This window comes from Atractosteus spatula, chromosome 18, assembly GCF_055471065.1.
Source record: "Atractosteus spatula isolate fAtrSpa1 chromosome 18, fAtrSpa1.hap1, whole genome shotgun sequence".
NCBI classification, from domain to species: domain Eukaryota; kingdom Metazoa; phylum Chordata; class Actinopteri; order Semionotiformes; family Lepisosteidae; genus Atractosteus; species Atractosteus spatula.
Window position 1 is genome coordinate 17,374,525 of NC_142723.1, and position 526,811 is coordinate 17,901,335.

At 38.5% G+C, this 526,811-nt stretch overlaps 6 protein-coding genes and 2 long non-coding RNA genes across 12 annotated transcripts; 4 read left to right on the forward strand and 4 right to left on the reverse strand.

Annotated features, from left to right (window-relative positions):
* Window positions 1-18,140: 18,140 nt before the first annotated feature.
* ttyh3a (tweety family member 3a) lies at window positions 18,141-104,831 on the reverse strand. Of its 2 annotated transcripts, XM_088936390.1 has the most exons (14): window positions 103,526-104,831; window positions 76,188-76,360; window positions 59,893-60,004; window positions 58,426-58,646; window positions 56,000-56,095; window positions 52,799-52,871; window positions 50,331-50,406; window positions 38,720-38,775; window positions 36,162-36,254; window positions 34,010-34,102; window positions 32,609-32,745; window positions 29,929-30,102; window positions 28,865-28,940; window positions 18,141-22,310 (listed from the first exon to the last, which is right to left on the reverse strand). In XM_088936390.1, the coding sequence occupies exons 1-14, from the start codon at window positions 103,649-103,651 to the stop codon at window positions 22,242-22,244; spliced, it is 1,575 nt and encodes a 524-aa protein (XP_088792516.1). In that variant the 5' UTR covers window positions 103,652-104,831; the 3' UTR covers window positions 18,141-22,241. The 2 variants fall into 2 exon arrangements, with proteins under 2 accessions (XP_088792516.1, XP_088792517.1); XM_088936391.1 differs by lacking the exons at window positions 28,865-28,940; window positions 29,929-30,102.
* Window positions 104,832-105,899: 1,068 nt separating this feature from the next.
* On the reverse strand, window positions 105,900-141,690 carry iqce (IQ motif containing E). Of its 2 annotated transcripts, none has more exons than XM_088936600.1 (23): window positions 141,572-141,690; window positions 141,263-141,310; window positions 140,975-141,020; window positions 140,500-140,640; window positions 139,998-140,126; window positions 139,800-139,870; window positions 138,913-139,026; window positions 138,498-138,548; window positions 138,077-138,147; window positions 137,744-137,816; window positions 137,442-137,491; window positions 137,201-137,358; window positions 113,877-113,932; window positions 113,529-113,749; window positions 112,353-112,451; window positions 111,959-112,058; window positions 110,910-111,095; window positions 110,312-110,359; window positions 109,774-109,881; window positions 109,249-109,376; window positions 108,780-108,883; window positions 108,073-108,210; window positions 105,900-107,056 (listed from the first exon to the last, which is right to left on the reverse strand). In XM_088936600.1, exons 1-23 carry the CDS (start codon window positions 141,620-141,622, stop codon window positions 106,944-106,946), a joined length of 2,304 nt encoding a protein of 767 aa, XP_088792726.1. In that variant the 5' UTR covers window positions 141,623-141,690; the 3' UTR covers window positions 105,900-106,943. The 2 variants fall into 2 exon arrangements, with proteins under 2 accessions (XP_088792726.1, XP_088792725.1); XM_088936599.1 differs by having other exon boundaries at window positions 139,998-140,129.
* A 1,056-nt stretch (window positions 141,691-142,746) lies between these two features.
* Window positions 142,747-163,615, forward strand: snx8a (sorting nexin 8a). Its single transcript, XM_088936846.1, has 13 exons — window positions 142,747-142,783; window positions 145,082-145,209; window positions 146,962-147,091; window positions 150,936-151,126; window positions 151,472-151,592; window positions 153,179-153,315; window positions 154,679-154,759; window positions 155,357-155,517; window positions 157,345-157,474; window positions 157,878-157,946; window positions 158,363-158,512; window positions 159,928-160,077; window positions 160,663-163,615. Exons 1-13 carry the CDS (start codon window positions 142,747-142,749, stop codon window positions 160,792-160,794), a joined length of 1,617 nt encoding a protein of 538 aa, XP_088792972.1. The 3' UTR covers window positions 160,795-163,615.
* A 2,668-nt stretch (window positions 163,616-166,283) lies between these two features.
* On the reverse strand, window positions 166,284-170,348 carry nudt1 (nudix (nucleoside diphosphate linked moiety X)-type motif 1). Of its 3 annotated transcripts, none has more exons than XM_088936956.1 (4): window positions 170,200-170,348; window positions 169,072-169,227; window positions 167,974-168,119; window positions 166,284-167,397 (listed from the first exon to the last, which is right to left on the reverse strand). In XM_088936956.1, the coding sequence occupies exons 2-4, from the start codon at window positions 169,221-169,223 to the stop codon at window positions 167,225-167,227; spliced, it is 471 nt and encodes a 156-aa protein (XP_088793082.1). In that variant the 5' UTR covers window positions 169,224-169,227; window positions 170,200-170,348; the 3' UTR covers window positions 166,284-167,224. The 3 variants fall into 3 exon arrangements, with proteins under 3 accessions (XP_088793082.1, XP_088793081.1, XP_088793080.1); XM_088936955.1 differs by having other exon boundaries at window positions 169,072-169,230; window positions 170,200-170,345; XM_088936954.1 differs by lacking the exon at window positions 170,200-170,348 and adding an exon at window positions 170,057-170,160 and having other exon boundaries at window positions 169,072-169,230.
* A 15-nt stretch (window positions 170,349-170,363) lies between these two features.
* On the forward strand, window positions 170,364-172,315 carry mrm2 (mitochondrial rRNA methyltransferase 2). Its single transcript, XM_088936953.1, has 3 exons — window positions 170,364-170,467; window positions 171,014-171,301; window positions 171,772-172,315. The coding sequence occupies exons 2-3, from the start codon at window positions 171,016-171,018 to the stop codon at window positions 172,194-172,196; spliced, it is 711 nt and encodes a 236-aa protein (XP_088793079.1). The 5' UTR covers window positions 170,364-170,467; window positions 171,014-171,015; the 3' UTR covers window positions 172,197-172,315.
* Window positions 172,316-172,990: 675 nt separating this feature from the next.
* Window positions 172,991-453,148, forward strand: mad1l1 (mitotic arrest deficient 1 like 1). Its single transcript, XM_088936727.1, has 18 exons — window positions 172,991-173,049; window positions 173,577-173,759; window positions 174,989-175,129; window positions 177,249-177,428; window positions 178,092-178,216; window positions 180,161-180,242; window positions 180,886-181,016; window positions 181,761-181,875; window positions 185,704-185,765; window positions 198,925-199,011; window positions 234,228-234,372; window positions 254,289-254,429; window positions 258,576-258,632; window positions 269,948-270,036; window positions 277,323-277,413; window positions 306,672-306,876; window positions 329,314-329,504; window positions 451,226-453,148. Exons 2-18 carry the CDS (start codon window positions 173,613-173,615, stop codon window positions 451,382-451,384), a joined length of 2,148 nt encoding a protein of 715 aa, XP_088792853.1. The 5' UTR covers window positions 172,991-173,049; window positions 173,577-173,612; the 3' UTR covers window positions 451,385-453,148.
* A 19,248-nt stretch (window positions 453,149-472,396) lies between these two features.
* Window positions 472,397-473,867, reverse strand: LOC148818736 (uncharacterized). The gene is made up of 4 exons (XR_016094422.1): window positions 473,747-473,867; window positions 473,524-473,608; window positions 473,245-473,299; window positions 472,397-472,804 (listed from the first exon to the last, which is right to left on the reverse strand). It is a non-coding gene; the product is annotated as an uncharacterized LOC148818736 (long non-coding RNA).
* Window positions 473,868-498,174: 24,307 nt separating this feature from the next.
* LOC148818737 (uncharacterized) lies at window positions 498,175-499,022 on the forward strand. Its single transcript, XR_016094463.1, has 3 exons — window positions 498,175-498,241; window positions 498,466-498,520; window positions 498,948-499,022. It is a non-coding gene; the product is annotated as an uncharacterized LOC148818737 (long non-coding RNA).
* The last annotated feature ends 27,789 nt before the right edge of the window (window positions 499,023-526,811 follow it).

Consider the following 526,811-nt stretch of genomic DNA (forward strand, 5'->3'; position numbering starts at 1 on the left):
CCAATGCTGCCCACACTGTGGAATGTCTAATGAATTAAAATTAAACTAAACTGTTTCATGTGTTATAATAATGAGATGCAGGGGTCACGATGATATCTCTTTCTGTGAGATAATTTCTTTGTGTATAAAAAAAGACACCAAAATAAAACTCCAATAAGCGAACAAAAAAGTTGGAAACAAGTTCAACAAGAAAAGGAAAGTAAAAAACAAACTGCAATATTTTTACCTTTTTGCCAAATAAGTTGTATATTTTTTGTTTTCTTAGGAAGATGCTCCATTTTAGCACATCCTATAGCTGCTGTCAGCATGGTGAATTCCCCAGTGTTACAGTATGTCTGCATTACTGATAAAGAGAGAAAGGACTGATGTTGTGTTCGGAAACCCGCAAGGGAAATCTCCTCAAATAGGGTTCTTGTGGTTAAGTTCTCAATTAAACATAACAAAAGTGCAATAATTAAATATCCTCTCTCAGTAATTAAGGATTTAATTCAAAGGGCATCACAGGGAGTTTCTGCGACTGATCTAACCAAGACCACGGCAGCCAGGGCACTTCAAAAGAGATGCCTGTATGATACTGAGCCCTGATGTGCTGTGGTAGGCTGCCTTTTACCGATAGACACACCACAATAAAGTAAGCAATGAGGAAACATGGGGCACTCCATTAATTGTTGTAACATTGTTGTGTATGGGATGATTTATAAGGACCAAGCAAAGGAACAAAAAATCTGACTGTGTGGCATGAAAGACACAAGCTGGATTTACAGAACATAGACTATGCTGGGAGTGTTTACACTGGGGAATTTGTTTTTTATCCAAGCCAGGGCTGGCTGTAAGCTGTTTAAAGACTAAGCCATTTCAGGTGTGTTGACATTCAAAGGCCAACTTTGAACCACTTACCTAAAAAAAAATCTTTAAGGCCAGTGTAGAAAACTGCATGAAGAAACCTGATACTTCTTATTTTTTTGGGAAGAGTCCCAGAGTTGTGCTGCAAGTCAGACTGGGGCACGGATTTTTATAGGCTTGAAAAGCTCCTGTGGGCAGGGGCAGGTACATACAAAGTTGTTATTGGCGGAGGAACACATGCAGCAGTTTGAAGTTTCGCTTTTAAGAAAATAAGAGCAAGGTCGCTCTCAAACAACATCTGACCACATCCTTCAGAATCCAGAAGAAGAAATGTTGACATTTGACGTCTAAAAATATCTCAAAACAGCAGGTTCAGGATTAGGAAAATGTCTGATTAAAAAAGCCCTCCTGTATTTTTGTATTTTCACAAGGTTGAACTTTTTATCTAAAGGGAGATGTAGCAACCCTTGTTTTCCAGTCACAAGTGTGCTGCAGTTGTCATTTCATTGTAGTTCAATTTGTTTGAATACCGCCTTTCATTAAATGCTTAAGCAATACAACCTACTGTACAGCGTTATCAGGATCAGACTGAGAGCGTGCCCGTAAAAGGTTTGGTGATTATCCAGTACAACCCTACAAACAAATAAATCACTTCCTATATAACGTATTTTTTAACCCAGACAGCAATGAAAGGAGTGCACAAGAAAGGATAATGAAAATAATACAGGAAAGGATGAAGTTTCACCTGCTGACAACAGACAACACATCAAGGGCTGAAAGTCTGACATACAACGCCTTCTTGATTTTTATGGGCCTTATGTAGAGTACACCTAGGGTGTTGTTTTCCTGTGTTTTCTTATTCCAGTGGAGCAACGTTTTATGACAGTGTCAGAAATAGTACCATGGTAGGTTTGTTTTCAGATAAATCTCATACGTCTTTAAGAAGATTTTTTTTAAATATTTTAAGTTACATACAACCGTCACCTAGCTGCAACTTCAAAACCACTATTCTAGCCATTTATTTCTTGGTTTCAGCAGGAAAGAATGCTCGTAACTGGGAAGAACTAATGACTTTTTGGGTCCTGAGATAATTAAACCTATGTGTTTATATTTCGGGTGGTTAACTGCTGCTGGGGTTAACCCGCATAACTGATGTAGACCATTCAGACTAAAAGGAGTTTCAGAAGAGATCTGAATAATCCCTGAACGGATTCCATATGGTGTCCATGAAACGTGGCTGCAAAAAAACACAGTAATTCCAACACTGCTCATGCAAACAAACTAAAAGTTGTTCAATTCCGCGGCACAAATACTGTTTTTTTAGATTTCAGATTATATTACCTTCTGTTATTGAGTATCTAACAGCTATATGTTATTAATTTCTTTATCCATTTTCATAAATTAATTACTTCTCAGTTGTACTGCATAATGTCATCTGTAAACGAACTGAAATTTGAATGCAATAAAGCAGTGCATAAGCAAGACAGTGATAACTAAAAATTACATTCAACAAAAAAAAGAAATGATATAAAATTATGCTGTTGTTACTTTCAACAATTTACAAATAGCAACAGTAAAAATGATAATGAGTGACTGTACTGTGATCAATAATGATGACAGCAATACTATGTATTTACTTATTATTGCACTATAGAATGGGTCAGAAATTCATCAGCAATATAAATTAATCAGTGATTTACTATAATTTTCAATGCAATTACTCACACAATATTCCACTGCAACATATAATACAGTACCACAAATTAAAGCTGAAATATGCATATGCCATTAAGAATTTTCTACCATTTTACCAAGCTTTGCAAAATAAAATTTTGAGCTACTTAATCTTCATGCTCGGTGTTTTATTCAAAAGAAAAATCCTGTTTTATTTATGTGGCGTGGCTTTTTTTCTTACTAATACCTATTTTGAGGTTTTCTGTAATATGTAGTATCATGACTGAAAAAATATTTTGACCTGATCTGGCCAATATAAACTATCAAGTGGAACAATAATATTTTCCTGAGGAGTCTGAGTGTGGAAGCATCAGTACATTAAATATTGATATTTAGTTTAGTGTCTGTGTTTTTGAAAGCTGTTTATTTAAGGTTGCTTCTGTTTCATCCACTGTTGGTTGAATCAATGGTGTCTGTTCCGATTAAAGTTTTCCCTTTCCTTTTAATTACAATGTTTCAGCAACTTTACTGCCCATAAATATGCTTCCTGGAGAAACTGCAGAATCTATCATAACTGTGGCAATGTATCGTTAAAACTGGCAGCATATTCACTTTCGTAAGTGAATGATTTTAGTTGTCTCGAGTATTTCTCCCACCATGACTGAACAGAAGTACAGTTGTATGCAATGCCTTACCCATCCTGTAAAGGAAGTGAAAGTCTGTCTAGCTGTAAGTGTTGCTTGTGAATGGGCGAGAGAAGAACTTGATGGAGGAGAACAATAATAATCTCTTCCTTACTCCACTAGACTTAGATGTTTTTAATTGTCTAATGGGTTGTAGGTAGAGTCCATATGATGTAATAATAGATGTAGTAAGTGGAACTTAATATGTCATGAATTTGCTCAGGTGATTGTTGCAGCTGCCTCATAGTCTTTGGATGTCGAGATTTCAGTTTGGGGTCCTCTTTGGGTGGAGTTATCGTGTTCTACCCATGTCTGAATGGCTTTTCTCTGGTTCTCAGTTTTTCTCCTGCCTCCTAGGGACAGACCCGCCATTTCATAGTATTTAGTACATGGTTTCCTAGGGTAGTAGCCAAAAACAGAATGGATTTCTACCTTTGTAAAGCAGTTCTTACTTGTCATCTTGTAATACATTATTTAAATAATTTATGCAGTAACGTTTCAATAAAAATGCAGGAAACTTAATTTTGGATCAGTGCTATGGGTCTAAATGGTTTACATGCTCTCTTGAAACGCGTGCAATTCGTTGCAATAGATATTACTTTTCTGACACGGTAACAAAAGGGAGGGAATTTGTTTCTCAACCAGTATGGTAAGACACTGAGTCAGCTTCCCTTACAGACTGTTTAATGAGCACATTCTGAATATAGCAACATGGTACACAGGCCCAGGGAATACGCCTTTATACATGCTTCCTGTCTCACTTGATTAAGGCCTCAAAACAGTAAACAGGGTTCTGACACACTGACGGGGAATTTTGGAAGGCAAATATCAACACCTTTTTCCAAAGCGCCCATACTGTGTTTCCTCAGTTTGATGCCCTTTGCCCTGCAGTTTTTTCAGCTTTTCAGTAATGTTTCCCATTTGGAAAGATCTGTACTTCTAGTGCCACCTATAGCAAAGTCCTGACCACCACAAACACCGCGGGATTTTCACAGTTCTTTTGGTTCACAGTTAGAGCTCAGCGGGTCTGAGATCTACTGTAGCACTTTCACAATGACATTACAGGTCCCATTAAAAGGGATCTAAACAAGAAACAAAAGTAGTAACATAGGATACATATTCTCTTACAGAAATACAGTGTTTTCTGTACAATTAGAGCTTCCAGAGACATTGTGTCAGAACATAAGAATGGTTAAAAATGACAGGGCACCATTTGGCCCCTTTGTATTACAGTAATATTTGCTTAAAGCTGGACCAGCTGCATGATTTTAGTAATCTTACAGACTATATATTCAATTAAACAATTTAAAATGGATGTCGACCATTCAGAGTTGTTTTTTCTTTGTAATGTAAAATTGATTTTAAAATGCAATACACCTTATGTAAATATTCTCTGACAGTATGTATTTTAGTTCACCTTCTGCTTACTTTTTTATACAGTTACAAACGTTTATGGTTTAGTGTGATCTGGACAAATGGTTATTCTCTCATTTGTAAGTGTTAAAAATCAGAAGTGAGTATAAAGCCATCTGATAAAACAGCCTTCAAGAAATCTAAAGTATTGGAGCTGACCATTCACAAAGGGTTTGTTCAATCTGTACCAATCATTTTGGTGAATCAAATTAGTCGATGTACTTTCCCCTAGATGATTCATTAATTTGATTCACATACTGTAAATCACTCGTCTCAGAAAGATGAATTGAGCATTGAGTCAACTGAGTCAACACAGGAAATAACTTAGATCCAAACTCAGAGCTCAGGGAATGAAGGGAGAATCTTGGAAACTCAAGTAGAAGCTGATACAATAAACTAATTGTCAAAAACCATAAAAACAGACACGGCCCCTTTATTGATGAGGCGTAATGAATATATTTTTCTGTTTCATTCAGATATTAATTCAGCTTCTAAAAAGCCTCAAATCAAATCAAATAATAATATCAATACTAGACAATGGATACCTACTTTAAGAGGAATGCATAGAACTATTTCTATGTTTCTACAGAATATTTTTAAGTTGCAATCAATGTAGATAAATACATGTACTGTTTCTTTCCAGTAGTTTCCATTACCTTTACATATAAATGAAAAAATGTTCATTACTGTTTACGTTTTAATTAGTTGTCAATTAATACTTTCTCTTTTGTTTATGTATATTTAAAATCAAAATTAGATATCACATTTTTATTTCCTAAATGACTACTATAACAGATTTGTGATAACATATTGAGTGTACTTTAGCAGTATTTTTCATGCTTTGCTGCTTTTTAGCCTGGAAAAGACAACTGTACATGACAAATAGGCTAAGCACTCCACATCAATCTTCATATACTGTATATCCTGCAGAATTTTCACAAAAATATCATTTAAAACTACATCTCTCCATGTGGAAGAAGGAAATCCTACAGTACCCAGAGTATCAATTTTATACTTTTTCTTCTTAAATTCCATTTTGCTTTGTAACAAGTATACCTCATTAAATATGTCTCTGAATATGATACTTCCTAGCACCACTTTAGTTCAAGGACTCTAGGCTCTATGCAGCAGCACTATTTTGTTCATTGACAGCAGCACAGTTCTGTTCAAGTGACTTTAACAGATGCTGATGATATGGCTAAAACTCAAAATGTCTTGACCATAGAGCATGGCAATGAAACATGACATTGTGTTCCATGATTACCCCTTCAGGAGGGTACATTGTAACAGCAGCGCACAGGTTGCCTATGAGTAAGTACACCATAAATAACATTCATCCATCCTGTTCCTAACTGCTTTATCCAGGTTTGCAGGGGAGCCAGAGCCTATCCCAGCAAGGAATGGACAAAAGGCAGGGTACACCCTGGATGGGACACTCACTCACACCAGGGCGAATTTTCCCAGAAGCCAGTTTGCCTACCAGCAGGTGTCTGGGAGGAAGCCAGAGCACCAGGAAGAAACCCTCGAGAACACAGGCAGAACATACAGACTCCACACAGACAGCACCCCTGGAATTGAACCCAGGGCCCCAGCACTGCGAGACAGCAATGCTAAACACTTCACCCCCGTGCCACCCGTTATAATCAACAGATACAAAACACTGGTAGCTTTGCAAATAAACAGAAGAGATAGGAGCTGTAAGGAAAAAAAATGATTGAGCTGTATATTCTGTGTAATTTGTTTCCTCATCAGCATTCAGCCTTCTGCTAATTTCCGATCCATATCATATCTCTCTTCATAAATGAAAACAGCAAAGCAATATCTTTCAACTCCCCCTTCTTTCGGTATACTTTCCTGCTAGTGTTCAGTGATGGTCAAGGATCAAGATTGATTAAATATTAGGTGTAATAGTTATTAGAAACTACAATTAGACTCGTTAAGTCTTGTTACTTGTTAATCTTATTTCTCCTCCACAAGAAGTTCAGCCCTTATATCTAAATGGATGGCTTTAGAAAGTTTTGACAAGTTATTATTCTGAGATTCTGTTTATATATTTTTTTCCAATTAAAATTGAGTACAACACCCTTGTATCTGATTTTTATTTGAAGACATTTGTAATTAAATATTTTTGGACATGCATCCTTAAATAGTGATATGTTGGTGCTATTATAATTCTTCCTACAGCACTGGTACTTTGCTAAGGAGCAGTCTGCTTCAAAATTAAAGGCTCTTGCTTTTTTTATTCATTTCATTTTTATATCCTGACTGAAACCAGACAATGCCCTTTTGGAAACCAAAACTCCATAGTTGCTTGATTTGAGTGTTGGTTTTCTGCAAGGACCACGTCTAATAGTATACTTCTTTTAACTTTTCCTGAAACATTAAGCGAGAACTGGAAAAAGCTTAAATTAAATGGTGGGAAAAGGAAAGCTGGACAGTGGTTCTTTTTAATTTCGGAGACTAAACTGTCTGTGTTTTTTAAAATAATGCTCAGGTCCGTATTTTATGTTTATTTTCTTCTACAAATCATGTCCAGGTGAAGTTATATCAGCATTTACAAAATATTTTCTTTTCAGTTTCATGTTTTGAAGTAAGAACTAAGCATAAAATAAATTAATAAACTTTGCTTGCTGAAAAAGATGTTTTGATAAACTTCTATGATCGTACCAGTGTTATTAAGTACACATTTTAATATTTACTTTTCTGAAGCCAGTAAGAAATGGTATTCTTTAATGTGTATTCTGTTTAGATCAACAGCGGAACAGGAAGTATTTTTGCAGTAAATGTTTTAAAGCCATTTCCTAAAAATGAATGAAATATGCTTCCTGGTGTGAATATTGAATTGCTGTGCACTTAAGATGCTATATACAGATGCAAAAAATGTGCATGATATTTTAATTTATGCTAGATCTCTAACATTTCTGTTTTTCTTCTTCATTTCTTCAAGCTATAATTCAGACATTGTAAAAGCCATTTAAGTATACCTTTTCATTCATCATTTCCAAAAGATAATGGTTAAACAGAGTCTGAAGGACAAAAGTAGTAACAATCAGTGACATATAGGCCTCCGGCTCAACGATGCAATCATATCTCTGCTTGGCTCCCAAATACTCATAATCCTGTCTGAGGTATTTTTTCCCCCTGACTCCTGAACTCTGACAGGTAGCAAACAGGAAAATGGCCCAAAGAATGTTTCACTGACAGTCTCAGATCAACCTGTTAGCTTCTTTCTAGGCTCTTTGGCCTCAGAGTCACTTAATAAATCCATCACTCAAGCTAGCCTGTAAGGAAGTAGGGATTACTGACAGGGAAGGCTTTCATTTTCAGAGACCCAGTCATCTACAAAGAAAATCCATTCAACATTCACCTTATTTCCCTCACCTCCGGGGTCTATTATTAAGATATGAAATTACAACTCCAAATGCTAACCACAATGTCAGCCCTGGCTTGTTGGTGTAATCTATTTCAAAGCCTTAGTGGACACATTTTTGTGGAATTGTCTTCAGCAGGCCCAGATCTTCACCACCCCTATGAAGTCTATTCTACGTAGTAGTTGTGTACAGTATAGAAATCTAATTACTGGATGAAACATAGCCTAAACTTCAAGACAGTGGGTTAATAAAAGATTAGCTTTCAAAATTCTTTTAACATTTTGATGGATTGTCTTCTGCTGTTATTGTGCAGTTGGGTTTAGTTCATACCCATCTTCTACCTTCTGAAGGTTGACTTAAATAATAAATGCAGGAGGTAAAATGAATTAAAAAAACAAATAGAATAAAAAATATACCTTCTTTCATATAAGACTGAGACTAAAGACCAGCTCCAAGATCTATAGGATGTTCTAATGCTAAGCTTTTACAGACACTCGGGCAGTAAAAGGAGCTGAAGAGAAGTCATTTCTGACATTATTTCAGTTAGGCGAACAATAATTAAGAAACTGATTAAACGCATCATTGTGAAAAGGGAATCTGCAAATGTGAAGGTTAAGCAGCTCTTGACAAAATGAGATACTTTGCCTTTGAAGCGACTTGGACATGTGGAACGTTCTAATGTTACAAACCATGATTTGCTTTTTTTTTCAGAGTTTGAGGATGGCATGTTTAGGATCTTCTACATTTCTGTGACAAGTGTTTACTTGAGGGATTATAGAAACATCAAAGGGACTCACATATTCTAAATTCAGTACCCTCTCCAGAAAGTAGTACACATAGCACATAGAATATTTAATTTCTTTATGGGTATTTTATTCTGAGGAGAGGTGTGCTCGATTTATCTTTAAAAAAAGTACAAAGAATAAACAAACAGAACAATTTGGTTTGATTTGGCCTCCATGAGATCCTGAAACTGATGAAAAGGAATTTCCAGATCATGTGCCTACACTGTATGTGACAGTTTCTTATTTGTTCAGCATCACAAGCAGGCACTTGCTTGTCTTGGTAGCAGTAATAACAATGCCACCCAATGTGAAATTGTTCTCAAACTCACAATTTTGTAGTTCTAAAGATAAATATACTGTATATAGTCCTTCATTCAAGACCTGGGAAGAAGTTTGAGCTTTGAAATGAAGAACAATTTGTGCTGCAATCATGAAAAATTAAGCAAAGTTCACAATTCCGCCTCTCTGGTGTCTTTGAAAACCTGGATAATTGCGATATACTGCTATTACACCAACAGGATCCTGATTTAGTATCTCAATATTTAATAACTATGACATTTATTGCAAATTAAAATGCTTTTTTGACATATAGAGCTAAATTGAAAACCAGTGTCCTGTGCCATTACATACGCAGTCATTTAGAGGCAACAAATGAAACATGACACAGGCATGTACTGTCTATAGTTTCCAGTCTGGTGAATGGTGTGCAAGGGACCTTCGAAAACAAGGCTGAGAATCTATAGACCAGAAAAAATGTTCCATACATCTTCTTCACTTGAGTTTTATCCCAGTTTGACGTTAGGGTTAGGACTGAAGCAGCGCTATTCCGCACAGGGTGGATTAATGAGGAGGGAGCCCAACTCCTGCTCCTTAAGGAATGGGAATTTAGTACAGTCACCCCACCTCCCAGTGTGCTTTTAGGAGGGGTGCAGGAAGCCAGATTACCGCAGACACAGGGAGGATATGAACACCACCGAGGGTGCCCTGTCAAACCCAGGATGTATTATCCCGCTCGTATGCATGGAAGTATACCACCTAATGCAGACATGGGCTCAAGTTGTGCACGCACAATGAAATACAGAATATATATAGCAATAGTTATGTGATATTATTAAGAAACACACATAAATTAGTACACCATCACGGTGAATACAGAAGCCTATTACCTGATGTGTTTGAAATTGTTATTGACTGTGTTTAATAATAATGAAAACAAACTCATAGCAAATATCAAACCTGCTGTTTTTACTTAGACTACCATTCTTAATTCCTAGTGTTAAAACAGTATTACTGTGTAATACAGCCTGTTTTAGACCACTAATTGTATTTTAAAAAATCATAAAAATTAAAAGACCAATGAATTAACCAATGCTCACAAATGAAACAATCAGATATTTTAATTGAATAAATGCTCCAGAAAAAAAAGTATAATTTTATTTGGATGATGCTCAATAGTTTAAGAATAATTGCTGTATCTAGCAGTTACCATATCATCCATTTTCAGCCACGGTCTGGAGAAGCTTGTCTGCTATGCTCCAGTTTATGAAAAAAACTGCCTTCATCGACCACAGCTGGTCAGAACATTGCAGAGCACAGCAAGTACAGGAGACACACTGTGTTAAAGGAGGTCAGGGTATCAAGTGTATGATTTAGGGACAGCTGCACTTTATCTTCCAAAGAGCTGGAGACAGAAAAGCAAGACAGGGAAGAAAGAGATGAAACAGAAAACCTAACGTGGTCAACTGATCAATTGCGGGACATTGCGGACCAGGAAGGTACAGTAAATGTAAATTAAAAGACAGAAACATTCCAGGTCAAAAAGGATTGCCATGTGATCAGAAAGACTAAAATTAAGACTAGTCAGATGGGAGTCTAAAGACCTTTAATCATGATTAAATCCAAGATGTTCCCTTAATTGTAGGTTGGACTGGGTACAATTTCTCCTGCCTGCTTTAAATGCTGGGAATCAATACAGATAATAAAATCACCCAGAATTAAAATTTTAATGCAACCAGGATGGCAAATCAGCAAATTCACCGAAAATAGCAAACGTTTAGTTTTAGTAGACCGACAGACTAATAACCACTGGAAGGGGGAAGCAGATATTTTTAAAACGAAACTCTCAAATAATGAAAACTCGGGTGTAGAAATATAACTGACAGACTGACAATAAGGTTGTTCAACACAATCAATCATTTAGTTTTAGTGCCATAATTTAGTCCAACGAGTAATCACAAGTGAGGCAGAGTGGTGGGGAGACTGGTCATGTCTTGGGAGGCATCATAGCCTTGAAAAGGAACGATTCAGTCCACCACTGAAAATTAAACACACAATGAAAGAGCTAAAAAAGATCAGTGTAAGACATCATTCAGAGCTCATAATGAGTAATGAAACATTAGCCATCATAAAGCGTTATAAAGAAAATATACAAAAATTATTAGTTTATTATTTTTTGCAAAATCATTTAATTTCTCATAACAATACAACTGTTTTCTATAGTGAGTTTTCTACAGTGTTATAAGCACCAGTTTCCAGTTGAATGTATTGGGATTTATGGCATTTTACAAGTACCTGGAGTTTCACATGATTCTTTTCTTTTGCAGAAACGTTATGTGGAATTACAAACCAACAATGATAGTCTACTATTTGAAAACATTATTTTTTGCATCTGTTCTGAGTATTTTTGTCCTCCACATTTTTCTTGCAATAGTCATGCAAAAGGGCGTCTCAAATGCATTAAGTAATATGGTAATACCCAGGTCAAATGGCCAAAATCTGGAGATAATCCATTATCGGAAGAGAGAGCAAGTAACTGGCCCAGCAGCAGCACGAATAAACCTCCACAGGAGTGCTATGGTGGTGCAATATTGTCTAAGAAAGGGTTTAAAGATTTCTAAACATTTGAACATTTAAATGTTTCTGGCTTTAAGCTGAACTCTAGAGGAAAGTTTAGATAACACCCAGGGGAAAGGTCTTTGTTTCAGCTCACGATTATGCTGCGAGTTCAATTAGTAAGCACCCTAAGTAATTGCAGTGTGTTTTGTGGAATTCTCTTAACCACAACAGTCTCTTGAGTTACTATCTAAGTGCAGGCTTTAAGAGGAAACCCTGGGATTTATTAGATAAACATTACCTCCCAGTGTTTAACCAGCAGGTGTTACGTCTTAACACCAGCTGCTGACATCTTCTCTTGGCAGACAGCTTCACATGGCCACTGTTCCAACGTTACTGCCTCACTCCCTGCTGCAGAATATCAGGGACGTTTGTTTGTTAGATTTGTTAGATAATCAGTGTGAGAATAAAACCAGGCCAGACAGGTAGGAAAACAAAGCTCCACCATAAATATTTCCGTTTCATTGCTGGGGTTCTCTGACATGCATCAGTGTGTAAGAAACCATAGGGACAGAGTGTGACATTTACAGAAGCCTGCACAGGAGGTGTTTAGGATCTGTGACTGAATTGAGATAGAAAGATTAAATAATTTATGGACATATACCGTATACACAGACCTCCTGCATGTACCATACAATTTTTAAATTCTGTCCTTTAAAGGCAAAACTATCAAATTAAAACTTCTTAAGTCATTTAGTTCTTTCTCCTGGTTAATACGTCCTTGAAAGTGAGAAAACAAAAATGCTCCAGAATCGTATTACGGGTGTTAAAGACCTCAGTTTCAGAAAGTCTGCTACATTGCTTCTAGTCTAACAGTACTTGGCCAGGTGGCAGTAAGATCCGCTCCTGTTTGAAACGAAACAGTTATTCGTGGTGGAAAACGTCTGGTCTTGACTGGGTACAGATTTGGCCACTGAAGGCGATAGCATTCCAACACCAGCCTGATATTTCGTTTCCTCTGTAAGCTGTTGATTCAATGCCACCCACTTGATACCGACTCCACTGACTAAGCCTATTTTGTCTGACAGGATCAGCAGCATCGCCAACTCTTCCTTGAAACTAAGATACTGTATCTAATTGCCTTTGGCACTCATAATTCCCCCCATTAGCAGGGAATGATAACATTTGGAAAAGACCTGTTCCATATTTATGTAGGGATTGGATCAGTTATCGATGTCAGCCTCATCCTTTTCCCATCCTATGAGGATACTGGCATCTCTGGTGAATATATCATAGCTTCTTTAGAAGCAACATGGGCTTCAGTGGACAAATATTTAAAAAGGTTGCCTGTTTGGCAAACTAAAATGAAAGAAACTGAGCTGTGTTTCTCAGTTTAATAACACGTTCATTAAACTGACGGGGGGAGCACATTTATAGAGTGTTAAGTGTCCACATAGCTGATATCTAAATTAATCTACTGTATAGCAGGGAATAAATTCTGTCATTTTTTAGATTTATGCTTTCAGGCCCATCTCTCCAGTATTATGGGTCAGTGTTTAAAATGGTGCTAGGTGGTGCAGCCGTCTGTGTGTCCCTGCCCTTTTTAAGGTGCTGTTTCTATTTCCAACCATGAATCATCTCCTTTGTCTAGTTCACATACCTTTTAAGGGCTGCGAGCTCCTGAGGAGTTTGAGCGGTTATCACTCTGTGAGTTTCCTATTCTTTTTTTTTTCATTTAAGGAAGAAAATGCTCTTCAGCGGGACTTTTTAACAAATAAATTGAAGAGATTTGGAAGATACTGTCGGGGTGTGCAGGGTAACCTTGAAATTTGTGTTCTGTTAAATAATCATGACATTCTACATGCTTCTAAAAATTAGAAGATGAATTCGGTCATTTGTAATGTTCAGCTGTTCCTTTCTATTCAGATTAGTGTTTTTTATGTTACCGATACTGAATCAAAATAAATTAACATATGGAGTATAAGTGACATGTAAACACATTTATACTGATAATAATTATGTTGTAAAAACCATTCAGAAATGTTGCCACAATGGCTTTGAGAACAGAATGTTTATTCCCAGAGGGTTTATTTTTGTCCTGTTAAAGTTCTCACATTTTTTGCTTGTAAATATTTGTTTCTTCAACGCTGACCTAACACTATTGAATTGTTGGACAACTGGAAATGCTATGGTGTTAATTTGAATGTTACGTATTCATTCCACAAAGTGGACAGCTAATTGTCTTTTGGTCTCTCCATTGCATGGTAGGTTGCATTATTTTACAGGTAATGCAGTCAATTTGCAGATAATTAGGTTTCACCCAATCACAACGCTACAGATAACGCAACTCTAATGATTTCTTATTCTGGCTTTTTAAAGACAAAGTCAGGGGCAGCTGTTTCATTCATTATCAGTATCATCTCATTAGTGTGGTACAGACATATACATATTAGAAGATTCTTAATACACAACTTAACCTGGAATGCTGTTCCTCCTAATGTAGTAACCTACTCCTTTAGTTTACACATACAGCAAAGGTTTGGGAAATAGAAACTGAGGATTTTATGGCCTGAAGACTTGAGGAATTATTAGTCATTAAGCTACACTAATACATGTATCATGCTGGTCTTCCTCTCTCTTAGCTGTCTGTCAGAGAAGCTGCCCACATTCACTCCCTTCCTTGTTTTAACCGAAGAAACTAAGAAATAAATGATGCTCTGTTTTTTTCCCACTGCAAGTACAGTACCCAAACTTAAGAAGTATTATGGCATAAACACCCATGTGTGTGTGTATATACATGTATGTCAATAGGACCAAACTGGAGGGCCCATTGCTTCAGATGTACAAGAGCAGTGAGTGTCATTCACTTTAGAAATCTTTCAGCTGTACACAAAGGCCAGTCAGTAAAATACTTTACATGCAGGGATAGAGCTGCACATAAGCTCTTTCTCTCCAGACGATTAACAAACACAACGAATAATTGAATAACTCCTGAGTGTTTTTCTTAGACACGTTGGATGTTTACTGACTCCTAAATATGTCAAATGATAGTATCCGCCCACACACGGAATAATTTAAAGAGGAAATTCCTGAGCAATAAATGTGTGTACATGTAAAAGCTGGTTGGATTCTATTTTCTGCAATTTTGGTGTTACTCCTACTGTAAAAAACTAACATTAAAGGCATGGAAGGAAAACTGCAAACAATTAGGAAAATCAAACTGCCATTCCTTTCTTGTTTTTTTTAATTAATTAATTGTGGCTGTTCGTCTTGATTACAATTCAGTTACAGAACACAACTCAGACATTAGCAAAGGATTACCAATTTGAAAAATAAGATGTAAAACTGATATGGAAAGACAAAATGTGCAATGTGCTGAGATTGACCAGTTTGCTTTCTGTAAGACTTAAGTCACCAAACAGAAAATATTTGTCTTTTTTTATCACCCCAAATAGCTGCCTTTTAATGTGCGGACAGGGACGAAGTTGTTAAAACTTTGAGAAAGGCCATGACTGTATAGCAGTAGGACATCACTGTCAGCCATTATGACATTTACAGTAACTTACCACAGCATCTACAGTTTTGCTCTTGCTTTGAAGTCATGTAATTAAATGTTCAAGACAAGAATGACAACACTGCTTATTATATGATTTAACAATGATGGCAACACTACTTATTATGCGATCAAAGAAGTGATTAAACCATGTTGATCTGTTTGGTTTCCTGATGCAGCATATGAAATGGTAGCGCAATTACAAGTATTTCACTTGTCCTTTCAGTTTTAATTGTTTCCTTGGTTTCTGGTCAGCAAGGTATGGCAATGCTTTGACATTACTGGGGTTCTTTTTCATACAGAACTCAGATGTTCAAAGACTTAGCCCTCCGTGTAATTCCTTGCTTTGCTGGATGCAGATTTATACAAGAAAGGTAGGTCTTATAAACAAAGATCTTTGAAATGTAATTATTGTTTTGCAAGAGGCGTGAGTGTGTTACCTTTTTACTCAGTGCCAGCGGCTGTACTTTCCTTGTATCTGGACTGACTTACTGCCAGCTTTCTTGTTGGCGTATACTGTGAGACCTTACTGGAAATCATTTATGAATATTTCATGCTTTGGTACAGACTGTGCCAAACCAATCCAATTGCTCCGTTTGTGATAATTCATAATGGTATTAATCTGCTTTTAAAGAAGATCATTGTGGGGGGTTTTGTGCATTTCTTTAAAGAAATCTGCCATTTGTATCTAGTAAGAGATAAATCTGAATAAATTCAGTAAGTTCTTGTATATCTCCGAGATATTTAGAGAAGCATTTTATAAAAAAAAATAATGTGCATGATATTACAGGTGTAAAACATCCTGAATGAGGTATATTGTAAGAAGTACGGAAGAACACGAAAACTCAATTTGTCTTCTTTCTTTACATCCTTATCTGAATCAACAGTATATTAAGAAGGTCTGAGTCTAGGGGTTTCATCACACCATCTTGAAGGATCTTAATGAACTGGTATTCATGAGGCTGTGAAAGGATTTTGTGCTTCATGTACATGAGATCATTCTTTCATTTCCATTAGCCGTTTTCATATACAGTATAAGCCTGCTTCTACAGTTTATCACTTTTAAGTGCATATACATACATTTAGACTACCCCTTTTACACTTTATTTACATGTGCTTCATCACTGTTTATGTTCTTTTGGATTTTATCTTCCTGGTATGTGTTCTGTCATTGTTTCACATGGAGCTGAGCCCATTGCTGCTGGTTACACCCAGCACTCAGCACTCGATGTCCCTCTACTGGCCTGAACATTCATCACACCATTGTGTTCATGCTAGCCATGTTTATCTGTGGAAAACCTTGCAAAAATATTCATCAGATACTTTTAGCCTAGCAGTAGGAGGCTGAATACTTCCTGAATGTGCCAGCAGATTGTACCAGTTTGTCTGCTTCATCCTCAGCTTGACTGGGATATCGTATATTGCATTTCTACTTTATAGTAATTTCTTCTTTATTTCCAACTTTAATTTCTACTTTAAGTCATTTCTCTTGTGGGGAAAGAACCATTGTCTTGGAAAAGGATCCCTTAGTTTAAGCACCTACTTAACAACTCAGACAGAAAGAAAACTAAAACCAGAAGATACTTACTGTGGCCCTGGGAAGACAGGACCTAAGGTACCCTTGTCTAATAGTTAATTTGTTCTGTTATGAATACAGCCCTCCAAACACACTGAGACAGAGAAGACTATTTTCACTATGAACTCATGGATCAATTAAATAAATTGATAGTGTTGAGCCAATTTTGAGGGAGAAAAACTATTGGTACAAGCAAAGGGTGGACATCAACATGTCTCACTTCAGTATTTGGTGTCTTTAGTCAAAACGCAAATGAAAGGCTGAAAGCTCAAGGTTTAAAGCTGAAATGAAAGAAACTCACACAGAACCATACCACAGATATTGGGCAAAGACTATCAGAGCCATGAAAGAAAACCCTAAAGCCACTGTCAGTGAAACTACCAATAACTCCCAGAGTGCAGAGAACAAGGAATCAAAAATACTGAAGAAGACTTGAGACAGGAAAAGGCGACATTGCAAAATGTAAACCTTACTTCAGCATCAAGAACAGAAAAGCCAGACTAGAATTATCTCTGAAGAACAAACATGAGCCAGAAGAGTTCTGGAAATGTTATCAATAGTAATGGAAAGGAACTGCAGGTGTTCCTAAGGCTGCCACCACAATTGTGAAGGTGGAGGGAACGTTTTGGCCTGGGCCTGCCCTGCCCTTTCCACAACGCTCACGTAACTAATGATGACAGCAGCAGAACTTGACAGACTTTACAGCATCACGTTGTTTACTTATGTATGAGAAAAAGCTTACGTGTAGATTGGGCAGTTCCTCATCCTGCAGTGTGGTAACGATGAAAGCCAGCGCATCCAAGCTGTCAATCAGGAGAAAACAGCGGACGAGCTTCGACTGGCCAAGTCCTATTCTCAGATCCATATCCAACTGAGCGTGCATTTTACATTGAGAAGAAAACAACTGAAGCCAGAACATCTCAAGAAAAGGCAAGAACTCATAGTGGCTCCAACCAAGGCTGGGAAAGCATCTCAATTTTTCCACTTTGAAATGTATAGTGAACATTGTTTTTTCCCCACAATATGATTAAATGCATGGAAGCACACAAAAATTAAACACATATTATACTTGAGGGCAGTCTCACAATGGCACAATTGTTCAGCAAAATTGGTTCAAGTCTCTGCTGTTGTACCTTAAGTGAGTATTTTACTTTGCGCCAAGTAGTCACTACTTTTAACTATGTTTTTCAAATGGTAATGGTTCAACTTTAATGAGAGATAGAAAAACAGAAGACTTCGTGGATGGAATTGTGACAAGCAAAGGAATAAAGCAAGTGAGGCATCCCTCTACTGGTAGCAATAGAGAATTACATTGTTATAAAAAAACATTTTAAATGTGTTGCATTCTACAAAGTCCTGCAAATAAATCATACAAGTTGCGTAGGCGTTTGGAAAAAAATCAATCCAATATTCATCAGTTAAGGTAACTTTAATTGGATTTTAAAACACTGAAGTCAAGCTCAATAAAACCACAGGTTTAACATGTACAACAGTTTAGTAATTGCAAAAAAATATTATAAAGTAACAAAAAGAAAAAAGTAATTATTAAAACAGTAATGCAAGACCAAAATTTATTGACAATTGAGAAAGAAAAAAATGCCGTGTACGCTAGTAACACCAATACACTGAGAAAATCAAAGCTATTTCATAAAAAAGTGGTAATGACAAAGAAAAAAGTAATGGTTTAAAAACGTTTACAAAGGCAAATTGTATTTTACCAGAATTTTCTCTTCTTCGTGCAAACATTACTTTTTAGATACATTGTTCTAGCAATTATTAATAAAGAGAAAGTTGCTACTTAAAAACAATAGATTGTCTCACTATTACATAAAACGGTCTTTTCTCACAGAATAAGAAAAAAAACTACATATTTGTTCTCTTTTAGAAAGTTAGGGCTCAAATATCACTGAGGTGTGTTTTTTGGTTCGTTGGGCTTACTAAAAAAATGTAAATTTACAAAAAGGACAGCGATGTAAAACAACAAAAAAGGGCAAATAAGAGAGATATATTTTTGGTGGTTGCAAAATTTACAGAACACAACTTTTTGTGTACAACCGTTTTTCTCGGGCATTAAAAATGTTGTTTGAACAAAAGGTACCAAAAAGAAAACAGGCTTCCATGATAAAAACTGAGCAACCCCTATGGTCACATTAGTAGTTCAATACTGTGTTTTACATTTCCAGGGTTACGCCATTCCAAAACTAAACTTTTCTTTCAGACATTTCCTCAAAACCAGGTCCTCAGAGTATTAAAAGTGTTCAGATATCAACAGAGATATTTTTTTCCCGGAAGCTGAAAGAGTCCTATGATTTTAGTTCGTTTTTTTTTACTTTAAAATGGATAGCTCTTTTATAAGCCTGATTATTTCACCATCAGATATTTTTTAAACACTGAAATGCTTTTCTCATGGCATTATCACTGTTTAAATACAGTTTCTTGTGTGGGATTTGTCAGGGGAAAGGGAAATGGGCGAGTCAGCGTGAGATTTTGAGCCCTTTTTCATTGGCAAGCAGACGCACTGACCACTTCACACACAGGAATTACACTAGCACTAGAAAACTGGAAGTCTGAGAGATTCACAGCAAAATATCTTACAGTTTTAATAAATGTCTTTTAAGGTGAAGCGTGGAGCCGTCCTTCCACCTGATCAGATTCACACTGCACAGTTCTTGGCTCCTTGGCAGGTGTGCTTTTCTTACCACAGTATAAATAAGTCCAGGGCTTGTGCTTTCGAGAAAAGACTGTGTGCAGTGGCAGCTGTCCGCGGCAGTCCTCAGCTCCACTGCCCCTTGATTCCAGAACCCCAAAACACATTCAGACCACGATGGGGGAAAAAAAAAGAAATAAAAACAAAAATCGCTAGTATTTGTTAAGTCACATTGTATATGAAGAAAAAGCACCAATGCGTTCATTTCAGGTGCATTCACAATGCTTTTCACACTTTAAACAAAAGTGTCTAGAAAGACATCTCGTGTAGGTCTTGTAATACAGTACTTGAAAAAGAGCCTTAAAAAGCAGAGACTGCAAGGATCCGTCAGACACCTCTGACTTTTCCCAATTCCATTCTGCATCGCTCCCCTTTCACGATTAACGATTAAGGTCAGAAAGTCCTTTCTTTGTTCACACATTTGGCACTGACCATAATGCCTTACTCAATTTTGCTGTAAGCGACGTCCGTTTCACATTTAACATGCACACAAATGCTCACAACGTCAGTGAACTACGATACAAATTACTCCCTCTGGCTCCTGGACCTTGTATCACTCTGTTTGCAAAACCCGGGAAAGAACAAAGTCACACTTTTTTTTTTAACAAGTCATTATAATTAACAATGGTAGGCCACTGGTCCCATGTTTTTTCTTTAGTATGCGTGCAGCCTACTGAAATCCAGCTCGTAACTTACAGTAATCTGAGCAGGGTGTTATGTCCATGCAATGATAAGTCAGAAAAGTGTGCAAAAGCAGAACATTTTTCTTGCTTTCTTTTTCCACAAAGTAAGACAGGTACTTTGACAAAAAATAAATGAACAATGTCAATGGCCCTCAGTTAGTTTGCACCTGTGATCTTCTGAAGACAAGGAATGTTCTGTTTTGTGGTTATCACTCAAGTAGATTTCCAGTGCACAGTAATCATGTGCTTCTCTGCCAGGAGTACACTGCGAAAACCTTATCACCAGTTATGGAAAAAATCCAGTCCCTTTTTCATTTCCTATTTAAGAAGAATAATGCCATTATTCTAGAAGGAATGAAAGAATGCGTGTAGGACACCTTTAATCACAGTTCCTTATTCCACAGCACCTTGCAGAAAACGCCATAGCCAAGCCTTCACCCATCTCTGTACAATAGCGCCCCCCTGTGGGGTGTTATATGGCCTATATAATGTGCACCCAGTTAGCTTTCACAATAGGGATCAAGACAACTCCCTCTGAACCCCTTGTTAGAAGCGGTCCCACAGAATTCATGGCAGTTTTAAGGGTAACCGCATACTCTACCCTGCCCCTTCTAATAAAAACAGTTTACCTCCCGTGTCTTTGTGTGTAGAAATGAAACCAAAAATTTAGAATCACTTCCTGAGCATGCCCTAAGCAGTAGGAATACTACTGCCCTTTATTCTGCGACACTGCTCTGTCCCTCCTCCTTCAATGCAAAATTCAATTTTCTCCGAAAGCTAACGTGTTTGCAGTACTCCATTTTCTGATCAGTGTGACCAGTCACTTATTTCCAGTATTAGTTTGCTCTTAATGAACCAACCAAATAATTGAACAAAGTTAACATAAAAAAGTAACTCGGGTTTACAGAATGTCCTGCATATTCTTCAGAAATGTACAGTAAATCAGGTTTAAACGATGCAAAAACAAAATCTTAAAAATGAGCTTTTTGCTCATCGTTTCTTCTAAGCAGTGTAATCCACCACAAAAAAAGGCGGTTTTCTGAAAATCAAGTTTTACGAATGACCTATCTTGATACGAAATTTAAAATCATCATGTTTTAAAAAGTTAAGAAGAACCTATTGGACTATTGCTCAGCCACAAACCTAAGTTACATTATTGCAGCCAATTAATGTTGCATACACAGACAGTGCCTCCACCAGCTACAGATCTGTAAAGGTGTGCATCTGGAGGCCGCTGAGGACTCAGAAATACAAAACACTGTGTGCTCTCCGACACATGGCACAGTACTGAAAAGCAGCTTTCACACTGACTGGAATACGGCCACACAGCCACCACGCATGCGTGGGTCTTCTTCAAAGATTTATTTACACGCGACTCGATCTACAGATCGGGATAATGTGATCAGGAACCACTGCAGGAAGCAGTGGGCCGCAAAGAAAACGCTGCTTTTGAAAAAGGGGGGCAAGGCCTGTTTCTCAGCACGCACAACTTGCATAACTACAAGCGCTTGGGTGGCTCAATGCAGAAGGAGCAGAGCGAGCAGGGGCTGAAGATCCAGAGAGAAAGAACAGCTCTCGTCTCCACACCCACTGGGGAAAAAGCCGCATCAGTAAAGTCCTGGCAATTCGAACATCCCGATACCTTTGTGAACATCCGGGGCAGAATGCATCGGGAATGATTTCCGTGAGTTGAGGCCAGGTGGAGTGGAGTGTGCTTTGGCTTTCCTGCAGGCGAGCGAAACCGAACTCGTTTGCTGGCTGCCCTGTCCGATTCTGGCGTAGGGATGCAGGGGCAACAGCATCGAGGTTTTAAAAACAAAAGGAAAATCTGACCCAGGTGTATTATTGTATTATTCACACACTCACGCACACAATACTTTCCATTTTAAGTGCACATCCAAGTAGTAAATGGCTCATTAGCTTGACTGAAGCTGCTAGAATGTCCGGTCTGGGTGAAGAGGAAACAAAAGCAGATCTTTGCCTGGAGGTGGTGAAGGTGCTGGCGGAGGGGTGCTGGCGGAGGGGTGGGGGTGGGGGGGTTGGGTGACGACGTGGCGATGGATCTAGTGGTCGAGTCCAGAGGCTGTAGGGTTTCAGGTTGGTCTGTGAGCGAGTGGGCCTTTAGTGTACAGTGTTGTTCGGGTCTGGTCGGTTGGTAGCGAGGTATTTGGCCCTCATGCTTGAGGTGTACTGGAAGGGGAAAGAAAGAAAAAGAAGAACAATATAGACATTTGCTCAAACGTCATAGAACAAGCCTGCAAGTGAGACAAACAACTTTGAAAGCGGCAGACGGAGAATTAGATCTGCAGTTTGCAGGCGATCCTATCTGACAGGAGAGCCTCTGTCTCCATGATTCACTCACATTGTGGGTGATCTTGGATTTATATTAAATCCACCACAGCAGCTATTAATATTACAGGTTAAAGGTCACAGCGCTGATAGCTGATACACTTTGGAAACTGTTGAAACAGGCTTGTTCTGCTTGTAGTAATAAGTTTAATTAATTTATTGTGCCTAGCATATTTGGTTACTTTATACTGTATTTTCTTAATCATATGCTGTACTACCCCTCCTAAGATGCAACTTATACAGTATGAGCAGGCATTTTTTCTTATTCATTTAAAGGCAAATGGAAGACATTATAAAATGCAGGGAATCAATAACATATAAAAGCCACCCTTTTCATCAGCATGCAAGGTGTTGTGCTTTTTTTAAAGAAACAAAAGGTAGATCACTTTATAATGAGGTTCTAGGCTTCAAGCATTGTTATTAAATATAGTAAAATGCTTTGTAGTCAACCACAGTGTGTGATTCATTTAAAAAATAGAACAGAGAGTTCAGAGAGCTTCTGACCAGTCAACAAGTAAAACAAGTTCACAAATGGCAACAAAGGCACATTTAAGTACTAATAAAACACAAAGTAATAATGCTGTTATTTCGTAAGTGTCATTTTGACAGCCTGTAAAGAAACGAGAGAATCCACAACAAAGACTTAAAAATGTTTGAAGACTGTTAAGACATCAACATCAAAGAAAACTGATATGCAAATGTATGTGGCACAATAGCTTCAACTCAAAATTATTTGGCTTCATCTGACCTGAATGAATTACAATGTGGCTTGTTGATACCACCCATGTAGCAACCTGATTAGTAGACTGACTAATCCACTACCATGGACTGACAGTCCCTTAACACAGAAGTAATTACATGTAAATTATTAAAAATGTATTTATTAATCTCTACTTTATTTTTAGGTAAAAACCTAATGCAACTTCAAACTGTGAGCAGCATATAGTTGATATGAATTTAGTCATAAAATATACATTTGTTTTAATAAGGTAAAACTACAACAGAAAAGTAATACAACTATTTCCATTTGCTCAGAAAGAAAAGTCACTGTGCATTGGCATTCATTAGATAAATGTGAACCTACAGTAGTTTCAAGAACAATTTTCTAAAAAGGACCAAAAAGAAGGCCAATTTTAATACTCAAGTTTAAAAGATAAAAGAGTGTACATTTAATCAGCAAGAATGCTACTTAACTGAAACGTTAAACTAATTTAAATTTAAACATTGCTTTGTGTTAAGATACAAATTTTACCTGTAAAACACATGCAGAGGAGAACTGCTTTCTGGCGTTCCTTGTAAAAACTGTTTTCATCTTCAGCCTTAAAAAAATTATATGGCCATTCTTTTCTACATAGATTCTGTTAGAATGTACTCCACCAAGGCTTAAACAAAGGCCAAAACAGCATTTCATAATAACTGATTCAACTTTCCAATGAGACAATAATTAAGCTACATATACAGAAAACAACAGAGAGCAAACAGGAATATAATAACACAGGAACACAACACATACAGTCTTGCACATTTTGTTAAACCCTGGTATAAAGTTGCTATTTAACAGTATACTTGCACCAGCTGTAAATAATCTGAGTCTCCAAAGATCTTCTTCAGTCAACAGCTGCAACCTTGCTTAATTCACAGTTGCAAAAAGATGCTAAACAAAGATTGTATGTCTGTACGATTTAAGGCTGGTCTTTATATCTCTACTGGTGGTCGAATTCACAGAGTACTTGTAAATGTTACTGAAATTCTGCTAAAACTACACGAGAATCACTGGCTAATGAAAAAAATATCGCCCCACGGAAATGTTTTCATGGTGGATATGTTTTACTGTCTTTCCATCTCTTCAATAATGAAGTAAAAGTACAGCCCCTCTTAATGGATTGACCATTCCCCTTAGTGAGAAACTTGGATTCTAGTCTGAGACAAGAGCATGTGAAAAATGAAAACCTGGGTCAAGTCAGCAGCTGACAGGTGAGGCGAACAGCTACTGCTTTGTTTGAACAGAAGCCTTGAACAGTCTGGAGGAAAATGTCAAGTGTCATGCACTTTGTCTTGGTTCCAAGGAAAGACATAATATCAAGTTTTCTTAATTGCCTTTCCCTCCCCAAAAACATATTCACATTATGGAGTGGAAACCATCATCAGCAGATCCAGAATAGACAGTAACTGTAAAATGAGAAATGTCAGAAAAGAGGAGGATCACAAGTAAATGAAACCTAATTATTTTAATTAGCATTCATCTTGCTGCTGATCTCAATGGTACATTGGGTCTTCTGATCAAAGACAGCTAAAGTCATGTGTACCAGCTGGGCAGAGACGTGCGTCAAAAACAGAGGCTCCTACGAGACGGCAACACCAAAACATCATGACGGATGATGAACAAAGAGGGAACTGAAATCAAACGGGAACAGAGCTTTAAAGACATGCCATTTTTAATCTCCAAGAGAGAACAGCTATTGAGAAGAGAACAAAAAGATTATCAAAGCAAAAACAAAAGTTTGGGGTTATGCTGCTGTCAGATACAGTAAAACCCAGTGAACTGCAGAAGGATATGACTTGACAGGAGATTTAAATGAGAAAATCTGAACCAGCACAAATACGTTGTAGGTGATAATCAGGGCAGAACAGATCCCAACAGCTGGCTCACACACTACTTCCCCGACAACAAAGGCCATGTGTAGTAATAACATACCAGGGAAGACCAAAGAGGACTATGAAGGCAGGCCTACTTATGGACCATACTACTTATGGCCCTGTGGATACAAGTACCTGAAAACATTAAATTCCAGCCCTAAACATGCTTGAAAAATTATGGAAAAATGAAGATACCCAGAAGTACGAAATGACTACTGTATAACCTAAGCCAAAAAGTACACCAAAGCAAGTACTGCTCTGTAAAAACAGCAGTACATTTAGATTCTTCAAAATCTGATGCAACTAGAATCCACAGATCCATCTTTCTGATCTCGATACTGATTGACTTTGATGAGTCACTTTGAATGCTACGCCAAAATTCAGCAAAATTCGCAGCTACTGAAGAAAACCAGTATCTGTGGGCATTGAGTCAATTAATAAGCCATTTTGGACTAATAATAAAGACATGCTATTCATTCAGAAAAAAAGCCTTCTTCATTTTAACAATACACATATACATTGGTGGCACAATTCCACATATAAAAATGTCTTTGAAGCACTAGTGTGAGGCACAGAGACACTGTTCGGTAAAACGCATAGCTTGCTTTTTAACTGCTGAATCAGGAAAAAAAAAGTCAAATGCAAAGTTTTTCATAATGGACCAGTCCATTCGGATGAAAATTACACAAAACAAAATGAGAGGAGGTCATACAATCTTGTTTGGGTTTGATCTAACCTGTTCAGTAGTGAGCACGTAATTGATCCAAAGACCTCATCCAGCTGTTTTTTTTTTTAAAGAAGCCAGGTTACTTGCTTCAACAGCGTAAATGGATAGCTTATTTCAGACTCCCACAACCTGTACAGAAGTGTTTCTGGTTCTTGGTTTTGGGCTCATTTCCATGTACTTTCCACTTGTGTTCTCCATCTTATAAATATCACCTTCACTGGGGAGGCAGTCACAATGTAATCAAATGTCAGACGGTTCTCACTCCTACAAACGCTCGAAAAGGACAGAAAGATTTTTTTTTAGAGCAATCGCTACATCCGAAGCCTAGAAGCAAGCTAAAAGAGGGGATCTCCTCCCACAGTGAAACGAGTCTTTAACTCCACAGAGGGCTGGAATATCTCCCCAAAGGGACAGCAACAAAACGTGCTGGAAGATACACAACAGAGACAGAAGACACAGCAAGCAGGCCGAAGCGCTTCAGAACAAACGCCGGGAGAGGACGGCATGCTGACAGCAGCTCCGCTTCCTCGGGTGAAGAGGAATGAGCGCAGAGGGACAGAGAGAGGTGGGACACTGGTTGCAGGGGGGGCTGATGAGGCAGGGAGGTGGTGGCTTTGGGTGAATTTGGGTAGGTGGTGTGCGGGGCTTGTTTGCAGTACCTGTTAGAATAGCAGACGTTGTTACCAAAAGGATCTTGCACTGTCCGAGGGCTTTAACTGCCAGCTGTGGTGGCTGTTACTGTCCGTGGCAGTCAAATACAACTGTTTCGGTTCGCAGAAAAGAAAAGAGAGAAAACACACAGTGCAGCCTCTACGTGCAAGAACAAGATACACACACACAGTGCAAGCCAGTTACCGAAGGGAGAGACCTCACTGTCCCTTTGCATTAGCAGCTGCCTGAGTCCATGGGCAGGGAGAGGCAGAGGAACAGGAAGAGTGAAAGACAAAGGGAAAAATCTCTTCTTTGTTCGCTTTGCTTGACTACACTGGTCCTTGAGGCTTTAATCTTGCAGTACTCTGACAAGTGACGTCGAGGACGGTTCCATTTACAAATAGGGGGGAGTGTGTATCATAGCCAAACACCCTACACAACAGAAATCCCCAGCTTCTAAATGATGTCTCTGCTTGGACCGCAAAACAAAAGGCAAATTCAGATATTTGAGACACGTACTGTATGCCATGTGGCCAACTTTTCAAACAAGAAAAGCATTAGCATGCTCTGTCATTTGTTTCCGGTTGCTCATGGGTTTGGAAACAATAACAACATTGCTGGGGAAGCACTTTAATCAACTGAAGGTGTCTTTTTGGAGAGGAGCTAATGTAAATTACTTGTATCCACGTAATTTTAAGATTACATTTACAGATTACTCAGGTTCACAATGACTGAAATAAGACTGTATAATGCCTGCAGTACATCATACGTTCAATTAATCTGCAAGCCAAATACTGAGCATCAGCAGAAACATCACTAATAAGTGCAACAGACTTTCAAACCTATCAAGAAAATGACCATCTTTTTTGTGGGAAATGCACTGAAATTTTATCGAACAGACATTGCTGTGCGGATTAAGATTTGTCATCAACCGGGCTGGGCAGAATGGAGTTTCCTGTGAGGGTGACAGTGTTTGCAGTGTGTGTGGCCACCGCAGGAAGCAACAGGCACGGTACCTCTGTGATGCAGGCTGCAGGTGCTGTGGGATACTCTCCCATTCCTCTTATAAAGCCTGAACAAACACATATGTGCCTGCAGCCTGGCGTCTGTCACATTCGTGCCTTGCAGTGAAAACTCATCGAGGTGCAGAATAAGCACGCGCCGTCAGATCAGGGCGCAGCTGCAGGTGGGACACCAGGGGTGGTCCCAGGACGTGACCACCATGTGGTCAGCCTGCCATTCATCACTACAAGTGGAGCTCTGTACTAACTACACACCCCTTCCAGACAAACCCCTCGGACCTCTCCCTTGGCCGGTCTGTCGTACACAGTTCCCTCGCCATCCTCCAAGCCTGCTCTTCCCCCAAGGAACAAAGGCGCTCCCCCCTCTTGAGAAATGTCAATTCCTTTCAGAATTTCTCTCACCCAGCTAATGAGGGCAGTGCTAAAGCAACAGCCAAAGTCACTCAAGTGTATCACAATCGATCAAGAATGATCAACTGATTAAAATTTCACCAACATTTATGAATACCTATCACCTGTATACTTTATTGCTCGAAAACCATACATGTATGAACAGTGATTAGTTTCTTCTGATGCTCCGTACAATTAGAATTCTTCTAAAAGTGACATGTTTTTAAGAACCAAATAGAACAAGGAAGCAGACGACTGCCCTTTGCCCCTTACAACATGCTACCCACACTCCCCTGCAAGCTATAGGAAACAATGATACACAGGGAGTCAAGATGCCATCGTAAAAGAAGTCAAAAGAAATGCATGGATGTCATCTGTCAAATGTATGTTTTGAAGGATCTGAATAAAAAAAAAATTGAAACCATTTTCTCCCCTTCGACGACTTATTGCTTGACTTAAGCTCTGTGAACAAGTATTTGCCCCCTTTAGGAAATTCAGAAAATCTGAAAGGGGAAAAATATTTTTTCACGGCACTGTACTGCATATGCTGTTAAAATAGTCCAATACTTGAAGTCCTGTAGCGATTATCTTGCATTATCTCTGGGAAATCCAAAGGTATGCAAAGAAACAAGGACTGTTTTCAGAACAGGTGCTGGAGTGGAGTTCATGCCGGTGAACAAGCCAGATAAATTAATTACAGAAAGCAATAGGAGTCTTTTCTGACACAGTAAGTCTGCAGGAAGACCAAATGAATGCTCGTCATTGTTGTCATGCTTTTGCTTTACCCTTATTTGCCACTTGGGAATGCCTGGGCATACAGAGACTGCAGAAAGGTGATTTGCAAAAACAAAAACAAAAAAAAACACAAAAAAGGAGAAGGAGAAAAAAAAAACAAAAACAAAAAAATCAAGGCTGCCAAAATGACACTCTTTCCGAGCAGTATCAAAGCCAACAAACTGGACACTTACAGAAGGTGGAGGGGACTCCCTGCCAATCAGTGGGGTGTTCTCACACCGAGGGTTCTGAAAGTTTGCATTCTGGCTCCTGTGTCACAATATAAGAAATGAAACATTCTGTTACACCAGTCCTGCTTGGGGCTGCCAGAAAGAAGAAAAAAATGCCACCCCCAAGCCCCATGATCAGTATATACTCACAAAAGCCTACAAAATAAAACTTGGATCCTTCAGTATAGCTGAATGACTAAGTTTTGAGCACTAGTATTTTTTTTTTAAACTCAGCTGCCCGGTTCAGAGGTAACTGATGCAAAGAGCTTCTGAGCTCCGGCTGGCATTTCACTTTTTGCAAGGTATGGAGGCCCGTCACAAAAGGAGGAGTCCTCTCCAGGCTGAGCTCATGCAGTTTCCTCCCCCAGCTCGGTACGTCTGCAAAACGTTTCAAACTGCCTGCCAGACGCAGTGAGCGCTACAGCAGGCCTTTAAAGAGGAAAAATCATCTTTCCGCTGCAACAGTGAGAACTAAAATATCTCCGTGTCTTCCTCAATTCCCTAAACAAGAATTCATGCTTCGCAAAAAGAACTTGTGTTCCCTTCCGCATTGCGCACTGTACAGCCCAGTGTGGCACACGCTGTCCTGTCTCAACTTAACTTAATACCACAAGGTCCTAAACCCGTACACAGATATTCAGGTTGTGCACTAGACAATATGCTAAAACAAGCAAGAGCCATCAGCTTCTTTACTCTTACAATCTCAAAAGTAATGAACAGCTAGCAACATGCACCAATGTATTTATAAGTCCCATATGCAATTTGTAAAGATGTGTACATATCTACAGTGACTACATAGTTTTAATGGAGTTTTATATATAATAAGACGTAATTCTAACAAAGACAGACGAGGCAGAGGAATAATCTGGATTTATTATTACTTACTTCATGGCATACTGTACAGTCACTTGAAGTGATAGCAGCTCACTTGCTCTTATTTTAAGTGTTTGCATAAGTGTGCCAACTGGCTGATATAAACGCATGCAAAGTTCAATATGAAAAAAGAAGACTCCATGTCGCTAACTCACATGTACTCTGTGACGGGTGCATTGCTGACAGTGTGTGCAGCAGCAGGAATGCTGGTCTCACTACCATAGCTGCTCCCGCAGCTGTACAGACTAGGCATGTGTACACGGTACAGGTTATCATGAGTCTGTCGGTTCCCGTGTGCCACGGACTCCTCCTCGCCATCCTCCTCGTTCCTTCGGAACCAAGAAAACAGCACAGTGAAACACAAGGCCGGGACCCCGCCCTTCTCCCCCTGGGCGCACGGACGGCTCGATTCACAGACGGCACCGCAAGCACCCGGGCAAAGAGTGAGCGATTTCCGAGCGGGGCTGAATCGCACGCCTGGAGGCGTGAAGCAGAGCTTGAGAGGTCTTAAAGAGCAGAGAGCACCCTGGAGTGGTCAATAAACTTTGTTGAGCTTCAATACCTAAACATTTCTGAAGCATTACTTAAGAAGCGTTAGTTTCATTAATGATCTTAAAGCACTCAGCAGAGGATGAAAGGAGTGCGAAAACGAACTTGTGAAACTCTCTGAAGGGCAAAATCAATATGGCTACTCCATATTTAGAAATGGCATTCTTAAAACTGAAAAACAATGAAGGCGAAGTGTCCGGAAGAATACAAGCGCAGAGCTAGAGAACTGAAGTTGACTGCATCTGTCTCCATCTAGTGGACTTGTTTAGAAATTAGGAAAGCTTTATGCCATACTGAAAAGAGAGGAAAAGAAACACAACGTTTCAGCTGTGGAGCCTTCTTTGGGTCTGAGAAAGAGAGGAAAGTCAGCAGCTGATAAAGCAGGGGAGAACAGGGGAGCCGGGAGTGGAGAGGAGGCGGGAGCAGGAGAGAGGCAGAGTGGGCAGGTGTTGTGAAGCCGAGAGAGGTGTGAAGTCAAAACCTGCAAATGAATAGAGAGGATTAGAAGGAAACGAGTCTGTCCTTGAGAGAAGGGGGAAGCTGTGATCCTAGTTCCAGGATAATTTTGGTTTCGGATGTCTTTCTGCAATAGAAATTGAGGAACCCCTCTTTGATAACGCAGATGGAGAGATCAGTATGATCGTGGCCATTAGAGGTGAAATGAGAAACTATGGGCTTGGAGAGATCTTTGATCCTCACAGCCCTGACATGTTCCTTGAAGTGGTCTCCCAGTCCCCCTTCATAATAATATAAATTATATACCCCCTGTACTGGCAACGTGGTGTGGTGTCTGAAAAAGAAAACCGTTCCTTCACTTCATAACACCAGCAATTTTCCATCCATCTCTACGTCTCCTATACAGAAGGACATGGCCTAATTTATTTTTGCTGTTCTAAGGTTAAAGATATTAGATTTAAAAACAAGTATTTGCCATCAACGAAGTTTCTTAAGTACGACATTTAAAATTATTGTTGGTCTTCATTTTTCTGTTTTTAATTTATGCGAGTCAAAAGAATCCACACAGGAAATATTTAAATTGCCATTAAAGCAAACAAACAACACAGAGATCCAGAAATCCATTTTCCTTCAGTTACAGATTACAGTGGTGTACACTCACAACACCATCAGCTTGCTAAAATGCAATCAAGTGTAGAGCAGCAAATAAAAGACACTGGGTATTTTTCTTTTTACCAACAATGACTTCCTGTGCATTCTTTAAATATGTCACATCAAATTAAAATTTTACAAATTCTACATCTTCATACATACACCCCAGCATTCCCTTTTCCTCCTACCCTGGAAAGTTACCTACTGTGCATACCTTTAGGGTCAGGTTGTGGTTTATTGTGTGCAAATACAGAGTACCATCTACTGAAATACTGAACAGTGGAGTATTCTGGGAGGTTGATATTGTCCCTGTCCATCAATTAATGTTCAACACCACCCGCTAGAGGAAATATTTACTGATGGGCTAATTTTCAAGTCAGCTACCTTATTGTGTACACAAAGTTTAAATACGCAAGCATTAAAGAAAAGCCAAAACATTCTTATGATTTGTGTGACTGCTCCAAAAACAATACAGTGTTTCTCTCCCTCTGAAAAGACATTAATATGCAACTCCCACAAGATGCTTTAAAAATGTGATTTTCTCCTGTGTCACATACTAGCTACACCATCCATTTCATTTCAGCAGGAGATCACTGTAGCATGAAACATGAGAGCACAGACTTAACCCACGCTGTCACGCAAGGATTACAACATTTATTGCACCTAGTGCCACATGTGTATCCGTTCTGAAGGTGAACTATTCAGCTACCACCCTTATAGAGCTCATCCTGTCGGCTTTTCATAAGAAGTAAATGGAAAGCATCACTTCAAATCTATTTATTCAAGATATTCATGGAACCAAAACATTCTTTAAACATGCACTGCACAAAAGCAGGAACTGAAGACCTTACTTTCCCATTGGTCTACCTCCAGCTTCTGCCAGATTAATGCATGTTCTGCAAAACTGATTCTGAGCTAAAGCTTTGTGTTTCAATGACCAAGCAGTAAGAAATCCCCACCACCTTATCATATGCAGTGTTTCTAATCTGGTGGTCCCAGCTGTGAAGCCAAATTGCTGGAAATTCAAGTGCTCAGGCAGGTACATATTCCAGGAGGCTTGGCGAGTTACTCCCAACACAAAACCAAGCCAACATCCTTGGGGTGGAACACCTGCTGTCCTGCTGCACACAAAGACTCGTCAGTGTGAGAGGTGGCACCTGAGTAACTCGCGAGTCTTACCTCTTGTGCTGCCAGGTGTGAGGGACACTGCAGACTATGGAGCTGAACATGAGCGCGGTGACAAAGGAGAACAGCACTAAGTAAATCAGGCCCTCCACCCCGTCGTAGCACAGGCCCGTGAGAGCCTGCACATAGTCCTACACAAGAAAAACACAAGGACATGAGGAAAGTTAAAAAACATGCGGCTCATTTTGTACAAGTAGCTCATTGATATGAAGATCCCATATTGCTGTTTATTTAAATAAGCCTGGGTTTCGGCTTTGACAAAACACAATTTGTTCCAGATGCCCACAGCCCTTTGTGCAAAAACAAGCCCCCTGCGCCTAGTTTAAGACGCACCTCCCTATAGTTTCCACCACTCCTCTGTTTCAGGTTTCTCTGCTGGTGGGAGGAAAAGTTGTTGCACAAATCTATAAGGTATGTGCGCTACCGGGATGACTTGACTAATGTGGCAGAAATGTAAAGACAACCAGAACCCTATGAGGAAGAATGAAGTGGACCAACGGGAAAGATGTGAGCAAACTCCAGGGCTTTATAAAATATTTAGTGACATATCCATGTATATAGTTTTTTTAGAAACCTTTGCTCCTCTGTTATTTTTCATTGACCTTTATCTCAAGAAGTGAGGATGGTGTACTAATGTGAATCAGGAACCTGTTTTTGCAGAGTGAACCAATATCTATTGGAGGTAAAAGAGAAACCATTAAGTCCATCCCACTGGTGTTGATGGATCCTGGCCTACTTGAGCTCAATGCAGAAGGACTGCTCCAGTGCAGACAATGAGAAACAGTTAAGCCCAAGGCAGTCAGCACTCTTACCAGGGAACACAGCCATATATGCAAAGATCTCAGCAGGCAGGCTCTGTCTATCAAGCCATGAAGGTAACTGAACAACAGGTTTGCTTCATTTCAACAGTCACACAGATGATTAACTGAAATTAATGGGTCCTAATTAACGAGAAGACTGGCCTATAGCTGCATCTCGAATGATTTGCCTCGTTAATCTGCTCACTTCACAGAAGGAAGAGAGAGCTCTCCCCTGAATTCGGAAATGTCCTTGCTGGTGAAGTTTACAAAAGGCTTTTTAATATTCAGTACATTTCCTTTAGGAGAAGCAGAAGAGTGATCTTTAGGGATATTTACATTTGGGATATGTACATTCATCTGTCAATCATACATCTGTATGAACACTACAGGTACAATACAGCAGATGACTGGGCAATGTCTCTTAAAATGATTTGTGGGCAGACTTCAATGAAGCTTTTAGTTAACTTGGGACTACGGCCCTGAACGGAACAGGTAAAAAAAAAAGGATCCAAACGTCTTTTTATTTGTGCTTGCTCCTGAATACTTCTTTAAAAAGTGAGCTCCACTGAGCAGACATAATGCAAGAGTCACTTACCATGTGCAAGCTGCGACAGTCCACAAGGGCAGTAAGCTGGTGAAGGCCAATCTCAGTCGAGTTCAACACCCCTTGAATTTGTTCCAGATTTCTCTGAAAGCATGGGAGCAAAGCTGTCATGGGCAACAAGAAGTGGAGGAAAACACCACCAGGAGCATTTCTCTCTTTGTGGCATAGATTTAAATGCGTGACAACTCCAAGTAAATCGAGAAATGAATTTTAGTACAAGTGCCTTGTAGACCAACTATCGGTACACGGAAAAAGTCTCCTTCATACCCTCAGAGGCACACCAGTTCACCTCTCTGACAAGCATTTCCTCCCAGAGTAACACGTCAGATGAAGATTCTTAATGTTTTTTTTTCATTTCTCAGTAACACCATGATTCAGAAATACACTTTATAAACAGTACAGAAAAGTACCAAACCGCAATGAAAACCTGGAAGAACTGTATACAATGGGCCTGGATCACAGCACTACACGACTTCTGTTTTTTTTTTTTAGAAAAATGAGGCAGCTTATGACTATTTCACAAGAGCAGAAAAAAAGCTTCAGAACTCAAAACAGAGAAGTTCCCTGAAACCTGTGGTAAACAGGTCTCACTTTTAGTAAACTCAGCACTGTCCACAAATGTATTCCAGTGAAATGGATTCCTTTCTTTCCTGTGAGTCCAAAAAGTGTCAGGCAGCACTTTTTGTTTAAACAGTATGAAGAGTTAAGAGATCAGCAGGGAACAAAAACACTATTCACTGAGAGAGAAGGAGACAGCCCTACAGAAACAAAAAAAAGGTACAAAAAGAAACTGAACTTAGCTGTATGGGCAGAAATTGCTGTGAGGTCAGTAAGGTTAACATTCTTACATGTGTGTTTTAGCTTTGTGTAACACTGTCGCTACAAAATAACACAGAAAAACAATTCCATTTATCACCCTTCCAAAACTCTCCAGGTGGTAACCCACCTACATAACCTGATAATGATCCATCCTTTGGAAAATAAATTCACTGTAAAAAAACTCCTGTAAAACAAGCTACACCCCACATTTCCTGCAATGTCATAATTACACCACACATGTTGGGTGTTGATGTTTATCTAAAATAAAGAGAGACAAATGCCAAATGGGAAGAAGACTGAAACCACCAGTTGACTGCCGTCTAATTGTAACTCAGAGCAGTAAAATGTGGCTTTTTTTCCAATTTGTGGAGGTATTCTCAAGTGCAGAAATACTGTTCAGGACATTTTTAACTTTCAAGTGACTACAATCTGAAAAAAACCCAGACAGACTACACTATAGTTCTTATAGTTTCATCTATTTTATTGTTATTTGAATGTCATGAAAAACAATGACACTGGATCTCTTAAATTCCATCAATTATTAAAAAGGATATTTTTTCTGTGTTCTTCCTCTGTTACTGAGCTGCATTTTCCCATAAATTCCTACTGATATATTATCTTCTATACATCATATTCACTAAGTAATATACTTAATGTAAAATCACAATGTTTCTTGTTTTGGATAATGAAAAAACAGCACTGTAAACATATTTCTCTGAACATTTGCTCTCAAGGGATTGCACAGAAGTGAAAATCAAAGCAATCTATCTTTAACTGGTTTAGTTTTAAAAGCACAGCAGATAAAGACTGCCTTCTAAGTATAATTTACAGCATAAGGGTATTCCTTTTGCAAAAGCACTATTACTAAAGTAATATTTAGGTTTCAGATGCCACTGCCAAAATGTTTTGGTTACTGTTTTTTTATGTACAATTTAGTTTCTGAAACACTAAAACACTAAAAGAAAACATTAAATGCAATAGGAACTCAAAACACTTGTTGAAAAATCTAAAATAGAAATATAGAAAATATTCCCAATACAAAATGTTCCTAATAACTATTTCCCCTTAATATCCGTCTCTTACAGAGGGTTAAATACTTTTTTTTTAACCATGGTTTGCACTTCCAACATGCTAGGAAGAAAAACGTCAATTAAGAATTATTTAAAGACCCAGCAATTACTCAAACACCCAGGAAAAGTTGGTGTTTATCAGTCCTGATGGAAACTGAAAAACTGCACCTTTTCAAGTGGAAGCTCTCAGTGGCCTTTGAGATGGAGGCCCTTAGTCACCAGCATTAGAACGCAGTGCTGTAGTCGATACACACCTTGGTCTGTGGATATTCACGGACTGCTGAGCGAAGCAGCTCTGCCACATCGTCCTGCATCTCGACCAAGGCTTTGTGACTTCCTGACAGCTTCTGCAATAGGTTCAAAGACAAGCCATCCATCACTATCCACCAGAATGGAGGGAATATGGAATGTGAGCATTCCTCACTGAAAAAATGAATAACGGAACTCTAGCAGCTGACGATGTAGTTAGGGTACAGGAGAAAAAAACAACATTGAAGTCTCTCAGCAGTAAGTATAAAAACAAAAACTTTGCAAATGCCTTTTGCCAAGGTAAACAAGCTGAATACCAAAGATACTGCAAGTGAAGCATGCTACAATAATTTGCGTGCTCTATAAGACATCCTTTTTGCACCTCCAAATGTGTTAATACATTTCTGGCTTCTGGTGAGTGAAGGTTTATTCTGCATTATTTATGTAGAAGGAAAGACTGCAAACAGTGTGTGTGCACAAACCTGAAACAAACGCAGCCATGCTTAAGAAGAATGAAAAGTCTCCAATCCGTTAAAAGCAAGCTGCAGATATGCTCTCCCAGCTTTTAAAATGCATTAATATTTGAGAAAATCTGCCCATTCAAACATCACTGTCTCCTGAAGTATATAACCCATACAATATTCGCTTCACTCTGCCAGCAGAGCTCTGAATCGCCAAAGTATCATCTTGATAGAAAGGAGGCATAACAATTGGATCCTAGTTTTGCATTCAATTGTAATGCTGAAATAACATTTTTCAGGGAATATTATAGTTTGCAGTGAGTGCACTGCTTTGTCAGCAGCTATAACACCCTGCAGCCCACCACTGGCAGCCCACTGGACCTCAGCAGGTGTGAGCCTGGCCAGTACCTGGATGGGAGACTCCTGGGAAAGCTGAGGCTGCTGCTGGAAGAGGTGTTAGTGGGACCAATAGGGGGCGCTCACCCCACAGTCTGTGTGGGTCCTAATGCCCCAATACAGTGATGGGGACAGTATGCTGTAAAAAAAGCACTATCCTTCAGATGAGTCTCCTTGGTCATTAAAATCCCAGGGCGTTTCTTGAAAAGAGTAGGGGTGTTACCCTGGTGTCCTGGCCAAATGTCTCCTGTCCTTTACCAATCATGCCTCCTAATAATCCCCATCTATATATTGGCTGCATTAATCTGCTCTCCTCCCCACTTATAGCTGATACGTTGTGAGCAAAAAAAGAATCTAAACTATTTGGATTTTTTAAATACATGCCTGATTTCAGTTACTCCTAACTTTACAGGGCTCGAAGTTGAGAGCCATATTTCTAGAGCTGTATTCACAAGCCTGCATGTTTACAGTGTCTTAGGGCCTCTTCACATCACCAGGATGTTTTGTTGCCTCATTCTGAATCGCAAAACATGGCGCTGCTCATACCTGGAAATGGCATCTATTTTGTGACGTAAATTGGAGGTCTTACACGTTACTGTGTACATTTTACTTTCATTGTGGTTTGAAATGCACTAAGTTATGCAGATTATTTCTGATCCTAAACTACAAAAACAGCGTTGCAGATCCCCTTTAATAAGTCCTAAATCAATCAAAAAACAAGAAAATAAGAAAAACGTATTTCTGTGCATCTGACAATAATGTATTTAATTGTCACTTAGTTTGTACCTCCAACAGTACTGCCACCTTTTTATATAAACTGACAGATGACGTATGACAATTTAACCAGAGTCCTCAGTGAACATCCCCTCATACCTTCATTTATTACTTATTCATTTTCTTTGGCTTTGAACTCTTTTTTTCAGTGATTCCTTGTAACAAGGTTTAGTGGATCCTACTTTGACCTGCAACAGGTTCAATTAAATGAACGAGTGGGCACTAAAATCTGACAACTGCAGTTACATTTAATTTATAATGCATCACTCATCCTAAATTACGAGATCATTACCAAGGATTTGTTAGACTTAAGGAGACCAGTGGGCCTCTTTGATGGAATGTGCATGCATTACATGGATGACTGCCAATTATCTGATAAATCTGGCAAACACATCTTTAGCTTGCTATTGATGAAATGGTAATTGAAAGTGAGCGCTCCAAAAGGTAATTAACTACCATGTAATTATTTCTTGCACTGCAGATTTTTTTTGTAGGCACTACCAGGTCAAGTCAATTAGGCGTCTTAAATATGTAGCTAGGGTGGCACAGTGATGAAGTGGGTAGCACTGCTGCCTCACAGTGCCCTGGGTTCCTGTCTGTGTGGAGTTTGTACGTTCTCCCCGTGTCTGAGTGAGTTTCCTTTAGGGGGTTGTGGTTTCCTCTCGCAGTTCAAGGACATACTGGTATGTGTAATTGGTTTCTGGGAAAATCGGCCCTGGTGGGTGTGTGGGTGCGTGTGCGTGTGCGTGTACGTGTGCGTGTCTGTCCCTGCGATGGACTGGTGGACCCTGGTGTCCAAGGTGTACCAGGCCTGGCGCCTGTTGCTTGTTGGGACAGGCTACAGCTCCACCGTGACCCCGAATTGGAAAAAGTGGTTAGAAAATGAATGGAGAGATGGAAGAATGGAACTACCAAGAACTGAGCAGACTTACCTGTTGAAAAGGGTTTGGCAGCCCCAAGCTGCATTTCAGGTAATACTCCAGAATGTCTGAAAGACATTAAAAGCAGAACGTGAGCATAGGTGCTCATTGTTATTCCTGACTTCTGAGGCAGCTGTACGGAAAAGTCGATTAATACAGTTTCACATGCTATGAAAGAGTTCGAATTCAACTCTTAGATTGTGTCCTATATTACCTTTCACACACGTACAGAGGGGTAACTGAATTGAAGAAATGATTTTAATGGTGTACAGATAATTGGTAAACGTTCTATGAGGCATGTTTGTTATGCTTAATGGTGCGTTGATTTCTTCAGGAAACAGAAGATCGGGGGATAAGGTATATATATGCATGAAAGTAAACTTTCATATAAAAGTCTCCACAACACAGACTCTACAGTATGCAACACAGGTTTCAAGCATCGGTTTACAACAACAAGTTCTGTAGATGTCTATAATGGACACAAGATAAAGTTTACAAAATCTTTCATTAATTACTGGAAAGAACAAGTTTCTCACCAAGCCTGAAGCAACGGCTACAAGTTTTTACAACGATGTAACGTACAGCCGTTACCCTCATACAAACTGATGAGCTTCATTTTCTGCCTTTACTGCAGATTGTACCAGGTAGTGTGGTAGCTTCTCCCATTCGGTCAGATGATGCATAAACTTGTCTCTCTCTTCCTTACCACCACAGCGCAATGTTTCTCCGTTTCTCCCCCAGGTTCCATTTACCACTTTCCAGAAGAAACCTGCAGGGACCGTTTCTGAGCAAAAGATGAACTGTAGGGACATTTTCCAGGGGAAAAAAAATGGCACTATGCCATGACTGAGGGTGTTCCGATAAATTCTTATTTCCTTTATGTCCTTGTATTAGACAGCTCCCTAGAAAAACAACCTGGGAAAAAGCTGCCTAGAGATCCATAAAAATGATGTGCAACATTGCTCACATCAATCCACTGAGGACAAGAATGCCTGTTGCCTTTCACTTTCCGACATGTCCTACTCCCTTAGTTACTGTAGCACATTAAAATAAAAATGTAATTTGCTCAAATTGGATGTGATTCGCCATACCTGCCAAATTGCCTACTTCATTATATATTCGTAAGGGCAGCCAGGCAAAGACAGTCTCTTCCTGGTTTCAGATGACTTAATTTATACTAATAAACACTCATACCAGATCATCTGAGCCTTTTTTTTTACGAAACAAAACAGAGAGTGAACTGGAGATTTTAAGAGTTTTCAGATGAAAACCCTGTGCTTTGTAAGCAATAATTAAAACTTCCTGCAAGAAATGGTAACGCATTCTTTTCACATCTGTGACAGAAACTCATTTCCTACAGAACTACAAGCGCATAATCATTGTCTCCCTGGGAAATCTGACAAAAAAAAACTGTGCTATATATAATACTTTAACTCACAAAAGGGGGAAAATAAGTTCAGTGGAGAATAAGACACTGCTCCCTAGAAATGTATCCATTAATTTGTAATATAAAATTAAGGCGGTTCTGCTCTTAAAACATAAGACATTATTTCCAGAGATGTCCTACTAGAATTGTAAATAATGGATCTTGGCCTTCTGTTATCATTTGTCTCTTGCATCCCTTAGCACAGAATTCAATATCCTGAGTTCTATTATGATGTAAAGTGAGCAGCTGGAATGAGACCTGAAGCTCAAAAGCATATCAAGTTGAAGAACAGAATACCCCATTTAAATACAACTAGCTCTGTTTCTTTTCAGGCTTTGGCGTTTCCAAGTGTGAAGGTAACTGCACAAAAGCACCAACCATTTTGACTATTACTTAGCATTAATCACAACTTATTTTAGTGTGCTCTGTTTTAAAATCGTTTTTATCCATGAAGGTCCTGGATAAGAAATTGGCTTTTGAAAGATCTGAAATAAAACCATGCATTCACGACAGACTAACACACAAAGCCTATTCACAAGGCTGTTCTTCAAAATCACTTTGTATCACACAGGGTATGACTCATGAAGTATATCACACTATGCTGCAAAGGTAAAAGTTCAACTGGTTTATGGTTTGGAGTAGCAATAAGACTTAAGATACTCCTCTGTAAATGATTTAATAATAAACAAGTCTGACTGCCCACAAAATAAATAAATACACAAACTAAATAAAGGGAGTGGCAACATTACAAAAGAAAAGGCTAGGGTACTCTGTTCTGATCATGTTGAAAGATCACATCAGAACTGCACTTCCTTGACAATACAGAACCCATCTGCTGTAAAGCACTTAAAGTAATGAAGAGGATTAAAGGGTTAGCCCATTAAGCCAATACCAAGATCACCTTAAAGTACAGTTTTTGCGGTCTCATCACATATTTCTGTAACAAAAAGAGCTTAAATATTTCTGACTGATCTCACTACATCTTTACAGTTCATTAAGAAATAAAGACAACAAAAACTAAATCATTTTTGTAGTGTTTGTTGGTGTAAACTGAAGAACATTCACAAACAAGTAACTACCGCTCAACGTGAGGTTAGAGTTTGAATAGGTCATTTTAAGCTTTTATTGACTATTTTATTATTCTCTGCTTAGTCAATAATATTTAAATCGATTACAGTACTATCAATGCTTCATTTACTGAAGGTTAACACAGAACTGAAGGCCTCTACCCAGAAAAAGGTTAAGATGCTATACCAGTTATGATACCTACTGTACAAGAGTACAACAATTCTACAACAAAGAGACACGAGTTATTAAAAAAAATTAAATTTGCAGCATTAGAGCAAGAGGGTCACCCATAAAATTAAACAAGAGGATGCATAATTCACAAATCAGTGAATGGCATTAATACAATTGTATTCCTGCACAGAAAAGTATATTACTCACACAGGCTTCAACACAGCTTGGTCAAGTTTAGGTCAGCTAAGCTAGGATGTGGCTAGACAGATGTGCTGTTGGGACAAACCTCAGCTCAGGTTTTAAATACCCAAGACACTTTTAAAAATGAATTACTGCAATCTGCTCCTAGTAAAATTAGTTCAAATACTTAAAGCACTGTTAGAATTAACCACTACTCCCATCTTTAACAAACCCACACTCTTTACAGTCAGTAGAAGACAGAGTAAATAATATGCAGAAAATTATTATTATGTACAAGATGCAAGAGTACTAAATCAGATAAATACAATAACACAAGATCACAGCATACAAAAGGCATCGTTTACTCCATGAAATAAACTACCGCATGCCACTTCTGCTGAATAAAAAGACCAGAGCATTCTACTGTAGCTGCATGAATTGGAAACATAAGAAAATGAACAAATCAACTCTTGATTTAAATGTAAAACAAAGGCAGCTTCATTCAGATACTGTATTCTCCATGTTTAGCCTTATCTTAACAGTATTTCCACAATTAACCTGTTTTCCCTTTGTGCCCACGTTTACCTTTAAAGCGGGAAAAAAAACTCTAGTTCAATTGTGATTATATATTTTACAGTGATATCACATATTCAGATTTACAGAATGCTTTTGATGACATTCCTCAAATATTAATTCTCGAATGTCAGATTGCAGGCAAGCAAAAACCCATGCTTGTTATGGACCAAAAACAAATTAAATAACAGAAAACACACAAGTACATATAATGGGACATCAGATTGGAGACAATTAGCGGTGTACCCCAGATATCTGTATTAGGACCAATGTTGCTCCACATTTCTATTAATAATCCAGACTGCGGTGAAATGAGTGAAATAGTTAGGTTTGGCACTGAACCCAACAGAGAAGCATCAAACGCTATACTAGAGCCGAAAACCTGCAGACACACTGGCCCTCCAGGACCAAGGCTGGAGATCCTACATCCTGTGCTACAGAGAATCCTCTCACCGCTGGAGATGAGAGATCATACGAGGTTTTCTAATCCTTGTCCTCAACACCCCAGTGTCTAATGGTTTGCACACCAGATGGTTTCTCGGTTATTTAACTTAACACTCAATTGCACTCTGATTAACCCTTTTTAATTACTTTCTGCCTGAAAAAAGTTGCATTTATACAGTTGTAATTATACATTTTAATGCACAATTTTAAATATTCAGCCAATTATTAGTCAAATGTGGGGTAGATCAAAACAAAAAAAAAACCAAGGAAACTCTGCCTTAGTGGCTATGTGGATTCTTTTTAAATTGTGTAACTACACATAGGAATCAAGATTAATCCAGGGATTGATTCTTATGCATGCACACCTCTAGCTGTGAGCTGGTTACAGCAACAGAAAAGCATTAAAGAGATTTATTAGAAGGAGCTCTGTATTCCAGCCCAGTTATAGCTGAGCTATTTTACATCTTGTCTGCATAATAAACAATGTCATCATGCCACTGACAACTCAAATAAAGTGGCTATTAATTTATATCCATGGATAGTCATACAGAAGAATCTGAATGGGCTTCTCAGTTTATAGGTTGTATTACTGCTTAATACGTAATAACTTCAAATGATGCATTTATCATTTTTTGTGGGATCTAAAATAAGAGGCAGCACAGCCATACAAAAAAAATTAAAGCACCGATAAGAAAAAATTATGGTGCAACTGCACAAGAAGGGTATTGTCTGATAAGAGGTGAAAAATTGCCAGAAAAAAAAACTTTCTCAGCACAAGCAGTTTTTCAAGAATAATAACACCCTTTGTACCCCAAAGAGATACTTATAGCATCACCCAACTTAAACAAAAATCACTAAATGTTACATTTAAATCACCATCTGTTGGACTTCAGAAAATAGATATGAAAAAGTCCTTTTCAATGACACAAGGGCAGTAATTGTAATATTAATGCTTTATTTCTTCCATTTCTATGGGTATATTTATGGTGTGTGATGTGATATCTGAATTTGAATCACTTTTAATATTTAAAGGTGTAAAAAAAGTACAGATGTAAATTTATACAGTATAATGTAGCCTTGCTTAGAAATATGCTCTTAGGTTGGTACTGTACCTCACTGACTTCCCTTTTGTAATCTTAGAAGAATGAAATAGTATTTTCACTCTTATTACTGTCATAAACACAGAAACACATGCTAAATAAAATAAAAAAGTCTTATTAAAAACTACATTTATATTAGAGTTGAGGATTCAGTGCACACCTGTTACAGTCATAAGATTCCAGTAATCGGAAGACAGAAGTAATCTCTTTTCTGACAGCAGATATTATCATTTTATGAAGTATAATGAAACTGAAGCCAGACCTGTGGATGACAGAATAATCTACTCAGGTCAAGAGTACACACATCTTCAACTGTAAACTTTACAGACTCATCAAAAAGGAGAAGCCTCGTCAGTTATTAACCATGTATCTCTAAATAATTAGACTAACAACAGTAAGCAAGATCATTTAATCCCCATTTGGATATTATAACAGCTGAATTCAGAGAAATTCTTCCTCTTTTCACTTCTCAGACCCTGAAACCAGGACCACCATTTCAAAAACCCCAAATAAACTGAAGTTTCGACGACCTGAAAAAAGGAAATGAATGTAAAAAGCCCACAAAATAAAATACTGGTATTTTTCTAAAAGGTAAATTGAAGGTCTTTCTGTCTGATCGTACAGTATACCTATCAAATGACAGATCTGCATTCTTCATAGACGGGCAGGTCTGAGGAGAGTATAGAGAGAGGACGGACAAGTCTAATAAATGAGATGACCTTTCCAAAGCTGACATTTAAAAATACGAAACAAAGGAAACTCGGAAAGGGGTCTCAACATGAACCCAAGAGTGCAACAATGTGCACCTTGAGATATGAGAATTAGATATTTATCCATCCATTTTCTAACCACTTCTGCCAATTCAGGGTCACAGAGGAGACGAAGCCTGTCCAAGCAGGCAACGGGCACAAGAAAGGACACAGGCTATCGTGGGCCACGTACAGACACGCACACACTCACACCAGGACCAGTTTATTCAGAAGCCAATGAGCCTCCCAGTATTTCTCTGAAACCGGAGCGCCCAGGGGAATCCGAACTCCACACAGACAGCACCCCAGGTGCAGAATTGAACACATGGTCCCAACACTGTGAGGCAGCAATGCTGAAGACTGTGCCACCATAAAAATAAGATATTTGAAGTGCAATTCCTTCCAAGGTCTAAACACCATCCCAGCCACTTACAAATATTTAATTTCGGATTTGAGAGACGCATTCCATCTTAAAAAATATCAAAATAAAAGAACCCTTTGCTGCTTGAAATGACTCTCTCATCATTCATCTGGGACAGAACAATCTGACAACCCATTAGACCTTGAAACTTGTACTGTACTGCTATTTCATAAGTTCAGATGTTCCGCAATGTCAAATGTTCTTTCAGAATTAGATTTTTTTTAGGGCACTACAAAGACCATTACTATTCACCGAACAAAAGTAGTAGGTGGGGGTGCAACACTTCCCATGCACATTTCAGTGTCCACGCAAAATAAATATTTCACAGCTGCCCAGCTGCAAATTCTGCAGGAGGAAACCAATCCATCTTCTTGTAGCTGTGCTACAGCCAAATCTAATCTTTACAGAAATCAATTAACCAATCAATCAACCCACTGTAAAATTAGAATAAATATCTAATAACAGCCCAACTGAAAAATGGATGAATGGAGCCTTGTGGGCACAAGAGCTGTCTTACCGGAATCTATCAACAATCTCACATCTCCAGCCCCTGGGAACATCACTCATCTCAGGGAATTGGATAGTTGTATCACCCATGCACATTATTGCTCACTCCGTCTTAAAACATTTGCTTTATTAAGTTTGCAATTACTTGGTGGGATTAGGAAAAACAAGATCTTGATTTTTCTGTAAAAATGTCTGATATCGTTTACAGATTATATGTTCTAAATTCAATGGTCTGTCCTTTTAGAACATAATGAAATGCTTTAAGGATGACTGTATTAATAGTATACATCATCTTCCATGTGTAGCATAGTAATGCTAATAATCACGTCATTAAGATACCTGATGAGAAGCAAACAGGAAAAATAAAAAAACAGGTCAACTAATAAAATGACAGGCACAATGATTACTTCAGCTGTTAGGCTTTTACAGTAATGATATGTCTAGTTTGTTCCCTGGAGAACAACTGCAAATTTGATCAGACTGCAAGCAAATTAGATTTATAAGGCTGCTGTGATTCCAAAACTGTTCCGGGAGAAGAGACAAGCTATGGAGTAGAGCAGAAGGCCAGGCTTCACCTTGTTTAAATTTTTCTCCCCGGATACTCATTCCACTGAGTTAGGAAGCACTTCAAGGGCAAATTGCTATAATCTGAATGAAAATAAAGGGAGCTGACCTCTTTTGACCCACAGTTTACATTATTCCAGCAACAAGAAGGACAAAAATCACCAAAATGAAAAGACCTAATTAAGGAGGGAGAAGTGTTAGTAAAGGATTTATAGCCTAAGGATATGTAAACAGAAAAAGAATCACTTATCTGTGCCACATACAGACACAGAAACAAAGACATTTTTCAAAACTCTGGCCTTGAATGTGTTACCATTTTCCTCCCTTCCTGATTATTAAAACACACTTCCAGAGATGTAAAAAAAACCCGAAACAACATGAGCTTATCTATTTTAAATAAGGGTGGAGGACTTTTTTTCCCTTTCCAATCTATTATCGTCTGAAGCAACACATGATATAATTGTATGTTTATGGCAGTTTTTAAAAAAAGAGTGTTATTTTTTTTTCCACTTACAAGCTCGGGGAGTGAGTGCTTAAAAAAAAACACAACAGAGCAAAGACTAACAAAAGAAGAAACTAAATCTGAATACTTATATTCTTCAGTGACAAACATTTTCCTGCATTTTAAGAATTCATTTCAAAGTCCGCACTCAGTAGAGTGGTTGAGTCTCACAAAATGGGCTATAAATCTGTACCGCCAGTATTTCAATGATCCAGGAATGGAAATTAAATAAAAAGATCACCTACTGTACATATTGTAAAGCAGCAATGTTAAACTGGTCATTGGTAGTTTAACCTTAAACGTGGCTCAAATTCCTATTTTCAAGAAAATAACTTAAGGCTGTCTCAGGAAAATGAAGAGGCTGTTGCCGTTTTTTCATCATCGTTACTCGAACATCAGGTAACAATGGTGTAAAACCTCAGGGAAATGACAAACAGGAGAGACGGGATGAAACAGGTTTAAACCTGCTGCCCAGAGAAAACGAAGGTCAGAAAAAAGAAGCGCTAAGAAGAGAAGTGAAGTCTGTGTATATACTGAAAGGCCTGACAGACTGAAGGTCAGAAGGTGACTCACACGAAGGAACAGGCATGATCCTCCCCACCTCCTTCCATCTCTCCTTCATTTTGCTGCATTTCTATTATGTGTTTTTCCCCCCTGGGTTCTGTCTTTTCCAATTTTACAGCTCATAAGAGAAGCAGATAGTTCAATTACCCCCAAGGAAAAGTAGGAGGAACTACAGTGACACTTAAAATGCAAGGCAACATCCACATTTCTGCCTTGCTGTAGCTTGAATAGGTCATTTATAGAGCCACGTTTAGAGTCTAACAGAGACCTGGCATTGCACAATAAAGGCAATATAATTTCAGCATCCCAAGAATAACAGTACTATGTTTCACTGGCTCCAGTGGGAGGGGAAAATTATTTATTTTACAGTAAAAAAGAGGAAATATTTCAATGTAATAGTCTAACTTTCTGTCTCATTCTAATAGTCAGTTTATATACAGTAGATGCAGTACTTCTCAGTCCAGCATTGAAGAACAAATAGTCTCCTTTTTTGAATATGAGCGAAAAAAAAAAACATTCTAAAATCTCCCCTCAGTAAATATCAAGTGATCATTTCTTGAAAACCATCAAAAGACTAAACTTTTAGAGGTTTTTACAACAGTAAAAGATAAAGTATTCTCAAAAGGTAGTTCTGACACATTCTGGTGCTGAGCTTATAAACAAAGAGCACGCAAACTCTGGACTCTGGACTGAAAGATGGTTATAAGCAACATCCATCCATTTTCTAGCCACCTCCCAGTTCAGGGTCATGGGAGAGCTAGAGCCTATCCCAGCAAGCACAAGGACGGGACTGCACTCCATCACAGAGCACACAGACACAAACACACTCACACTGGGCCCCGTTTCCCCAGAAGCCATTTATTCTGTTTTTGGACTGTACGAGGAAACCAGATCACCCAGAGGAAACCCACACCAATGCAGAGAGAACATACAAACTCCACACAGACAGCACCCCAGGTCTGGAATTGAACCTGAAGCCCCAGTGCTGTGAGGCAGTACTGGTAACCACTGTGATACCATGACGCCCAGGTAATAAGTGACACACCCTAGCTAAGAAGCTAAAATATAACAGTTAAAATGCAGCAGATTCAAGTCCATTCTCAAATCTGATTTGGCTAGATGAACTTGACTGTTAATTTTAAAGCTTTTATGTTTAATGATTTACGGGATGAGATGCTCTCCTTTCAGACCAGGCACAGATATCTGGAAGATATCTTCAGATACCTGAAGATTAAGCATGTTATCAATGTCCAGCAGTGTTCCATGTCCTAATCAGCTTTTTAGTTCTGAGTTTTCTGAGGAAAAGCAACTGGTGAGCACAGGAATGATCTGGAGAGTGAAGCATCAAATACTGGATGTGAAAACTATCTAAGGTTGAAAGGAAGCCTGAGGTTTTCGCAATGTGGCATGATAACATTGTTTCTCCTGCCAATATAAAAAAATTGAGTCTCATTTTTTAGCAGCACAGTCCCTAAAGTACTGCATTTTCCCCAGACAGGTCAAGTTCATTCCCTCGTATCATGGAATGTTCTCACAATAAAAATGAGTTGTTTCCTGGGGCAATGCGATTGCCAAATCTGCTCTTTATACACACGGTCATCGACTGAACAGTCCGATTTTTTCTAAGGCTCAAAAAAATGCACATGAAGCAGAATACTTAATTTTTACTTTTTGAGTCAAGAACAGCAATTAATACGGTGCTTTGATAAAGTACGCACCCCCTGCAAAGTTATTACATTTTGACGTTACGTTGTCCGAGAATGAAATCCTGACCCTTTTAAACTTTGAAATGACAGTTTGAACTATTTATTATGAGAAATATTAAGAAATCAACGCAATCAGCTCCAAATTGTTCATCTTAAAAATGATGACAGTATTACGTAAACAAGTCAGATTTTCAGATATTTAATTATACAACTTCTAATTTAGAATATTCTCGATTGTGTAGGTATTCGACATCAGTTCTACAAAGCAACTACCAAACCTTAAAGATCTGCTTGAAATGTCATAATATTAGAGATACGGTCTGAGTGAGCAACCAAAGAAGTTTTACTTGAAAGTAACGGCTTTTGTGTCTGCTCTTTCAGTTAGATATTGAAAGGCACAGCTCATATAGTGATACAAGAAACCAGCCATGAAGACCGAGAAGCTTTCAAAACAAGTTGCGGATGAAGTGGCACAATAGATAACCACAGTTTAGGTTGCAAGATCAGTTCAAAGTTGCTGATCAGCTTTTAATAAGTGGAATGAGCATGCAGAACTGGAGCAGCAAGAATGGGCAAACATATTCACATCAGGAATTGTTGCCAAAGTGCTTGAACCAAGCACTGACTTTAAGGGGCTGAATACCTGTGCAATCAGTACACTTTAATTTTTACGATTTTCTTATTGGTGGTGACATCCAGCTTCCTTCACATGGTAGTATAGTATTCAGTTGGACAGTTGTTACAGTTCTGAATATGCAATACGTTGAAATAAGTTCATCTGAAAAAATCTGAATACATTATTTCTACTTCATCAAAATTACTGGTAGAGGGTAAAAGCTTTTGCACAGCAAAATATGAACACAAAAGTATTCTATTTTTTTAATGTGCTTAGAAAAAAAAGGGAAACAAAACTACTGTCATTTTGAGACATCATTACTTGGTAACTTAAGACACTTCCTCTGTTTATAAGACACTATAGACAAAAGGGAAACAAAACCTGCTGTAACCTGACACGTTCTGTACTGTGAAATCTGGGTCTCCAAATGTCAACAGACTCTATTTGCTTTTGAAGACATTCGCATATAAAGGACGCAGAAGGGAAAAGGAAAATGCTGATTTGAACCTATAACAATACAAAGATGTATGCTCTGTTCCCCTGCTGACTGTCGAGTTGACATTATTAAACCATACAAGAAAAGACGTGCATTAAGATGCATCTTCTCATCTCTAGTTTTGTAGAGTACTCTGATAAAGTAAACACAAAGACAAAATATCACGATCTCTGTGATATTTGAAGCACAGCAATGAGGGGTGACATTAGGTTACAGTATGCTTAGAAACTTTGCACCTGTTTAAATCAGCAAATTAAATGAACAACTGGAGGTAAACTGCTGTATTACACAACATGAAAATATTTATTTAAAAGATTTTGTGATTGGCAAAGTACTGATGTACGAGTCTGTCCTACTTGTGTTAATGCTTTGTTTATGCTTTAAAATGACTTCTGTTTCCTACTGCTTTCCCAAGAAAACCCAAGAATCGTAAGGCTTGTGTTAGCCCATTTGCGCATCTTGCCTCTGTACAGTAATTTAGCAAAGTCTTGTGTCATTCAACAAACACTTGCATTAGATACAGAAAATCTGTGTACCTTTGTTGACCACTTGATTCTCTTCGGTCACTTTGGAGATGTACATGTCTGGAGATACACAGAAATCACTTGAACCCTAGAAGGATCAAAAACAGACAAAGCAGAGCATGTTTAAAATTCTTAAAGCCAAGTACGTTTGGTAAATTGGATGAAGAACAAGCTAAAGAAGTGCTGATCTCTAAAAACAACACAACAGCTAAAGCTTCAGATCTTTAGGTTAAATAACTTATGTAAAGCAGACGTTATGAAGGAGAGAAATGGCAGGGAGAGGGCACCATTTGAAATTCAAATGCAGTGGGTGAATAATCAGTTTTGAGAGAGAGTAGGCGATGGATTTACATTAATCAAGTAAAGAAAAAGAAAATGGGCAAATCCTGGTCGTCAGGAAAATCTCTCTCTTTTAAAGTTGTGAAAGGAATCCATTCTCTACTGTTATGACTGTAAAACAAAATGTACGTGATAAAAATACATCTGAATTATGAACGCTGAAAAAAAAAAGAGCCTCGTCTCATGTGTTCTGTCAAGTCCACTTGTGAGCTGGCAGTGGCTGTACTCTTGGAAAAGGCCCATGGGAAAAAACATAGCTGAGAAATCAAATCAAAACCACAGCTAGCCTGCCCTGGTACCTCTGATCCAACCAGAAGGCCTCTTCTCTAATTTGCTAAGTGCTTACAGGACCTGGTGAAACATTTTATAATTGCTTGTTATAATAAAATAATGCAAATGGACCTGCTTTATTTCCTGTCTGTTTCTCTTAGAATACAGGAGGCACAGCAGAAGGTGTCAGACAATGTTAACCCTAACTACAACTTTGGCCCTATGAGATAATTAAACTGGAGGACAAAAACCTGAACCCTGCCAAAAGAGGTCAAAGAAAGAGGACTAACCACAGAACTAGAAACGTTTTCCATTTAGCATTTTTTAGCTTTTTTTAGCAGTTTTTAAGTCGGTGTCTTGGAAACTAACAAAGGTTAACCTACTCTCATTCAACATCTTCTTATTTTAACAACTGGATCTTAGGATCAAACTTGTCCCAGGTTGTTAGTTCTGTTTTAAAGTAAAAAGAAATTCAAACACTGCTGGATTAGGAAGTGGGTCATGTAGCTCTTAAAAGAATTCAGTATAAGAAGATATGAAAATAAAGCACAGTAGCTGCAAAGAATATTTATGCATGTAAAGTACACAGCTGTATAGAATATATTTTAAGGGAGGAGTGCAAGTGACAGTGCAAATGTACTCAACTAATTTATTTCAACAGGTTTGACAACATTCAATTCCAAAATCATATGATAAATCTGCAACTCAATATAGAGATACCAGGCAACTGGTAAACTCTGCGATAATGTTCTCATTAGGAAAACAGAACATCCTAAGAGTCTGGAATTAGTTTGAATATAATCTAAAGATTACGATGATCTTTTCCTTCATGCAACGGCCGGCTTTCTCTGCGACAAAATTAAAAATATTCTTATCAGGCTTGTCCACGACTCTTAATGACCCACTTGCTTGTCATCGCGAGAGAAATCGCCACTCGGAATTTCAATGGATAAACTAAGGAACTAAGTCTCTTGTGATTCATTAGTGCCGTTGACGTCAATATACTACAAAGTGTATTCAGCAAAGACAGCCTTTGCAATATTGCATGTGAGATGGGCACTGTTATTAATTTCACAAGCTTACATTTAATAAAAACACAGATGGCATTTAATGACAAATAACTAAACCTGTCTGGCACCCTTTTCACACCACAATTCAGTGACCTCGCGCAGAGGAGAGCACAGCTGACTGCCCGTATGCAGCACGAAATGAACTGAGCAGCCCAGAGTCTTTTAAATAAATCAAAGGGCAAGAGGACTATGACAACAGCCACTGGGATGCTGTGCTCCACTGAAATTAGATTTGATTATTTTTTACCTGGCACATTCAATGAGCCGCCTGGACTGTGGCCAAGGATTCATTTAATACTCTCCAGGGCCATAAAATGCATTCTCACACACAGACAACCAGTTTCACCTTGGCCCGATAGTCTTCACTGCCGAGCAGAGCACTGAATGTGTCACCTCTGAGACGCCGGTGCTGCCCAACTGATAGTCTAACGTAGGCAGATGCTCACATAACGGGAAATGAGGGGAAAATAATGTATATCCTCCCCCATACACCTCACATTCCCTCCTCCCACCCCCGAATTGGGCACGGCGAACATTTTATTTTTATTATTCTTATGTGAAGTACATGTAGTAATGGGACGTTCACTCGTACAGCACAGGGAATCATCTACGTTTCACTTCCTAAAGAACACATGGAAAGCATCAGCCATTCAGCCCCGGTTTAGTGGAAGTAAAAGTCAACAGCAGCTGCACAAAACCAAAAACATAAGATGCCTTCAGTAGCATCAAGCAACGTCTTGAGTTCACAATGGTGTGAGAGCGCTCTGTGGCACAGTGAGGTGTTCCGATGGAGATACCCACCACAGAAACCGCGAGCTCCACACCCAGGGATCCCCAGCTGATAACGAGCGACAGCACGCCTAACAAACAGACGCTGGGGAGACAGAGATGAAGAGAATCTGCATTCATGTGAAGAAATCAAAATTACAATCTTTGCAAAGGTGAACTCCCACGCGGAGAGAGTACAAACTGGGCTTCTTCCTGTTGCAGTTAGTGCTTTTCCAAAGAACATCATCACCCAGCATGGATTCCTTTCTCAATGGGCAGCTCGCATATAAATATAATACCCTAGGGAAAATTAAACAAGTAGGATTTTACCATAGTAACAGTCTACTGTTTTGTTAACAGTTTCTTTTAACCCCTTAAAAGGGTGCGGAGGATTATAAAGACCAAGGGTGCAGTTACCACATAGATAAGTGTTAAGGGGACAACCTGTTTAACTATGATTGATTTCAAGCAATAAGACACTAACTGAAACATTACGAAATGTCTCTTCCAGTAGGGCAGTTGGCAAAAATATGCTTAAATATGGAACACTTATTTAAGTGTAAATAAGTGCAAACACCAGTCAAAATAACAGAGCAAGGATCAGTATGAATCTCATAACACATGTAGTACACTGCTACTTAAAAATTCATTACAATTGAAATGTTCACCTTTCTAACAACTGCAGCCGTTTTACAGTGTCTTTGAAAAGTATTCACTCCACCTGACCAAATGCAAATATTGTAGCATTGCAACTCGGATTTTTAATGCATTGAAATGACTCTTTTTCCCACTTGATTCGCACAACATACGCAACAGTGTAAAAAGGGCAAAAATATTTTTACATTTGGATCAAAAAAGCGTATCAAAAATGAAAATGGGAAATCTCTCTTTTACGGAAGGTTGGTGCTGAAAAAGCATCCCTGTAAGATGATAGTGCCTCCATCATGCTTCAGTGCAGTGAAGATGAGCTCTTTTCATCAGTTTTTTTGTGGGTTTAATTTTTACTGCATCTGACCAGAGGATCTTTTGTCACATGGTCTCGGGGTCGCCCACATGCCTTCTCACAATCTGCAGGTGTGCTGTTAGCTTCCGCCTAGTCACTCCCTTGCGATTAGGGGTTCTAATTTGGCATTACAGAGTAATGTGCATATGCCTGTTACATACAAATTCCCATACAAATGTATTTTTATTTAAAGTTAGCAAAATAAACTGCGAAAAAGGCTGATAAATACTGTCTGAAGGCACTGTAAGCTTAATATACTTTTAAACTAGACACCTTATAACAACAGGAATATGGGTTTGTGGCTTATTAACTTTGTTTTAACTTTTTGCACTGTGACAAAAAAAATCCCATATAAATCTATTTTTATTTAAGTTTGCAACAAGGGTTTGAAAAAGTGTGATGACTACTTTCTGAAGGCACTGTAAGCTGAAACCAAGTCAAAATATACTTTAAAATTAGACACCTTAAAACATTGAGAATATGGGTTTGTAACTTATTAACCTAGTATTAACTATGTTTAAATTTAAAGATTTAAGAAGCCCAAAGCTCTTCAACTTCCATTGTGAGAATTAACCGCTGTCCATTTGCAGCTCAGTGTTAACAGCTGCCTGGCCACGGTCAGCAGTAACTTCTCAGGATTTATGACAAGACAGCAATGATTCAAGCCTGAGCCTGAACACTATTCATTTCAATTCCCCCCACCTGCCTTTGACATGATCTCTAGGCAACAAGGGAGCTGAGGTCATGCTGTCTCCCTTTCCTAAAGTAATCAGAATTTAGGATAATAAGATCAGGAACTCACCATAGCCAAATCTTCCATCTGTTTCTGTGTACTGCTAAGTTATCTGTCTTCCAAAGGATCAGTAGCAAGACTAAGTACATTAGAGTTAATGAGTCTGACAAAGGAGGCAATAATGTAACCTGCTCTACACAGGACCTACAATTAAACCAACAGACCACCCTGTTACAAAGTATTTCACCAAGAAAAGAAACAACACTGATAAATGTTAAAGTCCAATGTTAAATTAGATTATTATATACCAGAAACCTGATATTACATAAAAGACATGGGACAAAAGTGGCAGTTTAGGGTTCTCTAACACTTAAACTCTACTTATGCAATTAGCCCGTGCATAAAGTAAGCGTACAGATGAGCTGTGAGATGGACTAGACCAGCACAGGCTTCGACTGGCTTTTCAGTAGCAGGCAGAGAAATTACTTCTCAGATACTTGAAGTGCCCTAGCTATGCTGTCTGGGGACTAGGCGCTGTCTGGGGACTAGGCTGTCGGGATACCTGTCAGGATAAGGTATATTTGCATCATCTGCAAACCCATTCCGAATTCCTTTTTGCAGAAAGCATTTTCAGCAGAGTGTCCATGAAGCAGTTCCCCTGTATCTTACTGCTGTTGTGGGACTGTACAAACCCTCACAGCACATCAAATGGAGTAGTTATTTCTTTTTCACATTGCAGGCGAAAAGAAGAGCTTTCCCCCCCAATCTGAAATCTCGTCTGCATTCACGACGCATCTTGTAATTAAACGTTCAGCTCACATTCCCACCCACGTGCAGGATGAGCAGTGAAAACAGCAAGGGCAGGTTTTTCACATGCGTGTTTAAAATTAAGCTGCCGAAACAGAAGGGTGAGTCACTTAACTAGTGTGGACAATTATTTTATCCATAAGATGAAGTTTAAACAGTATCTATAATTTCATCTCCTTCTCTGTCTGCATATACAGACAGGCCACATTTTCATCTGTTAACACTGTGTGTGTTATGCATTTCTCCAGAGCTTTTCAGTCCTATAAATTAAACAAAAGATTCTCTATTTGTACTGGAGATTTGATTAGTGACTACAAGACATTTCTGCACCTCTCCCAGCTAATCCCTGCCTGATTTCTTTTGAACGTGCTATAGAACAGCATTACACAAATATATATACATACATGTGCTATAAACAACTCTGCCTGAAATGGTATAAAAGTGACATTATGTAGCAACGAACGTCCTATAAATTTCATCCATTATTATAGTAACACCAGCTACCAATATCCATAAATGAGTCTTTGGCTCCAAACTCCAAGCTATCTGATAACTTATACTAACTGCACTTTAGAATTACATGTATATGGGCGATTTACCAAAATGTTAAAACTTTGACATTTATCATATACTTCAGTTTTTTGGCTTTGTCACTGATCTGCCAGAATGCAAATTGCAACACAAGACTCACCCAATAAGAGTACCCTTCGAGTTTCGAATAAGGCCAAACAGCACGAGAAGACAGATGAGCACATCGAAAAGAAGTAGTCCCAAATAACCAAGCCACCTGAGGAAAAAAAGATACAATTTACAAGATTAACAACTGCTTCCTTGTTATTACTGTTTTGGTTTACATTACTTCAATTTATAACTGCTTCTTCCTGTCAAGTTAAAAACGAAGTTGAAAAGCCCATTCAGGGAATGTCAATATTTAAAAAAATATATACATTCTGTTACAGGTTTGTGTTTATAAACCTACATTTTCATGTATATTAGATAAATGAGAGAATAACACTTCCTTGTGTGCCACACACGTTTACTAGCCACACCTCTGTGTGAGATTATTTGAGAAACAAATAAAACATGAAGCAAAATAAACTGAGATAGAAAATAATAATCCACTCCAAAAATTCTGTTCTTAGCTCGAAACAGTAGCCTTCGATGGAACATAGAGTAAATCGAAAGAAACAAAAGATAATACTAAGCTGAAGCAGACATTGAGGACACTGGACCACAGCTTCATGAGATACAGAATTCTACTAGCCTGTACTCAAAGTATGGAGACAAGACATGAACACAGCTTTTTGTTACAGATATTTAAGGGGTAGACGACTTGGAAAGCACATGCTAAATGAGGCAATGGCAGTAAATGATGGATAAAGCTGTTTAGAAAATAGATGAGATGGATAAAGAGATTCAATTAGGTCAATAAAAAATATCAGATTCAAGACAATCATAACTTTGTGATATCATTGATACACACTAAGATCTGCAAATTACTACAGTTTCATATATACAGGAGTGGCAGTGGTCTCACAGAAGCGATAAATTTTCAGGTTTTTGACCAAAGCATGGTGAAAAATCAGTCTACAGGCTGAGACTGTTAGCAGATGATAAGTGGAGTGGAATACTTCAAGTTCAACTCAACTCACGACATCAAAGCTTTCTAAGAACAAAGAGGCAGCAGCAGCAGAGCACCTTTGCAGTACGAGATCCACAGATCATGGAGTTTGTGTGTTTATGTGCACTCACAGAAGTGAGACGATTGCCTGGGAAGTCATTCACCTAGAAATTTGTACCAATTCAGAATCCTAGATTTCCGCTAGAAAAAGCATTTCATCCTTGACCAATCAAATAAGTACCATACAGATATAAATCTTTATCTTATAAGGGGAAACACAACACCTCATTTCATTCAATATCAACACATTAACGATGATGAGACTAACCTAAAAACAACTCATTAAATCTGTTGTGTATTTTAAATCTATATATGCAGTTATACGAGCCTGGCAAACCATAAACAAGACAGAGCCTTTGTGACAGCAGAGGGAAATTAACTGCATGTTAATTTAATTAACCACGTATTAATTGAGTTGACTAAAGCTGTTGTTGCATATTTTCACTCTAGCATCTATAGTGTGGTTTAGAAAATGCAACTGCTAATAACAATTAAGAAAAACTTAACTCAATTTCCTTGTTTGTGAAAAGTAAAAGCTTAATGAATCTTTCACAAAAAATGCAAAAATCTTAAAATACCTTGAATCATTTTTTAAATGAAAGCTCAACACACTGTAACCTTGAGCTTACAATAAAAAAATATACTAAAGATCTCCTTTCAGCTACCGAATGTAGATGAGCCAGCGAATATATTTTTGACTTTCAACCTTTAAAACTCACAATACAGTAACACAACAATTCTACCAGTATCCAGCAGCCACACTGTGTAGATATTCGATACTGGATGCCTCAGTACTTGAGAAATCACACCCCATTCAATTATACACAAATTCATACTTTTCTCATTTCTGCCACAATGTAACATTGTTTTCCCCTGAGGGCCATTGCACGTGCAATACCAGGGTGTTGGTTCATTCAAAAATTAGTGTTTCCACTGAAAAAAAATCAGAATCCTGGGCTCAACATCATCTAAACTCGGTGTTTCAGTACAAAGAGAAAACAAAAAAACAAGCAATAGAGCTCAAGAAACACACAGCCTTGTTATCTGCTTGGTGAAGGACTGAACAATGAATGTGGAAACAAATGACCGATTACATACCGCCAAATGAATCTAGCCATGGAAGACAAGCGAAAATCAGCATGAGGAAAATAAATATGGTTCTCAATATTTTTAACCATGCAATGCAAGGAAACATGTCTAAGACCTAAGCAGTATAGTCAGGTTGGCACTACACAGAGCTTTCAAAATGTAGTCCTAAAGGACTTCTGTATAAGGTTTTATAGAAGTGTATTAAGTGCAGCAAGGGCTGATAAAGGGACACACTGGCAAAACATTAAGAATCAAGGGATGTTATTCTGTCAGTGTGAGTGGCTCGTATCTTACGATAGTATAGTATGACGTGAATGGAAGGCAACGTGACTTCTACAAGTTTTTACCTGTACCAGTCGTAGAGCTCCGTTCTCACGGAGAGCTCCTCCAGGGAGACGTCGCTGTTCCCCCAGAAGGGGATCTCCACCATCTGTCGCACCAGCTCGTCCAGCTGGCCCTGCAGCTTCTGCACAATGGACTGGTAGTCGGTGTGCTTGGCGTACTGCTTCTCCAGCTCCTGCAGGCCCTCCTCCACCGTCTGGTTCAGGGCGGTGGTGCTGTCCGCCACCTGCGTGGGGCGACAGGTAAGAAGGCTTCAGCAAGACCTCAACCGCCCGGGCTAAAAGCGAAGGTTTATACCACCACGACGTCCAGGCACACACGTGCTGGCCCTCCTGTGTCACTCACACAACCCAATGAAGGTATTGTCACTGCGAGAGGCAGAGCTTCTAGTACTCCCTGCTTGTGGCCGCATTTTAAGGGCAGTAGTTTAACAGACATTCGTCTTAAGACAAGTTTGTCATGGTTGGATAGCTTGGACAAAAGTAAGACATCAGGGACTGAAAAAAGGATTAAATCATCAATTTTCTAAGGACATTTTTCCATGGGAACAGAGACAAAAGCTCAGTGTTACAATAAAAAGGGTAGAGAGGCTATACTTTGCCATTAGTACTTCCAGCGGTAGGTTAAATATAATTTTAAAACTTTTTTTTTAAATTGGCATTTACAGAAAAAAAACCATCAAGTAAAGAATAAAAACTCCTTTCACTGATAAATACCATCAGCTGAAATATTCAGAAGCTGCGCATTTCACAATAAGGCACTTTCTACCCCGAAAGTCTGACTCATTTCGGCAGCGCAACGCGGAACAATGAAATTATTGTTCAGCAGTTCAGCAGTTTTCGCTTCTGCAGGAATCAAGTAGATGTGTTTTCAATCTGCCTGCTCCCGCTGAGACCCCTGTAAGGTGGCTGCATGTCCAGGAACTCGGTATCGCATCAACATGATCAAGCGGCTCTCCCAAACTGAATAGATCAATCTCCGACTCCGACCAAAGCCTTTTCTATCTTAGTTGCACGTGAACAATACAATAAGACCTACCCAAAATTAAGAGCCAGATCATTTTTAAGATCTTTTTTTTTTAATTTAAGGAAGTTTCATGATGCTATCGTCAATAATGCTACAGTATGCGGCCTGGAAAAAGGAAAAAATGAAACACTCATTTAATATTCATCCTTACGAAACGAAATAAACGCTTCAAGCTGAGCAGAGCTCAGCTAAAAACGGCACTCTATTTGTCACACCAAATCAGCAGGTGGAACTGGGATTTAGCACAGAGAGGGTGAAGGGGCGTGCTTGAAGATTGGGCCTATTATCTGGGCTTTAACTAACCAATTCTGAGAGGCTCCAATTCTGTATTCCTTTAGAGAACCCATTTCACAGCATGTGCATCCTTCAGCAAGGCAGAGATAAACAAACCCCGTCTGTTTGGGGCTCCTGTGGGGGGTGTCGAGCCCAGACGTGAATGTACTCACCAATCTCTCCACTCCTGCCACAGTGCGGTTAGCGTGCCGGAGAGAGTATGTGAGCCGGTGAATTCCGTCGCTGGTCTCGCCGTTCCCATAGAAACCCACAGCAATGCCAGCACTGAAAGGAAACAAAGAGGCAGAAAACTTGAGGGGGGGGGGTGTGGAGGATGGGGGGAGAAGGGGTCAGCGGGGGGAAACCTGACACAGCCGTGTGAACCCAGCAGTCTGGTGTTCTCTCTGCCAGCTTCATAAAGGAAGCCAGGCTGTTCAGACGGAGCGGGCAGGAATTGAATTCCTCCAGAAAGTCAGGCGACAAAGCCCAGGCAACTCAAAGCACGGGGTTAGCAATGCTACTGAAGTTCAATGAATCCAACAGAAAGATCGACGGGACAGCAGGGGAACTGATGTCGCAGAACAGCCAGTCAAAGGCACTTCAGATTATGGGAAAGCGATCTCATCAATGCAGATGCTGTTTCATTGCATTAGAAACGCTGGTATTGAGCACAAAGCTCTAGTGGTTTCGTCTGCCAGTCTGTGTCCTGCTGCAACATCTGTGTGCTCAAAAGTTAATGACTCATTGAGGTAAACATGCTCAAATATTAATATATTCAAATTACTGCTGGAAGAGTGGACATTGTAGTTTCCTGCTAAATTAAGCATGGCCTGCATATCAATGAAAACATCGTGTTAAGAAAGTGGCACGTTGGAATCGTTCCCCTCAAAAGTGTGAAAAGACATCAAAGAACTGTTGGTTGGAGACATTCATTAAAAATGTTAAAAACTAATGAGAAACTAAGTCATCTAAATTCTGTCTCTCCTATTATTTTGTTCCTCACATTACTTTCTCAACTCTTGTTTTTATTCGCTTTCAGCTTGGCCTTGTTCCATCTAAAAGGATATCAAACAATAGATTATTACTGTATATTATAGAGTCAGCAAAAGTTATATTAATTAGATTTTCATTTTTTTGTGAAAACAATTTTATTTTCTAATTATTCAAGTGCAGTAAAAAACAAAAACAGGAACATTATATAAAAAGGAAAAAAAATAGGGAAAAGTATTTTTTAAACACATGCAGATGTCTTAAAAGAACAAAATGCAAAACCAACAAGTCTTTTTCCCCAAGAGACCCAGCAGATAGACACAGACACAGCATCCACAAGTAAATCATACTGCTGTGAACTACAACCAGAAACACAGGAACCCGACAGAGCAAGTCCTCATCCCTCAGCTTTTTTTAGCATATGCGAGAAAACCCTTCCACGTGCCTGATGGTCAGCTAGAAACCTCTGTGTCACAAACTTGCAAACACAGTGCAACATTAACAACCACGGAAAGACTGAAATCACAGCAATGACATGTCACTGACTCATCCTCACACTCAGTCTCCAGTGCCTATAATCAACAGATGTCACTGGGACTGACCATCATTTGATCCTGAAATTGGTATTTGTTGGGCTCAACGACACCCAAAGCTCCTTCTAACTCTACACATTTAGGACTGTAAGGATATATGACCAGGCGGCACAGTTGTGCAGTAAATAGGATTTCTGCCACGCAGAGCTGGGGATCTGGGTTGAATCCTGGACCTGGGATGCTGTGTGCATGGAGTTTGTATGTTATCCGCTGTGTTCAAGTGGGTTTCCTCTAGATGCTCCAGTTTCCACCCACAGTCCAATTACATACTAGCAGGTTAACTGTCTTCTGTGGAAAGTGGTCCTGCTGTGAGTGTGTGCGTGTTCGTGTGTGCCCTGAAATCATCTGGCTTCCTTTGCTCGATGGGATAGACTATGGCTCCCCTGCACCCCTCAAGTGGAAGAAGTGGTTAGAAAATGGATAAATGGATGCATATAAAGCTAATGAATGTCAGAAAAATCTGTGTATTTTTATAAGAGCACAACATTTTTCACAGTTCAGAAACAAAAACATGTTAAATGAAAAATTAAAGTTGGAATATTTAAATCCGGTCATTGAGCCCATTCGGGAAAACCGATAACACTTATGTTGTTTTCCCACACACCCACTGACAATACTTTGGACAGTTTAAGTAAAAATTCTTAAGTGGATCATAATTCACTTAAATGTTTAGTTAAAACTTGTGACTATGTAACAGGATATAGGCTCTAGATTTTGTATATATTTAAATGTGAACATATGTGATTTTGTTTTGCAAACTTTCTGAAACAAACGAGAAATCAGAACTCCTTCTGCCAGCCTACTAAGTCAGCAGTCACGAGCAATCTGTACAGTTTATGGATAATTGAGTGATAAATACAGCCTCACAGCCACCTGTTGTCCTGCTGTTCCTGTCTTTTGAACGCATCATTCAAAAGCAGCTCAGAAAAGAAACTTCTAGTTCAGCTTGTCATGTAGCTCATCTGAGTCCTGACACCAGAGAGCAAGTAACCGCAGATCTTGAGAACCAGGTGATCCTTCAATATTTGATGGCAAATTGAAAGGAGACAAGAGGGCTCTTGAGACTGGAAGCAAATGGTTCTCGTGGGTCTTTTTCTGTTTTATCACGAATTGACTTTTAATGAGCGAGCGAGAGTCGAAGTGCTTTGGTAGTGGTGAATCTTCATATAACTGTCTCCTGAGAGAATACCACCAATTTAACGTTAGATGGCCTCACAATGACCCAGTGGGAAATAAATAAAACATGCAACTGGACTCATGCTTAAGCTCACAAAGTGGTTGCTATGCAGCAACCTTTGCCCCTCTACAACAGCATGAAGGTTCACAGACCCCTAGAACTCTCAGAATCTTCAAAGATTTCTTTCCTACCATATAACAACACTGACGATCGGTTCACACGCTTGAAGGCGATGAAAGCCGCCCGTTTCCCAATTATATATTTAAGCCTTGTAATAGTAAGAGGAGAGGTTTTTTTCCCCCATTTTTATTAGTCAGTCTTTTGAACACTAAACATTGAAAGGACATCAAGCCACAAACAAAAAAGAACGCCACCACTTCCCCCAGATCCCCCCCCCCACCATCCAAAATGACAACCCACACTTAATGAGAAAATAAAATAATCCAAACCCTACGGCTGGTATGATAAGAGACATAAATAATATTTTTTTTTAATGTAAACAATGCTTTAACTCCCACGATCTGTAAGTTGGCACCCTGGGGGAGCTTGTTGCACTACTCTACAGTACTTCCCTGCTGCTGCAGGAAGATTTAAGATCCTGAGCACCCAGGCAGCTTAGAAGGTGCTACAGCAGACCAGGACCAGCTGAGATTAAGACTGATTCTCCATCAATCATTTCAAGCGAGACACGGGTCTTCAATGTCTGCACGGTAGGAACTTTGTCCTGTGCTTTTTGCACTTGGAATTCAAGCTGTCTTCCTGACAAGCTGCGAAAACACATTGCAACAGGTGAAAAATCCTTTCAAAAGCCTACATCGAGTCTGAACGCGCTGATTGGCACTTAGAACCAGCAGTGTGTGTGTGGGCTTCCCTAACTACCTGTCTGAAAAGCTAAAACGGGTAAGCCAATAGCTGCCAAATCAGAACGACCCGAATAAAAAGAAGACAAACATGTTCAAGGATATAAAATGATCGAAGTCAAATGCGTTATTTATGCATAGCAAAGATAAAAAGATAAATCAGCGATTTGGAAGGGGAAAGATTACACATTTCTGCAAAAATGCTGATTATTGTAACCGTTGTGAGTTCTTGAGTAAAAAAGCAAGTATGCTATGAATTGGCAGAAGGCAAGCAAGGCTACTTGCTTTAAAGGTCAGGAGTAGAAATCTCCTTAATCTGTTAATCTGGCTGCAGGCAGACAGTAAAACACACTCATCTTAGTTTAACATTAATCCAAGCTCAGCCAGTAGAAAGAAGCTTTGGTTTCTCTGAATTCAGGGGTATTCGTTTTTAAAATGCCACATACATTTAATTCACAAAGGTGGGATTCTTCTCCACACTGTCAAGTGAAAGATCAGGGGAGCGTGAATAGGGATGTTGATGAAAATCTACACCGAAGGATAACGCCAATTATGTTTTAACTAACGTTTTGTTTTCTTGCTCCTGTCAGGAGGAAACTGATTTACTGTACATTCATTGTTTTTCAGGTCATTTTCATAGAGTCTATCTAAACTTTACTTTTGCAACAGAACATAATGTAAAATGTTTATCAAATCCATACTATGTAAACTAGTAAACCCATAACACATTTCAATATTTTAGGTCATATTTTAAAATATTTTTCCTATTTATATTATATTTATATATATTACATATTTATATATCTATATTATATTGAAATATAAAACATTTCAATATTTAATGTGACAGCACATGACAGATTCATCATTAAAAATACAGCACATTTTAAATGGTACTACTAGATAGTTGATACTTCAACAAACCCTACTAATGCTGCTGCAGATCCACTGACATGAGTAATACAAAGACTCTTGTCTACGAGTGGAATACTAAAAACCAGAAGACAGACATTTTCAGAGCAATATGTAAAAGTTTTAAGCACCTCCAATGCTTGTATTTCTCATCCGTTCTTCTACATTAAATCTGATCTGGTGTCCATGGCAACCTTTCTAGGCCAAAGTTGAGACAGCACGAAAAAGAAAATCTCAGAGACTTGGTGCCGTAGAATATGGCCGAGTATATTACAAAATGTACTCTTCTGTACATTACAATATATACAATATAGTGTTCACAATATTTCCACACATGTAATCAATGTTTTACTGGGGGGGGGAAACTATTACAATCAGCTCAAACTGGCTTAGTAAGCCTATTATAAACCATATGGCACAAAGACTATTTGTGGAATACAAGGGTTCACGCATTATCAAGTGTTTTAGACAGAGGTCAGGGACATGAGTGCAAAAGGAAACAGCACGGGCCTCCGATATTGACTTCAGTGACGCATCTCGTCTCCTTTTGGGAAAATGTGTTTTTGATGGAATAGAGATGAAACGCAGCGACGTGGGGGAAGTGGAGCTGTTCCTGAGGCATCAGCACTGCGCCACTTCGTCCAGACTTAGTCAGCCTGTGACTCTTGCCCAGGGGCTTCCAAGCTGTAACTCTTACAGATATCCTACACTCATCTCATCTGTTATTGGTTATTATGTGCACCCACCATCTAATACAAACTAAAAAAATAAAACCTGGATTTTCCCATTTTATAATAATATAACATATACATATTAAAAACAGTAATTTTCTACTACATGTCTTATCACTTATTGTTTTCCAAGTTTAGCATTTTTCTCCTATGAAGTCCAGAGATGAATTTCCATATTAATTTAATGCACAGGACACATTAACTTCTGCCAGGTGTAAAACAGGACCCCACACACACAACAGAAGGACACTTAGAGCTGTGTTCAGTCACTCAAACAAAATGCTACAACCCAAGGATGACACTGTGGCAACTATAGTTTCAAACCAGTGCTTGGTAACTTTGAAGATTTCTGCTTCAAAGTATCCTGACCAAGATCTTTCACAATCATGACGAATTCAACAGGCACTTAGTCAAGACTGTGAAAAGCTGCCCCAGTATTCCCACTTCAGCCATCGCCTCCTGTTACTCATTTTCGTCTCAGCTTGCCAAAATCTTCACCCACCGTTCAGCTGCCAACAGGAGGGGTCAACCACCCGCGCAGAGACGGCTGGGATGGGTGTCCAGCTTCTTGAGCAGACTGCAATATCCAGCGCTCTCTCTGTCCTCTCCTGCTCTAGGCTGTCAGGGTTAGACTTGAACTTTTCTTACCGGAAGATTTATTTGCTAAAAAGACTGGTTACTTTGCCCAGGTCCCTTCCCCCTTATATACAACTCAAGAGACGATTAAGTTAATGAGGATTTATTCTACCAACATACCAACAACCATTACAGCGCAATGCAAAGCTAATAAAGTAAAATCCATCCCTTCACCTCTTGGGATCGTACTTTAACTTTAGTGAAGAAGACAATCCGATACTGAAGACTGAAAGGATTAAAGAGATTAAAGAGGTGACTCAGATTGAAGTTTCCTTGAAACTGTCTACCACTAATGCTACTGTAATGTTATTACAAGTCGACACGCAGTTATAAAGAGCAATCACTGTAAAGGGAAGATGTGTGCTAACTCCACAGACATCATGCATTGGCCAGAAGCTCATTCTGTTCTAAAACAGTTAAAGTCTACATTAAACTGAGCAGCCAGGCATCACATTAGCGGTGCAAGAATTAATCATGCATGTGTGAGTCAGCTCTGCTTGCTAGAGCCATCGTTTTAAAGGCTAGATGCTCTTTGAAAAGGGATGCAAACCTACATCAAGAGCTTCAAAGGAAAGAAAGACTCCCTATCAGTCAGCTTAAACGATCAACTTCATGACTCCTGAACATGCGTGCAGGAGTAAAATCACTAATTAAGATGACCCACCTGACCCCTTTACCTTGATCCCATAAATTAGAATGATAATCAGAGCTGAAAGGCTGCCCCTGCTATTGTAACAGAAAGTCATGCTTTCTGTTTGATGTGCAGGTTTTGTCTGCCAGGGTATTAACACTGTCCTTAGATGTGACAAAAAACGTCCATTTTCCTACATTAAGTCATTCTTGAGGCATCATCTTAAGACACCATACAATTAAGCAAACAAACAGAAGCAACAGTTATACACAAATTGAAACAATGCATTATTTACATTGCCTTACCCATTAGAATTAAACAATAAACTATAAAAGTGAGCTTTAGTTTTATAAAAGTGAGACTGAAAGTGCAGACTGTCCTGAACAGCTAATATGGGCTGAGAAATCGTCATACAGTCTTGAAGCACAAGAGCTCCCTGTGGTTATAGCTTTGTATTGGAGACCAAAGAAAGATGGAAGTCTGCTTTTTGCCTTTTTTTCTTAAATCCACAGGGAGCTAGTGCAAGGAAGCTTAAATAGGTGATGTGTCTCATGCATTTTAGTTTTGGATAACATCCAAGGAGCAGAGTTCCTAACATGCAGCAGCTTGTTTGAATACACCAGAAAGCACTGCGTTACAATAATTACTTGCATTGCTTTTCTAACTCAGACTTGGAGAGCTGTGGACGAATATGCACAAATCTTATAAAGATGAAAAAAAGACAATACTACCAATCTTAGAAGGTTTAAGTAAAAATGAGACATCAAAATTCCTAGATTTGAGTATCTGGACTGATTCCAGGACAACCAGTAAACAAACTGTGATCGACACACATTTGCAGACTTGATAAAGAGAGCCAGTCATGATAAGCTGGTGATAACAATATATCTTGTCAGATGTAAACAGTTATATCCAACCAGAATAGATATAGCAGGTAGGACATTGCAGGTAAGACAGCTTACAGTATGTAGTCATTGTAATATGCGAGTTCTTGGACTCAAGTGTAAGAAAACAAGACTCACGTACTGTATTCGGCATTTTGGAGTCTACCTTTCTGTGTCAGACGAGCCTCTTTAAAAGTGTTTAAAAATGCTTTCTTATTTTGACAATAATCATTAGCTCAGTTCACTGTATTAAGTGTTTTGGACATAAGAAGACTGTTGTGTAAAATGAGTTAATGCATTTGTAAAATAGTGCTACGTTTTCACTAAAATATTGTGCATGCTTTAGGACGAGCACTGTATCTTGGCTCTTAGTTGAGGAGAAAAACATGCGAGTGTTTAAGACTTCAGAATACACCGCACCACAAATGACAGTTGGGTTTGGCATTTTTTCACTGAATAATTGATGGAGAAGTGAGTGAGTGAGCAACACACTGGCAGGGCCCTCCCCAGATGCTCCACCAGCCTGCAGCACAAAGTCACGCAAAGCCTTTTAATGCCGCTGCTGCTGCAGGTGCTTTGTAGGCGTTTGCAGAGTGTTCCATCTCCCTCCTCCCACCTCCAGTGCAGCTCGCTCTCCACGCCGACTTTCCCGAGCCTCACGACTGCTCTGACCCCACTCCGACGTCCTCCGAGTCACATTTTAGTTCCACTCCTGTGAGCTGCATCTCCCACTAGAGTCCCTCCTCCCCCTCCATTCTGTTAGCACTCGGCTTTGCTCCTGCCTCCCCTGCAGCGTCTGCCACCGCCAGAAACCCTTGACAACACCCGTCAGGCCTTTCTGCAGACTGTACTCGAAGAGTTGCCCCCTCGCCGCACACGGAAGAGAAGAACGGACACAAAATGAAATTACATAGGTCTCCTTGTACCACTTCTTTTAACAGCAGTTTCTAGGCACGCCTAAAACAGAGATACTGGTTACAATATTCGAACTGCCGAGGCTGTGAGTTTGCTATTAATGCACAAGATGCCCTCATTTAGTGTCTTTCTTTGGGTTTTATTTGTAGACGCCTTAAAGGCTGTATATTGGTGAAATGCACTACTGAATTAAATATGCAGTATCCATGAAAATGCTGGAAATGTTGCCGGCAATCGCAGATGCCTGAGCTGCTGGTGTTCAAACAAGCACTCTACACTATAAACTAGGCTTTTGAGTAACTAGCTTCCTTGCTCACAGCAAGTTTTCTTTTTTTCCCCCCAGACCATGCACAGGACTACAGTGATACTTAAGTGCCCATATCAAATCAGTGCAGAGGTGATGCACAGCTGACAGGCTTGCAGCTGTGGTAGAATCCTACCCTTGGCCTGCTTTTCTGGGCCTGAATCCAAAAGAGGCAGTAAACCACAAGCTGCAAAGCTTTACCACTAGCAGGAAAATTCAAAAAGAAAATGAATGATTCTTATAGTGAGGAAAACCTTTTTTCCCCTCCCACGTCTCTCCTTTTAAAAGCCTTCTTCATGGATACATGGTAACAATGAAAACTTTCATCTCCCTTTTGGGTTCCATCTCTGTTCTTTCAGCAAGGTTTGGGCAAGGGTGTGTTATAGATCAGGCATTTAGCAAGGATGGGAAAAAATGAACTGGGTGGCATGGGTAGCACTGCTGTCTCGCAGCACTGGGGCCCTGGGTTCAATTCCAGGGCTGAGCTACTGTCTGTGTGGAGTCTGTGTGGTCTCACAGTGTCCTTTCCTCCAGGGGCTCTGCTTTCCTCCCACAGTCCAAAAACATATGGATAGGTTATTTGGCTACTGACAAGACTAGCCTTGGTGTGAGTGTGTGTCTGTGTGTGTGTTTCTGCCTTGTGACAGACTGGCGTCCTGTCCACGGCGTACCCTGCCTTGCCCCTACTGCTTGCCGGAATAGACTCCAGCTTCTCCGCAACTCAGAATTGGAAGAAGCATTTAAATAACGGATGGGCAGAACAGATGAATTGCTGAGGTTTGTCTGTATCATACTAAAGATTTAAAAACATCAGAACACACAACAACAGAAAGCTGATCAGCTCTAAATATACAAAGACACACGTGCACAATGGTATGGTGAAGGCTGCCGAAGAAAAGTCTCCAGAGCTGAATTCTTGACTGTGCTTTTGTAGATAAACACAGAAGAACCCCCAGGAGTTCACATGAAGGAAATGACATGATGAGATTAAAATGTTTGCTGGTGGAAGAAGCTCTATATTTAGAGAAAATCTCTGAAGACTTTTAAAAAGGCTCTCAGCCATTTTTGGACAGCAGTATTACCACTTTGCAGCCCAATCTGGTCAGATATCAGAAGTTAAACAAGCCTAGCCTGGTTTGATGCTGTAAGTGGTGTTGATGGACCAGTAGGTGGCACTCTTAACTCTGGACAAACTACTTCCCCAGTATAGTGAATACTGTGCTGTAGGAGGCACTGTCTGTTCCAATGGCACTTTGTCTGCAAAAGAATGAGTGTTAGCCTTAGTCTTCCAACTAAATTTTACTTAAGAATAGTGTAAATTCTGCTTTGAACAGCTATTTTGTGCAATATGACCATTTCAAGTCTCCTGTTGAATTTCAATGGTGAAGCAATTTTCAAGTGGACCACAGCAGTGTGTAATGACTGCCGTGTGTCACCCAGATGGGTGCTGCGGTTCACAGGAGGGCGAAGTGGATCTCTCTCCTTATGGGTGCAGTGCTTTGGAACCCCCTTGAAAACAAAAACACTATTCAAAATGCAAATGAAAGCAATTATTTAAAACGCATCACAGAAAACGTCCCAAAACAGTCCTCTTCTCTGCAGTCACCCACACAAAACTCTCACAAAAGGCACTCAGCACATAAGTCCTTTTTTTGTGAATGAAGCCCTTAGCTTGTTAACTAAAAGACATGTCTCTACTGTCATTCTCACCCTCTGTGTCATATAGGCTAACAGACCACAGTGATAACATAAAACTAACCAAGAGAAAAAAAATGTTGTAGCTAAAGAAACTGGTAATGAAGCAATTTGCATTCAATGTTTTTTTAATCTATATAAACGATGTTATAAAATTCTAGCATCAGCCCAGAGGGTTGTTTTTACATGGCACAGTATCTAATTTGGCTTTCAGGAAAATGGAAATAAAAAGAAAATTTCTTCAAGTATTCTACTGATATTCTGAACAAAGAGCTTGTAAGGAAAATGTGTTCTGACAGAACTGGACAAAGATGTGAGGTCTGTTTTTGCCGTGAACAATCTGCAATAACTTGGGAGATTTTTTTTAGCAAAATGCAATTTTTAGAATTTGTTTCCTGTCATTTAAGAGGTGCATTCCATATTACAGCCATTAATATTCCTGAGAAAAACTCAAAATTGTGCAGCCAGCATTCCAATTGCTCCACACTGATGTGATGAGCACAGTTCCTAGGAACTTTCACTGAGTCACATGAATCTAATTGCCACAAACTGGCAAAACTTAGCTCTTCTAGCACAACCGAGAAGATTCACCACAGTGGTTGAAAGCAGATTTTTAATGTGCTCCATCTTGCAACCATTCAATTTCAGTACAATGTTAAAAAAGGGCAGCTTGAGAAAAGACAAAAAAGCTTGGATTGGATAATGGATTCTTACAGATTTATACTATCACCTGCTCCACCACTCGCCATGACGCATTCTATAATCAACACTTTAAGACAACATTTCTTAAAGGTTTTCTTAAATGAAGAAGGTTAAAGAAACCACAGACTGTGCCGTTTGACTGTGTTACACTGTAAAAGACAGCACCTCTGACATACCAGGATAAACGACCTGGATACTTAATCTCTGACCCTTACAAATGCGATTAAGAAATGGCTTTTTTTTAACCCAGACTCACGTTACAGTACCGTGGGAGGACAGGAAGAGGCAGGAAATGATGTGGGACTGCGGCCAGCAGCCCTTATAACAATGTTTTTTAATTCATTATCCACATTTGTAAAGCATGTACCTACAGATGTTCCTCTGGAAGCACTCCTGGAGGGAAATTATGTTTCCTTGTCTCGGGTTCATTTAAAGGATAAAGGTTAATCTTCCACTGCGCAGCTGCTCTTTAACGTTCGACATTATTCATTCAACAACCCACAAAAACTGTTACAAACAGGCAGCAGAAAATCCCAAACTCTCCTGGCTAGGAACAGCATTTTGAATCAACTGCTCCCTGAATTACCTCCAGAAACAGAAATGTACCCATGACAGCAACTCACACTCATGATCTCATCTAGATACTTTTCACAAGCAATTCTACACAAAGTATTCGTACATGGGGTTACACTTGCAGTAACTACAATATTAAAATATCTTTTCTTCACTAACTACAGTGTTTTATTGACAAACTATGTTCACTGGCTCTGAATTAAGACTCAAAACGACTTGCTTTCTTCACATTGAACAAGCCAGCTTAATGCAATAACTGTGTGCAAACTGTGTATAAAGCCAAAACTGTTCCTGATACATCCCATATGATCGGTTTAGCAATCCCAGAATCTTCACTCGCCAATTAATGAAGCAATGCATGATTTGTCTCATCCACTTGAAGGATCTTTGGGACAGCTGGAGGACCTTATATCATAAACATCAGCCCGACTCCTGCTATAAATGTCAAAAGGATTTTCCTGCTTGCTAGTGTAACCACAAATTACTTTAAGATGCAGAATTAAACATCTTATTTCTTAACAAAATATATACCTGACACTATATTATACTCCAAAAAAGAAGTATTGTAATACAACGCATTATGCATAAGCACTTTTCAACAAAGTAAAGCTGTTATAAGAAACACAGAACATCGATTCCACATTTAAATTTCCTTACTTTTTCTTATTATTTTTTTCCATTCTAAAGTTTGGATCAATAAGAAATATGATTTTAAACAGGGGAACGGTGACCCAGATGACCGATTTCTGCATCCAGAAATGGGTGGTCATCAACCAACAAAAAAGCTGTAATTCAATCTCGAACCTCATGCAGCAGCAGAAGGCTTTATCCAAACACCACAATTAAATAAATGCCCCGGGTTTCCTAAAGCCATCTGGTGCAGCTTCCATTATTTACAATTCTGTCCTTGTGTTTTGCTCCCAGTTCTATTTAATGATGTCAAGTACTGCAGACCCATTTGGAAATCAAACTTTGACCACAACTTCCTTTGGGGCATGGGATGATATTATTTAGCAGATATTTTATTGTAATGCACCTAATTCATTTCAGCGCAAACAAACCAATGCAGGCAGAAAAGCCTGTTTTCATTTACCAGGTCTTGAAATCCCTCCAAAAAATGACTGCCACATTTTCAAACATTCTTCTAACATGATGATGATCCCACTGCGGCACCAGAATAGTCTCCAGGGGGAACTCTTTAGGCTTACTGACGTGAAGGACAAAATGCTCCTTTTTGGTCCTGTATCCTGTTGCATTTCAATTAAGCACAAAACTCCTTTCAGTCCAGTCATCAAAGCCCACCAACACAGCCAAGAGAATCTAGAATAACAATATCTTTGTTATTCTAGAAATACTACATTTACAACAAAATAAAGCACAACTATCAGCTCTTAGACTTGTAGCTCTCTATTCTCTTGGAACAAGCAGTTACTGCATAACAATACTTGATTAGCAGCCTATAGACCTATACAAAAAAAAAACAATCTCTAAAATGACACACTGTCTGGGATTCGCATGCTCCCCATCTCGTAAAATAGATAAGGAAGGGAACTTGGGGAGGTTTTTAAACTTTTTTTTGTTCAATTCAATATGATGCTGTCATGTAGGAAGACGAGAATCCATTGCAGCTTCAAATTAATCTTCTATAGCAGGAAACGCTTGAAGTGCTACAGTACAGATGGTACTGTGATTTAACGTCCGTTCTATAGGCTGACAAAAGAATATGCCTCATACATTGTGAGTTTTAACACACTGAAAGAAGACAAGATTGTTATTTCTCTTGCAGATTTTACCATCAAAGAAAAGAATTTAGGGCCCAGTATGCTATGCCAAGAAGAAGTTAAAACAATAAATTGTTGTGCCACCTGTTCAACAGTTCAAATTTAGTAGAAGGGCGATTATTTCTTAAACTACCTTCCATTAAGGCTACTCTAACATGCCCAACAAGCAACAGTCAGATCTCAACATGGAAGATGACATCTGTGAGTCACTGGCTGTCACATTTTCTTCCCTTTCAAATTCACAATATCCAATTACATTCACAACTGCTTTTTACTCTTGGTAAAAAGAATTACCTCCTTTTACTAGGCAACACACTCATGATACATTGACACATTAGACTGCAAGTGACAATCTCTTGGTGGAAACTGGTCTATTGGTGGCAAAAGAACTGCCTGCTGAAAGGATTGATAACTGCAGTTAAATATTCCTCAGGGAAGAATTCAAAATGATAAGATATATCAGAAATAAAGCTGTAGCTATTTGAGGCAGTATTCAATATGTTCTAGTGCTCCATCTACTGCTTGACACAAATTTAGACATTAAAAGCAGGTCACCCATGCATGATGGGACCAACCTTTGTTTGCAGTGGGACATCCAGTTGATTGACTGACACATCAGGTTCAGCAGACGCTGTCTGAAGCACTGAACCTCCTATAATTAGCTGCTGCATGCTCCAGTTGTAATCCATAGCACAGGAGGAAAGGAATGAAATCAAAAGGCATCCTTGATCTTACAAGAAGGAAAAAATGACATAATTCCCTAGCAGCAGAAGTCCCACCAGCACAACATGCTTATGTGCCTTATAGCAACCTGTCCATTTTTATGACTATAACAATGCAGTTATTCTGTTCTGTCCGCAAAAGGGTCACAAATTCACAAGGTGTAGTAATCAAATTTGTTTTCACTTGCCTAAACCATTTTGTGTTAGGTGCCTTATTTGTGTTATGTGGTGCCCTCAATATTTATACATACACCAAAATAAAATAGGAACAAAAACATTTCATAAATGAAGAGTTAGTCTTTCTTTTAAAAATATTGAAAAAAATTACATATATTGTAATTACATGTATTAGAATATATTACATATCTCTTATACTGTATACTTTATATACAGTAATATTACAATCATAATAGCATTGCACTGGGTTAAGATATATTTGTCATAAATACTCAAATTACTTGTAGGTCACATTTATTCACACCTCTAAGTACTCCCATAAGTACAATCCAACAACAACAACAAATCTAACGTTTTACTTGGAAGAGCAACAGAACCCCTGGAAACTGCATAGAGGTTTTCCTTCCTTCCCTGGGCTACTGAAGCAGGTAACACACGGAAGACATTCAGTAGTAGTTTGCTTCCTCAAGGTTCAGGTCCGAGAGCTCTTTGAAGACTACAGGCAAATGGCCATCGACCCCCATGAGCTGGGGGATGGCTTTAAAACCGTTCGCAACAAGCTGAATCTATCTCTTTCCGTTCTACAGCCCATGGTTAAGAAATTTAAAGCTACTGGTTTATCCTGCCAGGAAGGGGAGGCAAGTATATCTTGCCACCACAGGCTCTGAGACAAGTAGTCTGGGAGGCAACTGTAAAGACAGTAAAACTATTAACTGTTAGAGATTTCCAACCCCACAAACTAGCATCTTCAGGATACAAACTACCATTCAACATCACCCACATGGATGTGGTATTTGGTGGTGTACCACAGGAATCTGTACTAGGACCACTACTCTACTGAATTTATATCAATGATCTAGATTCTACTGTACTGAAATAGTCACTGTGGCAGACAATGAAACAGAGATGACAAACTCTACCAAACACTACAGAAGCAGCAATCGAAATTCAAAAAGATTCAGATAAAATTTAAGACTGGTAAAACACCTGGAGATGGCATTTAATGTAGTCCAAAACAAAATGGGAAACACAGAGCCTGAAGAAGCTATTTATGAAAGTTTTTGACTTGGGTGTTCAAGCTCCCATCTTCTAGACAATGCAGGAAAGCAATAAAAAACACAAACAAAATGTTAGTATATACACTTATAAATGCAGAAATTAAATCAAGGGATGTGATATTAAAATTGTGCAAATCACTAGTAATACATGATTTAATATATTGTGTACAAGTTTGGCCACCTTTTTATAAAAAACATATTTCTGCTGTGAAACCAGTCTGGAGAAAAGCATTCCAGGGCTTAAGGGAAAGTCCCAGATTGAAGCAAACCTTGTTAGTCTTAAGCAGAGAAGACTATGAGGGGCAGGGAGCAGGAGCCAAGTATTCAAAATACCTAAAGGCACAAAGTCAATCCAGTGGACGTCTTCGGAATGAACACTAGAACACGAACCAGAAGACACAAGCAGAAGTGAAGTGTCTTCTGATGTGGAAGTGAAAGTGACAGCCCAGACAAAGCCGTACTTCTTTACGCAAAGAATTGTGGGCGTGTGAAATTGGCTACCCAGCCGACCTACCCAGCTACCCAACTGAGCTAGATTTGGAACCTTCTGCTGTGCATGGCCAAGCTGCAAGGAAAAACACCATTTTTCACCATATTGCACTTATTATGGTATAGTTAGCACATACAGTCATTCTGGACCTCCACAGTGGGGAAAGCTCTCAGGCACCTAAATATCTCAATTACATGGATCCTTGGTGATTTATGAAAGGTAAAAGTAGCAATTCAATATAAAAATACTTTTTTGACTCTGTTTTATTGCTAAAAAAATAATATTGCGAAAATGGGTGGACAGTAAAGGACCGTCGTATAAAGAATGGATTAAAGAGGCCATATCTCACAAGTTAAATTTGAAAAGATTTTATATAACTTACAGGGGCAACTTAATGAGCATAGGAATGCTTGGGGCCCATTAGAGATATACTCGAATGGCACTGGATGTTAAGAATATTAGTAGGAAGTTTTTTTTATTATTTTTTTTGTGAATGTCATTTTTTGTTGTTATTGTCTAATAAGAACAAAAATGAGAGAGTGAAAAATTAAAAAAAACATAATAAAGAAGTCCTCCAAAAGTTGGGGGGGGGGGTGGAGGTGGGTTAAAACCAAACCTGGAGAGGAGGAAGGCTCACCTGCAAACGAGGGTGGCGATGATGACGCACCAGGCCGTGCAGCAGCAGTCAGCGTTGTTGGCCTGCTCGTCGCTTTTCCGGCGGCGGCAGCACAGCCAGAAGGAATAGAAGAGCAGGAAGAGCAGGTCCAGCGCCAGGCAGGCTAGCGCCAGGCTCCCCAGCAGCAGCACCGACTGGAAGAGAAAGAACAAGGTGTCGATGAGCAGCAGCCCCCCCCACAGCACCAGAGACCGAACTGTGGAGCCTGGACTCCTAGACCATTCTTTCGTCTAAAATACAGCTTCTTCTCTAAAAGCCATTGTTTCTCCCACGACTTACCGTATTCCCAAAATGCGCCGTCCTAGTCGAAAATCAAACAGAAGACTTTTTGACACGTAATGAATGACAAAATTATTCGGCTTCAACTTTATCACAGCCTTAAATTAGCTTTTCCATGTGGAAGGCGCCCTGGCCGGGCTGCACAAAATAAAATCCTGCCAATAAATAAAAACAGACATCATCTAACCATAAACAGCAGTGGGCCAAATAATTACAACATAAGACGGCTTTTAGGAGCCCTGATAATCATGATTTAATGTTCTAATGCTGATTTGTGCAAGAGCAGACATAATTAAGGGCTCCCATAAGATCAGAAAAGGCCCAGGACAGTTAGCAGAAATGCCTACGTCTTTCACTACAGAAGGAATTTATATCAACATTGAACAAGAGAACAACATTAAATGACAGCACTATGTTCCATGTACATGTAAGAGCTGAAAGAACTGCAGTGAAGACGAAAGTCCCACTCTGGCTTCTGCACTTCTGTATTTATCCATCTGTCCACTCAGAAATATGGTAAAACCCCTCTTTCGTTTTTTCCTTTTTCAATTTGACAGTTTCTTTAAATGGTGCAATCTCTGTTCTTGACTGCGCACAACAGGATTCTTCATCCATGCCTGTGCTATTGACATCTAGGATACCAAGATAAATCTTGCAAATCCTGATGAACAACATCTTAATTACGGGCATGGCAGATTTACCACCATAATTGGTGCCTTTCAATCTCAGAAGTATCACCAACCTCCCCCCCCCCCCCATCCAAAAATAACACAACCTGCTCCCAAACTAGGCATCATTATTTTAAAGTATAATTATGTAGTTTTCATTTCCAAAGGTGCAGAAGACAGCTGTGCACTTTACCTTTGCTTTCTGCCCAAGTATTAAAAAACAAGCCATGCACTCTGTTTCTAGAGATTATCGTATAAACCATGCGCACTGTTCAAGGGGAGGCTTCCCATATGTTCTCCATGTTGAACATTCATTAAGAAACAGTGAAAAAATTAAAGGCAGAAAACACCAGCAGCCCTTTTAATAATGGATCATGACTGTATGGAAGATCATTCATCAAGACGGTTTACTCAGTGTCAAATATCCTCATCTCCATGGACTCAGGGATTTCCTAATCTCATGCATGGTTTATTTTAATGGTGGCACACCCTAGATTAAGAATATTCCTGCAGTGAACAGAGATTTTTCTGAATCCTTACATAGTCTTATATGCAGTGTGTTGTTCTGTACACTTTAAGTTTCAGAAATCATGATAAGACAGGTTGCTATGAGGCACAAAAATGCAATACTTTCATGAATGCTGCTGTAATCATATAAACCTGGCATCTGTTCAACGGTTCTCAGAATCAGAGTGCATCAACAACATATTCGCAGGAGGCAGAAATGTCCATTTCCTGTGAATAATTAAGCAGAAGGTACAGTGAAGATTATCTGCTAATAACAGATCTGTTGATAAACACATCTGACGGTCTGAACACAGTCACTTTGTGACAGTAAACAAACTTCTGATCGATAGGTGAATAAGAGAGAGGACAACTAGCAGCTTGGCTCAAAATCCCCCACTGTCATTTCTGCGCCCGTCTCATTTTGCGTGTCATACGAATGTAGATTACAAGACGGTAGCACCACGTTTCAGTTCTACTTACTGAGTATTTTAAATAATTCATTCACCATATGCCTAAATAAACAATTATGTGGCTGGTGGATTTCATCTACAGTACATAATTTGTTGTTCCTTTCTCTCTTAACACTGAAAAAAAGGAGAGAAATGATGACTGAAGAATATACTTGGGAAATTTTAAAATATAAATGTAGGGATCTGCAATGAAATTCTAACCTAATTATTCAAAGTACGTGTGTCTATCCCTAAAGTCTCTCTATCTCTCTAAACTATGTGATGTCACAGATAAACAGCTCAATACTGACATGATGAGTGTATGTATTTTTAAGTAAAACTGCTATGCAAAAAAAATGTTATTTTTTAACACCTTTTTGCACAAGAATAATACCTAATGAGAAGAAAAGATGGACTATACTGAGTGTAGGTACTGTGCAAGTCTGTGACTTAAATAACATTGCAGAAGAATTAGACTTGTCTATCTACCTCTCAGGACAGAAAAATCATATTTTGGATCTAAATTCTGAAAACAATGCCTTTTAAAATCACTCAAATCTTCCAGTCTCCAATTGGGAAATGAAGCTAACCTGAATGATTTGCAGGGGGTCACACTGTATGTAGTTTTCTTCCAATACTTAATTTTGTGGACTAATAAAAACGCAGTCTCTAAAACATCTGTGACTACCACAATGAAACCGATCCAGTCTGAAATTGGAACTGAATGACAATCTGCTTAGAAAAGAAGGTGATACAAAAATGTAACACCTTACTCAATTATTTCAGCATATACATGTAAATGCTCAGTGCACACAGGCTGAAATAAAACAGGCCCACTGGGAAGGGACTCAGCAAACAGGAGGGCCTGTGACTGACTAAAACACCTTGGATTCTTCTCTGTCTGCCTTCAATCCCATGTCTTCTAGATCCCAAGTGAAAGACACCTGGCCTGAATTATTGTCCTATTTTCACCGGCAATACAGCACATGCCTTTCAGGGACCTATGCAGTGAGAGTTTATCATCGATAAGTTGAAAACAGATTTGGACTGAAACAAGTCACCAGTAGAGTCCAGAGAGAAAACCTCAGTATTTCCTGAAAAAAAAAAAGCTAAAAGGTCTTCAATATGAAGACAAATACTCTTAATACGGCCAGATAAGGAGTAGAGAAAACAAGTCACACAGCATTCTGCATAACCAGCGATCCGCATTCATGCCTCAGAAAGTATTCCATCTGTGGCAGCTTATATCATGAAGAGAGGAAAAGCGAAACCAACTACACTTTCTGAATGACCTTTAAGACAATCTTGCAAATATCAAAGCAGCCGTATATATGGTATATAAAAAATGGCTGAGTTCTGAATGCTTTGTATCATGCCAGCTAAAACTTTATTCTGTTAAACTGCTGCTCTGTTAATGCAAAGGAGCATTCCCACTGACTCCTAGTGCTTCCACTCTTCGGGGCGAAAGCCTTGGCTTTTCAGAGGACACTGTGACCTCAATTTGACAAGCATTTCCTCCATTGCAACGCTTTAGCTGATGGGGCATTCCTGAAACTCATTCACACTGTGTAGGCATCGGGGGAGTGGAAATGGAGCGATCTTGGAGGCAGGAGCACAGCCCAGACCTACTGTACCATACAGAACCCAGAAGGAAGAGGCTTTGATGTTTCTGCGCAAGTATTCCAAAGTAAGCCGCAGCTAAGCTGGGAAAGCTGCCAGTTTCCATCTACAATACAATACATTTTTACTGTTTTATTTGTAAAAACTTCAATTAGAAGTTGCAAATTCCATTTAATAAATTCTTTATAGCCTATAATAGATTAACAACATTTTAAGAGTGCAATAATAACTAATCTAGCAGTGACGGATGGCTACTTGTGATTAATAATGTTTAATAACAAAACTCATTGCTCCCAGAAAATAAATGTTTTATTCACAATTTAGTGTTAACAGCTTGTGTTTATATTTATGAAGTGTCTTTTGCAAACCCTGAAGTGCTACAGTCTTATTATTTTCTGTTAGAAAGCATCAGGCTAGAACTGGTCTATTCAGATGAATTTCAATGGATGGCAAATCTAAAACAAAACACAACTCGGCTGTAAAAGTATCCCTAATGTCTTTTTAAATACAAGATGCTGTGAAAAGCCTCTCACATTCACCACTGTGCTGTTCTGTCTACCTCCTCACATGATACAAAATGTGTTACGTTGCAAACTCAATGACGGTACACAGGACCAATAACTAGAGTCATAATGGAACATGATCATGACTCAAAGAGAATGGGAATGCATAGCTTGTTGTACCACAACTGAAGCACTGGCCTGGTACTTTGCAGCAAAACATAGTATTTCACATTGCTAAGTGCACTCCAAATGTAGGTCACCTGATAAAACCCCTCCTCCACCTCTTCAGTCTTGAGATTTGGGGGGGATCCGGCGTACAGTAATTAAACAGATTTCAGTCCAGACAGTTTGACTGTGCCTCTTTTCTCATTCTCCCAGAGATCTCAAGAGCGGTCTGGTGTTTAGTTTTGTTTAAACAGGAAAGGGCTAGGACTACAAAAATCACTGAGAGATTTTCATAACAGGCCTTCCTTCCCCTTTGGCTATTTACTGTATACATTCCCTCACATGCAAATGAATGTTTGTTCAAGATCACTTTTCGTTTCCAGGAAAAGAGATGTGAGCCCAATTAAAGTCATTCCCCTTTTTCTTTACATGTTTGTGCATCCATATTTATTTTTTCCCCCAGTGACAAATTTTCCAAGTTCATCTTCAAGCCTTGAATATTAACTGCAACACAATAAGCAAAAAAAAAATAGAAAATAGGCCCACTGATTTCTAGGAAAAAAAACTAATTGAAAAAGCTTTTATTTTTCATCTGCTCTACTCATTAGCATCAATGACCTTGTCTGACCTGGGCAATAAAGCAAAACCTTCTTTTTCCTAACTTTTGGAAGTCAAGATCTAAATGAGATCTTATTGTGCATTCTCCAGTAACAGATGGGCAAGTTCAATTACTATATTAAATAAACCTTTGTTTCGTGGGAAACTCAAACAGAGCTCAGTATGCCAACCACAGTATAACAATTGTACACACCATTACTTCTTGGTTTCTCTGATATATTTCACAGCCATTGAAAGGCAAGTTCCTCTGTAAGAAAAATGGTTTCCATTCTTAAGTCACCCTGGTGTGACGCTCGAAAACCCATTAATCAAATGACCAGAGATTCTGTTGCCAGTATTCTAAGCAACACAGAAGGTTGTCAGGTGAAGAATTTATGACATGCACAGCACTAATGCTTTGCTTTACTTTGAGAACTGGCTCGTGATTTCTCTGCTCCTCAAAATAGAATGATAACCAGAAGAAGAAAGAACGAAAAAAGCACAAAACCAACAGGCATCACACGGATCTGGTCTGCCTGATGCCTCTCATTTTCAGATTCGCTGTTAAATTAACACACAGCTGAATGAATCAACCATCCCCATCGTGATTATCGTGATCACACGTGCTCTGCCCCTGCTCAGATTCACAGAGGTCAACAGTCTTTCTGTACATCTGCCAGGCTTATTTGAAATGAATGTTCCTGTTGCCTGGTGAAATCAGACAAAATTCAGCATGCACGTGGGCTTTAAATCGTGAGGGGAATCAGCAACAAGTGGGCAGCAAAGCAGAGAACACATAAAAAAGACAAAGCTTTCAGAACACCTTCCCTGGGTTTACTGTGAGAGAGGGAGGGTTTGACAGGGAAAGAGATGGAATCAACTAACCTGCCCACTGTTTCTCATCTCTAAGGAATAGCTTTTTTTATGCAAGGTCACAGGGCTCGGCTTACTGTGCCATCATAAGAATAAGGCCATTCCACTCTTCGAAGGTATCAACCAAGGATCTCATCCAGCTCTTTCTTCCATGAAGCCGATGTATCAGCATCCACATCATACCTGAGTACCGTGGCCCCTATTCCCACAACCCTTTTTACATAAAGAAATGCCATTCTTTTTAAGTTTTAAATGAACTACCACATAGTTCCCACTTGTGTCCATCACTAAAGCTGACTGGTGAAAATATCCTTGCAGTATACCGAGACTGAAAATATAAAAAAAAAATCTGTGAAACAAACGCAAATAAAGTGGAAGAGCATTTGAAACTGACAACAGGGCGGGCTTCTTTATGCAAAGGAGTGTGGGAGTAGGAAACTTCCTAACCAGCCACATCATCAACAAGGACAACCTGGTATCTTTCAAGACACAGATGAATGAGATTTCTATTAATTAAATTCAATCCCTTCACTATTTGTGCATGCCGTTACCAGAATTTATAGAAATGAACACATCCGATTTCTAAAAATAGTTCAGGTGGGGAGCTGCGTCAGCATGCGCGGGCTGCAAAGGAACAGGTAATAGGTTTATTCCCTGCTGAAAAGACAAGAACGAAAACACAACGTTTCGGCTGTGGAGCCTTTTTCGAGTGTTTTCTTTCTTCTCTTTTAGCATGGAATAAACCTATGTCTCGTTACTTTTCGATGACCCACATTGTGACATGCCAGTATGCATCTTCACATGCCCTCGGGGTCAGGCTTGAGAAGTTCGCTTTTCAAATGACCGTTCAACTTGGGAAGGATGAGCTGAAATGCAGATTTCATAAGGAACCCTTTTTAAAAGCATTTCTGACATGTCAAATTAGTTCACAGCACAGGAGGTGGAAATAACATCACTGTGCCAGACTACGTACTATTAATAATGTACATTAAAGATAAATGAATACGCAAAAGAATTCTGGAAATATGAGATAGTTCAGAAATACTCAAATACACTCAAAGAATATAAGGGTCTGGTAGTCTGAGATGCCACCGCTAGAACCTCAGAGTGTTTGCCAATTCTAAGAAGTACCACTCAGCAGTAAATTGTAGATTTTAAAGAAATCCAGACCCTGCTCATGAAACTACATAGAGCAAACTCTTTTTACCAGAAGCAATGCATTTTGAGCAGTTATTCACTTCACATTTGAAAGAAGAGATTAGGCGATGTGACCCAGGTTACGCTGACTGCTAAAATCAATTCCACAGTACTGTGCAAAAACTGCACCATACATTAAAAGTGGAATTATTGTGCTTGACCAGCAGGTAAATTCAGCACACAGGGTCTAAAATTAACAACATAGAAAAGAAAAAATATTAAAAAGTCCTAACTACAGCCTCTAATGTGATTAGCCTTTATTTAGATGCAATTGCCTTGACCAGTTCTTAATTTGGAAGCCACATAATTTCGCACACAGCGTACACAAAGCACTTCAAAATCTAAAACACCAAACACAAAATACTAGGAATACAAGGTACAGCCAGCTTTATGGGTAATAAAGAGACAAGACAGTGTACATCATAATGGATAAGTGGAACTGGGAAACCAGTACTTTATAACTAAGACAGCAGAATGTCCAAGGCTTATTTTCAGCTGTGAACTACTTGTCATTTAAAATGATGACCTGCAGAGCCATCCATTTATAAAGCAAGACATTTGACTGGAGCATATAGTCAAGTACCTTGCACATAAAAGCAACACCAGCATTGCACCTGGGATCTGGAGACTGGAGTCCCTAACCACTACTCCCCTGTGCTGTAGTCCCTGAAGGTCACTGATGCAAAGAACAGATGAAGATCTCAGCTCTACTCTTCAGATCTTGATCATTGGTCTGGGAGAGTCCTGAGTCTAGACATACACGCAACACAACTCATTTACTACTGTACGTGCTAATTCAGTATTTTTAAATGCAAGAAACCCAGCAGGCTGAACTATATTTTAAATCTCTACAAATTGATATAAAGTAAACCAACGCTCAAAGTACAATTGCGGACTACAGCAAACAGACCTTTTTCCTGAGATTTTTTTCTGTTATAATTATCTATTCAGCATTAGGTGCTCTAAGAAGCTAACGAGTGCGAATTGCCTTGTTTAATGAGAGCAGGACACGCACACCCATCTTGATTTAAAATCAGTTCACATCTACTGCAAATCTGCAGAAGCAATAAAGTACCACTTTTTACCAAGCAATGGGGATTTATATGTTGAGCACACTGTAACGTGTTTTCTTCTAGGAAAATGGCCCAGAGCAGCAATTAACAATGTTTATGTAACATGGTCTATTGAATGTGTACTTTGTTGGTGAATAAAGTAAAATTCACCATCTGCTGCTGGGGAAACTGCATATGATTCAATCAAACTTTAATTTATACGCCTCCTTTCAAAACCAGCATTTGTAAACCAATGTAAATATCCCTTACTTCAAGTTACAAAAAATGTAAACAAACTGTACAATTATGCTACCTTTACTATTAAATTGTATTATTCACTGAAGCTCTCTCTGAACCACAATACTGTGGTATAATATGTGACGGTCATCAGAATTTCTGTCTAGCATAATTTCCTGGTTTCATGCTTCTTTTCATAAATTTCCTCTGCCATCCTGCCAACACAAGGGTCACAGCCTAAAATACAAACTTCACAAAGCGTGTCCTTCATTTCTATATGATTTAAAGTGGTGGCATACAGTATGCAAATATTTTATCGCATATTCCAGTAAAAATTTTGGCCCATAAAAATTAAAATATTAAAATCTAGACCGAAAAATGCAGTCAGAAACCGGTGATCTTTTAAAAAATGAATTTCTCCTTCACACTTGATCCATCATACCACAATCTAGCATACCACCGATTCTTTTAGAAATGGACAAAAGGGTCTGCCCATTTGATCCTCAAGTTATCACTCTAGTGGACTTCCCATGGGTTAAACAGAAATGTTTTTATTGTTCTAAAAAATAAAATTAAGCACCATCCTTTCCTAGATGTAAAATCATTTACAGTCTCCCTCACACATTGCTAAGGCTGACAGACAGGCTGACAGATCGGATTAGCGAGATGGTTTCGTCTGTGCAAGGCTTCAGTTACGAGGAAGACAGCGTCACAGTTAAACCACGAGGGACAGTACTGTATTTTTCTGGCAGGCAGTGTGATCTCACGGAAGGCAGCTCCACACGTGACTGCTTCACTTCTCTGCGGCTTTGAAACTGCTTTTTCTCAGTGCCTCCAGAGGAGCAGGCAAGGTGGAAAGAATCAGCCACACAACACCTGAAGTGTTTATTTCAGGCACTCATCAAACAGCACTCGGCTGAAAGACTTCGAAAACCCTGTTAACGAGTCAGAAAGAGTTCACGTTAGAAACTGCAGTACTTCACATTATAAACCACCTTCATTAGTCATGTTTTGAAGGGGATTCAGGAGAACAACCAGTACAGTCATTTCTCATATAAAACCACAGCAGCATTCCTGAAAACATGCGTTTTATGCAAAAATGTTTAACACGGAAACAATTTTCCCATTAAAACACTGGAAACGACAAGGGCTGTTTTCATAGCTGTTATTTCAGACTTTCATTGTTACTGTGCTTATCAAGTCCAACATGTGTTTGCACGTGTAGAAATGTTTTAAGATGGCAGATTCTTCTAGAGATGGATATATATATATAATATTGGACAAAATGGAGATCTCTATCTACATAAGACCTCGCTCTATATTAAATATACTTTATTGTTTCACATTCCTTTCCTGATGTGACGGCTTTTTTCTTTGCCTTTTATTCACAGAAGCATTGTTATCACCTTCAACATGCTTGCTACCCATGGAACGATTAATAAAGGAGAATAATGTACTGCACAGAGCTGGAGAGATATTCAGGCCACAGAAGCTGGCAACCATCTGACTTGATGGAAAACAAAACACATAAAAAGAATGGCGATAATGTACTCCTCTACGTTACTGCGAGGACAGGGTGCTTAATGTGAAAAATGTTCCTTGAAAAAATAAAGTGATTTACTGCAAAAAGACGTGCTGCGGGCAGGTGTTTTGTGGGGAACAGCTGCATTACAATGACTGGCTCATTTTCACAGGAGTATATCTGGAAGATATAAGACCACTTGGTAACTATTTAATTAGAAACAATCGGGGGTCTTGCATGGATGTTTCAGTGATTTCCAGCATGGACTGGTGAACTAAATGAACTGCAAAACCAACTAGGCACAGTGAGAGTTTTCTACAGGAGGCCAGTGGGTTTTGCTGCCACCAGGGAGACATGTTTGGAGTCTGACAGCGTTTTGACTCTGACACATGCAAGCCCCGTCCGTTCTTTTCACACTACTCAGATCCCACCTTCAGAAAGCACTCGGCACGCATTGCTGAACGCGCATGAAAGGCAATGGCGCACCAAATATGAAAGGGGAAGAAATCAAGACACCACAAAGCTTCATGCTTAATGCAACAAACACCACACTAACAATGCAAAGCTGTGACTTGGAAAGGCTCTACAGATCTACACACACCTAAGATAACTCTTATTCTATATTTTTGGGGTTACCATAAAATACAATATATTATAATGATACTAACCTTTATCAAGAAACTAGTTGGAACTGCTACACTAATAGGGTTTACATTTTGCACGTTTCATCACACTAAAACCTGCTACAGTTTAGCAACCTCACATGCAGCACTGACGCCTTACACATCCACAACTGGGTTTGTAAGAGGGCAGACGACATGGAGATCCTTGCCTGAACCACATTCCCCGGAATACTGCAGGAAATGAGCACTCGCACATCGCAGAGATACTTTCATACACCACACTGGGCTGTCACTTACTTGACGAAATGTACTGCTAGCTCCTCTTTTACAAAAATGCTTCGGCCAAGTAAATACAATCGCTGCTGTAACATGTTATTGTTTTACCGATTCTTTGCTGCCGATGTTTCACTGCTGTACTGTATCCTTTCGCCATTCTTTGTTGGTGATGTTCATCGGCTTTTGTTGCATTGCTATTCTGGGCTCTAACGTATAATAAAACTTGAGTTGTATTGAAAATGCAAACTGCTTGGCTTATGGGATGGTTGCTGCCCTACCAGCAAGAAGAAAGTTTTACTCCAAAATGCTGTCACTCCCAAGGGAAACAACTGGGAATCTTCTAAATAACACTGGGATCTCTAGGATACAATGTGTCAAAAAGTGTCATTCAAAATTGACCTCATAACTCGTGTGTCTATGGCACCAAAACAACACCTAAGAATGAGGAAATTCAGGCCGATTCCTCCGACGTCCTCTGACGTGCCCACCTTCAATCCCTTTGTCTTTTAACACATCCCTGACAGCACGGCTCTGTGCAACAGGCTGAGCACTGGCTGGACGCTTAGTTGCAGTTCATATTTCACATTGATTGCTTGCAATACATTACAATCAGGAGCTAAAAAAGGACAGTTGCGGTAAAGAGATGATTTCAAAAGCATTTATCTTGAAATATGACAGAAACCGCACAAACCCACTTGACACAGACGCTAACTAATGAGTCCTATGCTTTTACACTTGCAAGACATGCTCTAACACGCATGCCTTCCTGAGCTACATTTAGCAAAAGCCTGTCTTTTTAATTAACTGAATACCTTCAGGGCCTTTTCCATTCTTTATGCCATCTTTAGCTCACCAGTTTGGCTGGATGTAAAAGCACCGGCCTATAGAAAATAATGTGCCATAGAAGTCTCCTCTCTGGGTAACCGAGTCTGCCTGTGTTGGCTAGTCTCTTTGGCCAGGCTCAGCTAGTGTGTATTGTCTTTTTAGGGTCCTGTAGCATTAAATTTGTGTTGTGCTTGTGTGTCACAAAGAACAAGGTAGTGTTCTTTGGCTTCTCTCTGCTCTCTACCCCACACTGTGACCAGCACACACACCTGTTAACCATTAAAGAACAATGATCACTGCTGAGCCTGAAGATCTCCTCTCCTCCCTGACACGCGCATAAAGCCAGGACAAAAGAAAGATCACTGCAATATGATGAACTGCAATTCTCTATAGTTGTTCACAGGCTAAAAAAAGGTTGCGTCCAATCTGAAATTTGGAGTACCCTCAAGACTTTTAGGAACCACACCCTTACATAACGGGGAGTGGGTGTATGTAATACTGCAGTAAATAAGGTCAGCTGTGATTTGTTTGCACTGAACATTTTGATTGCCTTGTTCTGGAGGACTGCGACAATGGCTATTGTTCTGTTGTATGTACCTCGCTGGCCTTGGGCCATGATGCAAGTAAACAAAGTAAACATCTTTATCAGAAGCTCCTGATGCCATGAGAGGTTGCCTCTTTCCAATCAGACTTGAAACTAAGATCCGCCTCATTTTAAACCTTGAAATAGTGTCAGCCCTATTACAAAAGAGCTTGGCGTCTTATTTTTAATGACATTCCGATTAACTTTATTGTAGAATCTGCAGGCCCCTATTATTAGTGATGTATGGCTAGGATAGGGAAATCAGTTCCCATTCAGTTGTAAGCTTTGTTTAGAGAGGCAGATTAGTCCCGGTTAGAATCCATTTTGTGTATCAGAACACAGTTCATTCTCTTAATGACCTGTTAAGGTGTTGTTTGTATTCAGTTTAAGATTATAGGGGCTGTAAAAAAACAGGGCACTGGTACTCACAGATCTATATATAGGTTTATAATATAAGTGTTGTGTGTTAGTGTTATTTATTAAGAAATATATGTTTGCCAGGTTTGTGTCTGATACTCTATTATCAATCTGTGCCAGAGAATAAAGGGTATATATGCCATGTGATGCTTAATAGATATGGTTTGATATCCGGTCCGGATTTTATACTGATTTGATAACCGACTTGTCATATGAACCCTCCAGGATTTGTAACAAGGGGATTACTCAGATCATGTCAATAAAAGTCTTGCAGAACCACTTGCAAAAATCTGTAACACTGTAGAACATAAAAGGGAGACTTGTGTCTGAAACAGCTTCAGAATGACTACATGGAGTTCCACAAGTTCACTGACAATTGAATTGTCCCCAAGGTCACAATCTACAGTCTGGATGCACGACTAATTACATGCTAATGTCTTTCATGTGTTAAGTAGAATTAGAATAGGTTAATGGCCTCCTGATGCTGAAATGCATTTCTTTCCAAAGGTTTCCTTCATGAAGTACAGTATATTGATTCTAAAATGACGCAAGCTGCTAACTAATTAGGAGAGGCCCCTTTTCCCTATGGGAAACTATGGGAAAGTCCCATAGTTACACACCTATAGTTTTCCTATTAGAACACTGGTTTGAATATAACAAATACAATGCATTTTAAGGCACAAGGGGTCCCTTTCTGCAAACGTGAAGAACTTCATTATCTTTTTCTTTCGACTATCACAGGATGTGGTGGTAAGCAGGAACCATCTGCAACTACAGTCAAAATTAAACCGATGAAAGGTATTAGCTTTCACAGCTCAACAAATATTTTTTGATGTGATTTTTATTTGCATGCCATCACAAAGATGGTCAAATAAACAGAAGTAGATTATAGAAAGAGATATTTATTCTCCAGAAGACAAAGACCAAATTAGTTTATATGTGAAAAAAACACTAAAAACAAGTTTTACTTCAGCTGACAGTAAAAAAAAATAGATTTACTTAACTGGGGGGCGGTATTGTGGCTCAGTGGGCAGAACTGTTGCCTGGCAGTGCTGGGGCCCTGCGTTCAGTTCTGGATCTGGGACGCTGTCTGTGTGGAGTCTGCATGTTCACCCCATGTTCACACCACTAACTTCCCACAGTCCAAAGACATAGCGGTAGGTTAATTGGCTATAGGGAAAACTGGCCCTGGTCTGAGTGTGTGTGTGTCTTTGAACGTGTGCCCTGCAATAGCTGGTGTTTTGTCCAGGATTTATGCTTCCTTGTGCCCGTTTCTCCTCTGCAACGCTGAAATGTATGAAGCAGTTAGAAGTGGATGGATTTAACTAGGCAGGTAATTTAAAGACTACATGGTAAGGACCCTTACAGATGTTGATTATTATGTAATGATGGCCAAATTGCTTATATTGTTTGTGTGCATAGAGTCAGTTGTGTATTCCTAAACAGCTGCAGATCTAGCCTTAATTTTGCATTTTGCATTTAATCAGCTACTTACTTTTTTAAAATTAGTTCAGCTGTTGCACTCTACACTTTTCCTTACGGTCAAGAACCTTTCAGAAACGCGGTGCTTTGCTCTCCGCCTTATCTGGCCATGTCCTTCATCGATGAATGCAAATTCCTCTGCCTAACAGCTTGCACGTTCCTCAGGCACTGCACTGAGCACAGTCCAACCTCGAACCTCCTCAGAGCTCCACACCTCATGGCTCTGAAGGCAGGCAGCTCATGGACTGTCCCCCTGCTATGCTGAGCAGCTGTGCCCCTGCCAGCCATCTTTGTGGCCTCCTTGTCTTAAGGCAAGAAAACTGCTAGACAGAACAGAGAAGAAGCCATTTCTACCTTACGTCCTATGTGTAAGTTCCCTACTCTATTAAAAAGCACTTTCATATCCTTTGGTAAGATGAGCTATATATGAATGTAATTACTCACTAAAATAAACAAGCTACGCCAGAGATATGTTTGATATCACACTCACAGGAGTGAACCAGTGCCTTATTCAGACAAAAGGATAGAAGAAAACTAACACTAACTATGCTTGCATACTACAGTCATACCAGTTCCTTCTTTTTTCGAATCCCTTCGTTACGTCCAACTCAAGAGAACTGCGTCAACCAGCCGAGCACAATCACAGGAAGCGCAGGTTTTGTTTTGAAGAGAATCGCGGACAGAGATCTCCCCTTCGTGTCTGTGGAGAGGAAAGATTAAGCCCCCACAGAGACGTGGCAGCACTGCTCTGATGAAAAGCTGGCAACGCTGATTATTTCCGGCCATCATCCTGTCAGTACACAGGCTTCTGCTTTTTCCTGTTCCACAACATACAGTACCCACTCCTCCATCTGAAGTTCAACCTCCCATTATAATCACTCCATGCCCCAGCCCCCAGTCTGCTGACCTCTACATAGGCCCAGGATCCTGATGCACAAGGACGGCAACGATAATTCATGAATAACGCAAGAGGATAGCCTGCAGAATCCACTGCAGACACCCTTAGTGTGCAGAAAGGAGTATTAAAAACAAAACAGAATAACAGAATGAGCAGCTACAGCTCTGTAGCCAGGAATGAAGTGCAGGCAAGATGGCAGAAGAGCAGCCGTACAAGGCTCATGCACTCTGACAGAACACACCCCGGGGCATTTCCCTGCTGGGCCGAAGATGGGAAAAGCAGGAACGGCAGCTTCCGGAGAGGAAGCGTTTAGACAGGCCCTGTCAGGGAGGCCGGGACAAGCCAGGAAGAAAGGTGCGACTTGGGCCCACGCCGTTTTCAAAACGGAGATCAAAAATTACAGAGCAGTCTTACACACCATCCTGTTTTAGCAGAGATTTGTTTAGTACGCTATAATAAAACTGCAGCAGTATAATTTCGTAAACGCAAGGCTACACAAAAATGCGCCAAAAGGATTTTCTTGACAGTTCCAGGTTTACGATCTAAAAGTAAATTTCTTCAGATTGGAGAGCTCCAGTATGCAGTAATGGACACCCCTTATAACATAAAACGCAAAGTCTTTCTCAAACTCCTTCTGATTTCAAAGCATGTTTCCATCTGCATTCTGATCTCTCCTCTTGCACCCTTGTCCAGAGGCTTTACTCTAGTGTCATCCTGAGAAACTCCACTTGGGAAGAGCTGGTCACTTTTTTGAATACAAGAAAAATTGTGACTTGATTACAGAAACGTGGAGTGAATTTCCTGCCAAATCTCAAATGACATGCTGTAAAAAAATAAAACCTTCCAAAACGAAATGGCTCCAGAAAACACAAAAGCTAGCCAGCTGTTTTTTTCTCTCAATATGTTTCTAATTATTCCCTGATATACACCGGTTGCTGCAGCCAAAAGGAGTCCTTTCAATTCCAGATCTACAGCAGATTATACCAAACTGTCTGGTAAAACAGTCAGTTCATCAGATCTACAAATAATCACAAATTATGCACACTTCTAATCATTCAAGAAGTGCCCACTTAATAAGGATTTGAATACTGCAAATTATTATTTGTGTCAACAGGAAACGGTTTTTATGACAATATCTACCCTGAAAGCAATTAAAATATTACCGTTCTAACTAAAGGTGCAGTCCAGAGGAATCAACCCCCTTTTTATATACTAGATAATATGAGCCTTGTTTTAAAATAAATTACAGATTACAAAATTGGCAAATGTGTCTCAAAATAGAATTGTGATCATAAGCTACTGCTATTTTGGTGGGGCAATTTTTGCTAATGAAAAGGACTTAGAATACATTACGGACTCCCGAGAGAGAGAGAACGATAAGGAAAGACTTTTTTTTTAGAATGTAATAATTTTGTAAAGAAGAACAGTCAGTTCTCTCTGTGTGTGTATGTGAGGGACGGGGGGTGACTACTGCATTTCTACTTGAAAACGACAGTACATGACAACCAGTGCTTGAGAAGAAAACTCTTTCTGACACGTCTGCCCTGCAGCAATCACGCAAAAGCTTGTGATTGGTGGATTGAGAAGCAGACTGTTCTAATGATAAAAGAGGAGGTAGCAGAGCCTTCACCCCTTCACTGATTCACAGATTGACCCCAGGCACAGACGTCCAGCCTCTTTGAGCTCAGATACGACCCACAAGAGCCGCTGAAGACGATGCTGGGAAACTTCAGACACCAAATAAAGCGGCGTGCTATTCAGCTCCAAATGGTTTCTCACCATGGGAACCAATTTCAAAGAGGGAAGTTGGAGTCTTCAAAGCCATGAAAATTCCCACAAAAATGTCAAAACTTTTCAGAGCACAAATTTCACCCTTCAATGCGAGAAGGCACTGCCTCAGTCTTCCAGCGCTGGAGAAAGTGAATGAGAAGAGGAGTTTGCTGCAAGAAATGAACCACATCTCCGATGCAGATTAATAGAAGTATTTCAAAGTCATGCCTTCAGCACCACAGATGAACAGACATCTCTCTGATCTACAGTAGTGGCCCTGTTATTTGTAACAGAGCACTGTCTCTTTGTGAATGCAGTTTCATTTCCCTCCCTTTGAAAATACTCAACACCACAAGGCTTCCCCTAAACTCACTGCCAACAGACTCCATCTTGAGCTGCTTTCACATTTTATAAATGTTATAAAATGTTATAAAATTTATTAAAAAAAACAGGAGGTCAGACACACCAGACTTTTGTACTGTCCTGGTAGAGCTGAAAGACTCACAACTATAATGCAATCATCTTGGCACAACTACTTACAACTTTTCCTTAGCTTTGTGGGTTTTACAGAAGTTTAAGGGAAACCCCAAACAATGCTGGGAGACTGGTACTTCTATTCAAATCTGGAACTGTTCACTCCTGCAAAGGAAGCTCAATGGACTTCCTGCAGTCTGTGGTAAAAAAAAGTAGTTCAAAATCCCTTTCCTCAAGTATCTTTGGAACATGTGACATTTGCTTTTTTACTTTGGTAAAAGGCCTTGAAACAATTAAAAGCTCTGTGATAGAAAGATGACTAAGGAATATACTTGAGTCATCCAAATTCCAAGGAAATCTTATCCTTAAGAAGCTGGGCTTTGCTGGTTTGCCTTCATCCTTTAATGATGTCGTTATCTTACAGAACTCACTGCTTGTGATTAAATTGTATTAATCATGATACCCAGGTGGGCGGCAGGGAGGCACCTCCTGGGATCAATTCCCTGGGCCTCTGGTGCTGTCTGTGTGGAGTTTGCATGTTCTCCTCGTGTTTGCATGAGTTAACTCAGGGGGTTCTTGTTTCCTCCCACCGTCGAAAGACATACTGGTGGGTTAACTGGCTTCTGGGAAAACTGTCCCCATTGTGTGCGTGTTTGTGTCCGTCTGCCCTGTGATGGACTGGTGTCCCACCCAGGGTGTGTCCTGCCTTGCATCCGCTATGCCTGCGGGGTAAGGCTCCAGCTCCCCCGTGACTCAGAACTGGATGAAGCAGTTAGAAAACGGACTGCTGAATGACCCCCAGGTCTCTCTTAGCAGCTACAGCCCCGCCACTGGCCCAAGAGGCGTGTTTGGCCATTGCAGTCCCACCCCCCCTTACACTAGAGAGCAAAGGCAGCCTAGCATACTGAGTTTCAATTGGCCTCAATTTCAATTGGAAACGTGGAAGTGTGGACTGGTGATGAGGTTAAGAGGTGAGAGCAAAACCCTTCCTTTTAACACTGTTAGTACTATGCAATATACAGGACGATGCATGTCCTTTCCTTAGGATTCTTACTACTCCAAACCAGACAAAGCCTTCGCTTACGTGCTTTGACAGGACTTGAAGTTGTAACCGGCATTTTGCTTGCCACTATCCATTTAAACCTTTTTTTAGGGTTATTTTCAAACTTCTCTTTTACAACGTTTGATGCCGACAGGTATCACTTGGAACAGAATGTCTGAATCTGTTAAGTGCGGACTGAGATCAAAAGCTTTCTGAGCTCACGTTTTTATTTTCGATTGGGGCTTCAGATCTGTCGCCAGTAACTCACCATCTTACGACAATCTGTATGAAATCCTGCCAGTGCCCATTTTCCATGTTTTTCTCATGGAAAAAATGACATTTGGTAAGTGAAATATGTTTAAGTACAACCTGATTATACATTTCATTATTACACAGTCCTATATATAGTGTCTAGGGATTTTAGTGAAATAATTATTTTTATACAGGCTTCTAATGGGACAATATGTATACAGCTGCATGGACTTAAAGATATACAATATATGCACATTTATAAAATTGTAGCAGCTAAGAGTCAGACATTGAAATCAAAATAATTCATACTGCCTGCACAACCTGAAAGCCACATAAATCTGATAAATATGCATCCAAATGTATTCAAACTGTGAAGTGAGAGACTACAGGTGATATTACAGTATGAGGAAAATTTGCAATGGAAATAGACAGGCGTCACTTCATATAGTATCTCATATAATGTACGGAAGGTCTGATCAGTGCAAGCTAGTTTCAAAACTAAATCTAGTGGAATTAGAATGTAATGTACCATAAATGTTAAGTATGCATTTCAAACAGTCAGTCTCTCTGACTTACAATTACAGAATGCTTAAATAATGTATTAACAATTTGTTCAATCCCTAGAAGCTAATTACCGCAATTACTAAAAACGTTGTTGTTCATATAAGCAGTAGCATAATTACAAAACTAAGTTCAGCAACCATGGTCATTAGTATGTTAGGGGCCCCAGCTAACAGCGAACAATCATTGTTTCTCAGTTCAAAGCACACATCCTATATAGTGCTAAAAGTGTCCTTTTCTCTATGCCAAATTACAGGGGGGATAATTACAGTTAAAGTCTGTACAGTACTCTGATCCAGAGACAGAGTACGCCAAAGCAGCACCTGAGAACATACAGTACAGTAGGTACAGTCATATAGTTTTCACACCCTCTATAAAATATACAGTAATGCAACAGATCCCGACAAAACGATTCTCACATTGATCAATAGAATTACAGAAATATAAGCCTCACAAATCATAAAGAATACAGATAGCTTCTAAAGCAAAACCCACAGCAGAGACTGTAAATACTAGGCTGTGTGTCTGTAACTGGAGTGACCTACAAGCTCCCTGCTGATGTACAGTGATCCTGGAGAGACAATGGCTGGAAACTATTACTGTGAGCAATTCTCCTGCAGGCATAAGCTGTGGCCCAGAAACAGCAGAGGTAATGTTAACGAGGGCTAGCACACCACTGCGCAGTGAGACAAGCAGAAGAGACCAAAGGCAGAATATTAAGAAATAGAAAAGGGAATCACAGAAAACATCAGATGAAACCAACAACCTTGTCTTTGTAAGTAAAGGTGGTCTTTGCAATAGTTCCAGCTCACTGCAATGTCTAAAGGCTTAATAAGTAGAATGTTTACAATAAAATGTGATGATGGAATAATATATTTTAATTAAATTAATTATTTTTCTGAATGGCAGGCACAAAAAACTTTAATACAAGTGATTCTGAATATACAGCCTTTAAGAGGCAAAAAAATCCCAGTGTGCACTCCGGGGAATACTGAAAGACTAGGGAACCATAAGAGCTGAAGATACTGTAAATTGAAGAAGCCATTGATGTTTATCGACTGTCTGCTTCACATCTAATGCCAACATGATTACAAATCCATGCTGGTCAGAAGTTTAACAACACAACAAAACACTCGGATATTAAAAACATGCCTCAGGCAGTAGAAGGACCCCATTCTGAATTAAATACAGTAGTTTTAGCTTGCAGGTACTTAAAGCACTCAAGATCAATCCCCAGGGCCTGATGGTACCCTACCAAATGTCTTTAGAAATAAGACATGTAATACATAAGCCCCTGATGCAACAGTCACTCAATTCTATTTCCCTTCTATAAAAAGGTACATACAGTACAGAGAGAGACCAAAGAGTCTGACTGCAATTACATGGAAATTATTAGTCAACAATTATTAGTCCTAAATTAGAGGATTTCCAAATATGGAAATAGGATCCTAGGAAAAAGTCAACATAGGTTTGATAACGACTGGTCTTGCTGACCCAATTTGTGAATTGTGAATTTTCAGGAGGCTTTTAATAAACTTCCTCACAAAAGATTCATCCTAAAAATAATAGGCAGTACGCATTTATAGGAATGGGAGTACCTGGACTGAGAACTGTTTAAAAATAGAAAACATAGTATAGATAAGAGGTGAATGCTCAAATTGTAGTGGTGTAATTAGTGGAGTAACTCAATGACATGTATTAACACCACTTTTGTTCCTAATTTATATCAATGATCTAGATTCTAGCATATTGCAGTTAGTAAACTATTCAAGTTTGCAGATCATACCACAAAAGGAGGACATAGCAACAAACAAAAATTGCAGGAAATTAAGACAAATGTCTGAACTGTAAAAAACCCTAACAGATGATGTGTATTTTAGTCAAGTGCAGAGTTTTACATGCACGTACAAAACTATAAATACAAAATGAGCTGAGCTAAAAAAAGGTCGAGTTTACATCAGGGTAAGTTATGTTAAAATTGTGTAACACACCAGTACAGCCTCATTTCAAATGCTGGTTGTGCTACAGAATAAAATATTCCTGCTCTGGGATCCCTCCAGAGAAGAGCAACTCAATCAAGTCTGGGACTTACAGGACGCTCCAAGACTGACAAACTGAAGGGACCTCATCCAAGCATTCAGAATCCGCAAGGGACTCGACCAAGTCAACTTCATGGACTTATTCAGAAAGAACAGGGAGCCACAAACCCCAGGACACAAGTGGAAACAACACCACAGGGCAATCAAAACGAAGAACAGCGGGCATTTCTTTAGGCAAAGGATGGCAGAGCGGGACATTGGAATAAATTACCGAGCCATGACGTTGAAGATGACACCTTGGTTACTTACTTGAGAACTGGCTAGACATGCTGAACGTGCTCTTCTTGTTTCTAATTCTTCTTATGTTACTCTAAAAGGAGCCTCTTGTTAAGGAGTGCCCGATATAGAATCTTTTATTTTGAAGCAGTTCGTTTCTACCAACATCTGTTCTTGAGGAATGATGTCACACAGAAGTCTGCAGGGAAATGTACATTTCATATAAGCTAACAGGCAACAATGCCTTGAGAAGAAAGCAGGCTCTTAGTTCAGGCCAAGCACTAGCTAGTCTTAAAAAACGCTCCGTAGGATTTTTTTTTCAGGAAAGAACAGCCATTTAAACAGCTAAGATGCTTTCTTTAATTACAGTGCAGCAAAAATTACATCAGTAAACCACAACGTTTCTGAGAAATGAAAAGTCGAAACCGTGCTGATCTTGGACAAAGACAAAGATTTCAGACCCAACACCACAGAAAATTAAATCAGAGAAGGTAAAAAAAGAAACCATTCATCTGTTATCTTGGTGAGGGTCATGATAACACCGGAGCCCATCCCCGGAAACTTCAGGCTCAAGGCAGGACTGACAGCACACGGCTGCTCTTGACCCGGATGGGATACCAGCCCTTCACAGGGTCACAGAGAAAGGAACTATCAGAGCAATCAAGCGAGGTCCTGTAACATGCACACTGCATTCAGAAGGTTTCCCAGCACAGCGCCGAACCCAGAACACAAGAGCTGTGAGGCAGCGGTGCCTCGGCTACCATGCTACCCATTGAAAGAAACCATGAGGGGAAAAAAATACTTTCAAGAACGTTTTTCCGCTAGAGGACAAAAAACACCAGTATTACACTTCTGTACTCATCTCATCCTTGTTCGCGTCCCACATCTTTCCTTCAAATGGACAGCTCAAACTGTTCACAGTTCCTCAGCCGAGGCACAGCCAGGCTTAAGGTCTTGGAAGTGTGGCCTTTGTTGGCAAATATCACTTGAAAAACTGCCAAGCAACCTGCACACAAAACAAGTGTTTTTAGGGCTGTTTTCTTCGTGTCCTTCGCTTGCTTTTTAAAGGGGCAACCGGTTGGCAGCGAGATCAGATATGGAGCTTTACATCACTTCACCCGACTTATTCTACTAAATCCTTTTAGGTTTCAGAAGTGTTTATTCATTTCGAAGATGGCGGCTTCACATTGTCTCCCTATAAGCGAGCTGAAAGATCACCCGTGACATCATTCAACTTCTCACCAAAACTCTTTGGAATTTTTTGGATCACTTGTCACAGAGGCAACTACATGCTCCCGTTTAAACCTCAGTCAAGAGGAGGTGAGCAGAATATAAGGTCCGCAAAGACGAATGTCTCAAAATGTAGTTTAGGAATTTAATGTTGCGGGAACCTACTCACGTCACCCATAAACATGAAAAACCGTCATTAAGAGTAAGTCCCGCGCATTAAATCCACCAAAGATTTTTCACAGTGACTAGATTAGTTTAATCCGAAAGATCACAATTAATTTCATGTTTAATCTCTTTATTAATGCAGGTGTAATAAACAAGAATGAACCTGTTTCACTAGTCAAGAGAAAACATTTGAGACAACCTATAATCGATAATAGAAAACTGCAGAAACTGATGCCTAGGAATAAAAGGCAACAAACAAACAGATGGATACAGGATCCTCTATTAAGCTGTATTTATGACAACACAACATTTTTGTTTGCCACACATACCTAAAACTATGCCCGACAAAATCAAGGTTGTGTAACTGCATTACAAGGTCACAAGAGATGCCTGGGGGCAACAACGCAGGATGACTACTTAGATCCAGCAAGAAATTAAACTTCCGAAGATTCAAAGCTCCACTGACAGTCAGAGCGCTGGGAGAAGCTGAGCTGCAGAAATCATTTACAAACCCCACGTTTCTGTACTGAATTTTGTCCCTCTCCCAATACTTCTGTTGGAATAAAAAACACCAAACAACATATAAAACAAAGGCTGGAGAAACTGTCCACCACTGGACACAGATCTTGATGACCAAAAAAGGCCAATCTGGGCCAAAATGTTGAGTAAGAGGCAGCCCTACCCTGTCCCCACCTTCCCCATCTTACAAACCGCATTCCTGCCAAGACAAGAGCTCTCGACTAAGCAGCAGCAGGGGAGGGCATTACCCATATAGAGCTCTGCATGCTCCCTGCACCGGCAGGAGAGCTTTCAAGTGTCGCTGACAAACAGCAACCCTGTCACCCACTCCAGGAAAAACAACAGTGAAATCCTACATATGGAGTCCGACTTCTTTATGTTATCTCTCACGGGAGACGGCTAACACCCCAAAAACTCTCAACAATAAATACACTTCTGGACCTCATAGATACCTGCTGTCTCTCCATTACTCTTTCTATTGTTGCCTTCCAGCTGCAAACTTACTATTTCATTTACATCTGCACAGCATCACTGATGGTTGCTTTCCTTTTTAAAAGTTCCACCTGGCTGCGCAATTGGTATCCCTTGTATAATTCACACTCGGTTATTCTTAAGTTGCTGGCTTGAGAAAGGGGCAAGTTGAATGCTTTAGCCATTTTCTGTCATTCCAGGGATGAATAAGAAATGCATATGTTGCTTTATACCATGGAATATTGTTGCGTTGAAAAAAAATACTTTTTTGACCTAAAACTCAAAATGATCTATATTGAGCACCTGTCACCAAAAAAACAAAAAGTAGGAACAAGACCACTCACCTCTCTCCTTCTCGAAGGACTAAAAACAAATCAAACATTTCACTGTACCTACACTACAGTATATGATGTTATTTAAATCTAATGTTAGTTGACATATTAATCCCTTAAATATGCCATTCAGATGACAAATAACATCTTCCTGTTGAGATAACTCCATTCAAGTAACAGATTATACAACATTTGAATCTGTTCGGCCTAACAATGATCTAATACTTGAACATCAATTAGGCTCCAAATAAAATGTCTTCCTACTGAAAGTGGCTTCTTTGCTCCAGACAGGTCATTACAAGTTCATTCCACAAATTCAAATAAAAACAATGGGATAAATGCTGGCACATCACAATGAAGATACCAGTTCCATTTTTTTGTTAAAACATTAAAAAGCTTTCTTCCAATAATCCCAGGAACCCTATCCTGTCCAGTCTTGTCAAAGACATAACGTAGAATGTCATGTTTACAGCAAAAGAAAAGAGAGCTTAGAATGAAACTACAGCCTGAAAGTGACAAATGAAGTGACTTGTAAAACTATTCAGACCATGAAGACCAAGAAGTTTTCTGAACAGCTCAGGAATTAAGTTGTATAAAGACGGATGAAGAGAAGGGTACTTTATAGAAACATTACAAAGAAGTAATATCTCTGTGGCCATGGTGGGCATGATGAAGTCAATCTTTAAGAAGAGGAAGACACCCAGACGCTGCCTAGAGCACGTTGTCCCCACAAACAGAGCAGCTGGGCAAAGAGGAAACTGTAACACCTTCACACTTGCCTTTGTGCACAAGGTGGCATCCTTAACTAGCGTTCAGTGACTGCGATGGGAGAAACTGCCCATGGGTCAATCACAGCCCAGTCAATCCAGCTGAATGAAACTGAAAAATGTGATTCAAATCCCAAAAGGAGTTCAAAACAAAGAACCTGAGACGGCAAAGACATGGCACTTTTTAAACTTTTGGTTTAAATGCAAAGTGGTGTGACATCTGACACAGTGCATCACACGGTCAACACCATCCCTGGTGTCTACTTTTCATCAGCAGGAGCTGGGAATCTTGTCATGGCTGATGGAACTTAAGATGGAGCAAAATACCAGCAAATCTTCAAGGAAAACCAGTTCAGACCCATAACTGGGACCAAATCCCCAAGCACTGTGCTCAGCTTGCAGAGACTCCAGAAAGAACTGCGGACAAAGATGCATTGGCCTCAACATGAGAGGAATCAGTCAAAAACATTTATTTTCTCTTCAGTTTTTGCTGCCTTTTACTGTAACTTTCCCTTAGGAACCTTTAGCTCCAGCACTGAGGTTTTGAACAAAATACTTAGTTTAAAAAATGTGCTTGCATCAGACTGTAATTTTGCAAAATGGGAAACAGAAAGGGTCTGAATACTTTTGCAAGGCACTAATGTTTCTTGTGACAATAAGAGGAAGGCTTTATAAAATACAGGAACAAGTAAGTTCAAGTTCTGAAAAAAAGAAGAAAGAGAACACAACGTTTCGGCCGTGGAGCCTTCTTCAGGTGTGAGAGAGACAGGGCAGAAGGCTCCACGGCCGAAACGTTGTGTTCTCTTTCTTCTTTTTTTCAGCATGGAATAAACCTATCACTTGTTCCTTTGCAGCCCACGCATGCTGACGCAGCTACCCACCTGAACTACTACTTTATAAAATACAGTATGAAATTGTGTTTTAATGTTTTTCAGCGCTTCAAATATTTTCATTTACCATTCAGGGGCTAAATCTTTTGCTGTCAGGTGAACTCCCGAGATGTTAAAGGTGTTAATATTTCCTTGATGAGTCCAAGCTCCAAGAGTGTCTTTACAGTATGAGTCACTGCTCAGAAGAAAGAATTACACACTAATGCAGCTGCTTATGCAAAATGTACTGTATATCTCGGCTCACTTTAACCACTACCCTGTCAGCTTTCAAAATGATCTGTTCCACCTACACACAATAAACTCAGCCCTGCTAAACTCTGATTCACCAGCCTCTTGGACCTCAAGCTCTTTTCGGTTATGTAAGCATGCTCAGTTTGAATGGTGTTCCTGGAGTAAGGAAAAAAATACCCATATTAAGATTAAATGGAGTCACCATCACTAGGATTTAGTCAATTCTAAAGTCACTTCTTTACTGTATTCACTCCTATGATTCTGTCGACTATCCATCCAACCATCTAACCACTTGATCTAGATCACAGCGGAGCCAGAGCTTATCCTGACAAGCAAGGCGGGATACACCCTGGATAGCATGCCTGTCTATCCCAGGGCACACACACCAGGGCCAGGTTTTTCCTCCAGAAGCCAGTTAACCTAGCAGTATATAATTAGACTGTGGGAGGAAATTAGAGCACCCAGAGGAAACCCATGCGCACATAGGGAGAACATGCAAACTCCACCCAGACAGCACCCCAGGTCCGGAAATGAACCCAGGATGCTGGCTATGCATTGCCTTAAATAAGCTAATGATAAGAAGGATACCGAGGAGCACATGGTAACTGAAGGTTTGACTCTCATACCAACTCACAGCCCCAATCCATCAGAGGAAAGGTACATAAATACATGATAAAAACTGGACCACTGGAATGCGTCTGTTGAAGGAGTGGGCTGCACACTATAGCTGCCTATGAAAAAAGCGACGTGCACAGATGTCTTGTAAGGTTAGGTAGGCAACATGCTAAATTTGTGCCATTCCAAAAGACTGGTATCAACGGCAGCATCAGAAGAAAACCGTTTGGAGAAGTGTTGACTTACTGTTTAAAAAAGGCTTACCAGAAAAAAGTAAACAAAGGTAGCAACTGCCAATATCTGTCCTGCAAAGCTCTTTTACAGTAATGGCAGCATGGCCATCGCCAGCCTTGTCCACAGATCTATAATGCTATGTTTCTAAGCATTGCCTGAGAATTAAACAGATTGAATTTCGGTAAATCCTGGAAGATGCTTCACTGTTTACACAGTCGGTTTGAACCGGTGGGTTATTTATAGCCCCTCATGAAATAGGAAAAATTGCCCACTGTGTGTTTTCAAAATACCCGTCTTATTAAGATAAAACACCACATATTAAGGAAAATGAGTGCTGCGGTGCCATTGTACATTTATCACAAAATATTATCACAAAAAAAGGCTGGATTTTCTACGGGTCATCCAGCATGATGTCATATTTCCTTTCTATAGAAAATGAACAACCATTTTGAAATTCGTATGTCCTTGCTGACGACTCCTATTCCAAAAAGAAACAAAGGAATTTTCAGGCAGCAAAATGAAAAGGAAAGCCTTGCTGACCCTGAGAACGGTCAGATTTGACGCATATTATAGGCAGGACATTAATCTAAAGGATCTAATGAGGTCCCAGAGAGAGATGATGTCCTTCATGCACAACAGCTGCTCGCACTGCTCTTACCTGTTGGTACTGAGAGTCTTCTGGCCGAAAATCGCTGCTTATTTGTTCAAACTGGAGGCTGAAATGAGGTAATCGGTGCAGCAGGTTGACCCACCAGGCAGGTGAGTAGTTGACCACCGCGGCCATGACAAAAGGCGACAGATACCCTGGTACTTCAGAGTAAAATGAAATGCACTGTGAACTGCGACGGTCTAAGCGCTCCAGGAAGTTCCCAAGTACATGTATTCCAACACAGTCCGCAATTCACGAATGTCTTCCAGGGACAGACAATGCACACGACGTGGTAACTCCAGTAATAAAAGTGATTTTCTCCAAAAAAAGATCACATTAAAACGTGAAAATCCAGTTGCTCCCTCTGTCTCTTTTTCTCTGTTGAACGCAAAAGGCTATGAAAGCCAAGCTGTCTTGCAGCACACATGGAGGACCCCGACCACCTGGGGGGAAGAATCGTGCCGTTTTTAATGTTTGATCCGAAATAATCTCGACGAGTAACACAGCAGTTCCTCCGATTTCTGTTTCTACTCCGCCTTTAATTTAGTTTCTTTTATCCCCCCTCACTCCTGGCTGTCGGATCGCCCTTAGGACCTAGGGACGGAGTCCTTCAATATCTGCCAGTGCTGCCCCAGAAACATTGTGTCGATTTTCGCTTCCCCGGATTCCAGCAAAAGATAAATATTATGGCAGCCTCCCTGCGTTGAAAACCCATTCCATGTTTATGTTGCCCCCATACCAACCAAACAAACAACCACAACTTCCTAAATAGAAAAGGGGCAAGCAATCTGTAGGGCAGCGGAGCTGTTGAAATGCACGGTGATTAGAAATCGGATCAATTCACTTCACTTTCATTCAGCCATTCAGTTCAAAACAAAGCAGGGCTTTCCGTCGCTGCTTGGGTTTAGATACTTTCCTCCTGCCCTTTAAACTGGATGTTTCTGCGTGAAATAATAATAATAACAAGAAGAAAATACTACCCGCGTCGACTACAGCCTTAATGGCTGTGAGAAAACCATTTGCTCGATATTCTTAACGTTTTGATGCTCCGGTGAACGCAGCCAGCCCCCCGTGTGTGTTGGTCCTGCCCTCCTCCCCGTCCTCCGCTTGACGGATCCTCCTCCGGCGGCCCAGGAGCGCCTGCGGTCCGGTCCGGTCCGGTCCGGTGTTGCGGCGCTGCCTTTCTGCTTTTCCGCCCGAATCGGTTGCTCACGATCCGGGTTGGGTTGTGTGGGGAGGTGGAGGCGGCTAGAGGGACACCATTGTTCAGCACCCACCAGCCTGCTGCAGTCACAGTCCTCCGCCGAGCTTCACTGGGGGGGAGGCGATAGCCGGGCTGGAGGCCAACGAGTTGGAGTCGAGTGACCCCTGGGGGCCTCCGGGGCGCAGTGCACCCGCTGTCGCTCCGGGGGCTTACTGTGCGGTAGCTGAATGCGGTAAACTCGAAAAACACCTTGAAATAAAATATGCATTTCATACGTAACATCCAATGTATACACATATAAATAATTGATACTGTATATTTGCACCAAACAGATACATACGAATTCGTGCTCTATCATTATTTTTAAATTACACATTTTTAAAGACTTGCATCATTTCGTACTGTATGTGCCCAACTTCGTCTCGTCACTAGTCATGCATAATCCAGATGTGTTAGCTGCGATGATATTTCTAAACAGGCAATGCAACCCAGTGCTAATTCTTAGCACCTTAGGACAAAGCGAAAACCCTCTGCAAATTCACCTTTCCTCTCACAGACGGGAAAACTGGAGATGATTAAAACAATGTAGTAATTAAATAAAACCATTTTAATTCTAGAATAAAAAAAATGTGCTTGGTCCGCTCAAATGGTGCTTCATGGTGGTGTTTGAGCTGGAGTGAGTGGCTGCGGGCACTGTTGGACCGGCACGCTGAAGGGGGCCTTCACAAGAGGGACCCTCTCACCCAGCACCCCAGAGATCGAACCCCACATCACTCTCCTCCGTCAGAGGACAGAGACAACGCAGAGAACCTGTACAAGCACCCCGACAAGTCAGCACTGGGCTGGCAGCCCCCCACCTCCCACGAGCCGCGGGACCCTTTCTGCCACAGCCTGCCCCCACGGTGGCTGTTTAGCGTTGTAGCGCTGGACTGCCCCCATGACCTCTGCCCTTTCACCCCAGGTTCAGCCCTTGCCTGCCTTTTCCATTTCTAAAAGCAGGGAAGAATCCCCCCTCTTTCTCTTCCCCTCCTCTGTGTCCAGCCGATGCCTGCTCTCTCTCTCCCTGTCTTCCATGCTATTTCACCTGGACTATAGAGCAGCCTGTAAAAACACACCATAATTTTCTGTTGATCCAAAATCAACATTGAATGTGTTATATTATAATAAGCAAAAACACAGAGTCATTCAATTTATGTTTAATAACAAACAAAAATAAATCTTTAAAATATCACCATACTAAAATAAAATTTTCTTTCTTAAATACACTTTAAGGCACAAAGCATATTGCAAATCAGATGTACACAATTACTGATTGAAACAATTAAGATTTGTCTCAGGGACATCGGCTTTATAGATATTCCTGGTGACTGTGATTTTTCTTATATTCTTTTTTTAAAAGAAAATGCCTTTGAACAACTTATCGACGATTAACATCAAATTCAATTATCAATTTAGTTTCATTATCACATCAAAGACAAATGTAAGTGTAAAGCTTATGGGTCACACTTTTGTGTGTCTGCTGAGAAACATTATTTTAGATAATAATAGAATTCTCTCTGACGCCATGTAGTTTAATATATTGTGCTATGAGTGAGTATAAGTTCATACTACAAAATTCCCACAAACAGTTCAATAATAAATGTTTTCACATTTCAGTAATTGTATATCAAAAAGGTTAACCATGGCCACAAGGTAAGTAATATATATATATACAGTGTACACTACAGCATACACTTTTCACACATTATAAAAAATGTAAAATGAGTTTTTTTTATATAAAGTTTCATCTATAAAGTTTGTCAAATGAGTTCAGGCACTTGATTTTGCTCAGAACAAGCTTTTTTGAAAACAAAAATTGTCTATTCATTAAGATCAAAGACAGGAGATGACTGTATGACTCAAAAACTAGGCTGTCTTAGCTCAAAAGGACATACAGTAATACATATACTAATGATATACTAATGCTTACATTTATAGATTTATAGCATAAATATTTAATACAAACCTAACACCACTATTTTGAAAATGTCATTTATCATATTTTATCAATTAATAAAAGGTTTTACTATCTCTGTAATCTTATCAGATTTGTTTTTCTTAATGGAGAAAGGGAGAGATGTGAAAAAAGATTTTGTAACCAGGATGCTTGCAGTTTTCAAATACATATTGCACTCAGTTCACTGAACCATATGACTGAATCACATCTATAAAGCAGGAGCTTCATCATCTCATTGGCCGTGATGGGGAAACAATGATGTCATCAGAGTCATCTGAATCGCCACCCTTTGAAGTCTGTGCAGGAGCAGCAGCAGTCACATGTTGATTTAATTTTCCTGCTAGATAAAAAATACAAGTGTTTTAAACTACTGTACCTTCTTTGATAAATAAAAAAACATTCTTTTTTCATGGCGCATTTAATTCTTCTTTACTTCTTACAAATTATAGTAGTGGCAAGCTCAGCTCAGCATGTTAAGATGAATTAGAGTAAAGCACTTTTAGAAATATGCTGTAACTAAATAGGAACAGTTTAGTAAACAATATATATTAAACGTAAATTAATGAGTGAGTACTATTGTTGTTTTAAATAAATAATGCTTATATTATTTTCTTTTGACAGCACAAACATCTATAAATGTTTAAACAAGTATAAATGCATCAATATCACTTACTCCTCACAACACTTTTGAAAAAAAAAATGTCATTCAAATTTGTTACAGTAGAACTTTATTTAAAAATGGCTTCAATATTTTTGTGGGCAGCATGGCGGTACAGACGTTAGGCCCTGGGTACAGTTCCTGGGGTGCTGTCTGTGTGGAGTTTGTCTGTTCTCCCCATGATTGTGTGGGTTTCCTCTGGGTGCTACAGTTTCCTCCCACAGTCCAAACATGCTGGTAGGTTAATTGGCTTCTGTAAAATTGGTCCTGGTGTGAGTGTGCACATGTCTGTGTCTGTGTGAGCCCTGAGACGGACTGTTTTCCCGTGCAGGGTGTATTATCCTGCCTTACTCCCACTGTTTTCCGGGATAGGTCCCGTGACACGGTGACCCTGGATATGGTAAGCAGTTACTGAAAAAGTGATGTGATGATGTGATATTTTTCTTATACATTTTAAACTGCTAAGTAGTCCTACAGACTTGCTGTACTGTATGTTTTTGGAGGAAAGAACTGGAAATGTTTTGACTAGTATTTTTGAACTAAGGGGTTTGTCAGGGAACTAGCAAGAAGAGTTCCCTGATAGATAGATATAAATAATACATGTTACATAGATTACATTTGTGCTATGTAATACATATTTATGGATGTAAGACCTCAAAGAATGTAAGAATCTAACTCTCTGCAATTACAGTTCTTACCAAAGGAGGGTCTTTTAATAGAAGGCCTAGGCTCCTCTGACTCTTTGGCTTTCCATCTTTCACGACGGTCCTCTCCATTGACCTCTCCAAGGCCTTCCTTCGCCTCTTCATCATCACTGCATGCGGCAGGTTCCAAATCTGGCACACAACGAGAAGCAGTCAGTTTCCCCCCCTCGCCTCTCAGACCTGCATTTTTAGGTAGTTCTGCACCAGTCTCCCTCTCATGTTCTCAAGCTGTTGCTTTCAGGGTGAAATAAAAAAACTACAGAAGAAGCCCTAAAAGAGTTACAAACGTAACATCAGTTGTTGTATTATAATGGAATTGAATTTCCATCTAGGGGTGTTTATTACACAGAATAAAAATAATCCATTGTGCTTTTGTCTTTTCTAATAATTAAAATTATTAAAAATAATTAGAGAGCTTCTACAGTTTAAGTCACGTTATTGTTTCTAAAGAGGGTGTCTAGTTACTGAACAACTTACTTTTTCACACAAATGCTGGCTAAATTTTATTACAATAATGACAAAGTAGATTTTTTGTGTGTTAATTGGTTTTGCCTACCATTAGGACGAGGTAAAGGTCATGTCTAAGTTAAAACACAAAATCTTATGGGGGTGTACTGATGTTTCACCACAATGTACTGTACATACACTGCATTACAAATACTGTACATAGGAATTAAAATAAGACTCCAAAAGAAGATTACCCTGAGCTGCTAAGTTTTTAAGGACTAAGGGTTTCCTCCTCGGTGCTGGAACCGGTCCTGTGCTTCTAGGAGTCGAACTCAGTGTCCCTCTCTCAGAAAGCAAACTACAGAAAAACATAAAAACTTCCAGTAATGAAAACTATTAAAGTGTGCCTATTGCACGTAATAAAACACAGGCTGCTGTGGGTAAAAACCAAACCAACAGCTGATTTATGTAGTGGCTAAAAAAAAAACAAATCTGTACCCCGAAGGATTACATTAACTAATTATTTATATGACAGTGAATAATTTCACACAATGATTATTCATAGAGGTAGCATATTAACCTTTCACTGCATTTAAGCAGTAGGTGAAATGAATGCACATTTCTTTATGTAATAAAACAATTAAATGTTGACACACTAATTACAAGGGTTGCTGAGTGTTAGTTCTGTGCAGCAATAAAATGATGTGAATTCTAGTCAGTCACCTGCTGTCGAGTTGTCCACAGCGTGCCAGGTGACCTCTGAAGGCTGACTGCAGTAATATCACGGCCTGCTCATCACCATCTCCATTATCCAGGCTGTGAGAGCTCATTTTCTGGTTCACATGTGGGCTCTGAAAGAACGTAAAACCACTATAACATACTTAACTGCGAGAGCATCTTGCATAGCATAAACCACAGCCACAATTGTTTGGCAACATCCTCTTGCTAAACACAATAATCCAAAATGATTAACATTTTAATGGGATTTAAAGCTATGATGCTTTTGAACATGTGGTCTTCTATTTACTGTATGATAGCTAGTTTAATTAAAAAATCTGAATTGGACTCATTAGCCACCTAGTGGCAGTTCTGTTTTACTGTACTTTATAATTAGAAGGAAAACAGAAATGGCTAAAGAATTATAATTTAAAACAATAAGCAATATGTATGTCATTGGAACTGGAAAAGGCTGAAATCCAAAGTCAAAAATTGAAAAGCTTGAATAGCACATTTTGTATAATATATTACCTTGTTTTCAAAGCTGAGTGGTTTGTTGATCTGTGCAGCTTTCAGATCTGCTAATTGTTTTTCCCTGTTCAGGTGTCCTCTTAGTACTGACTGAATCAAAATTGCAGCCTACAATTAAATCTCAAAAGTTAAAATCTGAAATACTGCTACAAAAAAATTGCTACAAGTGTTGTAGTAAAATAAACTCTGCTATCTCACAGATTCTGAAAGAAAAATACATATTATAGAAAAGTTATGGTTTAACATATAATAATGCTTTTTGTCCATCTCTAAGGTCTAGCTTTCATGTGAAGCACTAAAATATGATAGCAGTGCTAAAAAAGCACCATGACACAACTTAATCTTTTTAAACCCTGTTAAAAGCACCAGTCAGGTATTCGATTCATCATCTTTAAAGCAAAGTATGATTCAGCAATTTTGCTAGCAATTGCTTGCATAATATCAATAACATTTACTTCTGTGAGTCTGACATATTTTAAATATATCTACATATCTATATATAACAAAAATATTACATGTAGGAAAATACTGTACTTACCTGATCTGAATTATTATCTTTGCTTGCATCTTCACTTTTGCTTCCATTCTGCCAAAAAAGAAGAGCTGTGAATGTAACGTACACACGGTGTAAAATAACTGATATTACTAGCTTCCAACAACAGAGACTAAAGGGGGATTTAATCTTAGTTTTCAAAATTATCAAATGCATGGATAAAGTCAATAAAGTGTTAAAATTCAGCCTCCTAAAAATATTCACATTGTCACTCATAAGAAATCTGATGAAATTCATTCAGGATTGGAAACAGATGTCACTGCTTTAAACAAAGTGTTGCTGTAGTGAGGAACTGTTCAGGCAAGTTAACACTGCTAAATTTTCAAGAAGCTGCCAGAACAAAAAAATGTTTGGGAAATTTCCAATTACCCCAATACCCAATACTTCTTACTATCTTATGAAGCAAAAAAGTTAATATTTGCATACAAAGTTGCTCTAAGAGTTCATCTGCCACAGTCGTCTACTTACAGTACATGAACATTTTCACTTTATAACCTTTGGGGTATGCCAAAATTATCACAAATACGTTCTACACATCAGCAGCTAAATCCTTGCTTGTTTTTGGAAATGGAATAAACTTTACCCTATTTCTATAACTGTGCCAATGTTTCTGAATGGTTCTCGCTGCCTTTTCCTGTTTTTCATCTCTTTTTTGATGTCGATGCACTTGGTTGGATGGAGAGAGGAACAAAGTGTTTTCTGGATCCTTTTCAGGGTTGACACGGGACTGACTTCCAAATTCCTTGTTGAAGGGCTCCCTTCTCTGACCCTGGAAAAAGGCAGAGCCAGTTAACCATTATGTTACAGTTTAGAAGTACTGAGGATTCAAGGGATTCAAAGGGATGCTTTCAAAGCACAATGAGTAGAACAGTGGATTGTGGCCAGCCTCTTTATGGTAGAGAGTTGTGACTATCACAATGGAGACCTTTTCATTTGCTTTCCAACTCTGGTCTCAGCCAAAAACATTTTTTAGATATAATCAATGTTCAAGCCAGACACAGTTTAATGGAAATAAAGCCCATACTGGCTTGAAAATATAAAATACATATGAATCTCTTCCTACAAATCTAGTTACAATGTACAGTAGTTATATATTTAAAAAATTGTACTAATTCACACATTTATAAAAGTTGAGAGTTAAAATACAGAAAAGTAAAAACGTATTGAAGAAAGGAACTAACAGAAAAAATAGTACCTGTCAGACTAATTAAACTATTGATGGTTTAATACATACAAATGATGTAACTTCATATTATACACTAATTACAAGGGTTGTAATGATGTAAGTTAACATTATACACTATAATATGGCGCTCAGAAATAATTCCTAAAAGTTTAAAAAAGAACATAGTTGAGTCAATATGCTTTTCAATATAAGCAGATAAATATCATCAGCAAAAAGCTTGAATCCGAGCTAAACAGCTTTTGTCACAGCCTGTTATCAAATAGTTCTGGGTAGAAAACTACCTGGAAAGCTGCCAAAAGACTGAATGATAACCATTTAAACAATACAACAATGATGACTACGATTCCTAGCACATTGGAATCACATTCCCAGCAAATTTTAGCCTTCTTCATGCATTTAATTTGCCAGGATTCTCCCAAACTAAAAAAAAATCTTTTTCATTTTACCTGTTTAGTTGATTGTACAGACTCTTCTTTAAAACGTCTCTCATCCTCTAGTTCTGATTCCAACTTTTTAATTTTTTCTTTGAGTCTTTCCATCTGTTCTCTGAGGTAAAGGAAGGTGTTGATTTAAGAGTTGATTATTTTAAAAAAACCTCAATCATCTATTTAATTATATAAATATAAATATATACAATGTTTGTTGGAAAACATCCTACCATGTATACTCTTGTTTTGTGCAACTTTAATAATACAAGACATGGAAAAGGGTAACTGCTGTTTTATAAATAACAGAGTAATTATATTAACAAAGTTATGTATAAATAACATTATTTAGAATGTTAAATGGAAATAAATATTCATTGTTCAAAGCATGTGAATGAAAAAAACAAGAAAGTACTTGAATTCTTGACATGCATTCTCCTTTTCAGCTGTCTTCAGCCTCTCAGCATCCTTTATCACGTCCAGCTTCTCACTTTCCAATAGCTTTATCTTAGCACTGAAATAAGAAAATATTTATGAAAGCATTGTGGCCCAGCGCAGTAATTACATTGAGAATTTGTGAGTTCAAGCCCCTTAGACACGGGACTTCACTCAAACTACTGATGTAAATGCTTTACTGTGTCATTGGATATGCCCAAGATGTCCCTGGAAATTAGAACTTACTTTGAAGTGATTTAACTGGTTAAATAAAGATTTTTTTTTAAATGGCATCACATCTTGTGCCCTGTGCTTTTATGTTATGTTCCAGCTTGTGAAAATACTTTTAGAAAATAATTACCTATATTTTATTGGGAGGTCATAATATATGCAGTCCCTCAACAATTCTTATTTATACATTGTATAGATGACTTATAAGGCTTTGCAATAGACACCAGATGTATTCATAAAGTTCTATTTAATACTGTTTATGTAACTTCAATAAATAAAAAACTAAACCTGAGATGATTAAATCAACATTCTAAGGCTGTGGACTTCTACTGCCATTGTTTCACTTTAGTAATCCTCTTGAGAGAGACTGTGTGCTAATAACAGGCTTTTAAACTGGCATATTTCTGCACCATCATTACAGGTAAGAAGCTGTCATACGCATGTGCCTCAAAGAAATTCAGCACAAAGTACAAAAAACTGCTAGTGAAATAGCTGGGGTGTTTTTTTTATTTGGAATCACCAAGTACATTTGAATGTCCCTCAATTTTAAATATACAACTTCTGGATAATGCAACTGACCACTACACCTCTCGAAATAGCAGGGGAGAGATGAAGACAACGTACATTCTTCATCTGAAATGTGAATCCCCTTTTTTTCACACTGTTAGACCCACAACATCGACAGCAGAGCTAAGATGTCAGGTTAGAAACTAATCCCAGCTCATTGGCTCACTAATGAAAGACACTAGTAAACTGTGAATCCATTGAGCTCAACTGTTCCAACCTTGCGCCACCAACTGTCACAGTCATCACACAGCTCAGACTTCAACCAGCAATCTCCGCAACACAGTGGATTCACTGGAAATTTGGGGCCTCCCGGTTTGCTGAGTTTAATCAAGACTTGAATCTTTAATAAATGGCTTACATCTTCTCAGTTAGCTGCTCTTGTAGATCAGCACGCTCCTCCCTCAATTTCTTGACCAGCCCACGGAGACGACTGCATTCCTGCTGGAGATCTGATCCTTTGGGAGTCTCGGTAACACTTCGAGTGGCTATATCAGAGCTGGTTGCCACTGTGCTTACATGAGTGGCCCTTGCGTTGTCCACTTCCACTTGGGGAGTATTTGATTCTGATTCTTCAACTTTCTTAAAAAAATAATACATGGACAAATTGAATGTAAAGTTAGAGACTTTTAATAGTCACACTACTTTGTCTCAGCTATATTATTCAGCTTTTAAAGTGCATTTCTCTATTACTCAAAGGAACACTCACCTTTTCGAGCTCAGACATGCGTCTTATGAGCCTCTGTTTGCTCCAGTCACTGTAACCTGAAAGGAATTTTTCGGTCACACGTTAAAAAAACTGAGTAGAGAAAAGATCAAATATGATTTAATAACTGGACTTAATTTATAATGCTGCAAAATTATTACAGGTTAAAGAGAACACAATATTTTAGTTAATTAAAGTCAGATATGATACTGATAAGACCCACTGACAAAATTGTGACCTTACATTAAAAGAAATGTTATAAAAAGTTATAATGTACATGTGAAAGGTGTGTAAATGGAATTCCTTAAATCGTTCAGCTTACACAGGTCATCAACCAAAAAAACCTTAAAAGAACTGAGGAAGGGTGGTTTTTGAAACCACTGTAGAGGAAGAAATACAAAGCAAATTAACCCTACACTGGCCTAAAATGCACGCTGATTAAATTCCATCTTTTTAGCATCTTTCACCTGTTTCAACGATTGCCTAAAGAAGGCAGATTATTCAAGAAGATGAATTTCCAAGAGGTTTTCTTAACGTTTTTAAATGTTTAAGAGACATTTCTTGGATTGAGGAACATTTTAAATCAGATGACTGGAGGGATTCAGAGACAGATAGCAGAAATGCTCAGCTGAAACCCCAGCTAGGGTTAGGGTTAGCATTACCGTACTACTTTTACACTTTTTACATTCACTGCTAGATTCTAGGTCCCAAAGCAGCTTTAGGACAAGTGATAATTTGATCCTATCTGCAATTTTTAGTAAATCGGATGACTAGAGGGCTTCAGAGACAGATTGCAGAAATGCTCTGTTAAAACCCCACCTAGGGTTAGGGTTAGCAATACTGTACTACGTATACATTTTGTACATTCACTGCTGGATTCTGGGTCCCAAGGCAGCTTTAGGACAAATGATAATTTGATCCTATCTGCAATTTTAAGTAAATCACATGACTGGAGGGCTTCAGAGACAGATTGCAGAAATGCTCAGCTGAAACCCCAGCTAGGGTTAGGGTTAGCATTACCATACTACGTATACATTTTGTACATTTACTACTGGATTCTGGGTCCCAAAGCAGCTTTAGGACAAATGATAATCTGATCCTATCTGCAATTTTTAGTAAATCACATGACTGGAGGGCTTCAGAGACAGATTGCAGACATGCTCTGTTGAAACCCCAGCTAGGGTTAGGGTTAGCAATACTGTACTACGTATACATTTTGTACATTCGCTGCTAGATTCTAGGTCCCAGAACAGCTTTAGGACAAGTGAAAATATGATCCTATCTGCAATTTTAAGTAAATCACATGACTGGAGGGCTTCAGAGACAGATAGCAGAATTGCTCAGCTGAAACCCCAGTTAGGGTTAGGGTTAGCATTACCGTACTACGTATACATTTTGTACATTCGCTGCTAGATTCTGGGTCCCAAAGCAGCTTTAGGACAAGTGATGATTTGATCCTATCTGCAATTTTTAGTAAATCACATGACTGGAGGGCTTCAGAGATAGACTGCAGAAATGCTCAGCTGAAACCCCAGCTAGGGTTAGGGTTAGCTTTATCATACTACATATACACTTTTTATATTCACTGCTAGATTCTGGGTCCCAAAGCAGCTTTAGCACAAGTGAAAATTGGATCCTATCTGCAATTTTTAGTAAATCAGATGACTGGAGGGCTTCAGAGACAGATTGCAGAAATGCTCAGCTGAAACCCCAGCTAGGGTTAGGGTTAGCATTACCGTACTACATATACATTTTGTACATTCGCTGCTAGATTCTGGGTCCCAAAGCAGCTTTAGGACAAGTGATTATTTGATCCTATCTGCAATTTTAAGTAAATCAGATGACTGGAGGGCTTCAGAGACAGATAGCAGAAATGCTCAGCTGAAACCCCAGTTAGGGTTAGGGTTAGCATTACCGTACTACATATACATTTTGCACATTCACTGCTGGATTCTGGGTCCCAAAGCAGTTTTAGGACAAGTGATAATTTGATCCTATCTGCAATTTTAAGTAAATCAGATGACTGGAGGGCTTCAGAGACAGAGAGCAGAATTGCTCAGCTGAAACCCCAGTTAGGGTTAGGGTTAGCATTACCGTACTACGTATACATTTTGTACATTCGCTGCTAGATTCTGGGTCCCAAAGCAGCTTTAGGACAAGTGATAATTTGATCCTATCTGCAATTTTTAGTAAATCACATGACTGGAGGGCTTCAGAGACAGATTCCAGAAGTGCTCTGTTGAAACCCCAGTTAGGATTAGGGTTAGCAATACTGTACTACGTATACATTTTGTACATTCGCTGCTAGATTCTGGGTCCCAAAGCAGCTTTAGGACAAGTGATAATTTGATCCTATCTGCAATTTTTAGTAAATCAGATGACTGGAGGGCTTCAGAGACAGATAGCAGAAATGCTCTGTTGAAACCCCAGCTAGGGGTACGGTTAGCAATACTGTACTATGTATACATATTTTACATTCACTGCTGGATTCTGGGTCCCAAAGCAGCTTTAGGACAAATGATAATTTGATCCTATCTGCAATTTTTAGTAAATCACATGACTGGAGGGCTTCAGAGACAGATTGCAAAAATGTTCTGTTGAAACCCCAGCTAGGGTTAGGGTTAGCATTACCATACTACGTATACATTTTGTACATTCACTGCTGGATTCTGGGGTCCCAATGCAGCTTTAGGACAAGTGATAATTTGATCCTATCTGCAATTTTAAGTAAATCACATGACTGGAGGGCGTCAGAGACAGATAGCAGAAATGCTCTGTTGAAACCCCAGCTAGGGGTACGGTTAGCAATACTGTACTATATATACATATTTTACATTCACTACTGGATTCTGGGTCCCAAAGAAGCTTTAGGACAAGTGATAATTTGATCCTATCTGCAATTTTTAGTAAATCACATGACTGGAGGGCTTCAGAGACAGATTGCAGAAATGCTCAGCTGAAACCCCAGCTAGGGTTAGGGTTAGCTTTATCATACTACGTATACACTTCTTATATTCACTGCTGGATTCTGGGTCCCAAAGCAGCTTTAGGACAAGTGATAATTTGATCCTATCTGCAAAATTAAGTAAATCACATGACTGGAGGGCTTCTGAGACAAATTGGAGAAATGCTCAGCTGAAACCCCAGCTAGGGTTAGGGTTAGCATTACCATACTACGTATACATTTTGTACATTCACTGCTGGATTCTGGGTCCCAAAGCAGCTTTAGGACAAGTGATAATTTGATCCTATCTGCAATTTTTAGTAAATCACATGACTGGAGGGCTTCAGAGACAGATAGTAGAAATGCTCTGTTGAAACCCCAGCTAGGGTCAGGGTTAGCATGACAGTACTACTGTACGTATACATTTTTAACATTTACTGCTGGATTCTGGGTCCCAAAGCAGCTTTAGGACGAATGATAATTTGATCCTATCTGCAATTTTTAGTAAATCAGATGACTGGAGGGCTTCAGAGACAGATTGCAGAAATGCTCAGCTGAAACCCAAGCTAGGGTTAGGGTTAGCAATACTGTACAACGTATACATTTTGTACATTCGCTGCTAGATTCTGGGTCCCAAAGCAGCTTTAGGACAAGTGAAAATTGGATCCTATCTGCAATTTTTAGTAAATCAGATGACTGGAGGGCTTCAGAGACAGATTGCAGAAATGCTCAGCTGAAACCCCAGCTAGGGTTAGGGTTAGCATTACCGTACTACATATACATTTTGTACATTCGCTGCTAGATTCTGGGTCCCAAAGCAGCTTTAGGACAAGTGATAATTTGATCCTATCTGCAATTTTAAGTAAATCAGATGACTGGAGGGCTTCAGAGACAGATAGCAGAATTGCTCAGCTGAAACCCCAGTTAGGGTTAGGGTTAGCATTACCATACTACGTATACATATTTTACATTCACTGCTGGATTCTGGGTCCCAAAGCAGGTTTAGGACAAATGATAATTTGATCCTATCTGCAATTTTTAGTAAATCACATGACTGGAGGGCTTCAGAGACAGATTGCAGAAATGTTCTGTTGAAACCCCAGCTAGGTTAGGGTTAGCAATACTGTACTACGTATACATTTTTCACATTCACTGCTGGATTCTGGGTCCTAAAGCAGCTTTAGGGCAAGTGATAATTTGATCCTATCTGCAATTTTAAGTAAATCAGATGACTGGAGGGCTTCAGAGACAGATTGCAGAAATGCTCAGTTGAAACCCCAGTTAGGGTTAGGGTTAGCATTACCGTACTACGTATACATTTTGTACATTCGCTGCTAGATTCTGGGTCCCAAAGCAGCTTTAGGACAAGTGATAATTTGATCCTATCTGCAATTTTTAGTAAATTACATGAATGGAGGGCTTCAGAGACAGACTGCAGAAATGCTCAGCTGAAACCCCAGCTAGGGTAGGGTTAGCTTTATCATACTACATATACACTTTTTATATTCACTGCTAGATTCTGGGTCCCAAAGCAGCTTTAGGACAAGTGATAATTTGATCCTATCTGCAATTTTAAGTAAATCAGATGACTGGAGGGCTTCAGAGACAGATAGCAGAAATGCTCTGTTGAAACCCCAGCTAGGGGTACGGTTAGCATTACCGTACTACGTATACATCTTGTACATTCGCTGCTAGATTCTGGGTCCCAAAGCAGCTTTAGGACAAGTGATAATTTGATCCTATCTGCAATATTAAGTAAAGCAGATGACTGGAGGGCTTCAGAGACAGATTTCAGAAGTGCTCTGTTGAAACCCCAGTTAGGGTTAGGGTTAGCAATACTGTACTACGTATACATTTTGTACATTCACTGCTGGATTCTGGGTCCCAAAGCAGGTTTAGGACAAATGATAATTTGATCCTATCTGCAATTTTTAGTAAATCACATGACTGGAGGGCTTCAGAGACAGATTGCAGAAATCTTCTGTTGAAACCCCAGCTAGGGTTAGGGTTAGCAATACTGTACTACGTATACATTTTTCACATTCACTGCTGGAATCTGGGTCCTAAAGCAGCTTTAGGACAAGTGATAATTTGATCCTATCTGCAATTTTAAGTAAATCAGATGACTGGAGGGCTTCAGAGACAGATTGCAGAAATGCTCAGTTGAAACCCCAGTTAGGGTTAGGGTTAGCATTACCGTACTACGTATACATTTTGTACATTCGCTGCTAGATTCTGGGTCCCAAAGCAGCTTTAGGACAAGTGATAATTTGATCCTATCTGCAATTTTAAGTAAATCAGATGACTGGAGGGCTTCAGAGACAGATAGCAGAAATGCTCTGTTGAAACCCCAGCTAGGGGTACGGTTAGCATTACCGTACTACGTATACATCTTGTACATTCGCTGCTAGATTCTGGGTCCCAAAGCAGCTTTAGGACAAGTGATAATTTGATCCTATCTGCAATATTAAGTAAAGCAGATGACTGGAGGGCTTCAGAGACAGATTCCAGAAGTGCTCTGTTGAAACCCCAGTTAGGGTTAGGGTTAGCATTACCATACTACATATACATTTTGTACATTTACTGCTAGATTCTGGGTCCCAAAGCAGCTTTAGGACAAATGATAATTTGATCCTATCTGCAATTTTTAGGAAATCAGATGACTGGAGGGCTTCAGAGACAGATAGCAGAAATGCTCAGCTGAAACCCCAGTTAGGGTTAGGGTTAGCAATACTGTACTACGTATACATTTTGTACATTCACTGCTAGATTCTGGGTCCCAAAGCAGCTTTAGGACAAGTGATAATTTGATCCTATCTGCAATATTAAGTAAATCAGATGACTGGAGGGCTTCAGAGACAGATAGCAGAAATGCTTTGTTGAAACCCCAGCTAGGGGTACGGTTAGCAATACTGTACTATGTATACATATTTTACATTCACTGCTGGATTCTGGGTCCCAAAGCAGGTTTAGGACAAATGATAATTTGATCCTATCTGCAATTTTTAGTAAATCACATGACTGGAGGGCTTCAGAGACAGATTGCAGAAATGTTCTGTTGAAACCCCAGCTAGGGTTAGGGTTAGCAATACTGTACTACGTATACATTTTTCACATTCACTGCTGGATTCTGGGTCCCAAAGCAGCTTTAGGACAAGTGATAATTTGATCCTATCTCCAATTTTAAGTAAATCAGATGACTGGAGGGCTTCAGAGACAGATAGTAGAAATGCTCTGTTGAAACCCCAGCTAGGGTTAGGGTTAGCATTACAGTACTACTGTACGTATACATTTTTAACATTTACTGCTGGATTCTAGGTCCCAAAGCAGCTTTAGGACGAATGATAATTTGATCCTATCTGCAATTTTTAGTAAATCACATGACTGGAGGGCCTCAGAGACAGATTGCAGAAATGCTCAGCTGAAACCCCAGCTAGGGTTAGGGTTAGCAATACTGTACAACGTATACATTTTGTACATTCGTTGCTAGATTCTGGGTCCCAAAGCAGCTTTAGGACAAGTGAAAATTGGATCCTATCTGCAATTTTTAGTAAATCAGATGACTGGAGGGCTTCAGAGACAGATTGCAGAAATGCTCAGCTGAAACCCCAGCTATGGTTAGGGTTAGCATTACCGTACTACGTATACATTTTGTACATTCGCTGCTAGATTCTGGGTCCCAAAGCAGCTTTAGGACAAGTGATAATTTGATCCTATCTGCAATTTTTAGTAAATCACATGACTGGAGGGCTTCAGAGACAGATTCCAGAAGTGCTCTGTTGAAACCCCAGTTAGGATTAGGGTTAGCATTACCATACTACGTATACATATTGTACATTCGCTGCTAGATTCTAGGTCCCAGAAAAGCTTTAGGACAAGTGATAATCTGATCCTATCTGCAATTTTTAGGAAATCAGATGACTGGAGGGCTTCAGAGACAGATAGCAGAAATGCTCAGCTGAAACCCCAGTTAGGGTTAGGGTTAGTATTACCGTACTACATATACATTTTGCACATTCACTGCTGGATTCTGGGTCCCAAAGCAGCTTTAGGACAAGTGATAATTTGATCCTATCTGCAATTTTTAGTTAATCACATGACTGGAGGGCTTCAGAGACAGATTGCAGAAATGCTCAGCTGAAACCCCAGCTAGGGATAGGGTTAGCATTACCATACTACGTATACATTTTGTACATTCACTGCTGGATTCTGGGGTCCCAATGCAGCTTTAGGACAAGTGATAATTTGATCCTGTCTGCAATTTTTAGTAAATCACATGACTGGAGGGCTTCAGAGACAGATAGTAGAAATGCTCTGTTGAAACCCCAGCTAGGGTCAGGGTTAGCATGACAGTACTACTGTACGTATACATTTTTAACATTTACTGCTGGATTCTGGGTCCCAAAGCAGCTTTAGGACGAATGATAATTTGATCCTATCTGCAATTTTTAGTAAATCAGATGACTGGAGGGCTTCAAAGACAGATTGCAGAAATGCTCAGCTGAAACCCCAGCTAGGGTTAGGGTTAGCATTACCGTACTACATATACATTTTGTACATTCGCTGCTAGATTCTGGGTCCCAAAGCAGCTTTAGGACAAGTGATAATTTGATCCTATCTGCAATTTTAAGTAAATCAGATGACTGGAGGGCTTCAGAGACAGATGAAAGAATTGCTCAGCTGAAACCCCAGTTAGGGTTAGGGTTAGCATTACCGTACTACGTATACATCTTGTACATTCGCTGCTAGATTCTGGGTCCCAAAGCAGCTTTAGGACAAGTGATAATTTGATCCTATCTGCAATTTTAAGTAAATCAGATGAATGGAGGGCTTCAGAGACAGATTCCAGAAGTGCTCTGTTGAAACCCCAGTTAGGGTTAGGGTTAGCATTACCATACTAAGTATACATATTTTACATTCACTGCTGGATTCAGGGTCCCAAAGCAGGTTTAGGACAAATGATAATTTGATCCTATCTGCAATTTTTAGTAAATCACATGACTGGAGGGGTTCAGAGACAGATTGCAGAAATCTTCTGTTGAAACCCCAGCTAGGGTTAGAGTTAGCAATACTGTACTACGTATACATTTTTCACATTCACTGCTGGATTCTGGGTCCTAAAGCAGCTTTAGGACAAGTGATAATTTGATCCTATCTGCAATTTTAAGTAAATCAGATGACTGGAGGGCTTCAGAGACAGATTGCAGAAATGCTCAGTTGAAACCCCAGTTAGGGTTAGGGTTAGCATTACCGTACTATGTATACATTTTGTACATTCGCTGCTAGATTCTGGGTCCCAAAGCAGCTTTAGGACAAGTGATAATTTGATCCTATCTGCAATTTTAAGTAAATCAGATGACTGGAGGGCTTCAGAGACAGATAGCAGAAATGCTCTGTTGAAACCCCAGCTAGGGGTACGGTTAGCATTACCGTACTACGTATACATCTTGTACATTCGCTGCTAGATTCTGGGTCCCAAAGCAGCTTTAGGACAAGTGATAATTTGATCCTATCTGCAATATTAAGTAAAGCAGATGACTGGAGGGCTTCAGAGACAGATTCCAGAAGTGCTCTGTTGAAACCCCAGTTAGGGTTAGGGTTAGCATTACCATACTACATATACATTTTGTACATTTACTGCTAGATTCTGGGTCCCAAAGCAGCTTTAGGACAAATGATAATTTGATCCTATCTGCAATTTTTAGGAAATCAGATGACTGGAGGGCTTCAGAGACAGATAGCAGAAATGCTCAGCTGAAACCCCAGTTAGGGTTAGGGTTAGCAATACTGTACTACGTATACATTTTGTACATTCACTGCTAGATTCTGGGTCCCAAAGCAGCTTTAGGACAAGTGATAATTTGATCCTATCTGCAATATTAAGTAAATCAGATGACTGGAGGGCTTCAGAGACAGATAGCAGAAATGCTTTGTTGAAACCCCAGCTAGGGGTACGGTTAGCAATACTGTACTATGTATACATATTTTACATTCACTGCTGGATTCTGGGTCCCAAAGCAGGTTTAGGACAAATGATAATTTGATCCTATCTGCAATTTTTAGTAAATCACATGACTGGAGGGCTTCAGAGACAGATTGCAGAAATGTTCTGTTGAAACCCCAGCTAGGGTTAGGGTTAGCAATACTGTACTACGTATACATTTTTCACATTCACTGCTGGATTCTGGGTCCCAAAGCAGCTTTAGGACAAGTGATAATTTGATCCTATCTCCAATTTTAAGTAAATCAGATGACTGGAGGGCTTCAGAGACAGATAGTAGAAATGCTCTGTTGAAACCCCAGCTAGGGTTAGGGTTAGCATTACAGTACTACTGTACGTATACATTTTTAACATTTACTGCTGGATTCTAGGTCCCAAAGCAGCTTTAGGACGAATGATAATTTGATCCTATCTGCAATTTTTAGTAAATCACATGACTGGAGGGCCTCAGAGACAGATTGCAGAAATGCTCAGCTGAAACCCCAGCTAGGGTTAGGGTTAGCAATACTGTACAACGTATACATTTTGTACATTCGTTGCTAGATTCTGGGTCCCAAAGCAGCTTTAGGACAAGTGAAAATTGGATCCTATCTGCAATTTTTAGTAAATCAGATGACTGGAGGGCTTCAGAGACAGATTGCAGAAATGCTCAGCTGAAACCCCAGCTATGGTTAGGGTTAGCATTACCGTACTACGTATACATTTTGTACATTCGCTGCTAGATTCTGGGTCCCAAAGCAGCTTTAGGACAAGTGATAATTTGATCCTATCTGCAATTTTTAGTAAATCACATGACTGGAGGGCTTCAGAGACAGATTCCAGAAGTGCTCTGTTGAAACCCCAGTTAGGATTAGGGTTAGCATTACCATACTACGTATACATATTGTACATTCGCTGCTAGATTCTAGGTCCCAGAAAAGCTTTAGGACAAGTGATAATCTGATCCTATCTGCAATTTTTAGGAAATCAGATGACTGGAGGGCTTCAGAGACAGATAGCAGAAATGCTCAGCTGAAACCCCAGTTAGGGTTAGGGTTAGTATTACCGTACTACATATACATTTTGCACATTCACTGCTGGATTCTGGGTCCCAAAGCAGCTTTAGGACAAGTGATAATTTGATCCTATCTGCAATTTTTAGTTAATCACATGACTGGAGGGCTTCAGAGACAGATTGCAGAAATGCTCAGCTGAAACCCCAGCTAGGGATAGGGTTAGCATTACCATACTACGTATACATTTTGTACATTCACTGCTGGATTCTGGGGTCCCAATGCAGCTTTAGGACAAGTGATAATTTGATCCTGTCTGCAATTTTTAGTAAATCACATGACTGGAGGGCTTCAGAGACAGATAGTAGAAATGCTCTGTTGAAACCCCAGCTAGGGTCAGGGTTAGCATGACAGTACTACTGTACGTATACATTTTTAACATTTACTGCTGGATTCTGGGTCCCAAAGCAGCTTTAGGACGAATGATAATTTGATCCTATCTGCAATTTTTAGTAAATCACATGACTGGAGGGCTTCAGAGACAGATTGCAGAAATGCTCAGCTGAAACCCCAGTTAGTGTTAGGGTTAGCAATACTGTACAACGTATACATTTTGTACATTCGCTGCTAGATTCTGGGTCCCAAAGCAGCTTTAGGACAAGTGAAAATTGGATCCTATCTGCAATTTTTAGTAAATCAGATGACTGGAGGGCTTCAAAGACAGATTGCAGAAATGCTCAGCTGAAACCCCAGCTAGGGTTAGGGTTAGCATTACCGTACTACATATACATTTTGTACATTCGCTGCTAGATTCTGGGTCCCAAAGCAGCTTTAGGACAAGTGATAATTTGATCATATCTGCAATTTTAAGTAAATCAGATGACTGGAGGGCTTCAGAGACAGATGAAAGAATTGCTCAGCTGAAACCCCAGTTAGGGTTAGGGTTAGCATTACCGTACTACGTATACATCTTGTACATTCGCTGCTAGATTCTGGGTCCCAAAGCAGCTTTAGGACAAGTGATAATTTGATCCTATCTGCAATTTTAAGTAAATCAGATGAATGGAGGGCTTCAGAGACAGATTCCAGAAGTGCTCTGTTGAAACCCCAGTTAGGGTTAGGGTTAGCATTACCATACTAAGTATACATATTTTACATTCACTGCTGGATTCAGGGTCCCAAAGCAGGTTTAGGACAAATGATAATTTGATCCTATCTGCAATTTTTAGTAAATCACATGACTGGAGGGGTTCAGAGACAGATTGCAGAAATCTTCTGTTGAAACCCCAGCTAGGGTTAGGGTTAGCAATACTGTACTACGTATACATTTTTCACATTCACTGCTGGATTCTGGGTCCTAAAGCAGCTTTAGGACAAGTGATAATTTGATCCTATCTGCAATTTTAAGTAAATCAGATGACTGGAGGGCTTCAGAGACAGATTGCAGAAATGCTCAGTTGAAACCCCAGTTAGGGTTAGGGTTAGCATTACCGTACTATGTATACATTTTGTACATTCGCTGCTAGATTCTGGGTCCCAAAGCAGCTTTAGGACAAGTGATAATTTGATCCTATCTGCAATTTTAAGTAAATCAGATGACTGGAGGGCTTCAGAGACAGATAGCAGAAATGCTCTGTTGAAACCCCAGCTAGGGGTACGGTTAGCATTACCGTACTACGTATACATCTTGTACATTCGCTGCTAGATTCTGGGTCCCAAAGCAGCTTTAGGACAAGTGATAATTTGATCCTATCTGCAATATTAAGTAAAGCAGATGACTGGAGGGCTTCAGAGACAGATTCCAGAAGTGCTCTGTTGAAACCCCAGTTAGGGTTAGGGTTAGCATTACCATACTACATATACATTTTGTACATTTACTGCTAGATTCTGGGTCCCAAAGCAGCTTTAGGACAAATGATAATTTGATCCTATCTGCAATTTTTAGGAAATCAGATGACTGGAGGGCTTCAGAGACAGATAGCAGAAATGCTCAGCTGAAACCCCAGTTAGGGTTAGGGTTAGCAATACTGTACTACGTATACATTTTGTACATTCACTGCTAGATTCTGGGTCCCAAAGCAGCTTTAGGACAAGTGATAATTTGATCCTATCTGCAATATTAAGTAAATCAGATGACTGGAGGGCTTCAGAGACAGATAGCAGAAATGCTTTGTTGAAACCCCAGCTAGGGGTACGGTTAGCAATACTGTACTATGTATACATATTTTACATTCACTGCTGGATTCTGGGTCCCAAAGCAGGTTTAGGACAAATGATAATTTGATCCTATCTGCAATTTTTAGTAAATCACATGACTGGAGGGCTTCAGAGACAGATTGCAGAAATGTTCTGTTGAAACCCCAGCTAGGGTTAGGGTTAGCAATACTGTACTACGTATACATTTTTCACATTCACTGCTGGATTCTGGGTCCCAAAGCAGCTTTAGGACAAGTGATAATTTGATCCTATCTCCAATTTTAAGTAAATCAGATGACTGGAGGGCTTCAGAGACAGATTGCAGAAATGCTCAGCTGAAACCCCAGTTAGGGTTAGGGTTAGAATTACCGTACTACGTATACATTTTGTACATTCGCTGCTAGATTCTGGGTCCCAAAGCAGCTTTAGGACAAGTGATAATTTGATCCTATCTGCAATTTTTAGTCAATCACATGACTGGAGGGCTTCAGAGACAGATTGCAGAAATGCTCAGCTGAAACCCCAGCTAGGGTAGGGTTAGCTTTATCATACTACATATACACTTTTAATATTCACTGCTAGATTCTGGGTCCCAAAGCAGCTTTAGGACAAGTGATAATTTGATCCTATCTGCAATTTTTAGTAAATCGGATGACTAGAGGGCTTCAGAGACAGATTGCAGAAATGCTCTGTTAAAACCCCACCTAGGGTTAGGGTTAGCAATACTGTACTACGTATACATTTTGTACATTCACTGCTGGATTCTGGGTCCCAAGGCAGCTTTAGGACAAATGATAATTTGATCCTATCTGCAATTTTAAGTAAATCACATGACTGGAGGGCTTCAGAGACAGATTGCAGAAATGCTCAGCTGAAACCCCAGCTAGGGTTAGGGTTAGCATTACCATACTACGTATACATTTTGTACATTTACTACTGGATTCTGGGTCCCAAAGCAGCTTTAGGACAAATGATAATCTGATCCTATCTGCAATTTTTAGTAAATCACATGACTGGAGGGCTTCAGAGACAGATTGCAGACATGCTCTGTTGAAACCCCAGCTAGGGTTAGGGTTAGCAATACTGTACTACGTATACATTTTGTACATTCGCTGCTAGATTCTAGGTCCCAGAACAGCTTTAGGACAAGTGAAAATATGATCCTATCTGCAATTTTAAGTAAATCACATGACTGGAGGGCTTCAGAGACAGATAGCAGAATTGCTCAGCTGAAACCCCAGTTAGGGTTAGGGTTAGCATTACCGTACTACGTATACATTTTGTACATTCGCTGCTAGATTCTGGGTCCCAAAGCAGCTTTAGGACAAGTGATGATTTGATCCTATCTGCAATTTTTAGTAAATCACATGACTGGAGGGCTTCAGAGATAGACTGCAGAAATGCTCAGCTGAAACCCCAGCTAGGGTTAGGGTTAGCTTTATCATACTACATATACACTTTTTATATTCACTGCTAGATTCTGGGTCCCAAAGCAGCTTTAGCACAAGTGAAAATTGGATCCTATCTGCAATTTTTAGTAAATTAGATGACTGGAGGGCTTCAGAGACAGATTGCAGAAATGCTCAGCTGAAACCCCAGCTAGGGTTAGGGTTAGCATTACCGTACTACATATACATTTTGTACATTCGCTGCTAGATTCTGGGTCCCAAAGCAGCTTTAGGACAAGTGATTATTTGATCCTATCTGCAATTTTAAGTAAATCAGATGACTGGAGGGCTTCAGAGACAGATAGCAGAAATGCTCAGCTGAAACCCCAGTTAGGGTTAGGGTTAGCATTACCGTACTACATATACATTTTGCACATTCACTGCTGGATTCTGGGTCCCAAAGCAGTTTTAGGACAAGTGATAATTTGATCCTATCTGCAATTTTAAGTAAATCAGATGACTGGAGGGCTTCAGAGACAGAGAGCAGAATTGCTCAGCTGAAACCCCAGTTAGGGTTAGGGTTAGCATTACCGTACTACGTATACATTTTGTACATTCGCTGCTAGATTCTGGGTCCCAAAGCAGCTTTAGGACAAGTGATAATTTGATCCTATCTGCAATTTTTAGTAAATCAGATGACTGGAGGGCTTCAGAGACAGATAGCAGAAATGCTCTGTTGAAACCCCAGCTAGGGGTACGGTTAGCAATACTGTACTATGTATACATATTTTACATTCACTGCTGGATTCTGGGTCCCAAAGCAGCTTTAGGACAAATGATAATTTGATCCTATCTGCAATTTTTAGTAAATCACATGACTGGAGGGCTTCAGAGACAGATTGCAAAAATGTTCTGTTGAAACCCCAGCTAGGGTTAGGGTTAGCATTACCATACTACGTATTCATTTTGTACATTCACTGCTGGATTCTGGGGTCCCAATGCAGCTTTAGGACAAGTGATAATTTGATCCTATCTGCAATTTTAAGTAAATCACATGACTGGAGGGCTTCAGAGACAGATAGCAGAAATGCTCTGTTGAAACCCCAGCTAGGGGTACGGTTAGCAATACTGTACTATATATACATATTTTACATTCACTACTGGATTCTGGGTCCCAAAGAAGCTTTAGGACAAGTGATAATTTGATCCTATCTGCAATTTTTAGTAAATCACATGACTGGAGGGCTTCAGAGACAGATTGCAGAAATGCTCAGCTGAAACCCCAGCTAGGGTTAGGGTTAGCTTTATCATACTACGTATACACTTCTTATATTCACTGCTGGATTCTGGGTCCCAAAGCAGCTTTAGGACAAGTGATAATTTGATCCTATCTGCAATATTAAGTAAATCACATGACTGGAGGGCTTCTGAGACAAATTGGAGAAATGCTCAGCTGAAACCCCAGCTAGGGTTAAGGTTAGCATTACCATACTACGTATACATTTTGTACATTCACTGCTGGATTCTGGGTCCCAAAGCAGCTTTAGGACAAGTGATAATTTGATCCTATCTGCAATTTTTAGTAAATCACATGACTGGACGGCTTCAGAGACAGACAGTAGAAATGCTCTGTTGAAACCCCAGCTAGGGTCAGGGTTAGCATGACAGTACTACTGTACGTATACATTTTTAACATTTACTGCTGGATTCTGGGTCCCAAAGCAGCTTTAGGACGAATGATAATTTGATCCTATCTGCAATTTTTAGTAAATCAGATGACTGGAGGGCTTCAGAGACAGATTGCAGAAATGCTCAGCTGAAACCCAAGCTAGGGTTAGGGTTAGCAATACTGTACAACGTATACATTTTGTACATTCGCTGCTAGATTCTGGGTCCCAAAGCAGCTTTAGGACAAGTGAAAATTGGATCCTATCTGCAATTTTTAGTAAATCAGATGACTGGAGGGCTTCAGAGACAGATTGCAGAAATGCTCAGCTGAAACCCCAGCTAGGGTTAGGGTTAGCATTACCGTACTACATATACATTTTGTACATTCGCTGCTAGATTCTGGGTCCCAAAGCAGCTTTAGGACAAGTGATAATTTGATCCTATCTGCAATTTTAAGTAAATCAGATGACTGGAGGGCTTCAGAGACAGATAGCAGAATTGCTCAGCTGAAACCCCAGTTAGGGTAGGGTTAGCATTACCGTACTACGTATACATCTTGTACATTCGCTGCTAGATTCTGGGTCCCAAAGCAGCTTTAGGACAAGTGATAATTTGATCCTATCTGCAATTTTAAGTAAATCAGATGACTGGAGGGCTTCAGAGACAGATTCCAGAAGTGCTCTGTTGAAACCCCAGTTAGGGTTAGGGTTAGCATTACCATACTACGTATACATATTTTACATTCACTGCTGGATTCTGGGTCCCAAAGCAGGTTTAGGACAAATGATAATTTGATCCTATCTGCAATTTTTAGTAAATCACATGACTGGAGGGCTTCAGAGACAGATTGCAGAAATGTTCTGTTGAAACCCCAGCTAGGGTTAGGGTTAGCAATACTGTACTACGTATACATTTTTCACATTCACTGCTGGATTCTGGGTCCTAAAGCAGCTTTAGGACAAGTGATAATTTGATCCTATCTGCAATTTTAAGTAAATCAGATGACTGGAGGGCTTCAGAGACAGATTGCAGAAATGCTCAGTTGAAACCCCAGTTAGGGTTAGGGTTAGCATTACCGTACTACGTATACATTTTGTACATTCGCTGCTAGATTCTGGGTCCCAAAGCAGCTTTAGGACAAGTGATAATTTGATCCTATCTGCAATTTTTAGTAAATTACATGAATGGAGGGCTTCAGAGACAGACTGCAGAAATGCTCAGCTGAAACCCCAGCTAGGGTAGGGTTAGCTTTATCATACTACATATACACTTTTTATATTCACTGCTAGATTCTGGGTCCCAAAGCAGCTTTAGGACAAGTGATAATTTGATCCTATCTGCAATTTTAAGTAAATCAGATGACTGGAGGGCTTCAGAGACAGATAGCAGAAATGCTCTGTTGAAACCCCAGCTAGGGGTACGGTTAGCATTACCGTACTACGTATACATCTTGTACATTCGCTGCTAGATTCTGGGTCCCAAAGCAGCTTTAGGACAAGTGATAATTTGATCCTATCTGCAATATTAAGTAAAGCAGATGACTGGAGGGCTTCAGAGACAGATTCCAGAAGTGCTCTGTTGAAACCCCAGTTAGGGTTAGGGTTAGCAATACTGTACTACGTATACATTTTGTACATTCACTGCTGGATTCTGGGTCCCAAAGCAGGTTTAGGACAAATGATAATTTGATCCTATCTGCAATTTTTAGTAAATCACATGACTGGAGGGCTTCAGAGACAGATTGCAGAAATCTTCTGTTGAAACCCCAGCTAGGGTTAGGGTTAGCAATACTGTACTACGTATACATTTTTCACATTCACTGCTGGATTCTGGGTCCTAAAGCAGCTTTAGGACAAGTGATAATTTGATCCTATCTGCAATTTTAAGTAAATCAGATGACTGGAGGGCTTCAGAGACAGATTGCAGAAATGCTCAGTTGAAACCCCAGTTAGGGTTAGGGTTAGCATTACCGTACTACGTATACATTTTGTACATTCGCTGCTAGATTCTGGGTCCCAAAGCAGCGTTAGGACAAGTGATAATTTGATCCTATCTGCAATTTTAAGTAAATCAGATGACTGGAGGGCTTCAGAGACAGATAGCAGAAATGCTCTGTTGAAACCCCAGCTAGGGGTACGGTTAGCATTACCGTACTACGTATACATCTTGTACATTCGCTGCTAGATTCTGGGTCCCAAAGCAGCTTTAGGACAAGTGATAATTTGATCCTATCTGCAATATTAAGTAAAGCAGATGACTGGAGGGCTTCAGAGACAGATTCCAGAAGTGCTCTGTTGAAACCCCAGTTAGGGTTAGGGTTAGCATTACCATACTACATATACATTTTGTACATTTACTGCTAGATTCTGGGTCCCAAAGCAGCTTTAGGACAAATGATAATTTGATCCTATCTGCAATTTTTAGGAAATCAGATGACTGGAGGGCTTCAGAGACAGATAGCAGAAATGCTCAGCTGAAACCCCAGTTAGGGTTAGGGTTAGCAATACTGTACTACGTATACATTTTGTACATTCATTGCTAGATTCTGGGTCCCAAAGCAGCTTTAGGACAAGTGATAATTTGATCCTATCTGCAATATTAAGTAAATCAGATGACTGGAGGGCTTCAGAGACAGATAGCAGAAATGCTTTGTTGAAACCCCAGCTAGGGGTACGGTTAGCAATACTGTACTATGTATACATATTTTACATTCACTGCTGGATTCTGGGTCCCAAAGCAGGTTTAGGACAAATGATAATTTGATCCTATCTGCAATTTTTAGTAAATCACATGACTGGAGGGCTTCAGAGACAGATTGCAGAAATGTTCTGTTGAAACCCCAGCTAGGGTTAGGGTTAGCAATACTGTACTACGTATACATTTTTCACATTCACTGCTGGATTCTGGGTCCCAAAGCAGCTTTAGGACAAGTGATAATTTGATCCTATCTCCAATTTTAAGTAAATCAGATGACTGGAGGGCTTCAGAGACAGATTGCAGAAATGCTCAGCTGAAACCCCAGGTAGGGTTAGGGTTAGAATTACCGTACTACGTATACATTTTGTACATTCGCTGCTAGATTCTGGGTCCCAAAGCAGCTTTAGGACAAGTGATAATTTGATCCTATCTGCAATTTTTAGTCAATCACATGACTGGAGGGCTTCAGAGACAGATTGCAGAAATGCTCAGCTGAAACCCCAGCTAGGGTAGGGTTAGCTTTATCATACTACATATACACTTTTTATATTCACTGCTAGATTCTGGGTCCCAAAGCAGCTTTAGGACAAGTGATAATTTGATCCTATCTGCAATTTTTAGTAAATCACATGACTGGAGGGCTTCAGAGACAGATTGCAGAAATGCTCAGCTGAAACCCCAGCTAGGGTTAGGGTTAGCATTACCATACTACGTGTACATTTTGTACATTCACTGCTGGATTCTGGGTCCCAAAGCAGCTTTAGGACGAATGATAATTTGATCCTATCTGCAATTTTAAGTAAATCACATGACTGGAGGGCTTCAGAGACAGATTGCAGAAATGCTCTGTTGAAACCCCAGCCAGGGTTAGGGTTAGCATTACAGTACTACTGTACCTATACATTTTTAACATTTACTGCTGGATTCTGGGTCCCAAAGCAGCTTTAGGACGAATGATAATTTGATCCTATCTGCAATTTTTAGTAAATCACATGACTGGAGGGCCTCAGAGACAGATTGCAGAAATGCTCAGCTGAAACCCCAGCTAGGGTTAGGGTTAGCAATACTGTACAACGTATACATTTTGTACATTCGCTGCTAGATTCTGGGTCCCAAAGCAGCTTTAGGACAAGTGAAAATTGGATCCTATCTGCAATTTTTAGTAAATCAGATGACTGGAGGGCTTCAGAGACAGATTGCAGAAATGCTCAGCTGAAACCTCAGCTAGGGTTAGGGTTAGCATTACCGTACTACGTATACATTTTGTACATTCGCTGCTAGATTCTGGGTCCCAAAGCAGCTTTAGGACAAGTGATAATTTGATCCTATCTGCAATTTTTAGTAAATCACATGACTGGAGGGCTTCAGAGACAGATTCCAGAAGTGCTCTGTTGAAACCCCAGTTAGGATTAGGGTTAGCATTACCATACTACGTATACATATTGTACATTCGCTGCTAGATTCTAGGTCCCAGAACAGCTTTAGGACAAGTGATAATTTGATCCTATCTGCAATTTTAAGTAAATCAGATGACTGGAGGGCTTCAGAGACAGATTGCAGAAATGCTCAGCTGAAACCCCATCTAGGGTTAGGGTTAGCATTACCGTACTACGTATACATTTTATACATTCGCTGCTAGATTCTGGGTCCCAAAGCAGCTTTAGGACAAGTGATAATCTGATGCTATCTGCAATTTTTAGGAAATCAGATGACTGGAGGGCTTCAGAGACAGATTCCAGAAGTGCTCTGTTGAAACCCCAGTTAGGATTAGGGTTAGCATTACCATACTACGTATACATATTGTACATTCGCTGCTAGATTCTAGGTCCCAGAACAGCTTTAGGACAAGTGATAATTTGATCCTATCTGCAATTTTAAGTAAATCAGATGACTGGAGGGCTTCAGAGACAGATTGCAGAAATGCTCAGCTGAAACCCCATCTAGGGTTAGGGTTAGCATTACCGTACTACGTATACATTTTATACATTCGCTGCTAGATTCTGGGTCCCAAAGCAGCTTTAGGACAAGTGATAATCTGATGCTATCTGAAATTTTTAGGAAATCAGATGACTGGAGGGCTTCAGAGACAGATAGCAGAAATGCTCAGCTGAAACCCCAGTTAGGGTTAGGGTTAGTATTACCGTACTACATATACATTTTGCACATTCACTGCTGGATTCTGGGTCCCAAAGCAGCTTTAGGACAAGTGATAATTTGATCCTATCTGCAATTTTTAGTTAATCACATGACTGGAGGGCTTCAGAGACAGATTGCAGAAATGCTCAGCTGAAACCCCAGCTAGGGATAGGGTTAGCATTACCATACTACGTATACATTTTGTACATTCACTGCTGGATTCTGGGGTCCCAATGCAGCTTTAGGACAAGTGATAATTTGATCCTGTCTGCAATTTTTAGTAAATCACATGACTGGAGGGCTTCAGAGACAGATAGTAGAAATGCTCTGTTGAAACCCCAGCTAGGGTCAGGGTTAGCATGACAGTACTACTGTACGTATACATTTTTAACATTTACTGCTGGATTCTGGGTCCCAAAGCAGCTTTAGGACGAATGATAATTTGATCCTATCTGCAATTTTTAGTAAATCACATGACTGGAGGGCTTCAGAGACAGATTGCAGAAATGCTCAGCTGAAACCCCAGCTAGGGTTAGGGTTAGCATTACCATACTACGTAAACATTTTGTACATTCACTGCTGGATTCTGGGTCCCAAAGCAGCTTTAGGACAAGTGATAATTTGATCCTATCTGCAATTTTTAGTAAATCACATGACTGGAGGGCTTCAGAGACAGATAGTAGAAATGCTCTGTTGAAACCCCAGCTAGGGTTAGGGTTAGCATTACAGTACTACTGTACGTATACATTTTTAACATTTACTGCTGGATTCTGGGTCCCAAAGCAGCTTTAGGACGAATGATAATTTGATCCTATCTGCAATTTTTAGTAAATCACATGACTGGAGGGCCTCAGAGACAGATTGCAGAAATGCTCAGCTGAAACCCCAGCTAGGGTTAGGGTTAGCAATACTGTACAACGTATACATTTTGTACATTCGCTGCTAGATTCTGGGTCCCAAAGCAGCTTTAGGACAAGTGAAAATTGGATCCTATCTGCAATTTTTAGTAAATCAGATGACTGGAGGGCTTCAGAGACAGATTGCAGAAATGCTCAGCTGAAACCCCAGCTAGGGTTAGGGTTAGCATTACCGTACTACGTATACATTTTGTACATTCGCTGCTAGATTCTGGGTCCCAAAGCAGCTTTAGGACAAGTGATAATTTGATCCTATCTGCAATTTTTAGTAAATCACATGACTGGAGGGCTTCAGAGACAGATTCCAGAAGTGCTCTGTTGAAACCCCAGTTAGGGTTAGGGTTAGCATTACCATACTACGTATACATATTGTACATTTACTGCTGGATTCTGGGTCCCAAAGCAGCTTTAGGACAAATGATAATTTGATCCTATCTGCAATTTTTAGGAAATCAGATGACTGGAGGGCTTCAGAGACAGATAGCAGAAATGCTCAGCTGAAACCCCAGTTAGGGTTAGGGTTAGCATTACCGTACTACATATACATTTTGTACATTCGGTGCTAGATTCTGGGTCCCAAAGCAGCTTTAGGACAAGTGATAATTTGATCCTATCTGCAATTTTTAGTAAATCACATGACTGGAGGGCTTCAGAGACAGATAGCAGAAATGCTCTGTTGAAACCCCAGCTAGGGGTACGGTTAGCAATACTGCACTATGTATACATATTTTACATTCACTGCTGGATTCTGGGTCCAAAAGAAGCTTTAGGACAAGTGATAATTTGATCCTATCTGCAATTTTTAGTAAATCACATGACTGGAGGGCTTCAGAGACAGATAGCAGAAATGCTCTGTTGAAACCCCAGCTAGGGTTAGGGTTTGCATTACAGTACTACTGTACGTATACATTTTTAACATTTACTGCTGGATTCTGGGTCCCAAAGCAGCTTTAGGACGAATGAAAATTTGATCCTATCTGCAATTTTTAGTAAATCTGCAAATCAGATGACTGGAGGGCTTCAGAGACAGATAGCAGAAATGCTCTGTTGAAACCCCAGCTAGGGGTACGGTTAGCAATACTGTACTATGAATACATATTTTACATTCACTGCTGGATTCTGGGTCCCAAAGCAGGTTTAGGACAAATGATAATTTGATCCTATCTCCAATTTTAAGTAAATCAGATGACTGGAGGGCTTCAGAGACAGATTGCAGAAATGCTCAGCTGAAACCCCAGCTAGGGTTAGGGTTAGCATTACCATACTACGTATACATTTTTAACATTTACTGCTGGATTCTGGGTCCCAAAGCAGCTTTAGGACAAGTGATAATTTGATCCTATCTGCAATTTTAAGTAAATCACATGACTGGAGGGCTTCAGAGACAGATAGCAGAAATGCTCAGCTGAAACCCCAGCTAGGGTTAGGGCTAGCATTACCATACTACGTATACATTTTGTACATTCACTGCTGGATTCTGGGTCCCAAAGCAGCTTTAGGACAAGTGATAATTTGATCCTATCTCCAATTTTAAGTAAATCAGATGACTGGAGGGCTTCAGTGACAGATTGCAGAAATGCTCAGCTGAAACCCCAGTTAGGGTTAGGGTTAGCATTACCGTACTACGTATACATTTTGTACAGTCGCTGCTAGATTCTGGGTCCCAAAGCAGCTTTAGGACAAGTGATAATTTGATCCTATCTGCAATTTTTAGTCAATCACATGACTGGAGGGCTTCAGAGACAGATAGCAGAAATGCTCTGTTGAAACCCCAGCTAGGGGTACGGTTAGCAATACTGTACTATGAATACATATTTTACATTCACTGCTGGATTCTGGGTCCCAAAGCAGCTTTAGGAGAAGTGATCATTTGATCATATCTGCAATTTTAAGTAAATCATATGACTGGAGGGCTTCAGAGAGAAATTGCAGAAATGCTCTGCTGAAACCCCAGTTAGGGTTAGGGTTAGCAATACTGTACAACGTATACATTTTGTACATTCGCTGCTAGATTCTGGGTCCCAAAGCAGCTTTAGGACAAGTGATAATTTGATCCTATCTGCAATTTTTAGTAAATCACATGACTGGAGGGCTTCAGAGACAGATAGCAGAAATGCTCAGCTGAAACCCCAGCTAGGGTTAGGGTTAGCTTTATCATACTATGTATACACTTTTTATATTCACTGCTAGATTCTGGGGCCCAAGGCAGCTTTAGGACAAGTGATAATTTGATCCTATCTGCAATTTTAATTTTCAGAGAGACTTTAGGCTGGTTGTATTCTATATTGCAGCACTCTGTAACTGGATGCCAAAACTGAGTCAGATGAAGACTTTTAAGAAAACCTGTTTTAATGGGTAAACACTCCTAATTTTGTCATTCAAACATACCTCTGGCAGTACTAGAAACAGAGGGGTTGTCCATAGCTCTTTGGAGATCCTGCTTCAGAGATTTATTCTCTTCTTGGAGCTGTTTGATGTTCTTCGACAGTCTCAGGACGGTTGAATTAAGTGCCTTCTGTTGTTTCTGGGATTCTTTTCTCTCAGCCCTGTTATAAAGCCAGATATACTGGTAAGGCAGAAGTCTGCTTTAACGAGTCGGTGTACGGAATGGGAAATAATTAATTGATACCTGCTCTCTGCAGCTTCTGTATTGGCTAGTAAAATCCTTAATCTCTGTATCTGAAGAAAAAATAAAGGATTGTTACGTTTTAAAAATAAATGGACATCAGTTGTGTTTATTACTTCAACCCCTTACTCGAGATCACATCCAATACACAACATTGGGGTATCACCAGACCGCATGAAAATATATGCGGTTTCGACTGGAATTGATAAATTCAGAATTGCATGCACAAACCATTGACAGGGTTATTTTTTTTTTAAACTTAGCGTCTGCTTCAGAAAGTGATTACTTATGCTTTATAAACGCACCTCCTCATAGTATGTCTCCATTGCTATCTTCATTTCTTCAATATTTGTTGTCTTTAAATCGTTTTGAAGTTTACTATATTAGAATAAAAACAAAAATGTTATTTTTAGAACAAAATAATGTAGACTATACATTGCAGTGAATTAAGCTTAATGGAAACGATGTGGCAAAATGTGGTCAATTCAAAACAATTTGGCAAAATAAGAGTTTAATGTACATTTTTGTAGGTAATATCTCCAGTTTATCATTTCTACTGAAAATATTATGGAAAATAACCTGGTACCTGCCACACTATTAACAATATGCACAAAAACATTCAAAAAAAAGATACATACTTCAATGCATTATCCTTCTCTCTGCACTGCTGTTCCAGTTTAAGAATTTTCTGTTTTAGGCCATTCATTATCTGAGGGAGAAAAGTAATCTAATTAAACCTGCATGCAAAGTTTATTCCAGGTTCTTGCTTAGATTAGCTCATTAAATAATTAGCTTTCTTCTTTAAATGCCCTTTCCTAACCTTCTTTTAATCCTTCAAAATCTAAATAAAACAGCACAATGCATACTGAAAACCCCACATTGATTAATCCAGTTCTTCCTTAACCTCGAGCGTTGTGGCCGGACGCCGAAAGATGAACTTTGGATAACAGCAAATTAATGGAGCACTGAGTGAAGTTAAGCTTCACTAGAAAAGTCTGTCGTTAGCAGTTCTGTGATTAATTTAAAAGTCTCGCTGCAGCCAAGAAACAAGTCACTTACTGCACTTGCGTCATTCTTTTTGTCAACCAGAAGCCTGGTATATTCAGACCCCTGCAAATGAGAAACGAATTAATTTGGTAATATAATTAAAAAATAACACATTTATAATTAATTACTTTAACATGCTGATTCATTTATCCATCCATCAATCCATTTCCTAACCACTTCATCCAGTACAGGGTCGTGGGGGGAGCTGGACACAGCAAGGAAGAGGCGCAAGGCGAGATACGAGCCCAGTCCACTGCAGTTGATTTATTAAATATATACTACCTTTTCATACTTTACAGTTCGTCCTCATGGGTTACACAAGAAAGGTCCAACACTTTCTAAATGCATTATTTATTAAGAGACAGTGGCTCTACAATTTTGACTCCACTACTGACATTATTAGTATAGCACACTGCTCTTATTTTACCTTGGTGGGGTCAAGGAGTTGCTCGATCTGCTTTTCCTTTTTGCCGTTTTCTTCCTCTAATCTGCGCAATTTCGTTTTCATTATATCAGTCTCGGACTTCTGAGCCTGTAACATCTAGTAAAAAAGAGATATAAAGATTTGTTTTATATGTTTGTATATGGATTAGGATATGGATGGGATGAACTGGGTGTAGCGTTTCTATTAGTCTGAAAGGTCCACTTTAAACCTAGCAATTTGTTTAAACAAATATTTTTGTTTGCGCATGAACATAACAATAACTGCACAAGTGATTCTGTAGTGTTTAATCTTTGCAACACAAATCTGCAGTTAATGCAAGATACCAACGGAGAACTACTTTTACAGTACTGTATTACTTCAAGAATTTAGTTTTAATACAGAATAAAAATAAAAAGTGCAGTCACAGATGATTTACAGAATTTGTTTTTGTTACTGTTTTGAGTGAAATGAGTGTTAGTTTGATATATTATGAAAAGTGTGAGCATTATCCCAATGCATTGAAATTTTTCATTTTTTTCTGTGTTCAATTTGGTTACAGAAAGGAAGATTAATATGAGGAAAAGGTATAGAATTTAAGTTTTCTGGCAATGAGTCCACATACATGTTAAGCCAAGTAAAAAAAATGTTTTTCACTGTATATATTATATGGTGACAATTATTACACTAATATTGACGCTGACAGTCTGATTAATGTTATCAAAGAAAGCATAGAAAGCAATTCAACAAATAAAAAGTTATCTTCAACAACCTCATCCTTTATGAGATCATTAAAGAACACATTTGAAACCAAAACATATTCATCCTGTCACAGACGTCGCCTTTAAAGATGATACTCCACTGATACTAACCACATTCATCTGAGTGCTTACCTTTTTCAGTTCAATGATCTCATCATACATATCTTCTTTCTCCCTGAAGTCTGGGGTCCCTGGAACATATCCTGAAAACAGAAGTGAAAGTTTCCACCTGCGTCCCTGAATGTCAGACCAAGGTCAAACGAGAAATAAAGAAAGTCAGCCATTTCCATTTCAGCTGACCTGTAGATGTTGCGAAAGGTGGCTGTTTACCGTTGGTGGAAGAGCGTGCGTGCTTCGGCTTCTTCATGCCGAGAGCTTCTTTCAGGTACTCGGGGGTGCTTGAGGAAGAATGCCTTGTGAGCGTTGTGTCGAAGTCTCCTTTTAGGGGCTGTGATAGACCTGCTGGGAGCGGTCCACGGTCACACATACAGTACTAGCCACATTCTCTACAAATACTGGTGACATTATGGAACAAAAACAGCTCTAACTTTTTACAACAGAACAGTAACCAAGGGACCTATTCTATCACATACACGTATCTCATGTAACTGCTGCCAGTACCGGAACAACAGAACAAAACACGCAGACTGGCCGCATCCCCATCAAAGAAGGAGAGCAATCAAGGTCAAATTGTCAAATAGACAATAAGAATTAGCTATATAATTCAGATTCCATGATAAAATAATACTGTTTTATTTTCAAAGACTGCAAATAAGCTTAGATTACAATTGTACCTTAGAAGAAAAAAAGGTTAAAATCTTTTCATACACACCAGTCTTAATAGATGCCAGCCAAAACTCCCTGGGTACTCGAGCTGAAGGGTTTTCAAGGTGCATGGTACCTGTCCCTTTCAATGACCGCCAAACTGCTGCTTTTTTGGGGCGCAGGCTGGTGCTGGAGAAGTACGGCGATTCTAAACAAAAAATCAACAGTGATATAAAAATCCAAATTTACAACTTGAATTGCATCCATTACACCTTGTGAAATTATTTGTAAAAAAAATTCAGCTGTTTTCACATCTGCAGTTGGAAATCTTCCTTTAACATTTTACAGATTCGTAAAATCCAAGCAGATTTTTAAAACTGTTGTTAATGCAGATGGCCTTTTCTTTAATTAAATTATAATTACATATTTGCAAACGGTTTTAAGGCACATACCTAACTTAAATGTGAGGAATGTAAAAAAAAACATTTCAGGTGATTACTGACCGTTTTCTACTAATAACATCTGAAATACATGTCTCTTACTGGGAGATGGAGGTGGCCTACTCGATGTCTTCTTTTTCATTGTTCTCTGAATAAAGACACACGAATTATATTAGACAAGGTTGTCAGTAAAAATGTAAGTAAAAGTCTGTCCAGAAAAAAATGCATTAATATCACATTCCAAAAAAAAACCAATCATATTTATAAAATGAAGCCCTCAGACGTGAATAAAATATTTAATGCATTTATTTCCTTTAGACAATATGTTAATAACGTGAAAGCTCATCAAGGGCTATTTCTGTTTTACAGATATGCATCAGTAAGAAACACCTTTTCTGAACCAGAGGCGTAGGTAGCGATGGAAATTCCATCTTCCCCCTGTCAAAAAGCACAAGAAAACGTCAGATAGTAATACAACCAATACTAGTCAGGACAGTGCTGACTAAACTACACGGTCATAGTTTAAGTGACAGCAAAAGTGTTACACGTGAACATCGAAATCGCCACCCTGCTGATGCTTTTAATATGCAGTATCGGTAAAACTACTTTATTTGAAAAAGAAATTGTTTAATCGTAACATTTAACATTTTAATCGTAAAATTAAGCATGCTTGTAACATAACAATATTAATCTCTTTACCAGATCTTCCAACTCGTCATCCGTCACATATTCACTAGCTTCGACTGACATTTTTCTTATTCTTAGTTTCTCAATTTCATTCCTGAATACTTAAGACATGTACTGTACTGTAAATGTATCTTAAAACTTATGCGCTGTTCAAAATATCAAAACGATCAAATCTATTGTTTCTCATCAATTGTAAGTTATGTGCAAAATACCATCCCACGTTTTAAAATACAATTTCTTCCGTATAGTTACTCTTAATGTGGCATTCACCGAACCCAGTCCTCAAAACTAGACTTTACAATACCGATAATCATCATTGTAACTCTACAACATTAACAGTTATTCTTCTGTATCAATCTGAAAAGTAACTTCTGAATTCTTAAGACAATAATGCAGTATCTGGTCTCCACGTTTTTACTTAATTGCACACATTTTTAATGGACTTATTGATATGTACTACAACTAATTTCGAGAAAGCTTTTTTTTAAAATTAAAGTACTTCGGTTTCCCCCAACAACAAGCTAAAGATCTAAGTCGAATATTTTCATATTTCCAGATATAAAGCATCAAATTGCAAATCAACTGGAATTCGTTATTATACGGAATTTATTCTTTGCTGATAACTTCAGTTATTTCCTTTGTCTGGTTTGGGCATCATTAGAGTCGTCTATGGCAACCAAAAACACATTATGCTCTGTGGGACTACCAGAAACTTACTCGTACTGTTTATGGGCTCAGATAACACATTTCAACAACATTTAATTAATTTAATCTTTGTTTCTACTGAATACTACATTTTAAGACAAAAGGGTGAGAAACTGCGAAATTGAATAACTCTTTACATTTGAAAGTAAGGTTCACTGCTTGTATGCTCTCCTATAAACTTCGAATTCTGTCTTGCCTTCACACATGAGGTTAATAAAATGCGGTTTACACATACAATCCAAAAATAATAAATACACATGCAAAATATATGTGCAATTCCCAAAAGAATTTAATAGGATCATTAGCTCTTTTGGTGTTCTAGGACATCAAATATGACAAAGTTTCTTCCCAACTCTAGGAGGGAATTTCCTTAAGGGTATTTTTCACTAAGGGTAAGTTCTAGTTGGCCACTCCTTAGCGTTAAATAATAAATTCCATTTTTTCTTCTTCAGGAAATCACATGGAGAGGAGCAGAAGCTCACATGACTGTCAGAACTATGGAAGGCGACATCAGTGAAGGTAACCAAAAAAACTCTTATGCCTCAGCAAAAAGTCAACTTTTTATTCATTATACCTGTTGCGCTATACATGTACGCAATGCGAAGCAAGTAATTGAAATGTGTTATTTAAAAATCGTCAGTGTGTACTTCCTTGCAGTTCGGCTTGCTGCTGTTGCTAGTTTTCTTGTGAGTTTTGGCAGGCAGATTTGATGTTTTCCATGAGGTGTCTTATACGACAAAGAGAGAAATTGATTGCGAGGCCGAGAAAACATCAGTAAGGGAGATGGCCAGCAGTTTTCTCTCGGGGATTTTATAATGTAGTGACGGTGTGTTGTTTAAAACAAACCTGAAAGTAGAGGAGTTTTATGATTCTTAAGTTTTGTACAGATAATGTGCCAGGCTCAAAGAAAGCTTTTTTTGTCCAAACGCTTGCATCTCATGCGAGGTGTGGCTGATAGTATTGGATTATGCAGATCATGTCAGTAAAAGTGATGGTGTCTTGTTTTGTTGCCTGCTGGACGGTCTCACCTGTTGAGAATGTGACGATCTTGTTTGCGATCCGTGGCTGTGACAGCTTGTGTTAAGTCAACGATAGCTCCATCCTCATGTCCTTATGTAGATGTCCAATTGCATATCTATTGTTAAAATGCAAAAAGTTCATAAACTGAAACCAAAGGCTGTGAAGGATCAGTCAGATATCCGCCCTCAGCAGATACTGTGGAATACTGTGCATAAAAGTGGAATTTTTCGTGGATGTGTAGCTATGTAGTGATCCAACGATTGTCTGACAGGAGAGACACCTTTACAGTTACAGCACTAAAAGTTAACTTCTGAAGATAAGCTACAGTGGCCTCATGTTTCTACTTTTTTTATCTGGTTAAAAGAGAGTGAGATACACAAAATCACAGTTTATGTCAACTGAAACAATCATAGGTTAGCCTTTGTCCCATAAAAGTTCATATATAACAAAAACATCTGGTTTATTACTTTGACATTCGTGATAGGACTGCAAACATGCCAAAGTCTTCTGTTGTTAAATGTTCTGACTAAAAATCATTAACTTTCATTTCAGCCTTTTCAAGTTGTAATGTTTGCGTTTCATTTTTTGGCATCACAAGATAACTACACATTGTCAGGCAATGTAGAGGCAATTGTTATAAAGAGCATATTGCCTTTTTAATTGCTTCGAAAGTGTTTTGTAGCAGCCTAGTTCTGGTGAAGAGTCAAGTTGAGTAATTCTGCAGCTTTGTTAAGAGGTGACTAGACAAACTGACACTGGGGTTTCCATAGTGATCTAGTGTACAGCTGGCCTCAGTGTCTTTCCTTTAACTTGTGAGGATAGCCGTAAGTAACGCTATTGTGTGTGTGCAGCTAACTAGCTGGATGTCTTCACTACAGTGACACAGCAATGCATATCACATTTTCCATTTCATGCAAAATACTTGATTTAAAGTGATGATAAAGCAAAAAAAACTATTTTGCTAATAGTGAGCAACTAAAAGTGAATGAGGATGTCATGCTGATGTTGTCTGAGTCTATCATGGAGAGATAACATGTATGGAACCATAAAGCTACAGTATATCGCTTACTGCTTGTAGTCCTTTGTTTGCATTGTGCTTGCTTAATGCCTTTTGGACAAATAAGCCATTTTAATAAAATAAATTCTCATTCACAAAAATGCAATGTCTCTGAATAAGGAGCTCAGTTTTGCTTTTCACTCCTGATTTGTGTGATGATCTGATTGTGGGGGGAAAAAACAGGAATTGTGACACAGATCCAATTCAGTGTAATTATTGTTATTTGAACTTTATACAGTGTTTTCCTTTCAAGAATGATTTAAGTTCCTGTTGGAGCAGTTTACTTTCCTGTTATAGGCTTTCACTGTGCACACGTGTGGGGAAGTGTTACAAACTATACCAGGAGCTGAATCAAAAGCCCCAAAGAAAAGTCACTGTCAGTTGGAAATTCCCTCGAAGGCACATACTGTATAACATGCTGACTGTCTGCAAACTCCTCCTGTAATTTTTAATATTTGTAATCCTCTGCACAAAATACTTGGCATGTGTCTGTTTAGGTATACGTTTAGGCATATTCAATCTTGGTTAGGGCAGGGAAAGTAAACCCTTGTATTTCTCACATACTGTATGTATGTAATTCTGTTGCAGAATTGGCAGTCTTATCCTCAAGTTTTGTATAATAATCAGCTGTGAGATTTATTGTCAAAATAAAGAGAAGTTCACAATCATAACCGTGCTCCAGTTATAAATTACAGTGTCTTTTGTTTTAACAAAACAACCTGTTTGTTTTGATTATCCAGGTTCAGTTCCCCCGTATTACAGAGAAGTTTATGAAGCACTATGCAGTAAGAAAGATGAACGAGTGCAAGTAGATGTTTTTCAAAGGCTGTTAAGCAAGACAGATCTTCCCTGTGCTGTACAGAACCAGGTAAGGAGAATGCGTCTGTTACAGAGCTATAGATGCAAGAGAGCGATTGAAGTAAAAGACCTTTCTATTGAGGTATCAGTGGGCCACACTCTAACTGATAGAAATTTGTCTTGCATGACATGGTGCTTAGTCTCTGCACACGTGTGGTGGTAGAAACTAGGGAAAAGGGATTCGTAATGGTAAGTCCCAAAAATGTACAGTGTGGGAAATGTACTGGAACACATGCTGATTGTAGCATTAATAAGTAAAACATGCATTTTGAAGAATGCCACAAAGGACTTTGTTTTTGTTGCCCCATGACTGGATAGGAATGCAGTAGGAATTTGAGATCTTATTGAGGAGACTGTCTTTGCTTGTGCATCGGAGACTGTAATTGTTCTTTTAATTCGTCATTGATACACTTTGTCACCAGCTCCTCCCACAGCGGGTAAAAAAAAAATCTGTTCTGTGAGTTTTGCTTCAATCCAGTTTCTCTTACCTTTTTTTCTGCTGAGGTATTGCTTAGATAGCAAAGATCTGGATTATAGCACAGGAAAGCCTGTTTTTAAATAAGACGTACTGTATACATCTCCACAACAAACATCTCAACCAAAACAAACATTGCTATAGTGTTTAGGAACTTAAAAGAAAATATTGTTAAAAAATGCCTTCTATTTTACAGTATACATACAGTAACTACTCTAAATCGAAGGCTAGTCTTATCTTTGAGAAAAACTTGCTGGAAGTCTTCGTAAAATAATTGGATAGGCGGAGTAAAGTGTGCACACAACATTTCAGCTGTTGAGCCTTCTTCAGATGTGTCATGTCATTTCTATCTGTTAGGGATGGGGGATGGCATAAATTAAATATATTAAATACACACAACACTGAATGCTTAAACATAAGAGACGCTGAACCTTTACAATCTGATGTCAAAATTATCTTGGTCTAAAACTTAATGAGAATGACTTCACACATTGTACCCTCTGTAAAGACACAAAAGAATGATGCATAATAGACTTTATACCCATATTTGTAATACTTGAGGTATTGAGATGACTGGCAACTCATTTTTTTTGATTACCTTTGTATGTTAATATAAAACAATAAAAAAACATAAGTAAGAAAACTCAATAATCTTGGAAAATGGAAAGCCTTAGGGTACCTTCATTACAAGAGTAACATACTGTAAGTGTAATGGGCTCCCATTCACTATGCTTTTTTCAATACAAAAAAATTCTTAGTGTGCCCTATTTTAGTAATCTTGAGGGTACGTTTGTGGTTAGTTGCGTATTACAGTAATATCGCTTATTATTAGTAATCCATCCATCCAATTCCTGACCTCTTCATCCAGTACAGGGAAGCCAGAGCCTTTCCCAGCAAGCAGTGGGGACAAGACAGGATACACCCTGGATGGGACGCCACAAGGCACACACAGATACAGACACGCACACACCCACTCCAGGGGCAGTTTCCCCAGAAGCCAATTAACCCACCAGCATGTCTTTAGACTGTGGGAGGAAATGGGAGAGCCCAGAGCAAACCCACAAGAACACAGGGAGAACATACAGACTCCGTGCAGACGGCACCCCAGGAACTGAACCCAGGGCCCCGGCACTGCGAGACAGCGATGCTGACCTCTGCACCCCACTTATAGTAATATGTTTAGAAATGTCTTCCCCTCCTGTTCTTTCTTTTATTGTCTTTTGGAATTGAGAGAGGAGAACATCTAGCTTTCCCAGATGGAACTGAGGGCATTTTTATCTTCCCCAGGTTGCTGAACACGTGGAATTTAAGGATGGATTCCTGTCAAAGGTGTCCCTTTATAAAGCACTTGCTCTGATTGCACTGGCTCAGCAAGGAAAACAGCCCAGCCCAAAACTACTGGAGAACTACATTCAAGGTACCACAGCCCAGAGCTTGTAGGAGGGATCCATGTTTCTAATTAAGGCAGAAGCGGTTCTTAGGAACTGGTGTTGAAATGATCTTAATTCTTACTCAAGCACTGAAAGAATATAAATATTAGAAATATAAGTACTGTATAAAAGAAATTTGCAGCTGCACTTACAAATGGAAATGTGGTTGATGTGAAGATTCAGTTTAGCTGTTCTGGAGAGAGATAGTGGTAGGTTCTTTTTTTTATGGATTCCCAGAGACGAATTTTGTGATAGGGAATCAGAAAGCTGTTGAGGTCATTTGTTGTGTGGAAGTCTTACAGAAAGAAAATCATGTAAAAAATGCTGTTTTAAAAAACTTTGTCAGTGTGAATTTAAGAAGCAACCCTGAATTTAATCCAGGTGAAATTCAGGAGACTTTTTATTTCTCCCTGAAGAAGCATGATCAAGTTGGTTATTCTGATTGTGTATAACCATGTATATGCCAGTATACAACTTCCTGTCAGTTAGACTGTGACGTAAAGTTTCACCGAATCTGCTTACTGTATTGGCTGGACACTCAGACCATCATACTTGGACCTCAGCAGTGATCGGTCTGTTGTATGTAACAATTAGCATGTTATTCTGCATGAGAGCACCACACTTCCAAATGTTCATTCAGATGGTCTATTCCAAGCCTTGATATCACTACAGATCAGCGATGGCGAGTCCACTTGAGATGTTGCACTACCTGATGGCATTGTGTTGGTGAACATTGCTACGTTGTTTGGCTGTCTAGCTTGCAAATGATGATTTATAGCCTTATTTTCATAGCTGAAGTGCTGATGCTTGGGTTTTTGTAACATGGTATTTTTGATGCAATGGGACTGGCATTGTACAAGTGGTAACAGTGATTGAGCATGGTATGTCAGTCTCAGCGAGGTATTGTGACTTATGGTGTCCAATATCCTGACCTATCCTTGATGGACTAGGAATGTCTGCAACATCGTGCCACAGACGTCACGTTGTGTTGTCTAGTCCAGCCTCCAACATATGTTGGTCATGGGGAACAAAAAAATATCTTGATGAGTGGATCATACAGGTTCCATTCTGTTTTTTTTTCCTGATTTTGTTTTTGGTAGGTTTGACCTCCAACAGTGTCATTGTGTCATGTCCTCACTTGTGTCCGGTCAGCTCTCAAAAATGAGGTGATTTAATGTAACAGCCCAAACCTGAGTTTGTGTTGGTCTGTAACAAATGATCAATTAATCAATGCCACAAATATGTAATCAACATCCAAAATATATGTGCTTTATTTCCTCAAACTTTCCATGTATAGATAAAAAGTTTCTTTTTATTATGTTCAGGATATGTAGTCTATATATAAAAAACATTTTCTTTTAAATACTGTTGTGATTGTAGTCCAGAGATTGATATTCGTGCTGTGCGGTTTCTCTGTCTATGTTGGCTAGCGTCCACTGCTCACTGCGTCCGGCATCTGTATTGTCCTCACAATCAAAAGAAGAAGCTGGTCAGCACATTTTCTGAATATTTTATTTTGGGTTCTGACACCAAGTTCCTTTCTGTTGGGAATTTTGATGAGCTGCTTGCACAAGAACATGAGAAAGGTTAGAGTAAGAGGACCCGGAGGCGACATTGCTATCAGCTAAGTGATCCAAGGATCTCTGCTATTCCTTGAAGGAAGTGAGTTTTTACAGGATTAGATTTTACAGTATAGCCGGGTGTAACTTGTTCCAGACTTCCACAGCCATTTGTTTAAAAAAAGTGTCTCCTGTTCTCAGTTGGCGTTCTCTGTAGTCTGCCCTGTGATTTGAGTTTCGTTGTTGATTCTGAAGAAGCCAGTTGAATTGACTATGTCTGTACCTCTGAGGATATTGAATACATGAATCAGTGCCTCATGTAGTTTCTCTGTTCAAGAATAACAAGTTTATATCCTTTTTTCATTCCCTTCAGAGTAGGATATTCCTTTATGCCCTGGTATGCATCTCGTCGCTCTTCTCTGGGCTGTTTTCAGATCTTACTGTTGTTGGGTATTTTATTTTTTATGGCAAATCTAAAATAATGCCCAGAACAAGACTTGGCAGAGGACACTTTCTGTGTATGGTTTTTTCTACGCATCTTACGTTTCCAGTCTTGGATTGTAACACGTTTAAGACAGCTTTCAGTTCGTATTCCTTTTCAAGAATTCAGTGTTTTCACAGGTGCTCACAGCATGGTTTAGAAATTCTCCCCAGAGTGCCATTTTTCTCCAGGTTCCTGGCTGAGTATAACTTCCTGTCAGTTACACAAAATTCCAAATTCCAAATTACAACCTGCTTTAGACTCACATGAGAGTGTGTAACAGTTATATAGCAGTTTTATAGAGACACTGATTAAATTAAAACTTTGACCCAAACTCCAGCTACAAATTACTAATGCATTCTTGCTGTTTGCGAGGTGCTTGTCATGTCTAGCAGTTCATAATACACCATCCGATACTTGGTATTAATGTCATGAATGGAGTGTGGCTCAAAATTGTGATTTAATTTGGCGGTGAGGTGTAATTGCTGGTTGAAGGAGTTAACTTTTTTGTATCTAGAGAAGTGGCATTTTATTTTTTCTTGATATGGGGGTTATAATTTATCTTAAATAAGTTAATCATTATTCAACCAATAATGAAGCTCAGATACTGCTGTGTTTAACCAGGCGTGAATTTGTACTTGGAATTTACAGGTCGTTTGAGAGAAACGTCTTCAGCCCTTGAGTGTTTTCAGTTTTTGAGAAAGGAGTGATTTTGGGTGCAAGGTCCAGGGCAGGAGACACCTGGCTCTACTGCAGTTTCCCTGGCACTTACTCCGCAAGTGAGACAAGCACCTTTTTATACAAACAGCTCACATGTGCACGATACAAACATGAGCAAGAATCCAATCTGTCAGTCAGTGAAGAGCCACTTACTGTTTATTAAGGCGCCATTTTGGGGAACCCTTGTGGCTGTCAGATTGTCGCAACACCTATTCAGGTAAATCCAGGGCACACAGCTACACAGTTAGACTCACTTAAATGCACTGTTACTGCGCAGGCTGGGCTTCCATGATGGAACTGAACTCATCTCTTTGTAGATGACTTGTTCTACAGTTTCCCTGTGCTGCATCTGGTTGATGCTATGATCTGGTCTGAATGAACTCATGAGCTGTCTATACTTTGTTAAAGGAACTTAATTTTTTAGATTAATATTTATGCAGATATACTACATTTAGATTGCTACATGGATAACCAGCAGTTTCTTTTCTTGGCTTTTTCTTTTGTCGGCTGAGGAAGTGGAATATTAGTTTGATCCCCCTATAACTGCCTGTTTTTAGATTTGTTCTGATCTCTGGCTTTACTAAAGTAAACATCTGTATATTTGTAGTGCTTTGTGACTGGGGGTGAAGCTCCGATTTGTGTTTTTAATTTTGCATTAAGGCGATATTGTTGAAAATGCAGTGTGCTCAACCGTTATTTTCTTTACAAAAGTTTGACACTTGAGTTATTATTGAAAAACCAAGTGGAGATAAAACACCACCTTTAAAACATGCATATTCCTCGAAGGCTGATTTTGTTTTTTTACCTGAATTGTTCAAGATTATTGAGTCTCCCAAAATTCAAAATCTGTGACATTATTGTGTTTAATAATGGGCCCAGCCCTTTTTCTAGTGCTTATTTTTGTCTGTCGATCCATACTATTAATAGTGAAGGCAACCGAATATAAAAATCCTAATCCATGCCCTGACGACTCCTGTTTCCAAGTGAGTGTGAATGTTTCCGATGTTGTTTTAGAAAACACTGGCCGTACTGCAGTGTGCAGAGAGCCCTCATTGTCAGATCGTTTCCTAGATTTTCCCAAGCCTGAGCTGGGCGACCTGAAGGAGCTGCAGGTGCTCAGGATGCAGTCCAGCACGGAAAACCCCCTGGTCCTCTCGCTCAGCTTGACCCAGCTGCTGGGCCGGGACGTAGTGCAGGTGGAGCTCATCCCCGAGAAGAAGGGCCTGTTCCTCAAGCACGTTGAGTATGAGGTGACCAGTCAGGTAAGACGGGTAAACGCCGTTCATCTCCACTCTTCGGTTTGAGAAGCCACAATCTCGAGAGAAAAGAATGTGCTGGAAAAGCGCAGGAACACATTCGCTTGTCTTTAATAAAACGGTCGCCAATTACGAATTGCTAATTGAACTTTTTATAAGACGCTCCTTTCTTCTTTAATATTGAACTTTTCGAATAGAAGGTATCCAGAGTTGTACCTTTTTGTCTTATTTTCCTTGTTTCAGGTTTGTGCTCTGTTGAGTTGAATTGCCACACTCGTGTGAGCTTTGTTGCATGAAGCATGATTTGCAGATCATCCCTTATGTACTGTAGTGTTTCCTGTCCCCCTGCAGCGATTCCACACATCTGTCTATCGGAGATACAGCGATTTCGATGTTTTCCATGAACTTCTGCTGCAGAGGTTTGCCTACAGGATGGTGCCAGCTCTCCCACCTAAAAGGATGCTAAAAGGAGGTAAAGACTGATGTGCATCACAGGATTTTCACTGCTAGAACTTTGAGGGTACTTAAAAAGGGGTAGTGATATTATTCACTTTTTATGAAATCGTTAATTATTTTTCTCCTCTCATTCGTACTCTCCGAATCTGGAATAACTATCCATTAAAGAAACAGTCTCGCTGATAAAACGTGTACCAGCGCTGACACTAGAAACACCTTGCTGTTGGTGCCATCTGCCATTTCTCACACGGCGAGCTCCACTGTAATCACTACTCCCCGACCATGGCTTGGAGGAATGGTGCAGCTCGCAGGCTCATCACAGATGTTTCCGTCACGGAAGCCCTGGCCAGCTCATACCCACCCAACCCTGGTGGCACTTTTCATCTTAGACTGCGGGTTTCCGCCTCTGTCCCAGATGAGCACTTTCAGTCCTTGAGTCACGCAGGATTCCCCTTGCGATTTGCATTTTATACAGAAAACCTTTTAGTTGACATTTCACATGTGATCTAATGTCAAGGACGCCAAAGTACCTTTGCTCAGTGGCCTACATAGGTGGCTGCTCCTAGAACGTACCATCTGTATCACATTCTGGCCAGAAGAGCACTCTCGCAGCTCCTCTTCTGTTCAGCCGTCGAGTCGTCTCTCTGTCGCCACCTACGCACACTGCTGGGATCTTGGATTAGATCTTTGTTGAAAACAAAGTGATGTGGTTTCAGAATATTCTTTGCAAATACATGTTCAGCTGGAATTCAGTTTCAGATAGTTGTAAAAGATACCTACAGAACTTCAATACATGTCAAGCTGTGTTCCTTGAAGTTCTGTTTAGGTTTACAGATTTTTGCATATGTATGTATTTTTTTTGAAGAATGCAGATTTTCGTCGTTCTTATTAACAGTTTCACAGACGTAAAGGAGGATATTTAGACACTAATAACTAAGGATGTCTGGCAGCCTTACAATAAGGACGTTTGACAGTGCTATTGTGGTGCAGGTCTGTGGGAATGGATATAAAAATATTGTATATTGGAAACGGTGAAGCTTCAGAAGCAGAAAATATGATTCAGTTCTTCTGTTCTCTCAGAACTCCCCAAGTGGATACAGACCCGCGCTAAAGCACTGATTTCTCATCTGTACTAAATTATTCTATTGGAACTGGGGTTCGAGGGGGAATTCTTCCAGAAAGAACCTTTGCTCATTCTGGGTTCCGCAAGCTGTCATGAGAGAGTCGGTGATTTTTTTCAGCTACTTAGCATCGATTGTCTTGGGAAGTTTTCTCTTCTGAACATTTTAACAAAGTGTGTCTGTCATTATACTCCCAGGGAATTTCCCAAACAGTCATTTTTTTTTATTCTTGAAAAGAACGGGGCTGTGAAAGGAGAAGTGAGAGCCCTGCGATAAAAATAGGATGACGTGTTCTCCCACATCACCACAGTGAACAAGTACCTGGATTCATACGTCTTTGTTGATTTTTTTTTTTTACATTATTATATTTTGAAATTGTAAGGTATTGATAATTATCTGAATCCAGATGCCTGATCTTTTTCCAAGTGCTACTGTAGGTTACTGGTAAAAGTTTTTTTTTCTTTTTCAATTACATTTACAGTCTTGACGTCTACCTCTGAGCGAGAATTTATTGAGGGCAGGCGCCGTGCTCTCCGGAGGTTCATTAACTTGGTGGCAAGGCATCCTTTCTTCTCTGAGGATGATCTCGTAAAGACCTTCCTGACTTTCAGTGGTTCAGTAAGTGTCTTGTCCAATTAAAGACCAGGAGTGGCAGAGTGAATTGAACTCCATTCTGCAGAGTTAATCTCCGTGTCAGAGCTGTCAGACCCGAGAGAAATCTCCACTCTTTTTCTAACTTTCTTTCCTGAGATTTGGTTGCTGTTTTATGAACAGTTTTAAAAGTCAGTTAAACCAGGACAGCAGCATCCAAAGTCAAGTTTTTATTTCTGGCAGACCTCTGTAAGAATCCTGCCAGGGATCCCACTGTTTAACTTACGCCTTTCGGTTTTGTCCAGTTTACATAAAAATGTAGTTATATAGTACTTACGAACAATTATAAAATCCTATAAGAGGCCCCTTAAGTTTGTCCTGTGGTGCCTGCTGTATGTTTAGTTGCCCATACTAATTAGGATAATCATTTTACTCTGTGTTCACTAGGGCACTGAGGCAAGACACGATTTTAAAACTGCCTTTGAACTCAGAAATATTAATTTGTCTTTCTGTACACTGAACATGTAGTACTTAGAAACTGTTCACTATTTCTGACAAAGAATGGTTAGCAAGAAATTCTGAATTTCTTGGCACTAAAAAACACGATGGGCATGCTCTGGTATGACTCTTTTTGGCCTTAATCTTAAATAATTTTGCTTACACACGGCTAAGCGCTGCGATGATGTAGCTCTGTTCTTTTCAACATTTTTCCTAGAACCGTTTGTCTGTGCATGGGCTCTGTTTAGGATTTGACACCCTGCCCTAAGAGCTCTGGCAGCTATTTGACCATGGCACAAGCCCTGCGGCATTCAGTAAAGGTCTTTTGCTGCCAGGCTGCTCTGGGAGATAATTCAGTTTTTTTGCTGACGACTTCATTAAACTGTGGATAGGTCATTAATGCATTATAGTGGGAATTACCCAAAGAAAGTATGAACAGCCACTGAAACAATGCAGCAGAAGGTGATCTGTGCCAGGGAGATAAATTAATAGCACAGGCAGTGTTAATGAGGTCAGATCAACTCTGCTGGTGCTGTCACATCACATCCCATGTTTTTGCCTACTTAGGTAAGATTGGAACTGAAGCACAGAGCACTGCTGGTAGCTCAAGAATCACTGTCCCTATAGTTACATTTTCAGTAAGTTTCACAAGAGTCAATTTAATAATCGTTAATACTATAGTCATTCTATAACATTGCTTTGCAGTCTCTGCTAAACTGGTTCTTGGGTAATTTCCCGTGCGATTTCTTTAACTTAAAGTGTTTAAAAGAAAAAAAAATAGCCTGAAAGGCTGTTAAGGCAGTTAAAAGGTACTTCTGTGAAGGATGTTTGTACAGAGTCATAAATTACTCGACATGAGATAATGTCTTTTTTTTCTGCTGTTTCCCTTTAGGATGTGCAAAACAAACTGCGAGAGTCATTTAAGAAAAGGGGGGATGAATTCATGACTTGTAAAATAGCCACACGGGCCAAGGTTAGTTATGGTTTAGAGAATGTATCTTTTGCGTGAACACTTTTTAAAGTTCTATATTTTCCAAAATGGAACAAGGACCAAAACATTATAACACTCTAATATTCCCCTCCATCCCACCACAGCTGGTTACATCTCAGTTTACTGCTTTACTTCTATATTAAACAATAAAAAAAATGTGATGTTTAATATAGAATTCATTTTATTATACCCTTTAGTGCTTTGCTTATATAAAGGTATGTTTTGATTCATGTATTTTCCATTTTAAATAAAGCAGGCTGGGAAAATTGGTATTTGAGATAATTCTCCAGTCACTTTTAAGAGATTCTAAAGCAGAGATTCTTCCTGGTAGCCAGAATGTAGCCAGTGATGTGCCCACCTTGTAGCCCGCCAGCTTGATCGTTAAAGCTCTTTGTAAGAGTAGGAATATGACTGCCTGACTTCCACTTCGGGCTTTCGTAACCTTGTCTTCCCTTTCCATTCGATTGACGTGAAGCACTCTGGGCCTCCTTTGAGCTGAAGAGAGCCGTACAAAAGCAGAGAATTGATCTCCAGTCATGAAGTGTGTGAAACTGTGATTCTTGATCGCTGTTTTTCCAGGAGCACCTGCCAGCCGACATCCAGGCTCAGTTTGCAGTCAGCAGGGAGCTGATCCGGAATATTTCGAGCAGTTTCCAGAGGCTGCGCGACCGGGCGGAGAGGATGGCTGTGCGTTCCATCGAGAATGCCACCGACCTGCTCATGTTTGGCAGGGACCTGAGGCATGTAGTACCATGTGTGCTCTGTGAGGTTTTTCCAGCATTGCGCTCGTTTTGTCTTGGTTTAAGGGGGGGATATCGGTAATGGAGGCTGCTAAAGCAATCTCTAGGATGTGTCGACTCCTTAAGACCGCAACCTTCCTGGTAGTTTGGTTGGACACTTGTTGTTCCATACTCCCACAACTCTCTGGGTAAACACGTGCCTCCTCTTTTAAATGTTTTAAATGTGCTTTACTTATGTCCTCTGGTTCATGATTCGTGTTCATTCTGAAGAACTCCACTTCTTGTGTGACCTTGTCAGTGCCTTTTTGCATACTTGTATCAGGTCCCTTCTTCGTCACCTTTAAGGATAAAAAGGCGAATTTGCTTGTTTGTCGGTGTAGGACATTCCCTTAAGCACCGGAATATATTTGATTTCCTTTTAATCGATTTCCCCCATTATCTTGAAGATGTTAATACTGTGTCAACATAAACATCTAAAATTTTTAATAAGTAGCCACTTTTACCTTAGTGTTTTGATGTTTTATAGTTTATTTTTACTAACTCCATGCAAGCCTGCATCAAGTGCATTGCCTAGTCTTGAATTTCATTTACATTTTTCTGAAAATCATTTGCTGCTTCTACAGTATTTGCTAATCCTCCTATTTTGGAATCCTCTGCAAACTCGGCCTTTTCAGCTTTTTAGAAGTGTAGTGTGTAGTAATTTTCAAGTTTATTTTTAGTCTTCTAAGCCGGAATGGCTATAAGCTGATTGCTTTTGGAAAGCGTTTTTTTCTTTCCTTCTACTATGAAAGACCAAAAATCCAAAATCTGTCACAACTATTGCGCTCACGCTTCACAAATACGTGGACAGTACCGTGCAAGCTTGATTTGTAGGTCTTTTTAAACTCCCAACATACAACAAAAAGCATCGGAAAAGCTCCTAATGTCATGCACACCCTTTAAATCTCAATCTTCAGTGTGTGAGAATATGAAATTCCAAGCCCTGTACCAATTATCCAGTCACCCCTGGTGTGGGCGTTTCCAAATAAATAGTGGGTGTTGGTGCGACATTGACAAATCTATGGCTACTATACAGTAAGTCAATCAAATTTCAGGTGTTAAACAACTGATGTTGTATATTAATGTTTTGTGTACAATAAACTGGTGTCTTATGAAATTTCACAGAGCAGTAGAAAACTAGCGAAACTGTTCCTCACAAATGAATGAGGCCGTACAGCTGCTGGGCTCGGTGGTCCTGTGTTTTGATTTTTCTTCACAACACCATAACTATTGGAATTTGAGGTTTCAAAAGTGGATGAAAGAACCGAGATGCATGCCTTTTAAAAGATGTTAACGTGAATGAAAAGAGTGATTTCATATTTTTTGGGTTTCCTGAACCAGAGTATGCTTTTAGTTTCCTAATCAGGGACTTGCTTTTATTTGAAAATGGTTTATATAAGGCGTTAGCTCATCACACAAAAACAAAATTAGGTTTTATTAGATAAATGTGAAATTTCACACAATTGTCAGTTATTATTAGTTGTTGCGTGTCAGCTAGAACTCGCTACAAGACGTGGAAGCCAAATACTTGCGACATCCAGTTTACAATTTTGTTCTAAATTAGACAGATCTCATTATTTCCAGGGCTTCAAGTAGTAGGTTTGCTATTTTGCTTTGTTGTTGTTGTTTTTTTTCATGGTGTTGCTCTTTTTGGCAGGAAAGGTTTCCTTGTTTTCTGTTCAGACTGAGTAGTCTGTATTAGAAATGAAAGAGCTATGATCCAGTTGTTCCCATCCTGAGTCACAGCTGGAAAGATCTTTAAAGATTTGTGTGCGTCTTGTATTGCAGTACGCTGGGCTCGGATTCCACGCCGGTCCCGAAGCTCGCCTCAGCCAGCAACACTTGGGGAGCCCTGCGACAGTCCCTAAAAGGGCTGTCTGTGGAATTTGCTGTGCTTGCTGACAAAGCAGCGCAACAGGTAGGAAGAGTAGTGGAGCTTTACTGTGCTCCTGGCTTGTACCTGTATTATTAGATTCTGACAGACATCAATTCAATTATTTGCAGTCTGTAAAATCACACACATCAGAAATAGAAATCATTTCCGATGCTGTTGATTGTGGATTTCAGCTGCATGCACTTAACGTTTGTAGATGTAATTTTTAATTTCCAGACTTTTAATTCTACTAGTCTTACTAGTAAAAAAAAAAGTGTCAATTTTTGTCATCTCGCATAATTGTGTAAGAAAATGTGAGAGATGTAGTGATGAAAACACAATAGCTGAATTGGTTTTGTGGCAAAAGGTTCTCGTATGTATATAAAATCTTCTGAACAAGTGCATTTTTTTCTGAATCTATTCTGTAAAGACTATTTACCTTTTTCAGGGGAAAAGAGAAGAAGATGATGTGGTGGAAAAACTGAATCTGTTCTTGGATCTACTGCAGTCATACAAAGTGAGTCTTTATATAGCAACAGAGAGTGTGAAAAGCGTTATTCTCTACTGGTGCCAAAACCTTGTGTTTCTGAGAGCATGGCGTGGAGAAGTCAGCACTTGGAACAAGAAAATATATTTTGTACAACAACTCCCAAAAAACTTTTTGTAAAAAAAAAAAATCTTAAAAACAATAAAATGCAGGGAAAAAAAACAGGAAGTGAAGAAGGCCCCTGTCCAGAATGCTTCATTGCTACACTGTGAACAGGTCTTAAAGATAGTGCCTCCCTTTGTTAGAGCAAAGACCTGCCCCTGCTTTAGCCTGTCTGTAACTTAACTGCCCGGAGGGGTGTTGCTTGGCAGAAAGGGGTGCTGGTGGCCAGTCTGTTTTTCAACAGTGAAACTCTGAGGTGGTGTGCCTCCGGCTCTTGCCCGCAGGACCTGTGTGAGAGGCACGAGAAGGGAGTTTTGCACGACCACCAGCGGGCGCTGCAGAAATACAGCGTGATGAAGAGGCAGATGATGACCGCCACAGTGCAGACCAAAGAGCAGGTGTCTGTGGAGCAGCTGGAGTCCCGCATTGTGCAGGTGAGGCGCTGGCCGGATGCTAATGTCACTCCCACCCAGCGGTCTCCTATACCCAGAGCTGCAGCTTCCTACAATTAAAAACCGAGCGCACCTGTCATGCCAAGTGAGGGTTTCAGCCATCACACACATGATTCAGTTTGCTGTCTTGAAAGCTTACAAACAGGCTTGTGATCCCTGTATCTGACTCAGTCTGTCCCCCTCTGTTTTTAATTGAGCTTAGTAATTGTTGTAGATTAGATAGATAGATACTTTATTGATCCCGTGAGGGAAATTACTTTTCACACTGTTATTTCTCATTCCAAGAAGAGAGTCTCCTCATAATCAAGGGGCATATGCAATGCAAGCACTTAAGTTGCATATATGCGCAGTATTGCATTAATGAGTTTTTTTTCCTTGCAGCTAGATAGTGGATAAAAGTTTGAATGTGAAGTTTATATTGTCATTCACTATTGGAATGTGAAAGAGGTGAAAAAATGTGACCAAAATGTTGGCCAAGTATGTCTTATCAAATTATCATAGTTGTCACATGGCAGTTTTGCAGAATTTTAGATTGAAATAAAACAACAATGAACCTACATCAGCTGTTCATTAATACTCCCCCTGAACATATACTGAAAAAGACACTTCACTTTTTTACAAAACAGATCACAACACGCCCACATGGGAAATGCTGTGTGCATTAATGGAGAATTTTGTAACAGATTCATACCACAGATTGATATGCCCATGTTTTGTATCGCAGAGAAAGGTAACAGTTGTTTTTTTTCCAGCCCACCCTCAAAACAAATGTGTAAGATGTGATAATTGCAATTAACACTTCAAAAATAGGACTTAACGGATCTTTATAATCACTTAAATCACTTTACACTTCACCATTTATTTCTTATAGGCCCGGGATGCTGGTTATCATTTTTAGATGGTAACTTTCAGTACACAAAAAGTACCACAGTCCTCCTGTATTTGTATTCAGTGTAATTAAAATAGAGGGATTCTTTTTAAAGAAAAAAAATACATTATTGTTCAATGTAAGGAATTTATTTTCTGAAATCATAACTGCAGGTCTCTTAATCCTTTGTGGCCAGAAAACATGAACATACAGTATACCAAAGTGAGGTTTACCACAAATTAACTAGAGTTTTGCATTGGTTCCCTGAGGTTTTGATGTCTCTGCTGTGCTTTACTACTCCAGGTAATTGGAATTCAACAACCTCCCGTAACGGATGTTTCAAAGGAAGGTGTATTCATGGTGCAGTGTGTTAAAGCACGTTCAAGGGATGTGTTGCACCGTTGAATGGCTTATGAAAAATAGTTCAGTGATACGTTTTTTTCTTCTAGTGCATCTGCAATCTAAAATTGACCATAGAGGCAACTCCTTTCTTTCCACATGCTCTAATGCCCGTGTCAATTCTCTCTAGCAAGAGAACGCCATTCTGACTATGGAGCTCCGGAACTATTTCTCCTTATTTTGCCTTCACCAAGAGACGCAACTGATTTACGCCTACCTTCCCATCACGTCCAGTATCCTGGCAGCATTCGTCAGCTCCCAGATCCAGGGGCACAGGGAGGTATGTATTTGAGAACCACCAGGAAGGGGTCTTATGTTAAATTCTGACGGCCAGTGTACTGTCTGGGGCAGCATGGTGGTGCGGAGGCTAGCATTGATGCTACATGGCGCTGAGGCCCTGGGTGTCATTCCCGTGTGGAGCTTGTATCTTCTCCTCATGTTCATGTGGGCTTCCTTCGGCTGTTGAGCATCGTTTTCCCTTTGGCAGTAGTTCCTGTAAAGACTGACTCGATTTTTTTTTCAAGCCCTCAATTTTATTAACATAGAAGATGGCAACAAAAAACACATCCAGGCCAGCCTGAATTTAAAAGTATAGTTATGCTGTATGGCTTACATTGCGTCATAACAGTGTCCTTAGACGATAGAAATTTTCTCCACAATCCAGACTTCTTTGAACTCTCCAGCTTGGGATTTTACCATTGGAGTCAGCAGGCATTCTGTGAAATTCACTAACAGTGTGTAAGGTACTGTAGAGTTCCTTCGCCTCTTTCTCTCACTGAGTGCCATGCTTGTTATGATTCTTCTCAAGACCAGAAGCTAAAAGTAACTTATTTTCTTAAAACTTAAACCTTTTTCTCCTCCACAGATGAGTGAGATCTGGAATGATCTCCAGCCCAAGCTGAATTGTCTGTTTGGGGGATCCAATGGTGCACCATCTCCCCCTTTGACACCTCAGCGAGGAGACTGGAAGGTACCCCCTGCCTTCTGCGCTAATTAGCTGAGCAAGAATAACAAAGATGCTGCACGAGTCAGCCTGGCTGTCCACTGTAAAGCCTGTCTGGAGGAGACTGTTGGATGTGCACAGCCAAGCATGGGAGAAAATAATGTTTGACCAAAGACACTAATGATAAAAAGAACAGTATAATGATTTTCCCCCGTTTTGTACACTTATTAAAAAATAGCACATTTCTCCTGAAAGCACACAGTATTCATGACTCAATATGTTAAATTTCTCACCAGGTCAGAGAATAAGCTGAATACAATTTGAGACATAAAGCATGAAGTGCAGCAATAAAGCTGCATGTTTCCTCTTGGCAAATAAAAGTATGGATTTGTACAGAAGAACTAGCCTCTGTATTTAAAAAGGGTCAGTTGTATAGTCTGATGAGTTCTTTGGAACTTTCTATATCATTTTCATGATAATGGGGTAATTTTATATTTGAATGCCAGCTTAAAATATACAAACTGATATCCAAAAGATTACCTGCTTTGCTTCTGAAATGAAAAAGAATAAATTCATAGAATTTAAGGTGCTGCTCACAGCTTGTAAAAGTGAGGTGGCTTTCTAAATCTGCAAAGAAAAAAAAAATCCAAGTATAATTCAAAGTTGTATACATTTTTTTTAAATAGTGTAATTAAATTTGTACTTTAGTATAGTGCACAAATTGTAAATATTATTTAGGTCATAACTTTTGATTTATTTGTGATTTTCTAGGAAAATCTTTTTGAAAAACCTTTTTTATTAGCCAAAATACAGCTGAAGCTGCCCTGGACCACAGAGACTTTGATAAAACATCTAGTGTGTTGTACTGTTTTTAGGCAGAAGATGGCAGCATATTGTAGTGAAAAAGCTCATTAAGCCTCTTTATTCCCAAATCCTATCTTTAGGTTGAAAGGATAGGAGCACTAAACAAGTCATCATGGGCAGCAATGAGTAAGGTGACCCCGAATCTTTCCTGGGGGGGTGAACCCAGGGGGGTTAGGGGAGGGACATGGTAAATCTGCAGGATAGATATTATGAAGTAATTGAAGAGTAGAGATTGTTTTATATTAAACAATTAACTTTTCACTCTCGTTTTCCCTTGAACTCTAGTTTACTGTCTGCAACACGTGTTGAATGCAGAAATGTTTTAAGACTTTTTTCAATACTGTGCAGATTTAGTAGTGTTTTATATCAAGTCTCCAATTAAATCCTTGTGCATCTGGTCACACTGCAAAGTGTTAAGCAGTACTTTTAAATCTATTTGTTTCACAAGATTGTCTACGTTATATGTATTTTGTCCTCCGCGTGAATGCAAAACATACATTCATATGTGACTCAGTACATTTTTGTCGATGAGAATTCCAAAATCTATATTTGATGATTCTAGCAGAAACTCATTAGACACTACTAATAGTGACTATTTCTTTAGCTTCTGTCATTTTGAAGTAGTGTAATGGTTCTCTTTAGGACTTTTAAAAATGTGAAAAGCTATTTCAAGAGCAACCCTTGAGCCAGGAGTTCTATATTTTATTATGTAATACAAAATATCGTGTAGAAGGCTTTTGTAATATATAATTAGTATATATGTATCTAAAAGGATTGCACATCTAAACATTCCATGTTGAAGAAAAGCTATGAATTTTAATAATCCTGTTTACATTTGATTGTCTACAACATCAGCTATAAAACACCAAAGAAACCTAACACATTTGCACTCATCTCTACAGATATAAGTTGATAGATATGCAGGGACAGTTGCTGAATTGTAATTTATATGATATAAATAATATATCAAATTAAGCTTTTTCAAAGGCCAATGAGATGCCTTTTTTGCTTGCAAAAGGCTAAATGTATTATGTACAGTATGTAAGGTTTATTAGGATACACTCCATGCAAATAGCATGTTCTATATAACTGGTATTTGCAAAGGCTACCTTACATGCAAATTATTGAAATCAACAACTCTGAGATTAAGTGCTTAAAAGATCTGTTTGAGCTTTACCTAGTACATTTATACTGCTGTTTACAATATATGTTGTGCCTTAAAAGGCATAAATCCTTGTGTTTGTCATTATTTTACTACATGTATATTTCGCCTCATCACACCGTTGATGTAACTGGAAGTATTCAAAATGTATTGCCTGAAGAGTTTATAATCAATTTTTGAATGTAGCTCATATTGTGTATAGTTTCATCTTGATGTTCCTTACTAAACAAAAGTGAAATGGCAAAATTACTTAGATGTAGATGAAGCATCACTTTGTTTATTTTTGTCATGATTTCAAAGCAAGAATAATTATCTGCTTTTTGGAATTGCTGCTTTTGTCCAGTGCTCAGCATACTTTAGGGACAGTTTAGACTTTCTTAAATGTCCTTTAAGCCCTACCACTGTTCTTCATGTAAATATATGTTTCAGCTGAAGTCACTTTGTGTAGGAAAAGTGGGCTGCTGGTGTTGTTGATTAATGCTGCTTTTTATGTGGATTAATGGCAATGAAGCTAAAAATCGACTCCCAGCTTCAAAGCCCAAGCACACTCCAAAGACAGCTAACCACACACTTATCTGATCAACATTATCCATGGTGTGAAAGATGAATAGAGCATTTGTGTCTTCTGAACTTCACAGTGTATTTTCATATCTTGTATACATGTGCAATTTTGAAAATTAGATCAAGTATTGATATGAATAAATCTGTAAAATATACTATATGTCACATATTTTTTAAAAGGTAGCATTTCAATTATCTTGCTTTGCTTGTTACTCAGCTGTATTGCAGACTTTTATCAATATATTTTTGTCTTTAAATTTACAATAAACTACATCTTTGGTTACTTTTTCCTTGTGTGGACTCCTTTAAATTGTTGTTCACCACAAATACCTCGAAAGGCACCTCTAATTTTATGAGAAGAATAACTTAATTTATTACATAAATATATGATTTATGAGACCCACTTCTTCAGAACATGTATTAGCAACAGCAATTGAATCTGCCGGGGGATGACTTTTCAAGACACTGACATTTTACTGCATGAATGAGCTGCACTTCACAGGCCAGATCATTTTATTTCAGCTGCCCGTCTGCTAGCGCACACGAGGCACCTTTGTAGCGGTTCTCGGGAATAGTAGGTTATTCATTCTGCTTGATTCCCTCTTCACTCGTCGCATAACACCGAGATGCCGCAGATGTAAAGAGAAGACAAATGAGAACATACAAACTTCATTTTTAAGTTCGAAAGCATTTTGATTTTACAAAAGCACAGCAGGTGTGCAAAAAGGTCAGGGTACTTATAAAGTCTTGCAATTACCTCTGAAAACAGTATCAATTTAACCCTGCCTCCAGTGTACGTGACGATCACTGGGAGCACACGGTAATGGGTGTGTACGTGTTGCTGGAGAAAAATAAGAGACACAAAGTGGTGCTGAAATGCAACACGAGATTTCGGCTGTCGCATCCACAGGTGTGTTTGACCAACCTGGTGAATGATGTTCAAGAATGTTTGCGGTCTCTTAATGCATCAGACCAACTGAGGGTCAACACAGGGCTCTGTGCCTGTGGAAATATCTTTGTGATGAGATAATGTCAGCTACCTGCATGTAAATGCACATTTTTCAATAAGTGCTTCATTCTGGGGGGGGGGGGGAGCATGACTACATTGTTCAGAAAATGGATGGATTTTCATGCTAATTGGATGATTAAAAAGGTCATCTTCTCCGAGCTGATGGCAAAACTTCACGTACTTTAAATGATCCCCAAAATATAGACTACACATAAAAGCTCTCCACTTCTGCATATATGATTTTATAAAATTAGGCTTGAATTTTGGATATTGCTTTACCACCATGGAGCATTATCTGGTCAGACGGCTGGGCTTGGTCAGTACTGGGGTGGGAGACGTCCAAGGAAATACAGGTTGTTTTGACAAATGTTAAGCAGCACAATAAATGTACCTACAGTGTGTCATGTCGGTTCAATAAAATGTCAGTGCACCTGCTACAAACAAGATTCCAATTTTCCTGATATTAGCTTTATGAATTTACTGCAGTTAAAAGTTCCTTTCCACCCTCAGTATGCATTTATAATACAGAGGGAAAAATAAGAATTATGATTGCAGGCTTCTTAAAAGAACCTAGATCAATTACACATGTCTGGCTGTACTTGTATTTACTGCAATTGATACAGTATGTCTGGCTCCAAATCCTTTTCAATCACACTACCGTATATACATAGAAAAGGCTCAATGGTGTCAATCTGAAATAGACTTGTAAAAGCTTCCTAGTCCAAATGTAGATTGCATAATTTAACATCTTTAAAGTGAAAAAAATGGTCAATCCCCCCCTTTTGTTGTTTGCTTTCTGTTTACAAAGTGACAGATACAAAAGCATCTTGCCAACATGGGCTATAAAATCCTTCTACATAAAGGACGGTTCTAACTCCATGTGCTGTCAGAAAATGTATAACTGCATTTTGATAGATTCCCCAGGAACACTTTCTTCAGAGCATGAAAATTCTCCACAAAACGTTTATAGAAAATCAATTCTTTCTTAAGAGTAGAACACAAAAGAGTTCAGGGAATACAAAAAAGCACACTCAATAGGAGTGGAGTTTTTGGTGCAGATGTGTCCAGATTAACAGCTCCCACTGTTCTGACCCTCTTAAGTGTATCCCAGTCTTCCAGCTTGTTTGGTTTGCTGCTTTTCTGTTTAATTTTCTGATAGAAAAGCCAGTGATGTGTCTCTTTACTCAGCTGTTTACAAGCAAATCCCAGTGCACTTCAGTAGGCAGCCTGCCAGGTGTTCCTGGAAAGGACTCCAAGGAGATCCGAGACTAATATAAGGTTTAAAAGTTAGTGATGTTTTGGTTTTTCTATATTACACCTTCTGAAGGTTCTGAAGTCCACTGTCAAGAATTTACCACACTATAAGGCAATATGGAGAGAAGTTAATTAACAAACGGGATAAACTATCTTGAAATGAAAAACGAACTTGTAAGGGCTGTTCCAGATTCGGACTTTCTACTGAACACTAATATTCTGTCTAAACCATTATTTTTTACAGAGGCGGTGTAGGTTAATAATGGTGATCTCTTACACTGTTCACTTGCAGATTGAAAATGACAGCAATCATGCTCCAGGGCATTCAATCAGGCTTGAAGGTATAACATCTGAATGCAAATCCAACACTAAATTGCTCTGCCACAACTGAAACTTGAAATATCTATCAAGCAAGCTGGGAGAGAATTGCAAGATTCTAGCTAAGTTCACATAACCATCTTGAGTCGAGGTGTCACACAGAATGATCAAATAGCTGGGATTTAAAATGAGCTACCAGTTCTGTCCTTCATTTACAAAGGCTGTTGATGAGCTCAGTCCCAGTCCCAGGGCCCCTGCCAGAATTTAATAAGACAAGGAATTTGTGAAAAGGGAGACGACATCTTGCTTGGGCCCTTTTACATTCATCTTTGCAAACAAAGACATGACTGGAAAAATACACACATGGATGACCGATAACAAAAAACGTTTTTATTACTTTTTAACAAACAAGAAAGATGTGAAGGGATTCCCACATTTCTGCAACGGAAGGACAATGTTACCTGAAATTCAATGTTAACACATTGCGTTAAGGAAAGCAAAAGACGATTTCCTAATTTTCTTATGACCAACTTCAAAAGATGCCATCTCAGTGATTGTTTCATGTGTGTGTTTCATGTGTAGGGCTGACACAGAGATATTTTATACACATATAAAGCAAGAAAGGTGGCTGCTATAGGTTTTTATGAGTTCAGTAAATGACTCCAAAATGATACCGTTCCCAACTGAGGACAATATTCCCTGCAGTGTCATTTTGGTAAAAAGTATTGTATGCTTTACTTTTGTTAAGTGTACCAAAGAGTACGATTTACCTTGTCCTCTTCAACCTAGAATGTAGTTTTACCACATTACAACAATTATTATTGTGTTGTACGCTACACATAACATACATTATCAACATATCTTCATATGTTACTAAATTATGTGGATGGAGGGAATAATCTGATCTGTTGGGGTTTTTTTTGCAATTTCATAATGGCTGTTCAGCGTGGCGAAATTACCCACATCTTTCAAGTCAGCATTTGTAAGCTTTCAAAAACAGCACCTTATTCCAGCTGGTTTCTTGGCAGTTCAGGAAACTTCATGGAACTGTCTGGAAAGAGTTTGCGACTTCAAACAGAATTAAACTTTGTGAAGAGGCCTGGAATGCAATGACCAAGAAAGGACAGATCAGCTGTTTAACCCTGAATCTATGCCAGTTACAGGATGCAAGACTAAAAACCAAAAGTATATTTAACCTTAATGTCTTATCAACCGTTATGGTATACATAAGGAGATTTTATATCTTGACAAGAGCACCATCTACCAGAAGGTATCCAAGTCCTTTACGGTCCCATGGTCCCATTATCCAGATTATTTTACAAGCTTTGCACTTCTTCCAATTTGTGCTGGAGAATTATGTCATGTCCTTGAAACTTAAAATAGCCCAAAAACTTCTTCTTTTGCAGCATCAGAGGGAACCACAAAATGTCATCTGGCCACATCTGATCAAAGGGGATTCTGTCCCGGTCAAACCACTGTGGTCGCATTTCTAAAACACATGAGACAAACACACAATAACACTTTAAAACTTCAAAAATTCACAAAATGACCAATCAGTGAATAAGATAACGCATAATTAGCGTTTCTGCATAGGCAAAGCCGAAAAGCTTAGTGACGTTTTGTATTAATCTTAGTACTTAATACTAATCTTAGTATTATTTGGTATTGTATTATCAACATGTACATTATATCCCTGCACTAGGGTTTTCTTTTAAAAAAGCTGCCTCCTGATCAAGATTTAGAAATAGTAACGTGTTCAAAACCTACGCACAGTGGAGTTTCACTGACTTTTCTCAACCTATCAACATCGTTCATAATGCCAACAAACATAACTTTGAAAGGAAGCAGATATCCAAAGGAATTTTACATCAAAGTCATTTTACTTACAGAATCTCTCCTGGACTTGACTTACAGTGCATGGTGGCGATGACTGAATTTGATCACATTGCCATACCAGAAAGAACAGTCCAGATTACGATTCTTTATGTTTTTAATGGAAAAAAATGGCAAATGCAGATACAGGGCTTGAGGCTGCAGACAAATGCGTCCGATAATACAATCTCACCATCCGATTCGGCTGGCTCTCCGTGGAAGCTGTCAGCCCTGAAAATATGAACATCCAGCAGTTCCGTTTCTCCGACAAACTCGAATTTGATTTCTCCAATCTTCTCGAGGGTGTCAGCTGTTAGGCTGCTCTCCTCCAGCAACTCCCTGACAAAGCAATACCGTCCATTATGCTCCAGTGCAGGGAAAAAAATGAATGCTTGCTGTCACTGCAGAGCCACTAGAATTGAAATGTGTCTCACTTCTCAATTTAAATGTTTAAACAAAATTCTCTTTCCAGCAATGGGAAACCAATTTTTAGCAGCCAACATTATCTTGCATTCAGCACAAGATCTAAGTTAATGCAGTTTAATAATGTAGGTTAATGAGGGCAAGCTTACACTGCGGATGTCCAGCCCTGGTCCTGAAAGGTCAGTGCGTCTGTGTCTTTTTACTCTGGCTCAGATCTTAATGAGCTAAACCAGCTGGTTACTGGTTTAACTGAACTGATTTAACAGCTTCTTCTAGCTCTTCAGATGCAGCTGCATTAAAGAAACTTGAAAACCAGCTGACACGCCAGCCCTCCATAACCAAAACTGGACAGCTCAAGTGCAGAGGTACTGTATGTGGTTGTACACACTTCTGGAAATCAAGTGTGCTGATATGGTAGGTACACTATCAGAAGAAAGGTCTTCAGTTTTTATCACTACCAAGCACGACCTGTCTGATTCAGGCTTCTGCTGGCATTTTAGTGGGGCATTATTTCATTAGACATTTTAAGGTCCCGAGATCATGAAAGTTTACTAATGCTTTTCCAATCGTGAATTCAAATGAACCTTGTGTATTTCTGAAATTAGTTCCAGGAAAGTCCGAAGCAATGAAGTGGACGTAATATTTAGTGGCCCCAACTATAAGTTCTGCACTGAGGGATCGGTTTTATTCCTACGGCCCCCCGAAAAAACTTCTAATATTATATGTACCTTTTGTTGTATTTCAAATAGTTCTTATTTTTAAAAAATAAACTTAAGCTTAAACCGAAATGTTTGTGGTTTTACCATATCTTGGGTTTCGCTTACTTGAATACCCTCTGTGGGGTATGTTTCCTTGTGACTGGACTCACCGCTTCGCTGCTTGCTCGATTGTCTCTCCTGGCTGAACTTTGCCCCCAAAGCCGTTCCACTTCCCTGCGCCAAAACCACGCTTCTTCATGCCCAGGAGAACCCGCTGAGGCTGTACCACCATGACCAGGGTCAACAGCTTGGTAGTGATCATTGCGCTGCTGCAGGGAAGGACACAAACACAACTTAATCCCCCTCCGCGCTCTAATGTCACAGGAGAGATGGTGAGCAGGACGTCACACTCTCACGTCAAGCACCTGACTAAACACCCGTGGAAAGATCACTAATATGAACGCAGACATATTATATCATAATATGACCCCCAGACGTTGTGCAGTGTGCAAATGGACAAATCGGGGACTGAATTTTGGAAGCACTCATGCACACGGACACAAACTTTAAGTTCTTAAAAAAGTCATTTGTTTCAGGGCTCAAGCCCTCGGACAGATGCCCTTCAGCTGTTCAGAAAGACACCACCTCTGCTGGTTCCATTGCTTTGTGACAGCTGCAGGTCTGTGGTCTGAAATCCTGGAGCAATTGTTTTAAAAACAACAGTTAACACTTGCATACAATATTATCACATTTATTCTTCAAAATTTATTTGAACAATAGTTCAGACTACTCTAAGTTATATATGTCCATACAGTATATATGAAATTTTCCAATTACTTCTATAGAATGTACTTGATTCTGAAGACAGTGACATACTACACTGCGTGCTATTATTTAGCAGACTACTTTATGCCTCAAAACTGATTCTTTTTCACAGTTTGTACAGTAAGGTGCCGTGATCATTACCGGGACAATTGCACTGAAAACAGATTGGCCAGACAACGTACACATTCCTAGAAAAACGTTGAGTCTTAGTGTAACAGTTACAATGTCACTGTGCTGTATTTGCATAGCCTGCTTTGTACATTTGTCGTCACTGCTTCATTCACAACTCAATACAGTTAACTTCTTTTGTCGCAGTGATTGCCTTCCTACCTACTATAGACGTCACCAGCTCCGGATAAGACAAGTGCATCCCTGCATATAGTCAGATAATTTTCTACGGACATGCATAAGCAATCTGAAAGTGACCTGAAGGCTAAAAAAAGTGAATTGATAAAACAGAACAAGTCTCATACCCCAGAACGATACCATCTAAGTTAAGTGTGAACAATATCAGCAGATGCACATTTAGTAACTCCGCAACAGCAGCCTCTTCCCGCGAAGTCAGTCCAGCGGGTAGCCACACACGCCTCCTCAGCTCACTGTAGGCGTGCCACCCTGAAAACTGTCCGACTGGAAACACGGGGAGGACGTGCGGAAGGCAATATGTGACGGAAGCGTGTTCATCCTTAATGTTTACGAGTACTATCACGGTCCCTTTTTAAACGTGCTTTCAGAGAAAAGGTGACATTTTGCAACTTTTAACGTAAAGGCTTCATGTAGTTTTAATTATCGATGTTATTCATAGCTTCGTTTTTACCGCTTTTGTACATGTGCGGATTAAAAAATCTCAATGAAACCCGATGCTATTCCTGAATAGGTTGTAGTGTGCCCTTTTCATATAATTTGCAACCAATAATTAGTAACCCACTCGCATCTCAGATTAAGTGATTGCATTTTCCCTGCTAGTCCTAGCCTCAAAAAACTTTCTAATTAGAAATTAGGACTCGTTTGACATGACAGGTCGGTTCAGTGAGTCTTGCAGAAATGAAGCTGAGGTTCGTATTAGGAATGGACTCAGCTTTTTGGATTAAACCCATTTGTTTTGATCAAGTAGATCAATAGAAAAAAAGGCTGAAATCAACCCTGCCTTGAATAAAGAGTTGATGTGTAGCTCAGTGGTATGAAACTTTACCGTACAGTCACGGCATTGTATATACTCTATATGTATAAAGTTTGATCAACGACCCTGCGCGTTTTGGACTTGTTGCAATGTGTTTCCTCTCCCAGGGATGCTGCGCAGGGCTCTGCACGCCTCGGCTCGGTGCTGGAAGAAGAGCCCACACAACACGAAAGGCAAGAGCGCTCCGGAGCAGCGATGGATCGCCAGGCAGATCAACGACCCGTATGTGAAGGCCGCCCGCAGGGAGAGCTACCGCTGCCGGAGCGCCTTCAAGCTGCTGGAGATCGACGACAAGCACCGCATCCTCAGGCCGGGGCTGCGCGTCATAGACTGCGGCGCAGCGCCCGGGGCGTGGAGCCAGGTCGCAGTCGAGAGGGTGAACTCATCGGGGGCAGGTGAGCGCATGTTTGGTGTGTTTTCTAACGGCAGCCCAACACAACATCTTCTTACATTACAAGCGCACACCCTGTGTAGTTTGGGTGAACTGGATGAAATGGGGTTAGGGCTTGGCAGCTTCCACAAGGATCAGGGCAGATGGCAGTATAGCACTTAAGACGGCCTTGAAGCCAGTATGCACCTCGGTTACGTCAGCACCAAACTGGACCGTCCTGGCCCTGCAGGTTTTGTGGGGCTCTTCAAAGACGCAGCAGCTGACGAGCTGGGAGAAACTGTTCAATTGGCCCAGTGTAGCCAGGTAACTAGTCACCGCCTGGTTTAGCTCGTGAGGCGCTGACTTGGAATGAAAGCACCCAGACACACCAGCCCCCCAGGACTAGAGTTGCCCACCCCCACATTAGAAACCCTGTGTACATGAACACGGATGAGACCGGTTCAGCTTGTAGTACTGCCTTCTCCCTTGTTTCAGATCCCGGATTGCCGGCGGGCTTTGTCGTCGGAGTCGACCTCCTGCGGCTCGCGCCCCTGGACGGCGCACACTTCCTCTCCTCGTGCGACGTGACGGACGCGGCCACTCCTGCCCGGCTGCAGGAGCTCCTCCCGGCCTCCGTGGCCGACGTCATCCTGAGCGACATGGCACCCAACGCCAGCGGCTTCAGGGAGCTGGACCACGAGAGGCTGGTCAGCATGTGTCTGTCCGTGGCAGACATGGCCGAGGGGGTCCTGCGTCCGGGAGGCACTCTGCTGTGTAAAGTCTGGGACGGAGGACTGGCCCATCAGCTCCACAAGAAGCTGGCGCAGGACTTCAAGGAAGTCAGGACCATAAAGCCTAAAGCCAGCAGGAAGGAGTCCGCTGAGCTGTTTTTCCTGGCCAAGGGTTACAAGGACAAATGATTGTTAGTATTTTCCTCCAGTTTTTGGAAGGATGGAGTTTTGTGAGATTACTATTGGGGGAAAAAAACTTCAAAATGATGTGCACTTTATCCCAAGGTCAGCAAGAGACGTTGCCAAAATTGAGAATGAAAACCTAACAAACAAACATGAGTTTAACATTTCATTGCTGCAGACACACTGTAAGGGCCTAAACACGAGACACCGTAAGGCCTTAAACCTTGGTTTCTTGGGCTTTATTTTATAAACAGATGATGAACCTGTTGTTAACGCAATGTAATTTTATTTGAAGTGACAAAAACGTGTTTGGTTTCACTGGACTTGACATCATGACCTTTGTATTAAACTACAGTACGTACGTCTTTCTGTAACGTATTGCAGGCCTGTGATTTATGGTGTTCTTTTGTGTGTGTTTGAAGAGCGGAGTTTTATAAATTTCAAAAATAAAACAAGGATTAGATTTGTGCAATTGACAGTTGGAGAATGGAGAATGATGTGGACTGAAAGGAGATCCATGCTACAAACTCCCCATTTGTATTTTGTTGTTTTAATATATAATGTTTCCCCAACTAAGAAGAAATAAACCGAGTACTGCCATCCAGTAATAGTAATAAATACATGTTTTAGGATCTGGGCAGCATTTAATACATTTTTGTAATAAAATTTGCATTTTAACCACTGCAAATTTCAGAAATCCCCCCCAAAAAAGGTGATGGTGACTCTAGGTATTACGGTAAACGAACATATCCTTTAAGCCCCGCTATTACATTCGTTACGCTCAAGCATCTAGGAAATCTCGCGATAAGCTAAATCTGCTCTGGGTTGGAGGAGGGAGATCCAAGCAGTAAGGAATAAGGTAAAAACAAAGATTGCGTTTTTTCGAAAATGTTACAGGTTTTTGACATGGTCGTGTTTTTTTGTAAAGTAATGTGAGTTGTTCTTAGACAGCTGCAATTGTGGTTTATTGCATGTATGCATATTTCTGAAATTTGGTTAACCCAAACTGTTGTGCACATATAGTTTAAGTTTTCCTGTGTACAGTACTCGTGTGCAACACACTGGCCAAGCAAATGCAAACTTCAGCTTGCTTTTCACTTGCCTATCGCCAACATTGAGATATTAAACCGTTACAGTCCACTTTATTGCACGAGTGAAGTCATTTGGAAAGCTTAATGATGACCTTCAACAATACTAAGAAAACACTGTTTGGAAATCTGTTCCTGCTTTTATTAAATACAGGATACCGACCATAATAGAGCAGTCATAACACGATTTAATAAACATAAACAACATTTTGAAACTTTGTTGAGGGTTGTTTGCTTTGCAAGTGGTAGCGGTGAGAGCTTGGCGGACACTTTCCAGGTGCATTTCTTTGCTTTCCAGAATATTTTCTAAAGAAAAAAGTAAAACCAGTTCACAATGGACAACATGCAGGACAATACCACCGTCTTCAACACTTTAAAGTCATTTGAGAGTTTCCTCTCGCAACATGACGCTTCAACGAGCCAGCCTGAGACCAGCGCGAGTAAAAGTGACCTGCAATTTCAGTACAACTATCAGTTTAAGGTGAGTACAGTTCTCTAGATAATCATTTGAGCTCAGCCATGCAAGCTGCATACAGTGTGGTTATTAGATTGTACACGATTACAAAATTAAAATGCATGATTCTCAAGAAATCAAATATTTTATAACTATTTGGTCTGAAATGTTTTTTTTAGTAACAAAGTTAAATCAACACGCCTTTGTACAGTATGTTACATTGATTGGTTTAAAATAAACATTACTGATTTTTACATCAGTCAAGACTTTCCCTGCATTGTAAGTAATGGGATTAATTTATCTTAATTTGCCATGGGGAAATAATTTAATGTCGATTAATAATACATACACCATTATTGTATGGTGTTAAGAGAGCTGTTTGGATTGTCTTGAGCGCCTTTTAAAATCCACATTTTCAGCCTCACTATTAAGAGCAATCTGTATGTTACTGCGAAAAGCAGTTAATAAAATTGTATTTTTGTGAATGTACTATATAGTATAAGCCAGTTCAGTCACAGATCAGTCTCAATCTTAATCGAGACATTAATTAAACTATAACCGCTCATTCTGCGTCAAGTCAACCAATGTCCCGGAGAATCCCTGGCTCGGGATTTTGCATTTTCTTTGTATAATGGAAGGTAGAAGTTTTCATTCAGTAAAATGAAACTAATGCACATACAGAAAGTGAAAACAGTGTAACATTGGAAACAGTGTTTCCGTGATTGAATCAAATGATGAACTGGACACATCTCACTGGCTGGCCAGTCTTGACTCATAGTCAGGCCACAGTGAGAGTTAAACAGTCTGGCACGACACTGCCGTCCCCTGCAAGCTACTGCAGTTATGTCCCCACAACCGGCGTTCATGTGTGCAGCAGAGACATCTGATCACGTGATCACGAACCTTTCACCTCCATGCGGACAGCAGCTCCTCTCTGGGGTTGAGGGAGGGGGAACAGGGTGGAAATTCCATGGCCGTGCGCTGGCAGGTAGCGAACCATTCGGTGAATGAAGCAGGGTGGAGAAAGCTGACTTTATCCCACACCACTACTCAGTTTGGCACATCAGCCATCACCACCTCTCTCCGATAACCAGGTATAAGACTGTTGCACAGTGCATCCAAGAAAACTAGCACATGGCCTGTGCTTTAGGGCTCAGTGTTGGGGATGTGGGCACTAACACCATCATCTGATACAGCAGTGCACACAGTTATACTAACAGCTTGTAACAGCTATGTGACTATCAATGTATTTCTAGGTGGAAGAGGAAGCTCAGAAAATCTTCTCCAAGACCCATCTTTTGCAAATGGCCCAAGAGAAGTCGCAGATGGAGTTCAGTCACAAACGTGCCCGCATTGAGCTGGAAAAAGCAGCCCACACCAGTGCCAGGGACTTGGAGGTGAGCCCTGAAGATGCAGTTCTGATCTCTGTGTTTCATTCCGCCAGGGGGTCTTAAACACAATTCTGCATGGTGGTCGCTCTCAAAGTTGAGCTTTGCATCTTCTAGTTTTTGTTCTGTGGTCTCAGATACTGACATTTCACACTCGGGTCCAAGTTGTTTTATTGCTAATTCTAGTTTTAAGAAAAGGACTGCTCTGTGTAATCACCTGTAAAATCTGCTGTATATTTAAGATAATTATGTTAAGAAGGGCAATAGGACCTGAGTTTGAATAGAATAGAAGTAGAAATTCACAGAAAGGTTGTCCATCTTTCATGCTGTGTTTTCTTTTTCTCTGACTCCATGACATGAAAAATTGTTCAGAAACAAGCCATGCAAAGAACTGGAGATGGGGAATACGGAGTATTGTGTTTGCCATCTAAATGTATATAATCGTTCTGCCATGCAGGCCTTGCTGCACTTTGAAGAACAGAGCATTTGAGATTGGAAGTTACCCTGGAGATTGTTTGGTATATCAGAGCCCCCACCTGAGGAGATAATTACTTTAAAAACCCTGAACCCTGAGTAGGAAATTGCAGAGAACAATATATATATATAGTTTTTTTTTTTTTAAAGAGAGACAAGTGTTTTAGGTGCATCTGAATTATTATTTCTTCCTTCACAAATAGCCCAGTTTGTTAAAATTCAATACATTTGAAAAGTCAAACAATTTCTGCTATTATCGGCCTGCCTGCATCACGCATTTTAGTAGTTTCCATTGTATGTGGCTTTCCTTTTTAATTCACAGATCTTTTTGTGGGCTTAATTCATAATTTTGATCATTTTTGTGCCATCACGTCATATAGATGGTTTTCAACAGTGGATATTTGTATGCGTGCCCCTTAGGGTTGCTTCAAAGGAGCTTAGGGGGCAGGCAGAGCAAAGGTACAAAAATACGCACATTATCAGGATCGTTTGGTTTTGTTTCATTTACATGGAAGACGTAATTATGGGCTGTATGGCGGCGCAGTGGTTAACATTGCTGCCTCAGCACTCGGGCCCTGGGTTCAGTTCCGTACCTGGGGTGCTGTCTGCGTGGAGTTTGCATGTTGTCCCTGTGTTCATGTCCCACAGTCCAAAGACATGCTGGTACAGTAGGTTAACTGGCCTCTTGGAAAACTGGGCCTGGTGTGAGCGAGTGGGTCTGTGTGTGCCCTGTGATGGACTGGTGTCCCATCCAAGGTGTATCCTGCCTTAGTTGCACCTGCTTGCTTGCCGGGATAGTCTCCGGCAACTCGGTACTGAATAGGGCACTGTAGAAAATGGATGGATGTATAATTGTACATTTTATCATTTCATTATTCTATCGTACAGTATTTTGAAATGACTTTAAAAAGCCAATTGGAAACAGACCTTGACTGTTCTATACCTGAATATTTCTGAATGGCGGCTCAAGTGAAAGTCTGATATCACATTGTAAGAAAGCACATAAAATTGGAAAAACTAATTAATTATCATCATTAAGCCACGTTGGTAATGAGCAAGTAGAAAAGGTTAAAAAGATACCATTGTTTCAGACAATACCCTTTCTGGAAGGATAAATGGGAACTTGACCCACAAGTGTTTGAAAGATTGCAAACTGCAGCAGTATCTGCGTTTCGGGTAAAGGAAACTAAAGACACTGGAAGCCGGGTTGAACTGCGATGAATCTGCTACATTTGGGAAAGAAAGAGATTTTCTGTTGTCTTTCAGCGCCAATAGACATGAGGAGAAGAATTGTTTGAAGTGCTGTGGGAATGAGTGGCATTTTGTGGGATACGCTGATGCGGGTAACCTTCAGCACAAATGGAACAAGGCTAATAATGGCAGGCGTTGGTTTCTTAACTTTGTTAGGTGACATTCAGAAAACGAAAAGTAAAAAATAATAAATTAAGAACTAATGTAACATTGCAAAGCTGAAAAGGTACATGAGACCTTCAGATAACCTGAATGAACTCGTTGGTTTCTTGCTTTGCAGTTGTGCTTCACTGCTGTTCGTGTGTTTGTGTGAGGGCAGCGGTCAGGCTGGTCTGTGCTGTATGTGGAGGTGTCGAGTGCCTTACCTGGGCTGTTCTGTTAATCTGCCTGTGGCTCTGTCCAGCGCGAAGTGGACCGGAACCAAGACCTGCTCGCGCGCATCAGGAAACTGGAGGAGAAAGAGTCAGAAGCAGGAAAGGCCCTGAAGGAGCAAACTGAGATCAGCAGGTCCCTGAAGAAGACCATCGAGGGACAGAACAAGAAACTGGAGGAGAAGGACTCCAAGCTAGCAGAAGCCAATGAGGTACTAAAAATATGTGCTCCAAGGCACTGCTCTGTGGCCTTAAACCAGTTGGTTTGAGAATATTTTTGCAACAGGACAAAAGATTCTTGACACTTCGTCTTCTAAATGCTGTAATCTGTAATGAACATCTGTTTGTTCTTTCCTTGCACAATCTGAGTGTTTATATAAAGATATGTACAGTATTCTGTAACCCTGCCTTGTGCCCATGACACCCCGTGGACTAGGACTCTGGCTTATCCACGACCCTTTATGGAAAATGTGGTTTCGAAAATGGATGGAGAGATATATGCAGTACATAAATCCCATTACTACTGCTTCATGAATCACAATTGATATTGTTACAATCTCCAGCATATTCAAACCTTCAGCTGCTTTATCAAATGCCGCATGCTATTTAAATTAGAGAGGGAGCAGAGACAGTGCTAATTAAAGAATATCTGGCTGTGGCAGGCAAAAGTAAAAAGGACGTCTGAAACCTGCCATATGTAATCCTTTATACCTGACTGAGTGACTGATCTGTAACGAGCCATCAACCACTTCCACTGAGAGCACAGGGCTTCGCTTGCATCTCACACAGTGTCTGTCGCAGACCGAGTTCTCCCTCTGAACGCTTTCCAGTTGTTCATTGCCATGTTGTCTGTTGTCTTTCCCTTTTCCATGAAGACGAGCCGAGCCCTGCGGGATGAGATCCGAGAGCTCCATCATAAGATCAAAAACCAGGAGATCCAGCTGACCACACAGGCCACTGAGAATCAGGGGTTACAGGAGCAGCTGGAACTATTGCACAAGTATGTTTTTTTCCCCTCTGTTCTGAAAATCTTTTTTTAAAATAAAATTGCAGTTTCATTTAATTAGTTGGGACACACTGGTGTAGGACAAAGAGGAAGCAAGTGGTGGAGGGGAGAGGCAATTGTTAATCATTGTTTAAACCCATGTAGGTTTTTGATTTTCTCAATTTTAAGTTAAACTTTAATTGGCTTTGCTCCCGAGACTTGTTTCTGGCTGCCTGTTGAGCCTGAGGAGGAATTTCTATCCCAGTTTTATTTTTGTTTTCTTGTTTCCTTAGGTGCAACAATATTAGCACAAAAGCAGGCTGGCAGAAGTAAACATTAACTGTTGTGGCGGGGTATTATACAAAGATGATTATACGGTACATCACAAACAGTGCTAGAGGCTCCAAGCGAATTCATCCTTATAACAAATGTTCTGAGTCCAGGAAACAGGCATAGATAGAAAAATTAAGAAAATATCAGATGAATGAGAGTGCTCTACAAATTGTATAAAAGGGCACAAGATTCAAAGATAGAAAAACCATATATGCACAGCCGGAAAAAGACATTAGAATTTTCCTAGAATTGCCCAGAGGAAGACGGAACAGAATGTTGCAGCAAAAACAAAAAAATTAACACATAGCATTTTTTTCTATGTGTATAGGTCATGTAATAATAGGAGAAGAATGATACAAGTCCATAAAGAATACCTAAACGTGTTAGCTATATATTGAACATAGATTTTTACAAGTGATGTCAAGATGCCAAGTTATAGAATGGATTCCAGCTGTATTGATTTGGTGATTTGCATAACTAGTTTTGAAGTTCTGTTAAAAGGGAAGGACTATTAAAAATTGATAAGTTGCTGGGGCCTGATTGTATTTTTCCCCATTATACTTAACGGAACGAGGGGTGCTGTTCGTCATAGACTCCTAGTTAGGACATTTCACCTTTCACATAGAAAGACAGTGGTGCCCACAGATTGCAAATGCAGCCCAGTCCTTCACAGAACTAAACCAGAAAACTGCAGACTAACCAGCCCCACGTCTTGTTACTGGTGAAGATAGTAAAACAGCAGTTAGAGCTGAAATAGAAGCATACTTCCAAACAGTGGCTACTTAAGGCACGGCCACCTTTGATTTAGAGAGGGAAGGTGTTGTTGAATTTTGTTATTCATTGAGCCAGAAACAGGAATTGCAGGTAACTTAGATGGGCGGCACAGTGGTGCAGTGGTGAGCATTGCTCCTTTGCAGTACTGGGGCACTGGATTCAAGTCCAGGATGCTGTCCGTGTGGAGTTTGCGTGTTCTCCCCCTTGTGTTCACATGGGTCTCCTCAGAGTGTTTGAGTTTCCGCCCACAGTCTAAAGACATGAATCTTAAAGGCCAAAAGAATCCAATATAATGTATGCACACGGATTGAAAACTGATTACCAGGAGAGAGAGCAAATCACAATAAGGGGCACAACCTCTGACTGGGACCCTTTGCTCTTCTGACCTATCTTATTTCATTGACTGGGGGGTCTGATATAGTGAGAAAGTTAGTTGAAATTGCAGATTATATAAAAACAGGTGGAGAGGCAAACACAAGACAATTGCAGAAAGATAGTCAGCACTCAAAGTTTAACATTGATAAGTGATCCACACAGATAGGAGACACAAAGAGATCAAAGTGACAGTAAATAGGCAAGGCTAACAATGGAAAGAGATTTACATGAGTAAAGGTATCTGCCTTTTAACATAGTTCAGAAATCTTAGAAATGAGATGGGAATTTTGAGTTAAAAGCTGTGTAATTGTGTGTTTGAAAATGTAAATTACGTACAGTCTATTCAGCACCAGGAGTGAAGTTCACAGCCACTTTCAGAACTGCGGCACCTTTTTAGAGGACACTTGCTAGCAGAAGCGTGCACAGTATCAAATACTTCACTTTCCTGATTTTTTTTTCAAAAATGTCTCTAAAAAGGAAATGCCAGGAAGCCACTCAGAAAATTCAAGCACTCCAGATGTATCCTTCACTGAACTCAGAAAATGAGCTGAAGATTAAGGTATGCATGTGTGCCACTGCACTTGAGAACAATATGTTTATAGTAATGTGTCAGAGGGATATAATTTTTATGTATTGGAGGATGAAAACTGTAACTGAATATATTTTGAGTTCCTGTTAATTTATCGTGCAAAGTACTATCTTCTACTTTCATTCTTAGTATCTCTTCCATCAAGTTATTTTAAGTATATTTTGGCAAAATAAAGCTAAGAAGTGTTCGATCCTTTACGGAATGATGGACATTGTTACGGGGTTATATTACTTTCGTTCATTTTGTTGAAGAAGCTGATGAGTACGAAATTTTAAACAGTAAGACATTGATGGTTTAGGGCCCTTGCTAGCTCTTGTGTGTTTTAATGGTGAAAATTCTCAGCTGACCTATAATGATGTTTGTAGTCACTCATATCTTGGCACCACGCTCTCTTTTGTCCTGCCAAGATAATCTACACTCAATACAGTTTTTAACCAGATGTTGAAATGTGTGGCTTTGGAATTTTTTTTCCCCCAAAATAAATATCGAATGAAAAATGTCATTTTATGCAGTTATGACAGGACCACAGCCTGCTACTGGTATGATGTCGAATGATTCCTTACATGTGCTGCATTCGATCCAGCCTTTCCCTGTCTTCTGTCCTCTACGGCAGGAGCTGGAGAGGAAGCTGGCGTTGCAGGAGCAGGATTCCGTGATCGTGAAGAACATGAAGTCTGAGCTCGGGCGAATCCCAGACATGGAGAAAGAGCTCCAACAGCTCAGAGAGGAGAACACCTACCTGAGGTACACGCATGGCTTGTTGTGCTCATGCTTAACATCAGCCTTCTAAATCTTGTGAGCTGTCAAGCTTATGTGGTCTTGGAACCATTTATGTGGGTCTGTTATCTCAAAGATGTAGCCATGTGGTAGAATATTCTCTAATAGCTTTCGAACCTTAACTTAAACCTAACTTCTCATGGAGACGTTTACAAATTAGATGGCAATATTTGAATGTAATTAAGGTGATGTTTGAAACCCTCAGTAGCAATATTAAGAAGTTTGAGTAAATAACACTACAGACTTGCTGATGAAAAAACATGGAGTTTCACTTGGTTCCTGTATCTGAGATATTCCTTCAAAGCTGTCGTGCTCAAGGTGTAATCCTTTCAATTTGAAGGATATTCTGTGTAATTTCATTGAAATGTCTTTGTAAAACCCACAGACGTTTTAACAACTTAAGCCTTCTGAAGCCACCTCTGTCAGTTGACAGTCTAACAAAAGGTTGAGATGATTAAAACTCGTTATTGGGTTTTAATGCATCCAGGGCTCCGAAAATATCAGGATCAGGCATTCTTGAGCTTTCATATCATCAATCGGAGATTGTTTTTAGTTATATGTGGGATTCCATTTATTAAACAGATTAAACTGGACAGATGAGGGTGAAGATGGTTATTAATGTGTGACCATAAGACGTAAATTACAAATCAGAGGAAGTCCATTGGCCCACTGTGCTTGTTTCAATGTCATCTCGTGTTCCTTTTTTTGTAGAGAGACCAAGGAGAACAATAATTTACTGAAAGAAGAGGCAGAGGGGATGCGGAAGAAACTGGAGCGTATGGAAAAGATGAAAGAAGACCTTGTTAAGCTTGAATTGGAGAAAGAAGTAAGGCTTGTGTGGGGAGAAAAAAAATCTTTTCAGAACTGCTGTTGGTCCCTCATTAAAACAAACATTTAGAAGAGTTTGCGCTTTCATATTCATCTTCCTCTGGGAAAAGCAGCAGCAAATCAATACAGGCTCATTTGTTAATGCTGACTTACCTTTTCGGTACATTGTAATCTCCGAGTCAATATGGAACATGTTAACTTCTTCGTGTACGTGGGGTTAAATGTTTAATAGCATAGTTGGCATATAAGAAGGTCTTTCTACACCTCATGGAAAGCATTTGTGAAATGCCTCTGTTCACCCTCACAATTATCTCATGATAATAATGGTTCTGTAGCAAATGTGAGGGTCTGTGCTTTCTGATCTGATGTCAGGCAGTACTGCCAGAGACAGGTTGTTGCTCCTAATTCTAATGCTGAAGCATTCTCGCAGTTCTGAAGGGTCTGTGCACTTCATCATGCCTGGCTGTTAACAGGTCTCTGGGAGCACTGATAGAATTCTTCCTCAGCAAGTGTGTTTCAGAGCTTCAGAAAAAGAGGCAGGTCTTTGTTAATCTCTTAGGGTTTTTAATCAGCTTGGATTCCTGTACAAGGCTAAGAACATAAGCCAGCAAAATGAGCTAATTAGGGAAAAATATAATGATCTGGGCAATCATAAACGCAATACATTTTAATGAGAGCTCATTTTAATGTGCAAATATAATTTCACAGAGAGTATTTATTCCTTAACGGTGAGTGATTATTCTTGCTCTGAAATGGCGAGAAATTGATTAAGTAGGTGAAATAGTTTTTTCGCAAAAATTGATTGTTTTCTTACTGATCGTTGGATTTTGAAAGCCAGTTTCTAATAAGTAAAGGTGGAGGTTTAAAGGTGCACCTTTAATATAGGTGCCAACAGCAACAGTACTGCTTTCTGTTTTTAATTGATGGACACAATAACACCAGATGTATTCAGATGCACTAACCACGTAATCAGTGAATGATTAATTTCATTCAATGCATTTCCTTTAATCACCAGAAGTAAGAAATAAAAAAAGAATATTATTATATCCATTCTTTGATAATATTCAAAATCAACAATTTCATTCATTCAGTGTCCTTCTCCAGGGCCAGGAGGTCCCAGGAAGGCTTTTTAAAACATTTGATTTCATCTTACAGATGTTTTTTTGTAGGTTGTTCTCCTAAAAGAGGGTTCTTTGGCTTTGACAGACTCCATTCATAATTCATGTCTTAAGAAAGGTTATGTTAGTGTCGACTTAGTCCTGTATAAAACTGTTATATTATTGAACATGTCATCTACAAAGTAAATTATGTAAGAAGCCAGTTTGTGAATGGTCTGCTGACATAATTCATGACTTTAAAGTCTTAATTTTAGGAACCACTTTCTTGTCTGCTTAATGTGTATGAAATGGATTTAATTTGGATTGATGGCTCTCTGAAAGACACGTTTTGAAAAATTACATTTCAAGCTACAAGATTCAATTTCACTGAACTGCATAAATGGTTTATTATTCTTCATGTAGAGTACAAAAATAACATTAACCCAGCAGGAGTGTCCTCAATAAAATTGTACAAATCAGTTTGGTGGTGAGTTCCAGTCTTTGGCAACAAAATTGAATAATAGGTGCAGCACAGTTTGGGATTAAGATGTGAGGTTTTAACCTTTTTGAGCTTCATAAATTTGTTTATACCTGCCGCAAAATTCATAATGTTTTTAGGAATTGACTTTCTTTTTTTGCAGCAGGCGCTACAAAAAACGTTCATCATGCTGATTAAATCTTGCCATCACCCATGTTGATGAATAGGTGGTGTACTGTGAAAGTCACAGGCAGCTCACGAGCGTTCCCACTGAGAGGCACAATATAGTCTATACATCCAGGAAGCAGGGTTTGTACCAAACTGTGTTCCATTCCTTCTGCGGAGCCTGGACAAGCAAGAGTCTGTTCACTGGTGTCTGCTGCCACACTTTGTCCCATCTTATCCCACAGATTCTCAGTACAGCTCAGCTCTGGCAAGGAGGGCCTCCTGCAGCATAACTGTTCCATTCTGATCTCACAAGAAAGCTGTTTCTACACGAGTAGCATCAGGGTTTCATTAGTGAAGCACTGTGCAATCAATCACCACAAGTGGATCTCTGTAGAGACTAGACACTCCTGCCTGGATCATCATGCTTGGATGTCCCCATTGATCGGTCTGTTGTGCACAGCAGTCATCTCTTCATTCTGCACCTCTGTGCCACACTTGGCTGTGTCCATCGTGTCATAATTGGTCAGCAGAAAATCACGACTCATCACGAGAGAAGACTCTTTTGATGAAAACATTAAAATACAGTAGAATAAATAAGATAAGGTCACTTTATTGGCCATATACAATTTCTTGCATTAGGAATTTGTCTTTTCGCATACCCCAGCTTGCTCTCCATGAGACACAGACACACAGACAGGGAGAGACACACAAGCTTGGGGTCAGAGCGCAGGGTCAGCCATTGTACAGCGCCCCTGGAGCAGTTGGGCTTAAGGGCCTTGCTCAGGGGCCCAAATAAGCAAATACATGGTATTATTTAATAATGCTAAAGTGTCTTCCTATTATTTTCCCCCACCCATTATTAACCTCATATTCTGGTGTTAGGTGGATTTCTGCTTCTTGTTGACCAGGCTCCCCTTTTAATTAAAGTGGATCTGACATTTTCTCAGAACGTAACGGGTTCGGTTTTCGGTAGTGGAACAGATTTTGCTCCGTGGAATGGAGAATCATTTGGCAGATGTTAATGCCAGGGTTTACTGGGGTCATCTTCAGGTGTTGACCTTCATGTTTTACTCATTATTTTTTTGTTAGTACTCGACAAGTAAAATATTGTCTTCACAGAGCTTGAAAACATTGCCTTTTGTAGGTACTATGTTTTTTTACTACATCCCTGTACTAGGTAAGCGTTTTAGATGTTAGATGACTTGGATGATGGGTATAAAGGCAAGAAGCAAAAGCAGAACACAAAGCCCTTAACTATATAGTGGTGTTTTTGTGTTGGGCAATGTCTGAATGTAGAGTATAATTGTATTGTGTTGCTTAGAAGAATCATGTCATGTCCATTTCCCCTGTGGAGTGGAGCATTTGGCAGCATCTCCTCTTTCCTCACTGTTAGTATGGGTTGTAAGCTTGCATCGTATAACAGCTCAATATTATGGAATTAGGTGTTTTCTGAGTAAATTATGTAGTAGTTACCCACACTTTGTCTCCTTTGAAATCACTTTGAAAGAGATTTTTTCACTTTTCTAGAAGTAGAACTTTATCGTACAGCTTAATTCATCATATATGAGCTGTACCAAAAAAAAGATCAATCGGTTGTGCACAAGAGGTTGGAATGAAATTGTGAGGTGTTCACTTTATCACATGCTTTGAATTACAGTCTTAGTTCTGTCATTTAAAGGATTTGGGGTATTGCAAATGTCTATCCCAGTCTGTAGTCAGCCCCCATCTGCATTTTTAAGACGAGCCACCCCAGCCATCATCTGCAGCTGTGTTGAAACTCTGAGCTCTAATGGCAGATGGCACTGTATGTGGGTACTAATTTACAATTACAATTTACAAGTTTCACAGCGCCTGGAGCCAAGAGAACAAAGCATAGGGATATACGTGGATACAGGGGAAGAACTTTTTCTATATAATTATGTTACATTAAAGTTTCAATTAATTTGGTCCATATTGCATTAATGCATATTACTGAAGACCTAATATATAGCCATCTTCAGCTTGCAAAAGTGTAAATGCATCACACTTGACAAGTGTTACATATGTATTTTAATTACAATTTTTCCATTTCTCCATCTTACAGAAACTTTCTGTGAAACTACAAGCTTGGCAGAATTTAGAGCAGATGACTGGTCTTAACATCAGGTAAGAATATGTGACAGTAAGTTTGAGTACAGTATTTTTTTAATTTTTCAGAATTCACAGGAAAAAGCATGGACTTATGGCTGCAATACAGTCTTCAATTTTCTTCTCTTTCACAAAATAAAAACCCGGTGATTTGAATGCATTTGATCATAATTTAATGATTAATTGTAGGTAGGCATACTGTTTTCAATCAGCTGATCTGCATTGGTAAAATGTTTTCAGGTCTTCTTCAGAATATACAGTAATCTGTTGAATGCAAAATGACATTGTTGTTCCTTGTTTGTAAAAGCCTCTGCCTTCTTGTGGTCATCTGTGTAGTGTAGGTTCTTGGGTTCTGGACAGAGGTTGCCAAGGGTTAATCACAGATGGAGTTATGCTTGTAGAACAAGATATCTCAGGTTATGAGAGCATCACATTTCTGCGGGTTTTTAGAGAGGCCTTGCAGTCATCCACCACATACCTAAAAACAATCAGACCGTGTATCTCTCCAGGACTAGGGTCTGGACAGCCTTTCCTGGAGTATGCATTATGACACTGGTCAGATTAGTGAAGTGCATCTTGCATGCATCACACCCTGGCCCTGTTTAAAAAAAAAGCATACTTTCAAAATTATCCCCAGGATACATGAGTCCCTCTTAATCAACAACTTTTCTGTCATTTTTATAATGAGCTTAAGTTAATTAAAAGCAATTACTGTCATGTATAATGCATTAGTGCACCTTTACCGTTCACAAAAAATACGTGGTGCACTGAACAGTTTTATAGACGGTCAGAACGTGTTTTTATTCCATGATATGTAAAGGCCATTTTTTCCCCACAATGACTCAATTTTTTCTAAAATATAACATTTCATCTTTCCTGTTTATGCCCACACTATGAAGTGGTTTTGTACCCATGACCTTGCAATTGTACATTGTGTATATACAATTTGAATTTGGACATTGTGTTTTGATGGTGGTGGTGTTATTTGAAAACAATAGAAAATGTTTGGTTTCCCTATTTATCTCTGGGATAAACATTAGTATAAAATAGTAACAAAAACATCTGAAGTGTGAACAATTTCTATCTTGTATTCTGCAACATCAAGTTGTCATATATTTTCTTTGGAATCTACAGTGTTTATTTTTGTGAATGCATCTGGCACTCATCCCAATGCTTTTTTGAATTTTCCACACTTGGAAGTTTTTTTAAAATGTTTTTGTCTTAGTGATACTGCTGAAGCAAGCTTGACCATTTCTTATGAGCTTCCACTAGATAGAGCACTTGAGCTGTGAGTTGTTTTCATACAGTTTACCTTTGATTTTCTGAGAAAACCATTATTCTTTTCTTTTATTTTTTTATTATTCCTGGTCAGTATAGCTGCGTTTTTTGGTTTGATTTTTATGTTTTTAATCTTTCAAACAATCTCTATATTTTTATTTTGCCATTGGATGTTCTTTGTTGACCTAGAGTTAACATATAAAGCCAAATGCTTTTAAACATTTTATTTTCTGTGTGATGCAGCTTGAGATGGTGCAGTGTTTCGAGTACATCTGTGATCTTGGCTGTCCATGTGGAAATAAGCAATCATTATTTCATTAAAGGTATATGAAAGAAAAATGGATTTTATAGTTCAGCCATGAAATGAATGAGCAGTAAGAATTTTGGCCACGTTCCTACAACAGCACGTTATAAAGAATGTGCGTCATTAAAATGAAATTCTCCCGTTGATTTGTGTGTTGCCACGCTGAAATTGAGTTGGGTGTTTGGAGCTCAAGTTTTTTCCCTTGACCACATTCAGTTTGTCACTATTAAAGTCTGACCACTGTCGGCGCCAGGCAGCGGTTATTATTAATAAAGAAGAACAAACTAAGAAGCAGCAGGGAGACCTTTCTGGTACAGTATACGGCTTTAGCCAGATCCCATTCTTACCACCAGTACATCGGCAGGGGAAACTTGAATCCCTCTCGGTAATGGAAGGGCAGGATTTTCTCCTGACCCTTTTCTCAGCCTTAACTACAATATTGGTTTTAAATTTGATGTAAAAGTTATCTTGCAGTGATGTTTAATGAATAAGATAGCGCCGTTCTATCTGTAAAAAAATCTTTAAAGGGATAAACGCTTTTAATGGAAGTGGAGAATATTAGTTCATTAAGATTGCAAGATTTATCTGTAGTTTATAGCCTCCTTAATGTTTTTGTTTTCCCATGCTCGAGCTGTGAAATATGAACTTAGATCTGTGAGTTTTTTTCCCCCTTAATTTCAGTAGTCTTAGTGTTGATAAAATTGGTACACATGTTTAATAATAAAGTACTATTGTTTTTACTGTATCTGGTTGTGTTGGGAGTGCTTCCTTTGAATACAAGGTTTCATCGGTTTAGTTTTATTTAATTAATTATCTCCTAAGGCTTAGCCTGAGTATGCTTTGTGTTAAATATGCCCTTCAACACACGGCTGCATTAATATCCTTGTTAAAATCTGATTAAAAACTAAAATTGTGTTTTTTGAAGTCTGATTATCCCATGAAATGGAATTTTTAAACCTAATTATGGGTGGATTTGCATACATTTATGTAACCATTGGAAAAAAAATCAAATAAATTTATTAATGAAATCCACTTACTCAGTTTTCTTTGGGTTTTGGTCTATTTTAAGAGTGATTCTATATCATTCTCAAAATTATGTAAATTACATGAAAGTTTGTACAGTATATGGTTTTTCTGCCCATGTATTTTTTTTACAAAAAGAACAAATAAAATACTTTCCTTCGTTCTTGGATTATTACCAAGTTAGAAACTTATTGTCAGAGGTCTTTGATCGCCTCCTTCTTCAAAACAAGATATTGAGAAAATTGGTTTGAGTGGAACTGACCTGTTTTTTTTTCTTATTGTGACTTGATCAGCATCCAAGTCTTTGATATTTCCATCACTTTTTAATATGATTCCCAGTACACAAAACTGCTGATAAATATTTAGATGAAGTCATGTAATTTTCTTGCTGCTTCCTTTTATGTTGATTGTAGGGCAAAAAACAACAACCCCATATTAATTTACTGAGCTTCATGAATAGGTCTCTAAGACGCGACATCTTTTTCATCATCTTTTATTAGGATAGCTGTGTTGTTTATTAATGCTGGTTGTTGAAAGCATATGTAATGTAATATGTCTCTGATCTGACAAACTTTCTTGCAGAGTTGGTCTTGGGTATCTGAATAGTGAATGACAGGAACTTTGCTGTTTTGGTTTATTGCCATTGAAGTTGAGCAGTGACATATTTAGGAACATATTTTATGTTCTCCAGTAAGATACTTTGATGATGTCGTGAGGTTGCTCAGTGTTGATTGAGTTATTAGATTTTTCCCCAGCTATGATTTGTCTTAAGTGATGGATTATCATTAACTCATTCAGTGAACTCTGAAGAGAGCAGGTTAATCTTAGGCCCTTGTGGTAAATGCCTGAAAGCTTGAGATCATAAAGCTTTTCTAGTAGTTTAGTCAGGCTTTCGTTTGAATAGGGCTTAATGCAGAGTGATGTGCTCTGTTCTCTAAATTGACAGATATTTAAAGGATTTATGCCTAGTAAAAAAAAAAGAAATGATTACCTGGATGTAAGTTCTGTCTTGGGTAAATTACACAGTGTGTGATTTTCACTCTTTTACATTTAAAGGCTTCAATTTTTGAATTAGCCCTATGTTTTGATCTAGTCCTTTTTATATTATATCCTTGCTCACTGGGTTTATCAGAAAGCATTTTTTACCATGAGCTTTCATGCATTGACCTTTGTTTGATTTTAAATGGAAATGACAGAAGTTATTTGTTGCTTAGAACCTTGAATGCTTAAAATAGAATCGATGAATGCTTTACTCGTGATTACTCTCAAATCTCAATTCAAGCGTCTCATAGTAACTATTCATAACGCACCTTGAGAGTGAGACTCTGCAAGATGCCCAGTTACTCCAGCTTCTTCTTGTTTATACGGCCATTATACATTTACAGTTTCGTTATGAATTGTTTGTCAGTGTGCCTCCAATGAAAGCAGTAAATGTGTTAGGTATATTTATGTTATATTCAAATAGCTCACTGAAATTAATGCTTATGTAAAGGCGAACTCTGTGCACTGTGTTTCTGTGTTGATTGGTTTTACCGAAGAGGATTTCCAGTTGTTCCAAGTAATAGATGTGAAATTGTATTCCTATATGTAGAGTATGTAGTGAAGGATGAAGAAATGAGTGAATACAAATGAGTGAATAAAATTAAATCAATAAAAAACTATTTCTAATTGATATTGTGGACTGTTCAAATGGTTTGTTGGCTCTCTGTCTTATGGGATGTTTGAGGTGCTGACTGTAAGGCAACCATCCTTGAAAAACATTAATACCAGTTTTGAAATGGACTGTCTGGAGTAGAGAATTTTAACTGAAAAAATGTCATTGTGAGGTGTTACAATTAGGAAGGAAATAATAAAAAATCTCAGTGATGCTCCAGTATGTCTGGGACTGTGGAAAAATGATGCCAAGTGAATTGATGCAGCTCAGTGTGTTTCTGGCCTTCGTCTGTAGCAGAATTTACACCAATTCAGCTGTGATGTTGCAAGGATGAAAAATCATATAGCTTACCGTGGCCTTGCAAATTACTGGACACCTCATCAGGAGTTTCTCGAATTGCGTTGCAACAGTGTCCAGGGATTTCTGTAATTAAAGATGTACTTATCTGATTTCTAGTATTCAAACATGGAAAAGCAATCTTAGTGATCATGTTATGTCTTGTTTTCATTTTATCTGTCATTATATGTATTGGTAAAGTAATCTGTTTATGCTAGCATGCTATGCAAGGTGAGAATTTAATTCATCTGGTTTGTCGACAGCATTACGCCTTTGATATTGGATGGCAAAAAAGTACTGTAAGATTACATTGTTTTTTTAAATGGCTTAAAACATGTTTATTGTTGAGAAATCAGAATGTGTTTGTTGTGATTGTAGCAGTGAATATCTCACACTTTGATATGTGTGTTGTAATTGTCTTGTACAGATCTCTATTAAGTTGTTGAAGTAAGAGTCAAGAGAAGCACACACAAAATTCATTGTCCTGTGGTGGGATCTGAATATCTTCCAGCTCGTTAGCTCAAGTCTGACAGATAAGATGTTTGCAATGGTTGTGGTCCAAATGTGTGCACAGCACACCACTGGTTTCTGTATTTGGAGGTTGGGTTTTTTTATGACACCAGTTGGAGCCTTGATTTATTTATTATACTGAGCAAATGTATAGTAAACCACACAGATTAGCCACCATCACCTTTCTGCCTTTTATGGCAACACTTCCTTTTTGTCACGCATTGCAGAAAAGGGCAATCTGTTTTCTTGGCCCTCTGCCCCTGCCCTTCTTCTGAGACTCAGTCATAAGTACTCTTCCTGAGGGATTCCTCTTGCACACTTTGTTAAATTAGAAAAAGGGCTGAAGATTTAGGTCTGAATCAGTCATATTTGTTAACATTCGAAATTATTTATGGTCACTTAAGAGTCTGCAAAGATAGGAGACATCCCCCCCCCCATCGTATTGCATTATTCTTTAAAGGTCTTTTCTTTTGTGATGAGTGATTTGTATTTGTTTGCTTGTTTTTCTTTGAAATGCTTAATCTGTTGTTTGAGAAATGTCCTGTATCAAGATGCCAGTTTCTTTCTCATTTCAGCAGAGAACTGGGATGTTTTTTTTTAAGTGACCCAATTGGGAGCAATAGCTCTATGCTGTGTCACTTGTGGAATTAGTGCTTATTGTCTTAAGCACTGCTGTCCCCAGGGTTGTCACATCAGTTTCTAGGGGGTGAGAGGCTATCAAAAAAAAGACTAAGGCTTTAGTTCAAAATACCAGTGAGCATGACCAGATACTGACCCATTCCTAAATTATTTAAAGAACAATAATAAAAGTAAAAACAAGCCTCAAACATTGAGATATTAGTAAGCGTTTCTAATACGTCTTCTTGTTTTAATCTTTTTTGACTCTGAAGGATTTTAGTTATCTGTATGTTCTTCTTTTTTAAAGCATTTTAATTATCTGAATGTTCTTTGACTCTTAAGCATTTTAATTATCTGTATGTTCTTCCCATTTTGATTCCTGTAGCAATTTGGAGATGTACATAGTGTAGGTCATTCTACACTAAAATACTTAACAGAAATGTAATTATCACAGTAGACACTTTCTCCTAAAAGTGTGTTTTAAGCGGTCTTTCCTTAATACACACCTAAATCATTTCTTTGGGGAGGTTCGTAATCTCTTCTTGTTTGAATGTCCAGTCCTGTCTGTTCCCAATGATATGTCTTGTAATGACATCTGCTAGCACCGACAGAAAGCAGTTGCTCAGGGCCCTCGGTTTATAATTCAGGCCTGTTTCTGTTTTGCCCATTGGGAGCACAATGAGAGACACGGTTTTGATGTCGTGAAAGTTCAATTCATCAACTTTGACATTTGAAATGGGTGATTGACAGTGATGTGCTTGAAACATGCACCGCTTTATGTCTAGGTAAACAAATCCTTAAAAATGGCTCAATTTAAAATTTTATGAATTTAAATTCCACTGTCAGAAAGAGGTTATTCTATTCACTCTATGCCAATTTAAAAGCGTTAGATGTGAACCGTGCATAGAAGGTCTTTTCCCATAAGGCAAGTGCAGCAACTTCAAACACCAGATGCTTAGTTATGTATTTGTAAAATCCTTGCAGTAGATTTAAGGTGAGTGAAACCGAATCTGATTAGCGAATTAACTGGGGAGTGGGCTCTCTTTATGAAGCTTCTGTCATATCAAATTAGACCTGCCATTCTTCATCTTTTTAGTGCATATTCTCTCCCTAAAATATCCGGATGCTTAAAGCCCTTCAGAAAGGGACACGGTGAAATACCTTGTTATCCATAATCGTGCACAACAAGTTAAAACGTTTGAAGAGTAACTGTAGACAATTTGGAGACATTGCAGGACTTTTCATTATAAGTGGAAAAGCACAGTCCTCTTGTGCTGCAGTAGGACAGACGAGTGGAAGACAGTCGTGGGGGTGATGAGTTACAGGTAGCCATGATGGGTTTAAATGCCCATTAAGTAATTAAGATATTTACATCCAGATAATGGGCTCACTAGCCTCCTCTTTTCTGTAAACTGTCATAGAGCATCATTATTACTATTACTGCAATAGTACTGACTCTTCAAGTTGTAATGTTTTTTCTGTTAACTTCATAAGGCCTGAGAGTGGATACTGACACAGACAACTGAATAAGTGCACATAATAAATCAATACCTAATACATAATATTTAATTTTTGTGGAGGGTACTCTAAAGAAGTTATAATTAGAGTTCAGAATTCATAATACTCCTTAGTTGGCATTTTTGTAGAGCTCAAACTTGTTCCAAAGAATATATACAGTGCTCAATAGTATAGACTTTTGCTTGAGAGTTTTCCTTATGTTATTGCAGTGATATCAGTGAAAAATGAAGTACTGGCATTTGCATGAAAAACCTTTGAATGCAAATTCCATATTCTCAAAATATATCTGACAAGCTGTCTCCTATCTGAGGAAGATGTTCCAGTGTGTTTAAGCTTTGAAATCTTCAAAAAAAAACTGTGATAAAAATAATTAAAAAAAATGATGAAAAGGGAAGAGCTCTAATTATGCATTATTCATTGGGAAACATGTACCTGATAAGCAAGATTCAGAAAATCAAACTGAAGCACTTCCGGCAGGACTGCAGTGAAGTTCAGATGAAAGTTTAATCGGTATGTAAATGGCTCACAGGTTTCAGAAGGATCTGCGTTCCAGAATGATTGTAGTTGAGTAGTTTTGTACTCTGTGTTCACTTCAAACTTCAATCGCAGTGTGGTGTAAAAGAAAATAGGGAGTGCCTGGTTATTGAATCTTTGACTGCTGTTCGTCTTCATAAACCAGGGAAATTACTAGGAAAAAACAACAGAACAAAACAGTCTTTATAATATATTCTCTGTTATATTCTTCTCGTTTGGCTGTGTGGTTGATAAATCCTTTTTTTTTTCCCTGTTTCTTTTCCTCTAATCAGGAGGGTGTTTTGCTGCTCCAAGAGCTTATTTTTGCTTTAATTGGAGCCCCAGCCTCTTTGAAGTCCTCTTAATCCTTTCAGTGCAGGGAGAGAGAGGGCAGCTGAGGTGCGGCCGGGGGAACTTGAGATTTCTTCATTTTATTTACATGTGTCCGGGGACAGGTGTGTAATGTGTTTCCTGGGGTTATTAGGCTGGAAGGAGCCTTGCGGGCAGATGAATGAGAAGTTGTGCCATGATAGAATGGAAGGCCAGAGACAGATGGCACAGGAGCTGATTCTGAGAGATCTCTTACTTTATTAAACCCAGCACCTGTCAGACAGGGGAAATGACTTGTAACCCCGTGAGGGGGGAGGAGGGGGCTCTGTAAATATCAGCAGAGGCGAAATGCCCATCTTGAGAAGCTTGTTTCAACTGAAAGGCATCACAGCCACTCTTAGTTTAGGGCAAGTCTTCTAGGAGTTTTCAAAGTTACCAGAAGTGAAAGTGAATGATAGAATGATCAACTACTTGATTGGTCTCTGTCTGAGCCCAGCATGCAGCTGTGTATTTAGAGATCGTTCTGCTCACTGAAGAGCAGGAGAAAATTGATGGTTTTCGTTAAGGAATCCGGCCTGCACCTTGCAGAGGTTAGCAATGTTAACCTGTATCTGCAACACGTGGCTCTGTGCTGAAGAGGGCATGAGATGGGAAGACAAATGTTTGCTGGTACAGCCAAAGCATATAGGGCCTCCTTAAAGAGCAGATTCTTTAAGTTAACTAAAAGTTATGATTTTCCAATTTGTGTGAAAAGAAAGTTATGCAGGTGTATAGGTGTATATGCATATAAAAAACTTACCAAGTTGTATTCTCTCTCTTAGAGCCACTCTTTTAGACCATCGAAGTTGTTGTTGCAGTATTGTGTAGGTTTGTATCCCACACTAATATGACAGTCAGTCCCCACTGAGAAGATTAAATTAAATGTGCTGTCTGTTTCACAATTAGAACAAGTTAATTAATGCTCTTTTCTCTCAAGAAAGGGTATATTCTCCTGAAAAGCTTATCTTGACTTTACCATTGGTGTAGTGTTTTGTTGCTTATCTCTTCTTGGGCGAGACTAAAATGAAAGATTTTTTAAGGGAGACCAATATAATCTGGGAAGGAAAATGCTTTTTTGTTGAAAAGAGAGTCATCCTTGTTGAAAATATTAGGGAATGCTTATACAGAAGGAGTCTGAAGCATGAGATATGAACAAGACCTAGTACAGCTGGAACTTTTTTCCCCTGGTATAATTATTTTCCATCCTCAAGCATTGAGTTTCATGAACAGACTGAATGAGGCTGGGGTCAACTTCATTAACATGGTTTGCGTAATGAATTGATTGTTGTTTGCCAAGTTGACAGACAACATCTGTGTAGTGAGCTATCTTTCAGTTATTGCTTTTCAGAAAAAAAAAAATTCTACTCTGCAAATTGTAAAGAAAAGGGACAGCCTGCAGTCTGGACTTCTGGTAGGCAGTCGTTTTACTGTATTGCTCATCCAGTTTATCAGGTGATCCTTTTACTGTAAGCTTATACAGATCATTACTCCTGTTGTTAAGATGGAAGTGTTATACAAAATCTATTGGCAACTTTTAAAATGTTTACAAGCAAAAGTCCTATCACTGTCTTAAATCTGCTTCTTAATCTATACTCATTTACAAGTTGTCTGTTTAACGTTTGTTATAATATTGTGTGGTAGACAGATATTTTTGTGTGAATGTATATTTTTATGTATGGGATGTACATACTGTGTAATATTTTTCTTAAACATTTCGCTCATTTGAAGTGCTGGGTGCTTTAGTCAGGATTTACACCTTGCTTTAGTGCTGGGGGTCCTGACAGTGGGCTACAGGAGCAGAGAGCTGGCCAGAGACAGGTATTAGTTTTATCCTTGAGATATTTCGGATGGCTGTGTACAGCACTGGAAGTCAAGAATGTTTTTTTTTCTGCTATCCTATTTCTTCAATGAGTTTCTGTCATGGTATGGAAAACCACACCCCCATACAAATGCTATTATTTTTGCAGTCTTTAATTTTAGCCCTTTAGGTTCCTGGCCAAAGCATTTTGATTGAGAGATTTATAGTCTCTCTCTCTCTCCTAAGCAGAAACGATACAGAAGCAAAGGATAGCAGAGTTAGGTTTAATAGAGTGAGGTCTCATCTATCAAACAAGACTGATCAGATGTGCTGTCATCCCCTCTGAAGCCCTTGACCTCCTGTAAAATGCCTTACAGTGAAGTCTAGTAGGCTAAAGAAAATCTTTTTTTTTTCTGTGAAATTGGTACATAGTTTTTAGAGGCTTGAACTGCTGTAGACTAGATCACTTGCACTGCTTCTGTTTTGACTCCCTAGGTAGCTAGGTGCTTGGCAGGCGAGCTGCCTGTGGAAAATGCAGTGGAGTGACTATATTTCAGTGTTCTCCTCAAAGAGGGTCAAAAAAGTGCATTTGTGCCAGTACTTCACAAGTGTCTTGAGACCGTTCTTGAATTCTTGAGGTTCTTGAAACAAACTCATTTTTTACTTGATTTTTATTATGCATTCATTATTTAAAAAAAACTTAAGAAAACTTCAGGTTAAGTTAAAACCTTAAAATATTACAAAAAACTTGACTGAGAAGTGTAATTTTATTCAGGCCTTTCATATGTTTTTTAGATGTAACTGTATTGATGTCGTTTAGGTTTTTACTATGTTACTCTTTTGAATGGCTTTATTATCTGTATCCTTTATGTGTAAATTATTGCAGTTAATGTGACCATGTGTGTTAGTTCTGAGTACTTACTGTTTGGGTTAGTTTTTTATGAAGAGGGTGATTGCAGTCTGTTTGAACATTGCTCACTGGGTGCAGGATATTTTGCTTGAAACTAGACTGACATAATAGAAAAAGCATAATGTCAGAATGCCTTGTTTCAGAATATGAGTACTGTGAAATAACAGGCTTGGTTATTTGTGGTGAAGTTAGTGTTGTAATGGGGGAAAAACTAATGCTGTAATGAATCACAAGTGTGTTGTTAGTTTCTGAATGTTACGATTCTCAAAGAACACCTGATTTATACTGACACAACAGAGGATGCAGATCTTCTACCCAGTTAGTATTTTTTTCGCTTCAAAATCTCATTTACATATGTGCTGATAGACACCTGAATACTTATATATTTTTTCTGTAGAATCTTGAAATTTTCGCAGTTAGAAATCTGTGTATCTGGAGTCCTTGAAATCATAGCTAACATTTTTAATCATGACAGATGATTCTTTCAAGTCATTTGTCGAGCTCGTTTAGTTGCTAATTGATGCCAGAATCACATCCAAGTTGTTTTTTTTGAGAGTTGAGGTTTTTTTTCGATACTTTATTGCCTTCGCAAATTTGCTTTGTGTTAGAGATTCTGACATCAAAACAATACAAACATGAAGATGCATATTTTTCATTTCCACTTGTCAATAAAATGAAAATATAAATCAATTTAATTGAGTTTGAAGTAAAAAAAGGAATTAAATATACAGTGTTAGTATACAAAAAAGTTTAAAAATACAGAAGTTCTCAGAGTTCACTTCGGCTATATAGCTAGATTTTGTTTCAGACATGTTTCATCTTTAATAATTATTTTCTGTCCTGAATGCTTCGTCTGGCTAGGAGAGATTCAGCACTTTTAGCCCATCAGAGACATTCAGCTCTCTTACCCGTAAGTGTATGATATGCCTTTGAATTCAGAAATTAATTTATTTGTTTTCTGGAACAGTTTCCTATGCAGAGGTACATTTATGTGGCACATTGATCTAGATCATCAAAATTAATTTTTCTTAATGCATTATTTGATAGCATTGTCCTAGGAAGTTTTCAACTGTGTGGGGTTTCCATGTTAAATCAGCTTTCGTTTTGTATTATCTCCACTTTTTTCTGAAATTCATCCTGTAAGGGAAGGGTTTGAAACAAAATGTTGCATTAATATCACAAATGGTTTTTGTTCTTATGTTTTTATGTGGTGTGTTTACAGTGCCAAGCAAAAGTTTGTAAGCTCGTAGGTTAGTATGTATAGCACATTGTGGACCTAAAACATGAGTAGATTTTCATGAAAGTCTTAATAACAGATGACGATAGCCTTATTAAATGTACATTATGAAGACATGACAAATATTTGTTTTATTTAATTTATAAAATGGTCCAACTTTAAATATCCTTCTGTGAGTAGGTATGTAAACCCTTAGATTCAGTAACTGAATATTTAAAAATATAAATATGTTTAATATCTATAAATATACACTTTTTAAAGATACTATCTTGGTTTGTTTTTCCGTATGCTGCTCTACAGACTGCTCAGCTAATATATAAGAACAGTTATGCGCTGGAAAAGCTTTTTGTGTTTTAAGAGAAATGATGGAAATGCAGTGTGCTTCTGAGTGCACTAAAAAATACCTTAAACTAAGATGTCTTTGGACAAGAAGGATGCTGTTCAGTAGAAACTCTTGGGAATCCTGAGAGCACATATCGTTTTTGTTTTGAGGTTTATCCATGTTGTCTTTTTGAAAAGGGGCCCATTATTTTTAAGAGAAATGTTTTAAAACTCATATGTCGCAAGAATATCATTAATTCTAGGATGTTAGAATGGGTGAGCACATCTGGGTGGAAGAAACTCACTTGTCTCAAAAGAGAGCTGTAGTTTCGGTTCATAAGGAATCTTTGATTTCTGTCCTTATTGGTTAATGACTACATACAGACAGTCCCTTTCTCTTGAGGATAACAAGTGTGGTTGTTTCTTTTCTATAACTAGCAGTAAGATTACAGGTCTCCTTTTCTCAGTACATGCCTAGGGAGCGTTTGTAACATTTTTTAAGGACTAGTTTTTAAATAGATTTTCACAAACTTGATTTGCCAAGGATAGTTTGAACAAATCTTTTAGTTATAGATTTGAACTTCTTGAGAGTTTTTCATCAACTTCTGCTGCACCTTGTCAGACTGTACACAAACTTTATTATTATTATTAAGCTTTGTTGCACACCTTGTGCTTCACAGCCATGAAATACATCAGACAAAAAAACAGGATATGTTAATGCCTGCTTTTCTGCTTTATTTTGTGTGTCCTGGCCTACCTGACTTTGTGTGCGTATTTATCTTTTTCAGGAGGCCTGAGGACCTGTCGGGAGAGATCATTCAGTTTCAGCAGAGAGAGATTACCTTGAAGCAGCAGAACTACTCTGTCACCAGCAGGTATGGGTGTTTTGTAAATCACAGAACAGAGCAGTCGGATGAGATTTTGCTGATGGTTTTCCTTGTGGTATGTTTTCAGTGTGAAACAATGTGTTGAATTAAAATCATTCTCGCCCAGCTAGACAATACACATTAAGCAGTCTTGAAACAAGAGGCCGAAGTGCAGAGGGTGAAGTGGTTTCTTTCTCTGGAAGTGGGCCCTTCAAGAAAACGTGTGCAAGGATTTTGGAAAACAGTGGCTTCTGTGTTTCACAAGCTGTCTGCAAGGACAGCGCTCATGCTGTTAGTGTGGTTGAAAAGTCTGCTTTTAGTGAGGGAAGTTAAATTGTTAAATGTTCTTTATATCTGATAAGTCTTAAAAACATTTCTTTGTTATTTCTGCTTCATTTTTGCACAAAACTGGGCCTGGATGATACAACATGATTACAGCAAATTTAATAGATTTGGTCATGTTGCCTTACGTTAAATCTTCAGTTTTCTTGAGAATCGTCAAAGTTACCAGTTGGATGAATAGTCTTTTAATTTTTCAGATTTGTTAATTATTAAAATTATTGCTTGTTGTAGTGTTCTTCTAACCTTAACCTAAAGCTTATTATTGAAAATTTTAATGTGTAAATTAACAAATGATTAAGTTGGTTTTTGTAGGCTGAAAACAGACAGAAATCAAACCTGTTACAAAACATAAATCAACCAAGATGTTAAATGATTTCAGATCATTGGCATCGACTTGGGTTATCTGAGAAATTTGTTAAAAGGCATGCTCTCCACCAGGTGGAGCTCCTACTGGATGCCGTGCAGTTTGCCTCCAGGGCTAATAGAGGAGTTGAAGGTGTTTTGAGGACAGAGACACATCATTAACTTTGCTGACAACTCTATCATTGTCGGTTTCCTGCAAGGTGTAGATACTGACCGTGGCCCTGTAGTGAATTATTGTGTTGATTGGTGTACAGTAACAACTCCCTCATCTTAGTGTCTCAAAAACCAAAAATGAGATCATGAATTATAGTAAGCATCCACCAGTTCCTAATCCAGCAGTCAGTGAGGAGCAAGACAGACATTGTCAGCAGTTACAAACGTCTTGGCACTATTGTCGACTACAAATTAACCTATGAGGAAAACATGGATGCCATATGTAAGAATTGTTCTTTGAAAACCCCGGTCTGTTAATGTGTGTGCTAAACGTCTGAGATCCAAATGTGAAGGGTTATGTTAAATAAAGCAGAGCTAAATTGTAGGAAGTTGAAGGACAGCCACATCAGATTTTTAATTGATCGTTTTCATTCATTTATGGGTATTGATTTATTTTTAATGTGCTCAGAAGGTCCTGTCTTTCTAAACCTGTTGATTTCCCAAAATACATCTGGTAAAGATGCAGCGCTGTGAGCTCGAACCTGCTGGGCTGACATTACTGCGTCCTGGCTTTGTAGATCAATGGCCGTAGACCTTTCCACAGATGCGCAGGATAGCTCTGCCACCGTTAATGGCTTCCTTCAAAAAAGCACTGAACAGCTCCCTTGCAGCGGCCGTGCACAGCAGGGTAAATACTCTAGTAAAGTGTACTTCGCACCAGCTCTTGGTTTGTGTTCAAATGATAATCATTAGGGGAGTTTTAGTGCTCCCGACAGGATTCCATATTGATTGCTATTCCTATTTTCTGCTTGGTTTCTTTACTTAACTCTGTCAGAAGTCCTTTTGTGTTGCCCAAGTTGGCAAATAACAGGCTGCAGGAGAATTAAACCAACAGATCATTTTAATCTACCGTTAACTTCAGCCTCCAGATTTAAGCACCTCGAAGACCCGAATCTTGGATAATGCACTTCTCTAATGATTTACAAAGTAACAATCGGTTTTCTCATATCAGCCTTGCAAAATCATGAACAAAACAGCAGGCATATTATATATTATATAGCCCAAACTCTGTGTTTACTTGTAAGCTTGATTCATTGGTGAGAATAAGATTATTTTTTTATATTTGTACCGTGTTCCTTTTTATTAAGTCATTTGTCTAAATGTTTGCATATTTTCATGGGTAACATATTTCATAGGAGGTATAGCATTGCTAGGGTTCTTAGGTTTTGTACTTGTGCTGTATATTGCAAAATGGCATTTTCTAAACCCTTGTTTGCCCTGTGAGGAGTTGGTGGACTGGTTCTCCTAAGACATACATTCCTTACGGTTTTAATTATCTCCATAAGATGATGGGAATGCTTGTCCGTGTATAAAAGATTCTTTTGATTTCCAAAAAAAAGAAAATCAAGATATCTTAATTGTATGTGAGGTATGAAGTCTGCATGTATGTAGGGACCTTCATGAAAGTGAGGTGTCAGCTTTAATTGGCCCACTTGAGATCTGTAGTTTGGCAGGATACAGAGTCTTTAATTGCTATTGGTGGTTAGTTATTACCCCGGTATGAAAGAGACTGATAAAATGCAAAATATAATGGCTTTGAATTGCACTTTTAAATTCTATAATTTATTGAGTGGAAAAATTGTACCACTTCAAAGATTTTGCATGAATACTGCTGAGTTTGTTTATTTTTTTTCTGGTGAAGTGCATATCTTTTAATTAAACTTGGATTTCACTTCAGTAATGCAGAATTAAACTGTGTTTAATTTATTACTGTCCTTCAAATCTAGTAAAAATTGCTTAAACACTGAATCATAACATATACATGTTTGGATGTATGATTTTAACTGCAGTAGGTGTCAACGTCTGGCAGTGCAGTTAAATTGAGGCTTTTCAACTGACTAATTTGCTTAATTCTTACCTTTAAGTGTTTTGTTTATATCATCTAAAATATATATTTCAGGAATTTGTAACATTTTTACAGTCCACATTAGAATGCCTGGTCAGTGTTTCTAGTAAAAAATGCACAGAAAAATGAGAGAGCGTGGAACAATTCCATTTGATATGACTTGTATTTCATTCTCTGAATACATTTGGTATAATTTAATTTTCATACAATGCATTTCTAAACTATAACCTGGGAGGTAGGCTTGTTATTTTTAAGGAGATTAAACACATTAACAGTGTTAAAGGAAACATTTTTGCATTTCCTTCTAATGTAGTGGAAAGTACAGTTAATCAAAAGTGGAAGGCATTTCATACTGTTTGGAGGGTTTTATTGCAGGCTGTGTTCAATGCAGAGAAATGCATGACTTAAGCATCACAAGCTAGCCGACTGTGGATGTACGTAAAAATAATGGCTTGGAAGTTTAATAGGCAGTTTAGCGGTGTCTCATAACGTTAGAAGAGGAGGGTAAGCTTTATTGATCTGCAGCACTTTTTTTTTATTTTCCACCATTAAATGTTATTTGACTGCACTCCTTAAGGCATGAAGTTTATTTGGATCAGCAATGACAGCACTTAATTAAATAAAACAAGTATGTTAAAATAATTTGTGCAGGATACAGTCTTTGTTGTGTGAGTTTCTGCTGACATGGAGATTTGGTCAAGCATCTTCAAACAATTTATACCTGGAAATGGTATACAGAAGGAACATAATAAAAAAATCTAAATAAGCCATGCTGTAGGGGAATTTTCGGAAGGAAACGCGTCTTATTCGGTTGCTAGTTACTTGCTATTTGATTCAAGGATCTCGTTCAGCTGTTTTGAGTGTCACATAGCATGATGTTTTTTTTTCCTCTGATGGATATTCCACACTTTCACAGGCCTTTGGGAAGGGAAGTACCTCCTGCTCTTGGGTTGAAATAATAATACCTGTTTACCAAATATGCTGATAAGCTGAAGGAACTAAGCCTAAGACCATTGTGCCTTAGATTGCATTTGGTTGCTCCTCCTGGACTGATTCCAGAGCAGCAGTAGCTTTTCTGAATGGAGTCATATTCAAGTGTTATACAGTTTTAACATAAAAGAACTTTCTTTGATTTAAAATCTACACTCTTAACTATATATCCTAGCATTGTGTTGGCTAACTTGGAGCATTTTAATGGGCTGCTGATCGGCAGTGAACACTAACTTTTGAACTTCAGTCAAAAGCTACTGAGTCTTCTTTGCAGCTCATTGAGAGTTGATGGAAGAGATGCAAAATAAAATGCTCTGATTTAAAATGCAATGATTTCCATTTTGAATACAATGCAAAACATTATTTAAAGATATGAAATTGGCTATGATGGTTAGTAGGAATTAAATAAAGCATTTATTTTTTTCCCTTACAGCTCCCACACCTTTTTTGCATTCATCAGTTTTTTCATAATGTTCATATCCCATGAATCAACTTCATTTCCCTCTGAAAGCAGTGACATTTTATTCACTGCCGCAGTGTGTAAAAATGCAGTCGTTTTCCCTTTCACAAACAGAGCATGAATGTAACTTTGGATGAGTTGGGTCATAAATGCTCCCATGTGCAGAGTTGTTTTTTTGCAAGTAACTTTTTCATCCTCATGGGGCTCTTAAGTTTTGAAACAAGTTAGTTAAAAAAGTAGATCCAGATATTGTTAATTTTTAATCTTTAGAAGGTAATTCTAATTGTTTTCCTGTCTGCTACTTTTCTCACCTGCATTCCCTTGGTTTAATTTAATATTTTTTTAAAGGAAATAATGTAATAAAGTTCTTACTTTGCCTGTATTGACTATGTATAGTGACTCCTTTGTATGTTTCATTAGAACTGTAGAACACAACTATATTTGTCATACCTTTTAGATATGACATTCTTGGCGAACAGAAAATGTGCACACACAAAAAAACCCTTAAAAAGCCTTCTTATGTCTGTTTTATTTGTTTGTATCCTGAAAGAATACTCAATGAAATAAAGATTTGAGAATCCCTGCTGTTTAGTTGGAGCACAGCTGCTGTGTGACAAAGCTTTTGCGCACTGGTAATGTTGATCTCTGGGGAGAAAAGTTAATATTTAGTCAAGCTGTGTTTTAAATGCTGTAACGATTTTTGCCATTCCTTTTGATTCGAATTTGTACAGTGCATTTTTAAAATGCTAAAACGGACAAGAGCCTAATTTGTGAGTTCGCCTGACTAAGTAAGCAATCCTTCTTGTAAGCAGGAATTGAATCGAATGTTCCTTATTGAAATTTTGAACAGATTTGAGTTTGGGAGAGTCAATGTATTTGGGATTTAAATGATTCAAGTTTTTAATTTGTGATATTTGAGCTAAGTACGTAAAAGAGCATTCCTCCTGAGAGGAACTGAGAAGTGCTGCTTGCCTAGAATACACTTAGTCACCACTGTTGTCGTTTTAGCCTGTTCAAGGGCATGAAATCTTAGATATTCAGTCTTACAGGGGCATCAGAGGTCCCCCAGAACATTTAGACTCTGCTGTGCTCTAGGGTTGACGAAGTGATGATGTCTAAGCCATTGGGTCTCAAAACCAGAGAGTGCTAGTTATTGCGCAAGTTGTTTGTTTTAAATGGTTGTTGTCAGACCAGCATATCTGCATTGATGCTTTCACATCTGAGAAAGCTGAGGGTGTTATAAGGCTTCTGATTGTGTTGCTTATCAGGAGAAATTAGATGCAAGATGACAGATGTTGGCGGTTCGCTGACTTTTAGTGATCCAGAGGTCTAAATAGGACATGCGCTCAGGTTCTGATAGAGAAAGGATCTGAATTTTTTCTATTTAATTTTTCATTTTTTCTTTCCTTGGGAGGTCGGGACACATAAAGGTTTTAACCTTTTCTTTCCTGTTTCAATGACACATGGTGACAAAAAGTAGAGGAGATGCTATAAATTCATTCAGGAAGTTGAAATGTTTGGTGTCTTGTTTGCAAAACCTGTAAAACTTGGGAGAACTTTGAGGGACATGTCAATGAGGTTTATGCTTCATAGATCAATCAGCCGGATGTTAAAAATTAGCAGTAGACATGACTTTGCCTACCTCCTTAATGTGATCTGGTGAAAATTATCTGGTTTTATTGCTCTTTTTTCCACACTTCATATATTTTACTGACACAAAATAATTACGTATGATCCTGACTCTCTCTGTTAATGCACATTACCTCTGTTTGAAATACAGGCTGGCTTTTAATAACTAGAGTCTCAGAGCTGTAAAATTGCAAGCAATCAGTCACACCTGTTGATTGGAGCGCAACAAATTAACTGAACACTCCCATGAAGCTGAAGCATTGCAGTGCTAAGCTCAAATTAAAAATGAGTCAACCTATGTACTATTAAAGATCTTGGTGTTTTGAATTTGTTTTTGAGTTATTCATTACAGCTAGTAAAGTTTAATTTACTGATTTTTTTTCCATTCTTCGTTTAATTTATGACATTTTAATTTGTTTCTGGGTGTTCATGTTTAGAGATGTTTCAAAACTTGTCATCAGTATGTAATTTCATTTTTAAATAATAAACCTTTAGATTTGATTCATTTTGTGAACTGAGAGGACTGATCTAAGTAATTTTTAATTTAGTAATGGAATATAGCTGCTTTTGCTTAATCTGTAACTGCATGTGTTTATTCCCTGTATTTATTTTCCCATGATGCAGGCTTTTTCATGCTTCAGTTATTTGATGTTGAAATCTGAAAAGCCACAATACTACTTTCAAAGTCTGTAATTCAGGTTCTCTTGTCTAGTGCACGTTACGAATTTGATATTTTCTGGTCACGTAGCAGCTTCTTGTGCCTTTTTCTTTTTGAGTTGACTAGATAGCTTGAAGATTTAGTTTAAACCTGAGTAACCAAAAGCATTATTACTTTGTGATAGTCTTCAATTCAGTGCAGGCCACTCTACTCAAAAGACTTTTTTTGTGGTTGGTTTGAAGGAGTGATTTTTTTTCCTTTCGCTGTCAAGAGCCCGCTTTCATCTTTCCTTTGGAAAACCCTCATGTTTTATTAAGGTCCTCTATTTCCAAGTGACCGCGACATGTAATGATTTAGTGAGCTTATTTTAGCCTGTGTGGGTTTTAAAAATAATTTCAATTTTTTATGACAGTACTAACATATTTATAGATATGTTCGAAGAATAAGGTTCAGCCCATGCCAAAATATACCAATTAAACTTAAACTTGTTAATGTAAGGGTATGCACTCTTGTCTCTCCTTTCACTCCAGTGGAGCTGATAAACCGTACTGTTGTACATGTAACTTTGCATGGGGTAAAGATATCTTACTCATGGTCCGGTCTCGTTTTGCTCAGATTCACAGATCACAGGAGCTCACTCGTAGTTCTGTCTTTGGCTCTGATTTCAGTTCGCCAAGAATGTGCTACTAGCTTGTGTTCGTCTTTCTGAATGCTCCTTTCTTTTTTGCATTTTGTTTTCTTCATAAATGAAATTTAATTCATTTTATAGTGAATTTATTCTAAAATTTACCTCCAAAAAATATGACAGAACTGATGAAAGGGTGCAAAAGGATGAGGCTGTGTGGGTAGCATGTTCCAGATTCTCACAAGCCTTTGTGTAAATTGTCTCCTGTTACCAGTTTTAAATGCACTTTAAAACTTCTAACTTGCTCGGTTAAAACTTCTAACTTCCAAATAGTTCTCACTTGTCTCCTCTTGTTCATGTTTCACTGTTGGTTCTGCCGTAATCCGTTAAGTTGTCTTTTTAATTGTCTTTGAGGATTCTGAATGCTTTGTCCAGGTCCCTTTGTGTTTAACTCCACCAAGGTGAGTTTGTCAGTGAAGGCAAATGGCGGAGGGTTCCCCTCTTCAGGAGACTGGGAAAAGAATCAGACTCCAGACTACAGAGGTGAAGTGTTCATCAGGCCTTTATTTCAGCTGAGGTGAAGGCACAAGCGCATGAGAGGATGAAAAAGCTTCTCTCTCCTTTTTCTTACTTTGCCCGTTTCCCTCTGGCAGAGCTCTCTTTAAAGCCGGATAACAAAAGTTACATTTCTCTCAGCCCCCCTCATCCAGCAACTGCATGACTTTCCTTGTTTGCCATTTTAAAAACGTATTGTTGTTGTCTTCAATAATTTGTGGTTGCCTGCAGTCTACGTGGTATGTTAGAGCTACAAGGACATACTGTTAACAAAAGAAATGTTTTAAACAATCATCTTTTTATAGATGTGAGGTCATGGGTGCTTTGAATCATTACTAGGTAACACAGAAAGTGCAGGTATAAGATTATACGTTTTTTAGATAATCGTAGTGTTATATAAAAGATATCCAAAAACAATCCTTCATCATCATAGGGAATTTCTTCATGGAAAGGCATGTAAGAAATTGTATTCCTTCCTGGACAGATCTAAGAGCAGCAATATTTTTTTTTGTAATGTGATGACCAGAATTGTACACCTTTTTCTTGTTTCACTGTGCTTGGAACGTGTTTGACATACAGTAATATCCTTCAATTTCAGTTACTTTCCTTTTCACAATACATACAGATTTGCTTTTTATTTTCTTTTGCACAAAGGCAAATTTGTTATTGAAATCTGACTGCTATTTTCCCTGACAGAGCTAAATGCTTAACCACTATGAGTGATTGAGATTTCAGACTCTAATAAGCACGTGTCATATTTGTGTACATAGATGTAAAATCAATAGAAAAATGTAAATACATTTCCAGGGACTTTGATTTTAATTAACAGGCCATTTGTATAGGAAACAGTGGAAATCAGATGAGCATGATTACCAATTTATTAGTGAATCATTAGTATAGAATAGGCATTCATTTGTACATGTGGGTTCCCAGGACACCATAATAGAACAATTAAAAATCTTGATTTGTTGAAGTATAAATGTCAGGATCCTATGCGAACATGGGGCAAACACACAAGCCCCCCAGTTCAGAATTGAGGGCTGCTCTTGTTCATTAGCCTTTGGAGAAGACCTTTTTGTTTTTAGTTTTTGCTGCCATGTAACTTAATTTCACATGCAAGCATTCGGTTGCGGAATTCAAGTTTTGAATAAAAACGGGACACGTTTGTAGGTCAGAACAAAGGGACATTGTTGGAAGGGGCTTGAACATTTTTACAAGCCTCTGCATAGTTTTAATTCCAGCACATTGTACACACAGTTGTCAAATTAATTTTGTAAATGATCGCTATAAAAATGATCTAAGGTCATATTCTTTAATGGGCTTTATGATTTTTATGTTCAAAGGATTCATTTTTTGTGTGAGTAAGAATTCATATCACTGCTTTTTCTACAGCTCGGTACTGAGGACGATTAACATCAGTACTGTATGCAGGTGTAGGGTGAATTGTCTAGTCGTATCAATTAGAGTTTACTGGGTCTGCAAATAGAGATAGCATTTTATAAGAAAGTAATGATGTCATATATGATTTTTTGGGAAATGGTTTTGAAGGGCAGTAGATTCTGTTAGATACCTGAATGTCACTTGATTGCCAGCTATAAAACTACAGTATTCTTTGTTTTAACATTGAGGCAGCACAAGGTCCTTGATTCTTTTCCTGCATGTTAATTTCTAGATATTCGAAATGCCGTTGCTGGCTGAAATGTAAAATTCCTTAATACTTGCTTCAATGAGATAATCAGCTTATGCATGATGAGTCATGAATATCAGGATTGAGTTTTTTTAGTAATGACTTTTTTAAAATGGCAAATAGAATTCCAGTTCATTTTCATTTGGATAAGCATTGTCCATAATATCCATGCTATACAGACCAGTGAAATGAAAAGTTGACTTGTGATGGAGGCCCTGCTCGATAGTTATACCTCACACAAACCTCTCTGATGTTGCTTGCCTTGGGAGCAGCAGGCCCTGAGATCCGCATGGCACTAAAGTATTAAATCGCTTGTCAGTATCTCGAGATAGAGCAGAGTTATATAGAATATATTGTATGCAGAGCACTCACTTGAGGGCCAGGTGTTCATGGGCCATATGGGTGCATACCTACAGAAAATTTAACAACAAATGGTATCACGTTTAAAAATCGTTACCAGCTTTAGTGGTGAGGGTAAAGAACAGGTTTTCTCAGCAAACCCAACTATGCTGGGAGCTGCTGGGCCACTCTGTGAAAACTTCATCTGCAGAATCAGATTTCTTCTGTAAAAATGATTAATGGCTCAGAAGTGGATAGTGAGACCTCAGTGGGCTAAAAACACACAGAATGGCATGCATGTTGAATCACAACACACTGGCCAGGTACGGTACAAAGTTCTCAAGTTGTATTAATTTTGTAATCTGTTTAGATTCTGTGGCTGTAAGGGGAAATGGGGTCTGGATCTGCAGCTACTGCACGTGTCCAGTTTAACAAAGTTTTCTCAAACATCTGCAAGATCATCTTTATTGTTCCTGCTGAATTTAGGCATGCACCCTATGTGGAGAATAAAATTGCAAGGGGTTTTGTTTTGAGCATTCATTCATATTTTTGTTAGTTGTTCTTTTTCCTCACTGTGTTAATCTGGGGGGTGTTGTCTTTATAGCGTTAGAAGCCATCCGTGCTATTCTGAAAAGGATAACACAGCATTTTATATTAATGATGTTTAACCAGATAACCATTTAATGCACATACAGTGTACACCTAACCTAAAATGCTGTTCAGTTTTATTAAGATATTACTTTAAATCCCAGTGTCTTTTTTCTCTTTGTTCATTAGGATGCTATTTTAATTGCCACCCATAGTGAATGCTAACAGAGCAGATATGTATACAGTGTGTGATGTACAAGCCAGATAGTTCATTTTTTCTGTCTGTTTTCTGAGCCCAGGGGCCACAATTACTGTAGTGTTATTCAGCCAGAGAGTTGTCTTCTAAGAGACTTCTTTTGATAAAGGGGATGCTTTAGGTGTAGTACTTGTCATTGTTTTTTTTTCCATACAACTATAGCTACCCTTATTTTTACACTAAATGAGCAAAGTAAATTTTGATTTATTAACATGATATTATTAGCATAGTGATTCACGTTCAACTGTGGTCTGCAGCTACTTCATTTTTTTCATTTTTTAGTCTTTTTTTTATTGCTTTCCAATAATATTTTTGTATGTTCCTAGTAGCAGTTAGCAAAAAATGTAACTATATCCTAAAATTGTAATAGTCATTTGTAAGCCATTGATATTTTTGTCATATCTTGCTTGTGTTGACTAATTTGGGCCAGTTTATATGAGGGCTTTTTTTTACATGAATCTCCATTACACCTAAAGTGAAGCAAAAGCTAATGGAAAATCCTTACAATCAATTTAAACCTTCAGCATTTAAATTGACAATTTCACACAGGATTCTGGGAAGCTGAAGTGAAAGTAAAGCCCATGTAAAAACAGATTTGACGTGAAATAGGTGTTTGTGTGTCCACAAAATCAACAATAAATATCACATGGAAAGGCATATGTTATTGTGGGCAAAAGAATTCAACAACTAAGTTAACTTTAACAACCAAGTCATATAACTTTTTTCATGAATATGGTAGTTACCATTGCATTGATTACATGAAGTTACTAGCATTATTTTCTAACACTAACCCTAGCCCAGCCTGAAAACCACACTCACCCAGAAGACCATTTAAATAGCATATTTCAAATAAATAAAAACTTGTTTAAAACAGGAACATTATCACTGCAGATCAGTTTCCAATTCACTGAAGCACATTTTGGCAGGATTCTACACAGTTTCCTAAAGGGCCTTAATGTGCCTGAGCTTGGGTTAGGGTTAGCTGTCCCACAAAACCCAGACTCTTGTTAGTTTTAGGACATAACTGAAATGTAGGAAAAGTGGCTGAAAATTTGCAAATTCCAAAGCAAAAAAAGAGATTGAAACTGTTGGAGATCAAGAGCACGGTGGCAGTGGGTTGTGGAAGTCTGATGGGTTATTTACAGTATAGATATTTGTACATGTAAGAGAATTTTGGGGACATTCATGGTTAACAGTACCAGAATCGCGTGTGCACACAACTAATTTAAATACATGGATTGGCACCTCCTGCTTTTTCATAATGTGCATAGCATTCAAGAAAATATATATTCACGGGAGGAAACAAACACATATTGGGGAGTGGAAAACATACACTTTATCTCAACCATTGTTGATCTCCAGTTAATGAACCTGCAAAGTCCAGAAAAAATATTTTGTTGTTTCTGCACCAGAGCTGAAGCAAGCCTAATGAGTCATATCTTTCCGTATCTCTAAATGTGATCTTTAGATTGGGATTGTCTTTTCCTTGAATATGAAACTGTAAATAGACCAAATGGGAGGCTTTAGTACTCACCGCGGATGTAAATGATAGGTGGGCCTGTCACTAAGCATGGTGACCACATCTCAAAGACCTTTAAACTCAAACAATTGTGGTACAAATCAGCATTTTTGTCTCTTTGGTTCCTTCTGTTAACATTTTTTATCTCAAATAAAATCGCTCCCAAGTATGAAATGAGCACTAAATTTGTTTTGTTGTGGTTTCATTCTAGTCCTTTATTTATTTTGTCTACCAAGGTTATCTGATGTCAGAGTCTTTGAGGGTAATGGCACTCTTGGAAGTATTTTTCCCAGCACTGTTATTAATCATGACAGTTCAGTTATCTTAAAACAAAACTGTTCATTAGTTCTAATGCAGTAGCAATGTATTCACAATAGTCAGAGTGGTGGATATGAAAAATGTAGAATATTCTCCATACAACCCAAGAAAGCGTAATATAAAATTTTATTTATGAGCTCGTTAAGAACATGAGATGTTTTGTTAATTTCCTTTTAACTATATTAAGTAGTTTGTCTTGATATGTATATAGTAATGTCGTGAAATAGTTTTCCTTAACATACTGGCTTTCTTCTCTGCTGTGTTTCTTTAAATCATTAGATGTCCACATAGATTTGGCCTGGCAGCTTTTGTGTATGCATGTGAGCATTATGCTCTTTTTCATGGCCATTTTCCAAAGGTAGGTCTGTGGGTCTAGTTACGTTCTTCTGGGCAAGCAACAGAGTGCTCTGTGCCAACGCAGAGGATATTTTTTTTTTAAAAAAAGGATAGGAAAGAAAAAGGAAGCAGATTTTTTTTTTTGCCGTAGGCATGCAATTCCTCTTCTCTCACTGTGCCTGCTGTATCTGAGATAACATTTCCAGACGAGTGAGTTAAAGAAAAAAAAGATGTATTCTGCTGATGAATGTGCCATCCCCTCCCAATCTCGCGTCTTCTCTCTGCCAGTGATGGATTCTCCTGTTGCCTGTAGACATGGGGCGTCTGTGAGAAATCAAGAGTGCCCTTAGCCCCCCATAGCACTCATTAGATGTAATGGTAACAACCAGTGAGGTCCTGGTTATAGTGTCTTCAGGCTGTTGGATGTGACACCTGAGCCTCAGAGAGAAGATTATGTAGGAGGTAGAGATACCAGCTGAGCACAAGCAAAGATTTCTCTTGTGGGGGGGACGAGGAAGGCCACACCTGTTTAAACCCACGTAGGAGATCTTGACCTAGATGTATGAGAAACATTAGGCTGTGGTCCAGGCTATGTTTAGGAATGTCACGTTTTGGTATCTGAGCCTAAGCAAAAATCAGAATGGTGGCCTTTTTGTCCTTGCTCATTAGAAATTCTGCAAATAAAAGTCAGGTTGATGTTGCTTCATATGGTAACCCCAAAGAGTTGAAAAGGCTGCCAGAAAACATTTAAGCAGATGGAGGGTTAAAGGAAAGCATTGTTTTAAAGTAAAAATTGCTCTGGGCTGAAATGTTATGCGTTTGTAATTTTGGTTGATATGCCTTATTTGAAGGAAGTGAACCGTGAAAACCTTCATCAAGATGGACTCAAATAGATTTAATCACCACGGTTGTTTATTCTCATTAGCACTATTATAACTTGGCTAGAAAGGGGTATCGGCAGGAAACCTAACTAACACAATCCGTTATCAACATTGGAAACGGCCATTACAAGGATCTGCATAAGGAAATGCTACCAGTCGATGACAGAGAAATTAAAGATGTGCTGCTGAAGCTGAAATTATATCCCCAATGTTGCAAAACACATTAAGTACAAGATATCTTTAAAATAGATTATTTGTTCTTATATTAGGGAATGAATAGGACCATCTTATAAAACCTAATCAGATTTTGACAGCATTTCTTTGTCTTCTAAGAGACCTTGAACTACGTAATACGATTCACTTTTAATTCTTTTTGTTCCACAGAGACAGAGATGACTGACTGTTAGAAATAAATCCTGTCATTTTGGGGGGGTTTGCTGGATGTTTGGTAAAGTTGTTTTCATACTTCATCAGATTTCTTTTTACAAAGCAAGGTGTCCAGCAGGGGATGTGCTGTTTGAGTATTAACTTGAACAGGAATATGATTGCTGATATTGATTAATTGAGTATTCTAGTATTTGTTTTATTTCCTGCAGAAAAATAAAATATTGTGATTAATAAGGCTGACTTCATTTTGACTGTTCACTTCAAAATGAATGCCTATTTTAACAATACAGCTTTTCATATGCATCCTAAGGATTAAGGTTTGAGTACATATACGAGTATGTTTTATAAAATGAATAGCAACTATTTTATGTTATAAAACAATATTTGTCAAGTTTATTACGGTATATGCTGGTTAATTAGCAGTGTCACTGTCAGTGTTATTCAGCTATAATGATAGTTGGACTGGTTGTGTGTTCTGGGTTTTAAGTATTCAAATGTACTCACCAGTAAATCATCCGTAAGACATATTTAGAGTTTTGTGCCTCCAAGATTGACAATTTTTAGCACGCTTGTCACTACTACACCTTCTTTCTGCACGCCTGTTTTTACTGGTTCTCCGCTTTCTTGTTTCTCTCAGTTGGACCCTCTCACCTTTCTGCTAGATCCCTAGATTCCTCCTGTTTTATTTCAGGCCTGTTTCCCAGCCCTCTGCCCTGCTGTCCTCGACATAATGACTCCTTGAGCTCTGGAGTGGTACCGCGGGCCTTTGAAACAGCTGCAGCTACACCTGTACCCCCCAAAAAACAGCGTGGTTCTGGACAACCTTATCATGCCTTTTGTGTGAAGTTTTTAAAATGTGCTGTTGCAATACAATTTAACATTCACCTCGTTGCAAATAACCTTTTCGAACCCTTCCAATATGGTTTTGGAACAGCACAGAAACTGCCCTTGTTAACAGTACTAAAGAATTTCTCATGGCAGTTGACTCCAGTTCTCTATTCCAGTTCTCCTGGACCTCAGTGCTGCTTTTGACACCATTAATCACAACATTGTACTCTCCTGTCTTGAGACTGTGCGTGGAGTTTCTGACATTGCTCTTAAATGGTTCAACTCTTATCTTACTGATCGCCAACACTGTCTCTCTCTTGGGGGGGGTGTTAAGTCAGGCGTTCTCCAAGGCATGATGCTGGGCCCCTGCTGATCATGGTCTGAATGATAATTTCTGTGCTGATGCACTCTAATCGCATTTCTTATATATAAACCTGGATGAGTCCAAATTTCCTTCACTTCAACAGTGTCAAGACCGAAGTCATGCTACCTGGCACCTCCCATTATCACCTACATAAAGCCAGTGCAGTAGCCCTATTTGTGGACTGCACATTACTGGAATTTCATTCAAAATTGAAGAATTTAGGGGTGATATTTGATCCTGGCTTGACTTTTGACCATCATGTGAAACACATTGTTATAACATTATTGTTCCATCTCAGAAATAGACTGTCCTGGTTTGTCTTTGACTGTTTTTTTTTCTTAGAATTGATTACTGCAATGACCTGTTTGCTGCACTGTCTAAGTCTACAAACTCCAATGAACTACAGTGAAAAAACTGCAATATGTTAAATTAGGCAGCCATAATCTTGACTGGGTCTTGTACAAGTGATCACAGTACTCCTGTTTTGGAGTATTTGCACTTTCTATGAGGTTCTATGAGGTTTCAAGCTGACTTCATAACCCTCATGCTCACCTATAAAGCTCTGCATGGATTGGCATTTTAGAGAGTTACCTACACTGAGTGCAGTGAACCCCGTTTTGACTAAGCTGGTGTCTGTGTCTACTCCATTTTCTAATGACCATCTATTGTCAGCTTCACTTCTAAACAGGTCCTTTTATGTGCTTATTTTGTAATCTGCTATCCTTGTTATTAAAGTCTGTCAATACAGAAGAACCTCACAAATAGTGGTAGTAGTACTATGTCTAGCACACAGGCTGGAAGAAAAAGTGATAAAGTAAACTGCAGTTAATCTATGAATAGCATTTGTCTGGAGCACCAGTACATATTGAGGACTAGGTGTTTAATGTAAGTTTGGTATGATGGTAATTAACAGGTTAGATGGCAATGTTTTAGGATGCGTTTATTTATTATTGGAACACCAATGCATGTGGATAACTCTAAAAGTATTCGAGAATGTTACACCTGAAGAAGGCTCCACAACCGAAATGTGGTGTTTCCCTTCTTCTCTTTTCAACAATGGAATAAACCTTTACTTGTTCCTTTGCAATCTACGCCTGCTGACGCAGCCACCTGCTTGAGCTAATGAGCCTCATAGATTGGCTTGTAGCAGTTGTCTTTATGCCTGTTTTTGTGAACCTTATGTGTATTAGGTTTATTAAGAGGTGTGCAGTTGACCAGCACATGAAGTGTAAATTGGGATCAGGTAGTCTGCTTGAGTAGAAGGGTAATTAGACTGGGAATACGATTCCACATGTAACTCTGCAAAGCTTAAAGATTAAAAATGCACGTTCAAACACCATGTCTTATACTGTGTGAACATTAAAAAAGGATCAGGCCCCCTTCAGGAGAGACCTATTACGCAGTTTAATTTTAAGCTGTCAGAGTAATTGATCTGAACAGACATTTGGGATGCTTTTAATGTGGTATTTTTTTGTAATAAACAAATGTGATGATTTCAAGTTTTTGTTAAGTTTATTTTAAAGATGAGGCTTGGCTTACTGAGTCCCTTTCAGTCTGGAAAGAAACTATTTTGATCACTCCCCACAAACTCTAATTTATAAAAAAGGTAACTCTTCAGGATTTGACAAGTCTCCTATTAAGCTTTAAAGGTGTTCAAAAATAGCATTGCTTGTTCAGGGACTTTTTTGACAAATGCCGTACATACTATTAAAAGTCCACTGGGGAGACATATTTATGGGTAGTCATAGCAGTTTACATCAATTTTCATTCTATGCAGCAATTTGCAGTTGGACCCTGGGCTCATCTGGCAAACAGTCAGGAGTTTCTATATGGTATATTTCCTTATCAGGCAATTCTGTTGTCTCATGTTCTTATGTTGTTCAGTTTTACATTCAACTTAATTTTAATTAAGTATATTTTTAAAAAGCCCTATATAGGCTATAGGGAGCATTTTAGGGAATACACAGCAGGTATTTGAAACTTAATTTTCTAAAACTTGATTTTCTCAGTGGCTAATTTCCAACCTCCAGATGGCCGGTAGAAATGTTACTTTATGTAACATTTTAAAGATTAATTTCCTTAAATTCTAGATTACCAGAATGGAAACAGATTAGCACTTGACATAATACAAGAATCTAACACAGTCTCTCGCATGCAAATTGAAACCACACAATTCTATTGAATCTTTTTGAAATTACCATCTATAATTAAGTACCGAACTCAGAATGTCTGCAAATTTGAATGAGGATATTGTTCATTTGCTAGGAGCTCTGTGTTTTTGCTCTTGACATACACTGTTTAATCAGGGTATTAGCTACTTCTGACTGGCCCTTTTATGTTTGTTGTCTGTTAAAATCTGGATGACTTTAAAAAGAGATTGGCATGTTACAGAAATGTGTGCGTGCCCACGTTTGCTGACCATTGCTATAATGTATACTCAGGATCAACTAAACCAAAATGCGTAACATTGAAGCACCATATCTTTACATAGGATTGATTGTTACTTGTACACAATGTTTCATGAAGGAGGAATGTGAAAAGGAATGAAGCTATTAAAAATTAGTTGCTTTGCCACCATCATGACTGAGTCATGCCACAGTGCTAGAATATAGCGCCGTCATCTTTAAGTGTCAAGAATGATCGTTTGCAGTAAGCTTTTTATAATATTAACACCTAGTGATTTAGATATTAGAAAGGGGTGAAGGATGCTGAAGTCTTACTTAGAATCTCCTAAATGGCGTCGGCAGCCCTGTTGATTTTATGCAAGCTGCAGCTGCTTGACATCCTGGGCTTGGCGATACTTGATCAAGTAAAGCGAAGGAGTCGCCTTCCCATTGGCCTACGCAAATGAAAGCTGGTTCAGGCTTCTGAAGAAGTGATCTGCTCTGTGTGGGGAAATGCCCTGAAAATAAAAAGTGAGTAGTCATCGCTGGGCCTGGAATTCGGTTCAGCCCAGTTGTTGGTGAATTGATGAAACATAGCTGTCTTCCATACATCAGTAAGATCTTGCATTGAAAATGATTTGCTTTATAGTGTGCTGCTGGTATTCGATGGTATTTGATTTAGTGTTTTGCACATTTTCCTGTGTGGGAACATGTCCCTATTTCAGTCCCACCTGGAACATCTCTGACTGCTACCCCTAATGTAGGGGCTCCTCACAGTTTTACTTCATGTCTCTCAATACCCCCTCCCCCCACCCTCACTCAGCTGATAATGTAGGATTTCATATTTGCGATTCTAAAACTGCAGGCATGTCTTACCAAATAGTACATGAAACTGCTAATTAAGCACTATGTAACATTTTAATAAGCTAATGCACTTTTAAACATCCACAATTTTAACGGTCCATTACAGCTCTCAGAAAAAGTCTTCATGCCAATGTGTTGTGTAAAAGCCTGTAAACTAAAAAAAAAAACATCTTTCAATCTTGGTAAATCTTTCATTTAACTTACATCACGTTTTCTTGACTAGAAACACATTTTACAGGCTTGTACACCTCTTATTCAAAACGTGTACGTGGATACTGAGTGCTCCTGTGAATATGATTTTGGAGGCCAGACGAGTGCAGTTTAGGTTTGGGGTTTCAGTTATGAAAATCATGTACTCGGTCACATCAGTGAGTTTCAGTTCAGCAGAAGTGTAGCCTTCTACCCAGTCAAAGAAGTGGCATGCTTTTTGGTGGGAGGTTTATCTGAGGTCGAAAGGCTGTCATCAAATTGCTGTGCTCTAATCATTTCATTTGCTCTTTTGATCACTCCAGGCCATGCACTTTCCTCTGCATCTTCACCGGCTGAAATTGGAGTCGATTGTAATGCCCTGTGTCATGGGGAGGGCTTTTTCTGCTGTGCTGCTTGTTGACATGAGCTCCTCTGGGCAAGAGATGTTCACATTTGCCATCACAGGCCGTGTCCCAATATCCACACCTGTGGTCTCGTGTGTTTCCTGCAAGTCTGTACGGGCCTAGGGGGCCCTGTTTCTAATTCCTGTTTCACACTGGTGCCTACGATTCTTTGTGCTCCCTTCTCGTGAGTCTGCATCAGGGCAGACTCGACTGAAGGTAATAAGGTGCTCATGTTGAAGGTTTTTTTCTTCTAGAATGCATATCACCACATTCTTGATATTGACTTTTAGAGAAGGGACACTTTTTTCTGCAAAAAGCACGAATCGGAGTGAGCTACGCTCCGCTTCATACAGGAGAGCGTTGGAGGTACAGTAAGTGAACAGGCACATAGGCAGAGGCCTGGAAGGTCTGTAATCTGTGATCTTCGATAAATGCTTGGCTTTTGTTTCAAAGTATAATGCAGAAGATAGGTGGTAATGTAATAGTATGGGGAGACCTTTTATTACTTAGGAAATCAGCTTTTCACTTGGCGCTGATATTTTAAATGTATTTTTTTCTGTGTATAATCGTCTACAGTCACCTTTTTTCCCCTCATATTCATGATCTTTCCATGTCTTGACAGTTGTAAGTTATTGTACTTGATTTCTATCAGCTTTTATCGTGTCTTTTGTAAATTAGAATATTATGAAGAATTCTCAGTCTTTGAAGCTCTGATGATTTGACGCAGTCATCCTGGTGGCACGATGATCTATAGCATTTCAGTCCCAAGACAGAATAAAGAAGTATACCACCACCAGACTTCTGTTTACTCGTACATTTATTGTACTTGTGTCTGAATTAAAAATGCATTTAAGTGCTCTGGGGAAGAAAGCCAGGATCACAGGTTTGACACCTTTGCCGGTTTTGTAATCTCTTTTCCCTTCCTTTTTTACACGCTGTCCTACTTTCATTTTACATGACATTTCTCTACGAGCGTAAAGAGCAGCCGCGTGTGAATTCCATTTTTTGCTTCAGCTAATGCTATGGTTAAAGCTAGATCTACAAATTTGCAAATGTACTTGGACACCAAAAGGTGGGGGGAATCAATAGAAAATGGAGAAAAATGTAAAAGTGGCAGTTTGATCACTGAAGTGGACTGATTCTGTTAATACTTTGAGAGGGAACTCCAAACCGCTGATTTCAGAAATTTCCAAAAGGTCTAAATCTGTGAAAGGTCCAAAGAGGGGTTACTACTGTCGCTTCCAATACGTGTGGCTTTGGGGAACGAAGGAAGTACACTACCTTCTTACTTAGGTGTTAAGCCTTTAGTTTCATTGAGACATTTTTGTTTGCAAGCAGTACAGAAAAAACCTTGAAATGTCGTACAAATGAAAAAAAGAGATATTGCCAGGGAAGACTGGCTTTGGAAACTCTGCCTTGGAAAACATTGGATGTTTGAATCGCACGGATGTCCTATACGATTTCAAAAACTGTGTGATCAATGGTGTCTCACTCTCATCGATATGCCCCGAACCAGGGACTTTTAGGAACTTTTCTCCCTTTGTCTACCTGTATAGTAGGCAGGAGAATAACACTTTTGAAAATTAGTGGGTAATTTGACACTCTGACAGGATAAAAAGTATTTTTTCTTTGCAGGTGGAAATAGGATTAACTCTTGTGTTGGCCCTTGGGATGCTCTTGTCTCTTGTTAGATAAGGGCAGGTTTCATAGTCAAGAGTTGGCTTAAACATGTAAAGTGCTTTTTACTGTAAAACTGAGCTGTATTAAAAACCTATGTTATCAGACAGTAGTTATGCCAGAGGAATGTCATCTTGGCAGCACAGATAAGTGAATGGTTGTAAAGATGTCTTCGTGCTATTTCCCATGTTGTATAACAGTATGTGACTGCCTTCTGCAGAGCCCCCAGGGGCAGTAAAATTGAAACGGATTGACGTGGCTTGTACAAGCAAATGATTCTATTTTCCTGATGATGGAATTCATTGACAGTCCCAGACTGATAAGCCTTACTGCTATTAACAAAGTAAGGTGCATATGTTACGCATTTTATTCTTGTCACAAATCTTTTATACCTCTGACACAGCTTCCACTTTTTAAGGGGATGTGGGGGGGCAGTGTTATAATATAATTATAAAGATTGCCAGCACTTTGCCACCTCAAATAATAGTCAAAGACTGTTTCAGAAATAATGTGGAGTCGTCATTTTCCTTTTTACAAGAAATCTTGTAACGTGTTTGTTACATTGACTCACTATGAGCATAAGTTCATGACTTCACTACTGTTTGTTAAATTTGTGGGAAATGGCAATAGATTAATTTACCTGTAGCTAATATTCTGAATCGCAACATTTAACAGAGCGTTTTAATTAATATTTTAACTGTTGCAAAACTATATAAAGAAGTGAGGTATTAAGCATAGTCTGTAAAACAAAACAGTAAATGGAAATTTAACATGAAAATCTATAATGTGTAATAAAATTGACTGAGATGCTGCTTCTAGAATTTCTGCTCCGTTGTAGCATTAAGCTCATTAAATGATGAGAGATTGTTGTTTCTGTTCAGTGATTTTGAAACATTCTTTTACAGAATTGCATGCCAAACGTAATATTGAAACTTACGTGCGTCTTAACTTATGTGGAGTAATTAATTAATACTTGGTATTTTGCATATAAAATACTTTTTCCAAGAGCAAACGTGCCAAAAAACTTAACGGTTTTTAGATGTATTTCTGATCTTCCTTTTCCTGTTCCCCTTAAACAGTAATTTATGATGAAATGTTGTATGAAGCAAAAGTGATATGTCTTCAAGGCATTTTTATTGGTGGCTTTGGTTTTTCAAGTAAGGAATTTAAAATTCAGATACTTAAGCTATTTGTATCACACTGCTGCAAAAATATTGAAGGTACTGAGGCTGAAATATCAGCTTGTCTACCAGCAGTATGTTAGCAGACAGATTCATAACATTTTATTTCTCTAGTTTTGTGCTTCAGGGTGTTTTTATAATTAGTGTTCTACTTGATCAAAATTCTGTAAATTATCAAGTCAACCCTAATTAATCAAACCTCTGCTGTGTGATGCACCAGGAATTTTGTAGTCTTTTTTCATTGCTTTCTGGGAAAATCTCTAATTGTTTTGTGACAGTCAATTAAATCGTTCTAAAACATTTTGATAGTTGAAAGGTTGAGTCATTATGATTTTTGGATTTTATTCTGGTGTGGTGCAATATGCATTCAGAAAGGGACATTCAGGTTTTTGCAGTTTTAGTCTGCGATTTGGAATGAATGTGAATAGTTTCTGATCCCAAAGGATTTTCTTTTCTCTGAAGTGTGGCAGTAAGGTTTGCCAGCACCAGCGTGCAAAATGTCCAAGGAACATAAACAAAAAATAAATGAAAGTGATTTTAGTAAAACAACGTTACCAATAACCAGTTGTGATAAGGAATTTTTCAAGCAAAGTTAATTATTCTGTTTTCTTTGTTTTTGTTTGGAGAGTTAATTTCTTTTTATCATTTTTGCTTTAATACAAATGACTCAGGATTGGATTCAAATGAGAACAGACTTTTACATAGGAGTCAGCTGACCATGCCTTTAAGAACTTCCAAAACTTAGTTTTTTAGGATGAAGCGAACTTGAGTATGATGCGCAGTTTAACTATCAATTAAGTTAGCGTTGGTAAAATAAAATATTTGCTTCGACTGAAAGTTCATGTTAAGTTTCATGCAGGATAGCCCAACATGGTTGCCTTCTCCTGTAAAGGGGTGTGACCCTACAGTGGCTGCTGGGTATTACCTGGCTCACACAGTCTGGGGGGCAGTTAAGGTGAGGCCAGGCTCGAACCTGGGTCCCGGAGAGCAGCATCATGGGCTGCAGAAGCACAGAGAGACCTGATGCCAAATAACCTCTCACATCCTCCAAGGGGACACAAGAAAACCAAGTGACCGAACCCTGAGTGAAGCAGTGGTCTGAATTTAATCAGCACCAGAACTCCAGAAGTCCAATAGTGTAAATGCAACACAACCCCCCTCCCAGCTTAAAATGTAAACTACTTTGTGTGAAGCCACTTTATGTGATTGATTATTTAATCCATCTGATGTAATACTTTAGCAAGGGCGATGAGCCAGAGATCTGGATCCTTGTGGTTACCTGACTGCAAACTGAGCTGGATGGGCCGAAAGGCCTGGTCTCACTTGCAAGCTGTCTTATACGCTGTCATGCTAGTTAAAGTTGTTTTGCTCTGGGCGTCGCGTGGAAGATGGAAGATAACCTCCGCTTTTCTTGAGGCTGCTCTGCCTGGCAACCTGTCTGCTGTCCGAAGGGTCAAACCTGTCCCAGCTCCTCCCTCTTCTTCGCCTACCTTACAGCTCCAAACCTCCATCCTGATTGGTACCCTGCCATCTTACCACTCTCCTGGCAAAGACCTTTACCACATTATCTCCTGGAAGCTACTCCCGTTCTCACGAAATCAAGTACCTTTTTTTTCAATTGATCATTTAAGTTGTATTAAAGATTTTTACCTTTTTTGCTTTTGCCTTTGTAGCCCTGTGTGTGAAATTCTTCAACGGGGGGGGGGAAGCCAGCAGTGAAACTCCTCTAGAATGTCTCTTTATGAAACCTGCTTAAATCAGTTCGCAGTAGATTTGCGGTCTGTGTGATTTACTCACATCTTCCGTTACATTCAATTACAACTCAAACTTGGTTCCCTCTCAATTTAAAAGGAACCAGGTGCTCAGCCTCCTAGATAGTGTCACCTTTTTCTTCTCATATTGGGTGCTCGCAGAGCCGCAGAGAAATTTTTTTTTTCTGAAGATTGAATTTGGTTTTATTAATTTCTAGATGGTAAAATAAAGACTCAGCGTTTTGAGATTCAGATGATCATTCTCATCACTGGTACTGTATACGAAATCGGTTGACAATTTAGACCTCAAAAATGAGGAGATAAAAAAAGCTAGGCAGTAGAAAGACATGCTGGCAATATTTGTTTTGAAATTATATTTCATATTGAGTTTTTCTTTCTTTTTTTTAAGCTCAGCTGGTGGTATTGAAAATAAATGAAATTTCAGGTGTCTCTGACCTGCAGAGTTGTAAGGCCAATTGAAACCTGCAACTTTTTCTCTCTTGTTGTTCCAGCCTCCTGCTTTAGTGGATTTCTAAGGGACAGATACGGATGCCAAAACATTCACAGAATTTTTAGTGTGTTTTTTTGTAATTCAGTTCTGACCTCATATTTTTTTCCTTGCAATAAACAGTGTTATTCTATATAGACGTCTCTTATGATTAGTAGGCATCAAGGTTGTCAGGCTGTGTCTCTGTATAGTTAAAATAGAGGTAGTGGTGTAGAGGTGAATTTATGGACACATAGCTAAAATATTCTTTCAATATTCAAGAATGGTTGTTTTATTATTTTAGGTGCAAATGGCAAAATTACCCATGTTAAGAATGGAAAAAAAAATAATGACCACCACTATCTGTCTATAAACTAGTCCTGCAAGTTAAAGCATCTGATTTAGGTTTGAAGTGATTGTCCCAAAAATTAAGAGGGAGGTTGAAAGAAGCCATTGTTTTTGTTATAATTTGTCTTTTGTTCAACTGAAGATCCAGCAAGATACTGGTTTTATCATTTTTAAACTTAGTGAACAAATTTAGCTTGTCTTCCAACCATCACTGTGATACTTTGGTTTTAATGAATAGTCAAAAGTGCGATCTTATTTCTTATTTCTTGAAAGTGCCCTGCTATGACATCAAACAGATTGAAGCTTAATGCCTTTCTGATACTTTTGGCCCTTCTAACTGCTTATTCATTGTTTGGCAGTTTGATTGCAGTGATATTGATCCATTTTTAATAGGAGTAGACTGAAGGACTTTTGCAGAATCTGAATTCCGATGACGGGGAACTGTGGCATACAAATGTTTGTCAATTTGGAAATTATCTGGTTTATCAAGCATTTATCAAGCAATAGGACTGGAAAACATTTATTTACAGTTTAGCGTAGCTATTGATTACCGATTCTTAAGAACATGTAAAAAAATCATAAAAACATAAAAGATTGTAGATGATTGCAGACCATCTGTAATTTAATAGCTAAGTGAAAGTAAGATCTTGTCTAGATGTTTCATAAAATTGTCCAGAGACTTAACTAGATTTACCTACCGATCTGGGAAGCCTGTTCCAAACACCCACAGCACTTTGTGTAAAGAAGTATTTTCTCTGTCCTAAATGAATTCCCTTGTAGTATACAGCTGTGACCTCTTGTCTTTGATTCAGTGTCGAGTGTGAAATAGCCCTTCCAGCTGACCCTGCCTGTACCCTTTCATTGTCCACTCTTCAGTCTCTGTAAAGCTCCTGTAAAACTGAGCATGTCCCGTCAGTTTCTAATTCCCTTGCCTCTGCCCTCTTTGACCACTCTCCCTTGTATTATCTACAAATGTAACTAGTTAGTATCAGTTATATTAGAATCCAAGATATTAATTACAGCTCATGATTGACAACAAGTTTAACATGGATACTTTCAGCATACCAGAGCTTACATGTGCCCAATTAAAAGTCATGCCCCTGAATTTGTCACTCATCTTGTTTCAAGTTAGATAAGTTCTCAATCAATCTAATCTTGGTTTCCTTGTATTTCTAATTTGAGAATCAACTTTTTTTTTAACAAAGGGACCTCATCAGAAGCTTTCTGAATGTCTATTTTAATCTTGTAACATTGTTGCTTGTGAAATGCTTTTTGTCACCAGTGATCCATACCAGTGATTACCAGTGATTACCAGTGATCCATATCAAGAGTTTTATTCTTAATGGATTTTTTTGCGTCTTTGAATGTGTTCAAATGAATGAAAGATAACACACAGGATATAAGGTTGATGAAGACAGTGCTGTGTTGCACAATTTTTCGGATGTTCTGAATTATTTTAAGACTAGTGGTCACAGTGCTATAGAAATGACCTATTTGCAGTTTAACGTAGGGGATATATGTGAACTTTTCTGATAATGTGGGCACAATATCAAAACATTTTAGCTGCTGAGACAAAAATAACAGTAATAGAGTTACAAAAACTGGATATCTACACACCTGTGTGTGTCTACACATCAATTTTGTTCTAGATTTAGATTTCAACAGAGATGGATAGCTTTATGTGTATGAAGAAGGTCAGGATAGAAATGATTCACATTCTGCTTGCTTATTATACCAAGGTGACAAAGAGATTCATCATAGCCAAGAGCCTTTTCTATACAACCTGCCTCTACAAGATCACTGTGCTCTATTAATTAAAGGCTAATGATATCTGAAACAGAATGGATAGGTAATTTGAGTCGTTATCAATCATTTTACTCTTAAGGGGTTAAACAGCTAGAGCATTGTACTATATTTCCAAATAGTGGTCAATGTTAGGCATCTGGTAGTGACAGCAGGCTCTAAACATTCATCTCAATTAGTGCAAATTTCAGATTGCGGAGCTGCTGGGAGCAGGTGGAGATAACCAATTTCCTTGCGAAACACAAGCAGGGTAGAAAACCATCAGTACTAACTAACACTGTCTGCTCTCGTTTCTCCTGTCCTAGCTGAATCAAACAGATTATTCTTTTGCTTATGGAATACTTGTTAATGGTTCATTTTTCTGACAATGTTTTACATGCCTGGTGTTTGTGTTAATTTAGTTTTTTAAATGTTTTTGTTTCTTTTTGTTTGCGTGCTGGGCCAATGTGTGTTTAAGAACTCATGTCTCGGTAATTAAAACCCAGGTTTATTAAAAGTTGAAGCCTTTCATCTAGCTGACCTGTCGGCTATTGTTTTGCTGGTTTGACACAGTTGAGGGTCTTCTTAAACTGTAATGTTAATTCCAGGACATTTCTACGAGGCTCTGTGTTCAGCTCAATATCATCCCTGCAGTATTTTGATATATATTAAAAAACATATCTGCTTTTGCTTTGTTTTCTTAACGTTTGATGTCTAAAATCATAATTACTGTTTGCGTGAAATGGCAGGAAACATGTTCAGACATTTGTCATCAATGTCTCTTCTATGTTTCTGATATGAATACTGCACTGAATACATACTGTATTTGGAAACCTTTGTTTGGAAATTCCGTATCCATCTTTAGTGTTCAATGTTCAAAAACAGAGAATAATCAGTATAATAAAATAATAGATCACTATTCACCTCCCCTCACTGCCCCCATCTATGGTAAGAACATCATCTCAACAAGAATCAGCAATGAGATCCTTACTGTGCCTGCATCAGCAGTGGAACTCCCCAAAATGTCCATATAAAAGTCAGGATAGAACCTCATCATGTCAGGACAAGGACTATGATGCCTTAAAAAGCAGCATCCTTTTAGCTGTGGTGGGACCAGCTGACCAAGTCTGTTTCTGCAGCTGCGGGAGACCGAGGCGAGAATCATCATTTAGAGAGAGCGGAGATTTATTTGGGATAGTGGGAACCTATTTGATAACTTAATCATGTCCACTCCCACTCGCTGTTGTGTTCAAAGCTGTACACAGCTCTCACTGCGCAGGGCCTCCACAGAAGCTGACTTTATGAAATTTCCTCTATGAGGTCGAATATACTCTTTGTAGAAAATCCGTGGGTCGTTCGGTGATGTATTGGGCTCCGGCGTTGAGGTTACTTTTACTCGGTAAATGACAAGCCTGGTGAAAGTGAAGAAAATACAGAAAGTAATCAAATTGCCCTGCATATCAAGAGTAGAGTGCTTCTGTGCCATTGATATGTCACAGGATGGAATAATGTTGCAGTCGAGCCAAGTCCTCTTTCGTGATTAATGAACAGGTCCTGGGACCTCACTTGCCTCCTTTCCTGTGGACTCGTTTCGCTTTCAGCTGGACGGTTAATGCACGTCTTCATGCTGCTTGTGTAAAACATCTACTTTGTGAAATGAGAGGGTGACATTTGTAACATGCATACCCCGTTTTGCAGACATTCGAATGTTTGGGATGAGGTGGGCTATTCTACAGGAATGGGAAAGAATCCTGTATTGTTGCTTAACCCTGTAAATACTGTCATACCTATTCATTGAAATGCCAGTGGACTTCACAAAAAAAAAGATTTTTTTCCTGATAATGATAAATTAGTTGCAGGCAGGAAGTATTAAGTTTTTTTATGCTTTAGAAAGGATTGTAGTGCAATGGAGAAAAAAAGTATATTGTTTGTCATTACAGGGTGCCAATAACCTGTATGCAAGAAAGTAAACTGTTAAGTCCTAAAACTGTCAGGTACACAAATCATGCACGTAATTCAATTTTAAATATCCACATCGCAATTACATTAACTGTCGCTGTTCTGGACTGAATATTTTTTTTATGAATACTTGCTTTTTGCATGTGCTATAACTCAATTAATAAAGGAATAAACATTTCCTTAAAACATAGCGTGCAGGGATTTTGTAGCGTGGATGCACCTGGAACCTACTCTAACTGGGCAAGTCTTTTTGCATCAGTACATTTTTGGTATGCTTATGTCTGAAGGCTGGACTCATGGTGCTTATTTGGTTTATTAGATTATTTTACAAAAAGCTAACAGTCCAAACAGAACTATCAGATGGAATATTTTGTTTTATTTTCTGTCTAGTTGCTGTTCTGCATTCTGCCTTAATTATGGAAATGTGCCATCCTTAAGTAAACAAGGCCCATAGATTCCTCGTTTTACTACCCCTGGACGAGCACAGTTACACAGCACTTTAATAATTTTTCTGGTCATTTCTATTCAGCATGTGTCGTGTAGATTACTTTCAAACCTTGGTACTGCATAATGTATAAATTAATTTTAACAGCGTAAGCCAATGTAATCTGCATGAGCAGTTTCAACAGAATAATTAACATCTTTGTTTGTTTTGCTATTGTTTTGTTTTGAAATTCAGGTTTTTAAATGAATGTGTTTTAAGTACCACAAATAAAAATGAGAGGGGGAAATCACCTGATCTGGACTAGATGCTAAATGAGAAGAATGTCTAAACCAGGTAAAACCGGCAAGATACAATGCCATGCTTCTTCGAGATGATAACCAAAGAGCTTATTACAGCCAGCAACTCACAGCAAATCCATGTCAGTCTAGATTAAGAGCTTTTCGTCACAACAGTTTTCTTTTCTGTTATGGCAAGCACAATTAAAAATCTTAACTTGCACTGTGAGCAAAATACCAATATTTTAAAGCTGCTGTGAATTATAAGATGCATTTTTCACTTTATCTGTTTTAACACCTGCACTGATAAATGTAAATTATACTTATAAATTATGTGTGTGGAGTGGTGGTGCAGATAATTTCAACAGATAAGTTTGTTTTTTTTAGCTGAGGAATTTTGTCTTCCTGGGTGTTATAGTGGGTACGTTTCATTAACGAAAATCCAATATAAAGAAATTAACCCAGGAGATGCATTTCATGGTAATAAATAAATCTTTGTTGTAGTTTTAGTGTACATCTGACCTTGTACTTCCTTCATTCTAGAAATGAAAAAAAAATCAGTTCATAAATTTAGATTAAGTGAATGTCATCATACATTCTTAACAAAACAGTCATATGTGAGTATCACGATGATATAGCATTTCTCTTGTAATAAGGTGAAAGAATATTCCTCTATATACATTTAATTTTGCAGACTTCCTTTTGCGTCTCCTGTTGTTAATGGGAAACTGATTGACACTTTTTTTGGACATTAAATAAAGTACTTTCATCCACAACCCCTACCTTTTATACATCAGCCCATTTTGTAAACTGCTTTATCCAGTGTAGGAATGTGTGGAAAGTGAGAGCCTATCCTAGCAAGCAACAGGAGCAAGGCAGGATACACCCTGGATGGGACACCAGTCCATCACAGAGCAGACAGACACACACTCACTCACACTAGGGCCAGTTTTCCCAGAACCCAGTTAACTTCCCAGTATGCGTTTAGACTGTGGGAGGATGCCAGGGCAGAAGACACCCATACAAACGAGGGGAGAACATACAGACTCCATGCAGACAGCATTGAACCCGTGAGGCCGCCCACCTTGAGTCATTTCTGTTCTGATTTTTAAAATGAATCGTTATTCTATTCACTAAGTTTGGAACTCCCAGATGTTTTAAGATGTAGTTTTTGAACAAGACCGAGAGGACTGGAGTCAGGGACAGGCATCTGTGACACACCCACCTGCAAAGCCTCTCGCCATTTGACCCACTGCGCATTCCACAGTGCCTGTCGGGTGAGGTTGTACCAGCTGTCCAATGGGATATGAGTTAAGTTTCTCGTGGTATATACAGTAAGTGTTGGAAGCCCGCAGGGATTTGACAAATTGCAGGACTTTCTGATTAGCCTATTTCCCAGGAAGCTCTGACTTATTGGCCCACCAGGTAGATACATCTTTTCTGACCAAACTATCCCAAACTATCCTATTGTCCTCCCCACATGTCTGGATGGTGCCCGTGCTGGGCACCATGTGAGCTGAATGCTACATCACTGCCATGGATCCAAGAGGGACATTGTGGATACAGCTATCATTTAGGAGGAATTTACTGGTCTACAGAGATCTGCATGGAGTACTGACATACAGAAGACATGAAGGATGGATTAATACCCTCATTCATTTATTTCCTTTTTTAATTCAAGCGGTTGGGCAGCCAGTTGACTTTGGACCCCTAGAGGTTTTTTTTTGCTCCTTACTAAGGAGTTTTTGGTTCCTCTCCTCCGTTGTCTTCTGGTCTTCTGTTCTGTATTCACACAATGTATGGTTACTTGCGTTGTTAAGCGCCTTGGGGACACCTGTTGTGAAAGGCGCTATATAAAAATAAATTGAATTGAATTATCTCCACCCTGCCTCAGAGGAGGTCAGTCGTTTGTGAGCCACTGCTTGGGGAATCCCATATACAGTTGGGCTTCTTATACTTTGTTGAATTTTGAATTCAGTGTGGTACCGCTGTGCACAGGCTGTATAATGAGCAGTTCAGGGACCACATTTTTTTGTTGCTTATTTCTCAAATGTAGACGTGCGTGAGGCTCTTAAAAATATATTTTTTAATCGTAAGTCAGGTGTAGCAGATGTTTGCTTTACCTGCTGCTTCCCAAACATTATTAAGGCAAGTGTGCACAAATAAAAGTTTTCACGGCATAATGTTATGTGGGCTGTCATTATAAATTCCCACGGTTTTAAATTAATTGCCTTAGAAATAGGAAAAAAGTTTTTCAAATTCGTAACATGTCTCTCTAAGCATTTGAGATAGGGAGTAGATTCCATTAATGCTTCTAAGTTTGAATTTATTCTCATTAAAACCAAAAAGGATGGATGATGGAGCTTTTTGTATTTTTTCTTTTATTTTTTATCCAAATGTTCCAGTCTTATGTGTAAAAAAAAACTTAAATTGTCTTTTGTTTTGTTCTTTTCCTTTGCTTTTGCAGACAAAGTCAGCTTGGAATGTACTTTGTTTTAAAAAATTCTTCTTATTTAAATAATTTTTGTAGTGTATGTTTTTGAATTTTCTATGCATATGCGTACTGATTTTCTTCCAACAAAAATAAAAATGAATCCTTCAGTGACTCATGTTCATGTAGATAATGTGTCAATCTGTCCTGTAATGGTTAACAGTTTTGATTTATGTACCTTAATTTTCAGTAAAGCTAGATAATTACAATGAAAGACCGTCACTATTTTAACCAGTGATAGATTAGGTTGTGTAGGGTCTAATTTGAGATAATATAAGAAATTGTATGGGGAAGTATGCTGAGGTTTGTGATATGTTAAGTGTTCTGTTGTTTGTAGTCTTCATCTTGTCTAGAGAGTGAGAATGAAGAGTTGTATTGTACATGATCTATTCTTATCTTCCTTTTTAGAAGAAATAAAACATTACTGAAACCCAACTTCATATGGGTTCAACCAACACAGTTAGTACTTTGAGGTTATTTTTATGGTAAATTATCTTTTAAAGGGGAGTTTGTCGACAAATTATTCATTTTCATAATCAGGTGCAACGTGGTACTAAGATGTTCAGATTAGTTTTCCACTTATTTTGAGAAAATAGTAGAGGTAATAAAATAAAAGTGTGCCCTAAGACTGTGACTTTGTAAGTTGTTTTGTATGTTTGATGTGATACTTCCTTTATATAAAGTCATTTTTAGCAAACTTTTCACTGTATGTATATTACATACAATTGTATATTTAATTTATAATAGTTGTGTTTCCTTTCTTTTCTTTTCAGCAGGGAATAAACCCATTACCAGTTCCTTTAAATATAATTGACTGCACAATTTAGAAGTGACTCAAACTTTAGTGTTTTTAAAAATGGGCTGTGTACCTTGGAAAGAACTGTGTTGATTAGAATTGTTTTTGCATTTTTGTGCATTAGTTTAGCTAGAATGTCACTTATGAAAGTCATCTAAATATGGTATAGCAGGGAATGAAGTGTCAGGTCTAATCAGTGTCATCTCAGTATTAGAGTAAAAGTGATTTAAGCAACATCTTTCCTATGCAGCATGTTTTCATGATCATATATCTATGTGAATATTGAGTGATAAACAAAAGAACTGATAAGATGGTGCAGTACAGTTTTTGGGTTGATCATTTGTATATTTTATATATCTGCCGACATTTGTATTTTTTATTTTTGCTTAAAGATGCTGTAGCTGTACTTGGTTGCATGATTTTCCTTAACACAGTCCAGCAAATATCATCAGCATACTGTCCTCTTTAATATGTATTACAATTACAAGCATTCAATGCAGAAAATCAAGAGACTTATTGGAGACAGGCTGCTAACAGTACAGAAATGAGCTTGGTCTGTATTTTAACTCAGGTGGTGGAAGCAGAGTCAGAAATAATAAAGAAGCAATCTTCTGACTGACAAGAGAAAATAGGCAGGGGAAATACAAACAAATTACGTTTCTTTATTAAATGGGTTTCTTCAGTAAAAATGAAATCATCTAATCACTTGAGCTAATCACTTCAAACCAAAAGACAATTTCTCGTGTTGCAGTTAATAACACATTTTATTTTCCAAGCTTTGTGTCCTTGAATTACATTTTCTTTCTTGAGGCTGCATTTTCAGTGTACCTGTTGTGCTGCTTGTAAAGTTATTTCGAATCATTAAAGTTCACGTCTTGGGACTTGAGCAGAATCGACGTTACCTTCGGACAAGTGCGTCCGGCGTTCGGCCATCCCCTGTAGTCGCCATGTGTGGCATTTCTGCTTAAAGTGTGCGTTGATGCATTTTCAAAGTTAATTGAGTTCAGATAATTTATTTTCGCTCAGCTTCACTTTGGACGTTTGTGGCAGTGGGCAATGGCTACCACAGTGGGGTTCGGGCGGTTTGTGGATCAGCAGGGAAATGCCTCTTTCCCTTCGGTTCTGATCTTTAAGAAGAAGGTTGATGACAGGGTAAATGAATATTGTAGAGATCTTATTATTATTCATCACCCCCCCCTCAGAGAGTTTGATAGAATTGAACTCCCTCTGCAACTCATTTCATTCTCACTTCTCAAGGTCAAGTGAGTAGTTGGAGAAAAGTCTCCCAAGCCGGTGCCTATTTATCTCCAAATGCTAATAAAATAGGCTGATTTGCGTTGGTGGAAGAAGAAAATCGGGTCAGACAAGAAGAGAGTAAACTGGTATCGATACTGCAGTTTGTTGAATCAACCGATTTCCTTTAATTATTTTGAATTTGAGTATTTGTTGTATCTGTGGCTTACTGTACGTTCTTGTACCTCTGACCCGCATCGCTACAGCCATGAAGTTAAGAATCATGCCAGAAATGCCTTGCTATCTTTACAGTATTATTCCCAAGCTATGTTGTTGTTTTCTTTGCTCTGATGTTAAAGTTTTTCTTTATTAAAGGTAAAAAAAAATAATAGTCGTGACTTCAGTTCTCACCTAACTCTATTTTTCCCGTAAGGTTCGGGTATTTAGATTTTCAGAAGGCTTTTGATGAAAATTAAAATTAATGCTCAAATTGAAGATACTAGATATTCAAGGAAACATACATTTGTATTGAGAAATGGTTGTTGAATAAAAATTAAGGTACAGGTTAGGGATGGATGTTCCAGCTGTAATGATATACCTAGAGGAGTACTACAAGGATCTGTATTAGTGACACTTTTCTTCATTGTTCCTATAAATTGCTTACGTTCTTGAAATTTTTTTAAAATTCTTGATTAGAGAAGACTATGAGAGGACCTTGTTCATGCATTCAGAATCCTCAAAGAGACTGACTAGATGATAGAAATAGAAACTGCAGGGGAGAATGCACTTATTATGCGCATAAGTATATAAGTATAAATGTACTTATTTATACATTTTTTTGTGTGAAGGTGTATGTCTGCAGTAGAAATGTCTTGTACAGTTCCCTGCTTGTGGTTTTCACATGGAAAATAACTGCAGCTAAAACTTTGGAAAACTAACAAACTCAAGGTTCAGTGGGCATTGTTGTTTTCGTTGAATTGAAATGTCATTCTTTTATTGTGTGCTTAATCTGTTGTGGGGAAAAAAATTTTGTAATGGTTGTTTACAGTAACGTAATAGCATCACAAACAGACTGACACATTCTTATACTGGCCTTATGTAAAGGCCACCCATTTATACTATTGATAAAATGAAGTTTAAGCTTTCAATCATTTTGTCTTTTTAAATCTTTTCGTTAGCTCTTTCAAAAGCAATATACAGCTTATTTTTTCAAACTGGAATGCCAAGTATTGTATCATTTAAAAATTGCGTACATATTCAATTCCATTGCCTTGAGTTATGTACATGTTAGAATATGTAAAGGCAGGAGTAATGAGGGTTTTTATATGATGATCTTCTCTGTGAATCTAACATTTTCATACACAACATTTTCAAAATTGGTAACGGTTACATTTTTTCATCTTTGTTATTTGTCTGTTTTTATTTAAATAATAGTTGAAAATGTTTCACTTTATTTTTTGATAAATCCTTGCATTTACATAGTGCTTATCACATCAAAGCAACTTGAAAGGATTACCCACATGGCGCCCAGTAAATTATTCAGACCCTATGGTGTCCCATTTTGTGGAATTTTTAAACTTTGTTTTAATGTAAAACCTGAATGCTCAAATTGATGGCTTCTAGAGGAAAGGTAGATAGAGTACTTATGTGCAAAAAGTTAGAGGAAGAAAACTGGAATATGTTGTTTGCATCTTTATTTGAACCTTTGATCTCAATATCTGGAGGTGGCACGTTCTTTGCTGGACAATAAGCATGGGTTGCTGTTGTTGTTTCAGTGCTCGGGCTCTGGAGAAAGTCCGTTTGGAGCTCCAGAACGAGGTGTTGCAGCTGCGGACCAAGCTCCTGGAAGAGCAGAAGAGACGTGAGCAGCAGGACTCGCTGGTTCGGCGACTTCAGAAGCGCGTCTTACTACTCACCAAGGTACAGGAGAGGCCCGAGCTGGCCTTGAAATAGCCTCAGCGCTAGGTTTGTCCCGCGCAGAAAAGAAAAGAGAGACAACATTTCGGCTGTGGAGCCTTCTTCAGTTGTGGAGACCTAGCATGACTACGAGAGGGGCTAGTTTAAGCAATCGGGATCCTCAAAGACACTGACAAAATAAACAGAGAATTTGAAGAAGGCTCCACGGCCGAAACGCCGTGTCTCTTTTCTTTTCTTATCAGCGTGGAATAAACCTTTACCTGTTCCTTTGCAGCCTGCATATGCTGAAGCAGCTCCCTACTTGAACATTGTCAGTACTATATGTGCTGTAGGAGATATTCAAGTCACTAATTCCTTGCCCAAGTCCTAAAAACATCTTCTTTAATGGTGCGACAGATATGCATCGTGCCCATTCTTTACTCTAGATCAGCCCTTCTAATATGCAAAACTGAGCAGTGAGATCAGGTCCAGGGCAGAGGTCACTCCCGGCACGTTTGTCTAAAGAGAAGTTCGTCTGAGGGGACAGAGGGACAAAGGACGGATTAATAGTGCCAGATGAGATGCCTTACCATATCACAAGTGCAGCTCATCTCCGATGTTGTTCGATTTAGGAGAGTGATGCAGCTTCTCATTTGAACTGTGAGGAGTCTCCAACGTGTTGTCATAAATCACCGCAGTCTGATCATCTCCCAAGGTTTTTCTTTGCAAGGCCGCTATAAAAGAATTAAATGAATAGATCTTTTCTCCTAAACCGAATTTTTAACACCAAGAACGTCACAACGATTGGAAAGACAATCTACTCCGTTGGAGAGGATTTTGGTGGGGTTTTTTTAGATGGATCCTGTTGAAACGTTTTGAGCAAGCGTTGCCATACACACCCTCAGCTTCCTTTTAATCTCAGTTCAATGCCCTTTCAATATGGTATTCATAATTTTTTGAATAGTTAATAAAATAAACCTTCAAGCACACATTGCATAATACCGTACATTCAGAATTTTTGGGAGAAGAAGTAAGATGAGCCTGAAAAGTCTCCTGGTTGTCATGGAAACCTGGCTCTGTAGTACTATCATCACTTAAATTAGGGTTGGATTCTATGTGAAGATATCATTTCAGATATGGGTGCCCAAATACTTCTTTCAGAAATAAAGTAAGGGTTTGCAACTGTCTGTTCAGTTTTAATTGTAAAGTACAAGGTTTATATAGGTTTATAGCAGAGTAAAGCACAAATTAGCTAAATGAAGCAATTTGTATTATTGGAAAAATAACAACAAACATACAGTTTGTAACTTCAGTTTTTGCAAAGATGTGATTTTGAAAGCTTAAAGTATATTTCAGTTTCACTGGCTTTTTCTTAAGGCTTCTGTAAATTAAACACTTTGTTATTTGTTGGTTGCTTTGTGCTTGTTTGTACCTTCTTTGGTGCACTGGCTTCCAGAAATGTATAGGATTCATCCGAATCGCCTAATCTCTTCACCGTGAAACACGTGAATCGCGTGTTACAGAGGGGATCTGGATTGTCTGAAGATGCAGCTGTACCAGTCAAATTTCTGGAGTCCATTTGTCAAAACAAGACCCAACAGGAAGGCTGTAACTGTTGCGGCATCACGTCCAAACAGCAGGCATCATGATTTGTTTTATGCTCTAGGTCTTATGGTTTTTGTAATTTCAGAGGTTTTGTGTGAAGGGTCATATCTTAAATGAAATTCCAGAAAGATTATCTTTTTTTTCTCTTTCAGTTTATACAGTACCCTCAAACCTGACAGCTGTGGGCCAGAAAGATTTTTGGGGGGTCTCTGTGACAAAGAGTACAGTGAGCTGGAAAAGACATGGCCTTGCATCACTTTTCAGTAATTTTAACTATTGCGTGCAGTATTTTTTTAATAAGAGAGAGATTATTTTATTGGCCATATCCAATTTCTTGTATTAGGAATTTGTGTTTTCACATACCCCGGCTTGCTCTCCATGAGACAAACAGGCACAGAGCCAGGGAGAGAAGCTTTGGGTCTGAGCGCAGGGTCAGCCATTTATACGGCACCCCTGGAGCAGTTGGGGTTAAGGGCCTTGCTCAGGGGCCCAACGGAGTAGGATTCCTCTGCCGCCCACAAGATACGAACCGGCAACCTTCCAGCCTCGGGTGCAGGTCCTTAGCCACAATAAGCAACATATTCAAAAGAGAAATCTGCAAGAGGCTAAAACTTGTTTTCCAAACTGATAATTCATATGAAACCTAGTTTAACACTTGGCCTGTGCATTTTCCGATCAGTAATGCTGCGGCTTATTTTGCTTTATGCGTTTATGTTTGAACCCCCCAATGAGCAGTGCCATTATTTGTACCCCTTGCTGAAAAAGTCTTGATTGCAATAGCAGTGTGCTTATTATTATGCGCAATTAACTCCTCTTGCAGTGAGCAAGTAGCTGTAAAGTTGTCAAAGGGTCTAATTATACACAAAACAAAAACAATTACACATCTTTACCCTCTGACTTTCGTCTTGCACTCACTCTTTCCTAATTAAGCATATGCGTATTTCTGAGATGAAACATCCCAGGAAGGTTCAGCTCTATGTCACTTAAGCACACTAACCTCTGCTGGTCAGAACCTCAGTTCATATTTTCTTGATCAAAAATGAAAGGACCGTTGCTGTTGGAGCTCTAACCCACACCGAGACTATCATGACATACAAGACGTAACAATCAGGGGAGATAATTTCAAGCAGAGAGGCGAAGAACTGGTGGCAGTGGGAGCCCAGCTACCTGCTGGCTGTAAATGGTGGCACAGGCAGGGTTAAGCCACAGACCATGTAACGCAGGAAGCATTACTGAGTAGCTTATGCTCTACCTGCTGAGTGGCTTGAAAAACAAGACTTCAGTTTGCTGTGCAGTCTCCTGTTTCGTGTGACAAGCAGTCAAAAGCAAAGTATGGGTTTAAAAAATACTTTGTACTTGTAAGCCTTCAGAAGCATCGGCTTTAACAGTGGAAAATTCAGACATATTCTCGCTGTAAAACAAGAAAAGTTTGGCAATTTCTGCCAATATCACATTTCCTTAAAAGTCCAATGATTAAAGTGTCTTGAAATGTAGTGCCTTGCAGAAGTAAGCAGGCACCTGCACTTTCATTTTGTGGTTGTAAAGCTTCCAGTCTGGATGTTTGGAAGTCGTGGTTAATATTTATTATGTGCACAAACTTCAAAGCCAAAAATAAAAAAAAAACAAATAAAGTGAAAATCATGATTGCAGAAGTATTTAAACCTTTTGCTGTGGCGGAATTATTTTAGGTTTAAATGAATTAGGTGGTGAAAATGACCTAAATGAGCTATTAGTTGACCTCTGTGTGCAATATTAGTGGTTCAGGTGATTGCAGAACAAGTATACGTGTCTCAACAAGGTCTCTCAGTTAGATAGTGAATTTCAAGCAAAGATCCATCCATGAAAACCAGGGGACTCTCAGAGCAACTCTGGGATTAGCTTGTTTAAAGACACGGATCAGGAGAAGGGTATACAAACCTTCATTTTTATACCATCATGCTTCATATCTTTCTGAGAATGGTGATGTCCATCATTAAGAAATGGAAGGCACCCAGCATTTGAAACCTAAATTAGGCAATCCCATAAAGCAATCAGGCAAGAAGGAAACAGGTTATGGATACCACCGTGAGGTGATTTTGAAAGAGTTACTGTGTTCAGTTTTTTAACCTTCAGACTGCTAAATGTAATTGTTTTTCATTACCTTAAATTTGGTTGCCATTCCAGTTGCTAATAACATATGCATACATCCCATGCTGTAAGTGCAGTGTAGCTTTCTCTGAACAGTATTTAAACAGTAAAATAGTGCTCACATTCTAATAAAGCAACGGTTATAATGAGTTATAATGCTGTGTCGATTCTGTGATGTTGTCATTCTGTTCCAGTGTGCGAATGCAGAGTTCGGGTAACGGCAGTTTAATGTGATTTTAAGTGCTGGGGCATTGTTTCATTCAGTGTTTCTTAAGCTAAGGTTTGCATTGCTGATTTGCAAACAAAACTGTGTTTATTGTTCCAGTGGTCTCTTATTTGTGAGACTGTCTGTAGGAATATGAATATAGTTCATTTTGAGAACCTTGTACAACCCACTTTGTGAAAAGAGTTAAGAGACTCTTAACTCAATCTGAACAGATTCAGCAGGGGTGACTAAGAATCCAGTTGCCCATTCATCCACATAAAAAAGGAAATACATTGGTATTTTGTTTTTTACTTATAGATAATTTAATGCATAGATTAGAAGTCACATGCTGTTGAAAATTACAATGTGTCGGTTAACAAGTTAAATAAGGTAAATTCTAGGGTTTTTTGTACTGCTGGTTGTTGTTGACCAACTTTTGACTTGGAGAATTATCACAAGCTCTTAAATTTCTTGTAAACGATTGCAGTTGTCCTTGAATGTGTCCGTGACCAATCTTTCAGAATCATCCCTGAAATAGTATTGCGAAGTTTACGAAGTGCACATGCGGTGTGTTGTCTCATGTGCTGTTTCGTCTTATATTGTATCTATCTTGTTCCGTCCTCAAACCTGTTGTCTTTCATAGACCCCTTTGATTATTCCTTGATTGATATATTTGCTGATTCACTGTGAGTTTTGTTAGTCATGGTCCAAGGGGATGTATTAACTTTGGGAGTTTGTTATTGTACTAGACTGCATTTTGATTTAAATGAGCTGTGGCTTAAATTATACCCCTTAACGTCAGTCATTTCCTTTGTTAGGTTTTGCTCACCTTTTCTTTTGAGTAAAAGATATGTATGCGGCACGTGTAGCATGAAGTTCCGGAGATACTTGCACTTCAGTTGGCAGGATGGTGACAGTACTGAATATCTCTCTGTATACTGTATGTGTGTGAAAATTGAAAACTTTGTTTTACAGCCATTGGATCTCAAATTCTAAATTAAAGTGCCACTGGAACAGCCTTCTCAATAAAAAAAATTCTCTTAGCCTTTTCAGACCTCCACTTTCTTTGAAATTCTGTGCTGTCATCTCCCTGTCACCTGAAAGTTGCTTTATGACCATCAGACATGACATTTTCAATCCAGCCTGTTTTCAATTGAGAGTAATTATTATAAGGCCGTAGTAGCTTTCAGATCTAATTGATTTCTGTTTGATTTGGTCTGGGCTCATGCCTTGGTTCCGTAGAAGGTGTATCATTCTTTCTTTATGCTTTTATTTACGTGATTGCAATGATTTTAATCTGTCATGCTAATATGATTACATCATAACTTTTCTAGAATTGTTTTAGCGAGATACATTGTCTGATTTGTAACTGGTGCATCTAGAGAGCATGTTACATTAAAAATGTAATAATCACAATTTGCTTTCCAGTTAATGTATGGCCTCGTGCAGCAATTGTTTTATTGTGCCCAAATGGAAGCACTGATGTTATCGTGTGATGTGTAAAACACATGAAGGAGAATCTGACTCTGGAGTCAAGAATATGGTGTGATTCACTTTAGGCTGAAAGTGATTTGTTTTGCTATCCACTTGAAAATATGAGGGGGAGTGTTTGCAGACACTCTGAAAGTTTATCCTCAGCCATCAGTACACATTATGAATGCATGATAAATCTGGCAGATGAGAAAGAGTTCTTCTTTAGGACTGATTTTTCCTTTTCATCATACTATAGAACCGCTGCTCCAGAAGTTAATGGCCACGATCTTCTGTGTGATGGATATTGCCTTTTATTTGAGTCTTTTTGTGAAGGAGAGGATGTGTAACATTAATGCATACTCTGAAAAAAGTTTGACATAGGGCCTTTTCTTAGATTATGCTTCTAATATGTGTGATGACCTTGAAGCCACTTGGCTAGTTCAATTTTTTCAGATTTACTTGCCTTTAGTGTAAGGATATCCTGTTGTTTTTTTTGTACAGGTAATAAAACTTTGCATCCATTTATACAGTATCCAAATGCTATGTGCCCTACTGCTGATGCAGTGGAGGAATGTGTGTTCGGTTACTTTTTATTTCTTTTTTATCTACAAATATTAATGGGATTTGTACCTATACAGGAAAACTCTTAGCCATTAAAATAGAAGATGCATTTTTTTGCTATGTGCATTTTTATGTATAATGTGTGTGCTAGACTTAAATAAAGGTTTTCTGTGTTAACTGCTGTGTTAAGTACTAAAAACTGTAGAAGTACAAATGACTTAATTTTGTAAAATGAAAAGCTCCATAAACAGTGGCTCAGTGGGTTTAACAGTGATTTAGTTAGTAGTAATAGACTCCTTTCATTTCAAATAATCAGAATTATATTTTAATGGCATTGGGAGCAAGACCTTACAGAAACACCATTATATTATCTTCTGAAGGACTTGTGGAATTGACCTAAAAGCAATTTTGTTCAAAAATAATGGAAGCCAAATGAGACTTTTATCTTACTTAAATTCCAAGATTTTTATTAAGATAAACTTCGAATGAATTTCTTTCACAGGAAGGAAAAAATTGCTCCTAAATAGCTTAAGGCAGCAGTTTTGAAAAACAAACCTCAGTGACCTTTGGATGAAATGAGCTTCGCAAGCAAAAACAATGACACTTTTGGGTGCCTTTAATATCACTGAGGAGAGGCCATATTTTGATTAGTGAATGGAGATGCTTAGGCAGTTCTTTGCTTGTTGCACTCAATGAAAGTCATTTTAAATACCTCTTTATATTAATGCCTTATAGGACTGATGCATCCGAGAGGCCAAATAATAATAAATTCTGATCTTGTGTCTGCAATCCTGTGGATAATGCTACAATATTAAATAATGTGTAAACATGCTGGTGTTGATTTGCTGATGTACGTAAGAGCCATTAAAATTGATGATACATTTTTAAATGAATAATGGTGTTCCTCTCTCTGGCATCAGTCAGTATCCTCAGGGGGAGCTAAGAGTTTTGTTTTTCTGGGGTAATGACCATAAACACAGAGCCAGACAGAACCTTAATTATTTAAAGCAGGAGAAAGGGTTATGAAACAGAAGTGCTGCTACATCCCCTTGCTTGAACCTTTAACTTCACGTCACTGAGATGATGTGGTATAGGATGAACTTGACAGGACACTGAAAAAGATTCCCTCAGTGGTGGTTTGGACAGCGAAACACTTGTACTGGTGTGTGACAGAATATCTGGAGTACGTGCAGCTGTCATTATTAAATAGAGTGGCATTGTTTGAATTTTTTGTAACGTGCATGTACCCCGATACATTCTGTTTTGAAGCCGACACCTTTACCAAGTTGTAACTGGTGTTAACACTTACTTATCAAGCACTCTATGAGTTCTGGCTCTTGAGAAGGATGGCTCTGATGCAGTGGTTTCCTACCGTGTGTTTTTTTTTCTTAATCACAAGGCGATTTATCAAAATCTTGTATTTGATGTGCACTTTTAAATTTGCTTTCAGCTCTTAAACCATTGAATGGAATTTGAAATTGGTATTAGCCCTCTACCAATTTCTGAGCATCAGAGCTCCTGTCGTTCAGCTGTTCAGCTGTGGAATGTACCCAATTAAACCTTTGCAGAAGGAAAATGTCTTCTCTTTATCATTTGATCACCTGTTAAAAACGTCAAGTGTGAATGTCAACTGACCAACATATTAGCATAAATGAGTGCTGTATGCTGATTTGTTTGGAATGGTATTCTGTATCCAGTCCTTTCTTTTTGAAAGGACTGGATACAGAAACAGATAAAATCTAAACAAGTGAACAGATTAAAAGCATAAGTTAGCACTGATGATTAACAGGCCAAGTACTGGAGTTCTGCAGGGCTAATGTTGGCTGTTGAGCATTTTCCTTGCCTCAGAGACCATCTTTCACAGTTGGTTGTCAACAAAGATATGTGCAGTCTGTAGTTGCATGAGGAAACAAGGTGATGCATGTGGTTTAGCAAGTAATTATGATCCTTCTCGCTACATAAGACACCTCAAGATGCCGGAGATGTGCTCTCAATACTGCCTGCAGAAGATCCTTTGAATACATAAAAAATTAAAGTTTACAAATAGGGGGCAGCCTTTTGCTTCATATTGTTTATATGGGATCTAGTAACTTAATGTTCTAAGAATTCTTTCTTTTACATTCTTAAATGATTCCACTGAGTGAGCTTCAACAATATATCCTGGTAGTTGGACCTACAAACCTCTGTCCACAGAAATGTCCTGTTTTCTGTCTTTGGTGAGAAGGAGCCTCCTGTGTGGACTTTGTCAGCGCGTTTCAGGATTTCAGGTCAGGTCAGGTCATCACGTAATCTTTACTATTCCAGGCTAAAGAGGGGAAGTTATAGAACCAATGACGTGTTGAAGTTTATCATGACTCGCTTTCACTTCTACAACTTAAGACAGATGCATCAACCTTTGCATCCATTTGGAAGCAAATGTCCAGTCGCCTTCATTGGGTTGGCAGTGTCACGTGGATACCCAGCTCCAGATTCTTGATGTCTTTTTGTTCCAACTCAGTCATTGAGTGCACCCAAGAGGAGAGCTTCGGAAGCTCTTCAAGGTTGTCCTTAATGCTGACATGAAGAAGCACAGCATCAACACCAGTATTATTGTCTTGGCCCAGTCCAGAGGGAAAGAAGACCTTTCTGCAAGGATGTCAGCACTTTGAACATGTATAACATCAGGATGTGGAATGGCGGGAGCAGCAGAAACATCAAAAAAACTCAGAGCCGCCCATTCTTGTTGGAAACCGCTGGACCTGCACGTATACATGTGGATCCTACACTGGCCTCTTCAAGTGCAAGAGAGTTATCCCCCACTAGGAAATACCTTGTAAGGGAGTTTCAAAGAGTGTATGCAGGTGTATAGAATCTACAGCAGACATATTTTTTAGTGAATGATGTGAATTTTTTGTCCTCATTGAACCGTCACTTTGACTACACTGAAACTGGCCATTGTTCTGGAGACACCCTGTGTGCGGCTATTTTAGTTTCCACCTTACACCTCACTTGTGCGTGCAGCTTAACAGAATATCAGATGGCCTGCTCAGCAACACAGACCCAAGCTAAATATAGGCATGTATTGCAAGGACTGGGGGAACCCGGCTGTAACCCAGACTTCTGCGGCACTCCTGCTTAAGTGGTCAGTTTTCAACTTGTGAATTTTTTCCATCTGGTTTGAGTTGGGGGGTGGCTGTGAAAGGGCTGTGGAGCTGCATGTAGCAGACTGTCGAAACAGATTGCATTGCAGGTTTAAAGCGGATTAGAGTTAATTAAAGGGATGTTCCTCCCTGTCAGACCCCGGGATCCACTTGCTATTTACATGCTAATGTAGAAGCGGTGTTAAGGAAGACGAGAAGGGTGACAGCTCGGGTGTATGATAATAATAGGGAATTGTAAAGCATAATAGGATGAGCAACATTAAAGTGTGTCAAAATGAACATGTGCAATATTCCTTTCTAGGGCTTTTTTTCCATCTGCGTGATAAAATGAAATGCATTTCAGCTTACTACAGGTTATTAGAAAACCTTGTATAATGTGAAAGCATAAGCAGTTTACACGTGTAACTTAAATTGAAAATTTTCAGCAGCGTGCTCCGCATATGTTTAGTGGTTGATAAGGTCTTCAAACATACAAAGTGTGAACCTCACTGACCGTTTTTAAATGGCTTTTCATGTTGGGTGTGCAGTGGAAGAAAACTCCGTGACCGAACCATTTTCCGTTCAGGGACAGCACGGTCACATGCTTTTGTGTTTCTCACTCTTGAAGCCTTGTTCACGGAAATGTGTGAAAAGTTCTATGCTCAAAACATGACTAATTTTAGTTTGCCTAGAGAAATTGTGACTGTGTAATCTAACCTGGAAATGTGTTGCACGTCCAATATGTTGGAATGTGTAGTTCAATCCAACAGCATTTTTCTTATATAGCACCTTTCAATCCAGAACATTTTCAAGGCACATTAAACATAAAAAAATGTACAGTAAACGGGGAGAAAAGCGAATAATAAAATACAGAAATGTTGTGTAAGTATGATATTAAAAGAAAGAGTTAGGGTAAGATTTGAAGGCCACTGAAAACAACTAACTTTGGAGGCGAGATGTAAGAACGTCAAGAGAGGATGCAGTTTTAATATGATCAGGAAGAGTATTCCAAAGATGAGGGGCTACCAGTGATGAGGCCCAGTCCCCTAAAGTATGATTGCATCCTTGGAACATTGGGTATCCTACATTAGCCCCAGAAGAGCATAGTGAGCCAACTGGGACTTGTGGGACCCTTGAAAGTACACAACTGGCCATGCAGTGTCTGGTAGGTCATCGAGAGAAAGTCAGACCTGTAAACAACTAGTAGCCATTGCAGCTTTGTCAGCAGAGGAGAAATAGGTTTGGATTTTTTAGACTTGTTCAGCACTTCTAATCTGGACAAGCTATAGTTTCTGAAGTCACGCCTTGGATGGTCCATGTGACGGAGCTTTGTAGTAGTCTAGCCCTGGGAAAACGAAAGCAACAACTAATTTCTTGGCATCAAGAGAGAGAATTGGTCTCAAACAGGATATATTTTGTAAATGGAAGAAGGCTTTGTGGAGATTTGATTCAAAAGATAGGGAAGAGTGAAAAATCCCTACGTTTTTTGAAGAAAATTGAGTGACCGCTTTCCCGAGTTTTAGACAGTCTAATTTTGAAACTTGATGTTGAGGACCAAATCATCTTGGCCTTATCCTTGTTTAGAGATAATTTGAGGCGTCCACCACTGTATGTGTTGAAGATATTCGATCAGTGTTCAAGAAGCAATATAAGGACTCGGTTATGTATGCAGGTAGATCTGAGTATTATCGGCATAAGTAGGCCTTGCCTAATGTCAGCACAAATGAAAAGGTAAGGTCTGAACCCTGAGGGACAGAGATGACTTTAGTTTCCTAAAATGTGTATTTTTTTCTGGAAAGCCAAAGTTAGTGTTTATTCAGAATTACTTTTTTTGTGTTTGGTGGAAGCTGCAATTGAAGGTTTTTGAGAAGTGGCAATCATTATGATCTGTACTCGAAAACAGATTTTTCTTATAGTTCATAGAGTTGCCTGTTTAATAATCTGTCCATCTTTTTTCGGAACGACTTTACCCATAAGCCGTAGTCTAACCCGGCAAGCAACAGGTGCAAGGAGGGACGCACTCTGGACTGCAGGGAGCGCGTGCGCACACCAAGACCAACCTACGTGTCTTTGAACTGTGGGAGGAATACACGAAACAGCTCTTCAAGCAGTGTTAACCTCTGTACCACTATGTGGCCCCCTTTTAAACTAAAATATTTAAAATAACTTTTTTAGCCTCTAGTGCATCTAGTCCAACGTCTTAATTTATTTTTAATTCCCATTTATTTTGACACTTTTTGTTTAATGTGTCATACTAGTGGTATCAGTGTGGGCTGATTTATTTTCCCCATGTAGAGTTCTAGGCAGTTTTTGATTAGGTGAGAACCTTGTCTGTACCCGATAAAACTTTATAGCTTTACCACCTAAAGTCTACCATTTGAGTTGAGGAAAAAAATCAACAATATACAGCAGACATTTCTCCACAGCAAATTACCCTTTTAACATTATAGCACTAAATTGTGACGGGATTTATAGTTTACGCTATGTAGTTGTCAGCAACACAAAATAAATCTTCCTCCCAACTGCACAGTTTTAATTTCATAGTTCATCAGAGTCTGTTCCCAAGATACGGATTTAATTCCAAGCTATTCAACTCGGCAGTGAAAGTCCAGTTGGCTTTCTAAAAAAAAAAATGTTGATCCATTTCTCTCCTTGCAGTTCCAGAACGCTTATGCCACAACAGTCACATACCAAGTCTTTTTCAGAGTGTTTATAGTGCATTGTGATTCATCTTAGCGTAGCGTCAGGGACACTGAAAATAAAAAGAGGCTAATTGACTAATTCTGGCATGCAAATAGAATATGCAAATGTTTGCCTTAACCGTTCCAAAGGGGAATGGAATCGAAGAAATCTTTTAGGAGAAACCAAGCTGTGCTGATGTTAGACCGATCTTGCATCCACAGGGGATTTGTGTGGAAATATTGCAGTCACAGAAGCCACCATCCCTGCGTGCAGTGACGTTAATTTAAAGAAATGAACAAATACTGTGTATACAAAGAAACAGAGGTCATTAATCCTAGAGAACAAATGAATATGGTATGTGCTTGATGACTTATCTGATACCGTTTTTTTATCAAAAAATGTTTCATCCCAGGATGAAACCTATCACCACAAATGACATTTTCCAGAAAATACTTAGGCAGGTACAGAGCATTGACTTAATATATTCTTTACAATATTGGTTCACAGTTTGGAAGAATTGAACATAGGTAGAGTGATTTGTAAGAGTACTCCTGCCCCGGCAAAGATATACATTTTATTGCTGTCTGAGTTTACAGTCATAACACTTTCAAATAGGACTTTATCATTTTAGCACAATCTAGACCACTACAATTGCTGATAGTATGTACAGTGCCTTGCAAACGATTTTTAATCTTTTTTTATTCAATACTGAAATGGTAAAAGTGATGACTTCTTAGTATATCATATTACCAGCTGACCATGACTACCAGCCAGCTGTCAAAACAAATCAGGGATAAAGTGCTAGAGTTCATTTGAAGGTTACTTATCCCTTTGAGTAAAGTGAAATCTAGCTTTTAGAAATGGAATGTGCATCATCCCACCCAGACACTTCCAAACTTAGGAATGAGGCAAGCAGGTAACTACTTAGGGATACCACTGTGAAGCCTACAAAATAGTTTGATGGGAGTTATAAGCTCATAAATCGAAATTATCCCAGCCTGTGCAAAGTGCTGGCTTGACAAGAAGGAAGCCTTTATTAAAAACATTTCCATGCGATGAGCTGCAGTTTTTTTTTACGGTCAGATAAAACAAAAACAGAATTTCATTGTAAATGCAGTGTTACATCAAGTTACTGTCAAGCAAGACAGTAGCACGTCAGGATTGAGAAATAAATGAATGGAGTAAGAAAATTCATATTTCTGTAGCACCAAAGCCACACTGCCAGAAATGGAGAGTAAATATCCTTGAATGGCTCAATCCATGTTCTGATTTAAATCGACTAGACAGTTTATGGTGAGGCATTATGATTGTGGTTTATCAACTATCATCAACAAACAGGGCAAAGTTGGAGCACTTTTTCAAGAAGGGACATTATTCCATGTGCACAGCTGATAAAGACCAATACAGAAATCAGAACATTTAATTTTATTTATCTTCTTTACCAGTTAATGTGACATTCAGTGGTGAGCATATATAATAGTGTTCAGATTATATAATTGCAGTTTTGAAAAGTCCAGAAAATGCCTGCAGTTCATAAACAAATGCGAGATTTTTTGCTGTGGTTAAAACTTTTGCTAGGCATTACAACTAATTTAACTTTGAATCATGCAGCCACTTAGGTGATACTGAGCAGGGAATCATACCACTGACGAGAAACTGGCTTCCAGACTTTTTCTTCAACACATTAGTATTTCAATACAGTAAATAACAAATACCGTATTCATGATTCATAAAATATACATCTGAATTAATATGTTGATCATAATAGTAAATCCCATTGTTTGCTAGACCTCTAAACATCCAGATAAATTTCCTATGAAATTATCATTAGTCTTGTAATAAACCTTCATGCTGTAAAACCTACATTATTAAGAAAAACTACCCATGTCAGTAAGATCAATGAAGTCTTCCTAGAACATTCCTCTGACTTATTTAACTACTTAGGGAACTACTTACAGTTTTTATGGAGAGTTTCTCCATAGAGTTTTTTTGGTCCTACTTCTGGCTTCAGGCTGATGGCAGGGTTGGAAATATGAATAAGTCAGAGGGGCAGAGCGGTGGCTCAGTGGCTCAGGATCTGCGCCTGTGGCTGGAAGGTTGCCGGTTCGAATCCCGCGTCCGGCAGAGGAATCCTACTCCGTTGGGCCCCTGAGTAAGGCTCTTAACCCCAACCGCTCCAGGGGCGCCGTATAAATGTCTGACCCTGCGCTCTGACCCAAAGCTTCTCTCCCTGTCTGTGTGTCTGTGTCTCTCATGGAGAGCACACTGGGGTGTGCAAAAAGACAAATTCCTAATGCAAGAAATTGTATATGGCCAATACAGTGATCTTATCTTACTTGGCAATTTCCTCAGTACAAGCAAACATGGTCAATATTTTAATGAATCCACAATATAATGATTTTCTATTTAATAGGAGCACTGAGTTAATTACTGTATGTAAATTATTCTGCTGTGATCACTGCAGTTTTTTGCACCAGGTACACAGCTATTAAATGGATACACCACAGGATTTTATAAATGTTAATAATTGGAATAATATTCGGATTTCCTGTGCAAAATCTTTCTCTGTTAAAGGTTCTTTAGTAACGTTAGATAATATATTTCTTTTGTTTCCTGTCAGCTGGTTGAGTTTGAAGCGAAATAGTGTTTGGTGGTGAATGATTTTTATCAATAGAAAGTCATGAAGCACAGTGATTGACCTCTAGGTCTATTGAAATGTAAATTTGTGGCACCAAACATAATTAAAACAAAAGTAAGAATAAAGATACGTGGTTTGAATATTAGTTTTTGATCTTATAAAGTAATATCACAATTTATATATCTATTTTTAAAGACTTCTATTCTCCATAGAGTTTTTTTGGCCCTACGTCTGGCTTCAGGCAGATGGCAGGGTTGGAAATATGAAAAGATGGAACCATGTGACACCGGGCTAAAAAGGTTCTGCTTTCTTTGCACACTTTTCAGTCCCGTAATTATTAATTTCAAGTTAATAGAGAATTTGCATTCAGTGTTTTGGATTTTAAATAAAAAACAAAGCTCAAAAGTATTCTTGGAAGGTATGGACATAGAAGTTCTCTTATGTGGCATGGATGCCCCATGAGTAATTTTGATTTTGATAAAATAATTAGCATTTGTCTCTTTCATTTTTTCTTGAGTATGACAGTTGTAATCTTTGAAAGTGAAAGTCACATTTGTTTCCACACTTACACTGTGAGAAACAGTGGAAAAACATTTTCAATTAGACAGTCTTTCATGTGTCTTAGCACTATGGATAGCAGGCTGGATATGAGCAAGCAGAGGTTAATTCCAAGGTAAAAAGAGTAAAACAGTGTTTTGGCTGGAGGATTCTTCAGTTGAACTGTTATTTTATTCTTTATTTCAAAGTGCAATTAGCCTTTAGCATTTGTTAAGCTTTTTTTTTTCAAAAACTAAGCTGCAAATTGTGTGCTTTGGGTTTACCAATGAAATTGCTGCAGTAGTGTAAAATCACAGCAACATTACAGTAGCATATTATTTTCAGCAATATTTCTACAGAGTTACAGTTAAAATTTGCAAATTCATATTAACAAAGTTAACGCCCTCTGTCCAAGGTGAGGAATCAAATGGCTCATTAAATTAATTAATGAAAATATTCTCTATAGGTATTTTGCAATATGTGCAATACACATGCTGAGAAAGTGCATCGTTTTGGCATTTTAATCCTCAGTTGTCTGCATTGTGATAAGCCAAGCAGGTTTAACATTCAATAAAGCAATGCAGCATTTTGCCCGAATCTGTGAAATGATTGGATCTTTAATGTGATAAAAAAAAATCTGTATTAAAACTGTGTTGGGATGTTGTTTTCCCAGCTCTGGTTCCAAATATAGTATAACTGACAACTGTTAAAACAACAGCAAAAAAATACAAGTGATAAAAGTGTCATGGTGCTTTTAAGTAGCTTCTTAGATAACTGTGTAATGTGTTGATTAGATTGTGCTAGACTTTATATTGGAAAATTCTTTTGATCATGAAAGCTTTTAGCTTTAAACAACGTTGAAGTACTGTGGTGCATTATGCAAGCATCATAAAGCACGCAGAGGCAGAAAAGTGACAGCTTATAGTTGCACACAGACTGAAAAGTTTGTATTACTTAACACATATTGGATTTCTTAAATTTATTACTAGCTTTGGTGCAACCACTTTACTAAATTTATTAGGGCATTTAGTACTGTTCTGATAATACTATCTCTGGTCTCGAATTTCTAAATAGAAGTAGATTTTGGCTGGAGACAATGTAGCCAAGTTTTAAGCACTAACAAAGTAAAGGATGACAGTAAAAATGGGTTCATCCTTATCTCCACAACTTTGAGCAAGCGGGTTTGATAGACAGTATGGGATTTCAAAATGTCACCTGTGTAATAACTAGATCTTTTTGCATGATAAATATATATATATCATTAGGGAACTGTAGGGTTACTCATAATATGGTTTCCTTTGATGTTTAGATTAAAAATGTACAGTTTCAAACCAAACATCAAAAGTTTAGTTTCATGAAATCAGACATTGAAGAAATTCTGAGAAGTAAGATTTGGAATCTATGTAGAGTGAATAGCAACAGTTTGAACAGATTCTGTCTGAAGCACATAAAAAATATACTTTATGCCAAATGTGAGTGAGTAAAATGACAAAGCTTTCACAACGTTTTTCCAAAGTGAACCTTTTAGTGTGCTTTAGGTTCATAGCCTTGGATAGGATGAGGGCAATGTTAGGAGTAGGGTTAGAAATAGGATTTGGGTTATTGCGAAAATCGATGTACCTGTTACTGTACATCTTTTGAAAGAAAGGACTTGAAATGTGATGATGCTGTGTGTTCTTAATTCAAAAGAAGCACTTTGCGATCTGCCTGTTTCGTGTTAGTATTTCTCCTATGTTTTTTTTTTCATCACCAGCAGCATATTGAAAATCCTAGTCTTTTTATTATAATTTTGGTCTTTATAGTGTTAAAACTTTTACGTCTGGTGTGATAACTGCACAATGTAAATGTCAGGAAGATTTAAAATACCAGTGCAACATTGAATACAGGTACAGTACTATATATGTGCTTTACTTATTTTTACCCTCCCCCAAAGAGTAAATTAGAGCAAAGCTCTAATCCATATTTAAATACTATTGAACACACAGAAAATAAACTGAATGTTAATGTACTTGTTGGTTTCTAATCCTTTTTTAATTGCCTGTGTAATGTTGAAGGCAGTTTTATCTCAAATGAAAGTAGTGATGACTATAAATTCAGATATCTTAATCTGTATCTCTTCCAGGAGCATAGATTTCAGAATAATTATCAAACACAATTGATTAAAAATTGATTTCACAAATTGTGCAGTGGTTAGAAATTAAGGCTTAGAAAATTGTTCCCATGGATCATTAAACTTCAATCAGTAACTGATTTTTATCTTTTGTTTCTGTGTTGGTAAGATAATGATCCTGCAAGCTGTATTGATCTTCTCTGTTTAAGACTGAAAGGTGATAAGTTTTTTTGTTTAATTGACTTAAAATTAGACATTTACTTACATGTACTGTATATGTATACTGTCAGAATAAAATATCAAAGAAAATGTTCAAACATGAGCTGAAGCGTTTTGCTCATCTTTTTGTATCATTTTGCATGTAAGAAAAGCTGTGAAGCTGAACATCACGTGCATTTTCTTTTGCCATGGGAATGACTGCTCTTTTTAAATGTATTCATCCTCATCTCTTCACACTTACATTTTGACATTACATAAGCATATCAAGTGTATCAAGAACACCTTATTGTTGCGTTTTCTGAATTTGTTCATGCAGGATAGTAGTTGCTGTTTTCGTAGAAGTGATTCTGGCAAAGTAGGGAGAATAATTCTAGGGTGGCCTGGGCGCATCATGTCATATAAATCACTTGTATTGCAGTAGACTTATATTGTAGTCTGTTTGTTTTCATGATTAGTGTGTCCAGTGAATGTACAATAGCTGATATGTGTGGTAATGTTCTGTTGTAGAATATAAAAAGGTGAAAGTCTGTGTAAATAGGAGACTGATCAATGGTTAAGTAAAATCCCCTGTTGAAGAAATATAAAGACTAATGATTACAAGTAATTTGTAAGTGTTGCCAGAATTACACTGTAACACACTTAATCTGAGGGAAGAACACAGATCACCTACAATATGTTCTAGACTGCTTGGAAACAGCACAGGTATTCTAATTCTATCCTCAACTGTTAATTAGAATTCATTAAATGTCAGTCTGAGGCTTTAAATTCTCATTTTGCAAAAAGCTGTCTGGAATGAGGCTCCCTGAATGCAGTCGGACAGCTCAGATTGCTTCCGTAAAAGATGCATGAGAGAAATAATTTTATGCAGCATCTCTTGAATCACCCTAATTCATAAGATGGATCTGTCAGTAATTATTTAGAAGCAATTGTTCAGCTACCAGTCTAGTCAAATTAAAGTACTTGCCAAAGTTATCCACTGTATGTTATTTAAAGCTTCAGATATTTAATTTGATACAAGTGTGTTAATTGATCCAAACACCTGTAGAGCATTAATCAGTGCCTGGTTTTATTATCTGAGAAGTCAGTTAGTTTAGGATTGCTGTTTCTTTCAAGCATTATCCCATTGGGAAAACAATATGTATCAATCAAAACTTGGTAATTTAACTGAAAGTCATGCTTTCCTATGGGCTTAAATCTAACCTTTCAGTTAAAAGGTTAATTGAATTTGTAGTATTTTACATGCAAAGCATCCTGCGTCAACACACAGAATCAACACATACACATTTCTTGTATCACAAATGTGTCACCACATTTGATTATAATGTTATCTGTATTTAATCCTGAAGCTCAGCTCTGAGTGATATTGGTACCAGTTTTACAGCAGCAATATTTAGGACATACTTGAAGGAAGTCTCAGCTAACAAAGGATTGAATGACGCATGATTCATTTCCTGTGGATCACGCTAATAGATTATCTCTGGAGAGGAGTAGTCCCTCAATCGATTTGACTACTTGATTGGAAATGCCAAATTGATATTTAGTGTGAGCACATATACACTGTTTATCATCATTGCAGATATTCTCTTTGCCTGAGACATGACCATAACTCTTCCTGATCCCCAGTGAGCTTATTCTAATTGTTGCTTCATACCTCCTCTTAGGTATGATGCACTAGGCCTCATAATCACATCCTGTGGTTTCTCATGCTGAGGTATATCCAACTGGAAACCATTCTTAATGTAGCTGTTATAACTATAGTGAAAACTTGATCACCTAGTTCCAGTGGTTCAGGGACAGAATATCAAAGGATAACCTTTAACCTGCAGTAAGTCTGATAACTTTCACTTTATCCCACAACACCTACCAAACACGAACAGTGTTTTGAAACCAGATTACTGTATAACATACAAATGACAGTTAGCTTCCCTTCCTCTCTAAGGGTAATTTAAAATGTTGTAGGACATATGAGACTAACAACATTCCATACAGATTTTGAAGTCAGTCTGCACAACAAAAACAGACTCATCTCTACTGTTCATAAAGAGGGGCTTTTTCTACAAAACTAAGTTATCAAGTGTCGTTGATGCATTGCTGTACTTGCTCCAAGGGCTCTTTTCATGTTAGGATACTGCCTGCTCCCCGTTCTTTCTCAGAGACACAATTCCTCTTGTTTCAGCATGCCCATTGATCAGTCTTTTACTTGTATTTTTTAGAAATATTAGTTTTATAAATTAATCAAACACTGTACCTCATACAGGGGTTTTAATTAAATTTTAAATGAGAACATATTTAGCTGTCGGGTGATTCGAAGTTTTTCAGAGAGTCCCATCTTAAATAAATCTGTCTTGTATTGATAATAATGCTTCGGAAAAACAGCATATATCTGATGCAAGCACGCTCTTTGTAGAAAACATCTGGCTCTTCATATACGTTTAAGTATGTGGGTTAAAATGTTTGTAGTTTTGCATAACAAGGGTTGTATGATTTTTTTTTTTAGTTCTAACTGACAACGAAATTCCTCAGTGTATGGGGAAACATCAGTTACTTCTGTGACTGTGTGAGTTGCAGGGATGGGAGATGTTGGGCATTGCGCTGCCCTGAGGGAAGATGGCTGTTTTCCTTTGTCTGGGTTTTTCCCTGAAGCTGCTCCTTTCATGTGTCCAGGAGCGAGACGGGGTAAGAGCTATCCTGGAGTCCTACGACAATGAGCTGACGGCCAGCGAGTACTCCCCCCAGCTGAGCCAACGTGTGAAGGAGGCTGAAGAGATGCTCCAGAAAGTCCAAACTCACAACTCGGAGATGGAGGTAATGTTGGAATGCTGACCGGTTTTATTTCAAGAACTTAAATTATTTCATTGCTAGTCTTCACATCTTTACTAGTCTTCACATCACATCTTAAGTATATCAACTTACAGAACAACTTGATGCATGGAGGACAGTTATTTTGGACTTTTTAAATAAACGTTCTGATGTTGAGGTGCCAGGGTTAAAGTAAGTGCCAAATGCATTTAAAACAGACAGAACCTGTAACAATAAATGCAGACATTTGTTGAGTTGCCTGACCTAAAAGGTAGTCCATAAATGTGCTCTCTCTAGGAATGAGGCTGCATTCGCATGACTGGCCATGGTGTCTGTGGTAATAAAGTAAATGTTGTTTGGTCTCCCACTGTCACAATCAGAAGACCTGTCCTCTTTCAAGGAGAGGACTTAATGACCTGATTTTGTTCTTGCAGAGTTGTGGGTATGATTAATAAGAGCTACTCAGCCATCGAATAAACAGCCTTTTCTTTTAATATATTGTTTTAAGAGCACTGTAAACATGCAGTAGGTCATAGTGACAGCATTTGTCACCTTAGTCCCACCTGATTACCTGTCTTTGAAAGTTTATTTTATTCTACAAAAGTTCATTTGATGCACTGTGTGTGTACATGTGTATGTACGTGTTGATGGTTAACCAGCATTCTGTGAATGTAGATAAAATTTACCTCCAAGACAAGGTAGTTTAATCCTGGAGATGAGCGATTGTCTTGAAAAAAAACTTACATTAAATTAATAGATTTTAATTTAAATGTGAACTTTAATAACTATAAATCATATGAGACAGATTAGAAGAACTTGTCAATTAAACCTGCATTTAGGAGCGGTTATAATGGAGTTAGAAGAGGTAAATTATACCTAATAATGTACTAGTTTGTTTTAAGCAAGGAAAGGATACAGTAGATAACTTACAGAGAAAAGATACAGAGATATTGTGATGACTGAGACAATCATTTGAGACATTACAAACAACGAACACAGCCCACCTCATTGTCACATTGATCTTTGTCGGCATACAAGGCACGTAGATAAAGGATAGGCGCAATTAGCGTCTAGCACATCAAAACCACAATGTTACCAGTCGTGGCAACATCAGCGTCGTGCCCATCACACCGTTGGGCGACCACACATGCTCCCTGGATGGAGGTCATCCTGAAGGACACCCCTCCTGGCAGGAGAATGCTGCTGCAACAAGGAGTGAAGACAGTCGCTCCACATCGTTAAGTAGCGGTGAATGCTGGCTTTGCCTTCTCGGAGAATGAGTTTAGGCAAACCTAGCCAGGAAAATGCTCCCCACGATATTGCAGAACCAGCAGAGCCCTTCACTGTCAGACTCCAGCACTCAGGGGTGCAGAGCTCTTTAGTTTGGCACCCATGTGCACTGCAGCCCTGCACTGTGGCAACTACAACATACCGTTTTTGCTTAATCTGTCCCCGCTCGGTTGGTCTTCTTCCACCCACAGTCCAAAGACACACTAGTATGTTAACGTGCTTCTGAGAAAACTGACCCTGGTGAGAGTGTGTCTGTGTAACGGACTGCCATCCCAGTCAGGGTATATCCTGCTTTGTGCCCGTTCGGCTCCCCCATGACCTTGTATTGGGTAAAGCAATCAGACAATGGTTGATTCACAGTTGTTCACCTGTTTTGCCTCACAGTTTGAATTAATGCTTGGATTTCCTGTTGCCTGAGAAGAAGCTTTCACTCACTGTCGGTTGCCCTCTGCAGATGGTGTCTTACCCTCCTCCTGCTGAATCCACCTTAGACACTGTAACTCACGAATCCTCAGCACTTTGAGCTGTCTTGGTCACTGAAGCTCCTGCCATACCTGTCCCAAAAATCTCTAAATGTAGACATTTTTTTAATCAGATGTCAGGGTGCATTCTTTGTGTTGATAACTTAAAGTACAGAAATGAAAGTGGACATTAAAAGACCTCGATCAAGCTGTGTTTTTTGATGGCACAGAACATGGAGAGTCGGGAGTTTCTGCATGATTGACTAATTGTAAGTAAACCTGTTGAGAATACACTAAGTACTATATTGCTTCAAATGATTTTGCTGGAATATTGTGTTTTTGATGTTCACAGCAAATTATCATTCATGCATACATTTTCCAGTGAACATTCATTATTTGGATATGGTGCACTATGCTAACTGAATTTAAAAAACAGTGAATCGGTCTTTCACTATGACTGGCTAGCTTTGCAGTCCTGCATCCCTCTTATTTTAAAGATAAGTCTTCTGAAAGCCAACTTTGAATGAAAGTTCAATTTCTTAACCCAAAGTAAAGCTTAAAAGTTAACTGTCTTTTTGTGATGCTAAATTTGATAAAAAGCTTTTTTTTTAATTTGTTGTTTCTGAGTTTTTTTTTCCATAGACCATTTTGCTAAACCTTTACAGCAGTGTTTTCACTCCTCATTGTAATTATACAAGAACCTGAGATATCCAGTCCTGAATAAACATTCATTCCTTTCAGTCCTACCTTTTTATATGGCGATTTGTTATAAAAGGAGATTTAAAGCAATTTCACTAATGGTCATTTTTAGATATAAGAGTTTGGGGATAAAAAGTGCTCTGAAAGTGCAGTAAATAAAACTCAAAATATAACATTGTTTAAAGAAAATATTCTTGTCACATCAAGACACATTCCAGTTGGTTATTTCTTTGGATTATAAAATATACTCTAGGGAAGTAAATATTTACATTTTAAACACTATTAAATATTTAATACACCACATTTATATTTTATGTGTGTAATAAGTTGTTTTTTTCTTTTGCAAGCTATTAGTGTCAATCAGACTACATTTTGTACTGCTGCATTTTCACATGCGTGTTTATCTCTTGAACTGCAGTGTGGTAGGGGAGATTAAAAAAAGCTTTCAGGGCTCTGAAATATTATTTGCTTCTATGACAATTGCTTACTTGATAACGTTATAAAAGTGGCATAATATAATTGGTTATAAAGCAGTTTAACACCATAACAAGAAAGGATCGAGTGTTTTAATATTTTGTCTGAGGGTGATTTGAGGAAGTCTAGTCTCATAGACTTTTCAGATCCTCACTTTTCACGTAGATGTGTGTATTTGCATGTATATCACAACATGCTAACATTTTCGGAGAGAATTTAAAGTGAGCGGCTTATCTTTTATCATGAACATGGTGAATAAACAGTTTGCACTTTGCAACCTCTCCAATATTCTGTTTAAGTGCTTAAGAGACATTTTTTGCTCTGTGTCTTTTAGAGCTGCATTTCTGAACTAGATACTTTAGTGTTGTATACTAGGTGTAGATATTTTGCATCTTGGTAATTGCTTAATAATATTGTAAGCATCTACTCTTAAAGGGAAAACGCTGCTTTAAGATGTGATAATGTTCAGCAGATTCTGCATCTGTTACTTCCCTTCATTTCTATATTTTTATACCATATGGATGCACCTTAGTTTAAGCTGTTTTTTTTCCCAATACATCTACTGGGCTCTTAAAATCAGTTTTCTTATTTGTTTTGGCTAATTAAACATTTCAAAGCAGGTCATGTTCTAACTCCATATGTTTCCTCTTTCTGTTTGTTTTGTTTAAGAGAGTTCAAGTCGTACTGTAAGATGCTAATGCTGTTTTAGAAATGTTGCTGATGGTAGAAGTGAATACTGTTTATATCCCATGTTAAAACAATTTTTGGAATGCACCTGCTCGTTTTTAAGTTGTTTTTTTTTTCAGAAGTTATTGTTTTTTTAATTAAAATGGGAAATTCACAGGCTGTGTCATATAGTGCAATTCATTGAACACGATGATAATGCAGCTCCTTGCTTTAAATATTTTATGATTCGTGTAAAATGTATCTTAGTCTTAGCTGCTTACCTTAGGTTGGTACTGTGCAATGGCTCACCAGTCTTGCCATTTCCTGCCTATCAGCCTTTTCTTTGAGGGTCACTTGAACTTTTTAGCGTGATCAGCAGCTGGAGACTTGTCTAGTAAGAAGAGAGCAGTGAGTCTTTCGAGAGGATCAGTTACTCGCAGTTAGAAAACATCATGCTTTGCTTTATTGTACCACAGAGGCACTGCTACCTAATTGGACCGTTCTCCTGATTTTCAGCATTCTTTTTTTAACTGCTTTTTGCCTTTTTTTAATTTTCTTTTAGGCCCAACTTTCCAAGGCACAGGAAGAAGCTGGTGCCTACAAACTCCAGGCTCAAGCAGTAAGTACCAAAACCCCCTCACTCACGTCTGCAGTTCCTGGGTATAAGAACTGCATTTGGGATCAGTTATTTCTTTTTGAAGATTTAATTTAATTTAAAATGAGCATTTTTTCATTCTTAACTTTAAAGCAAAGATGTTCTTTTTAAACTTAACTTTAAAGCGAAAGCTAAATGGATTGAACAGTGGCTAATTACTTGTACTTAACACTTTCGAGATGTGTCCTTTTGTGAGCATTTTGTTTTAAAACCTACTTTTCTAAACTCCTTTTGTTTCGGAGTAATTAACACACATGCCACAGTCGCATTAGTGCTTGATGTTCTTTGTGTTGCCCAATCATCAAAAAGTGCTTGCAGTGTGCCTTTTTAATCATTTTCAAAAAATGCTGAGACCTTAAAATAAGCAGACGAGTATTTGCAAAGTACAGTATTTACAAGTATTTGCTTATAGCTTTCTAAACATTTCTTTTAGATTCTATAGTGTGTTAGGCTTGATTTTAAGCAAAATTGGATTTCTTTACATAAAATGACTTTGAACACAGCAAAGCAGCTGAACTCTTGCAAGTTCAGGGGTCTTGTGTAGTGGTTTCTGTTTTAATTTACCTTTTCAGTCAGTTTTCGTCGTCTTATTTTCGAACAAACAAAAAACAGCATTGGTATTTATCAACAGTTTAGCCCTATCCTTGGAGTAAACTGCATTATTCCCATTTTGTTTTGTTGAAAGATTTAGTAAAGCAGACATCTAGTGAACTCACATACAACAGCGCTGCTGTTGTGACCCAAGTTGAATTAAATTGCTGAGTATACTGTATATATTTTAAAAACAATGTAAATTAAGTAACACAATATTTATCATAATGTGGATTCTTGGTTGACAGTGATTAGTGGAATCATTATATTGTTTTTTATTTTTTCATTTTTTCTCCTTTTCCACTATAATTGTTGTCTTTGATTCCTTTTCTGTTTATAAGTTGCTGTACTGTACGTGCATTTATGAATCTTTTCATTCCCTGTATTTTTCAATCATGGGAAATATTTTGTTACAAGAGACAAGTACTTGGACTGGGAACAGACAAAAGCTTTTGTAAAGAAGACTGCCAAGAGAGAATGTTAGAATTGCATTTTTGTGGTTGAGTTTTGATTGTTACCACCTGTACAGATAATGTGTCCTTTCAAACTGACATTACAGAAAACTGATGTTCTTGTGTCTTATTTCAGTAAATTATTTGTTCAGTCATTCTGATATTTAGAAGCACAGCAGTGCGAAATATTCTGTACTTACAGAAGACATTGTGACGCATGTTTTAGAAGACTTGCAATGATATTAATAATAAGCTCGTGTTTGTGAAGTTTATGTGCTGAGGTTAAGAAAGCCCAGCTTTATATTTTTTTTGTATTATAAATATCTTTGGCATATGTTGGTGGCTTTTTGATGTTACCAGAAAAGAATATGAAACATGTCTTTTTTCCAATCTGCTGCCAATTCAGTTCTAGTGAAGTAATTGCTTTTAAAATGCGGAACCTCTCAGACACTTGTTGTCTCTTTTGTGACTTGGATAACTGAAGCAAATGGGGGGAAAAGTCTTAGTTTTTACTTTAATACACGCTTTATTGAACATGTTTATGGATTTTAATTTCATTCTGAAGTTTCTTTTCTTGTTTTATTACTCCATTTAAAACTTTTCACCAGGGAAAAATTATCTGTGAAATGCCAAGTTTTATGACTTATAAAGCCTTGGTTAATGTACATAACTTTTTCATGACACTTACACTATAGTAGTATGTTTTATACAAAATACGTAGCATTTGTGTGTTTTATTGAGCACTGAAATAGCAGCTTCAATATTTCTAAACTCTGTACCTAGTTTTCTAAAAGTCTCCTGGCTAAATAAACTCATAAGATTTTTTTTCAGTATTTTATATTAATAGCTCTGCTGTTTCTTTTGCTGTGTTAATTACTTTTCTGTGTAAGGCAAACAGCTGCAGGAACCCAATCTTTAGAGCTCACTAGTTACTGCCAATAAAAATCACATTTACAGGGAAATAAGGAGAGGTTTTATCGATTCCTGAGCTTTAAACCCTAATGTATTGCTTTCATGTTTGAATGTTTGAGATTCTTGGATTGTTTATTCTGATCTTTGATGTGGTATTTATTTGAAAGTATAGATCACAAGTACTGTACAGTATCTACTGTGTCTGGCTGCTTATAATATTTGCTCAATGTGGTTATATTGATTAACTTTTTCTAAATGTATCAACAGTTCATATCCAAAATAATACATCTTGAGAATAAAAACAATTTTTAAGTCTGAATATCTCTTAGCTTTGGAGGAATAAAAAAAATCTATATTGAAGAAAATAATCAATTAAATATATATGATATGTAGATTTTTGAGCATTGATATGTGATCTCCTAAGTCATTTGACACTGGCATACAATACATCAAGACAGACTCAACACAATAAATCCTGTAGTTGTACGGCCTTAAGCTGCTGCTGGGATTTGCATTTTCCCCTGAATTTGAATAATTAAGGATGAAGGAAATTAGAATTCAACACTGTATAGCATGATATTCATCCGTCCATTAGTTATTTTTAACATTCACAATTAGTTGGCCACTATTTCTGCCATCTGGCAGACTGAATGGACCTAAGAGACTTCGTAGAGGAGTATATGAATACAGATAACCACTTAAATAACAAAACCTTTTATTTTATCTGGCTGTCATCCCTTTCTTTACCTAGCCAAACATTTTTAGATTTTAGATTAGGGATAATATTTGTAAAATCAGCGAGAACAAGTAGATTCAACTTTTTGACCTCTGTTAAATGATTGTGAAATTATTTCTTTTGGATCTTCCCATTGACGTTCTGTGATTGAATGCAGTTAATTCCGTCACTGATTCAATCTGTTTTGTCACATATTTGATCTACTAGACTTCTCGTGTAAGAGGCCAGTTCTTAAAAAATATCTCAATGACAAAATGCAACAATATAAAGTGCTACAGGCTTACAGAATTATCTTCATTTTTCTGCTCCTGTTTTTTATTTGAGCTAAATGCAATTATCTTCAGTTTTTAAGGCTAGAGAGTAGCTGAAGCTTCTTAATTGTCTTCAACAGGAGTTAAAACTCATTAGGTAATTGCTGGAGAAGAGACAACTACAGTTTGACTCTCCTGTATTAATTAGTGCAATTAGTCCTGTTCAGTCTGTCTCTCTGCTGTGGCCCTCAATCACTTCCCAAATGTAATTAATATCTCACCAATGTGAGTCAACTAAAAAAGTAAAGTTGCTACCTCATTAACAGACTTCTTCATAATTATAATTAGAGGAAAGTAGAAAAGGTTTTGAGTGCTACCATAAAGAAACACTTAGTATATGAATCCCAATGGGAAGTATGCTCTACATGGGATGTGTGCTGTACACTATGCTTAAATATTATGTGCAGTTAAACTATTCCAGGGCTATCTGCATCTGTAATATACATCGCATGGGTCAAACTTTTAAACGTTTTAAATAACAGTATGTTTTTTCCTGCCACCCAACCTCATTTCTGTTCTTTTTTTAGCGATCCTCTGTTCATGTGAATGTGTTCAGAGTGATTACAGCCCCTCAAGGAGAGAGCAGGTGGGCACAGGACAAAAACACATTATTGTTACTGCAGGGGACATGTTTTTCTTTGTTTAAAAATGCATTAAAAAGAAACAGAACTCAAAATTCTTCATCTCGAACCGAGGTTAGTTTGTTTTGATAGCAGAACAAACTGTTAAATAGCGTACCGTTTATTATTTTTCAAAAGAATCGTACCATTAATGAACAAGAAATGTTACAACTGGCGTGATTATGATCATGATCTACCTGTGGAGATCACACGTTACATGCAACAAATCCAGGTACATTATCAAACTAACAAAATGAAGGATGGTAATCTGGTCAATATCCCAGGCCCTGCCAAAGGCTGGTACTGTCAAGTGAGTGGTAAGAAAGAAGCCATTGCTAAACAAGACTCAGCAGAATTCTCACATGGCATTAGAGACTAAGGATATACTGTAAATAAATGCCTCTCATCAGGAGGGCAACAGTACAGGGGGGGAAATGGCTGTTGCAAAGTACAGTATGTGTGAATCCTAGTGGGAAAACCTGTTAGAATCAGTGAATAATCCAGGTTACAATTTCACTGGATTAAAAATATTTACTCTGCAGTACAGGCAGTGACTGAGCACAAGGCCCAAACCACAATGATGTGGTTTGACCAGGAAAGAGTCAATGTCCTTGAATGGCTCAGAAATAAAATCTTGACTTACATCCAATAGAAATTCTCTCCTGCACATCACAAGGGACAAAGTTCCACTCAGAACGCTGGGCTTTATTTAGCAAACTAACTGGTCCCCATGACTTGCTGGGGAACTTACATGCAGAATTCTCAATGAGCATCACTTCCCTCATACATGCTGTCCTGTTGGCACTGTCAGATTTACTGTGTAAAAAATGATGTGGGTTTTGACACTCATCACTCTTGGGTAGGTCCACGGGTTGCAGCAGTAACACCAAGTTTTTTCTCATTACTATATTTGTAAAAATATAGCTTTTTATTTCATTATTTTTCATAGCTCATGCTTTGAAATGTCTTAAGGCATAGCGTCTGCAGGCACTTGAATCAACACTTTGGAGAAAATTAACTCTTAAAGACTGTCACAGCATGATTTCATGGCCGTTCATATAAGCAAAGACTAAATGGAACATTAAATAAAAGAAACGGATTGTGCTATTACTAAACTTTTGTGGTCATTTCGTTTTTTTGCTTTTTTTTATGATATCTGTAAATAAGACATTTTAAATCTTGAATGTGGGTTAAATCATATCACCTCCTAATTATAATCCAAACTCTTAAATCGGTGAAGACATTCTTATGACATTTAGAATTCCTTGGTGTGATTTTGTCATGAGACAAAACATTCCAGAGTTATTAATTGTACAGTGCCGAAAAGCAAAATATAAGACCTTTGGGAAACTGTGGTAAAGGTTTTTGCATTTTCTGCAAAATCAACCTCGAATTATTATTATTTTTTTAAAGATAAACAATGGCACTGTCCACTCTTTGTCGTGCTGGGGTTCATTAGTGAACACCACACTACTATTGTTTGTAAATGTGGAAATGGAATTATTTATAACTCTGCAAATCCGTATCTTAGAACGCTATTATCATTAGTATTGCAGCAGAAACCATAACTGCAGGTGTGGTAGGCAATGCCGAAGCAGAGAGAATGAAAAATATAAGAAGATAATTGATGAGACTAATCCATTGTTGATGTTAGTTCGCATTTTTGTGAATGTTTTCTTGTAATGGGAATCTGGGGCGTGGTTTTGAGATTTAGTGTTATGTTAAATACTAAAAATGTACAAAATAATAACACAGGTAAAAACTAAAAATGAAGTCTGCTTGAGCTTTGCAGAATTTCAGGCCTGGTTTTTCCATTCTTCGCTGTGGAGAAAAAAATCTTTTGGAAAATTATGCAGTAGAACTATCACTCGCAAACAAAAACACTACAAAGGATTTAATAAATATTTAAGGAGAGTAAATTGATTCTTTTCTTATATATCACATTTCAGTAAGTGTGTATTTCAAATGCAGCTTGACAACTAGGGCACAGGATTTAGCCCTGTAGTAGTACTTACACCTTTCACGTTATTGGTGTTGGCAGGATAATGCATTGACAAATATCTGGTGCCTGGCCAGTGAGATAGATGCTGAATAGAGAATTAGTTGCAGATTTTAGAAGAAGGGCACACCGTTCAGATTGGAAGTACTGACATTGAATATGGATTTATTTCTAAAGCTGTGAATCTGTTTAGATATTGGACATGCAGCAGTTATATTAAACATATACTTTGCTCTTTTTCCAACAAGGTTAGATGGGTTATCAGGATATTGAGAGTAAAAAATAAAACAAATGCTAGTGTCATAAATCCAGGTACTTGTTTCCATATATGTATTATCACAGTAAATTATTTTAATCACATTTAAATATGGGATTTCTTCAGACAAAAGGCCATGCATATGTGTTCTAAGTAGTTATGGCATTTTCTCTCTTTTTATGTTTTAATGTATTTTATTTCCCAAGGTTTAATTCAAACCCTCCTTCATTCATGTTTGATTCAGTAATACGAAACATCAGCACTCCTCAGAATTCACACATGTTGTTTGTCTGAAGGTTTTACATGTAAATGTGTGTGAAATTACTGAGAAATTGAAAATTGATGTTTCGCTTTCTCATATACTGAGATGTTAAGAAATCGCTGTGTTGATAGTTCCTTGGAGGTTAAAACACTGTGCTCTAACATAAACAAAAAATAGAATTTATTGCATTTTGAATTTTATGCTGGAAGAAATTGAAATGTGCAACTAAGTGGCAATATTTTAAATTGTTTCTCTGTCCTGTTGTCTTCTAACTGTTTGATATTGCATAGATTCTAGACCTGTGTCACATTTACTTCAGTATATACTGAATATCAACAGAAACTTGTCTCTTACAACGAGGAACATAACAGATTTTTGTAGCAGGCGCTCTGACATTTTTTTGAGCAGGCATGACATCGGTAAATTCATTAAGCCGATTATCATGTGCCATCAAGAGGGTTAATTAATAGATTGTCTACTGTGAAAGTTATAGGGTAGTAATGCTTGGACACAGTAGGAAACAATACAAGCTGTAGATCTGCGATGTATCAGTCTGCATCAGTCTGCAGATGCTGTGTTGTACCTGTAGTTTTCTGGACTGTTTCCGTCGTAGAGCCTGGACATCTCTGAGCCCTAGATGTTGCATCATTCTGCCTTGTCTCATAAGTGTTCAGTTAGGCACAAGACTGACCAGGCCATAATGGTTACATTCTCATCTTGCAAGAAAGCTGTTGTTGCATTAAGAGCATCAGGTTGTGAATGGTCCTGCTGGAATGTTTTCATGTCAAGATGAGCCTGAGGTCCCCAGACTTGAGCAACGTAGGGCTGTGCAGTCAGATTGCCATCGTGCCATCATTCTGCAGCAAATTATAGTAGCTCTTTCATGTGTTAGTTTGCAGCAAAACTTTGCTTGTAGATAAACACTTGGATGCACTGCTCTCACTGCCTGTGACAATGCGTGTCTCTCATATGACAGTTCTATCGACATATTAAGGATATATCTCTCCACATATTAAGGATTTTATTCTTATTTGTTTCTACAACATGTGTTTTCCTCATATGTTGATTTGTGAAATGTATGTGATACTAAATTGATGCAAACATTATCACTGCACCCTTTACAGTACTGTAGTAAAAGGTTTGCTCAGTATAATTCACTGGTTATTGCATGCCTGTCACCAAGGGTCTTTTAAACCGCTGCCTGACACATGAAAGGCAGGAGAGTCAGAGGTTTTATAATTTGGCCATGACCTGACATTCAGAGCACCCCCAGCCCCAGTGAATACATCCAGCCTGTCTTTTTCTGCAAATGGGTTGCACTTCCCTGGGTTTTCTAATAGCTGCTGTATCAGGAATTGGTTATAGAGTCACAGACCAGCACTACTTACTGTAACCTTTTAGCACAATATGTAAGAGACCTACAGTACAAGGCAAGGGCTGGTGCTATCAGTTACTCTTAAACTAGTGTCTTCATCAACATAATTTTTAAAATTAAAATTCATGTAAACTGGGATAGTTGACACCTCTTTTCTTTTTTTTAATGCTTCTAATATACATTATATATGTAAGTCTACATTTATTCCAAAGTGAGTAGGAATATGTCATACTTTTTGATTTAATATCCTTTGTGGGCACTCATGACTCCAAATCTGTCACCACCGAAATACAGAACTTGTACTGCTAATGGATGGGTAGCTTCTAACTGTAACAAGCATGTCCTTTGAGGGTATGACTGGCCAGAAATGATGACAGACTGTGTTTCCTGGCTACTGTAGCCTTTCTGAAGTTGTTCTCTGTGTAATTATGGCTCTTAAATTAGGAGCCAAAGAGAGGAGACGCACATATCAATCTCTGCATTAGGTCTGAGTGTGGAAGAGATTACATGAAGCACTTTGTCCTTTCTCGCTGTGGAAGATTTGTAAAATGCAATAAAAAAATATTTCATTTCAAGGATAAAAATACATTAGGGGAAACAAGTCTGAAGAATACAGATTTAAAAAAAAAGCCAGAATCCAGCAGCTGATGTGAAACTCACCTACTTGAAACTGGTTTACATCAGTTGTATTTTTCTCTTCTGCACTTCAGAATGGTTTTGAATCTAAACCGCAGTGTAGTTGCAGAGATTTCTCAAGTACATATTGTGCTTTAAATAGAATCATTCTGTTGCATTGGGATATTCACTGCTGTCTTGCATAAATGTGTTATGACAAACTTAATAGACAGAGTGACTGCTAAATACTCACACTCTGTGTCTGTGTCTGCAAGATGTTCTGCAGCGGTGTGAAGCTGAAAGGCAGCTGACCCACATTAGATCGCAAAGTGATTTAACAGTCCGCAGTTTCAAATTCTTCCAGCTTGTTTCATTGCCATGCCTTGCAGGCCTGTCCTTAATGATCTTGTGATGAAATGTGACACCCTGTGAAATTCCCCTGTTTCTTGGACGGGTAATCTCCTTTATCAAAGTTTTTTTTGCTATAAAATATATGTTTTATTGCAAATATATACATATATTTAAAACATAATATAAACATATTTATATTGAATACATATTAATACTTGTATAAAAATATTTAATATAAAATATTTATATTAAAATATATAAAAAATATATATATTTGAGATGCTCCTATGGTCCCTGTGATCCGAGTCAAAGCATTAGACATTTCTACAAATGATCAGTTTCAACTTGAGTTCCCGTCACATTTAATAAAATGAATTTGTTTAAATCAAGTGGTTACAGAATAAGGGAGGACTTGATGTGTAGAACATTAGACAGTTTAAGACCTGTTTTTGTACAACAGATGAGGTTATATGGACTAGTGGTGAATTTTCGAGCTGGGATGTCTGGGGGCCCTGTGTGTGTGGGGAGTTGGTTATAGTTTTAGAAAAAAAACCCTCATTAATCTGTCACGTCACCCTGCATCTCCCCACTAGATCTTCATTTCTAGACAGAAACAAATATGCAACCCAGATGGTACACAGGTGGTCTTCGGAGACCCCTAGCTCTCAGCGATTCATCTTGTCATGTCATCGAGCAGCCAGAAGTCTTTATTCAAGGCAAGAACCGCAGTGGCCTTGATGAATGAGATATCAGACATCTCTCCAATGTTATGAGCCATAATGCCTATGCACATATTTTCTGATAAACTGGGAGAGCTAAATTACTTTTCTTTGCTTAGGATTCTTCAGGCTCTCCGGACTGTCTCAAAACAATTTCATTGTTAATGGAACACTTTGCCATTTGCGTGAAACAATAGGTGATCTTAAATAATTGAATTTTGATTTTTTTTTTGTCTCAACACATTTGATGGTCTGATAGATTTTATTTCTAACAGAAAATTATATTTATTTTGTGAAAAGTCCTACAGTAACATTCGGTTGGTTGAACTCCAAAAAATTGAAATGATAACATAATATTTACGGTGTTAGACTTCTTTTCTCTGTTAAATGTTCCCTGTTAAAGAATTAATGCATGAATGAAGGGCTATTTTTCACATGTTTTGGCATACTAAAAGCCCCACTGTGCCTTATAGAAGAGAAGGGTGGAACAGTGTCTCTCATTGAGCTTGCAAGTACAGCCGCATAAGTAGCTTAAGCTGAGATGGAGCCCTCTTTAAACAATGCACACTCTACACTAAGGAAATCCCAGTCATTTTACATGGTTAACATAACCCTGGCTTGAAGAAACAGTGTGTGGATAGAGTTCCCTTTCAGTTGTGTTCTGGGACTGGAAGTGCTGGAAGTCAGGGCAGGCTGATAAAGTCTGGGTGCGGTGGAGTGGTTGGACGACCTTGTCGTTCCAGTAGTTTAGGTGGAAGAGTCACCAGGGCCTGCACTAGGAGTTGTGTGGACCAGTAGAGCAGAAGACACCGCAGCAATGATCCAGAGACGTGTGTTGGGAGTAGGAGAGGGAGAGGTGGAATTCCCAGGCAGGGTCTTGATTTGCGATGACTGACAGCTGTGTATACAATTATGATGCGCGTGAGGGTCTAACTGGTGGATCCATGTTTCTTGACCACTGTGCAGTCCTCTCCACCTCATTACATTGCACCAGCTCATTGCAGCTGTCAGGTCTGTCGTGTTTGTGTTGATTGATTAGCAGCTGTGGAATCCATAGAGCACCTTGTTTTCACTGTTCGTGAGCAGTGTGGTCAGCGGTCTGTATGCCAAATTATTGGTTTGTTGCAGTATTCCTCCTCTCCCATCGCATTCTCATAACAGGAGTATCCACATCTGTGTAAATATTTTCTGTGATTTTTTTAAATGTACATAGAAATTCACCCTCCTTTATTGGGGAATTTAATTACTGCCTAAGGCACTTTCCATTCACTGTATCATTGTGTCTGGGAAAACGATGGCCTGGAAAGAATGAGATGACAATTACAGTACACCTGCATTTCTCACATGCTGTTGATAAGCCACTTGTCAGGTAGTATTTGACAAACTCTATATGTCCTATTATATTCTGTATAAGAAAACTCTGGATACTTTCCAAACAGTTCATGTAGAATTGATTTTTGCTTCAGTGATTGACTTTTGAGAGGTAATGGAATTCATATCACTTTCTTTCATAGTCCAGTACAGTAGGTACCTCAGATAATTACTCTTTGTCCCCATTGTTTCTTCTGCATGTACTGTAAGTATTGAGTTAAACACTCATTATCAAACATAACTCATGTACAATATAAGTGCTTCTGATCTCGACAGAGTGATCTATACGCTTCGTGCTGATTACTAGATTGTGAGGGGGGGACATTTGAAGTTTGTATACTGGAGGTCAGCATTTTGGTCATCTGATTTCCAAACTGGAGGAGCTGAACGTAAGGATCCCTTGGATATCAGAGCAAATTAGAAAATATTCGTTTATCTTGAGATTCAAGTGATGATATTTGAGTGGTAGGATTTCAGTGCAGGCTTAATGGTACGTAAGCAGTTTATTTTGTTTTTATTTTTAACATACAGTAATGTGATAAAACGGTTATGGGAGATATGAGATCTCCCATCATCAGTGTTTCATGTCTTACATTGTACACTTGCTTTTTCCACAACATTTTTGGTAAATTTATCTGAGTTTTTTTTTTTTAATATGACCAGTTATTTATTTTTGAATTCATATTAATGCTTATATATTTTTTTCCAGGCAGAAGCTGAGATTGATATATTGAAGAAGCAAGCTGCTACAGCAGACAACAGTTCCTTTGTCAGCACTGAAGAAGTTAACTCCCTCAGGTCAGTATCCTTTGTGTTACAGTAATAACATTTATCACTCTACTTGATATGTAATAATGTATTCAATGAAAAGAGAGGAAATTGGCCTTTTTGCTGACATTTTTTGTTGAACTGATTTTAGTGGTACTCAGAGTTCAATTTGGAAGTTGACTATCTTTCTAACCTAGGTAAATGGAGTATTCAAGATCAGGAAGATGCTATTATACTGCTTATATAATGGTTTTCATCCAGAAAGGTCTCGAAACACTTTACAGTGTTTAATATCAGCAAAGACACACTTCATCCACCACTGAAGTACTGTGTAGCACCCACCTGGATGTTGTATGAAAACAGCTTCTCTCTACACAGCAGGTCATGTAGAGAACTGCTTCACCGATTGAAGAGAGAAGTTTAAATAAATATACTTGTGCAAGCCCAGGCTAGAATTTAGACAGGACACTTGGGTTAATATCCTCTGCTTTTATGAATAGTCAGGACCATGGCTAATGTTTCATTGAAAGGTTGTATCCAAAGATGCCTTATATAACACAGGTCCACGGTAACTATTTGGATGTTGGGAAATTCTGGACCATTGGGAATTGTCATTTACTGTACTGGTTCACCAACATCTCTTCAAGCAGACACCTGGTTTTCATTAGACTGTTCGTCCTTGAAGTGTCATTTTGCTTCTTTTGTTTTTAAGGAGTTAGCACTATCACTTATCAGTTCATGACTACATCCAACTTTTAACCTTGGACATTTAAATTTTTTATTCCATTTTTTATTTCATTTGTGGAAACTAATGTATTCTAAGTAACGCTCAGTTATCATCCAAGACTAGATCGTTTGTGTCAGAAGTACTGCATGTGAGTCAGACAACAAACGGTATGTCTCTGTTTTTAGGAAAAAGTTCAAACCCAAATGCGTGCTAACGCAATCTGAATGACAAAAAAAGGTTTATAATGTTGTATTTAAAAAAAAAGTGTATTTCTCAGTCACTCTTGACAAAAGATTTTCATCATCCATGAAGAATTACATCCAGGAGTTAAATCTCAGAAGCTGCTCTTTATGACTTAATGTATGGTGTGGGATTATAGATTAGTATAATTTGATAAAAAAATGTAGATTGCATTAAGGATAATTTAATACAGCAAGAACTCCAACGGGGAGCATCTCTGTTTTAATTTCCACCAAAAGACAGCAGCAGGCATGTGAAAGGTTGTTCTGAATGTGTGATTCATTGGTTAGAATGAAGTGCTGTAACATTCACAAAAGCATGTCCATTAATATTCACATAATTGCATTCATTTTTCATTGATGGTATTTAGATAATGGTATGCACAATGCTGTATACAATTACCAGCATTCTGGTCTCTCCCTCTTTAAGGTAATTTAACACTGTACATCACTAGGCCTAATTCTTCATGAACGCATCAGGATTTCAGCATGATCTGTACCCCAGAGAGACAAAACAATCTATGTGGTAGAAAGAAGTGTCCTTTTTTTCTAGTCTTTATATGATGCTGCTTGTGACATAAATCACAAAGAAGTCATTAGAAATGTAAATCATCTTCTGAAAACTATATAGTCTGTGAAGTCTTGGGTATATAATGGACAAACTTGTGTACAGAGGTGGAAATGTCATTAGTTAGATAATAAGATATTATATTTTCCCAAATAGTACACAGTATATATAGTATATTGGTCATTTTTTTGTTTTTTGGGAAATACTGCAAAAGATAGAAAGAGAAACATTTTCTCCCCTGACTCCTGACTCCAGCTCCCCTCATTCCCTCAGCCTTGGAGCTGCTGCTCCCCAGACGTACACAATCCCTACGATCTTGTGCCACGGAGAGCTCCATCAGTCCTTCACTGCTCGAGTTGCCTGTCCAGCAGAGGAAGAGGATGGTGTCCACATAGCCTTCCCTACTGTAGGCGGGAACAGTCACTGAAGGCCCCGCCATCCTCTTCCTCTGCTGGAAAGACAGCTCGAGCAATGGCCAGATCTGATACACGCCACACACTGCTAGACTCTACACACACACTGGTACACGCCACACACTGGTAGACTCTATGCCACAGTGAATACAGGACGTTCTGGCCATACATGGTATGTTTACTATTCATCCATTACCTGTACAATTTGTAAGGTAGATAAGAGAAATCTAGATCTAGTTAGCAATAAGGAGAATCTGAATTTTGTTCTGTTTGTTGTAGTGTTGCATCATCGAACCAGGCTGTCTGGGTGCAATTTTCAAAGATCAAAAATAATTTGAAGTTTGGCAAAGATAATGTACTTGAAGATTTCTCATGGTGTATGAGATTGTTAGATGCGGCTGCTTCCCCATGCACACATACATTATTTATAGATTATTGAGTGCAGTTCAGAGCTGAACTGAAGAAAGTGATGCAGGGGAGTACAATGGTTTTTATTATGGAAATGTGCGCCCGGAGTGAATTAGAAAATTGCATCCATATAGATAGAGATATAAATCTATCTCAATTTTTCTGAGTACATATAACGATTTCATCATCAAAAAATTAACCATAAGCATGTTTATAGGTAGAATGCCAGTGCAGTATTCAAAGCCAGCTTTGCAGAGCAGTTAATTCTGAAACCCTGAAAGAGCTCTAAATGGTTGAAAAGCCCAAGGATCTGTGGCAGGGATTGGGCAATATCCTCACAGTATGACAGAGTATCATCAGCACGAGATGAGATGTGATGCGGTGTGTTTTTAGTGCTGATAGGGACAGAGGTGTCCTATGGGCAGAGTGCTTGTGTGATTTCAGCTTTAAGTTGATAGAGAGTGGTGGGTAAAGGGCACTTGTGATACGTTCCCTAGAGTTAGAGGACAACGAGAGCCCTTGCTGTTTAAAAGCAGCACTGCCAGAGTTAGCATCTAGAATTATTTTAATGAACACTAAACCCACTTGTTCTAAAACGAGTCCGCACTAGGTCCTGATCCACATGTTTGAGGGCCTTTCCTGCATCTAATGGAAGGGTTGCACACAGAGCTTTTGTCTAAATGACAGCAGGAATGATATGAAGGAGATGGTGAACATTACTGCCAGTCCATTTCTCATAAAACCCCTGTGATCACGTTGAGTACATTTAGCTATGTAAGTCACTATTCTGTATGTGAAAACTATGTATGTATAATTTAGGATCTAGATTGATTAGAAATTATAATGAATGACAAGATGTTTAATCTGCTGCCATTAAAAAAAAACAATTCTGTCTAGCCCTGTGTATATGAAATTCTGCATGCCGCCTGAGCAAAAGGTTGAATTCTGTTCTATCGCTGTCCAGTTTGTGCTGAACTGTTTCAGAGCTTTTTAGTGTCTTTGTGCAAACAGGAAGTTGCCAGTGGTGCTTTCACCAAGTTTTGAATATGCACATTTATGCAATCAACATATTTTACTGTTTTCTTTTACCTTTGGCTGACATTTTCTGTGACTTTTCTTACACTTGGAAGTTTGAGCATTAAGGTTTAAAAACAATGTGAAGTATATATATATACAGTGGTATCATTTTATCCTTTCACCCATATGAAGGGTCTGAATACTTTTGCAAGGCACAGTAATGGTGTATAATTCAACATATAAAAATGAACAGTCAGAGGAGTTTTTGAGAAGTGTTGTTGTACTGGTGTTGTAGGGCATAAGTTGTGAAAAAAGAAAGACCAAATATTACACAATGCCCCCGTGGAACAAAGCAATTATCAACTTATTTTCAGCAGAGAGCTTTTCTAAACTTGTTACAAAACAATATGATCAGCTTCTCAAGTATCTAAAAAATGAACCAAAATGCCTGTATTTAAGGTGGAAGGATAATAGTTATGCTAAAATTCCTCACTGATAAATTGTGAAACTTGTGCCCACTACTGCCTTCATGCAGACCCATTAACCCTGTCATGAATGATATATCATGGCAGTGTGTCTGTGAGCTTCTGCGCATTAGAGTGATAAGCAAGGGGAGACTGACTTTTATTTTCCAACCCCAAGTTTTGATGTTGGAATTTTGTAAACTTATCATTTTTCCTGAATATGGTCACCCAGGTAAAGCTAATAAGGGCGATAATAAGGATAACACTTTATATGAATGTTGCTGCTTAATACTTCATAACAGCTACAGAACAAAACATTATACCCGCATTCATAATGCATTCTAGGAACCTGCACGAATGGCATAATGTGTGCATAAGAGGGCATGACATTCGTTTTAGGGTCCTACTAAACATTGTGAAGGAGTTAAGAAGTCATTATACAGCAACATTAAAACAAAGAATTGCCGAAACAGGAAGAATATTATCGAATAAGGCAAAAACTCTAGCCTGGCTATCTACAATTTAAACATCCTGCCATAATAATGTGCTCAGCTTTTGACACAAGAGGTGGTTCCAGCTTCAGGTAACTGGATTTGTCCCTGTGAGGACAACAGAAAGCCATTTACAACTAGGACCTTGCAAAACTCGCGCCTTGCTTAAATGGTGCCCAAAGACTTGCATTTTTAAGAATGAAAAGAGTTCTTGCTTTAGCGTTGATAGAACTATTTTTCCTTCGTGTAATCACTTTATAAGAAAAAGAGTTAGAGATCTCACAGTAATAGCAGATTGTTTATCTGCATATGTAGGGCTGTCAATGATGAGCTTGACAGATATCCTTATTCTGTATGTGTCTACCTCTGTAATTGATTGCCATTCAGTCTAGAGAATGTAGCATTCTATAAATCTGTATGTGTTTGAAGGTCACTGACAGGGCTATCAGGCTTGTTTTTCTTAGACTTGTTATTATTTAATGTATTTTGATAACAAATAGTGGATATAGTGCAGGATATAGTTGATGGTGCCAACCGGTTAATTCAGTATCAGCCTGTGACAAGGCAGGTTTGCCCCAAGGAATTGGAGGAAATGGCTGCATAAAATAATAAAATAAGGACTGGCAGTATGAAACTCCATATTGTAAATATTGAACATGTTTTGATATTAGTAGGTGTTCAATGTGTTTTTATTTCTTTGTGTTGCTTGTATTCAGCGCTATATTGTAGGTGTAAATAGTGTGGTTTAAACTTGGTTGGGAGCATCTGTTGGAATATGTTGGGTGAAGTGCAGGGGTTAAGTTCTGTCCCCTTCTGAACTCTTGAGCCAGTTCATCTCCGGTGCTCCAAGAGCAATGCTGCAGATAATGAGGCCAGTCTATTACAAGGGGTGTTCATTCTGATGTTTTTTTTTTACCTTGTGATTAATGCTCCTGGCCTTTTGGTGGTTTATCTTTCAGTAAACCCACTACCTTTTGCTTCATTTTGATTCCTGGCGGAAGGTGATTATTAATTCTGCCCTCTTTATGTGGAACGTTTCCAGTTAAAAAAAACAAAAGTAATGTTGTGAACTCTGGTCCAGAGGTGATTCAAATTCTGGGTGCATACGCTACTGCTGTGCTATTGAGGAAGGTACTTCACTTGAATTACTCCAGCAACTGCTTTGCTTTACAATTAGTCTTCGGGTGGTCATTGTAAGCAAGAATCTGTTCTCAAATGATTTACCTGGAAAAAAATAAAATTCCTTGTAGCTTTCTCTCCTGACAATCTTGATAGTACTTTTTGGTCACTACGCTACAGAGAAAGGATATTGCTTCCCTGTCAAGGAGAGTAAACTAGGATAATGTCAAGTTCTGAATGAATTCCACACACTGACAGGGAGAAAGAAAGTGATTTTTCCTCTTCTTTAAAATAGGAGATCGAGAATATTTAATGCAATATTATAAATGTATACACAGTCCTTGTTAAGAACTACTGTACTAATAGCCAAGTAGAGTGGGCTAAAAGCCTCCTCATGTTGGGTGCCTTTCCCAAGACCTTTTCAGAGACTCTTTTTAACTGATGAAACTGCATGGCATTTGCATGATATAAGCTGATGTGTATTGTGACGAAGCAGAGGAAACTGGAGTGACGAGACCAGAGTTTCCATACGCATTCCAGACGGAGAGGACAGAGAAATCTGTGGCACTTGCTGGGGGCAGGTAATCAATGAGAAAGAGCACGCAGAGGGTGTCTGCAGCTGGGGGGTTGTGGATCAGTGACAGCGTGGGTGCTACAGTTGTTTAAGCCCTGCTCAGAGTGAGATTAGCACCTCAAAAAGGGATTTAAAGAACTGGAAATCGCCGGTTATTGTGTTGGATTGTCCAACACTGGCCAGACAGTATCCTCTCAAATACTGTCAAATAACCAATATTTAGATTACATAGAGAGAATGCTTGGAGGAAGTAAAAGTGTAGGATAAGGACCAAATCTTAGGGGCAGTTGGGAAGAAACACTGGTTTGGTCCTGCCTGAGCTCTTCGAGTTCCTACATCTAGTCAAGCTACCTCAGAGCAGAGTCTGTTATACTCTATATATTTTTTGCCCTGGACTTAAATTAATATTCATCACAGAGTGCTTTAAAGTTTTGCCTTAGATTAGGCGGGGTCTTGGGAAATAGTCTTTGTAGCTCATTACTGTTGTTTACACCTCCCATTGTTTATTGCAGTCAAGGAGACGAGAAAGGCTTATGATGGAGCAGCGCTCTGCAAATGTCTTTATTGCATTTGTTGCAGTATTTCTTTTTACCACGGGGACTGAGGCTAGAGGGTGAACAGCTTCAACCTTAAATAGTGAAAAACTTTTATCTTTAAAATTGCAAAAGAGAACAAAAAGTGCTCGAGAGGGAAGCAACATCTGCGATAACATTCCTGATTTTTATTTTCCACTGCTGAACCATTCAAACTTAGTGTATGTGCTGTGCATCCCATTAGATTTTTAACAGTACTTGAAAGCTCCCTGGAAACACACTTAACAAAGTACCACAATTTATCATCATTAGTAATTTAATAGGGTTATATGCCTTTCAAACTTTTTTCCTCTTATACTTCCCCTGTTAACAAGGCCTTGCAGTGCAGCTTGCAGAGTTCTCACTGTGAGGCTTGTGTTGAAAGTAGTCAGCTGGTGTTTAAAAGTGAGCACTCTTCCTGTTGGTGCATTATGCTGTGTTTATAATCGAAGCACCATTTTTCTCATGTCCAAGGATGAAGCTGGTTAGCAGCTTCATGCCTATAACACTGTAATAAATCAGAAAACAAAAAAAATCATTAATTGTTTCATTCCAGGACTGTTCTTTGTGAAATTTAATGAAATGTTGATCTTTTCATATACCACTTCCACACCCAGCTTAGCCCTACTTACAGTATGTATAGAAAATGCAATTTTTAAATGTCAAATGGCAGTGAACAATAACAAGTTTGGAACAGATATTCATTCTTTTGGTTTTCTTGCAGACAAAAGATTGAAGAGTTGGAGGCAGAGCGCAGGCGCCTTGAAGAGCAGAATAATATGCTGGAGATGAGGCTGGAGAGGCATAACCTCCAGGTAAAACATGAGAGCTAATAGCATGAAGCCTGTTATTTTCCTGTTTGGTTTGTTGCATGTTGTTTTGATATGGCATCCAGCAACATTTATCCTTAAGAAGAACTCTGCCATCCGAAGTGAGTAAATCGATTTGCTGAAAGGTTTCTATTCTGTTAAAAAGTACAGTTGCCAGATCCAAAACACTAAGAATACAACAATGTTTACAAACGGGAGTTGGCCATTTGAGCCATTTTGGCTGCTTGGTTTCTAATTGATCCAAGGAACTCATTCAGTCATTTCTTGAAACAACAACATGGCTGGATACTTTATACCAGTTTTCCAGCACTGGTATAAGTACAGTACTCCCTCTTCTCGCTTTTAAATACAGCTCTCCATCCTTTTCACTTGTATCCTCTGGGTCATGTTTTGTGGATGATTCTGAAAAAAATTGTCGAGCTGACATCACTCTTGCCTTTGTGCATTCTGAATACTTTATTCAGGTCCCCTTGCAGCTTTCTTCTTTCAAGACTAATAACGTTAGGTTCCTGTCAGTGTAGGGTATTGATTTGAGCACAGAAATATATCTGATTACTCTTCTATGGACTGTCTCCAGAGCAGAAATATCAGTGATATGGAATCCAAAGTTGTGCACAATGTTCTGTAGATCTTCCCAGGGAATAGATCTTCCCAGCAAAATGATCATTTATAGTAGTCCTTGATTTAAATTCTGCAGGTTTAACAATACATCGTAATACTTTGTTTCCCTTTCTTTCTTTCCTGCAGTGCCTGGAAGATAACAATGTTGTGTCCGTATAGACAGCCAAGCGTTTATTATTCATCCATTCATTTTCTAACAGCATTATCCGAAGTGGGGCTGCAGAGGAGCCGGAACCTGTCCCGGCAAGCGAGAGCGCAGGCTAGGGTACAGCCTGAACGGGACGCTGGTTTAGCGCAGGCACAGGCACGCACACACCCACAAACTCGCACAGGCACACACACACAAACTCGCACGAGAGCCGTTTTCCCCCAAAAGCCAATCAATCTACCAGCATGTCTTTGGACTGTTGGGGGAGACTGGAGCACCCAGAGGAAACACCGTGTGCCTGGGGAGAACATGCAAACTCCACACAGACAGCACCCCAGGCCCAGAATTGAACCCAGTGCCCCAGCGCTGTGAGGCAGCATTGCACTACTCTCCTGCCTGTGTTTTTCATAACTAGTTTAAATTGCTGTCTGAATACAGAAATTTGCACTGATCTTCATTTAAATTTAATCTACCAGACGTTTTCCAATCCTGAATATGGTCTTTTGTTTTTTTTTAACAGGTGCCAGAATGTTTAGCAATCCTCCTATTTTGGTCATGTGTGAATGTGTCCAGTTTCCCTCACTGTGGCAGAATCTAGGTCATTGCTAGAACTCACGTAAAGCAGTGGTCCTACTGATCCCTATTGTGCTACACAAATTACATCATCCTAATATGCCTTTTGTACCTTCTGTCCACTAACCGATTCGTAATTCAACTGTATATGCATTACCATGAATGCCAGCTGCCTGCAATTTTAGAATTAATTATGAAAGTCTTATATCAAGTTTATATCTCTTACTGCCGTTGTTAAAGAAGTCTCGCTAGTTTCTTATGCAATGGTCCCCTGTTTTAGTTCCAAATATTTTTTTCCATAGCCTTTCATGTAGTAGAAGTAAGGCTTATTGGTCTGTAATTGCTTGGTGGCACTTCGTTAACACTTACGTTATCACTCTACACAATGAGTGTTATCGTTGTATGAGACCTATGGATAACATGAGTTAATTTTATTAAGCACAATTGGTAAAATACCATCAGGGCCTGGAGATGAATCATTATGCGCTTCTAGTACCTCTAACAGTTATGCCACTTACTGTATGTGCTAATATTATTTAATTTTAAGAGCTTTATGTTTGCTTTGCCTGTGGCATGTTGTTTTTTTTTCTTCTTTGGTAAATGCCACGGTTGTGAAATATTCATTTAACACATCAGCCTTTTCCATTTCATTATGTAAATATTTTTCGTTTTTGAACACTGAGACATTTCATCCTTTACTGTTATTTTGCTGTAATAATACTGAACAAAACTTATTTTAGACAGTATTACACAATTTCTTTCTACATTTCTCATGATCTTTCTCATATTCATTTTAGCCTGTAATTACAGCTTATTATATACTCCTTTTCTTAAATTGGGTCATATTCTTTTTTGAACTGCATACAGAGCTTGATTCTGCATGTATTCTTTTTAATTGATTATTTAACTATCTGGGCTACTGCTGGCCTGATTTAGATACTGTATGCTTGTTCGTGGGATGAGCCTGTTCTGTGCTTCAGGTACAATATCTTGACATCACTGCCTTCCATTTTCTAATGATTTCATAACTAACTTATCCCTACCGACTTCCCTTAAAGTGTCTCATTCCTTCATCTGCTTGGTTGTGATTCTACGTATATGGTTTCAAAGTATGCTTTACAGCACTCTATATTACAATCGCAATTCCCTGTTGGTTTTCTCAGCTCTGGTTTCCTCACTCTATCTTGTTTGAAAAGACCAGATCAATACAGACATTCCTTCTGGTAGGTGCTCTGACAACAGAGTAAGGAAGCAATTTTTGGCAATGTCTACCTTTTCACTTTCAGCTGCTGACATTCCTGTTGGGTTTTCTCGATCTCTGTGAAAAAAGTAAAAAGTTTCCACGAAAATCATTTCTTTCTTTTCACCTCCTTCGCTGATAAAAGACTTCGAATTTGTATCTGAACTGGGAGGTCTGTTGCTATGCACTTTCTTATAAGTCTAACTCGTGTATATATATTCTGAGACTTGACTCAGCTGTGCTTGAGTGTTTTTCTTGATGTCTAAAGCAGCTCTGCCACATTTTCCATCTTTCCTTCCTCTCCAGAGTGCTATGTATCCACTAATGTTGTATTCATCACCACAATTCCGTTAGCCATGTTTCAGTGATTACAATTACATCATAATTACATGCTAATGCAAATGCTTCTGTTCCTCGCTTTTAGTTGTGGATACTTCTAGAATTAAATTAAACTGCACACATTTAATTACCTGGTCCTTTGACTTTTTTTTATTCCCTTGGCTTCCTTTGTTAATTCTATTAGCTGTGCGTCTCCTTTGTATATGTTCCGGGTATTTTCACTGTCTCCATTCTGGTTGAAATGTTTTGGGATTCCTCATTGGATCTTTGCCCCGACCATAATGACTTCAGAGTTAAAATGCATCAACAATGACGTGTTATGGTCCATCTTGTGGGTTCTCTCAGTCTCACTACATCAGTCATCAGATACAAGTAAATATACGTGGTGAACTAAACTCTCAAATATGGTTGGGGAAAAAAAGTTCAACTCTTGAAAATTACAATGTTAATGAAATAGTTTAAAATGAGAAAAGCAGTGGGTTCACGGACATAAGATTTCTTCTCTTGAAGAAAGAATTTCTGAAGCAGCATTCTGCACTTTACGGACTCACTCTCTCAGCCTGGCGTCTTGGAGAAAAGTTAAAGCCCTGGCTCTGACTGCTTGCAGTCACGTGGTTGGAAAGGTCAGTTTGCCAGTTTAGTTGAAGAGAGAAGAGAAGCCAGTGAGTTAACCCACGGAAATGAGTTGTGTGCTAGCCTTTAAGGCACAGCCTCACAGATGATGATTGGCTTAAGATGTCATCAAGGATAGTTTTAGTACCCACTCTGCAGGTCTCTCATTGGAGGATTTTACTTTGGGTGATGAACAGTGACATTGACCCATTGGCTTGGGGAGAAAAAGACTAACGACTCAATGCAGCCCATCTACACTATGGACTATTAGATGGTTCAGCACTGGGCACAGTCTGAATGTTACATTTTATTAGCCACATTCCTCTGCATTTACACAGAGGTCCAAGCTGCTTGGTCAAGGCACAGAAACATTATTAGAAATCTTAAGAGCTTTTAATTCTAAGTGAAACAATCTGCCTTGCAGTGACAGCTTCAGTTTCATTTAAATCATTTTTTTTCAAGAAGGCACTGGATTTTGTGCCATTTTTTACTGATGCCGTTTAACTGTGTAGCTGCGTTTTCCTGGAAGCATCACATGTTGCTAAATGTAAGGCAATTTTATCAACACTCTACTGTTTTTTTTTTCTACTGCTGAACCATTAATTTGTGATCTGAATTCCTAAACCCTTTATTTTACATTTAAATTTCCATCCTCTAACCAGCTAAGATTTGGTGACAAAAAACAGCACAGCTAACATGGAGTGAAAATTGAAAAAGAAACCCAGAGTGCCTAACTAGAGTGTAGAAGGTGAATATTAGCTGTGACACAAACTAGCTCATTCTTCTTATGAATTTGGTTTTACAAAGCAGATTATAAGTTCCAATCCACCTATTAACATTTGGCTATAACTTATACAGTAAGTACTTAAGCTAATTATTATGTAAGACCTTATTAATGTTTTTTCTTTGGCTAGGATCTCCAAAAAAACTGAATTTCTGAAGATTTGATTAGCTGCCCTGTGTGCATTCTGGTACAAAAGACAGCACCTGAAGCACTCCTCCCTAGAGATGGCTCCTTTACTGAAGCACATTTTTTCCAGAGTTGTTTCGAATTGCTTTGGGATCCTTAGTGATGTTCTTAATTGGGAGGAAATCATGCGTCATACACCTTCTTAATTGCACCAGTAATACAATAATTACTATTCTAAGCTACAAAGGAAGTCTCTACAAATTGTATTACTGGAACTAGTTTAACAGAGTAAAAAGAATGCCTGATGAGAGCATAAAAAGATAACCTTATTGTGGCATGCTTAGCTGAAATCTGCACTAGAAAACCGCAAGTTGTTTTGAAGGCTTTTATTTCCACTTATTTTAGGTTTGAGTGAATCTCACGTTAACTGTGGGGGAACCAGTGCAGTCATGAAGATCTTGGTGTAATTCAACCTCACAACTTCCAAGTCGATCTGTGCAACAATTCCAGTGCAGTGGTGTTGTTAAGATTTGTAAGCAAGATGGTGGTCAGACAGCCATTGTGGTCTATACAGTGAAACCGTCTTGCCGTATGTTGGTTGTATTGTCATTATAACAAAGAGGTTTGAAGCTAATTGGCCGAACAGTCCTTGAACAGGAGCAGTATGCACCCGAGACCACCTTTGCCATACAATTGGTGACATGCAGTGCTCGGTCGATTATCACAGCATAGCGTCCAATTTTGTATTGTCATGAAATGTATATTCAGGCAGCACAGTGTTTGCCAAGACGTAGGCAGTCTGAGGTAAGAACAAACTGGCAGATACGTATTCATCTTGGAGTGTGCAGAAATGACAGTGTCGTGTGTTGTGTTAGTGACATGGTCGCTAGAATGAGCTATTCATGTTTACAGTTTTTGAAGAGCAGGAGACAGTGTTACATTAACATTGGAGAAAAAGAGAAGATAAGATCACTTTATTGGCCATATACAATTTCTTGTATTAAGAATTTGTCTTCTTTCGCATACCCCCGTGTGCTCTCCATGAGACACACAGACGGGGAGAGAAGCTTGGGGTCAGAGCGCAGGGTCAGCCATTTATACAGCACCCCTGGAGCAGCTGGGGTTAAGGGCCTCGCTCAGGTGCCCAACAGAGTAGGATTCCTCTGCCTGCCGCAGGATTCGAACCGGCAACCTTCCAGCCACAGGTGCAGATCCTTAGCCACAGAGTCACCATTTTTTTTTTCACTCCATTCAGTGACTTGCAAGAATATTGTTAAAGGGCTTAAGGATCAGGAACTTGTCTGTTCCGGTATAAATGTCCAGTATTTAGCTTCCAGGCTGAACAGAAGCGTTTTACACATTGGAAAAAATTGGAAGATAATACATAGTTTTACATTCGGTAACAGTAATACTAATACTAAGACTAATAAAAAAGTCCTTGCTCTCCCAATAGGTCTGCTGTCATTGCTTGGAAGCCAATTATAATGAATAAAGTCCACAACATCCCTAATGCTGAGCAATTGCATCATTCTGAATTAAGGTTTTAGCAAAGAAGAGGCAGACATAGATATTAGAATAATTTAAAAGGAATCTCAAGGACTTGATGGTATTCTATCAGTTGTCACTTAACAAAACAGGCACTTAAGACGAGCACATTGACAGGAACATTACTAATGTAATGCCCATCCATAAAAAGGATGACAAGCCTCAACTCGTACATCTGTGAAATGTAAGTCTATGAAAATGATGATTTGAAGTAAAAAAAGAGGATCATCTGAATGAAAGTAGCTTTAAAGGTGTGGAGTCAACATGAATTTAGAAGCACTAGGTTTTACTTTAGAAACAGTTGGTGTTGTTTTATTTGAACTTTATTCGAGTTCTTTGAAAAACAAACAACAGTAATGGATAGGAACAGGTAATGGTGCTGTACAGCATGTATTCTAGTAGTAGGCACTTCATGACAATGCAAGTGTAAGGACTGAGAAATGGTTTTGGATCAATCAATCATTTTTATTTTTATGTAGTGCTGTTCAATCCAGAGTATACATAAATTATATGCATGCAGATTCGCCGTGAGCAGAAAAAGGGGGGAAAAAATGTAAATAGATGTGTGATTGTGCAGCTTAGCCTTCAGTGAAGCGTTCTCTTGCCAGAGTTCAATTGGAGACACCTGTCTGAATTGCCTGTTTAAAATCCTTTGAGAAGAAATTCCAAAGGTGGAAAATGGGTCTCAATCGATTGGTCCTTTTGATAATGGAACAATAGGATCGGCAATTAGGCTATAACAGCAGTCAGGTGCAGAGGGCAGGGGCTGTGGCTAAGCTCTGGCAGTGCAGGGAGAAAGTCAGGGGTAGAATGAACTGTAGCGAGTTGTGGTTTAACATCGGCAGCCAGCCTGCAGTCCTAAACCCAGTCAGAGTTTGAAAGATTCAAAGAGAGAGTGGAAGAAACTTGCAAGTCGGCACAGTTCCCGGGGCTAACAGAACAGATATCTGTTCTCTCCTTCATCGACTTAATGGGTAATCTTCTAATTTAGCTTTCCACTCTCTTGCTTTTTATGTTTTATGCTTTTTATGTTAATTTGCTTTAGAACTATAGAAAATATGACATTTTTAAAGCCACTATGTATAATATGTTTTTTTTATATTCAATCACAATCTAAAATAATTCTATTTATACATAATTACTAATAATTCTGTATAATACTGTATAATAAATACTGTATTTCATTAAAAAAAACAATAATTATATTAGTGCTATACAGTACTGTGACATACAGTATAATATTTCATTTGGAGTTGTGGTAGCGATGTGCTAAGAGTATCCTGTCTCAGAAATGTAATAATTGCAAACTACTTCTACTGTTATTTTCAAGCTTAAGCGTAGGCCCACACTAGCTGGTTCACAGAACTGAATCTGTTTTAACACATAAATAATACTTAATTTTAAATCATTAAAATTCTCAAAGGCACTGACAGTGTTAAACAAGCAGACCTCTGCAGAATTTAAAACTGAGAACAGGTGGCACTTTTCACACAGGGTCTGGACCAAGCTACCCAACTCATGTTGAAATACCTGGAAGAGATTCTCAGATCCATTAGCTTCCAGCAGCCAAATGAGCTAGATAAGCCGAATGAGAATGTAAGTGTTCTCGTGTCCTCAAGATGGTTCTGTATAATTGTCAAAGTTAACAGTGTTTCGAGCCAAATGCTAGTCTGTGACAGATAAGATCCTTTTTTTTCTGATCCATATTTGAGTTTGACTTCTTACATCCCACTAAATTCTTATCTTTGTCTACTCTTTATCGAACTGGCAGTGGTCGAACAGCTCGTCTTGTTTTGACACTTATTTACAACACATCAAATCCATTTTCAGTTCTGTCTGGTCCGAGAAGCAGAAATTGACAACTGTGATAAACAGAGTTTAGGAGCCATTTAACACCTCTATGGCACACTTTGCTGCAAAAGCTGTCACCAAGTCTCTTTTAATTGGGCCCGGGTGGTGGAAAAATGGGAGCTTGGGGTAACGTTATCTGGAACTTTCATCTAAGTGGCTAATGGTCTTCCTCATTAAGTGGAAAAACACAATAAGCACTGTAGTTTTTTAATGCTCCTCTTGAGAGTTTGATATAAGGAGGATAGCTACAGGTTTTAAAACAAAGACACATTGCTAGTAATATCCCAAACAATTTTATGTAATGAAGTATGGAGGCACTGGGGATTGTTGTGAAATTAAAAATGTAAAACAGAGCACATAACACTGCATGAACATTTGGCATGAATTTGCTCATTTGAAAAAAAAAATCAAACAAACATGGGTTGTATTTACTCAAGTGCAGATTGAGATTGGGGTATGTAATTTTCAATTTTAGGTTTCACACTGTGCTAGAATATTGTTCATGCTCTGGCAGATGTTTAGTTGAACTTTATGTTCTTTGTGGTGAGGTTAGTACCCTTATTTTTATTCTTAATTCAATTTCAATCTATAAATGAAATATGTAAACTGACTATTGTGCAACACTATGTTTTTTTACATATATATGGATTCAAATAGCATTACATGCGACACTTTTAGAACTAGTAACACACTCCTAGACACTTATTGTTTCCTCTTTCGTTTTGAAATTTGAACTCCTGCAAGATCATGCCACGAAGTTTGTGAGGCGTTTTAATCGTTTACTCTCCGCCTCTTAGTTTTTAACGGTTAAATTGAGTGAGTGATTTTTTTAGACCACTGTGGTTGCAGCAGAACTACACTTTAAAAGATTCAACAAACGAATAAAAAAATGCCCTTTGCAGTCCTGCCCCAGGTTATCTACACCATGCTGTTTGAGAAGGAAGCAAAGAACTCAGAACATTTCCCAAATGTCTTGAAAGTTTAACAATTCGATTTCATGATCTTATCATAAAAAAGAGCAATACCCCTGTGCTCTGGCAGGTTCAGCCAGCTGTCTTGCAATAAAGGCAAACCCGTTTTCTGTGGTTGACCTTTTGGAAGTGCTGTGTTCCTATTGTGACAGCATTACCGAAGCAGCTGGATTTCCGACTGTCAAAGCTTAGTTTTATTTCTGTCTTTTATGGACTTGGAGGTTTTATCAGATGAATCATTATCGGAAGAGTTGTAAAAATTCTGTAAAAATATAAACCCTTTATGACTGCTAAAAGTAAAGGATTATTCAGAACATTATTGCAGTTGTGCAAAATGTACTGTATATCTAGTGACGTCCAATTTACCCTGGAACATTTACGGTCTTCATACCTATATTTACATATAGGTATACATGTAAAGTATTACAGAATTACCCTTTTTAAGTTGGTTTATAAGTAGCTTTACACTAAGTGCTGTAAGGGTTAACAATTTTATATTCAGTTACTTGGTGTTGCTGCTTCATAATTCTCAAATGGATGAACCAAGGATGACCACATATCAATAATTATATTGGTTAAGAGGATGTTGAATTTCTTGTCTCCCTTTGAACTAATATTACTGCTGTTTGAGTCATCTTTAATTAACTTTTCATATGTTAATATATTTAACCAAATTGAGGAAAAAATTAATTGGATTTCTTTACTAAATTATACATTGAAGTGGTATTTAGTTTGACCAAATTTTGCCTGGTAAAATTTATAAAGTTTTACTTCTTTTAAAACATTGCTACGACATTATGTTTGGTGTAATACCTAACCGCAGGTCAGAGTCAGAGCTGTGCTTTTCAATTTTAATGTTATCAATTCCCCCTCCCAGGACTGCTCTGAGTAATTCTATACATTTTGGTTGATAGGGGCAGCAGGGAATGAAGCCTGTTAAACAGGTTTTTTCAGAATATTTAGATTCAAATACATGTATATTCCTTATAACACTGAGGTTATGTTTCAGAGAGGTTGAATGCTCTGAGGAACAGTGCTCAAAGAGGTTGTTATAAAATTATCTTATGAGAGATCAATCAGCTTATGACTTGTTGAGTCATATAACCTGCATCCTGCGTCCATTCTGATTCTGTGCCTTACATACTGTACTTTATCAACCCGGATAGGAAATTTGCTTTACAGGCAGGTAGAAGGCATAATACATTGAATACAACATGAAACCATTAATAAATTAACATACCAGGGTAAGATGAGAAAAAACAAGTTTGCAGTTTTAAGTGATCCTCACAATTTAGAAAAAAACAAAGAAGTTGGGGTCACCAGTGTGTGTGAAATGCATCCAGGCAGGATGAAAGAAAGAAATAAAGTTAAGAACAACAGTCAGCTGTTCAAATCAAGCAGGTTTAAGGCTGTTGGAATAAAGGATAACTTATTTCACCTGCACTTATTTCTAGGTAGTCTAATTAAGCTCAGATTCACTGTGCCAGGCGTGGTCATGATAGGCAGAGATTATGCTGGCCTTCTGCACTGCTTGTGTAGATGTCGGCCAGCTGTAGCTGTTGTGCACCACTACCTGTGCTGGCTGCCTGCTCAGCCTGGCAGTCTAAGCCGTGCCCTGACGGAAGGAGCTCGCGTTCACCGTCAGCCTTGACATTTGTGCCACTTTTGATTGCAGCTCTCTTTCCTGCTTTGTGTTAAGAAAGTGAAAATTAGATGAAACGGAAGAGTGATTAGCATAGAGGCTTCACATCCCCCCCCCACTCAGTCTCATTAGCTTATTAGGAAAGTAACCATTATGCATTTTCTAACTGCAAGGTTGTTTTTTTTCTTTATTTTGCTTTCTATGTTGTAAGTTTTCCTTTAGTTGTTTTATTCTCTTTGTAAAAAGAGCTTGTATTGACCAAATTCTGGTCTTGCATTACAAAACCCCTTATAATTGTAATTCCTGTGACTTTCCCCACTTTGTCCCGACACCGAACGAGCAAATGTGCTCTGGATAAAACACATATCATTTCTAGCGGTGATGCTGGAGTAATAATTTCGTGTTTAGTGCAGATGATGACATCATAGATTCTTTCTTATGTTTTTATCTGTGAAAGCAAGACAAAGAACAAAATGTTTCAGAATCTATTTTAGGAACGCTGATAACTAACAAGATTTCTGTAACAGCTTTCCTAGTGATAGGACTGTCACCTCTAATACCTCATCACAGATTGTATGTTTCTTTGAAATTGGGCCTGTGATCCAGGAATGTGAATAAGCTTTACATGAGCAGCATGGATAATCAAATTCAGCCATTTGATTTTAGTTTTTGAAGTTTGCCCATAAGCAATGGAAATCCATATGTCTAAGGAAATTATTTTGCATCTAAATTATCAAGATTTTAAAGTTTTCTTTTGCTCTCGGTATATTAATTATTGAGTTTGTTAGCATGAGAAAAATTTAATGATTGTTTCAAACAAATTGACTTAGATGCTGTGGATTTTTATTGTTTTTATACAATGCAACTATAATTAAATGTTTCTTTTGTAGGTTTTTTTATACCTTAAAAATGAACACCTATCCTGACTTCAATATTCTGTTCATTACGTAGTGTGTTTACGTAAAACTGTTTTTACCTCAGAGAGTGACCCTTTCTTAGCTGTTGCATGAACACGTATGGAGAATTACCCTCACCAATTATATCAATTTCAAATTTTGTTTAAGGAAAGAACATTGTAATTAGAATAAACACCAAATACAGCTTACATTTAAAATATCCATTAAATGCTGACATGCTGGAGAGAATTGCATTTGAACACATTTGTAAATATTAGACATTCATCTGACACTGTACTGTTCAGTAAATGAACACAAATCAAAGATGTCTGCAGTATGGGTTATTCACGAATTTCAGCAGAAACTCACGGTGGAGAATAGAATGCCACCTGTGTGTGAGAATTAAGCAAGACAGCATATGAATCTGAGCCCAGGGTGATGATGATAGTGACAGCAGTGCACTCACTCCACTCTGTTCATCACTCCGGCTCTGGCGGTCCCTAATGTAAACATTGTATACAACGTGTACAAGGCAGGGGTTGTATATGACTGCAAAATCTTGTGGTCATATTCCTCATTGAGGCTGTGTGATTGCATGTAGACATTTGTGATCAAAAATATTACTGTCAACTGAGACAGTAAAGTTCTGCAATCTTAAAACCGATTACTTTGCTACTGTATGTAGATGATAAAAGTAGGTCTCTGCGGTTCATTTTCATCATTATGCCATTCATTTCATATAGTGCTCAGATCAGAGAAAAGATAATCACTGTAATTTAATTTCTTCATTATGAGGGGCTGGTTTGTCCTAAATGCTTGCCGCTCTGCTAGCTTGTTTGAAAGTTCCATATAGTCCGAATATGGCAACAAAAGCAGGAGGTTATTAGAAGCCGGATTTGTCACAATTAGGAGAAATCTTGAGTATTTTATGGTTTATTGGAATAAAAAAAAACTTTGTGTAGATTAAGAAATGTGTTTAAGAGGTTTTGAGAAAAGGGAACTGCAGTCCCCATTAAACAACACTCAGGCCTTTCATGGTAGCAGAAATGAGAGAAATAAAGTGATCTTGTTTTCTGTATTCCTACTGAAGTGAATATTCGGACATGCTTGAAGACTCAGCTGAGTTGGAAAGAATAAAAGATGTCAAGGTCTAGTGAAGAATCGATTGAAGAGCTTGACTTAGAAATAAAAGTTGCATTGGCACTTAAGCTTTCAAGTTTGGTGTTGTAACAATGTGAACACGTTCGAAAAAAAACAACAGTCCAGCTTTTAAACCATTTGGAGGAGAAACAAATGATCGGAATTTAGCACAGGACAATAAGACTGGGTTGGCCAGGAGGTCTCTGGACCCCCCGACTGACCTAATTCATCTTTGAATTCAACTGGTGAAACTATTTCGCACTTTTCTATCTGAGGTGCCGTGTGTTATGGCTACTTACACTTGACCACTATGAAGCACACAGAGGATGAGTTACCCTTTGGTTAGTGCACAATAATCTATCACACTGTTAACGGTAAAACGTTTCCTTCCATTATACCTAAAGTCTACCTAAAGACAGAAACCACAGAGAAATAAAAGCTCCTTCACCTAGTCAGCAATTGGCAAACATGTTTATGGCGGATTTAATTGCACAAATGCCTGGAAGAGAATTAACCAGTTACAAGTAAGAGTCAAATGTATTACATTGTGTCATTGATGCAAAGTGTGCATAACTCTAATTAGTTCAAGGAAGCATGTTGAGTCTTATGAAGTTAAGTACACTGTCAAATAATGATGAAATTCTGAGTTTTGGCAGTTGAGTGGGTTTATAGGATCTGACAGCTGGTAATTGCCTGGTACTTGTGTGCAAATTGCCCCAAGGAAGACTGCAGCTGATGAAGTCTCTTGCATGCTTCTGTACAGTATGTGCCGCAGATGTTTCTTCTAATGTTAGCAATGACATTCACTCTGCGTCTTTTTTTAAAGAAATGCATAAGGCTTTAGGTAGATGTAAAATAAGCTTTGTTTATTGTATTAATGTTTGTCTGAATCAGTTCAATTTTGCAATTTTGTCTTCCGTCTCAACTGACAGCAAAATGGTGACTTGTAAATGCCTTTAAGCTATTTTCTTTACAGAATGGGAAGACCTTTATCTGGAAAACTCTGAGCTCTTGGAGTAGAATCAGCTCCTTGTAATTTAACGCTTTCTGCTTGAACCTTTCAGTTTCACATAGAAGTTATTACCACTCATAACCTTTCTTTTTCTGTGATTTACACATCATTGACTTCTATCCATCGTGTTAGAGGCTGCTCACAGACACTACAAAATCGGCCAAATAGCCTCTTCTCATTCGTAACCTTGATATTCTTATGCTTTCTACACATTATTGTTTAGATTTATATCTGTGACAAGACTGTACAGTAAATTAAGCATTTTGTTATCATGTGAAAGTGAAATTTCCATTTGCTTGAGCCCCATCTGCTCTCAAGTATCATACAGTATGTCATGAAGTCTATGTGTTTTAAGCAAAAGTACATTCTGTGTGCATGGTTATACATTTTCTCTGATTCGGTGCTCTCTCACTACAGTCAAAAACCTGATGTCAATGTAAATCCTGCATTTCTGACTCCGTGAAGGTCTTTCTGCAAAACACATCACGAATAAAGAATATATTTCAGTTCACTAAACAGCCTCAAAAGGAGCTGATCTCTGGTGCTCACCTCTGTTTGTCTAAGAAGGTTCAAACCTACCATTTGTGTGTAAGCGCATCTATATATTTAATTCATGATGCTGATATTTCAAACCAGCACAGGAAAAGCATTCACACTATCCACAAATGTCTGTTCACCCTGAAGAAAGCATAGATGTACACAGTAGCCAGTGAAATGTTTTGTTTTGAACCTCGTCTTCTGTACTGTGTCCTGGATTGAGGGAGGAAAGTGAGAGTGTTTCGTGCTTAAAATTTCTGTTTCTGCCACTGTGGTAATTTAACAGTTTCTATAATTCAGTTCAAAGATAATTTACTGCCAGAAAAAAAAAGTTGTTTCTGAGAAATCTAAAGCTGCTTTTCTGCAACAATTTGTCTTGAAAAGAAAAGGATTCTTTTTTGTATTCTTCTTAGTCATACCTGTCACTTTCTTTTTTTTATAAAAAAATGATGACACTTGGTAATGGTCCCATAAAAGCATTTTGGCAAGTGGAACTATTCCTAGAAAGTTTCTGCTTTTGTAGTGGGAAGACAAAATACCTGGACTATCTTGACAAGCCACTAATTATTTTGAAACGAGTAACGATTCACGTTTCTCCTGTAGTTTATTCTCACTAAAGCTCAAGCTGTTAAGCAAAAATGTAGCTAACCTTCAACACCAGATTTTTTTTTTAATACTAATATTTTAAAATATAATTAAAATTAATTTTGTTATTTGTAATTGTAAGAAATGCAGATACAAAGGGGTTATTGTTACAATTTGTAATTGCAAAAAACACCCAACACATTCACAAAGCATATTCTCGAGGGGGGGTTCTAGTGAGTGTTTTTAAAGAACATTCTTTTAAAAAAAATGCCTTCGGTTGTCTTGTCACAGACTCACTTTCCCGACTGTGTGAAATCCAAGCGCCCTGAAATTGAGATCATTAATAAGGAAAAAAAAATGTTCAAAAATGAGAGGAGCAAATGAGAAAAAAAAAGAGAAAACTTAAGTCCCCAGATTACCCAAAAAGGAATAGAAACTCAACTTGAAAAAGGCGGTTGTGTGTTTAGCAGCCGTGAAAGGCCGTTCCACAGCTTCAGTCAGGGTCTGTTGGAAAGGTGAGCTCTCTCTCCCGCCTGCCCTCCTTAAATGAATCCCTCCAGGGACTCCAGGAGCGAACCTCCACCACCGAGCCCTCTGTTAATCCTTTCAGCAAAGCAGCGAGGCGAGACAGGCCGGAAGAGCTGGCCCCAGGAGACTCTCTCCAGCTCTTCCTCTCTTGGCTATCCATTATTGAAAGACACTGTCAGGAGCTGGCCTTGCGCATTACAAAGTTTCAAACTCCTGTTAAGTTTATATGAACTTTTATCTGTTAAAGTATAAATCTTCATTAAAGTGACACCTGGAAGTTCCATTAATGGAGCTACCAGTATGTATGTTCTCACTCCTCTGCCGTTAATTCAAGTGCAATTCTGGTTTGTTCTTTATTTTCTTTTACATTTGGTCGGTCACTGGGTTTGAATTTGTTCTTGACAGGTTACCACTACTTTTTTTAAACAGGTGTTAAAAACATTTTTAACTACAGGTAATTAGTTAATAGCTGCGTTCTTGTGATCTGATTGTTGCTCTCATTGTAAACGTGGAATCCAATAACGACATTTTCAGAGTACCAAGACGTAGGTGACTTTATGATCTCGTGGACAAATCTGTTTTTACGACACGGGAGGAAACATTTATTTTCAGGGCTCCTGGATGAAAGGTGAATAAGGTTTTCCGGAGTGAAAATACAGCCCAATTCACTATTATTCAACTATTTCTGAAGTTCCTGGCCTTGGTAGTGTTCCCTGTAGTACCCTGAATTAGAACTCATGTCTAAAACCTCTTGTGACATCCTTGGAAGTGTGTTGTTGCAGTTGTTGTAACCCCTCTTTCATACCCTTTGTAGGAAGTTTGTTACAAATTATAGTGGTGCACCAAATGGTGCACCTATGACACCTATAGCCTAGTAATAGTGCATGATTCTGGTTTCTGAACAGCTGTCAAGCTCAAGAGCGTGCTACATTTCCCCCTTGGTATTTACATGAACATTTGCCTCTAGTGGAACTGTTTTTATATCAGTGCTGCAGACCGAGAAGGTGTTCTACTGTATGTGATCGTGTGGGCCGTCATCCACTGCGTAAACTGCCACATGTACACTCTTAAAACAGCCTTTCAGGCCCCCAAACCCAAAATACATGTTTTTGCAAAAATATGAAATTGATCAATTTAATACACTGTGCTAGCCTCTAGAGATTAAGCCTTGAGAGCTTTGGTAAAAGGATGTTTTAATTTGTTCTGTCTTGGTGGTGGGGAGCTTTCCGTCTTTGAGGACCAAAGGATAAGGACGCAATACTACCATACAGCTAAAGCAAAATGATTTAATACCTCATCTAACTAAGAATATAATAACATAAGGAGGTTATGGATGCTATTGAGAGGAGCCCATTAAGCTCATTTGCTGAAGCTCTTCTGGTTTTTAGTAGCTAATTGATTCAAGGTTCTCCGCCTGTCATTCTTCTGAGAAGGCAGGTCATCAGCTCCAGCAGCACAGCCTTGTCAGAATCCCATAATCCTTTGCTTAAAAGGTGGTTCCTGTTCTCTGATTTGAGTGGTGCCAGGGTTCTCTGAAGGGAAAATGGGAATTTAACCTTTTCATGTACTGCTTTTCCTTATATTAATGTCGTGCTTGCTGTGTTCATGCATGTTTGATGAACAAGAGAATGTAACCATGGCTGTCAAAATCAACAAATTCCATGTATTACTACAGACAAAACAGTCTCAGAGAAAAATGTATTAAATAATTAAATGTATTAAATAATTAAATATTTCCATTAAGTAAGGCTATTCCCTTAGTTAGTTTGTGGAGCTCTATGGAGTTTCCATAGACTGCGACTTCTTAACACATGGAGTCAGTCTGGTGCTCTTCGGCAGTGTCTCTCTTTCCTAATTGGGTGTTCTTGTCTTTTTGCATAGTCTGGATCCAGTTACAAACACTCTTTTCAAAGTGTTGGAGTTGGTGAACTGGCCATTCAGATGGATGAACTAAGTTTGCACACATTTTGGAAAACCACCAGAATTTTCAGTGCCATGATTACTTTCTCTTATTTTCTACGGTGGTCAAATAATCCATTTGGAATAGCCTTTCGTTTGCACAGAGACTGGCCCAAATCAGAGCCAGATCACTATGTCAGTCAATAAAGCTGAACTTCATCTGATCTGTGCATGAACGCTCAGATACCGATACCTGTCAGATGGATTCAGGAACAGCCTTCTGAGACATCTGTTGGCTGAGACAACTGGGTGCCCCAGTTCAATTTAACACAAAATAAGCTAAATTATAAGCATAGCTTTGTGTGAATCCTGAAAGGTGACTTTAGGCAGCAAGTCGTTGACAGAGACACAATCTGTAGAGTATAAATATAGACTGTTCCCTAGCTCTGGCAGAAGCTAGAGAATGTAAATGTGTTTGCTGCCTTTAGAAAATCACTCCCAGTGTAAAGGAGAAACAGTAAATAGAAGAGGGCACAAGTCTTACAAAGTGCTTGTGTGTAGCTCTAGCATGAGAATCTGCACAGCAGATTCTCAAGAGGCCCACAGGATTGACTTTGTCAGTGCCTTTGAGAATTTTTAATACTTGAATCAGTTCCCCTCACAGTCTTCTCTTTTCAAGACTAAAAAGGCTCATCTATTTTGTCTGTCAGTGAAGGATATTCATTTAAGCATTGGAGTGTATCTGATCCCTCTTGTCTGGAGTGATTCCAGAGAAGTGATGTATTTTTTGTAATATTATTACCAATGCAGTATACGATATTCTAAATTACATCTTATGGCTGCATTATACAATTTTACCATATCTTAATTTATACGCTTGAACTGTACATCCAGTCTTTTCCTTTTGCCTATTGCTTCTCCACGTGAGAAAAATATTTAGAAAGTTAAAGTTGTTCACACAGACGTATTTCCCAGTTTATGCTTTTAGTTTATTACACATGCCACACCAGCATGCTGTAATTTCTAATTTGACAGAGGCATCTGTCAACTGCACCATCCCAAGGTATGTCCATACTGTATGTGCATGTGTGCAGTAAATGGTGTGGTAATTTCTGTGTATTCTGGTACATAATTGCATTCAGTCTCCATTCGTTTTTCCTGAAGCTTTGTGGAAGTTCACATTTCATTAAACATAAATTTTTAACTTTTTTACATTATGTGGTTTTTATACAGACTGCTGGAGCTTTTGTTTTTGCGCTCATTTTCTGATTTTAGTGTTTTCCATCTCTTATCACAAAGCAAAACTGTCCTGATGACAGATTATATAGATATTCCTGATTATCAGTTTGATTTATAGCCACACTGCCTGTGATATGATAGAGTGAAACAGAAATATATGATGTCAAAAGCTGAATACGGTACATCACCATTAATATACTGTACGTGATTATGTGCTTAAGATGTAATGATTAAATTACTAGTTGTGATGATTAAGGCACTGCAATGATATCACTGTTAAATGTGTTTTTTAAAGAGATATGGAATTTCTGCTACTGAGGAGCTGAAATACAAATTACAAAATTAGTCAAGAAAAACTTCAAGCTATACCTTTTTAAAGTCGTTTTTTTTAAGTACAGTGGTAGGATACTGCTGGGCCCTTGAGATTTGTTTATATTGAGTGCTTCTGGTACGATAATATTATTTAATGTAGAACTTTATATTGGCTTATCCTGAGGCATTTCGTCTGCTCCATGCTAAACACCGGGTTGATCTGTTTATTTTATACATCAGAGACTTCCCTTTCATCATCTGAAAGTGTCCTGTTTTTAAATCTCTACCCGAGACACTTCTTGCTCATGTAATATTGAACACTTTATTTTAGATTCTTTTGTATCTCTCCCTTGCCTTTCTTGATGTACTTTTTTAAACTGGCTTGTAGTTCATAATATACGTTTTTTCTACTTCCATAGTATGTTTCTTGATAAATCTAAATTATACGTTTATTGATTTATTTAATCATTTTGTGCCAGTTCTGTCGTGACTTTGAATTACTTTCTCATGGGATGAATCTAAAACTACCTCATTTCTTAATAGCCTGCTTTCCTGAGATTATAAACCTATAATTTATAAGGTTATAAGTATAATAAAGTTTACTTAGTTTACTTTACTTGAAAACTTACGGCATGTTAATTATAATTCCCTGATGGTTCTCTCACCTCTTTTTTCTTCACTCTCTCCCTGTTGTTTGAAAAGACTAGCTCACTACACGCATTCCCTCTAGTAGGTTTTCTGAGACACTGCTTAATAAAGGAAATCTTAGCCAGGTCTATCATTTTAATTTCACCTGCTGATATTCCTGCTGGATTTTTCCCATGTATGTGAGCAAAATTAATATCACATCTAATTGCACACGCATCCCTGATTTCTTTAAGTAAGACTTCATTATAATTGACATCTGGATTAGGTTGTCTGTAGCATACTCCTACACCATTTCCTTCAGACTTGTTGTTTTGATCAAGCCTGACCCTTGTGGATGCTGAGACCATTCTGATTCATGCCGGCTGCTTCCCTGTGCCTGACTGCTCTTCTTGATGGACAGTAATGCTTCTTCTCCTCATCCATCTTTCCTGTCTCTTTGGAATCCTGTGTTCTCATTAATGATGTTTTCTTCACCATCGCATTCTGTTAGCCATGTTTCAGCGATTCCAATCACATCTTAATCTCATGCTAATGTCTTTGCTTTTATGATTTGCATTTTGTTCCAGATACTTCAAGTTATGAGGTATGAGCATTTCATTATCCAATCGTTTGACGTTCTCTGGAGTACTGCTTTCGATTCCAGGACATGTTCATCGCCCTTGTTTGTTGGATTCAACCACTAGTTTGAATGTTTTTGAATTTTGAATTTGTGGAAACTTGGGCATATCCATCATGTCATTCAAATATAATGTAACACGTCTGTACAAATCAGTGATGGAGCAGGAAACATCTCGTCCTTGATGTCAGTTTTTAGTGTGGGTGCCCACCCTCAATACACACTGTGCACTTCACTAACTAGACCCATTTATTTTGAAAAGTAGGGAAGCCATTTGTCACTAGTTCTGTGTTCTGCCAGTGTCGCTGCATGCTGTATTTTAAAAAATTATTTAAAATTAAATTGTATTCTCTTATTGTAATGATTCAAAGATCATGGTTAAAAGACCACTTAAAAGAGTAGCAAGTCTTTCAACTTCCTGATACAGGAAGAGCGCAGTTCACTGCGAACTGATCTGCCTGAAAGCTCTTAAAAGTTTGAGAGCTTTGCAACGATTGGAATGTTGGCTTCTCAGCCGAAACGTTGTGTTTTCTCTCTTCTCTTTTTAGCATGGAATAAACCTATTACTTGTTCCTTGTATAATCTTTTGAGGTTTAAGGACAGCATTGTACATTGAGCATTCAGTGGTCATATGGGAGTACTGACGGTATTGTACATCCTAAAAATCTTGAACGACTATTACCAAAATTAGAAAGCACCCTGATTATCTATATTGAAAAATAAAGTAAATGATCAATTTCAGCAGGTCTTCTCATCAGTCTGTCACTTTCTAGCATTTTATTTAAAAATAGTAAATTTTCCAGAAACACAACCTTTAATGCAGGGTGGCAGGTACACAGAGGACTATTAATAATAAAAAAAAAGGTAAACATTGCAAAATATTGGGTTCATAAGCACCTTATGGGATCACAGACATTTCCGTTAACTGCATTTTAAAAGAAAGATTTGAGTTTGTATTGTAAGATCTAAATAAAATTACAGAAAATGCACGTTGAATTACATTGTAGTCATATCATTTTTAGAAAATGGATTAAAATGTGCTGCATGTTGATAATCCAGTTTAGTGTCATGAGCAAGAATAAGGCTATAATAGAGGACACTGGTCAAGGATGAATGAGTACTGCTTAGTATGGTATTGCTTTTTGCTTCAATCTGCTTCTGAAAATGAGTTGATCTGTGTGACTTCAGCTTTGTCCCTTTTCAAATTCATGCTGAAAGTCCTTCTCATTGGCAATACACAGGGCCTTCTCTTTTAGCTGCATGGAACAAATGATAAATTTGACCTTTCACTTCTTATTTTCATGTTTAAGACCTGCTGAACAGCATACATGGTTTTAGCAGCAGTATCTGTAGAAATACATAGAAGTACTAAAAGCATTGTTTTTCAACATATAATGCCCTTCTTTTCTCTTTGCATTCTTTTGGCCTTGCGAGTAGATTTTAACATTCCTCGTTGATCAGTGAAACAGCCCAGAGCTCTTTTTAGTTGTGTGGCTGGGATTAGTTCATGGAGGCCCATTGTGTCTGGTTTAAAAGTACCCGTGCAACAGTAATGTGTTTGTAAGATGAGGGTGCACATTTGTACTTTGTACAAATAAGAGCATCTTTTTTTTTTCTTACACGCAAAAAATAGAAGTAAAATCAAACGAAAATCTTATCTTGGTTTCTGAAACGTTAGTCAGCAATTTATTGTGTTTAGAAATGCACTGGTAACAACAGATTCATTCTCCAATATCTGCTATTAGGTGCCAAGTATGTGTGGTTTTATTCAATCATACTTTTACTGATGTACACAATTGAATGATTTACCATCTATTGTTTTTGTCTTGGAGATGTCTTTTCCAGTACGACCACAGCTCATGAGAGCCGGGGTTAGTCTAGGAAGTAACAAACTACAAAAAGATGTCTGTTTTTAAAGGTACTCCATAGTCATAACTGGGGCTGCCAGGATGCTGCAGCTTCATTCATCATCCCATGAATTGTGACTTTTGCTTCCTTTGATGAGGCCCAGTGGTCCTCTACATTTCCAGTTGTCTTTTGTGCTCATCCAGCTATGACTTGCAAAGACAACGGTGCTTCTCCTCCTTTTTGTTGTCTGAGAGAGCAAACGCGTCCGCTAGAGCAGCAAGCTTCTGCGCCCGGACTGTCGTATCGGACAAACCGTCAGGAGAAGAAAACCCATTTCACAGCAGACCAGATGTAGCGTGCGGCTGAGGTGTTTGATATCAACTTGTGCACCACAAGTTGTATTACAAGCAAATACCTTTTAAAGAAGCTTTGAAAAGATAAGTATAGATTATCATATTAGTATCATATGATTGCCAATAAAATACTGCTGTGAAATCTTTATTCTCCTTCCAGCTCCTGTTTTGTTTTGTATAACTTAACGGTGTTCTGATTTCATGAGTGATATACAGGAACAGGAGTCAGTAAGCACTTGGCATCTTACAGGGCTAGCCTAGATATGAAATATTATCATCATTTGGCAAATAAGAGTACAATAGTTACTTGCATTTATAGGTCTGTGTTGTTTCCCTGTTGTGTAATTGTCTGGTTTTTGTGTCTGTATAAATTTAGGTAACTTAAAAAAATCATTTTTAAAATTCCATGACATTTATGAAATCTTGATGATGTGCATGAGTTCAAAGTGATGTCCAATACTGCTTAAAATTCCATGTTTTTAGTCTGTTGTTTTGTTTTTTGATCTACCCTCTATAAATAAGTAATGGTCCAGTATAGACAAACTTTACTTACTTTAGTTAATTTTTAAAACTTTCTATATTAAACTTTTATGTTGCTTATATTATAAGCTTAACAGCAGTTAATACTTTCTCATAGCAAATCATCTTTGACTCTTCTCAGCATTATATTAGTCAGTAATTTAATTGAACTATAAAAATGTGTCGAATCAGACTCATACCCTGATAGATGACAGTATGTAGTTTGTTGTTCTGCATATTTCAAGACCAAAGAGTAAATTAGAGGTAACAGCCAATGAATTCCTTTCCCAGAGTGCTCTGCTTCAGCTATTTTAGATATACACTGCAATAAAAATGTAGTAAAAAGTATCACTATAAAAAACTGTTTTACTTTACAGCTAAGTGTTGTATTTTAATTATTGCAAAGCGGCAGTGTAAGAGAATTTTCTCCAGGGAAATTTACAAGTGCGAGATTTCCCAGTATGCCTGAAATATGCTGCTGTTAAAGCTGACTGATGGAGTCAGGCTCTAACAGTTATTGACTTACAGCTGTATCACACACCACTAGTTTAAAGATTGGTTTTCCAGCTAAATCTGTTAAACAAGTGCAAAGAATTTACTGAAAACCTGGATTTTAACTTTTCTTTTTGAGTTGATATGGTGATAAATTCTTCATTCTTTTATGGTTTACATCTGAACCATGTTTCCCAAAATCAAAATTCCGTTAGCTTCAACCTGCCAGGCTGTTCTTCAGTGTTTCACCCTTCATTTTCCCGAGGACAACCGATAGTGAAAGAGGAAATGACGCCACAAAAAAAATGCAACACGAGCAGGGAAAAGCAAATTGCAGTGTTAGGACGTATGAGTGAACTTTTAATTTGTCCCCTGGTTTAACATGAATATTTAGGAGAGGATGTGCCTGACGTATACTGTATCTTCCATAGTTCTGCTGTTGTAAAAACACACAGTACTTTGCCTTTATTAATTATTTCACTAGTCCGATTTTATATCTGGGAAACACTTGCTTGACAGTAACACCATTCATTACAATACAGTATAACAAGTATTCTGAGCATGAAATATGTTACGTTTTTGAAACCAGTATATATTCATTATATTACCAATCTCTGTTTGCATGCATGCAGAATTCTCAAATTCTACTAAAATTCTGCATGTACATTGTTGATTGTTCTAATACAGTATAGCGTACCTGTACATTTACTTATTACTCAAACAGCTTGCCATTAGACAGGTCTCTTATTGTTTTTTGAAATATGCCACACAAGATACAGTACGCTGTCACAGAAAATTGCACGCACTTTTGTGTACCGAGTAGCATCTCCCTGCAGCCAGTCATTCCTGACCAGTGCTGTACTGTCATCAGAACACACCAGCACAATTAAAAAAAATACTGGTACTGTAGGTTTAGCTTTTCTATCCTTTTAACTTATGTGGTCACCTCCAATTTATGGCCCATCCATCATTATCCAAATATTCTGTCACTAGTCTCAAATCAGTGTAATCATATAGCTTGTTTGTCAGTTCACCTTTAACTTTTCTTTTGACTTTTCCATTATTACGTTATGAAGTTTATGGTTTTGCTTGTATTCACTTTGCTGTGAAATGGGGGTTTTGGCTGTCGCGCATCACGGTGCTGCAGTAGTTACATTGTTATGATAAATTTCTCTACATTTATTTTGTAACCACAGCAAGACTTAAATCTGTTGCAACATGTTTTAAAAAAAAAGAAGAAGAGTTTTTTGTGTAATCCTGTAGAAAAAAATGTATAAGCTTTAATTATTTTTGTCATAGGATGTCTGCCACTCTGTTGAACAGGTCTGGTGACAATATGATTGAGAAGAAACACTCGCCAATGACTTATCAAGTTTTTGAATGCTCTGATCACTTAATGACAAGCTAGTTTTTTTCTCGTCCAAACTAAGCTGTAGTAGCAATCAAAAGGGTTATAACAGTACAGAACACCAGTACGGACCTCACATAACTTGTTGATGCTCACCACGAACATCCTTATATTGTGATTGTGTGTTATTTCTGAGATGTGTGAGGATATGAGAATGTTTGTAGCTATCAGAGGACTGTGCTCATAGGGCTAGGAAGGGGAGAACTGCTCATGATCAGTGTATGGAACCAATATCCGCAACCAAGTGGAAACTCTGTACCTCTTCATCAACGCAAGCTTATAAGCAGTGCCCAGTCATGAACTCCTAGGGGAGAAAATTAAACGTCTCTTTATATTTTATGCTGCAGGGTGTATTTGCACGTCGAGAGCGAAAGGTTGTTGTCCAATTTATGCTCTCCATTTTTTTAGACTTTTTCTCCCTACAGTGAAATGTAGGGTAGAATAGTAATGTGATTGACAACGTGCTGCTTTTAGACAGGATCTGGGAAATAACAATGTCTTTCACATTGTAAAGCGCACGGGCAGAGCTCCATTTTCCTTGAGCTAACTCAGTAGGGTTTTACTTAGTGCTCATAGGCAAAAATATGGATTTTCATGCCTCTCTTGAGATGGATTGCCAGGTACTCCAGTAAGTATAAGTATTTGAAAATGAGCTAGCTTATGCAGTAAGATTTTGTTTAGATAGGTCTATTCCTGTTCAGCAGTCACTGCATTGTTACCGGTGAAAAAAGCAATATTGTAAAACCCTGTCCATAGATAAAGCTTAATTCCAGTGAAACCAGTTTAGTAATGGCAAATGATGTTTGCTAGCGTACTGAATTAACATTTACTATGGGAGAAATGGTAGGGAAAAAGTGAAATTGCGTTTGTGTGGGCATTTTGCATAGTGAAACATCTTTAGTGTGATTTTTTGATAATCTGTATACTGTAGAGTTTTCATTTGCACTCGGGTGTGTGTGTGAAACTTACATATCACAGACATCATTCCTTATGACTTTTCCCTTCTTTGTCCGATCATCTTTGAAATGTGCACAGTGGTGAAAATTCTTTCAATTCATGCTTGTTCCTATTTTCCAGGGAAAGTGACTGATCTCTTAAGTGGCAAGACTTTGGCTAAGCACATGATTAGAAGGCGGGCACAACATCCCCTATAACAATGCTATGGCATATTAATGGATTCCTGTTGCAGTGGGAGGAGTTTTATCTATTGACTTACCACCTTTGCCAGCAGCAGTGTGATTTTCCTGCCTTGCTGTGGCCTGTCCGTACAGTTAGCCCATGTGTGGAATGTTAAATGCAAGGTGTCTAATACCGAAAGTTGAACGGAATAAAGTTTAATGCATTATTGTGATAAACTATCTATTAATCTTTTAAATGCAAAGCAGTTATTAAAACTCCGATGATAAATATAACAATTACATCTGATGGTCATTTAAGAAGCCTAGACCGCAGCAGAGATGGCTGTTTTGACCTTTGAAAACCATTTTCTGTCTATTTATTATAAGAATTTTTTTTAAAAGATCTTTATATTCACTTGCTCTGCAGAAGATAAAATTATATTTTGTGAAGTCGTTATCTGATTACTTTTAGGCTCCTGTGCTTCAGATTGTGGCTGCATTGCTCTCTTTTTCTGTTGTTGTAATATTAAAGACATTTTTTAAACGGTTGGATTTCATAAAAATGTTATTGTGATGAGACTAAGACTCAACCCAGTATAAAGAACCCGAGAAATTTTGGAAAATCTATAACCTTCCTTAGTAATTTGTACCTTACCGATAAAATAATAGTAAAGATGGACTTCATCTCGGGTCAAGGTCATCTCGGTAAGACCAGTCCAAAGCAACTCTTCTGCACTTGTGGGAGTATTTGTGCCTGACAGCAGCTGTAGACTTTTGAATTGCAGAACCCCTGTTTTACCTATAAATTTTACAATCTTCCCAAATTCACCAGTCTATTAGATTATAGCAACATAGCAGTCATAGAGTCCAGCACAGTTTGAAATATATAGAGGGGGTTTTATGAGTTCTGATTAGTCTTGCTTTTAGACTCAACTTAATGATTATATTGCTGAAGGGCTAAAGAAAGCTGTTTAGCCCCATTTGAAAGTCTTTTTTTCGGACCTCCCAAGTAGTTCAGCCCCTGAAGGTGCTCTGGGATCTAGGTGTCGCAAGTTGAAGCTACTGTATGACCTGACTTTAATGACAATGTCACAAGAGACCGAACACGAGTGGCTGAGTGCTTTTGGCTTGCAGGTAACACAGTGACTCCTGTGTCTTCCTGAGCACTTGCAAGGATGCAGTGCTGTTGGTGAGGGGAGCATCTCTCCCCCAATTGGTAGTGTACTTCGCTAATTGCTCTCCTTGTTTCCTAGTAACCATGAAAGTACGCTCTCAATTTTACTGATCCGATTTCAAAAGATGTAAGTTTCAGACCATGAGATCATTACACTAGAATAAAATCAAAGCTACTCTTTGCTGAGATTGATGATATTTGTTTTGAGGTCCTCCCAAGAGGTCTGAATACCTTCCTTCTCTTCCCTAAGGCATTTGTGAAAGTCGTGTCTCTTGGTTAGATTCTTCAGTGCTGACATTACACAGATAGTGATTAGTAACTACATTCAGTAAAAAAAAATTAATATTAATACTTCAATATATAATTAATCAATTAGCATTATGTTTCTTAACTGCTATAGATATACCATTATGGTGAACTGTATGTATGTGTTTGAGAACTGCTTTACTTCATGTTTGTCCATAACGGAGGTGCTTTTGTTTAAGAAATACCAGGAAAATGCCTAGAAAAACAGATGATTAAATGTTGCATTAGGCTAACTTCTGAGGAAGTTAAGCTATGAGTGTATTGGTGTTATATGCAGTATCTGTAATTTCTGTAGCAGTGTGTGGTTAGTGCTCTGGACTCTGGACGAGAGTTCACTGGTCATTTCAGGGTAAACTAACGCTCTACCCATCAGCAAAGTATGGTAATTTGTTGTAAACAACTTTTCTTTCTTTTTTATCAAAAAACAAATAACGAACATTCAATCACGACCAAATCTGCCCCATGAATCCTCTTATGGGTGTTTTGTGTATTTGTCTGTCCTATCCCACTCTAAAAATTGTAGTTTTTATGTGACATGCTCTAAGAAAATGAATCTTTTGGATGATAAAATGCAATTCTGAATGCCGATTACATATTTTATGTGAAATAGTTATGTAATTACAATTTGTTAACTGAAAATATGATTGCACATTTGCGTACTGTGATGTAGATCTTTATTCTGAGTGTTTTTTACCAAAAATATGTGGATTTTGAAGGTTAATACATGTTTTTGGTGACATTTTGATAAATTGATCATTCATGACCGTGATAGACTCTGATGACTTTTATACATAGGCAATGAATCCCTTTATTAGTGAGAGAGTTGATTGAGCCTAGGTAATGAGATGTTTTAACCTGTCGAATACCAAGCCTAAAAATGAAAAAAACACAGAAAAGAACCGATATTGCCTATGAAACAAATAACACCGTCCTGCCCTCTGCATGTCCACACGCTGTCGATCGCTGTCTGTGGTGTTCACATCTACCCTACCCTGTCAAGACGTAACAGCGGTTTGTCATGGACAGGGCAGGATCTGAAGATCTGGGAGGCCACGAGTCATGACACCTGATCGAGATCTGTGGGGAAAGAGCGATGGCCGGGGAAGGAGTGTCTTGTCACTGCAGAGCTCCGTGTATCGTGATTGATAGCAACCTGACTGCATGGTCAGTGAAGACATCGATCAAGTCCTGGGTCCTCATTTACTGCCTCTCCTGTGTGCTCATCCTGACGGTGCAACATTCCTGCATGACCTGTGTACCAGCTCGCCAGTCGTGATCCCCTTAACATTATGGGGCTAAGATGTAATGATAACAGCCTGATGCAGAGCAAGCATTGCAGATGTGTATCGCTTCATGTTCTGTACCGTTAGCCTCTGGCTTTCAGAGTTTGATCAACTTGTTGATGACCAGTGTCAATTAGCAAAATGATATTATGTTTGCCATGTCTGCTACATCTGCTACAATAAAGATTGTCGTTTTCTTAATTGTGTTGTCAATTTGTTGAAGTTATACAGTTTTCTGTCTCTTCAGCCATTCACAAATCACTGATAATGTGACTTAGCAAAAACTCTGGCCTGCTTTTAGGTCCACATATTTTAACATTTCTTCTCTTGTGCTCATTCTTCAATGTGCTCATGGATGTTATAGTGCCAAAAGAATTTAAGAAAAATTCAACACTACAGTGTAAATGGTTCCCCCTGTTTGGGATTTCATTATCAAGATGCCAGCTTCCAAAACGTCTAAAACATTAAAGTGATGTAAAACCAAATCTTTGGGTGTAGATAGATACGGAGATGGAGAAAAACAACATTTATAATGTGTTGCAGTGTTTTATTTTTCAAAGATGCAGTAGTTTACAAGCATCGAATGCTGTAAACTGCAATTGCTTCCCTTATTTTATAGTTCATATAAAATTGTCAGCATAGCTCTGGCTTCAGTGTTAATCCCTTGGAAAAGTGTGGATGTGCCAGGGTCATAAAGGTACTGTCTTATTGTAAAAACACAGAAGCTGCACCTTGCAAAGTGAGGCTGACGGGAGAGAAGAAAACAGGGCGTACAAAATCCACAGTCCAGAATAACCATGTGGTTGACTTGCAGTTATAAATCCGTGTGAAAATTCCCGGCTGGTGTTCCTGCCAATCCTTTGGTTTTTTCCCCGCAGGGCGACTATGACCCGACCAAGGTGAAGGTGCTCCATTTCAGGATGAACCCGGCCAGCCAGGCGCGGCAGCAGCGTGCTCAGGACGCCGAGCAGCTGCGCCAGGAGCTCCAGCGCCTCAAGGAGCACATCCAGCTCCTGCAGGCAGGGGGCGCCGTTGCGGCCAAGGAGGGGCCCTTGAGCCTGCCGCCCTCTCAGGAAGTCCTAGGTACCTCCCTGTCCTCGTCTCCAGTAGGCTTTTGACTTCCCTCCTCTCTCACCTTGGTTCTTCCAGAGTGCTGATGCTCCTCCCCTGCTCCCGCCACCCTGTCTCCTGTTCTCCCACGTTTCCCCTCTCCCCCCTCACGCCTGAAGAAGGCTCCGCAGCCGAAAGGTTTTCCTTTTCCGCGTGGAACGGGCCCGTGCCTGTCCCTCTGCAGCCTGCTTGAGCTCTTTCCACGCGAGCTTAGACCAGCAGCCACGAGGCTGCGTCCTGGCGGTTTTCTCTCATCGTACAGCTTCCCATGTGAGACACAGGCCCCACCGTTCATAAATATTCTTGCATAGAGCATGCGCTTGTAATTTCCCTAACATTTATTTTTCCGCATAGATGATCTGGTTATTTTGGTCATTTTGACATGCTGCTCTGTATTACCGTAGCACCCATTAGGCTGTTTTTCAAATGTTTTGCCCACTCATGCACGCTGGCCTGCGCTACAGTAATTACCCATTTTTCCTCTCAATATGAATTTTCCTTGCCTTTCGTTGTGAAAGGTCTAATCACTGCACTCTGCTCAGACATCACTTTTCATGCCTTCTTAAGGGAGCTACAGCATTTCTCATCTGCTGATCATAACCAGCCAGTAAGATGGAATTTGTCACTTCTACCAGCTATAATATTTTATGTATTAAAAATTTCACATAATTTCCGAGCAGCTTTTTTAGTTATTGGAAAAATCCACGTTTTTGATGCAAAAAGACAGGCAGAAGCAGTTGAGCTGTGGTGAACCAACGGTTTGTACAGAATGCCGTTCCGGGTATCTGGACTTCAGAAGACTTTTCTGTTGCAGAAAAGGCAGAGGAGTCAAATTTTTTGCACTTCTGAGGTGGCGTCACAAGAGTGATTACTCTCTATATCATAGGCTTTATTTCACCATGTTATCCAACTTGAAAAAGGCATCTTTGTCCTTGTGCATAGAGTGTTTCTTTCTCCCCTTGTTTAATACCATCTCTGCTTTTCACTCTCATATTTTACACACGAAGAATTAATATCAGCAGTAAGACAGCAAACTAAATATTTAATTGGAGTCAAGGGTGTTGCTGTTACACATTTCTACAGGGGCAATTTATCATCTGAAGATTCAACCATATTTGCAGAGGCAGGATGGTGTCTCATTAACTGCAGTGGGCCATGAATAAACAAACAAATCCTTTTACTTGTAATTGGCAATCTTTTTTTTTCTTGCAGTTAGAACTGTCACAAATCCATATGTATGTGTGTGTACATATATATTTCTATATACAGTATATGTGTGTGTGTGAATTTCAGGGTTTGTTTTAATAGAGTTTTAATGACTTGATGGCTGTCGTGCACATGTACAGGCATCATACACATTCAGAAATGTGGCCCTTTTAGTATACCTTAAGCTGTGACCAGAGGTAATTATATTGTATGAATTTTCATTGTTTGTTAGGCTTTTTGTGTTTTTACTAAGACATTAACAGCTAATTAAATTAGGGGTCGTTCTGAGCTTTTAGAACTAATTAAGTAGTCACTCTATTGTCAGTGTAGGATTAATTTGTGGTCATCTAACTACCAGGTTCTAATTCCTTTAAGCTTTTATCTTTGTTTTTCAGCTATTTCTGTTCAGGAAATGAAGATATTTGCAGTAAATTAATTAATATGTTCAGCACTGTTGGAGTCCTTTCTTCTTTTGAGTGTAGTCACTGAATGTGTACAGCACCACCAAAGCATCCACATACCTTTTAGTTCTGTGAATATTCTTCTGTTTATTTATTCAAAGGCCTAGTGTACGTAATCTTTGCCTCTTTGATGGGATTTGTGGTTATGAAAAGGCAAATTCCTGTTAAACTACTCCTGTGGTTGAACACTGTGAGGTGACATATCTCAAAAAAGCTGATACAACAGCACTTGACTAATTTAGGGTATCCTGCTAATGAATTGAAGAGAATGTCTTAGAGGTTTACAGTCTTCATCTTCCCACCAGCAGTAACTTTGAAACAGGTTTTCAATCAATTTCATGCCTATTTTTCTGCATTGACTTTGAATTAGAAGCCGAGGTTCTTAAAGGGCCATGACTGACAGTAATTGCAAGACTTTAGAAACTGCTTTCATCTGCTCTTCAGGTTCCAACCTACAATTAAGTCGCTTAGCAAATGGATGGAAAAAAAGGCCTCAGATCTGCAAAACAGATGATTATATGAAAGTGCAAAGTAGGATTTTAATGACCTAATAAGTACTGTATACTTTAAAGGTGAACTTTCTTAGATTTTATGAGTTTTTTTCCAATAAGTTAACGTCATTCATTCCTACAGCTTTTTTTTTTATTGGGAAGCTGAGATGCGGGACAGTGCCTTATTTATACAGTAGCTCTTCTTTATAATGATTATTATCAAGATAGCCTTCTAGCAAGTTTAAACAAAGAAAGTAGAGGTGTGAAATAAGAGGAGACCATTAAACCCATATTAGTATAGATCCTAAAGTAGAATCAAGCTGTTTTGCTCTTTATTAAATTATGCCAATGAGTATAGCAGTGCAGTAGTTTCACCAAGGATCCAACAATTTCGTCTCGCTGCAGCTGAAACCAGAATAACAGGAACAGCAAACAATGTAGAAGCAGCAAACAAATTTCAAAAAGATTTAGATGAAAATCAAAACTGGGCAAACACCTGGCAGATGTCGTTTAATGTAGACAAGTATAGAATATTACACGCAGGTAGCAAAACAAACTCTAAATACCATATGGAAACTTGAGACTACTTAAGAAGGTAAACATTTACTGTTGATGTTGACGCATCATTTACATCTCCTAGACAATTTGAAGAAGCTGGTAAAAACTCAAGCAAAACTTTAGGATATATTGTTAAAAAGAGAGAATTTACATCAGTGGATGTTATGTTAATATTGTACAAAGCATTAGTAAAGCATTTAAAATATTGTGTTCAGTTTTTGGTCACCACAGTTGGGTCACCAAACTGTATTGTTCCACTGGAATCAGTCCAGAGAAGAGCCACCAGATGCATTTTGGTGCTTAAAGTAATGTCCTACACTGACAGGCTAAAAAACCTGAAGCATTTTAGCCATGAACAGAGAAGAGGGTGCCTGGTTCAGATATGCAGTATTCTCAAATGCACTGACAAGTGAACTACTTCACTACCAAGAGTGAAACCTGAACCGGGGGGTACAAGTGTAAACTAAGGGGGAGGGCATTTAGAAAAGGAGACACTTCCTTGGGCGTATAGAACAAGTTACCCAGCAGTGTTGGAAGTCGACAGTGGTGCGCTGGCTTTTTCAAAGTAGTGGCTAAATGCAATCTTGAGATCAATTAGCTGCTAACTGCCAAATGGATCAGAACAGCCTTTCTTATGTTCTTACCCGAAGGCGATGGCTTTGATTAATGTAAATGTAAATGTGTGGAACTGTTTTGTTAGTATGAAACTTTCCAGTTCACATGTTGGAAACCTCATCTTTTAGTATTTATTTGGTCAATATTACAAGTAATATCATTATTATATAATCATTTTATCTAAGATCATTCTTTATAATACAAATGGATCTCAGTAGAAATTATTTTTCATGGCACAATGCTAATACATTTTCTGGGCTCTGAATGTTTGTAGTTTATTAATACCATAAAACATATTAATAAAGTTCTTAATGTTAAATATGGTATAATATTGAATTCCATATACTCATAAACTTAAAATTACTTAGTATGATTATTACCATACAAAGGAAGTTGTTTTCTCTAAAATAGTGCTTTTTTATTTTTTGAATGCGTTTGACCTCAATGATACAAAAGAAATCTTGAAGCCATCAAGAAATCGTTAGGGATGACTTATTCATGACAGTGAGATACTTTATCATTATGACATTTGTCTTGTGCTGACAGCTTTGTCAGAACTGTTAAATACTATGACAAATCAAGGGATGGTATGTGTCAGACATTGGCGATTTGTTTTCCTCTGAGATTTTAGGTCTCTTAGGACATGATACCACAAATGCCTCAGAACACCAGAGCCTCTCTGTATTTTTAAGTATACTGTATATTGTGAGAGTAATGCAGTCTGTAACAGTAAAAGCAGCTGTATATGAACAATAGTTATAGTGTGAAGGGTTTCAACATCTGATTTTATCAGCCTTTAAAAAAAGCTGAACTCTCAGATTGCACTCACATCAGATAGAGGCCACTTTTTTGTAAATTATCTGATTAAAATCCCAGGGCATTTCTCAAAAAGAGTAAGGGTGTTAATCCGGTGTCCTGGCCAAATTTCCCCCTGGCCTTTACCAATCATGGCCTCCTAATAATCCCTGTCTCTGAACTGGCTTCATCACCCTGCTCTCCTCCCCACTGAGTGCTGGTGTGTGGGGAGTGTACTGGTGCACTATGGCTGCCGTCACATCATCTAGGTGGGGCTGGTGGTGGTGGAGAGTCCCCATTACTTGTAAAGCGCTTTGAGTGGAGTGTCCAGAAAAGTGTTATATAAGTTTAAGGAATTATTATTATTAATTGAGTTTATAGATCATTCATGATAACCAATCATATTAGCCATCATGTTTATCAACATGCATTCCTTCATGTGTTTGTTCTTGATTATTAGATACAGTGGATGCCCGTGTGTGCTTCCTTTCAAATGGTAGTACTATTTTAACTTAATAGTGGCTGGTAAATGGACCCTGAAATCTTTAGTAACTAATTTAAACCTTGGTATTTTCTGATGCAGAAATGAAATCTTGCTGTTAGTATGGAAAAACAGTTTTGCTATATCGAACTACAGCTGGTATGGTTTTTATGACTAATGAATCATTGGATACTTTTAATCAGTTCTTAAATTCTGAAGTGGAGCCGAAGTTTGAAGTCCAATTTTTAATTGTATTTCTGAAGCTGAAATCTGTCTCTTATTATAACAAACAGTAACTTGGACATTGTTATGAAATCCTTCTTCCATAGCAGGTTCAGTCAGTGTTTGAAGACCTCATCTCTTTTGGCAGTACAAAGCTGTTCACCTTCATCTGCTAGTTCATAGGACATCTGCTAGCTTCCTTATCCTGGAGGTATAACGTTTCAGAATTCCTGTTGCTGTTTTGTTGTACTGCTGTTCTGTGGTAACCTTATAACAAAAACTGACATTCACTGCTAATAAGAATCCTACTGAGCATATACAGTGCCTTGTTAAAGTATTCAGACTCTTGCACAGTTTTCACATTTTTTGCTTAAAATCTTGCAGTAGTAATTAATATTTGTTATTTACACAACTTGTGCCACACGTTCAGAGCAGTAATAATATGATAGAAAATAGAAATGGCATGATTGCATAAGTATCTTAACCCTTTGCTGTGGTAAATCTATGTTAACAAAATGACTATCTTCACGAGCACATCATTGGCTGAGTGGCCTCTGTCTGTGTACTGTACTAGTGGTTCACATGCTTTCAGAGTAAATATACCTACCTCTTTAAGGTCCCTCAGTCAGGTAGTGAATTTCAAGCAAAGATTGAAAAGACAAATGAAGATTAAGCGACTTTCAGACCAACTCAGAGATGGTATGAAGGCACAGGTCAGGAGAAGCATACAGGAACATTTCAGAGACTCTTAATACTTCATTGAGCATGGCAAAAGCAATAATTAAAAAGTGGAAGGCACCCAGAAGCCATCCAGATCAGACTGTTCCTCTAAACTGAGCAGCCAGGCAAGGAAGAAACCTGTTAGAGATGCCAATTTGAGGGTGACAGCGACTTTGTAAGAGCTTACAGAGTTCACTGGCTGATGTCCATGGGCCAGTATTCTGGTCACTCCACACAGAGACTTGTATGGAACTGGGGAAAAAAAAATAATCTTAAATTCCACATTTGGCTCATGAAAAAAGCACCTATGTGATACTGCAAACATATGGCAAAGGATTTTATGTTCAGACAAGACAAAATTGGAAGTGTTTGTCTAAATGCAAAGCTTTATACCTTACATAAACGCAGTATAATTCATTACTGGGTTATCCAAAGCATAAATCAAAAGCACAAGGTCGCAAGCTACACTGAAGTGGCTTATGAATAAGAAACTGAATGCCCTTGAGCAGCCCAAAGTCCTGGCTTCAGTCTTATTGAGAATCTGTGGAAAGACTTGAAAACTATTGTACAGGAGTGATCCTGGTGCAACTTAAGAGAGCATGAGCAAATCTTCCCAGCAAAATGAGCAAATATTGTGCATTGATATGCAAAGGGTGGTAGAGACTTACTCAGAAAGACTTTGCTGTAATCGCTGCCAACAGTGCCTCCTACCAAATATTGTTGTTAGAGCTAGAGTTCACAGGTCTGAATACTTATTCAGTCAGCAAATATGAAGATTAAAAAAAAGATTTGCATCAGCTTGTAATGTTACACAATGAGACAGTCTCAGGAAGCCTGGAGTGGTTTTACAAAGCAAGGCACTGTATAACAAACCAGGCAGCTCCAGCCCTCGGGGACCAGATGGTCTTCTGGTTCTCTCTTCACCTCTCATCTTAATTACTCAAAATCTGAACACAAAGCCAGATCACTTGTTTCGTTTTTTTTAGAGCTTAATCAGTTGCCAATTTATAAGTCCCTTTAAACCCTAAATTGTTCTTGTGGGTTGGAGCCACCCAGCCTTCAAACTCCAGTTCATTCACAGCTTTTAGTAGTTTAACGTAGTAGTTTGGTATGTCATACAAGAATATACTTTTCTCAGGAACAGAGTGTACGTTGGGCATATAAAGAGAAGTGAAATGTGTAAAGGACATGAGGCAGAAACACCTTTTATTTCTTGCTTATTTTTTACTTTAGTTGCTGTTGATGCTTTAGTAGCAGGGACCCAAGCCCTGCCAGTATGATACTCTTTATAAAGAATGATTGCAACTGAAATATTTTTCATTATGGGATTTACATGAACTGTTCTCAATTGCTGGACCTAGCACCTTTGTTTACTGACTTCTGAGGAGGAAGGATGTGGAAAGTGTTATCCCACAGATCTGTCTTAGGAGTGGTGTGTGAGCATGATGCACTTCAGGCTTTACAGAATGCAGTGAGGCTTAGTAAAAAAAATGTTTCTGTCCTGATGGTGGTGCTGCCCTCACATGGCAGATAACTACTTCTTAATAAAATGTATACATGGGTACATTTGAAAAATATACTATGAGGAAGCAAATTTTTCATCCTTGGCAGTCAGTGCTCAAGAGAGAACCCGAATTGAATGTGAATTGAAAAGGCAGCACTCTCTCCAGTTGAAGCTGGTAACTTCTCACATGTATTTTGCAGGATATCAGTGCGGTTTAGTCTTCGTGTGGACAGAAAGAATGTAAATGAGCTTTTTTTGACGTTAATGAACTGTAAATCCATGTTTTGGAGTTGTGTCAAATAACCAGACTAATAACTAATGTGAATATTTCCTTTTCGTGTTGGGCAAGAGGGGTGATAAAACCCTAAATTGAACTCAGTTGGTTCAGTTATTAATGGATTTTTTTTAAGTTGTGGTGTTCCTTATTGAAATTTGTGTTCGTTTTAACTAATAAGAGAGAGAGATCCTTTTTTGCCATGGTGTTTGTTTGGACAATAAAACTAATAATTTGCAACATTCATAATGTTAACAATAATAAGGTTTATAAGCATTAAGCTTACTGTTAGTTTGGTTGTCATCCAGTGCTGTTTTATTCAGTTGGTTACACGTTGATCCGTGTTTGTGGATTGTTGTGATCCCAACTAATTGCATGTGGAATTCCGATAGAACTGTCTTTCAACTTTCAAGGTATCTTCACCTGAAGTTACACAAAATGCTAGCTGTTCTTGTCGTATGGCTCCCACATAATGAAATGTTTGACAAAAGACAAAAGGTTAGTGTCACATTTTATTTTCTTCAGTATGTGAAGATGTGTACGCTGCAATGATTTCTGAGCAGTTGAACAGCAGTCACTGAGGTATGTGTAACATCTATCACACAAGTCAGGCGTAATTACACCACACCTTATTATCACAGGCCAGAAGCAAATTCTTATGGCAACTTTTTGATTATCAGAGCCTTCTTGCTTATTCCAATTGAAAAACCTATCACTAGATTCTGGGTTTGAATTTTGTGTTCACAGGCAGGACCAGCTTTGTTTTAATCTGGACTGCAGTCACTAAGCATGATTGCCCGAGTTGTAAGCCAGTCGATATTGATATTGATTTTTCAGGTGTTTTATTATGCTTTTTTTTGCCATGTTTTTTTTTTTATTGCCATGCTGCTCTTCTGTTTTAGTTCTGTCAAGCTGGCGTTGCAGTCAGGGTCTCAACATTTGCAAATTTAATCTTTAAATGCTGTTTTTGCTATACCATCTGATCTTGTGCAGAGAGGGATGAAACCAAGCCGAAGGTTGTTAAGCACAGCTTTCAGATTAGCCGCAACTTTCAAATCGTGAGACGGCTCTAGCTCGTGAGTGAACCTCTCCCTGCCCAAGTACCCGCTACCCAGCATCCGCATCTCGGCGTGCTCTTGTTTCTCTATGGTAACGAAAGCTCCAGGTTCTGTGTCAACCGTGTGGGGGATGACAGGCTGCAGACGACCTTACAGGCTCACTGACAGGCTCACTGCCAGTTTCATTGCAGTGGAGGCGCAATGATCGCGGGCGCAGAGGGAGCAGGTGTAGGAATACGCTGGAGAAGAGGGATTTGTGATTATTTTAGCTGATCACTGTGAGTTTGTGATTGCTGTTGTTTGTTTTAGTTTGTCATAGTTATCATAATTAAATTTAACCCAATGCATTAATACTTAAAATATCATACAAGGGAGAGTTACTTACGTGACCTAACTTTAGTACTATAGACTGTAGTACATTATGCGATAGCATAGGGCTAGACATGGTTAAATGTAACTTGTGATAGTGAAAATGTGATAGTTCTCTGCACTAAACCCTCGCGAGACCCTACTGCATTTAACTTGCTCTTCCATTAAATGGCGGGTTCTGGATTTCAGCCTTCGACAGTGTATTTTGTGAAAATGAATTGAGGCCTGCAATGGACTGGCGCCCCGTCCAGGGCGCTCGCTGCTTGGCAGTAGGCTCCGGCTTCACCGCGATACTGTGTGGTATAAAGCGGTTTGGCAAATTACATGACATGAATTGAGGCTGGGTAACATATAAAGCATACTTTCACAAGATAGGAGTCATTAGGAAGAAAAAAGCAAAACATACAAAATTTAAACGACATCCAGGGGCATTACATACTGTTCACTATTTGCTAAAAATATTTATTTGGGAGAATAGCTTTTTTTCATTAAAGTTGATCATGTGCCGTGTAGAAATTGGCTTCTGGGAAGCTAAAGGAATTTGTATTTTGTGTATAGAATGTAATGATAAATAATTCAGTACATTAACTACCTGTAGTATTTATTTTTGAACTTAATTATTCATGTGCTTTCCTTTTTTGAGATTCAGTGTAGTAACCGCTGTGTGTGCAGCTTTTGAAGGCAGAGTGTCTTATTAATATAATAGGCAAAGGAAAGTCCAGGTTTTAATGAGCTAAACTGTCAAATTGAACTGTACTGGCGAGTCTGTTGAGAATCATCTGGTTAGAACTGAATATATGTGTTTACTTAAAGGTTTATCCAGGGTTAAGAATAACGGTTTCAGAGTCTGGAGGCTTTGAGAGCACTTGATTTAGCATTTTTAAAGACTCATATATAACTCTGATATAAATTGACACCTTGGTGGGTTTTCTCACACAGCTGCTTCCCAAAATGAACACTTCTGTTCCTTAGAAAACTGCGCAGGAAAAGCTGACATTTAGCAATCGAGGGATGACATGAAAAACGCCTTTAGATTTTCTGATGTTTTTTTTGTAATTATATTTTGTAGATATTGTTTGTTCTTCCAGAAAATGTATTTCCACAAGCCTACTTCAGAGACGAGGATTTCTAGAGATTTTCCATATCATTACTGTAGCTTTTAGGCCTGCAGATTAGTTTTCTTTATGGACTATAATCATACAACTGGTTATGAATGTTCATCTGGGGCAGCTTACATAAGAGCTATCTATTCCAAATTGCAGTGAAGAGATGTTAAGAAACATTTTTTTATGATCTTAAAACATTTCTTTATTATGTTTTGTCAGCCTTGTATGATGCACGGTATTCTGGGACACTAACTGCCACACACTGACCGTGATGATTTTTTTATTGCATTCTACACTTGTTTACACAGTACAGCATGCCAGCATGGCATTTATAGCTATGCTAATAGGAGACCCCATCCTTTTCTTAAATTAACAATTATAGGAAAATCTCACAGAAAATTAGAGTGAAGCATTAATCCATCTGCAAAATGCCTGTAGATGGTGTTTGGAATCAGAATATGTCATCTTGACTCGGGACTTACGTGCATGGAAGTTGTTTTGTTACGGTTGTGATGAAATCATTTACCAAGAGATGAGTGGAGGGTCCAGGACTGCGCTGTCTAACCCCAGTGACAAATGGAGCATCACCATGGCTGGACAGTGTCTTTTCCCAGGCTAGATATCCAGCGCTCGGGGCCTTCTGGAAAGACAGAAAGTTAATGAGTACTGTAGATAAACCAGTAGATTTAGATGTTCTTGTATTATTTAGATCCTTCCTATGGTGTCCCATTTTGTGGAATTCATACACATCTTTGTATATAATATTATTATAAAACAATATTGTTTTCAAAACCTAAACGCTCAAACTGGTGACTTCTGAAATAGGTTCTAAGGTAAGTTACAGTAAGTCTCAGTAAAAAATAAAGGGAAAAAAATCAGATATTCACTGCATAAGTATTCAGACCCATGAACCCAGTAGTTGGTGGAATCCCCTTTCACAGCAATCAAAGCCTCAGGTCTTTTTTGAGGAAATCTCTACCAGCATGCGCAAGTTGCTTGGGGATCACTTGTGGACCGTAGTTTTCAAGTCTCTCTATGCATTCTCAGTTGGATAAAAGTCAGGATATTACTGGGCCATTCAAGGACAATCATTTTCTTTTTCTTAAGGAAAGCCTTTTCCTGCTGAATGGTGTTTTTTTTTTGTCCCAGTTTTACGTCTGAATGGCCAGTACTTTGCTTCATGTTTGTTTCCATCAGTCTTGACAAGTTTCCCAGTCCCTGATGATGAGAAGCAGAACTACTGTATAACATAACGCTGCCATCACCATGCTTGACAGTTCAGATGCTGTTGACTGACTGATGCATTGTGCTGGATTCGCTTCTGATGTCATGCTTTACATTTAGGCTTAAGAGTTCCAATTTTCTGTTCTCTGACCTCAGTATGTTTTGTCACATATTTGCAGCATCACCTAAATGCTTTGCTTCAAATCCCGTGCAGGATTTTAGCTGTTGTTTTTTTCAGTTCCATACAGACCAGTTTTGTGGAGTGACTATGATATTGTTGACTCGTGCACATTTTCTCTCATCTCAGCCATTAAACTCCAGCTCTTTCAAAGTCACCTTTGGCCTCCCAGCTGCATCCATAACCTGTTTCCTTCTTTGCCCAGCTGCTCAGTTAGGAGGGACAGCCACATCTACACACTGTCTGGATTATATGATACACATCTCACTTTTGAGTGATTGAACTCACGGTGTTCCAAGGGATATTCATTTTTTGATTTCTTAATACTTTTCCTCACCCGTGCCTTTCTTCAGCTTTTTCTTCATAGTTGAATACTTGCTTGAGAATCACAGTTTGACTTACAGAGACCAGGTGTACAGTATTTATTTTTGAAACTGAATCGTGGTTATCATAAAATCTTATGTTGTCTGTGAAGGAGAGTGCTACATTATTCCATTTTTTAAATTATGTCAAAGTACAAGTAATTACATGTTGTACACAATTTAACATGCATAATATTTATCAAACTTAAACACTCTGTTCAAAAGCATTCATTCAGATTTTCAAATCTATCTGTTTGATCATATACAGTATTTTGTATATGGATATTAAAGTATATTTAATATACAGTGAAAATGTAAGAATTTGGACAATAAAGTTAATCATTTTGGCTGTGTACTTTTGAAATCTGTATTTCAAATAAAAAATAAATATAAGTCAGAACTACAGAATGTCAGCTTTTTCCACATGCCTTGGCTGTAAGGGATGAACAGAAAACATTGCTGACTTGCTTTCTAGACAGGCTGCTGCCACGACTGACTTTTGTCACTAAAGATTTACCTTTTATTATTTATAATTTACATTACACTCCCTTGTTTATTCAAACTTAAATGTTACAAAAAGTGCATTATAGTCAAGTGGAATGAAATCTTGTTTCTTTACAGTTGTACAACTCAGTCATGGTTAGACTGCTCAAAAACAAAAATATGAGTAAAACCTGTTCCTAAGAGAAACAGCATAGAATGAAGTTGTTCCTAATCGTGGTTTAATACTTCTGGTTTATGATTAGAGTTATAATCTGAGGCACACCGTTTTTTGGAAGCATTACATTTTGTTATCTTTCTTTTTTCTTTTCTTTTTTTTAATTTTAAGTCCAGTTCAAAGATATGTTAGATTTTCAAGATGGAATTAAGAAGCGACTGGGAATTTAGTAGTCCTTGTGTGTTTGATATCACTTTTTAAAAAGGATTCCATGTCGAGACAGCCTGTGCTCCTCCATTGCTAATGTTGTCATTGCTTTTGGTATGAAAGTGATTTATGTCACTGAGTTTGTTGACAAAAATGCATTGTGTGGGAGTGTTTCTGCTTCGGGTAATTTAGTAAGAAATCAAACATGAGGTGATGGGATATCTAAATAAGATTTAAAGACAGGGAGTTATTACTGTGTCACCCTTGACATAAGGAAAGCAGAAACATTTACAGATTAAGGAGACAACCGAATTGATGCAATCAAAGCTGTAGATGAGAAGTCAGTTTTTTATTTGTTTGTCAGAGAGGATGGACCTGTTCCTGAACTTTAAGAAATTCCCGTTTTCTTTTTTTTTTTAGAAAGTTGGTGATTGGAATCGCTTCATGTGATCTTTTCTTCATTGCCTTTCTTTTGTTTTTTGTTAGTCTGGATGCAGTGCTTTGTGCTTGTCTGGTTAATGGCAAAAATCCATTTATATTGAACTGCAGGAATCAGCGCATGCCTTATTATGCTTTAATGTTTTCACACCACTGAAATAAATACATTAAAAATGCATTTTAAAAAAATTCCAGAAGTGAGTGAAGACACTGAAAAGGCCTGACAGCAAACACAAAAGACTGGGATAAACCCTCTTTTCTGTTTTAAAGTAAGCATGTATGCGGAGAATTTAGTTTAGAGCGTGCCTTTAGAATTTTTTACTTATGGAAAATAGGAACCAGATAGATATGACATAGATGGGAGGGTCTCTTACTTTTTCACTTACAAGATTTTGAAATGGCTGTTTCTTTTCACCTTCACCATAAGATTAGCATTTCAAATTTGCATCTGTGTTCATGAGTGTGTCCATCAGTGTAAGCAGTTCTCTCTTCAGCTCACCTGCGTTCTTGACCACCCCGGTCAAATATTTCCCTCAGCACTGGGACTCATAGGGTTTTCCCCGTCCCAGGGTTTCACCTCTCTTACCCAGCCTGATAACTGTCCTGTCTCATTGTCAGCAGCAGTCTTTGCTCACCAGCGTCTTGTCCTTTCTCCTCTGGCAAAACATCATTTTCAATTTTCCGTCTCACAGGAGGCTGCCTTTGTTGCTGTTTGGTATTGGGAATCCATTCACCCCTCTGTGTTTCTGGCCTACTGCCGTTTTAGTTTGCACAGTTGTGAAATGTTGCGTGCTCGTGGCATGTTCTTGGTCTCATTTATTTCCTTTCCATCTTCCCCTGTTAATCCAAGTTAACGTGTTTCCATAATTATCTGTATGTTTCGCATCATTTTTTAATTCATGGACCATGTTCCTCATCCACATGTTTGGACGACACAAATTGAAGATATCCCTTTAACAATTATATACAGAATATTTTCTTTCATGGGTCGCTATTCCATTTTTATGCATCTTTTTTTTTTATTTGGGACATCTTGTTTTTCCATTCTGGAATTTGTGATGTAATTCCGTAGTTTTAATTTTTTTAACCTCCTCTGCATCGGTGACATTTGTTTCAGTTCTTTCAGAAGAGTGTGTTAAACCATCACTTTAGTTCTTTAGATTCATTCTCAGACCTTCATGTTTCCTTGTGTAATCTATTCATGTCTAGAAAATCTCTCGGTTTAATGGACTAAAAGGGGAGAAGGGTTGTGTGTTACTGCGGATTGTTCTTTAAATCAAGAATGACATTTTTTCTGCCCCAATTTTTTTATGAAAAAATAAACAAACTGTACATAGAACATGTATACTATGTATGTATTCATTCTGGATATAGCTCTGGCTCCCCTGTGACTGGGATGGATGCTTTTTAGATATGTAAATACATAACTACACTGTGCACTGTGAAGGTTGCCGGTTCGTGTCCCACGGCCGGCAGAGGAATCCTACTCCGTTGGGCCCCTGAGCAAGGCCCTTAACCCTAACTGCTCCAGGGGTGCCGTATATGGCTGACCCTGTGCTCTGGCCGAAAGCTTCTCTCTCCCTGTCTGTGTGTCTCATGGAGACCAAGTTGGGGTATGTGAAAAGAAATACAAGAAATTGTATATGGCCAATAAAGTAATCTTATGTTATCTTGTACAGTACCTCTCCAACTAGGCTTTTCTCCAGTTTTGGGTTCTTCATCTTTAAAGTGATTCATTTGACCTACGACCTCATCGACTGGGTGTCCTCTTCAGCCGTAGGATTTTGAAGGACAGCGCAGGGAAAGCTGGTGGCTGGGGTCAGCACCCCTGCTGGAGAGCTGTAATTCTGGTAGGCTGGTGGGCTATTGGAACACCATGGTGGGATGATGTGATGAAAAATACTTGCATAGCCTTATATGGCTAATTTCTGCTCCAAGTAATGACTAGAAATGCATAAAAAATAAAAAAAACAGAGGCTCACACACGTTACTGACACTGCCAGTGCAGTTTACTGCATTGTCTGTAATAGACTAGTGTAGATTAGCCTTAAGAGTCACAGGTCAGCTTCATGTTCACATTATTATTGATTCCAGAAGAGAACTATTTGAATGTAGGTACTGAGAAAAGAACCTTAATAAGAATATCAATAACTACATATATTTAAGCTTTTTAAAGCACTTTCTGTTCCTTAACATATGTTTAAGGTTTAATGTCCTCTTTGTCACACATCAGGCTTTCAGTCTTGAAAGCCTTATGGAAATAATTGTTGGTGTCTTTCTGAATAATTTCCACAAAGCCAACTGAGCTGTATGTGAGAGTGATATAATAATAATATGTCACAAGCCCTTGTTTGAAATCCCTGGTAGAAATTACACATTGCAGTTTATCAATGACATTGATTTCCTAGGAGTGTAATACACACAAAAGAGGAGTAATTTGCATTTAATTTGAGGTTGAGGTTGTCAGTTTATGAATAAACCGTGCAATTTTAGTCACTGGGATATCTGTAGTAATAATAGAATAAGACAATATTATGTCTTGAATCTGAAGTTATGAAATGGTGCTGAATGTGTGCTGAAACATGTATTTACTTAAAAAAAGCCTTAACCTTACCTCTTATACGTCTTATACAAAGAGAAGTAAAACAGTCCTACCAATCTAAAATATATTGCCATCTTTTTAATCGAATGCACCCTAAAATTGAAGGAGAGGAATCCAATCTTTAAACTTATTGGGACACTAAGCTTCATGAAAGGTGCTCAAGTACATGCAAAACTTAAAACAATCAAAGTGAAGTTTGGAACTGATTACAGTTCTATCTATAGATCTATTGCATTTGTCCACCTTAAAAGGTTTTGCAAAATGACTAAAAGTGCATTATGTTGTATACTGTCTTTTCATTTACAGTATGTTCATCTTTTAAGTGATTGAGCTCACAAGAGTGTGTTATTCCAATAGTATGTAAATGCTATACTTGGTTGAGGGGATCATGACCACAGAAACATTTTTTAAAAGCCAAGGTTTCTATTTCATATTCTGGCTTTCATCTTAGTCATAATACAGAATACTCTTAGATTTCATTTTGCTTTGCTTTCTATTATTTTTGCTTGCAGTGTACATAACTGTTTGCCATGCACTTTTCAAGGGCATCTAGTTCATTTGGGTTATAGAAGGGCTCTTTTACGTCATTAAATTGCAGTGTTTTGTCTCATGCAGATACTCAGATGCAGAATTTTTATTCATGCATTATACTTTTGATCAGGGGTAGCAAATATGGGTTAAGTAGACATTAATTCAAAACATTAAAGAGACTAATTTAATCTCTTGAAAGCTTCAATTTTCAATTTAAATAGAAAAGTGCATTAATATTTTATTCTTAAATACTAAATATTTAAAATTTAAGAGTCAAAAGTTTGTATTTTCTGGATATTTAATAATTGATTACCTGCAAATATAGAAAGACTTGCAGAAGATGCAGCTTGGTTACAATGGTGCTTTTACAGTAAGGAAGTCACTCAAATAAGTATAAAATAGCATTAATGTCCAAGCTTAACTGATTGACCCATTAGTGAGTGGTATGTTTTTTAAGCATCAGCTCTGCAAGAAATTTCTGTTAATCAAAAAAAGGAGAAAAAATACTACAAATGTCAATAAATCCGAGCTGTGTAAGGAATATGTTTTAAGAAACAGCAGTATGTTTTTCAGACTTACTTATACTGTGCAGCATTTGCTTCTCATTTCTATGATTCTATGATAAACTCCCAGTGGACTCATGAGAAAAATGTTGTTTTGTTGCAGTACACGTAAGACTGTGCCACAGGGCTCCTCACAGATCTGCATTGTGTAATCTTAAGCAATGATATAATATGGAGTAAGTAGCTCATGAAGTCTTCTGGTCAGTTTGGACCATGATGTTGTTGGTAACCCATAGACACCTGAGCATGTTACTGCTGACATGAGTCAGTAAGTAGCTGATGCATTATTATTATTATTGTTGTCTGAAGAGAGGAGTTGCAAAAGCACATTCTTTCTTCTCTGCTTTCTGTTAATCAATAAAAGGTTTCATTTTCTCCTTAAGAATTCAATCTTTCAAAATCTTTCAAAATATCTCAGCACAATTTTGCTCTTTTTATTTCAAGTGTTTGATTTTCTGTCATTAACTGACATACTATAAGTGTGTGCAAAAGACCTCTAGCATTTTCATTTGTGTTCAGAGTTACCAGTCTTAACATCTGCCTGAGCTCCATTTGTTTTTAATTATAGCAAATCATTTCTGTCTTTACCCATTATTTGTGGGAACAGCAGCTCTCATGTTTTGCTTTGTTATCAGACATACAGGCCTCAGATTGTGGCAGCTTTGGAGGAAATTCCATAAATAAATATCCCCCAGCTGAAGTTTATGAAAGAATTTGCTGAGAGACTTGAAACCCAGATTCCCAGCAGCCCATATCTGCCAGTATTTTTCCAAAAAAGACATTTTGGAAGAAAGCAGGTGGTAGAACGTCTGCTGTTTTTCTGGAGTAGGAGTCTTTGAATCACTGTGAAAGTACACAGACAGAAAGGTCAGTTTAATCATCGCCTGTAGGGGTAAAATGGAGAAGTATTGGCTTTGGAAGTCTTTGATCCTCTCTGATCTTACATGTTTCCTGAAACAGTCAGCGAACACTCTTCCTCTTTCTCCAGTGTAAATGGAAAGGCAAAGACATATCCAGCAATCACCTTTAAAGTAAGCCTTTGTATGCTGTTACACAGTATACAGAAGTTCTACAGTACTTCTGCAATTGTGACTACTTTTTAAGATGAATGGCAAATGGATCTGATTCTACCTTCATACAAATATAGAATAATTAGCAATAACTCTTGATTTTAGTGAATAAAAAAAACAGACCTGCATCAGCAGAAATTCAGAACTTGGATACAATCATAGGACTTGGTTCTTATGTAACAAAAATGTTGATCGTTTCTGTAGTGGTTAATGAAACTAGGGATTCTGCTGTGGCCTGTGTGAGATAATAAACATAAAAACAATAGCTTTTGGTTTCAAAGTCTGCTCCCCTGGTTTTCAATTATCTTTAATTGTTAGATAGGGGTTTAACTTCCTGTATGTCGGCTTGGCAAGACTTCTTATTTGGCCTCACGGAATGGAATAAATCCCTCGTTGGGGTCTACACTGAAGCACGAACTCGTGCGCATTCATGGGAGGAAAGGCGATGTGGGGAGAGGCGTTTGTTGTGGCGCGAAACAGATTTATTAAAGTAGTTGTGGTCTAGGCTATAAAAGGTTAGGAAAGAGGTGTAGAAGTATAGTGAGGAGAGAATATATATAGTCTCTTCTGGGAGGCTGTTGGAAAGTGATGCTGTGACGTCCTTCATCTGGGAGTTTGGCCTCTCCTTGGCTAGTTTGGACTAGTGGCCAGTCACAGTTTACTTTATGGGTCTCGCCTCTGTTGGAGGCCCTGAGGATGCTCAGGGTAGCTCTTCCTTTGATGGAGCCATGGGAGACCTCCAGGACAGTCCCAAGAAAATACGGACGCCTGCTACATGTGATTTCAGATGTGAAATATTCCATAACTTTTTTTTTTTAGTCTAGTGATTACATTCATCTGTTATTTTTATGTACCTCCGGTGTGTTGTGTTTTTCAAATCAGTTTAGAATTTGTAGGAAATTATTTTCTGAATAATTTTTCATCTTCTCTACAATTTAATAGCATTCATGAGTTTTTTTTTTCCAATGAAGTCGTTAAATGAGAGTAATTATTCTAAATTGATTTCTGACAAATTAAACTAATTTCTCGTTCCTTTCTCCTTGAATTTGTTTAATTCTGCCATCTGGTATTAAACAGTAAAAGCAGGGGCTCATCTGTCTAAACTGAACAGTGTATCTAAGCTCTATTTTGGTCTTTCTACATTCATCCCACCTTTTATTTAAACATATAGCTGCATGATGCAGATTCTGTTCACTATCCATAGCATTTCATGTGTTTTCAGCTGAACCAAGGCCCCATATAAGGTCCTTGTTTAAGCTGGACTTTATGTTAACATATTAAGCTATATTAATGAATTAATTCCATCTTGTAGGTTTGCTGATGTGTATAATGCAATGTGAATTATTCAGTATTCACAGTGATTAAAATACATTTAAAATCCCAACTATCTTTTCACAATCAAAGGTACAGCAACTGGAAATTCTGAATGCTTGTTAGGCAAAACTGTTCGATTGAATTTTTTAATAAAAACCCAGGATGGCTTCTTTTTGCCCCACCTAAAGGAATGGAAAAAATAAACGTGAGTTGTATGCCTTGTCACACTTCAGAAAGTGATGTGTGGTGTGAAAAAGAAAGTGCGCCCCCTGATGAATCTATCTGCAGATAACACGCAAATTTTACTTTGTCATTGTTTATTAAAACAATCAGCCTGCATTCAGCAAAGTTAGTTCTCATTTAACACTACACTTACAGGACGCTATTATTTCAAGTTATTGCTGCTAAAGGGGGTTCCACGCATAACTGAATCACGGGGTGCACTTACGTTTTAACACACAAGGCTTCTCAATACTGGTAGGACTTGGTGAGGACTAGGGAAAGGTCAGATATATCTGTAAAACCATAGTAAAACCATAGAATCATAGGTGGGTGTACTTTCTTCTTTAGCATCACTGTATACTGTATGTCTTGTGTCATCATTGGTTTAATGGGAGTTCAGCTGGATTTGTGTTCCACTTTCATAATTGGACAAGAGGTTTGTAAAAGAGAAAATAAAAGCACCAGATAATATTGTTTTTAAGTTTAAATCAGTAAAAAACCTTTGGAAGTAAATTTGAGAAGCAAATGGAAGAATAGGCAAGCAATTCAGTTTGGGAAAAGCAGAAATATAGTGGTGCTATCCTCAACCCTCCAGGAAATTAGATTGTGATGATAAATTAAACATGAGAAAGCTTCGTCTTTCACTCTTCTGATTAGCACTCTTAAATGGTTTTGAGGTAAATTGGATTTCTATAACTTATGCCTTGGTATGTTTTATGTTTGAGTGGATTTTCATAAGGATTTGTATGGGTTTCAATAGCTTCCATTATAAAACAGCATTTAGTTGAAACTGTAGGAGAAGATTTTATCTCAATTAAATTCAGAATCTCAGTGTCTTTTATTGTGGGTACTTTTTTGGGCTCACAAAATTAACTACTCTGTAGGGTTTTTATTGAATTTTGTCTTTCAGTGATCAAAGACAGCAATGGTTTGTTTTGGCGTATTTTTAAATTCGTCTTTTGTAAGGAACGATACAGTAACACTATAATTTATTTACCTCGTTTTTAAAGTCATTATCTCAAAGTATGTTACAATTCATAAAAAGATTTTAAAGTAAAAATGAAATTGTTACAACATCAAAAATAAAGCAGATAAAAACAGAAAATAGTAACATCGGTGCCTTTTGGAAATTTCTGTTATTATCTTAGAATTGTTGGAAAACTTTGTATCACTTTCAAATGTCGCTTATCCAATTCAGCATCACAGTGGCCCAGAGTCTATCCCAGGAAGCATTATGTAAGACTTATAATTATGCTGTTATAGGTTTTGAGGCAAGAGCACTTCAGTTTGACAGGATCCCTGATTTCATGGGGTCATTTTTTACTTAATTCCTGCAGTCAGTGCCGAACTCCTGGTGTGGGGCTGTGTTATCTGTGATGTCTTCAAAGACAAGCTGCTTAAATGTGGGTCAAAGGAGTCTGCCTACACTGAGGCAGTCTCCCCAGTGTGTACCTGCAGGGTTTGGTGCTGGGAGGCAAGACTTGAAAAACACATAATTAGCGATTCTAAATTTGGATAGATACAATAAAAAGTACTCAGCGATTCTAAATTTACAAGGGTCGATCCAGGATCAAATTTGACCGTGGAATTCTTCATTTTGATTGATGCTGTTTCCGAGTGAAGGCTCTGATGATTACAAAGCAGGGTTGTTTGCTTCTCGCTTATCCCAGGAGATGTGTTAGTCTTCTTCGCCCCCACTCCCCTTACAGATGCTGCTGATCCTGATTCCTGACTCCTGAGCGTCTGTCTTGTATTTTAGAGCTGCACTTTACCCATTGATATGCAGATAACCCTGCCTCTTGGTTGGTGAAGGTAATTTGTCCCCCCAAACCTTTAATAAACCCGAGTTTCATGTCATGAAAAATTAAATTCCCATTAATTCACATGGGAAAGCTATGACTTGTTCCTTAGGTCGACACAATAGCCTGGTATTCCTCACTGTTTAAGAGCTTAAGTGTACAGAATTGTCAAAATAAGAACACTATTGCTTGTTTACGATCATTAGCCCACTTAATTTAGTTAAGTATTTAAGAAAGGTCAGATGAGTTGAGGGCGGCACAGTTCACAGCGGTGAGCGTTGCTGCCTCACAGCGCTGGGGTCCCCGGTTCAGTTCCTGGGGTGCTGTCTGTGTCGAGTCTGCGGTGTTCTCCCCATGTTCACATGGGTTTCCCTCCGGTGGCTCCAGTTTCCTCCCACAGTCCAAAGCCATACCGGCTGGTTAACTGGTGATGACTACTTTGCAAGGCAGGGAAAGTTAGATATGGGCTGAATTTGATTTATCGTTCAAGTAAAACTGTATTAGGCTTTTGAAATATTTTGAACTGCATCAATTCTGAACGCCGCCAGCAGCACTCCAGAGCTCAGGGAGTCATTAATTTGTATCACCATGGGCCTGAGGGCAGATAAACCCAGCAGAGTAAAACAATGGGAATGGGGGCCAACAAACAGAAGGTGGGTCTCATGTGCAACACGAATTCTTTAAGACATGCAGGAGGGTGGTTCGTATCAGATGAGAAAGAAGAAAATCAGCAGAGCTGGGCATACATGTGGAGACAGTGGTGTAGAGGCCTGCAGAGGTGAGAATGAAGAGCTGGATATTTTCAAGCTTTGTGGTAAAATATTGTCGAAAGGTTCCTGCATCAATGAGATGCTGTAGGAAATACGACTCAGCAGTAGGGCTTTAGCAAACAGTTCATGGCGGAAAACAGGTATCTAGGAGTTTTCTGATTATTCTCCACCTCTCAGTGTGAGTTCCACAATCCTGTTGTTTCTCATTGCTGCTACATCCGACAAAGGCTTTCTGTGAGCTGGGGCATAATTTATATTTCTTAATAAATGTTCAATACATTTGTAAGATGATATGCAGTCATTAGTTTTGGTTACAATCTCGAATTCACAAAAGCCTGGTGTCTGTTTTTCACTTTTATGATCATCTTTTTTTTTCTGTTTCTTGGCAGAGTCCTGAAATAATGCATTTATGTTCCCTTGTTTTTAAACTAGCAGCCAGAACTGAAGTAGATATTAATGTTAAACTGATGCTTACAGAAATCAAACCGTAATTACAAAATCCAACCCTACAAAAGCTGCGGCTTTGGCAATTTAACTGAACGTCCCATTAAATTCGGTGGTTATGCAGGATCTCCCAAATGTGCCTTTACATTCACTCAATTTTTTTTGTAGATCTGCGCAAACAGGTGGAGAGTGCAGAGCTGAAAAATCAGCGTCTGAAAGAGATCTTTCAGAAGAAGATCCAGGAATTCCGAAAAGTGTGTTACATGCTAACAGGCTACCAGATTGACATCACCACAGAGAATCAGTATCGCCTCACCTCTGTGTACACAGAACGAGTGGAAGACTCGCTGCTTTTTAAGGTAAGAAAACCGATGTAGGTGTGAGTGAAAATGGTTAACTGTAACACATTTGTGGCTGTTAAAAGGTTTTAGTATCTTACAGAAGTGTACTCTGATGTACTCTGTTTCTGGTTTCGACTGTAAATTTGAAGATTTATGAAGAAACCACAAGATCTGCTCCTTTACCATAACAGCTCCCTAAGGTTTCGACTGCAGACTACAAATGATTGCGTTTTTGCTCTACGAGTCCTTTGTGTCCCTGCATTGAATTAGCCTCTGCCTTCGCCCACCTCTCCTGCTTGTTCATCAGAACAGCGGGAGGCTCCAGCTTCGGGAAGCATGTAAGTAATACATGAGTATACAAGGGCAGAAACTGAGGCGGCCCCCAAGGCAACTGCCAGAGTATCTCAGAGCATCTGCAAGGTGATTGAAACAGTTTTCAACAGGTGACTTATAACCCATTTGACAAACAGCCTTGGACCTGATTACCGCCTTTGTACCAGAACCACAAGCAGCAAGTCTGATATTTCCCACAAATGCTTTTGTCTGCTTGTGGTTTCGCTGGCTTCCTTCATAGCAAGGTGACTGACAGCTCTAACCCCAGCTGTTGCAGACGTGCCACATGAACTTGCTCCCATTTTCTTACTTCTGCTTGCATAAGACATCTCCGGTGCACTTGAACGCAGTCTCGACATCCGTGTCGATCATTCCCTGCTCTGCTGTGCAAACTGTAAACTTTTTCCTGGATTTCCCCTGGTTGGAAAAGTGAACGTATAAGCGGTGCTTGGTTCAGTGCGGGGTTTTTCCAAGTGGCCCTTACTGCAAGCCGGGCTACACAACAATGACCACTCCATGTAGACAGGCTTTTGATGGAGTACACAATTATGTCTGTTCCTCATTGAACTGACATTTACCCATCAGCTTTCCTTGATTGTTACATCCACAGTCTAGCCACACATCTACAGTCTTGCCAGTATAATAATCATAGCTTATACAGCGTTATCTCTGGGCTCAAGTCCTGCTTCCGTGACTGTAGCCTTCAAAGCCAGCATCCACATGCACATGTAATAAACATGCACAGGCACCCTAGGAACTCCTCTTCACCTATTGGGTCACATCCACTGCTCTCTTGTGGAATGTCATATGGCTTCAATCTCTGGATTGAGATCATGATGACCATTGCCAGTGGTACTTAAGGCTGCTGCTGCAGAAATGTGCCCTTTTTTTACCTTGGCCTTGTGCCCTCCCTTCCAGACTCAGTTTTGAGAGACCAGCTCAAGACCTTATCACGTCTATCAACCCAACCCAAGTTGTTCCCAGCTCCTAAATAAACCACTACCTGGTTTTTATCTTTGCAAGAAGGATTTTGGTATGGAGCCAGCCAGTTTTTTTGTCTTGTGTCCCTGTAGGTTTGGCATTGCCATTCCTCTCTGCCAATGTAGTTGTAAGGATGGACCATGGCAGATGGTTATGTTCTTAAATGTTATTAACTTTGACTTATGAGCTGTGGTCGCTGGTGACCATAAAGTACAGAGTAAGCCAATGCATGTGTCTATAAAAAGTTAAATGAGCTGAGCCTGTTTCAGACACCTGTTGTGCGTACCCCACGGAGATCTAATTCACCTAGAACAGGAAGGCATTAAAATCACACCTGTATTCAAACTGAAACATAATTGTGCAAAAAAAAATCTTTAATTACACGAAGTTGAAAACCAGTGCTGTTCTCCTGGTCCCCTGGTAGTTCCTCACCATGTTTCATCAGACCTGAAGGCTCATGTAACATTAAGCAGCACATTGTTGTCCTTGTCTAGGGACTCAGTATTATTTATTTATTTTCCTTTTTGATATTTTCACTCATTTGTGTGTGTGTGCATGGAATAAATTTGAATTTCAAGCATTTGATCTTTAGGAAGAAAAAGAACGTATCATATTTATGGTTAATTTTTTTTGGTATAGTCATAGCTTTCCGTCTCATAATTAGGATGCATCAGAACGTACATGATGTGCAGCACCGTTCCTTCTCAAAACAGTCCCAAGTCACATGTTGAGAGTGAAATTTTGACATTTGCATTCCAATCAGTTAAAATGTATTTTTCTTACAGAATTTTATAAGGTTTTTTTTATTGATGGTGTAAATGTGTAAAGGCAGTGGCATTTTGATGTGATACGGTATGTGTAGTTTTATACTGACATCCAGTTGAGAAAGAAATTCTCATTGTTCAAAAGGAATTGAAAATGCGCAATATAACACTGGGTAGTGTTTTAATTACCATTTACCTCTGTAGATGTTTTAAAAGCCTTCTTAGGATTCATGGAAACTGGTTTTGTTTTTTCTCTTTTCCTGGATTTGATGTTTTACCAACCTTGGTGCAGCCATTTGAAACACTGTTCATTCTATTAAATCTTTTCAGGTCAGAATTTCCCTGCAAGATGGAAACCTGCTTTTTGAAGTATTTGTGAATAATAGTATACAGTTTAATGTCAACTATAAAATGAGCCATGAACAGCTGTTTTTCTGCACTCGATTTATTTTTTTTTCACGTGTTCTGTTCCCTGTGACTCTAACCCTTAGAAAGTTCAGCTAAATTGGTTTCATCTGTAAACATCGTCACAGAATTCAATTTAATTCGACCTTTTGCAGCCTGGTTTGGAAGATTTCTTTTAATAGATCAGACCTTGATAGTTTACCACATCAATCAGTCTATTGTCAACTCATCCATCTTCTGGATGGATTGAGTTTGTCTAAGAGGTTAATTGGTTCTGTTGCATGTTTGTGTACGTTAGTTTCATACACTTTCACCATAAAATGAAGTCCTATTCCCAAGATGTCTGATATCATCTGCATATGGATGTTATTTGTGGACTATCCTGTTGTTTATTATTATATAAAAAGTAAGATGTAACGGTCCTTGTCTCTACTGTGGGAAGTTTGGATTTTGATTGGAAGCAATAATTAGAGCACAAGGTCTTTACCAGAGTCCGTTAGTCCAGGGCTGAGCTGCTTCTACCGTGGCCTGCCACAGTTCTGTAGGCAAGATGTTTTGACAGATATTTTAACACAAGTTAAGTTCTTAGGTATTATTCTTAAGTAGCAATATAAAATGCACAACATTATCCCACGCAATGATGAACACAACATTGTTTGACATAAATACTAAGGAAGACGAGTTTGTATTTGTACTGTTTTTTTGATGCCATAATCTTTTATTAGCTGAACCTGTAGGCACTGGTTGCACTTAAAATGCAACATGCAAGGCTTAAGTCTAAGGCTTTATGGTAATAATTTGTTGGTTTCTATTTCTGTCTTTTCTACAAGCATTTTCATTATGCGAATAATTGATACAGAAAATAGGAGAGAGATACAGTATACTCTTTACTATTGGAGTAAGTCACTTTTTTCAGTTTAAAAGTTCTACTCCCCTGTGAAACATAAAAGGCTGAAAAAGAAGTTAGTTAATTCCTCGAGGACAGAAAACATTAGTGTATCAGGCTAATACAGTCCCTGCAAAGGTCACTGGTCCCTTGAGCTTATCCCCGATGAGCTCAATTTTTCATTAGACCCACCCAGATTGCTGTGCACCAAATAGAGCAATCTTTGGTATCAGAATTAGTTTTTAATGTTGCAGTATACTTAGTATTAAATATTGCATGTTGTAATTTTAATCTAGTCATTCTTTAGACCACAATTATGTTCTGTGAAAGTGTTTTGAAGGGACACAGTAGTTCTTTTGTATTTGCTTCTTTGAAAAGCCTTCATTAATAAAATTGTACTCTTCTGTTGCTGTGCATTAAGGAAAAGTCAAATGTGTTACAATGACTCATTGTTTTCATATTCAGATGCATTGCTGCATGCTCCTGTGTTAATTCATAATTCGTACCATACTTCATGTTTGTGTCACATTATGGATGAATAAGAAAGTTGTGTTTTTTTTTCATGTTGTGTTAATGAAGCTGTCTTTCTTAATTTTGCCGAGGCTCGGTGGGAAATCAGTCAGGAATAACTAAAGGTCTCTGTTGTGTACTTTGATTGGATGCATTCAAACAAGAAGCAAAGAAAGTGGAATCCATGGCGTGGATCTGCCGGAAATCTCTCCACATGACCCACTGCATTTCATCTGGTTACTGTTGATGAGATAAGGGTTGACCTGAGACCAGGATTGACTCGGTTTAATGGGAGCACGCATCATTTGCTCTGAACTCCAGTGTCAGCTTGTAAGACAAAGGCCAGAGAATTCAGAGATTCAGAAGGGGTTACTGCTAATTAATTATGTCACCTAAAACTACTGTATGAGAAGTGGCCAATATCATGCTGACTTCCTGGCCCACCTGTGTAAAGTCTTTCACGCAGAACACAAAGCTGATATGTAGTTTTCTGGTGCTGCACAACAATGCGCCAGTCTCTAAGGCCTGGGCTGCATGGGCTTCCTTTACTGGTGACCTTAAACACTTAAGCAGTTGAAACATCCACCCTAGAGCCCAGACTTAGTCCTGAATGACTATTGTGCTTTCTGACCCCAGAGTGGGGCATGTTTTTTTTGATGACTGGTACATGGTATGTAGGTTGAAGAATGATTCCACGAGGTCTTCCAAAGACAGCTGGTTAAAAGCATCATTTGAACATTTCAGTAAGATACTGCACTATGTTTAGAATTGTGCAGCGTTTAGAAATTATTGCATGTTGTTTCCCAAGTACAGTATAAGTTGTGAGATAATACTTGTGTTGAAGTAAAAGCTGTCCTGCACTGAACTGAAATCTGGAAGAAATGACAAAATTTTGTCTTAGTCAAGAAATTTTAATTCTGACTTACCCTAGGGTGTTAAAATATGAAAAGCATACAGTTCCGTAATGGGCATGTGTTTCTAATACCTGTTGTGTGAAAAAAGAGAATGTATTCCACCTGCAGCTTTTCTGCCTGCAGCCTCTCACCCTTTCAAGGTCTCTTTCAGCCTGCCTTTTATTAGCAGATAAAGTCTTTGAGTCTTTAAAAATCCAGGGCTACATGTATAACATTAGATTTAATCATCTAAAGCAAAGAGGTTTTAATCTCAGTTCCACAGCTGAAAAGAAAAATCAAAAAGTTTTCAGAATTTTGTTTCATGTGAGTTTGAGACGCGGCAGTGTAGGTGTATAGGCGAGTCGTCATTTCACAAAGCTCGAATGTCAGTATCTTTGCAGGAACCATTGTTCTCTTGGATTTTATGAGATGCTATATCAGGTGAAGGGCCCAGGAGCCAGAAATAAGTTGCAGTGGAGAAGAAAGTACGGGAGGCATATTGTTGTCTATCCGTAGGATGTGTAGGATGTGTCCCTAGTGTGCTACACCTTCCATTCTTCTTACTTTGATTAAGTGGAAAACTAGTATCTCTTATCACTTACTAGCCAGTTTGTCAATTGCAGCATTTACATGGCAATGCCCTGTGTACATTCATGTGTCTGATCCCTGTGTACATTCATGTGTTTGATCCCTGCTTTGTGGTTCCTGCCCTGTTCCTTCCTGCCTCCTCTCAGCCCTCTGTTCTGTGGACGCGTTTGTCTCGTCATACTGTCTGTCCTTCCTGGCCTGTCCTACCCTTCCCTGCCGTAATCCCCTCTCTGGGAACTGTGAATCTATAACTGGTCTTCTTCAGCCTCTCACCACAGCGCCGATCAGTGGACTCCGCTACATGCCTCCATGCTGACTTCCCACCCTTGGGCTCCGTTCCGTTGAGTTTGGTCCTCTGCTCGCTGTGCCCGGGATGACAGTAAACCTCACACTGTTGTTGACCGTGCGTCTCCTGTCGTTTTGTCATTGAATGCCCTTCCTCTGACTCTTTGAGAGACAAAATGGCTTTGACTCTCTTCAGATCTAAGCAATAAGCTCACCTTTTCTACCAGGGCTTATGTCTGATTGACTCACTGTACATTCCATCCCGTATGTTTTGGTTTAATTTTTCTCTTGCTTTTTATTGTACTTTTTTGTCTTTTTCTTTGTTACAATGTAGAGCTTCTGTGGGTTTGGATAGGTGCTGTATACATACAAGTTATTTTTCTTTTTTACCATCTTGCAGTTGCCATATTATTAACGTTATTAACGTCTTGCCAGAGATGATCAGCTTGATTGATTTTGGTTCTCACGATCCAGTATAGTACCTTCATGGTCCCAGCAATCCCTTTGTACACCAGGTCGCAAACATCTCGGTCTCTTTACAGTGAATATTAATGTACTTGCATGCTGTGACCTTATTTCCAATGTGCTTCTTTAGGTGTCTGGTTTCTGCATTGATTCTCATTTAAAATAATGTTTGGATATATCTGCATATATGTGAATATGAACTGAAATATCTTTTGCAACACTAAAATAAAAATATTTTTTTGCTATCAGCCACTAACAATAGGTTGTTAAAAAGAACTTCATGAAAAGCTTTATTGTGGGAAGTGAACAAAGCCGTGATATGTTCAAGACAGACCCTACAGAGCAACAAGCAGGAAAAGCTGTTTCTGATAAGTGTTTCAAGACAGACGTTAATGCTGGTAGGTAGCTTTGTAATGCTCGTTTTTGGTATTTTGAAGTGGTTCTGAGGATGTAGCTGTCAGGATAGATGTTGAAGAGCATCATCAAATCCTAATCAAACTTGTGCTTCCTTGGGCAAAAAGCAAGCCATCAGTGATCTCCATTTGTTTCAACAAAACAGAAGCCTTGAGCACACTTGTAGTTAAAGTTAAAATATATTGATTAATAAAAGAGAGATGGTGCTGGAATGGACTCCCCGGAGTCCATATTTTAATCCAATTGGAAGTACGTTGCAGTTTGTCAAACAGTGTCTGAGCACAGCGTGGGGTGTGGGTATTCACTCAGGGAGCGTTTCACTCCTGTCGAGGAGCAATTTGGCAAAGCACTGCCATAAGCATTGCAAAGAAGTGTAATAATAAAATAAGATTTTATTTTTAAATAGAAATAAAATGCATTTTTCCGGCTTTTTAATACTGCGCAAATGTGTGATATGATTGTATTTGAGTCTATCCTTTCATATTTCAAAAATATGCATGGATTTTGTTATGTTTTCGGATGTCTGTTGAAGTGATCTTTTTTTTTCCTTTTCTTGTTTAGGAACTTAAAAGATCTGTCTTATCTTGTTAGCATAAACCTCTCCAATACATTTTTCCCTCCAAATCAATAGCCTGAATGACTATTTCAGAGCATCTGACAGTGTTCAAGCTTTTTTATTTTCTGTATTTCTCTACATTTCTTCTTCAGAGCCCTGTATTAGAATTGGGATTGGGTCTGTGGTATCCTGAGGCTAATGCTATTGATTTAGGATTGATTTTTGGTTGTTGATGGGTATATAGGCTTCATCTCCTTCTGACCAGGGCTGTTGTGAGATTGATCCTTTGAGAGGAGCCTCGTACCTTCAACTGCAAATCACTCTAAAGGGCGTTTTATTTATCCTCTGCTCTGCCAGAGTGGAATCTGCACATCCTGATGATGCCAGTAAACTTGGTTTTGCTAGCTTCACATAGATAAATCTGCATAATAATAGAGAACATTTGACCATTTCCTTATTTTCAAAATACGGCTGCTAGTCTTGCTTACATTTATTGTAAGTCATAGACTATCAGTTTTTACAATTATTTTTTGTCAATTAATTTAATTTAATTTACAGAATTGTCAATTAACATTTAAGCATCCTTTATTTTTTTTCATTTTCTATTGTCAGTTGTGCTATTTTTACTGAGGAAGAAGGACAGGTGTAGGTATTTATTAAGAGTCGAATACTTGGTAGCTGTCAGGGTTTTCCCTGGTAGTCAGGACTCTAAAGCGCCTTATAATGTACCTAAGGAAAGCTGTGTGTTGTATGTTTATGTGATGTGTAGTATAGTGTGTGTATTGTCGTTTGTTAATATTTGTTTAAATAACTGTGCCTGAATTATTGCTCTTTCCATCAAAACTGTGCCAGATAATAAAGAATTCATGTGCCTTTAATTATATCAACTGCTCGGGTACATTCTTGGAGAAATCCGTACAAGTTGGGGGTTATGATTATTTGAATTTATTGACTAAGCCATTTCTTAACAATGTATGTCCACAGCTGAGACTACTTTTTTACCTGAGTGGTTCAGACAGAAGCCATATTAATGGGTAATTTCAAGTCTTACAAAGGAAGGTGACGTCAGTGTTTTTTCCCCACTCAGGCCGAGACAATTTTGCACTCGTTTGCTTGTATGCTAATCATGCTCACAGCCAGAGCTGTGGATGGCAGCTCGAGATTGATGGATATGCAGTATTTGAGGGCAAGTATTGACTCGGGCATCCTTTGTGGGGGTTGCTGTCTTCCCTTTGAACAGCTGAGCTCATTTCCTTTGATCAGTTGAGATGAGTGATTGTAAAGTTAGTGGAGGCCTGTCACATTGCTTCTGCCCCCTCTGAAGGCAGCACCGCTTATCCTAGCTTATTCTGATGCACATTATATTTATATGCAAGGCAAAAACTGCAACGACATTGCAAGTATTTTGTTAGAAATAGTAATTCTTCTGTTTTTCATTCTTAATATGGTCAAGAAACATGTAATACAATTGCATGTGTAATTTCAATTTCTAGTTTTAATTGAACTTTGTGATTGTCAAATCCCAGTATTAAGAAGTTTTAAAAAAAAGTGTTTTTACCAACTGAGATTCCTTCCCCGATGACCAGATCTTTTTTTGTTCTTTAGAAATTAATCTCAAGTGCCTCCATTCTCCAACTGAAACTGGGCCTCTCTTATAAAAATGTTACTTAAATTAACCCCACCCCCGTTTTGCTACCTTCCATCAGGAATCTCCATTTACTATATGAAGGGCTCATATTTTCAATAAAGACTGCAATTGCATTTGTCTTCCTTGGGATAAGATGAAGATTCAGTCTCAGCAATTATTACACATGATAATACAGTAAACAAGCACAGCTTTAGTGAATATTGACTTTTTGGCATCTGCTTTATAAATGTTGCTTTTATGGAGAGAATAAAACTGTGCTGAATGTGAGTACATTATTAATTGAATAGTTTCACCAAAATTGCAATCAGTAGTGGTTGGTTGGCTGTGATGAAATAATGAATATCAAACGTCCGTACAGAGTTGTTTTTCCAGTTGTCCGAAGCTCATAAAGCCTTTGTCCTTCGGTGGGTACAGTTCAGATGTGTTATCTATGACCAAATTCCTTCCTGAATATATTTCCTTTCTTAAGAAACTAGGTCTTGCAATACTTGACCTGCAAACGGGTACAGTAATTAGATTTCCTAATGCTGTCATCTCATTTTGATTTATTTCTTTTTTTTGTGTCGCTAACTCCATATAGTTTACATTTGAGACTGCTCAAAAAAAACATGCCACTGTATTTCAAGATCATCAAAAACAAAACAGTCGAGCCCTTTAGAATTAGCCTGAAGGCTTCTCACTTTCCTGTATTAGCAAGGGAAACAAAGTTTATCAGATTTGGCTTCCCAATCGCACATCTTGTTCAACCAGTCAGAGAGATCAGACAAAAGGCAGGAATTCCTAACTTTAATTGGCATACTGTAATAGAAACAGCGAAGGAGATTTCACAGGTGCGGTAGTTGTGATTTTTTGTAAAATAAATGTTCTGATTCTGACTTGCTGTATGAAGGCTGGGTGCTTCGTACTAATCACAAAAACCTACAGAACTTGTGAATGAAAATGCCGTGAATGATGCAAACCTGTTTATAATTAAGCTCATGGATATGATGAGCTAGCTTATTAATTTTAAAAATACAGTCTCTTCTTTATCGCATTATGCAGTCAGAAGTAATTTGGTATTTTTCTTGCATTAGTGCACATTTACCAAGCCAATAAAGCTTGACAGCTTGAGATTGCTAAATATTTCTATAAAAGGAGATGTGGATTAAATACTAATTTGCATCTGTTATAAAATAGAAGTTGAGGAAGATTTTCTCATACTTGGGAGAAGAAACCGGCTGTGTTCCAAGATAGGAGAAATATATATATCTAAAATGTGTGTCAAACAAATGCCATGCACGTGCAAATGACATTTATTATTGGGTATTTTTGTGACTCGTTCCCTTTTATCCTTTTTTGTGGGGTTTCAGGGATACATACGAGTAATTTTCATCCTGCAGATTCCTATTATTAGGCAGCAGGATTCTGATTAACAGATTTATAAGGTGCATATATTTGTGTATGAACTTTAAATGGTGAGACGCGTGAGCTTGTATACAGTATACAGTATTAGAAAGCTCTCTGACGAGGAGGTGTGGATATGTTCTTTTGAAGGGCTCCTTCTGAGTTATTCTGCAAAGGGCTTCTTACATTCCTTAATTGTATTGGAGTGTAATTGTATGGGTGCTTTAGTAATGCTCAGCTTGTTTAAAATAAGCTAATGACCCCGAAGAGTGGAGACTACAAAGCACAGCCCACTTCCAGCTTACTACCTCTACCAGGCCTGATGATTTTTCTCAAATTTGTTTTGTTTTTTTTCCACAAAATGTCCTAATTGGATTACTGCTCCACACACTTGTGTAAAATTGTTGAATTTTATTTCCAGCCCCCCTGGCTGGTTAATTAGAACGGTGCCAGTGAGAATTCTGATTGCTGCATTATTTTCTTTTATTATTGTGTTTCTGAAGATTATCTGCTCTACAAAACTGATTAAAAAGTGATTATCAGAGCCGTGTCTTGGAAGGAAATTGGAAAGCTGCAAATTATTTAACTTTTATTGTGTGCAGTAATGAGAGCAATATCCATCTGTTTTTTACGTATTTTAAGGTGTCCTATTTCACAGTTCAAAGTTAAGAGAATATTTTTACCCAGTGAAATTGAAGATATTATAGATTTTGCAAACAGGTTTAAAATCTCATTATTAGGAAGCCCATAAGTCATTCAGAAATAACTCTCCTGTATTATAGAAAATGTTGTAGGTTCTTTGTATTACCTAAACTCTACATCTTCATCCATTAAAAACAACCCGTTCTGGTTCTGCCTTTAGACTATTGCTATCCAGAGTAATTTCTGTCAGTTTCCAGGTTTTTATTGCAATCTTGTGATTTCTTTTCCTCCATACTTGGTGACTTTAATGTTCTGCTTATGCTTACAGGTTCTTCAGTGAAGTACTGAATAGAGCCATTGTTAAAAGCACGAAGCACTTTTTTTGTTAATACATTTTTTCATGCTGAAAACATTGCACAAGTTGAGTTTGCTGAATTTCACTTAATAATCTTGATCGCTTATTTTTGACTGTCCTCGTTTTATAGTGCTGTTTAAAGTTATGCCTGAAGTGTTTTTAGTAAAATTTAAAAGGTGCAGATACATGTAATTCATGCAATACATAGGACATTTCATTATAATAAAATCAGCAACAGACAGTGGCCTGTTGTCAAACATTTTAAAGTGTAAGGAAGAGTAGAGGCTTTTTTGTATTTAGAGGATTTTTAATGCACGAAAGAAAAAGACATATTCCAATTAATGTTAATGTTCAAGGACAGTTTTACATATATGTATTATGTATGCATATTATTTCAGAGCTTGATATGGAAGGAAGGGGATGATGTAAATTAGTCTAAACCATATAAAAATGTCTGTATGTGGCAACATTTGTTTTCCCATCTTGATAAGAAAATGATATCTTCTGCAAGCCAAGAACATGCCACTGGAAACCGTGATGAATCAGCAAGATAGCACCGATGATTGTGGTAAAAAGAACGATTGCTTTCTTGCAGATATGAAGTTATGGTGCACAATAATTTACTAATGCTAAAAGGATTAGTGGTTTAGCTTAAGACAGCAGCAATTTACATATTAAATTGCAGTCTGTTCTTTAAAATCGGAAAGTAAATCATCAATATTTTAAACACTGCTGTAGACACAGCAACCAGCCGAAGGAGCTGCTTTGCTGCTTTTATCTGAGTTAAACCATGAGCCTGGAGAACAGAGCTGAAAATTTGAAAGCCAGAGTGTCTAAACAATAGGAATCTCAACCTTCGTTCTCAGCATCTTAAAATTTAATCATTTAATGATTTTTTTACAATGCTGTATGTACCATCTTTCTCCATTAATATTCTGAACTCTGCTGAAGTACAGCAATGAAGGATGAAGGCAGGCATCGTGGGGCTTTTTGCCCAAAAATCAAATATTGTATTTTTCTCTTCTTTGGGAATTTTCAAAGCAAATATATACCTCCAAAGGTTGAAAAATGCGATGAATAAAATGCTGTAGTGTGAATACTGTAGCTGTTGAACATGTAATCAGATATCCTCTGTATGATATTTCTCTCTTATGTTACATACTGTACAAAGCAACCTGAATTCTTAATCAATATTTTTGCTATTTGCTAACAGTTAAATGTTACCAAATGTTACCCTTTACAGTATATTTCCTGTTCATTCACATTTTCAATTTTTTATAATGCTTATGAAATCACATCTCTTCACTATCTGTGGCCAAAAACCAAAAAAACCTGTTTAGCAGCCTTTTACATTTGAGAGAACACTCTATTGAATATTCAAAAGAAAAAAACGTTTCTTTCTGTGGTTTGACTTTTTTCAGTCAGGAAATTTAAGCTTCGGCTAATGAGTGCAGTTCTGCCACTGCTTGCAGGATTAACTTCATTTGTTTTCTGTGGCATTTTATACGGATGTTCATTGTGTCCTCAATGACATCCCTAGATTAGTTAATTATTGCTGTACAATGTTGTTAATGTTAAACATGTAGTATTTCCACCAAGTTAAAAAAGAACAAAGTCATGACATTTATGTAAATTATTGTGTTCCTGAAGTGACAGTGCCAGGTTCTGGAAGATTTTGCCCACATTACGGTACCTCATTTGCACTGAATAGAATATAAATAAAAGCAATGGATGCTGACTATTGCAGTGAGCAGTTCTGTATGTCCAGTTAGCAGCAAGTGTCCCGTCCTTTCACAATTCCATAGGCAATATTCACAATGTTTGTATAGGAGATAGTTGCTTTCTTCACAGAAGAAACTAATCTTAAAAGTGGTTGATATTGCTACCTCTGCTACTAAAAAACCAAAAGTCTGATCTTAAAGAGGGTTTAAATGCTGGACGTTCTTCTGCGCTTCTTCCTCTCCCAACAGAATAAGGATCAGTTATCTGATTTGAATGTTGTAATAGAGTGACCTGCCCTGAGATGTATTTTTTACGTGAATGGAGAGCAACAGATGAGCCTGCTACAGAATAAATCTCTCCTGTTGGAATGGATGCTTGCCTTACATACTTGATGTGCTTATTCTCACACACGCAGGATTAACTATTACTTTGATGAATCATCAAATCTCCAGCTTAGAGTATAAATCATACTGTATATTGCAGAAACTGAACTGTTATTTTCTTAAAGTTAAAAGACAAATCACAGATAGTTGTCATTTTACACTCTCTTCAGTTCTGTTTTTTGGGGTTAATGTGCTTCAGAAATTAGTTCAAATTAGTTCTGTCTTTAACATACTTGGCCACAGGCAGCGACAGGAATGAGAGAAAACAGCTGTGTACCGGGATGGACAGCATCGCTTGAGTGACGCTCTGCACCTTTGTCCCAGACGTCCTCCAAAACCACATTTTGGCACTTTCTAGAGACTTACAGTATGTGTTCGTACAGCACCTGTGATCTTGGGACTCTTGGCCACTACCTTCACTAGCACTTACACTACACTCTTAGGCTTGCACAGCTGCTTTTGTTTCTTAGACCGGTAATGTAGCTCGCTAAGGACAAGATCTTCTCTCCAACAGCGTGTTTATATTACTGTTCGGTGTCCACACTATCTGAAAACTGTCTTGGCTGTTACTATTGTACTGTATTTGCATGGCACTTGGGATTACTCATCTAGTTTGAGCTACCTTCATGGACATGTTATTCATTTTTTCCTCTTTACTGTGCCCTCACAATTGCTCCTCGTACTTAAACTTAATATGAATCTTCTATTTTCTAATTTGTCCCTGATAACGGTGAATGCTAAGTACCTACCTATCCATAGTGGGCACAAACTGGCAAAATGTTTGTTGCTTGGAAACCTTTTGTTTGCTTGCAGATATAGGATATTTGAAGATTTGCTTGAGTATCTTTATGTTTACACATCTCAGATACTGAGATTCTTATGCATTCCTGCGTCACAACAACAGTACTTGGGTCCATAAGTAATATAAGGAAGATTGTTCTTTTTATGATTTTGACAAAAGTGTAAATGTTTTCAGTCTTTCACAAACTTAATTTGAACGACTTTAACTTAGGCTCTTACAGATGACCAACAATGTAGCTTTTAATGTGAACATCCAAATACTGTATGTGATATCAGATCAATTTTTGTAATTGCAGTAGCTGTGGAATGAAAAATCCTTAATCAGCCAGGCAGTAGTCACACTGAAAAGGAGGTCTAGTGAGAGAACGTCTTAGAGAGACTGATTATTCTGTCCTTCTAGGTTTTTATAATGTGTTAAAGTATTATGAAGTGTGCTCTTACATTTGAGAGAATGGTATGTCAGTGCTTGTTAAAATTAAATTTATCTTTCAAATAAAAATGATTCCATATACTACTCCTCAGCTGTGTGGATACATGGATTCTCTTTTTAACTTTTAATTCTTTTTTAAAGTAAAACCGCATGTTTCTTTATATGCGCTTAACATTTCCTTGTCAGGTAAAAGTCACAATACTGCACACTGTGTTAACTCATAAGCTCTAACTTTGCTATTACTTAGAGCTCTAACCTGTAACCTCCATTGCAATGGAGAAATACAGAGCTCAAAGCTACAGTAATTTGTGCAAAGAATGAGGTTCCGACCCTGTGCTCCTAAACTATGCTGAGAGTTAAAGGCAAGCAGCTCGAGTCTGAAGTAAAGGGATATAAAATGTTTAAAATGATCTGCACTACCTTTATATCTTATTGCAAGGCACTTCCTTTTGTCAGGGACAGGATGGGAGTGCTTTTAAGACTGTGTGGAATCAATACTGTATCTATTTCTAACATCAGTTGATTTGTGAAGTTTTTAAACAATGTTATAGTAGAAGAAATTGTAGTATCCCTGTAATTTATCGCAAATGAAAGTCGGTTGGTTTGTGAACAAATAGTTGTAGAGCACTGATAGTTTGCAGCTAATACACCTCTAATTTTACCTCTTTAATACCAAACCAGTTTATGAAAAAAATTCCCAAAAATGAGAAACAAATGAGGCTCCTACATATGTTTCCATACAGTAGCATCATATCAGCATAGTCTCACATTAACAGTCTTGAAATTAAATGGCCAGAATAACTAGGGTTCATTTCTCTCACTCTTCTCATGTTAGAATTCGAAATTCATCATGCATTTAACTCAAGGCCCAGGCTGTAATGAGGGGGGATTATTTATCTTTTGAGCACCATTGTCTAGCTTAACTAGTCTGTTATACATGCCATATGAGGCAATTTTGGATCCCATCCTATATAAATCTAATATCTGAAGAAAGTAATGTTTACTTTTTGCAAAATATTCTCTGAGCCATTAACCAGGATTGATATAATTTATGTGACAAATTGTCCAAAATGTGACGTATTCTACACAGTACATCTTGATGTGTTGTAACTGGCTTAGGCAGTGAGGATGTCCTTGTTAAGCTCCATATCCATGTGTAATTTGTATTATTTCCTGAAATGCTGAAACCCTGTGATTAGATTTCCCTCCCTGGTTTACCTGTAATCGCATTTCATTTTGATATGAAAAAAGTGGGGAAAAAAACAAACAATAAAGACAATCATTTGTAACTAACACAGTTTTATTTCCACAATATTAGATAGACAAACACAGCAATTTGCTTGGATCTGTAATATTGAACTAAAGCATGCTTGTGGGAAATTAAGTTCTATCTGAAACTTGAGATACTGTACACGAAGTGTTAGCAATTTAAGGCTAACTGCAGAGGCTTATTAAACCCATCCAGAATCTTAAACTGTTGTCTTGAACTAGATAGGTGAGGTCAGTGTGCGTGAACAGTTTTTGACACTAATTAGAAGTCTTTTTGATTTTAATGTCTGCAGCATGGCCCTGCACAAAGCCACAATTTAGGTACTGCAGACGCACATTACAATTCCTGAGGTTAATACCTCATAAAATGTGCAATAGTCATTTGTCATCAAGGGGCTGGTTTTTGTTTGTGTGCCACTTCTTATTTAGCAATGGACAGTCTCCTCTCCCTCCCTTCTTATGGCACGCATACATATTCAAATCACTTATCGTTTCTAGGCAGGCCGAAAGAAAATTGGTTATAAATTATTCTTTCATTTTTACTGATGCTTTTTCATTTGAATTTTACTTTGGTCATTGTCACTCTGTACACACACAGAAAGACGAGTAGCTCCATTAATATGCCTCTGGCAGCAGATTACCTTACAGTTAATGTTTCTCATCGTTATCATGAGCTGATCAGTGTTGGTTAATGATATGGAGGAGTGACGTGAATGGTGCACTCCTTTACAGTGGATGAGGAACTAGAGAATTAAGACGCCATATTGGTAAAACAATACTCAGAAACCTATTTAAATAATGTTATTGGCACTATTACCCATCTGTTTATTCCATCTGAAGCAGTTTTGGTTTCTAGATGTCCCTGTGTTCCACTTCAGGTTTATTGGCCTGTCTGAAACTCTCCAGTAACTGTAACACTATCAATATGTTATATCTAATTTGTAGAACATTATAGTGTGAAATCTGCCTTTACAACAACTCCTGCTGTATTTCATCTAAAACCCATTCAGTTTTAGCTCTTGTGCTTCAGAGTACTGAGAAAACATGACACTGAAAATTCAGCTGAGGTTCTCACCTGAAAGGCTGGAAAGTGTATTGCAGAAAGTGTTATTTATCTCTCCATAGGAATCTAAGAGGCTTTAACAGAAAGGGAAAAGTTCTGAAAATGTCCTCCCACCCTGAATGTCTGGATGTAAATTGTTGGCACCGTGTTGCAGCAGTTTAATATACTGCCATTAATTCAGTGCCACCTTACAGCTGTACCATGTTTCATGTAAACACTTTGTGATCTTCTACAGCTTAATGTGTACTGTATTCCAAAACTTATGCCATAATTATAACACAAGCAAAATGTAGACATTTACTAAGTTTATTGGTAGCCACTGTTCTGAATGTATAAAAATGTTTTCTTTTCCTGTGATCTATTATTTTTAATGGATTTTCACTTTCGTTTTGGCCAGTGTAAAAAAAAATGAATGAATGAATGTCAGGAATATCGAAAAAGCACTGAAATACCAAACTTATAACAATAGACTTGACCCATGAGATGTATGCATGTTGCAGCAATAAAAGAAAATTTAGCCATTATTTCAGATGACCGTAAAATCTAAAGCATGCTAGGAAACAAATAAGCTTAGCAGCCAGGTATACATTCTTAGCCTTATGCAACATACAAGAGTGATTTCAGACTGTTTGATACCAGCCTAGGCTCTTGTATCGCAAAGTTTGACTATCAGTTTTAGCTTGAGGCTTTAATTCTACCACTGCTGTTCCTGTTCCGGAAGGTTTCTATTTCATTAGCTTTTCTTAAGTCAAGAAGCTTTGGCATAGATGCATCATTTTTGTTAGAAACCAAGCTCACTATTATGCTAAGCAATTACCAACCCTCCCTCAGGTCAAACACAGAGCTATATCAATTTGTACCTTTATTCTTGTAATAGTTATGGTTTCCTGTAACCTCCCCTTTTCAAAAATACATGTACCTCCTCCTCTTGCGTGCGTTACAGACAAGGTATTGATTGCTTCTCTGTGTCCATCATCTGACTTTCGCCTAATATTGTGTCCATAGAAGATGAAATATCACGCCACTCAGTGGTATAAATATGTTTTAACTGGTCGGTAGTTTATGGCTCTGATTAAGGTTTGGGTTCTTGTGTTTCTCATTAAGCCTGCCTCTGCTGTAAGCCACAGGGAGAAATATTAACATGAAATGCTATGACACTATACTGCTACAAATGAGAGAATATTAAAAGCCGTGACATTTTTCTTAGAATTTGTGGTTTCAAAACTACTTAAAACACTCAAATACTGTACAGTAATATGCTTTATTTTTAATAAGACTCAGTTGTAATTGTAATTGTATATTTAGTATACAGAAAGATGCATTTATTTTTGAGTCGTGATTTCTTGATTGTTCTGATGACAAGGTTGAGATGGATAATTCTTAAGTTTTGAGATACTGATGAATGATCTTTAAGAATAGTTGCAAAATATCAGAGATAAAGTTTCAAGGTTGAGGTGTAAATTTAATATCTACATAAATGTTTCAGTCTAGATAAACACAGCTTATATTGCTCATACTTGATATCAAGAAATCTCCAGTGGGATCACCACTTTTTTATGTTTTTTTTTAATGAGAAGTTATCAGAATAAAGAGCCTCTGACCTCTGAATTAAAGGATATCTTTGCCACAATAATAGATAACATTCTCTCTTGACAGTACTGCACAGTTATTTAATTACAAGATACCTAGATTTTCACTGTAGAAAATGTAAATGAATGTACTGATATCGTGATGTATGAAGTAAAGATTGCTACTCAGTAGCTTCAAATCCTGCCAGTCTAAGATGTGCATAGTGATCGCTTCACCCCGTGCTGGCTGCCAATTGAAATGACTAACAATACAGACAACAGACAATATAGATTGAATGCAGTCAATTGGTTTTAGAAACCACAAACTTAAAATGATATTTAAATGTTTTACACTTAATTTTACATATTGACAGTATTTTAAACAAAACCTTAAGGAAGAAGAAACACTTGGGCCCCTAAAGCTCAGCTGCATGAGGACCCTGGATGTTTTGTGTTGGTCATTTTCACGCAGCTGATGGGTTAGGCAAAGCAGTTAAGCAGTTCCGTAGTTCAGTCTTTCCTGCCTTTTTAATATCTTAAGAGATACTAATGCTTAAGAGATAAGACACCATAGGTTATGTTTCACACCATTTCTGTCTTCTGGTGACTGTTGTATTTCAAGATATTTGTTTTTTTAGCCTGCTGAGATATGCAGACCTAAAAACAGAAGATTTAAAACTCAGGTGTGCATATTGTCACCAGGACAATATACAGACTGCATTAGTACTGTTCTTAAACAGTGGATTTTTTTAAGGTCTTTTGTTAACATATAAGTCATTTTATTTCTTTAGTGTTTCCTGCACACCATGCATACCAGTCTGTACCTTAAACTTTCAAGAATTAGGACTTTTGAGCATTCCCAAAGTGCAACTGGATGCATAGAATGACAAACTGTTTAGAAGTCAAGCTCGTCGAACATAGGCCATGCGTATTAATATTAACATTGTCTTGTCATGTACTTGTATTGTAATTTCTCCTCCTTTGGAATATCCACAGGAGGCGCATTGTGTGGCATTCCAGTGAGAGAGCAAAAGTGACAATGAGAACAATTAAGATATATTCATAAAAGCTGAGTAGAAAGAATGCTCCACTTAGGGAAAAAATGGTGTCCCAGCAGTTGTTCTGAGTTTCTCATTTAATAAGATCAGAGTGCTGGGGGCTGGCTGAGGCCTAGCACTGGCAAATGTACTGTATGTGAAAAGCAGCAAAGCTGCCTAGCGGTACAATGGTGGGTCTGACATCAGCTGATGGAGAATATGTGGACGTTAGTGAGATTACTGCAGTCAGGTCAGCCATGAATGTGAGTGAGAGAGCAGAGCAGGGAAGTTCTGGGATTTTAGGTGTCTCAGCAATGAAAAGAGGGTAGAATTTGGAAGAAGTTAAGAATCGTAGTTGCAGTTGCCTCATCCTTAACTAGGCCCTTGGGGTGCAGAAACTTTAAAAGTTTTTTTTTGTTTTGTTTGTTTGATTATTTCCGTCTCTCGTGCAGGAGTTGTCTGATGTCATGGATGGTAAAATATGAACCAGATCCCTGGATGAGGCCTGTGAGACCTTAGGAACAGTATGAAAGTAATTTCGTGCTGTCGGATCTGTGCTGTAGGCTTCAGCTCCCTTGTGACCCGGTATTGGATAAAGTGGTTAGAAAAGGGATGGATGGAGGACACTGCTTTGGTATTGCTGATGGCTGTGAGTAGTGTAGAAATTAGGTTAGAATGCTGTTAAGGGTACATTACATGTTTGAATTTGTTCCGAAGTCTATTCTAACTGGGTTACATTGCTGTGTGATTGCAGTGTCTGAAGTTCTCATGAATTTCAGCACAAGTCAGTTACCTGACTGACAATATTACTGTTACCTCTATAGTTGAATATACGTTCTATATTTGAAAAAGGAAGTTTTGGAAATGTTTATTTTACTATTTTCCTGTCTAACACTCAAAGAACGTAGGTAGTCCGAGACAGTGGAGAACTCCTTGTAATTGTTATAAAGGCAGGTTAGGATCCAGAAGTGGTGGGACAGAGAACGTTGAGTCTCTCGCCACACCAGGATCATTTTAATTCCATTATCTAGCAGGAATACCAGGTGAGAACAAGGAATAACATCGTATCGTATTGTCTGAAAGGAATCTCTGAAGACAATTTAGGTTTTATCTTTCAAAAGTTAGGGTTTTTGGAGGCTGACTTTATGTGGTCGCACCTACTGCCCTAGGAATGGGCTTCATTTCTGACATTTCTGAAGTCCCTTTTCCAAATGCTTACCTCTCCTAGACGTTTATATGGAGTCTGCAGTAAAGCGATGACTCAACATGAACTGAGGAAGCAGATTCTTTTGTTTTGCCTGAGGTCAAACAGATTATGCCTTGGGTATACTGTATAGACAACCGTGTTCCCCCGGGGGTGTCGCACGCTGTGTTAGAACAGAAAGAGGAGCCAGAAAACCCATACTGCGATTGCAAGTCCTGAGACAAACGAAGACCATCCTCGGTAAAAAAAAACAAAACAGCTGCTAGGTTGTCAATCGCATTCTCACACCTATGCTCAAGGCAGAAATCAGAATTTCCCGTCAGTAATGTGATTATGTTATACTGGAAAATGGATTTAACGTGGCTTCTGTGACCGAAATATAAATATTTTTAATTTGCTATTGCATATTCATGAATGACAAGGGAATCTTTCTGACTTTGGCATCCACGATTAACCGCTAGAGTTCATCACCGTGGAGGCAAAATGGCTGACCTGTTTGTGAATACGCTATACAAGTTATCTTGTAACATAACAGTAAAACTACCCTTGAGGCAGTGGACAGCCGCAGTGGGTTTTGGGCTCATCCCATTGCCTACTGCACATAAATAGTACTGCAGCTAACCATACCCTGGTCCTTAGTCATGCAAGTACTGAAGTGATAAAACTTCAGTACTTGCAAGGGCACTTATTTGGATTACTTAAGTGTGACATGGTAATAGTTTTGTATTCATATAAAATGCTACTTGATTTAGTTAGTGGGACTCTTTCATATTTATCTTAATATAAAGACATCTGAGGAAGTGGTGTACTGTAAGTTTGATAATCTTTGACTATTGGAGTTAGGCTTTCAGTATGCGATAAGGGCACCAAAATGTTAACTAGTTGTTCTCTAGATGTGCGTTTTAATGAACAGGTTTGTAGGTTGTTTACTTTCCCCTCCATCTCATCAGTTCCAGTCGCAGCCCATGGTGCGTTGTTTAATCTCGATCTTAAATTAAAAAATAGCTGTAATGCTTGCTGTATGTGTCCTCAGACAACATAACAGCATAACACTCCCGAGTCAACACATGTTTACAATGTAGTGCTATTCTCTTGTTACTAGATGAAACTGTTCTATCCTTATTTTGTAATTCATTTTTGTAACTTTTATATGTATCATCAAGTTGTTTATACTAAAGTTTTTTTTTAGCAACTGATTTTAAGAACCTCCTACAAATAAAAAAGATTATTTAAAATGATGTATTTGGAAATAGTAGTGTTACTGATATTATTTTCCCTCTGGAAAAAGCAGTGGCTACTTCTGATTGCTTCTGTGAAGTACTCCAATAATGAACAGTTATTTAATTCTGAAACACTTTCTCAAGGCCGCAATTTATGGGAAGATGTCATTAGCTAAAGAGTGCGAGGTAGTGGTGTAAAAAAAGAAAAAAATCTGAATATTTACTTAAACTCTCGCACCTGTGAAAACCCACCAAAGGTCTAAAACAAATATAGAGTGAAATTGAATTCAACACTTTCATCCACAAAAAATGAGGCCTTCAACTGCAGCTTTCCTGAAGCCTTTCCTTCGAGTAGACGCTATCACACTGTCCACTCGAGGTCTGTCACCTCCTCTCTCTCTCCTGTTTCCGTGCCCAACACCCTGAGGCTGCCAGGTTTACTTTAGGGGGCTGTTTGTAATGTTTTGCCAGGGGATAGTTCACATTACCTGTCCGAATAGCATATCGATGTTTAGCGGTTCTCTTCTGGATTGTTTTACCCATGTCAAAACAGTCATGTGGATAATCCAAGAGAAACCATGCAGCACGTGTGATTTTGCAATTGATAACACTTCTAAACATAATATTTATTTTAATGAGCATCACCATTTTATTCTCCTGCTACACACTTCCAAAGTGATTACAAGATACACACCTCAGATTTCCTTTTGGGTATCTTTGTAGCCTACTGGAAAATAGCCAGTCGTGGCAGGTCTCTTGTTCCTTAATCATCACTGGTCTCTAATACCAGAAAATATACAGTATAGGAGAGATAATCAGGTTTGTTCTAGAAAAAGAGTCTTGTTTTAGAAAAGAGTCATCACAGTTGCACAAAATTAGGCAACATAATTTTGAAATATTCCACAGTGAACAAATATGTGCAGAAATATTTCCCACGTTTTAGTTTTAAGTAGTATTTTATTTCTGATTTTTAATCTAAGCTGTAATAGATGAGTGTGTTGCTAAATTCTAATTGTTAGCTTTGTTTCCGTGTACTGCGAAACAAAGATTACTTCGTGATAAACTTGAAGCGATCTGGAACAAATTGTTAATTTTAGAATTTGAAAAATGTAATAATACTTCTTATAGAAGTACATTTTTTGTGGAGTTATGGGATTTTCAGATATTTACCAAACTCAGTGAATAACTTACTGTGATACTGGGATTTTAAGTAAAAAACTTTATTCATTAGTTACACAAATACCGATAAAATGTGTTTACTGAAGTGTCCGATTAAATGTGAAATCCTTGTGAGATGTAAAAGTGTTTGTGTATTTACTGCATTTATACATTATTTTTTGGTGATAACTGTATTTACATATTTTACAGAATTCAACTTTGCCAAGTGTTTTGGTGTTAATTGGCATCCTGTTCTACAGTTAAAGAAAATATTCTCATTGCTAATATATAAGTCAAAAGATTTCCAATTTCGTGTTACATTTCCTCTGGATAACCACAGTAATAAAAGTATCAGTTTCCGTGTTAGGCAGGGGTACTTTCTTAATCATTCTGTTTTGATGTCATTTTGCAATAGCACAGTAGGCTGTCACCTTTGGCCAAGCTTTATTTGACATGCATGTAAGTGGTGTTTGTTCTTGTGTTAAGTTTCTTCCGTGCTCTTCCTCCACAAGCAGGTCTCTAAGGGAGGCCAGCAGTAAGATCAGTAAATTGTCTCGAAACCATCATGTACCTGACCTTAAAGGTCAAAAGCAAAATGTGAAAAACCTCAGGTAGCTGAGTCTGGAGGTCTGAGATTGTGATTTTAAACCAAACTGTTTCCATTAAATGTTCTGAGAAATAGAGAACTTCCCTGCTTGGGAAGCAGATGCCGTACGTATCTTGTCATGTACAGTATATTAATAATGCTTGCATTTCAGCAAACATGTAGTGTTAATGAAAATGCAGTAGGCTTGGGCCCTTTACAATTACAGGAAGATTATTTTCCAAGATGTCAGTCTAATGTCATCCATTAAGATTAAAATGTGAGTCATACAGAGATTTAAAACAAATCGGACGTGGAGCCAAACTTTCTTTAATCACAATCCGAAACTTTTTCCTTGCCTAGCAATTGTAGAACAAATCAAATTAAAATATGAGATTCAAAGCACCAAGGAACTGCCCTTCAGATGATATGTGTGTGTTGTCTGTGTACTCATTAGTCAGAATTGTTTAAACCTTTTTCAAGCACTCTCCTCCACCTGCTCCCTGCTATATTCTTCAATTGAGTTCTAAAGGTAAATGGATGGTTGGATAAAAACATACTCTTTTTTGTGTTTTTTAAATTATGTTAAAGGAAAGAAAGATGTATCCACCCCACCCTACTCTTAGTTGCCTTAGTAGCCTTTGTTGAAAGACTTCTTAATGAGGAAATTGAGGGTTTTGAAGTGTGTTTTGTGAAGTGTATTTTTTCATTTGGAAGTTTTTGAAGTGTAGCCTCTGATTAGACTTCTGAGCTCTAGTGCAAAGCTAACAGATCTTACACACGAGCTGAATCCTGTCTAGGAAAAAAAATCCAGTGCTCGCTATAGAACATTTCATAGACTGTCTGTAAAAATCCTAAAAGCATTGCATGCAATTAATCTTAGTTATGTGAGGAGCATAAAAAATAAGGAAGTTAAAAAATCATATTGATTTTTTTTTTACTGTTTTTCACAGTTGATTAACATTTGCAAGGTTTGGTTGCCATTTTTTCTTTCTTTTCAAGTGGTGTATATATATTTGGCACCACCAAAATATTTGAGTTCACCCTCAATAATCTGCTTTGCAACGTTAGTTACAAAGCAAATGTTCAAATATACAAAGCAATATACAAATATTCATGCAGCTCTGCTGAGGTTGCAACTCAGAAGCTACTTTTGACCTGATTTGTGCTATAATAATTCTGTTGTCCGCATCTCCCTACAAACTCACAAAGCTCTCAGAACTGACTAAATAGCCAGGTCTGCTGTTGCATTTTGCAGTGGACAAAAGGCATGTATGCATCCTACCTGATTTCAGGCTTCTTTCACAGAGTACAAGGCATTCCAAAGGAGGTCTTGTCTATCAGTGCTCTAGATTCCAGGGGAATCTTGGAACATATTGTAAAGTACAGTATGTGCTGGACTATTCCATGTTAATCCTGTGATTGGATTTTTTATTGTTGTGTATTAAAGGTATAATGTTAAGAAGCTTTTACCCCCCTTCAGTTACAATTTTAATTGTAATCAGTTTGTGGAAAAGCTAAAACTAATAAGAACTAGCAAAATAATAAACATATTTTATATTTATATTAGTCCTTATGAAGAAACTGTGGAACTGTGAAAAGGTCACAGGGCTCTTGAATCAAGGCTGCTTCAGCAAACAGAAAAAGACCCTTACCCTCCCTGTCATTAAATCAGAAAACACAGAGCAGCCTGTTGAGTCAAGTGTCATTGATGTTTAGTGTGTTCGCTCTAAAAGCTTTTGTATTACTAATCGCAGCAAAAGTGCTCATTTCAGTGATGGATCACTTTGCCCAATGAAAAGTGAGCACGGTGTTATTAGAAAATGTGGCATTGCAGCTTGTCTCAAATGCTGTGCGAAATACATACAACGCAAGCCCATTCACAAAAACATGAATAAAATCAAAGAGATGAGAAATTGGCGATAAAAAATATTTCAAACCATCTAGCTCCTCATAGAAGGTTCATCACTCTGCTCTGCTCCCCACTGAGAGCTGGTGTGTGGGGAGCGATCTGGCGCACTCTGGCTACCATCACATCATCCAGGTGGGGCTGCACACTGGTGGTGGTGGAGGGGAGTCCCCATTACCTGTAAAGCGCTTTGAGTGGAGTGTCCAGAAAAGCGCTATATGAGTGTAAACAATCATTATTATTACTAATTATCATGTGTCTTCATGGAGTTCATGTGTGGAGTCATGCCAATGACAGTCTGCCTGCAGGAAGTGCAGGGGATACATTACACCTGTGTTTCAGTGAACTGTGTAAGACTTAAATGTATCTGCAGTTTAAACTTAAAAAAATAACTTAACACAGACCCTGTGGTATTTACAAAGTTCTTTAGTCTTTAGCTACAGCAGTGTACATTAAGATAAAATATTTTGATACCTTATTGTTAATGCTTTGTGCTTTTTGCTCCTCCTTTCATTCATTCTTACTATTTAATATGATGCTGTGCTTACATAGCTTATATATATATAGCTAAAACATTTCCTATCAAGAGGTGATGAAAAATATTCGGTGACCTTTTCAGCAATAAATCTTCTTTGTTATTTTAAATTAATTCAGTCTAGTAAGAGGTTGTGCTTTCTGTTCACGAATTGGAGCAGAATAAACAGACTGCAGTTCAGAGGAGTGTTATCTTAGATACCTTTAAATACACACAAAACTTTAAATCCACTTAAACAGAAACCACTTTTTTCTGGTTTTGAAAATCCATAAATCTGTGTTTTGGACTCTCTGGGGCACAGTTTGACTTTGGCTGAGAAGTCCGTCTGTACCTTGTGTAATTCATTCTCATCTCCTGCCTACTCTCACAACACCAAGACAAGTCCTAATTGTGTGACTTATCAACAGAACACAGTCGTTCAATATCCAAATGGACAAAAATACCACTGAGCCTCACTGGATCATTACAGAAAGGGGAAGAAGCTATAGAATGTCATGCCAATATTTGGAAACTAATAGGTTGTGGGATGTCTGTTGAAACTTCTGGAGACTGTTTTGATACTTCTGTGTTGATGTGCTATTGACCTGGCAAAGATCATGTTGAGATGCACAAGGTGTCCACTTATTTGAAAACAGCCATTCCGTTTTCCTGACTGATGAAGCCAAAAGCAATTAACTGGAAAAAAAACACTATTAATAGAACAACATAATTTGTACAGGATTTATGATTAGTTCAGATGCTCCTCTTGGTCACAGTCATGTTTAAATGTCTGTGAATCTAACAAATGTGAAGTTTTTTTTCTACAGTGAGGCCTGGAACAGCTCTGCTGTCACAGGAAAAGAGGGGCATTTCATTATTTTGTCTTCAAGAGTTCATCTGCTGCAGTCTGGTGGACACCCGTAAAAGCAGCAGCAGTAGTAGTGGTGTCCTTCCCAGGGGTGCCCAGTGTGTGAGTTGTTCTCCTGGGTGTGAAGGCACGTGTTGAGATAACCCACACCACTGACCAAAGCGAGCAATGCTCGGCTCGGCCTGTTGAGGACGGAGTATCTGTTGCTTTTCTACATCTCCCAGCTGGAGATTGGTGTGCCCAAGACACGGAGGCTTTATGGAGAATGACCAGAGGGTGTTGTCTGTGTGCTGTTGCATGTACGGTATTCAGTGTTGGGCTAAGGAGGAAATACACTGTTGTTTCCTGCAATGCATTAACACTCATTGCCTTCAGTTTTGGTTTTGTTTTCATTTGATCACATTTTCTATAGCATTTTTGTCCCCCCCCCCCCCGCCAGTTGTGTTGTTTCACAACGCTTGCTTGTGATATTCCTCTCCCGAGCTGTTTTCTGTAGCTAGCTGTAGTTTTCTGCGTAGAGCTAGACAGGTAATATGTGTACAATAACCCTGGTGATTTATTTTTGCCATATGTAATTTCTGTGTGTGTGCCCTGCAATTGACTGACATCCCATCCAAGGTGTACCCTGCCCGTTGCTTGCTCCTGCGCAGCCCTGTATGAGATGAAGCAGTTAGAAAATGAATGAAAGGATTTACTCTGCTCATTACTCATAAGCAAAACTTCATTTTTTCAAAATGTATGTAATACATTTTTACCGCTTTTGTTTAAAATGGAAAAAAAAACTGTTGACCAAAGTGTCTGTTCCTTTTACTGAAATGTTTGAAAGGCAGTTCAGTTAAGTGGGTCCTAATACACAGTCTCTTGGTGTAGTCAACTGCATAATGTGGTTTTCTTTTCCATTAGTTATACTGTAAGCAGCGGAACGAACAGACTTAAAGTGGGCTTCACTGTTGGACTTTTTGTGTTGTTGAGTTCTAATCCAGCCCAATTAAACACTTTTTGTTCCATTAGTTTCTGGCCCAGTTATTAGTGGCTGATATCCTAACAGTCATTGGTTTCAATCAGGTTTATTTTATATGCGTAGCCTTTCAGCACCTCAGTGAAAGGTTATTGAAAAATTAATAATAATTATCTTGATTAATAGATGACTATGCAAACCAAAGCTTTTGAAAAGCTGCAGAATATATGGTTTAAGTTGTTCAAAAGAGAATTTTATGCAATTCACAGGCCAAATTGGAAATATTTTCCAGATATGTCAGTGTATTAAGGATAAGATGTGATTTTGGTGTTCATGTGTTTTTATCTTGACTTCTAGGGCATCCATAAAGTACAGGGCTACATATTGAAAAGGTCTTCAGTAGCTGCGTTCAGCATGCAGTTTGTAAAAACTGTCATTAGGTGCCATTGCATAGAATTTTTTAGAGGTTTTTACATTATTTTCAGTTACTTAATTGGAGCAGGCTCATAGGAAATTATACTCCACAAATGAGCTTTCCTGGTGTTAAAATACAATACATGATTTCTGCTTGAAATCCAGCCTAGACAAACTTTTTAATGAGTGAGTTACCATTTCTCTGTCCAAAGGTAACAGCACAGAGCCACTCTGTTCTGATCCGGAACACACCAGTCTAACCGTTTGAAACAAGCAGGTCCAAATCGTACTTCCTGTCTCTAACCATACACAAGAAGCTTGCAAGCAATTTATTTTCCCCTGACTGACAATGGACTTTGTACAGGAGTATGGAATTTACAATTAAATTGGGATGAGATCATTACTTTGCCTTGGAATTGTAGCCAGTAGACCCTGCTGTGCGTTCAAAGTACGTAAGCTTGCTTAATTAACTAGATGACACTGCTTAGAAAGCTATGAACTGGAGGAAGAGATGCAGTTAAGCTTTTTTCAGGGAGTTTGTTTCTCCTGAAAAAGTGTAGCACCCCTTCTGTCCACAGCATCATGGTGGCAGTGGTGTACACCTTGAGCAGCAAGTTAAATTGTTTATTTGAACATTTCTGATTGAATTTTGTCCGATAACAGCTTTGAATGTGACCTCTTTTTTGTTTTGTTGTTCTTTTTTGAAAGACGGTAGACCTGACACATGAGGAATACACCTGCTATTAGAGAGTTGTATTAGGAAAGATTTCCTTTGTGGAAATGTTCCAGTAAATTAAAAAAACTGTCAGGTAACATATTTTCCAGTATTGTTTTAGCTTCAGCTTGTGGTGCTATTCATGTTATGCAGAAAAAGGTCTGGATCTATCTTTTATGGTCCTGGAATCTGCTGTACATGTGGCTGATATGCAGCAAATCAAATTTGGGTCTGTGTGTTCTGTGTTACTGGCCTTTTCACTTACCCTCAGTGCATGTGCATTGATGAGCATAGAAATTAAAACAAACGGCACAGTATAATCCAGGCCTTTGTTAATCCTAGATGGAGAAATTACATGTTTTACCTTGAATAATTCCAGATATTAATGTCTGGTCACCTCAAAGTAGCAGTAAATGTGCTATAGTGTGAGTAATGTTCAGAATAATATTTTGCATATTACATGAAGGTCCTGTACGTTTCTGCAGATTCTGCGGTTTAACTTGACTTGAGGGTGGACTTGGCAGTCTGTTTTTCAAATGTGCAGTAGTCACATCAACCACTTTTCGGGTACTGATTTTAATGGTTATGAGGTTCAGAAGGTTGAGCATCTTGTTGTTCGCCTCTTTCATTGATAAAAATCCTTTAAAGCCCCGTATTTCGCTGTCCATGTCCCCGCGTCCGTAGCAGTGATGCAGTAAGAGATGGAGCAGCAGCCTGGAAGCTTCAGTGCCAAGACTGTTCGCAGATTTTCCTCGATCCTGTTGCTCCTGATCCTGGCAGCACTTTCCATTGATGTGAAGATAGATTAAAAGGTTACTGGCTGATAAATTCCTTTAAATGTAAAATAAAAAATAGAGCTGAGGGCTTGAATAAACATTAAGGATGATTTTGACAGACCTACCTGCATTTTTTACTCGAATATGAAAGAAGAGGTCACATTTCAAAGTGGTACAATTAGTTTGCAGTGCACTTCACTGCTGCCTGTGGTCCAAGGAACCTCTTTCAGAGGAGGAGTTTTATACAGTATATCAGACACCTTTGTTCCTGTTGTAAGTTGGTAGGAAAAGAAACCTTGACATTTAAGGCCTTATTAAGGTTGGTTTTTGCTTGACTTTAACTGAGTCATACGTGTTGGTGAGATATTTAGTCCATTAACTAGGTTCTGTAATTACAGAATTACAAACATCGGTCATTCATGGTTTGAGCTTTTTTTTATCAAATCTCTTACTTGTCCATTGTAATTTCTGCAGTTTGAATAGAGGGTTTTTTTTCTTTTGTTCTGTTTTGCATTCAAGCCAGTGTTGTATTTTTCCCCTCCTAGTGTTCTTTCATTATTTAATGCTTTTACATTTCAGGATCCAGCCAGCTGTGTCATGGCATCTAGTAAGGCTATGACTAAGATTTTTTTTTTTTAGTTGCTGGTACTGTATGTTAAAGCACTTTGACAGCACTGGACAGTAATTCATTGAACGAATACTAATACAGTGAATAGCAGTGTATGTCTGAGTATGTTCCTATTCACTGTGAGATAGTGTCTTAGATTTGTAGCAATTTGACCTCAGTGAGAAGATGGTTAGAAGCTTAAGTGTTTTAAGGCCACAAGTCATAAAACTGCTATCCAAAACTGCACAGAATTTGCAGGGTTTTTTTGTATGTCTTTATCTAATATTACCTTTCATTAATTTGGTATTCTTACACGATAGCTTTTGCTAGTTTAATAATTAACTGCTCATTTCCTTTCCTCGCCTTTCAGTTCATGACATTAATTATTTTTTCTTTATTTTTAGAGCACTGGTATCCATTTGTATCTCTGGGAATTGGTAGCTGGACCTGACATTTAACAGTATGAATTATGATTATATGTTTAATGAATTTTTAAATCATCAGGCCCTGATAACGGGGTATCGTAAAAGTAATAAAAAATACCTGGGGCTATGAGCAAAGTTTAAAAATCCTGTATAAGTGTGTAATTAAATAATAGTTCAGCTAATTTCTATTAAGATAATTGGAATTCAAAGTTAGAATGTTTTGGGGTTTCAAAAATGTTTATTAACCTAATTAACCCACATGTCCATTGTACACACACTAAAGCACTGATTATAATAATGATAAAAAATGGTAGTCCTTTGCATTCATATAGTGCCTTTCATTCCAAGAGATCCCAAAGCACTCTGTATATAAATGAAAGATGTAACTCAACCACTGACAATGATAAAAGGAAATGCAGTGCCAAAGACTTACATTCACAAGAAGGGTATAAGTGAACTCTCGTTACTGTTTAAGTTAGCTGACAGCTAGAAATCAAAGACTTAAAGCAGCGGCACACAGTTCATCCACCCATTTTCTAACTGCTTTATCCAGTACAGGGTCTCTGGGAAGCTGGAGTCTATCCCACCAAGCAGTGGGCACAAGACAGTGTATGACCCTGGATGGGATGTCAGTCCATTGCAGGAAACGCACTCGAATCTGGGCCAGTTTGCCCAGAAGCCAGTTAACCCACCAGTATGTCTTTGGACTGTGGGAGGAAACCCACATATGTCAATAGCACCCAGGTCTGGTTTTGCGAGGCAGCCATACTAAACATTGCACCGCCATGCCACCTGTTGTATGTCACAGCTGTACGTTTTAATACAGCAGGGCTCAGACGCTAAGCAACGCTGTGTGCTTTCTTTATGGGATCTCAATCAGTCTGGGTCTACATAATGTGTAAGGAGCAGTGACATGACTCTGAGTTTCAGGATTTAAGGAGTAGATAAATGAGTTAATGAAAACTGATTAATAAAAGGAGATGATGGAAATCCCACAAGACAGGATAGAGGGATATGATTTCTCTGCATCTGTGGTACACTTTGAACTTTTTCATTGAGTTTCTTTCGTTGGACTCCTGATGAAACATTTAACCAAAATGCAGGTATTGTGTTCTTGCACATGATTAATATTTTAACTTGTACTGTGATTTATTTAACAGAATCATTGATTTTTCTCTAATTTTCTGTACCTTACCAGTTACTTCTCACTTCGGCTGAAACATTTAACAGTGGGCATTAGGAACTTCAGCTGTGTGTGTACACTGCATAGCGGATGCTGTTTTGTATTATGCGCAGAAACGGCACAGGTAAATATTCCATATGTTTCCAGTTAAATTGCTTACAACCAGCCCATCAGTAGCACAGCTTGGTCTCTCTTCATTTAGCATCAGATTCTTCTCAGGTGAATCACAAACAGTTGTTTTTGTCTAGGCTCATCAGAGGGTTACTAGCTTTAAGAGGAAATCAATCAACAGATCTTCAGATAGGTTTACCGTAGTTTCTGTCTGAAGACATAATGCAATTAACAAAGCACATGTTCTCAGATCGGCTTTTTCATCCATGTCTTTAATGTGGAAGATATATTTCAGCCTTACTATGTACTCAATAGATTAAAAAAAATATATATTGCTGCAGTAAGCCATCGTTTTAATGGGCTTTGGATTTTATGGACAAAGTCTGCAAAATCAGAAATACCAGCCTTTCCCAACGGTAATGAATTGCCTACAATGGGTATGTGTTTCACGTGCTTTAGCAAAATGTTAAAAAATGTGCTAAAGTGCTAACAAGCTCTGTCAAATGCACAGATGATAAAACAAAGTAAAAATAAATCTTACATAAGTTTAAAATTCAGGAATGTCGACGGTGCACCTACTTGACATACTGTAGGTACAGTATTAACACAATTTAAACATTTTTTTCTCATATACTGTAATAGTGTGTTTTGGGGTTGAATATCCTCATTTGAGATTTAATGGACATTCAGCAATAATGGACACACCGTCCCCAATAAGTCCATTAATCTGAAGGTCAACTGTATTGATGAATAAATGGAAGTATTTATGTTCTTATTATAAAGTTGCATGGGTTACAATAAAAAAGATTCATATTTATTATAGAACTAAAGTTGTTTTGATAAGACATGCTATCTTTTTTTAAAAAGATGGGCAATATATTAATCTAATGTCAGAATTCAATTTTATTTTTATATAAATTAGAATACATTTTAAAAGTTCTGTCTTTGGATTTCTTAAGTTATTTTTTTGCCCTTATTTTAATGTTATTTTTTTTAAAAGTTTGTAAAAGTTGCTATTTATTTCACAGCTCTTTTTTTCTGTCATTTGTAAGCACCGGGATAAACATGACATCAAGTTTAACTGGCCTTCCTTGTGTTACATTGGTAACGGGTAAAAAAGAAAACAGAACAAGTGTTTCCAAAAGATGGGCTCATTTCGTTCAGCAAGGGTAAATGAGAAATTGACTTTGATTTCTGTCGAATTGAATTTTTGTTGTAAAACATGATGTATATACTCAAATATAACCCTTAGTGCCTTCTTTAAAATCTGCACATGTAAGCATGGTATTTTTTGCAGATAAAGTCCTTATTAATTAGATCAAACTGTATTGAATGAAGTGGTCAACGTGATGTTTGTTAAGCGACAAAAGCAATAGTCCAGATTGTCCTTATTCATTAAAGCTGTTTATTCAGTAGGAACGTGCTGTGGTGCAACTTTCATTTCCTGACCTTGGTAGGTGGGTACAGAGTCACTCTCATTTTTTGCATTGTTTTTGTCAACTGTGATAAATTAGAAAAACACCATCCTGTTTGTGTAATTCTTAAAATTAATGAGAGCAATCAATATTTTGCATAAAAATGGGACCTTCAGTGCTCCCGTAAATAAGTGCAGTCAGCTGTAGGTTTTCACAACAAAGCGTTTCAGAGTCTATTAAAAAGGAAAAGATCGTGGTCTGTTCCTGTTTTTCATTTCACATTTTACTCAAGCTATTAAGGCCTATTGTTTAAATTTGCCACCGTATCACCTCTGTTTTGTTGTTGGGCTTGTAATTTGAATGATATTATTTAGGGCTTCTCAGAGTACTGGTTAAAAAAAAGAAAAGGAAATTGAAACCACTGTCTTGCAGTTAAATAGGTACTATACTGGCAACAGCAAGGCCCTGGATAACCTGCATATGAGGATCATTTTAATGACAATAACAAGGTGAGAGTTCCACAGCCAGTGTGCTGGCTACTGCCAGCGCACCTGCGTAAGAGAAGGAAGTTACTGTAATCTAAATACTAGCTCATTCGCACCCTGACCTTTCATGACATTGGCTTCCAGTAAGAGAAACCTAATTAATAGCGAGAATTTTATTAATTTCGCCAACAGCTCTCTACTCTTCTTGTAAACCATATTTAGATGTATTTGTATCGGTCGATTCTGCGAAGCTGTAGAATTCTAGGTTCCCACTGGGCTGACGTAATGTTTTGTTCCGAAATCTGAGCGACTGGATAAGAATCACAGCATTTCTTTGTTCTAGTGATGATTAGTTGACTACTGGTTTTGTGCCTCAAACTTGCGGGTCCCTATTTACTTTACATTATTGACAAAATACTGACAAATATTACACTCACAGTGGGAACCACAAGCATGCCAGGTCTTTGCATGCAGCAGGATCATCCATCTAAGCCAAGAGTAAATAGAGCTCTTTTCCATACTCAGTCATGAAAGCCCTACCAGCATGCTGCGCTTTAAATTGACCAGATTGGAATTAAAACCACCATGGTGCTTGTTTAAACAAAAACCTGCGCAATTTAACTAGGCAAACGTACTGGCATAAATGTTCTTCTAATGTTTTTGCAGTATTTGCAAAGTAGCTAATTTTAGATAACTGTTCATTCTGATAAATATTTACTGGGTAATTTGCGAATTATGTCCAAATACCCCTTTCCCTTTCACCTCACAGAGCGGCTGTTAGATGGCTGTACTAATTGTGGTTATTAGCCAATTATACAGGCAGCTTAATTAAATTAGCCATCAAACGGCGATAAGATTAATGCTGTTACTGAGGGCAGAACACAATTGAATTAAGGCTTGTCTAATTTTTTCAATTATGTCCTGGAAAATAAGGTGAAAAAATAGGTGTCCAGTAATGTGTTGGTGACCGAGACTCTTCAATACAAAGCGAAGTGCTCAAGAGATGGCAGTCCAGCATTTTGTTTATTTTGTTTGTTTGTTTTATTTTCATCTAGAATTTTACTTATTCTAAAAGGAATGTATTCATTATTATTATATCATAATAGTACTTCCGGTTGGTTGGTAATTCCAAATGCTTTTCTGCATCAGGATGAAGACTCTGGGACATACTGTAACAGAATAGCAAAAAATACTGTGACTAAGTAACATAGATGTAAATTGATAAAATGCACTGATGTCTTTTTTGCATCAAATTGTAATTTGCATTACAAATCATAACAATGTGTTATACTGTGCACAAACTGTCCCCTGGTTTTCTTTTATGTATGTAAATAAAACACCCACATTATTAGGTATAAGTACTTTTTACTCTGTATAATACAGTAGCTGCTAAATCAGCTCCCTTGTATTCCTGTATATCTGAATGTATAGCACTAATATGAATTCCAGTGCTGTATTATTATTATTTCTGATTCCATGAGCTGCCTCTCTTAAAATCATTGTCATATGCCGTAGGATTAGTTGACAGTTTTAATACTACTTTGTCCTTCATTCAAATAACTGTTTCAACAGTTTTCTAGCTTAGCAAGTGAGCTAATGAGCAGGCCATAAAGATATTCTGCAAGAAGGTGATGAAAACTGTGCCATGCAGTCATCATGCTAAGTCTTTTTTTTCTGAAAAGTCTTAGCGAGGAAAGGTCCTGAGAGGTTGTGTACTGTATATGAAGTCTCTCCTCTGCTTTGAATCTCTTTGCTCAAGTATGTAACAGAAAAATTTAGAAATATGGCAGGTTCTTTGAACTAAAGCCTTAGGCAAAGCTTTAGGGTGTCAAAAGGCTTATATCACTTTTTTATTGTCTTATGTATTAACTCTACTACCTTTTTTATTTTTAACACAGCTATACTTTTTAAAATACCATCCTTAGACATCATTGTTTATGTGGTTAGCAAGCAATATTTTTGCCTACCTAATTATTTTAGCAATGTGTAGTAGTAACATTTATGCCAGAACATTTAATAAATATGTGCAGCTGCTTGTAAATGATGGTTTCTATAACAAAATGGACTGTGCATGCACATTTCTCTGTCAATTCTTGACTACAGTGCCTGCTTCCTTTCATTTATTAGTCTATGGCTTTATCCGCCCATTTAATTTATTCTGAAATGTTTTTTTTAATGAAGTTAAAGTAGTCACATAATATTAAACTCCAAGCTCATTGGAAAAACAAAGTCAAAACTGTATTTTTTTTTCTTTACAGTCAAGCAGTTTGCATTTGTGATCATGAGATTAATAGGAATCATTAAATACTATAACCTGTGTGTTTTATTTAAAAAATAAAAACACACTTTGTGTCCCATTGAGTGACCATTGAGTGACACATTCATAATTATGTACCATGTAGAGTATAAAATTAGGTATTTGGTTGCATTTCCCATTGAGGTAGTAACTGCGTGAAGTCTGCAGCCCTTTGAGCTCTCCATACTCTTTGTGTAATCATTTCCGAAGCATTGTGGTAGCCAAGTCCTTGCCCATTCATGTATTCTGAATTATTTTTTTTCTTTGTGTTGCACATTGCATGGTCGTTTGAGTTTAAATCCGGAGATCGACTTGACCAGGACATGGTTCCCCACTTTATTCTCCCAATAAACTCTTTGCTTCCATTGCTCTTATGATTTGGGTCATTCTCATGCTGCACGACATACCACTGCCCAGTAAGTGTGGAAGCAGTTCCTTCTAGAAGAGCAGCCGGAGTGATTCTGTGAGCATCAGAACTCGTTATGTGGATGTCATCATCAGTTACATCATCAGTAAAGATGAAAGAGCCAGTTCTGAAGGCGGCCTTGCAGGCCCAGGCCATGGCATGACCTGCACAGTGTTTCACACATGAGTTGACACTCTGCGCTCTTTCTTGTCCAACACTTTAACCTTTCCATCTCTTTGGGAAAGATTTCTCTGGTCTCATCTGTCCGTTTTTTTTTCTTCTTCTGGCTCATGTTTTGTACTTCAGAGCTGCAGTATTTATCAATAAGTTGTCTCTTCTTCTGTCTCGGTACTAATCTTGCTGTTTAGCTTTTCTAATTCTGCTGTCTCAGTCTTATGCAAACTGGATTCCGATGCAGTCACCTCTGCACTCTGTAGGTTGTTGGCGATTATACTTTCTGGGGGTCTTCATTGACAGCTCTGATAATCTTTCTGTCAGCTTATTAAGCCTGTGATTTTTTTTCTGTTGTAATTATAATATTGATGACAACCATAATAATAAGAATAATATAATCATCATCATCATCATATTGAGTACCAGTCTTCCCAGCATCAGAAACCCTTGATCCTACCCAGCTGTGCTCACAGAAACTTGTCTTGCCTCCCCACGAGTCTCTCAGCTGTGTCTTTCTCACATGAGCAGTTTTTTTTTGCTATTTGTAAGTCTCAGGATTCAAGGTCAATAACATTCCACTTTGATATTAATTATATTTAAATGTATTCATTTTACATTACATATTACTTTCATGTATTAACTATATTTGTTTATTATATTGCTTATCTAAGGTAATTGTAATTCAGGTATGTGTAATTTCTAAGGAAGAAATGAGCCAGTGATTACCACAGTCCCACCCCCTTTACCCCAAACACCCTAGTATTTACAGTACCAGTGGGGCTTTTCAGGAACGTAACCTGTGTAATGGGCATGAAAGACTAATAACATTAGTCTTGGTCTTAATATACAACTTCAGCAGTTGATTTTTAAAACCGATCTGAATTAAGTCACATCTAGAATCTTATGAACATGTTTTTATTAAGAGGAATAAAATCGTCCGTTTCTTGTTTTCTCCTACCTTATCTATGGTATATTCGAGCTGGTCTGGAATTGAATCTGCAAATGGCTTCTTTAAATAGCACAACCATGCCTGGAATGTGTGTTCTGCAGCTCTAGTGTGTCCAATCTGGCCTGCAGAGTCCACCTGCGACCCCTCTGGATAGATAATTCACTGTCAATATTTATTAACACAGGACCTTTACGAGTTTGTTCCGCCCAACATGTTACAGACTTTTAGATGAGTTTCTCTAAAAGTAATTATTCTTTGACTTAAAGTGTTTTAACGTTTAATTTTAAATCCTATATTAAACCGTCAACCGTAGAGTAGGTCTAACTGCAGATACAGTGGCATATTTTACATACAGAAATATTCATCACTCATGTTGTTGTTGTTGTTGTTTTTAATAAAACATATTAAAAACGCTTTTTAAAAGCATTTGAAATTCAAACTTCTGGAGATGTATGATGTGCAGTGCATGTAAATTGCATTTACTGAAAGCACAATATCCATAGCATGTCCTTTGTTAATGTACTATAGTTGGCTCATTACTGAAGATGCCATTTTTGACTCTAGGGCTTCTGTTACAGTATGTGGAGAGAGTAAAGTGTGACAAGGACAACAGCCCCTGCAGGACTCCATGACAAATGCTTTTAGGCCAGTTTATTTGATGAGACCGTATGTACAATTTCTGTCTTTTCCAGTAATAAATTGTAAAGCCATTTTCCTTGGTGTGGTGAAGAAAGGTGCTGTACCATATAATGGTGTGTGCAGATTTGAGAATTGATTGAATCCCCACAAGATGTTTCATCCACTCATGCCTATAATTTAACAAGCATGACGATTTCTTGGCAATGTCCATGGATATTTTTTAAACATCTCTCTGAGGCCATCCAAATGTTAAATACTGTTTAGTCATGAATCCTGCTATGGGGAAATCTTATATCACTGCAGCTCATCAGTGTAAGGTTCTCCGGCTTAAGGAATATTCTTGTTGACATCTTACCATTGCAACAAGGCACAATTAGGAAATCCACATTGCTTTATCAGTCTTGCTGTCAATTGTAAGACACTGCACTGCCTGTCTTCCATGATCTGAAGGTTAAGATGAATCAGGTTCTACATCGTTATGTAGAAATTGAACTGGGAGTCACAATTAGGGGGCCAACTGTGGAAATCTTAGTGAAATACCACAACATGGACATGTGTTCGTTATTTAAAAAGAAATGTAAACACAACATTTTAATGTAAACATCTCATGATTACCTCTTGTTTACAATTCTGCGCACATTCTAAAAATCCTGCTCTGTGTTTTTTCATTTCCTCCGCACTCTTATGTAGTTTGTCCCCATTAATTTGCCTTCTTCAGACTGCTGCTTTCACTATCATTTATATGGTTGCACAGTACAGTGAGAATACCAGGAAGGCCGACACATCAAGTCTTTTGCAAAAAAAAATTGCAAAGCTTTTTTTCTTCTTCTTCTTTAGGTAATTTCAATTGAATCTGGTTGAATGTGTGGGGTCACTGTGACATTGGGAAAAGTGGCCCTTCACCGACAAGTCATGCATTTTGAGAAGATGTTTCTCTTTCTTTACTGTTGTGCAGTGCCATCTCTTACAAATCTTCCACTCCTCTGCTGCTCTTGTTCAGGCTTGTCCTAGCAGCTGCTTGTCCACTTTTTCTGCTGAACGTCAAGAGAAAAGCAAGCAAATCCCTTACAAGGGATTGCAGTTTCGGTGATGTGAACCCCATCACAGCCTCTTTAAGAGGCTGTTTAGCCTGCACAGTTCCTTTTTTTCAACCTTCACGGCTACCATTGTGGGTTCTCAGTACAGGGGCCCTGGGTTCAGTTCCTTTGGCGTTGTCTTTGTGGAGATTGTATGTTGTGTGTATTGATTGATTGTATGTTGTATGTATTGATTGATTATATGTATGCACGTGGGGGTTTCTTCTGGGTGTTCCATTTTCCTGCCGCAGTCCAAAGAAATACCAGTCCCAGGGCCCATACCAGAGCATCTGGGAATATTGGCCCTGGTGCGAGTGTGTGTGTGCATGCCCTGCGATGGACTGGCATCCCATCCAGGGTGTGTCCAGGATAGGCTCTTGCTCCCCCGCAACCCTGGATGTGGATAAAGCGTTTAGGAAATGGTTGGACATCTTAAAATGATCTCAATAATTTGTTTTCAAGTGTTTCCTTTTAAAAAAAAAATGCCAGCCCACTACCTTTTCCTGGATTGGCTAGACTAGAAAAAAGATCTTTGACAGGAAAATAACCAGTTGACACCTGAATTTTTGAATGTTCTTTTAACTAAATAGCTTCAATAGTACCTTAGTGTCTGGAAGTATTCAGAAGAAAATTTGAAGTAATTTTGACCTTGAGTACTACTTTGCTTTCTAAGGCTTACCACAGTTGTCAGCCAACCATGAAGCTAAACATGGTGTTTATTTTGTTTATTTTTGTTATTTATTTATTCATTGTGTTGAGTGGTGTTCTGTGTGCTTTTGTTAATCTTATTTAGTTATTTATCCATCCAATGTTAATAAACATTGTTAACTGTGATTTTCCCTTTCACTGTTTTACATTCACAGGTTTAAGCCTAACTGGGAATGTTTTATTAGTACCTGTGAAGCTTCCTGTAGGCTTCTCTATTCTAGACTAGAAAGATTCAGTCCTTTTAGAGCTTCCAGAGCGCAACTTAACTTCTTGGTCTTCTTTGGAGTGGTTGTTATTGTTTAAGGTTCAAAATTGTGCACAATATTCTACATGAGGCCTGATTAGTGAATTGTATAATTGTATCTAGTTTTAATTTAAATCGTGTCTGTATCATTGGCCTATATGTTTTAAGAGCACTGTTTCTTCATTGGTTTCTTTAGGTAATTTATAAAGATAACAGAGGAACTGATAGGTTGTAAACAAAAAACATGTACAATAACAAGAGAATGCTGAATTGTTATAAACTGTAAATGTGCAGAGCTAATAAGTAAAAGAAAGCATGCATTTTGCTCTTATTAGAGCAACGCATATCCTAGCTTTCCATGAAGGCTAATGATGATACTTTTCTCTCCTCACTTAAGCAAAGTATCTCTTATTGCCTGTCATATAATACATCAGTCATGTTTCTCACTTTACCATAGCACCAAGGACATTTTTCCTGCCTGGGGCTGTTTCTTACTTGTTACTGAAGAATCTTATGTGTGTCGTGGCATGTTTCAGCTTTACCACAGTCCCCTGCTACTGCTGCTCTTCATGTCATGTCTGAAACAAAATTAAGGGCCTTTGACTCTGTCCCACCAGCAGCAAACCATATAACCCACCACAGCTGTCTTGATTTTTCATCACACTAAGTTTCAAGTGCTGACCTTAAAATACGAATCCGGTTTTCCTCTACTCGATCTTTAATCTTATTATTCTTTTTTGCAAATAAATGGGCTGTTAAGTCCTTACTTTCCATTTTGCCTTCTGTTGATTAGGTCTGTCCATTTCCATTTTTTCTGTTTAAAGTAAAATTGATTGCATAGACTGGCCTGAAGGTTGTATACCTCTTGGCATGAGAATTCTCATTCTGTCTAGCCTTCATTTTATTACAAACCACTTCTCCCTCTTCATTCTGTCCCACAGTTTCCAATGTATTTGTCACAGAATGCGTTTGCATTTAAATAAAATGTTCGTAATGCACATTTGCTTTGCTTATGAGTCATTTTAAAATGTTTTTTTTTTCTTCTCATTTCAGTGATGGAGCAGCAGGAAAGCAAAATCAATAGCTGGTTTATTGAATTGTGTAAAGCCATATGAGAAATGGCATTTGTAAATAACAGTTTTATGTACTAGTTTTATGTGCGAGTTTCCTTTCTGTTCTGAATGAAGTCATCACCAATGGGGGTGTGTTTCACCAGAGTAGCAGTACAGAGGCCTATGCCATCCCTCTCTTCCTGGGATCTATTTCCTGCTTCTGAATCTGGGATGCCAGGGACTACATTGTGCTTTTTTACTGTTATTGCAGGCGTGATCTTCTGTGGATCCTGTATCTCTTTTATCTTTTTCCTTGCAATCTCACAATCAGCCTATGGAGAACTCAGTTTACCCCTGTCACTGCCTGGTCCCTTTCTAGGTTCTTTGTATCCATTTTGCAGCTGTGCAATTCAGAGAACTCCTGGTTCCTAGCAGTCGTGCCCAACATCTCTCTTCTGAGGTTTGTTTTGCTCAGCTTCCTTGACCGTGTTTTGTCAGAGTTATTTCATCGGAATTTTGTCATTCCGGGATTCCTCTGGTGGCTTTCTTTCGGGTAAAGCTCCTGCCTAGAGGACCCCGTGTTGGCCCTTGAGACCATTTGTCTCTCGCTTCCAGGACATCCGTCTCGAGCCCCTCCTCATCCTCAGGAACACCAGTCTTCACTTCGAGGACGCCCACCTTGGCCGTGGCAGCCCAGAGGCCATCCGTCGCTCTCTTCAGAGCGCTGCTTTGATTGCGGGCGGCTGTTACTGTGCGGGGGTCCGCGTCAGCGTCTGGAGCTGCGCTCCGCAATGGTGACCATGACGACCTCCCCGGAGCTCGCAGTGATGCTTGTACCCCTCGCCCCACGCTGAGATAATGACACAGGCTCTCCATCACCTGGGAGGGGAGGGGTGGCACTACATTTTACAGGGCCCTGCTGAACTGTGTCTATCAATCTCATTTTGGCCTCAGCGGAGTCCACGAGTCCTCGCACCGTCAGCCAACCTTGGCCCTCACCACTGCCAGTCCAGCTTCCGGTCCCCTTGCGCCCTCACAAGTCAAACTTCTGTAAGCTCACTGGTTGCTTCCCTCCCTTCTGCTCTTTCCTGTGAGTGGGGAAAGCCCAGCGGGCTAGCGGTGTGGTCTCCATTAACTCGAAGAGCGCTTATGTTCTCCTTCCAGTTCTGGAACAACACAGGCAGTACCTAGGCTTTCAACCCAAAGGGATGGTTTTCAGTTTCTACTGTACATCCTTGACACTAATGGTTTTCGTAAAGAATGTAGGTGTGAGCTGAGCCCTATTTCCTGGACAGCTGGCATCCTCTTAGTTAGTCCCTGTCAGGGCTATCATTAATGTAAAATGCAAATGTGTTGTCTACTCTGAAGAGAAAAGCTTTCAACATTAACCCATTAGATCAGATCATTTTTCTTGAGATTTTCTTGCTGTGTCCAGTTTAATTGTGTACAATGCTGTTGTGGTTAAATTGTGGTTTTCACCAAAGTTGGAGCTGTTGGTTGTCTAAATAAATCAACATGACTGTAATTTTTGAAGCCTTGTCTGGTGAAATCTAATGATTGTGTGGAAATATTTACAGTTTGCCTTGGGCATCCTTGTCACTACAGAATCAGCAGGTAGCACGATTGTATTAAAAATAATTAGTATAACATATTTACAATCTCAAAGGTTTACTAAAGTTTAATAACATTAATATCCGGTTTAGTGTGCATTTTCACCATATTTGAAAAACATCTTATAAGCTAAAATATATAACCCATTATTTCTCTGCACAGTGAAGCATTTGAGACAAATTTATACAGATCTGAAACGGGTACATTTTTATTGCACACATCCTGGATGCAGAGGATGTTGGAATAGTTAACTAGCATGGTATGTTCTCTTCAGGCAAAGCAGGGTATAATTCTAAATTTTTCCAGCCCCATTCAACACCCATTCTGCAAACAACAAGGCAGTCTTACTAAATGACATCACTGACAAAAAAACTTTCTTTACTTGATTGGAACCTGGTGCAGACAAAATGATGGTCCCTTGTTGAACCAGATTATTCCTCCAGGTTATGGTTTCTTCGATCAGTCTTGCCCCTCTGGCCATAGTGGGGGCCTGATTGTTAGTAATAATTTACCTTTCTGTGTAAGTCCAGCTCCTGGATCCCTCTGTTGTTCTTTTAAGTGTCTTGTTTTAAATGCCTCCATTCCCCAGTCTACAATCATTGTTACAGTTTACAGACCTCCCCAAGTATAATGATGCCATTTTAAGTGAGTTTTCAGATTCACTATCTTTGCTAGGTTTCAAATTTAATTAGATCCATATAATATTATATCTCGGTGATTTTCAAATCCACATTGATTAACAGCATTCCAATTTAGCTAAAGATTTTCTGGCTTTGCTGGAATGCTTTGGCCTCACACTTACTGTATCTTGAAGTAGGTCTTTGTGATCTCTTTGATCTAGAATTCCCTGTCTCACCCTTTTCAACTTGCTGTTCTGTATGTTTTCACTGTTGGCGATCAGTTGACCTGAGTATGCGTACTTCCTTGTCTTCGCTATCTCTCATACTCTGGATGACAATCCTAGACACCATCAGTTGATTGCTAAAGCCTAATTGTCCCATGACCTGCCTCATTTCAACATTGTGCCATGTAGAATAATGCCATTTATCTTTATATAATGGAAACTCAAAGACAGTGTTTGTGTATGTATAAATACAGTAAAACATTCTATATTTTACAGAAAGAATGTGAAACTAGGACTTCATAAAATCCCTTATCCCTTAAATAAAATTTTGTGAAATCCCTGGTTAAATATTTAGGGGGTAGCTCAGCCTGAATGTAACATCCAATATATGGCTGAATCATTGTAAGACCATTTAGTAAGTGTCATTTATTGTCTTTGTGTTATAAACTATAGTACTACAGAGACTTTTCACACTAGACAGCTGCCTTTCAGGATTAAGTTCTTTGTGTAGTTGTAAGTACCAGAAATCTCCCTGCCCAAAATCTTTGGAATATTTGTAGCTGTAATTTTATGTTATTTTGTTTAAACAAAGGCTTAAGAGTAGCTGTTTGCCGTTTGTGAGCAGTGGCTGCAAGTAATCCACTTTGCTTCTTGTAACTAACGTCATACAGTATATCTTTATTTAAATAGCACAACAGTGTCAACGAGAGTAACGATGTTATTAAAAGTTATAAATATTTAAGTAGCTATTCGCTGGTAATTTAAACTCAGCTGTAGATCTCAGCCAGTATATGAAAGTGCATTACATGAAAGACATAAAATGAGCTCTTTGTGATGTCCTTGTTCTGAAAACTCCCTTGAGTTTGCCTGGCTGTTGTTGTTTTGACGAGAATGTGATAAAACAGTGGTTGTGTAGAGAAGATCGTTTAATATCTGTGTTAGTCTCTGCCCAGCTGCTGTGAGGACATAATTCCAAAAGCTGAGAGCAGTAAAGGAGATCCCTAAGGCTTATCGATGGAGGGAAAGTGAGAGCAAACTGTGCACATTCCTTCTCCCCTGTGTTCGTCTGTGCCGAGGGATGTGTTGCTAACTGAACCAAGTGACTACAAATGGCCAGCTTGTTGGGCTTCCTTTAGGCCTTAATCTCTTAAAACAAAAGATGATGAAACAAGTGATCCAATTTAAGAGCCTTAATATGGGGCTTTGTTAGTTTCACATCTCGTGTGACAAAAATTAGCCTTACAGAAATAAGCCCGTAAAAGCAAAAAGAGAAGCTTCTTAATGTAATTCCAGCAATTTATTGTATTTATACAATTTATACAGATATCCCCTGCTTTCAGAAATGTAAATGAATCTTCTGTAACAAATTACTTTGGGTGTCTGTCTTCGTTTAAGGCACAAGGTAAGCATGGTAGCATGGTGCTTAGCCTTCTGTTCTCTTGTCTCTAATCTCTGACCTTCAGGGACCTTCCAACCTGTTAGGGATTCAACAACTTATTTTGACAACAAGTTCTTTTGAGCCCTGGGCCTGCAGACAGAAAGTTGTTTAGCATTTACCTTCAGATGTTCATACCCTTCTGAAAGCTGTGCTAAGCTTATAGACTTCATTTTATTTTTGTTTGGTTATATACAATTCTTTTTTTTTACCCAAGACATAAAGTATCTCCTAAATGTCAGCACTCAAACTTGTTTTCTTAACCTGGATGTCCCAGCCTGCCAGTGGCAACAGTGGCTATTTTATTTTAGTGTGTTCCTTTTTACCTGTCAGGAAATTCTGTTGTAAGTGCCCTGTTGTTGGTTAACATTGTTTTTACTTCCACTTCTTGAAATGATCTCACTGTCTGTTGAGAAAACACTTGATGTCTTGATGTGTCATTTTACTGATTGATGACAAACCCATTTACTCAGTTTATAATGCTTGAATGGTCAAACTGTATGCCACTGCACAGGGTACAATGGACTGTGTATAAAAGGAAATGGAACAAATAAAAGCTTAGCTTTCAGTATTCTTCTAATCTTATTTTCTGATTTCCCCAAAAGGGTGGCGAGATACTGTATTTTCTGACATTCTGATATTTTTGTGGGCATCAGCTACAGTGATGTAACACTGAGTGAGGTCTGGCTCCAGATTTTATTCTAATCCCCTAAAGCAGGAAAACAAACAGGACTGATTGTTCCAGCTCTCACTGATAAAACAGAAGGTTACCCTGAGAGAAAGTTTCGGTTTCTGCCCTCTTTAATATAATAATTTAATGAGCTTTCTTTTCCTGTCCCGTTCTGGAGAATGCTTTACAACTTACCTACTTTGCGATGGTTTGCAGTACAGCAGACGTGTATCAGTACACAGCAGATGTGAATAAGCCCAGAGTTTATCGTAAGGTCACAGGGTAAGGATGATGATCCTGATTATTGGAATTAAGGATATCAAGACAGAAAACACGGAGAATCAGAAACAGATCCACTTTAATTATTAACATCCTCGTCACAATCCTCTCCACATGGGTAGAATTAACCAGCATCTGTGCCATTTGAGATGGTAATACACTGCAGGCACTACAGAAGGGAGCTTTCTGTTCTTAAGTTGCTGCAACACTACAGTCAAGAAACAAACATTTCTGACCTCTAACATAATCTAAATTAATGTAAAAAAAGCAATATAGATAACAGTATTCTACAATTCATACCCTTAATGAATTATATATAAAATAACAAGTAAAGGTTTATTCCATGCTGAAAAGAGAAGAAAATAAATGTTTCGGCTGCGGAGCCACTCCAATAAGTGTTTGTGATTTGCTTTCCTGAGGCCACGCTGTAAATATTACACTAGGAACAGCTATAACTGATAAAGACCCCTAATTTGTATGCTCTCTAATCATTGACCTTGATTCTTTCTTTGTACTGTTATCCAATTTAAAGCCCAGTTGTGACCAAGCTTGAGTTTTGTGACCAAGTCCACTGTTTATTGGCTAAAATGTACCTTAGAAATCCACCCATCTCTTAATTCTCTCTGAAACTGCAGGAACCAGTGGGGGCAAAACACCCTCAGAATATGACAGAACCATTTTATTCTTCACACAAAGGATGGCTGTCTTTTTTTCATTATGAGCTTTAGCTTTCTGTGCTACTTAGAGCTTTGGTGAGATACATGTTCATAATCTACCATTTGTTTTCATGCACTCACATTGTTTGGTCCCATATTTGGCAAATTCAGGTGTCATGTCGCGCTCTTAAATTCTGCCACATTTACTGGATTCAGGAGGTCAGCCTCACATGGTTCTGATGACATCACAAGGTTCCCTGTTGCTGCCTCTTCTTATCACTTATCCTATCACCACTTTTCTAATCACACATTTAGGTAAAGCTTTCCTTAAATCCTTTCCTGGTAGTGACCATCTGCATTAAAGTTCTTGATGGTGGACAGTACAGCCAAAACTGAGATGCCATGGATTTTTTTTCCAGCCATTGCTGGAGTTCATCATCTTTTACAATTTACGATCTATTACAGTTTGCAATTAGTGTGGTGCTGAGTGTTTTGCTTCTGTGTTCAGCCTCCTTTTAATACCCAGTGGCAGTCAAGATGACTTCCAGACATGAAATTACCAGATGGCTAAAAAGCATCCGAGGATTAAATTGTCTGCATTTATTCTGAACATATTTACAGGGTACAAATAAAAGGAAACATTATCTAATTGGTAATATGTTCTTTTTTAGTTATGCTTATTTATACAATTAATAAATGCAATATTCATTTTCATTAATTTTATAAAATGGTAATTAATTTGGAAAAATCTGGATGTTCACCTGCATTTTCTTTGCTACATCAGTGTGAACAGTCCATTGATAAAAGAAAATGCCGTATTCTTAGTAAAGAAAACTTGTTACAGGGCCCAGATTTGTACATACAGTATGCAGTAGATGGCAGTGAATATAGAGTTCTTGCTTACAGTATGTTCACTGCATGCTGAATGGATGACTATTTCAAGGTCCATTTAAGAAAAGCAGGTATCTGCAGTCTCCAAAATCTCTTGCTTTTTGTATTTAATATGTATATAGAACATTTATAATTGCCCTTCAGAATGCACTTTTTTGTACTTGATAATCAAATGAAATAATTTGAGGATCTAACAGAAAATTAAAGGTACATAATGCCCCGTGTGGCCGGTTTATTAGGTACACCTGCTCTTCCCTTGTAGTGGACTGCTCAATCAGTGAGGTACCATGTGTGCAGTCAATGCGAAAGCAGGTAGGCAGGTACCTCCCGATCATGTGTGTGCAGTTCAGAGGGAGAAAGGGCAAGACAAACGAGTTAAGTGCCTTTGGCTGCGGCTTGGCAGTGGGCACCAGACGTGTCCTGCTGTGGTTTTCATGCACGGCAGTAAAGAGCAGTTCCTGCTGTTTCACGCGGACGGGAGGGCCAGGATATGGAGAAACCAGGTGTCAACAAGGCGGGCCAGTGGTGGCAGTGCAGTGGTGTGGGGCGTGTTTTCGGGACACGCCTTGATCCGAGCAGAGCCATGTTGGAACGCCACGGGGCGTCCGGACATCGTTGCCGATAGGGTGCAGCGTACCCGCCCGCGAACGGGCTGTTTCAGCAGGGTGATGCTCCATGGCACAAGGCTGGGAAAGTCCTGGTCTGGCTCCAGAGACAGGACAGAGGATTCGGCTTAGTGCAGTGGGCCTGCCCGGCACCAGATCTCGATCCAGTCGAGCGTCTGTGGGATGAGATGGAGTAAAGTGGCCACTTTCCGTAGTATTGGTAAATCTGTGTAAGTGGTTTAAAGTAGTTCCTTTAAAGTTCAAAGCACTTTAGCTCTTCTGGACCATGGCTCTGTTTATATAAATGATCTAAATTCCTAGTGTAGTCAGTAGCAAAATAATAAATAAGCATGAAATCCAGAGGATTAACAAACACTGTTGGAATTCAGATGAAATTTTAAATGATTTAGATAAAATTCAAGACTGGGCAAAAACCTGGCAGATGATGATTAATGTAGACAAGTGCAGGATTTTGCACACAGGTGGTAAAATATAAGCTTTCAATACAAAATGGAAAATGCTCAGCTAGAAGAGGATAAAAGAGGAAAAAGTTCAGAGGGAGAACATCATGCTAGCATATATAATTAAAAAAGCATAAAATTGAAATCAAGCCATGTTATGATAAAATGTATAACACAGGAAGTGAACCTTTTGAACAGAAAGTTACAGAAGGAACTGATACAGGTATTCAGAATCCCCAAAGACAAAAGACAAAGTCCAGCCAGAACCAAAGGGCACTTGTGAAAACTACGAGGAAATTTCAATCCAGGAACAGAGGGCACTCCCTTACCAAAGACTTGTAGGAACATGGAACAAGCAGCTCGGCCATGTTGTTGAAGTCAGTACTCTAGCAGCCTTCAATAAATGGATGGATGGATTATGGATCAATTTCTTACCGGAGAGGTGAGTTGGGAATAATAGCCTCCTCTCATTTGTATACCTCCTGATGTTCTAGCTCATAGACAGAAATACATCTTCAGTTCCATGTCACAGTGTACTTTCTCCTGCAGGATTCGGCAAAGGCATAGCAAAGGATACCTTCTGGACAGCTGACGTGCCACTGAATGTGTTTTTTTCTGTCTTTGCATCAATTTGCATGCAAGTGGTAGGCGAAAGAAGCATTCTTTAATGAAAAGGAGATCGTAGCAGTTAACTTGAAAAGCATGTCAGCTGTGTCTCTCTTGCAGTCAGTGTATTTCACCCAGGAGAAAAGTGCTCTTATTCAGGGTTACTTACTGTAAATAAAGGCAGGAGGTCCTTTAAAAAGTTAGGTTGAAATTTGGCATATTTTTCTTGGTTTGCATTTTCCAGACTTTAATTGGCCACTTCATTCAAAACTCTTAGGCACTTAAATCCTTGTGAAAATGTGATGGGGTTTTAAGCGTTGAAGTGTTTTGAACATAGGACCTAATGTCTTTTTTATCATATATCTCTTTCATTAAAAACTTAATTTGACTTAATTTCTGAGTAATGAGATAGTGTAATAACATATATTTCTAAAATCTAATATTTTAAACATTCTTTTTTGCTTTCTTCCTTGTCACCCTAATATTGGAGTCCTCACTGTTTGACAACAAGGAAAGCAGATGGAAGCAGGGGTTTTCAGAAATCTGCATTTTACCTGAATTAGTGCTCATTAAAGTCTGAATTAATTAAAGCAACTAAAAGCAGCCTTGTACCAAACCAGGAGGTAAAACAGTCTAGTTTTGTTGTTGATTGACTCAGATCTTCAAATGATTTTAATTATAGTAATTTAGATGGGAAGCCGGTGATTTAGGAATCAAAAGATGCTTTTAATTTTTTTTAAAGGATGTCACCTAATGGTGGGTGACCTTTTAGAATCTGAATACTAAATTTAAACTGACATCTTGCATCAGAGGCTAGGAGCTTCTTATTTTTAAGCCACCTACATTTTTTTGGATGCTGTGATAGACAGAAGAGCAACAACAGAGGCAGTTATAAACAGTGGCTTAGACTTTATACCAAACACACCAAAATCAGTAAAAAATACTGCAAAAAAGTGCTGCAAAAAGTCTGAATTGAACACAGTATAGGAAGTGCTGCTGTTATGGCTATTTCTATTTAGATCTTCTTTGCATAAAGTCATTAACACACAACATGATGTGGGCCATTGCTTAAGAAGGAAATCGGATCCCCTGCTCATACGCTGGCTCTCCAAGGCAACTGTCTGCTATAGAAGCAGAGTCGTTTATATATAAATGAATAGCCGCCACCCTCGGACCTTGAGCCCCGAAAGCTGATAACTACTGTAGTAAAGGTGTAGAGGATTGGTCTAAGGCCCCAGTCTGTCCTCTTTTCTGTTTTCCATGGTCTGTTTTGAACAGAAAAATCAGGCAGCATCAGTGTGCCTGGTGTTTAGGAGGATGGACTTCACCCAGGACATAGCCTTTACCCCGCCTGGGGTTCACAAAGGAGTAAATGATAATTCATATGCTATGAGTAAAGTCAAGCAAAACCCCACCTTTTAATAATAAAAACTTAACTGATTTAATTATGACCATCAGCCATGTTTGCAGATGTGTAGAATTTCATGCTTTCAATGCTCTATAGATATTCATATAGATTGTCTCAATAATAATAATAATAATAATAATTACTTACACTTATATACCACTTTTCTGGACACTCCACTCAAAGCGCTTTACAGGTAATGGGGACTCTCCTCCACCACCACCAATGTGCAGCCCCACCTGTACACCTGATGATGCGACGGCAGCCAGAGTGCACCTGTACACTCCCCACACACCAGCTCTCAGTGGAGAGAAGAACAGAGTGATGAAGCCAGTTCAGAGATATAAAAATTCTGTAGAATTATGTCTTGCGGTGCTCATTCGCCTAACGTTTACAGCACCACCGCCAACAGAGTGGGAGCTCATCATGCCACATAGCAGCCGATACAGGGCATCAGAGTCCAGAATGGCACAGCTTAACGACAAGGGTCACCAGCTGGAGGACACTAGTAGCTAAGGATCTCATCGCGCCAGGGTATCTGATTCAACAACATGGGCCATACTGCCGCATAAAGAGATTCCTCCTGTTTTTGAGATTTAGACGCACTTCCGAAGGGCAATTGTATGTTAATTGGCTTGATGTAACGACATATATTTGGTTACACTTCGTATTTGAAGTAGGATTTTTTTTTCTAGTTGAGTCTCAGGATTTTAATCCTTTTTCATTGCGTCTTAAGATTTTAATCACACTTAACTCCTCTTCATATATGAAAAGAGCACGTGTGCGCTTGTACTGACAGATGCTCTTCCTAAGAAAACAGATTTGAAAGCTAAAGTTTATTCCCTACAGTTCGGATTAACAATGCTATTGTCAATTTTGTGATCTGTTGCTTTCATTTCAACTTTGTGTCTGTAAGTAGAAAGTTACTGAGGGAAGCTTAACCTTTCTTTATTGACCTGGAAGAAGGATCTTTGCTTTGTGCGTTTTTTTTATTTTTATAGTATAAAAGTTTGATTGGCATGGCGCTGTGATGGTGACAAGCCTGTTAGCTTGCTGCCAAAATAAGCAGTGCAGATCTTCTGTGGTGGACTCTTCTGTGGGTACCCTAAAGGGGGTCCTGGCACAGGTACAGAGCGGGGTGTCCAACCTTTCTCAAAACGATTGCGCAAATTCATACTTGCCCTTCATAGTGGCAGATGGCTTCTCCCTAGAGATTAATTAATCAGGACGTATTTATGGTCCGCCACCTGCCTTGGACAGGTTCAAACTGCATGTGGAATGTGGTAGTCTGCATGCTTATTGACACACTGTAACATCGGGGAGGTCATTTGTTTTAACCCCCTGAAAAAAACAAAAACAACAGTATTGTTTCCCAGAGAAGGGAGAAAAAGAAAACAAAATGAGAAACAAGTGAATTCTGAACTTTTTTTGTGCTGAACCTGAATGAACCAAACATTACATTCGCATTCAGTAAAACCCAGAGTCTGGTGCACTGGGTTTCCAGAAAAGGCAACTGCCATTCCACATTCCTCAGCATTCTCACTGTCACTGCAGAAGCCAGATCAGACTGATCTGAAGGTGGTTGTGGTGTTTAATTTGCCCATTTGTGTAAGTACCCCTGAATTATTAAAAGCATGTCCAGACCTGAAGGGGAGTTGTGTGGTACATGGTGATTTGAATTCCCATTTATTCTGTTTTCAAAGTTTCCTTGGAGAGATTTTTTTAACTGGATGATATGGTTTACAAGTTATACATTTTAATGTTGTCAAACTGTTCTTGGAAGGGATGTACAACGGCATACCAAATGCTAGGAGCTTAACCCACAACAGACACTGTTTGTTAGCATCACGGGCTTGGGCTGTTGTCAAGACAAACAGTCCTGAGCCACATTAGAGATGCAGTGGCAAGCTCAGAGCTTTGTCACTGAAAGTCAAATACATTTGCTTGGCGGTCAAAAGGGATGAGTTTATCTTGTCACGTAATAAAAACATCTGATTTGCTATCTCAAAGATCTGGTAACCTAGTAGCATTAACTTATCAGATGTCACTGCATTCTAATTCTTTATTAAGATTCTCAGGTTATAGTTACCCACAGGAGGTCTTAGGTGTTTTTCTTTCTTATAACCATGTGGAGTCTCCCTTGTTTTCATAGTTCTTTTTGTAAACGGTGCTGATTAGGTCAATGTAAATCTTTGCAATGCTTTTCATGCATTGGAAGTCTTCCAAACAGACATTACATATTCAAAATTGATATATCTATACATGATTTAATGTTGATGCAGTTTTTTTAATATCATTACTTGCTTAACTTGAAATTAAACATGGAAATCTTAAATGAAAGATATCTTGATAAAGTCTCTCAATAACAAAAATTGTATTTGTCATTATGTATTCATTGCTCTTATGTTTGTTTGTTTTTTCTGAATATCTAACTTTTGAGATTTTGATTATAATGCATTTCAAGCAGCTCCCCTGCCGTGTGTAACTCCACAGGAATTCAAGATTCACTCAAGATTGGTAATCAATCCTGGTAATTAAATGTGTTATTAGAACCGTTCTTTATTTTTGTCCATGGTATGTAAAAAAATGGATCTGACAGTGTCCTGAAACTTCCAGTACGTGTGGAGACTTCAAGATGATGTTATACTTTTCTTAAAATAAAACTTCAGAGACTCTAAATTCAACACAGCTTTATTTCTCCCAGATCACACAACCTCCTATGTTTTATTCCTTTATGAAGGAATTTACATTTGATTTTATGCAGGATGAAGGGGTGTGTGTCACTCTTAAGACCTGCTTTGTTAATAGGAAGAAATTAGAGTAAACATTCCAGAGAATTCTGAGATTTTATCACCAGATGTAAAGTTGTTACTTACAGTATTAGAAAAATTCAGGTAATATAGAAAAATATTTTTTCTTATCTGGTGGCCCTGCTCTTCATCCACCTATACTGAAGGTTTGCTTTTTCAGGGTTTTATTGTTTATGAATATCTGAAATTAAGACGTTAATAAGATCTATTAATTAACAGACCCCTTCATTCAGCAGTGGTATTAAATGGGCTTGTGAAGATAGTAGTAAATAAACAAATACAGGAGATCCAAAAATCTGTCAGTTTCAGATGTGTCTGCAATATCTTGTAGCACACCCAGTTACAAAATATGGGTTAGATTTTCTTCTTCGGCTCAATCCATTGCAAAATGACATGACAGTCTGTGCGAGCTGGCGCATGTGTAATTCACGGTGCAGTACGTGTTCATGTGGTTCTGGCGATGTAACCTGAAGGCTTTTTCCTCATCCAAGCCTTCTCTCTGTTTCAATAGCATCATTCTGAAAATGGAAGCTCCACTGTAATTATGCACATTCGGGAGTTCATTGTTTCTTCTATTAGGGAACAAGCTCAGGCTAAGCTGCTCAGTACCACCCACCCTGCTTGTACCAGTCAACTCTGCACCTTCCTGGAGACCCATACAGCTGCAGTAATCAGAAGAAGTGTTGAGGAGATGACACGGTCATAATTACAGCCATTTCATTTCTCTGAAAAGCCCCATTATGAACTGATTTAAAGCTGCTGAAATGCCTGTTTTCCAAGCTTTCCAACAGAAGAAAAGAAGATGTACAGTAATAAAGGACAAGGAATGGGAAAGAATATAGAATAGAATCTTCAAGGTGGCGGGATGATTCCACAGGACAGTCAGCTGTAGAAAAGAGAGAATGATCAAGGTTCAACTCCGCTTTGTGTGTAAATCTGTTTTCAGTGTGTCAGCCTCAAATGTGTGCTAGAAGGATGTGCGTTTTTATGTCTGAAATCTTAAGTTTCAATGCTCCAGATGACTCCCCCCTAACGTTCTGTTCCAATCTCAAATTTTCTTCATTGCAGTTTTGCTGTTTGACAATTGCTAAGCATTTTAACTTTGTGCTCATGTTAGAGTGTAATGCTGTTACAAAACTTTGTGTATTCATAGAGATTTTAGGCTGTAATAGTTTTGTCAGAAACTATAAGCTTAATGTGTAGAAAAAAGAAATGTCCTAAACATATGACTGATTTTTTTTAGGCTAGTTCTTAAGAATTGCTCTCTGATTCTGAACCTGAAGCTAACTTCAAAGAAGATATTCAAACATGCCAAAAGTAATTTGAGTCTAGATCAGAATAAGTATTTTCTTGATTTACAGTGAAATGTAAAAGCAAAAATTAATGTCAATTCTGTTATTAAACATACATCAGACAGAAGTATAAACTTTCGTGACAAATGATCTGTATTAATGTATTACATAAGATCACGTCCTAAATAAATTTGAGACATATACCAAAAGAAGTAAAAGCTCTTTTAAAGTGCTACTTTATAATTCAGTCAAATCATAATCATTTGAGCTGCAGGTGGTAAAGAAGAATATATTTCAAAAACAGGATTAATGATCTCCTTTGGCATTTAATCACTCATCATGATGAAAATTGCATGGCAATGAAATATGGAATGTGATGAACTTCAGTGATGAAGAATTCATTAGGGCAAAATTATTGAAGTCTGAATTAATTTTAGGTGTCCCCTATATCAATTGCTCACTTATTTTAAGCTTTTTTGGGTGTTGAATCATAATTGATTTCTTATTCCCAGAAGTGTTTGTTTTTCTTTAAGAATATAGAGAATTAGAGAATACACTGTATGTACAGTATGTGCAGAATGAGGAGGCTGTGTTACAACTTTGTAGCTGCATCTCCCACTAATGACAAGGTTGTGCTTTAATGCGGGGACAGTGAACCTGTAAGAAAAGCCTGGTTGCTGCTGGAGGTAGTCTTGGTGGACCAGTAGGTGATGTTCTGACCTCTGGACCTGGATTTCTAAAATGGGGCACCAGCCTGGTGACCAGAGACTCTGTGCTGTAGGAGGCTCTAGCGTTTGAGTGAAACCATTCAAGTAGAAGGCCCCACAGCCGAAACGTTGTGTCGAAAATGGTATTTTCCTTTCAGCATGGGATAAACCTTTACCTGTTCCTTTGGATGAGACGTTAAATCAATGTCTTGACTGCTTTCTCATTTAAGATCCTGTGGCACTTATGGATGCCCAGGAGGTGTTAAATCCATTGTCCTGGCTCAGTTCCACTCTGGCACAGTCTGGCCTTCCTAATGTCCCCACTAATGAAGCTGGTGAACATCTCACCTCTCCTCCTGATCTGCGTTGTAATGCTGCTGGCAATTAATAACTGTTTTCTACCCAAGTGGGTGAAGCACTTCAGTGGTGGTTGATGTGTGTCTCGCATAACAGGCTAAGACTTGTGCTGCTCTGCTAATGAAGCATTTAAAGCACTTTAGGAATCTTTGATATGAAAAGCATTATAATAAATGGAATTATTAATATTATTGCCAGCATTCTAGTTCATTAATTTTAAGATCACATAAAAAATGAGTATGCAAAGAGTGCATAAACACTACAGAATTCCATTACTTTGAGAAAAAAACATGGAAATTGCATTTTTCTTAAATGTTTCTTGACTCTTTCAGTAATTTTCCATTTGAGATATTAATTTGTAAAACATTCCAGTCTATAAAAGAAAAAGCTGAGCTCAAATTTCTAGCAAAGGTAAAGAATACATTTTCACTAACTTTGGCTATGAAGTGTTTCTCTACATTGCTGCTTCCTGAATTTTTAGATTTGCAATTTGAAAGTCATGAATCACAGACTATAAATCATTGTGTGTAATTTTCATCCCTCTTCCTACTCATTTCTTAAATGCTTTTTCAATTGCACCACTAAAACAGAGCTCCTAGGAGTTGCCACCATAATGTGTGATTCCATAATGCAAATTAAGCACTAAAAAGATAAAAGTCTAAATGCTTTTGCTACGGTAAGTAAAGTGTGACTCAGTCCACTCTGTTGAGTTAAACCTTACTACAGTCTGTATACTTCCATAAAGTATAGTTTAGTTTAAGACCAGGATAAATAATACAATAAAAATGATGATCAGGAGGCTCGTTTGAATTACTTTGCTCATCCAGTCTGTATATTCCTTATTCCGCAATAAGGATCCTAAAATAACACGAACTTGGTTTGGCCATTTTGTTTGATTAGTTTCCATTAACTTGTGACCCTTTTGGCCTCTGAGGCTCTCCTTTATGTTCTTGTAGATAATTACTTGTGTATATGGACATTAACATAATTGGTTAGGTAGATTTAATCAGTTCCTTCAGTGTTAAAAGCATCAAACTTCCATGAACTCTAAAGAGAAGCTGATTTATTGAAGCCAGCGTACAAACGTATTGTGATATAATAATAGAGTTTTCATCATTCCTGCGTTTTTTTGGTAGATTGCATATGAAGTAGCTAATGTTTATAATATAAATGTACATATTTTCCTTTCTTCATAAATGCTCATACTGTATAGTTCTGAAAAATAAATTAAGAATAATGTATTAGCTATGTTGTAATCAAGTCCTTAGTGCTGTCACAAAATTGACTGATGGTTTTCAAAGAGTTCAGCATGCTTTTGGAATTAAACTACAGTATGACATATCACCTTGATTAAAAGAGCATTAAGGCCGTTTCCTTCTTGTTTCTTTTTCTGTTGTAACATGCATGCATTAAGTTGAAATTAATAAAGCAGAATAGATTTTATGCTAGATATGGTTTTACATTTTTGTACATTTGAACCATTTTGTGCATCACAGAGCAGCACATTTGAATTGGGGAAAAATAAATTGACGTGTCTTAAGATACAGGGGATGCAAGGCCTGTACAAACAAGTCTTTCAACTAATCACTGTCAGTGACATCTCTTCCCACTTGTGGTTGCAACAGTTCTCCCTGTGATTGACTGTGGTATAATTTAGACCTCGCAGGCTATATTTAACGCCAGAGAAGAGACAGCATGTGTTCAAAGTTGCATTATTCTTTTTTCTTTCCTAGATGTTTCAGTCTGGTTTTTAAGCCTGCATCGTTTTGAGTGTTTTCTTAGCCAGCCTTATCAAAGCAAGGCATCTTGTGAATGGGGTAGGTAATGTGTGAAATTCGTAACATAAATTAATTTGGATAATCTGTCCGTACTTCAGTCCTTGCAAACAATGAGGTGCGAACATAAATTTGCAGGATTTATCCTGGATATGCAGTATAAACAGCCCACTGGTAAGAGTAAAAGCAAGGATATGTGGAAACTGGTACCTCCACAGTAACGGCAAGGCAGATAAATCTGGAGCATCCCATAAGATGGCATTTAGACATAAAACTTGAATCACCCCCTCTTTATAGCTCATGCATTCTAATCACAGCTAAGTGGTCAGCAGGGAAGCGAGAGGTTAAAAGATAATTGCTTCGTGTTATTTCTCTAGTGAACCTTCTCTCTCATATCCTCTCTTTACAGAAAACTATGCTATCAGTAGCCAGGGACAACCATCAATCGATGACAGAGCTAGGGCTCCTGTGACATTATTTAGGTGTCAGTCAGTTGTTACACTCACTGTAATATCCCAAGCTGCGTATTAAGCTGAATGGTATTACTGCAGATTTCCCACTCTATCACCAGATGTCATCTTGTCAGTTGTGTAGAATCACACAATTTAGTTTTTAACTTTGTATTACTGCGTACTTACTCTGTGACTGAAAAGAGAGGAAAATGGTAACAGATTGTGATACTCTACATTTACAGTATAAGGTTGCATAAATGTTGCATGGATAGGGCTGATAATGCTAGGCTGCACAGGAATTTCGTTCTGTGGCATTTTAACATACTGTACTGCAATGTCAGTGGGGCTGACAGGCTCCCTGACACACTTCCTTAGTTAAGTGGGTGAGCTGCATGTAACAGACGCTCTGCTAATACAAATGCATAGCACTAAGCAAAGTTAGCAAGACAGAAACTAAAGATAAATGTGGAAGCAAAGCAAAAGGATTTATTAATCACTTTATTAAGAGACTTAAGAGATTCCTGCAAAGGGTGTCCCTTTTTCAAGCACTTTGGTTTGTCTTTATTGCTAATTGTCATTTTAATCATGTGGGGCTTTTCCAGTTGTTGACCAGTTAGCAAGTCAATTAATCATCTTAGCCCATTAGATATGAAGAAAAAAGTTACTCCGCTGATTGTTTTTCTGTGCATTCTTATTGAAATGCATCATTTGTGTTTTATAATGTTAAGTGTATATGAGACTGAAATGATGATCGTCTATCAAATGTTTGCTGTATTTAATAGTACATCAGAAAAAATCAGGTTTGTTGTGAGAGCAATGTATAAAGCAGTACAGTATTGAATAACGTATACAGCTGTATTAAAGTGAAAGAAGTAAAATTATTTCATATGCATTTACAGTAGGTTAATTGAATTAAGGAAATAGTTGGTTTCATTTGCTTAATATTGTACCCCAAAGAGGTTATATTCATAAGCAGGAGCAGGTGAACAAAGGTGTTCATATGTCTTGTACGAAACCCCTGCCCTCAGTATTAAGCTGGATATGACAAGATGTTGTACTTTGTATGATTGCATGTGCTATGTGTCAGGATACATTTCTTAGCTAGCAGAGAATTTACAAATGAAGAAAGCAATAGTAACAATTTTATATAGTTACAGAGAATGTCCACGTTAGAATATCCCCAGATAAGACATCCTATAAATGGAATCAATTTCAACATAGCTGCAATGAAGAAAGCTCTCCAGTAGTAAAAATCCACTGTGTGTGCGTTCTTGTTTTCCTTCTTTGTTTCGAATGCATTAATGATCATAGAGAACAACTCACTGAATCTGGCAACAGAGGAAAGCCATATGCTGGTGCCGCACAGTAATTTCATTAAATGACTACCGTCTGCTCACTGCTCAGTTGAATGGATGTGTTTGTGATGTGGTGGAAAGTCTGCAGTTGCACTCAGGTGACAGTAACGCGTGTGTACAATAGCTTACTCTGGCTTTGCATTCTGAGCTGAAGCATTACCAAGAGCACATAGGTCATTACGAGGACACAAAAGAGAAGTAAAGAAGAGAATCATCGATCTGAGGGTAAATAAAATGTGATTTATGTCTTGAAGCGATCAACATTATAAGGGCTTGGAAGTTCAATTAAGGCTCTTGCCCTTCTTAGGGGAGGTGATTCTGAAAAATTATTGAAAATTTATAGAGCTGCTTTTCACGTGGCCTGCGGTGTTCCTATCGCGGCTAATAGCTTTTAGATCTTCACTAATCCATCTAACTCAGCGGCCGGCCACAGTGCATATAGACAGGACCACAGCCCCCCAGTTCCTTACGGCAGTTTTGACGTCAAGACGCTGACATTGTGCCTGCTCAAGCATTGGAATACAAGCCAGTATCTCACTCGCCTGCCGTACGACTGAGTGAATTAAAAACCTTCACTGCAGAAAAGAATCTTACTTGTTTCTTAATGTCTGATTTAGTCTGAAGTTGTCAGGTTCATCTGCAGAATAAATGCACTCTGTACCCTGCTCTGTAGTCTGTAATTGCATTTCACAATGACTGATATTTACAGCAGAAGGGGAGAAAAAAAAACGATCTCGGTGTCTGGGTTATGAATCTGAACAGAAGCTATAATATAGAAGAGGAAGGATGTAATTTATTCCCAAATCAATTATGAGAAAATTGACTTGCCTTGGAACGCAGACCAGCACTTCTGGCACAGAAATTAAAACTTTTGCACAGTCACAGAGGCAGGATGAGTGAATTGGAAAATATCAAAAAGGTACAGTAATACTGGTTATATGAACTCTTTACACTGTCATCTGAAAGATGTCCTGTACCTGTATATAAAATGGAAACAGGAATATGCTAAAAGCACTCTTGTTAGTTTAAGGACCGTGTCAGTTTAAGTGTGTGCAGTCAGCTCTTTTACTCATTCATGTTTTTGGTCTGAAACATTTTGCCAAAAAAGCTTTTAATATCAATATCACCCGTTTTTCGCTTTTTGAATTTTTTAAATGAAAATCTATAGTTATATGTCCTGTATAAGAAAGAAGTAAGACGTATGTACAGTGGTTCAGACTTCAGACAGTCCTCCACTCTTTCAGGGATGGCTCTTTAAGTTCACAATGTCTCCGTGTTGTTTAAACATTTTCAATATCATTCACTTAAAATTACAGATGATGTTGTTACATGTACTGTAGCTAGCAAGCGTTAGGAACACTCATTTGAAATCTGTGACTCTTGTAATAGTGTCTCGGGAGCTCTGTTTTAAGGATATACTGTTTTAAGGGTTAACAGATCCCCCTTTTTTGTAACAGCTTATAGTCCCTTCTTCTTATTGACTGTTATTGCTAAGAAGATTGGGTTAGCTTTCTATGTCTAGCTTTATTATCATCATGCATCCCCAGCAACTGAAAATCATGCAGTTTGCTAGTCATTCCAGACTTGTGGGAAGGTGTTGGAAGTATTTTGTGTTTTGCTCAGGAACTATCCACCAAATCAGGTGGCTGTCTAATTGTCAGTGCAAGTGAGTGATGAGATAAGTTAGAGCAGACAGTGTGGACCCTTGTGGGTGGCTGTTGAAGCGAATATCAAAGAGAGCTAATCAATAGAGATAGTAGGAGGCCCATTCCTGAGGTGCAGGAAACATGGACTCTATTTTACAGTCTGAATGCATGGACACTGAGAGAAGATAGTCAGCACTGGGAATTTTAATAATGGTAGAGGCTTAGTTCAAAATCAATAGGCAAAGCCTGCAAACTGTATACAGTAAAGTTATTAATTGGAAGGGAACAAAGCAGAAGTGTCTAGGTAACTACTTTCATTGTTTCTAAATTGTTTAATTGCTTTTCAGCTACCGAGTGACCTGTGCTGTAATCCTTTTAAAGTCCTTCTAAGGTTGCTGTGTAGTATTTTCCAGATTCCCCATTCCCTATTGAATTGACTAATAAACATTGTATAATATAAGGCTTATCTCTGGATCCTAGGTTGAAACATGCTGTTGAACACTAGTGTCATCTGTCTCTGCTGCAGTGTCCGTCAGCATTTCAAAATCGTTTCATTAGGCCTGCTTTCTAGAAAAAGCCATCTTTGCATATTTAACATGTAGAAATTTGCTTTAACTTGGACCTGGGCTTTGACTCAAACACTTCTGCATTCTACCATGTTTGATGTCCTGACCTTGCTTGCATTCGTTCATACTACCCGAATCTGTGTCTTCCAGTAAGAATATGGGCCTTCTGTGTTGTTTGTAATAAAAAATCCCAACTTAATTAGGACTGAAAGATCAAAGCAGAAATACAGTATATAAAGAGAGAGATACCAGTATCTTTAAAGAATGTAACTGATGGTTAAAATGCAAAAGGTCTGTTCATAGGGCGGCACAGTGTCGAGGCAGATAGCAGTGCTTGCCTCACAGCTCTTGGGTTCTGGGTTCATTTCCAGGAGCCATGTATAAGTTGGTGTGGGGTTTTTGCTTTATGCTGTTTTTTTCTGACAGCAGGTTGACTTAGGTTTCCTCCTGCCTTCCAATCACGTACCGGTGTCTCTGAATTGTCCCTGTGTTCTTGTGCTTTTGTGTGTGTGCTCGGTGATGGACTGGCATCCATTCAGGGTCTAATCCACCTGGTACACTCTGCACACAGCGATAAACAAGAGGCAGCCGTTCGGCTCATCTTGCTCATTTGGTTGCAAGTAGATAAGTGTTCCAAGAATCTCATTCATCTGGTGGAAAGAAGCCGTGGTGTCAGTTTCGACAACACGGATGGATGGCTTATCCCAGATTCCTGCAGCACCTTTTTTTTTAAAACAAATGCCTCCTAGTCTCAGATCAAGATATGATTCCATAGTTTGCATTTATAGCCTGCCTTCCACTCATACCCCTGTAGTTTCTACAGTACTTGTCCTCTGATTCAGGTTTTCCTGATGTTTGCCTGGAAGTGCAGTGGGGGCTGAATTCCTTAGTGCTCTTGAGGATTTTGAATATTTGAATCCCATCCACTGTTCAAGACTAAAAAGATCATAGTTCATAAAAGCCACTCAGAGGAGGACGTCTTCTTTAAGACCAGGGATGGATCTGATTGCACTTGCCTAGATGGATCCCAGAAAAGCAAAATCATTTCTGCAACATGGCGGCCAAAATTGCACACAAGGTCTTACTAGTGCACTGTATAATTTTAGCATAACACCACTTGATTTAAAGTCTACGCTTTTAACTATTGTATATCCTATGTTTATTGCTTCACCACATTGTCTAGAAAATAAGGGTCAAAATAAAAGTTATCATAATAAATCAGTGTTTTAAAATAAACCACTTTTTCTTAATTACTTAGTTTCCTATCTTACAGTACATCTAAACTTTGTTTTTGCATTTAATTCTCTGCATCTGTCTACATTACTATCCAGGTGTTTGCCCAGATTCCAGTTCTCTCTAGGATGTTTTTGGATTTCTTTTGAAGCTTCTTAATTGTTAGCTTATCCAGCTATTTTATTATCATTTGCAATTACTAGACTATTTTCCTAACAATATCAGAACCTACAGTAGATCATTAATTTAACATATGGATACCAGATTCCCCATACAGACACCTCTGTGAGTCCAGTTGAAGCAAACAGCAACTAAATCTATCTTTGTAATAAGTCTGGGATATTTTCCGGTTATTCAGATGTCACTGTTTCAGGTGTGTATACAATATACAGAACCTACACTCTTCTGCCTTTTCAGAAAAGATAGTTGATGGTGGCACCTTTGAAAACTGACAGAGTTTGTCTGTTTGGGTGAGGGTGCAAAATAAACAGAATGGACTAAATGAACAGCCTTTGGTAACACACTGTTTACAGCGGCGTCGTTTTAAAAGTCAGCCAACTTTGTAAATAAGCAATGTTTTCTCAATAATGACAAGTCGTCTGATTTTACCCACTCCCTTAGTTATCTTTGAAATCCAGTGAAGTTTCTTGCGCTGCTGCAGGAAGATACGCAGTCCTCAATTTACCATTTAAAAAGGCCTGCCACTGTTGATGAAGGGGGTGTTTAAGCAAAATTAAAATGCTCAAATGGATGCAGGTGCTGTGATTGATTACCTGTTTTTGTACATCACAGGAGATTATAACAGACTATCAGCAAGCTCTGCTGCACACCACCTCAGTTCATCACTGAGCTCTGCTACAAATGAATGCCTGAGTCCTGTATGTGCGATAGAGTCTGGTGTCAGGATAGAATGCAAGCATTTTTGGTATTTGTAATCACTCTTATGTGGCGTTCTCCCTGGATTGACGGATGTTGCTTATACTTGTACTGGAAGTTATACACAGTTTAACGGGGGAACCTGTACCTGGTAAACTTTAAAGTATTCAGCTTTAAACATCAGTATTATTTTAATCGGCAAACTTAATCTTGTTTGGCACAATCACAGTTCTGATTCAGGAAAATGTTATTTGTGTAATATATTCTTTCAGTGTGCAGTATTTTGTTAGATGTCATCTGTTTTCATACTGTTTTTTCTGCTTCTGTCCTTTTTTTAGATGTGATTTTTTGGACTTAAGAAGGTGGTCAGTTCACATGGACTCCAAAGTTGGATAAAATGCACGACAGACACGGCAACCTTTTCAAATAAAAACCGCTCTCTAAATGTTTTATCCTGTACTTGTTTATAATAAATTATAATACTGGATAGATAAAAGATCTTAAAGTACAAAAAGCTCACGTCATCCACCACTGAGTTGTTGAGGGTAGACTGCAGCAGACACTTTTTCTAAATAGCTGCTTTCAAACTAAACAAAATGATAGCTCACCGAGACAGTAAAATCAAAGTGGCTAATTTAGTTAGGCTGGATTAAGAAAGAAACCGATGTGAGGGTTAGTTCCTACTATTTTGATCATGGATTTTTCATTACTGTGGGTAGTAGGGACCTTGGATTTACATTAGATCTCCTGTAGTGCGACATCCACAGTCACCTTGATGGCACATAGCTTTGGACGTTTTCAGTCTTGAAAACAATGTGACCCATGTACAGTAAATGGCTCCTGTCCAGTATTGCTAATCAGACACCTTATCGCTTAACTTCTGTGTTTCTGACCAGATCAGGCTCCAAGATGGCCATAATACTGTGGATTACTGAGAAAATGTCTAACCTTGAATCTGACAAATACTTTCAGTGGGATGCATTAGAATGTGATTATTAGTGAAGTTCAACTAATAATGGTCAGAATTTAAAGACTTGTGCAGCAGTTTGCACACTTTTATAGAGTGTTACTCAACAAGTAATGCATTAATCTTTGTGTAACTGTTAATTATTGTTATTCACTTAATTCACAGCTGTGTGTTTTGAGTCAATAGTTCCTATTTGATGAGGAAATCATTAGAGTGTATATGCTGTAAAGTGCATGATCCTTCATCATGCCTGATGAACCGGAAATTAGAACCTAAACACAATAGCTCTGCAGCAGAGTTAAAAGTGGGTGAAAAGCAAAAGTGAGTAAAATTGCTTTTGGAATGTGTTTGATTCATGCACCACCTATCAGACCCACAGACACTCAAGGAGTGAATGAAACACTATTAAGCATGAACTGCATTTATGAGTTTCTGTGTGCTGTTTTCAGCTTCAGGTGTTATCTACCATGTACTGTATATCAAGATCAGAACAGGGTATGTGCTGCTGGTACAGTACATTGCTTCAGTTTTGGATCATGAAAGTTTCCTCACTCTATACAGATCGTGACTCAATTGCACAGTTTATGGCACGGTCAGGAGCTTTATGCTTGTTTTTAAGGTTACTGCACACTGATAAGGCTTATGAGTTTGGTCATGTTTTTTATACAGTTACTGCTGGTAAGTTCTGTGCGCAGTTTGGGGGGGGGTTACAGCTGAGATCTGATATGAATTAATGGCATCATGCTGGTGGTTTTATTGCACGGTGTGGGCTTTACAAGTGCTTGGAAGGTCAGTGCACAAAACTAGGGTTTATGAGAGTACGTTGACCTGGAAGAATAACTCACTCCTAGGGCAGTAGTGCTTAGAGCTGCATGGGGAGATCTTTAAATGTGTTTGGTGATGATTCTGACAAGGCTAATGTGTAGAGCTGAGGTTAATGACTGAGGGTGGGTAAAGACAATGGCTTAAGGTTAATTTAGAGGCTCAGTGGGATTTGTGTTGCCCTCTGATTTGCATGAGAAGACAAACTAGGCAATTGAACCATACTGTGTTATCAGGGAAAGGGTTTTATTTTTCATATCTAAAAGTGTTCCTTAGATTGGAGTGCAGGGATGTTTTTGTTATACATTATTACAGGTATTTAAATGCAGTTCTTTTACATTTCTTTATTTTTATTCTTTACCTAGATGGCAAAAGGGGATGTTTTTTATGTGGCCGGGATAGGATTGCCATGGAGAAACTCCACCTAAACTACTGTGCTACAGTCGGATTTGGGTATTCTAAAGCTCAGGGCTACTTATGAATTCATTTGATGAGGGAGATCACTGTCAGAATACAGAAGGTTTTCTCCAGTTATATTTCATTAAAAGGCCTTTTTGGTCGTAACTATCAGCAGAGAGTGAGCTTTGTGCACTTTCTCTTCATGTCCAAGTTGGGTTTGATTGTAGGCCTCCAGAGAACGGAAGCTGTCTTTGACAGAATACCCTTCTCAACTAGAGGTCCTATTATGGTCTGTGTTTAGACGTTGAGAATTGACTTCTGCTTCATTTTAAAATCTTGGAAGCGCCCGGAAACTTTAGATTCTACTGTGTTTTCATCTGTCCTTTTCATTGTAGCAAGGATCTTTAAAATTTGCAATCTATCTTTTAACAATAGTAGGGCTTCAAGGTTTCAGGGGTCTTTCTGCATCTTAATCTTATTAGTTATAGTATAGAAGTTAAGACATACACATTTTCGTTCAGTTAACTGCTCGAAATTGTAACCCATTAGGGTTTAGCCCTCTGAGGAAGATGACTAGGCTTCCCAGATCATTACCTGCCAATGAGCAGACTATAGTGCCTCTCTCCCCTACAGCCAGCTGTGGTTTGGGGAGTCCACAGACAGACTTTAACATTGAAATATGTGCGCTAATTGTAAGTCTGTGGACTGCGCTCTGATTTATATGTTGACAGCTTTCATGCTTCTCAGAGGACACCTGTCAAAGCACCGCTGTGGAATGGGCTGTGGGTTTTCCACTGAGACGGACAAAAAGATGTAGTTCTGCTTGTTTTTGAGCAGCATAAACATCCCTCAGTGCTTATCAGCTAAAAAGAAGCTGTTAACCCGTGCGACCTTTAGACAGGGTTATTATGCTAAATGATCAAGGGACCCTACTAAACAACGAGAGCCTTAGCATCCATCCATTGATGGGAGAGAGGTATGGAAAAGTGACAATCTTAATAAGCTTTCCTTTTCACTCATAGCCATTCATTTCAGGATAAAGAACACTGATGTCTCACTGATGCAGCAATGTTATAAGGATTTTATGTAGTCAACATTAATTGTACTGCACAGTGGTGGGTTAAGGAATGTCTTCAACAATATAGTTGTCAACGATAGGTTGTCAAGCAGAGTTTAAAGAAATAATAAAGGTAGGAAGATTCACGGTACTTGAGAAGACATTTTATTTGATGGTGCGATTTTTAAATGACCTTTGAAATCTGATCTCATCCATAATAGCTGGAACACTTTTTTCTTGGTATTGATTGAGTTACAGGTATGTTTGTGTGCACTTTGTATGCACTCTTGCCTTCATAAAAAAGGCTTTGTATTCTGCAAAGTGTGGAGCAAATAGGTTTTGCCATATATATATTTTAAAGAATTTAATCTAAGCTTTTCATAGATTGTCATCTTTCTAGAGGATGATATTTCTTTTATTTTTAAAACTGCGTTTGAACCTATCTGAGTGGAATAACTACAAACCCCACCTGTTTCTCCATAAACACTGAATAGAATAACAAATTTAGGGGCTTCAGACTAATGTCATTCAGAAATGGGTTACAGACAATTGCCTGAAACTCTAACAAGAAATGACTTTGGGTTCTTTGCAGACGCTGTTGTTTTTATCTTGCTTTATTTGGACACAGAGAAGAACAAGAACTGCCCAACTGAATTACTAAACAACTGTTGCATATAAAATAATATTAAGAATATAAAAACATATCTTGGAAAGCTCTTACACTGCCAAAGTAATATCGACAAAAAAATGGCAGTAGAGGCAAATACCCAATTTAGAAGTCACAGTAGGATCTGTGCAGTATGTACAGTTATCACCATATGTATGGGGAGAATTATTTTGGATAGCTTGCATAATTAAATTATATGATTGCTTCTTTTTTGTGGTGCTTGCAAGACAGGACCACCCATCCATTCGACACAAATGTGTTAGAAATTCCTTCTGGGACTTGTTAGCTTGGTGAATTAATGTCCTACTTTCTCTTGCTGACTTTTGATCTTTCTGTTTTATCTTTTTAATTGCTCGTCAAGGGAAGAATGACAGTTATAGACATAAGAGCATTGATATCTATGGCCGTATTCCCCGGCCAGCACAAATTGTTCACAGGGTCCGGTTTGCACAGAGGAAAGAAATGACTTAATGCTGTTACTCATCAGTGCAGCACAACTAGATGGAAACCCCATGGGTTTTCCTCCTATGAAAAAAAAACTGAATAAGTAGCTTTAATTATGATTAAATCTCAATTGATCGGCAAGTTCAGAGTTTACAAACATGGGGGAAGAGATAACAGAAGGAAGTGAGCAGTAGTCTTTTAAGATGAATGTTTCTGTTATACACAGAAAGAAGGTCAGTGCAGAGATTAGAAAAAGCTTTCCTTATGTCGAAGTTTATGATGAGAAGTCATGAATCCTGAAGTGGAATTGGTTAAGATTAGTATAGTAGAATGCTTTTATTTCTCACTGTGTTGACATGTTGGTGACTGAGGCCTTGAATAAGTTTATAAATTGACCCAAACTGCCAGTTAAATATCAAAACCAATGTTTTATAGTGCTGTGTAATTGGATAGTCACTGTAAAGTGACATATATTCAATTTTGTAGAGGAAGGTGAATTCAGGGAAAGGTAATTGACATTTTTACATTATAAAAAGTCAAAGTTAGGGCACTGTGTACCAGTGAATAGTTTATTTTATTGCTGAATTGAAGAAACAGTATCACATGGATGTGATTGCATGTTTGCGCAATGAACAAGAATCAGTTACCACCGAAAAACTCATCACTAGGTAGGCAGAAATAGAAAGTGGACACTAGTTTAAGGATTTGCTTTAGGGTAAATCCTTATACAGTAGCTGTAATTATTAATAAACATTTTGAATCTTACATAATTTTACTATGCACTTCAAAATGTCTTGTTTAGGGAAACATGTTTGCTGATAATCTACGAATCCAGAGCTTCATGCTGACCTCAATGATATAATTGTTATCAGTGTTTAACAGGTAAACAGCTTACTGCCACAAAAGAGTGTACTGAGGACTGGAGAAGCCATGGAAACAACAAATTTACTGTATGTAGATTATGGATTTAAATTGAATGATCATGAAAACTGATATTTTGACAGGTAAACAGTATTTCCCCAATTAGAGTTGTATAGATTACCATGTAGGAATGTTTCGCTCAGTAGATGACATGGGGGTCAGTTAAACCACTATAATGAAATGGTGAACTCAGTAAGGGGCATCATTAGTAACTGCATGACAAAACTGGGTAAAACACCTACCTTCCTCCACAAGACTGTAGGTGGATGTTAGAAACAGTGTCACAATCTAAAATAGAAAGCAGAGATTCCAGAGCTGCAATGTATTGTATGAACTCTGGTGAGCAGGATTTGTTGTAATATAAAAATCTAAGTCTATCTAAATGATGATGCTACCTTAACCTGGCCAGTCCTGTCTTCTCAAAGATTTTAAATCTGTGTTTGACATGACAAAAGGAATGCTTTACACTACACTGAAATTCAGTTTAATCCAGATTTTATTTTACTTTTCAGTTTCATGGTTAACAAAGTTAATCAAAGCATTGGGTAGTGTGAATCTAGTAAAAGCTTTTTTTTCTTTGTTTTATCTTTGAATATGTTCGCTCTGTGAGGAAAGTCTTTTTTTGTTGTTGTATTATACCATCTGCATGCATCTGAATGCAAATATAATTATTAATTGATTGATTCACCTCTTTGATGAAGCGCTGTTAGCTGTTTCAATAGTTTAAACTCTTTTAATAGTTGATTACATGATAAATCCCCTCTCTGCCAGTTTTCTGCAGTGACTGATGAGCCTTGACAGATTTAGACAAACAGCTGTCTCTGGCGACAGATAGTCAAGGATCAGAAATAGCAGAACAAATTGGGGCAAGGCTTCTGGAGAAGTGACAGCTCCGGCACAGCCTGTCATCGTCTCTTGAAAAGCCATCTTTGAGCAGTATGGACAGAAACATACAATTTAGGTTTCATCCGTACGATGTAGTCAACGAAAAAAATGCAGAAAAGGCCATTTGTGGTTTTTATTTGTGTTTTTCTCACCTAATGATGATCTAGGTAACCAAGGCCATTGGTTATCAGCATAAAGTTACTCTTAACTTTCACTGTCATTATATTACTCAAGGGTCACCACATAGCCACCATCTTTTGTTAGCTTTATATCATAAAGAGTATGGATGTATATTACAATAACTCACCAGTTTTGATTAAAAATGTTAATTACTGTGATGGTTTTGCTCGTGAAACAAAACCAGTAGATGTGAAACAATGCCAACATTTGACAGTACATGGACTGAAATATCAAATGCCAATTAGTAGTTGCTTCATTCTGTGTAACCTCTCTGCATGAAATCCCTCTGTATTAGGATTATATATGTCTGTATATGCTAATAAGCCAATATGTGCTCAAAGTCCATGGCAAACATTCTGCAAATAGAAGATAGCAAAAGCTTACATGTTTGTTTTGTGTTGATTCCTTCCATACTTTGCTGTACAGTGTCCTGTTACTGAGAAGTTTATACCATGAAAGCAGTCAGCCTCTTGGGTTAGGGGGCAGGTGTTGTCGGATTACGTTGTTTTGTTGTTTGTTTTATTTTTGAAAAACTGGTTCACTAGGAGAAAAGGACTCAATCTCTGTACATAAAAAATGAAAACTGATCATTGGTATAACAAGACCTCATGGTTAAGGCCTTAGCCCCAGGAGATCAATATACTGTACATGAGTCCTCTTCTAAAGGCACCTACTGTATGTATAACAACCACCCCATTTTGGTACTTTCAACATCTCAATTAATTGCAGTATTTAATTGCTACAACTTACATAATCAAGCAACCATTTTATTCAGTGGTATCACAGACAATGGGGAAATTCAAGTGATCACCAGAAACCAGTATACCTGTCTAAAGTTTGAAAGGGATAATTTTGCTTTGGTTAAACATTACAAATTTGAAAATCGGAAAATAAATGCAGTAACAAAGATGTTCTGGCAGCCAAAAACAGTGTTGGTTTAAAAGAAAAAACAGAAAGGTCAGTTTACAAGGAGAACACACGCCACTTACTGTACAGTTCAGCAAAAGAATCATATACTATAACTATACTATAATTTCATAACTATATGAAAACTACGTATATAAGTTTTGATTTGCTGCAAAATGTAAGCTTTGTCAGTTTGTTTACCATTCTTCCATGGATTGATTTTGCTGTGTGCAAACCTGCCCTTCAGAAAAAAAAAAACTTCTTAAAGCATCCACTGTAATCATTTAGTCATCCTTGTTATGTTAGGAACTAATTCTTCAGCTTCGTTCCAGAATCCCTCCAACCACATTCCACTGCAGGATTTTGTTTTAATAGTGTTTGTCCAGTTTAAAATTTCCTTCATCATCAGCATGTGTAGGACAACCTCATGGGAGGCTATCAGCTTGGACAATGTTTTAACACTTTTATGAACAAGTTTGTCTGCTTTCTGGAGGTTGTGTGGGAATTGCATGTCACATGTGCTGAATGTAAGGAGTAGTGGTTAACATTGCTGCCTCATACTGTACCTCCGGGGCCCGGGGTTCAATTCTGTGTGGAGTTTGTATGTTCCATGTGTTTGTTTGGGTTATCTCCGGGAGCTCTGGTATGTTCCTACAGCACAGAGACACACTGGTAGGCTGATTGTCTTCTGGGAGAACTGGCCCTGGTGTGAGTGTGTGCGTGTTGGTGTCAGTGTGTGGCCTGCGCTGGAGCCACGTCCTGTCCAGGCCGTGCCCTGCCTCATCTGCTGGGATAGACTCCAGGTCTTCGCCGCCCAGAATAGTGGCTCGAAGATGGATGGATGTTCTAAATGTGGCAACAATCCTCCCAGAACTGTATGTCTTGATCATGCAACTAGTACTAGTCTGAATCAAATATGGTCATGTTTCTAACATTGACTTCAAATGTGCTTAAACATTTCATGATACCCTTCATTATTTAAGGTTAATTTGTGGAAAACTTGCAGCTATAATAACCAGTACGTGATCATACACTACAATATACTTTAATTTATTTTAATTACATGGCATATTCTTACAAACTTGACCCACATTTTCATTAACTCAGATCATATGATGACAACAACAAAAAAAACATTTTGAGCAGCTTTTAATTAATCATGAAATGATTAATATCTAGATCTGAGATATTCTCCACAGCTCCAAATTTACTTTTCTTTTCCTTTATAGTTTTTCTCTTTAAAGCTGTAAATCTGCCTACAGATCCTACATTCTGTGTGTCAAAGTTTATGATCAGGCCCATGGATTTAATATTAAAAGAGACTTATTCCCAGTCATGGTTTTCTGTAATAAAAATGAATTTTGTAGAAGGTGTGGCCATTTAGTTGAAATGAACTGCTTACAGCAACAAGAGATTTAAAGGCTTAATTTCACACCGGCTAATTTATTGGTTCACTTGGATTACTCTGTTTCCCTGCAAATCGTTTTTAGGTTGCAGTTCCTGGAACAGGTAAAACCGAAAATTTATTTATAAGCCCATTTCAAAGTTGGTTCCTGATACATTTCATTCCTAGTTTGGAGATGCTGTTGAGTGTGATTTGTTTTTTTGATTAGAAGGTTTATGGTTGATGACACCGCACAGCTATGGCAAAGGTGGGTGTCAGCAAATCAGCAATAGCTTATTTTCCAACCCAGAGATAGTATGGGAAAAATAAGAACATGTGAAGGTTAAAAAGAGAGGAAGCCATTCGATCTGTCAAGCTCATTTGGTTGCTAGTAGCTTATTGATCTGGAGATCTAATCCAGCTATTTTTTTAAAGATTCCTGGGGGATCAGTTTAGACAACATGGCTTGTCAAAGACTCTCAGTACCCTGTTAAATAAAAAATACCTCATGTTCTTAGTCCTAAATATACTTCTTGCCTTTTTAAGTCTACAAACAGGAGGTGTTGCTGCAGTACGAGTATACTGTTGTCATTCTTCCTCTGTAGTTTACCACCCAAATCCTCATGCTAATCTAACAAGCGAGGAAATTGCTTTTTAGTCTTAAACTTAATAAATTGAGAATATTAATTAGCTGATTCAATTTTACAGTGGTGTGAAAAAGTGTTTGCCCCCTTCCTGATTTCTTATTTGTTTGCATGTTTGTCACACTGAAATGTTTCAGATCATCAAACAAATTGAAATATTAGACAAAGATAACACAAGTAAACACAAAATGCAGTTTTTAAATGAAGGTTTTTATTATTAAGGGAAAAAAAAAATCCAAACCTACATGGCCCTGTGTGAAAAAGTGATTGCCCCCTAAACCTAATAACTGGTTGGGCCACTCTTAGCAGCAACAACTGCAATCAAGCGTTTGCGATATCTGGCAATGAGTCTTTTACAACGCTGTGGAGGAATTTTGGCCCACTCATCTTTGCAGAATTGTTGTAATTCAGCCACATTGGAGGGTTTTCGAGCCTTAACCGCTTTTTTAAGGTCATGCCACAACATCTCAATCCGATTCAGGTCAGGACTTTGACTAGGCCACTCCAAAGTCTTCATTTTGTTTTTCTTAAGCCATTTAGAGGTGGACTTGCTGGTGTGTTTTGGATCATTGTCCTGCTGCAGAACCCAAGTGCGCTTCAGCTTGAGGTCACGAACAGATGGCCGGACATTCTCCTTTAGGATTTTTTGGTAGACAGCAGAATTCATGGTTCCATTTACCACAGCAAGTCTTCCAGGTCCTGAAGCAGCAAAACAGCCCCAGACCATCACACTACCACCACCATATTTTACTGTTGGTATGAAGTTCCTTTTCTGAAATGCTGTGTTACTTTTACGCCAGATGTAATGGGACACACGCCTTCCAAAAAGTTCAACTTTTGTCTCGTCAGTCCACAGAGTATTTTCCCAAAAGTCTTGGGGATCATCAAGATGTTTTCTGGCAAAACTGAGACGAGCCTTTATGTTCTTTTTGCTCAGCAGTGGTTTTCGTCTTGGAACTCTGCCATGCAGACCATTTTACCCCAGTCTCTTTCTTATGGTGCAGTCATGAACACTGACCTTAACTGAGGCAAGTGACGCCTGCAGTTCTTTGGATGTTGTTGTGGGGTTTTTTCTGACCTCTTGGATGAGTCGTCGCTGCGCTCTTGGGGTAATTTTGGTCGGCCGGCCACTCCTGGGAAGGTTCACCACTGTTCCATGTTTTCGCCATTTGTGGATAATGGCTCTCACTGTGGTTCACTGGAGTCCCAAAGTTTTAGAAATGGCTTTATAACCTTTTCCAGACTGATAAATCTCAATTACTCTGTTTCTCATTTGTTCCTGAATTTGTTTGGATCGCAGCATGATGTCTAGCTTTTGAGGATCTTTTTGTCTACTTCACTTTGTCAGGCAGGTCCTATTTAAGTGATTTCTTGATTGAGAACAGGTGTGGCAGTAATCAGGCCTGGGTGTGGCTAGAGAAATTGAACTCAGCTTTCCAAAGATGTGATAAACCACAGTTGATTTATGTTTTAACAGGGCGGGCAATCACTTTTTCACACAGGGCCATGTAGGTTTGGATTTTTTTTTTCCCTTAATAATAAAAACCTTCATTTAAAAACTGCATTTTGTGTTTACTTGTATTATCTTTGTCTAATATTTCAATTTGTTTGATGATCTGAAACATTTCAGTGTGACAAACATGCAAAAAAATAAGAAATCAGGAAGGGGGCAAACACTTTTTCACACCGCTGTATATTCCCTTTTATTGTGGCGCTTAATTCAAAATTGCTTTCAGAATGTTCAACAAATTTAGGTTATTTCCATAACAATTAAAAACAGTGCTTCTGAGTTTATGATTTATGTACGCATGTATTATAGTTTCACTAATGAAATAACATCTTTAGCTTAATAGCCCTTTACATTTTTTTTTACAATTTTTGTGGAGTTTAGCTCATTCCTTAAAAAACACCTCATCTTTGCAGGCACATGTAGGACAAGCTAAGCCACAAAGACAGATTAGATCCTATAATGGGTGATATTTTATTGCTAACGCTAATCTATCTTCAGGGCTGTGTTGAAGCCTCCAGCAGGTCAGGGTCAGTTCAAGATTAGATAAGAGATATTTATGAGTTTATATTTTACAGTATATCCATATATCCTTTTTAATATAGGAAAAGACTAAAGAAAAATTAAAAGAATTTTGATTTTCAAGCGATGTGGATTCTGATTGATGGAGATTGTTATCTGTCGGTTAGCTGTTGGTTGATAATTAAATTGTGAGTTCATGTTTCTTTCACTTTTTGAGTTTTATCTGATTGTTGTCTCTTGCTGTAAGTTTAATGAGCAAACTTTAAATTACTAGCCTCTCAGCCCAATAATAGTGATATTTTCTTTAATTTGAATAATTGCCAGGCAGGAAGAATATTACATTTGCATATTGCCTTGACTAGAATTTGAAATCATGCTTGGTGTCTGCTCACTGCTTGTGTAGGGATATGAAGACCCCAGCCTGATTAATAAATAACTCTCATCAGTTAATTGCATTTGTAGTCATGGGAAAAATCTTCTTGCTGACACTAATTCCAGAATTTCCGATCGTTTTAATTACAGCATTGACTGCCTTTTCTCACTTTTCATAAAGCACAGATTGCCTCCATAAAAGACTTAAACCTCTTAACCCAATAAGTGCGCAAAATCAAACGTCTTAGCTCATTACATTACTTTTATGTGTTTCTAGTACTAGATATTCATTTATATGTTCTTGCTGTTTTTCTTTCCTCTTTATACACTCCATTGTGATGGAGCAAGGTAACCATGAAGTTGCCAGTAGGGTATTCTTTGATAGCCACAAGGACTTTGGAAAGAGCTCACCAGTTGTGTGTGGTGTTTGGAGGGTTTAATCTTGGACACCAGCAAGGACAGGGGACCACATTTGACTCCTTTCATTGGAAAATGTGCCCACCTGGGCTTTGTGTCATGGAAGGCTCTGCTTCCCCACGCTGGTGTGGAAGATGTGCGTTGTGTTGCCCTGGAAGGGTGGAAGGGTGCAGTGACAAGGGGCTGCCACTAGTGGGTGCTTTTCTGAGGTAGCTACAAGCACTATGTAAATAGTTCACCAATGGTTTGATAGAATACTGATGCAATGCCATGGTATACCTGAATGCTGATGTGTTTGTGTATGTTATGGTGAGTCAGAGAGTGAAATGGGGCCCAAGGTCAAGTTGACCAGGTAAACGGGCCTCTCACTCCTCCTCCCTCCCAACCTTTGTTCTCCCGCTACTTTACCTTTGCCTACTGCCCTGTCTCTCTCACACCTGAAGAAGGCTCTTTCTTCTTTTTTTCAGCATGGAATAAACCTATTACTTGTTCCTTTACGCACATACACTGATTGGATAAGATTGTGAGTATTTCTGTCTTTAACAGTGAGTGTACAAACGAGAGATCATTCAGGCCATTTCCTTCCCAGTAGATGTATCCAGCCATTTCTTGAAAGCCAGAGTATCAGTTTGAAATAGTAATAAGAAGTATGATCATCACAAACAATTCCTAAATCTAGATCATTCATGTATAATCTGGGAAAACGGTGGTCCTTATTGAGATCCTGTGTACTGTATATGTAACGTTTTTTTTGTCTTTTTTTTAGTGCATTTTATTGTTGGTGAACAGTTTTTTGGTTGAGATTTTTGTTATGTGTTTGACACTTATTGAAATCTGTTGAGGTTTGGTGTTATGTATTTCTAATTGAATTTTTTTAGAGTTGATTATATGGTTATTAAAGCATTTTTCTTTTAAAAATTGAACACTTGCCACTTATCTATCCACTACATTTCCTACTGATTAACTAGTTCTCTTTATGTTCCATTTTCCTGCCTAATTCTAAATATTTCTCGACACCACTGGGAAACTGATGGTGTACCTCTTCATCAGGAGTATTTTTTAAATATCTAACTTGTTCACTTGTTATCTATGAGTGACTTAATGTATACAGTACGTTGCAGCTGTTTAGTTTGGTGCACTCTACTGTAACTGTGCCTTTATATATCTACTGCAGAGTTTTTCTGCAACATCCTAATATACCTAACATCTATTGTCAGGGTAGGCATTCTGTATTCTACAATTGTCTTGATAGAGAAGGATGATGGCAAATGAAAGCTATCTAACCTCTTCTCATTCTCCATTTAAATTACATATGTACAGTAATGTTCTGTGCGGAGGGTGTTGTGCAGTGCTGGCTACAAAGCACCCTTTTCCATCTCATCGCATCGTTCTGCTCGTGTGATTTGAATAACAGGCTTTGTGTGGGAGCTTTGCCATATCAATTCTTTGTCAGGGATGAAATAAAACATGTTCTAAGAGCTACTGTGATTCAGAAATCTGGCAGTTTACACATATGGTAATGCCTTTCACTGCCACGTGTGTATGCAGAATTTTGCAGTCCATTTTGTTTGTGAAATATTTGCTGCCGTTTTGCGTCTTAATTTTATTTATGTTTGTTTTATTTTTCAACTATCATCATTTAGCCTCAAATAAAGTCTTTCCATCGAATGAGAGTAAGTGATATCTGCAAGTCCCTGTGTGTCTTAAGCTGTAAATTAATATAGAAATATAAAGCTTTACAGTTGACCTATAATGTTAAAATCACCTTTTATAATGTAAACCTTTCTGAAATGTGTAAATATGCAGGCCTAGTCCAGAATGCTTCCATTTCCATGATGTAGATTTACTGCTTTGGAGTTAAGAGATCACAAGTGACAACTTCCCTGATTTAAAGTTCTGATTGTTATACAGTATATAGCAGCTGCTAAAACATTTTCCAATGTGATTAAACGTCAGGTTAAAAACAATTAAAAACTAGTATGTAAACTGATAGAACAGTTTTTGTGTGTTTGTGTGATTTATATAAAGAACTAAATACAAAAAGTTGGATATGAAGTTTAATTGTGTCTTTTTCAGCTCAGCATGCCTGTGCTTGTTCTCAAAATGTAGCAATCAAGCTTTCGCAGCATAGGGCATTCTATATACATATATACTTGTTTTGTGGGCTATTCTAAGACAAGCAACTATTTTGTCAAGACACTGCTTCTTCTCTGAAATCCTCCAAGTAATTTGGGATGCATACTAATGTACCTTAAGTATGTATTGATACTTATTAATAGTGAATTACTGATATATAGATGGTGTTCATGTTAAGGAAGGTTAACTTATTAAGGCTAATTTGTTATTTGTTATTAACATTTAAGGAGTTTACGGTCTTTTCTACATCAAAAGTATATATTCTGGTTTATATTCTGAATAAACCTATACCTATATAAACTATATATTCTATATCTGGTTTATATTCTACTGTATATTATGTTCTTTATTCTATGTCTATTTTCCCAAAATATATATTCTTCTTAAATTTGGTTGATTTCAAGAGGCATTGTATTAAAGGTAAATTGAACATTTTCTGATGTTTGATCATGATTTAAATCGCTAAAACAGCAACGGCTTTGAAATAGAAATAGTAACAAACTATGTTTTTAATCCATTGCAAGGACATGTGGTTGGTTGACTTTCAGTAGTCAGTGACTTTCAGCAGAACCTGGGAAAAGATGCTATTTAAACTTTTTGTGTGAAAGATGTACTAGAGCTAGTTCCAGGAACTTGATTTTCCTCAGCAGGGGTGGTAGTTTTTCTCACTGATGGTGTGAATTTTCTGCTGGTGGAGGAGGGTGTTTTGGAGCAATTACTCTGCTACAGAACTTCTCCCTACCTGCTCCCCAGATGGCTGCCCAACAGTAGCTAGCGTACGAAACTGGGAAGCCTACAGCAAATCAACTGTCTGCTCACTGAGCTGGAGCCAATATGGAAAAAAAAAGAGTTAGAAATGTGGGAATTGCTCACTGTTGATGCACTGTTGTTTTTATAAAACTGTTTTGTTTTATAAAACATGCTCGACATGTGAGAGAAAAAAAAACTTCTGACATACAGTTCAGAAAATATTTTTTTGGTAGTAAGATGAAGCAACAAATTAACACTAGTTCAGCAGTAGCTAGTAAGATAAGACCAGATAAGATCACTTTATTGGCCATATACACTTTCTTGCATAAGGAATTTGTCTTTTCGCATACCCCAACTTGCTCTCCATGTGACAGACACACAGACAGGGAGAGAAGCTGGGGTTCAGAGCGCAGTGACCAGGGTTCACGCCCAGGCAAGGGCAGAAATCCCAAGAACCGTTACACGGGATACGAACCGGCAACCTTCCAGCCACAGGTGCAGATCCTTAGCCACAGAGCCACCGAGATAAGAACATATTTCAATGTATACTATCAAACCAAATAACTAGTATTTAATAACTAGTAAATAATAGTCCCCTCACTATTCTCGATAAAAAATACCATAGTGCCTCCATCATGGTGTTGGGTCCCAGGTCTACTGTATGTCTACAGGTTGCATTTGTGTATCTGTCATGTGTGTTGTATGTTTTGCATTCCAGTCAGTCATTTTTTCAGATGTTGAGGATGAGGGAATGTTTATGCACGATATAAATTAGCATTTCACCTAACCAGCCTCCAAGCTTAACTAATTTTCAATCTGCTGCCACTTAGTGTTATTTTCCCTATAGAGGCCTCACGCCCCTAATAATGAATCAAGGCGTTGTGAGATATGATGAAGTTCCTCACGCAGGGCTTTTAAATCAGTATCCTCTGTTAAATCAGAGTATTTATCAACAGCTGCAGGAGTATCTTATGATCCCTCTCTGAATCCTCCTCAGGAATATTCCTTAAACCAGGTCCACAGTTCTCCAGCATGTATTTCAAGGGGTTTTTTTGGAGTGCTGCATGTGGGCCATAACCTTTGGCTGGTACCTTAAATCAGTTTTTTTAGGAGACCTGTAAAATGTTCTGCAATGTTTCTCTCAATTTCCTGGTTTCTGATGGAGCCATGAAGTAAGTGCATGGAGACCCAATGTACCACTTCAGAGGGCAAAGATGGCATCACTTTCTGCTTCTGTGCACGTCATCTTATTCGCTATGGTTTCTGGCAGGAAGTACATGTAGTCTATGGGTGACTATTGTCTCTTGCCCTTCCTCATTCCTTATCGTTTTAAGGACTGATTCTCCTGCTTTCTTATAACCATGTAAATGTGGACTTCCGACAGGCCATGGACAGTTTCAGCTGCCAGTCTAAACCCCCCCCCCCCCCCCTTCTGTGAGGACTAAGACTGCCTTCTGGTCCTCTGGTTAGCAGAAATAGGTATACCTTTCTGTTTCCAGTTTTTCTCTAGGGTATGTTCTTTCCTGGTGTATTCCCTTATCTTAGACTTAGACATATGCAGTACTTGTGCTAAATGGTGTACATTTTTATCCTTGATATAAATATATATGGCATCTTGCATAGTTGAAATTGTTTTTAAAGTTGTAATGTTCTGTATTGTTTGCATTTTTATTTCTTCCTCACATCATAACACAGAATCCTGTGATAATCCACTAACTATATCAAATGGTCTTAACACTCTTAAACTTCATCTTTTATGAGTAACTTTATCAAAAGCCTTCTGAAAATCTAAATATACAGTACCATGTCATATACCCTTATTATATCCATTGCTGCCATTTAAGGACCTATGGCAAGTTAAAACAAGATATACAGTAGCATTTCTAAATTAAACTAAGTTAAACTTATTTATCTGCAATTTTACTGGTGTTATATACCATGGTGAGTCTTTTTCTGCTTTTTTTCTGCATGGGAACTACATTAAGACCTTTCTAATAAGTGGTGTGGGAGATTTGTGCTCCAAGATGACCAGGTGAGGGACATGAGTGCATGGAAGAACTCTTCTTACAGGCGGTCAGACAGAAGCTCCAGGGAGGGTCCCAGCTTTGCTGTTGCATTAACCTTCATACACAGCAAAAGAAACATTACTTCCATTGTAGACTATAGCTCTCAGGGCCTCTACCCTATTTCCCTCACAAAAATTATATCAACTGTTGTTGTTGCTGCGAAATACTGGAGAAAAGAAAACTCTCAATACTTACAAAGCTCTCTAAACTCAAATCACAAAGGGGCTGCTTTTCCCCTCTCTTCATCGGTATTGTGCACATATCAACACGTGAGGAGTAGTTTGACTCCAGCAGCAGCATAGTGGCTGTATCGACAAGCTTCAACAAATGCTCCAAACGTGTCCCTTGTAACTGATTCTGGTAAGTCGGATTATTTGAAAAAGTCACCTTCTGTAAAGAAGGCTGGCAGTTTTCCTGGCTGAAGATGTTTTCCTCAGGCATGTTTCAGCCAGGTGTTTTGCAGTATTGCAGTATTAATCAGGTGTGCAGTGCAGTCCAACCGCAGAGCTGTGGTCTAACCACCACAATCTGTCACATAAACTAGCTTAGCTACAGTATGTGGTAGCTGGAATTAATGCTCTCTGCAGTCTTTCCTATCAAACTGTCCCATTCAGGTCTACACAGACCTCTTTTCTATGAAATTCACTTGGCACTAATGAAACACCCAAAGGTAACCGGTTTTGTGATGATCATTTGACTACATATCCAATGTGATGGCTCTGTGGCCTGTTTAACCCACCTTTTCTTTGATTTCAGAAATTACACTATGCCTGTATTTTCTTTTCAGCTTTCTGTTTCTGGAAACAGTAGTTGGATCAGAGCAGCAGGTTTGTGATCAGTCAGCAGTTTTGTGGCATCAGCAGTCCCCACGCGACCACCAGTGTCACAATGCCTTGTGCCAACTTACAAAATCTCCACCGACTGATTCAAAAGATCTTACATCATTACAGTCATATTTCCCTGCCAATTTTGTTATTGATTCCCTGTCTTCTTTGCTAGGAGTCTTTAATTCACTTTTTTTTTTAAATCAAATTAGCCATCAATTCCTCCATTAGCTGGGAGGGAGCTGCACCTTACAGGGATAATGTTCGAATTTTAATATTGTCAAACACAAAAACGTGTTTGCAGATTTTTCTGCCAATGCATATATTTAAAGTTTAGTTCAAAATCAAGACCAACTGTATCTGCATCACAATTATGTTTTATGTTATGAATTATGTCTTAACTTTTGCTAAATCTTATGTTATCATTCAAAAAGAGATTCCCTCTGGTAGGTGTGCTAACAAACTGAGTAAGGAAGTCATTTCATCTTCTGATTTTACCAAGTCTGTGTGGTAAAATGATAAATTATTCTTCATTTAAACATATAGTATCCCTGATTTAATTAGATATGAATGCATTGTAATCAATATCTGTTTTTTGATGGACTTTGAATGTCTTTATAGTTTCTGAGTCCCTACATTCACCCAGGTCAGGTTCTTAGATTAGGAGCCTGAAAGCTCTTTTGATGAATATTGCTAGACCAGAACTGCTTCTGTCTACACTGTTTGGAACACTATGTAGACATCCACGAAGTATTCATTACCATCACTATCTGTTTGCCATATTCCACTCACTCCTGTTGCCTGATTGCCTGCAAAGGTACTTGCCTCTGTTCTTTGTATTTTGTTGCTAATGTGCCTAGCATGAAGTTACCTGGTGCTCTACAGTTCTCTGCAAATACTCGCCCTGAGCAGATTGGCACCCATCTCATTCAGATGTGACGCTAATTTGCTCTGTGACCGAAAAAACATTTTTAAACAGCTCTCTGATTTAAACTTTTTTGCAGGTTCTCAAATGTTTATTGAAAATACCAGTTGAAGGATAGTACTTAGTTATAAATGAATGTGTGGCTCACACAGATTGTGATGTGTATCTTAGAACTGTATCTTACAACACAAGTGACTCTAATTTTGTTTTGTGTATTGCATCTTTCCATACCATATGTGCTAGTCACCTAGTCAGGGACTGACTCTGTACATAGAGAGTGTGGTAGCATTGACAGATTTTGTTTGAGGGAGGAAATCTTGTGAAGCTTAAGTATGGATATGTGGATATGTTACATAAATAATCGTTCCATTGTCCTGTAAACAGCGTTGTGTATCTTTTTTGAGCGGTTAATACATGCAAATAGGCACTTTAAAACAATAAAGCTTTTTCTGCATAAAATATAGCAGTGCCATTATATCAGTATCGTACATGATGCCTACCAATCTGTCATATGTACATGTCTGGGGGAACAAGACCAGCTTTGAGTCTAATGTCTCCTGACAGTTTTTCATACAGCTCTTCAGTTGCCTTTCTGCTGAGCATATGTCAGCTGTCCCATTAGGGTGCTGGGAAGAAAGCCTCACGAGAGCTCATCAGCCATTTGTCCCGATAAATATTTATAGTGAAAATACCATGTTGGTCCATTCCATGCTCTGTAATTACGTACTCTGATCACGAAATATAAAATACTTATAAAATAAAAACGTGGGACCTTATGCTGGTACATTACACATTAGACTTCTACTTTGCCTGTTTGAGGGACAGGTTCTAACTGATGTGTCTTGCAGTCCAGCACATATATGTTCTGGTTCCCTTGGGTGGAATTGTAATCATACGTGTCTACAGTATATGGGCCTCTGTGAGGCAGAGGTAGGATAACCTGGTGTCGGGGTGATGGGTTTCTGCAGGTTTTCGAGGCGATGTTCTGGTTGGACCTCATTAAGGCCTGGGAAAGGTGATCTGAATTTCACTTAATTGGCTCACTTAGGTCTGAGCTGGAATGAAAACCAGGAACAGATGTGGCATCTGATGATCAGGACTGTGCACTCATGGTCAAAGGTTTAACTCTAGTTGTCTTTAAAACATTAGGATTCCTTTTTATCTTTGATAAGTGATTTATTGAATTCAGCACTGTTTTCAACAAAGAATACTTTTGGGTGTGGGATCATAAGAAAGCATATACCAGTCTTGGGAAAATGCTATTTTTAATGTATTTCATGGTATTTATTTTTAATTTGTTCTGCTTGTCCAGACTGGAAGATCCAGCTGCACATGACATCTCTAACCGGTTTATGCTCAGATAGGAGTGAGCACCTAATCAAGACAATATACTGCACTTTCCGATTAATGATAGACGTCACTGTGCTCAAAGTCATTTTCAGTGTCTTTGAAATGGTTTTGTATGCCCTTCTTCTGATCTGTGACTTTCTGCAACCTTTTCCTTGCTTTGTTTAGAAGTCCTCTTGGATTTTACAGTAGAATCTTTGCTAAAAATCACTACCTGATTCATAGAAATAGAGATCACTTTATTATCCATATATAATTCCTTGCATTAGGGATTTGTCTTTTCTCATACCCCAGCTTGCTCTCCATGAGACACACAGACCCTTGGGGTCAGCACACATGGTCAACCATTGTACAGCGCCACTGGAGCAGTTGGGGTGAAGGGCCTTGCTCAGGGGTCCAACAGAGTAGGATTCCTGTGCCTACTGCAGGATTTGAACCGGCAACCTTCCAGCCACAGGCACAGATCCTTAGCCACAGAGACACTGCTCCGCCCCCTTACAGAGCCAGATATAGTTGATGGTCCTTACAGAGACAGATGTAGTTATTCTGAAATCATATGAGCCACTATTAGTTCACATACTGTACAGTATACAGAGGTCATCCAGTTAATTGTCTGACTTGTCAAAGTAGTTTCATATCTCTGAACTAATTGATGTTTGCCATACTTTGGGATTTTCTTTAGAATTATTGTGGATATGTAACTTCTGTTACCATAAGAGTGTTCAGTTCAATCATTCACATTTTGAAATATATATATATAAAATAAAAATATTAACAAAAAATGTTGCTTCACTTTTGGTTCTGCAAAATGGATTGTCATTTGAAGGGGGTGAATACTTTTGCAAGGCAGTCTATTTATCATGATCATCTTTTATAGTCTTTAGAACAGGAGCAAATTTCAACTTAAATGTTTTAAATTAGGCACGACCTTGGTATGAAAATCCAGAAATAGACCATTCAAATGAGAAATTACCAAGAGCTACAGGAACACCTAAAGCACCCAGTGACATAGGCTCTGATTTATCATAATTAATTTTATAACTTGAGAATGAGCCAAATGAGAACTGCTGGAAAAGAAGTCTCACTTTTAGAGATAAAATATTGTGTGCATACAAGGCAATTTTATGTATCGACCCTCCTGCTGTAGAACCCCATATATCAGGATGATTCCTGACAACTTCAGCAAGAGCTTCAAGTGCCAAAGCAACCAAGTGAGGAGACAAAGGATGCCTTTGTCTTGCTTCTCTACCTTGAGGAAATATAGGGCATCATATTGTGTTAACAAGTTCACAAGCCACAGGAGTGGTGCAATACTTGAACCCTTCTAACAAACCCCACTCCCGAACCAAATATCTTGAGAATCTCAAATGAGTAGGTGCATGTTTATTCACGAAAGTCTTTTTTGACATATAGGTGAGAGACATAGGGTGTGTTTGGAGTGCAAGATTGAATCACGTTCAAGAATCTTTGAGAGTAGTTTTGTCAACATGGATGGGAAAGTTTGGTTCATAGGAATGTCACAGATTAGATGGCTTCTCTCTTGAATTAATACAGAGGTGTATAATTTCTCACAGTAATTATTTTATGTATTATCACTAAGGGAAGATATTGCATTTGAATCTGCAGTGTGCATTACAAGCTCACAAATCTGTGTTTTGTTAAAAAAAACTGTGACTGTGGTTTTCCCTTTTAAAAGTTTACCTAACATTACACAGGCAGCAAATAGTTAATCTCTAAATCCTTGCATCCTTGTGCTCCAGCTCATTTGCAGTTGTTTTTTTTTTCCTTGTCTGGGAGGGAAAATAAAACAGTAGCTCCCCTCATATAAGCCTCAGCAACCTCCCTCACATACAGAATATGGGTCAGCATCAGACTTGTTATTGAAATGTGTTTGAAGGCCCCACTGGTGTTCTAGGTATCCAATAAATGAAAAGCTGCTCAGTAAAGATGTACTTAAAAGCCAATGCTAAGAGGGAGGATCACAGCCAGGGGCTGAATCACCGATGCTTGCTGGGGTGTTTTTTCAAGAAAGTAGAGAAACCAATTGCAGATTATTTATCCTGCTATTACCATTCTAGTTGTCAATTCTTTAAAAAGATGAATGGAGAGGACAAGAAAAAAGAGTAATCAGTAAGATTTGTCCCTCTCCGTGTATCAGACACATTCAGATTCCTGAGTAGCTCTTTGGTAAGATTAGCTTTCCTTAGAGCTTGTACTTGGGCTGGTGGTCACTTTAAATCTCTTCAAAGAACATCACAGGCACCAGACATGGAGAATCCTTCCACTTCCGAAGAGTTGTGGCTGGAAACGCCTTGTCTGCACTGATACTTCCTCGGTGGATGTGTTCTCCAAGAAAGAAACCCGTGATGAGCATATAATGTCATCAGAATTTGGTATAATATTTTCAGCTATAAGTGGTAACCTTTTATGAAGTGAAATCACCTCTGTTCTGCTATGAGTGTTATAAGAGGAGTAATACACCTCTTCAGCTTCTCATATCTTTATCAGTTAAATGGGTCTCTTGCAAAAGCAAATGCAGTCTGAACATTTTTAGTTTTCATTATGGGATGGATTTTTTAATGCTTGATTGGGTAGCATGATCTCTTAATATTGCATCAAAAGACTTTAGAGGTTACCTCATATCTTGCAGCAGTATCCAAGGTGAAATGTATTGTAGACAGAAGTACATACACACTTCCACACACACAATATGCGTTATACGGTATAATAAGAAGGCATAATGCAGCATAAACAAGTTTTAAGAAATGTGCTAAAATTCCAAATAGAAAAATGATTGCTGTCTTACCAATTTGATCTGATAATACAATGATAATGAAATTGTTTGCAGATCAAAATGTCATGAACACTCTCTATCCCCAAGCAACTGGTTCACTCATAAAAAAGGATACAATACATTCATAATAAAGTCAGCATTAGAGTACATAGTGCTTTAAAAAGTGTACTTGATGAAGGACAATCACACAGCATTTTTGAATTAAATATAATGTTCATATCACAAATCAGACATTCTCTCCTTTACCTTCTCCAAACATTCATTTAAGAATAGTCACATTGAACATTATATTGAACAAATAGTTGAGTTTGGAATATAGGTTTTGTGACGCCCCAACAAAGGAGTGCAAAAACACTGCATGGATATTATAAATTTCTATTTTCTAACTGCTTCATCCAATTCAGGGCTCCAGGTTGCAGGGAGAGCCAGAGCCTATCCCAGCAAGCAACAGGTCAAGGCAGGACACACCCTGAATCGGACAGCAGTCTAGCGCAGGGCAGACACAGACACAGACGCACACACTCACACCATCTTCCTAGAAGCCAATTAGTTCACTAGTACCGCATGTCTTTTAGACTGGGAGGCACCCAGAGCACCCGGAGGAAACCACACAAATAGCACCCCAGGTCCGGAACGGCACCCAGAACCCCAGCATTATGAAGCAGCAATGGTAGCTACTTGATGGGTTCAAGTGCTATTCTCATGGAAAGCCTTTAGCATAGAACCACATGAAGCTAGCGTTCAAGGTTTTCAGCTCTCTGTAGACTCACTAGGAAATTCCGCCCTTTCTGTTGTACCACAGTGGGGAAACTTATGAAACTTTCCCTTCAGACCCCAAGAGGATCTTGGATCCGAGACCCACAACATTATGCAGGTTTGTAATTGCTGCATGGGGTTCTCTCGTCTCACAGAGGTGGGGCCAGCAATCTGTGTGTTTGGTCTTTTTCATAGACCTATGTTTGTTCTCCCATCTGATCAAATTTGTGAGCCCATATACACAAAAACTGAATTAGTTACTACACTATCAATCCCTCTTTCAGGCCCAGAACACTTATGTTTCCACATCAGGCTCTTAAACGCTGGACTTACAGGTTCCGCTGCAGTCGAACCCCATCTTTACATTTGTCAGATAGTGATGTTTTAGTTTTAGTTCTTAAGCGATGCAGAGGATGCCCTGATGCCCTCGTTGCTCTGATGTTTTGTGTCACGCTCACTCTCTCCATAACCGTCTTGGGGTTCTACTTCTGTAACCACGGCAGTTGTTTTCATTTTTGCTTCTGTTTCATTTGTAAAGAAGAAGTAGAGCCTGGGTCGTTCAGACGTTTAGCGAGTTTAAGGTGGGAAAAAAGAAAATAATTTGAACCCTAGGTCACCATGAAAGAGAAAAAAAATACTGACAGAGCTGAGATTTAGCAGCAAAGAAGATCCTCTTAAACAGCTGTCAACACATGGCTCTTCTCAGCTTTCTTAATTGAGGTATGTGAATAAATAAGGGCAAGAGTCACTTTCATACGCTTTATTTGTAAGGTAGTTACTTACAAAAACATCCTCATTATGCAATGAATTCAATGAATGTTGCCGTTTTTATCCGCACTGTTTTAAATATTTACAGCATATTGTTCTTGACTTTAATTTGAGCTCAGAAAATGCACTCTGTAAGAGTAAAGCATGCAATATGAGTCAGAGCTTATCCTCTAACTGGCAGCTGTTCTGACAGTCTTTGTGTTTGGCCTCAAAGGGCACCATGTTTATTTTCCATTCTATCTGGGTGTCGCTTAAAATCTTTCCATTTGAGGTACATATTATTCCTTAACAGTTGGAGGTGACACAGTGCAAGCTAAGCACTGGGGGGGGGGAGGGACCCATTTATATTAATTTTGAAACCTCATTGTGATTGTGTTCCATGGTTTGGTGGGATAAGTGAGGTTTGTGAGGTGCCGTTTGATTATAAGTTGGCCACGTTGGTCATGTCCAGTCCACAGGCTCTGAGGAACATCGTGTCCATGTTGTTGAGATGTTGGGCTTGAAGCAGGGTGTTTGCTTGGGAAAGTGTTTTCTGCCTGAGCAGTCCTCCAGAATTTGCTCATGTTATGGGGTTGGAGGTGCTCAGTTTGTGTCCATACGAGATTTTGCCCTGAAGTAAGCTGGGAGGTCTTGTAGGGTAGTGTTTCTGATGCAAGTTACTTCTCTGTGTGTTGCTGTGTCTTGAATAATGGAAGGTGGAGACTCTGGGGCAGAGTGGTGGCACTGTGGCTACTACATTATTGAATAGTTAAACTCTGCATTTTCACTATACTGTATATCCTTATATTATGATCTAAATTATGTCAACATAAATATTCATGTCATAAGTAGCATCTTCTATCTCAGTGTTTCCCATTTTTAGTTTTTATAGCTTATGTTTTTACCACCTGCAAAGCTCTGCACTTGTCTAAATTAAACATCATCTGCCAGGTGTTTGCCCAAGCTTTATCTAAATCTTTTTAATTCCCTTTGTTGATTCTACATTGTTTGCTGATCTTGTTATTTTGGTATCATCTGCAAACCTGACTAGTTTACTATACAAGAATCTGGATTGTTCATATGAAATTCCCTGTGGTACTCCAATTATTACATTTTGCCAGATTGAGCATTCATTCCTTACCTTATCCGTCATATTTTTTTTTGTTAACCAGTTAACAATTGAAAAATGCATATTCCCCTGAATGCCTACTGCCTGTAATTATTTTAACAAGTTGCTTGTGCAAGATCTTCCTTTAGTAAATCCATGTGGACTACTCCCAATTTCCATATACGTGATCCTCTAGTTCAGTTGTAATAACTTACTGTACATTTCACATACAAGTTCAATTAACTCACATGTAATGGAAGTAAAACGTACTGGTCTATAATTACTTGGTTCAGTTGTGTCATTTCTCATGGATGGGAGTGAGGAGTTCTAACTACATTAGGAGTCCTCCGGTCCCTGTGTAGACCCTTTCTTGGCTACTGGAAGAGTTCCCTCCATGGCTTCTGAATCATGTTGCGTGTTTCCTTGAATGCAATTTGTAAGATACAGTTGGGCCCTGGGGATTTATTTTGAGTGCTTCTAGTACCCAAAACATCTCTGCCTCTTACTGTATATGCTAATACTATTTAAAACAGTTTTGTCCTTATGCTGCCTGAGGCATGTTGCTGACTTCTTCCTTAATGAACTCCCGAGTGAAACACTCATTTAGTGCATCAGCCATTTTCCTTTCATTGTTTGCAAGTTTCCCATTATTGTCCTGGATCTACTGTTTCACTCCATCCTTAACAGTTTGTTAGCTGCTGTAGTCCTGAAAGAAATGTATGACTTGTTGTGGCCTCCATGTGGATATCCTTTTCCTTTTATCTCTTGTCCTTTAATATGTTTTTTACCTGTATCATTGTACACTGGGTGCTGGTGACCACTGCTTGGCTTTTTCTGCTTTGTCCTCTAGAGTAGGCAAGAAGTTGTGCTAGTGCAAAAGGAATGGGTGTTTTTTGACACTGCATAAACAATTCAGAACCAAATCTATGAACCTAATTTGTATTGCTCAACACAAACAAACAGTGAGCTCTACATTGCCAGTGTCACAGGAAAAATATATGATTTGAGTCTGCACTTGTTAAAAATTGTATCCTTTTCTGTAGTGTTTGATTAGAAATGCAAGTGACTGTTTGGTAACCAAACAGATCAGAATCCAGAAATGCAGTGCCTTGTATACAGTTTTTTTTTATTAATGAATCTTTATTTTTCCTTGTTAGCAGTGTGGAATGTGGCGCCGTCTCAATCTCAATCTCTTTTATTCCAGCTAATGAGCCTTGACAGGATTGCATGTTCCAGCATGTTAATGTATGTGTACAAGACCTTGCAGTTTCCTTTAAAAAGAGAAACTCTCCAGAGGCACCCAGGAAAGACAAGACATCAACAATAGATAGCTGGACTCCTGCCAGATGGGTTAGTTAGCTTCAGTCTGCGTCTGAAGGACAGAAACAGTGGGACCAGTATCTGGCCTCCTAGTTAACTTCAAAGCAGGTTTGAAGTTTATGACAAGGAATGTGTTGCTGTTTCATCGCTTCAGTACCTAATATTATCCAGGAACACTGTAAAACATTTAAGTTGTAAAGATAATAATATTGTATGAAAAATGTTTTCGACAGTCTGGCAGGCAGCGCTAAAATGCAAATCTTGAGGAAATAGTGTTTAATTCCTTGCAAATCCATTACAAATCAATGATTTTATAAACAATCTGGTATGTTTTGTACTGTATATCTATAAGCTATTTACTGAACTGGTGTCTCAGATGTAGATTTCAGTTGAAGTTTAATTTTTGGATGTTGTCCAAAAGATACATGTATCAGTAAAGATTGTTGATATTTACAACTTTCATGGAATCTGTTAATACTTCAACCTACAGATATGTCCTGTTGTGTTATTTGTGCATACAAAATATCTGAGGAATCGAGCTTGTAGTGATTTGGAGATTAGCAAGTAATTTGATTTTCTCTAGCAGCAAATGAATTTACAAATGAGTCACGAGATGATGTATTGTGGGTTGTTTGTTTTTTATTTCGATTTGTGTTAAATTTAATTATATTTATTAAAGTTCATTCCTTCTGATTTTATAGAACATTATACAGCCACTACTTGGTGTTGTTACAGAAATAAAATGATCATTTTGCTCTAATATGATTACAAAGCAGCATATGTCATGATGTTTTAATGGAATGCTCACCTTCATACTGAAAGAATGGTAACACATAAGAGATACAATAAATTCTGATTCATATCCTACTGAGGTCAAAGCAATGTTATGCTTGTTACATTATTCATAATTACCATAACTTCTCGGCTAAAGGGTTGAGTGCTTTTAGTTTCAAATCAGGGTGTTGAAGCCTGAGCAGCTGTTACGTTGAATATCCAAATTCTAAATCCAAATATGTGTGAAAAGCAGCCTTTTACAATAGGTGGCATCTGGCTGTGTACTATAGATTGTGTTTCATTGTCACCCAGCTTATCTGTACATGTTTCTGTGCCCAAGGTATTGAATGTCTTTATTTCCAAGTCTGAGGGATGAAGATCAAGGAGATTGCCGCTTTGTTCAAATAAAAGCATTTTTACAGCAAAATAAGAAAACAAAATAGAGCTACACTGAGTCACGGAGACACTATTTTTTTAATAAGGTCTAAGATATTAATCCATTTCACTTGTAATGACATTTACATCAGGGAGAGGACCCCCCACTGAAGTGTGGCACCCAGCTGGGTGATACCTACTGTAGCAGACATCATCCCCAGCCACCCCCATACACAGCAGATCCGCTGGAGAAGAGATGCATTGCTTCCCCAGCGGAACGAAGGGAGAGCATTACAGTAGGAAGGTCGTATTGTACAAACCCCACTGTGGCCGTTGGCCAGGACACTGGGTTTAGCGCCCTTACTCTTTCAAAAAACGGGCGCGGGATCATTAATCGTTAATGGCCGAGCAGTGAAGACCCTGCTCTAACGTTTCATCCAACAGACAGCACCTCCTGCACTACGGTGTCCCAAGTCCTAATCCTTAGGGATCGGTTTGCTGATCCAGAGTGGAGAGATCCACCTGGTCCACCGGCCTCCCCAAGGGGGGTCTCCTGTGCCAGTACTGACCAGGTCCAGCCTTGGACAGCTTCTGACATCTTACTAGATGAGGCTGGTTGCTCAGACAGATAGGTTTTGTATCCGTATAAAGGAAGCCGGCAGATTTGCGTTGCATTCCTAAAGAAATTTTCCAACTGGACTACATCAGAGTCGGTCTTTTAGAAGCTTGTGGAGGAAAAGAGGTGTTTGTAAATATTTCAGGTGGGTAGTGTCAGCATGCATAGACTGCAAAGGAACAAGTAATAGGTTTATTCCATGCTGAAAAAAAGAAGAAAGAGAACACAACGTTTCGGCCGTGGAGCCTTGACACCTGAAGAAGGCTCCACGGCCGAAACGTTGTGTTCTCTTTCTTCTTTTTTTCAGCATGGAATAAACCTATTACTTGTTCCTTTGCAAATATTAATCATCAACTGTACGAAGCCTTTGGGAGCATTGTTAATTTCTTATTCCCCTCATTCTCCAGGACAGGAGGTCACCTGAGGCTTAAGGTGAAAGTGTCAATACTAACGTGTGTGATGATGCAGAAGTGGATTTGTGATAAACTGAATATTTCACTTTTTCTTTCTTTCATTACAGTCGCGTATCTTATTTTTGTTTATTGGTGTATGGGATAATAAATAATACCATCTGTTTTGATAAGATTTCAAAAGATTTTTTCATCTCTGTTTTTTTGTTTGTTTTTCATAGTTTGTGTTTTTGTCATTTTTTTATTATTCCTGGTGCGTGGGAGAGACTGCATTTCACACATCATAAGTCTCTGAAAGGAGCTAAACATAAATAAAACAAACTGAAAAGTTAAATGAAATTCCAATGGGTAGGTCTTGTTTTTTCAAACAACATTATTAAGATTTACTTTACCCCTGGTGCATCGGAGGTTTATTCCTAAGCAAAATGTCAAAATCTGCATTTAAATTGAAATGTTTTAATTTACATTTTTTCAGATTATCCAATTATTTTTCAGGCTCGTCTCCTGGTCAATAACGCTTCCTTCTTTTCAGAGGAATTTGCCACCCTGCCAGTTGAGTACGCCTGGTGTTTCAAGGGGTGCTCTGTGTACCAGTGCCAGCCAGAGACTTTGCCCTTCCTTGGGGGGCTTGTGCTTACAGTCCTGAGGCATGAGTAGCCATAGTCATTCAGTCCATTTGACCTTTATACATATATGTTGAGTCAGTTCAGATTCAAATACACACAAAAAACTCCACAAATAACCCCAGTCCTTGAGCTAGCACATTTTGGATTCTGCTGTGATCATATTTACCTTCAAATATTGCTGTACATGTCCTAAATGAGTTGGAACAATGCAGTGCATTTTTTTTAAATTGGCATTTGAAATGATGGGCTCCTATTCTCCACGGAAACAAATGTGAAATGTTAGATATTGTCGCCGCTGCTGTTGCAGAAAAAAAGCACGATTATTCCCTCCTTGTTCTATTTGTTCTGGCGAGTATTTTGAGTGTTATTTAAATATACAGTAAAACGTGTAGAAAAGGTGTTTAGACAGAACATGGACCATGACAAAGTGTGGCAAAGTTGATCTAATCAGCAGACCTCTATGATTTGATTTGAGATCATTTCCCATGAAAGAATTGGCTGTCCCTCATTGCAACTATCTCGACAGTCTTCTTTCAAGTCCAGACAGTTTGCCTGACAGAGTGCGATGATATAAGACTTGACTTGAGTCAAGCTTATCTGTATGTGTATCTATAACAAACATTTAACATTTTATGCTGAGCTCAAATGAGCCATGCTTTGCATGATCTGTATTTTGAATATTGAAAAGTAAAACTAAATCCTAGCTAAAACTAAGGCAACGTGGATGTAAAAGTTTTTCCCTTCCAGATTCTTCACCTGTTTGTTTCGGGGTTTGATCACTATTATACGCTGTATAACAGCTTGGCAGGAGACCAGAAATTTCCGTTTGGGTGCATAGGAAGAAAACGAGTTTCTTACCCAGTTGATTACTCCAGCATCTTTCCACTGACAAGAAAGAAAGGAAAACACACAAGAAAAAATGAAAGTTAGATCTACAGAGAAATAATTCCTTTTCTTGTAAGGCTTCTTAAAGTTGGATCCGATTTATTCTTTCATTTTAGAGCACTAACAGCTTTTATTTGATACAGCTTAGTGCTTCGGGAGACGTTCTGCAATAGAAAGTTTAAGTCTAATAAAAGTGTTGCTGTTGGAAGAATAATTTATGTAGCAGGATATTAAGGTTAGGATTTGTTTGAAACAATACCTTGCATCACTGCGCCATTATTTTATCTGTATTGCCAGGCTGAATGCAGCGAACGCTGATTTTGCATTTTATACATTATTTGTTTAGACGTGCTCTATTTTTTGCAACGCAGCCCAACGGAGAATTGAATATACAATTATCGTTTCCGTGGGCAAAGCAAGGAAACACGTTTGAGATTGCCTCAAAACACAATCAAAACTGGATTTGTTTTCAGAGTTGTACATTTAGTGAAAAACATCAGACCTTTTCAGGTTATTTAGAATCTGGAAAAGGTTTTATCGTTGATTTTTTTTCTTCCTAGTCCATCAGTGGGGGCAGTGTATCATAGTGGATGAGTCTCTGTACTTATAACTGGTGGGTTCAGGTTTCTGCTACAGCCACTGCTGTTGTATCTTGAGCCAGGGGCTTTATCCCAGTTACTCCAGTCTACCCAGCTGTATGATTGGAGACAAGTATTGCTGGGGGATGGACACTGCAATGGACCATCCATCTTTCCATCTAGCCAGGGGGTCTTGTGCTCTAAGTTCTCTTAATGCCTTGCTAACTAAGTTAGCTCTAGCCCACTGAACCGTTGTGGCTTGAATAGATCTACTGTACCTACCCTAATGTATCAATAAATAACTCATTTTCTGAAAAGATTGGAAAAGATCTTTGATTTCTGTGACTCTCCCAAGCTTTAAATGGCATTCATGTTCTGAGATTACTCAGGGGAATTTTAGCTAAAGAGTTTAATAAAGGGCTGGACTCCTTGTGTATAACAGTTTTTCATTTACTTTAAAGGTTAAAATACTTCAATTATCGTAACTTAGTGAATTGTGGATTGTCATAATTAAGTTAAGTACTTGGGACTATTTTTTTTTAAATAGCATACAGCATATGAAGGTTAATATGTTTCTGAATAGTTAAAGTGTTTTATAGTGGGCTTTCAGTTTTGTTTTCATTGTTCGGTCATTAGTGGTTTATTACTGAGTTTTGGGAAGCTGTCTAAGACATTTGCAAAAATTAGTGGTCCCAATTGTACAAGGAGAAAAAAATCCAACTACAAGCGTAGTTAAGAGTGAATAAAAATGAATAATCCGCATTGCATTTTGCACTGGAATGCAGTTTGCAAATTAAACCTTTACTGAGAAATAATGATTTACTATTTGTGTTGCTGAAGTCAGTACATTTTCACTGACCACAGTTTTTTTTTTCTTGCCTATTCTGCTCTTTCAGATGAAGATCTGGGATGAATTTTACTTTCTTACTTTTTATCAATATAAAATATAGTAAAATAATAAAGAGCTAAATGATTACAGCCTTAGTGGTGGTTGGTTGAGGTTTTCTTTATATTAAAACAATCATCGTTGAGTCCAGCAGCCATTCATGTAACAGACTTTAGATAAATTAGATAAGATATTCATGAACCTAAGAGAATCACATGGCTTGAGTTTTTTATGGTATTAAGCTGAGAGTGCAGTTCAGGGTTCCCAAAAGAAAACCTGTTATTCTTTTTTTTTACTTATATATATATCAAGGTAGACTAAGGCATCTAAAATAGTTTGCGTGTTTACAGTAGCGGTGTCCACACTTTGTTTCGGTGTTGTTTCAGGGCCCTAGCTAATACCTCACATTGTCCAGAAGAATGGACAGATTCTGAAAGAAGCTCGAGAGGAGCAGATTTCATTTTTTTTTCAAAGGATTGCCTCTTCACACTACTTGGAACAATTGACAAAGCTGAGTTGTTGAGTCCAGTACGCAAAAATCCTTTGAGAATATGTTGGAGGATGTGTTAGAATCACTTTGATTTCATAGCTCAGGCTGAGTGTGTTTATTCTTATCCTGGACATCGTACTCGATTCTCACAGTATGCTCCTTGTGTCAGATAGCTTTTTCATAGCATATCTGAAATTTGACTTCAAGACATTTCAATAGAAAAGGAGAGTGAAATTGGTTAAAATATACAGGCTTGTAATCACTGCAGGTAGATGGTGCCTGTGAAAAAGGATTTGCATTGGAGAAAAATGAGCAAGCTGGTTGATGTTTTTTGATTACTAAAACCTTTCCTTTTCCTGGCTCAGAAAAACAATTTTTTTCCCCTTATTGTTTCATGATAATACCAATAATATTGTATAAAATAATTTTATAACGAATCCTTGTGATTAAGACCTTTTCAGACTCTGAGCAGGAAATTTTGATTATATGAACCGACTTTTTTTTACTGTGTCTCTGTATGACTAATATTATTTCTTGAATAATTGGTTAAGATGGTTCTTACCTAAGAAAGGGAATATACATAGACATCCTTAGGCATTGCTTTTTATATATTGCATTGCATTTATACATAAATGTTTATGCATTAGACTTACTCTAAAGAACAACAGCTGTATCCTCATAGGATGCAGCTATAGATCAAACATGACTGATTATGCATTCTTAATTTATTGTACTTTTTTGTTTAGATATACTGCTTAAATAGAAAAAAAGAGAATACTAGTAGCCTTGTGTACTGTTTTTACCCACTAGGGAAGCATTTTGCTCTTCCCAAAACCCTGTTGCTGGTTTTTAAATGTGCACAGATGCAGTGGGTCTTGGTTATTTCACTGTTGCATCATAGACTGATGACAAAAATAAAGTGCTGCTGGCCATGTTCGTATCAGTGTTGGATGGAGAGTGAGATTAGCAGAATGGCCACTGAAGTCATGTTTTATTAGCTTTTAAATTTTGGGCTGACTTTTAAAGTTAAATTTGCCTTGTCTAACAAAACTCCAGCATCTTCATTAACTTTTACTTTTGCAAGCTGCTGGAGATTATGAATCTGCTTATTTTTAGCTCATTCCGATTTGGTTATGCTCCTGTTGGTTTAAAGCATTCTATTTGTACTTATTTAAGAATAAAATCTGAGGTTATAAATGATGCATGTCTTATTAAATATGCATTCAATTTAGCCAAGAATAAATGTAGTCAAATGTGTATCTTCATTCTTGGATTCATGTTTTAATCATCTATACATTGTACAAAATAAAATATATAAATGGATCTTCATTAAATATAAAGAGAGATTTAGAAGTATATTTTCCTTTTCTAAAACAGTTATGAAAGATTACAGTGGTGAAATACCAACATTGCAGTGCTTAATCATTATGCTTTAATTTGTGAAACCAAGCACTGTTTATGCTAATTGATAGCTTTGCTTAAAATTGATTACGACTGAGTGACAAAAGTTCAGCCTGACATGATATTTTTATTAAAATGCACACGCATCAATCAGTATACAGACATTTAGAATAAAGTAGTAAATAATGTGAAATGTTACAGACTAGATTTAATGGCAATAACTCTAAGGAACAGTCTTTTTCATAAATATATGCAGTATATATATTTGTAGTGCTAAGAATGTATTGCAATCATAAATACAATGTAAAGTTTTATTAAAAATAAAGCTTTGTTTAGCTATAAACCAAGATAAAATGCTTTATGCTCCACTTTTCCTGTTACACTACACTTTTTTATTCCAGCGAACAGCATGGCACACACTAGGTTTAGAAAAAATATATTCAAACTGAATCTCTTTTTCTACCTGACTTCAATTTTTGCCCTACCTAATCTAGATAGTTTCTTGATTAACTTTTAAACTGTCTAGACAGTTGACAGGAGGCCAGTGTTTCTTTAGTTAAGAAAAATGGGCCATTTTCTCAAATTGGTGCTCTTGTTTTAAAGGTTTGGTTAGGCTGGCAGATAGAGTGCAGATCTTGTTGATAACCTAGAACTTCATCTGAGATTTACAGAGAAAACCTTGATTGCTTGAGTTTAAGGTTCCTCACTCATCTGTGTGAAAATGTTTTCTTCTCCAGGGCAACATTTTGTTAAAGTGCTCTCATTTTGAAACAATCTTAGGAAATTACCTACTCTGCCACAAACTTTCTCTGCAACTCTTTAAGCTGCTCTCCCTCTGCACATTTCTGCAACAGCTTTTCCCCAGTGTTAATGTTGTTACTGAAAATGACAGTCAGTGAACTGCTTTCCCATTTCAATCAACAACGCCGAGATGCTCACGAAAACAATCCACAACGATGATGAAGAAGGCATGAGTAAATGAAGCCGAGACGAAATAACTTGTTTGACTAAAACTCGTGCAAAAATTAATTTTGTCTCTGGCGGTTCACCATTACAGGTATAATCCAAGCGCTGTGACTCGGTGTGAATTGCAAGGCGACTCAGGGCTACTGCGGTGTGATAGCTGGAAAGTATCGGGGTGCAGTTTTCTTTCCTTTTCTCTTTTAATGTGAATTGGTCCTTCCTTTCCAGCCAGTGTTTTGGACAACCCATGTCATGAGCCCTTATTTCTAACCCCTTATATACTCTACATTGTGCCACAATGACCTATGCTTTTGAGAGACTGTTGTCACATGTACTGTATGAAAGCGTGTGGTAGATGGTTTACATGAGATCAAGAATCATACCTCCTCTGCAGTAGTGGAAGTAGAGTTGTTTTCATGGATCTGTTACGCATACATTTTTTGTTCCACTGTACAGTAGTGGAATTGCATGATTCCCCTCTTCTCTCCTTTAATGCATGGGAATCGCTCCACAAAAACATTGTTTTCCAGGGGAATTAAGAAATATATCTCATATCTAAGACGCTAGCTAATGTGTGCTTTGAGCAAAGCTTGGTTCTACTCAAGGAATTAAATCAGCTTGCTTCTCTTTTATTGTTTAGATCTGCTTTCTTGATAGCCTGCATCAGATTGTTCAAACAATAAATTGCAGTTGCTGAAGCATACTGTATATAAAAATGCATGTTTCTGTTTATCTGTAAGTTCTGTTGTAGTGTATTAGTGAGCTGTAGGTTTATGAAATCTTTTCTAATAGTGTTTCAAGTTTGTATTGCACTGATTACCAGTGTTTGCTGAAGTGATTTTTGGTTAATTTTTGTGGATTTCAAATATCTTGTAACATTAAGAGGTTATGTTTTTTTTATGAAGAGAGCAATGCAATTCTGGCTCAAGATGCTAAACGTCTGTGTATGATTTTGGAAACATTTTCCTCACTACCGCAAAGCTGCTCCCCAGGGGGCATTCAATGGGCGCAGGCAACATAGGCTTTGTTTGGAAAAGATCAGAAGAACAGACTCTAAGCTTCATGCTTGCAGATCACAGACAATGGTTGAATTAAAACACCACAGTAATCAGAAGCACTGTTCTTCTGGGAAAAATCAGAGGTGGGATCAAAATAGCTGATATTTGACCACAGCCATGCATTGAACATTTCCATATCCCTCACAATTCCAGTGTTGTCTGCTTATTTCTAAGATAGTCGATTTCAGTCTAATGAGATAGTCAGATCATATAGTGGGATAAAGATTGTTTATTGTTTGTAAAACAGTATTAGTGACCACGAGCCATGCAGTTAAACCCATTTTCTTTTCAATTAGATTCTTTGATTTGCACGTCATTGTAAATTGTAGGGACCTCAGTGACAGGTATTTTTATTCTGAAATCATGAGAACCACTATTATTGCACAAAGACAGAGGCCACACGAAAATTGTGGCGCAATTAAGGTACGATTGTGCTGCTAAATTAATTTAGGTTTGCCGCAGCAAGGGTTTGAAGACTAACATAATCACGACGTTTCCATTTTATTTTATAAAAAATATCTACATTACTTGTGTCTTTTTGGTTGTGGGTTTAATAGTGTGGAGTAGGTTTTCTATATAGCATGTATTATAGCATGACTGCAAGCTTTGCTGCAAAATATGAAAAATGTGCAAGGGACAGAATACTTTTGCAAAGCACTGCATTAATAGCAAAATACTGTACCTTAGCAAAGAGCCCGAAGAACATTCTTTAGGTAAAATAATACATTTATCCCTAGTAGAATGAACTTGCAGCTGTTCTAGGAACAGTTAAGTGAGAGTCAAGCTCTTTGGCTGGGTTCATAAGATCTTCTAAAGGTCGGATGACTTGTCTCCTATTTTGTTCTTGTCTCTGATGGATTTATTTATCTTCTATCTTTGCCGGTAGACCAGAAGATATGGTAGCTGTTAAGATTTTACGTTGATGCCCGGAGTTTCACTGAAGCTTCAGTTAATTGCAGGCTCCCAAGTCAAAGGGCCTGGTATAGATCTTTTTCGGGCTATACATGTAACTGTGTTTTCTGTTTTCCATGTAGCTGTTCACTGATGTACAGAACTTGAAATCATCCAGAATTGGGATGTTTTACAAATAAGCCATGCTGTTTTACCCTTACTAGTAAACACAAAAAAATGAATGGATTAATAAAGCTTTATTTAATTAACTACAGTAAATTGATTTAATAAGGTAGGTCTTCTCTTTGTTGCAAGTGTATTTACAGGAAAATTTAACTAAAGAATTTAATTAACTTGCTTGCCAGGATAAATAACTTTACAATAATTAGACAGTGACCTACATTCTGGAGAACTGATAATGCATATCCTGAAACCAATTTTATTGGCAGTTTCTGTAGTTTTACCAGTTTATACCACAGTGGTGACGTTTATAACTTATTTAGAATAAAAAAAACAACTACATATCAAATTATCAATTAAGTTTTCAATATGCAATCACAACACCAATTAACCATGACCTGTTACCTAAGTTAATACAGTATAATGAAATTAATCAAATACATATTAAATGACTATTAAAGCTATCTCAACCAGGGAAAAGAGCAAGAGTCAGAATGACATAAGGGAAATGCACTCACAGTCTCCTTAAAACTTTAAACTTCTAAGTTTATGTCCATCTTCCATCTGCGTGTTTCAGCCCAGGAAAAGTGGTGAAAATTTAGCTAATAATACTCTTATGTTTCATAATATACCCAGGAAAAATAGTTATGACAACATCTTTAAAGCATCAGTGACAGTATGTGGATCTATGGCTTATGTTGTGGAATACACAACTCCACTTGTTTATATCAGCCTCTAAGGAAGTGTTTCTGTGAATGACGAGCCTGATAGACACTCCACTCCCTGTTATAACCTTTATAAATTACAGCACTTGTTAAGAGAGCTACTGCGCTTTACAATGTTTATCTTTATTCTAGAATTAATTAAGCATGTAATTAAGATAATTAGAAGTATTGTAAATATGTGTACACTGTGTTTGGATAGTCATAAATATATATATAAAGACTTGTGCATACCTGCACATTAGGTATTTCAGATAAGATGTACTGTAAGCTGTGTATTATCTTGTGTATTTATAGTAAATTTTTTATAATGCAAAAAAGGAATATCAGATCCAACTTTATTTGTTTTTAGTGCCTGTCAATATCTACTGTATATAAACAGTGCTCTCGAATTTTTATTTATACACCACAATGAAAAAAGAATCAAAGCACCATAAAATGTGTAACAGATCACATAATGGAATTTGCTTAATTTTTTTTAAACGTTATGGGGAGTTGTAACACTGTGCAGTGCAAAGTTACATTTGTCATAATTGAATTCCAGAAATCATGTAGATCTCATTTATTCCCATGTCTTAAGTATTATTTTTTTTTAAAAAAAACATCAATAACAACATTCTCTTCTTTGGGAGTACATTGGAGACAATATGTACTGCAGGCCCCAGCAAAGGTATTGGGACAGTGCAGTCTAAATTAGATTTGTCATGAAAAAAATACTTTCCAAGAACATCTTTTCAGCCCTTGAGGTCATTTGAATAAATTGAGTTTTGGAGCTCTTTATTCTGAAGAAGTAAACATATTAGGACAGATGTTGACTGACAGGTACAGTATCTCTTTTTAGTTTGGTGTGTGTTATTGAGAAATTAAGAACTTGTGAAAGACATGAACATCATATCAACCTGTCCAACTATGACTTTAGTGCTTGGAGTCTGTAGGCAAAAACTAAATTGAAAACCAAATAACTTTTTGTAAAGGAAAAAAAGGCACTTTTGAAGGAAAAATTCAAATTGAACCATAGCACAGAAATCAGGCATACAGTACCAAAATCAGGCATACAGTACTGCAGACATAATGAACCACAGGTACCAATCAGCCAGCAAAACATCTGCAGTTCATAACAGAAAGATTAGAACTAACAAAATAAACCTAAAACAACCGTCAGTGGAATCACCAACCACCTCCACAGCACAGAGGTGAAAGTATTAAAATCCACAATTCACAGAAGTCAGAAAGCCGAATTATAGAGGCTGCACAGCAAGATGAAAAAAAACTTTACCAATACCAAGAAGAGAAAAGCCAGATTAGAATTTGCTCAGAGCTATAAAGATGAGCTGGGAGAGTTTTGGAACAATGCTTCATAGACAGATGAGACTAAGATAAATCTTTACTGTAGTGATGGAGAGGTTAAAGTGTGGAGAAAGAAAGGAACTGTAGATGCTGCAGAGAAAACCACCTCATCTGTGAAGCATGATGGAGATAATGTCATGGTTTGGAAATGCATTTCCGCCTCTAGAACTAGATCACTCATCTTTATTGAAGTAACTAATGATGGCAGCAGCAGAATGAATTGTGAAGCTTACAGGAACATTTTGTTTGCTTATATCTGCATTAAGAAAGTACTTCTATATTTTTCTGAGTGGAAGAAATGCTGGGACAGTTTTGTTAAACGTTTTTTCTGAGAACTGTATATGAAACTCCAATGTACTGTACTGTTTTCTCTAATACCAAAAGGGTTTATATGCATCAATTCAGTGCTCCTGAAATGCAGTAGGGTATGAATTAGAAAAAGAATGAATAAGAATCAGTGTATATATAATAATAAGTGAACACCTAGTTTGCTAGGACTGTTGATGGGGTAGAATCAAGTGGTTAAATAACTGAGTGAAATAATAAACAAGAACTAAGATTGGGCAGCCCTGTCCTCCTAATGGTCAGGAGCTATGTGAGTTTGACCTTTAGTATACAAGTTAGTGGAAACATATCATGGCACAATCTGAAGAGATTTCAGAAGTCCTCAAGAAAGATTAGTTTGGAGAGGCTTACAAAACCATTCCTAAACATTTGGAGCTCCATTTATCCACTGTCAAGACAGAACAGTAGAAAATCTTCAAAACCAGTAGGAAAAGACTGAATAGGAATGGTTTTAATGGAAAATTAGCCAGAAGGAAGCCATTGCTCTCTAAAAAGAACATTGCCGTCCGTCTTAATTTTGCTAAAGAGGACCTGGACAAGACTACTGGAAGAATGTTCTCTGGGCAGACAAGTCAAATATTGTTGTTTTTTTTACCACAATGAGAAAGGTTTTGTGTGGAGAGAATCAAACTACCTACCTCATCAGACCATAGAGTTTGACGGTGGGAGTCTGATGTTTTGGGGTTGTTTTGCTGCCTGTGGACCTAGAAGGTTTGCATCATTGACACAATAATGAATTTGCCAATTCTAGAGGAGAATGTCACACCATGCTTTCATCAGCTGAAGCTGTGCCAAAGGTGACTCATGCAACAAAACAGTGTTCAATCCTAAACTTTTTTAAAATAATCTGAAGGACACTTTAAAAATGCATATACTGTATCTATCCGATGCATAGCTAGCTTTTGATGAATTGTTAAGATGACAATACAAAATATTCATGAATAGCATCGTCCCTTGTATGAGCTCAATTGTCTGTATTCATTAATCCATATAAGCATGATGACTTTTTTTTTCTTTAACAAAGTTTCTTGTCTATTCCTTTGCATAGAAGTTCTCTCTTCTGTATTCTGTGTTGAGATCTAATCAAATTCATAAAGCCAAAGGAGTAAATAATTGAAGTATAACAGCTTTTTATCTTCCTGGAGAATATACCTATTGATTTTATCCATCATTCCTTTGTGCTCATCTATGATCAAAAGCTTTTTTGTTTAAAATCTAAAAAAAAATAAGAAAAGTAGGGGGACAGGGTTCTTATTATAGCCAGAGGCAAACATTCCTGGAGCAAAAGTCATGTGACCCGCGTAGGCTACAGTCTCTTATTTTCTTCTATCTGTTGAACACACTGCTTTGAAATACTTCATCTTTTATTCCTTAATGAGCTATGGGGTTTAACCCAGCTCCAACCGCTTGCATTTATCTGCTGTTTTTTTCCCTCCTGTCTTCTGGTCCGCAAGGTGACCTTCCTGCTCTTGACTTCGTTTCTGGCCAGTTTTTCTGTGGTTTGCGTTCATCACAGCCGATTCTTAATGAGCGGCAGACCTTGTCTCTGCCCAGGCCCATTTCACAGTCGGTGGTGATCCAGTGCTCTCTCAGATGTGTTGCGCTGTGACAGCCACAGTCATTAGCCAAGCTTTGGGGCTGCTGGAAAAGCCCGGCGTGCTTTTCACTTCATTGGGCAAAAAAATGAGATCTTTAGAAATATTACAAAAAGGTGCGTGAGCCTAATTGATCACACAAGCCAGCAGATTCATTGAAAGAGTGTGAATTTATAAAATTACCTTTGCTGCGTGGTGACCTTTTCATTGTCTTCTTTGTATAACCAGATTGGTTCAGTTTATTTCACTTTGCTTTGCCTCGGCCTCGGGTTTTATGAGAGTTAGCTGATGTGATAGCTATTTACCCCAGGCGTAAATGTTTTGTGGTGAGATGGAGATAACACAGTTTTTTTGTAGTGTTCATGCCGAATGCAAATCCTTTATTAACTGATGTGAATTGCCTTTTGTTTTTGGTTAATTATGTAAATGTAGTTTCATTAAGTCTTATTTTCTTATGACTAGTGCCTAGGTCCATAATGCAATAACAGGATAACATAACTTTTAATTCATATACAGTAGAATCTACTTGAAATTCAGACACAATGATGGTGAACAACAGTAAGCTTACATACAACCCCTGCAGCTACAGGGGGAATGAGGATCTGTCAGAGTCATTTGTCATTTTACACAATGTGAGCTCCGCTGTGCCCTTGCAACTGAGTTAACACCGGAGAGCAGAGAGACCTTCACTAACTACACTGCAAACTCACAGACAAATGACAACTCCCATGGTGCTGTGCAGCAGACTGAGGATACCCTGGTCATCCCAAGCCCATCCAGTCCCAGAGGAAACTGTTAGAATCTTGATTAATTCATGTTTTATCCTCGGGTTGAGCCACTGATGTCTGGACAGTAAGCAATTTGCCAAATTCAAAGTTAGGTTAGGTACTGTAGGATTCATGTGTTATTTATTTAGGATGCATTTAGGATTTGGCATGAACACGTTATATCTGGCTACATATCTTAGCTGATTTATTGTTGTCACTGTTTTGAATTGAATCTAATCGAGGAGAATAGATAGATACTATATTGATCCCGTGAGGGGAATTGCAGTGCAGCAGCAGCTTAACACAGACAACACAGCAACAGTGTAACGAATGATACAATAATACTAATACAATACATATAATACAATCAGTACAGTGAGAAGTGCACTACGAAGAGTTACTCACAGTCCAGAACATACAAAGAACAAACCAGAACAGAACAGTACACAAAAAGTTGTATTGCACAATATAAATATAAATATAAATGTATTGCACAGGTCCTGGCATATATTGCACAAAAACGGTTGTAAATGGGAAAAAGAAAAAGAACAGATGTGTCAGTTTACTGTTCAGTCCAGAATCAGGTCACTGTCAATGTTGCCTCTGGCCAGACACAAAGTGGATGCGTTGTACAGTCTTATGGCAGATGGAAAGAATGCCCTCCTGTAGCGCTCCCTGTCGCACCGCGGGTGGATCAGCCTATTGCCGAACGTGCTCTTCATTCTCACAAGCATGTCATAGAGGGGATGGGAGACGTTGTCCATGATGGCCTCTAGTTTGGACACCATTCTCCTCTCAGCCACTACCTCCAGGGGGTCCAGGCCAGACCCAGTGACAGAGCTTGCTCTCCTGATGAGCTTGTTCAGCCTGTTAGAATCCCCTGCTCCAGTCCCAGAGCCCCAGCATACCACCGCGTAGAATATGGCGCTCGCCACAACCGACTGATAGAACATATGTAGCATCTTACTACATACATTGAAGGACCTGAGACTCCTCAAGAAGTAAAGTCGGCTCTGTCCCTTCTTATAGATGGCCTCGATGTTCTTAGACCATTCCAGTCTATTGTCGATGTGCACTCCCAGGTACTTGTATGAGTCCACTATCTCCACGCCACTCCCATGGATGTAGACAGGAGTAGGTTTGACCCTTTTCCTCCTGAAATCTATCACCAGTTCCTTCGTCTTTGCTACATTCAATTGCAGGTGGTTCTCCCTACACCACTCCACAAAGCTGCTGACCAGTCCTCTGTACTCTTACTCCCGCCCACCCTTGATACATCCCACAATTGCAGAGTCATCTGAGAACTTCTGCAGGTGGCATGACTTTGAATTGTATTTAAAGTCCGAAGTATAGAGGGTGAAGAGGAACAGAGAAAGAACTGTCCCCTGAGGAGCCCCCTGTGTTACTCACTACCTGTTCAGACACACAGTTCTGAAGTCTCACAGACTGTGGTCTGCCTGTCAGATAGTCAGTGATCCATGAGATCGTGGAGGTACCGACTTGCATCCCCTCCAGCTTTCCTTAGAAGTAAGGGCTGGATAGTATTGAATCTGTCCTTTGAAAGAGCTGTATATTTTTTACCTACTTACTAATATTTGTAACCTATTCTCTGGTCCAGGTAGACTTTCAATGTTAATTAATCTTTTTGGCAAGCTCTAGGAGATAACTGTAGAGGGTCCTTAGCTGAACTATATTTATCTGTACTATACTTCCACAGACATTAAAGTCTCCTAACTTACAATAGGAAGGAGATTCTCAATGTGTTTTATTAAAGAATTAGAATCTTAATCTTGAAAATGAACCTTATAGATCCTGTTTGTTGCAGTTCATAGCACATTTGGCATGGTTGTATGTCTTACAGCTTGGCATTTGGTGACTGATATTTAGGCACCAAGTATGGAGGAAATGTTGAATACAGTTTGCTCTCTAAGCTGTACCAGTTAAAGATTAAGATATTAAGGTCTCACTGGTTGTTACTGCTTGTTTCATATTCATTCAATTGCAACTTCACATGTCCATTTTGTCTGGAACCAAGGTGAAAAAAGCAAGCATGAGTGATGTATAGAAATGCAAATCTATATAAAACTATATAATACATTTGTTATAAGTAAAGTGTTGTATTGACATTCCTGTCAATGTGAGCTAATAAAAAGCTGGGGATTAGGATGGTGAGCTATTCTAGACCCTAGAAGGTGATATAATTTATATCCTTTGTTGTATTTGTTTCTCAAAAATACATATTTAGAATCTGTTAACAAATGTGTTCTTAGCTTTAATGCATTATGGGATTAATCTCACTGTAAAAAAGTGCTATTACTTTTTTAAAACGTATTTCATAAGACTTGTTTGCTTAATGAATCATTTAGGTATATAGACAATGCTGAATATGATAGTTGTATATATTATTTATTTGCTTTTTTAAAAAAAAAGATTGTGCTTCAAATGAAAATAGGCTTTTTGACCTGTAAGGTTAATCAAAATGTTACATGAAATTTTATGTAGTGATTCAATCTGCTGCCTTTAATAACAAATCTGTACAGTGGATTTATAGCAAGTTCATAAATATTGTACTTCTATTTCAAGTTCATGAGAAAGTGAGGAGCTGTATTTTGCCTTTTTGAGGTTTTGAAGATCATTGATAAAAGCATAAAAGTTGTCTAGATTGATTTAAATTACCAAGTGAGCTAAACTCTTAATTAAACCAAATTTAGCAAGCAATTGAGTTTCTTCAAAGGACATCCAAGTTTGCAAGCCTTCAAAGCTGAGCAGCATGATTGAAAGCAGTTTTATTTGCCAATAGTTCCTTGAAACTAGAATGATCTGATGAGGCCTCAAAGAATCTAAACTTACACTTGCAGTTTTTCATGCTCTTCTACAGTAATACAAAGTACGGTATATTTTTATTGTTGAGTAATAAAAATACAATCCATTCTAGTCCTGCAGTTAAAATGATGTGTGACCGCACAAAATACAAATACAAAATGCCGCTGTAAAGCTTTTATTTCATTGTTTGTATTTGTGTTTTCATTTTTAAGTATCATCTCGACTCTATACAAAAAGTAAAACTTCATTCAGACTTGCATGTCTTCTAAGGTGACCTGGACCTCTGTAATACAGACATGGTAGAATTGATTTTCATTAATTGGATCTCCTTAGCGTGGGATGAAGGCATTCTGCATTTTTTAATCCTGTGTTACAGCTTGACTCGCATCTCTCTCACCTAGCAATATAATACTTTTTGTGAACAGTCGTCTAAAAGGTTGAAATAAGTTTTTGTTGTTATTATTATTTTGAGTAAGTCTGGGCTTGTATAAAATCTGGAACACAACTGACTTGTTGTGGCAATAGTGTGTATGTTTTTAAAGTCATTGTTCTCTGTGATTTCCACTAAATGTCAATATAACACAGATATAATTGTATGTATTGGTTTATTGAATTCATACATTAGCTATGTTTTTCTTATATTCGTGTATAAAACTGTTATCTTAATAGTTATTTTACTCGACAGAACATAACCTATTAACAGAACCTTCCTACCTATTCATTATGTCCCTAAATGTCAAACATAAACAAGCTTTGGACATGCATATGTTGTAGGACAAAAAAATAATTGCAGTTTAGACCTTGCAATGTCAGGTTTACATTGGTGATTAGAGGTTGAACTGTTCCATCAGGTACATTAAAGGCCATTTTCATTAATGTATTGCATGGAAATAACATTTTGTACAGTTTTATAATCAAAGGACTGACCTTAAAATAAAACCTGTGGAATTTAAACTAGTATATTGCTTATACAGTAAGCATGCATTGTATTTCTGCAATACAAGCTTTGCAAATCATCTTTCAATGCAACAAGGAATATCCATGAGAAATTATTGAATATGACTCAATGTTCTATAATATGTGAACTGTGATCTTTGTATTTTGAAAATGAGGAAAAGATATTCACAGAAAAAAATCTCACATGTAAGATAACTCTGTTGAAGTCATTCAACTCTGTAACTCTGAAGATTTTAAGCATATTACTCTTTCTCTGAGTTAAATATGTGAAAACATTGTTAGAAATGTAAAATATTTTCCAACATACTACTCATACTTTAATCAATACTTTCCAACATACTTGACAGCATTCTCCAGTGCTGAGAGAAATTGCAATTCAACTGTAACTATACTGTGCCTTACCCACAGGTAAGGAGACAAACACAAAACACAGCTGTAAGGTAAAAATGTAAAAAAAAAAACAAAAAAACAAAGGCCTCTCACTCTCTAAGCTGTAGCTAAACTTTTTTTTTTTAATCCTTCTCTGTCGTAAGCCAGGCAGCTGGACTGCTTACTGGCATCTAAACACAAGTTTCTTACAAACTCTTTTAAAAATTCAAAAAAATTCCAGAACAGCTCATGCTCAACCGGCTTTTCTTGGGGTCACTTCCTCGCTCCCTTCTTCCTAAGCTGTGGCACTTGACAGAGGCTTGACAGCTGGAAACCTTGTACTTCCTTGTTTTTAAGTGTTGTTTCCACCAGTTGGTCATTGGACATGAGGTCATTCCCCATTCTCTGGAGAATTTCCTGTCTTTACTCACCACTCTCTTACGTATGAGTAATAGTAGCTAATTGATCTGAGGATCTCATCCAGCAGTGTCTTGGAAGAGGCCAGGTGCCTTTGTGCAGAACACGCCTGCTGTTCTCTGTTTTAAAACCACTTTCATGTATTTTCATTCTTTCCAGTGGGATGGATTTCTTAATGCCATCGAAAAGATTTTGAATACTTTAACCACGTCTCCTCATGCTCTTCTCTATTTAAAAGTATATTTTCTATCTGAAAATATTGACTTCTTTTAGCCCTTCAGAGTAGGACATTACTTTCGCTCTTCTCTGGACTGATTCTAGAGCCAAAATAACCTTTTTATATCCGGGTGGTCAAAATTCTTTCCAGTGTTGTTGGTCATGCTAGTGGCATGAAAATCATGCAGTGCTTTATATACAACAATCCTGTGATACAGATGCTGCGCATGATCCTGATCGAAGGCTGCTGCAACTCAGTGGAGTCGGGCTGCCTACGATCACTACCAGTGGAGCTGGGCAGTAACTAACCACTCTTTTCAAACTGTCACACCTGGACCTCTCCATTGGCTGGGGATTATTACTGGGGTGTGTCATACCAGTTTCGAAACTGCTGGAGGTGAACACCCAGTTGGCAAACGGCAGCGCATTGACTTAGTCCAGGCTACAGCATACCGATTGCACAAGCACACTGCTCTCTTGATACATGTGGCCTATTGCTTAGATTGAATTTTTTTTCTTGATTTTCACCAGCTTTTACACTTAACAAGTCAAATCAGTTAATCAGGCTATTTTTCTTTTGATGCTCAGTATGCCATCCGAGCTAAACTGAAGATTTTCTTTCCTTAATAATGTCAGCAGCCAGAGAAGGGCACTTTAATGAACTTCTTTAAGTTCCTGTCAGGCACCCTTAAAAGGTTCGAGATGACTTTTGAGTGGTTTTGTGCCTTAAATGTAACAGCTTTGATAAAACACGACAGCTCAGTGACAAGAAGAAAACTGATCACTTTTTTTTCCACTCCATGCTCAGCCTTTGGTGAAAATTGTTTAGTCTCTCCGAATTTTCTTCTCTTTTTTGTCTTGGCTGGAGGTGTTGACACAACCTTGCAGAGTTGTTAGGAGTTTTACTTTTAGGTGACAGGTCATCTCCTAAAGGTCAAGCATTTTTAATAATGCATTTTTGGTCTGAAATGTGCACATAAATATTGATAAGGTCATATTCTGAATATGTTTTCTTACAGAATGCTTTTGACCTTTTCAAATATTATTGTATGTCTATTTATTAGAAAATCAAAGGTGGATCAAAAGCAGCCAGTACAGTCTGCCTGGAAGCTCATACAATTCTTAACTATCTAAATGTGTTTTAGAAGAATTGTCTGTATCATTAAGGACATGGGGAAAACACTTCTTAAAGAAAGTAGTAAATTAATTTGATGATATGTAAGATCAACCACGGTTCTGTTTGCTTCTATGCTTTTACAGTAAAGCATGAGCTGCAAGAGAAAACTAAGAAAGTAGATTCCTTGTTCAGTCGTATTCCTTATTCGGAGTATCTGCAGTTAGTCTGTTCGATCCTTTGGACAAAGCGTAATGGTGAGTCTGAGTATACATACTTTAAAAGCTTGGATCAGTAAAACATTATTTAAGATTTTGGGGGTTACTTCATTATGATTTTATTTAAAAAAATCCCAGGGCAAAATATGCCTAATATAAACGTCACTTAAATTCACAGTCTCTCTTGTGCCCTCTAAAACTGGGAGTCTGATCACAACAAAGCCTTCAAGGTTATCCCACCCAACACTGCTGCAGGATAGTTCAAACCGAAACTTTTTTTTTAATTATCCCACAAACAGTTTTATCACTCCCCACAGAAAAGAATTTAATTGTAACCCCTTCAAAAAATCTTTGTAAAATAAATACGAAACAAAATCTCAATTAAAGGATATTGAGTACTTTAATTAAGCCGTTGTAGCCTTAGGTGAGGACATTGTTTTTAGGTAATGACCACAGCAGGGTAATTAGGCATCCCTTGGCAAACTGCTGGGATTTAATGAACCCTTTGAGGACAGTACCTAAACAGTGCTTAGAGCACTCTGATCTCTGTTGCTATTTTAATCTATGTACAGTTCTGGGAAGATGGGCCCTGGTGTGAGTGTGTGCATGACTGTGTTTGTATCTGTGTGGGCTCTGTGATGGGCAGGCATCCCATCCAGGATGTACCCTGCCTTGTGCCCATTGCGTGCCGAGATAGGCTCAAACTCGCCATGACCCTGTATTAGATAAAGTGGATAGAAAATGGATGGATGGATTCACTAAAAAAGGCAGTTTGAGGGAGGCATTGAGAGTAACAATCTCTGGGCATAAATTGATTACACAAATTTAAGAATTAAATAGGTATTTTTTCTTATAAATTTCATGCAACTTTAACTTAATCCTAAATTTCACAGCCATGAGTATTGAACCTTTTGTCTGCACAAGATATTTAGGTTTTTATGCACGAAGACAAGCATAGAGGGGAACTGCAACGCTATTTTTATATCCCGGGGCTTGAAGGAATCAGCAGCGATGAGTGCATTTCAAATCACGATAAAAGAAAAATGTACACAGTTACGTATAAAACCTCCAATTTAACTTATACAATAGATTAAATTTACAGGTGTGTGTGGCTTCATATTCTGCTATTCAGAATGAGGCCAAAAAACTTCCAGTGACGTGCGCAGCCCAATTAGATTGTAAAAAGCAAACTTGTGAATACATCACTTTTAATCCAATAGAAATATTGGATGGTTCTGCAAGATGGTTTTGCTGATAAATGGAACTTGCTTGTTAACTCTGCCTGTAGATCATGCTGGAACATTTGTGCGGTGAAATGTCTGCTGCATAACCTGTACTTTTTTGCTCCTACAGTACATCAGTCATTACAGTGAGACTAGTGAGCAGGAAGGGCTGCATCATGGCGAGACCAAGGGTTTGAGATAGCAGTGGCAACTTACAGTACTGTAATAATGTCAATGAATTTATTTCACTACCGAGATTTAATAACTGGTCTGAGAAATTGGGACTGCAGTTGCCCTTTAATGGTTTGTGTATATTATTGCATGACTGGTATTTCTTTTTGCACCTCAGTAGGGAAAATCCCCCTTTTTGCCAGGTTACATAAGATAAGGTCTGCATCTTTTCTTCTTTGTTTTCTTTGTTTAAAATATGATTTTATGTTTTGCCATTTCTTTTGGTAGAGTACAAGGTTGTATAAGTCCAAGAACAGAGTAGTTTTTTTTTTCTTCCGAAATCCTGCTGTGAGGATGTGTGATTAGTTCTCTAATGGATTTGTAGGGGAGCTGGATTGCTTCAGCATTTAACGATGGGCTTGTGAGAATTGGCATGTTCTGCCCTTTGGGTTGCCTGTAATAATGTTATAGGAAGAAAAAAAGTCACGTACAGTCATTGTTTATTGTGGGTTCAGCAATTTGAGCAAAATTAAGTACACATTAACGTCAGCAAGGTACTGTATTATTTTCTAACAAGTATTGATTTGAGATGAATATTAAGACCTACGTCCTGCAATGAACTTTACCCTAATTAAAACTAAAGTGCCCCTGACACTGCCACCGGTAAGGCAACACCTTGACAACATTCAGCTGGACCTTCTGAGTGTGATGAAACCAAAGCTTACTACCGAATCTCTCAGTCTGAGCCTCTCCTAACTGGGCTTTATAATGCAGTGAACAGGGCTCAGCTAAATAAAGGCATGGTTCACCTGTCTAGAATTCTTATTCCTCATCCAGCTGATTCTAGCAATTTGGTTTTGGACCTCAGTCTCAGTTTGAAATTTGAAATATCTATACCTCTTTTTATGTTCTATATTTCTGATTGAACACTGCAAGGATTTGCACATGATGTATGTATCTTTTAGTTTCTATTTTTACAAATTGTGCAAGTAAGTGACTCGTCTTCTGTAATGCAAATACATGTTTTTAAATAGGTAAATACTATACTAATGTAAAAAATATTTTTTCATTGACATTTGCTTGCTTAATACATTATTCAAACTGCTGGATGTCTTTTTTATCATGCTTTTGAATATTAAAGACTGATGCAGATCAACTCAAATTAAGGACTACACTATTTGCAGACAGATAAAAGAAGACTAGGCTTCTTGAGATCCCTTGAAAATATTATTTTTTGGTCCTTGGCTGCTTCACTTTTTGCACATGTTCAAACCCAGAAATAAATAAATTAAACAGAGTTATTATACTTAAACCTAATTACAATTTCTAGAATGTCAATTTGCAGTATGAAAGCTCCAGTGGTTGTCAGTGTGTGTTCTGAAGGGGAAAAGAAAATTGATAGAGAAGTGTCAGTGCTGAAACTGTTGTAAATTGGACTTGGTGTTTGAAAGCTAATCAACCACTAGAACTATAAATGTATTCCAGGGACATCAGAAGTGCAAATCTGTACCACATACTGTATCTTAATTCATTATATTTGCTAGCAAAAAGACCTTAAAGAATATGGCATCCTAATACCCTCTGTCATGACATGCACTATATTATAATGTAGTTTACATAAATAAGGAAAGAACCCACTATTCATTTTTTACAAAATGAATATGCAAACAAATAACAGTATAGGTGACATTTCTTAAATTACCTACTGTAATATGCACCTATTCTCCTTTGTGTCTTAATGTTAATACTGTGTGTTATAAAATAATCTGTATACAGTTTCTACTGCAAAAACTTCTTGCCAAGAAACCCACATCCTGCGATACCAGGTAGAATATTCTTTTAGAAAGTCTAAAAAACTAAAGTTTTTTCAATATATAACACATTTCCTCAGTAGTGGTAGTACATGCATATGTGAATTTATGTTTTTCTAAAGTGACTTATAGAAGTATTCTACTAATACAACAACTTACTGAAACTCACTGCAAAGTTTCAACATCTTGTTCCTGTCTACGTTTGCAATCATGACACATAGGACTTTATATTTAAAGTCCAGGGAATCCATTCCAACCTAATAAAAAAGTTCAAAAATGGCGATAACATCTAAACAAGTTATATGATCAAAGGACATTAGAAGATTTGCAAAGATAGTCAATCTTTTTGCTATGAAAACACAAATTAATTACTTGTGCAAGATATTTGATGTAAAAGGTCAATAAATTAGTGGAATGGTCAGTGTGTAATCAAAGTGGTTTCACTTGTCTCTGTAACATATGGAATTTCAATCCACAACTAAATAAACCTGAATAAAGTGGTACTAAACCACGTCAGGCTCCCTTTCCAAACTGAGCAGCTGGGCAAGCAGGAAGCTGGTTAGAGACACCACTGTGATGCTAACAGTGGGAGGCCATGTTCATACACTGACAATGTCCCAGACCCTAAACAAAGCTGGCGTTTGTGTTGGATTAGGAATGATGAAGCCATCACTCGTGAAGAGTTTGTAACAAATTATGTAAATGACACTGAAGACATGTGGCGGAAGCTTTTGTGTCAGACAAGGGCAAAAATAAATTTTGGTCCAAAATGCAAAGCCTAATGCCTGAAACAATTACAACACAGTATGCAATCCAAACAACACCAGACATGAGAGAGAAGTGCAAGAAGCTGCCACGTGAGAGTGGTGCTTTTACAAGGAATGGTGAGCAAGAGTGAAGTGTTTGGGGGATGTGATGGTGAGGTAAAGTGAGAAAACATAAAGAGAAGTGCAGTGTGAAGTGTGCGTGACACAAGTGCAGTGTGAAGTGTGCGTGACATAAGCACAGTGATCTTGTAGCGAGTTGCGAAAGAGTCCTGAGTTCGTGTGCAGAACGCTGGATATATCCATTTGCCTGTAATTTTGGAGTCCTCTGTGATTCTGGCAGGAGCCTCAGTAACACAAATGGCTCAAGTTGCTGATTTGTCGTGAGCAGTGGTGTCACAGGTGATGGAACATCCAGGGAAAGACATCATCAGCACAGGGCAACAGTGGGTGGCATCACATAGTCCTGCGTGACTTTGCAGTGTAAGTCAGAACAGGTGAAAACCTGCAGATCCAGTGACTGCAGGCATTGAGCATCCAGTTTCATCAGAAACAATCCCCCAAGAACTTCACCAAGCAGGCTGCCATCGTTGGGCCGCAGAGCAAGAGCCCCTCATCACATCTGGCATTGCCAAGTCAGGTGGTGCAGTGGACCACCGTGTGGTCGAGAAATGTGACACGGTCAAATAAATCATCCTTCACCACCTTTCAGTTTGAAAACATCTGTGCTCATAATTTGTAAGTCAAAATGTGACATTACTGCTAAGGGCTAAAAACTTTTGCAAGGCTCATGGCAAATATACCTGGTATATTTGTTTGTACAGACTGAGCAAGGCAAAACATTATTTAGGTTGTTGACTGTGGCACCACCTAGTTCAGGAAGCAAAGCAAGCCTACAGCCAGTCAGAGATCATTCATGTCCTCCCATATGGCTTTAAGAGCCCTGTAAACTGACAATATAAGACAAGCCGAATTCCATTTTCAGGGACTTTGGTCACAAATGGTAAGACAAAGTGAGTAGAATAGAAGCAGACTTTCTCTAGCTTGAAATGAAGGGATTAAAGTAATCACAGCATATAAATATTTTTGTGTTAAGCGCCTTTTTTTTATCTAACAATGCGCAACCGATAACCTCCAGGCTGACAGGGGATCCTGACTGCTGAATTAAATTCACAGCTGTAGACGGGCCTGTGGCTAGAGTCAGGTTTAGGAAGTTTCAGTAATGTTTCTTCTAAATGAGTCACACATCAAGCTGCACAGGCTACAGCACTTCTAAGGCGCTGTCACAACTCCGGGTTGACTTTTTTCATGAACATCTTTCAGGTTTGTTTTGTTTTTTATTTGGGATTATGGTATACGGAAACTGGCTGTGTTTCTTCCTTTTATGCGATATCTTTGTGCAGAAACCATCCAAGGATGAGTGAAAACGCAGAGTAGCCCCCTGAGGTCCCAGGATGATTTTTGTCAATTCAGCTTTAATTTTTTCTTTTAGAAAACCAAAGGCAAGCTAGGACTTTGGCAGCACGTAGCTGTTGAACACTCTATTTTAAAAGAGGCTTGGTTTATCTTCTTTCTCCTTGAGCCCTACAGCATTCTCAGTTTGAAGTCTTATCGCAGTTCTCCAGTAGGGTGATATCTTTGGTTTTGCTTTTTATTTGCTTTCTAAGTAAATATACCTTCATAGACAAAAAGATGTCACATAGATTACAAATAATGTGGTACGGAAAATGTTGACCACAATTTTGGGTTCAAGAAGGAAACAGTGTGTTTATTGTAGATCACCTGAAAGGAAAGATAAATTGAATACCATTATGCTCTTAGTCTATACTTTGCACTTATCGACCCTTTTTCTTACAATGAGCTGCCATTTCTGCACCCTGCAAACCTTCTCTCCATTTCTCTGTCGACGTTTCAGGTGTTTACAGAGCACTTCCCTGTGTTGTTTGTCTCAGTCTTGCAAGTCTTTTTTTTCATACATTTATATTGGCACAGGGGTAGTACTGTAGTATTTACATCTTAATCATTTTAATAAAGGAGAAAGATTCCAATTTATTGGGGTAGGTGGGACTGATCAGCTCTCAACATTTTCAGTTTACCTGTATCTTTTAAAGTAGTATTAATACTCCCCAACATACACACAATTTTACAGCTTTACTTTTATCTATCTAATGTACTTTTCCAAAGTGGTTTACAAGAAGATATAATGGGGAATTATGCTTCCCTATAATTGGTAAGACACAAATGAGTTTAAACTGGGACTTGAAAGGTCTGGAATATTGTTTTATTTAAATTTGATCCCAGGCTAAGTGCTTTCTGTCATCCTTTTCAGATTCTCACCTTGATGTGATAGAGTGTGACATCAAAGAATATTCTTCATTCATCGGTCTTCTTTGGGCTGCATTTCCGTATGAGTGTTTCTTTATAGACAGCTGGCCAGGACTGGAGCACATTCTTTTGAACCTGCTTGAATAGTTGCTAACAACAGGAATTCAATTACCTCATGCCAAATGTCTGTTTTCCTTTAATAGGCCATTAATCTTCGCCACATTTTTATGTCATCATTTAAAAAATGCAAGTTGGGTTTCCTTCATCCTTTAAATATTGTAATAATAGGTAATACCTACAAAGCTCACAACAGTTTTTGTTCCTTCTTGTTAAATAGTTGTTGTTGTTTTTTTTTAAATGCTATTTGAAATACACTTTATTATAATACCCCTGAAAATCTCATTTTCAGGGGTATTATAATAAATGTTTTTTTTAGTTTTTTAATACCTAAAAAACAAAGGAGAAGAATTTCAGCTACTAAGATTCCTTCTAGGAAGCACACTGATGGAGCACTCACCAAATGGCCTTATTTAATTATCAGTGATGGAATAAATATGTTCATGAAAGAATGCCCTCAGGACAGCAGCATGTTCATACTTTTAATCAGCATTTTTTTTAATTTGACATACAGTATATTATTCTAATACCTGAAGGACTTGAGATTCAACTCCTTTATCTTTCTCAGATACAAAAATGACTAGTGGCAGACACAAACATAAAACATGGAGCAGAAAGCATTATTTTATAAACGTTTTTTTTAAAGGACTCGTGTCTTTCAGAGGCAGTGAATCTAGGGCTTCATTCAGGAGGCACTTCTTCATTTACAGAATTGCGAAGGAATGGAACATATCCATCCTCCCGCAGCAGATTCCCTGGAATCCTCCGAGAAACAGATTGTCAGTTTTATTGGATCAATAAGATACCGTATGAGCAATCAAAGTTGTCAATCAAAGGAAAAAAAGGAATTCTCTCATTTTAACATTGTGCTTTAATGATATACTTCAAAAACAGAATCGTGTAAAATGAACTTGCCACTTGTGTTGAATAGTTTTGTTACCAGATTTAAAAAAAACAAAACAAAAACATTGCAACCCGTCAATGATGCAACAGTAACTGTCTGACACTGTCTGTCAGCTTTTCATGACAGTGCTATGGACTCAGGATGCCAGGTACTGACTGTAACATTCAAGCTCTCCACCAGAGCTGCCATCAGTTCTGAGTTGTCAGGATCCACATAACCCCCTGATGTCTAAATCTACAACACAGACTTAAAAGCCGCGTTTGCATCTGACAGCTTTAATGTGCTCTTAGAAATGTTTTAATAATGGTGCAGAAATTCTCAATAGCCTAAATCCATGGTTTCCAATTAATTAATCCCATGAGATGGACTCCTTCGAATTCCTTGACAATAATTCAGTACAAGATCTTGATATTTAGATGACTGAACTTTTAATGGACACTTTTGGAAATGAATGGTTCTGCTTTTTTTCAATAGTTTATATATAATATATATATTTGTGTATATATTTTAACAAACCTGGGGGAGGCTGTTTCCATTGCAAATGTTAGGGTTGTTATGAAATCACTATAAAAGTCAGCATGTATAGCAAGCAAATAATAAAGATGAATAATTCCACTCTCTAAAGTCAGGGATTACCAAGTATTACATGTGTAATCAGTCGTAATCAGACTTAAACAGGACAGTATTTATTAGTAGTAAATAAACGTTATGACGTTTATTTACTGTTTGGTTTTACATACACTGTTTGGTCTGTGAGATCCAGTTCCTTCAGTTATATAAAATCTCAGAATTCTGCATCTTTAATCCCAATACACAAACCACCTTAGCAAGCCAAAGAAAGAGAACCTGCAGCCTAAAATACAAAATGGATCCCTAACAGGACTAAATCTTCTGCTCTAAATAGATGCTGATAAATGAACGGGAACCAATTTCACAAAACATTGGAGATATGGTTTTAGCCTGTAGGTTCCACATTAAAGCAAATCTGAATGAATAAATAAGACTGCAGGCTGTCTTATATAACAAGGCTCAGAGACCGACACTTTTTCAGAGTTCAAGATTACTCAGACAGAAATGATTGGGAAGGAGATGAATCTCTTTCAACGGCTCTTCTTCTGGTGAAGGTGATGGCGATGATCCATTTTTGCTTCCTAACCTTTTTTTCTTTCTTTGTACCTGTATTTACAGTGTTGATCCATTCTAGCTTGGGGGATATCTTAAACACCTCAGGGAACATTCTGATCACTGTTAATTATCTTTGTTTTAAGGTGGCTGATTTAATGATCTGATAGTGACTTAGTTCAACCTGAATTTATTAGGGATGCCCTTCAATCATGCGTGTCATTCCTCTTTTCTTCCCTGTTTACTTGCCTCATGGCTCAAGGATCTCAGGAATAGGTAGTAACGACCCAGAGCCAGATAATGCCCGTTGTTTCAAGTGTTCAGAATAAGCCAGTCGAGCTGGGAAGGGCAGACAAGCTGATTCCAGCTGAAATTCAAATACCACCATCTATTGCAACTACATATTAGTATATTCACTGAAGTGCAACAAGTTGACTTCTGATGATTTTTAGGATTACATTTACATACATTGTACTCTTTTGTGTAATTTAGTTTGACAATGGTTTCAGTATAAAAGGTACAACGAAATCCCAAGTATTGTAAGTATGATCTGCAGACTTCTTTTTGATGATTTCTTTTCTCTGAAGGTATTAATTTTAAAGCACTTCTAACATTTTCCAGTATAGAACCAATGAAACATGGTACATGGTCTAGCATGAGAGCAAGAAACCAGCCCATGACTGCGATGAGCAGGTATCACAGCTGAAGATGTTAAGTCATCACTCTACATGAGAAGCAGTATGATAGTTCCTGAGAATATTGATTTTCTTGGCTGGCAGCTTCAATATCAATGTATCGATGCTAAAAGACCATGTGAAAGTCTTGTTCTTTGTTGTCTTGTTTTTCATGAAGCTGCTTTCGCCTTTTTCATATACAGTATGGTTGAATTTTAGTTGCAATGTTAGGTACATTGCGTTGAAAACCTGCTGTGTTCAACTACTGTTAACTGTAATAGATTTAAATTGTAGTTTTATGATATAGTCGACAGACGAAATGACTGACATTTTCTTTGGTTCTTATGTATCATCAGTTTTACCTTAGCAAGAATCTCTGTAGTTGTCCTCCCAACCAAGAATATATACTTATATTTTTAGACGATGATGCAAAAGACTACCATTATTTTTTTCCTAGTTGAAAATACATTAATAATGAAGGCAGAAGTATTATTTTTGTGTACCTATGGTCTTCTCTTGAGTAAGTTCCACAGGAGATATGTACCACACAATCACACTTTGTAAAAATCCAACACATCTTTCAGTTGAAACGTCCTCCAGGACAAGGAAGATAAAATGGAAATCTTTTGTCACTGTTTGTGCATTTTCGTGCCCTTCAGATATACCCAGGGAAATTGCAGAATGCTTTCATAGTGACAAATGCGAAAATATTAATACTGTTTTCATGTTTTCATAGGCAAGTGGGCCAACAGGAGGGAACATGCAACTGCTGGAAACAGATTTCTCCCGCACTCTCCATGACCTTGTGGAGCTTCACCTCTTTCATCAAAAGAGCATCCCAGCATTCCTCAGTGCTGTGACCCTTGAACTCTTCAGCCGCCAGACTATCATCTGACCTCGCCCCTGTGCTTTCTCCACAGTGATATCTGAGAGCCTGTGAAATCTGTGTGCATATAACTGCATCAGAATTGCACCTCACTTTTGTTGATTAGAGTGTAGTCTGTTGGTGTTAGGCAAATACAATGTGCACTATATAGAAAATTAATAGCAGAGCTTTGAGTTTGAAATTTATGTGGATTTTTGTGTTGTAAAAACTCTAGAAAAGCTGTGATTTTTCTCACTTTGCTGCAATATGTGATACTTCCCAGGTGTTACTTTTATTTTTTCATATACATGTTCTAAATTCCAAGTAATACATCTTCAGTTTTGTTAAATGCCATTCATTATTCAAACATAATGTTGTGGCAGCAATTGTGCGGAAAGGGGAATCATAAACCATCAAATCTGTTTCCCACGGTCAGAAGGCATAGCTTTCAGCAGACACGACACTTCCTTCCGAATTCACATTTGGGAATAACTTGTAAAAGTAACTGCTGGTTGACCATCTGTGCATAGCACGCTCCCACATTTTATGTTACTATGTCCACTGTGGCTGCAAAGCATTTCAGTGAAATGAGTTCTGTGTTAAAATATATTTCTAAAGCAAATCAGACATGCTCTCATTAACGATGGTAAAGAGAAGGTTTAAGTACTGCTCATCTTTCTTTTATATTTCTCAAAGCTGCATGTGGTTTAAGCAAGACTTTTTTCTGCATTGTTTCAATTATAATTTAACGTCTGGAAGTACTGTATTTCGATTTGTCAGTAGGCTGACTTTGAGAATTTAGAACAGTTCAAATACAAGATGAGCCAAAGCATGAAAGAAAAAACAAGACTGAGGCATCGTCTGACCTACATTGCATGTTGATAATGATAGATAATAACTGTGCAGGAGTCTCTTGTTCCCATCAGGAATAAGTGCAGGACCACACAGTCAGATTACCTAGGTCACATTTTGACATACAATCTGAACAGTCATTAAATAAACTGATATCAACGACAGGAAGGGCTGGGCATCACTGTTTGTTAACCATGTGCGATGTCAGCAGGCTGTTCAAGTGAATGCAGATGACTTTTGTCTTGCAATTAGTATATTAGTATACCCTTGAATAACTGAAACCACAAAATAATTTCTACCCTGAGTCGGCTAACAAGGGATTGTCCTGTTCCTTAGCATTTCCTTAATTCTTTTCTGACAGGCAAACTGGTTTATCGGTTTGGTCTGTACCAGAGAGTATGTATCCCTTTTTTCAAACTGTCACACTTAAGAATTAAAGCTTAGTGGAAAATATGCAATGAATAAAAACAATGTGTCGTAGGTCTGGCATAGATAAAGATGCTTTTTGTGTAGCCTGACTTCATTCACCTGATTCAGCAAAAGATGTAAATGTGTTTTAATAATTTGGCACTTCCGTAAAATAGAGATTTTTTTCTTCGAGCCAGTCTGTTTCAAAGTTATAGGTGGATTGTATAGTATAACAAAAAAGATCTGTTTTTTACAACTGAGTATGTGTTTGTTCTAATCTGCTTATGATTTTGCCATTAAATCATTTATTTCTTCAGACATTCTTTTAATGTGGCCGCTGGTGAAGAACATCATGTCTCAGCAGCTAAGATGAAACACAGAAATACTGATACTAGTTTTCTAATGTGGTATGTAAAGTGATGTTTTCCTGCATTGATGTTTGTTTTTAATAGTTTCATTAATTCTCCCAACATCAGGAATTTCTTTCTTTGCTGGAATTTTCTAAAACATGAGAAATAAAGTTACTTCAAAAGCATGTTTAGAAGAAGACTGTTGGTCAGTCAAGAGACTTGACACACTTTTTCTGACTAGCTTGCACCCCGTTCCACTTTTAAACTCGCTGTCCTGTGTAATTTGCTTTGTCTTTGCAGCTCCTGGCTCAGTAGGATAACTAGGAAGAGGGAGGAGGCTTCTCCTCATGCTACACTAGATGTGAAGCATTACAAACATCCATTCAGCAGGAGCTGAAACTGGTGATTTGAGCAAGGCCTCACAGCCCAGATCCACACTGCCCGCAGAACGGTACAGCAAAGGCTGACCCAATCAATGTGGCAATGATTGAGAAACAGGCACAGTCTCTCACTCTCTCAGAAAGAACTTCACAACTCCTGTCAAATCACTTCAATTTGATCCAAAGAACTTACTTGATGACTCTAAATCGATTCCTAATGGGCCTCGCTAACACGCCCAAGTCTGCTATGTGCTCTTCAGGGCCCGAGGGCTCTTTTGTTTAACATGATTTGTAAGTGTTTGGATGTGGCTGTGTTCTGAGAGAGAGAGTCTCCTCAATTTCTGTACTATTTTGGGAGAGAATATTTCTTGTTCTCCAGTGTTTCTCATTGGCGTAACTGTGAAGATTATGGTCAGTTAGTCCTGGTACCTTTTGCATTTCGCCCTGGTCCAAGTGAGCCCATTCCTATTCGATGGGAAGCCTGAACCAAATACCCAGAAAAGGAAGTGTTGTCTTCTTCCTTCTTCCCTTAGGTACTATTTGATGACACTGTTGAATGTTAAATTGTCATCTGGGATAACCCTATCTACACCCTTAAATACAGTCCCTTCCATAAGTACAGTTTAGTCAAAAGGGCAATTTAGTTTTGAGCTGAAAGGATGAATATAAGGAAAAGGTACAGAATATGGCACCTTTTATTTCTGGGTATTTCTAGTCTTTTTAGAATAACACCACTTCGTGTTCCATCCTCCCATTACATAGATATGGTGCTCTACTCCACTCAGTTCAAGGGGCTGGGGAGAAGCTGCGGACACAAGCCTTCTTGAGGGCAACTCGAAATACCGATGTCTGACGTGGACTCCTGGCGTCCTCTTTGTACAGGTAGCTGCCATTTGAGCACATGGATGTGGGCCAAAGTTGAATTGCTTTTCTCTGTTATGTCGCTTTTTTTATTATTTCTTATCCCGGAAACCGGATCACAAAAAATAATCCTGTCAAAAATGTTTTGGTTTATTGTTGCTTTATTGTTCCTAGGTTTTCAGTTTATCCCTGACACACTTTTTATGAGTTTGACTTTCACTATATATTCAAGAAAATATTTTAACTGTACTATAGAATTCTTAAGACTTGAATTTAATTGTCACTCATTTAGAAATAATCTAGCCACTATACCTCTAATTAACTTTTCTCCTAGTATAGCTTACTTTTAAAAGTTGCTATTCCTTAATTCCTTAAAATATACATTGGTGCCTGTGCTTTGCACTAGACTGTAGGTGCTGTCTTGTGAAATTCCGTCACACAAACATGTGCACTGGTCTCTGATCTCTAGAGTCTACATTTAATGGGACTTCACCTACTAACTTTTGTGATCTCGCAAGAAAGCTGCAGTTACTACAGTAGATGTATGTTGTCCTCCTGGAATGTTGTCATGTCAGCATGAGTCCACATTAAGGGCAGCCTATGAAGCCCCAGGACTTGATTAAGGTAGCACTATGCAATCAGGTTGCCATCATTTACTACAAGTGGAGTTCTGCAGCAAATAGACACTCCATTCCAGACATTCACACTTGAACCTCTTTATTGATTTGTCTGTCTTACACAATAATTGACATATTGTTTTGTACATCAGGTTGCTCCACACACAGCTTTGATTGAGCTTTGAAAAATGAACTTGGCTCCACTGCTCATATTTGCCCAAAGTGTGATTTCCATACCATACCAGTGATGGAAAAACATTATTCTCTTCATTAGCTGGTGCTGTTATTCTGTTTGTTTTTTCCTTTTGAATTATCACCTAGCCTGACATTCAAGAAGTTATATTACCTCATCTCCTCTGACCTTTCCCTTTTTCTCTTATAGGATGATTGGGTACCATATAGTTCAGTGTGCTGTGAAAAATCATGAATAATCAATTAATTAAAATTGCACCAGTATATGTTAGCAGTTTTCCAAATTCATGTCAATTTAAATAAAACTACATTCACATTTACTTGTCTCTATAGAAATCAGTTTAATTGAGTCCTTTGAACTTTGAGAGTGGAGCATGGGTTACATCTTGCCTTTCACAAAGGCAGTAAACATGGTTCTTGAATTTAATTGATGGAAAACAGTCTCCTCTCCTTGTTTTTTATTTTTTCGCCATCACTTTTTTGCTGTGACAACCTATGAATGTCTGTTTGTGTATTTGTCAAATATTTAGGCCGTGATTTGTCCATGTTTATGTCTGTAAAATCTTCTGCTGGGGTTTCTTAATTTATTTTCTTAATTGAGTCTTCTGTTTACCTGAGTAGTGATGCATTCAGAGACAACAGCAGATGATGAAACTCAGTTCCCCGTAACAGCTTTTAAGCAAAATCTAATTATTTTCTTTAAAAACTGTTAAATTGCAATTTAACTTCTGAACAGCTTTTGCTCATCATTTCTCTCTTCTGAACTTTCCTATTAAGACTAGGCGATGCATCTTTGGTTTAAAGAATTTAAGTTATTTATTTATCTTTTTAAACTTAAGAGTATTTTATCACGAGATCACACTATTTGGAGAAGGATCCAAAAGCGCTGTTCATCCTAGAGACATTCTCTAGAGTTGCAATGGAGCAACATTTGATATTTAAAAGCTTAAGCTTCACACTGATAGGTTATTTTACTGAGAAAGCAAATAGTGGGGCTACAGTATATAAAATAAGTTTCTTTGTATTGAAAATAGTCAATTATACGGTAATTTTGCAAATGAACATAAACTAGTGAAAATGAAGGCAATTCTTCATTAATGAACACATTCTTCCCCCTGAAAAGAATTCCTTAAAAGCACACACAGATGAAGCGGTTTACACAATCTAACCTTTTAATAATTTCCAGGAACAAAGGGGAAACCAGTCTTTGATCTGGATGGCATTTGAAGTAGTAGTTTACGAGTTCATGAACATTAATGGTTGCTGAGAAATGTCCCAAAATACACAGAGTAAGAAAAAATTGGTTCGGTTGGTAGGATAACTCAAAAACGACGGAATCGAAGCAATATAGCCTCTAAAGTTTTAGATGAACACAGCAAGCATACTTGGGGAAGAAAAAAGATAAAATACCTTCAACTTCCTGCAAAGCTGATCCAGATGTTTGTGGGCTTAAAGATGAAAGACCACCGCAAGCAAAAGCAGCAACAGTGAATGGAGATGAATCCAAGTCCTTTCTAAACCACTAAGCTTTCATGTTTTGCTTCAATAATGTGGATGACACAAACTCCTAATTAGAGATTCCTCACTCAATGATTACAGACAGTTATGGAGTTAAAGAGTTTCTGTGTTCAAAACAAACCTTCAGCCACGCGTCGTCCACCGTGGAGTGGCCCTGTTCTGCTTTCATCTCAATGGTCTCGTCTCTATCAAAGGAACTTTCTGCATTTAACAGCATCTGAATGTCGTTCAACAATCCCGTTAGATCAGAATTGTTCTAGTGAGAAAGAGGCGTTCGGTGTCTTTGCCGGCTGTTCCCCAGTGATGGCGTCATAGGCGTTGCTAAGTGTTCTTAGCTGTAATTAATTAGAAGTCAGGGTTTCCTGTCTGTTACTTGTTTAGTATTTTCACGTCTGCTAAAATCTAAAATGATTTTCATCACGTCTGCTAAAATGGTTATTTAAAGAGACCTTTTGCTAGAGGTAACACACAGAACAGCACAGAGACATGGCAGTCAGGGCTATTGCCGCATTTCTTGGTCGCTGAGTGCGATTCAGTCCCTTCGTTCTGATTTTTCACTTTGCGTTGACCATGTGATGGACTGGCTTCTCATTCTGGGAAAGAGCAGCCATGTGCTCTCAGTCCTGCCTTGCAGCCCATCCTTCTTACAGGATTGTCTTCTGCAGGTTCCTTCAGCAAAAGGCTTTCGGAGGCTTTCTGACAGTGAATGGATAGCTAGAGATGACTAGACTTCACCTGTTCCAGTTCATTTTTTTTTATTTGATTTCAACATGTACAAATACTGAAAGGAAGTCACTTGTTAATAGTGGGAGAACACTACTGTATTCAACTACACAGTAGGGTCATTTTTAAGCAGTTTTGACTATTTGAACGTGAAAATGAACAAGTGTGAGTATAAACAATTCCACTCGTCATCACAATTTTCCTACTGATAGAGATCACATGACTAATTTGCCAGGGTGGTAACTAAGGTAAGAAGCGGAGCTACCATCTCCCTTTTTTTTTGATTGTTTGGTTTGAGCCTCTTTGTGTCTAAGAATTGGGGACTTGAAAGAATATCGACTCATCTATCAATCGTCCTAAATTGAGATGAAACTGCCTTCTGTCTGGCAGAGTCTTCTATGATGGTCACTCTGCATGTGTGTCTTTTGAGAACTGAGACAGATCCAATGGCTGCAATGGCTGAGAATTTAGAGGTTCAGTTACACTGGAAATAACCTAACCTTAACCCTGAGCAGCGGATATAAAAAAGATACTGAACACACATGCAACAAAGCTGGAATTTCTAGATTGCAAGGAGTGTGAACTGGAAGGTTGCTCAAGACAGAACAATGTTCATATAAGGGGAAGCAAACTGTGATAATCCTGTCTGATTAATGAAAAAACCATGGAACTTCAGCGTGAAAAGAGTTGCATTTGAAACAAGATGTTCACACATTTACTAGTGTCACTGTGTGGTAGCCTGCTCTTCTGCAGTGATCAGATCAAGGGAGGTTTCGATTAGTTTTGGAATATCTATGTTGGGGTCAGGGGTTAATGAACTTGGGAGACTGGCGAGTCTCCTCAAATCTTCCAAGATTTTTTCAGGTGAAATGGTTGCTTTTGTTTTATTTTCCATCCATTTTCGCATGTTATGCAAGTCTCATTGGCTAGATCGCTATCAGATCATCATCACATTTCTACAGATTTCTTCTTAATATTTAATCTTCCTGTGCAGCACAACAGTACAAAATGAAACATTGTGGTCACAGTTTTAAGCTAAAGTGGAGGAGTGTACTCTTGGTTCAGCTGACAGTTTTATCGATTTTATCAGAAGTAGTCGAAAGCTTCATTACCGTAAAACTATACTGCATTTGCCTCATAACTCCAGAAATCTCGTCATCCTGCCTTCTGTAAACCAAGTTGCTTTTTCTGGAGCATGCTTTAGCAAATCGTCTTTTCGGAGACTACTGCATTGGAAAACAGTTCCATTTGAAAATAATTTCACTTACTCTTGTGTCACAGAGTGACACGTCTGAGAGCATGGCAGCGGCTTGGGGGCTGTGTTTATGGGAGTTCTGCGTTTAATGGCTGGTGTTTTTTGCTGGGTATGGTGCATTTATTTCCCTCTCCTGGGTCACCTTCCCCCTCCTTTTAAGGTCTTCCTGCAGCCCTCGCACAAACTGCACAGCTGACGATAATCATCCCAGATTGAGTGGCACAGTGTTTGTCTAGACACCTGTCAATTACCGCACAGTTAGAGGCGACATATCAGAAGTGTGGAGGTGCTGGACCGGGGGTACAGAGAGGAAGGACAGGAGGGAGAGGATGGAGGAAAAATACGCCGTGACACCTTGCCATCTGCATGCATTCAGTTCCACAAATGGCCCCCAGTTGTTTATGTCTGCCTACCTCCTGTGACCACTTAGACATTCTCGCCCCTCCTCTGGGCCCTGGAGTTGTAGCTTGTTACAGGAGTACCTGGAGAGGGATCGAGCGGCCAACTAGAGCATGTATGAGCCTCAGCCGCTGGAGGTCAGAGGCCTGGGGCGCCCTCTTCAACATGTTCCATTATACCTCCCCTGCCGGGCTGTCTGCAACAAAAACAAATTATTTGGACAGTGAGGATGGAGGAACATATCAGAGAGACAACTGAAGTGCTGCGTTGATTTTTTTTTTTTTACTTTTTCAGTGTGACAGAGGGAGTCTGGGTGTTTGGATGAGCTGATTCAAGAAAAGGTGTTGCTGGAAGTTTCTTTTTTTGTTCAGAATGTGAGAGAGAGGATGGGACCGTACTTCTCCTCTGGAGTATTCCTTGGGGTTGTTTTTCTGCTGATTGACTAGAACTAGGTTGTGAATTTGTTTGTTTCTCTTTTACAGCGATAACCTTATTGTGGTTGCAAGTAGCATATTAGAATAAGAGCCGCAATGGTTGTATCTATCTGTCTGGTGTTGTTGCTTCTAGTGTTGTATTGTGACAGCTTGTGCAGGGAGAAAGGTCATAGCACCTTTAAGATTGTAAGCTGGCATACAGTTTCTGCACATTGTCTGTGAGACTTAGAAATTCTGTGGAATGACACAGACCGAGATAAATTTGCTACTTTAATGGCAGTCAACCAACACCTTCACTGTCTTTGAGACTTCATAGTAATGAATAATAAATTAAATCTAGAAATTCAATGTTATACACATATTTTACTCTAAATATTCAATGTGATCAGTGTATGGGGTTTTACTGATCTCATTCTACCTTCTCCTGCAGCTGTAGATGTATTGGAAGTGTATTTCACACTTTGAAAAAGCTACCATTCCATTTTACAGATTTGCTCGGCTTCCAAGCTGCATGCTAAGGTGCTTTCACGCCAGCCAGAGGTCTATATGACTTTATTAAAAGGTGTCAGGCATATGATCAAGTCGACTGTTCCTTCCACATTGTACACATGGCTACAGACTTTGTCTCTCCTCACGCCGTTCTTCCATTATATGCCAGGACGGATTTAGATCACCTGTTGTTAGCTAACGGTATATAGGCTTGGGTTCGGGTTTAATAAACATTAGTCTTAATTAACATGAATTTGTTATTCTTTACACACTTTCTGTTTCTGTATATATACAGTCTATATATACAGTATATCATGTAGATTCACATGCTGTACCTTTTATATTGTATATAAAATGACTAATTACCATTTGGAACAGGAACTTACATATCACAAATTAAGCATTTTCCTGATTAAATTCGGCCTCCAAAAATCTAAATTGTCAAATTATCCATCTCAGTTGTATTCCCTGATTGTATTAGACTCCTCATGTGCATTTCTGTATGATTTTAGCTCCCAATGTCTTTAACACACTGTGCCTAGTGGTTGTTTAGGCTTGGAAATGGGTCTCGTCTTCTTTTTCCACTTCTTTTTCCAATTAAAAAGTGTAATTATTCTACGTAGTGATATTACCTGTTCTCTCTTGGATGATAACTAATGTGGGCCTTTCGCAGCAACAGAAACAGATGTGGTTGACTGGTCCGATTGCAGTTAAAACCTTGCTGGCTTTACATGAGAGAATTTCCATTCTGTCCCTTTGCTTCATTAACTACAGGCGTGCTGTTGTATCATTAATATGAAACTGTGATATACGATGCTGTGAGGCAAGACTTTGAGTGCCAACACTTTACTGTATGGGGCTTCTGCTATAGTGAAATGTTGTGTTGTTACCTTGTTTTGTTTTTTAGAAAAAATGGGAAAAAAGTTTACAAAAAATATTAGAAAATAATGAAGATACACAAGATATGTCTCTTTTTCATTATGTTTTCTCGGGGAGTTCTGTATAGTATTTAGATATTGTGTTGCATTCCAATCTCATTAATTTTATTTATCAATCTCCAATTATTAAGTTGTAGTATGTTAATATTAAAAATTAATATTTTTGTCTCCAATTTAATTTGATTAAATCTAATTGCCTTAAGCAAGCTTAAGGGCAGCATGGAGGAAGTAAAGGTTCATTACGTGCTGTAAAGTAGAAAGAAAAAATAATGTTTTGGCTGCTGAGCCTTCTTCAGGCATCAAGGTGAAGGAGCTCCCTACTCAGACGTCTTTAATAAAGACAGCATGGTTAAGTAGTGCTTGTAACAAAAGCCCAGACACAGTACACTCTCAGTAGACTCCCTAATTTACTGTAGGACACACTAGGTTCTAATGTGCTTAAACTCTAAATGCTCAGAGAGCACAAAGAAATACTTTATTAAAGTTTTGTTCTTTATCTATTTCAAAACATTTTTCATTTTTTTCTGACTAAGCATAAGAAATTAAAATACATAATTTGCTTGTGAACAAGCTTTTGTCTATTGGATAATGTGCAATTCAGAGATTAGACACTGCTCTTTTAACATATTTTGTAAAGATTGCAGATCATGCACAGAGTAACAGCTTAATATACAGAGCATAACAAGAAACACTTATAACTAATATCTTAATCTTACTATAAAGATATCAAGTTATTTCTTGGAAATGAATCCACAATGTATTTTTGTAGCAAGTCTGCTGACATCTCATTGAACAGGCACAAAATAATGTCATTATTTCAACATACTGCAGGCTGCAGGTGTGTATTGTCACTACTTAAAGTTACTCAGGCTGTACAGTTTTATACATGCTTTGCACTAAGTTGCAAACACTGTGGTTGTTTTAAATAAGCAGGTAATTTGCTGTTTGCAGTGTTTTGAAGTAGTTATAAGTACCATTACCAGAAGTATTACCTGGTACAAGAAAATAACATCTTTTGACGCAATAAAGTTGAATAGAATTGAGATACTGCAGGCTGCAGGTGTGTATTGTCACTACTTAAAGTTACTCAGGCTGTACAGTTTTATACATGCTTTGCACTAAGTTGCAAACACTGTGTTGTTTTAAATAAGCAGGTAATTTGCTGTTTGCAGTGTTTTGGAGTAGTTATGAGTACCATTACCAGAAGTATTACCTGGTACAAGAAAATAACATCTTTTGACCTTTTTGGAGCCATTTTAGAGCAGCAGTGCTCGGTAAACCTAGGAGGAGTATACTCTATATACACCCAGTGTTTTCATAACTAATAAACACATTGTATTTTAATGTGTGTTCCATCAAGGAAAACAAAAAACACAGGTAATTGAACCAGTGTATTCACCCTGCAAACAGGTTTAAAATCTTTAGGTTATGGGTTTGGTTGTGCTTTCAACATTTATAATGTTCTCACATTTCATTTCAGTTTAAATAATTTATCTACGAAACCGGTGTTACGCAGGGGCAGAGACCCAAGTGCAGGACTCGGTTTTGTCCGTGGGGTTCCAGAAAGGGCCGAGGACTGCAGGGAGAGATGTGGACTGGGAAGGGCTGGGATATCTGTCGGTAGGGGGCAGGGAGGTGAACGGCAGCCTGGAACAGGTTGACAGGAACACTGCACCCCTCGACCGGTGCCAAAAACAAGGGACACCCAGGACGTCAGGTTTGGTCCGTGCTCCAGGATTCAAGGTCTTTGGGTTTCAGAGCAGCAGCCTTCTTCGAGTAGGGCTGGTCACGGCACTACCTTTGATTGTTCAATATCAGAGCACTGGTTCTTGATGTTTTGGGGTTTAAATAGGGTGTTCACCGGATGACCGTGTGCCTGACTGATAGGGCAAGGTGTGTATTGACAGTAGTCAGATGTTTTTATGGGGTGGCAGAGTGGCACTGAGGATTTGCAGGGCTGGGGCTGTTTATCTGCCGTGCTACCTGTGTGGAGTTTGTTTCCACCACATACTCCTCCTCCCACAGCCTAGAGCCATTGTGGCGAGCTAGTTGGTTTCTGGGAAAATTGGCCCTGATGTGTGTGTGTGCCCTGTGGTGGACTGGGGCCCTGTCCAGGGTGGGCCCTGCCTTGTGCCCACTGCTTGATTGTATGAAGTGGTTTGAACATGGGCAGACAGATGTTTTTCTTCTACTTTACACATACTTACATATTTTTAAACCATTCTGCGACCTGTATTTTCAAAAGAATACTGGTTTTTTATCTATGTTTAGCTATAAGTTTTCAAATAAGTTACTTTTTGCTATTCTTCCTTATTTTTATTTATCCCCTGACTAGTTTCATTTTTTCCCCTGTGCTTGCATCTACCTTGCTGAGCTTTTTTTGACCTATTTAACCTTAAGTAAAATGGTTGATGTACTTCTTTGTATCATTAGTCTTAATAGATCTTTGAATATAATGAAAATCAGGATGTATGATCTATAGTGCCATTATATGTACCTTTTATTCTAAGTGACTATGCATCATTCCTATGAAATATCAGACTGGGACATGGAGTTTACATTTCCCTTGCTTTCATTTTTCTGGTAAAGGCTCATGAAAATGCATTAAAAAATTAGAAAGCAAAATGTTTAACCAAAGCAATAAAAAAAACTCACAAGGGAATTCTGACTCATTTGTTTTGACAGTGCTCCATGAAGCCCAATAACATGTTGAAAGAAATGTTTTCTAAACAAAGATACTGAAATAAAAAAAAAATATACCTCACAACTTTTCTTAAAAGGAAATAGATGTAGCAGTTGTTCTTCAGCTTCCAAAAGTATTTGCCCATTCTAGTGATGTCACATGTGTACACTTTTATAACTTGAGTATTTTTATTGAAAATGTTTGAATGCTTGAGCTGAACACCTTAGTGGGTGAAATAAGTTATCAGCACAAATTTGACCTAAAGTTGTTCAAGTGCACAAAACTACTTTGCCAAGTTGTATATATTTGAATGTCATTTGCACAGTAATCTTGGATTTTAAAACAATTACAAGCAGCTTTCTGAAAAACTCATAGCTAAGAAGGTATAGAAAGGCACAGATCACAAGAAGGTTATTAAATTCAAAGACAGAAATTAATAATCTATCCAGACATTGCCTAGATCTGTCTATCCCTCCAAACCAAAAATGAAGAAACTGGTTACAGTTTAATAACCGAGATGGGAAAGAAAGTCCATGAATCAGCTATATCCCAATCACTCAAAGCTGGCTTATATGGATCTGAAAAAATAATTTCAAAGCAGTTAGTGGCACTGCAAACATGTCAAAAGTTAGTAGTCAGAACTGGAACTGTCTACAAAAAGTGCACAAATTCATTTGGGGTCATTATAATGCCAGGACTATCAAAAAATTATTCAGATGTTAGAAGATTGCATTCTGTTTAAAATTAAACAATTTCTCTATAATCTTACCAATTCTTCAGTTTCAGGAACTATGAATATATCCTCCTTCAGAGGAGTGCTGTAAAGTATTCAATCATTCATGATTGACTGCATTTACTGTATGGATGGTCCATAATGATCAAAGTGTAGGAGTGTTGACCCTAGAGTCCTTACTAAATTCCCCATCTAGACTACCACCTGAGATCCTTACCATTTCCCCATTCATTTCCTTTTTCTCACCACGTAGAGGGTCTGTTGGCATGTCTCACCAGGTACTGCTGCATTTCCATGCGGAAGTAACCCTGCCACTGTCAAGCACCAGCTATAGAAATAGGACTTAGTCTTGTACCTCAGTTTTGTGCAGTAGCAAAATTATAGTGGAGACTAGACCCTTTCAACCATGAAGATGAAATCATTAGGTCCTGAAAATGTTAAGGTACAGCTTGGGTCTTGCAGCCCATTTCCTAGAAGAGCCTGTATAGGACACTAATGAAAGATGTGAAATCCCCTGCATTCTGTATTAATGCTAAGTTACATGCCTGCCCCCAACTGTAACAAGAAAATATATGCAAGAATGGTAACTGTGCCATGTCCCAGACAGCAATTAAAATCTAAATTGCTCAAATTAATGCACTCTACTACTGCACTTTAGTAGCAAAAGTGCATACTCTAGCTTAAACTGCAACTCACACCCTGCTTTTGGGGAGCCTGAGCTCAGCACGTTCTGTACTAAACTATTGAATGATCATTAAGGACCTGGACTAACCATCCAGGCGATGTATAATTCTAAGGATTTGCAACAGAACCCAGAAGACGCTTCAACATAAGGAGCTCCTATCAGTGAGTGATCAAATTGGGTAACAGAACAAAACCATTCACCGGTGCCCTTAAAACTGATAAGGGAACTCAACTGGCAATTTTCAGGATGAGAGGTGGAAATTCCCACTTGAGTGCAACCTTTTGCAGAAAGGGCATCTTCAAAGGATTGAGGGTTCCAGTTTAGAAATGCCAGTTAAGCTACTCTGCACCTCTGAAGAAAGCTGCCCCAGCTGAAGTGGAACAGGCCAATTCCACCCAGGAAACCCTGTTAATTTCCAGCTTGGTTTCTGTGGAGCTCTAACAAGCCTTGGTCCTCTCAATACCTAGGTACTTCTTAGTTTAGTCTCTATTAAAGACCTAACCCATACACATTCCTACCTTTGCCTCATAATCCATGTTATGATGTAGCACTTTTCCTCCAGATAAGTTTCTTAAGAAAACCTATCCCTAACAGGACTAATGCAATCAGTTACTGTCCTCCCACTGCTCTTCAGATCAATACAACATCAGGGATTATCTAGGGGTACCACAACACCAGAAATGAGTTCATAGACATTACTGCCTGTACAGAGACTTCCAGCAACACTTTCATTTTATTGCATTGACAATTACAAGATCATGGCAGGTCAGAGGATCACCATACAAGCCACATCTTTGTTTCACATTAGAAATGTTGAGGATGTCCCATTCCCATTGGAGAGCTTCCTGCACGTCTCCATCCATCCCACATAATCAATAGGAATTTTTTTTCCTGCGGGGGGGAAGAAAGGTTACATGACCAAGTCCCAACACTAAGCATTGTAGCATGTCTCAATAACATTCCTACCCAGACTAGTCACACATTCCCCAAGCTTGGAGACCATGATCTGCTCAACCTTACCCAGATCATGAGCCGTCATGGAAAGACTTCCACACCTTGCCACTGACTTATCCAATGGAGGTACCGCTGTAAGGAAGCACACTTAAAAAGAAAAACTGGGGTGTTACACTGATGGTTTTTATCCATAATACCTTCAATTTCCACCCATTTCAATAGCTAAGCACAGCAGTGCCCTACCTGGGATCTCAGTGTAGGGATGTCTCCTCACTGGCTGTGCAGCAGGCTCAAGCTGGGTTTCTGTGTCCCACAGACAGAAACTGGGCTTTTCATAGTATACAGTTTTCTTCAAACACCTACAAACCTAGTCCCTTTGAATAGATTGCTGCCAAGACATACTGGAGGGCTTAATGCAAAGTGTTGTGGAGCCCCATGAAGCCTCTATTTCACAGACTGTTCCATAGACTGTTTCATAGACCTGTGCTTAAGGACATACTGCCTCCAGAGGCCATACAGAAGAACTAGCCCTCATCTAAAGGAAGTCTTTGAAATACTGACACTTAGTAATGTGCATACAGCTCCCTGAACACTTACATTCAGCATCACTGACTAGGAACTTTAGAATGGCAATTTACTCAACTCACCATCATAGCTTACCCATGAACTGGTACACACACATCTCAGCACATGTACAGGATCACCTACTGCATTTCCAGGCCACAGCACAGCTAGTCAAGTCCCACAGAGGGTCAACTGGCTTCAGTAACAGTGTTCCAGTTAAATTTTACAACCCATTGACAATGCTCTTCTCTCCAAACAGACCTCACTATTGTAGAAACATGGGAACATAAAAAAACACAACTCACAATGGAAAAAGTCTCATGTTCTTCTCCAACTCAAAGCAAAATATAACTGTTCTCCTCCCAGGTTTTTATAAGCCTCTTTGTTAATTACAGGGGCTGGGCTAATTCCATGAGAACCTATCCCAAAGCTCTAAAATCCTCATGTGGAATGCCCAGGTGTGTCCAGCTCAATAGTGCACACCTGCTTCCAGATCCCTGCCTGCTCAGAAGCCATCTTGGCTCAGAAACACCACAGCCTGGGCTTGAGCCAAAATGTGAGGTTCTTACCATGTGTTCTTTCTAAACCTTTCAGCATACTGTGATCTAGTTCAGAAATAGATTAAGAGAGAAAGATAATGATTTGATTATCTTTTATAAAGTATATACTCCATCATACATATACAGATTTGTAATTTTAACTCATAAATTGCTTCAGCACCTGATATTATTTCTCTTCCTGTCAGTACATTTGTCAATGCCTGCTATGGTTGGAATGATGTTGACTTTTTCAAAGGAGAAAGTCAGTGCTGCAGACCAATTATAAAAAAAATGTTTTGCTAATAGAATCCTCTGTATTTAAAAAATAATAGTGATTGAAAGTGTTGTCATTTTAGTTAACTAAGGAGATTGAGACATTACTTTGAGACAGAATTTGCTTTTCAACATTTTGATGCCCTGTATTGGCTGATGATTTTTCATCAGTTTTTTTATCTGTTGAACAGCTTCCTTCTGTTTTCACCAATAATTGGTCTGGTGGTTTAGTAAACTGGCATGTAAATAAACTAGCAGGGTGACAGTTTTTCATCATTACAGTCCAAAATAACATTTTATTTGTTTTTGCTTATGGTTTTGGTTTTTCTTCATATACTTAAACAAACACTTCAGCTCCGAGTTTTCATTTTCATCCCTTGATTTCTGTAAATCATTTCTCCTAAAATGTGGCGTCATCACTGTTTCCTCCTGGCCTTCTGTTCTTAAGCACAACTCATTATTAATGAACTGCTCTTGCTGCTTCTACCACTTTGAAAAATCCAGGGATGGAAAATGAACCATGAACCAGAATGTTTGCTTATCCCCTTTCAAAAGGAGATGCGTTCTTACTGTAATCCCTGCCAGAGGAGCATTTACACTAAACAGCACAGGGGTGTGAAAACATACTGTATAGCCCTATTTTTCTCTGAGACTCACTTGATTGTTTCTGGTACACATGTTGTTACTCAGATCTGCTCACATCAGCTCAGTTCCATGTCCCTACAGCTTGCTTTAGTTTGCCAAGCTCCATGACCTGTCGTTTTTTGGGTCAGGGGTTATACACCCCTGGCCCAGCCTACCTGGCTCGCTGACCCCACTATATCACTGCGATGCAGCCTTTACTCCACCTCCTTCAGTAACACACTGGCAGCCCTCTTGAAACCAGTTCTTTTCACCTTAGTTTCTTTAAACTCTTCTACCACTGACTAGATCTAACCATAGGAATGCAAGGTCTCCATGACTTGGCTTTGCACTTCCTTGCTTTTATAAATGATGCCAGCATGTTCCAGGCAGTCAGACACTCCTGAAATGTCACCCATTTGAACAGATCTATCAATAGAATTGTTGTTCAACATTAACCTAGTGAATCAAATTTTACCTTCTGCATAAAGAGGTGAAATGTTTTTGAAGTGTTTGTGGTTTGTTGAGTTCTGCTCTTTTGGTATGAAGCACCTGTGTTGTCATATGGGGTGTGTTTGGCAGGGAGGCGGAGCTCTCAATAGAGAACTACACATTACTATGTGACCACAGCTGAAGAGCATCTGGAAGCTAAGGAGATTCAGTTGGAGGCATGATTATTAGATCAGGTTGAAAACTTCCCTGGGAGAGTTGAAGCAGAATGTCAGTCCTGAGTTAGTGGCAGTCCAGAGGAGAACAGGTCTCCCGTTAACATGCAGGCTGAGGCACAGCAGTGAGAGTCACCAGGTCGGAGCTGTGTCTAATAATAACAGCTGGAAAGAACAGGTCTGCCGGATGTGAGAGCAGAGTAGCGACTGCAGTTTAAGAAACCCTGATGAGGGGAGAGATATGAGAGCAACAGTGTCAGAGGAGACTGTAGAGAAGAACATCGAAGGGATCGAGTGAGAGCAGCTATCCTGGAGAGAATTGTCTGGTGTGAAAGATCTGATTATTTAAAGAGAGAGCAGCCTGTTGAGTGTGAGAACAGGGCTGTGCAGTAAGTCCATGGTGAGTAAGAGTGAGAGTAAAACCACGAATGAAGGGCTCAGCAACACGAGGAACTGAAGGCATGATCTCAGAGGAGTTCAGAGAGTCCAGGAGTTGGGATCCAGACAGCCGTGTGTGCTCCACATGTCCTGGTTGTCCGGATGAGTGCGCCGTGATCAGGGGATTAGAGGAGATTGCGTGGAAAGAAAGAAAAAGAGGAAGAAAAGTTCCCCAGCAGGCTGTGAAGGGTGTCTGGAGAGTCAGTTTTGCCTGTTGGTGTCCATAGTGGCAGCCACTACCCTCATGGCCTCACACACCTCTTGGCAATCAGCCAGCTTTCCTTGACTGAGTTCTTCTTCCCTGCTGCTTTCACCAGCTCCCAGAGTCTGCGCCTGAGCCTCTCGCAGTACTTGGGAGTCTTCTACTGGACACCATTTGGCTCTGGTGCTGATACTGCTCTAGACCTCCTTAGGAAATGGTTCATCTCCCACCAGGTAGGTTCTGACTCTTCAAAAGCACTGGTGGGGTTTCTCTGAGACTGAGAAATTTGAGTTTATTGGAATATAACATGTACCTCAGTACAGTGCACTAGTGTTATGCTAATGAGTTGAGTAGTTGCTGCAGTTAACCAGTTAAAAAAATTTCAAGTAAAGTAGTATTTACAACTTTGACATGACCCAAGGGAAACGTGAAAGGATGTCATGGGGAACTGTATTTAAAAGTTCTTTACACAAAGAGTTGTGGGAGAATGGCACAGGCGATCCAGACATTTTTTTTAAATCAACAGCCTGTTTTCTTTCGGGCACCGGCTGCATGAGACTATCCAATCAAACTGATATCAATAAACAAAAGGGCTACGTGGATCAAATTCTGTCCTCTCTTTTGAACTTTCTCATGTTCTTGTAACTTATTACATGAACACATCAGCTGCATGACTAATTAGAAGTAGAAAGGTGGTAAATTGAGTGCATGATAAACGTTCACACATGAAAAATCTGACTTCTTGGTGCAGAGTTAAGATACTGTAGATCAGGTTATAGAACAGTAAGTGTCCTGCAAAGAACTTTAGGCCCCACAGCTCGCCTGCATATTTCTACATTATTTCATTCACATCATGGGGCTTTCAGATACTAATAAGGAGTAACCGCACTGTGATTACTCAGTAGGCCATGGAAAAAAATATTTTGAAACTTGTAACTCATGGGGGCTTCTGTAAACAGGCTCGATATCTTTAACAAGTTTCCAGGTGGAGCCAAGAAAAAAAGCTGCCTGCACCGTCAGTCTGTAGTCACGCCCACTCGAATGACATCTCTCGCAGGCCACGCCCCGCGCACCTGTGCGCCAGGTTCTGCTGGAGAGAGCGGAGCTGAGTGAGTTTGTTCCGCGGCTTTTACGATTATTTTTTATTTTTCCCTTATTTGAATATAGATAAAATTTAACTCATGTAATTATGTAGTCTAAACCTTACATGAGAAAAAGGTAAAACACGTAACTTTGTTGGGAGCTAAAGAGCATTTTAATGCGCCTTTGTTCACAAACTTAAGCGTTTGCATTCATCCAAACCTACGTTTGGAAAGTACTTTGAAAAGTAGCTTTGTAAACTTTTTCGTTATTTTCCAGAGTTTGTTGTGTGATTATGCTCTTCTATTCGCTTGCAACTAATACTTTTTAATGGGCTTTAAATTGTAAATTCGACTTTTTGGTGTTTTCAGTTTAGCGTCTTCGGGAAGGACAAGATTCGCACTAAATAATGTGAGTTTCAACGTAAGTACAAACATTTTATTCATTTCTTTACAAGTATCTCATTAAGAGAGATTTTGCGCTGTCTGCACTGGTGAAAACGCCGTTTGCTACTAAGAAACCTTGGTTTCAATTATCTTTAAATAATCGTCTAAATACTTGTGTTCTTGTGTTTCCAGTTTGCTGTTTTCGGGCAGGACGGGCTTGGTTCAGCTGCTGAAATTATCTCTGTAAGTATAAAACTTTTTATTCGTTCACACGTATCGCATTGAAGTACACTACAGTTTTTGGAAGAAGACTCAAACTAGGCGATGCTAGATTTCTCCAGGGCAGAAATGGTTTTGACCCGACAACGCCGTTATTTATAGCAATCATTTTCTGCTAAAACTGCGATCAATGTCGCTTTTTAATGCGCATTATACAGATGCATTAGAACCCGTTTTAGCTTCCAAATTGCATCACAACAATTAAGACAACGGAACCTATAAAACTATGGATTGGTTATTTGTGTTAAATAAGTTGTTTCAGCAAACAGAATGTGCTAGTCTCTAATCGATACACTCTAGTTGTGTTGTGTCTTCGGTATTCACACTTGTAACCTTTGAATGTAACTGCTTAAACACCCTGTTAAACAGGAACGTTTTCTGTTACACCAGGCTGAACGCTTTGTTCCAACTGGAAATCTTTTTAAACTGTATCAGTCAATACAGAAGCTCGATCTAACTGGGATAATTTCGAGATCCTGTTTGTAACCGAAAGTTAATACTGATTTCTGTTGTTTTGCAGGAATTGCAACGAAGTTTCAGTCTTCATTCCGGTCGCTGCCTCGACACAAGCCTCGGAGGAACAGTAACGTGCTGTATGTTTCTGTTTTAACATGTAGTTGTTTGCAAATGTTTTCTTACTCTGTTGACTTGTAACAGTATTTAGCGTTAATGTAGGCGTGCTTTGACACTTTGTAATTGAAATGCATGCTCATTTTCACTTCGAAGCCTGTGCATCCGACGTATTGTAATGCTTTGTTTTGTATGCCATTTTCTCTCAATAAATGGTTGATTGAACCTTGATTTTGTTCTTTGATTTCTTGTGCAGAGTTCTGTACTCCCTTGGCCCTGAAAAACCCCGATGTTGGTGAGTTTTTTGGCGGAGAGATTTTGCTAATAGATTGTGGCCGCAAGGGGACCCCCTATCGCTTTTTGACTTGAAAAGGTCAAAGGCTACCCCCTTTTTAAGCGTGTCCAGATTTTCCCGCCAAAAAACTTAGTATCTGGGGTCTTCTTCGGGGTGTGGTAGCAATCAAGCCGAGCCTCGCCCACCCCCCTCATTGGAGAGGGGTCGGCGGGGGCTGGCTGATTGACCGCAGCTCTAGCCAAGCCCACTCGCTCCCGGCAGGAGAGGATGGCAGGCTGGTGGTGGCTTTGGTCCCTGCAGAGAGGCAGGTCTCCTGGGGTGTGGACTTAGAAAGCTGTCAGTTGCAAGCTGCGACAGATTGGCTGAGTCCGCCCTGGGTGCCTCCTCTCTCTCGGGCTGAGGCCATCTCCAGCCTGCCTTCCTCCTGCTGGGAGTGAGGGGGCTTGGCTAGAGCTATCCTCAGTTCTCCTCCCCCCCAGGGCTATACCCACGCTCCCTCCTAGGGACCCTTTCCCCCCCCCACAGACTATCTAAAAAGGCGGGAGTCTTCGCACTTTTCCAAGTCAAAGTAGTGCGATACAGGGTGTCGCCTTGCGGTGCGTGGCGCACACTGCAAGACAACCCTTCGCACCTTCAAAAATACAGGACAATGCAGACAATGAAATCAAGAGTTTTTATTGCAGAATTCACAGCATATACAATAGCAGTAGTCAACAGAAAACATGCAGGTCAAGAATAAAATACAGCACTGAATCGGGACATTACAGATCAAGCCACTGGTAACAAATCAAATGCAAGAAAAAGCACACATTGTCAAGAAAAAATTGCCGGAGATCGTCGGAGCGCCGAGAACCAGGAGCCGCAGCACATACAATAGCAGCAGTCAACAGCAAACATGCAGGTTAAGAACAAGATAAATCGGTATATAAAGGGTACACTACAGATCAAGCCACTGGGAACAAAAATCAAATGCAAGAAAAGCACACATTGTCGAGAAGAACTTGCCAGCGCTCCTCGAGTTGCTGGAAAGGAGATCGTCGGAGCGCAGAGAACCAGAAGCCGCAGAACTGAAGTCAAAAGGAAAAGGATCAAGTTAACAGGATATTGGATTTGTAGAATCGATTCACTTGAAGTTCTGAAGTCTTTTAACTTTTTTTTAATAAACTGCCCCAATAAAGAAACATACAAACACGCTCAAATTCAACAAGCAAACAATGGGTAACATCATGAGAAATCACAGATACACCCCGGTCCCAATACTCCAATATTTAGAAAACAGGTTCAATCTAAATAAAAGAAAGAATCCATATAAAAGAATCCATAAAAAACAACCACCGCTTTTGTGTTTCCTATTTGTATTCAGCAAAAGAACAACTAAACGAAAAGAAGTGATAACATTAGTATAAAACCGTTCTGGTGTTAAAATGCTGTGAAATACAAGTCGTCTTTAATACACCAATTTTGCACAAATATAAATAGTTTAGCGTAAGGTAGGAATAAAACTTACCGCGGAAAAAAACACTTTCGTAACTGGAGGCCCGTTTTTGAAATCCTTTTGTCACCTGGAGAAACAAGAAAACATACGAATTCGTACATTTAATCTTTGCAAAAGTTGATCATTTGGGAACGGAAAGCGATACTATAGCCCGATTCCGAAAGGCGGAGATACTAACAATTAGATAAACAGTTAATAATTGTTATACAGCAAATTATTTAAGATAAATTACAGCTTTTTTCGTTAAAGGAAACAGAGCTAGAGATACCATGTCTTTAAAAACATACTTACATGGAAGGTAGTACAAGAACGCTGAATGCAGACTTTTAAAACGTCGAGAGCACGCTCAAACAGACAGGACACTCATTTCGGCGTCCTAAAACACAAATTCAACAGAAACAAATGCAGTTAACAAAAGTTGCAACAACAATACATTTTCGTCTAACTTTCCTCAAAGTAAAATTATAGTTTTTGCATTTAAAATAAGAAAATTAGAAATAAAACGCAAACGCACCTCACGCCGCAGAAACTCACCCCGCCGCCATCTTGCCGGGCGCACCTGTGGAACAGGTGGACGGGGCGTGTCCGCTGAGGAAGGTCACTCTGGGGGCGGGCTCGGCTCATGAACGACAGCTGTGCGCACTGTTACAAGGGCTCAACACTCACGCTACTGAAGATAAATAGTAAATTTTAACAAAGCATTTAACGGCTAAGGATTTTCCAACAACCTAATACAATAAAATTCCCCTACGAAGTCGTTCGCTGGACTGGTTTAGCTTGTGGCCGGTTGATCGAATGAAGAGAAATGTGCTGGAGAGAGACCCCTGTCGCTCCTAGTTAGGACGGCACCTCTCTTTCACTGCTAGTGCCCCACTTGTCCTGAAGGTGTCTCAGTGGTATAAGGGGCTGCTTTTTCGAATTGAATTCCGATCTATGCATTTATAAAGGACTTAAACCCCCCATTTGCCCTGTTTTGGAAGGCCCCGAAAATGGAGCCCCCCAAAACGGCCGGCGTGGTAGAGAACAGCCCCTTCTACAAACTCACCCCGACAGCACGAGAGCTACACCCGGGGCTTAGATCTCAGACTGACGGGGAGGCTCGGGGCTCGACTTCAACTCACACGACTCTCCGGGAGTTGATCTGCTCTCTGAACTTTAGATGTGGCCGATGGTTCAGCCCGCGGAGCCACCAGGCCGGCCATGCAGAATACGGGCTATGTACATCTCTTATTCAGCCTAAAATTAAGTCATACTGTAGTTCCGAGACGAGGCGGTTCCTCCTCTTTGCTCTCTTTTCAAACATTAAGGCTACAGAGCTGCCTTTGTAATGAGCATTTCTAGCCTCTTTGCAACTGGGCACGACTTGTTATTTTTTCCCATGACAGAGAAAAATAAAGTATTAAAATTTGCAGTACAGTTGGGGGAGCCTGTATGCCGTGTATCAGTCTGAGAGGTTAAAATGTTGATGCTTTTTTATTCTTTTAAACAAAATGTCTGAAATGATTCTAATGACACCTCTAAAAACTACATGAATGGTTAAATTCCTCTAAATTTTTTATACCCCAGCTGGTGTCTGGGCAGAGTGTACTGTACCTTTAGCTCCTTCATACTAGTAGGTGTCACTACATGATATACTTATATTTCCATGGGCGTTTGACAAGGTTCTATGCATAAATATAATCCTTCATATTAAGGATTTAAAAATTAAAAGCAATGCCTGTAAATAGAACGTTAACTGGTGTACGCGTAGAAAACAGAACAGTGACAAGGATTAATAAATAGTTTTGCAATCAATGGAGCATCACACCACTGCGTATTATTAATATAAGCGACGCTATTATTTAATATACTATAAATATGGAAGTTATTCTAGTCAAAATGTAGTCAGTGGAAGCAGTTTACGACAGGTGTTTAGGAGTTTTATATTAACTCATAAGTGTCATCTCTAAGAGAGATGCAAATTCTTTCTGATTAATTTAAAAAGTCATTAAAAGTCTATATCGTGTTATACACTGTATACACAGGTTCTACAGTGAAAAGGGAACCACGGTCAATGAGTGACGTACAGTAATCACAGGTGAGACTGACTGTCAAACACTAACAGTATAATTCTTACTGCTTGACCCAAAGCTAAAAGACGGGAATTCTGAAACACTGTTTCTGGCGCAAGATTGACGCTAATTTCTAACCTTTTGCAATTAATAATCTGTACCCCTAGGGATGAATAAAGTATTTTGAGTTGAACTGAAAACAAATCGTAAATGTTCAACTGAAGTTTCAATAAGGTTATTTAATCACCGGCTCAGTTAAAAGCATGGAATGGGATTGTACTCATATTACTTGTGTCTCCAATTAAATGTGTCAATTACACATTTCTAAGTAATTAAAAGTCCGAAGCCAGGTGTGATTAATCTTGTATGAGCCATCAATTGGTCTCCTTTAAAAATTGCTCTGGCAGCTGTGTTGCGTCTTAGCAGAATTACGGACAAAATGTCTTTATATTAGGATAGGAACAGATCAAAACGGATCAAGAGAAGGCTTCAGAGTAATCAAGTAAGCAACTTTGTCGCGGCCAGTAACTTGATTTTAGAGAAGCCTTTCTAGTTTTTAATGAGACGTCGAATTAAAACTAAACCAACAACTTTCGCCCCTTTTAAAGGGGGCTAAATGGAACGGATCGTTGTTATTACGATTTTAAAATGGCTACCTGTATTTGTAATGCTTGCTCAGGTCTGTTAGTGGTGTTTCAGCAGGTGTCTTATTCAATAATTTCTCTTCTCCAGCTCCCCGGCCTTCCTGTCCTCTACAACAGCCTGGATGCCGAAGCGCAGAGCTCCCGTTTGGCGTGAAACTGGATAGATGAGCGGTCAGTTCGAAGGTGAGAATCCAACCGGTCTGCACTCGGCTTGCAGAGCCTCTTGCTTTCAGGTTTAAAGAACAAGCTTTGTCTGTACTTTTCTCAATATGGAAAAGCAATATCATAAAGAGCGCGCCCACAGCTGCATTCACTTAATCGTGTTTGGGGAAAATGACCACGGGGAAATGGAGCGAAGCCGTGTTTTACCTCCTGCTGACCGCTCAACATCTCCCTGCGAATAAACGTCTTGTTTGCTTTTCAAAAGTGGTGCTACCTTTGTATAGGCTAAGGCGAGAGGCCAGAACTTGCAACTATATGTATTAGAAACGCTTTTTCTCCCCCTGTTCAAGCAGCAGCAGCAGCCGGACTCACCTCGCGGTCCCAGGTGCCCACCGTCTCTCCGGCCGGCTGTCCTGACTGGAGCGTTTCCTCTCCCGGGGCTCCAGACTGCGGACCGCCGAAGCGTCTGGATAACAGCCGGCCGGGTTCCGCCTGTACGGTTTCTTTTTGTTCAATTTCTTTTTGCAATAAAGTAGTGTCCTTGGATTGTTTCTTAAATCAATTTGTGAATTTCGGGGTTGGGTTCGGGTATTTTAGTGGTGTCACTCATGTAGGAAGAACGGGTCTACGTTTCCATTCTTGAGTGCCTCTCAGTCATGAATTTAGGGTGCTTCATCTTTATCCACGGTAGTTGTTGCACAAACCTTTCCTCCACCTTGCCTGTAAAACTCCAGCTTTTGCTTGAATAGACTCAAAGCCATGCAGCCTGTGGCCAAGCAATTGCTTGGTAACAATGAACTTCCATTATTACTTTTGGTAAAATCTCTCCTTTAAACATGCTTGAATTTGCTTAATATCACAGCCCCCTCCAAGTGAATATTGCTCTTGCCCAGAGTGGTTCTGGCAATAATAAGGATCTGAAAGAGCAGCATTAAGAAAAAAAAAACTTTTAATGTGCAGCAGAATCCAACTCAAATGGTCTTCACAACAATATTCATTTAACTACTTCAGGGGCAAATATATATCAATTGTAAATCAACCTTCATGTCTATCCAGTTTTCCAAGATATTTGTACATTACCTACACCATGGAGGTTTACTCAGAAAAGAACATATTTCATAAGGAAAACCATTCTTAGTTTGCTTACTTAACTAGCTTACATTTCCCTTTTTTCATTAAATAAAACTGATTCTTTGAAATGCAAGAGACCGATACAAGGTTCAGCGTTTGTTACTCCAGATGCAGAGCTATGTTACTGAAAACAGAGAATGTATCTAGTGATATGAACATCACTGTTAATTTCCTAACAATTCAATCTTTTCATATAAACATTTAAGAAATTAGGAATGTAAATATTTTTTATTCCCCTGAAAGAGAAAACCCTGCATCATAACTTCCTCTTAATGACGTAAGAACCTGTTGTTCAGAATGACCTCTCATGCAGGTGAGGCTGCAGACTGTGTTGAGTGTCCAGGTGGTCCTCATGATCCCCCCCCCCCCCCCCCCCCCCCAGCTCAGGGAATTGGGGGAAAGGCCTGTGATTGTCAGCACTGAGAGTTGAGAAATAAAATCATTCCATCAATCAATACAGGGCACTAATATATACTGTATATATACAGACACCCACATTTAACTGCAGATACAAATATAATTCCCACAGTTCAAAACAACTCATGACAGGTTTTCTGTAGAATGGGTTGTCAGCAGCAGGGAGGGACAGTTGCTCAAGACCAGAGAAGAATACGATCACTACAAAGTCTATTGTTTAATCATTATATATATTATAAAGTATGTAGTTGTATGTAAATTATCTCAAATAACTGTGCTAAAAACAAATTGCCAGACAAACCTAACCAAATTAAAGCTGTCTAAAATAACAGTACAAGTGTCAGTGATGGGTTTCTGCTAGGACAAAGTGGCCCTGAAATCATACCATTTATATTCATGAGTTTTTATCTCATCTATCATCAGGGCTGGACTTGACATGCTTAGTACAGTAGAAAGTCCAGGAGCATGTACAATTACCTGTTAGCAATACTGAGTCCCAGATAAAACTCCAAGAGTTTGAGATGAAATGACCTGTCCGAGCCCTGTAGGACCCAGGATATTTAAAGTCTCTGTACTGGGGCTTTGGTATGGAAATTATGGGCAACAGGGAACAGTGGCACCTACTTGTACACTGTTTAAAAACATGTGAACAACAAAACACGCCTTTGCATAAAGTCTTAGGAAGTCAGTAAAGTCAATCCCTTCAGTTACAGAAGACCTTCAGCTCTTTAATATCCTCTAGCAGCTGCACTGATAAAGTACTGCTCACCCCACAGGAGCCCAGGACACTTCACCCACAGGAGGGCCCCTTCCTCCAGCCTCAGGGGTGACCTGTCGCAGCTGCTTGCTCTCCGCAGACCAGCTGGAGGAGTGAGAACAGGCAGAGACCGAATTCAACAGGAGATTCCGGGAGGCCAGACTTGCTGTCAAAATAAGAAAGTGAAAGTGATGTCAGGCTTTCCATTCAAAATCGAAAAGCTAAATCTCAGGTTGAAATACGTTGCTCTAAGGTAATCAGTATTCCATGTAAACTAAATGAAAGTGTGATGCCGTGGGGGTTACAGTCATGTGTTGTGTCGATTTTTAGATAGACCAGAACACACCTAAGGCAAATTACAGTTAAAAAAACATTTACCCTGATAAAATAAAATACAAAAATAAACAAAAAAACTTGTGGCTCAAACACACAGGAAAACAAAGAATTTATCCATAAAAAAAAGTCTTCTCAAAGTTTGAAAAATAAACCTTTCCATTTTATACCTCAAAAAATAGGTCCTATACTGTCTTCTTACCAGTATAAAATTAACTGGTTCTTAGGGTACCACTGTGCTGGAGCTGATGGTGAGAGACTTCCCCAAGCTCACTCATGAATACTGTCACAAACCAGGAAGAAGATTGTATATCCACTGAGTAATTGTGTGATGTTCTCCCATATCCAAAATCTTCCCTACCAACCTGTTTGGCTGAATACTGTTAAATGCAGATGAAAAGTCAGCAAGAAGTACACACACATAGGATGATAGAAATTCTAAATGCTAGTACTCTTGATTTAACAAAGCAACAAACTCTTCTTCCACTCCTCGTTTCGCTCTGTGACATAAACTGACAGGGGTCCCTGGGTGCACTGGTTGCCGAATAAAAATGGAACAAAACTATTTGATCAAAATGTAATTGTGACTGAAGCTAATGCTACTGGAAGGAAATCTTTTAATTCAAAAGCTTTTGTTTTTTTTAGATATAATTGGTAGATACAATCTTTTTTAATTTATTAGATATAATTGCAGATGTCTTCCACAAACTCAGAACTTTAAATATGTCCACTGATGTTTGGAAAAGTTTACATAAAACAGGACTAAGTTGTTCATGACATTTCTGCCTTCCTGATTTTTGAGGCCCAAACATCTTTGAGTATTTATTTGCAAAACCACATGCCCCACTTTGTAAATTTCAGTTCATTTACATAGTGGGGGGTGTGCTCAAGCCAGCTCCCATTACTAAGGGCTACCTGGCCAATCATGGTTTAGATCCTACGCCACGCCTCCTGTACATTATTTCTATTCATTAGTTTCTCCACCTTGGATTTATAATCTCTTTTAGCCTGTTTCAATTCTTCCTATATCTTCCTCTGAATCACTTTCCCCTCTCAAACTATCACAGCTTTGAATTCCTGCTCTTTCTTTTTGGATTAGATCAGATCATCATGTCGGTGGTTTGATATGAACTTTATAGGCATTCTTAATGTTACCATAACGGGGATCTAATGTCCTAGAACCTCTTGTGTAGCCTTTTACAGACTGATAATCATTAGGGAGAACTCATTTAAGCAAACAGCCATTGAAATCTCCCAAAATTAATTTCTGAGGCAGTTTTGTAATCGGCATCAGGAGAAATATACAGAAGAGTTGCAAACACCTGCCCAAACTCCCATGGCAGGTAGCGAGGTCATAAAGAAACAGACAGGAGTTCCAGATCTGATGAGTTAAAGGATTGTAGATCTGTCTGTTTTTTACTTCTTTTATCTTATACTGTCTACTCTTGATTATTTATTTACCCTTTTCTTTTTTCCTCTCTCTTCTTCCCCTGCCCTTTCTTTGTTTTGCTATGGTTTATTTAATACAAAGTTTTTGTTTTCCTGTTGTCTTCCAACACGTTCCCTATGTCCTTTTCCAAATGGGAAATCATGTACTCACCATATCCAGTCAGCTGTAGTTTGTGTGCAGCTTGGCTTCAGTTTCTACTCTCTGTCATCTCTGGGTTTGATTTATATGCCTGCAGGTACGAGAACTCCTGTTCTCCTGTCTTGTTCCACTTCTATCATCATTGCGGTGTTTTATGTTGCAGTACTTCAGTTCCGCCATCTTAATGAGATCAAAAGTCTGAGCGAAATCTTCTTAAAGTACCTCCCATTCAGTGCAGTGCCCGTGGTGGCATCACAAAAGTTATACAAACAGAAATTCATAGTTCAGAACAAAGTGATGTGAAATCCAACACCAAAATGTACCTTCTACGAATAAACCTTTTTCCAGGAACATTCACACAGAGAGGCAGGTGGACAGAGTGATAGCTAGAGAATCCAGTTCACGTCCAGACACTGCTGGAGAAGAACAGTGGCACATATGATACTGACAGACACAAGAATACACAAGGGAAGAGCTGGTATTTTACAAAGCGCTTTACATTTGACAGGGTGCTTTATGCAAAAGAGCCGGAACTGTAAAACAGGCTGTGTGCTGGCAGAGCAGAGATACTCCTACCTGCATTGTGGCAGCTGTGTCCTCCAACGAGCTCAGGATCTCTCCTTTCCAGAAGAAGAAGCCTACAGGTCTGAAATAATCCACAAAGCACAAACTCTCGATTATAACTGGAGAGAGTCCTCTCATTAGCAAGTGAACACTAATGAGTTTTTGATTCTCTCATTAGAAAGTGAACACACTCACAGATATAGCTCATCGCATATGCATGCTCTTGGTGCAAATCGTGGCATTCTGCATGCATGTCCAGGTCAAGCTATGCTCAGACTTCCTGATATGGGGGAGTCTGGATTTTCTTCATTTTGTGTCTTGTGTTTGAATGGTGGCTGTATCATCTCTACAGGACGTCTACTGGACTGTTATAATTGTAACAATTCTGCATGAATGTCAAAGCCTACTTCAGGTGTAGGCAATAGCTGACAACATTATTTTTTGTAATTTAGTAAGGGCACTAGGATAAAATGCAATTTGATTCCTTTTAGACAATGATGTACTTTTGACGTGGTTTTCACTGCATTTACTTGATTTATAGTTAGTCATTAAAATCATCTTCTGCTTCACTGACCACAAGAACACTGACTTGTGAGTCCCAAACTTTTAAAATTATCTACTATACCTACACACTATGGCGGCCACACCTGCCTGGAGTGTATGAAGATTGTCATCTAGCATCGTCACTGGCTACCTAGAAAACAATCTGATTGGCTGCTCAGATCTTTACGTCTGGCCAATAGGAATTGAAAATATGCCTCTTATTAACAAATGCAAATAGCTCCTCAGTATATGAGCAACTGACCAATAGGAATACTACAGCCTCCCAAGCTGACAGAGCTTTCTCTTATAAAAACTCCTCACCTCTTCAGCCAGGAATCATATCTGGAAAAAAAAACAAGCAACAGTATTAAAACCTTGTAGCTTGATCTCATATTATGCACATTTGAGTCTACTCAGGACTGGTACAGATCCTGAAAATCTAGACTGTTATGGTAAGCAGTGTGTGGGGTGGGAGAGAGCTGTAGGTGCTCTTCTATCTTACCTCTCGCTGAGGTTCAGTCATTTGGATGATATGTTTAAGGGATGTCCATAAAGCCTAAAGTGTAGGGATGTTAACCTTGTTACTTTAAAATTCCAGTCTAGACTAACTGGAACCCATTCAATTAATTTCTCATTAAATTACAGAGGGTCTGCTGGTGCATCTCCCCAGATACTGCTGGAATATGCAAAGCACAGCCTACTGTGCTTCAGATTTGTGCAGTAGGATAAATGTCAATGTCAAAACCCTTCACCCCATGAAGATAAGACTGTTAGATCCTGAAATGTTAAGGTATAGCTCTGGTCTCACAGTCTAAGTATTTCCAATGAAATATAAATTACTAAAATAAATGTACTCCATCCCTGCACTTTAGCAGCACTGTATGTGCTCTAGATTAAAGTGAAACGCTCTCACCCCTGCTTTTGGGGAGTCTGAGCTCAGCAGGTTCTAGACTTATTAAATGACCATTAAGGACCTGGACTAACCACCCAGGTGATGTAAAACTTTGAAAGAGTTGCAACAAAACCAGAAGACCCCACAAGGATCTCCCATCAGTGAGTGATGCAATTCCAAAGCAGCAGAAGATCTTCCTCCAGTGCTCCTAGTTAGATAGTGGTTGATTTGTATAACTGAGCTCTATTAGCAGTTCTCCGGATGAGGGCTGGTGATCCCTGTTCTAGTACAGCCTGTTACAGAAAAGGCATCTCCAAGCGGTTGGAGGTTCCTGGGCAGGCTTATAGCAGGATTGCAGGGCACTTTCAGAATTCATGCCAGTTAAGCTACTCTGCACCTTTGAAGAAGGAAACCAGCCTGCAGCAGCTGCCACACCTGAGGTGGAACAGGCCCATTCCAGCCAGGAGACCCTGTCATCTCCCAGCTTGGCACCTTGGTTGCTGTGCTGTAGCAGCACTGACAAGCCTGTGCTCCCTTGGTCCTGTCCATACCAAGGTTCTTCTGTAGCTGCACCTCTCAAGCTATTCAATTTGTCCTGTCCACACTAGTGGACGTCTGCAGTTGCAAGGCTCAGGCTAGTTAAATTTGTGCATTACAGGTGTGACATCTGCATAACTAAAGCTCAATTGTTAGTGCAAGATTGGTCTCCAAGACCAAACAGGAGACATCTCCAACTTTCTCCATTTACAGGTTAAGATATAGCCATTTTCCTCCAGGTAATGCTGTTACCTAAGAAAAGCTACCCTTGAAGGTACTTTTATTTACTATCCTTCCACTGATCTTCAGATCAATAAAGCACTGAAGAATATATAGTGCTATCACAACACCAGAGGACAGTTCATAGAAGTTAATGGCTGTACACAAGAGACTTCCAGTGACACCTTCACTTTATTGCACAGACAATACAGTTGTTACAAGATCTGGGTCAAGGACTTGACAGAAGGTCAGAGGATCAGCATACAAACCACATCTTGGTTCCACATTACAGATGCAGTGTGGAGGATGTCCCATTCCTGTTGGGGAGTTTCAGTTGCCAGTCTCCATTCTTCCAATGTGATCTACTGGGCTCTTTCTTGCAGGGGGCAAGGAAAGAGGTTACATGACCAAGTCCTGACTTTGTAGCATGGTCTCAGAATAACAGTTCAATACCAGCAACATTCGTACCCAGCCCAGTCACACTCTGGACTCTTAGACATGGAGAGCTCCTCAACCTTACCCACATCATGAGCCATCATTGAAGGACCTCCACACCACACCCTCTTCAGTGGAGATGCTGTGAGGAAGCTCCCTTTAGCACAAAAGGACTGGGGCGTTGGACTGTTGTTTTTAATCCAGAGTACCTTAAGCTGCTAACCCTTTCAACAGCTGAGGCGAGTACAGCAGTGTCCTACCTGGGATTTCAGTGTAGGGATCTCTCCTCACTGGCTGTGCAGCAGGGTCAAGCTGGGTTTCTGTATCCCACAGACAGGAACACACTGGGCTCTTCCTGGTATACAGCTTTCCTCAAGAGCCTCCAAACCTAGTCCCTTGAAATGGGGTTCTTGTGACAAAGATTAGATTCCACAACATCATGCTAACAAGACATACACTATGGATAAATGCAAGGTATTATACATGCCCATGAAGCCCCCCATTATGCAGAGGGTTTCATAGTCCTTTGCTTAAGGACATAGTGCCTCCAGAGCCTGTACAGAAGAACAGCCAGCTACCCCTCATCTAAAGGGAGTCTTGAAAATATAGAGACACTAAGCATTGTAGACAAGCTCAGCTTATTGCATGCAACACCAACTTTCAGCATCACCATCTAGGAAATTTGCAATTGCACTTTACTCCACAGCTTCAGCTCACTCCAACATGACTTACCCATGAATTGGCACACACATCCTTTTCACACACCATCTCAGCACATGTAGCTCCCCCTACTGGCAGCATCACTTATTGCATCTCCAAGCCACAGCTCAGCTTGTCAGATTCCACAGGTCAGCTGGCTTCAGTAATAGTGTTCTGGTTGAAATTTCAAAGCTATTGACATCGTGCTCTTCTCACCAAATAGATCCCACTATTCCAGAGCCACAGGAACATTAGAAAACCCACACTGAATAATTCTCATGTTCCTCTCCAATTCAAAGCACAATTTGAATGCTTTCCTCCCAAACTTCACTTTTATAAGCCTCTTCGTTAATTACAGGGGCTGGGCTAATTCCATGAGAACCTATCCCAAAGCTCTAAAATCCTCATGCGGAATGGTCAGGTGTGTCCAGCTCAATAATGCGCACCTGCTTCCAGATCCCTGCCTGCTCAGAAGCCATCTTGGCTCAGAGAAACACCACAGCCTGGGCTTGAGCCAGAATGTAAGGATTACATTTTGGAATTAGCTAGATCTAACCATAGGACTGCAAGGTCTCCTTGATTTTGGTAGAAAGTTCCACCAAAAAATTAAAATGTGAAACCCCTCTGTTACTTTAAGCATAATGTCATAATCACCTAGTGTCTTACTGTATGTAAGAAAGACATACTACTGCACTGTCAAGCTCATTTTGAAAACCTTTTTTTTTAGACTACATGACCCTGAACCTAGAACCTTTTCATGCTTTTCATGACCGTGGGCATTTTTATTGTAAGAACAGAGCTATTCTCCCATCTCCCTTAGTCCAACCTTATTCATAATAGATGAATTGCAAACAAAGAGAAATATCCGTGAATGATTTCATTGTATCTGATAAAAGAAGAAAAAGATTAAAAAGAGACGGGCGGAAACAAGTGGAGTTTCTGGCGCATGTGGACTCTCTGTAGTTGATGTGATGTGAACTGCACAGGGTCATGTTATTTCATCTTGTCTCTCTGGGATGTCTGTATAAAACTAATTGCACTTGCCAGAGAGGATGGGGTAAAAGCATATTTCAATCTTTGGGATGTTAGAAGACTGTGCAAGGATTTCTGTTAGATATACAGAACCAATTTGCAAAGACTCAGGTGACAATCATTCTTGGAGATTGAGGTTCCTTTACTTTAAGAAGTAAGCTTGTTTGGAGCTCTTCGGTACAGTATATATGACAATCTAGAGTCCATAATGGTGGAAAAACACGAATGGTTTGCTAGTAACAAAAATGAAAGGGCCAACACCTAGACATTTTTCAGCGCAGGACATTTTGAACAACACCTGAACGAAATAGCAAGTGTAGAAATAACATAAATATGACGTACCATAAACGTGTCATCCAAAATGCTAACATTTGTCACAAAGTAAAAAAAAATGCATTACAAATTCTTCTCCATGACTTACGAACAAAGTCACAAGTGCAAAAACAGAAGAACATGGTAAAATAATTCAAAAAAAGAATAACATTTGCCCGCAGCTTTACTAAATACAGATAACAGAAATGACTAACGTAAAAATAAAGTATGTCAAGTACCAAGTTTTCTTTCCACCGACCCTTGTCCTTGTCAGTAAGAAATTTGAGAGTATATTTTAAATATGTAGTTAAGACCAGTGCTCATTTCAGTTACCACTTCTGGTTTGCTAGTTCATGAACCCTGGTTTAAAGGCATTCATCTGAAAGCACACAAAATCAACTGTGCCTTACTTAGCTTTTAGAAATGCATGGAGCCAGTACAAATAATTCATGGAGCTGAAAATGCAAAAAGCACAATCACACATTTTGTGTAGGTTACAGTCATTCCAAATAAGAACAGACAAATATGTAACCTGCTTGCTAGATTCACAGTACCAGAGAGAACTCAGAAACAGCCTTCAATGTCATGCACAGAACCCTCTACCAGGGAAAAATGGAAAATGAGCACACAATTTTAAAAGGAGGCATGCAATTAAAAACCTAGACATAAACAATAAGCACAACGAAAAGCAATTTAGCAATATAAAATAAAGTTTTCCTACCTTTCATTATTTGTATAGTGTTTACACATTCTGCACATACTGTACCACATAACTACTTTTATTTTTAAAAGAGTACCCTTCTGTGAGCCATTTTATTAAATATATTAATGACCTCATTACTGTCTGTCCTGATATCCTTCTCTGTGGCTCGCAGCAAGAGGTCAGACAGCCTGTCTTTGTTTGGACTTCACACACATCAGTTTGGAAAAGGACCTTCCCACAGTGGCAGTTGTCACTGGCTGAGTTGCATAGATTTTGAGTTACTCAAACAGAATTGGAAAATAACATGGGCATTGTTTTCCTTGAGACACTTCAGTAATGTTTTCACATCATCTGTGGGTCATGGGTATGAAGACTGAAACGCTGTTAGATATGGTTATGGTTATGGAGGTGAGAATACAAGATTTCCCTGAGAAATCCACAGCCCGGTAGCATCAGTAATTTTGAATTTCAGAACCCAAAATGTGACCTTTAATACATCCACATCCGAAAACCAGAAGAAACGGTCACGGCTGTGGTTAAAACTATTAAAAAAACCTCACAATTACATTTATATGACAATTATTGACAGCCATACATCCATTTTTAAACTGCCTTTTTAAATGCAGCATCTCAGGGCACACCAAAGTCTAACTATCATCAATAGTCAATAGTCAGCATGACATCGTCTTTTAGGAGACCTCATTGAATTGACAGTGCCCTGGGGAAGAGGACAGAGGCACATGATCAAAAGCTCAGGAAATGCCAGTCCCTAATCCCTGAGTTTCAGAGAAATGGATGGAGAATATAGAGTCTCCTGGCTGAGGCTGGCTGTAGAAGTTTTGTGGGAGAGTAACTTTGGAGAGGCCTGGGGCTGCTTGGTGTCAAACAAGCATCAAAGAGGTTAGTGGTCAAGCTCAGTAAGAAAGTAAATGCAATATCCAATGGATCTGGATTACAAGGAACAAGCTTTGGCAAACAAAAGCAACCTGTTGGGACATGGACCTGAGCTGATGTGAGCAGATCTGAGTAACAACTTGTGTGCCAGAAACAATCCAGTGAATTACAGAGAAAAATAGGGCTATATGTCTTCACACCCCTATGTTAGTTTATTGTAAATGCTCCTCTGGCAGGGATTAGATTAACAATACTGTACATCTCCTGCAAGTTTCTGGTCTTTCTGAGAGGGGATATGTGACCACTGTGGAGGAAGATGTTCATGGTCCTTCACATTCCTGGATTTTTAAAAATGGTAAAAGTAGTAACACCAATTCATTAATAATGGGTTGTGTCTATGAAGGGGAGACCAGGAGGAAACAATGATGATGCCAGTTTTTTAGGGGAAGAAAGGATTTACAGAAATCAAAGGATGAAAATGAAAACTCATAGGTGATGGGGTTGTTTGAGTACATGAGGAAAAACCAAAACCATAAGTAGAAACAAATACATAATTATTTCAGACTCTACTGATTATTAAAAAAAGTCACCCTGCTAGTTTAAATGAATCAAACCACTAGATCAATTCTCAGTGAAAATGGAAGGAAGCTGTTCAATAGGAAAAAAACAGTTAAAAACATCATCACCCAATACAGGGCATCAAAAATATTGGAAAGCAAATTCTATGTCTCAAAGTATTGTTTTAAACTCCTTAGTTAAGTAAAAATACAACACTCTCATCAATCACTATTATTACAACTATTATTTAAATACAGAGGACTCTATTAGCAAAGCATGTTTTTATAATGAGTCTGCAGCACTGAGTTTCTCCTTTGCGATACATCAGCTAAGAACACAATTCCAATCATAGCAGGCATCGACAAGTTTTCTGATATATGAAGAAAAATAATATTGGATGCTGAAGTGATTTAAGAGTTAAAGTCACAAATCTGTATAAGGAATAAATAGAAACCATAATCAAATCATTATCTTTCTCTCTTAATCTATTTCTGAAATAGATTGAGGTATGGTATGCTGAATATGTTTAGAAAGAACACACTTCTAATAATGTTGGAGGAAAATTTATTAAAGCAATGTTGTACTGTCCCTAGAAGGCTTCTGTAGGATCCTTCCATTTTGGCTCAAGCCCAGGCTGTGGTGTTTCTCTGAGCCAAGATGGCTTCTGAGCAGGCAGGGATCTGGAAGCAGGTGTGCGTTATTGAGCTGGACACACCTGGCCATTCCACATGAGGATTGTAGGGCTTTTGGGATAGGTTCCCATGGAATTAGCCCAGCCCCTGTAATTAATGAAGAGGCTTATAAAAGTGAAGTTTGGGAGAAAAGCATTTATATTGTGCTTTGTATTGGAGAGGAACATGAGAATTATTCAGTGTGGGTTTTCCAATGTTCCTGTGGCTCTAGAATACTGGGATCTGTTTGGTGAGAAGAGCAAGATGGCAGTGGCTTGGAAAATGCAACCAGGACACTATAACTGAAGTGGGTTGATTGTCTGTGGGACTTCACAAGCTGTGCTATGACTTGGAGATGCAGTAAGTGATGCTGCCCAACAGGGGGAGATGTGTATGCTAGGTCATTGGTAAGTCATGCTGAGGTGAGCTGAAGCTGTGAAGTAAACTGGCATGGCAGATCTAGTTGATGATGGTGAATGTGTTTTGCAACTCAGTCCAACACCCCAGTCCTTTTGTGCTAAAGGAAGCTTCACTGGAGTATCTCTACTGGATGAGTCTGGGGGGGATGGTGTGGAAGTCCTTTGATTGGGGGGGGTAAGTTGAGGAGCTTGCATTCTCCCAAGTGTGGGAGTTGAGTGGGTTAGGAGTCCTGTTTTTGTTTTTGTTTTTTTTTGTGTAGTGGCAGTAACTCCTTTCCTTTCTAAAGACAAAGGAGAGGTGTGCTGTGATATCTGGAGCCCTCTTGATCACATGGGAAGAATGGAGATTGGCAGCTGAAGCCTTCCAACAAGAAGGGGAGATCCTCGGCACTGCATCTGTGATGTGGAACCAAGATGTGGTGTGTATGGGGCTCCTCTAATCTTTTCATGTCCTTGAGCCTGCTCTTGTAACATCTGTATCCTGTCTGTTCAATAAAGTGAAGGTGTCGCTGGAAGTCTCTTGTGTACAGCCATTAAGTGAACTCTGTCCGCTGGTGTTACTCGATAATATCTAATGATTTATTGATCTGAAGATCAGTGGGAGGGCAGTAATTGGTAACGGTACTTTCAGGGGTTGTTCTTCCTTAGGCAACAGTATTACGTGGAGACAAATCACACTTTGCACTAACCAAGGAGCTTCAGTTATGCAGTTGTCACACCTGTAATGCACTGATGGAATAGCTTGAGAGGTGCAGCTGCAGAAGAAAACTAGTACTGACAGGACCAAGGGAGCACAGGCTTGTCAGTGCTGCTACAGCACAGCAACCAAGGTGCCAAGCTGGATGTTGACCAGGTCTCCTGGCTGGAATAGGCCTGTTCCACCTCAGCTGTGACTGCTGCTGCAGACTAGTTTCCTTCAAAGGTGTGGAGTAGCTTAACTGGCATGAATTCTGGAAGTGCCCTGTGATCCTGATATAAGCCTGCCCAGGAGCCTCCAACCCCTTGGAGATGCCTTTTCTGTAATGGGCTCTACTAGAGCAGGGATCTCCAGACCTCATGTGGAGAACTGCTAATAGAGCTCAGTTATACAAATCAACCACTAACTAGGAGCACTGGAGGTATCACTTGCTGATGGGAGATTCTTGCAGGGTCTCCTGGGTTTTGTTGCAACTCCTTCAAAATGTCACCTGGGTGGTTAGTCCAGGTCCTTAATGGTCATTTAATAAGCCTAAAACCTGCTGAGCTCAGATTCCCCAAAAGCAGGGGTGAGAGCATTTTCAGCTTAATCTAGAGCACATATGGTTTTGCTGAAGTGCAGGGATAGAATACATTTCAGTTATTCATATTTAATTGCTAGTCATCCTTTAGCTATTTTGTATAAATCTACTTAACATCTGGGATTGTGGTGGGAAGTTGGGGGCAGCCAGGCAATTTAACATTAATATAGAATGCAACGTATTTCACAGCTTGCATTAGTGTCATATCTGCAGGCCTTTCTTGGAAATACTTGGACTGTGACACCTGAGCTGTACCTTAACATTACAGAACCTAATATTTTTATGGCAGGAGGCTTGTATCCCACTTTAGGCATTTCATTACTGCACAAGGCTGTCCTTTTCTGTACATAGTGCTTGACCTATTGGCAGGTATTCAGTTTATCTCATGGAAATGCAACAAAACCTAGTGAGAAGCACCAACAGAGTAGAGAAATTAAACAAATTAATGGGAAACGAAGTCCAGGTTGTTAGTCTAGACTGGAATTTAGCTAGGACTTGAAGTTTGGCACCCCTCTACTTTAATCTTTTTAGACCTTGCTTATACATATCATCCAACCTCTTACAGAGAGAGGCAAGACAGAAGAGCACCTACAGCTCTCTCCCACCCCACACACTACTTACCATAACAGTCTGGATTTCCAGGTTCAGTACCAGTTCTGAGTAGGCTCATATGTGCATAATATGAGATCATGCTACAAGGTAGTAATATTGTTGCTTGTTTTTTCCAGATTTGCTTCCTGACTAAATAGGTAAGGTGTTTTTATTGGACCAAGCTCTATTCTCAGCTGGGGAGTTGGAGTACTTGTATTTTCTATTGATCAGTTGTTCATATACTGAGGAGCTGTTCGTAGTGGTGAATAACAGGTGTCTTTTCAATTTTTTAATTCCTATTGGCCAGATGTAAGGAGCTGAGCAGCCAATCATATCGTTTTCTATGTAGCCTGCGAAAATGCTAGATGACAATCTTCATACACTCCTCTATGAAAGAGGATATGTATGAATTTCCTAACAGAACTGGTAGGAATATAGAAAGACACATTTTGTTTCAATTAAATAGAAGACAACCTTCTGACTTCTGAATAATTTTTATGTCTTTATAAATACTCTTAGCATTATAATGACCACAAATGAGTTGGAGCAGAGTTCTTATAATTATCATGTTTGACAGCATAATCTTTTTTTAACAAATGTTGTGTGTGTAGGCATGTAGATGTACATATGTTTCTCGTATGTATCTTGTATAATGTTTATTCTGACTGCTGTGGACGTTGGTTTTAGTGCAACTCATCGATTTCAGTTTAAGTGCTTAAAGAGCCATGAGCTCGTTTAGCAGTGTGATATGTTGACCCAGATGCAGCTACCATAGTGTATCATTTTAACAGTGTAGGAATCAGTCTGTTACTATCACTGAAGCAGAAGATGATTTTAATAATTATACATCAAGTAAATGCAGTTAAAACCAAGTAAAAAGTACATAATTTAAAAGCTATGAAATGTTTAAAAGGAATTGAATTTGATTGCATTTTACCCTGGTGCCCTTATTAATTTACAAAAAAAGTTCATGTCAGCTATTACACCTACACCTGAAGCAGGCCTTGACATTCATGCAGAATTGTTACAATTGGAACAGTCCAGTAGACGTCCTGTAGGGATGGTACAGCCACCATTCAAACACAAGACACAAAATGAAGAAAACCCAGACTCCCCCATATCAGGAAGCCTGAGCATCCCTTGACCTGGACATGCATGCAGAATGCCACGATTTGCACCAAGAGCGTGCATATGCGATGAGCTATATCTGTGAGCTTGTTCACTTTCTAATGAGAGAAAATAAAACTCATTAGTGTTCACTTGCTAATGAAAGGACTCTCTCCAATTTTAATCGAAAGTGTGTGCATTGTGGTTTATTTCAGACCTGAACGCGTCTTCTTCTGGAAAGAAAAGATCCTGCACACTGCGCTTGTTGGAGGACACAGCTGCCACAATGCAGGTAGGAATATCTCTGCTCTGCTTGCACACAGCCTGTGTTTTACAGTCCTGGTTCTTTTGCACAAAGCACCCTGTCAAATGTAAAGCACTTTATGTAATCCAGCTTGTAAAACAAGTTCTTGTAAAATGTTTATTCTTGGAAGGTAAACTTTTGGTGTTTGATTTCACATCACTTTGTTCTGAACTATGAATTTCTGTTTGTATAACTTTTGTGATGCCACCACGGGCACTGCACTGAATGGGAGGTACTTTAAGAAGACTTCACTGAGACTTTTGATCTCGTTAAGATGGCGGAACTGAAGTACTGCAACATAAAACACCGCAATGATGATAGAAGTGGAACAAGACAGAGGAGCTCTCGTACCTGCAGGCCATATAAATCAAACCCAGAGATGACAGAGAGTAGAAACTGAAGCCAAGGTACACACAAACTACAGCTGACTGAATTTGGTGAGTACGTGATTTCCCATTTGGAAAAGGACATAGAGAATGTGTTGGAAGACAACAGAAAAACAAAGACTTTGTATTAAACTAAACCATAGCAAAACAATGGAAGGGCAGGGGGGAAAGAGAGAAGTAGAAAAAAGAAAAGGGTAAAGAAATAATCAAGGGCAGATAGTATAAGAAGTAAAAAACAGACCATTTGATATGAAAGGCCTTTATCTGATCTGGAACTCCTGTCTGTTTCTGAGTGTTTGCAACTCTTCTGTATATTTCTCCTGATGACGATTATAAAACTGCCTCAGAAATTAATTTTGGGAGATTTCAATGGCTGTTTACTTAAGTGAGTTCTCCTTAATGATTATCAGTATGTAAAAGGCTACACAAGAGGTTCTAGAACGTTAGATCCCTGTTATGGTAACATTAAGAACGCCTATAAAGTTCATATCAAACCACCAACATGATGATCTGATCTAATCCAAAAAGAAAGAGCAGGAATTCAAAGCCATGATAGATTGAGGGGGAAAGTGATTCAGAAGACGATACAGGAAGAATTGAAACAGGCTTAAAGAGATTATAAATCCAAGGTGGAGAAACTAAGGAATAGAAATAATGTACAGGAGGCCACTATTCCAACTGTTCGATTATCACCTTTGTGGATGATTGGACATTTGAATGATGATGAATAGAATAACAGACGAGATAAATCCTTGGTATAATTGGTGTCAGGATAATTTACTATGTTTAAAACTAAAACAAAGGAAATTATTGATTTCAGAAAGAAATGTTCTATTCTTTTGAACTTTTTAACTGTGAAAGGAAAAGATATTGAAAGTAAACTAATATAAATGCCTTGGCTCTATTATTGAGTGTAAATTCACTTGGACCATCAATACAGAGGCAAGGTATTTGAAGGTGCAACAAAGGTTGTTTTTTAAGGAAGTTAAGGAGTTTTAATTTTAATTAAATTAAAATTAAGTTTTAATTGAAAGTACAATGTTGACACTTTTTTTATGAGTTTTATTCAGAGCATGCTATCCTTTTGTATTCAGAGGTGGGGAGGTGTCTTGTCCTTGCAGAACAAAAACAAGTTGAATAAAGTGATCAGGACTGATGGCAAGATTACCGGCACATCCCTGGACTCAATAACATGTCTGATAGAACAACATATTATTAAATCTTCGATGACCCTGCTCATCCACTCTTTTTAGAATATAGAATATCTCCTACCCTCTGGGGAGAGATACCAGATCCTCTGTATAAAGCCTAAGAGAGCATTTACTTCATTTACGCCTAGAAGCATTCAGTTGTTGAACAAAAAGATTTTGGCGGTAGGGATGTTATAACTGTTATTGTTGTTTTAGACTTTACTAATTGTCTGTTTTTAGTCTTACAGTACTGGATTGAGTTTGGACAGAGCAATGTTGTTAAATGTTGTTTTGTGTCATGGTATTGAACTTTTGTTGCTGTTGTATTATTGTCATATATTTTATGTTTATGAGCTCTTGTTGTGCAAGACATTCCCTTACAGGCAATAAAGGTTAATTCATTCATTCAAATCTGAAATGAATGAGAAAAAAAGTGTTCAAGTTAAAATGGGCTTAAGAAGCACACATTTACTTTTCAATAAAGGAAGTTTTTTTTTATTTTATACCCGATTGGATCTAGTTTATTAAGAGAAAATGGGAAGATTTCTTACTTTGAGAAGAAATATATTTTTTCATATGAGTACATTATTTGTTTTCAAGATAAGTTGCTCTCTTTGTTTTATTTTATCAGGGTAGACCTGTGTTTTTAACTGTTATTTGCCTCAGGTGTGTTCTGGTCTTGGGTTCCATCTACTGATCGACCTGACAGATGACTGTAACCCCCGCGGCATCACACTTTCATTTAGTTTACATGGAATACCGATTACCTAAGAGCAATGCATTTCAAACTTTTTTTATCTGGGGCTCGGTATTGCTAACAGGTAATTTTACATGCTCCTGGCCTTATTACTGTACTAAGCATGTCAAGTCCAGCCTTACCTGATGCAGCTATAGATGAGATAAAAACTTATGAATAAAGATAGTATGATTTTAGGGCCACTTTGTCCTAGCAGAAACCCATCACTGACACTCGTACTGTTATTTTAGACAGCTTTAATTGGGTTAGGTTTGTCTGTTAATTTATTTTAGCAGTTAGTTGAGATATTTACATAGAGCTATATAACAAAAATAAAATAGTGATATGTTTTTTCTGATTGACGCAGGAGTCAAGCTGCAAGCAGGACTAGACCCTGAGCTGAACCTGTCAGGACTAGACCTGCTCTTCCAAATCCTTATTGCCAGAACCAGTCTGGGCAAGAGCAAGACTCACTTAGAGGGGGCTGCAATATTAAGCAAACGCAAGCATGTGTAAAGGGGTGCTTTTATCCATGGTAATCATGTAAGTTTATTGGGTTAGTAAGCATTTACTTGTCCACTGCTTGCGTGTCTTTGTGTCCATACAAGCAACAGCTGGAGTTTTATAGTCCAGGAAAGAAGCTCTTGCAGCAACTACTGTGGATGAAGATGAAGCACCCTAAATTCGTGACTGACAGGCCCTCTGAGCAGCCTGCAGGGGTAAAGAAAATACATGTAGGCTCCTTAAAGAAACGTGAGGATGATCTTACGTGGAGGCATGATCTTCCTGCATGAAGTGACCCCGCCAACATCCCCAACCAAATTGGTTTAAGAAACAATCCAAGGACACTAGTTTATTGCAAAAATTTAACAAGAAAAGGGACAGGCGTAACCCGGCCGGCTGTCATTATCCAAAAGTTCCGGCGGCTCGCAGTCTGGAGCCCCGGGCGAGGAAACGCTCCAGTCAGGACAGCCGGCCGGAGAGACGGTGGGCACCTGGGACCGCGAGGTGAGTCCGGCTGCTGCTTGAGCAGGGAAGAAAAATCGTTTCCCATACATCTAGTCGCAAGTTCTGGCCTCTTGCCTTAGCCTATATAAAAAATAGCACCATTTTTGGAAGGCAAACATAAGACGTTTATTCGCAGAGACGTGTTAAGCGGTCAGCAGGAGGTAAAACACGTCTTTGCTCCATTTCCCTGTGGGAATGTTTCCACGAACTCAGATTAAGTGAACGCAGCTGCGGACGCGCTCTTAATATAATTTTGCTTTACAAACAAAAGTACAGAGTTCTTTAAACCTGAAAGCAAGAGGCTCTGCAAGCAGAGTGCAGACCGGTTGGATTCTCACCTTCGAACTGACCGCTCATCTGTCCAGTTTCACGCCACACGGGAGCTCTGCGCTTCGGCGTCCAGGCTGTTGTAGAGGACAGGAAGGCTGGGGAGCTGGAGAGGAGAAATTAGTGAATAAGACACTTGCTGGAACACCACTAACAGACCTGAGCAAGCATTAACAGAGGTAGCAATATCAAATAGCAACTAAAAAGAAACGTTCCATTTCACCCCCTTTTAAAAGAACGAAAGTTGTTGGATTAGTTTCAATTCAAGCCTTCTGATGAAGTTAAAAGGTCTTTTCTAAGATCCAGTTAGTGACCGCTTTCTTTATTACTCTTAAGCTCTAATGCCTTCTCTCGTTTCATTTTAAACTGTTCCTATCTAAATAAGAACAAACTTTATTCAACATTCTCCTACCCAAATTAAACGAAACATTGCGTATTCGTTTCCTGCAGCTACGAAGCCGCTATTTAAAGGCAAAGATGCAATAAGTCTGCCAGAACGATTTTTCAGGGAGACCAATTGATACAAGATTAATCACACCTGGCTTCGGACTTTTAATTACTTAGAAATGTGTAAAACACGGACTGGATCCTGGAGTTGGCCGTCTCCGCTTTGAAAACATTCGGTCAGGAACAAGTAATTTGGAGTACAATTCCACCCCATACTTCTAACCGAGCCTCTGATTAAATATCCTTATTGAACCTTTAATTGAATATTTACGATTTGCTTCAAAATACTATATTCACCCCTAGGGGTACAGATCATCAATTGTAAAATATTAGATGTTAGCGTCAATCTTGCGCCAGAAAGTGTTTCAGAATTCCTATAATTTAAGTTTGGATCAGGTAATAAGAATTATACTGTTAGTGTTTGATAGGCAATCTCACCTGTGATTACTGTACTGTACATCATCCAGGAACAGTGGATCCCCAAGAAGTTTCACTGTATAACCTATGTGTACAGTCTATAACACGGTATTGAATTTTGATTACTTTTTAAGTAATCAAAATGAATTTGCACCTCTCTCGTGGAGATGACATGAGTTAATACAAAACTCCTGAATACCTGTGGCACACTGCTTCCACTAGTTCGTTGACTATTTTTGACTACAGTTACTTTCACATTTTATAGCATATTAAATGGTAACATCTCTAATATAATTAGGAGCGATGTGATGCCCCATTGATTGATGAACATGTGGTTAACATCCTTATCGCTGTTCTGTTTTCTATGCACAAACAATTCATATTATATTTACAGGCATTGCTATTAATTTTTACATCTTTAATTAGAAGGATTAAGTTTATATCTGGAACTTGGAAACATATCATGTCGTGACACCTGCTAGTATAAAGGAACTAAAGGGACACTCTGCCCAGACACCAGCTAGGGTATAAAACATTTAGAGGAATTTTAGTCGTTCGTGTATTTTTTAAGTTATCTTTAGAATCAGCTCAGACATTTTGTCTAAAAGAAAAAAAATCATCAACATTTTAACTTCTCAGACTGACACATGACATACAGGTTCACCCAACTCTACTGCAAATTGTGACGCTTCAGAACTGTGACTTTTCTGAATAAGAGATGTACATGGCCGGTATTCTGCATGGCCGGCCTGGTGGCTCCGCGGGCTGAACCATCGGACACTTCTAAAGTTTAGAAAGCAGATCGACTCCCAGAGAGTCTTGAGTTGAAGTCGAGCCCCGAGCCTCCCCGTCAGTCTGAGACCTAAGCCCCGGGTGCAGTTCTCGTGCTGTCGGGGTGAGTTTGTAGAAGGGGCTGTTCTCTACCACGCCGGCCGTTTTGGGGGGCTCCATTTTCGGGGCCCTCCAAAACAGGGAGAATGGGGGGGTTAAGTCCTTTATAAATGCATAGCTCGGAATTCAATTCTAAAAAGCAGCCCCTTTTACCACTGAGACACCTTCAGGATAGGTGTGGCACTAGCAGTGAAAGAGAGGTGCAGTCCTAACTAGGAGCGACAGGGGTCTCTCTCCAGCACATTTCTCTTGATTCGATCAACCGGCCACAAGCTAAACGAGTCCGGCGAACAGACTCGTAGAGGAATGCTACTGTGTAGGTTGTCTGAAAATCTTCAGCCGTTACATACTTTATGTATGATTTGGTGAGTTCAAGTTTCTATTTATCTTCAGTAGCGTGAGTGTGGAGCCCTTGTAACCGAGTGCACAGCTGTCGTTCATGAGCCGAGCCCGCCCCCAGAGTGACCTTCCTCAGCGGACACGCCCCGTCCACCTGTTCCACAGGTGCGCCCGGCAAGATGGCGGCGGGGTGAGTGTCTGCGGCGTGAGGTGCGTTTGCGTTTTATTTCTAATTTTCTTATTTTAAATGCAAAAACTATAATTTTACTTTGAGGAAAGTTAGAAAAAATGTATTGTTGTTGCAACTTTTGTTAACTGCATTTGTTTCTGTTGAATTTGTGTTTTAGGACGCCGAAATGAGTCTTCTGTCTGAGCGTGCTCTCGAAGTTTCAAAAGTCTGCATTCAGCGTTCTTGTACTACCTTCCATGTAAGTATGTTTTTAAAGACATGGTATCTCTAGCTCTGTTTCCTTTAACGAAAAAAGCTGTAATTTATCTTAAATAATTTGCTGTATAACAATTATTAACTGTTTATCTAATTGTTAGTATCTCCGCCTTTCGGAATCGGGCTATAGTATCGCTTTCCGTTCGCAAATGATCAACTTTTGCAAAGATTAAATGTACGAATTCGTATGTTTTCTTGTTTCTCCAGGTGACAAAAGGATTTCAAAAACGGGCCTCCAGTTACGAAAGTGTTTTTTTCCGCGGTAAGTTTTATTCCTACCTTACGCTAAACTATTTATTTTTGTGCAAAATTGGTGTATTAAAGACGACTTGTATTTCACAGCATTTTAACACCAGAACGGTTTTCTACTAACGTTATCACTTCTTTTCGTTTAGTTGTTCTTTTGCTGAATACAAATAGGGGAGACAAAAGCGCTGGTTGTTTTTTATGGATTCCTTTATTCATAATAGGCTGAACCTGTTTTCTAAATATTGGAGTATTGGGACCGGGGTGTATCTGTGATTTCTCATGATGTTACCCATTGTTTGCTTGTTGAATTTGAGCGTGTTTGTATGTTTCTTTATTGGGGCAGTTTATTAAAAAAAAGTTAAAAGACTTCAGAACTTCAAGTGAATCGATTCTACAAATCCAATATCCTGTTAACTTGATCCTTTTCCTTTTGACTTCAGTTCTGCGGCTTCTGGTTCTCTGCGCTCCGACGATCTCCTTTCCAGCAACTCGACGAGCGCTGGCAAGTTCTTCTCGACAATGTGTGCTTTTTCTTGCATTTGATTTTTGTTCCCAGTCCAGTGGCTTGATCTGTAGTGTACCCTTTATATACCGATTTATCTTGTTCTTAACCTGCATGTTTCCTGTTGACTGCTGCTATTGTATGTGCTGCGGTTCCTGGTTCTCGGCGCTCCGACGATCTCCGGCAATTTTTTCTTGACAATGTGTGCTTTTTCTTGCATTTGATTTGTTACCAGTGGCTTGATCTGTAATGTCCCGATTCAGTGCTGTATTTTATTCTTGACCTGCATGTTTTCTGTTGACTGCTGCTATTGTATATGCTGTGAATTCTGCAATAAAAACTCTTGATTTCATTGTCTGCATTGTCCTGTATTTTTGAAGGTGCGAAGGGTTGTCTTGCGGTGTGCGCCACGCACCGCAAGGCGACACCCTGTATCGCACTACTTTGACTTGGAAAAGTGCGAAGACTCCCGCCTTTTTAGATGGTCTCTGGGGGGAAAGGGTCCCTAGGAGGGAGCGTGGGTATAGCCCTGGGGGGAGGAGAACTGAGGATAGCTCTAGCCAAGCCCCCTCACTCCCAGCAGGAGGGGAAGGCAGGCTGGAGATGGCCTCAGCCCGAGAGAGAGGAGGCACCCAGGGCGGACTCAGCCTATCAGTCACAGCTTGCAACTGACAGCTTTCTAAGTCCACACACCAGGAGACCTGCCTCTCTGCAGGGACCAAAGCCACCACCAGCCTGCCATCCTCTCCTGCCGGGAGCGAGTGGGCTTGGCTAGAGCTGCGGTCAATCAGCCAGCCCCCGCCGACCCCAGATACTAAGTTTTTTGGCGGGAAAATCTGGACACGCTTAAAAAGGGGGTAGCCTTTGACCTTTTCAAGTCAAAAAGCGATAGGGGGTCCCCTTGCGGCCACAATCTGTTAGCAAAATCTCTCCGCCAAAAAACTCGCCAACATCGGGGTTTTTCAGGGCCAAGGGGTACAGAACTCTGCACAAGAAATGAAAGAACAAAATCAAGGTTCAATCAACCATTTATTGAGAGAAAATGGCATACAAAACAAAGCATTACAATACGTCGGATGCACAGGCTTCGAAGTGAAAATGAGCATGCATTTCAATTACAAACTGTCAAAGCACGCCTACATTAACGCTAAATACTGTTACAAGTCAACAGAGTAAGAAAACATTTGCAAACAACTACATGTTAAAACAAACATACAGCACGTTACTGTTTCTCCGAGGCTTGTGTCGAGGCAGCGACCGGAATGAAGACTGAAACTTCGTTGCAATTCCTGCAAAACAACAGAAATCAGTATTAACTTTCGGTTACAAACAGGATCTCGAAATTATCCCAGTTAGATCGAGCTTCTGTATTGACTGATACAGTTCAAAAAGATTTCCAGTTGGAACAAAGCGTTCAGCCTGGTGTAACAGAAAACGTTCCTGTTTAACAGGGTGTTTAAGCAGTTACATTCAAAGGTTACAAGTGTGAATACCGAAGACACAACACAACTAGAGTGTATCGATTAGAGACTAGCACATTCTGTTTGCTGAAACAACTTATTTAACACAAATAACCAATCCATAGTTTTATAGGTTCCGTTGTCTTAATTGTTGTGATGCAATTTGGAAGCTAAAACGGGTTCTAATGCATCTGTATAATGCGCATTAAAAAGCGACATTGATCGCAGTTTTAGGAGAAAATGATTGCTATAAATAACGGCGTTATCGGGTCAAAACCATTTCTGCCCTGGAGAAATCTAGCATCGCCTAGTTTGAGTCTTCTTCCAAAAACTGTAGTGTACTTCAATGCGATACGTGTGAACGAATAAAAAGTTTTATACTTACAGAGATAATTTCAGCAGCTGAACCAAGCCCGTCCTGCCCGAAAACAGCAAACTGGAAACACAAGAACACAAGTATTTAGACGATTATTTAAAGATAATTGAAACCAAGGTTTCTTAGTAGCAAACGGCGTTTTCACCAGTGCAGACAGCGCAAAATCTCTCTTAATGAGATACTTGTAAAGAAATGAATAAAATGTTTGTACTTACGTTGAAACTCACATTATTTAGTGCGAATCTTGTCCTTCCCGAAGACGCTAAACTGAAAACACCAAAAAGTCGAATTTACAATTTAAAGCCCATTAAAAAGTATTAGTTGCAAGCGAATAGAAGAGCATAATCACACAACAAACTCTGGAAAATAACGAAAAAGTTTACAAAGCTACTTTTCAAAGTACTTTCCAAACGTAGGTTTGGATGAATGCAAACGCTTAAGTTTGTGAACAAAGGCGCATTAAAATGCTCTTTAGCTCCCAACAAAGTTACGTGTTTTACCTTTTTCTCATGTAAGGTTTAGACTACATAATTACATGAGTTAAATTTTATCTATATTCAAATAAGGGAAAAATAAAAAATAATCGTAAAAGCCGCGGAACAAACTCACTCAGCTCCGCTCTCTCCAGCAGAACCTGGCGCACAGGTGCGCGGGGCGTGGCCTGCGAGAGATGTCATTCGAGTGGGCGTGACTACAGACTGACGGTGCAGGCAGCTTTTTTTCTTGGCTCCACCTGGAAACTTGTTAAAGATATCGAGCCTGTTTACAGAAGCCCCCATGAGTTACAAGTTTCAAAATATTTTTTTCCATGGCCTACTGAGTAATCACAGTGCGGTTACTCCTTATTAGTATCTGAAAGCCCCATGATGTGAATGAAATAATGTAGAAATATGCAGGCGAGCTGTGGGGCCTAAAGTTCTTTGCAGGACACTTACTGTTCTATAACCTGATCTACAGTATCTTAACTCTGCACCAAGAAGTCAGATTTTTCATGTGTGAACGTTTATCATGCACTCAATTTACCACCTTTCTACTTCTAATTAGTCATGCAGCTGATGTGTTCATGTAATAAGTTACAAGAACATGAGAAAGTTCAAAAGAGAGGACAGAATTTGATCCACGTAGCCCTTTTGTTTATTGATATCAGTTTGATTGGATAGTCTCATGCAGCCGGTGCCCGAAAGAAAACAGGCTGTTGATTTAAAAAAAATGTCTGGATCGCCTGTGCCATTCTCCCACAACTCTTTGTGTAAAGAACTTTTAAATACAGTTCCCCATGACATCCTTTCACGTTTCCCTTGGGTCATGTCAAAGTTGTAAATACTACTTTACTTGAAATTTTTTTAACTGGTTAACTGCAGCAACTACTCAACTCATTAGCATAACACTAGTGCACTGTACTGAGGTACATGTTATATTCCAATAAACTCAAATTTCTCAGTCTCAGAGAAACCCCACCAGTGCTTTTGAAGAGTCAGAACCTACCTGGTGGGAGATGAACCATTTCCTAAGGAGGTCTAGAGCAGTATCAGCACCAGAGCCAAATGGTGTCCAGTAGAAGACTCCCAAGTACTGCGAGAGGCTCAGGCGCAGACTCTGGGAGCTGGTGAAAGCAGCAGGGAGGAAGAACTCAGTCAAGGAAAGCTGGCTGATTGCCAAGAGGTGTGTGAGGCCATGAGGATAGTGGCTGCGACTACGGACAGCTCAGGCTCAGAGTCTACAATTCACTGATGCCTCTGTGCTCTCTGATCTTCTCTGAGATCACGCCTCAGGTCCCTCACAATGCTGAGCTCTTCACTCGTGGTGTCCTGAGCTCAATGAGTTTCACCTCCAGCTCTCACCCTCTGGCTAGTCCTTTTCAGGGAGAAGCAGTGGAACGTCCTCAAATCGATCAATCCAGGTTGACCAGAGCTGCTCTATCGCTTTCTTTGCCTTACTGGCAGGCCGACTCGGCAGCAACCAAGGCTGCTACTCCTCCAGACCTTCTTTGCACCACAACCTCTCAGTGCCTCACTCTTGTGTCCTAGCTGTGCACACACAGCTGGCAGCACACCTTTCCTGTGCCCAGCCAGAATCATTTTTGTAAATAAAAAAGTATACGTGCATCCCATATATGCTGCATATGATATTTGCTTGCATGTGCTTTACTAAATGTAAATCTTCCCTCAAATATAAAAAACAGCCCCTCTCCCCCTAAATTTGCTTTTGATCTCTTCCAGCTTTAGGGTCTGCAAACTGCACCACCATCCTTCCAGACAAAATGGAGCCACTAAGTAGATGGTCTGAGCAAATTATCAGTGCGTCTTTATTGTTTACTGCCCTGTATTCGCTAAATCATAGAGAACATTAAAATGGGTACAGTATGTCATAATCCATATTGGAATAAGCAGTATACCCTGTAACAAAAGTGCATAATGCTTCACTGTCCTAATTCTTAGTTTAACAGACCACATTTTACTCATATTTAGGCTGCTCCTGACTCAAAGAGCCATGGTGGTCTCTGCCAATCCAGATAAAATGGCTTACACCATTGCCTTAGAAATGTCAGACGCCAACCTTATTTGCACTGATTGCATCATGCTAAGAAATTGTTCTTTACAAAGCCTGTTAAGAGAGGAGGACCAAGTACCTAGTGTGTTGCAAAAAGTGGGGGAACATTTCCTTCTAGAAGAGCAGCCGGAGTGATTCTGTGAGCATCAGAACTCGTTATGTGGATGTAATCATCAGTTACATCATCAGTAAATAAAAATGAAATGAAATGAAAAATGTTCACACTTTCACCAAAGCGAAGGAAAGGTTAACGCGTATCTTAGTCTCAGTTATCCATAAAATGTTCTATTGCTGAGTGCTGATTCAAGGTTTACAATCTGCAGTACAAGCTTTGTAATTCCACTGGCAGAGTTTTCTGGGGACTGTAGACTGTGAAAACTTCACCCTTGCACTCTGGAGGTTGAAGATTATTTCACTGACAATTGTTTAAAGGTTTCCTGGAAAGCTCTGATAATTTTTCTGTCATCAGCCTGCAGATGCTTTGGCTAACCCAGACTTGGTTGATAATTATATCCGAAAGATCAAAGAATATCGAAGACACCTGTGGTTTTCTCTCTTCATTATGTACCACATTATCTGAAATACATAATTTCATGCTCTTCATATTGCCAGCTTCTTTTTAAAATAAAGTTCTTCAGGGTTTGGTTTTAACTTTCATATCTGAACTGTGGACGCCAAACACTGTGGAAGTCAAGGCGAGACAGGTTTATACAGTAGGATGTTCACAGCTCTAGTATGAGGGATAACTAACCCACAACAATCACCTGACATCACCTGATTTAACATTACTGGACTGGCAAGAAATGATATATCTCAACCAATGATCTCAGATACCAAACATTCTCTTCATACTAGCTTTGGACTACTGGATAATATCCTGATCCACCACTCATTTTAATCAAAGGAAAAACATACAGGATATACAGTGGTTGTGATGTATTCATAGTGAACATGGTTGTCCTTGTCACGTCACTTCTGGTACGGATGATTGTGTGGACAAACTTGTAACAAACGGCAAAATGCTTTTCAAACAAGGGGTTCTACTTCGGCCTTCTTCGGTTTTGCCATGAATTTCTTCAAGATAACTAGTTGTTCCCTAAATCCCACTTGACCAGATAATGTCCCACAAATCATATTTTCAGTATGCAGTGGGAGAAACAGATAGCTTACTCTATAATAAATCTTCCTCTTAATTACTATACCTGAACATACTGTTTCATTTGTGTCTCTTGATATACAGTACTAATATCATTAAGGGGAGTTTTAGAATTGACAGCACCTGTTGGACATCACATTCCATTTTATTACTATGAAGCAGCAGGATATTCATCACAGTATTTGCTAGGCCTTTTCATCCTACAAATTCTAACATCCTGTATTTCGCTCAGCATTTATACATTATTTGCCATTTAAGCAAAGTTTCAGCCCTCGGCGTGCAACTGAACTCATTATAACATTGATCATCTAAATTTCTGTTTTCAATGCCTTTTGTTTTGCAATGCATGTGTTCTTTAGAGCCAAAAGCGAGGCAATTCAGACTGTGTCAGTATTCCATCTGACATCTAGGCAACAGTACTGGTAATGAACAACTAAAAAAATCTCTTCATCAACTATGCCTACAGCTAGAACATGGTTTCAGTGGCATAATTTCTTCAAGTTATTAATATTAAAATTGTACAAAGAGAGCATTACAAAAAGAACCATTAATCCTTTTTATGGTTCCCTTTTGTCTGTCAGTTTAACCAGCCAAGGGCCTGGTCTTGATGAAAGATATGGAACCTGTAGTGCAATCTGTCTACAGCGTTATTGAACAATTCGATTGTTTCTTTTTATTTCTGTTTTTTTTTTGCATTAACACAACTTGTTAAAAGATGCAAGGGCAGCTCAGCTAGAGATAGTTACTATATCTGAATACCCAACACCTCCGCAGTGTCTCCAGCTATTTGCACAATAGTGATCAATGATTTTATTTCCCTTTGTTTCTAAAGGAACGGCATCCACATTGACACTCCTTACACTTCAGACATATATACAGGTGACCGAACTGATGTGGGCTTCCTAACGAATGTCCCCTTATTCCTGCCTGAGAATTTTCAAAGAAGTGTCTAGATGGGCGAGACGATCGTTTGCATCCTGTATCTCTTGACAAAAATATAGATTATATAATCACTTGTACAGTTCTTTCTGGGATTACTTCATACTGTAGCTGGTGATTGGTTGGTCCATGATCTTTAAATGCAGTATAGGATAGTACTGTTCTGTATATACAGTATTCTAATAGCTGAACAATTAATTCAAGACAGAGCAAAAAGATTTAGTTTAATTCATGTGTTTCTGTAAAGGGGCTCACCTTGTTTCTGTAAACATGCTCTCTGTGTCCTGGAATAAAAAAGAGAATGAGAAGGCTGTTGATTCCAGAGTTTAGATGCAAGATTTTTAGATATTAATTCTTAGATAAGATATTAGTTCTACATTCCACTGGTGGTGATTTACCAAACCGACAGACCATTTGTCAAATTGTCTGCCTTCTGTGGAGTAAACATTAAGTAAGACAAAGGTAAAATGAGATGAGCTTCACGTTTATCAAACTAAAAGCAGCTTCATTTCAGTGGCATGCAAGCTTACTATTGAGCCTGATAAACACTACCCTTCCTCGATCGTAAGTAAAATAAATTACAGTATTCATGCCATTTGACAGAAAAGCCTTCTTTTTTACTTGGATTGTTGTTTTAATATTTTTGCTTTTGCCTACAGTGAATAAAAAGTGGATTCATATTTAGAAAACAAAAAAACACAAGTTAGCTTTCATTTCTTCTTAGATATTTCAGCCTCAGGGAGGAAATGATTACTTTGAAAAGTCAGAGCAGATGATCACGCTAAGAAATAACCTGTCTGGGCACAACAGATGTAAATAATATCCTATCACTTATATTTCAAGCCCTGTCTATATGGGAAACATTCCCCTTTTTTATCTGTTTTTGTTCATTCAAAACAGAAAGCAGGCTTCACATAAATGTTTATGCATCAGAAAACAATGTCATAGTACATTACAGGTTTATTAAACAGCTGACATCCTTGAGCATATAATACAGTACATGCAAATTATTTTTAAAGAAAAGGTTCACTATGTTGACTTGTTGACTAAAAAAAGTGAAGTTTGCATTAGCTGTTATTGGAACCAAAGTAACAGCGTAGTTAAACTAGTCTAGTTTTTTTTAATGCAACCATCACAGCAAAAGAGAGTGGAAAGCTGTGGTCTCATTAAATCAACCCTGAATCCAGTATCCTCACAGGCAAACAGCAAATACTTGGGCAATATTTTGTTCAAGGAAGCTACTCCAACATATAAACATTGAACCAATTTGCTTTTTCTTATGCCTTTTCAAACAAAATTGAAGGTCCTCTGAATATTTCCTAAAATTTATCAAAATGACCTCCCTGGTAGCCTACTGAAGTCCTTATAATAAATCAGTAACTAGTTATTCCTTAAAGGAAGTTCCAGATAGATTTGCAGAGACCATGGACTAATGAAGAACACAAAGGAGATATTTTGACATGAAGTTCTGCTATTCAGAACCTCTTTGAAATCTGACAACTTTTTCCCCATGCACAATAGGATATATGCATCAACAGTTAGGATCTCTCAATGAAAACCTTCAATATTGTTGTTAGTTGTGAAATTCCTGAAAGTACCATGTCTTCTCTACAGCTTTCATGTTGACTTTTAAAAAAATACTTAAACCACATACTCAGTTACTAAGATACAGTATACATACCGTGCAGTATACATACCATATGTGCAGGCCCCAACCTTATTAAAATGAAAACTCAGTTGAAGTAGTACGGTTACAGCAAACTACCAATCACTGAAGGCTCCTGAATACAATTATACTGAATCTGCTATAACGAACTTGTGAAAATGTCCTGGCTCTGCCTGAGCCTGAGGTGCAAATGTCAACGTTCTAATGATGTATTGTATGAAAACACATTTTTCCAGTAGTTTTGGGAACAGTGTAGTTGTGATCTGCAGTTCATCCAATAATGCAAGCCAAAAACAAAAGATTTATCCAGTGCTTGAATTTAAAGGAAATGCTCAGCCAGTACTCTGGTATGATAGGAAAAAAACCTGCTGACTGAACACATCAGAGCATTGAAGATTATAGATCTCTCTAAGCCAATAGTTTCTCATTTCACCTCTTCTGGTCAGGATTTTACTGACCTTTCTGTCTGCGTCCTTTGACATGGATTTCGGGATTCTTATTCCAGAAAAACATCAGAAGCAAAAATTGGTGCATTGGTGAAAATGAGTGTCAGGGCTCAAAAATGTGGGAGACTTTTTTTTTTTACTGCAGCTTGGTTTTCAGCCGGATTTACTTGATGAGATTACTGCACAAGAAACTGCCTCCGAACATGACAGTTTTATAAAACATTGGAGCTACAGCAGAGCAATTACTACAGAATACAAGCCTTCTGTGACTTATATTCGGTGCTTGTTTAACTCAAATATGTGTTAAATCTATATTCCTTAAGGTAGATAAAGGGTTTGTATCTGGTTGTCTTATAGCTGCTTTGACCTGACCGCTGACATTCTCAAGCCAGTGTTTAGATGCCCTCATAGGCATAGTCCTGCTTTTTGTCTCCCAGTACCCCTTTAATCTTTTTCTAGTAAGTCATAACTTCAATGTTACCCTCTTATGACCCTAGCTGCTGCTCCACCTCACCATTACCAATATTGCTGCAGACATGCACGCAATATCCCATCCATAAATAGCATTTCACTATACAATATACCTGTGTATGAGTATAATAACAATTAACTTGAGTTTTAAATTGTGCGGAAAGCACACCTCTTACAAAATGCTTCACTTGCTGCTCTGTGCTCAAACTTTGCCTTTTTGATGTCACACAAATTTTTAACCAATCCAATGAAGATATTCTGTTTTCATCAACCCAACACAAACTGTTCTCTAGGACCAATTTCATTTTCACATTGAAATCCCTTTTTTCTCAATTTACCTAATTTATCTATCTCAGATTTCAGATCACAAAGCAATGAACTGGGACCTACATTTGTAATAAAACCACTAAACAGGCATTTCAACATCACTGCAGAATGAGTCATTCCGATTAAGTTTTCAATCCATACTTTAGAAATTTCTTTTTTTCAACCGCAGCTCAGTGATCTCACATCCTTTGGGACACTATTAAGAGCTTCATTAGGAGCTCCGCCACTTTATTTTCCTCTAATCTCTGTAAATCCTGTTTGTACTAAGCCAAAGAATTGGAAGATAGATTAGCTATCGTCATGCATATGCTGAGAAGTTCTTTCTTCAAAACAATTGATCTTGAACTGGATATCACAAGGAAAGAACTTAATCTTTTGCTCAGACAACTTTACACACAGAATTACTATTATCACTGCAGTAACCACGTTTCTGTGGCTCTGCAACAATTATGGTTTTGCTAGAATCCCATTTATCATGCCTTCGATAGGTTATATAGTCTGTAACACAACTTTAATATGTGCTGAATTGTGTTACTTTATTATTTTAGACATTTCACATGATATTGGAAACTGGAGATATTTTCTCAAAAGCCTTCAGCTGCCATGCCTTTCTGGATGCGAATCAACTGTTCTGGTTGCCCTGATCTGAAGAGATGTGTTGTAGTTTAAAGACAAGTTTTCTGGGCTTTGATAGATACAATCTTGGACTTTGGGGTCAGTTAGGATCTTCTATTAGTGAGCGTATTGCAGTTATTATTTGTTATTACTGATAAAAAGAAAATTACATATCTCCATGTGCCAGCTATTGTCCCCTGTCCCTGATAAATTCAGACATTAAGCTTAATGCCAAAGTGCTCACATGTAGTGCTGAGATTTACCCAAGCGAAATGATCCATCCTGATCAAAAGAGGTTTGATGGACCCAGCTGGCTACAGATAATGATTTCCATCTCTTCATATCCTTCATGGTGTTTCTGATACCAAATCTTTATCTGCAATCCTTTCTCTGGATTCCAAAAAGGGTGTTAGACATTATGGGTCTAGGGGCAGAATTGACCAAGACGATGAAACCCATAAGTATCTTATGTTGTTGAGCCACCAAGTGTTCTTTCCAGGCTTTCTGTACCTAGGAGTACACATCAGAGTTGCCTTCTCATCCTGATACTATTTGCTATATAGTTCGAGCCCCACAGACAAACAACAGCCAGAATGACACCTTTGTTCCCATTACCATGAAAAAAGTAAACTGCATCTCACTGTCTGCAGATGATACAGTAACTTTTTTTTAAGATAACACTACTGTCACTTTCCTTCTTCATGTTTTCAATAATTTTACCAGTCTTTTCTGATTTTAACATGGGTTAAATTGATGATTTAAAATATCCTGGTGTTGAAATTTTCTCATCCTACACAAGATGGTGTCAACCAATTCCAACACAATATTTAGGCATCTTGAGACAGATCTAAATATATGGATGCAGTTTCCTGCTTCCCTGCAGGCATTTGGATGAATATACTCCTTCATTTCAAATCTCTGAGTTCACTACTTCCACTCCTCCCTTCATCTTTGTGCTGTTCTAAATTGCACTCTGTTATCAACATGTTTTTTTGGAAACGGGCCCTTATCAAGTCCCAGATTTTTCATCATGGGAAGTCTTGGCTTCACATTTTATTTTTGGTCATTTGTGTTGCGCCTAGTTTCGTTTGATGATTTGGTTTGATTCTGATTGTTCTGATCTATGGCACGATTTCCCTTTACCGACTACAAGACCTAATTTGCTCTGATATTTCCTTTACACAGTGCAAATTACACTTTGGCCCAGTGAATTGCTACTGGTCACTGTATGTCATGGCAAACCTTGGTAAATTCAGAACAAAATGACATTCCATTCACTTATTTTTCATTCATACCTAGTGGTCAGATGGGGTGCTTTTTCCAAAATCGGGACTCCGTACCCACACTTTGTTTGCAAAGATGTAGTATAAGGTCTTAAATAAGGTCATAAATCATAACAAAAACATTATTTAAATAATTTGCATTTCATTACAGCGCTTTACAGTTAGAAAATGATGCCTGCCACACTTCATTGATTCACTCCCATTGAAGACCTGCGTTCTCCTGCAGTGTTTTATTGGCTAATAAAATACAAAATAAATCCAGCAATTTATTTTCTGATAATTTTGTTCTAGATGGCTGTGGCAAGAAGAGGAAGAGCTGAAACTGACACAGATGGTGAAGAACAAGAATTGGGAGCCGTTAGTACAGTTAAAAAAAAACTAAATTTTTGCAGTTCCAATTGAGCATTTGGTTTTTCTTACACTAGCTCAGAAGTGCACAGTGTTTAAGGATGAGACAATAACAGCTTTAAACACAATGGACCCCTGTAATTTAATAACAAAACATGTTAAACACATGCGTGGTCTTTTTTGAATGCAAATGAACCTGAGTTACAAAACAATATATGTGTACACCATCACCAAGTACCTTATTCTTCCTGCAGGTAAACAAATAAGCAGCATTTCTATTGGCAAAGTTGAGCACTATTCTGCAAGAGACTAACCCTGCCAACCACCTCATTAAAGATAATAGTTCCCTTCCTTATGGATTGATGATACACTGGTGTTCCAGTGCAGGGGCAGCCCAGGTATTGGCCCTACATTCTGTGTAGTTTGGAAAACACGCTAATAGAAGACTTTCTTTTTGAAAGGCACTGCCATTTATAAACCACTTAAGATGAAATATTTAGGCTCTGTGATTGCTTTATAGATGCAAGATGTAAGAGGGAGGTGGGTGTAATCAAGAAGTAGGTTCTTGCACGTAACAATTTCCCACAGAACAATGTGGAATGACCTGCTACAATTGGTTGGGTGACATTTAAGAGTCAGGCAGTAGTGGCTTCCAGCGCTGATTAACATAAGAATATCAAAAAAATCTAGATTTGAGATGAGGCCATTGGGCTCCTCTAGCCTGTTAGGTAGTTAGTAAATGCTCCAAGGTTCTCATCCAGAAGAAGTCAGGGTATCATCTTTACCACCATGCCAGGGTAGCTTGTTCCATACTCCCATAAATGTAATGTGACAACATTCCTCCTGTTCTCAGTTTTAAAGGCCCTTCCAAGTGGTTTCCAGTCGTGTCCCCTGGTTCATCTTTCGCTGTTCATCCTAAAGACATTGTGAAATCAGGTTTTCTGCGGTGGCAGAGATTCACATTGTCTAGAGTTTCATTTTTATCTGTGGCTTTGAAATTAGTTGCCTTTTAGTCATACGGTATATCATCATCAGCAGAGAGAGGCAAGCTTTGAGGAGACTTTGTGAGACTGCTTCGTCAGCTGCCTTAGAAACTGACTGCTCTCACTAGAGCACCCTGTAGAGCAGGGTGGCCTGTAGATTTCTCCAGTGAAACTTGCTCTTGAGAACCAGACAATAGAAAAGTAACTTGGCCTTGGTAGATACAGTAATACTTGTCGGGACAATGGCAGTGTTGTCTGTGGGTTATTATAGGACAACACTTAAAATGTTATTGCTGTTTTCTGTGCTGAGTGGACCTCAGTCTGCAGATCATCAGATAAATAGTCCATAATGCAACCCAGAAAAAACACTCAAATCAAAAAGTAAAAAAAAAAAATGAAATTGTACTTTGACTGAGTTCACATTTCATCAACCCTGGGTCATAATCTTATAGTGTCCGTTCTACACACCAGTAGGATGGATTAAGGATACTTGCACTTTGTATGTTTTCAATTTTGTATCATGCAGGCAAAAGCTATAGAAATGTGTTTAAAGCACAGTGTTAGCAGAATAATCATGTTAAACCCTCCATGGCTTAGCGATGTCTTACATTTAATGGAAGAAATACTTACAGGGTTGCCATTTTTTGTTTGGAAAAGATTAGTAGAAGTTGGATATTCTAACTTTCTTATCTATTCTGTTCTAAGGAGATGAAAGAATGTCCTCACACATTTCAAATCTGTATTCCGCTCCATCATTCAGTTCCATTATTTTAAAAAAGATACTAAAGTTTTGTTCACTTCAAATAAGGGTTTTGAGTCTAAGAAGTGAAAGAATTTCTTCTCTGGACATCTTCTAAAAATAGCCAACATTAGTCTGCCTGCTGGCTGCAGTCATCACTAGGTTTAGAGTTAAGATTTACACTCAAAGTGAATTTTGCTAACTATAAGACTTTGTAACTCAGTTCAAACATATCCTTACTAACTAGTCAGGTATTTGATTTGTTTGTAATATGCAATGCACAAAAGAAAGATATTTTATGTAGGTTAGGCCTTCTGGTATTTTTAATGGAACTAATGTTCAGATGGAAGGATGAATTGAAATGTTTCCCTCAAGCATTTTGTCCCTCAAGGTTTATTTCAGTTGTAGGATTGATGCTGTGCTGGTTTGGGATCCTGGAAGATGTTGAATGTCAGCTTTTTAAAGTCCAACCTGGCATAGCTTCAATGTGCTCCATCTGTTACCTAGCCTTGATTGCTAGAAGCACTGTCTTAATTAGGGAGACATTGATTTTTTTATTTTTTTATTTCATTTTTAATTGTTTGTTTGCTTATTTGCTTGCTTTGTTAGAAAATGTGAAAAAAAAGAAAAGAAACGTCTTACTTTAATAAAGCATCTGTTCTTTTACATATAAGTATCATACAATACTCTTTTAATGAAAGTATTTCATGTTTTCATTTTAACATAAGGTTTGAAGTTATATTTCACATTAAATATTTCCTTTCACTCATTTTCTTCTTTTATTTTCACTCATTGTCTGTTAGTGTCACCAATATCTTTTTATAATTAGGGAGCATTTTCTATCAAAATACAAGATTAAACATTTCATTAAGTTAAGTTCAAGTGAGAAGGGAAACACATTAAAAATGAAGCATAGAATGCAGTCAGAGAATACATTTAAACATTTTCAGCTATTTCATCACAGTAACAAAATACAAAATGTATAATACAATAGGACGTGTTTGTGTTTTAAGTGTAAGGTAATCTAAAGAGGGAACTAGCACATCTGATGTCAAAAGACAGTGACTTCCTGAGATTCCAGACACTGTTCGAACAATTTGTTTAGTTTATGGTACAGTTAAACACTGCCCAGAGGATCTGAGAGGATGGAGCATAAGGGACCAACATCTCTGAATAATAATAGAATATGAAAAAGATAAACAAAAATAAGTTGTTGGTGTTTTTTGACTTTCTTTATCCACGTACAGGTGTGGCCTGTGTAAAGTGGCTAATGTAGGGAGCTGCATCATTGTGTGAGCTGCAAACAAGTAGAAGTTAGTTCCATGTTGAAACGTAACATGAACAGAAATCATTTAGGCAACAGAGCATTTGGGAGAAGTCATGCTGACCAGATGAGTTGCTGCATCTCCCAGTTTGAATTACTTTAAGACTGAGGTGCCTGAGAAGTCACAGGGATCTCTGGCCAAGTGACATTCCACACTCCCCTGGTGGCGCCTAGACAGTTGTGTACAGTATGTGGGGAGTCCTGGTCACAGAAAATCCTGGCCCATAGGGATGATTTTTTTATGCTTATGGTGTTTATTTAACAAACGTTCAGGAGGAGCTCACATTCGAATGTCACACTCCTAGCCCCCTGTGTATAAGTCTTCTCTAGGTCCACACAACGCTACATGCATTTTTTCTAGCATTCAGCATTTCGGTTTCATTGGAGGCACATTCAGCGTTACAAGGAACTTAGCTTTATTATGTTTGTCAAGTGTTTGTCACAAGCCAGGACTGGAATCTCTTTCCTGCCTCTTCAACCCCCATGCTCAGCTGAAAACAAAGGGCTCTGCCATACTGTCTGTGCTTCTCTTTCAGTTCCCCTGATGTCATCAATCCTCCTAGGAACCATCTGCGCCAATTTGGTCTCTCTTTTCCTATTCCCACTCCACCCTCTCCCTCCTTTTCCCCCTTTTCAGTCCACTCCTGGTTGAGCGTCCAACCCATAGTACCTGAACACGAGCCATTAGGACTTTCATGTATAAGAGAAACCCTGTCAGATTGAATCCTGCTTTGGTCAAAAACATACTTACTGACACGCAGGAAGGAAAGTGACTGAGATTTTGCTCCTATTGCTCATTGACAGGCGATTCTGCCAGTTGAGAAAATGGTTAAAACAGGTGGTGGGATTTAAAGAAGGTCTCAAGGATGAAGTTGGCAAGTAAGCAAGTATCTCCTGTGGAAAGTCGCTTCTACTATTAGCTACTGTATATACTTTTCAGATATAGTCCTTTGGCATCCAAGAGGGAGTGGAGATGTGTTCTGGTCTGCTGAGATCAACTGTTGTGATTTCCTAAAATAAGAGGGGATTCACTCATTATGTACTCATTTTATAATTAAAAAGATAAAAAGCTGTTTACAGGAAAAAAAAAAAGATACATTCCCTGGTGGTGGTCATGGAGGCAGAGCAAAACGAAATCGGGTCATTAATATTCAGAGCAGAAGATGTATTCTGCTTGAAAGAATATTTGGAAGAGGCGATCGTAACAGGGCTAATGTGATCTGCAGAGAAAAGAGATGAACGGCCAATTCTGAAGCCATTGTTATGACATCAAAGTCTGAAGGGGCAGGTTAAATATCTGAAGAAGGAGGAGTGAGTAAAAAAGCTGAAAAAACAAGCGAAGGGCCATCCAGTCAAAAGTGACGGCAGATAGGATCAGTGCGGCAGAGCAATTCAGAAACAAGTTCAGGAAAACCAGATGGGGTGGAGAGATAAACCAGTCGTAATTTAGGAGCATGTGGGCCAGACTGGATTGGGAAAGAGTGGCAGTAGCAAACAAAGTGGGGATGAGCTTTGCACAGTAGAACCAGTGAAGTCACTGCTTGGCAACCTCAGAAATGGTATAGATATTGGCTGCAGATATCGCTAGAACAGACAAGGATTAAAGAAGACCTGCAGCTTGGATCTGATTTGCTTATGTTTGGAATAAATCTGTTCTATGCTGCAAGCGGAATGTATTTAAACTGTTGACATTCATTTTCTACAGATTCCATATCTATCTGATCCCATTCTACTTTTCTTAAACCATGTCTCATTGCTCTGTAGTCTGTTTTTTTGAAAGAATAAACATGCTTCAGGCTGAGGAAAGATAAACTTCTGTATTAGATTATGTCAACACAGAAGAGGCAGATGTGTTACAAGTACTTGAGACCAAAGATAAACAAGTCTCCTAGGCCTGATGGGATTTAACTAATAGTTAAGGAAACAAGAGATTATATTAATAAGGCATTAACAAAACTCTTCCAGCAGTCTCTTAGCGGTAATACCCATTGATTGTAAAATTGCTGTAGTACTGTCCAGCCATTAAGATGGTGACAAGAGTGAACCAAGTAATTATAAAGCAGTAAGTCCTACTTCTGGTATTCCATTCAGAGATCTGGGAGTCATGTGCTCTCATGTCCACTCATTGCTAAAGAAACCTAGATAAGATGAGATAGTGTGCATCTGGCATAGATTTTGCCTTTATGCAAGTCCTACTTTTATTACATACAAGGTTTTGGAAAAGCCAGAACTAAATTAGAGGACTATGCATGGCTGTAAGAATCAAGGAAACAGTCTTAATGGATTTAGAAGGGTTAGATTTGACCTTTCTTGTTATAGTATTCTTTCCATAAGCAACAGTAATAATAATGAACACAAACAGACCATCTGATATATTATACTTAGATTTTAAAAATGCTTTTAACAGATTTCCTCATAAAAGAATAATTATGAAACTGAAGGTGATAGGTATTCAAAGTATTGCATTTACTTGGACTTTAGAAGTGGTTAATGTACAGTAAACAGAGTAGAGACAAGGGCTGAATACTCAGTCTATGGAAATATTATGGTACAACAGGGTCTTACATTGACCACTGCTTTTCCTAACTTGTATCAATGATCTAGATTCTTGTGTAGTTAGTCTCGTTGCTGATGATACACTACAAGGATTATCAGACACTGCAGCAACTGCAAAAGAAATTGAAATAGACCTACACTGAATTTATCACCTTTCTTATGTTCTTATGTTAATTATCTTAGCATTTAGGTACAAACATTTAATTACCTGGTGCTTTAAAGCTTTGTTTTACAATTTTAATGTCTCTTCAGCTCTGCTTCCTTTCTAATATTAAAGTTTCTAAGGTTTTTGTAGATCCTTGTCCAAGGCCAAGACTGGTGCCTGTCTCATTCGGATGTAACCCATTGCATCTGTGCAGATAGCATTCATTATACAAATGTGCAGATGTTGAGACAGCAATAGCCTTCTTCAGGCACCACGTCCTTGTGTGGCATTTTTGGATTAATATTGCATTCATTCACCTTTGCATGGTACAAGCAGGAAACTGAGAAAACCACTGATTTAGTCGAGCTCTCCTATTTGTTTTCAAGACCTTCGGATTTATTGTAGTATATGGAAGGAATGCTGTTTATGCCAAAGTTCCGTGAACAATCTCATCCCTGGATAGTTCCAGTATACCGTTGTTTTCAGGTATATCGTGGGTGACCCAGAGTTCTTGATGCACATACCATGTGCAGATCCCTGGAATCCTCAAAAGGCACCATTTCTCTTTTTCTTGTGTGAAACTATGACTTGTATCTTAACATCAGCAATTACTATGCGTAAGTGTCCTGGGGTCTGCTACCTACAGCCCAAGTCCTGTAGAGGACCACACCTGTTTGGCAATGTGATGTTAGGTGTGGTTGTCAGGACAGACTGCTCTAATCCATTTCATGATTTCATTGACAGCATGAGACCATCTCCACTCCCAACACACTGTCGCCTCTCCATGGTGTTGCTCTGACCATTCAGAGTGCACACCTCACCACTTGTGATCTGCCCGTTCCTCGATTTCATGATACCTCATCAGTTCCTGTGATTTGATCTCTGTTCGCTTTTTCTGGTAAAGTTTGTCTGTTTGAAATGTTACAGGATGCCTCATACGTTGCACAGGATACAAGGGAAAATCCAAGCCTCAGGGGAAGCTCATACAGTATTAATAGAAGCAACAAGGTGCATTTCTTACTTACCACCTTAAATTTCTCCCGTAGAGCAGAACTGATCCCCAGACAGTCACATTGGCGGCAACAGACTAAACAGTTATTTATAACCCTTTGAGGAAACTCTCCCACAGGTTTCTTATAAAAGTACATTGTCACAGATTCAACAGTCAATAATAGAATATTGGATAGGATGCTTTCTTCATTATATAATAGAATCATTCTCTTGTGTTTATGCTATTACTTCCAGAGTATATTATTGCCGACAGGCTTTTCCCCAATATATTCTCCAGACAGTCAATTTAATTCACTGACTTTCACCCTTTGAATAATGTTCTTTGCTTACAAAGAATAAGAAAACACTCTTGAAAAGTTGTTCAAAAATTTACAGCTCCTCAACAGGAAAACATAATCCCACAAGCTAAATTACCAGGCTTACTTGTTGATTTCTCACTGGCTTCCATTGTAATTATAAAGTATATTCCCAGCCAGTGTTTCTCTTTTAAACAAAAACATCCCAAACCAAGAGCTCTCAGCTCATGGAAGAAAAGCCTTTGGCAATAATAAAATAAAATGTGTGTGCTAGAAACAAAACAGAATACCCATAAGGTTGGCAAAATTACTTTCTGGTAAACTCAAAGCCTTTGGACCTTTCCAATAATTCATGAATTTAATTTTGTTACTGTTTAGGAAAGGGATTATTATATAGATCAGCTTGATTCAAACGTCTCCTGGCAGAGAGCCTTCAGTGAAAAGTAACTACAGTATCCTGAGTAGTATTTGCCACACACAATCTTAACATGTTGGAGGGTACAGGTGACATATTTTGTAATAATAAAACTAATGATCATTTCTTAGATTTTGTGGTACCTTGGTGTGCTGGTCAGAGTCAGGCTATCATAACATCACACGGACCCTTGCCCCCTCATATTCTGGTACTTAGAAACACAAGCCTTTAAAATGCAGGGGTTCATTTAAATTCCAATGCATGCAAACCAAACTTAAGTGCCACAAAACCTAAAGCCAAACACCATTTTGTTTTGTTTCCAGCTCAATTCCTTTACTAAATTTGTGTCAACTAAATTCCTCTAAAATTTCCTTACCATCCATGTACTTAATAAGAAAAAATATGTAATATCTATACAATCTCTATTTAATATAGAGTATTAATATAAATACAGTATATGCAGTCTATCTATAATGTTTATACTGATCATCAAATAAAAGCTCAATGTACATTTCGGTTTTTTGTGGCGATGAATTCTGGATATTTGTAATGGAATTTGGAAGGCACATGACTGGGTATGATACGCTCAAGTAACTCCGAATGTTGCATAATCGTTCAATTAATAAGAACTGAATCCGCACTGGTGATTAGGTGATTTTACCTGTTGAATGTTAAACTTGATAAAAACGCAGAAAGGAACAGTCAATAGTAAAATGGCTTGTCAAAGAAGCAATGCCTTCATCCCACTGGTACTGTACGCTGGAGCAACACCTCAGGTGGACTGGACAGCATTTAAGTCTTCTTTTGAGTGAAGCATCAAAGTTTTGACAATGGTCAAAGTATTTAAAAATGATCCCTAACAATAGACCAAATACAATCCATTTGTAATTTGACCTAGAGGCACAGTACATATCATAACACACGGGTTTACAAAATAGCTCAAAGCTGTGAGTGAGGTAAACAAGTCAATGTTGACACACCTTTGTCCCCATCATGTCTATCTGCCACTCATGCTCTTCATACTAACTGCCTGGCTCTTGGTTGCTCCTGCAGGGCTTTTGTTCTTTGCTCTGAAATGTTTCTTCTCCCTGAAAAAATCGGCACATTTTTCCTAATGTGTTTTGCTAGAGTCAGGAAAGCTATAAGTTAAGGCATTATTATTTCTAGGGAGCAAAGTTCTGCAAATGGATTTGAGTTTCCTGCATTGTAGGATGCACTGACGGCAGCCCAGAAAGCAGTAGTTTAAGAGGTTTCATCCCATTTAGTTAAGTGTGCTCTTTACAGTTCTGTCTGTAATGTAAGAAATAAATCCAAACAGTTGGGCTAATTCCATTATTTCCTGCATTCCTTTGTTTGCTTTCAGCACTTTTTCAGCACACAGTGCTGCCATCATTTGCAAAGTTTTGACATGCACTGACAGGCACAGCTGGAGCTCTTTGTTGTACCATAAAGTCAACGCTTCTCTCCTTCAGCACACTCATGCTCTCCAGTGACAGCTTCAACTACCTGATGCAGAATTAAAATGTAAACCCAACTAAGGACAGAGATCCATGTGATTTTCGATCACGAGATGGTAAGAATGTCGATTATCCCCTGCGTGCAGACTTTGGCAGGGCTATCAATATGTTGAGGAGCTTTACGTGGTCTATATTCTCTCCATCAAATTTCTTTACTGTGTGTTTCACCTCAGTAAGAAAAGATCTGAAGTAGATTAAGAACACCCGCTTTTGCTCGTCAATGCAGATGAGCTGTCCCAGTTCCCACAACGTTTTTTAGACAGTCTTGATTTTTCATGTACTTCACTGAGTCCGATTGCTTTAGCATCACCAAATTCAGCTGGGGCTTATCCTAGCAACACTACGTGTTTTCTCATTGAGGTATTGTAAAATTATTTATATGCTTTCATATTGGTTGATTCACCACAGATAAAGGTGTAAGGATGAGAGCAGCCATTACTTCCTATGATCTACAGTATGTGTATTTTGCATATTGACAGAAGAGTCTAAGAATGCTTTTTTCACACATCCATCAGATAACCACATCAGAATAGGACAATGTTCTGCAGTCAACAGTGAATGTTTGCCCTTTGCTTTCTGTGCTGAATCTGCAGTTTCATTGTTGATAGTCTTGAAATCAATGAATGTCTGCTTGGGGTTGATAAAAGATTGGCTATGCTTTTTAACTTCACTGGCCTAAGCTGTGAGTTTAGTTTTGCAGTAGGCCTTTGGAGGATTTTAGATGGCACTGGAATTGCTCTATCTGTTCTTGCGCAGTGCAAAACATGAATACATTCAATAAACTCTTCATGCTTTTCAAAGTTTGTTTGTCCTTATTACACATAAGAGCCAATAAGATTTGATTTGCCTAAGAATGCTTGATGGTACTGGAAAGGAAAGAGCAGTGTACTGTTTTTATTTTCAAAAGGAAGCTTAACAAATGTACTCATTTTATTATTAGGAATTTTAGCCATGGTAGTTCGTTCTAAGAAGCTGTAGCTGTGAAGTTATGGGTCTCTTGTCACTTTGACACTTGGCAGATATGTAAATTAAAAAGACATCAAACCTAATGACAAAGTGGCAAAGGTTCAGACAAGGGTTATAGCTCTTCCATAATGCCTAGCTAACCTTTACCCCTCATGGGAGAAAACAGTTGTGGGAGTTATACTTTTCCTCCAGCTCTTCCAGCTCCTCCCTGACATCTCTACTGTTCATAATATCACAATGTCTACACTGCTGTTCAACCTAAAAGGATTACAAAAAGCTTGACATGTAGGAGGGGACCCACTTTAACCACCCATTCATTTTCTATCCCCTTGATCCAATATAGTGTCACAGGGGGGAGCTGGATTCTCTCCCAACAAACAATGTGTGCAAGGCAGGATACACCCTGGATGGGACGCCAGTCCATCGCAGGGCACACATAGGCACAGACACAGACATGCACACACTCACACCAGGGTCAGTTTTCCCATACAGTACGAGTATGTCTTTGGACTGTGGGAGAAAACTGGAGAAACCAGAGAAAACCCATGTGAACGCAAGGGCAACACACAAACTCCAGGAATCAAACCTTGGCAACCAGTGCCTCTAGGCAGCAAAGCTAACCACTGCACCACCATGCTGCACTTTATTCAAAACTAAAGGAAGTCTCCCACCTGTCTGAAGCCCTGCTACACAGCATATCAGGTGGAAAAGTGAGAAATCGATTCACCATTTGAATTAAAGGAACAATTAAGGCACAACACATTGAGTAAGTCCAAGGTTGAATTTAGTCAGGACAATGTGGAAAAACATCCCTATTCTGGTGTGTTGCTGTGGAAATTCTGGTCAAGAGGGAAGACTACCACCAACTGGTCCACCAAGCTGGTTTCCTTTAGCGATCTTCCATCTGGAACTGTCTAGGTTCAATTAAAGATTCACATCAGTTTCACATCAGCTTTTGAGATCTGACGAGATCAAATCTCAAAGTGGAAATACTGTTTCTGTCATGTGCTGGAAATGCAATAGTCATTTTATTATGTGCAGTTCAATACATTTTACTTTCACTGTTCCCCAACACAGCAGCACAGCAACAGTGCAGGCTAAAAAGCCAAGCTTAATTAATGAATAATACTAAACATTTTTAGTAGTGCATCAGTACTGCAGGTATAAATAATATGTACAGTATTGTATTTAATTCTTTAGTTAATATGCTTTACTTCTTTATCTACTGCGGTGTAAAAAGTGCCCCTGGCATTCACTGCTTCAGCAGTCTTATCTGAAATGGGCTTAAAAATGTATTTCCTTCTTTGTAATGCATTTCTGTCCCTCTGTCACCAGTTCATTGTGATCTTATAAATAATCAAAGATGTTTTCAGGCTATGTCTCTTTCTGGACACCTTTAATTTTGCCAAGATTTTTCTACTTCAGCAATATTGGTTTTTTTTTCTAAGTACATGTTCTGTAGTTATTGTCCTATACAAAACACACATGCATACGCGTCAGAAAATGCCACGAAAGTTGTACGATGTGATTGTTTTTTTTCTGCAATCCATCAGAATAAATCATGGTATCCAGTTGATACCAGTATCCATCAGGTACTGGTATCAATTGGACGTGCCAGTGGTTTGAGCAGTGATTGTCTATGAGCGCTCTCTCTTACAGTTACTAGCTGCAGGAACACAGCAGCCTCCCTCTGCTCTTGACATGAGCACCACTTCTTTAAAAGGACTGATTAACTTAATTTCTATTCTTTTTAAATTTCTACTGCTGCACAGGCCAGCAGATATTTCCTAAAAATCAAACGTTTGGCTTTAAAGGTGCTCGCAAGCTGGCATTGCACTCAAAGAACTCCTCCGGCTGTTACATTCAGAAAATGAATATTTTGTGCCGCGTGTAGGATATTGAACTCTCAAAGACCTTCTATGTTTTTCTCCTACTGTGTTTTTTATTTGCTCATATGTTGTGTTGCACCTTTCGTGACATCTGGAAAATTCTGTAAAGGTCGTGATTAGCTCTCTGATTTAGAACACAGATTGCATGTAAATTTCAATGTCAGTAAGTGCTGAATAATAAAGCCTAAACTTGATCAGGTTTTCGAGAGAATTTTAGGTTATATCAATGAAACAAAGACCAGTTGGCTCTTAATTGTTTTGGGCTGTTTTAATTTTCATCCTATTGTGGTCTGAAACAGTTGCTCCTGTATTCGTTGTTCATATGCATTCATATCTTTGTTTAAAACATATTTATTTAGGATAATAAAATACCAGATTCAGATGTTTTGTGTGTATTATATACAAGCACTGAAAAATGGATCATGAAAGATGAAATGTAAGATGATAACCTACTGTACATTGTACACTATTATGATTTTCTCCCAAGAAGGAATGGTGTTCATAAAGAGGATATGTTTGACCATAATATTTTCTATTTTTAGTTCATGATACAGTAGGCAAGTACAGTATGTAAGAACAGTTACAAAAATGTAAATAGATGGGAACAGATGCCCATACTTGTGTAAGATATTGAACACAAAATACTTGGTAAACAAAACTTCCCATCTACTGCAACAAAGCCGAATGATTAATTGTGACTTCTGACTATCTTACTATAGGATATTCTTATTAGCATGAAACTCATTTACTTTCACTTACTTGCCCAGTACAGTGGGACCATCATACTTTGTGAATGAAAAATAATCTGACAATTCATGTAGCGCATAGCCAAATTTACTTTGTGTGTTGTTTTTATTGTTTTTTTTTTCATATGACAGCTTTGGCATCATGTAGACAATTTTTGCTTTCTACTCAATGTCCTTGTAAGGAAAAAAATCAGCTCAGCAGTCCAAACAAAACTCCAACTGACTGTTGCATCAGTTAGAAGACACACAGCTTGCTCTAAGGTATTCCAGGAGATAAGGATTTTCGCTGTGCATTTGCCTAAATATGTATTGCATGGTGCTTTAAGAGGAAATGGGTTTAGCTTACACAAAGTGATCCTGGAACATCTGCAATTATTATTGTCTGGATTTACAGTTAAGCCTCTTTCAGAGGCATTTGGCAAACAGAGAGTTCTGTAAAATGTACCAGTATCATGTGCAGTCTAATATGGGGTAAAGTGATAATATAGTCTGGGAGTTGATTGGTTGTTCTAGGATGGTCTGGTTTATAATGCATCATGGTCCATGTTGCTCATAACATAATCACCCAGCCATCCATATAAACTCAATATAAACATATAAAGGGATAATTCCAAGGTTCTATTTTACTGGTGCTATTGTTTCCTTTGTTCAAATTCTAAGGAAAAAATAAATGAGTAAATAATATCGTATCAGTAGCATGTGTATAGAAGAAAGATTCTGAAGTTCCAATTTATACTTTAAACACGACCTCATTCATAAAAGTCAAATTTCATACGACCTTTTCCCTTATAATTTTTCATTTAATCAATCTCCTAAAAATCAATCTGCCACAGTTGTAATTATTCTAATTCTGAGTATAGAACAATTTTCATAAGTATTTAAACATAAGCACTGTTTTGAATTATTAAATGTTATTCAAATTGTTTACTTATATCTCTACCACATGTGCGCAGCAAATAAAAATAAGGGCACTGATGGATTTTAAGAAGAAATCATTTTAAAAGTGCTTCGATGTCTTTGTCCTTGGCAGACGACTTTAAATAGCCCATGGCAAGTTCAGTCACTCTTTTCTGTTTTCCCAGGAAACAGATTTTATTTTGTCTCTGGTAAATACAAGGTTTTGTCACTGCCTTTAAAATGAATATTGTCTGTCCATTAACAAAGCAGAGAAAAAAGAGCTAATTAAAACTGTTTTTTGAATTAGAGCAACTCAAGCTTCGCCATGGCCTTCTAAACTTATTTAAATAAATTTGCAAAGCTATATAATTAGCCCTGATGGTTAACTGTCTGATGTGACAGAAAAACACATCCCTGTCAACATTTATGTCAGTTTAATTGTGGAGTTGTTTTGCTTAGAGAAAGAACAGCTATACTTTATGTACAACATTTCTACTATCCTTAGAAACTAGTCTAAGATAAGAATGAATATTTTTCCTACATTATTTTCTTGTTAATAAGAAATATGTTTTCTCTACAACACATTTAATCATTCTTAACTTTCTACAGGGAATTGTTCACAATAAATTGAATTATGTTAATGTCAAATTTACTATTATAAAATTCAGTTACAAGTGCATTTCATGAAGTGCATGACTTCAAGGAACACTAAAGGTTTTCTGTATTGATCATAGCAGAATATCTGCCTGAGAAATAAATTGAGGGAGTTCTTGGTATAAAAACCATACGGTATACAGAAGTTGTCAGGATACATGGTCCCTAGGAATAAAACTCTGAGCTGCATAAAAATGGTGTAAGGGTCAGGCTGTTTGACCTTCCATATATGAATAAAACTGAACAATCCATTTCCCCCTTTGCCAAAGGGTTCTTGTGACATCTTTGCAATACAAAAACTTTGAGGACTCATTTTCTTTATCACAAGCCTCATTCAAGACTCATCTGTTCTGTAATACACTCCCGGTGGGGACATTTTAGTCAAATACCATTCTCAAGATGCTTAGAACAAAACAGAGGTCAACGCAATTGGTTTTATTTATTTTTCATTTAATTTATCATTTTATTGGGAGCACCTTTAAGCGGGTTATAGGAGGCATGTCAAGTCGACTTTCTAAATTTGTACAGTTAGGATTCAAAGTTTATAGCATGTAATCCTGCTTTTGATCTCATCGCAACTTAAAATGGTGCATTATGACTAAATTATTTGGACAAATAATCATATATCCATGTTAGGCAGGTGTCATTTTCTGTTTGGTTCCAGTGCCACTACTGGAGATATTTGCTGGTGTGAGAGAGACGTTTCGTGTCTATATAGGATATCTTTCTTACATTTCTAAGACTTCATGTTCCCTGCTTCCCCATCCTGCAAAACTTCCTCCTTTTTTCTCTAAACCCTGGTCAGTTTGAATAACATTATTGATTTCTGGCTGCTACATCTGCTGCTGAGGAAATTACGCAATTGCAAAAGTCTCCTCCTGTTCTACATTGTCACTGGATGCAACGTTTGCCTGCCATAATTTCCATGGGAACTTGAAAAAGGAGTTCAAGACAACTCTGAACTAGACATCAAAAATATTAAAGCACAGAAGGAAGATGAAGACATTTTCTAACAAAATAAGACATGGTGATCAACTTTCAATAATAGCAAAAAGAGACAATAAGTAAGAGTAGATTAGTTTCAGTAAACATCATTGGTCAAGTTCATGGGTTCCCCTTTAACACAAGTCGACCTGTATAAAGTTAAATTAAATTGTAAACATTTTCCCCTGAGGTTTACATTATCAAACACTGAATAATTTCAATATCATATAACCTATTGGCATTCATGTCAGTTTAATCATTTGAGTAGTATTTCATTTGAGGGAAATCTTACATGTGCTGTATATTATTAAAAAAAAAGATCTGTTTCACTGCATTGCACTAATACATGTGCATTCCATTGAGATTTTAAATGGTTGAGATTTTCACTGGTGTTACATATAATAAAATATTAATGCAAACTGCTTTCTCCTTTCTAAAAACAAAGCAGTAATTCCTCTTCAGTACAAGTTTGACTGTCTTTACAACCAAAAATCAACAATGTGATTCTAAGTCACAGGGACTTGTGGTGTGTTTGTCTTCTGGAAGAGAAAGGGTTGTAATTTAGAGAAGGGGGATCATGTAGGGGTTTTGGGGAAAAGTGGGTGAATGTCAAAATATGGTAACTGTGCACCCGAGAAGTTCAGAGTCCAGAGAGGAGCAGAACAGAGCTGTCCTTCATAACATGCTGAATTCTGTGCCCGACAGCTTGTAACTTTATGAGGACAGCAGGGTTTGTTTTTAAACCCTGAGAATGTTTAAATGTGGCCCCCCACCTTCCTGCTGTAATCTAGGCATGAAGAAGTCATTGCGAAATGAACTATCGCAGGCCGCGCTATCAATCTCTGTCAGCTCGGCCGGAGCCACAGCGGTGACTCACCACTTCAGCCTTGCTCTCTGCAGAGCTGCAGGCAGGGCTGGTGGCTGGAGCTGCAGCCGGGAGGAAGCGGCTCCCCCAGGCGTGCATGTGCACATCTTAGAATGCAAATGACTTCGCGGTCTCAGGGTTGAGGCCGGGCTGCTCATGATTGCTGAGAAATAATCCA

What these genes read in the sequence shown, in the direction of transcription:
- nudt1 (XM_088936954.1), bottom strand. Translation starts at nt 170,130, where the DNA reads ATGTCCGTAGAAAATTATCTGACTATATGCAGGGATGCACTTGTCTTA. An exon ending in GCTGGTGACGTCTATAGTAG is followed by an intron (nt 169,231 to 170,056) that starts GTAGGAAGGCAA and finishes CCTTCCCTGCAG; the next exon opens with CAGCGCAATGATCACTACCA. An exon ending in ATCGAGCAAGCAGCGAAGCG is followed by an intron (nt 168,120 to 169,071) that starts GTGAGTCCAGTC and finishes TTGCTTTGTCAG; the next exon opens with GGAGTTGCTGGAGGAGAGCA.
- iqce (XM_088936599.1), bottom strand. Translation starts at nt 141,622, where the DNA reads ATGTCAGTCGAAGCTAGTGAATATGTGACGGATGACGAGTTGGAAGAT. An exon ending in AGATCATTGAACTGAAAAAG is followed by an intron (nt 139,027 to 139,799) that starts GTAAGCACTCAG and finishes CTTTTTTACTAG; the next exon opens with ATGTTACAGGCTCAGAAGTC. An exon ending in TATTAAAAGACCCTCCTTTG is followed by an intron (nt 107,057 to 108,072) that starts GTAAGAACTGTA and finishes TTTTTTATCTAG; the next exon opens with CAGGAAAATTAAATCAACAT.
- mad1l1 (XM_088936727.1), top strand. Translation starts at nt 173,613, where the DNA reads ATGGACAACATGCAGGACAATACCACCGTCTTCAACACTTTAAAGTCA. An exon ending in AGTACAACTATCAGTTTAAG is followed by an intron (nt 173,760 to 174,988) that starts GTGAGTACAGTT and finishes ATGTATTTCTAG; the next exon opens with GTGGAAGAGGAAGCTCAGAA. An exon ending in AAGACTCGCTGCTTTTTAAG is followed by an intron (nt 329,505 to 451,225) that starts GTAAGAAAACCG and finishes ATGTTTTCATAG; the next exon opens with GCAAGTGGGCCAACAGGAGG.
- ttyh3a (XM_088936390.1), bottom strand. Translation starts at nt 103,651, where the DNA reads ATGGCCGCGGTGGTCAACTACTCACCTGCCTGGTGGGTCAACCTGCTG. An exon ending in ATCGCCACCCTCGTTTGCAG is followed by an intron (nt 60,005 to 76,187) that starts GTGAGCCTTCCT and finishes GTTTCCTTTCAG; the next exon opens with TGCTGGCATTGCTGTGGGTT. An exon ending in GAATCAAGTGGTCAACAAAG is followed by an intron (nt 38,776 to 50,330) that starts GTACACAGATTT and finishes AATGTCTTTCAG; the next exon opens with ACATTCTGGAGTATTACCTG.
- snx8a (XM_088936846.1), top strand. Translation starts at nt 142,747, where the DNA reads ATGACTGTCAGAACTATGGAAGGCGACATCAGTGAAG. An exon ending in ATGTTTGGCAGGGACCTGAG is followed by an intron (nt 155,518 to 157,344) that starts GCATGTAGTACC and finishes CTTGTATTGCAG; the next exon opens with TACGCTGGGCTCGGATTCCA. An exon ending in ATCTACTGCAGTCATACAAA is followed by an intron (nt 157,947 to 158,362) that starts GTGAGTCTTTAT and finishes TCTTGCCCGCAG; the next exon opens with GACCTGTGTGAGAGGCACGA.
- mrm2 (XM_088936953.1), top strand. Translation starts at nt 171,016, where the DNA reads ATGCTGCGCAGGGCTCTGCACGCCTCGGCTCGGTGCTGGAAGAAGAGC. An exon ending in GGTGAACTCATCGGGGGCAG is followed by an intron (nt 171,302 to 171,771) that starts GTGAGCGCATGT and finishes CCCTTGTTTCAG; the next exon opens with ATCCCGGATTGCCGGCGGGC.